At 40.1% G+C, this 563784-nt stretch overlaps 2 protein-coding genes and 2 long non-coding RNA genes across 6 annotated transcripts; 2 read left to right on the forward strand and 2 right to left on the reverse strand.

The window, feature by feature from the left end:
• Positions 1–35531: 35531 nt before the first annotated feature.
• On the reverse strand, positions 35532–347514 carry PSD3 (pleckstrin and Sec7 domain containing 3). Of its 3 annotated transcripts, XM_045535247.1 has the most exons (13): positions 241853–241950; positions 237865–238059; positions 237664–237744; positions 235051–235163; positions 232462–232520; positions 215593–215682; positions 123182–123225; positions 106972–107165; positions 87737–87807; positions 66904–67061; positions 64163–64307; positions 54387–54530; positions 35532–35877 (listed from the first exon to the last, which is right to left on the reverse strand). In XM_045535247.1, exons 1-13 carry the CDS (start codon positions 241900–241902, stop codon positions 35662–35664), a joined length of 1560 nt encoding a protein of 519 aa, XP_045391203.1. In that variant the 5' UTR covers positions 241903–241950; the 3' UTR covers positions 35532–35661. The 3 variants fall into 3 exon arrangements, with proteins under 3 accessions (XP_045391203.1, XP_045391200.1, XP_045391201.1); XM_045535244.1 differs by lacking the exons at positions 35532–35877; positions 54387–54530; positions 64163–64307; positions 66904–67061; positions 241853–241950 and adding exons at positions 290336–290731; positions 293787–294873; positions 347444–347514 and having other exon boundaries at positions 87687–87807; XM_045535245.1 differs by lacking the exons at positions 35532–35877; positions 54387–54530; positions 64163–64307; ... (1 more) ...; positions 87737–87807; positions 241853–241950 and adding exons at positions 92187–92254; positions 290336–290731; positions 293787–294873; positions 347444–347514.
• On the forward strand, positions 283826–287383 carry LOC123626345. The gene is made up of 3 exons (XR_006730816.1): positions 283826–284302; positions 285896–286050; positions 287226–287383. It is a non-coding gene; the product is annotated as an uncharacterized LOC123626345 (long non-coding RNA).
• Positions 347515–391350: 43836 nt separating the features above from the next.
• Positions 391351–404032, forward strand: LOC123626421. Its single transcript, XR_006730848.1, has 2 exons — positions 391351–391516; positions 403530–404032. It is a non-coding gene; the product is annotated as an uncharacterized LOC123626421 (long non-coding RNA).
• Positions 404033–447454: 43422 nt separating this feature from the next.
• Positions 447455–448522, reverse strand: LOC123626435. Its single transcript, XM_045535379.1, has one exon. It carries the CDS (start codon positions 448520–448522, stop codon positions 447455–447457), a length of 1068 nt encoding a protein of 355 aa, XP_045391335.1.
• Between the last annotated feature and the right edge of the window lie 115262 nt (positions 448523–563784).

Here is a 563784-nt window from a genome sequence, read left to right on the forward strand (position 1 = left end):
GAGTTCAAGATGTCACTGGAAAAGAACCCAAACTCTGTAAAATAATTTAAAGAGCTTTTTTCTGAGCCAAATATACACATATTTGGTATGCGTGCCAGAGAGCCACGCCCAAGAAGCCTTGTGTTGGGAGCGGTCTCTGATTACGGGTGAGCACATAGCCAATAGAATCATTGCTGGGAGCCTTGTCAGGGCCTTCTACCAATCACTTCCCGCCACGACTACCTGCAATGGTATATAAGCCCACGGTCCTTCCTGTTCGGGGTCTCTCGCCATGTAACTAGACTAGATGCCTCATTAAACTGCTGTTGGAAGAACTCCAGTTTGTTGCGTCGTCCTTGCAGGCGAGTGCGGCGCGACAAGTGGTGCCGAAACCCGGGAACTTCTCGCACCGGCGGAGACGACCTCTTTGGAGGTGAGTTCAGAACCACAGCAGCTGGGGCGGCTTTATTTTGGACCCCTGCCCTCTTCTGACGCCGGCACCGGGTGCTTGTGACCTACCCCATGGGGAACTCTCCTAGTTATCCCTGACTGTGTCCTGCGCCATTTTGTGCAGGATGTGGACCGGGTGGCCCCATGGTTTCTCCACTCGGGGTCTTTAACGATTCCGAGTTGGGATAAGCTAGAGCAGGACCTTCGCCGTGCCCGAGAGTCTGGTCCCCTTTGGGAGCGTGTTCTCCCTGTGTGGGCACTGGTGCGCTCCTGTTTAGAGGACGACCGTTGCAGCGGTCCGGTCCGGGAAGGTCAGCAAGTACTCAGTGATTATCAAGATAGTATGTCTGAGAGAGGCAAAGTGGGTCCGGCTCGGCCGGGGCGGCCGAGGGAAAGGCCGGAAAGGAAACGTAAGTCCGCGGGTAAACAGGAACGGCGGGGACGCCCGCCGCCTGAAAGGGACATGGAGGAGGTGGCTCTCAAAATGGCCTCCCTCCACATGTCGGCTTCTTCTTCTTCCTCTCGTCCTTCTTCTTCCTGTTCTTCTTCATCGTCTCGCTCTTCTTCCCGTTCGCGTTCTCGCGAGGCGGAGGAGGGGCTGTCTCCGCAGAAGGCGGAGCTGGAGGAGGCGGCGGCTAGATATGAGGCGGAGCGTAATCGCCCGCCCCCGTCCGCTACTGCCCCTCCTTTTCCCGTTGCGGGATCCGCCCCTCTAAATATGGAGGGCGGAACCTCGTTTGTGCCTCCCCGAGCTAGAAAGAAGATACAGAGGGAGTTTGCTTTCCCCGTCTTTGAGGACGCTAATCAACATCGCTTTCACGAACACCTAGATTACAAGCAACTAAAAGCTTTGGCTGAAGCTGTCAAGGCTTATGGGTGCAATGCCGCTTACACCCGTGGCCTACTGGAACGGCTAAGTGCGCATGCCATGACCCCCAGTGATTGGGCTGGTACCGCGCGGGCCTGTCTATCCATGGGGCAATATTTAGATTGGAAATCCATATATCAAGAAGCCTGTATTAATCAAGCTCGGCAGAATGCGCAGCAGGGCCAGCCTGCCTGGGATGCCGATATGCTCTTAGGACAGGGTCGCTGGCAGAATAATCAGCTTAATTTTCCCATTCAGGTCTATGGCCAGATTAATCAATTGGCTATAAGAGCCTGGCAACAACTGCCTAATCGCGGGGAAGTTGCAGGTAATTTAACCAAGGTCATCCAAGGCCCTGCAGAACCGTTTTCTGACTTTGTGGCTCGGATGGTGGAATGCGCTGCAAGGATTTTCGGCGATGCCGACTCGGCTATGCCATTAGTGGAACAGTTGGTTTTCGAGCAGTGCACGAGAGAGTGTCGTCATGCTATTGCCCCTTGGAAGGGAAAGGGCCTCAGTGCATGGTTAAAAGCTTGCAGAGAAATTGGAGGCCCTCCCACCAATGCGGGCTTGGCGGCTGCCATCCTCGCCGCTAAGGACACTTCCGAAGTGACTTGTTTTAAATATTGGAGGGTGACCCTGATATACTGTCCCCCCGTTCGTTCACCTTTGAGGCTCGGCAGGCTCTCGCTAAGGTCGAGGAAGCTCTTCAGCAAGCTCAGTTGGTCCGCATCCAACCGGACCGCCCCTTTTCCTTGTGCCTCTTGCCCTCTCCCGTGGCGCCCACGGCAGTACTCTGGCAGGACGGGCCTTTGCTGTGGATTCATTCACATGCTTCTCCGCGGCGTGCTATAGAACATTATCCTACGCAGGTTGCGGATTTGGCCTTATCTGGGCTTTCGTTGTCCCTTTCCCACTTCGGTATTTACCCTACAGTTATTCATTGCCCATACACCAAGTCCCAGACTCAAGTCCTTTGCTCTTCCTTAAATTCTTGGGCAGTACTCTGTTGTATCTTCCCAGGAGACATAGATAACCATTACCCTAAACATCCCCTTCTTCAGTTTGCACTTCGCAATCAGCTTATCTTTCCTCATCTGACTTCCCCTGAGCCTCTAATTGGGGCTACCATTGTTTATACTGACGGGTCATCCACAGGCACTGGTAGCTATGTAATCAATGATCAGGTGTTTACGGCCCGCTTCGCTTACTCTTCTCCCCAGCACGTTGAATGTGCTATCGTTGAATTGGTTCTCCGAACCGTGCCAGAGCCCCTTAATATAATCTCTGATTCTGCTTATGTTGTTCAGGCTGTCCGTCACTTGGAAACAGCCCATTCTCTTAACTCTCGCAGCACGGTGTTCTCCTTATTCTGTGCTATCCGTGCTGCCATCCATTCGCGCCGGTCCCCATTTTTTATAACACACATTCGGGCCCATTCCCTTTTGCCGGGCCCCATGGCGCGCGGCAATGCCCTGGCGGATCATGCCACTCACGCTTATTGGGTTGGCTCTCCGTTGGAGGCAGCTCGCCAGTTTCATTCTCTATACCATACTCCTTCACTGACGTTACGTCTCAAATTTGGCCTCTCGCGGGCAGCCACACGCGATATTGTGCTGCAGTGCGCGGCCTGTGCACCTTTTCGTCCAGCACCTCATGTAGGTGTCAATCCTCGTGGTCTTCGGCCACTCCACTTGTGGCAAATGGACGTCACTCATTACTCCTCCTTTGGCACTCTTTCTTATGTCCATGTTTCTGTTGATACCTGCTCTGGCATAATTCATGCCACTCCCTTGACAGGTGAAAAGGTAAGTCATGTCATCACCCACTGCTTAGAGGCTTGGGCTGCCTGGGGTAAACCTCAGGTTATCAAAACTGACAATGGCCCTGCCTATACCTCACAAGCTTTTCGTCAATTCTGCACACGCCTAGGCGTGGAGCACCGCACGGGCCTTCCCTACAACCCCCAGGCCCAGGGTATCATAGAGCGTGCCCATGGCACCTTAAAGGCCTATCTCAAAAAACAAAAGGGGGAGACGGGGATGAGCCCTTTGGGCTTACGTACCCCTAAGCCTGTGCTCTCTCTCACCTTGTTCACTTTAAATTTTCTTTTGCTGGATGATCAGGGGCGCTCTGCTGCGGACCGCCACGCCAACCCCGGTTCCCCTTTATCAGAGCAGGTCTTGTGGAAGGATGTCCTGCTTAACAAATGGAAAGGCCTGGATCCGGTTGTGAGCCGGTCCAGGGGAGCTGTGTTTTCCCGCAGGACACTCCTGATCCAGTGTGGGTCCCAGCACGCTTAACGCGGCGAGTGCAGCGGTTGGTGGATGTGGAGGATGCAGATGATGGGGCGTCCGCTGCCGGGGATGCTGCTGCTCCTGACCTTTCTGCTGCTGGCCGCATCGGTGACGACGGACCGGCGCTGGGCCATCCTGTCGGTGTTCCCGAGACCGATGCCGGTGACCCATGATGCCCAGATCTTCCCCTGGCTGTTCGCTACTAATGCCTCTTTGGGCCTTGCCAATCTTACATGGAACTCCTCCTCAACATTTGAGACGTCGGTCCACGCTATTCAGCAGCGTAATCTGTCTTTCCCCTCCACACCTGTTTGCCTCTGGCCCCCTTTTATCTGGATCACTGCTACTTCCTCTGGTCCTGGTGTTCTCAATTGCTCCACGGCAAACTGCTCCTATGCCCGTTGCTGGAATGCCTCCAGCCAGTCCATGGCAATTGTTGCCCGTATGCCTCGGCATATTCCTTGGCCGGTGGAGGCTCCTAGCTTCTTGACCCTTTTCCGACAGCGAAGAGATTTTGGCGTTACTGCAGCTGTAATTTCCACATTGGCAGTGACTGCCGCACTGGCAGCCGCTACGGCTGCAGCGGTAGGCTCTGTTCAGACAGCACAGACGCTGAACAGCCTATCGGCATCTGTGGCTACAGCTCTGGACACACAATCCGCCGTCAACGCGCATCTGAAGGGTGGTATCATGATACTGAACCAACGTGTGGACTTGGTCCAGGAGCAAATAGATGCCTTATGGCAGCTGGCACAGCTGGGCTGCGAATGGCGTTTCACAGGACTATGCATTACCGCGGTACCGTTTGATAATGCTTCCGCCGCGGCCAACAAGTCTCGTCAATTATCTGCTATGTTGACAGGACACTGGTCTAGTTAATTTACCGCCTTGACCCGGCAGTTGCAATTGGAGATCACCCACATTAACTCCACACGCCTGGACTTGACAGTGACCAATGGTCTCTTTCCTACATTTCAGTCAATAGTCCGAGGACTTCGGGACTGGGCTGGCCTGGGGTCCCTAGGGTTCATGGGGATCCTGGGAGCAGGTTTCGTGATCTGGGGGTTCCTGCGCGTTCGTGCACAGCGCCGCAGGGACCGAGTGGTGGTTACCCAAGCCCTAGCCGCCCTCGAGTGTGGTCAATCCCCTGGCATCTGGCTACAAATGTTACGCTCCGAAGGTCAAGACCGCTTCCCCTCTCGCACAGCGTGACATGGCCCATGCACTCTGAGGGGTTTCCCCATTGCACCAGATTGTGGCGTGTCACCCCCTTACCAGCCGTTGCACCTCCCAGAGTCTCTGCTCATTGCACGGGAGACGGTGGCCTTTGCACCTGCTTCAGGGACTCCACCCCCTGGATCCGGACCTTGAGGTTGGAGTCCCCAAAGCTTGTGTTGCAAAACAAAAGGGGAAGCTGTTGGGAGCGGTCTCTGATTACGGGTGAGCACATAGCCAATAGAATCATTGCTGGGAGCCTTGTCAGGGCCCTCTACCAATCACTTCCCGCCACGACTACCTGCAATGGTATATAAGCCCACGGTCCTTCCTGTTCGGGGTCTCTCGCCATGTAACTAGACTAGATGCCTCATTAAACTGCTGTTGGAAGAACTCCAGTTTGTTGCGTCGTCCTTGCAGGCGAGTGCGGCGCGACAGCCTTGAGCAAGTGGTCTTGCCACAGTTGGGTTACAGTTTGGTTTTATACATTTTAGGGAGACAGGAATTACATATAAAGTCATAAATCAATGCATGGAAGGTGTATATTGCTTTGGCCTGAAAAGGCAGGCCATCTGGAAGCAGAGAATTACAGGTTACAAGTGGGTTTACAGATTCTTTGATTTGTAGTTGGTTAAAGAAATGAAGCTTTGTCTAAAGGCTTGGAATGTTTTAAGTTAAGGAAGTCTGCTAATCAGAGACAAGCCACCAGACATATACTGGACATATACCCCGACTCAAGTGATCTATTAAGTAAATCGATGACCTGCAGGTGTGGTTTAAACTTTGTCTCATATGGCCTTAGGCTTGTTAATGATTTTGTATCTTATTGTTACAAAAAATTACTCCAAAAGGGACAAGGGCATGTCTGACCTCTCTTCTTATGGCTGGCAATTCAGCTTTAACGGTTTTTTATTGGGGGGGGTCCCCTTGGACAAGAGGGGGTCCATTTAGCCAGCTTAAGATTTTATTTTAGTTCACAAAGAATTCTAAAAACTTGAGAGGGATGCAGACCACTTTGAAATTCAAAGAGGAGGCGCGGAACGACACTCTTGCCTGTGCAGTCAGACACCTTCACTGTCTCTTTTCCTTCTAAGACTGGCTGACAAAGTGTCCACTCCCAGGACTCGGGCCCAGCATCAGGCCTCCAGACTGTCCCTGGGGCGCTCTCCGGAAATTCTCTGCGTCACAAGAAGTGGGGGAAAAGGGAGAGGAAGGGCCAGTTCACCCCCAGTCCCACCTCCAGCCAAGCACATTTCTACTTCCCATCAAAAGCCAAAAGAAAGCAAAATGCAGGCTCAGAGTCCACAAGTCATTACGAATTCCCAGAAGAAGACGAAAGTCTGAGTGAGCAATGCAGTTTAATTAGCCCTATTTTTTAAAATACGCTCTGATGAAGTTTACTGACGTTCTGGGAGTAGCAGTTGAAACGACTTCTAATTACAGAGCATAGACACAGTGATGATGTTGATGAGAATGTTGCCCGCACAGGCGGTTTGGAAGGGTTTCCTCCAGGGCTCAGAGACGTAGAGCACTCGCAGGACCCGTCCAGGCCCTGGGGGAAGAGCTAAGTTGTGAGGTCTGACGTCAGCAGGGCAGAACGGTGGCCCCGTCACGAGGAAGGCTGGGGCAGAGATGGGGCCACATGGCTGGAATATGACTAAGGAAATGAGGGGTGCACAGAGGACTGGGAGCTAGACCCAAGTGCTGGATTACAGGATTGGAGGGAATTCAGAGATTACAAAACCTGAAACACGGTGGGTGTGATCAAACCCATTGGATGTAAGGAGAGCGATGTAAGTGTTCAGGCCCCACATGGCTTCAGCTTACATGAGAAATGCCTTGATTAAGGGGTGACAGTCAGGATAGGAAAGAATGAATCTGAGACAGATTCTGAAAGCAGAATCATCAGGACTTGGTATGTGGTATGAGGAGTGAAAGAGAAAGAAAATGAGATGGCAGATTATTCAGTGATAAAAAGGAATGAATCCAATACAACAACCTGGATGAATCTCAAATGCTTTATGTTAACTGAACGATGCCAGACCCAAAAGGCTCTGTAGTGCATGATCCTATTTATATAACATGTTATATAATTCTATTTATGTAACAGTGTTCTGAAAAAGGCAAAACTATAGACACGGAAAACAGATCTGTGGTTTCCATGAGCGGGGGTTTGGGACACAGTCTGACTGTTAATGTAAAGGGTATGAGGGCAGTTTTAGGGGTGGTGGCGCAGTTCTATACGATGAATATGGAAGTGCTTACATGACTACAAGCTTTTATTAGAACTCATAGAGCTATATGTGAAAAAGGTGAATTTTACTATATATAAATTATAGGACCCCATCCACCGTTCTGCCCTGTGGACTTCAGCCCTCATGACTTGGCTCATTCACCAGGGCCTAGGTGGGTCCCACTGATGCCCTACCGCTCTGAGCCCTGGAGGAAACCCTTCCAAATGGCTGTGCAGCAAATCTGACCTAAATTCATTTCTGTCTTGGGCAACTGGGTAGGAAATGATGCCATCCATTGATCCAGAGGACCCTGGAGGAGGAATGGGTTTGAGCTGTGGATGGGCAGGCAGAAGAGGATTTGTTGGATATGTTGAATTTGAACACCCAAGAGATGGGTCCAATAAGCAGCTGGACACACGAGTGTGGGGCAGGAGGCAGGATGTAGAGTGGGTGGGCACCAGCTCCCGGGGAAGGTAAAGCTATAGGGTGAAGAGTTGGTCCCAGGAGAGGGGTGCTGCTTGGGTGGATTACTCGGCTAGCTGAGAGACGTGATTTTTGGTGTCTTCCCTCCCAGTTCCTTCCCTGAAATACCTCCATCCAATGCCTGTATATCCTTAAAATAATTTAATTTTAATTTGGCCACTGGCATCTTTAAATGCATATTTAAGCAAATATTCCAGAGGGGTGGGGAGTTTAATGTAATGATTGCTTAATGTAAATTATTGAGGTCAGGTCCTCTTATGAAAGCTGGGTTAGAATTTAGGGGCGTACTGGGTATCCATCCAAGGAACAGACATCAGCATGTGAAAGGAATACCTGTATTTGCGTGTTTATTGCAGCACTCTTCATGATCGCAAAGGTATGGGATCAACCTAGGTGTTCATCTGCAGATGAATGGATAAAGAAAATGTGGTGTATATACATGATGGAATACTAGTTGGCCATAGGAAGGAATGAAATCATGTCATTTGCAGCAACATGGGTGGAACTGGAGGTCATTATGTTAAGTGAGATAACCCAGGCCCTGAAAGTCAAATTCTGTGTGTTCTCGCTCTTGCGTAGGAGCTGAAACACTTGGTCGCATGGAGATAGAGAATAGAATCTTGAATATTCCACCCCTCCATTAGTAAAACTACAAAAGATCTAAAACCACTTTCTTCCAGTGCAGCTGCTGTCTTTCAAGCCTGCCTGCTGTCTTTCCCGAGAGTCTACTTTCACTTTCGATAAAAACCTCTCACTTGCTTGGCTTACGTGGTGAGTCCTGAAATTCTTTTCTCCTGATGATCACCCAGAACCTGGAAAAACTACCACTCGGAGACCAGTAACACTTCTTTGAAAACCTTCACTTCAGGGACCACAGGTACAATGCCAGACAGAGATGCTAAATCCCACTGCTACCTAAATTCTGGTCTCACATACACAAGGGGTCTTTGGGACTGAATCCAGCTAACCTCGCCCCAAACTTGGCTCTAGCCCCATTGGTATCTAAATGCCTATGAGAGGCTCAAAACTTTCCTGAGCTAGAACGAGGCTAATTCTGATTATTCAGTCAGTTAATATCATGGTGATGACAGGGCTCTTAAGGCAGCTTCCCTGTATGTGCAGACATGTTGAAGTCTGAAGGCAAAAATGGCTGGAATTCTTCATCCTTCCCTGAATCTTGCCATTTGCAACGTAACTTTGCAGCTCCTCCTATCAAGGGGTGGGGTCTATGTCCCATGTCTTGAATTTGAGCTGGCCCTGTGACTTGTGTTGGTCAGTGAAATGGGGAGAAGTCACACGGCGCCAGCCAGTTCTGAGCCCAGACCTCAAGAGCCTTTTGGCTTCCACGCTGCTTCACGAACCCCTGCAATTCCTGTATAAACAAGGCCAGGCCGGCCTGCTGGAGGAGGAGAAACCAGGTGAAGCAGAGCTGATGCACCCGAGCTGAGGCCACCCTAGATCACGCAGCTGGCAGTGGGTGTGTGAGCCAGTGCAGCTGGGATCAGCCATGCCCAGCCCAGCAAGAAACACCTGGCCAACCCATAGATTTGTGCCATAAACAAATACTGTCATAAGTCACTTGTTTGGTGGTGGTGGTTATGCTACATTACTGTAGCATTAGGTAACGGATACAGGCAAACACTCACATGAGTGGAGCCCAGAAGAATCCAGAAGAGAGAAGAAAGAGTCTTTAGCTAAGAGCTGGAATAGCCAGGTCATTCACTGGGGTTCAAGTGACCATCATGAACACCCCAGAACAGCAAATCAGTCGTGAACTAAATGTGTCCTGCAGATGGAAAACAGAAATGGAGTGGGAGGACCCTGGAGATCTGCATGGTTTTCTCCAGGAAGGAAAGAAAGTTCATTCAAGGACTTTTACACTTGCCTAGAGGTAGCCCCTGAGGCCAGGAAGAAAAGAGTGAGCAGGAGACCGCTGAGCCGTCAACAGGGTGACGTCACGTGAGCCCTTGGGACTCGTGACATTTTCTTGGAGTAAATGAATTTCATGCCTGGAAACAACGAAGCTTTTACTTCTCTTGTTTTGAGGTTTCATTCATCTAGTCCCAAGTATTTGTTGAATCTCTACGGCGTTCATCATACTCACCACCCTACTTCCCCACGTCCTGCAGAGTGATGGGGAAACAGTCCCTGCCTCTGGGGCTCACAGACTGGTGAGGGGCCACCAGGAGAGTAGATGGGGGAGCATGGCAGGGAAAGGGCCCTGCTGGGGCAACCAGCCCCGTGAACAAACACAGGATGCATGCCCAGACATGTTTTCGCTGTGGCTTTCTTATGCTAAGGCCAGTAGGGCTTGACAGCCCTGTAACTTTTAACTAACTACTTGACCTTTGGAGTTATTTCCCAGAAATGGCAGAATTTCTGCAAGATAAAGGAGTTGAGATTCCAAGGCCTCTGCTGCAGACTTTGATGTCAGAAACCATCATCCCTTATGAACTTGTAACTTCTGAATCAAACCACCTGCCTGCGTAAATTTCAGCATAACCTGCCCTGATGCCCGTAGCCACATTTCTTAACCCCTTATAAAAGCTCCTACTCTCCATTAGTCGGACAGATGGATTTGAGGCTGCTCCTCTGTCTCCCAGATGATGTCATTCGTATTAAAAATTCCTTTCTCCCTTGACAATCCTGTTGTCTCAGTAACTGGCTTTCTGTGTGATGAACCAGACCTAGGCTGGACCCCCGCTGCAGTTTCCATGACGCTGGTTGTGAGGCAGGTGGATGGCAATGCGGAGAAAAGGCAGAGCCCTCTGGTCACTGTCTCTCAGAGTCTCATGGTCTCGGGACTGTCATTAAGTTTCCTATTGAACAGAGGAAACAAAATCCCTTGTCACAGGGTTGTACAAACCAAGACATCAATACAGAGTCTTCAAACATTTGCCAACAAGGCAAAGGGTCCATGAAATGAATCAGAGGGAGGGACTGCCGGGTCCCTTGCCTCGGGACCCCTGTGGGAGAGGCGAGTACTCGGGGCTGACACCGATCCATAAACACGAGCTGGGACCGTGCCTCCCACCGGTGCTCTGAAGGTGTACAGGAGCAGAGGAGCCTGGTCAGAAAAGGCTTCCTGTGGAGCTGACATTTGAACAGACATCTGCAGGATGAGCAGCTTGGTGAAGAGAGAGGAGCCTCCGGGAAGGGCACAGAGTGAGCAAGACCCAGAGGTAGAGAGGTTGTTTGGAGAACAGAAGGATCTGGAAGTATGTGAGAACATCGTGAGCCATGACGCTTGACAGGTGGCCGGGGGAGCCTGGTGGACTGAGTCAGGAGTTCTGGTCTTTATTCCAAGTGCAGCGGGAAACCTTAGGAGAATCACCGTATACGTTTGAACCATATGAAATTGCCATTTTATTGGTCAAGGATGGCCAACGCTGGCAGCTTGACAGGTTGAGCATCCCAAATCCAAAAATCCAAAATCCGAAATGCCCCAAACTTCAAAAGATTTTTAGTGCCGACATGATACTCAAAGGGAATGTGCCCTGGAGGATTTCAGATTTTTCGGATTTGGGACACTCAACCGGTAAGTATAATGCAAATATTTCAAAATCTGAAAAAATTCCAAAACACTTCTGGTCCCAGGCATTTCAGATAAAGGACGTTCAACCTGTATTTCCAAAGGAGGCTTCAGCCTAACCCTTCCAAGTTTGACCATTTGTTATGGGTCTTTTAATTCCAAGGTGATTTTCTCACTTCCCGTCACAGGCGAACCAAGCTTGAGCACCGAGAGAGTCGGGGAGTGAGAACAGCGGAGGCCAAGGCGAGATGGGCTCAGCATGCTGCTCTCTGGAGCAATGGCGTCACTGTCATCTCGCTCACCTTTCTTCACGGCCTGCAGTGCCCCATGCAGAGGTGTGGCTCAGCAGGGAAGATGCCACTTCAGACAGCTGTCCTCTGTCTCTGGGGTCCGGAGGGGACACTCTTCCTGCCTGGAGCTGATGAGTTCACAGTGGAGGTGGCAGACTCCTAAGGTTGTCAAGGTGTGGGCTACAGGAACACAGCCCTCCCGACCCCGCCCACGCCCAGCCATCCCGGCCACTTGTCCTCAGCTTGTAGTTGTTTCTGTGTATGTGAGACCAGCATTCAGGTCACAACGCAACTGGACATCACTGCACTAAGATTTGTCATTTTCCTGTTGGCTGCCCACGCAGAACTGTTAAAAGAGAAAGTAGCAGGAAGATCGTATAAGCCAAATCCAAACATCGGGGCATAACCAGGTACTGATGCGATTCACGTCCGATGAGGAAAACTAGCGTTTCACAAGGCATCCTTTATTGGGAGCCTTTTAGAAACACCAGAGGTGACACCTCACAGCACACTCGGGCTTGAGGGAAATGGAGAATGTTCAATCCCCCCCGTGTAAGTGAGACCCCAAGGAGATGGTGGGGGTTTTTCATCTTAGACTAACTCCTACGTTCCAGAGCACTTTGTGTTCCCTGGTCCCATGTTGAAGGAGGCAGTTTTATACCAACTGGGACAGAGGGGCTTGGGGGCACTTGGTTGACCTTGACTCATGCTCTGTATCCACCTTGAAGTCACACCCAGCAAGACCTGCAAGGTTGAGGCTGGACACAGGGTAAGGCCTGATTCTAGAGTGATTGCAAAGCCAAGCACAGGGCTCTAGACTTAATCAAGAGGAGCACTATCTAGAGATTTGATCTGGGAATGTTAAGATGGAAGTGGTGAAACTAGATAAATCAGCTACACTCAGCTGAATGATCTCCTCAAGAATAGAGAAAACACCCGCAGCCCCGCCTATCAGTGTTATTAAAAAGCCACCGCACATACATTAGGATTTCTAGGTTTTCAAATAAGTTGTTCCACCATGCCCCAATTTATGACTTCAAACCATGATATGAAAGTTTCTAAAGTTGATGGAGAAATTCTCTGATTCAAAAATACTATATTATCTGAAGGAAAAATAGAGCTTTTTATAAACCATGCTATAAAATAAGTTTTTGAAATAAGCTTTTGGAAGCCTTGGCAGGATTAGGAAAGGAGGCCAGATTCCCTGCAGCTCAGGTCAATGGAAATCTATGACAAGGTTTAATGTCACAGAGGTGAACTCTATCCATGCATGCTCAGATGAAAAGCTTCAGTTGGGAGCTCTAGAAATTATTTTCATTTCACTTATATATTTATAAAAATATGTGCTCACAGAAAACACACAGACACATTCTAACAGCTAGCACCAAACTTAGAGCATCACCTGTCTTTGTTGACAATGATACTTTGATGACCGCTGAGATGTGCAAAAGGCCGCAGGCAAGAGTTTAAAAGAAGACACTTGGGTTATAGAGAGAAAGGCGGAAGCGAATTATTTATCAGCATTTACCTGGATACCAGGAATATCATTCATGCTGATCTTTGGTTTGGACTCAGATTTGAGGTCTGTCTTCTGGAAGCTTCTGTGGTTTCTTTCCAGTGTCATGTACGTGGCATCACCTTGCAGTGTGGGGAAAAGAAATGAGCCTTGGGCTGAGGGTCAGACTCTATGGGTCCTCACAGCCCGATACCTGGGACAGTCCTACTTTATATCAGTTGCCTTGATGTAGTTCTTTGTTTGTTTGTTTGTTTGTTTGTTTTGTTGTTGTTGTTGGTTTTTTTTTTTTTTTGATGTAGTTGTTAAGAACATTCCCTTCCCTCCTCAAAAGTGACCAGATTCAATAAGTAAATCATATGATGGGGAATATTACAAAAAATAGCTTACTCCTCCTTGTACTGATAACCTTGGCAATGTGACTTTTCAGCTTCTGCATCAAAAAGTGGGATCTTTTTCCCTCTCCTTGAATCTAGGCTCATCTGAAGACTGGCTTTTGGGCAGTAAAACCCAGTGGAAGTGGTGGACCAGTTCCAAACCAAGGCTTCCACATACCTTGCATGTTTTTGCTGTTTCTCTTGGAACTTTGCCCAGCTGCCATATGACCGGCCTGCTGGTGGCTGAGAGATCGTGCAGAGCAGCAGTCCCCAACCTTTTTGGCACCAGGGACCATTTTCATGGAAGACGATTTTTCTACAGATCAGGGAGGGAGAGGGGATGGTTTGGGGATGATTCAAGAACATTACATTTATTGTACACTTTATTTCTATTATTATTACATTGTAATATATAATAATTATACAACTCACCATAGGTTGGGGATTCCTGGTGTGGAGAGCAAACAAATCCTTCCAGCTGAGGCCATCCCAGACCAGCCAACCCCAGATGAGCCTAGCTTAAATTTATGATCCTTAGAATTATTAGGTAAATTTTTATTGTTTTAAACTCCTAAGATCTAGATTGTTATGCTTCAAAAACTAACATACCTGTGGTCACCCTATTTCTAATCACCACTTTGTAACTATCCCTGCAAACCTGAGCAAATCCCTTAACTCTGCTGGAGTTAAGTGAGAAGTAAATACATTTTGTAAACAGGTGACCAACGTTGCTTGTGTTCATTTGCTATTGTTGCTGTACAAATGACCACAAGTGTAGAGGCTTAAAATGCAAATTTATTCTCCTACAGTTCTGGAAGCTAGAAGCCCCAAATCGGTTCCAATGGGCTACGGAGCAGCTAAGTTTGGAAAAGCGAATCTCACAAAATACCAAATGGCGCAGCGACCACACGCAGGCATCTTGGGCTGAGCGAGGGGTGGGGCCCCCACCCGGCCCTCCTGCTGGGACCCACTCAGGCATTCCCCTCACTACCCCTCCATCTGCTCCTGTGATTAATTGCTTGTGAAGAAGCATTTATTCTCGTGGGAAAAGATCAGGATATTAAGAAAAGTTTCTAGAAAAGGTAAAAATGACTACTTGTCAAACTCGAATTGGGAAGTAAAAGAGGGCTGGCATATACGCTACTCAGAGAATCTAGAACTAAAACTCAGATTCGCCCTCCCTGGGGCCTTTTGATGCACGAAGAGCCTGTTTCAGCATCCACCGTGGGGCAGACTCACAGTGTGAATCACAATAACGATGACAACTGAAATTTGCTGAACACATAGTATGTGCTAGGAGTTCTATGCATTATCTCATTAAACACTGAAAATAACACTGGGAGGTAAGTTCTGCACATCTTTGTCTTGAGAGAAGGGATCTGAGGTACAGAAACGTCCTGGTTCTCATGGGCTAACAGCAGCAGACTGAGTTGGAATATATCTTGCATCCATACATCCTACAGCAACCATACAAAGCACAAGGAAAAATAGCCTTTAAAATGTTTATAGCATGTTTAGCACTAAAATTTCATTTGCGTGTAAGTAGGAAGAGAAATATCTGGTTGCACATTGTGAATGTACTAAATGCTGTATTCAGTTGTTCACCTTAAAATAGTTCATTTTTTCAGCTTTACTGAGGTATAATTGACAAATAAAAATTATATACATGTAGAGTTTACAAAGTGATTGGATATACATATGCATCATGAAATGATTTCCCTCAAGCTAATTAGCATATCCATCACCTCACATGGTTACCTTTTGTTGGGAGTGAGACTCCTTCAGATCTACTCTCTTAGCAAATTCTAAGTATACAATATGTTATCAGTAATTATAATCACCATACTATGTATTAGGTCTTCATAACTTATTCATCTTATAACAGCAAGATCGTATCTTTTGACCACATCTTCCCATTTTCCCCACCCCTGGTCCCTGGAGTAACCACCTCTCTACTGTCTTCTTCTATGAGTTCAACAGTACTAGATTCCATGTAAAAGTGAGATCACGTACATTTATCTTTCTGTGTCTGGCTTATTTCACTTAGAGTGATGTCCTCCAGGTTTATCCATGTTGTTGCAAATGGCAGAATTTCTCTATTGATTTTAAATATTCCTGTGTGTGTTGGGCAGGGGGAGATCATAATTTCTTTATCCATTCATCTGTTGATGGATACTTAGGTTGATTCCATGTCTTGGCTATTGTGACTAGTGCTGCGATGAACTTGAGAGTGCAGTGCAGGCATCCCTTTGAGATGCTGACTGTTTTCCCCCTTTGGATATATACCCAGAAGTGGGATTGCTGGATCAGATGGTAATTCTATTTTTAATTTATTTTAGGAACTTCCATAGTGTTTTCCATAATGGCTGTACCAATTTACATTCCCACTAATAATGTGTTAACATAAAGGTTCCCTTTTCATTCTTTTTTTTTTTTTTTTTTTTGAGACAGAATCTCACTCTGTTGCCCAGGCTACAGTGCCGTGGCATCAGCCTAGCTCACAGCAACCTCAAACTCCTGAGCTCAAGCAGTCCTACTGCCTCAGCCTCCCGAGTAGCTGGGACTACAGGCATGCGCCACCATGCCCAGCTAATTTTTTTAATATATATATATTTTTAGTTGTCCAGCTAATTTTTTTCTATTTTTAGTAGAGACAGGGGTCTCGCTCTTGCTCAGGCTGGTCTCGAACTCCTGAGCTCAAAGGATCCTCCTGCCTCGGCCTCCCAGAGAGCTAGGGTTACAGGCGTGAGCCACCACGCCCAGCCAAGGGTTCCCTTTTCTCCGCATCCTCATCGACACTTATCTTTTGACTTTTTGATAGTACCCATTCTAACAAGAGCAAGGTGATATCTTACTGTGGTTTCAATTTGTACTTTCCTGATGATTAGTAATGTTGAGCACATTTTCATGTATACATTGGGCATTTGTATGTCTTATTTGGAGAAATGTCTATTCAAATCCTTTGCCCATTTTTTAATCGGGTTGTTTGCTTGCTATTGAGTAGTATGAGTTCCTTATATAATTTGGACATTGACTCCTCATCAAGTATATGAATTGCAAATATTTTCTTCCATTCCCTGGGTTGCCTTTTCATTTTGTTGATTGTTTCCTTTGCTGTGCATAAATTTTAGTTTGACATAGTCCTGCTTGTTTAATGTTTCCTTTGTTGCTTGTGCTTTTGGTGTCATAGCCAAAAAATCATTGCCACGACCCACGTGGCAAACCCAGCTTCCCCGAAGTTTTCTTAAGGGAGTTTTACAGTTTCAGTTCTTACACTGAAATCTTCAATCCATTTTGTGTTGATTTTTGTTTGTGGTATAAGATAAGAATCCAATTTCAAATTTTTGCATGAGGATATCCAATTTTCCCAGCATCATTTATTGAAGAGATTATCCTTTTTCCATTGTGTGTTCTTGGTGACTTTGTTGAAGATTAGTTAGCCATATATGTGTGGATTTATTTCTGGCCTTTCTATTCTGTTCCAGTATATGTCTGTTTTTATGCCAGTATCCTACTGTTTTGATTACCATAGCTTTGTAATATAATTTGAAATCAGATGTGTGATGCCTCTAGATTTGTTCTTATTCAAAATTGCTTTAGCTATTTGGGGCCTTTCTGGAATTTTAACAGGGATTGCATTGAATGTGTAGATCACTTTGGGTATTATGGGCATTTTGACCATATTGATTCTTCTGATCCATGAACACAGGGTGTATTTCCATTTATTTGTCGTCTTCAGTTCCTTTCATTAATGCTTTATGGGTTTGATCATACAGAGCTTTCACTTCCTTGGTTAAATTTATTCCTAAGTATTCTTGTTATGCTATCATAAATGGGATAGTTTTCTTAATGTCTTTTTCAGATTGTTTTTAGTGTACAGAAACACAACTGATTTTTGTATGTCACTTTTGCATCCTGTAACTTAGTTTATTTAATAATTTTAAAAGTTTTGTGGTGGTCTTTAGGATTTTCTATACATAAAATTATGTCATCTGTAAACAAAGACAATTTAACTTCCTCCTTTCCTATTTGGATGTCTTTTATTTCTTTTTCTTGCCTAATTTCTCTGGCTAGAACTTCCACTGTGTTGTTAAATAGGAGTAATGAGAGTGGCTTGTCTTTTTCCTGATCTTTGAGAAATCTTTCTAGAACACCAAATGCTAACATTTGGAACAGTTTATCCTGAAGTTTGGGTGTCATAAAGTGTGCTCGTAGGGCCTCAGGAGAAAAGGTAGCAGGAATTTCACTGGGTCCAACTCAGAAAAATGAAAGAGTTTGAAAACATTGTGTGGAGACTTGTAGCTGAGAAAGAATTCAGTCCAAATAGTATAATTTATAAAGTTAGTAGAAAACTGTTTTATGAGAAGAATTAAAGTAAAATAATCATTGTGGATGTCAAAAAGTCTTAGAATAGCCATGGTTAAAGAGACAATTGTTGACAAAGGAATTTGGTTATTTTTGTGGCATATAACAATTTAACATAACCACTATTATTGATAACATATATCAAAGCATATCAGAGTTTTAGGAATCTCACATGATTTTGGAACACATATTAATAACATGTTTATATAAATATAACCCCAAAGAACACCATGTTATATTTGACAATGCTTGCTGTATGGTTTTAACCTACCAAATAAGCCTGATATGTCTCTCTTAGGCTTTCAGTGGCCCAGATATTTAAAAATCTAGTGTGAGGTTAAAAATACTGAATTCAGAATTTTGATTTTGGAAAGTCTGTCAAATATCAAAATTTTAAAACATTTATTGTCATAAAACACTTATATAAATATATTTAGCTTTCTATATTATAGGAAAATAAGGCATCCAATTATATAAACAAACTTATGTTTAATAATCAATGTTTAATTACTTTAACTTACAAATGATTCAGACATTTTATGATTATCCTTTTGAATGTAACATAACATGACTTTAAGATTTTAAATTCTGAAAAGAATTTTGAAACTACACAGGTTCCACCCATAGGCTCACAGTCAAATCCAGCCAAATATTAAAAATACTACAGAAGAAGCAGTTTTATGACCTTAGAGCATCTAGCAGAGATAGGGAGATTTTAACCCAACAAGTTCAGGTGCAAATGTCTAAATTAAATTTTGAAGATGTTTTCATTTTATTTTACCAATGATTTTTAAAGCTCTTTAGTCATTAAAAATGACTAAAGTCACATGAACTTGAAAAGCACTTGGGCTTATTTACTTAATTTGACACACACATATGGATACAAGGATCCCACAGCCTTGATCTTAAAACTCTAGTCTCCAGACTGGCAAAACTCATCCATTCAAAAGGACAGTTGGGCCATGTCATTGAGAATGGAACAAGCAAATTCTCTTGTCTCAGGTGGGGCCTAAACCCTCACTGGGTCTCAGAGGAAATGGCATTAATTAACATCTTAAAGCACAGAGAGAGAAAACCTAAGCCCTTTCAAGAAAGAGTTTGGGTGCACTAGAACAGTGGTCCCCAACCTTTTGGTACCAGGAACCAGTTCAAGGAAGACAATTTTCCATGGGATGAGGGGGGTGGGGTGGGGTGGGGGAAGCGGAGCTCAGGTGGTGATGTGGGTGATACGGAGCAGCTGTAAATACAGATGAAGCTTCACTTGCTTGCCTGTCACTCACCTCCTGCTGTGCAGGCCCCCGTTCCTAAGTTTCATGGAAGACAATGTTTCCATGGTCTGGGAGTAGGGGCAGAGTAGCTCTGTGGCCCAGGGGTTGGGGACCACAGTGCTAGAAGGAGACGAAAATGGATGCCAAGAGAACATAAAAATCACAGAAATTCACCATAGGCCTTTACAAGGCCAACTTCATTTAGATGGGTAGTATTAAATCTCAACCCCCTCTTCCCCAGAAGTGAGAGAGACGCCCATGGGCCTGAGCTATGCATCATCTTCGTAATATATTTCTAACAAAGATTTTTTTTTTAAGTGTATAAACCACACCCTTTCTTATCTAAGGCCCAAAGGAAGGAGAAGCCTTTTGTGGTGCCTCCAACACAGCCATTTCTGCCTAGTTGTGACACACACCAAGGTCAAAACTGTCTCACAAAGTAAATTTTGGTATTTCCCAAAGCCAAAGAGATCAGATAACACAATACAAAACAGAGTAGTTTTATATCTGAGAGGAATCGTCTTATGACATTTTGGACTCCATAAGGAAAACAGAAGACCCCCCCGCTCCCAAGAGGGATGAGTGATGCCTTTTTCTCCCTGAGTTCCTTAAGGAGTCTGAGCCATTAGCAGCAGCAGATCTTAGTTGGGAGAAATAGTTGACATTTTTGCTTTTGAACTTTTTAACTAAAAATACCCTTCTAAATGAAACCAATGAGCTTTAACTCAGGTTATAACTTAATCAAGGAAGGAAGGAAGAGGTGCCTCCAAAGAGGTGGAAAACAATTTTTATGAGATCCAGAAAAGCCACAAAAACAGCTCAAAGAAAGGAGAGTCTCACTTGCCATAAGCCAGGTATAACCCACATTTGTATAGCGAATTTTTTTTAGGGTCTCAATTTCTCCGCTGACCATTTACTTATAAAAGTCCAAAAGTCTTGTGTGCCTCTCACAGGCAGGAGAAAACAGGAAATGAAAGATTGTTCATGGAGTAGATGACAAAGTTATATAAAATCAAACCAGACTTATTCCCTGATGGGGAACTGAACCCAGGCTGTTAAGGGGAAAGCACAGAATTTTAAGAATTAGGATATAAGGTAAATTGGCCTCTGTTGTCATTCCCACAGGAGCAATCTACAGAAGAGTTTTATCTTTTAGGTCACATTTTGCTCTTTAATTTCGTTGAGAGAATTTTGAAGGCTAGCCATAACACAATGACAAGTCTTTCTTTTAATCCAATTCCTTGACTAATACACAAAGGCCATTGTTTAGAGGAAGAGCTCTCTAAAATCCATCTTTCAATTTAAAGGATCCATCTTTTGGCTGTTACTTTTCAATGATGTACTTATTCTAAAGCAACTTAATCTAATGGTAATCCGTCTCCCCAAGACAGGGTTTTTTTTTTTTTTTTTTGAGACAGATTCTCGCTTTGTTGCCTGGGCTAGAGTGAGTGCCGTGGCGTCAGCCTAGCTCACAGCAACCTCAGACTCCTGGGCTTCAGCGATCCTACTGCCTCAGCCTCCCAGGTAGCTGGGACTACAGGCATGTGCCACCATGCCTGGCTAATTTTTTCTATATATATTTTAGTTGGCCAGATAATTTCTTTCTATTTTTTTAGTAGAGATGGGGGGGGTCTCACTCTTGCTCAGACTGGTCTCGAACTCCTGACCTTAAGCGATCCACCCGCCTCGGCCTCCCAGAGTGCTAGGATTACAGGGGTGAGCCACTGCGCCCGACCCAAGACAGGGTTTTTAAGGATACTTTGGCAGGCATGGGATTAGGCAATTAGGTTCATTAATTGGGGCAAAATTTCAGGGGTGTAGAAATCATCTTCTTGTGTTGCTCTAGTCCCTGGGGTCATGATTCCAGTTGGGTTGGTTCCTTGGTATGGGCTGCTGGTCTGGGTGGGCCAGTCCACTGGAATGCAGGGCCTGGAAGATATCTTAAAAACTACCTTTAGGTTTTGAAAAGGTGATGTTATCTACAGGGAAAGTTAAGAATCTTTATGGACACCAGCTGTGTGACCCCAGCTGGCAATTATAGAGACATAAATGGGGACAGCGACTAAGTACCTTTATTTTTAGCTAGGTGTTTACCATAGTTCTCACCTTGTACCCTGTTACTGAAGGGCAGTTTCATTATTATTTTCTATACTTCAACAAAATAGCAACCACCTTCCTAAAGCAGAAAATACACTCATAATGGAGAGAAACACACAAATAATAGGAGATTTTAATGTGCAGTTCTCAGTCCAAGACAGATCAAGGTAGTGGAAAGTACTTAAAATTTGGATAACCAAAAAACTCTCACAATTAACAAGCTAGAATGTATGGCAATGCATCACACTTTACACCCTGATATCATAAAAGAACACACCTCCTCAGGGGCACATGGAGCGTTCATGGGCATTGTCCATACTGTGTTATAATAGGACTTCAGTCATTCTTGAAATAGATATAATACCAGCAACCTTCTCTGATCCCAATGCTGTCTAATAAGACACTAATAATGTAGGGGAGAAAAAAAAATTTTCTCTCTACCCTTAATGGTTATTGGTTGGAATGGACCCTGTAACAAAAGAAAGATTAACAAGAGAAAAACAAACGTATGTTTATAGCATGTACACACAGGAGATACCTAGGGAAATGAGTACATCTCAAAAGGGTGGCTTTGAATTCAGGCTTAAATACCAGAGTCTGCTGAATAAAGAAAGGGTATAGGGAAGGCCCCGTTATGAGGAAATGCCTGGGGAAATGATTAGTAAACAAGGTAAGGTGTGTTATGTGTTATGCAGATTAAAGTCCAAGCTTTCTCCATTGATAAGAGCCTCCAGTGATTTAGTCATCCCTCTCTTCTGTGAGGGAGACACTCTTACAAATGGAGATTTCCTTTATAGATATAAATTTCCCCTACAAAAGGGTAACTTCTCTGTTTTTGGAGCTTCTCCTGTGTTTGCAGTATCTCAAAATAATCAGCTCAAAATAATCATTATGCTAAAGAGGCATATTTTGGTCTCTTCCAGTCATATTTTGGGTGGCATATTCTGGTCTCCTACAATAACAAACATTTAACAAGGCCCTTCAACTTGGAAATTAAAAATATCTCTAACAAACAAGCTTGGGTTAAAGCAGAAATGGAAACCTTAACTGCAAAAATTTTTTTGAATTATAACGAAAACAGTATATATTACTGCATTTCATAGTTAAAATGGAATTGACTCACCTATTAAAAGTTTTCAGAGGAAAATTAATATTTATTACTTATTAAATATATACTTGAGAATAAAAGAAAAGGAATTCAATTCCCAATTCAAATAGCTAGATAAAGAAAAACCTACTAATAAAAACATAAAAGAGAAAATAATGAAGATTGAAGTGGGAATTAACAGAAAAACATATCAAAACGCAAGTTCTTTGAAAAAAGCAAAGACATATACAAACCAGTATCTAACCTAATTACAGAAAAAGTACAAAAGCACAAATGCATGAAATAAGAAGTGTAAGGGGGAACCTGCGTAAGGGCAGAAAGGTGGGATACCTTTCCTCACCCCTCAAAGGGGTAACAGCCAACACTGCTAGAACAAAAGACAGGGCAATAGGAGAAAAGAATAAGAAATTTATTTAATCAAAGTTTTACTTGACACAGGAGACTTCAGAAATAAAGACCCCAAGACCCAGGGAAAACAATCCACTTTTATGCCTAGGTATTGTTAGGTAGATGTCGGGGGATGTGGGGTCTCCTAGGGACAGAAGTGGGCACTGTTGCCTTGGTACAATCGCCCCACCCTAATCCTCTCCCCAGCGAGGGCCATGCCTGGGGAAGGAGGGAACATCCTATGAATCAGTCAGTCAACTTGGCCGCCAGCTGCAAAAGAACGCAGAGGACTCTGTAGCCCATGGGCCAACAGCATAGGTACCATAGAGTCAGGAAATGGATCTAGAACCATGCGCATGTGTAGTAATGCAACTCCCAACTGTCCAAAGTGGTTCTGTGGTGACCTTTGAACCACGAGGGAGGTCCCAATCCAGGCGCTATAAAACAAGACACAAACCGTAACCGAGTTCCTTGCGCCCTTCCTTTTACTCTCCCTTGGCAGCGACCATGGGTTCAGTCATCATCTGTGGCCAGATAGAGTGAATCACGCTCTGTAAACCTGTGTCTTGCTCTTGCTCTATAATCCTTTCTTTCTCTCCTCAGTAAATCTCATTTTTGTGCTTGCCTTACTTTGGTGTGTCTGGTCGTTCTTTGACCATGAGTGCGGCAAGAACCGACCTTTCAGACTGAAACCTGATGTTTGATGAAAAATAACTGTGTGAGATGTGATTGGACAAAGGGAGCATGATCTAGTAGTTACAGACTGCGGGGGAAGCGCAGTCAGGCTTGTCTGTTCAGATTCTTCTTGGCCTCTCTGGGTAGCATTTCTTCCTTCCTGGTGTAGAGCAGGACCCCCTTCCGGAATGAGGGTCTTAGATCTACCAGCAGGCAAGGTAGGTCAGACAATTTTCTTTACGGCCAGCTCTTACATAGAAAGGCAAGGGAAAGTCAGAGTAGTATTTCTACGGTTTTTGGCATGCTTTTGGGGAGAGGGGTTCTAATTTCTGTGATCTGCCTTGGGGAAGAAGAATTCTGGTTTCCATGACTCAGTTTTGGGGGAGACAGGAGGGTGAGAAGTCAGACCTTGGTTCTGAGGCTGCTTCTGAGGCCTTTTAATGTCTTTAGTTCAAAGTACCCAGCATGCCACAGTGCCATACTTGGGGGTATTGTTTCCTGAGCCCCAACACTTCCATAAGTGTAATTAACCCAAGGTTATTGCCAAGTATCCACTTTCTGGCTGAGAAAGAATAAAATCACAAGGAAATACTACCCTAGGCGACTTCCTAGGTAGGGCTGTTAGATAAAATACAGCATGTTCAGTTACATTTGAATTTCAGATAGACGATGACTACTTTTTTTTGGCATAAGTATGTTCCAAATATTGCATGGAACATACTTATACCAAAACGTATTTGCTGTTTATCTGAAATTCAAATGCAGTTGGGCATCCTGTGTTTTATCACAACTGTACTTTTGGGAGACGGCCAGGCAAGAGTTCCCTGGATAAACTCTTCCAGGCCATGAATCCCTCTTGCAAATTTTAGCAGTGTAGTCAGAGTTCTGTATGTGGTGTGCTTAGGAGAGAAAGAACTGTGAATAGTCGGGGAAGGCTGCCTATAAAGGAGGGACAGGTTGTCCTTAAAACGTGGGTGGGAAGGTGGATCGATATTCCATTTCTGGAGGGTAGGAAGGTGGATTGATATTCCATGCCTAGAGGGCCAGCCCCAGCCAGGTGGCTCAGGGTGGGTCTGTGGGGTGGGCTGGGAGGGAGGTCTCCTTCTAGAAGGAAAGAGAGGGCTGGGGCTTCCCCTCCACTTCTACACACAGGGAGGCCCTCAGGGCATCTTGGCAGGACTCTTTAGCTGACATTTCATTACATAGCAGTTGATGGCCTGTGTCCCTTCTTCACAAAGACATCTAAGAGATGTAAGTGACAACAGGCAGCACTGTACCCAGCACAACGATGGCAGCAAACTCCACTTAACCCTCGTGAGCAGGAAGGGCTTCTCTAGCCGGGTGAGATCTCAGACTCACTGGGTGTCACGTTACCTAGAGGGCTTGATTGAAGCGCAGCGGGCTCTGCCCCATCTGCAGACTTTGCGGTTCAGTAGATCTGGGAAGGGTGGAGCATTTGCCTTTCTAACCAGCTCTCAGGAGATGCTCTTGCTTCAGGGACCACACTTTGGGAACTGCTCGGAAGCAAACTTCCCAAACTGGACTGTGCATAGAAACAACCTGGTTAAAATGCAGAATCTGACTCACTAGCTCTGGGAAGGGGTCGAAGATTCTGCTTTGCCTGCAAGCTCCCAGGAGATGGCAACAGGAAGGCACTGGGTTGCCAAGCTCCAGGGAAGGGGTTTGCAAGTCAGACTGTACCTTAGAATCACCAGGAGCCCACGGGATTCCATTGTGGCATGTAAGGGGCTATTTATATTGCAGGTTATTCTTGGGTGACACACACACACCCCTGTTCCTGGGAGGGGAGTCATTGCTTCTCGAATCTGAGGCTGACAAGTTAGTGGTCAGAGCTCTGATTTCTTGTCATTCAAAATAGAAGCTGTTGGGGCGTTAAAAGTATCTGAAGACAAGGAGCCTGGTGCAGACTTTTCCTTATCTGTAAAATGGGGGAATAATGGTTCTGCATCATAGAATTGTGCAACAAGTGTATGTAAATAGAGAAGTCATGCTACGTGTTTAGCACGGTGCCAGGCAAGCAAGTGCGTGGTAAATATCTTTGATTAATATCCTCCGTCATCATTAACACAATCCACCTACCCACCTGATGCTTCATTCATTCCTCAGTGTTTGTGCCCCGTAGATGCCCAGGCCACGCTTGAACTCCTCCATTGGCAGAAAACTTGTATGTGGGGGACAGTCTTGGGCTGCGGTCTCATTTCTTGTAGGTTCCAGTAACCAATCCTAGTTAAATGCCTTAGCTTGCTACCGGACAGTTCTCATTTCCCTCCTACGTAAGACTTGTTTAAATATTTAAATCCAGTCTTAGTTCTGCTGTGGGTTAACCATCTCCCGTTCATACACATCCCACATTCCTCTCATTGCATTGTTCACGTTTGTGGCCCTCCTGGCTGCTGCTTTGGCATGCTTGCTGGTGCGTGTACATGCCAAGTCTCAAGCAATTTATTCAGGTTTAGTGTCATTAGCGTCAGGAGCACTGCAACTTGACCTGTACTTATATTAATGTGGCCCGAGATGGCACGTGTTTTGGTGGCTGCATCACTGTGGACTTTCATGGAACTTGCGGTGGATTAAAGTTGGGGGCTTGCTTATGTGCGTGCTATGCTATATAACATAACATCCTATCTTGACCTTGTATGACTGAGTTTTTTTTAGCTGAAGTGTAAGGTATTATCCTTTTGCATTTTACATTAATTTGCCCCATTTTTCTGCCTGAGGAGAGCTTTTTTGAATTCTGATTCTGTCATTGAGTGTAATCCTTCTGTCCCAGCTTTATGACATACCCGTTTTTCATAAACTTGCCTTCTGTAGTTTGTGAAGTTGTTAATTAAAATGTTGAACAGATGGGGCCAAAAGGCAAGCTTTGGAGAAGGGCACTAGAAATGCTCTTCTAAGCTGATCCGTGTCCTTTAATTACCGCTGTTCAAGTGGTTTCACACCCACCAACTGTACTAATGCCCAGATCCTATCTCTCCATTTTGCGCAGACATAGTTCATTAAAGACCATGTCATATTCCTGGTTGTGGCCCAGATATTTTGTCTCCTGCATTTTTTTTTTTTTTTTTTAATCTACAGGCTAGTCTTACAAAACAGGGAATGAATGGAGTCTGATACGGTTTCTTCTTGGGAACCCATGCCGGCTTCTAGTAAGTGTTGCTTCCCTTGCAATTCACTCTAAAAATACCCCCAGGGTTAACATCTAGCCCACTGGTCTACAGCACACAGAACCATGCCCGTCTCTAATATTTCCTATTGCTTACAATTTATCCGTTAAAACTGACAGTGCTTGAGCAATCTCCTTGCTGAATCTCATGGTACTGTGGGATACAATTAATCTAGAGATGAGCTATTTAGAGTTGCTTATTGCTTCCTTTTATCTTAATTTGTCCTGGGTTTTAGCTTCCTCTTATGAGTGTTCACATGATGTCTACAGTCCCTCAGGTGCTAATATTAGTTGTGCAACATAGAGAATATGACAAGAGAAACAGAACTCCCGCATCTGGAGGACAGGAAACTGGGCACAAAGGACTGATGTTTGAGTCTTGTTGTTCAGTAGGAGCTGTTGTGGGAGCCCAGGGGTGCAGAAGGATGCTGTTCCCCCACAACCCCCAGAGCTTGTATTTCTTTGAGATTTACACATCGTAGCAGGTTTGGTCTCCGTTGGGCAGTACTTTCATTTGTGCTTAAGAGGCTGTAACCAGTGACCTCATCTGAAAAAGCCCAACCCCCCCAACATAAGACATCCCCTCCAATATTCAGAAGTTAAGGGATTACCGTGGAATTTTATTTTTCATTTTCCAAGTCACAGATCTTATTGTTAACATTGTTTGGTTATGAGAACGCAAAGGATACACTCTAGGCACAATACAGCAGTGATCTGGGGATCAGCATCTGCGTTTTGGGACAATAATTAACTCCATGGTCCCTTTGCCTTGATGAGAAGTAAATGGGAATGCAAATGGTTCTTGAAATTGCTTCAAAAAGTTCATTTGTTCCTCCCCTGCTCAAATCCCCCTAATGACAACGGGCCTCTGAAGTATCTAATAGCCTCTACCAACATCTTTACGGAAACACAGATCTTCAAGGAAGTCCACAGAGGTGAGTGAGTGTTAACCAGTTGACTCTGTCACCATGTCACTCAACTGCTGTGGCCAAATCTCTCATCGTGGGGCCCGTGGTTATCTTTTCATGGACAAGAGCAGGGTGCTGTGTTATTTTTGTTTATTTTTAAAGGTATTATTCTAATTGCTTAAATAAGCAAACAACAACATTCCCCCAAATGATTGAAATTTGAATTTATTTCATTCTAAAGTACATTTACATATATCATATACATATTTTAAATCCTTCACTATTTTTGCATGATTTCTATTACATAAAAACCATTTAAATGCAATAAATTTTGTTGCTGTAAAACAACAAAATACCCCCAACCTATAAAAACATGGGAACAGTTATATTCATAAACATTTACACAATAAATGTACTATATATATCACAGCTTCTATACATATCAGGTGACTCACTTGTCTACAAGGTTTGGGTTTACTTTAACAACAGTGAGATAAGGGTGATATTTATGTACAACTATTTTAATAAAAAATAAAGCAATTGTAAAATGTAAACTTAATTTTCAAAATAGTCTTTAAACACTTTAACAATATCCACACAAATTACTGTTCCACCCAAAACACAGCCACCATAAATGCCATCATCCTCTAGGAGATGGCATTTCTTGAATGTGGTGGGTGGTAGTAAGGAACAGGTTTCCAGGACATGATATGGTACCACTCGCTGACTCAAGTCTGCCAAGGCTGACAGTTTGGCCACTGGAAAGGAGCAGGCTGCTATTTTGTCACTAATTACTTTCACGATTTGCAGGGGACATACGGCACCAGGACTGCAACGAAACTGAAATGATTGGTGGGTGGAGAAAATCTTGAAGGTAAAGAAATGTTCTACGATGCCAATTAGTTGGAGCCACAGTGACTATAACCCAGTTAATAGGTTGGGAAAACTTATTAAAAGATCCCAATGACTGCCCTCCTGCCTATCTTAGGGCAATCGAGGCTGACACAGGGATTCTCCACTCGCGTAAATTTCTCTTCTAGAAATGGGTCCCTAAAACTTGAGGTAGGAGAGACTGTGAGGAGGCATATTTGGCCTTTCCCCAACAGGTCTCGTCTGGACTGAGCAGAACTGCTAAGCGAAAGTTCAGTGTTCCTCGACCCTTGCCACAGAAATGAAATGTGATCCATTTCCAGAAAAATCTGGGTGGAAAGGCAAAGGTATCACCCATCCCTGGTTAGAGCTCGATGTGCTAGTTTGTTTCTTGCAAAGACAAAATACGTGGCCTTAGCTTCAAATATCTCTTTCATTACCTTTGTCCCGTCTGAGTGACTCAGCCACTGTGAGTGGGTGCCTTGCCTCGGCAGGGTCTGCTCACTGGCACACCTGGCTCCCGAGAGCCAGGCCAGGAGCGCAGGACACCAGGCTGTGCTTGCTGCTCAGTAGACGCCCAAGTGGAGAGCGGGGCTGGGGGACGAGCTCCTCTCCGCAGAGAGGATACGCCGCCACCTTCTGCAGAGCCCTGGCACTCAGGGTTCAGCGTGGTGAGCCTCAGACCCGCAACGTGGTCCCTAATTGAGCCTTGGGGCGGGGACTCTTAGGGGCCCCTGCAGACTTATTGATGCCGACTGATTGGGAAACACTAAGTGAAACTCCAAAATTCTCTCCATTAACCAACATTTTCAGGGATTGAAGTGAAGGTGCTTATTTTAATAACACTATTAGTGAGAACGCAGCCCTCTGCCCTGCAAAGGGAAATGCATTCTAACGAGGTTCCGTCCCATCTCCAGCCTGGCGGTTGCTGCTCATGGAAACGCGTTCAACTGTTCAGCAGGTTCGGTCAGAGGGGAACGTGGACAACCCACATCAGTGCTGCTGGGGTCGGTGCCTCGCTGCTCCCCCACTTGCACCCTCCTTTCTCAGAGGAATGATCTGCAAAGCCAGCAGCTCGGCCAGCCTCGGAACTGATGCACACCAGCTGCCGGGAGCGTCACCCAGGCGACGGAGGGACGCTGCAGAGCTCCTGCTTGTGGATCGCAAGAAAGCCCGCAGCCGGGTGGCCCATCAGAGTGAACGCGGTATGTACCCCCCACTCTTTTGTCACAAATGCAGTGTAGCTCAAGCCAGACACCAGCTCAAGTTCCACCGCGGCCCTTGGAAACCTCTGTGATACAGTTTCCACCCCCTTCGTTTATCACCTCTTTAGAATACTCTGGACTTTTGCGTCTTAAAGTCTTATGTTCATATAACTTAACACAGTCGCCATGTGGGCACATGTACACATGTCAGAGGTCCCAGATTCGTCAGCTTTTCCCCTTACGCACCTAAGGGGACAGTAAACTGGTTCTGAATCTCTCAGGAGCAGAGAAGACTGACCCCATGCGTGGCTACCCCACATGGAAGGCCACCAATTTACCGTCTCCCCAGTTCAATTTTGGTCTAATTACTCTTGCTCCTGTAGCTTAAAAAAAAAGTATCCTAACGGCATTTAAAAATTAATGTGCATACATACTCTCTATAGAGTGGATATTATTATCCATGTCTCATGGTTACTTGGCTTTATAACCTCCATGGCTTTATATGAAAGTCCAACCATTTCAAATTATTAAGGCCCAAAATGAAACTTATTTCAGCTATTCCTTTTCTCTATGGTTTCTGAATCCAATGGCTGTTTTTGTAAATTACAATAATTCTCGGAAGGAAACACTCTTGCAAAACTAAGACCCTGCTTGTCAGTCAGAGCCAGTCCACTGCACGTCAAGAACAAATTAGGAAAAATGATCTATCTGCAAAAATAGTTTGAGACTATAGAGTTAATTAAAAAAAAACAAAAAACCATAACTCAAGTATAACTACCAACACTACTGCGGCCTGGAGCTGAGGGTTAGCCTCCCACCCCACGAGTCCGACTCTCTGCATCAGATACAAAGACGCGAGGCAGCCGTTTAAACAGAAGATACTGCCCTCAACCACTCACTCAAACACACTCAGTCGTTGCTTTAAATACACCAAACATGCTGGTTAATAAAGTTTTAGTCTCTAGGTAACTATTTACACTCTATAATATAAGCAGTAAGCTCAAACAACTAAGGCCAGTGGCTCTTCTTTGGGGAGAGGCAGGAAAAAGAGACCGAAGTATAAAAATATTTAAAATAAAGTTTAAATCTGGTCCTAAAATTCTTTTACCTGTGACACTAGATGCTGATTTGTGCAACTGTGCACCTAGCATACAGTACCCAATCCTGGGATGCCCTGATATACTTTAGTGCTTGTGACAGTTCTTCAAAGTAAAGAGGTTAAGGAGGCGGCACCAGGAGAGTGCTTTGATCTCCTGTAAAATATACACAAATACATAAATGATATGGTGGGTACTTACTGAAATCTTCTCAACCTATTTTTCTGGACTAATTACAACAATAAAGAACGTGTGCTTTAAAGCATCACAGTTTGTAATAAGCCCCAAATTGTCAGTTTAAGTGCTCTTACTACTAAAGTTACTAAGACTGCACACGCGGCCTTCTTTTCTCCTTTCCTTTCTCTATTTTCCAGGTCACAAGGAGCGAGGCCCTTGGTATTGCACACGGTGCACCGCGGTGGGTTCGCAAGGTGAGTTCAAAGTCATTTTTGCCCTGGTGATTCAAAGCTCAAAGACAGAATTTTCTAAGCATACAGTCTTATTTAAAAAATTTAATCAAAATAGCATTTGAATTTAAGTTTAATAAAACAATATCACTATATATACTTTCAACAACGCCATTGTATAAGCAATCCTATGAGGTTTTGACTTGCTTTTCACATCACACTGGTTATTAAGGACAAAAACAATGTTGATGGACATGTGCTGTACACGGATACACGGTCTACACACTGATGCATATACACACAGACAGCTATAAATACCCACAAATACAATGTTGGCAGGTGACGGAAAGCATTTTCTTTGACATCTGACATACTATCTGTAAGAATATTCTCCAAAAGCCTGCACTACTACACATACACACATAAATTACAAGGGATGAGCCAAGGAGACTTAAGGAAACCTACTGTATATACAATTAACTTGCAATATTTTCTTGCTGTCGCATTCAAGTCAACAAACTGTCATGCAGATTCAAGTATTTACTGGCATTCTCTCTGTGAAGATATTCTCTCTGCATGCAACGGGCCAATTATTGTCCTAAGCAGAAGGCTGCCCACTTGGGTTTTGGATACTGTCAGAACAAAAGGAGATGACTTTGGACTTCGGTCCTCCTTTTAAGGGGTGAGAGATGGAAAAGGCATCTGAGAGGAGAAACAGGGACAAAGTACCTCTCTGTCGCTACCAACAATCCGTCACGGGGTTAATTTATGGTGATCTCTCAGGTCCCCTGGATGATGTGATGATGTCAGGTGTCAAAGGACTAGAGGAGAGAAACGTGCGGACCTGGGGCAGACCAGGAACTTGGCCTGGGAGAGAAGGTGAGCAGAAAGCTACGGAGGAAGGTAGGAGGCCCAGAGACTCGTCTGCCTGCAAAGCTGACCGATCATCTTCTGTCAGAGTAACTTAGATGTTTTGAAATAAAAGCAGATACTATTTAAACCCCAAGTTGCACTATTACTGCTAAACTCAACTCTACTTTTAGTGAGTCCTTGGATGCCACTTTGGTTCTTGCTTTTACAGTGCTAGTTTTACAACTGGAAAAGGGAAGGGATCATTCCCAGCTGGAATGAAGACAGGTGGCTACCCAACCTGCTGAAAACTTGAGTGCACACGAGCTAAGCTACACAGACTTGGACCTACAAAGCTAAGAAACTTCCTGTGAATTCAGGCTGAAATAAGCTTAACCGCTGACTACAAGGAATTCAAAATTCCAAGGGCAATTAAACCCAAGAAGGTCTAGAGTGTAAGATAGTGGAGAAACTTGTTTAAGGTCAATTTTCTTCTGACTGTCACTGATTAGGTGAAAAGACATTGAAGAGGCACAGCTCAAGACAGAGCATGCCCTGCTGTACCTAAGAACATCTTCCCTGGATCTGTACGTGACAGAGGGAACAAGAGGCCGAGGACAGCAGAAAACTCCATGTCACTTTGTGCTCAGGCAGCAAAGGCCTCTTTCCCTGCTGATTATGTAAATTATTCCTCAACCTCAGAAGTTCTATGGTTGGCCACAGGGTAAAACACAAACCTGGCTTGGCCTTGGAAAGCCAGCCGGAATGTACTTCCTCATGTCGGTTCTGCCTGGGAACTGGGCCCCCAGCTTCTGGACTGGGTAACAGTGGGAGAAACACAGAGGGGCTTGCGTTGGCACCAGACCACTGCGTAGGAAAATGCTTTCTCTCCTCTTTCCCTAGGAGCAAGAAAAAAGGTGACACATAATCCAGGAACTACATTTGCGGCAAAGGACTCTCCCACATGTTGGTTTCACTGAGATATTGCTTGGTTTAATTAGACACTGCTAAGAGTTAGCAAAATGATGTTTAAGAAAGTGCACTTCAGAAATGCCTATGGTGTGGCAACAGAAGACTCTGCACGCTAGGAATAAAGTTTTGATTGCTAACAAGGAATCTCTGACACCTTCCTGTAAAAGCCAGCATGCAAGGTGGGGACAAACCCTGAAACATTCACAGATTTTACACATGGGCCACTTCCATGGTCTAGAAGACTATCTCGAAGGTATTTTGATGACTACCAAGATTTTACATGTTAAAAATTAATATTAAGTGTATTTATGTGAAGAAGAATAATGATTTATCACAAGGAGAGAAATCCCCAGGCTCCTTCCGGGCACCAAGGTGGGGGGCTGAATAGCGGTGGATAGGGAGGGGGTGGAGTACCTGGAGAAGGGAGGGAGACGGGGGACCCCCCTGTACCGTGAATCAGGCAGCAGGCTGCCGCTAGCTCTGAAAGGAAACATCTTCAATGTCTTCTCACTAGATATCACAGGAAAGACATGATCGCACACAAAAATCATCACATGGTTGGCTATGTCTCTAGTCAAGCCAGAGACTGTTTCCTCCCATGGGGCCAACTCTTGACCCGCCCCACGCACTGACAGCAACCTTCCAGAGGCCTCCCCAGAAAGAGGTGTTCTCAGCCCGTCCCCTGAATATGGGCAGCGTCATGCCAGGGCCATCTGACATCCTGGCTCACAAAAGAACCTTTCAAGTTGTTTTGAAAGATAAACTATGCAACCATGGCATCCTGCAACTTCAAAAGAGCCCTTCTTATCTAATGATGGGTTAGCATATCCAGAAGTCCCTGGAGTTAGCATTGCTGAGTCACGTGACAGGACCAGTGCTGTAGTGGTGCTGATGCCGAGTATTTCAAGACTACTGTAAATGTCAGAAATACTGTAGCAAGGTACCCTTCAATGTATATTAAATACTATAAGTAAAATATACACAGACATTCTATATACACAGACACACACTGTGGGCAAACACATTCGAGCCAGAGAAGTTAATTTTTCTTCAGTTACTGAAACTCATGGTCTAGGTACCTCTCTCCCCTCTGCTTAGTATAAATATTTAGGCAGAAAACAAATATGCTGACAACTTAGATTATCAGGAATAAAGACAACTTGCTTGTGGAAATCTTGGATTCAGTAAGAAGCTACAGAAATGAATGAGGTACGTGGGCCATGTCGGGAACCAGCCTGTTCTGCAGTTCTAAAGCCATTGCCTTTACCTAAACAAGATCGAGAATTTGAGTTGTTCAAAGGTGTGGCAAAATACCACAAAGCAAGCAACTAACAACCTTAGAGAGGGGTAACTCTTCTCCGGACACAAGCAAACATAGACATTTATATAGGTGAAGGAAGTAAATGTTAATAAATAATTCTGTAAATAAATGCTGGTACATACAATAATATACCACTTATAAACTACCATGTTTTATAGCAGGTTTTCTCTAATTCACTGGAACCATGCTATTCACGCAGAGCAGCTGATTCTTTGGTCATAGTACCTTCAACTCATGAACCGAGTAGAACTAGAGAAAATGTCTACGGGAGGAAAAGGAATAATCAAGGGGATTCCGTTAGTTCTGAAGTTTCGCCATTTGTGGAGATGATAGTTTTAGGGATGACAGCGTTTCAAAGTTCCAAGTCACAGTGGGCTACCCTTTCACTCCCTTCTCTTCCTCTACAAAATATTATTCTGTTTATCACCTTGAGTTTCAAAGGGGCTGTCACTAGAACAAGCTCATGGCTGTAAGACGAATAGAACTATTTTGAGTAAAGTACTTTTAGGAGAAAGTTCAATAGTACCAAAGTGAAGTGGCTATCAGAGAGGCTGAGACAAGAATAAACTAGGTCACTTTGCATATGCAATCGGCGGATGCCTCGGTTTTCCAACAACAATTCATTCAATTACTGTCAGAGTTAAAGAATATCCATCGTAGACAACTGCAGCTACTTTCCTCCCTTATCTTGCCTTGATTTAAAGAAAGAACAAAAGGGGCTCTATTTTCAGTATTCTGTTAGAAAGGAAGACCGCACTACCACAACCAGGACATAGCCCGATGCCCACACACAGATACATGTAGAGTGAAACAGGATCGATTCCTGGATGGAAGGGTAGCAACAACAGAGATGATTCTGGATTCCTAGTCTAGACCCTGCAGGAGTGAGGTAACAATTCCCTGCAGACCAAACACATGCCTACTGCTGCAGCTCCCAAGAGCCAAGGATTGCCATTATCCTGTAGAAATCAAAATTAACCTGCTCTCTCTTTCCTCAGTGTTCAATGGCAAAATGACTCTACTACTACTTCCCCTTGCTCGGCTGAAATGGAATCAACACTTTAAGCAAGCTCATGTGCTTCCCCAAGTTCTGCAATCCTGTGGTCTCCACGCACCCGTCCCTGCTGCCAGCAGGGTCAGAGCTCAGCAGAAAGTGCCAAGATGCACGCGGAGCTGCATCGTATTGGAACATCTTGATTCCCAGCATTGTGATTCTTACCTTGAGCGTCTGTGAGCGCTCAATTCCACCTCTGTGACTGGGCAAGATTTCACATGTAAAGGCTTATATTAACTCTGGCTAGAATTTACTAAACTACAGTTTGTCCAGTTAAATGTTTCACAATGGATTAAGTTCTTTAACCTTAAAAAAAAAAAAGGTTGAACAGTTGATTCGAGAATACATAAAACAACTGAGCAGAGTGCAAACGAGAGAAAACCCGAGGAGCGATACATAATTCCCTCTGAAATCACGATCCCCTCCCCCTCACAAAAAAGGTGCATTAGTTCTCAAGTTGCAAAAATCATCAAAGCAAAGAAATCAAGAGCAGAGACAATCTGTACAGAAACTAACAAAAATATACAATAGAAAAAGTTACTAATGCACCATTTTGTCACAGACTTTTTTTTTTTAATATATTCACGGATTACCAGAAAGATCTTGAAAAACTTTATGTTGCTCCATGACCAGCACTTCCTGGCCACAGATAGATTCTAAGTGACTTTTTGCTTAATGCTGGGTGTTTCAGGTCGGTGATCCTTCCTCTCTGACACATTGCGCTTGACCTTGGCGGTGATGGGAGATGAATCCGGGTTCAGCGAAGGGCTCGAGTGGGACTTCTTCAGTCCCGCGGCGTCACTCTCCTCATGACTCAGGAGCTCCTTGCCTCCTCCTTTTAGGATGCCGACGTAGATTTCGTAGCGGGTTTTCTGCAGGCAAAATCAGAAGAACAGAGTCAGCAACCTGTTCACAAATGCATGTGTGTAACACACCGGGGGGCGGGTTAACTATCTGGACAGTGTGAATGGCTGTTGAAGACTTGACTTCATTCTCCAAACTGACAAATTACTTGGGTACTTACCGGGCACGGGAGAGGCAACACAACAGGAGACTGATTGACTGCTTACCTAAATGGATGAGTCAATTAGAATTTGAGTTCTCATTTGTTCTAGATGCTGAAGGAACACCAACTTGGAGTTATTGGCTACAGATACAGGGATCGTGAGTTCTGAACACTCAAGAAGGGTCTAAGTGGGATGATCTGTAACCTCTGGTTTTCGGTGACAGGACAATAGTCTCTTGAGTCTTCCCCACGTAATCTAGGCCTCACTGGAAACTGGCTTGAATATGGTTGTTTGCTCTTTCGTACTTCCTATAACTCTACAGTAAAGACTCAACTCAAGGGATCATCCCGTGGTGACTCTACTCTCCAGTCCCCTGTAAGACGACAGCACTTTCTAGAAGCTGCTCTGGGTTTCCCGCCGTTACTTTTCTGCTTAGAGTATCCAATTCTTAGGCTATTATCAATAGTAGCTAGTATGAACTGTATGAAGCTTGCAGAATTTCAAATTATTGTCTTATGCTTTTCTTATTCAACAAAATTTCTCTCATTATCAAGTATGTAGTGGGTGCCTGCTACTTTTCAAACAGCTCCTTGATTTCCCCTCTCTTGTGTCTGCAAGTCTTTTCTTTCCTCTAGCCCTAACTGGCACTTTTTAAAAGTTCCTATCTCAGTCAATATGTAGAACTATTGTGCACATATTGCAAATGACAGAAGGGTCTCAAATTCTTGAGGTGATAACTTCTGGTCAAAATAAGTCTTTCACCATCCTGCCTCAACACATGAACACTTTACAGAAGGCCTACAGTGTTTTATTTCTAAACAAAAGGACAGGTCAGTTATAAATTGTCTTAACAAAGGCAGGCAAATTCTATTTTGACTGTAAATCTCTTAGGGATTTTTGTAGTCAGATTAGGGTTTTGTATATGTCGGTTTTAAGTTAGTAATTGTGAAGTGCTACCTTTCAAGTTGTTTTGCTCCATAGTAGGAAAAAGCTGCTGGACCTTAAATTTGTTCTGGGTTTGGTCGATATCCAAGTGTGGGTGCTGAGCTTTGGTTGATGATGATGACATTTACTGGGTGCCTGCATGCTGATTTCAGGCCATTCATACAATAATCATATACAACTGGTAACATTATTATCTCCACTTTACAGTTAAGGAAACAAAGGCAGAGAGAAGTCAAAGTAAGCATGAAATGAAACTGGGATTTGGAACCAGATAATCTGACTCTAACACCCATGCCCTTAAGCTATATTTCCCCCCTTGATATGAAAATAGATATATAAATGAATGTATATCTTAGGCTGATTGCTGTGACAGACACTGTTGGTTGGCCAATCAAAAGCCATTCTCAACTCCCTCTACTCTTATGTCCCTCCCACTGCAAGGAATGATAAAACCCAAGATACTTTCTCAGCCTCTCTTGCGGCTAGGATGGGTCATGTGATGTTCTGGGCAATGAGATGTAAGGAGAAGGCTTTTGGGGGCTTCTGGGAAAGAGATTTTGATGACTGAATCAACCAACCTCCAGTAGCTACTGTCTCTCATGTGCCCAGAAAGTACCCAAGTAATCTGATAAAAGGGATGTTCCTTCCCTGACACGGACATGATTCCGAAAGCTGCCACTCTCGGACACGGGCAGTAGGTATGAAGACAAAGGATAACATGCAAGGCCTGAGGAAAAACGGAAGGGCAGAAAGAGCCTGGGCTCCTGATGACACAGTGAGCTGTATCCAACCATATGACCACTACCCTCTGGATTCCTGTTACGAAGGAATAATAAATATCCTTATAGGTTAAAGCCATTGTTTGTCAGGTATTGTTATCTGGAGCTGAAAGCATTACTAACTGATACCCATTCCAATTTTAATAAAGAAGTAAGAAAGCGAATCAAAATAACATGCTAAGCATGATCTCAGAGAGCCACAGCAGGGTTTAATAAGGGCACTTGCTAGAAAAATGTCATCAGTATTAGATCTCAGTACATGCATTGTGACATCTGGGGGTTGAACTAGAAGATATCCAAAGGACACACTGGTTCTAAACACCTACTCATTGTAGGAATTCATTAATCTGTCTCTGAACTGCCTTGGTTGGCAAGATTAAAATGCAACAAAGAACCACTCCCAATAGGTACAAAGTTTAGTAAAAATGATCTTAAAGGCAGTTTAAAAATGGATTCAGGAAATCAGTGTAAAGCGTACTATATTTCACAAAGCTGAAGCATTTATACAATGAACAGGGTATGAAGGACAATTTTTTGAGATGACTTGAAAGGGGACAAAAGGAGAGAAAGTGATAGGGACCATTTTCTACTAGGCTTTGAGGAAACTGATACCACAGGGAAAATTCACCTGAAAAATACATGAAGGACAACCATCTCATCCACTCATTCAGTGGCTGTAGTTGCGAAGCTATTGTCTCAAGTAAATGACATCAGTGTGTCAGTCACTCATGGCAGTGCATGAGTCATCAGACCAGAAGAAAAGATAAAGCAGAGAAAAGGGTGAAAGAGGGGCCAGGAAACAAGGACTGATCTGTTAGGATAAAGAAAGAAAAGGAAAGCTGTATGGGTTTATGATCTTCCAAATGGATGGGCTCCGTTTCTGACTCTCAAAAGTTTACAGGGACAGAGGCCACGAAACCCAGCAATACAGCTTTTTACCATTCTCTGAGTCTAGCTTTTACTGAAACCAAACCAAATATGCCTCTTCAAAATATTATAGGGCAACATAACTTTAATCTCGGAACTATTCCGTGGGTATTAGTTTTAGCCATGTCTTTCCAGGACTACAGACTCATCCGAACATGTAAACCCTATGCAAAGGATTTGGAGTCAAAATAAAATTGTCTCTGAGTAAAGAAAAATAACTGAATGAAGCCCTGAAGGCCAATGGGAATGAACATAACTTTAAAATTCCTCTCCTCACTGATTTCTCCTTGTATTGTCTTTTTGGGGAGTAGGAAGGTTGGACTTCTTCCTGACTATGCAACCCCACCCTTGGGAGGGTTTGTGTCCTTCCTTCCCTTCAGAGAAGACATGATTCTCATCTTTTTTCCCAAGACCAATTGTGAAATTTAAGTTAAAGCTGGTGTGTAAGGAAAAGCTGAAGCAGCAAGAGGAGTGTTAGTACATCACTTTTTCAAGGTCTGATGTACCACCTCGGACACTGACAACTTGATCAGTGCTCAAATGGTCAACCTGGACCAAAGAAGCCCGTAAATGAATGATGCTGTGGCAGACACTGTCTGCTTTCAGAACAGCCTCTTCTTCCATGCTAACGGAGCTGTGATTTTTATTAAGCATGTGGATGTGCCCAGTCTTCTCATGGTTCAAACTAGACGTGATAACCCCATCTCCATTTGCTACTTTCTCTTGCCACCATGTGTCAGATTTGGCCACTGACATGCATGTAGTAGTCTGCTAGGACACTTTTTGAAAGCAGCTTTTGCTATCCTGATAAAAGGTGGTAGGCAAAATGTCGAGCTATGGCAGCCATTGTGAGACATGAAATGATACACATGAAAACAAAAAGCCAATGTGCTGATGATGGCAGATTAGAAAGTTAGAAAGATCATACATCCTTGGTGACAACACTTAGCAGCCAGTGAGTACCCACTCGCATTTGCTTAAGTGAGATAAAGAATGTTTGTACTATTTAAATAGTCAAGTTTTTTGTTATTTGCAGCCAAAAGCATTCTTAACTAATAAAATGGTCAACATTCAGCTTGGTTTCAATCATTAAAAAAAAAAAAATTCCCAATTGAGTTACACATGCACCTCCTGTCTTAATTTTACTTAGGAAAGGATTACTTGATCAGTAACCTTTGGTGTGATAGAGCTTTGTTTGGGGTTTCTCTTTACAGTCAAAAATAATTTACAGATATTGCTCCACTATGCTCCACACTGTGGTTACGTAATGAATATTAAGTCAATGGCTATTTTATCAATTCCACTGAGAGTTTTACGCCATTTGTTTAATCTCTATGGGTGCTGGAGTACATCTCTCCCAGTCCTTCCCTGTAAGCCTACTACATGTGGGATATCCAAGAGTTCCTAAGAGATTCTAAGGGTTAACCAAAAAACCGAGAGTTCCATACAGGTATACTTTGTTTTTTGGCACTTCATAGTTATTGCATTTTTAACAAATTGAAGGTTTGTGGCCACGCTGTGTTGAGCAAGTCTACTGGCATCATTTTTTCAATGGCATGTGCTCACTTCAGGGCTCTGTGGGACATTTTGATAATTCTCATAATATTTCAAATTTTTTCATTATTATATCTGTTATGGTGATCTATGATCAGTGATCTTTGATGTCATTATTAACTGTTTTGGGCACCATAAACCATGCCCATATAAGATGATTAACTTAATTAATAAATGTCATACATGTTCTGATTGCTCTAATCACTGGCCATCCCTCTGTCTCTTTCTCTCTCCTCAAGCCGCCCTATTCCCTCAGACACAACCATATTGCCACTAGGCCAGTTAACAAGCCTACAATGGCCTCTAAGTGTTCAAGTGAAAGGAAGAGTCTCACATTTCTCACTTTAAATCAAAGGCTAAAAATGATTAAGTTTAGTCAGCAGGCACGTTGAAAGCCAAGATATGTTGAAAGCCAGGCCTCTTGCACCAGTTAGCCAAGTTATTAAATGCAAAGGAAAGGTTCTTGAAGGACATTAAAAGTGCTACTTCAGTGAACATGTGAATGATAGGAAAATGAAACAGTCTTATTGCTGATATGGAGGAAGTATGAGTGGTCTGGATAGAAGATCAAAGCAGCCACAACACTCCTTTAAACCAAAGCCTAATCCAGAGCAAGGCCCTAAATCTCTTCAATTCTCAGAAGACGGAGAGAGATGAAGTGGCAAAAGAAAAGTTTGAAGCTAGCTGAGATTGGTTCGTGAGGTTTAAGGAAAGAAGCCATCTCCATACCATAAAAGTGCAAGGTGAACCAGCATGTGCTATTGCAGCAAGAAGTTGCAAATCATCTAGAAGATCTACCCAATATAATTGAGGAAGGTGGCTATACTAAACAATACACTTTCAATGTATATGTAACAGCTTCTGTTGGACTTTTATAGCTAGATAGGAAAAGTCAATGCCTGGCCTCAAAGCTCTAAAGGACATGCTGACTCTTGTGTTAGGGGCTAATGCCACTTGTGACTCAGTTGAAGGCAATGTTTGTTTACCATTCTGAAACTCCTAGAGGCCTTAAGAATTATTCTAAATCTACTCTGCCTGTGCTCTATAAATGGAACAAAAAAGCCTGGATGACAGCACATCTGTTGACAGCATGGTTTACTGAATATTTTAAGCTCACTGTTGAGACCTACTGCTCAGAAAAAATGATTCATTTAAAAATATTACTGCTCACTGATAATGGACCTAGTCACCCAAGAGCTCTGATAGAGGTATACAAGCAGATGAATGTTGTTTACGCACCTGCTAAAACATACACTCTGCAGTCTACAGATCAAGGAGGAAATTATGGCTTTCAAGTCTTGTTATTTAAGAAATACATTTTGTAAGGTTATAACTGACATAGATATGGCCTCTTCTGATGGATCTAGGCAAAGCAAATTGAAAAACTTATGGAAAGGATTCATCATTCTAGATGCCATTAAGAATATTCATGATCAGTGGGAGGAGGTCAAAACATTGACATGAACTGGAGTTTGGAAGAAGTCCCACGTAGGGCATATTAAAAATGAAATGGGATATTTAGAAACGAGTCCGTGAAAAGCACTGTGCAGTGGAAAACCAGCCCTGCAGTCAGGCAGCCTGCTGTTGACAATGCTCCTCCCTCACAAGCGAGGCCTTAACTCAGTCTCCTCATCAGGGGTGGGGCACCTACGGCCTCAAGGCCCCATGTTGCCTTCTAGATCCTAAGGCACAGCCTTTTAGACTGAATCCAAATTTTACAGAACAATTTCTGAGTCTTCATTATGCAGCTCTTTCAGGTATGTGTCTTTCATTTAAAAGGGCAAAGAAAATTTGAGAAAAAGACGGTGTGCCTCAGGGACAGTTTAGCTACCTTTGGTTGTGTTATTAAAGATTTTATCTTAGTCTCTGCAGATTCATTCTCGGATCAGTTCTAAATCATTTCAAGCTACAAGCTCAGCTTCCTTCCTTAGGAATGCTCCAACAGTGTAAATGGAGTTCTAGCACTCTAACTGCATAATATAATTCCAGTATCGGAAAAGCAGTGTGGGGATGGGATTTTTACCAAATCCAAGTGCTGTGGCTATTCTCTGCTGACAGGCATCTGACTACTGTTTTCTCACACTTGGTCCATTCAGCAAGCTCTCTCCTTTGATTTCTTTCTTAAGATTTGCTATTTTCATGAAGCCTTCTGGGACCACCAAGAGCCAAAGACAACTCAAATGCAAAAGCATCTATTAAAGTTCTTTTTTTCAGTATGTAACCTCCTTACTACGGTTTTTTTTTCCCCACTATATTTATTAAGTTGATCATCAACTGCCTGGAAAAATACTTCTCAAATATGTAAAGAAAACATCCCTTTTCACTAGCAGCAATGCCTACCAGGGATATACGAAAATTACCATGTCCAAGGCTATGTAAGCTGCTACTTGGACTGAATGTTAATTGCTTGCTGAAAAAAGTCCGAACTACTGACATTCTTTGAAAAGAAGTTTAATCACATCCACACATATATTTACATGCATCTGATTGAACACTTTCTCTCCTGAGCCCTCCATACCATTTTATATTTCATTTAATAGAATGATCTCTCCTTTTGACCTCTGATACACAAATATGATAGTAACCACCTGAATGAAAATAAAACGGGGCTGCAGCTCTAACTCACTACTCCCATTTGCATTCAGACCTCGCTGCTCTAGCAATCAAATCCTGAATACATTTCCTCCTGACATTTCGCTTGCTCATGCAGGCAGGGTGAAAGGCCATCTCAAGACAAAATGAGCAGAAAACCAATAATGTCACGTACATAGCAAAATACTCTGCTCCTTGATCTCTACACTGGAAAACAAAAAGAAACCAAAGAACAAAACAAAATAAGGACCTTCTGAAGTGACTGCCATTCAAGTCAACACTGTTCACCTCCGTTCCCCATTCCATGGGAGGATGGCAGAATTGAGTTGTAGAGACTTTCTCCTTAACCAGTTAGTTGGTTCACCCACCACTATCTACCTACTAACGTAGGAAAGCAAATACATTCAAAACAGAGTTCTTATATGAAAGCCATGCTGGACTTACATTTTTAAAAAGAAAATGTTCAGTATCCCCCCTCCCCGTCCCCCCCATGCTACTCCCATATCAGGCAGTAGTAACTCACTGCCTAAATATAGCAGATACCACACATTTTCATTTATATAGTTTGCATTCATGGTTTTCTGGGAAAACCTAAGGAAGTGTGAATTCCATTCTTTTGATTCATTCTTCCTTTTTGCCCTATTGCTCTCTAAATGAGCTTTGTGACTTTTAATTTTTATTTAAAAAATTTAAAAATGAAAAAGCCTTACTTTTATATAATACAAACACAAGCATCCAAAAACTCCAAACTTATATAGACAAAAAGGACTGGGTCTGTAGAAAGCATTGTGAGGCTTCATTTGTCTGTATTCTGTTGCCCTGCAGCCCTATGATGCCTTATAGAATCAGGTCTTTGTCTGACTGCCGACTAGCTCCACTTCGTTCTTCACTTCCCCTAGACAGTCCTCCCCTGCAGGGCCTTCAGAGAGGAAGGAGAGCTGAATGGCCATCAGTGGACCCTCCCCCCACCTCTGGGCCTTGCTACTGCCATCCTCAGAACCCATCTGGTAGCCAGGATTAGAAGTAGAAGGCAGATGCTTTTACCTTTGCATGGCAACATCATCATCTTTGTGGAGAAGAAGAACGAGAATCAGACTTGAGTTGATATTATGAGTATTTGATTCCTGCTGAAAACTAATTTTTAAAATACTGCTCCCTCTTTCATTTGTTACACTTTGTTCCTCTAGCTTGAAAAAGTCCTTCCTTAAAATCCAGTCTGTATTAGTGTTCAGTTTTTCATCTCTTAAAAAATTAAACTCAAAATTCTTTTTTTTTCCTATTTATTATTTGTATGTACTCACGGGGTACAAGTGCAATTTTGTTACACTGATATTGCACTGTGTTGAAGTCGGGGCCTTCAGTGAAGGCATCACTGAAGCAATCCACTACTTCACTGAAGTAATCGCATTGTACCCACCAACTAACCTCCCATCACCCACCACCTCCCAACCCCCCCACCTCCCCAAGTCTCCACTGTCCATAGCTCCACACTCTGCTTCTACGTGTATACCTGTTCCATCCCATTTATAAGTGAGACCATGTGGTATTTGTATTTGTGTCTGAGTTGTTTGGCTTAAAATAATGGCCTCCAGTTCCATCCTTGTTGTTGCAAAAGACATGACTTCACTTTTTTACAGCTGAATAATGTTCCATTGTATGCATATACCACATTTTCTTTATGCAATCCTCTGTTGATGGACACTTAGGTTGAACAGTGCTGTGACAAATGTATGAGTGCAGGTATCTTTTTTATATATTGATTTCCTTTCCTTTGGGGTAAATACCCAGGAGTGCAATTGCTGGATCATATGGTAGTTCTATTTTTAGTTCTTTCAGAAATATCCATACTATTTTCCATCAAGGTTGCACTAATTTACATTCCCACCAATAGTGTGTAAGAGTTCCCATTTCTCCTCATCCTCGCCAACATCTGTTACTTTTTGTCTTTTTGGTAGTAATAGCCATTCGATTGGGGTAAGATGATATCTCATTGTGATTTTAATTTATATTTCTCTGATTAGTGATGTTGAATGTTTTTTCATATACTTGTTGGCCATTTGTTTATCTTCTTTTGAAAAATGTCTATTCATGTCCTTAGTCCACTTCAAAATTCTTAATTTAAAAGTCTACAAAACTCATTTAGAATATGTCACACGTTTTATTTTCTAGGTAGAAAATAAATCTTTCCCTGTAAAACCTACTCCATAAAACTGGAAGAGGCATTGTTCTACCAGATGCATAGATATCAATGTAGGGACAGGTTTGTTGGGGGCAGGTCCACTGGGCTGCCTTTTGGCTTGGGGGCAAGGTATGCAATGGTTCAGCTGGCTCAAGGGTGGGTCTGGCTGTTTGTTTTTTGGATGGGGTATCCAGAACATGGATGCTTGGCCAGCTTGTGTGATGGAATGGGGGCGTCCACCAGAGGCAGGCCCACCAGGTTGTTTCTCTGGCCGGGCATGCAGGCTGCAGCTGCTCCGTGGCTTGGAGACGTGAATGCCTGCTGACCTGCACCTCCTGCCAGGGGCAAGGGCACATAGTGGTTTTGTAGGCTCAAGAGCGTGTCCACCCTGGGTGGGACCACCAGGTTGTTTCTCTGACTGGGGCTGTGGGCTTCTAGCTGTTCAGCCAGACCAGGTTATTATGACCATTCCTTGGCCCAGACTCTGAGTAGCCAGGGTTGTGGCACTGTAGCCACCCATGTGGGCTTGATGGAAAGACGGTGGGGCCCCAAGGCTGGAGGAGAGCAGTGGCTCCTGGTCCCCAGGGCAGGATGCATCCCAATAGTGCATCTGGTTTCAAGATGGCACCGTACTGCAGTAGCATGTGTAATGAGGGGGAAGTGAGGGGTACACAATTTGTGCTCCTAATCTGAAGCAATGCAGCTGTGTCAATTCCAGGCAGCTCCCCAGACTGGGCTCAGGGGTTATAAAGATTGTGGTATTCTCCTGTAGTAAGAAGGGACTCCAGATATGTGCAGTAGCAATGAAGGCTGGTGGAGTCTTCTGCTTAATTTTCCCCCCTCAAGAGTAAGTCCCTCTTGACTCTGAGCTGATCCCAGAAGGGGAGATGGGTTGGCAGAGGCAGGGTGACCTATCACCCTTGCTATGTTGCCTTCCTGGGCATCCTAGCCCACAGGGCTAGGATGTTCACCATTCCAACACTTCCTGGCAACATGCAAGTTTTAGTTGTTTATTTGTTGCCGTGGTCCTTTTTTGTGAGGGAGAAGAGTGCCAGATGCTTCTAGTCAGCTATCTTGCTGACATCACTCCTCAACCCCTTTTCTCTTGCTGCTCTCAAGAGTCTCTTTGTCTGATTTTTGACAGTTTGATTATAATATGTCTTGGCGAATTCTTCTTTGGGTTGAACCTGACTGGAGGTCTTTGAGCTTCATGTACTCAAATGTTCATATATTTCTCCAGATTTGGGAAGTGTTCAGTCTTTAAATAAGTGTTCTTTAAATAAACTTTCTGCCAGTTTCTATTCTCTCTTCTCCTATGACGAGAAAATGAGCTCTCTTGATGGTGTTCCATGAATCCCGTAAGCTTTATGTTTTTTCATTCTTTCTACTTTTTTTTTTTCTTCCTACTGACTGGATCTTTTTAAATAACATGTCTTCAAGTTTGTAGATTCTTTCTTCTGCTTAATCAAATCTGCTGTTGACATTTTCTATTGCATTTTTTATTTCAATCATTGTATTCTTCAGCTCCAGAATTTCTATTTGGGTCTTTTAATGATTTCTATCTCTTAAGTGAAATGTTTTGTTCTTGTATTGTTTTTCTGATTTTATTGAGTTGTTTATCTATGTATTCTTGTGGCCTACTGAGCTTAAGACAATTATTCTGAATTATTTTTCAGGCAATTCATAGGTCCCCATTTCTTTGACATCGGTTACTAGAATATTATTGTGTTTCTTCGGTGGTATCATGCTTTCTTGATTTTTTTGTGTTCCTCAAAGTTTTGCATTGCTGTTTTTGCATTTGAAGAAGCAGTTCTCTTCTTCAGTCTTTCTCACCCTGTCCTTGGGTGAGATTACTTTCTCCAAGCAGCCCAGCTAGGGATTCTGATGCTCTTTCAGATCTTTTCTATGCACGTGCCCACTGTACATCTCTTGTTACCAATTAGGGGTAAATCTCAAGATTGTATGTCTTCTCTTGATCCTGTAAGGCCAAGTGCTGAGAGCCTCCCACTTGTTTTCCCTAGGGTGGCACCCTGTAATGCTCAAGTTTGTGTGCCTTCTCCAAATCCTGCAGAATTGAGCTGGGTCACTGTATAAGAGGCTTGTACTTGTCGTCTGTGGGAGGCGGCTTTGGGAGTTGGCCTGGGCTGGGGCTGGAGTGTGAGGTGTACACGGAGCATTTGGAGTGCCTGTGCGCCTGCTGCGGGAAAGGTTCTGCAGGCAGGCATCCCACGTGGCTTGCGGGGAGCTTCCTGATGGGAATCTGCAAGAGCAGGTAGGAGGCTCAGTGGCCTCTCTTCCCTGTTTCCAGTCTTTCGCAACTACCCAAGCTGTGCCAATCTCTTCAATATTCTGGGTAGGGTGGGAAACAGTTCGGTCTCTTAGGTCATATTCCACACATCCAGGGGAGCTCATTCATTATACTCTCACTTTCCCCCATGGAAGTAACCGCAGGTTGGTGGTGGTAGAGGGGCTCTCTTGGCAGTGAGCTGTTCCACCTTGAGGTAGAGATGGTGTAGGCAACATGAAACCATTCTTCTTACGCTCTTCAATGTGTCTATTCTTAGATTCTATGATCCAATGGTGTGCTGAAACTTCTCCACTGGCCTCCTATACCTTCACAAAGGTACCCTTGTTTGTGGATATTTGTCTAAATCAATGCTTCTGCAGGCGGATGACAGTAGAAAGCTCCTATTCTGCCATCTTGTTGACATTACACTATTCATTTGTTTAATTTTTAAATATAGCTATTAGAAAAATTTAAATTATACATGGGTGGTTTACATTATATTTCTATTGGAGGGTGCTGGCCTATATCACCTGACATTCTCAAATTGAAATATTCTTGTTTTGTGTTTAACCCTCTTAGGGATCATTGTTAGAGTGTTACAGTGAGGTAATCTAACAAGCAAATTGGTGTTAGTGTGTCATTCTCCTCAAAAATATAATTGGAGGGGACCTTATTAATTAGTTCAACCAATCCCATTTCATTTTTATAACCAGGAAACTGAGGCTCAGAAAGGAAAACTATGTGCCAAATATATCAATAAGACAAAAATGGACTCCCCACCTAGTCCTTTCCCAATTTTACTGTTTTATCTCTGAGTATATTTGTCCTTTTCCTGCAGATAATACCATAACCCTAAAGAGTCACCCTTATCAGAGCAGGCATATAGTAAATAATTGATGAAGGAGGGATTTAAGGAAAGGGAGTAATTTCAAGTCACATGATTGGCTGCTTATTCTACCTTCTCAGGTATGGCCCTAATTCTTTGCAGTGATTTACTTAAAATGTGGTTCAAAGAATCCTGTTGTTTTCTTCTCTTCAAAGGCACCCGTAAATCATTTAACAGATTAAAATTCAGAGCTGCTTAGTCTTCTTTCATCATGTAATACAAAATGCAATTCCAAGTGACAATGCAAGAATTATGTCCCCATTATTAACTGGACTGAGTGTCTAGACAACTGTTGCTCTTAGGTCATTAGCGTTTGACTCATAATACAGACGCTCCTTGACTTACGATGGGGTTACATCATTAAGTGGAAAATATTAAGTGAGAAATGCATGTACACATAACCAAACATCATAACTTAGCCTAGCCTACCTTAAATGTGCTAAAACACTTATATTCACTTACAGTCAGCAAAATTATCTAACACAAAGTCTATTTTATAATAAAGTGCTGAATATTTCATGTAATTTATTGAATACTATACTGAAAACGTATTGCTTTTGTACCATCCTGAAGTCAAAAAACTGTAAGTCAAACCATCTTAAGTCAACAATTGTACTTAGCATCCCATTAAGAAAAGAAAAAGAAAACTCTTAAATTTCCCCAAGAATTCTATTAACCTGCACTATCACAGCTCCTCAGAACCAGATACATAATCACCTTTGTGATGTCGTCTAAAAGGAGATAGCATTTGCTTCCAGCCTAGACCTAGTTACTAAGATTGAGACTCTTGCTACCAATCTACTTGAAGTAGGTTAGCGGAATTTCTCTCTCGCTTTCATTAGGGAGGAAAAGGGAAATAACTGCTATCTCTGTATTTTTATGATCAAGGCCACTTATAACTTAAGAGCTAGATAGTTTTGTTCCAGAGGAGGAGTTTGCCTTGTGACAGTTGGCTCTGTTTTGAGATTTGTCCTTGCACTCCTCCTGTGAAAGCAAAAACAGTCCACAGTATGGCCTCTAATGTGAAAATTACTTCTCCAGTGTTGACAAATAAACCATAAATAATCTGAGGAAACAAGGCTATGATCACAACCAGAGAACTTGCTCAAAAGGAGACTTATCAAATTAACTACCCTCCTACCTACTAGGCAACAAAATACCCAGGTGTAAAACTAAAGTTTTACAACTTCAAATGTATATTATATGTGCTTCTAGATATGAGCTCTTTTTGGGTTTCCCTAATGAGTCTACATGGAATGTACTTTTGCTCAAATATATCGATTTGAGAAGGAATCATGCCATTTTAAATGCCATCAAAAACTAGAAATTCAGAAAAAGATGCATCATGTCCCAGATTTCTTAGATTTTAAATATTCTGTCCCAAGAAGTTTGTATGTCTCATTATAGTGGACATTTGTTGTTTCTAAAATTGAATTGCCTAGCCATGTGGTTGCTGTGGGCCCTAACTGTCTCAAGCCATAAACATATGCTACTCCAGGTCGCGATTTAGGGGTGGGCATTGGGCTGAATTCTAGCCCATTAAGTCAAGGGACCTTTACCCTGTGGTCCCCAACCCCTGGGCTGCAGACCGGTACTGGTCCATGGCCGTTAGGAGCTGGGCCGCACAGCAGGAGGTGAGCGGCCGGGGAAAGTGAGCAAAGCTTCATCCGTATTTCCAGCCACGCCCCATCGCTTGCCATCCCCTCCCCTGCCCCCCATGAAACCTGTCCCTGGTGCCATAAAGGTTGGGGACTGCTGCTTTATTCTAAGTCTTTGGTTTCAGTAATCAGGGAAGTGGACTTTCTCTTTTTCCTGCTGAATTGGAACATGCAAATATATATACCCGGAAGCACATGTTCAAAGATCTAACTAATACTCAAAGCATATAAAACTGGCTGCAGCCTCTATAACAGTGTTTGCAAACTCAAATAGCTTCAGGGGCCAGGCGATGACACAAATGTAGAAAGCTATTAGATGTGATATAATAGGGAGTAGTGGGAACGAGACTGCTTGTCTTTCCTAAATGCATTTAGATTATGATGAAAACAAATTCAGCAACGTGCTGGCCAGAGAAAATATGCTGCCATTAGGTCTGCTGGTCACGTACAATTCATTGGCATTGTGTGGGCCACAGTTTTCCACCTGGCTCTACAATGACCCCTGGGAACTGGCTATTACCCTGATCTTCAATAATCCCTCTGAAGTAAACCTCTCACAGCCCAGCCATGTTCTCAATGTGGCTGCTGCAGCGCCTCCCTCTCCCTACTCAGGTGTGCTCAACATAACGATTAGTTACTCAACCTACTGCAAATGTCTTAAGTGTTCCATGAAAAATAAATCTCTCAGAATAAACAGCATCTTCTCTTTCTAACTGCTGTTGCTTTTAAAGCTGAAAAAACAAAGCCAAAATATCAGGGCCAACTATGTTGCTATCAAGGGAATTTCTTTAATGACGCTGTTTTTTACAGGGCTGGGGTGTTTCCCAGCACAGCTCAACCTGCTGTGCTTTGACTGGCAGGGCCTTGTCAGTTTTTACATCTGATACAAACCATCCATCTGCCCTGGATCTTGGTAAGTTTCTTAAAGTACCAGAAGCATAGGGATCCATTAAAATATTTTTAAGTAAAATGGGATTTGAATAAAGTAGACATAATTTATAAGGAAATGTGGCTATTTCTGATATTTATTTCATGAATAGGGAAACGATGAGTTTTCTCAATGTAGACTTGTGATACCTAACAACTCTTTCAAAAGAAAAGTTAGATTCCAAGTGAGCTCTTCCGAGAAAATGGCAGCCACTGCTTAGGGTACCAATTCAGTCAAAAACGAAACACGCTCTTCCTCTCTAGTTAACAACCAGTGAAGACAGCCCATTCTGAATGAAGTTTGCTGCTTTAAGTAAAAGTGAATCTTTTCCTAAAAGGCCAAGACGGAAGTCTCCTTGCTCTATGTAGATTTTTTAAAAACCCTGAACCTATATATTTACCAGAATTCTAATTATTTACTATCAGCCAGAGTTTGGAGAATTTCTAAGGCAGAGGAAAGAGTTGTGGATTTGGCTCGCCACGAAGAATTGTTTGTACTCAGATCAACTTGGGATATACACAAATGCAGTGCATAAAGTTAGGAACACTCTGGTGTTATTATTATACTAACAGCTTACTGTTCTGCCAAAATAAGTGTCTTTCCTTACCAAGACTTGTGAAACTTATAAGAATTGGTCTGAAACCAGGGGAGGCCTCCCTGGTGATGACCTACTGTGGGAATAGGTGAGAGAGCTCATTCGTGCCTGTGATTCTGTCTTGATGACAACAAGACGGATTAAAGCCCTTCTCCTTGTCTGAGGTGCCCACCGAACTGCAGACCTGGCTGCCGGTTCTCGCCTGCCTATCAGATTTGCTCTCATGGGAGCTTCTGGTCCTGTGAAAAGAATTAATACTAAGTCTTCTCTTCTCATGTTATCTTTTAGAAAACAATAATAAAATTTCATCAATTCATTCAACAAACATCTATCAATAAGTCAGTGTTCTAGAAGCTGGGGATAGAGCTGGGAACAAATGGTCAATAACTCTCATATCCCCCATTCAGGCAGTGAAGGAGCCTGCTCAGGGAATATTGCTTATGAAGTAGACGAAGCTACTCAGAGACTCTCCACAAGCACCCACATGTGGCCTAAATAATAGGAAAATGGATTCTATGTGATATACCACTTCAATTTTAAGTAAGTGAGGAACAATGATTCACTTTTTAAGAAGCATTATTTTTACAAAACTCTGTTTAGATGGCACCTGTGCAAAATGAGGTACCTTTCACCTTCCTGGTAGATACCGCTAATGACCTTGACAGACAAGTCAACATGCTGTACCTATTAGCATATGAGTCTGATTTTAATGAGTCAAGGGTCGGGGAATGCTATCTTCATGCTCCCTGAAGTGACAATTTGATGAAAGCGAGAATTAATCCCCACAAAGCTCGGTCTAACTTCATGTCAGGGAATGAAAAGGCTGGCTCTTGCTGGGTTACATTTTCAGAAAAGGTGCAGCCCAGTAGATTGAAAAGCAGGAAGTGCTCCTAGCACGACAACCTTCCCATGGTCTTGTGGCCACCCCCACCTCCTGGGGACAGGCTGCTCCTCTTCAGAGTCAAGGGCTCAAGCAAGGTGCTGGTGGAAGCAGAGACTGAGGTGTTGGGAAATTTAATTAGCAAGTGTGAAACAAAACAGGGCCTATGGCTTCAAGCCACTCCAGAAGTGTGAAGAATAATGATTGCTTTTTGAGAACTCCTATTTCCCAAGAATGAAGGAGCCTGGGGAGAGATGAGTGGCTTAGTTTTTTGTTGTTCTTTTCTTTCAATATTTTTCCAAGTATTTTGCTTGTAAGGCTCCCACAGTTTTTGTTAACAAACTTTACCAAAATAAAGATTTCTGTTGGTATTGCCATCTGCCCATCTTGCTTGACCATGAAAAAACCAATACACGGATCTGTAGTGGAAGTGCCATCTTCTGAACCCAATGCCGTATTTGATAAGAGAAACAGTTTAACTCAGAAACAGACTTTTTAAGGCTCCCATGAAATCCTGTCCAATTCAATAAGCAAGCGTAAAGTAAGGTTGGGAACGAATTTGGGGTCCCTGCCCTCCAAAAGCTCATGGTGTTGGGCAGGCGGAGGTGTTACGGAGTCACTACACACACAAAGATAGACTGAAATAACTTCAACATACACCAAATTGTGGCAAATACCAACAGATTAATCCTAGCTAGTAGGTTTAGGGTAGGCTTTTCCTAGAAGTGATACTGCTGTACTTTGAAAGATGAACAGGACTTCCAGAAGCGAAGATGGTGGGAAGAGCCTCAGAGGCAGAAGCAAACAGATGAAGGAAGGTATGAAAGCGTGTTTGGGGGAAGTGGGCAGAAATGTGACTCAAGTCCACGGAGGCTGGCGCAGGAAAGACTGATGTTATGGAGAAGCCAGAGCTCTCAGGTTAAGCACTGGGACTTTATTCAGAGAATACCTGGGGGTGAGTTTGTGGGAGAAGACCCAGAGCAGCTGTCGCACAGGGGAGGGCCAGCATCTAGGCTGAGTGTCCGAGGGAAAACTGGCTAAAGGACGTGGAATGAACTGCAAAAGGAGAGACAGTTGGGGATGGGGGGACAGCGGGGTGGAGAGAGATGAGAAAGCCGGGACTCAGCAGAGAAGAGTAAAAGCCACAAGCAAGGCCCATGGGTAGAAAGGGCCAGGATTTGCGCACTGGGATGGTTGTAAGTGTCAAGCCTCAGGAGGAAATAGGATGACAGGATGGACATGAAGGAGAGGAATGATGGGAAATAAAAGGAGACAGATCACAATCAACAAGAATAGCTATCAATGGGGCCAGCACACCCAACAGCAAAAGAAGTATGTGAAAAATTAAAAGATAATTATTTCTGTTTTGGACTACGTGCTACCTACTTCAAAAAAAAAAAAAAAAAAAAAAGAAAGAAAGAAAGAAAAGAACACCAAAACAAAAACAAAATAAAACAAAAAACACCACTTACAATGTCTGAAGGCGGTGCTAAGGGGGAGAGTCAGAAGTCAGAGGGTCCTGCACAATCCTGACACTAGTTTGGGAGAAAACTTAGCCAAAGGAAACACTGGGAAATACACTGCTTTCAAATGGCTTTTCAGTTTTCCGCCTTTCCACGCCAGGGCACAGGGATCCTCACTGTTCTTTTTAATCACCACACATGTGCCACAATTCATCAATCCCTTTCTAAAGAGCAGTGAAAGATAGGAAGAAAAATGCACTGGTGTCACCTGGCAGCAAGATGTGCAGGAAAAAGCTGATGCTTCGTGTCAACCCACAGCTCATTTCCTTCCTTGTACTTTTTTTTGACTCACACTCTGCGAGAGGAGACACAGGGACACAGAAAGCAGCTGTCCACTCTGGCATGTCCCTCTTCTGTTCTTTTTCTCCTCACAGCAGACACACACTGTTCCAGCCAGGCAGGCTGTTTGCTGTGAAGCTCAGAACTGGCGGTGACTCTTTGATGTTTATTTGGCACTTCAATGGCATCACAAACAAGAGGGGCCATGTTGGCCCAGACTGTGCCAGGAGCTCCCAAGTCAGAGCCAGGGCCAAGGCACAGTTTCCCACAGTTACAGTAACTGTAAAAAGAAATGCTGCCCTGTGGACAAATCATAAAATAGCTCAGTAGTAAGCATTTATGGACGTTGTCTCTCGACATACCTCAAACTCCAGATAGTGATCTTTCAGTTTGTATTCGTCTACGTCCTTGGCTTTAACCTTCTTGTCCGGGGGGTACGAGCGATGCTCGGCCAGCTCGGTGTTGATCTGCTTCAGCTTGCTTTCGTGAGATTTCAGCTGCTCCTCCTGCAGGAAATTGTTAAGCCATTTAGTGTCCAAAAAAACAAATCAATAAAAAAGCGTAGTGAACTTTAAAACAACACCTATGTTGAACAACTTTAATTCATTAGAAGTCCCACGTGCCTCTGCTGCTAGAGCTTCCCAGCCTTCTCTCACCACCGTTTGCCTGTTTCCCATATTCCTTCCCAGGGTGGCAGCCAAGGCAGCCTCCCTATCCAGGCCCCTTGTCATAAAACCAAATGGAGTCAGAGCTGTTTATCACGTGTAACTGCCACTGAGTTGGGACCAGGCTTCTCAAGAGATACCTTGAGAGGCAAGTCACCAGCTGGAGAATGAAGCACTTAGCCTGAGAGCCACACCCCTGGGCTTCTCTGTTTCATGCCCACCCAGCAACGCTGCCAGTTTCCCTATCACAACAAGCGAAGGAAGTGTCTATCTGCATATTTTCTTCCTTTTTTTTTTTTTTTTTTTTTTTTTGAGACAGAGTCTCACTTTGTTGCCCGGGCTAGAGTGAGTGCCGTGGCATCAGCCTAGCTCACAGCAACCTCAAACTCCTGGGCTTAAGCGATCCTACTGCCTCAGCCTCCCGAGTAGCTGGGACTACAGGCATGAGCCACCATGCCCGGCTAATTTTTTTGTATATATATTTTTAGTTGGCCAGATAATTTCTTTCTATTTTTAGTAGAGACGGGGTCTCACTCTTGCTCAGGCTGGTCTCGAACTCCTGACCTCGAGCGATCCACCCGCCTCGGCCTCCCAGAGCTAGGATTACAGGCGTGAGCCACCGCGCCCGGCCTATTTTCTTCCTTTTTGGGACAAGCAGTGCTACCAAGAAATGATTCTTCTCTGAAACCTATCAGATGATATTATAAAAAATGTAGCTATCTCTGCTTAGTTCCTTCAACCTTATTGACCCAAAGTAGTCATTACTGCCTGAATAGCATTCTTATAGGCATCATGCACCAATGCAGCACGGTTTATCCCATGTCAGAGGATATCCATTCTAGGGGCACCATTTGTATCATCTTAGCAACAAGCTACCTAAAAAGATATGCTACTGAACTTTCTGGCATTTTAAAAACATTCTTGAAACAAATACACTGGAATTCTCTGGCATTCCTGAAATTGCTTGACTGCTTACTATTCCACTTTTACATACATGTTTTTTTTAATAACATGCTTTTTTTCAAATAAAATATTTCAGATATACAAAAAGTCATATTGAATGGATATATAAAAAACACTCATGTATTTAACACCCAGTTTAAGAAAATAAAATGTTATAATTTGGGCCGGGTGCGGTGGCTCACGCCTATAATCCTAGCTAGCACTCTGGGAGGCTGAGGTGGGTGGATCGCTCAAGGTCAGGAGTTCGAGACCAGCCTGAGCAAGAGCGAGACCCTGTCTCTATTAAAAATAGAAAGAAATTATCTGGCCAACTAAAACATATATAGAAAAAATTAGCCGGGCATGGTGGTGCATGCCTGTAGTCCCAGCTACCCGGGAGGCTGAGGCAGTAGGATCACTTAAGCCCAGGAGTTTGAGGTTGCTGTGAGCTAGGCTGATGCCATGGCACTCACTCTAGCCTGGGCAACAGAGCGAGACTCTGTCTCAAAAAAAAAAAAAAAAAAAAAAGTTATGATTTGAAACTCTCTGCACATCATCTCATTCTTTTTCAGTGCTATTCCTGTACAAAGGTATATAACCATAAAAACAGAGTATGTTTCTATTTTTATACTTTATATAAAAACTACTTAAAGGTTTTCTTTTGTAACTTTTTTCTCCACTCAGTGTGTTTTTAAGATTTATTCATACGTGTGTTCTAGTTTCTGCCTTTTAACCATTACATGTAGGACAAACTACAATTTTATTGAAGAGTACTTATGTTGTTTACAGGCTTCTTATTTTTGTGTTTTTTTATATTATAAATGAAATTTTGATGATTTTTTTTTTTTCTTTAAGAGACAGAGTCTCACTCTGTCACCCAGGCTGGAGTGCAGTAGTGCGATCATAGCTCACTGTAACCTTGAACTCCTGGGCTCAAGCGATCCTTCCACATCAGCCTTCCAGATAACTGGGACTACAGGCACATGCCACCATGCCTGGCTAATTTTTAAATTTTTTGTAGAGACAAGTCTATGTTGCCCAGGCTGGTTTCAAACTCCTGGGCTCAAGCGATCCTCCTGCCTTAGCCTCTCCAAATGCTAGGATTAGAGGCATGAGCCACCACACCCAGCCCACAATGAACATTCTTATACATGTCTCCTAGTGAATATGAGCAAGAATTTTTCTATAGAATATCACCAAGAGGTGGAATTTCTGGGTTTTAGAATATGCACATCTTTAAGATGACATTACAGTTTTCCAAAGTGTTTGTACCAGCTTACATTTCCACAGCAGGTTTGAAAGTTCCCATTATTTTACATCCCTGTCAAACTTTAATGCTTATAACACTTGTAAATTTTTGCTAATTTCATGTGTATGAAATAAGCCATTGTGATAGGAATTTACATTTCCCTGAATATGACTGAGGATAGCAGTTTTTCACATGTTTACCGGGTTGCCCCCTCTGTGAACTGGCTGCTGAAATACTGGATCTGTTTTTCTATTGGGTTGTTTGCCTTTTATAAATAGACTTGTAGCAGTATAGTCATTTATAATATATGTTAAGAAACCAAATTCTCTTCTTTTTTGGTCAATAAAATGATTAGCATCCAAATACTTTTAAAAAAATAAGATTTTAAAATCCTCTGTATTTTTGGACTTTGACACTGCATAAATATTCTTTTAGGTGCTTGCTTCTTCCAAAAGCTTTAGGTTTAGGTTTCCCAATCTTATATTCAAATGTCTCTTCTTTGTTGTATAAACTAAAACTTCTACTTATTTAATGAGGAATACAGGCCAGAATGACAATATGCACAGGATCATATATTGTCACTTCCCTCCCAATGAGGGGCTTGCCAGGCACTTGCTACGCCGGTGCTGGGAGAAGGGAGGGGAACGGCCACAGTCCTGGCCACCAGACTTGTCCCCCCAGCTGTGGGGCACAGAGTCCTAGGAGTCCTCCGGTGGAAGAGAAGCTGGCCATGACCTCCCCTTCCACTCTCTTCATCTTACAGGATATAGAGATTCGGAGAGTTCAAGTCCTTGCTCCAGGTCGGAGGTAAGGACAGAGTGGTAGCAGCCCCATTCTCCCAGCTTCTGTCATAAACCCTCCTCGGCACAGCCTTCTGAATCCAAAGGCCTGCTAACGACCTAAGCTTCAGAACATTCTGCTTCTGAATGCATCAGAGCTGGACTCGGCTCTGCAGCCCTTGCTACGCTCCCTGCGTGCTGGGCTCCCCGCACAGCTCTGCAACCCGCAGGTTGTGCCCAGGGCCATTTGCCTTCCTCCAGTTGCACTGAGAGCCGGTGTCACTCGTCTCACCATCTCCTCCTCTTCTGCGGGACTGAAGCACTTAAATGCCTCCCCCACAAGCTCAGTACAAAACAGATTCTGGCCTGTGTGTGACTTTTATTTCCTCTACTGATTACAAGCTCTTTCAAGGCAAAGAAAGGTCATTTTCCCCCTTCTCTTACATCCTTCAGTGTCCAGTGCAGGGCTGAGCAGGTATGTGGCAGTTTGGGATTTATAGATGTTTCTTGCCTAACACTGACAAATACCTGAAGCTCTTAGAAGCTGAGAGCCATTATCACTGTCTTACCTCTTTTCATAATGCTCACAATAACTAATATATTACCTGATATATGAACACATGGATTTTTTTTTAAGTGAAAGTAAAGTGGGGAGGTCTCCGACTGCTTCCCTTGTGCCGTCTTAAGGGAGAAAGATGCTTTAGCAGGTAATGACATTTCTAGGAGTCTGCAATGCAACTTACAAGTCAAACTGCTAAACACTGGAGACTTACTGAGCTCCCGCGGTATGGAATTTAGAATAAAGAACATCTGCCCTTGAGTCAGTTTGAAGGGGGCTGCTGCTGAAAGCACCATCCAAAAGATTTTTTTTTTCATCACTTCATGTTTAAGATAGTTTCAGACCTTAAACACAGTGTTTAATAAGCTTAAGCACAGTGCTTCCAAATGATTTATTACTTTATAGAATACTTTATATTAAACACAGACCTCTAGGAAATGAACAAGAAATCTATTCTGGAAAAGTGTGGGCACCATTTAAGGCCATGCCAAGGAGTCTGAACTGCATCTAATTGGAAAAAATGAGCCAGTTAAGGGTAAGTGACATAATTAGAAGCATATTTTAGCCAGAACCGTGAAGGACGATTGGTCAAGACTAGAGGGAGAGAGATCTTGAGGGGTTGCAGAAATAGTCCTGGCCAGAGTTTTCCAAAGTGGGGTGTGAACCCCAGGCAAGAGGATCCACTGGGGAGAATTTTTAAAATCAGTAGTGAGGTATAATTCACATATCATATAAAAATCCTTGTATCCTCTAACTGTGCTGAACTTATTTATGAGTTCTACAAGATTTTTACTGAATTCTTAAGGCATTGGGGAAAATTAAAAAAAATTTTTTTTTTTAAATCTAAGCACTATAAAATGTTAAAGTTTCCTAATATTTACTATTGGGGTTGACAGTAGGACATGTAGTATATTTTATTAGAAAAACACATATTGGAAGATGCGAGGGAGCAGCGGGTTACTTCCCCGTGAGAAGCACGCACAGGACTTCCCTGTGCGTCTGGCAGCGTCTGTCATCACAAGGCTGGCCCCAAGCAGCATCAGTGATTACCCACTGATTCAAACTTTTACAAGAGAAAGGCTGGAATCAGCCTTTCTGGATATCAGAAAATGGTGACTTCACAGGGTACAAGTCTCCAGGGAAGTAAGGACGGCCCTAAGGGAGGTAGAGATTCTGGCAGTGAGGTGTGTCTAAGTGTCACCTGCACCACCCCCTGGCCAGGTACCTGGTGTGTATGAGAAACACACACATTCCTGGGCCCCAGCCTGGACCTGAACAACCTGGGGGGGCTGAGAAACGTGCATTTTATGCAAGTCCCCAGATAATTCCTGTGCACATTCAAGCGTGAAGGTCACTGCTTCGGTGGGTGGAGAGGGAGGTCCCGAACAGATCCTGAAGGGAGACCATAAGACTATGTTTGGAGAGCTACACCAGAAGGAGAAACAAAACTTGAATTTTCCAATGAGTCTCCACCTCCAACAGAGTAAGAAAAATGTATTCTGGCAACACTGCCACGAAAAACAAAGAAGGTGATTCCTCCTACACAGCAGAGTTGTTTATAAAGAACCATGCTGCACTGGCAATAATCAATTTTAATAATTAAGGCTAATGTGTTTTGCATAGAAGACAAGAACAAATTAAAGAAAGGGCCACAAATGACAGGGTGATGAACAATGTGTCTTACAAAGTAACAAACAATTTTTTAATTAAACGTTTAATTTTTTCCTAACACTGTTTATCATTTTCTTCCAACAGGGCATTCACATTGTTATACGTGTATTTTGTAAATTGAAATTACCCAAGACGTTGTGGCATTTAGGGGAGTTGTAGCCAGGTTGTGGGGGTACAAAGAATGGGAAGATGGCCAGTCTCGTAGATTAGGAACCCTTGGGCTAAATCAGTGTTTCTCAATAGCAATGAGGTAGATTTTGACACCACCAGACATTTGGCAATGTCTGGAGACATTTTTGGTTGTTACAAATGGGGTGATTACTGGCTTCTAGTGAGTAGAGGCTGAGGATGTTGCTAAGCATCCTACATTTCACAGGACATCACTCCACAACAAAGAATTATCCAGACCAAAATGTTGATGGTGCCAAGGTTGAGTATGCCTGGACTAAAGGATGGAAACTGGCTTGCAAGGTACTGGGGAAATCGTGGGGGCATCCAGACACATATTCCAGGGTTCGCTGGGGGTGCACGATGACTCCGGTATAGACATCCGCAAAAGCCTCTACCTGAAGTCAAGGCTACTCCAAACACCAGGCTATGAACTAACTCTTCTCTCTGCCTTTATAGCCTATTCCTTCTCACATGCTTAATTTTACATATTTGCTTCTCAAAGATAAAAACATTTTTATTTTTTAGAAACAAACATTATGATCTGGGCAAAGAAATAACACAGAGTTGGTGATAGAAAAAAACCTTACAGACATTCTAGAACTATCTTCTCATTTTCTGGATAGAAAACTGAGGCCTACCAAGACTCAGTGATTTAATTGGGGAGGAAATCATCTTATTTCCCAAAGGTGTTAAGTCCCCGAAACGGCGTGGTCATCTTGTCTTATGTGACACTGGAGGATGCTTCTTTTTGGTTATTGTTTTCTTTTTTAAGATCTTGAATCTGTCACTTTGATCATAGTATATATGTATTTTTTTGCATCTCTGTGGATATATGTCCAAAATGAGGGAAAATATCAAAAAAAAATTTTGCCTTCTAATTTTAGTTCCAGTATAAGACATTTGCTTAAAATAACAGAGTCTGCCTTGATAAAGGTCCTTGCTTGCCTGTTCTGGTGAACACACAGATGAACACACTCATTCTCATATGCATGTGACTTACTAATTTATAGCCCACACATAAATGGGAAAGCAGCACATTTTTCAAAGTAGAAAGTAAACAGAACTGTAGCTCCTACAGTGAGGGAAGAAGAAAAACTCATATGTTGCTCTGAGCTACGTATTAATAAATCTATGAATGACACACATACTAACATCCATCTTTAGTTCAACTAACCTCCCCTGGATCTTTTATAGAAGTGAACATGAGAAAGAATCAATATATTGAAAAATAACCACTGGAAAGTCCATAGTACAATTAAGGGAACTCAATTTTTATTTTTAAGAGATGGTGTCTCGCTCTGTCGCCTGGGCTGGAGTACACACCGGCATGACCACAGCTCACGGCAGCTTCGAACTCCTGGGCTCAAGTGATCCTCCCACCTCAGCCTCCCAAAGTGCTGGGATTATGAGTGCACACCACAATGCCTGACTCAAAACTCAATTTTTGAAGTTATTTTTTGCTTCCAGTTGTTTGATTTTTTTCTCCCTCCCCTTATCATGATCATGATAACTGGTTTACATTTTATGTGACATACTCTTTCCTGCTTATGTGGTATACTGTTTATGTTAAGTACCCAAACTTAAAACAGGGAAATGGTTTGCTTGAACAGTTCATATTTGAGTAGGTGGAGAAGTCAGCCGACACATTTTCTGGTCATCAATAAAAGCCTTCCCTTTCTCTTAAAAAGTCTCAGAGTATTTATTATCCTTGAAAATTAAATGCCATGCTGTCCTATAAGCTAAGCTGGCTTGGTCCCTTCTATTCTTAACAGTGTGTTATTAACTACATAGTAATAGTAATGCTTACATAGTAAGCACCCAATATATGTTAATCATGAATTAAAAAACAAAATGAAACAAAAGAATCTTTCCTGAAACCATGTCTCCTCTCTTCTTCCTGCCAGTCTTCCTGTTTTTTAAAATAACTTATGGCAAGACTTGTGCACACGTCTTTCCTGAGACCTTCCATACCCTCATCAAAGGAGACCAGCGTAGTTTCTGTTCCCATCTCTCCCTTCCTACCTGACAATCGTGCTATCAGAGATACCAGTTTCACTCCACCAAAACTACTCTTGCCAACGTTACCCAGTGACCTCCCAGCCACTTGATAGGACAGGTATTTTTTTTTTCTCCCCTCCCCCTTTTTGGGGACAGGTATTTTTTGTCTTAATTTTACTTGACCTTTCCCCCCCTTTTCTTGGCACAATGTTCTCCCCTTTTTGGTGTTTTATTTTTCATTTTTATTTTTTTAACCTAAATATCTTAAAAACATTTTTTGTTTTTCAAGTTGTCTTTGTCTGCTTGTGAGCCCTGGGCACGGCAACATTTGGAGAAAGAAAGAACAAAAGGCTCCAGGAAAGGGCTAGGAAAAGCAGCAACGGGGAAACCAGGGGACGGTGAGGTGAGGCTCCAAAATCCAGGCTGGACACCACAGTCCCCAGCTGTCCCAGCCAAGGTGGCAGCCCTTTGCCTTCCACTTCAGTGAACCACTAGAACTGTCCGTTCTACATTCTCAAGGTCTGTCAGATACTTTCACTTCTATCCATTTCTTCTGCAACTAACTTAGCTAATTCTCCTCTGGATTACTGAAAGCTCTTTTAAAACAGGCCTTTCTTTAAAATAGTAGTATCTTCTTTTACTGTTTTTCCTCACATTGTAATGAGAATAATTTTTAAAGTATAAATTTGATCACATTTCTTTTCTGCTTTAAAATGATTATCCTAAGGATGCCGGGAACCACTGAGGCATCCAAAATCCTACACCTGCCAAAGAAGGACTTTGGTAATTTGGCCTTTGCTTACCCCCACCGGGGTGCATTTCTTGCTTTTTCTCAGCATTGTGCTCAGGTCACATTTAGTGTGGTTCCTGCAGCGCAGTCCTTGCTCCTCTAGGCCTGGATCATTCTATTAGCTCATCCCACACCTCACCTAACTGCTTCTCATCCTTTAAGCTTCACACTAGATATCACATATCCACTTTCACCTCCAAGGCCAGGCAAGGTCCCTTCCTCATACCCCCACAGCACTCCAGACTCATCTTTCCTGTGCCTCTGTCCAGCTGTGTAAGAATCACTTGCTTATTTACATTTGCCACTCATGCAGGAGACTGTCTGGGTTTCATTTGCCTTCCTAGCCCCAGGGCCTAGAATAGTTTCTGATGTGCAACAAGCAAAGGATGCACATTTATTAAATAAATGTATCGTTGATCATCATGACATCAGAGATGTGTAGAGGTGCTAGTTAATACCAACGCCTGGTTGATCATAGCCAGATAAAACTACTTCTATGGTTGCAGCAATAAGGAATTCACCAAGACATCAAAGTAGCTTCCAAGAGCTTTAGCTGGTCAATGGCAATGGCGTGCCGCAGATAGGTTTAAAATCAGCAAATGTGGCTTGTAGGCAGTGTCCTTAAGACAGTTTTAAGTGGAGAGGACCATGATAAAATAAAGTTTTTAGCAAGATTAATCTGCCAACAGAAGGAAGTTTATGTAAATACATCTGAAATAGAGTTCTGCTGTACTGTATCTTGATTGGCTTGGAAAACCCAAATGTCCCATTCAGCTCTGCCCTGAGGAGTATGGAAGACCCTTTCCCACTGTGCTGTGGGCATTGGATCCCTGAAAATATTTTTATGTTCTTAGCACCAAATCCAGCCTGGGATATGGCAAATGCTCAGTAAAATAAACCAACGAAGGAATGAATGAATGAAAAGCTTGCTAGCAGGCCAGGGCATCTCCCTAACATTGGCCAGTCATTTAAAAGTTATGAGCTGTCAGTAAAAAAAAAAAAAAAAAAAGATAAAAAGAAGAAGAAGAAGAAAAGAACCAGGCAAGTATGACTAATTAAATAATAAACTAATAAATTTCAGAAACAAAATCAAAGACTGTGTCATACTAACCACGACTCGATTGTGTTAGCTTCCTATATGAAGCATAAAACCCTGCATACTGCAATCCTGCCCCATTTACACAACATGCCTTTGCAGGGCAAGGTCTCTCATCTGCCCCTCAAATATGGAATGCTAGTCAAATACAAACATCGGTAAGATTATTTTACAAAGCACTTTTCTTCCAGGGTCAAAGCACTATCAAGATGACTTACCTGAGACAATTTTGTCGTAGTGGCAGGCAGAAGCGGGCGGCTAAACTTCTTCTGAGAGCCAATGGCTGCTGGAAATGGTGGTGCAGAAAATACAGCCGCAACACAGTTGATCCTGTTTATCCACGCTTGCATTTCCTCCGCACTCCTATGAGAAACAGACGTATTTATGTTGGGATATTTCTAGATCTAAGTATATCATACTTTACCCATTTCTCATTGCTCATTTAAAATGGCACATAAAAATCATTTATTCTTCTTGGTATAATTAATCCCTGGCAAAACTTCATTGGAGATTAACATTCTGAACAATGAACAGTAGTAAAAGGCTGTGGAACCTATTATCATTGTAGTGTAAGATTATGATTATCCCTCCTGGATATAGAAGGAAAAAAAGAGAAATCACTTGACAATAAATATTTATTAACCCCCTACTTTCTGTTTGATACTAGGCTAGGCCAAAAATCAATTATAAAATTAATTCATCTCTTTTAATCATACCATTTGATTTTAAAATCCAGCTGAAGCATATATTGATAGAGGGAATGTAAAAGGATATACCCACTTTGGAAAATAGTTTGACAGTTTCTTCCAAAGTGAACTACCAAGTTATTCTACAACCCACAAATTCTACTCCTAAGTAGGTACCTAAGAGAAATAAAAACATAGAAAGACACAAAAATTTCTGTATCAGTGTTTATAGCACCATTATTCCGAAGAGTCAAAAAGGGGAAATTATCTGAATGTTCACCACCTATAAATGGATGAACAAAATGTAGTAAATCCATATAACTGAACAGTATTCAGCAATAAAGGTGAGAAGTACTGATATGTGCTACAACGTGGGTGATCCCCCAAAGCCTTAAGTAAAATAAGCCAGACAAAAAGAACCACATAATGTATGATTCTGTTTTTATGAAAAGTCCAGAAAAGGCAGTTCTAGTGAGACAGAAGATAGATCAGAGTGTGGCTGGGGCAGAGACCGGCAGCGACTGCACAGTGGCGCGGGGCTCTCTCTGCAGTGATGGAAGTATTCCCAAACCGGAGTGTGGTGACGGCTGCACCATTCTATTTACTTAAAAAAAAAATTGAAACATACTTTTCAAACCTGTGAAATTTTATGATACGTAAAATATACTAAGACTGCAAAAAAAACACCAAAAAAAAAAAAAAAAACCAAAAAACAACCACCTGACAGGAGGTGGAAATCATCTGATGTCATGATATTTTTAATTTCTGTGTCATTATATCCAGAAAGCCCCAAACTGACAGCACTTAATTTTTGTGAATTCATACATGAATGGCAGAAGTGATCCTGAACCAGCATAGATTATCTACCATGTGCATAATTAATAAACAAAAAGTGAAATAAATGTCAGCCAAATCTAAAATCATTTCTTTTGCTGATTACTCTGAGAGAAATAACAATAACCTGAAACCACACTACGAACCGACTCCTCACGGCAGCCCAAATGCCCCTCTAGGCTGATCTGTTGCTCCATTATTTCAATTGACTGTTATCTGCCATCAATTTCTTCGGATTAGATTTCCTTAGTTATTACATCTGGTATTTTTGATTTAAAAAAAATATTTGAGCATACAACAATTTGAAAGTTAATGCCTAATAACTGTAATTACACCTCTGGCTACGGGGCCCTTTGTGGTGTTAACTGTCCGATTCCAATACCCCAAAACCCTGTGTAACTGGCTTCTTTACAACTGCCTCCTCACCCAATGTCAGTAATTTTATACCTTCAAAAGTTTGACATCCACAAATTATGAGAGTACCTGCTTTGTTTGCATTTCTCTTTTCTTGATATTACATTGCTCTGATCAACAGGCATGCAGATACTTGTGTTCACTACCAAATTTTAATTCTAGTGTCTAATGGGGTCAGCTGACAGTGTTATGTTGAGGGCGATTCTGAAGTCAAGCTCAAGCAATGATTAACACTGCCTGCCACTGACACCGATGCTGTGTGTGACCCCTATTAAAATTCCTGTTCTAGAGGTTCAGTTCTCAAAATCCAGTTTTTCACTTCACAAATCCAGAATTCTCCATGTGGCATGTTCTAATTCTAATTTGACCTTTGTCACTGGACTCCTCGTTAGACTGGCAATCCATCCCATTTCCTTGCTCACAGCAGGATTTTATGTTTTTCTTTTAGTATAATCACAGATTACAGTAGCTCAGGAGGAAAGAGAAATGAGAGAATAAAATGGAAATTTTGGGGAAATATACATTTACTGAACAGTTACTACATGCCAGGCTCTGTGCGAAGTATTATATACACTCATCTCATTTAATCCTCACCAGAACCCTATGAGATAAACATTATCACCCTACACGAGTGACAAGCTGATGTTCAAAGAGGGTAAATTACTTGCTAGGAGGAAGAGCTAGGGAAACGGTGATTTGAATCCAGGTCTATTTTACTTTTGTTGTGAAAGAACTTGTCTACTAACACCCTCATTTTTTATTGATGAGGATTACTGAGATCCAAAGATGGTCTAAGTGGCTGACTAAAAGTCACAGGGCTACTCTATAGCAGATGCAAAAATCTGGACGCAAGGTTTCTATTTTGTAGTTTAGTCTCCTTGGCAGTTGTCTCTCTAACGTAACCAGTTCTTGACTTTGACTCCAACTCAAAGAATGTCCCCTGCAGGGCCTGTTTCTATTCCTTGCTATAAAGTGGTGCTAAACGAATTAAAAAACAAAATAAAAGCCAAACCAACAAAACATACTGGGTTTGAAAAAGCAAGACCCTCCAGTCAGCAGTTTTCAGTTTGAACACATTTGGCTTCTTCTCGTAGTCCGTGGCCTTGGACGCCAGCGCGTGGTGCACGCTCACAGCGTTTTTCAAGTCCTCCTCAGACAAGGCCTTTTCTGGCTTGTATTCATCCTGCAAATGAATAGGAACAAAACAAAGTCATGATCATATTTCAACTTCTCTTTTTAAAACCTAAAAATAAATTTTTTCATTTTTTTTAGAAAATCCATAAAAGTCCATGGAAAAAATGAAATGAATGGTGAGCAAAAGCAACTCTTTGCAAACTCATAGATGTCATAGAACATCACATTGTTTGAAAATTTGCTGAGAATGAGAAAATACATATACCTAAGAGGCATTTTAAAAAAGCTGATATAGAATAATTAAGGTAAAATAGCTAAGGCAGGCCAAAGACAGAAATATCTATCACATGCATTTTACAGTGATTTGAATTGAGGCTTGGTCCAATAGTTAGCATGATTTGGTTTCAGGATTAAATGGCTAAAAACAAAAGCTGGCAGATACTCATCAACAGAATTATATACTGGTGGTGAAAACAATGACATTGTCTTCTTCGCTCTAAAGACACTACATGTTCCCGCTACTTTGTTTTTAGGCAAATATTATCCAAAGAAAATGAACAGTAAAAGAAAATGATTACTCCAGCTCTTCTGTTGAAAGAAAAGAAAATTATTAAGATTACTGAATCCGAAGACAGCTTAGCTCTATTATCATAAACTTGAAAAATGGGTAAAATTACATAAAAAGGAAGGTATCATATATGTATGCAATTTTATCTTTGGACATCAACTACACAATTCATACACAGACTTCATAAAGGTTCTTCTGTAGGGCATCCCTCCAAACACAACTAAAAAAAAAAAATCACAACTGGTAGAATAATAATTAGAATTTAAAACAAATTTGATTCCATTATTTCTAGTTGTTCTTGGGTTAATTAAAATTAAAAAAGCCCTAAATCCAGTGTAAATATACTACCTATCTATTGCATAAGCTACAAACTATTACAGCAGATATTTTCTGGAGTTTAATGCCTGTCTCTCCCCTAACCATATTTTATCAAAAACAAGATTTGATGCTAAATAAACTAGCATTTCTTCTGTAAGCACACACACCACCTTCTAATTAGTAATAAAAGCCTAAAGAAAGATGTTGTCTGTTCTCTTGTCACAGACTGGTTTTACAAATTTTCAGAAAACCAATTACAATGCCCCAAACCTCCTCCCCTCTTCTACCTCTCCTACCAATCAAGCAATTCCGAGGTACTACTACCATCAATTCAAACCGAGTCAAAAATACCCTTAAAGTGACAGTTGCTGAGAGGCAAAGGTTTTCCTTCAAAAATATGAAGTAAATACTAGTAGTAATATAAAGATTACCCAAATTTATAATATTAAATGACAACATTTCTACTTCGGGATTGCAATGACATGTCTTATTTTACCAAGCCTCAGAGGTTAAGAACTGCTGTTAACAATGACAGTCTTCTCAAGGTATGATAAAGAAAGAATAAAAAAATTAAATACAATAGATTTACATGTATCTGTTCTATAATTCCCATCACTTCATAAAACTATAATCTAATTATGCTTTTAGGTCTTTCTAGTCCTTTTTAAATGAGATTTTTCTCAGTGACTTAGCATTCCAAAGATTCACAAATCTCCTCCAGAAACATTTTTATTAGAGTAAAAGTTTCAACTGGAGGTAGCCTGACTGCAAAATCCCCTCCAGCCTTACGATTATGCCATTAATGTAATATTAACAGAACCTTCCATATCTGGCCTTCCACAGAATGTAACCATCCACTTTGCAGACAGGAATGTGAGGCAGATAAATAATGGAGTGGGGAGAAAAGACCAGGGCCAAAATTTCCTTCAAGGAATTTATGTGGTACCTCCATTGCCAGACATCCGGATCCCTGACACACCTGATATTTGAGTTTGCACAAACATCAGCGTAGAAATTTGTATGTACCTTTTTGATGTTCTAGGTCCATGATTTGAGCTTTCATCTTAATTCTTCTTCTCTAGCTTCTTTTGGTTATTTTTTGTTTGAATTTCTTAACATGATTATTTAGTTCTTTTGTTTTTCATGTTTCTTTTTTAATTAAGAAAGAACTTAAGGTTATGATTTTTCTTTTGAGTATGGGTTACACTGTGTAACATTATTTGGGAATGTTTTTTCTTTGCTTTCTAGATAGTTTGTGGCTTTAATTTTTGATCTCTTCTTTGACCTTAGGAGTATTAAGGAATACGTTTCTCAAATTTAAGGTATCTAAAATTTTAGTTATTTATCATGATATATTTATAATTTTATTCACTTATAAGCAGAGAATGTGGTCTGTAAAATCGATTTTACCTCAAAATTTGTTAAGGTTTTTCTTGTGGCCAACTACATGTTTGATTTTTGTGAATGTTCCATGGACATACAAAAAGAAGTTTATTCTTTGAGCAATAAGAGTTTATTTATTTATTTATTATTATTTTTTTTTGAGACATAGTCTCACTTTGTTGCCCAGGCTAGAGTGAGTGCCGTGGCATCAGCCTAGCTCACAGCAACCTCAAACTCCTGGGCTTCAGCGATCCTCCTGCCTCAGCCTCCCGAGTAGCTGGGACTACAGGCATGCGCCACCATGCCCAGCTAATTTTTTCTATATATATATTTTAGTTGGCCAGATAATTTCTTTCTATTTTTAGTAGAGATGGGGTCTCGCTCTTGCTTAGGCTGGTCTCGAACTCCTGAGCTCAAACAATCTACCCGCCTCGGCCTCCCAGAGTGCTAGGATTACAGGCGTGAGCCACCGCGCCCGGCCAAGAGTTTATTTATATTCAAGTTTACTGATTAAATTCCTCTATGTCCTTACACTATTTTTTCCTCACCAGTTTATCCCCTTGAGATAAGTATATTGACTTTTTGCACTATATTGTATTTCAAGTTCTTCTCAAATTTCTAATAGTTTTTGTTTTATAGTTTAGTTGCTATATTGTTTGGTGCACTTAGATTTATAACTATTATCTTCCTTATAACCATGTGCCATTTATTACTTTATAATGTTCTTCTTTATCCTGTTTAGTGCTTAGTCATTTAAGATGGAAACTTAAAATAATCTTTCTCCCATGAAAATGCTCTACTTCTCTACTCTTCACCCACATCAACAAGTCTTTCAAAAATATTTTCACTTCCCTCCCTCCTCTTCCCATTAATACTAAGTTTTGCCAAAACAGTTTAGTATGTTTTGTTCTGCAGTCTTACTAAAATTATCTTGTATTATGCATTTTCTGTTCCAAGAAATCTTATTTTACACTTGGATTATATGCTCCTCTGAGCCTTCTCCTTATTCTCATAGATTGTGTCCATGTTTCATTGCTAACCTCTTCGTTTTTTCCATCTTGACTTCTCTATTCTCATCCTTTGTCATTTTCTCTTCTCTCAAGTATTTTCTTCATGTAGGTGATATAGTATTTAATTTTTATTCTCAAATATCATTCATTTTCTCTGACAGGTATAGAACTGGATATAGAACGATAGTTGCAATCCTTTTCACTAATTTCACTTATATTCTGTAGATGCTATTCTACCATCTTCCAGCTTCTGGTTTAATAGAAGTCCAATGGCCAGTCTGATTCTTTTTTCCTTTTCTTGTCTTTTCTCTTAAGAATCTCATAGGTATTTCCCTTTAATCTCAGAATTCTGAGATTTTGTTAGGTTATGCCTTAATTTTCTCATCCATCCAATCTGAAACTAAAAAAATCCCACTCTAATGCTCCCTTACGTGATCATTCACATGGGCTAGTAACTGCTGATGGAGGCAGTCAACGCAGTTGTGCACGCTGGAGCTACTGCAGACTCCAGATCTCCACCTTTCATTGTACCCAGTGCCAACCAACAATTCTTTTACACACCCACGATAACCTGGTCCATTCTGTCAAATGCACACAACACCCTAACTTACCGCAACTGTGGCTAAAAGCACAGGTGCCTGGAGTTAGAACCATCCAGGTTCAAATGACTAGTTCTGATACCTAATTTTTTTTTCTTTTTTATTTCAGCATATTATGGGGGTATAAATGTTTAGGTTACGTGTATTGCCCTTGCCCCACCCTGAGTCAGAGCTTCAAGCGTGTCCATCCCCTAGACGGTGCACATCGCAGTTATTATGTATGTATTACCCCCCCATCTACCCGACACCCAATGAATGTTACTCGTGCTTATTTTTCCATTCTTGGGATACTTCCCTTAGTAGCATGGGTTCCAGCTCTATCCAGGATAATACAGGAGGTGCTATATCATCATTGTTTCTTGTGGCTGAATAGTACTCCATGGTATACATAGACCACATTTTATTAATCCACTCATGTACTGATGGGCACTTGGGTTGTTTCCACATCTGTGCAATTGTGAACTGATACATAATGTCTTTATGCCCTTACACAGGTTAAACTCATTAGGCTTCAGTTTCCTCAACTGAGAAGTAGTGACAATATTTCTACTCAGAGTTGTAAATTAAATGTGATATTGTTTTTTAAACTCTTGGTAATATTCACAGCATACAGTAAGCATTAAATAAATGCTAGCTGGCATAATTACTAATAATGTATTTCCTAGTAGCATATAGATTAACCTTGTATTCTACAAAGTCAAACATGAAAATATGAAACTTTCTGCCTGTATGCCCTGTAAACGCCTATATTTTGTGAGCTCTTTTACCTTTTTCCTTCAACAACAGTGGAATCCTGTGCTCACAGATCAATCTCCATCAACCTTTTCTAGGGCCCTGTTTCATTGCTTATTATCTTTCTTCTGTATTTTAAATCATTCTTTATCTGCTGGCTTCTTCCCCACAGCTTATAAATATAATCAAGGCCTCTATTATCTTTGTTAAGATAACAGTCCCTCCTGAATATCATTCTCTCTGCTAACTGCCATCTCTCTCTTTTCCTTCATATCTGATGAGTTAACAATCCACATTAACTGTTTTATTCTCTTCCAGTTTAATCTTTAACCCACTGCAGCCTGGAGCTCATTTCTATACTTCAGTGAAACTGCTCTGGCAAAGGTCAGCAATGAACCTCCTAATTGTAAAATTCAATGGAGTCTTTTCATTTCTCATCTTATAGTACATGAAAAAAATCAACAATATTTTTGAAATTCTTCCTTGGCTTCTTGTTACAATACTCTCCTGCCTCCTCTCCTACCTCTCTGATCATTACTTTGCTATCTCCCCCTCAGGTTGCCCTTCAAATGTTCATCCTTCCTCCTTCCTTTCTCATTGCATAAGTACCCTTGGATTGCCCCAACTACTCTTATAGTCTCAACTCCTACATGATGTCTAACAAATTGCTATAGGTGAATAGGAAACACAAGACCAGTTGGTAGCTATTAATAATGGCTGACTTAGACCTCTGCACTTGGAGCCACTATAAATATTCTTGGAGCATATTCTCTCTGATATTTTTATTTAAAACCAAGCTTAAAGGATGGCAGTCTTAGACTGTTTTTAAAAGTGCAAAAATTTTTAAAATGTAACATTTATTACAGGTCTCAATAAAGGCTAACAGTAACTGTCACCTTGGGGAATTGTGGCATTGTCTTTAAAGGGAACTTTTTATTCCAAGGCAGCATCCTAAACTCTAAGATACCAGTTTACCTTACAATGGAAGGAAAACACTACACAGGGAAGAAAGGATCTATTTAATTAGGGCTAAACTAAAGTCAATGACTTTTAAGTTTAAGAAGCTTCCACTTTTCCAGTTGATAATAATACCAATTTTACCATTTTTTTAAAAAAGGCAAAATACAAATCTTATTTTCAGCATTCTGAATTCCTACTAGAAAATGAAGCTCCAAGTCCACAAAAAATGAGCAAAACCCTTACACAGGTTAAACTCATTAGGCTTCAGTTTCCTCAACTGAGAAGTAGTGACAATATTTCTACTCAGAGTTGTAAATTAAATGTGATATTGTTTTTTAAACTCTTGGTAATATTCACAGCATACAGTAAGCATTAAATAAATGCTAGCTGGCAGGGTAGAGTGGAAATACTAGGAATGACAATTGGATAAAAAGAAATGCCTTTATCCTACGGAGTTCATTCTGACATCTTTACTGTTCACTACTCAAAGTAGAAGATGGTGTTTAAATGACAAAATTGGGAACAAATAAGAGATAAATTATCGTAATCAAACCATTTGAAACCTAGGACTATTTGCTGTACAAACTAAATGTGAAACAGAGAGCAAGATAAATCCAATCAAGAAATTTTCTGTAAGAAAAGAAAATGCTCTGTGACATCTAATTACTACCCATTTTCTCAAACAAATGAAGGGTGAAAATGATGACTAAAAACATTTTATTCTGTTCCCTGTAATCTACATCTTTTTATGTAATATGATTCATTAGACACTATATCATCCTAATAAGCAACAAGAATGTGATTTCACAACGCTATTTATTTTAAATTCATTTAAAGCACAAAATGAAAAGCTTTCTTTTTTTCCTGAGAAGCTTGTTAATTAAACGTCTTGTGAAATCACATCATAACACAATAACACTAAAAACACCTACATATGTACAAATAATTGGTATCAACTCTGGAAAATTTGTACTTTCAGGTGAATATAAAGTAAAATTTGGAAAGTGACCAGATCTCAATTGAAATTCATCAATATCAGTTAAAAATATACTCAGATTCCACTTTTTGAAATATCATTGGCTAGGTATGGTGGGTCATGCTTGTAATCCTAGTGCTTTGGGAGGCCAAGGTAGGAGGATTGCTTGAGGCCAGGAGTTTGAGATCAGCCTGGGCAACACAGTGAGATCCTGTCTCTACAAAAAAATCTAAAAATTAGCCAGGCATGGTGGCATATGCCTGTAGTCCCAGCTACTCGAGAGGCTGGGGCAGGAGGATCGCTGGAGCCCAGGAGTTGGAGGGCACATTGAGCTATGATTGCACCACTGCATTCCAGCCTGGGTGAAAGAGTGAGACCCTGTCTCCAAAAATAAGTAAGTAAATAAATATTATTATTTACTTCATGCCTTGTTAAACAGGGTAAAATTGTTACAGTAATTAAAACAATTTAAAGCAAGGTTGAAATGGTCTTGATTTCCACTGGGAAGATAGAAAGCAGAACCAAGACCATATCCTTGCTTGAAGCTGTGAGGATACTAATACAGAAGTCAATAAAGTAAACTGGGTCCTAAATTGTCTATTAACTCCTGATTTTAAAAATGGCATTAAAAGCATTTTTCATAATTTGATGACTTTTTAAATTCTAAATATGTCTGGTTAGGTATCTTTCTAAAAATCATTTATGTTTATTCTTCCTGTTTTATCAGGCAACACAGAAAGTGCTGTTTCCATAAATCTGGAAGCTCTGAGTAACAGCAAGTCAAATGAAAACACCTTTTGGCTCATCACTCAACTAAGCATGTATTTGGGGCTGCCATCCCCGCAGTCTGGGAAGCCTTCAATTTTCAGTGGCTTCCTTGTGCCTGGCCTAGGCTCACCCTATAGCTGAAACTGCAAAAACTCTCTTTCCAACTGAACTTTTAAAAAACCATATAGGCAGCTGGAACAAATCTCTTTTCCAAGTGATCCAAAGAATGAAGAGATTTTGCATGGAGGATGGAAGAGTTACCAGTATATTGTGATAACAAACTGAATTTTTAGATCATGAACTGATTTTTCACTTTCTAAAGACATGGTAAAAGCACATAGATTCAGGTTCGAACCAGCTGTTTTCTAGACTCTAAAGAGAAAAGATATGAAGATTCTCAAGAGCCTGCTCTGCAGAACAGAATAATGAGTTGCCAAACTCTCAGTAATTCACTGCCATCCACTAACCAGCCGCCCACACCCATCACTCTTACCCGCCCAGCAGTCACTTGACTGTCTATCTTTAGGGTAGTTCAGTTTTGTGACAACCAGACCTGCAACAACAATACCACCATAAATCTTACCAAAATACTTTCAAGAAAGGGGCAAAGGCTGGCAGGAACAGACACAAAGCCCATGATATTATAGAAACCAAGAGAGAACTTTCAAAGCGAAGCGATAGCAAAGGCTTGTGTGAGCAAGCAGATGACTCACTCACTGTTAACAAAATGGATACAAAGTTAATATCCAAATGTCAACAATGATGGATCATCAAGACTAACATGAATTTGATCATTTTTATCATCAATTCATAGAAGTTTCTAAGTTTTAAAGTATATATGAACTAGGAGTATTACATTAAAATGATAATATTGGACTTGTCTGCCATGAACATTTTATATTCCAATAGCAGGAGCTTCTTGGGTTCAGGGGCGCTTGCAGGTATGAGAAAAAACAAGGATACAAGGACAGGAGTGTGTTTTTACTCAGCTGTAAGACAGAACCACCCTACCATAAATGTCTTATTGTGCCTGTTCATCACTGGTACTTGGACTTTGGAATAGTTTTGAATGTGCAAATATTTAAATGAGCCCCTATGCTGGTGTTGTATTTCACAGGCTCTACCTCAGAGAGTTCTAGAAACTGGAATCAGCTATTTGCCCAAATTCATTCCATTCGCCCATTTTTTTCCCCCCAATCCTCACCCATACACTTGGCTTGCATCATGTTAACCGGTGCTTTTTCATGAGCTGATTTTAAGAGTTCAGCAGCCATTCATTGCAGAAAATTGGTCTTCTCACCTACACTGTAAGCCCAAGCTCTTTCAGGAAGGAGACACTGTTTATTTCTTGCATAGCTCCTAATACGACATTTTGTAAATGGGTCAGGCATTACTATCATGACACTCTGTGGATTTACTCTTTGCTTGCAAGTTACAGGGAAATGTGACTAAGGAACATCAAGTGAGGAGGCCAGAAAAGGAAATGAGGTGACTGGTGATGAGGAAGACTGCGTGCAACCCAGAGAGGCAAAACAGGAGCCCTGGATAATGTCAGAAACTGTCTAGGGGAAAGGAAAAGTGACAAGGACTTGTTTTACTTTACAGAGAAATCAATAACAGGAAAGAGGAGAGATTCAACAGAAATTAGATAGACATTGGGGACTTATTATTTACAGAAGTCACGGGAAGGGGGACATCAGAAAAGGAGGAGCAGAGGGAAGATCACCATGGGAACTATGTGAAGCTTCTTGAAAGTCATTGTCTATATACTCCCTGCTTGTGTCTCTTCAACTCTCCAATCTGCCTTCTACACCCACCACTCCACCGAAACTACTTTATCAGTAATTTCCGGGTTGCTGAATTCATGTGGCACTTTCCAAATCCTATCTTACCTTTTCACAGCGTGGGACATTTCCATCAGCCCTTGGTGCCAGTGGCACCACTGTGTCTCTTGCTCACTTGTCTTCAGTGTCTATGTTCCACTGGTCTGTGCTCCATCTTGTCCTCCCTTGACAAACTCTCAGCAGCCTCATCTACTCCCATGGGTTAAATTATCAACTACTTGTTGCTGACTCTCCAGATCTGTATTTCTGGGTTCCCTCCTTGGCTCCAGATCTGAATATGCATAATTAATTGCTTGGGGATGACTGATTTATTATTCCACAGACACATGGAATTCAACAGGTCAAACAGAACTCCACAGTTAGACTATGTTTCTCCTTCCCTGTTACCCCTTACCCTAGTTCAAGCTAATCTGGTCTCTATGTCTCTGATCCAATCTGCTTTCCATTCATTCTCCATCCTGTAGGCAGATGGATCTTTCTAAAATATATGATCTTGTCATTTCCCATTTAAAACCCTTTGATAGCTTCACATTGCTCTAAAATAAAGTCTCAACTCTTTAACGTGGCTTTCTAAGCTCTTCATAATCTGCCCCGAGCACTGAACCTGCAGCTCCTCTGATGTGCAGTGGTTTTTCACATCCAGGCATCCACACAGGGTTGTGTCTGTCCGAATGCCCCATGTGACTAACGTCTGTTTTCTAAGTGTAGGCTTAGATATCACTTTGTTCATGAATCCTTCCTTTCATGATCTTCCCTTCTCTTCCTAAGGCTCAGTTAAGTACCCTTCTAAATGTGTTTCCATAGCACACTTCCCTTTGTAGTATTTACCAAATTGCACTGAATTGGCTTTTTGTATTCGTTACTCTCCTCCGACAGAACATAAGCTCCTTTAGGAACCAGATCTTGCTCACAATGATCTCTCTAATGTATAACATTCTAAAAAACGAGCAGACTTCTAATCTTATAGATGCATTCATTACTGATTTGCTCCCTAACTAGCATTACGGCCCTCTGTACCAGAATGGTAGCTCATTAGCCCAAGTTCAGCAGATATGTGAGGCACTTTTAAGTATCAATCTAAGAGTTAGGACATGGTTGGGATATTGACATTTTCACATTTCATGGTTTCTGGGAATGGGAAGAATACCTGAAAAAGGACTATGTTAGAAAATCTCAAAGTTTACTTACTCTAATTATAGCAGATGATTAGAGACAGTCTCCTATTCCCGTGCAAGAGTGGCTAGAGTCAGGGGAATGCAACGAGAGAGGCGGAACCCACCAGTCCTCACTAAAGCAGGAGGTTAAAGGAAAAGGAAGTAAGTTACTGCACATTTGCTATGTATTAGCCAAAAGTTACTTAAATCTGGGTGAAGACATAGAAGTCAGAGACAGGCCCCCCCCTCCAACAGCTTGTTTTAAACTTGCAGTAATTAGCTCACACACTAGAGCTTTAGTGTTAATCTGAGAATAGCCTAATGGAAAAACACTAGCTTGGTTACTACCACCTTTACAATCCTGAGAAGGGGAATCAAGCTTTGAGGCTCAGCTTCTCAATTAAAAAAAAAAAAGGGACAATATCCTTCTATGAAGTAGTGAAGCTCAGATGCAAAAAGTACCCTCAAAACTATATCATATTGACAAGCCAGTCTTATTTCTGGCTGAATGATCACTGAAGTCAGCCGGCTCAGGAAATCTGCCAAGCTGTTTCCTACATTTGTGATGTATGATGCTGTGACCTGGGACTGTTTATCTTTTTAGATAGTAGATATAAAGCAACACTCTGCAAAGATATATGTTTTTTTTTTTTTTAAATACAGGAATATTGCTCTGGAGTGCCCCTTCAACAAGGTGGAGGGCTCCTATTGCTTACTTGTTTCATGTTTTTTGCCCTATGAAGTGAGCGTGTAGAGTATAGGGCTTGTTTTTTCATAGAAGAGAGGACCCAAGTCAGGGAGTATCTAAACTTCCAGGACTTGGGGCAGTGGGAGGGTGACAAGAAACACGTATCTGACTTTTGGTAAATTCCCTCTAAGTGGACGCCAAGCATGCAGAACTCATGTCACATATATAACTAGTGTCTACGGGAATGAGGATCAAAGGTCGACATGGTATCTCTGACTAGTGGCACATGGCTAACTCCAGAACACGAAGCCTCTGCCTTGCCTATTACTCCTTATGTGGTCCTAGGAGGATCTATGGAGGCTTCTGACTGTCTCTGATCTGAAGTGGAAAGAAAGGCTGGAAGGAATTACTTAATCTTCAATAAAGCTAGCACAGAGGAAAAGGGCCTGTATTTGGATGGCTGAGATGGCCTAACTTGCTCTTCATCATTTCATCGCACAGACTGCTGTTGGAGGGTTGTGAAAAGACAGGGGGAAAAGTCTGAGGTAGTCACTTTACTCCTCACGAGATTTACAAGGATCAGGAAAGGACTAAAAGAAAAAAATACTCTCAACTTCTTATGAGTCATTAGGAAGGGAATCAATATTCACTATTAACCTAATGTATAATAGACACATTTTTCATATATTTAAAAAATCCTTTACATTGATCATGCAGCACCATTTCTCCCCATTTTACGAATGAATGAGTTGAGGATCAGAGAGGATAATGAACTGCTCCAAATCAGAAATTAGTTAAGTGACGGACTTGGCGTTTGACAAGATATGTCTGCTTTTTGGAGTATGACTCTCCACACTCTTCAGGGTATGACTCCTTTTCTGGAAGAGTCTCTAGTATTCTTCCAAGAGACACATTTTCCTAGGAGGATCGGAGGAAGCCAAGGAGAGAGATCCCCAGCCTAGCAGAGCTGTCATTTTAATGCCCAACAGGCTGTTCATATTGTGTGTTCAGGAGGCACGTGACCGATAGAGTGGGTTTTAAACTTGAGAGGCAATAATAACTTGAGGTTATTATTTATTAACTCTTCAATTTCCTATAGGAGGGGCCAAAAACCTTTGCAGCAAGCTTCTGTCTGGCTGGGATGGGAGCAGGGAAGGAGGCTGAGTGCACAGAGACTGCCAGGACTTGGGGTTCCTTCCAGTAGGATTTTGGCTGTGTCTGCTTCTCCTTCTGATGACTGTTGTTGTTTTTTGTTTATTTTGTTCTGGAGGAGGAAGCTTTTGCTATTACTCTCCACTCTTATTGAAGAAATGCTAATTGAATTGTTCTATTAATATCTGGGTAAAAATCATTACAGGCTATTTCATAGTTGAGAAGTCTTGATGAAAGGCTTAAAAGTAATTGATGAGAAATTAACGATGAAATGAGACCCTAAATAGATTGCTACTCCAGTGGGGAAGTTTTTGTGTATGTGTGTGTGATGTATGTGTTTACAGCCAAGGGAAGGTAGTCCTTAAAGGAGTGGGTTGCTGGTCATCATGGCCTCTTTAGGAGACGCACCTGATTCACTTAACCAAGGCAGCGGAGGCCCTGCTTCCTTCTCGGGCAAGACTACCTCCCTCATTTAGGAGACAGTGCACCGGCAGTGGCAGGGGGCTGGGGCAGTGACGGAGTGCCTGCCCACCTGGGGAAAATGGAGGGAACTCAGGAGGGAGGACTTCCTGGCATCTTTTGGACAGGAATCCTTGCTCCTGAGGAATTGATATGGAACAGAAAGGTGTGAAAAAGAAAGAACAAATGAGAGAATGAATACAGAACCCAAGTGAGCTAGCGAGGGCCTAAAGGACAGATGCCAGCTCCTGTGATCTCTGCATCCCCACACCTGGCATAGCCCCTGTCACACAGGAGGCTGAGTAAGTGAGTCTTTGCCACACTGATGTGGCCCTCCAGATCCCCAAGTGTGGCTCTTCGACCGCATCAATACTTCACAGAACAAATCCCTTTTGATGGATTTGTTCTGTAAAATTTGGATTCAGTCAAAAGGCCACACTCAAGGATCCAGAAGGCCCCATGTGATCCCAAGGCTGCAGGTTTCCCCACCCCTGGTAGGGGAAAGGTGGGACTTTTTTCATTACCCCTTTTCTCAAATAGTGGAGAACCGACTGAAGAAGGGCAGGAAGAAGGGGTGACCTTCCCAGCTTTGCTCGAATCCCAGGAGTGTTGCTATTGGCATTCCGAGAGCACAGAGGGGAGAGCAATGTGCCACTCCTAGGGCACACGCCTCACCTGGCAGGTGTGTGAGGAGGGCTGCCTAGCATGGGGGACAATGCCAGCTCAGTCCTTTGAGCACCTGGGTATAGATAGGTGGGAGCAGCAGTGACCTCAGACTCAAAGAGCTTGAAATTCCTTCAAGGAAGAAAACAGCTTCTTTTGTAAACTGGACAGTTTACGACACTGTGACACCATCTCTTTAATTTTCATGACATACTCACTGTTTGAGATGTAATTTTTCATCATCTTTCTACGGCTTGCTACTCCTCATCCATCCTATAATTCAAACGTGAAAAGCTGTTTTCCATTCTTTGAACATGTCACATTCTCGCTGATCTGTTATTTTTCTCCTTCTCTGGCTAAAATGCTCTTTCTTGCCTTGCCTGCCTGGACAACTCCTGCTCATGCTCCAGCCATCAGCTGCAGTGTCTTAACTCCTCAGGGATGCATCCTCTGACATTTGCAAGCATGCTCGGTGGCCCTCTTCAGAAAGACTTTTCCGCACCTCTATTAATTTATCCCATTGTTTGGTGAATGCTCAATTTACCTGTTTTCCCCCTATTTTGTGAGATATATGTAGGCAGGGACTGGATGTTAGTCATCTTTGGAAGCCCACAATTTTGCACAGTACCTGACATGTGATAAACTCTAAATAGCTATGGGAGGATATGAAACCCAAACCGTACAAACCCCAAATCGCCTTGCGACTATATAATTTACTTTTTGTGTAGCATCTGCCATCATGTGCTGGCACATTAGGCTTGCAGCAGGGTGACAGATTAACCAGCAATGGGACATTAGAAGCCTTCTGCAGGACACAACTATCATCAGTACTGAGCCTCCAACACACTATATAACCCCGGGGTAATTCTGAGATGAAGTCCAAGTACTTATTCCTGTTGTTTCTGGTGGGCAGCTCGATACCCCCAAAGGACACTCGGAAGCAAAGCTCTGCTCAGCAACAGGCTATTGACTTCACAGTGCTTGGCATTTTCACATGTAGATGCCCACAGGGTCTTCACATTTGTATGGTCCATTTGCCTTCTTGCTTGTTAATGTTACAAATCAGGAAGAAACTAATTTAAAGAATCAGGTAGATACATCCATACAAGACCCAGGCCTTCTAAGATCAAGCTTCCAATGATTGATGAACTAGTCTCTAGGATTTGTGTGAGGTTCCTGGGAACAGATATTAATTGATTACTGGTTGAGATTTCAAGCATTTGTGACATTTTTTTTTCTTTTTAAAAAAAGAGCATTGACAACAGTAAGAGAGTAGAGACTGGTTACAAACCATGGCTCCCTTTTACAGGCATACTGTTCTCCTAAGTAGACACTTTACAGCCATTTATTTCATTGATTGAAATGAAATAGGAACCTGATAGATAACCCAAACTCTATTTTTCACTTTCTTATAAAAATATTTAATTTCCTCAGTGTCAAATTTTTCCTCTTTATAAAAGCAGTTTCACCCAACTTTTCCTAACTGCACATCTGCCACACTCCAGAGGTAACATCAATCTGGAGAAGTAATCCTCTTGAAGCTCTAATCCAAATTGAAGCTGAAGCTTCAAAGTTTACAAAGTTGTTCCCTCGTCAATGTTTAGCTGTATCGGGATGACTCAAACTCCCACTGTACTTATATGAGGGAGACGAGAACAAGCTAGGAAAAGCCGGGGACTTGGAAACAGCATCTCTCTTTGCGTCACTTCTCTCAAATGTTGAACGCAAGAGCATTTTTCTCTTCCCAGGCGCACCCTGAGACAGAGTGGGTGGAAATCCTGTGGCTAGGTATTCAAAGAAATGGTTTTGCCAAAGACAGCTGTGCCCCTTATAGAGATTCTAGAGAAAATGGAAAAGTGAGCCAAGAGAATGGGATTTATGCTGGGGAAACAGCTGTGACCTGTGAAATTTAATTTCAAAGGGTTCCTTCCTGCAGAGACAAAGCTAGTTGAAAGGACTAGCGTGGGCCTAGCAGGCATATGCATGCTGATTTGGTGGAGGCCAGAGCAGTCGATTTACAATTAGAAGCTGTGCTGGTTCCACAGGGAAACAAAGACAATACAAGATATCTGGCCACCTAAGAGCATGGATAATCTAAGAATATAAAAAATTGTCTCCATTTCTTGGTAGACCTGGGAGGAAGGAACTCAACCTGAGGCTTCTTCCTAGGGAGGGAGGAAGAGGAGTACAGTGTGTGGCCAGCTCTTCAGAGGCTAGCCAAGGGGCTAGTTTCTGCCTCACCTCATTCAAAGTGCTAGCAGAATCAGCACAGTTTGGATGCCTGGGGGCCTCTGAGAACAGAGTAGAGAGACAGGTGGCTTGCTGTGGCTGGCAAGCTTAGCAAAATTGGGAAAATGCACACAACTAAGATTCCCCCCTTGGGAGGGAGGGAGAGAAGCAGAAATGCATCCATTGTTCTGGCTTTTTAGAGGGCTGGTATTGACTCACCTGATTTAGGGCATTGATGGGGAGCTGGCTTACACTGGGTGCCCGGTGGGTGCTTAGAATAAAGGAGAGCTGGGTAGCTTGCTGCTGTGGGACCACATAACTTGCAGGGCTGTAGCCAGAAATTGGAGGGTACAAGGAATATGAATTCCTGAAAACAAAATTGGCAAGCCTCTCTAATTGAGAAATTGCCATGCACAGGCCTAGAGAAGTCACAGCCCCTGAAAAAGGATTCAGAGGTCTAGCCAGGATGATTAATGAGGGTCTCCCCCTGTATGAAGCCAGTTTCTAAACTGGGAGAGCTGGCTGTTTCTTGAAATGTACTGATCTCTACAGAGTTACAAAAGACAGAAGAAACAGGAAAATATGGTCCAATGGAAAAAATAAATCTACAGAAATGAAGGATATGAATTACCTGACAAAAAATTCAAAATAGGCTGCGCAGTAGCTCATGCCTGTAATCTCAGCACTTTGGGAGGCTGAGGCAGGAGGATCACTTGAAACTAGAAGTTTGAGACCAGCCTGAGTAACACAACACCTACAATGCCTACACATCTCTTCATTGGTGTCGATTCAACATAGCACTTGATATGCAGAAAAGCCAAGTTTTGCTTTTTGGAACTTAGTGAAATATTTTTGGGTTGAATGTGGAATGTGGAACCCACTGATAAAGAGAGCTGACTGTATATAGAAAAATACACAATACTTTATTATATAATAATAATTGGAAATAAATCACTTAATTTTGCCTTGGAAATTAGAAAACAAAAGTGTAAAATGCTTCTAATTATAAATTATACTAAGGGAAACACAATAGAAAAGATGTAATTTGTGACATCAAATAACAAAGTGTGTCTACGTGGAGGAGAAGTGTAGTTGTGGTATGCGACTTAAGTTATCAGCTTAAAATAGATTCTTATGTTTTGTATAAGCCCCATGGTAACCACATTAAGAAAAAAAACCAATAAGATACACAAAAGGAAACGAGAAAGGAATAAACAAATGTCAATACAAAAAAAAAATACAAAGAAATACTCAAAAGAGGAAAGGAAAGTAAAAAAGTGACAAGACAGAAAACAAATAAAATGGCAACACTAAGTCCTTCCTTAAATGGATTAAACTCCTCAATCAAAAGACAGAGTGGCTGAATGGACAAAAGAAAAAGAGGGACCCAACTATACACTGCCCCCAAGAGACTCGTGTTAGATTTAGAGACACACAAGACTGAGAGTGAAATGATGAAAAAGATATTCTATGCAAATGGTAACTAAAAGAGAACAGGGGGTGGTTACACTTACATCAGATAAAATAGACTTCAAATTAAAAACTGTCAAAAGATCTCTACCCAGAGGCACTAATAAATAAATAATCCCCAAAACAAAAACAAAAATAAAATTTAAAAAAATTGTCAAAAGAGACAAAGTAGGATATTATACAATGATAAAAGAGTCAGTTTACTAGGAAGATATAATAGCTATGAATATATATGCATCCAACAGCAGAGTACCCGAATACGTGCAGCAAACATTGACAGAACTGGAGGGAGAAGCTACAAACACAGTAATAGATTTCCACATTCCACTCTCAATAATGTATAGAGCATCCAGACAGAAAGAAGATCAATAAGGAAATGGAAAACTTTAATGACACTATAGGCCAAATGTACCTAGCATACACATATAGAACATTCCACCCAATAGCAACAATATATACATTCAAGTGTACATGAAACTTTCTCCAGGACAGATCACATGTTAGGGTACAAAACAAGACTTAACAAATTTAAGAGACTGAAATCATACCAGGCATGTTTTCTAACCACAGTGGAATGAAACTAGAAGTTAATAGCAGAAGGAAAACTGGAGAGTTCACACATACTTTGAAATTAAACACCAAACTTTTGAACAACTGAGTAAAAAAAAAAAATTGGAAATTTGAAAATAACTTGAGACAAATAAAGATGGACACACAATACATTAAAACTTGTAGGATGCAACAAAAGCCGTACCAACAAGGTAGTTTATAGCAATAAACACCTACATTTAAAAATAAGATCTTAAATAAACAACGTAATTTTACACCTAAAGAAACTAGACAATAAAGAACAAACTAATCACAAAGCAGAGGAAGGAATAAATAAAGGTTAGAGCAAAAATGAATGCAATAGAAGACAAAATCAGTAGAAAAAAAATCAACAAAACTAAGAACTTTTTTTTTTATTTTTTGAGACAGGGTCTTACTCTGTTGCTGGGGCTGGAGTACAGTGGCATCATCATAGCTCACTGCAACCCTAAACTCCTGGGCTCAAACAATTCTCCTGCCTTAGCCTTCCAAGTGGCAGGGATACAAGTGCGTGCCACCATGCCCAGCTAATTTTTCTATTTTTAGTGGAGATGGTGTTTCACTCTTGCTCAGGCTAGTCCTGAACTCCTGGCCTCAAGCGATCCTCCCACCTTGGCCTCCCAAAGTGGTAAGAGTATAGGCATGAGCCACTGTGCCCAGCCTAAGAACTTGTTTTTGAAAAGATCAACAAACCTTTAGCTAGACTCAGACAAAAAAGAGAGAACACTTCAATAAATAAAATCAGAAATGAAAGAGGAGACATTGCAACTGATGCCACATAACTTAAAAGGATTATAGGAAACTACTACGAACAATTATATGCCAACAAACGGAATAACCTAGAAATGGATAAATTACTAGAAACATACAACCTAGCAAGACTGAATTATGTAGACAATCTGAACGTATCTATAATAGCATGGAAATTGAAAGAGCAATAAAACCCTCCCAGCAAAGAAAAGCCTAGGACCAGATGGCTTCACCAATGAATTCCACCAGTTAAGGAACTAATGCCAATCCTTCTCAAACTCGTCCAAAAAAACTGAACAGGAGGGAACATTTCCAAAATCATTTTATAAGGCCACCATGACCCTGATATCTAAACCAGGGGAAAAAAAACTGTAAGAAAATTGCCTGGCCAATATCCTTGATGAACATAGATGTAAAAACCCTAAACAAAATACTATCAAATTGACTTCACTAGTATATGAAAAGGATCATACACCATGACCAAGTGGAATTTATTTATAGTAGTCCCCCCCTTACCCACAGGGGACACATTCCAAGGCTCCCAGGGGATGCTTGAAACCACTGTAATATCGAACGCTATAAACAGATGACCCTTGAGCAACACGGCCTTGAACTTCCCAGGTCTACCTATACACTGATCATTTTCAACCAAATGCGGATGGAAAATAAAGCATTTGCATGACATGAAACCCAAGTATACAGAAGGCTGACTTTTGAGTGTGTGGGTTCCACAGGGTATACCGTATTTTGATATACTCGGGGGGGAGTCCTGGAACCAATCCCCAGAGTAAACAGAGGGATGACTGTATACTATGTTTTTTCCTACACATACATACCTATGATAAAGTTTAATTTCTAAATTAGGCAAAGTAAGACACTAACAACAATAACTAATCATAGGTCTGTATAATAACATGCCAGCATCACGACTCTTTGAGGCCATTATTAAGTAAAATAAGGGTTACCGGGACACAAGCACTGTGATGTCGTAACTGTTGATCTGGTGACAGAGATAGCTATTAGGTGACTGAAGGGCAGGCGGGCACAGCCTGGATATACTGGACAGAGGATGATTCACATCCCAGGAGGGACGGAGCAGGGAGTGAGATTTCATCACGCCACTCAGAACAGCATGCAATTTAAAACTTAAGAATTGTTTCTTTCTGGAATTCTTCATTTAATATTTTCAGACCACGGGTAACCAAGCTGTGGAAAGTGAAATTGCAGGTAACGGGGGACTGCTGTATATACATATAATGTAATTATTATTCAAAAGCAAAAAGGAAGGAAATTCTGACACATGCTACAACATGAATGAACCATGAACGACCTTGTGCTAAGTGCGATAAGGCAGACACACAGATGGACAAATGCTACAGGATTCCACTGACCTGAGGTATCTAAAACAGCCAGATTCATAGAAACAAAGTAGAATGGTGGTTGCCAGGGACTGAAGAGGGGGCGGAGGGGACAGGACAGGGGACTTGGCATCCAATGGGTATAGAGTTTCAGTCAGGTAAGATGAAAAAGTTCTGTAGATCTGCTGTGCTGCATTGTGCTTATGGATAACAATACTGCACTATACATATAAAAATTTAAAACAGCAGATCTCATGTGTTTTTTATCACAGTTAAAAAAAATCTTTCCCTATCAGACACCATTGAGGGCAGCGTTGTTTCTGCCTTGTTTCCTACTGGCCCTAAATTCAGTGACTGCCCCTTCACAGTGGGAGCTAGAATCCGCAAAGACCCTGTGCTCCTTCCAGTCAACGCACACCTTCGCCATCTGCACCCACACACAGCTGGGGAGGTGGAAGCTCCGGGGACTACCCTTCAAAGGGCCAGAACTTATTAACTGGATCCCAAACAGGTTTCCAGATTCTGCAACTTGGAAGAAAGGATCCTGACAGGGAATGCTCTGGTCAAACCCTTACGCAGGTAATCTGGAATACACTTGCATTGTTAAGTACACATGTTTAGGAACATGAATGAAAAATGTATATGTCTAGCTTTAGGTAGGATTGAAATTAAGACAGTTAAATAATACATAAATGGAAGCTGCAACTAATCCGTGGCATAACTATCCACTGAAACAAGTGCTGCCACAGGTCTGTACCTGCATAGACCATACGAAGTCTAACTCACCAGCTTAGGTTCCGTATTTTACTGAACATAACCAGAACACAGCCCATCCATTCCTCCGATCATGTATTGTATGTGTGTTTGAGTATCCACAGATAATTTTTTTAACAAAAACAAAAATAATCTAAGAAAAAATTTCAAGAATTAAATTAGTTAAACAGTCTTTTGAGTGTTTAATATGGCTTTGTTGTACAAAGCGATTATCTCTTTGGGTACCTTATTTATCATTTCATAAAGCTTTGAGTTTTATTTTTTATTTATTTTGCTTTTACCTTTTGCAAGTATAGAACTGTTCCCTTCAGTACAGCATAAAAGGTTTTCCATCCTCGCTTTCCTCTTGGAGCTAGAAAGGAAAAAAAAAATGTTAACTTTTATTTCATGTAAATTAGCATTTTAGAAAGAGAATCTAAATGACCAACATGGTTGTTTCAATATTCCTAGTTTATTAGCTACCAAAACTAATAAGAACTAAAATTTTGTTGAGCCTTAAGGTGTACCAGGCAGAATTCTAAAATGTTTCCCATATATATTTAATCCTTACAATAATCCTGCCTGGTGGATACTATTACTCTCCTCTTTTTTATAGAATCGAAGCCCAGAGGAGTAACCTGCTAATGGTCATACTACTGGGAAGAGGAGAAACTGGGAACCGAATCCAGGTGGCAAGGCTGTGCAGCCTGCCCTCTAGTAGAGATGACTTACAGACTTGGAAAGCAAAAAAGGCATATTATAAATACATAATAAATCAAAAGAAAACGTAAAAGGCTCATTGTACCAGATTCTTTATGGCTTCTTCAAAGTCTCTAGGAATCATAAAAGTCTCAGAATATGAAAGGACCACTCCTGGCATTTCTCCCATATTCCTCTCAATCAGATCATAACTTTACTTATTACTCCTACAGCAATCTGTGCATATCTCTGCTGCAATGTAATTTGTTCTGTCCACGTGTCTGTCACTGGCCTGTGAATGACTTCAGAGCAGGTTACCCTTCATCTTTCGAATTCACAGAACCTAGCATTGTGCAAGGCAGCATTAGGCACCGATATAAAAATTCTCTAAATTAATTCTTTCAGAAGTCCTTACTTTCCTTTTGTTTATATTTTTCTGGACTATAAAGTAATATTTCTCTGACTTATATAAAATCTTATAAATTGTCCTAAAGCAAAAGCATAGATTAGCAAAACTTTATTTTTTAATTTTAATCTTAATCAAGTTGAAATCTGTAACTGGAAAATATTATCACCTGAATGTCATTTTTCCAAACATGTCTGCCCAAATATATATATAGGGAGGGTCATTTATTTATGTTCCTTTATCAAATACTTGGCTATCTTTAGGCCTTCTTTAACTTGGATTAAATTAGGACATATACCACTTTAAGCAAATCCTTTAAATCCCTTTTGACTGAATATTCAGGAATTCTTAGGCTTGGAACTAGGTGAATACACACAATACAGGTGGCTCCTGCCAACACCATACTGAGATACTCACCTGGCAAGGATGGACTCAAAACATCCGCTCTGCAGGTTTCCAGGGGAAGTAAAAAATATAAACCCTTCTGTTTCCACCAGGGGAGGTTTAAAAGTGTGTACTCAAAAATATATGACCAAAAAAGGATAATAGCATTATCCCCTTTATACAGGAAAAAAGTGACCAGGATGAACCATAGAGCAAATACACAATAAATATTCACTGTGTGTTCAATAGTTCAGATTCTGATCCTGCCCACGTGAGAAGCGTGCACACACACACACACACACACACACACGTGACCAGGGGCCGAGGGAGCTGTGGCACAGCAGGCGCGCAGGTGGCATGGTTAGCGGAGGCGCCAGACTGGAAGGCAGACCAGCTGATTTCCAGCCCCTTCTAGATCTCACCTGACCTTAAACCCATCCTCTCCCGCACCAACCCCTGACTGCCTAACTCCTGACACGTCACTCAGCCTGTCAGCACTTCAGCTGCTTCATGTTAAAAGGTGGGTGATTCACATAACTTAGGGCCAAACACTAGTGCTGGAAGGGAACTTAGAGAAAATCCTTTTGTTTTCAATAGGAGACGATAGGTCCTGGAGTTTAAAGGCTCTCCCTCGAAGCCTTAGAGCTAGTTTACTGGCATCTTGAGATCCCTTTAAGTTCAAAGATCTATAAACCTATTTTCTACTTTGGAAGCAGAAATCTGTGAATCCATGTTCATGTTCACAAAAATTTTAACAGCTCTGTCTCATTACCACACTAAGTCTACTACCTAGAAACCGATTCCAAAGAGCTCTCCAAGTGAAATTGATCTTAAAAGTCACCCAGGAGTGACTAATGCTTGCTATGTGAGTAAGCATTATCTTCTGTTGCATTCTCTAACTTTTCCATCTCCCACAGAAGTGTAAAACTAAATCTTGTCTTTGGTCAGTTACAATTTAGTTGTCTAAGATGTGAATGAAGCAACTTATAATCCTGCCAAAAAGATAAGCTGGCAGCAAGTGCTCAACAGTGTAATATTTAGGTAGTATGCTATATGAGCACTGCCCTAAGCGCTCTGACCTGTGTTAATTCATTGAATTCACACCGCAACACTAAGAATAAGGTACTATTGCTATTAATATCTTCGTTTAACACACGAGACAGTGGATTCAGGGGAACGAGGGACTGCTGTGCACTGGAGTAGGCTGGGGAGGCTCTCTGGAGGCCCACGCCACGGCTCTGATTTTAAAACCCCTCATCCAGTGCTGCTACTGGGGCTGCACCTCGGTGAGGATCATCAGGTGAGACGATGGGCCAGACACCAATGAATGAAGAGCATCCTTCCTCATGACCACTGCGGGAGGAGTGAAAACTGATTTCACAGCACATGTGTTATTAAAGACACAGGACTGGGGAACGAGTTGTAACTGTTGTCACATAATGACCAGGATGGGAGGAATGAGGGGAGAGGTTACTGATTGGAAACCTAATGTATGGACTGAGAGGCTCTAAGTACCGGGTGGTGGGGCGTTGCTATGCAGATGTGTTCTAACAAACGTCCAGGTATCTACTGTGAGAAGCTGTTTACTGAACTTGACTAAAATGTCATTTTCTGTGCCAGACAGGATTTCACAGCAGTTTTTAATATGCATAGGTAAGGTCCAAAGATAATCAACTGCTTTTCCTCTTGAAAATACAAGAATGGAATGTTTTCATTCCAATCATCTGCCTCGAAGCTTACATGATAACAGTGTCCGTTACTTTAGCTTTAAAAAAAAAATGCTACTGAAATAGACATTGTTATTTTTCTATAAACTGCTACTGTTTAGATTTGCCCACGTGTTTATTTGTGTCTTTATTCATTACTTCCTTCTGTACCTCACTGTTCTTTGGAGGCCATTTTCAATTACTTCTTGATGGTAAATCTTTTTCTATTTAAAAAAAAGTTTTTGAAATTTATAATTATTGTGGGTACATCATAGGTGCATATCTTTATAGGGTACGTGTGTTTTGATATAGGCATACAATGTGAATGAATCAAATCAAGGTAATTGGGGTACCCATCTCAAGCATTTATCATACCTTTGTGTTAGGAACATTTCGATTCCACTCTTTTAGTTATTTTAAAGTGTACCCTAACTTATTGCTGATTGTAGTCTATTTTTCTAACTTTTGTTTACATAAAAAGTCTTTATTTCATTAAAAATTCTAGCAGTTATTTTTTTCTTATGAAGTTACCATTTCACCCTATTTTGGCTACCATCACTGTTGGGATGTCCACCCTGAGTCTCGGTGTTTTCTCTAAACATGGGTTCCTTTTACATTTACACTGCCTGGTGTTCTCTGCGACTCGTGCGTATCATTTTGAAAAACCTGTGGCCATTCTATCTTTGAATATTGTCTCTCCTCATTGTCTGCACTATTGTCATCTTCTAACACTCCACTCTGACTTCTCTCTTCATTCCACCTGTGTCTTAACCATTCTTTCATACTCCCCATTTCTCTGCTCTTCTGTGTTAAACTCTGTGTAATTTTACCTCCAGTACTGGTCGGCCACCCAGATCCAAACCTGCCCCGAAGGCTGAGCGCCCCAAGGTTAGCTCCCCTCCCTAGATCTGCACTCATGCTTTATTTCTAGCCTAACAGGATTTCCCTTCCATTGTACAGGCTCATTCATTTAAAAAAAGGTTTAAAAATATTTTATCTATCATTTTTAGATCTTTTATAATGGGAGAGTTTCAGAATCTGTAGGCCATCATATTGAGAAAAATAGACTCTTCTAGTTCTTTTATCTTTCCCTTTTTTTCTAAAAAAGGAATTTATTCACAAGCTTTGTAATCTAGGAAGAATACATTTGGAGCAGGATATGGGAGATATTGGGGGTGAGGACAGGGAGAGAGAAACCAGAACAAGGGGACCCAGTAAAGAGGCTATTTCAATAGCCCAGATGAGAGAAAGAGGCTAGAATGTACATGGAGTTGTATAATAAATCAAGATGAAGACATGAAAGGAAAGGGGAAAGGTGTTAACATTAACTGAGCATCTACACTGCGGCACTCTGGGCACTGGGCATCATCCAGGTACATTCTATGTGATCCAAACGATCCTATCAGGTAGGTATTATTACCTCTATTTCACACTCAAGTCTCCACTGTTAACTATACTTGCAGTTCTGAAAGGTAGAGTGAGCTGCCGAGGCGCTACCCATCTAAGGATTTGAAGCGAGGGTACAAGGCAATTCAGATCAGGAAACACGTTCCCAGGATACGTTAAGGAGCAACAGGCTACTATCCTTTGCAATGGTCAGGTCCGCTGCTCCTGTGTGGTGGGCGCTGAAGGCAGGAAAGCAGGTGACAGGTTACACAGGAGGGGAACACGAGCCAGGTACTTTCTCTAATCTCTCTTACCTCTAGGACCTTCAAAGGCATCCCTGATCACAGCTACAGGTCACAGAATGGAGGCACAATCCCTGTGTCTACCCTCTCAAGGTGACAGAGCCCAACATTTCTGCAGAATCATTATCCAATACCAATAATGATTATAGTATTAGTAATAGCAGCAGCTAACGTTTACTGAGTGCTGTTCCCAGACCTGACATGTACAAACGATACGGGAGCAACAATTACAGTCTCCATGTTGCAGATTTGAAATCTGAGACCCCACCTGATCGGCAGCACGTGCTTCCCCAGGGCACTGGGCACCTTTGCTCTGGTTGGTATACAGGGAAAGGCCAGTTAACCCAGACTCGGGATACAGTGTCTCAGATAACTCTGAGATACAGGAGTGATATTCAAATTACTTAAGAGCTGGTTCAGCAGGGACCCTGACCTATCAGGAAAAGCACTGTCCCAACCAGATTGGAGGGACACCCACAGTAAACTGTCTGTACCAGTGTATCAGCCCTGGCCTGGGGACAGCTTCCTGCCCACTGTGGGTTAAAATAAGAAATGAAAAAAGGCAACAAGTTTCTGTGATTGTTACTCTGCATTACATGTATGCACACACACAAATACACTTCTGTAAAAGAAAAACTGACAGTTGCCCCAAAGATGAGTGATACAGGAATTATCACTAAATTTTCAATATTAAAAACCAGTTATTATTTTCTCACCTTGATTGTGCATTTGTAGAAATCTATTCGGAAGTATAAAGTACAGTGAACAATACTTTGGCTTCAATTATTACCACTGATCTTTACAAAAGAGTGAAATGCATAAATGGGAAAGGACAGGCTATTGCCCTTCTTCCATAAAAAGGAAAGTACCCAATATCCCTTAGCAATAAAATATTCAGTGAAGAGTATTGATGCATACATGCCGGGAAATGAAAGTTATTTATTTTTTAATCCTCCATGTAAGCTTCATGCAGAAGTTTATATTTACATGCTATCCTCTCCAACTTTCTTTTCTTCTCAACTGAATTGGGAATGCATTGTGTTTAAGATCTTTTCCAATTTTTCTATTTTATTCAAAGGGCAGAGTAGTTTTTCCTGCATCAAAAATCTTGTCCTGTTTTTGACCACTCCTTACTCTGGACTCCCTGATCATCTGCTTTTTCCTTTTCTTCAAGTTTAGTATCAGAAAGACATAATATGCATAGAAAGACACAGTGTGTACATTGCCTATTTTTTTTTCATTTAATACACTAACCTTTCTTTCCTGTCTGTTGTCCTGAAAACGTTCTCCCATTGTCCCACATAAAATGACAAAAGTACAGTCCGTAGGGAAGGTCAGTAAGCAACATCCACATTAATAAGAAAGAATTCTTTCTTACAGCCTGAACTAGAAACTTAGCCTGAAGGCCCTGCCAGGCCAAGAAACAGCAGAAATGTGGGGATGAGATAGTTCTAACACATAATATCTTCAATTTGCTTATGTTAATGGAGAGAGACATGTAAAATATAATGCAATCCCAATGAGGGCATTCCAAAATAAAACCAGCACCTTGCTGAACTTGGAAACATGATGTGCTCAGCAAAAGTTCTATACTAATATAATTGGGACACATCTATATTAGATTTTAAAAGGTACAAGACATTTTAGAAGTTGTTCTATTTCCCTTGTGATGGTATCTGAAAACTGGGCAAAATTCTTAAAGTATCTCTCCTGAAGGTAAAAGCAATCTCTGAAGTTCTACACCAGTGAGGCAGTTGAGGATAAAATGCAGGCATGGGGAAGTCGGGTTTGCAAAGGATGTAGATACGTCAGTAGATGACAGACTCACAGATCATTAAGTGAAGTTAAGGGTAATCCTTGTATATTCACCCCTAACTTTCTTCCACCAAATAGCCCCGGGCCCCACAAGAAGTACTATTAAATCTTAATTAATAGAGCAGCTAGGGGCACTTTTCCATTACTGCTTGAAGCAATCAAGTCCAAGCTGAGCATAACAGAGGTTACCATTGGGAGATGAGTCACACAACATTAAGCAACTGATAGTATCAATTATCCCCAAGTCCCTAACAGTGTGGTGGAAATAAAATAGTACTATTACTATCTTATATTCCTATCACTTATCTTTGAAACATTTAAGGCATTTTACACAGTTATTTTCTTTTTAAGAATCAGTTAATGCTTATAATCTTTCTCTTTAAAATAGGGACACTTTGTCAACTCAACTTGATAAAAGGAAAAACTGGGGCAGCCTTAAAGGAACCAGAAGTACAACCCACACCTATTGTAGAATGTGAAACAAAAGAGAGAATTAGAAGAATATCCTATCCAAAATGTCTCCTGGTCGGTGATGTTCACTCTGGATATGGCTGTATTCCTTTAAGAGGTCTTCAAGACTTTTACCCTAAAATGATCTTCCTGGAATGGCAGAAAGTATCCTGAACTGGGAGCCAGGCACTTGGATTTTATTCACACCATGATGCTACTTCTTTGATTTTTGCTAAGTCACCTAACATCTCTGGTTACAAATCTACAAAATGAATATTCTATAATGTACCATTCATTACTTTATAATGTTGTTCAGTTATTCTAGGCACACAGAAAAATTCTTAGGACACATACCCTAACCCTGAAGAGTTTCCATACAGAGGGAGTAACATTGACAATGAAACTTAACACAACACGATAAGCTGATAAGCCGAATGGTAGGACAGCACTATCCTGAGACAGTCACAGTAGGATTCAAGGAGGTAAAATGAGGAGGAAGTCATTAATTCTGCTTATGAGTAGGATTTAGAAGTTAGAGAAGACAGTAAGTGGGGATTTAGTTTTAATCAGGACTCTGAAAAAGAGTGACAGGTTTCTCATTTGACCTTCACTTTCTCCACAGTGTATATACACTAACACACTGAAAGTGTGGATCCCAATTATGGAAGTTTCATAACATTGTATATCACTACCATTCTGTATTAAGATGACCTCTGGATTACAGTCAACATAATATTTTTTATTTCTTAAGAGGATACATTTAGGAACCAGAGAACCTGGTCTGAAATACTGGCTTCACTTGAGTATTGGGCAAGTCACTCAGCCAACTCCACGCTTTACTTCCTGTATAAAATGGGAGCAACATAGCAGCTACTTCACAGAGTTATTCTGAAAATTAGATGAGTTAATATATGTGAAACCCTTAGAAGTGTTTTTGCTAAGTGAAGGATACTCTCTGTTTAAGAAAACCCATCCAATTTTCATGCTAAAACCAAAGACTTTTTAAAAATTCCATCCACGTATTCAGAATATTTTTCTTTGTTAGTCAATATTTTGAGACACCATCCACCCAGCGACATTACTGATGCATTTTTAACAGAAAGGGGGTACTTAGCACATACCACCCTTAATCGTGGGGAGGGTGAAGGGCGACACATTTACTGGTGTAATTACTGTTTCCGTTTTTGTCCCGAGCCTGTCTTGACATTGGAGATATCAAACATGAATGCAAATAACAAAAGTAAATGATAGGATAAGAGACAAAAGCGGATATTTTCTACCCAAGTAATGAGCTACAAAGATATTCAAATCCGACTTATAAACAAATATTATATCGTTCCACACTTGGCTAGGAGATGGTTTCACTGGTAGCACAGGAAGGATTTGCCTGGCTTGGGCTGAGGCTGGAAAAGAGAGTAGAACGAAACAAGAACGTGCATCATTAGCTAGGAGCTACAGGAAAAGTGTGTGGGAGGCAATGAATATGACTATATTATTTTTTTCAGGAAAAAACAGAAACACTAGAGTCACAGAAATATTTTTTAGAATCTTGACAAATGAATTATTAATATATCTCACATTCTCTCCAGCTAGAATGTTCCTTTCCCACATATCATCATGACTTGCCCCCTTCACTTCAATTGGATCTCTGCTAAATGTCACTGTGAAATGTGACATACAAGATGGCATCACCCTCGTTCAGAGCTCTAAAATGTAGTCAGGAAGCCATTCTAAAAAGGACCACCTGCACGACCTGCACCCTTGCAAAAATACCCAGGAGCTTTTCTTGAATCTTTGAACTGGACCAAACCATGACAACCACAATATCCTCAAAAACAGCTAAGTGTTGCCAGCACTGCAACTCCTAAACAGCAACAACCATGGACTAGGGACTCATGTACCACGCCAGCCGCCTCCACCAATGATAATTCTTTCAAAACAACTTGTGTAATCACCCTCAGCTTCTTTTTAAAAACCCCTACTCCCCTCCCTCTCTCTTCAGAACACAACCTGGCTTCTAGCCAAATCTGTATCTCCCGAATTGAATTGTTAATTCCTAGAGCCCAGTAAATGCCTTGTCTTACTGCATTGCAGTGTGGTGTGTCAACCTTGTTGGTTGACACACCTCATCCGGGGGTTTCTTCTAATCACTCTCTGACACATAGCAACTGCACACTTCCTTCAATCTCTCTTAACCTTGGCTTTATTTATTTTGGATCTCTTAACGGTCATATTAATTGTCACATATTTATTATTGAGTTCTCCTTATATAGAATGAAACCTTGAAGCAAGTACTTTTGGTTTCTTGCTGTGTTCACAGAGCAGATTAACCTCTCTTCCCAAATAAAAAACATCAGATGTTCTAAACAGGCATGTAGACGGTGTGATTCAATAAATATTACAGGGAATATTTTTTAAAAAGTGTTTTATCATTTAAGCAAAACATGGTAGAAAATTCATGTTGCTTAAAGAGAATAGGTAAGGTGGGATAAAATTTTAGTACAGATTATTCCAACAAGAAAATGTTTTGCTTGGAAATAAAATATCAGTAAACACCCAGGCTCATAAGGAAAAAATATAGCTTGGCAAATTACTATGGTTTTTCAGGGTTAAAGGATGAACATCTATGATAAGTGACTTCAAAATTTTAGGAAACAAGTCCTTCCTCATAATTTTTATAAATTGGATCTGACCAAAGGAAGAAGCTAGAGAACTTGTTTTTTTTTTAGTAGCCACCTCAAAAAAGTTAGGCATAGCAAAATGTTCCTGAAATTCAATAACTTCATTTATGTGAAAAGTATGAACACTGAACTCCAAGAAAATCAAGCATACTAATGATTTTTTCATAATCTTGAGAAATTTATAGAGCTCTTCCTAAAACTTGTGATCTGAGAAACCAAAATAGACACCTCTTCACAACCATGATGGCCTCTAAAATTAAGGAAACAAAAGTCACCTATGGGCAGGGTGTTCAGAGCTCGGCTGGCATGGCAACTTTCTCCATTCCCATGGCTACAAGAAAAAACAATCCCTTGCTAAACTCCCTAATAGGAGCCATCAGGCAAACTGTCAAATCCTCCCTAACTCTGATTAACAACCCAGACCCTACAACTCTTGATTGCACAGAGGAACAACTAACATCCTTTCCTGATGAATAACTATAGACCTCAAGCCAGCTTCAGCCGGCTTATAGGGACTGCACACAGACTGTCTTTGCCTATAGTTCGCCTTTTGACATAAAGAGCCAAATTCCATTTCATTTTAATGCTCAAACTCCACCTCAAACTGAACATGAGATGTATATTACATATAGGTTTACCCATTGAACATGTGCTTGACTCCCCTCATAAATATGTATAGCTTCCCCCCCAAACCTGCTGAATATGTATGACTCTATTGTGTAATACAGACCCTGTGAGGCATAAAATCCAATCTGCACTTTCTCTCTTGGAAGAGAGAGTGCCTTCAGTCCACAGCACAGACGATTTCTTCCCAGTTTGCACACTGGTATTGCCAATAAAGCTCTCCTTTCTACTATTAATGTTTAACCATCCTGGTGGCCTTCTGGACTACGGACTTATAAAGAGCAAAGTACTAAAATAAAATGTAAGGTTAAATCAGTGAAGTCCATCTGCAAAGTACAGGTAACTGCTGAATCAGACAGGAGGCTTAGCAAGTGATACCAAATCAGGTTTCCTCAATTTCAGAAGCACCGTGTGACCCAGGGAGAGACAGAGCCAAAGACCCTGCTGAGCCTGCATTTCTACAAATAGCAATTCAAATAAGCTATTGTCATTGTAAAACAGCCCCAGGCCTACTGGCACCTTTAAAATGCCTCTGGGCAAAAGCAGCTGAAGGTCAAAGAAAATAATTCGGAGTGGCAAGGACAGCAGCCCCCAGACAGACCCTGCTCTCCAAGGAACACGAGAGCAGCCTGACCGCTTTCCTCAAACGTAAGAGGCTCCAGGAGAGACTTCCAGCTCCTTCTTCTGCAACGCAGTTGCCGACTCTCATTACAGGGCCACGGCTCTGCCCTGCTGCTCGTGCAGAGGTGCCAGCAAACCGTGCACCGCCACGGAAGATGCCTCTCTGTTTGCCTCTCAGCTTTCCCCAACTCAGGCCAAGCTGCTTGGATTTGCCAGACGTCCAGTGCGCTCATGTGCTTGCCACTGAAGGAAACCAAAATATTTCACCCCAAAATATACTTCTTTGTCATATTTTGAGACGGCTGTTCAGAGGCCTTGCAAAGCTGTCTGTGGGAGAGAGAGGAAGCGCAGGATGCAGGCGGGCTCTCTCCCAGGCCCTCCCCTGTCTGTATCTAGGAAAGACAAGCCGAGAGTCTGACACCTTTAAAGGTCGGGAAGAAACATCTACCATCTCTTCTCTCTGAGGGCTGCTACCTGTGAGGTCTTTTTTTTTTTTTTTTTTAAACATAAAAAGACCATGTTTGCCAAGCAGGACTCATCTTCCTCCCCTTCCATAACCTGTTTTGCCAAGATCCAAGCCCTTATGCTTTCTGTGAACTCAAGATGGTATATAAGCTTCTGCACCGCCCTGGGGGTTGGGTAATCCCTCTGCGATTCTCCCCATGTACACGTTAATAAATTTGTACGCCTTTTCTCCAATTAATCCGCCTTTAGTGAGCTGATTTTTCAGCGAACCTTCAGCGGCCGAAGGGAAAGTTTTTCCTTTGGCCCCTGGAGTACACAATCTTATAATCATTTTTGTATGTACACATATGCCATATAAATTGAGATCTACTTGTTGCTTTTAAACTTTTCTACTTATATACGTGTCATTTAAAAAATGACATTGTATTGCTGTGTATTTTACTTAAGGGACCTTTTATTGGCCATTAAGCTATTTCCAAAACGATGATATTCTGTAGCTAAAATGAGAGTTGGGTTCCTTCCACGGCCAGCCAGTGTGCTAAGCACCAGAACAGACATTAGCCACATTTGATTATTATTACACCTTACAGCTTTAGGCATTATCTGTTTTCTCCATGGAATTCTCTCATCTACAATCTTTACACCCAAAGATTTCATGGACTAGTTTTGTAATTCAGCTGTCAGCTGAATGACACATGTTCAGGTGTACCCTCTTCCTCCCCACCAAGACAGACTATTACTGGCACACAGCTGGTGCTCAAAAATATTTTTTAAAATAAATCAATGACCTCTGTAGTTTCAAAGCTGATACTCCTAAGATGCTATTATCTAGTGATAACATTTTTGTTCATAAATTTTTATTCCTGTGATTAATCCTTTTAGGAAACTGATACAGTATTTTTAGTTTGAAATTTTCATCAGACTGAAGAATTTTATATACTGCAATAAATCACCATGAGAGAGACATAAGAATTATTTTCTTCTTTCTCCTAAATGTTAACTAAAAGGTAAACACAGAACGAGTCAACAGTAAATATAGAATAATCTCTAAAAATCAGAGGCAGTGAAAACCATCCATTCCTCTTTCAGAAAGAAATATGTCAGAGTTTCTGAACACAGATCTGTTTGCTGGTGCCTACAAGATTGGCAGTTTATTTTCCACTATCCCTTGTCAAAAGTACTGCTTCTTACAAGAGGGTTGGGGGCCTTTTTTAACCGACTTTATTGCAGGAAAGGGTAGATTTTAAAGATACTAGCCATCAAAAGGGAATGTAAAAACCTAAAACAACTTCTTTTAGTCTAAATGTTGAATTGTGAAGAGGCATTCCCCATCTAGAACATTCCGCGAGAACTAGACTGCCATGTGACAAACTCTGACTTGAGAAGTCACTCAGCAGCCCCTCCTGTGCAGTTCTTGGGCCTGGCGTTAACAGCTCACCTCTCTTCATTCCGCACCCTGTTGCCACAGAACAGCAAAGTGCAAAGGGGAGGGAAAACCTAGCCTAGTTTGAAAATAACTGCTTTGCTTTGCCTCCACTTAAAGAGTCTTTCTCTAACAGGAGGAGACAACTGTCTTATGGGGAAAAAACCCATCGCGCTTTTATTATCTCTTAATTATAGTGTCGCTGTTCCCAATGTTATACAATAGCAAAGAATTCTGCCTGCATTGCCATTATAAACTCTATTTTCAGTATGTATGACTCAGAATAACATCTACTTTCTCAAATTTGACACGTGGGTCTCAATTTTCAAAACTTTTCGTGACAGCCAAGTGTGTAAATCCCTCTAAAGTGAGTGAACCTCCCTAACCTTTTCAAGGTGCTATCTAGCACTCCTTGTAGCCAAAGTACTGAACATGGAATTGAAAATGTGAACCACATATAGTTCTCAACATCCTGAAGAAGCAATTAATATTTCAGTATTTTATATTAAAAACTAATCTCAGGGGGGTAAAATGACTGGAGAATCTATACAAGAATGCAATTAAAATATTTTAAAATTATTAAAGTGATATGTCTATACAATTAGCCTCTTTTGATTCACTCTACCCCAACTCCTCTAGTCCTATTTTCCATAAGAACCTATCTTTTAACATTTAACCTATTTCTCCTGGTAGTTAAGTACCATCATGTCCCTAAACAATGAGCTTCTACACTATATGTCATAATAGGTTGTAAACATGCTCTATTGGTTTTCTGCTACAATAGGTGAAGATATTCCATCTTCCCAACATATACACGGCTTTTTATGTGTAACTGTATTGATTACCTCTAGTTTTATTTCTTTCTTCCCTAAAACATCTACCTACGTTTAAAGAGCGTAACATTATTATTTTAGTGAAGATTTTTTCCCAGCTTTATTGAGGTATTTTTGACAACTACAAATTGTACATATTTAAAGTGTACAATTTGATGTTTTGACATATGTACACATTGTGAAGTAATCACCACAATCAAGGTAATTAACATACCTTTCATCTCAAACAGTTATCATTTTCTTATTTATTGTGTATTTAACATATTGACTGGCACACTAGAAAAAAATTTTCATTGGGGTCATGGCGTTTTATTACGAAAGTAGAATGAAAACTTCGAAAACAAAATGATCCTTTCTAATTTAATAAAAAATCTGTTATTTTTTATTGTTTTCTGTGCATGATATGTATGCTCCCAAGGTGAAGAGATGTGTGAGTTCCATGGGCTTCACGAGGCCCTGGGCTCAAAACTAGCATGAATTAAACACAACTCACAGGGCAGTTAATGTGATAACAAACAGTAAGTGACATTATTTTGTTTCCTCAATGTAGGCAGCATGCTCTGACGTCCTCTCTATATAAAAGGAGCATAAAGGCTGTTTCCCTTCCGTTCTCCTCTCCACTTTTACCTCCAAACTTCTTCCATCTGTACTTTTACAGGGTCAAGTTGGACAGTATTTATATTCTGCTGTCTAACCAGGATTAAGTATTTCACATTTCAAAATGGGAGCAATAACCAAAATTCTATTACTGCGGTAAAGTTTTTAGATATTATACTGTAGCTGTAGTGATGGTGATCACAAAGACATTTTCTTTCTTGGGACTAATTTTTGTTTTTCAGGTTTTCTAACTGTTATTTTTCTTGCATGGATTCCAAGGAAAATATCCTTATATGTTTCTAAATTTTCCATGCAGATATTCTATTGAGTTTTAAAAGTTTTATTATGAAACACTTAAGACAGCACAAGGTTATCAAGAATAATAAAGAATACATGTACTATCAGCAAACTTAAAAAAATATATATACACACACTATCAACATAGTTGAACTGCCGGGTACTCCTCACTGACTGCATGTTATTCTCCCTGTCTGTGGTACCAACGATTCCATATTTAAATATGGAATTAAAAATGTTTATATGAATAATTATGAATACAGTCTGACAAACAGTCAATTAAAAAATAAAAGGTACCAAATCTTGAGTTGAATAAGTGGCCTCTTCAAGAAAAGTTAATCAGTGTTTTATAAGAAAATAATCTCTCTGCAAAGGCTTGACCCAAATCTTCACTTATTAGATAGAACTATCTGTCATGAGTACCTGGCCATGTTTACATATATGTACATATGTAATATAGTTCTAGCTATAGTGAACATGCTTAATCAAAATAAATTCTAGAAACTTAGCAGGAGAAATATGTCCAAAAGGTATCATCATGCAGATTTTTCAAAATTATCTGGAGCTCCTATTCCAGGAAAGCTCCACTGTTTTGATTTTTTCTAATGTATTGGAAATGAAAAGTGATGTATTTCATAGCACAGTAGACATGGGCACTTATTATAAAACATCTCGCAAATTTGCTTATAGTGACCATCTCGCAAAACGGAAAAGTCAGAAATATTCAGAAACAGTTGAGAATTCCACTACATTTCTAAGCAGCAGCAGCAGCAGCCTAACAGATAAATCAGTTCAACCAGATATGACTGAAAGTTTAACAAACAGGGGAAAGGGGGAGGGGGAGATTAGTTGGGAAGAAAACAAACCTTTTCTGCATCTCCAAATACATATCTCAACAGTTTGCTTGTACCTAAATACTTAGAATTCCTTACTACTTTCATAGCTCAATAAATACTAGGTCTTGAAGTCTGAGGCAACTAGAAAGACATTTCTTAACAAAAAGGAATGTTAATCAGTTTACTCAACTACATAAACTGCCTACTATAATAACTAAAAAAAAAAGGGACAACACATATATAAAATAAGTTTTTAGACATCTCACAATAGGCAGCAGTAGACTGTGATTCTGAAGTGGAAGGAACAAATGAGATAAACCCAGCTTATTGCTTGGAGAAAGTTTCTCTGCCCTAGTGAAAGAAAGTAAGAAGTAGAGCTTGGGAGTCATGCTGAGTTGAGGAGATGGAGTTGTTCAGTGAGGCTGAAAGGACTAGAATTTGTGGAGTGGAGTAAAAGAGAGGGGAGAGTTGCACAAAGACATTGAAGATCTGCAGAGGAATCCCCCGACTGTGGCTGGAACATCAATTTTAGCACAAATTAAAGGAAACAACCCAAGGCATGGGCAAGAACCAGCACAAAGTAGTGGAATGAAGAATTTCGAGAGCTCACGCAGGGCTAAGAATAGTTTGTTTTCATCAGCCGGAGTAGATAGACTTTGTAACTAACACATGGGATATTGGGTAGAGTCTGAAGAAGGGCAGAAGGCCTTATAAATGGAACTAAGTAAGTCCTAGAATAAAGGCTTCTCTGAATCCACACAATGAAGGGTAAAGGCAAGCCTCTAAAGAATTCAGCTACTTATCTGCTTATCTCCATACCAGAATAAAATCTAACGTATATTTTACAGGAACACAACAAAAACAGCACCCAAGAATGGAAAATTCACCACGTATGGCATTCAAATAAAAATCACTAGGAATGCAAAGCAAAAGAAAGTATGATATATAGCCAGGAGAAAAATCAATCAATATAACAGTTCCAGAAAAGATAGAAAGAATTCAAAGAAAAGAACCTTAAAACAGTAATTATAAATAGAATAAATATATTAATACATGGGGCAGGAAGAAAAACATCAACCTAATAAGGGGAGAAATGGCCCAACTGGCACTGTCTTAACCCATCCATATATCTTTCCCTTTGTTCTGAGGCAGGAAGCAGAAATGGAGCAGAGGCAAATTTCTTTGGAAAACAGGCAGAATTTATGTTGCTACAAAGACAAAAGCCTGGTAACACTTAAAATTTCCCTAACCAACCAGAAGTTCTCCACATAGTTAACAAAGGCATTAAAGAAGTTATATTGGCAGGAAACCTTCTAGCTTGGTACAAGGTGTCGGTGATATCTCAGCTGCTAAGCAGTCCTCAGGTTTTGTACCTATATTCATATGCACTAGGCTGGTAAAAGAGCAGAACCTCAGCAGACAAATCTTCTCCAATAATCCTCAGAGGCAGCCCAGGAAAACAATGGACAAAGACAATTTCATTAGTAGGTAGGACCTAGGTACGCTTTGGAATAAGTTAACGAATTCGGTCAATCCATTGCTAGGAAGTGAATCAATGAAAAGATGCTCATGGTTTAACTTTGTGATCCTTGTCTAGCAGGATGCAGTGCATACTCTAAATCACTGACAGCTGTTTTACTTCTTTTTTTGCCTTTTCTTGAACCGGCATTTTAAACTGCAGTTCTGTTTTTCAGTTCTAGTATTTTATATGAAATATATCAGATACAGTCGGCTCTCTGTATCTGTGGGTTCTGCATCCATGATTCGATCAACCACAGATTAAAAATATGTGAAGATAATTGTCTGTACTGAATATGTACAGACTTTTTTCTTGTCATTATCCCCTAAACAATACAACAAGTATTACATGGTATTTACGTAGTATTAGGTATATAAGTTAGTCAAGAGATGATTTCAAGTATATGGGAGGTTGTGCGTAGGCTATATGCAAATACTACATCATTTTGTATCAGGAATTTGAGCATACTTGGATTTTGGTACCTGTGGGAGGTCCTGGAACCAATCCCACACAGATACTGAGGGACAACTATGTTTCTATATTTTTCATTTAAGCTATAGATTGAAGTTACATCCATACCTGACTAAGGGGAATGAACACAACCAACAAATCATAGCCTTGGACATGAAGGCTGCAGCTGGACACAGCATGTTGCAGAGAGATAAGGATATCTGTGGTTGTAAAAGGAAAATGGTACTGTGTCTGGCAAAAGCATTGTTCAGTGTTTTGAGAAAGGTAACACTGTAAACAAAGAGATAGGTACCTATTGCTTTGCCTGACAAGAAGAGCTCCCTTTCTCTAAGACCTATATCTTACTGCCTCTTTGCTCTTGCTATTGCAAGCAAGTGGATGCTGCCGACCACAGTATTCCATCCCCTCAGTCATATCAGTCAGAATCCTGTCCTAGAATGTACTTTAGAAGTTAGGGAAGAAGGAGGATCCTCTTTGGTGTCAAAATCAGACACATGATCTACAGTGCCGTGAATAACCATGTGTGAAGAGTGCCATTTCAAAGAATAATGTTGACATGAAAAATACTGCAGAGATAGGAATTGAGAATGTGTCCTGGTGACAATCCTTCATCTCCAGGTGTGCCCTTTTTCTAAGATAGTTTGACTTGCTGCCACTTGCAACTCAAGAACCCTGATACAACGTTGTTAGAGAAAATTAAGAGTCTGGTAAGTTATTATATAAGGCTGCGGTCCCCAACCCCTGGGCCAGTACCAGTCTGTGGCCTGTTAGGAACGGGACCACACAGCAGGAGGGGAGCAGTGGGCAAGTGAGCGAAGCTTCATATGTATTGACGGCTGCTCCCCATCACTCGCATCCGCCTCCTGTCAGATCCGCAGTGGCATTAGATTCTGCATTATGGTGGGTTGTATAATTATTTCATTATACATTACAACATAATAATAGAAATAAAGCACACAATAAATGTAATGTACTTGAATCATCCCAAAACCATCCCCCCAGCTGCCAGTCTGGGGAAAAATTATCTTCCATGAAACCAGTCGCTGGTGCCAAAAAGGTTGGGGACCACTGATATAAGGTACACAGGGAATATGGTGGGGGTAACTCCTAAAGAACTTGGAAGCCTCAAGAAACTCACTCAGCATCATAAGTCAATGCCAAAGGCACTCCACTGCAGTGTTTCTTTTTGCTGCAACCTAATAGAACCTAACACTTTAAGAAAAAGTGCCCACCCACAGATGGAACAGCAGTCCTATCCATCCCTTCACTCCATGTCTGTTTTGTAGGTAGGGAGGGAGTCCCTTGGGGGTATATCCTACTAATTTTGGGCATACATGTCAGTTTATCCTACCTTGTTCAACTACATCAAATTGCTACTTCACTCTATGCATAGATTATTCTAACCACATAAACATACTCTGTTTCTCTCAAACTTCAAACACCATTATCTATCAGAAGATAATCACGTCTCACACTTCATAGAGAAATCAGAAGCCATCCGGTGGGGCTCTCTTTCAATTTCCCAATGCTAATTACACCATGCTCTCTTACATCTGACCTGTCTCACCAATGGCCAGTCACTCCACATGTGCTCTGAATCTTAATTCCCTCCTTCCTCCCCGCTTTGTGTCTAGGACATTACAAACATTGGTTTTTCTACGTATTGTCAATTTAATCTTTCCCTCGACTACCGGAAATAAAATCTCCACGAACATAGGGACCTTTGTCCATCCTTATCCACTGCTATATTTTTGGTGCCTACCATTAGAGGTAGTCAATATTATTTGCTGAGAGGCAAATGTAAGAAATTTTCTGTTTCTGAAGTTTGGAAACTCTACTTAGAGATATCAGGCGCCACATTGATTTCTGATTTAGGGTTAGAGGCCTTATCAGACTTCACCAATACTTCTCTACATATACAGTTTTTCTTCATCTTTGACTTTATTTCGGGTAAGTTAACTTTCAACTCTGAGCCTAAGGATGAAATAAATGAAACAGAAAATGACAGCAAATGATGCTTACTCTTCTTGCCATCCATGTCTGCATGGATTTTCCGAGCCAAGAATCCACTTTTGTACACAGCAGCATTTGGGTCGTGAGGAATGTCCAAAAAAGGGTTGGTTGTACTCCCAATTCGACTGACGGTCTTGGGATGTGTTCCATTAGCCTTCTCGTCAGTACCTTCTGAGGGAGATTTTTTTTTCTCTTCATCATCTCTAAAATGGAGAAAACACAAAGACTGAGCCAGGCATCTACCATAATATTCAATAAAAGGTTATTTAGTGTAAAGAACTACCTCTATTCTAATGGTCTCTCACTCTTCATAACAACCACCATGGTAATAACAGTCACCATTTAATAAATGTCTTCTAGGTGCCAGATATTAATGATCATGATAATCCTGTAAGACTGATATTAGTATCTCTATTACAGATAAGGAAACAGACTCAGTGAGTTTAAATAAATATGCAAGTCCACAGATTTAGTAATCAAAAGGAAAGACAATGATGGTATAATATAAAATCTCTACAGCCTCTGTTCCTTCCACCCATGACAATGTCTTCATGTTTGTCTTTTTTGAAAAAAGTGGGAGGTTTTTTTTTTTTTTTTTGCAGGGATCATGATTTGACTTCTGTATTTCTGCAGGGTCTAGAATAGTACTAGGCATACAGAAAACAACAAATAATGATAGATTAAGCACAATAAATAATATTTAACTCTATCTACCAAATAATCAGGCTAACCCCTAATATCAAAACCTCAGGTAAAGCTACCAGCGGATTAGGATGGTGGCGTCATACACAGTGCTTTGGCATGTCATAGCTACTACTTTCCCAACCAACGTAAAAATGTGGGTACCCTATAGGCTGCTGAGAGACAAAACCTCTAATTACCTGACACCCTTTTCTGAATCCTTGTTCCTTCAAGCATGGCAAATTTAAATCTGAGATCACAGTGTACATTAAGTATGAAGGCAAGCAGAAAATGCAGGGTCATATTCAGTTAACAAAGAGGAAGACAGATGAGAGGAACGTTAACAAGCTCTGATCTGCTGGAGAACAAGACACCACGACAACATCATCTGTCTTAGCTCAGCTGTTTTAATTTCCTCAGTCACCTGAGTTCACTGTTTATTAAACGTTGATTACTGAATTTTTATAAAAACTTCAACCAAAATAACCACCACCAAAATATACTTTAAACTAATCACAAAATTAATAATTATCAGAAGTGTTTGATGATGAAGTGATCAGAGAAAACCAGACCTTTTCACTGGCATAAGCAATAAATATATTTTAAACTAATCACAAAATTAATAATTATCAGAAGTGTTTGATGATGATGTGATCAGAGAAAAACAGACTTTTTTCCTACATCGGTATTTTATAATTGAGAGATACGTGAAAATAAAGCTGGACTCTTAGATATCAATATTTCACTTTTATGTTGAAAGAATTTTAGACTTGCAAAGATAGCAGACAAAGTTCCCATATGCCTAGCTTCCCCTAATGTTGGCATCTTATATAAACATAGAACTTCCAAAACTAAAAAATTAACATTAGTGCAATACTATGAGTTAAACTTCAGACTTTATTCAGATTTTGCCAGGTTCTTTTCCATTAATTTTTTTTTTTTCTATTCCAGGATCCTACCCATTATCCTACAGTACATTTAATTGTCATGTCTCCCGACTTCCCTTGTCTTTTGAAGAGTACTGGCACTTTGAAGAGTACTGGTCAGTTATCTTGTAGAATATTCTCATTTTAGGTTTGTCTGTTTCCTCATGATTAGGTTGAGGTTGTGCATTTTGGAGGAAGGAAACCCCACAGGTGATGCCCCTTCTCCTCCGTGCATCAGATCCAGGGGATACTAACCGAGACCACTTGGATAAGGTGGTGTCTGACACGTTTCTCTACTGTAAAGTTACTATTTATCTTTGTAAAGGCTTTGGGGGAGTTATTTTGTAACTACGCAAATTCTCCTTTACATTTTGCCCACTAACTTTAACATTCATTAGCGGATCTTGCAACAATTATTACTGTGGTGATTTAATGGGTCCCTCATTTATTCTACAGTCATTAAATGAAATTCTTCTGTAAGTATGGACACATAAATATTTATTTCATTCTTTGTATTATAATAAAATACTACTACGGTTATTTAATTTGTTGTGCAAACTTTGCTAGTTTTGGCCTTTGGGAGTTCTCATCAGATATGCTCCTATGACCCATGAACATGTCTCATCTGTTTAAGTACTTCCTTATTTTTAGGTATTACAAGATGCCTACAAGCTCATCTTGAATTTTCTTTGTCCTAGCCCTAAAATCAACCACTTCTCTAAGGAGTCTTCTTATTGGAGAATGGTATTTAGAAAGCAAATCTAAGTGCTAGGCTGCTAATCACTTTAAGGTCCTCTCAATAGACAGAGCTAGGAAAATACAGTCGTGCCACATGAGCAATGTTTTGGTCAATGACAACAGCATGTAGTATACAACAGTGGCCCTTAAGATTATAATGGAGCTGACAAATTCCTATTGTCCAGTATTTACTATATTTTTCAACATTATTTTAGAGTGTACTCCTTCTACATATAAAAAAATAGTTAACTGTAAAACAGCCTCAGGCAGGTCCTTCATGAGTCATTCCCGAGGAAGGCATTGTTATCACAGGCGATGACAGCTCCATGTGTGTTAATGCCCCTGAAGACTTTTCGGTGGGACGAAATGTGGAGGTGGAAGACAGTGATATTAATGATCCTGACCCTGTGTAGGCCTAGGCTAATGTGTGTGTTTATGTCTTTATTTTTTCACTTTTTAAACTTTTTGATTAAAAACAAATTTTAAAAATACAAAAGAGCTTAAAGAATAAGGAGATAACGAAGGAAAATATTTTTTTGTACATTTGTACATGTTTGTGTTTTAAGCTATTACTACAAAAGAGTCAAAAAGTTCTAAAAAATTTAAAAAGTTTATAAATTAAGAAAGTTATAGCAAGCTAAGGTCAATTTATAATTCAGGAAAAATTTTTAAAAATAAATTCAGTGTAGCCCAAGTGTAATGTTTATAAAATCTACAGTAATGAGTGGTAATGTCCTAGGCCTTCACATTCACTCACCACTCACTCACTGAGTCACCCAGACCAACTTCTAGTTCTGCAAACTCCATTTATGGTAAGTGTTCTAAACAAGTGGTACAATTTTTTATCATTTTTTTTTTTTGGGAGACAGAGTCTCCCTCTGTTGCCTGAGCTAGAGTGCCATAGCGTCAGCCTAGCTCACAGCAACCTCAAACTCCCAGGCTCAAGCAATCCTTCTGCCTCAGCCTCCCGAGCAGCTGGGACTACAGGCATGTGCCACCATGCTCGGCTAATTTTTTCTATATATATTTTTAGTTGTCCAGATAATTTCTTTCTATTTTTTTTTTTTTTCAGTAGCGACTGGGTCTTGCTCTTGCTCAGGCTGGTCTCAAACTCCTGACCTTGAACGATCCTCCCACCTTGGCCTCCCAGAGTGCTAGGATTACAGGCATGAGCCACCGTGCCTGGCCATTTTTTATCTTTTATACCACGTTTTTATCATACCTTTCTATGTTTAGATATGTCTTGACACACAAATACTTACCATTGTATTACAACTGCCCACAGTATTCAGTACAGTAATACACTGTACCAGTTTGTAGCCTAGGAGCAATAGGCTATACCATCTAGGTTTGTGTAAGCGCACTCCATGATGTTTACACAATGATAAAATTACCTAATAACGCATTTCTTAGGATGTATCACTGTTAAGTGACACATAGCTGCATATATATCAATGTATACATACATCTCTATGTGTTTGTGTATCCACCCATCCATCCCATGAGTTCATACTGATACCTCCAAACCCAAGCCAGCACAAGGTTCATTCCATCCTTCCCCTTTGCTTATTTGTACTTCCTCAACAGTGAGAAACCTGGCTCTCATTATCTACAATATATTCATTTACTGTTCAACCATAGTAAACATATAAACTAGCTTCAGAATCAATAGTTTATGTCTGTGAGAGGAACGAATTTCTAGTAGAGTATAGTGTTTGTGTACAGTTCTTCTTTCATACAGGATGCAGTCAAAATACCGTTTTGCAAAGTGATTGGGTCAGTTCCTATCTTCTTCACCCTCTTCACAATGGTTATGTGGAAAACATATTACTTTACTATGGTCTGAATTCCATCTTGCATTTCCCATACCCAGGATGATGTTTAAAAATACACATTTTGGCCGGGCGTGGTGGCTCACACCTGTGATCAGATGACTGTCGGAAAATAGCATGAAGAATGAGCTTATAAAAAATGTGCTGACTTATCATGGGGTTTCTATTATAACACATCATATTACGCCATGAAGCAGGCTGAGTTTAAAATGGATCTTTGTCACTTACCAAAAATAAAAAATAAAAAAGCATGTAGTTAAATTTAAAAATTCTGGTGAAAATATGAATTACACTTTATTTTATAGAAATACCTTATTTTGACACAGGCATCTTATTAAATGTAAAAAAGAGACTGTGCTTTCATTAAAAATGTTAAGCTCTGTCACTAGCTCCTTAATACCAAGAAAAATGCTGCCAGAAGTGAGGAAGATGGAGACTAGTAACTTGGCTTTCTAAATAAAGGTTCTGACTGTAGGTACACTGAATGCAGTATGCTTTCCAAACTAAGACAAACTTAGTCGTAGAAGTTTATTTGGTTAAAAAAAAAAGTTTTTGGAAATACAATGAGGTCAAGCCAGATATTAGGTGTTTCCAAAAGGTCTACTGGGAAATTTTTAATGAGCAACTAAAAATAACTTCCTTCAGGATTATGGATCTGCCTAGTTAAATTTTTCTCACCTTCTGAAAATGTATGTATGTGTGTATAATAAAATGTACAAATACACTAATAATGAAATCCAAACAACTATTGTTTAAATATTCAAGGAATTGTATTAGTCACTGCACACAGAAGTCATTTGTATTTATTGTATTTCTTCTTGTATCATTCTTTATCAAACATCAAAGGCTTAGCAACTATAATAGATGATATAAAATTCTATATGATCAGTGAATTACGAAAAGCACTTTCTTTATATCCCAGGCTTCATAATTCTTTGTACCTCAGTAATTCTAAAATTGCTTTAGGACAAGTAGGCTACTAACATTATAATCACATTCCATCTGCTCACCAACCTGTCTGCTCTGGATATTCTCAAGTTGAAGATAATGTGAAGCAAAGAACACTTTTATCATCTTTAGAAATATTAAAACTGTTTTTGCAATACAATCCTTGAAAATTCTAAGTCATGTCAATCTCTCCATTGAGAGAGATGGCATTTACACCTACAGCAAACAACTCATTGTCAATTTTTTAATTTAATTTTTTTAATTTGCCCTTTTAAAGTTAAGAACTTGGTGGCAAATCTTTCCAGGTTCCTATACACCTGAGCTCAGCATACTTGAGATCATTGAGAAAAACAAATACTTAAATGTTAAGTGTGAGCCAAGATTAAATGTGAAGTATGAGGTATGATTCTGGTTCTTAAAATTACATTTCACAGAGCTATGAGAGAGCTGTCTTAGTCTATTTTGTGTTTCTGCTTTAACAGAATTCCACAGACTGAGTAATTTATAATTAACAGACATTTATCTTTTATAGTTCTGGAGGCTAAGTTCAAAGTCGAGGGGCCAGAATCTGACAAGGGACTCTTGATGCAGCACCATCCCATGGCGGAAGGTGGGAGGGCAAGAGAGCACAGGAGAGAAAGCAGGGTGCGGACCTGCTTATAAATAAGAAAGCCTCTCCTGTGACAACATTAATAGCCCTAATAACCTAACTGCCTCTTATGAAGCCCTCCTAACACTGCTGCATTGGAAATTAAGTTTCTTACACATGAACTTTGGGGGATACATTCAAACCAGAGCATTCTGCCCCTGAACCCCAAATTCATGTCCTTTTCACATGCAAAATACATTCATTTCATCCCAATAGCACCCCTGCCTCCAAGTTTTAACTCTTAGCACCAACTTAAAAGTCCAAAGTCTCATCTAAATCAGATGTAGGTCAGAGTCAAGGCATGATTCATCCTGAGGCAAATTCCCCTCCAGCTCTGAGCCTGTGAAATCAAGTTATCTACTTCCAAAATACTACAGTGACATAGGCTTAGGACAGACATTTCTTTTCCAAAATGGAGAAACAAGCAATAGGAAAGGAGCCACAGGTCCCAAGTAGTCAAAAACCCAACAGGGAAAACAACATTAAGTCTTAAGGCTGGAGAATAATCTCCTTTGACTCTATGTCCTGCATCCTGGACATACTGGGATGGGGTTTGGGCCCCCAAAGCCTCAGGCAACTCTCACCGGTTGGAGTCTCGGGTCAGCAGCTCTCCCAAGCTGGTACTGCAAGCTGGTAGCTCTACAGTCCTGGAGTCTTGGGATTGGTCTCACTCCCGCGGCTTCAGGCTTCACCAGGCATTGCTCTAGCGGGAACTCCCTGTGGTGCTCTGACTCCACATTTCTGTTAACCCTATGTTTCCATGAGGCATTGCCCTAGTAGGGACTCTTCGTGGTGGCTCCATCCCTGCAACAAGTCTCTGCCTGGGCCGACAGGCTGCCTGTGACATCTTTTGAAATCTAGGTAAAGAAAGTCACGCTTATATAGCTCTTATAGTCTGTGTGTCTGGAGAGTTAGCACCCAATGGATGCCACCAAGGTTTATAGCCCCAGCTGTACCTGGGCCTGTTTAAGCCATGGCTGGGGTGGGGACGGGACATAGTGCCAGAATGCAGGGAGTAGAGACGTGAGGCGGTTCTGGGCAGCTAGCCCATGGAAGGAACCCAGGGCCCATCCCCTGAAACTATTCTGTCCTCCTAAAGCTTTGGGTTTATGATGGAAGGGGCAGTAGCCTAGAAGATCTTTGAAATGTGTGGGTGTCATTCTCCTATTGGTTTTGGGATCTTGATCTTGATAATCCCTCGTATCCATGCTAAACAATGACTTGGTCAAAACCTTCATTTGCTTTCCCAAACATGCTTTTTCATTTTTACATCACCAGGCTGAAAATTTTCAAAATCTTTCCAGTCTGCTCCTCCTTTAATTATAAATTCTCTCTTTAAGTCATTTCTTTCCTCTTGTATCTTACTATATGTGGTTAAAAGTAGCCACACAGCTCCTTCAATATTTTGTTTAGAAATTTCTTCCACAGATATCTTATTAAATAGTTCATTATTCATAAATTATGCCTTTCATAAAGTCCTTGGGCATGGACACAATTCAGTTAACTTCTTTACAACTTTATAATAAGGACTGCCTTTACTTCAGTTTCCAGGACCTTGTTCTTCATTTCCATCTGAGACTGCATCAATATGGCCTTTACTGTCCATATTTCTACTAACATTCTGGTCATGACCCATAAGTAATGTCTAAGAAGTTCCAGATGTTCCCTGAGTTTCTTGTCTTCTTCTGAGCCCTTGCTAAATTGCCCTCAATGCTCCACTTATTGCAACATGGCTTTTCTAGTATTTACTTAAGAACTGTTCCTGCCTCTAGGCCATACCCAATTCCAAAGTCCCTTCTACATTTTCAGGTTACTTACTGGTACCAACCTTCTGTCCTACTCAGTTATTTGTTGCTATAACAGAATTCCACAGACTGGGTAATTTATCATGAACAGATATTTATTTCTTACAGTAATGGAGGTGGGGAAGGCCAAAGTCAAGGTGTCTGCATCTGGTGTCTGGCCCTCTTCTTACTGTGTCATCACATGGTGGAAGGTGGGAGGGCAAGAAAGTGAGAGAGAGCAAGAGGGGGTTGAACTCACTTTTATAACAAAACCACTCTCATGATAACTAACCCACTCTCATGATAATGACATTAGTGCCTTCAAGAGGGCAGAGTCCTCATCACCTCTTATTAGATATATGATATCTATATATTTTTGTAGAGAGTGAGAGAGAGATAGATATTATTATTATTGCATGGGGGATTAAATTTTTAGCACATGAACTTTGTGAGGACACACTGAAACCACAGTAGGAGTCTTCCCTAATTCTATCCACTGAAATTCTTCTTCCTTTACACACCAAACTCCAGAAGATTAATCTACATTCAATATGATTTTTAGCCAACAATTTTTTTAATTAAAAATATTTCATTGCAAAAAATGCTAATAACTGAAAAATTTTTAATGGTATCAGTTCTTTAGCTATTTCCTTTAAGTTAATGGTCAATTTTTCATAACTATGGTATTTTTTCCTTATATTTAATGCACCTCACTGAAAAAAATATGTATACACACACACACATATATAAAACAATCAAATCAATAATATTCTGTTAACAGAGGAAATAAAGAGAGGTTCATAATTGGGAAAGAGCTTTATTTCTCATAAAGGCTTGCAGCCTGAGGGTGGCCATTCTGACAGGCTGGAAAGCAGGGCCCCTGGCCAGGAGCCAGGAATCCGTGCTTTGAGGCAGGGACAATGGTAACAGGAATTTATACCGAGAGGGATGGCCGAATATACATATTTAATAAGCTATAGGAGAAGTCATGAATATTTATGGAAAGAGAAACATGAACCTGTGCAATGGAACTTTCTGCCCTTTCACGGGGTCCATGTTCAGAAATGGCTGCCCCCTACGTCAAAAAGGTGAAACAAGGACATGAAAACCCCTCTCTGCACATGCCCCGTAGACTGATTAAAACCACTTCATGGTTGGTGGTCTTTTATCAGGAAAGAATGCTGGTCTGGCCCTTAGGAAAACAAGCCTGAAGGCTGTTAGCAAGAGAGGGGTAAAATGATGCCAGTCTGACCTCCCATCCCGTCATGGCTGGGAACTAAGTTTTAAGGACTTTCTTTGGAGTCCCCTTGGCTGAGGAGGAGGAGGTGTGTTCAGTCAGCAGAGGGGTTTAGGATTTTGTTGTTAGGAACCTGAGTATAGTCCAAGAGACAGCAGTTACACTGGGAACAATCCAACTTACTCTAGTGTTTCAACGAGGCACAATGCATAGCTGGAAAGTAAGTTTAACAGTATGAACATCCCAAATGGAGAACTGGGTTTTATACCTTCTTTCTAGTCAAATATCTTACATAAATAGTTTTATTAATCTCTCCCTGGTGAGTTCTCTCTGCCCATGACTCCTAATGCCTACCATCCTACCTCTCTCCCTACACACTCAAATTACTCAAATATTGTATTTAAAACATCTGCCGTATCTGCAACCATTGTCCAACTCACGGCAACTTTTCTCTGCCATATGTTTCTCATTAGTAATTGTTACCAACCTACAGATGGCTATTTTGAAGTTTAAAATGAAAATTACTTTTGTTTTAAAATATCCACATAAATGTCTTGATCCCAAATAATTTGTTTGATCAAGAAAGTTTTCCTTCATGTGCCTACATCTACTATTAAGAAACACTATTCTGATTAACAATTTCATATATCCAGATTCACTAGGGCATTAAAAAAATAAAGTGATATATAATAACTCATTGCAAAAAAAGGAATTAACATAGGTTGTCTTTTTTTAAGGAAATAAAATAATTTTATCTCAAGGTAGAAAATATTTTAATAGGGAGCACCCTTTTTTCTTTAGGATACAGGTTTAAATCTTGTATATGTGTGTGTGCGTATAAGGAATTTCACTTTTTATTCAAGGATGATTTTGATGTTGACAAATAAAAATCAGAGAGAAATTTAACAAGAAAAAAGATAAAAACTTAAAAGAAAGGCAACAAATTGCATTCAAAAGTGGAAGGTGGTACAACTAAATCATTCTAAATTAATAGAAAAATTCTGGTGAAAATATAACTACTTGTCCTTTTCACATGGCCATTTCCTACAGAGCAATAACTGAGATCACATTTTAATTAATATGCATTATTACCTAAAGTGAAATTAGAATCAATACTAAGTAAAATATGAAAAAGGAAACAACTAATAAAGCAAAAGAGCTCTAGAAGGGTTCTTTTCTTGGAAAAAGATTTGTAGAGATTACATAGCAAAGAGACTTTGGAAGTAGTTACCAATTTCAGATTCAGATCCTTGGACTGGATAAAGAATTAAAGCACCCACATAAAAGACCAAGTAATAGTTACCCCCTTGCCTCTCTCTATCCTTCCCCAATAATACACACAGACACACACTCTCACATGCACACACTCACAGGCAGTGTTCGACATAATGCCAAGGAAGTGGGAGGAAATCTTTAGAAAGTTTCCTCTACTTCCTCATTTCAGCAAATCAGCGAATAAACAGGCAGCACCGATCTGAAAAGATCAGCCATGATTAAAGTCCACAACAAAGAAGGGATAAAGAAGCCAAACAACGAACAGCTGGTATTAAAAAACCACACTTTTAAAAACTCAAGGCTATCCTAACACAGGACCTGCAGGACAGAAAGATCCCAGTGTGCCACCACCCCACCTAATTAGCCAGAACAATTTAATACGTGAGGGCAGACAGGAAACAGTTTGACTTACTAGCGAAGACAGCAAAGGTTTTCCACTGCTCTGGTTACACAGTGAGTCACAGGGCAAGATGAAACAGCAAAGACTGTTCCACATGCAAGGTTGTGAAATGCTTTTTCACAGTTAAAAAGAACAAATGTGCAAAATGATAAGCAAAGGCAATGCCGCTGTAACCCAAACACTGAGAGAATGGGAGTACGGGGGAAATCAGCAGCTCATTATTCACCCTAGTTTTATTGTGTCTTAATTAAAGTGAGGCTGGATACATAAATTTTTAATATTTTTTGAGACCAGATGTGTTGGTCTGTTTTGCGTTGCTATAAACAAAATACCCAAGGCTGGGTAATTTATAAAGAAAAGAGGTTTATTTGGCTCATGGTTCTGCAGACTTTATAAGAAAGATCACACCAGCACCTGTTTCTGGTGAGGGCTTCAGGGAGATTCCAAATCAAGGCAGAAGGCATAGCGGGAGCAGGTGTGTCACATCATGAGAGAAGGAGCAAAAACAGAGGGAGGAGGTGGTGCCCGGCTCTTTTAAACAGCCAGCTCTCAAGTGAACTAATAAAGTGAGAACTCACTCATCTTAGAGAGGGCACCAAGCCATTCATGACGCATCTACCCCCAGGACCCAAACACCAGGCCCCACATGTAACGCTGGGGACTGAATTTCAACATGATATTTGGAGGGGCCAAACATCCAAATCACATCACCAGGGCAAGGGAGATTTCTTGTAATTCCTAAAAACTGTTGTTGTACAAAAACAGCAATAAACATGGAGGTGAAAAGGTAGGAAGAGATGATCATTAATTTTCTTAATGAATAATATTGCACGTATTTTCCTATTTTGGTTAATTGTTTTATTCTCTGAAGATCTTCATGCAGCTCAATTTTAAACAACTCTAACGTAAGTTGTAAACTCCCCTATCCCCCTCAACTTACCTCATCCCAATCAGAGAGAGTAATCACTACTAATTTTATCACTTAGACTGTAAATTTTCTTAAGGCCCAAAAACATGCCTTAATGCCTTACACACTTTTGTTCTCCCCAAATTCCCAGAATACTGTATAGTATGAAGCAGCTCAACAAATAGATGCTTTGAAATAATAAACAATTGAGCCAAGGAACTTGGAAAGGCGTGTCTTACTCATATTTGTATCTAGGGCATCGCCCTGGGCCAGGCACAGAAGCTGCTGCTTAACGACTGTGGAATAGATGAATGAATGATCCTTGTTACCTAACTTGCTTGGAGGAAAAACACTAGCAAATCTATGAATATTTAATAAGACTAACAAATTGATATAAAACTCTTAATTTGCACTATATTAGAGTCTGGCACAGAAACATTCAGATACGATTCCTGCTCTCCAAACACTGTGTAAGACTGTTTGACTACAGAGAAGCCAGGCAACATAGTGCTGCCACGGGCAGCCAGAACTCCTGGGGACACAACTCCTGGCCTTGCCACCGTGCTAGCTGTGCGCCTGCTACAGAATGCTTCTTGACTTCATTTTCCTCATATATGAAATGAGAGCGCTGGACTCAACTTTCTAAAAGTACAGATACCTTAAAGAAATACTAAATGGGATTCTAAATATATATTCAAAAAACATAAAAGTGTAGCTTCTTTGGTCAGCTGAAATAGGCATGATGCTTGTGGGAGGCAGAACTGGGTCCCCATCAACTTCCCCCTTTTTCCTCACTCATCAGCGGGGAACAGAAACCACCAGGGAGGCCCCTGAGACATCCCCCTGGACTTCTAGAGCTTTATGGAACAAGTTAGAAAACCAACGAACTAAAACTTCTAAGGTCTCTCCAGTTTAACATTCCATGATTCTATCACTGGATTTCCTCTAAGGTTTTAAAATCAACATCAAGATACCTCCCATGCAACTACTGTATATACATTACCCCACAAATTTTGTAGTAGCATCACCTTTCCCGTAACTATTTTCTAAACTATACAATTGTAGGCTTATCTCTGAAGAAACGCAGTTCCCTGCATTATCATTAATATTCTCTCTACAGCCTTTTATGGAGCCTTCATTACATATAAGCACTATGATCAGCAGAGGAGGAGACGAGGGACAAATCCAGACATGTATCACTTCCTTAAAGAGCTTACAGCCTAATGGCACATTACTGCAGGTGACTGTGATGGGGAACAGAAACCGATGGTGTCGGCAGATAAAGGAAAATGGATGCTTGAGGGCTGAGATGATTTCTGGTTGGTAAGATCAGGAAAGACTTCAAGGAATGGATGTGATATGACCTGGGCTATAAAGGCCGGTAGGCTTTGAACACAGAAAGATTGCGGGGATACAGGTTCCAAGCAGAGGTCAGTTCGTGAATGTGGGCAAAAAAGCAGGAAGCCAAGGGACAAGCACAGGGAACTGCATCTAGGGGCAGCCTCGTTGAAACGGGGGCTGTGTGAAGATGACAACGGGGAATAAAACGGATTGCTGGCAGGATGTGCAAGGCCTAAGCGAAGCTTTACAGCACAGAGGAGCTTTCTACAGGTTACAGTAAAGGAGAAAAGACAGGAGGTAGAGGCTCTCGTTAGGAGGCAAAGAGTATGAATGCCTGGAAAAAATATTTAAAAAAGCAGGCGTGGCAGCAGCAGGAGCCGAGAAGAAAGGCCCTGCTTGGAGCCGCTTCTGCAGCAGTACAGCAGTGGCGGGGGAGGAGTCAACAACGATGCAGAGGCTAAAGGCCAGGTGAGTCGGAAAATGCTGGTGTCATTAACAGAAATGGAGAACACACCGCAAGGTCTGGAGACAGACAGTGGCACGAGAAGTACCCGGCAGGGCAACGCGAACAGTGAATCGAAACTTTTGTGAAAGAGGACAGAGTTGTATACATATTTAGGAAGAATTTTTACAGAGATGGAAGATGAAGTTTTAAGAATGAATGGGACTGCTGAGAAAGATTATACTGAAGATAATTCTAAGTGTTGATCGTAGGGAGGCACCAACATAAATGGATAGGAGGAAAATGGGTCAGAGAAAGAGCGGTTAGAGAGGTACAGGGAGAACATGGTCTTATATTATAAATAATTATACCCATGCACACACGTTTATCAAGGAAAAAACTTAGCTCCCGATGTAAAGGATCACATAAATTGATACATATCAGTGTTTTCTAAAGTGTGTTCTAAAGCAGCAATCCCCAACCTTTTTGGTACCAGGGACTGTTTTCATGAAAGATAATTTTTCCATGGACAGAGGTGGGTAGGAGGGTGATGGTTTTAGGATGATTCAAGTGCATTACATTTACTGTGAACTTTATTTCTATTATTAATACATTGTAATATATAATGAAATAATTATAGCACTCATCATAGGTTAGGGACCTCTGTTCTAAAAGACACTAGTTTTCGTAGATGTTAAAAGGTGCTTTACGATCAATGTAAGATTCAGTGATCTAAAAAGTTGGGGTATTGGCACTTTATTCTCTGTAGAAATTCAAAACGTACATCTGATTGTTAACAAATGAACAGGCCAGTAACAGAGAAAATTGTTTAACTTTGTTTAAACTAGAATTTATTCCAAGACTCATTTGACCCATAAACTCTTTTTGTTTTAAATTTGTTAGATACAGCAGTGCCCTTTCCACAGGAATTCAGTTTAAGAAACACTGATATATAGTAAAATTCAGAAATTTATAGACTATTAGAACTGGAAAGGGTATTTGTGGTCATTTCATCAAATTACTTTATTTTATAGATGAAGAAAGTTAATTATATGATAAATTTATATATTCTTATTCTTGATAAAGTATAAGAATGTATTAATAATATATACCTGTATAAGCATATGAGAGACAGAGATAAAAAGAAAAAAGAAATCAGGGCTTTAAAAGCTACAGCATTAGACATCAACTGAAGGATAACTTACTTTATGTTTAGTGTTTTAGAACATGTCACAGTGTTATCCTGGTGGTTATAAGAGGCTCAATAATTGCTCCACCTTACTAAAGAGGAAACTGAGGCTTAGAGGTTAACTTGACCAGTGACTTGGCTAGTACAAGAAAGAGCTAGAATTCAACCCCAAATCTATCTGACTCTGAAATCTGGGCTCCTGAACAAGATGCTTTGCTGATTTCACAAGAAGCCCACGGAAGAATCCAGTTCCTGGGTAAACTCACATCCCTCCACCCTTGGATAAGACCCAAGATATAGCTTTCTTGCATCAAAGTCCAACTAAACATAAATATATAATTAAATCTACTGTAACAAATGACAAATGCAACATAAAAAAATCTAGATTTACAAAACAGGTCCTCAAGAGTATATTTATTTGCCTTATAAAATAACTTTATAAAAGAATCCTCAAAATATTCTCTCTCCCAGTGTAAGTATAATTATTTCATTTTTATTAATTTTCTCTAGAGTACATATTCTGCATAGGTCAGGATATTCCTTTAACATTTCAGCAAGATTCTATCAGTCACAAAAATTTTCTAGGAAACCCAATTTCATTCATGATAAATAAGTCCAAAGAAAAATCATCACCTTGGATTTTAGACCATGAATTCTTAATAATCCCTTGAAATGGGATTTAAATGTTTTTAAATGAGTCTCATCATGTATATACACACAGACACATAAGACATTACATATACTTGCAAATATTAAACTCTTATAAACTTTGACTCCCTAACTTGAAACAGTACTGTATGACCTTGCAGTTAATAAAAACAATCCAAGAAGTACTGATTTTATTTATTCATTCCAGCATACTATATGTGACATGTAGTCAACTGCTAAACCATGTTCCCCCAATATGCATGTGAAAGAACAAGATTTATCTCCCAAGTTATGATTCTGTAAACCTGAGTTCACTGCAGAATGCTGCGATAGGCCATGTGCTAAAAAAATGATGAATGCTTAATATCATTAAAAATCAAAAATAAGATTCACATGTAGTTCTAATTACAAAAAAAATTTTGACTTAATTTTTGGATAATTTGATTAAAAATTTAGTAAAGATTCTTCCCTAACAATTTTTTAAAAATTAAATTTTTAACTGCTATATTGATTAATGAACGTTTAACTGTTGGTCTATATAGGGTTAGGTGTAATTTATCTGTAACAGTATTCCTCAAATTATGTACCTTGAAACACTACATTTTACTGTCAAACAGATTTAGGTAATATTGCAAACTATTCCTCTTTTAGAGATTGACAACATATGTGGGTGTTATGTAAGCTCCTGGAAGTTCTGCAGTTAAAAAAATTATTTTAGCTTTATTTAATACGTCATTTCTCAAGGTTATCTATCCACAAAACTTTGTGTGCATGTGTGCTTAGTATCTATCAATGTCCTGGTATGATTAGTATCACAGGAAACAGGACTGGAAAACCATGATCTATGATGATAAGAAAATAATTAAAATAACTGGACAGCACCAAAATCACTTGTATTAGATTTTGGAATATAGGAAATTTATCAACAGATTTTCTTTTAGAATGCTATCTTTTAAAGACACGTTAAAAAGATAATTGATTGCCTACAGGCATAGCAACCAGTTTAAAAGCAGAACAAGAGCATATTGAGTACCAAGAAAAAAAACACAGGATACTCATGCTTTACTTAGGTTTTATACAAAGTAGATAAGACACTTGGTGTAAAAGGAGAACTGGCAATGCATATTTAATCTTTCTCTAAGATCACATCCATGGCACAAAGAAAGACTGTAGGAAAAAGTGAGTAGTTCATTATTAAAAGGCTGACATCCAGCATACTTACACTGCCCACTCAAGCTTCTCGTTCTTGATTGAGTTGTACAGAGCCTGTAAAGAGAGAAAAAAAGATCGAATTATTCTTTTCATTCTAGGTTCCACATCTTGAATTCAGCAAATGATCAGGCAACTCCCATAACCTGGCCGTGAGGCGATGCGCCTGAAACCCCTTGTCAGTTATCCTGTAGGTTCTGGAAAGGGGAGGAACATACAGGTATAACAAAGGCACACAAGGCAAGCAGTGTTTTATGAAACAAAGACTTTCACAAAGTAAAAGATGTCTTTTATAAATAAGACACACAATACCATATTACATTTCACCATAGTAAAATATTAGGATATGATTAAAGTTAGACAGTGCTATTTCTTATTCAAAAATGGTCATGTAGTTTCACTAATTTGGACATTGGAGTACTCATACTTTTTTCATTAATGGAATAAATATAACTCTTTATGGCAAGTTAATGAGTAATACACATGGTAAGGAGACTAAAGGCAGATATGGAAAAGCATCTTAGAATAGTTTCAGAGTTTCTATACCAATGACTTAAGCAGTTTTTATTGTTTTAACATTGTAATTCTGCTTTACGTTTAAGTGAGAATTATACTGGTGTGTATGTGTGGTGGAGGAGCAGATAGAAAGCTTCTTTAGAGCCTTGGAAACAATAATGACACAGTTAGGTCTGAATAAGACTGCCTGACCCTTCCAGCTCTTGCATTACATACAAGGTCCATACAATCACTTGTTCCACTACAACAACTACCCAAGAAAATGCTACTGCACGTCTCTATTTTATATATATATATTTTAAGAGACAGGGTCTCACTATGTTGCCCCGGCTGGAGTGCAGTAGCTATTCATAGGCGTGATCTGGGCGTAAGCGATCCTCCTGTGTCAGCCTCCTAAGCAGTTGGGCCTACAGGCACAAACCACCGCACCTGGCTTTACTTTTAAATTTTGAGTAAGATGTTAAAGAAAACACAAATGCATTTCTAAGATATAAAATTGCAAGAGCAAATTATATTGAACAAAATAACTATATGCATAATAACGTTATGACAACGTGGGATCATTTTTCCTAAAAGAAGGACTTGGACCTATTAGAGCTTGAAGACTTGGCAAAAACTTCTTTTACTTTGAGATGGAAAAAAGGGGAACTGCCTCATATTTCTATCTTCTGCCTCTTAACTACGTCTCATCCAAGTGTTTATATGCGTGTAAACAAAGACTGCACACCAATAGTGGATTCTCCTTTCAGCAATACACTTCCAAATTCAGTACAAATGTGTTTAGGTTGCAGATTTTATGTTAAGATTCAGTATTTGTATCCTTAGCCAGTATCTTGACAGACGAGGAAGTTCTTCCAGTGTGGAGAATACTCAATTTAACTATTGAATAATTATGGTAGCTAATAAAAATCAGAACATATTTCATCTTTATCAGGACATGGTGAAGTGTGTGTCCTCAAACACAAAAATGATACAACATCAAATTAAATTACAAAATACATCAAGGCACAAAGATTATGCTATAAATTGGATATTCTTTTTGAAGAACTGAAATTTACTGGAGAAGTACAACCTATGGTATAGCTGATGTCTCATAAAACTGAACAGTTATGGAAGCGCAAAAAGAATAAGAAAGCTAACTCAAATTTCAGGGGGCTTTTGCAGAATAAATGCCTTTTAAATGGATTCTATTACTTGTATGAGCCCTTTTGAACCCACAAGTCACAGTGGGCTGAGAAACTGCAATTGAAAAGAGACATATCATTAAAGAGCTTCCTTATATACTATGGTATTCAGTATCACCCTAAGTAATTCATGATGTAGCAAAGATTTAAAAAAACATCTGTTCATAAAGGTAGACAGTTGAAAATGATATCTAAACATCTAAAATTTTTCTAATACATTCAATTCTGCCCTAGAATAATTTTTTTCAAATGTTTGACCTCAAGTATATTTTGCTTAAAGAGAAATGAAGTTCTATATTTAAAAATTCTTGCTACTCCATCAGCCAGATATCTCATGACAAAAATATATTATAAAAAATACCTTGTCAAATTTCACAGACTTGCCATATTGTAGGTCAAGTTCTCTTCCTGTGTATGTAATAAAAAAAAAGGTTTCTTCTTGTAGCATGCCAAATCTAAAAAGGTGCATGTCATTCCTATTCTTTTCAATTGCAAAATTACAAAGGAATTTTCCTGATTCTTTGCAGTGCTTTATGGTGATCCATTATTTTTCTTAATAAAAGGAAGATGCTTTGTGACTGCATCCAACACTTATATACTCTTGTCACAACTTCCTATCCTTTTATCTACTTAGCCCAGTTACGAACTGAATTCCCTTGATCCCTCTGTATCTGTAGCCCAACAGACAGCACTTCCTCTCCTGCCCAGCTGAGGCACTGTGTCTATCACTTCCACCAGTCCTGTTAATATCTTCCATATCTCTGGCCCCACTGTTGTTCTGTTGTGCCTGGAAATTGATACTGTATAACTCTCAACCAATCTTCCTTACTCTGTATTTGTTAAGATTTCTTTTAGTTTCAAGTGTCAAACACCTAAACTCTAACTACCTTAAGGGAAAAAAGGACCTAATAGTTAATGTGGTCAGATCATGAAAAGGTATAGCTGCAGCTGGTCTCAGGGATGCAGGGATTTTACTCTCTCCTTTTTCTGCCCCAAACATCCCCAAGTCCTTGCTTCTCTACTAGACAAGAAACATGTCTGCATCAAGCAACACCTATTTGCACCCTTGTGTCTCTCAATAAGAGAAAACAGTTCTTTCTTCCAGCTCCAGTAGGAAAAGGCCCAGGTAAATATTCTCACTGGTGTGGTTTGCCCCCTTCTCCTCCCGGTGGATGGATCCACATGGCTGGAGATGAGGAGCTAGGACTGGCCCGTCCCTAAGTCAGGGGGCGGGGGAGCAGTTAATGAGGAGCAGTGCTGACACAGCCACTAGCATAACGCTTTACAGCCTCCCCAATGCACATGCGACTGACTCAGCACTACTAGAGAAAATTAAACAATACCACAAATTAATGCCACTGAATATTCATCATCTCAAACTTCCGCAGGGCCTTCATTCATGAGCCTCTTCAATTTCTTGCCGTCTTCTCTAAAATCCATCTGCACTGACACCTATTCTTTCCTCCCTTCTGACGGTAAGGGAAGAAACAAAAAATGGAATCTCTGAGCTGAACAGGGACTTAAGAGATTATGGAACAAACGCTTCCTTACATAGGTAAGGAAAATGAAGCCCCATGTTAATTAACTTCTGTCAAGGTCCCGAGGTGTTTTTTTTTTTGCAAAGTTTGACTCAGAAACATTTCTCTCCACGTTTACCATCAACTAACTACATTCTCTATTTCTAAGACTAAACCTTGCAGCATCCCATATGTGCCTGGACTGAATCAGGGTCCATCTGAAAAGGTAACAAGGCTTGTGCCTATTTCAGAATATATTCAAATAATGCTCAGCACTGTAATATTCTATTCTTAAAAGATGAGCTTGAACAAGAGCCACTGTTGCTAGGACACATGCTTGAAGTGCCTTTGTCGGGGAGGATGATGGGTTTTGCTGCACGGATCCTACACTCTCAGTCCACTTGTGACCAAAGGTATTTGCTGTGAGAACGGCTAGAATTGGAGGTGTAGTCGACAGCTCAGGGAAATAATTTATCCATCTGCTGGGGAAGGCTGAATAACAGACCCCCAAAAGATGTCCAGCTCTGGAACCTCTTAATATTACCTTATATGGCAAAAACTTCAAAGATGGGAATATGTTACAGAACTTGAGATGGGAAGAGTATCTGGGTGGGCCCTAAATAAACTCATAAGTGTCTTTACAAAAGAAAGTAGAGGGAGATTTAAGAAAGACAGAAGCAGAGAAGGCAGCACGAAGAATAGGAACACAGATATTGGAGTGATAAGGACAAATGCCAAGGAAGGCTGGCAACCACCGGAGGAGGCAAGGAATGGACTGATTCTCTCCTAGGTGCACCAGAGGGAGTACAGCCCTTTTGATACCTTGATTTCAGACTTCTGGCCTCCAAAATTGTGGGAGAATAAATTTTCATTGTTTTAAGGCACTAAGTTTGTGAAAATTTGTTCTGGTAGCCCTGGAAAACTAATATACTGGGGTACAAGTGAAAGGCTGATATCCGAACGAAGAATAATCACATACCCACAGGTTGATTTTCAGAAATATTTCTAGGATCAGTGGCTGGTAAAAGTCTTTTATCATAGCGGTCGCATCTGTAGATATGATGGTACACACCGGTCAGCCAAGGAATTTTTTAAAATATTGATTATAGTACCCTATCCCAGATCTACTGAATCAGCTCCCTGGATGAGGAAATTGTGCATGAATGTTTCCAAATGCTCCACATGTGACTGATATGAAGCCTTGGTTAAAATATCACTGCTTTGTGAGTTAACCAGTCTCTCCTCTAACTGAAATTTCTGCAACTTAACTCAGGAGCTAGGTAACAATCATATACCTCCACTGACACTAAACAGGACAGAATAATTCTTTAAATTTGAAGATCACCATTTTTAAGAATGAGAAAGCAAAGTAAATTGTTTAAATTATAGAGATAAAGGTATTTTGGTCTAAATTTACTTTTAAGTCTTTGTTCCTCACTTTTGATTGCTTCTCAGAGATGATAAAGTACAATTTTATTCAAGGCTTAGCACCGTCATTGTCTGCCCACACACGGCTCTCTGAAGGTTTTCCACATTACCATGCATTGTGTAACCATGGGGCTCTCTCTCCAACACATTTTGTACAGTTGGTGGAATCTGTGTATTTTAGTTTAATCATCTCTAAACTCTAAGTTTTTTCTCTGTAGTCCCTGAATCATTATGAAAAGTATGGAGGATAACAGCTTCCACTTTCAGTGAAACTGACAGTGACCACAGAATTTGCACTCAAGGGGAAAGAATTATGACACAATCAACACCATGATTACCTTTTTCAAATGCAATCCTGGCAGATAATATTCAGATCAAGCAGACTTTTAAGTGCAGAATTAAATATGCACCACTCTGGCGTGTCATCAGAGAGAGAGTGTATTTGAAAAAGACATTGGTTAAAAATTAATGATAAACTTAGTTACCAGATGAATGTCAAAATGGTGAGAAAAACTCAAATACCCTGCAGTGGTCATCAACTTTTATTATTCTCTCTATGCTTTAAAATAATATTGAAAAACTGCATTATCCTTCACTAAAGGAAGCTTCTCCAAAACCAGTATTTGAAATTGACACTTAGTTTGCCCTCTCCGAATCCCTGGAGGTTTTTATACCTGTGCAATGTACCAAATAAGGCTATGGGCGAGTGTTACTTCATTTTTTTTTTTAAGTGGCAAAAGGCAAATTGTCCAGCAGAGGTGAAAACAGAGAAACAGCCTGAAGCCTTGAGCGTACGAGAATTCAGAGGTAGATCCATTTTAGGGAGAAGGACATACGGAAGATGAGTTTCTGGAAGTTGCTACCCTTTAAATTACCAGTGTCCCCGTGCACACTGGACAGCTTTCATGTGCCCAAGTTTAAAGGACACTATTTAAAATGCACATATATTCACAGGCAAACTTGTCCACATTCATCTCTTCAGATCTCCTTCAGGGTGACAAAGCACGCTTGAATTTGGTTTGTGTTTTTTCAGTTCTACAGTCATATGCATTTTTTTGGATCTAGCCAACATGTAAACAGAGCCAAAATCTATATCCTGGACAATTATCTTAATCTTGTGCTGTGGTGCACTTACAAACCCAGTCAGCAATGGCAAAAATATCTAACCATGAATGAATGAATGTACCAGCACGAATTCATAATGAACACTAGAAAATTAATTTAAAAACCCTTATCTTATTGAAAGGAATTCTGAAGTATAATTAATATGTATAATTCATCATGTAATCAGCATTTCTGAGCACATTCTAGAGGCTAGAGAGGCATTATGGTAGGTGCAGATGAATCCATTCTGCCTTCAAGGGGCCTCTTATATACAAAATGTGTTGCTAACCCTGACTGAGCTTTACCTAGCAGAAAATTAGCTAATGAAATCAGCTAATATTTTACTTCCTACTTATAACGGGCAAGACACTTTCACACAGAGTATTCAATGTATGGCAGTATGTTATGTGTTTACTTCAGAGAAAAATTTAATAGATGAGAAAAGAGACTTAACCTCAGGAGCTAAGCATTGGAGGCAGGTAGGTAGGTGGGGCACCTGACTGTCACCAACTTGCCCATTTAAGACAAGTCACTGAATTTCCCTGGCCAGCATGTTCTTCCCTGGCCATATGACAGGGCTGTGTAAAGTCATCATTCTTGGTCCCCTTCCAGATCTACCATTCTACGATGCTACTAGAAAAAGACCTGAGTTAACACACGGCCAAACTCCCAGACTAGCTCTTTCCCTAGTCTCCACTCCCTTTCCCTGCAGCCCCCACTAATTTTTTTTTTTTTGTCATAGTTACTGATTAGGAGCATCACTACCTGCTGCCAAATCCCAAGCATGGCTTTTACAAAGTAATGAATGTGTATTTTACAATCACGCATAAATGAGCAGGAACAGGCAGAGGGAGTAGGAGCTAGAGCCAGAGAGAAATGATTCTCTGAGAAGGTGAAGGTGGCACTTTGGACTTCTAATGCCTCTTGTCAAATGTACCTTCCTGAAAACAATACTAAATCAATGCCAAAGGCTATCATGGGCATCTCTGAAGGTGCACAAAAACAAACTTGAAAGAATAAAAATGGAACTGATGGTTATCCTTTGGACTAACACAATACTCCAAACTTTTTCTAATGTATGTATGCATTCATTCATTCTTCATTCATTTATTTTGGGGGTGGACATAATCAAGAAGATGCATTTATATAGAGCACATTCTTCCTAAAGTGCTTTTTTTCACCTTAAGATTAATTTCCATTTGACTGGCTGCTGTGTCTAAGCGAAAGTGTCTTAAATATGTGAGTACAAATAACACTATTCCAAATGTAAACAAAACTTTACATACTCAGCCACCAAGTTCCTTGTTGGGCAGAAGTTTTAAGTGCAGGCATATCTTGTTTTATTGTACACTTCACAGATATTGTGTGTGTTTTTGTCCCCCAACCACTAGATCACCAGGGAATAGATACCGTACTTTTTAAAAATTGAAGATTTGTGGCAACCCCGTGCCAAGCAAGTCTATGAGCACCATTTTTCCAACAGCCTGTGCTCACTTCATCTCTCTATGTCACATTTTGGTAATTCTCACAATATTTCAAACTTTTTCATAATTATTTTATTTGTCATGGTGATCTGTGAGCACTGATTCTTGATGTTACTGTTGTAATTGTTTTGGGGCACCACAAACCATACCCATATAAGATGGCGAATTTACTAAGTGTTGTGTGTGTTCTGACTGCTCCACTGACCAGTGGCATTCCCCTGTCTCTCTTTCTCTCCTCAGGCCTCCCTATTCCCTCAGACACAACCATATTGCCACTAGGCCAGTTAACAGCCCTACAATGGCCTCTAAGTGTTCAAGTGAAAGGAAGAGTCTCACGGCTCTGATTTAAATCAAAAGCTAGAAGTAATTAAGCTCAGTGAAGAAGGCATGTCAAAAGCCGAGACAGGCTGAAAGCTAGGCCTCTTGTGCCAAATGGTTAGCCTAGTTGTGACTGCAAAGGTAAAGTGCCTGAAGGACATTAGAAGTGCTACTCTAGCCTACACATGAATGACAAGAAAGCGAAACAGCCTTATTGCTAATACGGAACAAATTTGAGTGGTCTGGATAAAAAGATCAAACCAGCCACAGTATTCCCTTAAGAAAAAACTTAATCCAGAGAAAGGCCCTAACTCTCTCAGTTCTATGAAGGCTGAGACAGGTGAGGACGCTACAGAAGTTGGAAGCTAGCAGAGGCTGGTTCATGAGGTTCAAGGAAAGCAGCCATCTGCATAATATAAAAGTGCAAGGTGAAGCACAGCAACTGCTGATGCAGAAGCTGCAGCAAGTTATCCAGAAGATCTATAAGAGCTAATTGATTTTCAGCGTAGATGTAACAGCCTTCTACTGGGAGAAGACGCCATCTAGGACTTAGACAGCTTGACAAGAGAAGTCAATGCCTGGCTTCAAAGCTTGAAAGGATAGGCTGACTCTCTTGTTAGGAGCAGCTAATGGAGCTAGTGACTTCAAGTTGAAGGCAGTGCTCAATTAGAAAATCCTAGGGCACTTCAGAATTATGCTGAATCTACTCTGGCTGTGCTCTATAAATGGAACAACAAGCCTGGATGACAGCACATCCGTGGACAGCGTGGTTTACTCAACATTTTAAGCCCACTATTGAAACCTACTGCTTAGAGAAAAAGATTGCTTTCAAAATATTATTGCATATTGACAATGGACTTAGTTACCCAAGAGTTTTGGTGGAGATGTACAAGATGAATGTTGTTTTCATGTCTGCTAACACAGCATCCACTCTGCAGCCCATGGATCAAGGAGTAATTCTGCCTTTCAAATCTTACTATTTAAAAAATAAATTTTGTAAGGCGATAGCTACCATAGATAGTGATTCCTCTGATGGATCTGGTCAAAGTGAATTGAAAACCTTCTGGAAAGGGTTCACATTAAAGATGCCATTAACAACACTGGAGATTCACGGGAGGAGGTCAAAGTATCAACACGAACAAGATGTTTAGAAGAAGGTGATTCTAACCCTTCATGGATGAGTTTGAGGGGTTCAAGATTTCAGTGGAGGAAGTAACTGCAGATGAGGTGGAAGTAGCAACAGAACTAGAATTAGAAGTGGGGCCTGAAAATGTGACTGAAGTGCTGCAATCTCATTATAACACTTCAGTGGAGTCACTTCTTTCGGATAAGCAAAGGAAGTGGTTTCTTGACATGCAATCTACTTCTAGTGAAGACACTGTGAACATTGTTGAAATTACAACAAAGGATTTACAATATTCCACAAACTTTGCTGATAAAGCAGTAGCAGCGTTCGAGAGGACTGACTCCAATTTTCAAAGAAGCCCTACAATGGGTAAAATGCTATCGAGCAGCATTACATACTACAGAGAAATCTTTCATGAAAGGAAAAGTCAATCGATGCAGCAAACTCATTGTTGTCTTATTTGCAGAAATTGCCACAGCCACCCCAACCTTCAGCAAACGTGACCCTGATCAGTCAGCAGCCATCACCATCAAGGCAAGACCTTCCACCAGCAGAAAGACTATGACTTGCTGAAGATTCAGATGATTGTCAGCATTTGCTAGAAATAAAGGATTTTTAAATTAAACTATGTACATTTTTTAGACATAATGCTATTGTACACTATATAGACTACAGTGTAAACATAACTTTTATATGCACTATGAAACCAAAAAATCTGTGCGAGTTGCTTTATTGTGACATTTGCTTTATTGCTGTGGTCTAGAATTAAAACTGCAATCTCTGAGTTATCCCTTTATAAAAAAAATTCCCCCTGTTAAAGCTCTAAACATTTCCTAATGAATCAGTTTGAACATCAAGTTCAAATGCTGGTTCAGCACCAAAATACAGACTAAGAGTTGTAACTAAAAAATCTACAGGAGTTGGCAGGTAACATGAATAAGGAAGGCCGGGCAGAGACTTGGGATTTGGAGAAAGTTCCATGTAGAGGAAAAGCTAATACCAGGTGTAGCCTGATTTCAACCAGGTGAGAATATAGCTTCACTATCACTACTTACTATTATTTTTTGGAAGTAGTTAGAAGTCCACATTATTCAAGGCTGAGAAATTTTCAAGTATGGCAACAAAAAATAGCAATTAAAACTACTGTGGGCCAGACAAACACATCTATTGTCCAACCTGACATCAATTTTGAAAATCTGATTAGAATGATGTGATTAGAAAACTGTAGGGAGGAAACAGTAAGCATCACTGAGTAAATCTCAGTTTATGATTTAAACTTTTAAATTTTTTGTTTCACCTGATATTTCTGATTTTGTGATGATGTTCTAGCCATTTCACAATAGCTGATATTCTGTTGATAATAATATAACTATCATCAAGGATGCATTCATTATGTGACACACTGCTAAGAGCTTTACATTCACGTAATGCCAAAGAACCCTCACAGCAACTGTATGAGAGAAGTATTATTCTTCCCATTTTAGAAATGACGTAACTAATGCTTATAAAAGGGTAAATGGCCTGCCAAAGGTCATATGGCAGAGCTGGGGATCTGAAGACAGGCTTGTCCTAGGCCAAAGTCCATGCTTTAAAGTGCCCTAATCATGACACAATACTGACAGTATATTTATATGTTATTTATATACACATATGTGTATGTGTATATATATGCACATGTTAAATCAATATAGATTATCAGAGATAAATTTTGCAACTCTGATAAATGCCTTGTTGAAAAAACTTACTAAAATCAGAATTAATGAAATTAAAAACAAACAATACTATCCATATTAATTAATACATTTCTTAGCCTTTTAAACTTTGTTATATCAGTGCAGGACCTGTTATTAATTTACCTAAAAATAATGCTTTCTTAGGGAAAGATATCCATGATCCTAAATTCACAGTTCAGAAAACACTTAGGGTCACAATATACATGAATTGATGGTCAATAGTTTAAATTCTCCTTCAACACGTTGAATCTTTATTATCTGTCTGCTCCAACTGCCTACATGGCATAGCTTGCTCAATTCACCTGTATCGTATTACTCTATTGTACAATGACCACAACAAGTATTTTATCATAACATATGCTGATATACCAAGGGAAATTACTTTTATAACTACTAATGCTAATCCACTAGGGATATGTTCAAGACCCCCAGTGGAGCCTGAAACCATGGATGGTACCAACTCCTACATATTCTATGCTCTTTCCTATACATACGTACCTACAATAAAGCTTAATTTATAAATTAGGCACAGCAATATATTAACAATAACTAATAATAAAATAGAACAATTATAACACTATAATAGAATCACTACTCTTGCGCTCTGGGGCCATTATTAAGTAAAACAAGGGTGATTCGAACACCAGCACTACGATACTGCAGCAGATCTGATATCCTAGATGGGGCTACTGTGTGAGAAATGGTCAGGGAGCGTGGACAGCACAGACACTTTGGACAATCAGATGGTTCATGTCCCAGGTGGGATGGAGATTTCATCACGCTACTCAGAACAGTGGGTAATTTAAAACTTATGAGCTATTTCTAGAATTTTCTATTTAGTATTTTTGGATGCAGTTGACTGTAGGTGACTGAACTTATAACTGAAACTGTGGAAGGTGAAACCGTGGATGGGGGGGGATACTGTAAGAGTACAGTATATAGTACAGGTACCCATACAGGACAGTATTAAGTATTTTATAACTACTAGACTGCAACTCATAAAATGAACAGTGTAACAGTTGTAATACTTATAACAGTGTAAATAAATCTTCTCTTAACACCGTCCATTCAATCATATGTTCAGTCAGTTACTGCCTGCCAGATACTAATTAGGCACCAGGATCCAGGGTGCACAATGCATAGACCTTAGATTTTAGTGGGGTGGAACTAGACAACAAAGATGACGACAAACAGATGATGATAATTCTGTCATTTTCTGGTGGGCTACCAGAGAATTATCACGAGGTGATTAAAATCAGGTAACTCAAAAGAGTAGCTTTGCGCTGGATGGTCAGAGAAAGCCTCTATGAGCCGTCAGTGGCAGGGCGCAGCCACGCACGGGTGAGGGGAGAGGGGAGCAGCTCCTCGGCATGGCCAGAGCACGGTGAGCCCTGGGTGTGTGGGTGACAAGCACAAACAGGGAAGCTGGGCCCAGGGGGCTTTTTAACCAGAACCAGTTAAAGGTTATTTGGTGCAAGCTGGGCAGCCTGCTACAATTCAAGTTTTTAAAGGTGTGAAGAAAGGATTGAAAGAGAGCCAGGGAAACAGCAGTGAGACTGGTGGCACCTGGGTGACAGATGAGGCGATCTGGCTGGGCTAATGGCAGTAGCGGATTTAGGGTGTGTCATGCTATCTTCCTAAATTACAGGAGAATGGTGGCCCATTTTTGCATACCTCAAGCACAAATAAACTGTGTAGGCAAACAGGTTCAACAGTAGCACCAGAAATATAGTGTTATGCATGAATATTTACAGTCATTTAAGCCACTAAGCAGGAGGTCAATATTATATTAAGATGTATTGTTAAAGGAAAAAAATAAGGTACGAAACAGTTGTTATGGTATGCTCCCATTTTTTGGGGGAAAATACGTGTATCTGGTCACCAACAGAACGTTTCTGAAAGGATACACAAAACACCGACTGCCTCTGGGGAAAGCAACTGTGGGAAAACTGGGTGGGAGACAGAACTTTCAACGTGTAAACTTCGGTACTGCTTGAATGTTTACCAGACCATATACACATCACTTCCTTCAACTAAAAATATAGATGACACTAGATTTTATACTCCTTGCAGATGAGATCAAGTCTTCTGTCTCCCTTTAGACTCCACAGTGCCTCATAAATTATCTTGACCACAGCAAGTGTTTTTAAAAAAAGTCTGTTGAGAAGATAAGGACCTCAGTGATGATAATGATGGTGTATCACAATTAGGACAGGAGGCAGCCAATGTAGGAAAAAAGAACAATGGACTCAAAATCAGTAGACTAGGATTCAAAGCTGTCTCTACAACCTATGAAGTAAGTACGATTACTCCACTTCACTGGTCTAGAAGCTGGAGGTTAAAAGATTGTTACCTGCTTTAGGTTGTAGGTTGCAAGAGCAAATACAGGATGCCCAGTCAAATTTGAACTTCAGATAAATAGTAAATAATTTTTTTTTAGTGTAAGTATGCACCCAAATTTTGCATAAGACATACTAAAAATTATTTGTTATCTAAAATTAAAATATGTCTGAGTGTTCTGTGTTTTTATTTGCTCAATGTGGCAACTGTATGCCAGTAACATCTCAAATATATGACTGATTCCAGAACTGATATTTTATTCACTATTTTACACTTTTGTTGTGTGTTTCCCAAAATGGGCTTGCCATGACTATGTCAAAACCCTCTTGGGAAAAGGATATGTTTCCCTGGAGAAGAGGTATTTTCACTGAACTTAGTGAAATATAAACGGAAAGACAGCAACATATACTATGAAAGCACCCTCATCTTTCTTCAACCCAGTGTAGACATTAAAAACAAGTGTCCAAAAACATTATGTAGATGTGATTAAATGTAGAAATCCTTAGAGTTTATGTGATTATAGTCTTAGCAAATCATTCTTCCTTATAAAATGAGTTAAAGGTTAACTTCCAGAATATTCTACAGCATACATAACTGTTCTCTGACCTTTGTAAGTACCATGATTTCCAAATCCATTGTTCATAGTCATCTCCTCATTTTGTTTTTAACTCTTATGCTCTGATCCTCTGAAACTATAATTTATTTATTCATCAAAAACTTGTCTAGATTTGGACAGCTAAGCCATGCCACTGAAAAATATAATCGTGACGAATATTTTCAAAGAAGATTCTGAATAGTGTTTTCTATAATCTGTTATTAGATCCCTCTTGTTGGTAAACCTTAATTATTGGGAAGTAGCAGGCATGAACCATAATAAAGAATGCTTCATAATCTGAGAACATAAGGAAAACATAAATTTCAAGTGACCTTGTAAATTACATGCAGTATTTTTTAAATACCTGAGAAAAATGATCAATTATATTTAATGACTACGGACATAGGAAGTTAACATGCCCAGTTAAAAAAAAGCTGTTTGTTGGGTAACAAGCAGAGCCCTTTTTAATAAATGGCTTGTAAAAAACAATCCCTAGGGGACTTTGACATTTAGAGAATGCCAGGTCTGGCATTTGTTCCCTGTCATTTCCATGCATTAGACAAAGCAATGAAGGCAAACCAAATGGAAATAGATTTTATCCAAAACAATCAATACAGCCAGATTAAATAACCTAATCCAGTGGATACTAGGCTTTCAAATTTCATAAATAGGAAAATTGTCAAAAAAAGTGTTGGGAACTACATAGAATTGCCAGTTTTTCATTTATAAATTAAAAACACAAAACACTAACTACTATCACTCCATAAAAATAAGTAGCATGGACAATCTCAGAATAAAGAAGTGTTTCTCAAGAAAGAACCAGTCTTCCAGTAACATTTTGCTACAGACTGAAAACTTTGACAGCAGAACATGGTCTAATCTGATAACTGCTACAGTATAAAGTCTTGCAAAAGTCATTTTTTCTTTTTTTATGAGGAAGTCTCTATTAACTGGTATTTGTTAAACACAAAGTTAATTAAGATAAACATTGGAAATTATTCAGATCTCCCATATACCTATATATGCCACCTACTTTCCTTCCTATTTAAAACTTTTCTCAAGGCAATACTTGTATATCATTTACATAATTGAAATTAGTAAAAGGTACCTAATGAAAATAACAATCTCTTAACTTCATCTCTGATTCTTGTTGCCCAAAGGTAACCTCTTTTGACTCCTTTTTGGTTTTTCTATTTTTGATACGAACTATTCACTTTCAACTGTGGACCTCTGGAAAAAGAGCATTTATTTAGCTCTCTTATTGCACACACGTTGGTATGCGCCAACACGCAAACACACACACACACAGACTACCCTACTCTCTCCTTCTCCCTGCTCCCAGTCATTCTATCAAAATTATATCACAATCACAATTTGGAGGCCCATCAATTTTCAGTGCCTATACTATTATGACTATATAGATATACTTCACAACTGAGTTAGGCGGTACACTGTGCTACATTTCCTTTTTTGTAAGCTTTTGTTTTCCCTGGAGTTAATCATCACTTCATTTTGTTGTTGTTTACTTTATTTTCTATTTATCTCTAATTCAACTCCACACTCTCCAACAGGTACTCTATCAGTGACGCGTGGGAAGCCTGGCTCTGGGAATCCTCTCTGCTCCCACTCCAGTCTCACCTGGCTGGTTTCTATCTCCTGCACAGCTGCTGTCCTAGGGCTTCCCTTCCCCATCACCCTGGGGACTCCCTCTCTCTCTCTCTCTCTCTCTCTCTGCTATTCCGTTTCCTGTTACTGGATGCCATGCCTTCTCTATAACTGCAAGTAACTGAGAAAAAGTAAAGGGGTGGGGGAGGAGAGAGGGAAGAGACTCCCTGTTGTGAAGTGTTTATACTTCTCACTTAATCCTGTTATTTTCAACGTGGGGATCTCACTGCAGGGCCTCAGTTGAGCCTGATTTCCTGGGCCAAAGCCTCCGTGTTAAACTCACCAGAGAGGAGGGGGGAAAGCGGTGGTGGAGGGGCACTTGGCTGCACAAAGCGGGAGAGGGCATTTTCCAATTTAGAGGCTTGAAAGCGACCTTCCCGTTTTGACCCCGCCCTCAGAGGCAGCCAGCGCCCCGCCCCGTCCCTAGGCCTTTCCTCTGTTCTGTGGAGCAAAGCACTTCGCTTCCTTTCCTGGCTCCCAGGTCTGCAGGCACGTGGGGTGGGTCTGAGCTTCCTCGAGGGTGCTGCAACAGTTAACGAGCCTATCTGCTTCCCATCTTTCAAATTTTGTTGACATCTTGAGGGGATCCTCCTCATTCTCAGGGTCCTTAAAGATCTATGAGTTCCACTGTCATTTTAGTGAAATTTATGTGGGCATACATAAAAGCACATTGTTACCTTAAACTCTAATTTTAAGAGTTAAGTTTTTGCTATAGATAAATACCACATAATCATGGCTAAGGCAGTGGTTCCCAACCTTTTTGGCACCAGGGACTGGTTTCATGGAAGACAATTTTTCTCCGGATTTGGTACGGAGCTCAGGCAGTGACACCAGGAACCAGTACCAGGCTGTGTGTAGGCGGGGGCAGGTGGGGACCCAGGACTCAAAGGGATCATAGCAGGGGGTTGATGAGACACACAAAAATCCCCTCAAAACACTGCCCAGTCATAATAAAAGTATTCTGGAGAGCCTTTCCATTCTACCTTTTTTGTTGTTCTTTCTTCCTTTTCTCTGCTCCACTTGATCTGCAGGAAAATTTTACCTGTTTTTAAGAAAGTGTACTGAGGAAGAGAAGTGTCATTTATCAATATAAATCAGCTGGTACTTTTATCTGTCCCTCTAAGTGACAATAAAGAGCTTCTTCTCACTTTCCTATAGCTTGTATGTCTATCAGGTCTAGTTAGGCGGGACCCCAACCCTTCAGGTTTATTTATGCTGGGAGCTGTTAGAAGAAAACTGTCATGACAAGCTCAATGGGAACGAATTCTCTTGTCATGAGCTGCTGGGGCCCCCGGATCTATAGAAGGTCTTGCTGCCGCCTGCTGTGAACACCTTGGCCTGCTCCAGTGGACTTCTGAGGTACAGAGGTGCAGCTGATGCCACTACTTTGCACCTGAGTGCAAGATGGAGCTTAGACTGTCTGGGATGGCTACGTAATCTTATTTGACTTCCTGGAAACAAACACACACTTGGCTCACCCTTTGAATCTGGCAATAGTGAGTATATTGGTGTCTCCAGTAGGTTGGGTGGCGTTTCACATTGTAAAACTTAACTGCAGGCTACAGCCAACAGCATGTGGTGAGAGGAGTTAGGCTGAGAGGGCCTCAGCCAGAGATATCAGAAACACTTTGGTGTGAAGCATTCCAAAGAATCTACCTAGAAAAACAAATTTCATTGAAATCAGGTGATCTGTGTGCCCACAGGGGTACACTAAACGTTGTACCAGCAGAATACAGTAGACTGGATTTTAAAAAAGAAATGAAAAAGTGATCTGCTTGAATGATAAAGCAAAGCCCAAAATCTTAATTAAAATGGGAGACAGAAGAGTAAAATCCATCTTGAACGACTGAGGAGGAAGCCACGTTGCTCAACTCCTCACAGTTTCTGCATCATTGTGAGTAAGTAAATAAAAAATGTTTCCAAAGATCTATTTAGACTGTAAGCTGAATGCAAACCCAGAACTCTAAACCAGGCATAACCTAGCAACAGTTGCGCTAAAGGAAAGGCATCATTCTGGAAAATGCGGGACACCCAGTCACCACACATATTCCCACACGCGAGCCCTGAGGGTTAATTTCAGGTTGTCATGATGCTACTACTCACCCCCCTAATCTTCAACGATTACTATTTTTAAAATGTAAGTATTTTCTTCTCTCCCTTAACTCCTATCAATATTTCATAGATTTTTCTATTTCCCTCCTCTTGATTCTGGCAAGGGTATTACACCAGCTTGCAAGAGATGGGGCTCAGAAAATAGTACCCCAAAATGAAGGCCTGAGATGCAAAAGTTCTTCTCTGACCTTCCCTTGTCCTCCTGCCTCTCAGTCCCGTTCTTCCCTGAGGCTGGCCATAGAAACTAGAATCCCTCTACCCCAAGGCGGGTCATAAAAGCCAGAACCCCTTTGCCCAAAAGCCAGCCATAAAACCTAAAATTATTCCACATAAAAACCGGCCATAAAGAAGTTATGTGACCTACCTGAATGACTGTAGGTCATAGGACTCTCATTCCAGAGAGGGCCCTGCCCCACACCCAGAAGAAAGGGATGCTGCTCAGAGAGGCCAAGAAGAATCCAGACAGACAGGCCTTGCTGGGTTCCCCACTCAGTGAGTTAGCCTTAGATCATACCCTGTTTCTACATGGCTGTCCATACTTTGTTGAACCTAAGCATAAAAATGGACAATTTCCCCTGTGTCTTTGAGTTTTCATTATGAAGGTTCCTATATATACATATTAAAATAAATTAATCAATCTGCCTCATGTCAGTGATGTTTTCAGCAAACCTTGGGAGGGTGGCAAGAGCCTCGCTCCCCACGTAGGACCAGCATGGACCAGAATTTTCTGTATAATGTTCAAATACCACATGGAAGTTTGGAAAGACCTGCTTTAGGGCACCTTCATTGGAAGAATGTTCAAATACAATCTACTCATAAGTGGAGTGGAGCAAGAATGCAGAGTGACACTGGGAGTTATTTTAGAGACACTCAGACCAAACACAACACCACCTACACTTTGCTCAAGTGAAATAGGTAAACAGTGTGGATGGTAAAGATCTGACTTTAATTCAGCAGTCCACACGTGTCACTCTATCGGGAGCATAGTTTGTTCAACATTCACTCCAAACATTCACTCATTTGTGCATCCTTGAAAAAGGTGTTAATTTACTTGAAAGTACAGCAGGACCTGAAAAATTCACAGAAATAAGCAAGCTAGGGAAAGGGTGAAAATTAGGGGGCAACAGGGATCCCAAACAAAGGAATTCATCAACAAAAATCAATGTCACTTTGCTAGCTCCCTTAACTTAAAAATAAAACCAAAGGTAGTGAAAGTTTTTATTGTGGGGCAAGTCTGACTCAAGTCAACTTAAAGGGGATAAATACCTATTGATAATGATACTAATACTGATATTGATAATGATAATTATAAGAAGCCAGGTCTCTTAAGATCTCCTTTGGGTAAGTATACTAATACTGATATTGATAATGATAATTATAAGAAGCCACGTCTCTTAAGATCTCCTTTGGGTAAGGATCACATTGAAACATCAGAATGTGTTAGTCTGGCAGAATCATACCTGGAGGGAAAAGTGTAATTTCTTGGAACACAAGAAGTGCAGTGTAAAGATAGCAGAGCCAATAGAAAAGAAATAGAGTTCTGGAGACAAAATTGTTTTTGTCTTTGCACTACCAGGTTCACTTTGTGAAAGACATCTCCCTGATCCTCCCATATGCCAGGTTATAACTACTGCAGGGAGATGTTCTTGATATTCTGACCTAATGGTTTAAGTTGTTAAAACAAAATTCCAATTGGCAGTCCATGAAACTTGGGGTGGGTTCTGGTACTTTAAATTCCGACAGGAGCAAACCAAAGCTCAATGCAAACAGTAAATTGAAACTAGAAACGACACCAATCCCAAACTACCAACTTCTTTTTTAAAAATTATTATCTTTCTTTCTGTTTATCATTCTTTTCATCAGCTAACTTCTAACCAATCAAAAGTGTTTCTTTGTCTTGCTTTGGCAAATACTATATAAAAGTTTCCCCTCGTACCTGCCTAGCCTCTCAGTAGAGAGCCAGTCCCCTGTGCTCTGGTGAGACCCCCCCCCCATTCCGGAATCCCTGAATCCTCAAATAAAAGCTTTAAAATTTATATGTGCTTAAGTTTTTTTTTTTTTTTTAACAAAGTCTATTGTCTCTCTTGAAAGGATCTAGCTAAAGGATGAATTTATGAGTTAAAAGATGTTCTGATTCAATTTAAGAATTGAAAAAATATAAAGAGACATCTGCAGGAAAATTTTCAAATTATGACTGAGGATTTTCTCCATAGGAGATGAGATATGCATTTTTAACTAGGCAGATATGAATGTCCTATTTGACCAGAATCTCCTTTCCTGGCTCCAGCCTTAGCCTAAAGAACAAAAATCATCTAGGAAAGAATGACGGATCTGTAAACCTTCCACTAAAACTTCAGATTGCAAAGGGCTATTGTCATGATTTCATCAGGTTCCTCTGTGTTTACATTTAACTCACAGAGGGAGAATGATTAGCATTTATCTCACAATGCTGAAGAAATAGCGAACAAAACTAATTCAGAATGGAGAGAATAGGGTTGATGGTGCCTTTCAACACTGTTGCAACATATTTTAAAGAGCAATGAATTAGGCACTCCCAAAGCAGTGTTTTGGAGCGAAGCACCTTCATTTTCCTTTAACGTATTTATGGTTAACATCTTCTAGAGTGCAGGAAGAGGTTTATTCAAAATACATATAAAGCTCACCTCCCTTAAATCTAGCTCAGTCTTTAGGTTCCTTTTACAGAGGAAATAACCCCACCAACCTCCGCGAGGTTTCTAAAATTAACATGGCTCAGAACAAAAATATCATTTTATCAACTCCTGCATTTTAGGCATGAGTCTCAGGAAGGCAAAGGGATTTGTCTGGGTGCACATTGTCGATTAGTGAGCAAACCAGGGTAGATGACCAGGATGCAGCATCATGGATGAGAAAGCAAATGCCCAATATTTTCTCTATGCACCACCCAAAGTACCAGTAGTTTTACTAGAAGTTTCTGAAATTTCACTGTCACAGAAATTGATATCTTTGCCATATTGCTGAATACCTTTAAACAGTTCATTTGAATCTGCAGGATTATTAACTAGTGAATTCTTGATTTAATCTGTAGCCTCATGCTATTACTCATAAAACGCCTCAAGGATTCAAACCACGCATGTTATATTCACCCACAACATAAAGAAACCAAAGCATCGGGTTGAGATTTCCCCCTCATCTAAATGTCTAACAAAGTTTGGCAAGACGCGTGGAAGGAATAAAGTTGATATTATCAACATGAACATTTACAGATTCATGTTCTAAACCTTCCTCAAGTTAAAAACTAACCAGTACCAAAATAATTTATATGTGAGCTATAACTAGATTCAGAGGAGGAGTGTGGAAACGTTTGGCAGAATTGAGGTTTAAATCAACACATGCCTATACTGCACACCCCAAGTTCTGGAGTGCAATCGGCACTCCGTATCTGAGGGGTTTCAAAGCCCCGCAGACACAGAAGGACAACTGTATTCCACTTTTAAGAAATGGATTCCAAAATGTTACTTCTGTCAAAGGCAGAGCAACCAGCTGGGCTTGCCAGCAGGAAGGGCTGCACTGCCCTCTCCTGGCCGGGAGCCTCGCCGGTGACTCCCCCAATACCACTCATCTGACAAACAGCTGAACTCAAAGTCAGACTTAATTAATACATTTTCACAACGGATGCTTGTCTCTGCAAAAATGCATGAATATTCTTCCAAAATGTTACGATTGCATCCTATTTTGTCTGCTCCAGAATTTGATATAAACATTATTAGCTAGAAAAAGGCAAAGCCACATTCTCTCTAGAGGAAAGAATAGAATTTAAAAACACATTAAAGAAAAAAAAAAGTCCACACAGAGAATGGAGTTTTAAGGAAAATAACATACCGAAGCTGTGTTTTAGTAGGTTAAATACTATTCTTCAGACTATGTCAATATAAGCCACAAAGGATTAGAAAATTCAATTTTTTTAATTTAAAATGATTAGATCAAGGAAAGCTTTTAAGAGATTTCACTAAAATCAAAGGCAAAGAGTATCTAATCCTTTCAGAAGTCCTTTAACACTTTCTTCAAACGAAACAAAAATAAATAGGAAAAAAGTGAGGACTACAGATGAACTGATATTTAAATAAACCATTATGTGTTTAATGGCCCACAGAACAAGTTAGAAACACCAAAGATGAAAGTTTTCAAAGAATACAAAACATGTTCTAATCCCGACTCTCTGCCAAGGAGAAATGATTATTATGCCCATTCTAGAAAGAGCCAGAGTTCCAGGGAGACAAAATTAAATCCCCGGAGCATACCATGAGTTAATGGTACTTTACCTTTTTTTTTTTTTACAGGTTGGGGGGAGGAGGTGAAGGGGTGGAGAGAGGTGGGGGGTGTGAAATTTCTTGTCATCAGATTAGACATCCTGCATTCTGGATAAAGAGTCAGATAATCAAAAAATGCTGTTTACATGATTAGCAGAAAGAAACACTGATTTAGGTGCTAAAAATTACTACTAGATATAGGTAAGGTGAATGAGAATTCTGACTATTAAAACTTGGAGTAAAATGTATAAGTCTAAATAAGAGTGTATGTTGACATGTATTTATACATGTCTACAGTATAATTAAGTTCAATTTTAAAAGACTGGATAATCCTTAAAAAATCTCTTGTGAGACATTGGGAGCTTGCATACATTCTTGGATACACATTCCAGAACTTAAGAGATAAGCCTCAAAAAAAAAAAAAAAAAACAAACTAATAATTTTTTAAAAACTGGCTGTAATCTCCGAAGTACTGTGTGATGGTCTACTGACTACAATTTTACCAGGGGCCTTTTTATATTGTTAACTCCTTGAAATGTTTGCAATATTCCAAAAATAAAGTGCTTGGCCTTCTCTAGCATAGACATGTATCAAATAAAAGTATATGTACTGTGTGACAAACATAGAAGACAGCAGAGAATCTTTGCATTTGGCATCTATGCTAGATTCCAACATTACACTACACAACCATAATTCAAGGTGAACCCACTAATATTACAATATTTAAGTTATCATCAGGATAGGTGGTAGGACCACAACAGTGTTAACGATGAAGACTTCTGAATTCCCACAGGGCTCTCACTGCACACTGTGGGTATACATTAAACATACAAATTAATACATATAAGACAAAATCTAGGGATGACTCAGTGCTCTTTACAGAAGCCACTTTCATAGCCATGCTGAGAATCACATCATGCCAACACACATTTTATTAACAATGTGAGAAACCACTTAAGTCTATCTCAGCAGGAGACTGTAGTCATCGCACCACAGAAGGTCTCCTCGCAGTTTCAGTAGAAACCAATCCATCCCCATCCGGGTCACATTAAAGGACTTTGAAGACACATGTTTCTCCCTAAAGCTAAGGCTTCTTAAAAAATCTGAGGAGGAAAAAGCCACCTCTGAAGACTTACTGGAGCCAGACAATTTGCTCATGATTGATGGGGTTAGACGCCACTGTGTCATAATCTAAGGGGGTGGATAAGGAAGCCAACATATTTCTTAAAGTCACACTAAGGCATTTCGCCACCTGTCCCCTGCCATATTTTGAGGGGAACCTATTATTACACCAAAGTCTTTCAATAATGTGGTGTCACAGAAGGGAACAGGGAGGGCGCAGGAGAGGAGGGCAGTGGGGAGAGGTGGGAAGGTGGAAACCTGATGTCACTGTCACTGGGTCCGGATATAACCCTGGGAAGACTGAAATGACACTGGGACCCACCTCCCAAGCTTTTCCTGCACATAATCAAGCCTATGAATCTCCATTATAATCATCTGCATCTCCATCCAGCCCTTGAGTTCTGTGATCCTATGATTCTATTATTCCATTTTTAAACCTGTGGAGTGGGAGTGTTTCTGAGTACCCTGCTCACACAGATGGTGGTGGGCAGGATCTCAAGAATATGTTGCATGTAGTAAATGCCCACTTCACTACGTAATCACTCCCTTCCCATTTCACACGAAGATTAGATTATCTTAAAGGCAGCCACAGAAACACAAGTGGTTTAATGGCAGCACAGCATCAGCACATATATGTGGCAGGAACATGAAAGAAGAAATTTCTCCTAATTACACACACCTGGGGCTAACGACTCTACACATGACAAGAATGTAGTATAACAGGACCAGGTCACTATTGTGCATTAGCTCTACATATGGGGGGACAGAGGGAGACCGGGGGAGGGAAAGCAAAAGGAACTCACTGAAAGATAAAATCATACACGATCTCTCTATATTCCTGATGTTCTAAAAATACACGGCACTGAAAAATCATTTGTCAAGGCAACCTTTCTGAGACTAAAAACAAGATCAACGTGCCAACCACCAGTTTCCCAAAATCATTTCATTTTTGAGCATCGCTCCGATCCTTCTCTTCTACAAACTGGCTCTTTACAAAACTGACCCACGCCACAGCAATCTTTGCATCCGGAGTTCGGGCACCAGCCTGTTCACCTGCTCGCACCTGATCGGCTTAGAGCCATTTTATGCTCCTTGTTACTTTCGCAGACTGTCATTGCACATTAGACACTGGCAAAGACTGTATCCAATTCTGTTATCCTACCACACAATTGTCAAGAAGGTTTTAGCAGGGTATTTCTTTACCTTAGTCTCCTTAGCAGAAAACTCTGAGGAGTTGGAAATTTTCATAGACTTTGACCTGTGGGACTGCCGCCGGATAGAATCCTCCCGGGAGTATTTCACGGAACCTGAGGTCCTCACCCGTACCTTGCTGGCACTCTGAACACTATTCACGCCAATCATTTTGAAGGTCAACTAGGGAAGGGGTTTTGGAGAAATCAAAAGGCACTTTCCAACCGTTACAAGGCTCTAATGCTGGAGGAACTCTGTCGGGTTGTGCCTGGGCAGCTCCTGAGCGCTGTGATCCGCCTTAGCTTAAGAAGCACCGGGCTGCTTCCCCCAGCATCTTCAACTACCCTGTTTGCAGCGAGTCTGATTGTTCCAGGCACCGCTCACGTCACTGGCTGCAAAGAGGAAAAAAAAGCAATCCACCCCTGCTACTCGTCTCTCTTTTCCACACACACACACACACACACACACCCCGCACCATATTCACACACTGGAACAAATGGCAATTGGCCAGGCAAGCAATTCATTAACATTCCAAATAGCAACACTATTTCTCTTGTGATATTGTGCAGTAAGCTCATTAATATCAACAACAAAATAGAGATACCACAAATAAAAGTCTCAAGTAATCTGCAAGGCACCATGTGGGGTGGGAACGGAGCTAAATTTCCAAAAGGAGAGGAAAAAAAAATACGGATGAGCATTAAATGGCTCAATCAATTACAGGCTAGTGAAAAGGATGGTAGACACAAAGGCATCTCAATGATGAATAATTTTCCTTTCTTTTCTGTTTCAGGACACATGCTGTTTAACAGCAATTCAAATTGCATTGCCATTCCGAAGAATTAAATGTTTCTCGTGACCTTAGACTACTACAGCCATGTATTTAAACAGGAATTATGTCAGCTTGTATGGCAAATCCAGATAAAGATGTTATACTACCACTCTATCATACTGAAAAAACAATTGTGGAGTTAGCACACGTAAACTTTAAATACGGCTCAGAGTGAGACCAACGAAGCCACCTCAGATCAATAAGAAACAAGCCGCTTTTCCAAAAGCTATAAACGTTCTGTTAGTGGACACAAGAGCACGCGACCTTCTGAGTAAGAATTACGAATTGGAGATTACTAGAAAACAAGATAATTTTAGTTCCTGACACATGAAGTTAGTTTTGACCATAATACTTAAGACTGCAGTGCCTCATTTAGCTGGCATCCCAGGGCCATAGGGGTCAGTCACATTAGCATGTTTTTTCCCCAAATAAAGGAGATTTTAGTGTTAATAAGGAAATTTAAAAATAGTTTATAAAAGCAAGTCTGGTTGAGGCTATCTGCCAAGTTCAAGGAAAAAAAAAAGGCCAATCCGGGGGAGAAAGTGCTGCCTCAATTCATCCCACCCCTCAAATCTAAACTTTTCCTTTATGACTCAAGATTGCAAATTTGAGAAGTACTGATATTCTTGAGTATTATTTAAGGTAATTTTTAAAAGTTATTTTTTATTTAAGGTAATTGTTTTCCTCCACTATCAACAGGCTTCGGTAAGGGTGATGTTTGAGCTTTGGGTTTTGTTTCACTCTCATGATGGTGGCTTTCTCCTCCACCTACTTTAGACTTCTTTACTTTCCAGCCCCTACTTTTAAAGCACTTTTTTTTTTAAATGACAAAGACATGAATTCTGGTAAAGTTTTGTCTGAAATAATTATAGATAACAGGTTTTGGAAGATATTGGGGCTCTCCTGTCCTTTGAGGTACACTTTCCTCTCTTCCCCCATAATTGAAGCCACTGAATAACTATCTTTAAAAATTATAATAAAAAAATTGTATTGTGACTTCATTAAGCATGTTCCAAGGACATAAAAAGTGGTGTGTGTCACCCCAGGCATGGTGGTTCACGCCTGTAATCCTAGCATTCTGGGAGGCTAAGGTGGGAGGATTGCTTGAACTCAAGAGTTCAAGATCAGCCTGAGCAAGAGCAAGACCCTGTCTCTACAAAAAATAGAATAATTAGCTGGGTGTGGGGGTGCATGTGCCTGTAGTTCCAGCTACTTGGGAGGCTGAGGCAGGAGGACCACTTGAGACCAGGAGGTTGAGGTGGCAGTGAGCTATGGTGATACCACTGCACTCTACCGGGGGGGAGGGCAGAGTGAGACTCTGTCTCAAAAAAAAAAAAAAAAAGAAAAAAGTGGTGTGTTGTAGCAGTAAAATGAAGTTCATCATTTAGAATACACATAATTCTAACTTAAGTATATGTTGATTCTATGGGAAATTATCTCCATTTAATAAAAGCCTGAGGTAGAACCCATAAAGGAACTGACAGCAGAACCAAGATAAAAATTTAAGAAGTACTGTGTAAAAAACATGAGAGCCTGCCTCAGTGTGGTGATAAATACAGAACATCAGTTGAAAAGAAACACATTCTTTGGATATTTGCCAGTCACCATAATGAGAAGTTAGAAATGTCTCCTGAACTTAATTTTCTTTTTTTTCACCAACATGAGTTTTTTTTTTTTTTGTACATAAATGGAATCTGATATACAAAGTCATTTCTGGGAAGTTTAGCAGAAATATACTCTCTTTACCCAAAAACTGCCCAATTTGCATTATTCCTGTGCTGTCATTACTAACAACCCCTTTCATCTGTTTAACACCTAATACTTTACAGAAGTAACACGTTATCTCATTTGATTCTCAGCTTGACGATTTTGTGGGGTGGGCTGAGGTGGTATTACAATTTCCACTTCACAGATGAGGAAGGTCAGTTCAGCATTCAAAATTTCTCACGTTGAGCCATACAACAAACCACACCGTCTCCCTCACACCACGGCTGTTTGCACTGCCCTTTCCTTCTGAAACCTGTAACGAGCCTGTTTTCAAGTCTGGGAGAGAAAAGTCTTCCTGTGCTCCTGCCTTATATTATCTGTTCCAGAATACAAATGTCTACCTGGATGGAATGAAGAGAAACACTGTAATGCCTCTGGCAGTCTGAGGAGTAGCAGCAGATGATGCCCGCCATGTATCTGAGTGTGTCCTCAAGAGGTACCAGAAGAAGCTGGTAGGAGCCCTAACACTCAGGGCCCCTGGGTGCTCTGGCCTTAGCCTACTGACCTAAACTTAATCCTTACCACTGTCCACTACTACTCTTTCCTTCAAGCACGCCTGTCTCTTCATTCCAGGTTAAAGCACTGGACTTTAGCTTCCACTCAACCCATGCATGCAACACGAGCTTGCCTCCTTTCTGAAGCTTTCCCGAATGACCCCCCCATTTGCTGTCCTCCTTCCTGGAATTCTGCTGTCCCCACCTTGATCTCCCACATAGCTGGTTTCTCATCATCCAGCACTCAAGCTGAAATGTTACCTTTCCAAAGGGACCTTTCTCTGGCCATCCTTCCTGAAACAGCCCCACCCTGCACCCCACTCATTCTCTATCATAACCTCTTCTTCCCTTGTCTTCAGGGCACTCAGCACTGTCTGAAATCATGTGCATCAAAGAGCCCACAAAAAGTGCCTGGTAGAGAGAGAGCATGAGCTCAGTGAGTACTTGTCAAATAAACCTAACTACTTAAATACACAGTAAACTTCCCTTCACTATTAGCCTTCACGTCATTAAACTTCCTAAGAAAATTTAGATTTTTTTTCCTGAAAAATGAATATAGTAAATATATAATAATTTTTTCCCTAACTATACAGAAAAGCTTACAGTGAAATTTGAGTTCCTTCCCTTACCAGTTGCCTAGTCTCTCTGCCCAAACACAAGAATTATCGCCAGTTTCCCACGCATCCTTCTAGAAGCAATTCATGTATATGCACTGTGTGTGTGTGTGTGTCCCTTTTGTTCTTATGGACTATAAATGGAAGTATGATGTATATTCTTGCTGTTTCTTGCTTTTTCACCCTGTATCATCAAGATTACTCTACATCATCACATATAGAGCCACCTCACCTTTACCAATGACAGCACAGTATTCCAGTATATGGATGTACTGTATTTTGTCAGGGTCTTATTACTGGACATTTCATTTACAGAGTTTGCTACAATAAATAATGATACAGTGAATATGGCTGCAATATACCAAATCTTAACATTTAAACAATATGGTTTTCCAATTGTTTTCTGAGCAAGCCTTATTTTCCTCCTCCTACATTTATTTCATATCGCCCACAGTCATGGTGTTAGGTACATATGGGGTTCACAACTAGATTCAACATGAAATAATTGCTTCAAAGACGTATTAGATGGCCCTGTCCTGCCCCATCCGGCTCTGAGGCCCTGACTGTTTATAGACCTTAGCCAGCCTGCTTGCTAGAAAATAAAAGCAGGCTTCCTGGAGAGCGGCAGCTGTTTAAAGGTACAAAATAACTTTCCATAAAAGCTTTAGCAGAAAATGAAGGTGACTTCCATATCAAATCAAAATTGTGGGAGAAATTTAACGAAGCAAACTAATTAAGTGGAAGGCTGGGAATTGGTCCTTCACCTTCTGGTGCTTTCTGACTAAGGATGCTATTTGGTGCATAAGCCCTAAAAGGCTTTTAAAAAGTGACCTAGTTAATGGTCATTGGAAAAACTCTCTTAGCCTCTTCAACAGAGTATCAGAGAAATGAACTCAATTTCAGACGTCTTTCTTGTTGTGTACCTACTAGGTACCAGGGGCTGGGGATATACAACACTGATAGCAGCCCCCTAACTGAGCAGATCACAGTCAGTCAGGGGTGGGGAGTGGAGAGAGCAGGAAGTTCTGTTGCCAGAATTATAATAGTGAATATATCCGAAGTATCAACGAACTGAAAGGCTGTAGACCCAGATGAGACAGACCTAGGCAGATGCTTCTCTCTTTTCTAAGACAATGCCATAGAACCATTAGCAGAAAAAGCTGAAGACTGAGTTATGAGCTCTGGGGAGAAGTGAAAGCAGAAATGAATTATAAATACCAATTGTCCAGAGATACAATCAACGCAATACCTAGCGGGATTGTGAAGGGAAGACAGGACGAGGGTGTCAAGAGGAATCCAGCCTCAGTTTATTTTCAGAATAGAATGGCAATTGTAATGTTCATTTAGCTGAAAAGGCTCTCATGGATTTCCCCAGGTTCCTCAGATTACATTTGCTCACAGGGACACAGAGTAAAGGGACAGAATGCTGATCCAGGAGTGGCAAGGCAGGTGCTCACTGAGGTTTTCTGGCCATGTCTGTCATGTGGCCCAACACATTTGAGAGGCCGGTGCTGCTGTCGTGAGGTGCTAATGAATAATTCTTCCGTAGGCCATTCATTTGGACTTGATCTCATTATTAGAGCTGGAAGGACCTCAGAAATAATCACTTTCAATGTCTTTATTCTAGAGATGAAGACTCCTGACACACAGAAACATGAAGTGACTTGTCCACGATGTCATAACTATTAAGTGACAGAATTGAGACTTAGGCTCAGGTTTCCTAATTTCCAGCATAGAAGGTTTTTTCCCTCTCCTGTGCTATTTGTTTCTTGGAAGCTAAATATTCCAGGTACACAAATCTTTTCAGCCTGCATTAAGGCTTGAAATGGAAAATTCAATGTGGGGAAACCGACTCTAGAGGTGAAATGGAGGCCAATCACACAAGAATACAAAAAGGAGACTTAAAAAAAAAAAATCAACTCTACCAATAGCTTAGGAACTAGTCTTGGAGTCCAAAAAATTGTGTGACAGCTTCCTGTCCTTCCATCGTCTGGGTGCTATCCCTTCCCATACAGCAACATGATTGTAAAAACGAGTTCATTTTCTAGAGAACAATGTCGACTACAGTTGTTGAGAATACACGTAGACACAAATTTTAATGTGGAAAAACAGATTAATTCGATAAGAACTTACTTCCTGCTTTACTTTTCCTGTCTTCTCCCAGGCTTTCCCAGCTGAGAGGACCCATTTTGAACTCCAGCAGATGGTAGCAGCCTACTTCTTCTAACACTCTGTACCCCAGGACTTCTCGATCCCCAGATGGCCCAGCGACATGAGGCCTGATGCAGGCCCCCTGCCTGACATCTGAGTCTGCGATGGAACCCTATTGCCATGTGCTACTAATCTACCACTTTGATGGACACAACCCCACTTTCCTAAATAGGACTCAGACAATTTCTCCCAGAATAGACACTCAGCCCACAGTGCGTGGCTACCTTTTACTTACTCTCTGGTCCCTGATCCTTCAACCCCAGCCTACTGAGCAAGTTTCACAGGCCCTTCCCTTTGTCCACTGATGCTTTGTAAAGGCCCAACAATGCTTGCCTTTACCCATCTCAGCTGGACACAACAGCAAAAAGTTTTGTCAAGCAGTGGGGCTATGGATTTTCTTAGTTCACATAAGGTATCACTAGAACATAAACTAAAGCAACTTCAATGAACAATCACCATCTACAGGAATTGGCAGTTGGAAGTCAAAAATCCTATGACTTATTCAAACTATGAGGACATATCACCTCACTCTGGTGGCCCTCAATCTTGCCTATAGCATCACATACTTTTGGTTCCATCTGTTCCTCAAACATACAAAGCAACAGGATGGGGAAAAAAATCTTTAAATAGAACCTTCTTACATTTCAAATTAAGTAACAGTCTTAAGGGGGGAAAACACCCTGTATGCATGAAATAGTTCCAAAGTTGAAAAATCATTTTCCTCCTCATGAATGAAACCAGGCATGTAAGATGTTTTAGACTAGAGTCATACATTATATTTGCTATTAATAAGTGCAGGAAAATGCAGAAGGAAGACTACATCTGTGTGTTCATATACATAACTCTGTATAACTGACACTGTCACGGCTGAGACCTTTTCAAGCTACCACGTGGAAAAGAAACAGAAAACCTTGTCATGAAGCTACTAGGCCTTTTGGAGGGGTAGAAACCTACCCTATATACCTGAGGCACTATAAATTCTTCTTTCTGTGCTACAAGAAGGTACTCTTCATTCTAGCCCAAAATAATATGAAATGCAAATACAGAAATGTTATTTCAGGGCCCCCAAAGCTGTTCATCTAGGTGAGTGAACTAATAATTGTATATAAGAGGATAAGTGTGGAGAAATTGTTCTGTTCCCAAAGCTAATCAATAAACCCATCCATAACTATCTCTTTATAACATCGAGTGTCAATTCAGCAAATATCCCCCCTAAGTGCCTAATACATGGCATGCACAGTATCTAGGAGGAAATAAAATGATCAAAGATACCCGTCCTTCTGCTTCAACACCAAAGACAAATTATTCTCTAAGTAAGAAACAATGCCAATCAAAGGACATGGCCCCACTTACATTTTTTTCCCAAAAGATTATTTATTTGAATAGAGGACAAGGTGCTTTTTTGCTGTCTCATTTTCATTTACCAAAATGGCCTTTAAAACAACCAACATTTCAGTTCTCATTTCTTTGATTAGCTTGCTTGGCAGTTTAATAACTCACTTATTAGTTTCCATTAGTCCTCAACACTTTGAAGCCATATTTAATTTCACCAAAAAATGGTTACCTTTGGCACTATGTAAGAATAATGGTAAGCTCTATAGTGCAAAAGGCAAAACATCTGCTTAATTCTGTTTAACATTTTGATTCCCCTCATCCATTATGCCAGGCACTAGGAATCGAATATTAGGCAAAACCACAGATTCCTGCTCCCACTGAGCTTATGGTGAGATAGACATTAAACAAATAGTCAATAATTAATAAATAATCAAATAATCCCACAAACAAATGTAAAACAGTAACTGTGCCAAATACTATGGAGGACAAGCATAAGACACTGTACTCTCAAAGTCTCTAACAGGATTCTGAATGGACCTGGCCTTAAGGAAGTCTTAAGGTTTTCCTGAGGAAATCAGGAAATGATGCTTGACATGGGATCTGAGGGATGGAACAGGAAAAGAGAGGGATTTGTGCAGTTTGTGCAAAGGCCCTGTGGCTGATAGGTGGAAGGTGGGCAGGAGTGACTGGACTGAAGACCAGTGAGACCACAAGGCGATGGGAGACGTGGGTATAAGCCTTATTAAAGGATGCTGAGAGGCCATCAAAGGGACTTACAAAGGCAGTAACAGAATCTGATTGGAATTTTGAGGGATTATTAATTCCAATAACTGATGTTGATTGTGGTGCCACATTAATAGTCTTTCCTGAACGAACTATAATGTTGCTGCTTTCACATAGAGCAAAATCAAAGGCTCAAATGGTCCAACATTGGTCTACATTAATGTAGAGTTAATGTGATTGCTATGCTATGGTCATGAAAAATGTGCCTCAGTCTAGCTAGTTAGCAGCAATAGCTAAAATGGGAAGTAGTAAAATAATAGCAGTAGCAGTAATTATGTTAGTCTCAAAGGAGCTACAAAAATTGTTACTTTGGGGACATTTTCTATATCCAAACTTATCCTTGTGTTTCATTCTCAAAAAGACAGCAAACCAAACTGTCTATACTATGTAGATGTTATTTTAACTCCCCAATCAGCAAGGACTCTCCAGAATTTCAATCAAAGAAAGGATGGAATACAGAAAGTTGAGGAACAATTAAAATTCCAATTTTAATACAACCTGTGCTCTGGGGCTTCAGAAGTTCACTTCCAGGGGTAGAAAGTCCAGGTGGGAGTTTAGACTGGCACCAGCTCACCCTCAAGTGAATTCCTAAAGGGTTTAAAAAATCTTGGAGATTTAGGAGTCTAGTCCACTTTGAAATAGGTAAAGGCCAGGCTATTATGTAACACAGGGTATCAGATGCTCAACTTCTCAAACAAAGCTGGGCATTACAAAGCTCGGAGGATACAGAGCTATTTCAAACACATTTCTCCCAACCTTCTAGTTATACCGCTGCTAAGTCCTCAACATCTATAGGGTTTCTATGGAACCAGACCAGCTGAACACGTACAACCTGAAATGCAACAACCAAACAAACCCAATAGATGTATTATTTTATACTCTCTACCTCATCCACATTTCAGTGTGGCCAAGACCACAAGTGTGTAGGTTAATAGCACATAAGGTGGTGGCAAAGCGCAACGGTTATGAGCCAAACAGACCTGCGTTCACATCTTGGCTTCGTCACTGACTGGTCACTGACTTTGGGTAAGTTACTCAAATTCTCTAAATTTCACTAAAAAACAACGGGAAACATGCCACATTGGACATTTGTTGATCTTATGCTACTCACTCAAAACAACCTTCAGGGGTGGTGGGTAGATACCCCCTGTCCCTGTAAGCAAAGGTACAAGCCATGTGTCCTAAGCTTGGACATGTGATGTTCCCAAAGGAGTGACATAAAGACTCAGACAGTGGTGGCAACTGCAGTGTCCTCATCCCATACCTCTCCCATGGAAGCAATGTGGCACTGTCCTCTGTCAGCCCTCCTTGGCTCAAGTCTATTTTCCTAATAGGATTGTCAAATTAGCCTCCTCCTGCATTTTGTGAACTGCCCAATGACCTTCCAAATAGATTGCCTTTACCCTAAAGTTATCAAAGGTCAGTTTCCATTTTTTTTGTAGCCAAGAGTCCTGATTATTACAAATGACTCAGGAGATGGGAGAGAGCAAATGGAGGTGAAGCGTTGAGCACAGCATTTGGTTTGTAAGCGGCATGTTTGTGGCCGTGAATGGTAATACTGGAACCTGAATGCTCTCAAAGACTTGTGAGTCGGGCTTCTGAAAATACTCCTGTCCGTGTGTCATGACACAATAAAGTAACTACAGTTCCTCAAGCCAGAGTTTTGTTTTAGTAACAAAGATGGCACTGGTACCCATTTAAGCCTGAGCTACCAAGTAGAAAATAATCGATATAACTTTCCAGTTCCCTGTGCCTTAAATGCCTGCCCACCACTCCCACCCTACCCTGACCTGTCAGCCAACTCTCCTCATCTGCTGCCACCCACAGTGTGCCCTAAGCCTCTGGCGAAAACATTCTACAGAACTCAAGTAAGTAGCAAGTGAGGCCCATTCTCTACATGAAAGCTGCTTTCATTTCCTAAGTAGATACATAAAAATTATTCGGATAAATAAAATGGTCTTCGTGTGGCAGTGCTCATTCAAGAGATCCTTATAGCTGGTCAGTGGTGTGGCGGAAAATTATAGCATCCCTCCCTTCCCCCCAAAAAACCCTAACTCTTAGGTGTTAAAAAAAAATCAAATACACCATTTTTACATCAGAAGGAACCAATAAATGGAAAGGAAAAAATAGAGACTCTAAGACAAATAGCAATGAAAGGGACCAGAGTTAGGCTGAGCAATTCTCAAATTCTCTGGGGATAAAACTACCCCTAAGAAGAGTAAAGACCTCTAGCAGACAGAAAAAGCTCCCTTACAAAGAAGAGCAACAACAAAGGGCTGTCGAGAGCTAATATTACAGTGATACTGAGATCACAACTTGGGCTGGCTAGGTGAAGGCTGACAATCTAAATTAAATCTTAATATCTCTTAGAGGAAGCTGCTGACACAAGAGTCATTGATGCCTGATGGCCCCAAATGAGCCTTGTAGAAAGCAAAGCACAAGCATGAGGTTAAAAGATAACAGCATCTTTCATGCCTCCTGTCATATGTTATAAACGGAACTCGGTAGTATATCAAATACTCTAGAAACAAACCATTAGACTTCTTCCTGTACTTTAAAAGACTCCTGAGGGATTTCATAAAACTATGGGTAACCTTAATCTCTTTCCTCTTAGGAGGCATTTTTATTATATAAATAATAGACACATACAAAATAATACATATGTTTATGCAAGATATTAAAAATAATAGTAAGAAACACCCTCTAACATTTCCCTCCTCCCAAAACATAACCATCACCATTAAAACTACTTGGGGTCCAATCTCAACTGTTTTGCTCTTCCTCAACATACACATTCTGGAAAACAATTTGGTATTATCTTGTAAAGTTCAATTTGTCTTCCTTATTACCTCAAAGTTCTTCGCCCAGGTCCATACCCTAGAAAAACTCTTACACCTATATATGCTCTAGGAGATGAGTTAAAAAATGTCACTGTTTCTAACAAGAAAGAGTGGAAAATAACTCAAATGGTCAAATAAGTGATGGTAACTTCATACAACCAGAATGCTATACTTTCTCTCATTTGTAAAGCAAGCTCATAACAGGAGGGAGAGGGTAATGGACTCTTCCGGGTGGACACGGTGCTGAGCTGCCCAGATGTCCCTTCCTGGGTGATGGACACATGCAGACTCACCTGTGGCCCTCTGAGAAGCGCCCTCAGATGAGGAAAGCTGCCCAAGGTCACTGCCCCTTGGGCGAGATGACCTGCATCTGAGGATCAGTCAGTGCCCGTCTAGCTCTCTCATCCCACCTTGGGACAGCTGTGAAGGGCCACCTCAGTTTCAGGGCTCTGCCAGGGGCACCGAGGCCTTTGTTGAGACTGCATCACAGTCTAGTCCTCCTCTGCCCAGTCCTGCTTCCTCTTTCCCCTTCCTCCCCCACCTCCCAATGACTCAGTCTGTTTTCCAGGGAATTTCACAAATGCCAGAAACTTCACTTACATTATTTCATTTAATCCTTATGAGAAAACTTATTAGATACATATGATTAGTCCCAGTTTATAGACGGGTTTCAGAGAAAGCGGCTAACTTGCCTAAAGCCATTCAGCTAAAACAGGAACTTGGATTCAGTGTTGAATCTACCTGGATCCTAAAGACTACGCTCTTTGTATTACTGTGTGGCCTACTTAACTAAGCAGCATTTCACTCAGTTTGTGTTAATGTACATTCCCAGAAGCAAATAAAAGTGCTTCTCTTTTAAAACATTCTTTAATTCAGATATTAGTAATTGCATTTTTCCCAGAATTATTAAGATTTTCCTGTAACAATAACAGTATTCACAATCATTCATCAAGATAAGATGAACTTACTAGGTTGTGAATACAAGTAAGAAATATTTAATTTTTACTGGGCTAGTTCTAAAAAAATATGGCTCCACTACTATTGCTCGTTCTGATAGGATAAGGGAGAGGCAGTGAGCCTCCAATCAGACCATGATTAGACCTGGGGGAAGTGCAGGACGGTATTGTCCAAGAGAAGTCTATAAAAGCCACATGTCTAATTTAAAATGTCTAGTAACTTCATTAGAATGTGTAAAAAGAAAACAGGTGAAATTAACTTTAAAAATATATTTTATTTACTCCATATATCCAAAATGTTGTCATTTCAACATGTAATCAATATAGAAAACTAACTAGTGAGATATTTTATACTCTTTTTTCTATACTAAGTCTTTGAAATCTGGTGGGTATTTTATACTCAGAGTATCTCAATTTGGGCTGGCTGGGTATTAACTACTCAGTGGGCACATGGACCAGTGGCTACAGACTTGGGTAGCACAGTTGAAGGGAAAAGAGCAGAGAACACAGGGCTAAGAATGAGATCAGGAATTTCCAGTACTTCTCCCATCTACTCTCTTCTCTGGCTAGTGAACGTACTTGACATAAAACATTTTCCCTCAAATATGGAGCATGTCTCCTTGATAATCTATTTAAACTAGAGCAGCTATGTAGAGCACTCGAGAGAAGTATTTCTTTTATTTACAGTATTGAGGTTTGAAGTCCATGATTGCCTAGAACATTATTTCTTTGCTATCAGAAGTAGATCTGGGAACATTTAGTCTTCTAGAATATTAGTGTTAATTAAAAAACCACCACCAAAAAAATCCCCTTAAATGGAATTCTAGGAAAGGAACAAGGTTCCTTTTCTCTCCCCTTCTCCATCTTAAAAATCCCAAAAGCTCTGCCTGTGATTAGACAAATGACCTCTGGGCAAGGGTGTCTCAGTTTTTTAGGGGTCCCAGATTTCTCATCTATGAAATGTGAATGTTGGATGAGGTAACCTCCATAGTTCCTTCCAGCATCAGCATTTTGTGACTACATGGCAGAGTCTGATCAGCAAATTGTTTTCTGAAAAGCAACCAAAAATCCATTTCATTGTTGTTATCACTTTCCCCTGAGAAAAAGTTTGTACATCATGTGCCTACTGTGGTACATCGAGTAATGGTCCTCCCCTCAATCCATATCCCAATCCCCGGATTACAAGATTTTTATATTATTCTGTGAATATGTTACCTTACATGGCCAACAAGGACTTCGTAGACAAGTTAAGGATCTTGAGGGGGACATGATAGAATAATGGGGTTCTTGTAAGAGAGAGGTTGGAGGGTCAGAGTCAGAGCAGATGTAATGACAGAAGCGGAGGTTAGTGAGAGATTTGACAGTGGTGCACTGCTGGCTTTGAAGATGGAGAAAGGGGCCATGAGCCAAGGAATACAGATGGCTTCTAGAAGCTGGAAAAGGCAAACAGATTCTCCTTGAGATCCTGGAGAAAGAACACAGCCCTGCTAACCCATTTCAGACTTCCGATCTTTAGACCTATAAGCTAATATATTTGTGTTGTTTTCAGATGACTAGTAAGTCCACATTATCATCAATGCATCTGAGGGCATCTGAAGACCCAAAGAAGAGACTCCAGCTCAACCAGGCTCATTAGTAAATGAATGAAAAGATTACCTGGAATGGCAAAGGAACACCTTTTTGCCAGCCAAATCCCTTCTTCTCCCTCCCTTTTTGCCAGCCAAATCCCTTCTTCTCCCTCATGGACAGGGTTGTCTCCGGGAACATTCAGAGACCATTTCTCAGTGCCCCTTGCAACTAGATTCCTGCTAGAGGGATGTGTGCCACTTCCAGGCCAAGCTTTTAAGAACCAGTGTTCTCCCTCCCCTCTGTCTCTCTCCTTTTACAAGCCAGATACAGAAACATTAACAAGTCCCCAAAGATGATGAAGCCACAAAATGGAAAGAGACTATGTTTTCCATAAAAGAAAGCAACCTGTTCACCAGGAACATCTGCCTTCTATGACTACCATAAGCAAGAAATGAACCTCTACTGTGTTCGAGCCACTATACGATTTGAGATCATTTACGACAGCAATTTAGCCTACCCAAACTGATATACCTAGCTCCAACCCGGAAAAAGGACCGAGCATTTCTTTCTTGAGTTACTTCCATGATGATAATGATTCATGGTGTTTGGTGAAAACTAGATTTCTATTCAATGAGTTGACTACTTCCACCTGTGTGGCCACATACGCTAAATGAAGGAGGGTGGCCTTAGAAAAGATTTGCTGTAATGTCTGTAATTCCTGGTAAAGATTTCAGGTAGCATAAAGACTACAGGGTAATATAAGATGTTAAGAGAAAAACAAAAGAAATTCAAATGATATAAAAGGTGAATTATAAATTTTTGGATAGGCATACTGGGATATAGAATGGGTGGGCGGTAGGACTGGGAGAATAAGCAATATGTGGAGTTTTAATTATTTCCAGTATTTAAACTAAAGTTCATTAAGGTTCTTCCCAGTAATACACATTGTACAAATCATAATGAGGCCCTCTAAAAAGCAAAAAGCAAGCTTCGAATTCTGCTCTTATTTCTTCCTTTCTTTACTAAACCCACTGGCAAATGGTTAACTTTTTGAAATTATTCCCAAGCATAAAAATTTGCCCACTGGCAGATAATCAACAATAAAATTTCTGAAAAGAATTTCATAATGTGAATCTTGCTGATTTGCAAGGACATTTGATGAAATCTTACTCAAACCCTGTATCATTTTCCTTGGTACAAAATTAGAGAAATGGGACCTGAAATGAGCAACCATCTTTTGGGGCTCTCGCATTAACATTAAAGATATTAAACACGTAAGAAACCAAACCCAGAGAATAACGCAGTAACTTTCCCTGTTTCCTTTGAAAAGAGACTTCTTAATCATTTAATTAGACATAATGTAAAAGGTACATAAAGTCCAAGAATTACATAAGTTGCTAGAAATATGAGGATTTTATAGATTCTCATGAATGAGTCATCATATATATTTTTATTAGTAATAGGAAAACTGATGCACTTTCTAGAGTATGGTTGTTTTCTTCTGGGCCAAGTTCTTAAAGAGGCAAAACACCACTTAAACAGTGTGAACATTGGTTAGAGGCTATATATCCCATGCTTATCACCTTGAACTTTTCCGCTACACTTCTAATAACCTGAACACTGTACTTCTAGGCAGCTGTTTAGCGGTTCATAATTTCATCTATAATTTATCACAATTTTAACATCAGTCAACCTGTTTATAAATTGTCTAAACTCTGGAGAATAAAGATTTAAAGAAATTTCATTTTGTAAACAGGAATGTTTAAAGGCCCGTTTTCCCATCAAAACACAAACAAAAACACAGGTCAGATGTGTAAAACAATACAGAAAAGTCAGTTCCATTTTTTATTTCAGGGGAAAATAAAAAGTTAAATAATCTGCCCAAGGCCTCCAAACAGAGGCAAAACCAGCCAAGCCTCTAGACCTCTAGACTCTAAGACCAACAGGTTTCACATCACAGTAAAGACCAAGACAAAGAATACTGCACCTGCATTTTCCCTAGGCTTTTCCTTTCTTTTGGGCTTTTCTTTCTTTCCTTCTGCCCAGGTCTAAGCAAACAGTAGGACAGAAAGGAAGCTGGACTGAGAGTTAGAGCATCCCAGTGAAGACGAGGCAGTGCCACCCTCCTGCTACACGACCTCGGAAGGGTCACTCTATACCTCCAGGCTTCCGTTCACTCATCTGTACCCAAGTTATGATCTCCAAGGTCCTTGCAAATTTAAAATTCTACAATTTCATAGAACACCATTTTATCTTTTATACTCTAAAATTTTTTTTTTGGTCTCAGAAAATGATACATATCTTGTTAGTATAAATAATTTCAATGACAAGTTTCATTCAAATTTTAAACTCAAATATAGTCACCTATTTTAACAAGCTCCTTTGTGAAGCCTGCACAATTTAAAATGTATCATGTATCAAGAAACCTCTTACATAGGACAGAACAGAATCATGCTGATTATCAACAGCATATAGTTGGTCATTTATATAACAGTCCAGTGAAACCACATGTATATGTACTAATCTCATTAGATAAAAGAGGTGCTCCACTGTGGAAGGAAACAAAAAAGTGGCTTCTGGTTGAGCGCAGTGGCTCATGCCTGTAATCCCAGCACTCTCTGAGGCTAAGGCAGGAGGATCACTTGAGGCCAGGAGTTTGAGACCAGCCTAAGCAAGAGTGCGACCCCATCTCTAGAAAAAAATAGAAAACAATAGAAAACTTAGCTGGGCGTGGTGGCGTGTGCCTGTAGTCCCAGCTACTCGGGAGGCTGAGGCAGGACGATTGCTGAGCCCAGGAGTTTGCGGTTGCAGTGAGCTATGATGACTCCACGGCACTCTAGCCAGGAGACAGAGTGAGATTATCTCTCCCCTCCACCAAAAAGGCGGGGGGTGGGGGGGGCCTGCGGGGAACCCTCCTGACAGCATATAACAAGTAAGTTCCAAGTTGTTTAAAAGGATATACATGTGTACCTGTCAAGGTGAATTTTCTTCAAATGCACTGAGTTTATTTGGTAAGGTTTGGAGTTGGATTGTGAGTGGATATTTGCCTTTAATATTTACCCACTGCAAGAGCTTTACAACTGCATAACCATCAGGTTTCCCAGGGGTGTAAAAACCTATTTACAAAGTAGAGACTTATGAACAATATTTCATTTTAGCCTTTTTCAATCTAACACACACACAACCATGAAAACGCCACTGGTGTGAAATACTATGTTCACAGGACCATTATGGCTCTTGGGATTTTTGCCTATAAATTATGTGAAAGAACTGAAAACAAAAACAAAGCAAAAACAAATCCTCTTTAAGATTCCATTAGTTTCAGCATTTTGCTTTTCAAGGCAGGATGTATCCCAGGAACCCTGGGACTGACTTCAGACACTGTGACTGACAGGGCTGCCAGGTATTTCCATCCGTGGAGAAAGGCTGCAATGATCACTTGGTAACCAGCAGTTCTTTCTAGGTGTTTAAGATAATCTTGAAATAGATGGAATTGTTTCTAACTATCTCTCAGATCCACATTCTGCCTGATAGCTTCAAAGCATGACCTGATTGGTTAAAATCAATCATATTGGAGCAACATAGTACAGTTGTTAAGGAGGATGGAGTGGAGATGTGTCATTTACGATTTGGGGAACCCCCAGGCTACTTATTCATGCCAACTAAGCTTCAGTTTTCAGTTCTGTAAAACAGGGAAATTTCAGGTGTGTGGATACGTGTATATGTAACCCACCTTATTGGTTGTTCTGAGAGTTACAAGATGAAAATCATGTCAAATATTAGTTTATTTGTAAAATATCTACACCTTAAATGGTACTCCTTTCCCCCCTTTTTGGTATTTTTTACTTGATATATCACAGTTGTATATATTCTGGGGGTACGTGTGATATTTTGATACATGTAGACAACAATGTGTAACGATCAAGTCAGGGTAATTAGGACATCCATCCTCTCACACATTTACCTTGTGTCTGGATCATTACAATTCTTTTCTTCTATATTTTGAAATATGTAACAACTTATTGTTAACTCCAGGTGCTCTTTATAAGAGGCACGCTATTGTTTTGTGTACTCCTGACACAGCCATTTTCAGGTTCTCTAAAACGTCTTTCTCCATCTCTTTTCTGATGCTGTCTTGAGTTCTGTGTTTTTGTGAGGCAAGAACTGTGAGCAATCCTAACAGGAAGGACTTTTCTTCGCCAGTGTCCAGAGCTGGATGAAGTGTCCTTTAACAATTTGGTGTTTAGGACTGCACCAAAAAGAAGGCAACCCCGCCAGCAGTGCCTGCTAGAAACATTTCTATTTCAATATTATCTTAAACACCTAGAAACAACTGTTGGTTACCAAATGGCAGGGGTCTTTTCTCCCTGATGAATTCATAGCCCACAAGAATCAGGACAGAGGTTTCAAGTGCATTCTGTGGCTGTTCAAGAGAGTGCAGCTCAGGACCAAGATGCAAATGAGCCTGCAGCTACTGGATCTACTGGCCCAGCAAGGGCCTGCCAGAGATAAACTGAGTTCCCATCCCCTTCAAAGGTACTTAAAAATGCTGATTAAGTAAACACTTTTCAGGTTGAACTCATGAAAATAACTTGAACTTGAGAATGATTTTAAAATTAACTTTCCTTCCGTTCTTCATTATCACCAGACAAGTTAGACTCTGAAGGGATCAAGCATTTACTTTTCAAGCAAAAGTTTAAAACAAACTTTGAAGAACACAAACAATTAGAAGTGTACCATTTTGCTAGTGTAAATAACCACCCACAGAAAATAGATCCCATATAGACAATTCCTCTGGAAATGGAATTCTTTGTTAAATAAAGAACAGGCAATTGACAGAAGACTGGGTGATCCTGGTACAAGGGATGCTATTTCTAAGATGACAGTTGCTAACCCTTATTTTTAAAAAATAAAAGATAAAACAACATGAATATGTTTCTAATGATAATATATAACACTTAGCCTGAAAGTTATTAAGCAAAGCTGGAGTGGGAAACTATATGAATATAAATGAATGCAGTTGAATCTCAATGCTATCATTTTCAAAATTCGGCCTGAAGAATATTGACAGCGAGTTTTGCATTACTCAAAGTGCTTTTAATCCTGAAAATACTGCAACATCACTGATTTGGTCCTAAAATTATGGCACTGATTTCCAAAAGGAGCTGATTCATCAAAAAGAAAAGGAACTTCCTGGCAGATAAGATCTAAAGGAAAGATGCCAAAAAATGAAAAAACAAGAACCAAAGCAAAGCACGATGTACCAAAATGCTACTTCCCAATTGAAAATGGATACATTTCTGTCCTCTCTTTAAACACTAGTACTTTGGACCCCTTGGCAACCAGAAGGTAAGAACAATGCCATAGCTTCGTACAATCCTCACTTTATTGTTACTGAAATGCAGATCTGCTTTAATCTGGATATTTATTTTTCTTACTAGACTCTAAATGAACAATCTCCCTTTATAGTTCTAGGAAGATGAACTTTGACAGTGGGAACATTCAACAACAGAGTATAAAGGAAAATAAGAAAACCTCAATGCTTCCAGCTCCTTCTTTGAGTTCCTATCTTGGTCCCGGTGAACCACTGAGATTCCTCATCTCTGGTTCTACGGCTTCTGTTCTCTTCTTCCTACCCCATCCTACCTTCATACAATACACCGTTCACAATGTCTTTGCCCTGTTTAGGATTTAAAGAGTGCAAGTAGAAAAATAACATACATTAAAAGAAAATCCAGAAAAAATTATAATCAGCACATGTGAAAAAGGTGAAAAATTAGAAAAAGCCCTCAAAATACAAAGATTTTTCAAGATTAATTAGAAAAAAAATGAATACCTCAATAAAAAATTGGAAAAGAGTAAAACAGGCAATTCAGAAATGAAGGAATACAAATTTGCAAGAAACATGATAAAATTCAAAATTAACCAGTGCTAAAAAATGCAAATTGAGACAGTGAGATGCTATTTTCACCTGTCAAACTGCCCAAGAAATAGTACAGAATAGCCTTCCTGGAGGAAGATTTTGTAATATAAAGAAAAAGCATTAAAAATATGCATTCATCTTTTGACTCAGTAATTCTTAAGGAAATGAAAAAAATGTTTAAACAGCTGTTGAAAATAACAAAAATTGAAAACAATCAAAATGTCTACTACTGGGGCACCGGTTAAAAAACTTATAGCACATATAATGAAATACAAGCAATTAAAATGCTGTTGGAACACATACTGATATGTAAAGATGTTTTTAATGTATTAATTGGGAAAAAAGCAGACCAAAACCACTTAAATATTTGTTCATCCCTATCGTAAAAGACTTAAAGAATGCAGTATGTTATGCTTGGATGAAGGGGTGGGTTTATTTTGCCTGTGGAAGAAAATGAGTATTTATGACCAAGAAAGTAGAATATGATTGCTATATTACTGTATACAAATATACTTTGTATGTGGAGAAAGTGTGATCAAGGCTATCATAACATATATTATTTTTCACAAATATCTACCATATACCCTACTCCCAAGGTTTCCCAGGGAAAGTTTCCTACTCCACTGATGTTGGTCATAGCCATGTAACTTGCTTTGGCCAATGGATGATGGGCAAATATGACCTGTGTCACGTTCCAGCAGAAGCTTTAAATGCACTGTGTGGTTGGTTTCACCCCTCCTGTTCTTCCCTCCTACCATAAAAATGGGCCGCCTGTCCACTGAGGAACTGTTCCTTCAAGACGGCTCTCCCAATGAAAAGCCACATGCATAGAGCAGAGCTCTGTCCTAACTATCCCACAGCCTCCAAAAAGTCACTGGAAAAGTAAATAAATACCTGTCTTAAGCCATTATGATCTTGAGGTTCTGTGTTAATGAGAAATGCTATTCTGCAAAATGTCATTATGAATTTTTTTCTCTTGTTTTACTTATCTATATTTCCTAATTTTTCTATTGTAACTATGTTAGATAAACATGCATTAGTTAAAAAAAAAAACAGGATAGCTCAACAAGCTGAAAGAAACTGACTCTAACTTGACTGGGTATGTTACAATGGCTAAAGAAATACTCATTGACAGCTATTTGTCGGCTGAAGAACAGCAAAAGCCACACAAAAAGATCACGGCTGGCGTCTATCTGTGCACAGTCCGGGGAGAAAAGGCCTTAGTTAATGGGACTGGATATATTTTTGGTTCAACTGCAATCTCCTAGTGTGGACATGGATACAGAAGCCGTAACTAAGGGACTCTGCGGTCTGTGGTCCACTGGCAAAGTCATCTCCATTGGAAATGGCTACAATAAGCTGCCTTAGCTTGATGACATAAAAACAATCAGTTTCTCTAACTCCCTTTGTCCTGATGCCACACAGGCTAAGCAACCTTAGTATACTTTATTATATGGTGTCCTTGTGGTTTTATCTACTGGGAAAGAATGTGCGGGTTACATCAGCTCAGATTAAATTTAAGCTAATAATTGGTATTTAGATATCTCTTTTAGAAAGGGGAGAAAGAGTGAAGGAATCTACAAAGATTCTTGACTATTAAGTCCTACATTCTTGTTCAGGATTTTCCATATTGCACTCTATCCAATCCAGTCTCAACTAGTCCCCATTTTCTTTCTTTTTTCCTTGTTTTCCCCCCAGAGATACGGTCTTACTCTGCCCCTACACTAGAGTGTAGTGGCACCATTATAGCATCATAGTTCATCATAACCTTGAACTCCTGGGCTCAAGCAATACTCCTGCCTCAGCCTCCTGAGCAGCTAGGACTGTAGGTACCACCTCTGGTTAATTTCTCTTATTATTTTGTAGAGACAGGGTCTTGCTAGGTTGCCCAGTCTGGTCTCAAACTCCTGGCCTCAAGCAATCTTCCTGCCTTGGCCTCCCAAAGTGCTGGGATTATAGACATGAGCCACTGTGCCCATTTTCAATTCCACACTCCAATCATGCTTATTCCCTTTCAGTTGCCACTGCACACACGTATACACATTATACACACATATTACTCATGGGTAATATCCAAATCTTATCCATCCTTCAAAAATAACACCTCAAAGCTTTCCCCCTTCCCCTTTCCAGAAATCTACCCTTCGACTTCCAAGAGCAGCACTACCCATTCATACTGTTTTGCTCATGTGTCAAGTGTATGAGATTTTTCTCTTCCAGGTGGCTATGAGCTCCTTGCAATCTTCCATATCCCCCACAGCTAAGGCGAGTAACTGATGCTTAAAAAATATTTGCGGAATTGACTTCTGACCAAATTAATCTGGCAGCCGGCAGTTTCAGGGCAGGGTTTATCCTGCTTATCTTGGCAGATTGGAGGTCTGGGATTTATGGCTGGCAGCCCGCCCCACAGCAAACATGCTTACTATTACTGCCAGGCAGAGTTCTGAGCACTTTTTTCTATATGATCTCATAAAAAAAAAATACAAGACTAGGAGATAGCTATTATCATCATTTTCACATTCCAGATGAGACAGCAAAGCTCAGATGACTGATGACACTCCCGAGGTCAGGAGTGATAGGGCTCCTGTTTATTATCTCCTGCTAATTTTAGCTATTATAAAACTCACTAGAAATGCAGTAAGATAGAAACAAATTATTATACTCCTCCCTAAAAGAGTCCAGTTTAAGACTAAAAAGTTCGGGATAGGAAGTAAGAGCCCCAAAGAGACATGTTTGAATAAAAACAGACAGAGGCTCATCTGTGTTCTACAGAGGGCAGGTCACAGTGACTGCAGTATTTGTTTCACTGAGCAGGACATGAAAGTTTGGGGCCAGAGCTGTAGTGCTCAGGACAACACGTGAGAGATTAGCCATTGCTACCTACATTCACCTCCCCTGCTCTTGCCCCAGATAACCATCAACTTTGCTTCTAAATATTAAATAAATATTGGCCAATTACATAAAGAATATTTATTTACAATCTTGGCAAGAGTTTCCCAGCCTGACCCTGGAGGTAGGGGGAAGAGAGGAATGAGACAGAGGAATCGTGTCTTATTTACAGTTTTAATGGGGTTCACTTTGATCCTCAGTCTTACTCTTCCTTCCTCCTTTACACACATGGCAAAGAGAAAATAAGGGTGAAAATGATCGTAAAACTCCTTTTCTCTAGTCATGACATAGAAATGGTAATTACATCACTCATCTCCATTGTCTTGAAAGGTCTAAGTAAGAGCTTGTGCTAAAGCATCCAGTGTAAGCTCAATGCAGGGTCAGTCTGCTGCTGTCCCCGTTTTCCATCTATGTCCATACTGAACATGGCATCCCATGTGAGTTCTAGGCCCAGGGTTTTAAAAAATAACAATAATAAATCTCTTCATAGAAGAAGTTCTAACTTTCAGTCTTAGCAGTTGCCTCTAGAGCCATCATTAATGAGTTACAGACCATACAGTTTTCTCTCCGTGTTTTGTGTTTTTCCAAAAGTTTTTATTCCAACCTTCAGTAAGAAATAACATTTTCATCATGACCCAGCATATACAAGACATATGTATCTATTTTTTTTTTTTTGAGACAGAGTCTCACTTTGTTACCGGGGCTAGAGTGAGTGCCGTGGCGTCAGCCTAGCTCACAGCAACCTCAAACTCCTGGGCTCAAGCCATCCTCCTGCCTCAGCCTCCCGAGTAGCTGGGACCACAGGTGCAAGCCACCACGCCCAGCTAATTTTTTGTTTCTATTTTTAGTTGACTGGCTAAGTTTTTCTATTTTTTTTTTAGTAGAGATGGGGTCTCGCTCTTGCTCAGGCTGGTCTTGAACTCCTGAGCTCAAGCGATACTCCTACCTCCACCTCCCAGAGTGCTAGGATTACAGGTGTAAGCTACCACTCCTGGCCAAGACACACGTATATACCTTAAACGAAAGTTTCAGAGAGTAAAACTTACTTTTTCTATGTTATACACTGTTTTTATATTCTATTTTAATTAAAAAATGCTAGCCACAAAGTACTACGTTAATGTAACGATTCACAAATAGGTCACAATCTATAATCTGAAAAGCATTGGCCTAGATTAAGCAGATCTTAAAAAAAAATCTACTAATGTATTCATGTATGTATTTGTTTACTGTTCATCTACAAATTCTGATGCTTTAAAGAAAGTCAATATTTTGCTATTCTTTGAATTATGCTGATTCAGATCGTTCAAGAAAGGTAAGTGTTCTACAAACTCTAAATTACCTGGGTTTATAATCTGACAGTAATTTAAAATGTTATTTTTTCATCTAGAGACTAAGCAGCATTTAGACTTAGTCTCATGTGCTAAATATAACAGAATTTTTTAAAAAGGAAAATCTCTTGCAAGTGTTTCCCAAACACAGGCATCAATGTTCTGCCTCTGTTGCTATAACCCATGGCAGGTTTCACAACAGGGTCCTGCTGCTCTAGAGCCTGCGGCAAACACCACTTATTAGTAATACTGCTTGTTTCTCGAACCCCATCACAGTCTTTACCTTTCTTCCCATCTCAGACCTCCAGGCAGCTACCAACAAACTGGAGTTGGCGCATGAGTTTATTCAACAAATATTTACTGAGACTCCGCTATGTGCCAGGCTTTGTCCTAGGTAGGGATGGGCACAGCAGTACAAATGCAAAGGATCTACCTTCATAGAACATGGATTTTAGTGCGGGAGGCAGCCAACAAATGAATAAGCAAGTTCACTGATTGTTCCATGTTGCTAAGAGTGCTAGAAAGAACATAAACCAGGGTAATGGCAGGGCTGGGTAAGTAGCCATGACATAGGTATTGGTCAGGGTGCAAGTGCAGAGAACACAATCTACTTCAGAACATTATTTATCAGGTTGTAAATGGTTTACAGATTGCTGAGAAGGCTGAAGAGAAAGGTCAAGGCCGAACGTCCAGGAAAACACTCCCCAATCCACGGTTGCCTCCAATGGTCCACGTTTGCCTCACACGTCTCACGTGGTGCGTCTGGTGGTGGAACTGAACCACCACTGGAACCCTAGCAGCAAGGGAGGTGGGAAATGCAGTTTTCACCCTTCCAGGCTCTGCGACAGAATGGATGGAATTGATGCTTCTGTGAAATCACAGCACTTGAGCAGGCCCCTGATTAATGACGAGCCAATGAGAGGAAGTGTGTTCCAGGTGTGGGAAACAACCAAAGGGCTGAGAGAGGGAATGGGCTTGGTGTGTGCACACAGCAGCAAGGCGGCCCGTGTGGCAGAGAGTTGGGCAGCAAGAAAGAAATCGGTAAGAGCTGAGGCCAGAGGAGTTGTTGGGAGCCAGATCATGGGAGCCTTGCAGGCCTGGATAGGTGTGGAAGGAAGTTACGGGATGAAAAGTTTTAAGCAGGGGAATAATACGATCTGATTAACCTTTTAAATAAACCATTTTAGTTCTATAAACTATTCTCCATGGCTGATCTATGCCAATGGCTTACGAACATACATATAGTTTTAAAATGACCAATTTGGTCTTGTATAGAATGGTAACTTTTTAAACCCAAAGATAGGCCTACAAGGTGGTATTTCTCAATCAATCTCTTTCACAGACATAGTGTGTGTGAGCATGATCACCTCCACCTTCTCTAGGACCAAGAGTGGTGGCACAATGGCAGCTGCCCCAACCCTGGACCTACATCTCCTGCCAGACTCCAGAAAGATGTGGTTGATAAAGGATGTACCTTTTTCTTAGGGGAAAAAAAAAATCAGACCTCTGGACTCAGAAAATCTGAGACTCATCAAATGTGGAAAAAAATGTTGCTAATTAGAAACAAAAATGAAAATTAGCTGGCAGCACTGAAGTCAGCCTAATTTAAAGGAGTCCCAGGGTTAAAGAAGGTTTTTTTTGTACCTTCTCCAATACACAGTTCAAAGCCAAAACATTTCAAAACCAAAACAATACAATGAAATAAAAATAAAATCAACAAAATAAATTATGTTTATTTAAAATCTTTTTTCAGATAGTAACCATTTCACTTTAACATTCCATTCACAATAGGCCCATTTAAAAGAAAATGTCAATTTTAAAATTATTCCAGAACAGGGGGAGTGAGGAGTTTTTGCCATGAAAGTCCATGCCTTGTCTAGCAATTGTCATGCTTCTACCAGTGGCATCTATTACCGGTTTGAGGTCACCCATTGTAACTGTGGTCTGAATGTTCTAACCTGCTTTTCTTCTTACAATGATAATGTTTAAGCTTTTGAGCCCAAACACATATTGCTCCGATTTTAAAAGAAAACATGAAGCAAAACTGTACAAAGGGAATCAGTTTTAAACACATTTGCTCTATTATGTATTTTATGTATTTGTACATTTAATTTCTTTTACCTTCTCCAAAGCAGCCACAATACTGGCTTTGATGAAGGGTCACAATAAAAGCACTTTTATTTCGAGTCTACTCTGGCCATTTTGAATGAGTCAGAAAGATAAAACAAAACATTATTTCCTTTGCTTTCTCTCCATACAGCCTACCTTGGGATCCTTCTCACACATAAATTACATCTGAACCGTTCATTCTCTTTCCATTTCACAAACTTTTTGCCTGCTCCAGCTTCTCCACGTACATTAAATTACCTAGGGGTGAGACCTCGTAAATAAAAGAACACAAAAAATGTTCCCTAGGATTAGACTCCATGCCGAAGCTGGCTCAGTGGGGGTCTCGGTGGCCAGTCTCCAGGATGGCACCCAGGGAGCCCAGCCTCAGGGACACACATGCTGGTAGATGCCCTCCACGTCTGTCCTAGGATCTAACATCCTCCCTTCAGGCACATCTGGTGGCAACAGGATTTGTTTCATACCTGCTCCAGGGAGCCCTCAACATCCCTTCCATCATGAGCTGGCTTTAACCGCATCTGACCTCCTGGGGCAGCTACCATACCCCTGCTCTGATCACGTCTTCACAAGGTTACATTGTATATAATGGTCTTTCCCCTTCACATGCTTATATTTTATTCATTCCTCTGTCCACATTCATCCATCTACAATCAGAACATTATTTGCCTATTTTTCCCATGTTATCCGTTATATGCTCAAACTAACTTTATTTTTCCCCATAAGGAATTATAAAAGAAGATTTCTAGCTTTAGCACACTACTGTGTGTGTTTTGGTTTTTGTTTGTTCTTGCCAGGAAGTAGGCAGAGGCGGGGATTACAAAGAGGTTAGATCTTTCAGCTTCATAGACAGATAAAAAGGACTAGAAGGAAATATTCAAAAGCACTAATTATCTCTGAGCTGTGGGAATACCGATGCATTTTTGGTACTTTAAAGATTTATAGTCCAAAAAATATTAACAGAAAGCAAATATAATTACCACACGTATTCACGCACATATAAGCTGTGCTCTTGAACATATGTTCTTCTAAGACCCGAAATGTCATATAATCCAAAGTAAAAACCCTAAAAACCCTAAGGAGATGACATATGGTACAAGAAACACAGGAAATGATGTTAGAAGACAGTAGGAAGTCAGGGAAATTTTATAATTTAGAGATATATCGAGTTTGAAAGTAAAGGGTTTTGGTACCAAAAAAAAAAAAAAGAAAAACTAAACTAAAATGGGAAAATCAGGTTTTTAAAAAAGGAGGCAAGTAAGGAGAGCAGAGTTTAACACAAAGGCCTAGACGATGTGCAAAAAAAAAAAAAAAAAAAAAGACATCACAGAGCTTCAGCCTCCACCCGAGTGCTACAAATATCTGTGAAACTGTCAAGCAGCTGATGGAGAGATCTTGTGAGAATAAAGGATTAAAGAACAAAAGTGGTAACAGAGTTATCCTAGATCAGGAGAATGAGGCTAAAAGGAAAGAGCTAAGACGGAGACTGAAAATTAGGTGGCTGTGACTTCCCATAGACTCTGCTCTGTTCTGGCCTATAAACAAGTTTCCAAAAGGCACTTTGGAAGGAGGGTATGAGCAGACTGTACCCAGACTGTCAAAGTAAAAGGTCTAATGTATAAAATACAGAACGAAGGCCGTATTTTGACACTGACTTTTTAATGAAATTTTTTAAATCTGAAATTGAATTTCTGGATTTAACATACACCTAAATCCAGACTTTTGCTTTATTGCATGTTTTAGAGGATGCCAGAGAAAAAGAATTTTCTCAAGCTACGTAAGCAACATTGCCACAAGCAAAAGGCAAGTCAAAGGCATCTTCTTTACTATGTGCAACTAGTCATAATACTTTAAAACATTCATATTCACAAAAACTATAACAAAATTGATACCATAGAGTTTCATTTGGACCAGACTTTAAAAATCATTTAGTCCAAATTCGCTTTTAGCTGGATCCCTCGTTCAACACCCCCAGTACTTGCACAATCTATGCTTAAACACCTGCAAGTCAAGAAATCCACTATTGGCCAAGGAGTACAATCTATCTATGGATACCTCCAACTTTAAGAAAGTCTGACTTGCCTGTTCTAGGTTATCTTATCTTTAATCCTAAAACTACCTAAATCTACTCTTTTAGGGTTGGTTTCATTTTAAGCAAATAGTTCTTTAGAAATACAACATACATGTATACAGCAAAAGTCAATACTTTGTCAAAGATTTTTGAGATGATAGGTAAGAAAGGGTTTTGTATACCATGAACTATATATTAACACAAAGGATTAAATATTACAAATGACCCTTCTTCTGTTCATGGTGATACACACATTATATTTATCTCATGCAAATACAAAAAAGTAAGGATATATAAGTGTTCTTGCCTTCGGTGCCCAAAGTGTAAAATAGAAACCTACAGGCATTGTGACTTCTCTGCTCCGCCCTGTCTCATTAAGGACTACTGCCATAACCAATACATGGGGCACTCTCGTATGTACAGAAAATCCAGAGATATTCCCTGCAAGTAGAGGAGTAGGTTGAAAAACTCAAAAAAAACTCAAAGCTCCTGTTCTGAAAGCAAAAAACATAACCATATTTTATTGAATTGGGCATTAAAGTAGACGGGCACATTCCAATCATTCCTACCAACACGAATCACCAGATGTTTACTGGATTACGTATCTTGGCACAATGGCACACTGTGAGCCTCTTAAGAAGACTCTTTGGATTTATAACACATTTTAATAAAATGTCTGGGAAAGCAGTATAATTTTAATTGAGTAAAGGCTGAGTGATGTAAGAAATAAAACTCCAAAAAAAAAAAAAACAAAAAAAACAAGAAAAGAAAAGAAAAACTTCTACCATATATCCTCAAACTACCTGGAATTATATGTGTTTACAGCAATTAACAGTTGGCAAGAATTATAGGCTCTTGAGTGGGATAGAAAGATAAAATATATGCAAAATGACCAAAAATTGAAATGAAAAGGGATTCTTAAATAAGTACATACTGAATATGCCAGTAAAATTAAAAGAAGAATCCAGTCTTTAGTACAAAACCCTCCTCCCTGCCTGGCCACCCCCACAGTGCTCTGCAGATGGCATACAATACCCAGTCGCAGGAGTGCAGATGCACTCTCTCAATGCCTTTTAAATACACACATAATTACAACAACGCAAGCCTTCAAGAAAAGAAAATAAGGTTAAAAGGTCACATTAAAGAACAGTGATATATTATTTGTGGTGATGTTTAATTTTTCCTGTATCACTCTTCCCCAAGCCCCAGAATTTAGAAAAGCCAAAATAAGCCCATATTTAAACAGAAAGGATGAAGATAGAAATATTCATACTGAGGGGAAAGCATCAGTCAATGTGAACAAGGAGTTTAAATAACAAACATTCCCCTGGTTTTCTTGGGAAAAGAAGTATCTGTGGGAGAGCCCACAGCCCATATCCCAGCGTAAGCAAAAGCCCTTCTCACCCCGAGAGCCCCACTGAATCATGGTGTTGCCATCTGTCCCTGCAGGACACCCCCTCGCTTCTGGCTAGCGAAACAAGGTGTGTGCAATTTCTGGTATGGTTTTATCAAGTAATCTTAATGGTTTCTCTTGAACGATCAATTATTTCTGAACAAAATCTGCCAAAGTTCCAACAGAGGCTCCAAAAGGGGTGGAGAAAGCATTGGTGCTATTTGAGATTCATTTTGAGATATGTCTACAAATGTCTATCTGGATGAATTAACTGTGCCCTAAGTAACTGGGGCCAAGTACTTGAGCCACTTGAGACCAGGAACCACTGTATTTATTATATTTGTTTCCCCCCAAAGTTCTATAGCCTAGCTAGGACAAGAAAAGCCTTAGAAGTTAAAAAGATTGACATTTAGTGAGACAATAATGCAATGCCTCATTTTATATATGAGGAAGGTGACACTGGGCAAGATTAGGTGATATGCCCGAGGTGATGAAGCTAATGTAACGGCAAGGCCAGAGTAGGGCCTGGGTCTCCTGCTTCCCGCTCCAGGAATCACTCTGCATAAACAGATAATATATCTGGAAAATGTGTCCTTTCTTAACAGAGCAAGAGGAAAGCATTTACTAGAGTAACTGTTTACTAAATGGTTCCCTAGACAAAGACTCATCACACTTCATCCAATAAAATCCAGCCTATAAAGCATCACAGCCAGTATTTATTTAATCTGCTGATGTTCAGAATATGTTGCATTAAAAGACAGCTTTTTAAAAAGCCTACCAATCAACCAATGGGTGCACACGTATTGTTCCCACTGAAGGGACAACCATTTTAAGTAGGTCACAAATAGTAACACCAAGTAATTTAAAGTGTGATGACTAACAACACATTTTAAAACGGAAGTCAATTTATTGTTATAATTTCTAAACTAGTGCAGACATAGAGACTGTGATTGTTGAGGCTTGTTTTTACCATTATAAATTGAATTTCAACTCCCCTTTCTCCCAGCTGCAGTATTGAACTTAAATGTCTACTAGATCAGTGGGTGGAAGATCAAAGAACATTTTTAAAATTTTAACTTTACTACCCACAAGGATGTGGGAGTAATATGTCAGTGGGACTAAAATGTATGTGACAGAGTCTTAGAGATTCCGTAACTCAACAAGGAGCAGGTTGTTCCCTCTCTTAAAGAAACAGCACTCACCCTACCTTTTTTGCTCAGTCTACTTTTTAGAGCTAACAAATACAATAAAAGAGTTAAAATCAGAATCTAAAAATGTACATGTTCTTATATGTTCTGTTTCCAGTGCAGTTGAAGACACTAATCACAGCTAATAATCTGAGATTTCTCCTACTTAGATGGCCTTGTAAAACGTTTCCCTTTAATTGGGTAATATGTGATCCACACTAAGAATACATTTTTAAAAACTGGAAAAGATTAAGTCTTCCTCTCCATTTCCTCCCCCTTCATTCCCACCTCAAAGGGAGTACAGATGCGAATAAATGTATCTAAATATAATCAGTAGAGACAGATGTCAATCTCATTTCCAAAAGCCTGAGCCAAGGAGGGAGAGGAAGAAACAGCAATTGTGGACAGGGTGACTGACCTCCTCAGCCCCCTGCTGCCTCTGACCATTGTCACATCTTCTCAGGTATGGCCATACCTGTGGAATGTGAACTCAGGTCGGCCACCTTCACTGCCATTCAACACTAATACCACACTTCCAGCCTACCTCCCAAATCCTGCTTCTCTCTCATCCTAGAATGCCCCTTCTGTCTTGCCACGGGCACCCTCCTTCCACCTGTCTAAATCCCATCTATCTGTAAGGCCTATTCAAATTCTATTACCTGCACAGAGCTTTCCCAGAGTGCTATATATTCGCCAACTCTCATTTTCTGAACTATTACAGCACTTATTATGCGAACCCCATAATCAGCAACTATTATAGAATGTCTTGCATTCTTTGCTAGTTGTTCCATATGTTATCAGTCTTGTCTCCCCATTGAAACAATGACATTAAGGACTTACAACATAACTCATACTTTTAAAATGTTTTCCAAAGTACTAGCATGCAAAAGGACAAATAGGTGCTTGAGAAAAAAAAAATCAAGCTCCACTGAATTAACATAGTGAAACTCATGCCTCTTAAGAGTGACCTACAACATTTCTTCCGTGGGGTGTACATGAACCCGGAAGAAAGTGAAAGATGTATGGCTGCAAATTACACCAGTGCTCCAGCCCCTCTGAAAAGACCAGATAAAACCATCAATATTACTGTTTTTGTTATTCATCTTCACAGAAAGCTAAGTGCCATAAGTAACGCTTAGGCATAAGCTGTCGTGCAAACTCCTCAAATGCCTTTGTGCATATATGGATGTAATTTTTCTTTCACTTGTGGATTTCATCATCCAGTGCACTTTCTCATTTTACAGGAAGTCATTAAAAAGATCCTTGAGCAGCTATTTTAATGCAATCCAAGTTAGTTCCACAGGCATTTCTCTCCTCAAGATCGATTAAATGCTTAGCACAGAGCAACATCCTAAGAGAAATGCAAAAAGACGTATGACAGAGTTCCCTGTCTATTTTGAGGGAAGGAACAAAAACCTATTTCTTCTACATCTCCAATACCATCTCTCCCAGAGCTTTGCATACAGCAATAGCTCAAAGAGTGCTCAGCACCACTGCATTGTTTACAGAAGAATAAAATTTGTTGAGTATAACATAGCAAAGTACGGTAGTCCTTGATAAATAATCATAGGAAAGCCAAGTACATAAAAATAAATTAATGCATTTTAAGACCGTGTTTTTCTTCTAACTGAAATTTATATAAGTTGATTTTCCCACACACTGTGATGGAAAAACCATTTATTGATTTGAAATCTCCTTTTATGCTCCCTGAGGCAGAAATTAATTTAATGGGATTGGCAATTTCTGTATCTAAACACATCAGAATACTAAAGGAAGCTTCCTGTGACCATAGCAGTGAAATACTCTCATAGCCATATGAATGTAAGTAAAGACTTGTAAAGCTACACTGAAAGTTATTCCTTTTAGAGTGAACGATAATAGAGATAAAAAGAATAGAAATAATAAAAAAGAAAAGTGAGCCTAGGGTTTGGGTTCCATGTAAGCAGGTAAGGGTAGAAGAACCACATGGAGTGGAGATTCTGGTGTCAGGACCAGCAGAGGGACATGCCTGTTACCAGGCCTATTACAGGGCATTATTAACAGAAGAAGAAAAATGAGGCAAAAACCTATCGGGTAGCCAAAACAAATAGCAGTAATATTAAAGTTAGAAATCTCTTTGTGATTCTTACGATTGGTGGGGATGGGGGGTGGGTAGAGAGTTAATGTGGGAATGGAATGGTTCGTGTGAGAAAAGCAATTATGGCTCAACAAATGATTTGAGAACAAACGACCTTATGAATAAAAGGAGGAATGAACACATGAATGCATAAATAAAATAAAAGCAAGCAAAGAGATGACATAACTAACAGCGTAAGTCCCTGGATGCAAGGAGGAACATATAGACAAAGACCAATCCTAACAACTAGACAGGAATACTTGCAGATCTGGAACGGGCAGGTGAGCTTAGGCAAAGTTACTGGCTCAGAAAAAAGAAAGAAAACTCATGTAAAAAGATTGTATGGAGACAAATCAAGTGAACTGAATTCTCCCATGTTGGATATTGTTGAACAAATCTAATTTCCTAGTTCTTTTCTGCCAAGTAACCTTCCATTAAGCTTTCAGTGCAGCAAACGTTGGCAGTCAGTCATGATACTTCCTCCTTTGCAACCCATGCCTGGAATAAGCCTCCACTCCAACCCACCCTTCTTCTATCTACCCTTTAGGTCTAACTCAGAACTCTTTTTTCTTTAGGAAACTTAAAAAGAGTAACCTTTTTCTTCTTTTGCAGTCAGCTTTGGTAAGGGGGGATACAAACAGACAAAGCACAGAAACACATAAAGAAGGAGGTGTAAGTAGGATCAGAACTTGGGAGAAATTAATATTATAGATTTCTTTGGCTGGTGTCAGAAGAAAGATGAAAAACCAGGTATTCCAATCATATTTTGGCCTAAGAGGGTAAAACATCCTTTATACTTTCTTCAAGGAGGCTAACTTTTGATTTCTGGAATCACCGCAGGCAGTGGGGTTGGCATTCCTTTCTAACTCTCTACCTTATGATCCATTTCCCTCCTTTCAGGGATTGGGGCATCTAGTGTGTAGTCATTTAGTTTATGTCCCAAGATCCACAGAGAGACTTTTTTTCTTTTCTGTTTTTTTTTTAAAAAACAAATTCCTTTAGTATTAACCTTGTAAGATGGGATAGATAACATCTCCTTGGTTATTGCTTGAGAACACTGTTCCAACTCCAAAGAAAATATAATGCTGAGACACTGGGCCACTCCCAAGGAAACAAGTTATAAAAGGGTAGAGGGGGGGAAGCAAAATTAGTGGCACCAATAGCAATGACGCAAAGAAAAAGAAAAAAAGAAAGAAATGCCAAGCTGTAGCCAGGCAATGCAATGTAAAACCATTGCTTCATGTCCCGCCCACTTCCACACCCACTGAGAGTGCTGTTCTTGGGGACGAAAAAACAGCTTGAGGTAACAACAGAAGAATCAATGCCAAGCCATGCTTATCTCTGAGCCAAGACACTAACCTCCGGGTTCATGGCTGTTACTGAAAGACAGGAGATAAAGATCACAGGAGAAACTGTGATTGTGGTTTTCTCCTTCCTTGTCCACCACTCCCCTAGACCCAGAAAGGCACTTGTGTGCCAAATCTGCTTAAAAATCATATGAATCACTGGGCTCTATTTCTTTCGTGTATTTGTTGGCAACCAGCCTACACTGACATCGAAGAGCTGGGGAGATACTGCCAAGTAATAAGCAGTCGGAGATATGAAGTTACTGAACTTTAATGAAATGACAGCTTAGAATTTAATGACAACGAAATGTCTTTCTTTTCCTTCCACACACAGAAAAGGAATACAGCTGGTTAAAAGATCCCCTGTAATTCCCTGATTTTCTCTTATATCTTTATTTTAATACCAATTGCTATATAGCTGATTACAAACCCTAGATATAAAGATTTAAATAAACTACAGGATCATCTGCTACCTAGGACTAGGCTCGAACCTTCATCCAGTCCTATGACTGCAATCCATGGTTGTCACAAAAGATTTCTCAACACTGATCCCAATTCTATCCTCTCATCTCAGTGTCCACTGGAACATAGACTCTGTGTCTATCGTGTTGTGCCTTCATAATCCCTGGAGTATACTTCATAAGCATCGACGGCACAAAGATTCAACTTATGCAAAATATCTTTATTCCAACCAAATCACAATTACTGCCCTTTCTCCACGCTCCCACTGCTCTTCTGGGTTCTAAATTTATAGGATTAATTCATTCCTCTCCTTCATTTCCTCTACACAGACAGTGTATCATGTAGGAAACTTTCTTTTTTTTTTTTTTTTTTGAGACAGAGTCTCACTTTGTTGCCCGGGCTAGAGTGAGTGCCGTGGCGTCAGCCTAGCTCATAGCAACCTCAAACTCCTGGGCTTAAGCGATCCTCCTGCCTCAGCCTCCCGAGCAGCTGGGACTACAGGCATGCGCCACCATGCCTGGCTAATTTTTTCTATATATATTTTTAGTTGGCCAGATAATTTTTATTTCTATTTTTAGTAGAGACAGGGTCTCGCTCAGGCTGGTCTCGAACTCCTGACCTCAAGCGATCCACCTGCCTCGGCCTCCCAGAGTGCTAGGATTACAGGCGTGAGCCACCGCGCCCAGCCAGGAAACTTTATCAAATAGATTACTGAATTGAAAAGAATAAAAAAGAAAGAAATTCAAACACCACCCCCCACCCCAAGAACACACAAAGTCCCTCTTCTATTCATCTGTACTTCTCTGCCACCACCCTATTCCAAGCTGGCTAGCATTACCCCTATTTTGGTAATCTTGTCTAAATAGGCCTTTTTACTTTCAGTTTCTGCATACCAATTGCAGACTAAAAGTCTCCTTCGCTTTTATATATATATAAATAAAATATAATAAACATATATACAAATATAAATATAAACATAGATGTATATATTTAAAAGTTTCCTTGGCTTTTAAGCTGTATATACTTCCCCAATACCCACCCACTCTTCAAAGCAAGATTACGGTCTCAAGGGAAACTATTCAAAGTCCAGCTTTGTAACATATCCCACTCAACAAGCTAGGTTCCTCATTGCCCTACCAGCCTACTAAGCTAATTTTTCTACACTTATATTTAACCCATTTTTATCTATTCAGTCCATTAGAATGCAAACTCCGTGAGGGCTGGGATTTTTCACTGTTGTATCTTCAGCACCTAGAATAATGCCTGAAATACATTGGCCCCTCAAATAATATTTGCTGGATGAATGAACAAATGATTTTAAGAAGAAGAGAAAAACAGAGAAAGGGAAGTAGGAGAGAAAGAGTGTTAAACTCCCTCCATGAAGGAGCTTATCATTAAAGGTTCAGGTCAAGTCACCACTTTCACTAATCACTTCTACTTTCACTGGTTTCTGTCTTCTCTGATTCTCTAAGGTACTTCTGCACCATACAATTCAGCACTTAAATATTCATTCCAAGGATTTCAATGAACAGTTGAGGGCCTACCTACATGCCAAACTGTGTGTGACACACCAGTGAGGCACTGGTGATGCACTCATGTGTATGAGACGTGGTCTTTGGCTTGTCCAAACCTACAATCTTGTACAAACATTGAATAATTAAAAACCAGATGCTACAGGTGCACATAGAAAGGGCACTTAACTTGGACTTCAACAGAGAAGGCTTCCCAGAGGAAGTGACATCTGAGGGAAGACTCGAAGGATTAGTATGAGTTAGCGAAATATGAAGTAGAGAGAAGTGTTTGAGGCAGAGAGAACAGCGTGGATAAAGACATGGAGAAAAAACAGAGTGGAAAAGTGTTTATGACTTGAAGGGAGTTCAGTGGCTCTGGAGCACAAAGTGGACAGGAAAGAGCAGAAGCTACAAGGGTTGGCAAGATCCAGAGCTTGCAGGGCCATGAAATCACCTTAAGCTAAGCAGCATGAGCTAAAAATGTGAAGAATATGAAGTAATGCATGTGATAATCAGCTTGATTCAGCCATTCCACAATGTATACATATTTTGAAACATGTTGTCCATCAATAGTCCCCAACCTTTTTGGCTCCAGGGACTGATTTCACGGGAGACAATTTTTCCACAGATGGAGGGTGGTAAGGGATGGTTTTGTGATGATTCAAGTGCATTACATTTATTGTGCACTTTATTTCTATTATCATTACACTGTAGGATACAATGAAATAATTACACAACTAACCATAATGTAGAATCTAAGGTTGCCGCTGCTGATCTGCCAGGAGGCGGAGCTCAGGTGGTGATGCGAGTGATGGGGAGCAGCTGTAAATACAGGTGAAGCTTCGCTTGCTCACCCTCCACTCCTGCTGTGCAGCCTGGTTCTTAACAGGCCACAGACTGGTATCAGTCTGCAGTTCTGGGGTTGGGGACCACAGTTGTACATGATAAAATATGCAATTTTTCTATGTCAATTAAAAGTAAACACTTTAAAAAAAAGCTATAAAATGAATATGAAAGGGAAGCTGGGAAGGGGACAAAGGTCAGTTCTGTCTCTCAGCCTAAAGGATAAATTCCTTGTGGGAAAAGCAGAGACTTGGTCTTACGCTTTCCGTATATCCCAAAATGCCTTTTCAAAAATTGCGGTGTTAAAAAAAAAAAAATTATCGACTGAAAACTTTAATTCATCCTGCCCCTTTCCCATGCAAAGAAAAACAAGAATAACTTTAAAATGTAAAAACTGAACACAGAGACTAATAAACCATTTTAAATGCAGGAGATTTCATCAAGTATGTGAACGCTGAGTCCCTTTAGATTGTTTCCCCTTCTGAGACTCTGAACTTCCTCTGCTAGTCAGCAGAGACTTCTGAATTTGACTGCCCCCAGAATCTACGTTCCTATAAATTCTCAGAATTATGCATGCTGTAAAAGCTTAAGCAATGAGCTAAGGAAACAGCTCTAACTGGTTCTGATTTCCCTTTTTCTTTTGCATCAGATTAACTTGCTCCTTTAATCCACAGCAGTATTTAACATTAGTCCATACTCAATATCAAGTTCTAGCCAAATGTGGAACCACGTATAAGGCTGTCTCACCCAAGATTATTTCAAGATGAAAAGGACATATCTAGACTCATGCAGTACTCCTAAGAACATGCCAGAACATGCCACCACATTAAAGAAAACAAATGTGCAACAATATCAGAAATAAACAAAGATCAAAGCTCCTAAGACAAAAAGTATGCAGGTTTCTATGCAAGGTATAGATTTTAACTGAACAATTTTTAGTAATTGTGTATTAAGAAAAGCTACCCAGCATCTGTGCCATATATCACCTTCAAACAGTGTTCTTTCTCTAAATAGCCTGCACTCATTCTGGGCCATGAATGAAATGAGGCCACTATAAGAAATTATAAATGCCATTCTGGGGGGAAATCCTTCATATCCCTGTCTCTAGCCTACTACGCAGGAGAGGAAATAAATTCTCACGCTAAACCTTCCTACTGAGGAAGTTACTAATTCAATTTTCTTAGTAATGTTGCTACAATGTACTAAACAATGTTTCCACACAGGAAAAACTCTTACTTATCATATTCATTTATTTCCTCTTTCATTAAAATAGCAAAGCTTAAATTCCAATAAAGACTAGAAAGAAAAGCATCAAAAAACAATAAAGCTTCCCCATTTCTGCAACAGGGGCATCATATGGCATTCTAGCTTTTGACTTTCAAAAATAAGCAATACACTAAAGCATTGCCTTTTTCTAATTAGAAGCAATACGTGTGTTTTTCCCAATGTACCACCACTTCTTTTGAGATGTTCTTAATGTGAAATGTTTTAATACTTTGGAACAGCTCTAAACATCTGGAATCATTCCACAACCACACAACAACGTGAGGATCTGACATTCTAGGGCTCAAGGTACCTTGGCATGATCACCAACCTTGCCATCAATTCTCATCTATTAATATGTAAAATGTCTCTCTGCAGCTGACAGATGGCAAGTATTCTCCGGTGGAAACACACACACACACACACACACACACACACACACACACACACACACACACATCTCACAGTACAACTAACAATTTGTCTAGCTTTGATCTGTCATTCTGGAAGAAATGTAGAAAGTCTTTATATATGAACCTTAACAAGACAACCATGCATTATATATGAACTAGCAATTTGGTCTTCAACAAAGCCAACCTTCAGTACTTTTGAGGAAAGAGAATGAAAAAACACACTACATCTGTTGTTACACTCACTGACCTTTCATCTATCCACTCAAAAAGCACTTACTGATCACCTTGTGTGCCGGATACCGTGCACTGCAGTGTTTCCCAGCATTTTTAGCTTCCACCCATGAAAAACACCAGTAGCAGCTACCTGCTCCAGCTGTAACAACCAAACGTGCTTCCAAATGTCAAATGTCCCTCAGAAACCACTGCTCTATTAGAGGTTTAGAGTACATAGCCACCATTTTTCAGAAATTTGGACAGGTGTGGTGCCTGTAATCCTAGCACTTTGGGAGGTCAAGGTGAGACGGTTGCTTGAGGAGTTTGAGACCATCCTGAGCAAGAGTGAGACCCTGTCTCTACCAAAAATAGAAAAATTAGCTAGGCATTATGGCGTGTGCCTGTAGTCACAGCTACTCAGGAGGCTGAGCCCAGGAGTTTGAGGTTGCAGTGAGCTAGGACGATGCCACTGCACTCTGCCTGGGGCGACAGAGTGAGACTCTGTCTCAAAAAACAAAAAAAAAGGAAAGAAAGAAAGAAAAAGAATGTAGCCACCATTGTTCAGAAATTTAAAATACAACCGAAAGACAAGATATGCACACTTAAAATGTATGAAAACATTGAACAAATACATAAATAGCCTGCAGTAACATTTTAGGGTTGGCAAGAAGGCTACCAAAAAAAAAAATTTCACATGTACCTAGGTAAGGCTAAAAATATTTATTTTTAAATGAAACTAAGGAAGGAGAATTTCTTCCTAAAAATTATTCCTCTCTAGAAATTTTGCCCCCTCTCCACCTCCCGCAAATACCCTCTTCATCACATAGCAAAACGTTTATTTTAACTACTGACTTTTGAACTCAGTCAACGTCAGTAAATAATTACTGGAGGGATGGAAACAGCAAGCACATCACTGAGGTGAGCTTGCTAAGGTTCTCTCTGTCAATTAAGAAATCAACTTAGATCCTCTAAACCCTTCCTCATTTATCCTTTGATGCTTAAAGTCTACTGCCTTGGATTAAACATGATCTCAGTAATTCTTTTTTAATCAACTGTTTAGGACAGTTTGAGGAAAGGAATTGCTAGGCAGAAAGACAACAGGAAAAACAATAAATCTTTAAGTACAAAAAACTGACAACAAAATGAGAAAAATACTACCTTGAGCGTTCAAAGGAAATTGCTTATAGAAGCTGATACAAGGATTCAGAACAAGCATTCATTCTACTCAGGAAATTAAAAGTTGTACTTTTAAAAATGGCTTTGGGTCCCTCTAGCAAATTTAAAGTAACTCTAAATGACTACCTTCTAAGCTTTCCTGGGAACACTTAAAATTTGAACAGAAAATTTACATTGCAAACTCTCCTTGGATTGTCTTGGCTTTCACTTAAAAAATCTTTTTTTTAACCCAGATCCTTCTGTTTTGTTCTTTGTCCATCAATGAGTAGGACATACAGTTTTTCAAGGTATGGTCTTTAGAGAAAATGTCATTTTTTTCCCACTATTTTTCTTTTGAGAGAGAGGAGTAACTTTTTGCCTCTCATGCACAACTATAAGAAATCAATGTCACTGTGCCCTCCAGAGAAACATTCTCTCAGGGGCATTTCAGGGGACATGTCTGCTCCAAGTAAGGACAAATGTAAATGCCACTAACTACAAAGTGAGAAGTAGCTACTACAGATTGCTTAATGCATTTATACTATAATAAACAAAATACTGACCATAGACAAATACATGGTCATGGAACTACTTGGACAAACAGTGAACATATGAGAAAAGAAGGAAGATTTGAAAGATATAAATCCTGCCTCTGTAATCGATTATTCTGCAATAAGCTACTCTGTAAGTCAGTGGCTTTAAATAATCACCATTTCATTTGCTAGAGATTCTGTGCATGGGCAGTTTGGGCAGAACTCAGCAAGGACAGGTTGTCTTGGCCCCACGGGGTATATTGTCTGGGACTGGAGGATCCATGATGCCCCAGTCCCAAGTCTGGGCATGTTGATGGCTGCAAGCTGGAAGGTCTTGGTGCTCCTACACGTGGGTTCTCTCTCCAGCAGCATAGCTTGTACTTCCTTCCTTACATGGTGGCTCAGAAACTACTAGGCCTATCACTTCTGCCATGTTCTATCACACAAGCCGGCCCAGACTTTGTAAGGAGGGTAAAGAGACCCCACCTTCTTGATGAATGGAACAGCATGTGCACACAGTGTTGGGAGAACTAGGTGGCCATTTTTACAATCTACCACAAATCCCATCGCTGGAAGCCACAATAATATAAAAGAAAGAAGGAAAAAGAAAAGATGATTAAGTGCCTTTTCTTGCCAACACAACTCATCTCTTGCCCTTGACTCTTCAGCCAATGAAGAATAAAAAAGAAAGAACAGAACGGAAGATGCAGTACAAGCTAGAGCTTTAGAGAAAGCAACCTGGGTTACAACATCTAATTAGGATTCTTCAAAACTATAGAAAAAGAATAAACACGGACTATAGAACCACCATTGAGGCTCTTACTACTTTTGGCTAAACATACATTTTACACAAAAAGATATATTACAAGGTTTTGGCACCAAGTAAAGAATATGCAAATTGTTAGGGAACATGTGAAAAGTTCTTTTCTAAAAGTGAGAAGTTCTCCTTTTAAGGGTCATAATTTTAAAAGGTCAATGTTTCTAACATATCTTTCTAGAAGAAACATTGGAATAGGTTCAGCTGAAAAATAAAACTAATAAATGGAAGTAGTAGATCCTGTGGACAGGCAGCTTCCTCTTTCCTGTACCAGAGGGCAGCGCTGCAGAATGCTATCCCTCTCTTGAAATCCTCACTCTTTGGGGAAGAAAATGGTGGTATTACTCATACATGACCTTTGCCAAAAAGTGGCTGGCAGATGGGTATACATAGCCAAGTGGAGATGTGATGAGATTATTGTGAATCTCTAAGAAACTAACCCAGTTATGCCTGGACAAAAATTTCACTGGGTAAGAGGGTTAGCATTTTCACAGCATGTGGACAAATGCGCCATGTTATAGGAGCTTCCACTCACGGCCTAGTTTGTCATCATTCTTCTCTATTCTGTCATCATTCTTCTCTATTCTCCTTAATAGAAACAGTATCAAAAAAAGGCAATTATCTTTCTCCCAGCTATAGCCGTTAATCCTCAACTACGTTTTAATACCATTTCATCCCAGTGGTATCTGCAATCCATAAGAAAGCTTTGAGGCCTGAAAGTCATTTAAGACCAAAATGAAGAAATCCAAGTCCAATTATAGGAAAATGAGAAAAAGAAAGAGTAGAAAAGCCCTTCAAATCAGACCACACAGGAGGCCAAAAGCATAGATGAAAGGAAATGGAAAGCCATGCTTTTTTGCTGCCTTTTAAATACAGACCCCCTAGGCTAAGCCAGCACTTGCTTAACGTGTCTACAGGTGTTAAGGTCTGTAACATATAAGATGCTGGGGAAAAAATTCAGTTTCCTACTTATGGGTTTGAATTATTCTTCATCTTGACAAACACGGGTACCCATGTAAAAGGCAAAAGTAGAAATATCACTAAACTTGGAGGCAGAAACCAGATTTGAATCCTGGCTCTATGTATAGTCTTTGGAAAATTATTTTTCTTCCAAAGCCCAAGTTTCTTTATCTATAAAAATACGGATAAAAATATCTTCATTCAAAGAGCTGTAGTATAAGGGTTCAATGAAATAAGCAGTTTACATGCCTAAAAACAGTACCTAATAAACATAAACTGTATATAAATCTGATCTTCAATAAAGATTAAGGCCCTCAAGTCTATTTTTTTTTTTTTATTGCAGAAAAGGCACAAAATTTGTAGCCACAAGATGATATTTCTAGGTCAGGTTTTGCTATTTACTGAGAAGACAATCTTGGGTAAGTCTTTTCACTTCCCAGGTCCCAGGTTCCTCATTTCATTTATTTGCTTCCAAACCTAACTGAGCACCTGCTGGAACACTGGCAGGAAACATGGCAAATCAAGTCCCTGCCCTTAGGGAACTCAGTATTGTCATGGGGAGACCTAAAAAAAAAACAAATGCATAGTGCTGGTAGTGTTGTCCATAAAATAAGGTGATTGGGTTAGACTGTCTTCAAGGCCCTCTGCAGATTTAAGTCTATGAATCCATGACTACAATATGGAAGTCAACAAATAGAAAGGAAGATCACAATTTCCCACTCTGATATTTTGTGAGGTGTTAAATCATTCTTTCTAAAGCTGAAATCAAAAGCTTTCTGAAGAACAGCAGTGTCCTTACAAAGGCTTTGTGTACCATAAATGAACAGTCATCGTCTAAGATGAAAACCTAAAATTCGGCTGTTAAAGGGAAACCTGTACTGTTAAAGGGAGAATCAGATCTTCACATCAAAGGTTGTGCTATTCTTTATACTCCTGAAACCAGTAATTTAGAGGGTAATATTGGCACAGATGCACACGACCACCCAAGCTTTGGCACACACAACCAGAGATGATGGCTTAGATACTCACAATACTAGGTCAGAATAATACGTAGAGCTGCAAATGGACTGCAAATGTACACAAGTAGACATACTGCTCCCTAGGATAAGATGCACAGTGAACAGAAATGCTTCATTCACAGCCTTTACACTTTATCAGTCCTACTAATGTATCTGAAGCTAAAGCAATCAGGTGGTAGGCAGGTTTTACAAGCACCATTTTTCTCTGAAACAATTCTATTCCCATATAGCATGGTTTTTACTGCCAACCGTGAATATAAAAGCCTTAAATAAAAAGCTTGAGCTTTCCGAATGAACCAGACAAGGACTAAGAAATAACATTCATACAGCGAATCAATACAAATTTCTCAGGCTGGTAAAACTGTAAGGAAACAAAGGAGTATCGTATATCAGCAAGGGTTCTTTCAAATGGTTTTTTAGTGATACGCAGTCAAAAAACTTTCTGTTTGAGTCAACTGAAAAAACACCCCTCTGAATAATAAAATTATGTTTTGGGAAATTTATTTTGCAAATTGAACAAAGATTGACTAGCAGAATTTATTAAAAATCCACTCTCAATAATAAATAAAAATAATTTATAATTAGCATATAAATTGTTTTTATGGAAAGTAGCTTCTGAAGTAAAGTTTCTTGAACCAGCATGCAATTGCAAGAAATTTGAGTGTATCTCCTATGATCTAGTTTACCTATTTAAGTGTAAACCTTACACTTTCCATTATCATTGCTGTAACAACCAACTTCCACATTTACAAACTAAGAGTAATGAATTTTATTAGTCATAGGGTTGCTTGAAACTCTCCAGAATTCTAGAATTCTGTAAAATACATCAAAGGTTTAGCCCATATTCTCTCTCCAGACTTTCAGATGATGAATGAAAAGAACGTTAAATTCCTTTATTATTTTTACTCTAAAATAGAAAGATTAGCTTCAAGTACAAATTCAGGCAATGATATTTGTGATTTAGAATAAAATAAGTGAAAAACTCTTGTCTTTGTTATTACTTTAAAAATAGGTCTCAGGGGCTGAAGATTTTTTTTTTACTTAAATATGCTATGTTTAATTTATTGGTATAAATACACTACTATTAACTTATAGAGAATCATAATAATTTGGAACTGTCAAGGTACTTAGCAATCGATATTCTGACTGTACAGGTGAGAAAGTCTCTACTGAAAGATGAAAAGGGCAGCAGGTTCCGGAGTAACATGCCCCGTATCATTCAACAAACATTCTAGCTCTGCCACTTAACTTTGAAATTGGACGCAAGATACTAGCTCTGCTCCTTGGTTTGTTTCTTCTTTTTATCTAAAAACATGAAGATAATGATGGTACCTACCTCACAGAGTTATTGCAAGAATCAAATGTGTTAATATATTTAAATGTTGGAACAATGCCTGGTACACAAGAATTTTAAAATGCTGAGAATTTTATCATCTACTGTGTTTATTAGTATATGTGTCTGTAGACCAGTGAGTGTCAGTAAACACTATTTACTAAAACTGTTTACTAAGACCAGGACTTTTCATTAACCCTACGCTCAATAAGAAAGCGAGAGAAAAGGCCAGGTGCAGTGGCTCATGCTTGTAATCCTAGCAATTTGGGAGGTCGAAACGGGAGGATCACTCAAGCCCAGGAGTTTGAGGTTGCAGTGAGCTATGATGACACCACTGCATTCCAGTCTGGGTGACAGGGTGAGATCCTGCCTCAAAAAAGTTTGAGAGGAGAATCACCACCCAAAATCCTTACGTTTCCTCCCTCTGACCATAGAGGGGACTGTGTTCAACTCTAGAAACATACTTCACAATGAGGGGAGATCACCCCCAGAGCAGACTGAATAGGATGCTGAGATATGGAAATAATGCCACACAAGCAAGAGCTCAAAAAATTGGGACTATTTTGCCTTAAGAAGGGATAACTTTGCTGAATCATAAAAGTAATCTTCAAATACCAGCAAGTCAAATAAATAAGGAATTAGACTTATTATACATTTCTCCAAAGGTTAATTTGGCTATTATCAGGAAAAACTCTTTAAGAATCTAAGCTTTCTGATAGCAACGAGCATTATTTCAACATCAATGTTAACATAAACACAAATGCTGCTTTTCAAATATGGAGAGATGATTATGCTGTGTGCGAGGCTGGAATGGATGACATTAAAAAATTCTCAAAATTGCAGAATATTAGAACTTGAAAAGGACTTCAAAGTCATCTGCTCTCGTGGTTTAGTTGTCCATTAGAATCACCTTGAGAACTTTTAAAAAAATACTAATCCCATCCAGATGGATTAAAATCAGAACTTTCTGGGCAAGGAGGCTGGGCACTATTTTGTTCATTTGCTTTGTCTTTTTAATTCTCTCAGGTGGTTCTAACATATAGCCACAATTGAGAAATACTACATTAATTCACAAATGAGAAAATTAGGGCCCACTGATAGAAAATGACAGAACTGTAATTTGAACCCAGATACTATACTGTTTTCAAAAGACTAAATTACTCGTAAAATCTCTGGAGTTACAACATGCATAAGGCTATAAATCAGTCTTGCAGATATAGGTTGGCAGGGGGGAGTATGTACTATAAATTTTTTCCCAGAGTACAGATTGTTCTCTTGTCTATTATTCCCTGTCTAATTTTATAGCCAGGGTATCATTGAAGTTTAGTAGAAAAGACACACAAAACGAATCTTGTACCATGGGGTTTACTTTTAACTTTGATTTTGACCTACTTGAACTTGACTTCCTACTGTCTGAGCAAGTGTGCCCTGCACAGATCCTTATCACACGGGTTACAGGCTCAGGTCCCTTCTACCCTATTTGTGACCAAGGGAAACTGCTTGTCAATTCTGTTCTACTTACAGATGAGACTGACTAAAAGCTATCTTTGCTTGATTTTAGAAGTCTTAATCTGTGCGGGATTGGGACAAAAGCAATGGAAAGGGAATCAGGAAATCCGAATGCCTGAAACGGGGTCACAGGGAAAGAACAGCAAACCCAGAACTAAATGTTAGCTCCACAGCTCAGCATCTCCATCACTAATTAGCATCAGGACTTGCTGGTAACCAGTCCTGCACATCATTTCAGATGAGAGGCATCCTGGCAGGTGGGAAAACCATGGCGGTGGGAAGAAATAGCTTTACTCCTTTCTGTTGTTTTTCCCTGTCCACACTAATAAGGCCTTAAACAAGTCACTACTTCTCTCTAAAACCCCTTTTTTCACTTATAAAATGAGAGGGGACATCAAGATCATCTCAGGGGTGACTTTCAATTCTAATGTTCCATGGTTAGATAACATCCATGCTGTCAAGATGGACAGGGCTAGTCTATGATGGTTTTACCGTATATAGTTGTTCTTTTTGGAGACACAACCCACCAGATAGTACATTCGAATCAACATAGTAAACATATTATAGAGGGGATCTACCATATATACTGCACATTAAATTCTGAATGTGATAATCATTATCAGAAACATTAATTCTACCATAGGTTAAACTTTAACATGAGTAGGTTTGAATGCCAAACTGACTTCTTCTCACACTACAATCTAGAACGATGACTGCATCAGAGGGATATGAACATTATGCAGGGTAAAGGGCTGATTACACCTTTAACAGACTCATCATTTTCCAGACATGCTATTTTTGGTCTTCTTGGATTGTTAAAAAACAGACAAAAGTAAACTATACTTAAAACAGGAAATCCCCGACCCTCCCCCCCACAAAAAAAAATTCTATGAAAAATGCTAGTCATTTTTGTTTTAAAATTGCACACTTTAATATATTTTTAAGACAAAAAACTAAGGATGATTTCTGTTCCTTTGAAAGCAAACCTTAGGTAGTTAGGTATCACAGATTGTTCAGAACAACTTGAACTAAAGGCTGCCTTCTCCTAGGGTTTTTATTAATAAACATGTTTGGGGTTCCAAAAACATTTTGGTAGGCACATATGGAAAACCAAAAAAAAATTCAGAAGGATGAAAATTTAGTAATAAATATCTTTAAGAAAGTAAGAATATTAAGCAATCGAAAAATTAATTTACAATGAAAGAAACTCTTCCCAGTTATAATCAGTCACAAGGAAACATATGATTCCCCCAGCAGAAATAAAGATTTTAGGCAGCAAACTAATCTTTGTGGGAGAAAAAAGAGTAGGCTATGTAAGGGGAAAAAAATGGGTGTTCCTATGCTTAATTATTAGTTATAAACTCACTGTTAAAATGCCAAGAGTATTTAAGGACACAAAGGGCGGGGCAAACCTGGAAAACATCAAATGTAAATATAGTGCATTTGCTTGAACTCTACAGTGAACCAGAAAGTGTCCCAAAACATCTGTGTTTTATTATAGGGTTGAAAATGAAGGAGAGGATAATTTGCACTTTCAAATCTATTTTTTAACTTCCATTTTTCATGTGTCTAATACTCCAAGGTTCATTTTATAAATACAGTATCCTTCACTATTAATAAACATGTTCACGGGACTCTATCCTTTTTTAGTAGCAAAAAAAAAAAAATAAAAAAAAAACCATTTTTTTATCTTATTGCAAATCGACAGCTTATAGTTGTATATATTTATGGGGTTACAAAGTGATGTTATGATTAATTCAATGTGAAATAATTAAATCAAACCAAGTAACATATCCATTACTTCAAATACTGTTTTGTGCTGGGAACATTTGAAATTTACTTGGCCTTTTGGGTAATCTCAAGTGTAGAATCTGTTCTTATCAGTTGAAATCAAATATTTTTAAAGAATAGAAGAAACTAGATGAAAACATTGCTAGCTATCATTAGAACATTAAGTTCTTTCCAGAAGAAATTTCAAGAGATCACAAATAACATAACATCAAGTCTAGGATAACAGACTGCTTAGTAACTTCCTTGTTCATGGAAAAGCTCACAGAAACAAAGCTGCAACGTGTTAGACAGCAGCCAAAGGCTTGGGAGAGGTGGAGGCAGGCCCACCTCAACACGGATGTCTGCCATTTTGTCTGGACTGGCTCCATGTCCACACAGCTTGGCTTTGCGTCCTCCTCTGCTCCCAGCTTTGATCTCCAACTGGCCCGCAGAACCGGACACTGAACTGACTCCACACTGACAGCTCCTGCTGTGTTAACTCAGCCTGGATCGCCCCCACATTGTTTAACTAGCACTAAGTTTTGGCAGCCTACTCACTCTCTCCTCAGAATCTGACCTCAACTCTATCCTTGTTTTTTTTTTTTTTTTTTTTCCCACTTTACTTCTTCTCGATTCTGACAGCTTGCAGGGACCTTCTCTAGCTACAAAGTCAAAAATGCCTTGTGTTTCACTTGCAAAATTCTCAAGCAGAGTACCTCATACCTTCAGTCCTGGTCTCCAAGGGCTTTTTTAGCAGTCAAATTATTGCCCTCCTGTGACAGCAGGAGAGTCTATCTGAGAGACTTTGAATAAGTTTCAGCTCCTCTTTTAGTCCACCCTTGATTGTTTCTTCATCTAAAAATTTAGGGATATCCAGAAAAACTTTTTAAGATTATCTCCATTTCTCATAAAACTGCTCTTATATTCCTAATCTCAGGGAAATGGCCCCACCAGGCACGAGCAGTCATCAGGAAATCCTCACATCTGAATGAACGCAATGTCCACCCTTCCCACCCTCTGGCTCCTCCTTCTCCCAACTTCACTTGGATCTTCCCTGTCAAGCCAAGTTTAACACTCCCACACTTCCAGCTGCCTCAGGGCTCCACACTTGCACTTCTGGGGCCCTCCCTGAGTCTCCCGGCCTACTCTGAGGGTGAGTCAACTTGGGTGCCTCCCTGAAAGCAGGGGACTCACCTTTTCTTCCAGAAAGATGCCCTGGCACCAAGTCAACAATGAATGAAGGAATGAAAGGAAGAAAGAAAATTTGTGAAGATTTTCCAACCCAAATAGAAAAATGGACTAAAATAATGCTTTCTGTTGCCTGGTTTTCAAATCTTAGAAAACAAAACACTGAATGGGAGGTACATTAAAACAAGTAGGGTGGGGAGAGGGGGAGGAAGGACACTTATAGGTATGAATCATGAGCCAGACGATGTGCCGTACATTTGAAAGATATGATCCCCTTTAATCCTTATAATTACTTTCCACAGGAAGTGACGTTATCGTCATCTTACAGTTGGAGAAAGGAGCTTCAGAAAGCTTCATTAATTTGATCAGTGTCACATAGCCTGTAAGTGGCAGCAGGGTCAGAAGGTTAGCCAGGATGAGGTGACTCCAAGAGTCCATTGCTCTTGCTCTAGAGCTTGTTAGGATTTCAGCTTCACAGAAGGGACTCAAGTAAGCAGCACCCACTAGAGCTAGACAATTTTATCTCCTATTAAAATCCTAGAATTTAAGAAACCAAAGGATTTGGGATATAAGTGGAAAAACTCCACAAACATTACAGCTGTGCTATTCATTTATAGACTCTTATACTGGCACGAGCTATATATGTATCAGTACCTTTAAAATGTAATATTCTAAAACCCAATTCTGTGCTAAGACTGTACACCCATATTAGTGGCATGTTGTTTTCTGGAATGACCTCTCACCTACTTTAAGCTCTCCACAGATTACAATACAACAATATGGGCTTCAATACACTGCATGTAATTTTATTGTAAAAGAAAAATGCTCTGCCATATGGTTACCAACAAATGAAACAGTGACTGTTGCAAACAGAATTAAAAAACAGGTGGAGCCCTGAAGAAAAAAAGTAGAACTTACATGAAATCTAAACGATTTTAAAACAGCAGGTCAGGCAGTATTATATATTTAAACAAAAGTGTTTAAAGAAACCAGAATGCAAAATGTATAAAAATGTTACCAAAAATCAAATGAGGAAAATACTGCTTTCAACATTTTCACTTTTTTCCTTGGAAAGCTTTGGTGATTTAAATCTGAAAGGACTATGATAGGGAAGATATAAAACGGAATTACATGTCCAAAAGAAGAGACGTGCATTTGACCTTTTATTCTAATTTCTTGGAATGGTCTTCCTATTTCCTTGCAATACATTTCTTTTTGACATTTCATCCTAGTTCTACCCTGTGGTCCTTTTAGAAATGCAGTATAGCCAAAAACCACAAAGTAAGATGGGCCTTAAATTTGCTACATAGACCTATGTACAATTAAATCAGACTGGTCAGACTTAGTGCCCCAACACTAATACAGAACTTCAGAACGATACAGGCATTAATGCCAGCAAAAAAACTGAATGAAAACACCAAAGTCTTCATAATCATAGAAAAACTGATATCATATCCAAAATCTAAGCATATTCTTTAAAAACATATACTTTTATTTGCATACATATTTCCATATATGTTCAGCTACACTGTATATAAATACAGATGACTATTGCCAAGATGTTAGTAATTCTGGCCCCCACAGTAACTCAGGTGAGCCACCAACACCTACTGATTAAGAGGCGATTGATATCAATCCTATTTTTAACCTCAGGCTTGGCGATTACATCACCATTTTGGTGTTCTACTCCAGGGTTTAATCATTCTAATGAAAATTACCACAATTACTTATTTCTGGCTAAATGCTACATTTTAGACCTTTTGGTTTATATCCCATGAAGACAAAGAGCTGGTCACATCCATCCTCACAATAACCTTTCACAGCCTAGAATTATGCACCAGAGTCATTAATCTTCCAAGTTAAGACCCATGTTCCAGAGAATTGTAGACATTAACACAGTTTTAAGTGGCTGAGAGCACAGTCAGGCCTCTTGTATTAATATTTTCCACTGTAACAGACAAGTCATATGACCTTGGAGACTACCCAATGCCTTTAGCCTTAGAAATAAAGTTTTCATTGCTTAAAGGGCAGATTAACAGGAGAAAAGGCATACAAATTTATTAATGTGCACAGAGCAGAATCACAGAGTGATTACCCAAATATCCCAATGGGGCCAAGATACTCATGTATCTTTTTTCATAGAGGAAGGATGGGGAATACAGGTAATTCTGTTGAGGGGCAATAGACGATTCCCAGGGAGAGTGAATGGATGGGGGAACAGAGATTAATTTGTAAATGGTCCCCTTCAGAAATTTTTTAAGTTTGGCTACATTCTTCAGTCTTCTCTTCTGCAACAGATAATGGGATAACAAGGAAGGCAAAGAAGAACCAGAACTCACAATACATTCAGTGGTTATGTCTTCTTGGGCTCCTGCAATCAGTGATAGTTCCTCCTGACTGTTCTCCTGTCTTTTACGACCTTGACACTCTGAAGAGGATGGCCAGTCATTCTGCAGACTGTCCCATAATCTGGGTTTGGCTGTCATTGTCTCATGTTTACAATGAAGTTAGGCATGTTAGGGAAGGAGACCAGTGAAGCGATGCTGTGTTCTTAGCACGTCAGAGGCTTCCTGATGTCGAGATGTCTTGTGACTGGTGATGTTAACCTGGATCACGTGTCTAAGGTGGGATCTGCTGTTTGTACACGTTTAAATTACTATTTTCCCCCTTATAATTAATAAATACCTTAGAAGAGATACTTTGAGACTATATAACTATCCTGTTTCTCCACAAACTTTTACCCACTAATTTTAGCACCCATCGATGGGTCTTGTGTGCAACAATTACTGTAGTATTCACCTTATGGTAGTTTTCTATTTCCCTCTTTCCTTTTACATTTATTAAAATTATTCTGTAATAAAAAGCTGTCCCTTCTCCACAATTTATTTTTTCAATGGATATTCATTTTCTTCTCTGTTTATAATCTAACACTATCACTTTCTTGCTCAAACTGTTCCAGCTTTGGGCATTAGGAGCTCCTCCAGGTTGGCCTTTTGGCATGCTTCCCTCCTCTTTTGAGCACTTCCTTATTTTCTGGAACCACAAGATGTTCTAGGCTCATCTTGTATTTTCCCTGCCCCAGGACTACAACCAACCACTTCTCCAAGGAGCCCTGGTTTCTTTTATTGGTGACCCAGCATTTAGAAACCAAGTCTGGATGCTACGTTATTCATTGCTATTGAGGTGTCATTGCTTCTAGATCCTCTCAGCAGGCAGAGCTACGAAATATATGTATGTATACTGGCCCATGCACACACACCCATCTACATTTCTGTACCAATCTATACATTAAAAATTATGAGCTCATATTCACAATTCCAATTGTAATCCAACACCACAAGGTTCCTTATTCATAGTTTCTTTCTCCCATAGAAAGAAACCTGGTGCTTATCATCTGCAGTATATTTGCTTATTTACTCAATCCTAGTATATACACAAAGTAATAGTTGCTAGCTCATATGCCTGTGCAAAACAAATTTACTAACTAGGGTACAGTGTTTCTGCATTGTTCTTTTTGTCTTCAGCTGTACAGCATCCAGCTAAAATGCTGTTTCTCAAAATTACTTATTTTAGTTCTTTCCTTTCCCATCCTCTTCATTGGAATAACAAAGTACTATATTTGTATTATAATACTGCTAGGTTCATTTGTTATTGTTTATGTTTTCATTTTGAATCCCCTCTCCCTAAGACAGGTTGATTTTAATTGTTAGCCTGTATCTTAATATGGCACGTCAACAGAGCTGTCATTTCATCTAGCAAATGGGTCACAAGAACACAATCAGTGAGGAACTCATCGGAACACCCCTATCTGAGCATGGATGCTTCTCTCAGCATGTGCGTGTGTACACACATGCATGTGTGTGTGTGCATACATGCGTGTGTATGCTCCCCCTCCCCCCTCCCATGCTGTATCTGTGTCTGCTTAGCTTCAGTTTTTAAATGGAGGTACCCCCTTTGCTCATAGGAAATAATGTGAAGCTTGGAAACCTATAGATTTTAAGATTGAAAAGGGCTTCTCAAATTCAAATATTACCCCCAAATCTCTACTTCTTTATAACAATTTAAAAACATACCGTAAGTTGGAGCTTGGCCTTTTCATAAAAATGTATGTGGGTACCTGCAGGAGTATGAACAGTATTTACTGGACATTCACAATGTTAGAAGGATCCTTACAATAACCTTTTTCTTTTTTGAGACAGAGTCTCACTAAGTCTTCCTGGGTAGAGTGCAGTGGCAGCATCGCAGCTCACTGCAACCTCAAACTCCTGGGCTCAAGCGATCCTCTTGCTTCAGCCTCCCAACCTTATGATAAGCCTTTAATTAAGCATTATAAACACGGAAAACACAAGAACTTGAAGACATTACCCAAGAGACTTTCTAAAGGTTTGGTTTCATTTTTTAAAAAATCAATTTTCTCTAGAGAAAAGAAACCAGAAACAGATGTAACTGACATGGTGGAGGGGCAAAGAAATATAGTTTCAAAGTCAGAAGCATTGTGGAAACATAAAGAGGAAAATGTAAGTGAAAGCAACAGCAGTATTTCGGAGTTATCAGAAAATATACCTTTGCATATTAAAGTGGGAAAATGAATGGAAAAAGATGAAATCAGAAACAGTTCTCGGTGTCTTTGAATATGAAAGCACAAAGATTTAATCAAAACACCAGCAGAGATCATTGCAGGATGGCAGAGAGGAGGAGACTGCCGGATGGTAGGGAAAGCAGTGCTTCCGCTGCAGGTGCTAAATAGTGCAAATTAACCACTGTACGAATTCCACCTATATTAATGTTTTGCTCAGAATGCAGAAAGCGACTTCCAGAAAAAGCTATTTCTCTTTTCAAAGCTAGTAAAAAGTGACACGGAAGAAAAATGGCTTTCCTTTAGCAGGCCTCTAATTTAATCAAAGCCAACACTTAAGCCTTGGGTGGAAGGTGGGAAGAGATGGAAGGAAAACAAACACTGGCAAGAGAGGGGAAGAAAGGTTTGCAGAGACCATGGAAGGCTTAGTATGCACCAGAAGTTTTAAGGGCAAAATGTGAGTTATGAAAGAAAAGTGGAATTTGTTGATCCCCAGTAAAAGACCCCTTGGCTTTCTGCCTCCGTAACTTCCTTTTGGGGGGGGAACCCAAAAAACAGCTAGCTGTGCTTGTTTCATTATTTTAGTCCTTATGTATACACACTTTAGAAGGTTGAATAAAAACAAATATAGGCAGCGATAGCCTTTGTATTTTTAAAAGGTTGGCAGGAAGTATTCTATGACTTTTTGTATACATGCATACCTTGCAAAATAAAAAGGCATATACAATCCTGTTTAAAGGCTTATAAATAAATTAGGTTGAAAGGAAGATGAGTGGGAGAGAGAGAGAGTAATGCTAATAAAAAAGGATTTTTCCTTTATGTGGAATTGCTATAAAAAATCAGTTACGATTCTGTGACATTAGAGCAGAAAAAAAATCAGTTTTGATATGGCTTATATGGCTACAATTTTTAGACAGACACCAGGGAGACGCCAATATGACCACAGAACCTCTCCACACAAGCTGTGATTGTACTGACGCTATCATCTAACAAGAGCAGGGTACAAAGTCCACTAAAAATGGTCAGAGAGATAAGTCCTATGGGGCCATATAAAGGGAGAGTGGTATGCTTTTATGGAAGGCCACATTCCCTGGTTTATATGAGTAAAGTTGGAGTTTTAAAAAGTTTAGAAAAATGAAAATAACTCTTTCGACTTCTACATGTAATTCTACTCGGTTCTGACAGCTAAAGAGAAGGTGGGACACAAATCACACCACAAAACTGCCCTAGTCCTTTTTAAAAATAATAATTCTGCATGCTAAGTGTTCATAAACTTTTTGACATCCCTGCTATTTTTCTACTTTGATCTAGAAAAATTTCACTTTATACCGTGGTGGCCTGAACAGCTCAGTGTAGACAACACACACATGGATTGCATTCACGGGATAAGGCTGCACCCTTCCCCTCTCCACTTGGGCATTTAAGCTGTTACTCACACCTGGAGTCCCTTCTACTGTGTCTCTACAGCACCCATCAGAGCTGCCTGTCAAAAGACAACAAATGCCACCATGTCAAGTGTGGTTTCCTAGATACTCCCCAGCTGGAAGCCATTTCTCATTATTCTGAAATCCCACAGCATTTTACATGTAATTCTATATTTAAGCAGAATTCTAAAGACGCTGGACCCCCTAAGATTCTTGTCTCATGATTGTTTAATCAAATGTTCATCTCGTAGTTGCTGCTGGGAAGTGACTTTGCAGATGGAATTAAGGTCACTGGTGAACTGACTTTAATACAGGGAGATTATTCTAGATTATCTGTGTGTGCCCAGTGTAATCATAAAAGCCCCTCAAAGCATACGAAAAAGGCAGAACAGTCAGTTACTCAGCAGAGGCATCAGAAGAGGAAGGGAGGTGGCGCACGGGAGGTCAGAGGGCTCTAACAGTGAGGAGAAGGACTCGAACCACTCTTGCTGGCTTTCAAAATGGAGGAAGAGAACCATAAACCAGGAATAGGAGTGACGTATAGAAGCTGAGAATGACTCCTGGCCAAGAACCATGAAGAAAATGGGGACCTCGGTCCTATTACGACATGGAACAAACTTCTGCCAACAGCCTGAATGAACACTAAGTGGATTCAACCTCCCAGCCTCCAGAAGGAAACACACCCCTGCCTGAACTTTGAACTTGTACTGTGAAACCCGGAGCAGAACCCGTGAAACCAATCCAAATCTCTAACCTGCAGAGCAATGAGATAATAAATGGGTGTTGTTTCAAGCCACTAAATTTGTGGTAATTTGCTACAATAGCAATAGAAAGCTAATATACTCTTTTGTATTTTATCCTGTTTAGTAGCTCAAATATCAGTGGGCATCAAAATCACCTGAGGAGCTTTTTAGAAACACAATGGGCCCCTATTCCAATAGATTTGAAACTGATGAGGGAGGAGGAGGAGCAGGGAGAAGGTATGAAGTTTCTGTTTATATCTCCCCAAGTAATATTCTCCCCAACATGTATTAATATCAGCATTACCCCCAGAAAGTTCCTGCATGCCCATTCCCAGGAAATTCCCATCCTCACATCCACGAAGGAAACAATTGTTGTAATTTTATTTCCATCATACATTAGTTTTGACTATCCTAGAACTTCATATAACAAAACCATACAGTGCATACTCTTGTGTGAAGCTTCTTTCATTCATAATATTTTGTGTCTCAGTAGTCCTTTCTTTTCCGTTGTTTAGTATTCTATTATACTGTATGGGTACACTACAGCTTTTTCACCCATTCACCTGTTGATGGACATTTGGGTTGTTTCCAGTTTGGGGTTATTACAAATGAAGCTACTATGATTATTCTTGTAACATAAGCTATTCCATCTCTTGAACTGCTGGATCACAGGTAAGTATGTTCAATTTTACCAGACCTATCTCCAAAATGTTTGTATCACTTTAGTAGTTTTCGATCTCAGTGAGAATAGTTCAGCCTCTGACTTTTTCTCCCCGTGCTCCTAATGATTTTAATGTGTAGCCAGAGTTGAAAACTACTAGATTAAAAACTCCTTAAAGGCAGGATTCATGTCTTACTCATCTCTGCTTCTGCCAATATATTAAATATTTGTTTAGCACATCCTTTACCAAAGCAAGGACTCACAACTCATGAACCCTATTAAATTTTATCTTGAGACAGCTTCTGACTTTTGCCAAACATGGCAAATCTATTAAGTATGCCTTCTATAATTAATCACATTTAGTGTGTAATTTTGAGTAAAGTATTTCATAATTTGCATAATTGCTCAATACCTGTTCTTTACCAAATTCTGAGCTCCATGAGGGCATGGCCTATTGTTTGTCTTTTTAGGGGCTGTACCCCTGAACCCAGCCGCAGAGCTTGGCAGACAGCAGGGCCTCAATGAATAAACAATGTGCTCTGAGGAAAGAAAACCCTTCCTCCCAAGTTTTTTATTTTAATTAAAACTATAACGTACAGGTTGCATTCTGGGAGAGTCCTAGTCTATGGCTCTTAATATATTGGTGAACAAAGATCCCTCTGAGAATCTGATTAATGGTATAGGACCCCCCCCACACAAAATAAAATGATAAAATTATGTATATATTCACACAAACAATTCTGCATACAATATCAAGTTGTTCACAAAGAGTCACTGCCACTGTGTTTTATATAAAACTTCGATCGTTTCTTCAAGTATCTGATTTGTCCTAGGAATCACACTAGGCATGAGGGATACTGAGATCAAGAAACAATCTCTATCTTTAGGAATAAGGGCGGGGAGGAGGTCAAGCACAAGTGTATGCAAATCATCATCTAATCAAAATTAATATGTTCCCAAAATCTCTAACTCTTTCAAAGATTTCTTCTTTGCCTAGGTCTATATGACTAACAACCTGAAATGCAAATGATGCTCATGATAATATTTTTGGCACATATATTTACCTTCCATTTATGTTTCTGGGAGTAAAAGAAAGAAAATGAGGGAAACGAGTAGTACACTTCACCTATCTTGCATTTTCAAGTAATAACTGCTTCTGATTGCTTCTAAAATTAAGCAACCCCATTGAAATGACTTGTCCCAGGAGCATGTACTGACTTTCCTTTGTGGTCTTTTGCAAATGGCAGTGGTACCCAAATGAATAGGGTAGTTCATGTTTCCTGGGGAAAAGTGTGAAGACATCAGAATTCTTCCCAACAGATGGTCTGGGGAGATGACAGGGGGAGAACTACAAGAATGCATGCCTCTATTCGACCAGACACACTTCAGAGAGGAAGGTTCATGTACCTGCAGCATCCATGAAATACTTCCTTGCAAGATCTGGATAAATGTGGCTTCTGGTGTTTCTGAGAAAATAACATTTCAGCATAAAAACTATGCTGCTATGTGTGGAAAGTTTAAGAGAAGGGTATATTTTAAAACAACTAAAACAAATAAAACCTTTAACAATAAAAAATCCAACACTGACAGGGAACAGAGTTTAAGAATGGTTTTGGATAGACAAATGAATTATCCTGTATTAGCGAATTTTCTGACTGAAGCTGATTTCTTTAAATGCCAAAATCTTTAGAAAATAGTTTTGTTGGCAGTCTTTCCAAATCTATTTCACACTCCTGTCTCCTTAATCAAACTAAGTAAACATAATGTAACATTTTTGATGACTCATTAAGTACGTCCATTACTTTGCTGTGACACAGCCATTCTCTAAGAAGCCACTGACTCCACAGATTTGCGCCTGCCTCTCCTCAGAACTCTGGCTGTTCCGTCTGGAGACCTTGTGCCCCTTAAGGTTTCATTTTCTCTTCATCTTTTATCAAGTCACTTCTTGCTACCGACCACGTATCTGCCTAACAGCGCTCCTTCAAACTTCATCCTTACAATTCATGGCCAAACTGGGAAAATAATTCTTTCTTTATAATAATTTCAACTTAAAAATTTAAGTAATAACCTAAATGCCTGGGTTCTAACTAAATCTGTTCTAGAAAAATTAACTGGATGTGGCTATCATCTTGTCAATGAAGAGCAGGCTCAGAGATGGTTGGTGGCAGGTGCCCAGGCCAGGAGATGATGGTTTTAAGCAGTTGTGTATTTATAGTCACCTGTGTGCACATGGCCAGTTGCTTAGCATATACCAGGGAAAGGAATTAGGCCAAAAATTTTGAAGTAAAAACTAATCGCGGTTATTACTAAAAATAGGATCTAAATGAGGGTCTGAGTAAAATTTGTGAAGTTACACAGACTCTGTAACATCTATTTATTCTGGCTGTTCAAAGATATTTTTACTTTAATTTTTTGCTTGTTTTCAACTTTGAGTCTTTTTCAAACTGAACTTGACCTAAATCAACCATTACTACAAGCACAAAACAAATTGTTTTCCTTTATGGCTGTGGTCCCCGCCCCCGAGGCCTTTTAGGAACCGGGCTGCGCAGCAGGAGGTGAGTGGTGGGAAAGGCAAGGAAGCCTCATCTGTGTTTACGGCTCATCCCCATGGCTCACGTCACTGCCTTTCCCATCCGTGAAAAAACTGTCTTCCATGAAACCGGTCCCTGGTGCCAAAAAGGTTGGAGACTGCTGCTGTATATGGGATGTTTTTGCTGTATATGTACGAATGCCTCTAAACTAAAATTTGTTTCTCTGTATCCTTAATGGATAGTTAAACATCATATTCAGGATAGAATATTTGCTATCAGAGTTCATATACCCTTGGATTGGAGGTCTGTTGAAAGAAGCACATCACTCACGAGGAACCCCCTTGTCCCCTTCTGGAATATCGTAAGCAAAGAGGATGGTTTAAATTGACAATGTGATCACTTAAATTTATATCAATAGTACATGTTCATGGTTGAGTGACAGGAGCACAGATCTGGAAGGACTGTGTTTATGTTGTTTTAAAAATACTCCAAACATACAAACATTCAAAATTCTATGGATGCATCTGAATATGAAATCCCGTAGCACTTCATGATCAAATTGAAAATAAAATCTGGGACTCATTAATATTCTATTACAGTCCCCTTAACGACTACTACCACCCCCACTCAAACTTTTTTTCCTTTCTTTTTTTTGGTTAAAAATCTGTTTGTACTCTTTAAGTAGCATCTGTTCTGTTAAAACATTGTCACAGACTTCTTTTTGGTAGATTTTTTTTTTTTAAGCATGAACACAATTTGCGGATCTTCAGCTACTGCAAAGTATTACTCTCATTATCGTCACCATTTCTCATTCAAGGTCTAAACCACCCCAAAAGCAGCATCATTCCTGTGCTCATGCTGGGCACGTGGCTGAAAGGCGAGCATGATTTCAGCCTCCCCTGAAGAAGGGAAAAACAGAAACACACCATGAACCTTTTGCCAGAGAACTCAGCTTGATGTACTTTACTGGGGGGAAAAAAAGCTGCAATATTCCATATTTTATGCCAGAGCCGTTAAAGCTTTTCTCTTAAAAAGCTTGCAAACACAGCTTTTCTCTTAAAAGGCTCTCCTAGTTACACCAGGATAAGCACCCAAGCCCCTTTCCTCCATAGATACTGTTGCTACCAGGTTTCCATGACCTTCTCTTGGAGAAATTCACCTACTCTAGGCAACAGTTGATGCTCTTTTTTTAGCCACACTTAAATACCACCCCTAAGTTCCTATTTTCAACACCATACTCCGAATATAACTCGGATCAAGTATTTTTGAGAATTCACTTCAGGTTTTTCATTTATAAAAAGTTCAGACCTTTTTCAGACTGAGTCCTGCTCCTTTCTCTCATGTAGTCCTTTGGAATGATCTTTTGATAATGCTTCTACAACAAAAGTAATTTTCTTGAATTTCAACCTGCACATTTACTAGTTGCATGATTAAGTATATACTTCTTTATCTAAGCCAGTAAATACAATGTGGAAGTTAAACCGTCAGAGATGTGATTTGGGTTTACAAAGGACAAAAATGATGTTAAGGACATTCCCAGCACCTAGACTAAAATGATCCTTAAGGATTACTTGTAGAGTTTTTCTGGCTTCTTTTTTGCCACGCAACGTTTTGCTCAAGAGAGCTCACATGAGGAAGCTTGGGAACGACAGGAAAACACAGCGAGCAGCTCTGGTCCAGGAGGGGCAGTGATGGGGAATGGGTTGAGCACTGGACACAGGGCTCTGGGAGCCTGAACGGAAAATTGGCAAACTGTGGGCACAGGCCAAATACCTTATATCACAAATGAGAAAACTAAGGCAAAAGAAGTGAAATGTTCACCCTGAGGCTTGACCACTAGTCACGAGCAGCACTAAGACAGGGTAGAGTCCAGTGACTTCCACAACTAGAGCATTCCACATGGGCACGATGCTACAGCCCCTCAACACACCTCATCACATTTAATCCTAACCACTCTGGGAGGAAGCTATTATCATCCCATGTTATATGTGAGAAAACTGAGAAGAGTTGAAGTTGCCTGGCCAGAGGAAAATATTGGGCTTGCTTTCCAGATCTTTCCAGATCTGACACTGGTCATTTCACACTACCACAAAGCCTTCCACTGTATTCACCCTAACAGATCAAATATTCCCGGGGAAGAAAGAAGTCAGGTCTTTCTACTTTTTTGTTTCTCTTCCACTCCATGCAGGGTAGATCACAAGTGAAACCGGAAAGGACAGAGGGACAATCAGGAAAAACAATCTGTCAACAGGAACTCTAACAAAAAGCTCAAAATAATTCAATACTTAATATATTCCCCTCAGTACTGTCACCACTTCCATCTACAACTGCAACATTACCATCTCTTCCACTTCTACTCCCACCTCCTCTAAAGAATTCTCTAGAACATCTGCATAAAAATTATAATAGGTTTGTGTTACTTTCTAGCTTTCAATACTTCAAAATAATTCCGATTATCTTTTTCTTAATACACCATTGTTTTTAATACTGCTACATAGCTGTATCTGAGCTATTGGCCATTATATTCACTACTTTGAAAAATGACCAAGAGTAGTAAAATTTCACTAAGCCAATTTGTATATGATGCCTAAACCTCTGGTTGAATAAAGAGCAATTGCCTGATTTGTTTTTTGTTTGCTTTAGTGGACTCGTTCATCATTTTTGTCATTGAAAGTTTTATTGAGATAATTATAGATTCACATATAGTTGTAAGCAAGAATAGAGTCCTTGCACTGTTTACCCGTTTACCTCCAATGACAACATCTGCAAAACTGTAGTATAATATCACCAACCAGAATATTGACATTAACAAAACCTGATTTTATTTTGATTTCCCTAGTTATGCTTGTGCTCAATGATAATCATGGAAGCAGAGATGAAAGAGGAGAGAGCAAAAATGGGAGCAGGGGGGATGAAACAGGGAAGAGAAGACTTCATGTTGCTTAAGGTCAGCCTTTTCGTAGAAAATATAGAAAAGTAGGGCAATTGTCAGTGTTAAATTTCCAATCTTATCCCTGGCTGAAAGGGTCAAATTAGAGGGGCAGACAGAACTCAGTAAGTGAGCTGGGCTGGCTTTGCTCTCTTTTTAAAAATTGTTTTAGAGTCAGGGTCTCACTCTGTCACCCTGGCTGGAGTGCAGTGGCATGATCACAGCTCACTGTAACCTCAAACTCCTGATCTCAAGTCATCTTCCCACCTTAGCCTCCCAAGTAGGGGGGCAGGCATATGCCACCATGTCTAACTTTTTTTATTTTTTTGTAGGAACAGCGTCTTGCTATGTTGCCCAGGCTTGTTTTGAACTCCTGGGCTCAAATGATCCTCTGGCCTCAACCTCTCAAAGTGCTGGGATTACAGGTATGAGCACAGCACTCACCCTCCTCTCCTCTTTTTAAGAAAAATCCTTACAGCTCTTGTTTACACTTGGTGTAAATACATCCTTTGTGGAGTTTGAACTTATAAAAAATTGCTTATCTGTAAATCTGTAATAGCTGATTGATTTGGTGGTGTTGTTTGTCCTTCTATATAGCTGTAACTGATTAAAAAGCCTAATGGTTGTGAACCTGCATAGCATAATTTCATATTTCTTAATTATGTTTCTTCCTTGTCTAAGAAAATGCATTAATCTTTATTTAAAACATGTTTTTCTCTGTTGACCTTTTGAGTCTGTTTAAATGCTATCTTCCTGGATAATTTCTCCATCATTTTAACAAATCATTTTTCCCTAAGAATACTAAATGAGAAAATTAGATTTAAAACAAAATATATATGCTTTCATCCAATTAGATATGTTAAGGAATGGATGGAGGTAGTCTATACATTTTTGGAAACTTCTTTTTAGAGAATCTTGCCTAAATTCTGTCCTTTGAGAAAGTAAGGGAAAAACAAATGCATCTGAATAAGAACTTTTAGTGGGATTCTAACCAACAGAATGTGTAACAATTGATTTCACTGTTATTTCTCTTTCCATTAATGGAATGAAACGTGAATCCTGCCAGGCCAGGCATACTGATTTACATCTTAACCACCCCTGTTCCTCCTTAACCACACCCTAACACCCACATGTGTATACACACACACACACACACTCTCTCTCTCTCTCTCTCTCTCTCTCTTCACCATTAACAAATATAACCCAGTGAAAAACTTTTGGTCTTCCCTTAAAAGAGCATAGGTTAACTTCAAAGTTAATAAATTCCCAAGTAAAGGAGATAGAATAAGCAATTTCTACCAAAAAATTAATTTTTTAAGGACTATTCTAAAGTCAAATGTCTAACGGTAAGCAACAACCTGAAAAGGTGTCATTATTGGCCCAAGTAAGGTCTATTTTACCAAGCTTTTTAATGATTTCCAGTAACATTGTCTTGTAACTGGATTGATTCCTCTACTTTTTGTGTATTTATGCATAATTGGGAAGAGGTATATTTTCAAACACTCTGTAAATTGTGTTCAGTTTTGTTTTTCAGTGATACCACAAACATTCCGAAAGGCTTGGATTTTTTGGTTTGTTTTGTTGTTTCTGTTCTCATCAATAAGATGATATAAAATTTTTTAAGTTAAAGAGATCATTTCACCTAATTCTTTTTCTGTACTCACTTGGTACGTACTGAATTCAATTGCTGCTGGGGAAAAAAAATAAAGATCTAACTAGGAATGGAATAAAAAGATTAAGAAGTGCATTATCTGAGCATCCAGTGGTAGGTGCCAACAGAAAAGCTGGGAAAGGAAACAATTAGGGGTTCACGTTTCACTGCCAAAATCTTCAGTCTGGATGTCTCCTCAAAATGAAATTATTATGCAGCCCATAACTGACCTTCCACCCTACATGTTCCTATGTCATTTTTCAGTATCTCCTTTTATTTCCCATTGTTTCTTCCCTTTCATGTGAATACATTTTTTAAAGGGACACTTCATCTCTAAATATATACATAACTGGTGGCCATCACCCAAAGTCCCTGTGTCCTTCCCTGTATGTATGAGCAATGGACAGTTATTAACTACGAGAGTCAGAAATGGAAACCAGACTGGACTGAAGATAAAATTGCAGCTTTTCTGTTAAAACCAAGAATAGAGATTTCTGATGAAACTCAGAAGAAATAAAAATTAGGGAACTGAAAAGCAAAGGAGCAAAGTGCTGTATTTTGAGCATGAGACAGAATAACAGCCGAGAAAATTATATTTTATTTTTTAATTGACAAAAATTGCCAATTTTTATGGTATGCAATGTAACTGTTTGATTATATGTATACACTGTGGAATGATTAAAGCTAATTAACATATCCATCACCTCGCATACTTATTGTTTTGTCATGAGAACGTTTAAAATCTAACCTCCTAGCAATTTTCAAGAATACAATACATTATTAACTATAGTCACCATGATGTCCAATACATCTCCAGAATTTATTCATACTATCTAACTAAAACTTTGTCCTCTTTGATCAACATGCCCCCCTTCCTCCACCCCTGACCCCTGGTATCCACCACTCTAATAGATTCTCTGATTCTATGAGTTCTACTTTTTCAAATTCCACACATAAGTGAGATCACACAGGTATCTGTCTTTCTGTGCCTAGCTTATTTCATTTAGTATAATGTCCTCCAGGTTCATAAATGTTGCAAATGACAGAATTTCCTTCTTTTTTAAGACTGAATAATATTCCATTGTGCATACATATACCCACACTTTATCCATTTGTCAGCTGATGGACACTTAAGTCAATTTCATATCTGGGCTACTGTGAATTGTCAAAGATTATTCTATAAACAGCTTCAGAAACATGCACATGATAACAAGTGGGTATTAGTCCCTCATGAGACCAACTGGAGAACGTCCTCAGGCCAGCAGAGACAAGAATCTACAAAAACTGCCCTGAGACAAAGCTGAAATATCAATATCCCTGGTCCTCATACTTCAGACCTAGGCCTCTCTACCTGGAAAGCAAGTATCTAGCAACCTTTCTTTTTCCCAGGGATATTTAGTCATTTCAAATAATTCACATCTCCATTAATATCCCAGGATTATCTTGGGATCTCAAGAGGTTAAGAACTAGTTTGCTTCCTCAAAGGTTCTTTAAGATTCCAGGACCACTCCAAGACCTAAGCCACCTGAGTACCTCGTACCTCCACTCTTGCTGTATTCAAAGAGAAAGTTGCTCAAGACTCAAATGAAACATAAAAGGTAAAAATCTGGGAAGAGGGATAGGCCCAGGAGAAACAGGCTATTGACAAGAGAAAAAGGAAAATATAGGGTTAACCAAGGTTCATTTTTAGGTCAAAGTCACAGATGGTTCCTTTCAAAGAGCAGAGGATATGTGTCCTTAGCAAGCAGCAGGCTAAAAAGAGACAAGAGTGAGAGGTCTTAACTACTGGAACTAATCCCACTTGGTCCTAAAACACTTTAAGCCCAAACACTTTTAAGGAAGGGATGGGGTCCCATTCCAGCCCACTTTGGACTAGGTGAAGAACTGCTAAGACTTACATAGCATTCACTACATGCTAAGACTCTAAAGTCTTTATATATATACACACAAAAGCTCATTCAATTATTAAAACAACTAGGTGAGATGAGTACTAATGAAATCTCTCATTTTACAGATGAAGAAATTGAGAGATAACATTTAAATGAACTTGCCCACAGTCCCCTGGCTATCTGGCTATGAAGACAGAGGAGCTTATGTTATAACCCAGCTAGCATAGCTTGCAAGTCCGTAATCTCAATCATTGTACTAGATTGTCCTAAAAAGTTCAGCATGCAACTGAGAGGTAGCCCAAATTCTATATTTTCATCTCTCTATTCATGTCCTTGATAATTTTAATATTTATCAGAGAATCTTAGGAATGTTTTACCGAATCTATCAGAACACGGAACAGAACCTCTCCTTTCCCCTTTTCCACACCATTCCCCAACGATGCTTGAAGGCAAACAACATCCAACAGTAGGGAGGAGTGGACCCTATAGAGACATGTGAACAGGGTTACTAAGAAACCTTTAAGATGGTAACAAACTTTGTTTTTATCTGTATGTACGTGAAACATACCAGATGGTTTGGCATATTTTGTTAAATGAATTACTGTCTTGATTTGGTGATGTAGTAAGGAGGGTTATGTATGAGAATGTTTATGGGCAGAAGAGGGGATACTTCAAAGGCCCATCTCAAATATTAACCTCCTCCCAGCCTTCTGCAATTTCTATCACTGGTTGTCTTTTGGTATCAAACTTACTTCACTCTGTATTATAGATATCTGTAACTTATACTCTAAGCAACTTGTGGGGACACAAATTCTTATTTGCCAAAATACTAAAATATCTGTTCAGGTTATTTGAGTAAGCAATGGAAACTGTGGTGGAATTGCAAGCTGTAAGAAAGGGCTCAGTGTACCCTCTCTGTCCCTTCAGTGCAGCCTAAGGCAAATTGGAGGCAAAATATTAATTAAATTCTTTGAAATAAAGGCTTGAGACCAGTTTCTCATACATTTAAAATATGCTAAGGTCTATTTTTGCTTAACCAATTCTGTTGAGAAAAAGCAGAATTCACTTTATACTTTTATTTTAATATGGAATAACTTTCCATTTTAAGGGAGAAAGAACCCTCCATGTTTCTCGGTAGCTTGTGACCTCCGAGGATAGGTGCCCATTTGGTACCAGCATCTTCTCCAAGTCCCACAACACCTGGTGAACACACATGTTCCCAAGTACACAACCACACTGAACAAGACACTTAAGTCCAAATATTACTTCTGGGCCAAAGAACTCTGAACACACATAAATCTGAATGTTACTTTTCATCCAAAGTAAACTAAAAGTAAGAAGGTCAATATGCAACAATAAAAGCCTCAGTTCAATTCATGTAACTTTAAACATTTTTTGATATTGAATCTTAGCAGTTTCTTCATATTTTTATGAAAAAATCTAAGAAAGGTCATAATCTTCCCTCCTATCTCATAAAATAAACTGAATGTCATGAATGCCTGTCATTTTGTAGATGGACAGAAAGAGGATGGGGTTTCTCAGAAACCTGGAAGATGACACCAAACTTTTGTGTTTGTATGTCTGTCCGTGGGGCATACATATATTTTCCCCAATATTCAGACAGAGATTCTACCCAATCATTTATCTCAGCAGGGAATCCACAGAGAGCTTCCATAAGAGAAACAGAAACACAAAGCAGAAAGAACAAAAAGAAATAAAGAGAAACAGGAAGAAAGGGAGGGAAGGAGGAGGAGGGAGGAAAGGGAAGGGAAAAGGAATAGCACATAGACTAGTGAAAATGCAACAAAAATGGCTTAAAGAAACCTTTTTTTGTTGAAATTTACAATAAAAACCATTCCTACTGAAATGGCAAACTCTCATCTTGGGTGGGTGAGTGGCTGGGGTTTGTTAGGAAAGAGAATCAATATTTTACTTGACAATTTCCATGCTAAATGTCACTGTTATTCTCAGCGTCATTTCACCGTTATCTTCCCACAGTAAATAAAGACTAATACATATTTTCACCCCAGGATTATAAACATGATCTCAATTGTACCATAGCAACAGATCATCTGGCAAACTCTCAGCAGAGTAAGTCAAAGAACGTATGTTTACCCAAGGTGAACAGTAGCCGCTGGACTGTACATTAACTACACTTGGGTTCAGACAGCTCTATCAAACATGCCTGAAATCTACCCAATAATTTACTCACGGCCATGCGGGTTACCATAAGCCTACCACCAGAATCTAAAAGCTTCACTATGAAAATTTTCCTGTCAATTTTCTTTTCTGACTTAAGTGATAAAAGCCCCGCAAATCCTTTCTTGGAGCGATACCATAACTTTCCGCGCAAATACCACTAAACTGAAAAAAAACTTGTTAACATTATGTAGCTTCAACGGAATATACATAACATGTTTATCATGCCACAATCCTGCACCTTTTTTCTCCCTTTCCCATTTGGAATTATAGCTTCAGAAATGGCAGCATTTGCTCTACAATGAAACAATCTAAAAACATACCTCCTTTACATAGTAAATTGAAACTTACTTTCTGCTGTCATAATTTTTTTTTAATGAGCTGCAAATAAAGTCAGTAAGACTAAGAATGTGATAATAACATATCTTAATGCCTTCTTTCATTTCCCATAATACACACGTCTTTCCAAATCTGGCAGAACTCCATACAGTTTAAAAGTTACATGAAACATAATAAAGGACTTATCTTTCAATTGGTACATTTCCACATTACACCATGGTTCAAATGTGTCACATTTCTAAGCAAATTCACTCAAAAACCTGATTCCAAAAGAAACCTATATGTGTACCAAGTTTTAAAAAGAAGGCTAGAATCAAATCGAAATCTGTAAAAATCACATTCTCAACGTATACACCCTACCCTACTTCTATAGTATTCATAGTCTCTATCATTATTTTGTATCTGATCAAATGCACATCTCATTTTTAATGCTATAAAATATATCAATTTCAAAGTTAATTTTGTTGACTCCTTCAAAACAATATGATGGGAAAAACATGCTGATTGCTATCAATAATAAAGCCAAGTGGAAATAATTCAGGCACTCTACAATTACTCAGAATTTAACTGAATCTATTTCCAGAGACAACCTGAGTGGCTCTGTGACTAGGGACTGAATACAGTCAGAATTGCTTCCATTGCAGCCTGCAAATGCTTTTTTGTTTCCATAGTGAATATCCCTTTGTGACCTTTCTCAAGTTCTGATGGTCTACTTAACAAATAAATCAAACAAAAACTGCCCACTGATTATTTGTACCACTAACCATTCCAAATATTTATTATCTCAGTATTATCAACTACAATGCAGACTCTTAGAAATTATTAATTTAAGGGTACTTTGCAGTATGAGGCATCAAGGACAAGGCCCAATAGAAACATCACCAATAAGACCAAAAGCAAAAAGCAAAACACTTCAGCCTATTTTGGATTAAAATGTGAGGAGTAAATATAAACATCAGCCTACATTAAAAACCAGTAATTCAAGGCTTACTTTCAGCAGATCCTTGGAGAATGTAACACCCCCATTTACCCCTTGGAGATTTGCAATGAACTCTTGGCAGGTCATCTTCTTTCCAATATTCTGGAACAGAACAGGAACAAAGCGTGTGTCATAATGACATCTATGGAATTAAGATTAATTCTTAAATATGCAATTAAGCTGAGCAAAAATGTTTTTGCAAGTATGACCATACGTACATATATAAACACAATATACATATAATACAATTTTAATGCATAAAAACAGATGGCTTATTATGCTTTTAAAATTCTCATTAAATATAAATAGCAAAATTATATCAAGCACTTATTTTAACACAGGAAAAAATATGAAAAACCTATGCTACATTTATATAAATGATACATAATATAGTTTTTAACAAAAAACATAGGTAAAACTGACATTTCCGAGCTGAACTCGGATAGTTGTTTGTGTGTTTTTTTGTATTTCCTACATACTGTCAAGATATGTGACAGATCTGAGATTTACCCTACTTTCAAGCTAACAAGTTAGCCTGTCACAATCTGACAGAAGATGCTGGCAGAGGAAATAAGATGCCTGGGTGAGAGGCACAGGTATTTATTACTCACAATAACAGCAGTAGCCAGAGTATCAACGTTATCTTGCTTCAGTTCCCTGAGCCTCACTTCTCCCACAGCAACTTGAATAGGGCCAGATGCCACTTGCATTTGCATGGGTTGCATTATGGAAGAGAAACCCTGCACTTCAGGAGCCGAAATCTCTGATAATGGGCAGTAAGTATGCCTACATCCCTTGCTGGAGAGCGAGACACTAGCTCTGTCTCCCGAGGTGATAAACAAACCTGACCATCACTCTGAAGTCTCTATATCTTCCAAAGCTGCTCACTATATATAGAAAGAACCTTGAACAGACAAGAACACAGGCAACCAAAGCCTCTGTCCAAAATATGTACAGTAAAGTGAGAGACCCACAGAGAATTATCTCCCAGCATATTCTTCCAAACTAATTTAAGGATAATAAAGTTTAGCCAAAGGAAACCACATTAATGAACAAAATGTAATTGGAAAATCTAAACTACAAAAAAAGATATGCTAGGAAAACTAATAAAATTACTATCACAGAGAATCATCTCCTATTCCAGCTGAATCAACTAGTAAAAGCTGCTAGTTGTAAAGGATTCTGAGGTTCAAGATGGACACCAAGATAAATCTGTCACAAGTGTAGGGGGGGTAGAACACAGCAAGTGGCAGAGGTATGGCATCTTTGGCAAAATGTGGTCCAAGTGAAAACAAAGCATACCAGCATATTAACATACCTGTACACGATATTCTTACAAATAAACGAATGCTTTTCAAGGCCATCTTATTCATTCTTCAAAGACTAAGAGTAGGTAGAATAGTATTGAAATGAGAAAGCATACTCCTGGAGATAAAGACTTAAAGGATGCAGTTATGGATGGATTAAAGGGAATACGTGTACAGAATCTGAACTTCAAAAGCACAGATCTGCCTGAGAACGTAGCTTTGCATGTTTCAGGATTAATCACCTTTCACCTCCCTTTATAGCTGCCCTTCTCCTGTTTTACAAAATGAAGTAATTTATCCTACCCACGCTATGCAAATATTTACAGTGAAAGTAAAAAAAAATTTTTCTTAAAAAACTTGCCTTTTCCATCAGCAAAGAGGGCACAGCAGATTTCATATGAAAGACTGAAGAAATGGTTTGACAGTGAGAACTGGCCTTGCCAACTAACTCATCTGATGTTTCCCATAAATTAAATCACTTATATCTGAAGTTCCAAAGTTTTGATAAAAATTATTTAAAGCACAGAAACTTTAATGAAAGATACCGTTTTGCAGAAGTATATTGAACAAGACAATTCTATTTTCCCAATCCTTTTCAAGTGTATCAGGTCAAACAAGGCACTTCAAGGTAAAAAGTAACAAGTATAATCAATAGTCATTACGAAATGACTTAGAAAGGCTTTTCTGGATATGATCCAAGGATTTCAGAAGATGAATGAAAAATCACTAAGTAATAAATTCTTTTCCAAGTCAGGTAGTTTCCAATTCTTTGCTTTTAACAATATTAAAGGAAGACCTAATTTAATTATTAGATAATCACCAAAAATATTTTTGTTATGTGATCTGGAAAATTCAAATACTTATAACATTATCTGTTTTTTAATTATTTGTTATTAATCAACATCTATGTAAAAGCAGACTAAAATATAAGTAGGAAAAGAAATGAAATAAAATCTCTTAAAAATTAGTGTTTGTTATATAATGATGCAAAAGTGCCAACTCATTATAATGTTTTCAAAATATCAACTTTATTGAAATATGATTTCATATAACATTCACCCTTTGGAATTAGATACTTCAGTAATTTATAGTACACTGACAAAATTGTGCAGCCATCACTACTACCTAAACTCAGAATATTCTTATCACCCCCAAAAGAAATCCCAAACCCACCAGCAGTCACTTTCCTAAATCTCGCCTGCCATCCTCAATACGGATCACCTGGCAACCACTGTTCTATATTTATATGGATTTGCCTACTAAGGATGGTTCATATATAAATGGAATCATATAAAATGTGACCTTTTATGGATGGCTTCTTTTATTTAACAATGTGTTCAAGATTCATCCGCATTGTTGCATGAATCAATATTTAATGTCTTTCTATTGCTAAATAACATTCCATTGTATGGATATACCAAATTTTGTTTATCCATTCATAAACTGATGAATGCAGACTTTTCCCACTTTCTGGGTATTATGAATAATGCTGCTATAAATATATACGTGTAAGTTTTGGTGTGGACTTGTTTTCATTTCTTCTGGGTATATATTAATACTTAGGAGTGCGATTACTGGGTCCTATGGTAACTGGGTCTATTCACTTGAGGAACTGCCAGACTAATGCTCTGAACTGTCTGTATCATTTTACATTCCAACTAGCAGTGTATGAGGGTTCCAATTTCTCTACAATCTCACAGACACCAAGTATCTGTCCTTTTTTATTTTAGCCATTGTTATAGATATGAACTTGTAACCTGTGGTTTCGATTTCCATATATCTAATGATTAATGATGCTCAGCATCCTTTCACGTGTTTATTAGCCATTTATGTATCTTCTTCAGAGGAATGCCTATTTAAAACCTATTCCCCTTTCTTATTGGGATATTTGTATTTTTACTGTTGAGTAGTAAGACTTTATTCTAGATATAAGTTACTTATCAGATGTGCATTTTATAAACATTTTCTTCCTATCTGTGGGTGTCTTTTCACTTTTCTTTCACTTTTTTGATGGTGTCCTTTGAAACACAAAATATTTTAATTAGATGAAATCCAACTTATCTATTTTCTCGTTACTTGTGCATTTTGTGTCATATCTAATAAATCATTGCTTAACTCAGTATCACAAAGATTTACTCCTATGTTTTCTAAGCATTTTGCAGTGTTAGTTCTTACATTTAGATATTTCATACATAACAGATTCATTTTTGTATATGGTAGGAAGCAGAAATTCATCTTTATCCTTTTATATGTAGATAATCAGTTATTACAGCACCATTTATTCCCCCCACCAAATTGTCCTGGAACCCTTTCTGAAAATCAACTGACCATAAATGTAAGGGTTTATTTTTAGATACTTGATTCCATTGCATTGATCCAGATGTCGAGCTTTCTACCAGTGTAACACACTCTTGATCATTGCAGCTTCGTTGTGAGTTTACCATCTTAACAATTTTAAGCATACAGTTCAGTAGTGTTTCACATGAGTATATTAACATTGTTCTGAAACAGACCTCTGAAACTGTTTTATCTTGGAAAACTCAAACACTATGCGCATTAAACAACAACTCCTTCTGCCCCCACTGTCTCAGACCCTTGTAATCACCATTCTATTTTCTGTTTATGTGAATTTAACATTACTTAGCCTCAAAAATGGAATCACGTAGTGTTTTTGTTTTTGTGACTAGATTATTTAACTTAGCATAATGTCCTAAAGGTTCTTCCTTGTAGCATGTCACAGGATTTCCTTCTTTTTTAAAGCTGAATGGTATTCTATTGTATGTATAGACCACATTTTGTTTATCCATAAATCTGTAGATAAACATTTGGTCTGCTTCCACATTTTGGCTATTGTGAAAAGTGCTACACTATGAACATATTCTCGAATATCAATTGAGAATCCTGCTTTCAATTTTTTGCTATATACCTAGAAAGAGGATTGGTGGATCATATGGCAGTTCTATTTTTAATTTTTTTTTTGACGCTCCATACTATTTTATATAGTGGTTACACCACTTTAAAATCTGTCCAATTTGTCCAAATCCTCGCCAATGCTATTTTCTATTTTCTCGATAGGAGCCATCTTAATGGGTGTGAGGTTGTATCTGATTGCAGTTTTTATTTGCATTTCTGATTAGAATGTTGAACATGCTTTTATATGGTCATAACCATTTGTATGCCATCTTTAGATAAATATCTACTCAAGTACTTTGCCCCTTTTTTAATTGAGGTATTTAATGTTTAGATGTGGAGATGCAGAAGTTCTTTATGCAGACTGGATATGAACCTCTTATGGATACACGATTTGGAAATATCTTCTCCCATTCTATAGGTTGCCTGTTCACTCTTGTGTGTCTTGAGGCACAAAGTTTTTAAGTTTGACATAGTCCCATTTTTGCTTTTGGGATCATATCCAAGAGCACTGCCAAAGTACAGTGTCATGAAGCTTTTGGCCTCTGTTTTTTTCCTAAGAATTGTATAGTTTTAGGTATTTAATCCATTCTGAGATAATTTTTATAAACTGTATAAGGGTCCAACTTCTCTCTTTTGCATAAATATATTCAGTTTTCCCAGTACCATTTGTTAAAGAGTCTGTCTTCTCCCCATTGAATGGTCTTAGTGCCCTTCTTGAGATCATTTGATCATTCTGAGCATTATTCAAAGTGTGATATTGCTGTCGTCAAACTATTACTGTTGAATTGTCTATTTCTACTTTCAGTTCTCTCAGTTGTTCATTCATGTATTTCATGGCTGTCTCGTTATGTGCTCTGAGGGGGAAAAAAAACAAATAGCTTTTCCCTACTCTCCCATACCACTCAAGCTCAATACTTCACCTCTAGTCACCGAAATATGTGAAGATTTCTCCCCACAACCAATTCTCCAGCAGACATCAGTTGGGTGTCTTGTATGTCAGTTCAATTGTGACTCTACGTACCTGCTGATACTGTGAGATCCATCACATAAAGGGCTCAGTCCCACAAGACTGACCCCCACTTCAAACGTCAATCACAAGTAGTAGTAGATTGTCCTCTATACTTTTGACGGATGGTTATAAATGGGGGTTCCTACCATCTCCTATCAGAGTTTGATTAACCTGCTAGGATGGCTCATGGAACTCAGGGAAACACGTTTATCTATTATAAGGGATATTACAAAGAATACAGATAAACAACCAGATGAAGAGATACATAGGGTGAGATATGGTAGGATCCTGAGCACAGGCTCTTCGGGTCCCTGTGAAGCTGAGATGCTCACTCGTCCCGGCACGTGGATGTATTCGCCAACCTGGAAGCTCTTCAAACCCTGTTCTTTTGGGTTCTTATAAAGGCTTCATTGCATAGGCATGATTGATTAAATCATTAGTCTTTGGTAGCAACTCTTAAGCCCATCTCCCCTCTCTGGAGGTGGGAAGTAGGGAGAAGCTGAGAATTCCAACCCTCTAATCACACGGTTGGTTCCCCTGACAACCAGCCTCCATTCTGAGGTCATCTAGGAGGTCACAAAGAGTTACCTTATTAGAATAAAAGATCCCATTACCCCAGAATTTCCAAAAGATTTAGGAGCTTCTGACACCGAGCTCCTATCACTCAAGAAATTTAAAAAGGTCTTAGCTCTATGTCAGAAACTAGGGTCAAAGACCAAATATTAGAACTCAAGATCCTTCTAGTGTCCTTATCTACAGGAGTTTTAGAAGGTCTATGTCAGGAACCAGGGGCAGAGAGCAAATAGTTATTTTATCACAATATAACAATTCTTCTCAATATAGGCACCTGTAACATCTTCTTGGTAGATTTATGCTTTTATCATCAAAAAATGTTCTTTGTCTCTAGAATGAAAGTCTTAGGTAGATCTTCTGGATAACTTGTCTCAGATTCTGTATCAGCACTTGCTGCTTTACTTTGTATTTTTATGTAATGAAGATAATCTTTCCTTAAACCTCAAGAACCAACTTCTGCTAGCTTCAAATTTTTCTTCTGCAGCTTCCTCACCTCTCTCAGCCATCATAGAATTGAAGCGGCTTAGGGCCGGTCCTCCTTTGGATTAGGCTTTAAGAGAATGTGATGGCTCGTTTGATCTTCTATCCAGACCACTAAAACTTGCTCCATGATCAGCAATAAGGCTGTTTCTCTTTTTCATCATTCATGTGTTCACTGCAGTAGCACTTTTAATTTCCTTAAAAACTTTACCTTTGTACTCACAAGTAGGCTGTTTGGGACAACAGGCCTAGCTTTTGGCCTATGTTGGCTTTTGACAAGCCTTCCCCACTAAGCTTGTCATTTCTAGCTTTTGATTTAAAGTCAGATGCGTGACTCTTCCTTTCACTTGAAAACTTAGAGACCATTGTAGGGTTGTTAAATGGCCTAATTTCAATATTGTTTTGTCTCAGGGAATGAGAAGGAGGAGACAGAGACGGGAATGGCTGGTCAGTGTAGTAGTCAGAACACACACATTTATCGATTAAGTTTGTTGTCTTTTATGGGTGCAGTTTGTGGTGCCCCAAAATAATTATAACAGTAACATCAAAGATCACTGATCACAGATCACCGTAACAGATGTAACAATGAAAAACTTTGAACTATTGCAAGAATTACCAAAATGTCACCATGTCCTGTTGGAAAAATGGCACCAATAAACTTTCTCAATAGAGTTGCCACAAACTTTCAATTTGCTTTAAAAAAAAAATTCCAAAAAACCAAAAAAAAAGAAAAAAAATCACTATCTGCAAAGTGTAACGAAGCAAAGCACAATAAAATGAGGCATGCCTATACTTAAACTTATGATAAAAAATTTAGATGATAATTTTAAACTGGAAGAGAAGACATTAATTTTTAAAAATTCTCTTGGGAGATTCATGAACAAGATGTTTAAAGACTACTTAGTCAAAAATGCTTTTTCAGGATACCATGAATTTCTCCTGTAAGGTGTAAATAAAACTATCATCATTTAACAAAAATTGTCATATTTTATAACATTAAAACAATGATAAAAATCTGTGGACTTATTTTGGCTTATGAAATCATACTTCATCCTTGATTCAGATTTAATTGCTTATTTTGGCCTTCTGTATACTTTCAACAGTGACCATACTATTACCTATACTGATACAAAAATACCAATTTGACTCATATAGGCTTTGAAACAACAATTGGGAAAATAGCAATTAGGTGGGGAAAATGGATATGTAAATTCAGACCAACAAAAGCCAATTCAAATACTTTTAGTCCTACATAGTATTAGTATAATTAGCCAATATACTGTGCCCTAGTTTGCCTTACCAGTGCAGGGAACAATCATAACCAAGATACAGCTTTCTACGTGTCAAAGATGGCCAATAACTTCTTGAATACCTGATTAGCTGAAGTTGTTTTTAATCTGTCATTTAGTGTTCTCCCGACTCATTGGTAGTTCTTCTAGCTAAAATTCAAGAGCAAAAGATGAAGGGTGAGGTCAGTCCCTTTCGCTTCCTACTGGCATATGTATTTAAAGACCTCCCTTCAGTCACAGGCTTTTTACAGCATTTTAACAGGAAGTAAAAGTAAAATGAAATGAAGTCTTTATTATCAAGAAACATCTGTTATGATGCCTTGATTTTCTTTCTCTGTGTCACACACCAAGCTGTATCAATTACTTTGAAATACTATTCAAGCAAACACTGTCCACTGAATAAAGCTAACTCCAATCACTGATTTTATATCTTAAGGATTCATAGGTATTACAGAGAAACTTATACATTGTCATGGTTCTATTCATTTTCTTCCCAAATTGAATCACAACTTTGAATAAAAGTAGGCCTGCTCTGAAACAAATGTTAGCCAGTTGCATGCCAAGAAAGTGCTTTCATAGTACTTTCTCATATTCTAAATACTTCCCATTAAGTCAATAAAGCACAGAGATTTGAAAAGGCCTCCCGATGCATTGAGAGGCACAGAAATAGTCCCTTGAAATCAATGCAACATTTCCAACCAAAACTCAGATGCTACTGAATATGAATCTCTGGATCATTATTTTTAAATGCAGGAGGCATTTTAATCAAACTTAAAAAGATAACAAAATGGAAAATCCACAAAAAATAAGAATTCCATTTGAAACTCCAAAATACCAGACAGGCCCAATCCTTAAATATTTAGCTAATTAACGTGTCACCCTTAATGTAAGAAAATATCAAAAATTCAAATCATCCTATTTTAAGGGTTCATATCCCCCCCAAATTTAAGGCTATTCTCTGCATTGACAATATTGCCATTTTCAACTATATTGTCTTACAATAAAAAGAACTGTTTTCTCCAATTGTTTTCTTTTAAACATACATTTAATGCCATTTAGAGGGAAATTCTTTGATGGATCCATCATTTCTAAAAAACTTGACCTGGATATGTTTTTAACACATTCCCATGTAGAATTTTAAGATATTATCTCAACCTTACCCTACACATCTATGTTTGGGCGAGGGAGTGTCCAAATTAGAGAAGATTTCAAGCACTAAGGGCGAGAGTCTAAAATAGAAAAAAATCTGTAAATTTCTGTAAAAAGCCATATATGAATATTTTTGGCTTTGTGGTCCATATATTCTGTTACAACTATTTAATGCGGTCATTGTAGCCTGAATATGTAAACAACTGGGTACAGCTATGTTTCAATAAATCTTTATTTACAAAAACAGGTCCTAGCTGAATTTTGCCTATGGGCCATAATTTATCTACCCCGGTCTAAAAGAAAAGTGGAAGAAAGTTGGTATTGAGGGACATCAAGAGTGGGCAAGCCAATAGACTAGACATCCTGATGTATTTTATTCCTTAATTTCAAGTTTTTCTTTTGTTAAAGTTAAGCCATTTTTCCCCTACCCTAATACAGAACAAACTCTCAACTTTTCTGGAAATAATGAGACCAAAGGGGGAAGAGTTAAGACATAGAATTCCATTCTTAGTGGGGGCAGCTAGAAATCATACAAGTCTCAGTTCAAAACTAGTATATGTGTGATCAGATCTTTGTTCTGAGCATGCCTTCTGTGACAATAGAGAGAATGTAACCTTCTAAAAAGATCCAACCAACACCTACCTTAAACTCAGTCTTGCGGGGGGGAGGACTGTTAATAGGGCGAGCTGTCTCAATTAGGTACTTGCTAGGAAAGCAGACCACAGCATACACTCTGACCTAGAGGTTGAAAAATTAGGCATAATGACCCTAAAATTCTTCATTTTTGGTAGTGTAGGGTCTGGAAGCTTTGTGGAAAACATGCTTTTGGAGAAACAAAGCTCTCCCCATCCACTGGCAAAATCTGGCTTCATAAATCCTGGGATATTAAAACACAGCAGGCACACCCCTCCCACATGACAATTCCACCTCCTCCGGCATGTTACAATAAATGGTGAAAAAGCATACTACTGATGTGGTAATTACTTAGGTGATGGAGCTCTGCTAAAGCTCATGTTTCGCCTTTATTTTGTATGCTTCTCTACCAAGTAAGTTTGATGATATGCTGCCCTCAGGTGTCTATTTCTCTTTATCTGTAAAGAGTGGACACAGCAAGATCCTCTGTAAATTTTCAAACCAGGAAACTATAGCTGTGATATTAAATGTTCTCTTTCACAAACCCCAATCCTATAGCTCATTTAAATGTCAAGAGTTCAACCTTCATAGATACCTAAAGTGTTACTGGGATTTGTCCCACCTCTCAAGTAATACATTGCCATTGAAAAATGAACCGGAAGTGATAAAAAAAAATATGAAACTGAAAATAGCATCTTAGCACAGTGCTTCTCAAAGTGTGGTTCAGAGATCTTGTTCCAGATGTCCATGAGGTCAAATCTATTTTTATAATACTAAAAAAATTAACTTTTCACTCTCATTCTCTCACAAACATACAGCAGAATTTTCTAGATGTTACATAACTTGTGATATATTGCAACTAACACAGTAACTGCCATGTGAGTTGCATTTAACACACTAGTTTTGACCCCAGGGCCTTGTGAAGCATATGTAACTCACACGTCTCTTTACCTTGGGAGCTGCATGGTACACAGGCAACTCATGCTGCCATGCCATGGCATACACGTTACCTGATGGGCGGCCCCCAGGCAAAACCCTGCAGTTGGTTTGTGAAAATCTTACTTGTTGATGCTCTTATTGTTACAATTGCATATAACTCAGGCACAGAAAATAAAAAATAACAAAACTTTTATTAAGTTAGAAAGGATCATTTTGTTTTCGAAGTTTTTATTCTATTTTCATAATAAAACACTGTGGCCCCAAGGAAAAAAAAATTTCTAGTGTGGCAGTCCATGTGCTAAATGCAAAAGCAGATATCAGAGTCTAGCCATCTTCTACCAAGCCAAATATTAAAGAGACTTGCAAAAATTTTAATTGCTATTCTTTTCACTACATTTTTCACTTAGGAAAGCATAATTATTGTTCATAAAAGTATGTTATTCACTTATTGGGTTTTAACTGACCTAATAAATATTAAAAGTTTATATTTTAGTTTCCAATGTAATATTAATATACATAAACAAAAGAGTTTTGGGTCCACCAAAATTTTAAGAGTATAAAGACATCTTTAGACCAAAAAGTTTGAGAAGCAGTAAAATATAGATTCTACCAGTATTTCATAGAAAATATTTCCTCTAAAATTTAAGAAGACAAACACATTGAACTTATCATCAAATTACTAACACTAACTTTTAACTTATTTGTCATAGGACACATATTAAATTAAGTCATGGGATTAGAAGAGTCAGAGGCTCCAATCACTGTCATCCTCACTCTTTTTCCCTTCACAAGCCATTTGCAGGAAGTAAGGAAGAACAAAACTGATTTACAGTTTAACCTCCTTTCTCTTAACACCTTTTCCTAACGAACTGTGCAGATGTGAAAAGCTCACAATGGTAAGAAAAAGGAAAAAGTATATAGTGACTGAATAACGTATGAATTAGATAATCTGAGGTCCCTAAATAATGAGTGCCATTGACACACTGATAAAAGCCACTCTGAGGTATTTTCCATATATGAACCTGTTCTAAAGAAAGCAGAACTACTCCAAAAAATGGGGGGGAGGAGCAGGGAATGGAAGAATAGAAAAAGGAAAGAAGGCTTCCATTTTGAGAGGTCATAGAATCCAACAAAATCGATCAAAGCATGATTAAACTTTGACATACTTAAAGATTCCTATTAAAATCTAGATGGTCACCAATATGATAGTGAATTACATCCTAAAGATATTTTAAAATTAAAAACTTTCAGATCATGACATTTTCCTATGAAAACACTGCCACAGCTGACGATTAGGTTCTCAGGCCACCCCCCACACGCTCCTTTCTGGTGACAGAAATATTGAGGGAGAAAATGAATTACACGCCCCACCAGAACCCTCAGCAACTCTGAGCTCTAGGCCTGATGCTTCTGTGAACTTTCAGGACCACCGAGAAGCTCTAAGGGCCAAGAGCCTGGTGGAGGATCACTGTGGGCAGGGAGCTCCAGGTCAGGTGAAAAGAAAGACATGGCACCAAGCGGGTGGAGATGAGGACTCCCAGGGAGGAGGCACTGCTGCTTTGATAGAAATTAAGACCATCACTGGACTGTACAACAGGATAAAGCTGAGGGAGAAAAAGGAAGGCATAGGATGGGTTTCATGGCAGAGGGCATTGAGTATACAGGGCAGCAGACAGGAAGGAGGTATGTATGCAAGTGGAAGACAGCAATACAGGAGGATGGGAGGGCAGCATACAAAATGCACTTAAGGCAGCTGCCAATTACAAATACGGTAACTACAGATACAGAGACTTCTTGAGGATATTAACTACATATGGTTCATCAATCTCTTGGAGCTTTGTGGCATATAAAATAGCACAATATGAAGAATTAAAAGCATTTCCTTTCTTTGGTAACAATTTTTGTAATAATCAGTTTCCACTAGTGACAATAAACCAAGTATTCACCCACCATTTAAAACTGTAGGTTTCTATGGAGCAAATCCAAGAATTCAGTTTACAGATTAGAAAAGAAATAATTCCTATGACCTAACTCAAACTCAGCTCCATGTAGCTCTTAAACATTATTCTGCTACAAAACCTATATATTCTTTCTTCTCCCTACCAGTTTGGTGTACTAGCCATGGTTTTACCCCTTATCGAAAGAACCCAAGACTAAAAACATGAGAGGTAAGAGCCTGCCCCATACATTAAACTCAGACCACACAGGATGATGCGAAACCCTCAGTATATCCCAAAGACAAAATACTGTGCAAGAGGCCCAGCCTGAGGCAGAAAGAGCCACCTCTCCAGAAAAGCCACACCCCAGCCTCTTATACCCACTGCACGTGGTGGGCCGACTCCTACCAATACTGGAGATCACAGGGGGACACTGGATAAAACTGCTACTAAAAATCTCAAGCTACAATGTTAAATGGTAGATTTTGTCAACAAATCTTGATTAAAAATAAAGCCCTGGCTATTGTCTCTGACCATGGCCTGACCTTAGCCAGCCACTCACTGGCTTGTGTCTCTCTTGTAAATTTCCAGTTGTGAGAAACTGGCCACCTATGCTCCCACCTATCTCATTCCTCAAAGCAATCCAATGCTACGTCTAAACTTCTGCCACCTCTGAATGCCAGCCCTGGTGACAAGTGTCACCCTTGCTTCCTGTCTTCAGCCTGGGCGATAATCCTGCCAGGATGTCTGGATCCTAACTATGATCCAAGTCCAAGAGAGCTCACTAGTTGTAGAACATATTTGAAGATTAGTCCAGAAAGGGAGTAAGTATGAATTATTCTAGCCTGTCAAACCCATTTATTCATACCACTTCCAATAAAATGCAAGGTTTACACAAAGAAAGATTTAATTCTATCCTTATTGATTTTTCAAGCAATATTCAATACCAGATAAACTCTGGGGTTTCATAAAATTTATCTGGATATACAAAAGTTTAATTTGCATATATTTTGTAGATGAAGAAGCATTTTATTTTATTTTATTTTTTATTTTTTATTTTTTTTGAGACAGAGTGTCACTTTGTTGCCCGGGCTAGAGTGAGTGCCGTGGCATCAGCCTAGCTCACAGCAACCTCAGACTCCTGGGCTTAAGCGATCCTACTGCCTCAGCCTCCCTAGTAGCTGGGACTACAGGCATGAGCCACCATGCCCGGCTAATTTTTTTGTATATATATTTTTAGTTGGCCAGATAATTTCTTTCTATTTTTAGTAGAGACGGGGTCTCACTCTTGCTCAGGCTGGTCTCGAACTCCTGACCTCGAGCGATCCACCCGCCTCGGCCTCCCAGAGCTAGGATTACAGGCGTGAGCCACCGCGCCCGGCCTAAGAAGCATGTTAAAAATAAAAGATTACTTAGCAATTTAGCCACATGACCAAAATTATAAAATATTTATTTCATCTAAAATAAATAACTTATGGACAAGTAAAAGCAAGTCAATGCTACTGCTAAGATAATGATACATCATTCACGTTTTTTTAAAAGCAGGTACTGCTTGGGGATTAATGAATTTCTCTTTCCAAATATTGTGTACCCTTCAGATTTTTTTCCCAGCCTAATTCATGAGATGTAACTATAATCCAAAGTGAAATTAAAGCACCTCCGAGTGTTCTCCACCACAGCACCTCAGCTACCTGCTCCCACATCTCCAGCTGAATCTGACCAAAGAGGTCAACTCAGCCAACACTACCAAGAGGAGATTTGGCTCCATGAACATGTCTCATTCACTTCTGATCCTTACCCAAATGGCACATAACTTGGAACAGAGCAGACATGCTATATATAAGTGTTTGCTGTATGAGAAAAGACATTAGAAAAACAAAGATAGATAGGCATTCCAACATGTCACACTGAGCTTTGTTAGAAGTATTTATTAGTATACATTCCATCACTTTATTAGTAAGGAAATTAGCAGGCCAAACCGAGGCCCATACCAACGCATTTTCAGTGCATCATTCCTCAGAGTAAAGGAAAGATTCTCCAAGAACAGCCAAAAAAAGTTAATCTCCCAAGTTAGCCCTCCCCTACTGAAAGCATGAGGGCAAGCTGGTCTCAACACTTCTTAGAAGGAGCATGCTGTTATTCTCCTATCATGACACAATGGTAAGGAAGAAAAGGAAAATAGTTTATTAGTTTACTCTCCAAGAGGATTATTCAGGCATCGGACCAAGTAACAGGTGTTGATAGCCTAGGTATTAAGGAGAAGGTGAAAAGGGGCAGACAGTAGAAATAATTCACTTTACTTTCTGAATGATTCAACCTCATGCTAATAAGTCAAACAGACACTAAAACAACAACAAAAAAAACCAATCAGGCAGTCATGATGCAAGAGAAGCTACATCCAGAATTATGGATCAAAACTTACCACCTAGAAGGAAAATTTATTTTGAAAATGAATCCAGAGGAGGAAGATAAGAGAAACATATTTTTATATGGTTAGTTCTTATGATAGCTACTATACATTCAATAGACATGTAAGAGCATGTATTGTAAATAAGGATAAAGAACTAATGTAGAAAACCTAAATAACAGACAATCCTAAGTATATAGCACACATTTTTTTACACAAATCTGAAAACAGGAGCAAAACCATGATCCTAAAGGTGACATAGAGATTTCTCCTATTGTTTACATTTTTCTCCCTATTACATCAGTAATTTTGCTATTATAACCAATTGTTAATTATCTATGATTGGCACAACTCAAGATAATATTAAAATGTTCATTTATATAAACTGGTGTTTCCATCCCAGTTGCCACAAAGCAGCACGGCGCTTCATCTAATCTCTTTACAGTCCCTCAAAAGTTGTCTAAAGACAGGGCGACAGCAAATGGTCTGTCTAGATCTGTGGTTCTGAACCTATGGGCTACACACACACTAGGGTGGCCACAGCTTGCCTGGACATCAAGCATGTGGAGATATCTGAATAAGAAAATAATCCTCACACCTTTATTTGCTGCTATATTTCAAATTATTGTGATTAACAAAATACATGTTTATTTGAGAGTATTTTAAAGCTATATTATCTTTTTAAAAAGCAATTGAGGATTTAATAGAGATAAACTCCCCAAAATCTGACAACCTCTACAGCAGTTCTGTGAGATGCTCAACCTTTAAATAGGAATCCTCCTCGATTCTTCCCCCCCACCCCATTACACATTTTCCACATTCAACAGATGCTAAATGCACACAGCTCATGTGTTCACGGGACCCTCAAGATATCTGACGTGAAGATATCTTCACGCTGGGAATCGCTGGTTTGGATCAACGTTATATGTGCACAAGCACAATCACAATTACCTCCTTTGGCCAGAAAGTTAAGAAATTGGGGATTGGGAGGTAAAGGAGGAGGCAGAGTACACAAAACAGGGAGAAAAAAAAGCAGTGAAAACTTGCTTGACCGGTAACCGCAAAAGAGAGGTCCGGACAACTCATAGATTGGTTATTCCCTTAAACTGGATGAACGTTAGATTCTGACACTCATTTCAAGCCTCACACTGTAGGAATCACAGTACATTTCCACATGATATAACACAGCCCAAGAATGCTCCCTGAAGTATCTATATCCTGAGTCTGTATAATCTGTGAACACATGCTGTATATGGCTACCAGCCACTAAGTTATTCTGAATCCACCTCTTATAAATTGCTAAAGGAACTTCCTAGTTTAGTATTTTGAGATACATAAAGACAATGTTAAGGTTACGGGTCTATCACTGTTATCTCCCCCTTCACTTTGCTGATGATGGGAGACTTTGTCCCCCAGTCCTCTTACTATCACCACTCTAATTTAATGGTCCCACATGGCTCCATCTTGCCTTCTGTAAAGGGAAACACTATAGTTTCAAAAAGAGAATTATGTGACTAGTAGAACAGCTACCTAAGTATTAGTTCTTTTAATGTAATTTTTAAAATTGTGAGATGAATTTTATTGTAGCAAATCAAGGATGATATACTTTGAGATAATTTTTGTTCTAAGTACAGATTGATCCATATTTAACTAAAATATTCTCGTTTTCTCTAATATGAAGAGTTCAAGTAAATGCCAAAATTCCACATCTGTGAAAGGTGAAAGTTCCTTGATAATTATAAGAAGTTCATTTTCTATTTTAAATAGAAGATAAGTAGGTTATTCTGATATTGCAACTAGTAAAAGAAGGGGAACTGAGAAGTGTAGAAAAGGCTGAGTTCTTAGGCTTACTACTGTACTTAGTGATAACAAAATTGACATTTTCAGAACTTATACTCTCTTTTCATCATTATATTGCCAACTATAATACCTATCAAAAACCAAAATGAAAACAAGTAAAAGCTCTGTATGCCATCTAGTGGAGAGAGAAGGTACAGAACCCACCTATTACTGCAAAAACAACTCCAGGTACCTAAATGACATTTAAAATTATGCTCTGTGTTAACATGTAAAATAAAAAAGTTATTTTTTTCAAGGATTTATGTTTATCTGCCTGCCATGGGAACCAGGCAGAGAATGAGGAAAAGGGAGGCAGAGAATAAACATATATGGACACAAAAGCAAAGATTAATCAGCCCACGATGCTGTAGATTTCTGTAAGACAGCTTCACAAGCCGACACTTACATGGCCGTGTAGATCGGTGTTAAGGAGCATTATTGCACAGGTAAGGCAATGGACTTCATCTAAAGAGAGAGATAAGAACAGAAAAGCATTGATTACTATTTACTGTTGGATTGCCCCTTAGTATCATTAAAACAGCACACATTAAGGACCTATGAAAACACAGATACTGACTTAGGCACAACCAATCATATTTGTTTAGGGGACAGAAAATGGCCAAGAATAAATTATAGAAAGAACCTCAGTGCACAGAGTTGGACCCTACTGTTAATAAAGTAAATTGTTCCTACTTCTCTGGAAGACAATTTGACAGTACATATGTACGGTGCCCTGTGACACAACAGATCTACTTCTCGGGCTTATACTAACTAAGGCAACAAGTAAGGGTCTATACAAAGCACAAGTATATTACACAGAAATATTGTTTACAATGGGAGATAAGTAAACATGACCCTCCAGAAACAATTCTGTTATGTCAAAGTCATTAAAAATGTTGTCCACATATTCATGTTGAAATGGAAAGATATCTCACAATAAATTATATGAAACATATACAGTATAATTCTATTTAAATGTAAATACATCTAGAAGAATAAGCACCATATTAAAAGAGATTATAGGTAGTGAGATTATAATTTTTATCTTTTTATTTATATTTTCTCAATTTTCTATAACGGAATATGAAAATGGAAACAAATTAACATGGTAACTTTTTTACTTTCTGGAAGGAAAGTGAATTGAGAAAGAAGTGAAAGTTAAAGAAAACCAAGATTTAAGTTTACCACTGTTTATTGTTTGGGTATAGGCAGTAATCCTTCTCTTTCTTGCCACTGTTTTTTTTTATTTTCTTTTAGAGATGGGGTCTCACTATGTTGCCCAGGCTGTAGTGCGGTGGCTGGCCATTCACAGGTATGATCACAGCAAATTACAGCCTTGCAGTGTTAGGCTCAACTGATCCTCCTGCCTCAGCCTCCCAAATAGCTGTGACTACAGGCGTGTACCAGTGTGCCTGGTTTTCTTGCCATTCTTTAAAGGCAAGATTTAGGTTGAATGGTTTTGTTTAAGAACTATGGACTAGACCACAGTAAAATACTGAAATATTCTGTGAAGATTAAAAAATTAAATAATTGGGGAAAAAAAAAAGTTGCCCAAGCCAGAAGGATCGTTTCACACTTAAATGGCAACATCACTCTTCCTTCCTTTATACAGGAAAAGAAAAAGCATGAAGAGTTGTTTCTTATTTCCAAGCATTACAGTTAGTTGTTCTCCTTATCCTTTCCCTACTAGTTCTCAATACAAGTACAATAGACTTAGATGCAGTAAAAATTTTATCAAGTTTATGCTAAATGCATAGAAATGCTTAATTACTAAATTCATAAATTAAAGACAGCCTATTTTTAAAAGTATAAGTTTTTTAGTATGGTAGGTGATTTCTGTTATCAGTCTCTAAGTAAATGCTACTAAATGCCTAAAAATATATTCTAGTTCCATTTTATTATCACATTATCTACATACATTTAAGACACATTCCTGATAAGTATTTGTAAAACTCAGCAGCCAACTCTCAAATATGCTTATCAACAGCCAATTCATTATTTTTCCCAGAAATGTCAACATATTTTTAGATCTGAAGGAGGTTCTGATAAAAACAACCCTCTTCTGTCTTTTTCGTTCTCCAGTCAATACTAAAGGTGATAGAGATAGTGAATAACTGGTCCAAATAGCACCAGTTTACAGATAGGAATGTGACCTTAATAATCAGATGATGAACTGACTGCAGCTACAGCCTGGGGGACAGAGGGAGGGCAGGTGCAAACACCTTAGTCAATGCCAAGTACACTTGCCCCAGTTAATTGGCAATAACGAAGCTAAGAGATAAATACTATTTCTTATACACCTGGTCACAGTGATTTATTTGAGTTTGAAAGTTTATGCAAGATTTTCTAACTGCAACTGAGTGTGCTTGACTTCAAACTCTGAAAACTTGGTTTTATTGCAGGACTTGGAATGGAGAAAAGACCTCTTCTTCACAAGGCAGGCCAACGATTAAGTAGTTTACGATTAAATCGTTTACTACGTAAAAATGGTACAATAAACACAGACTCATAGTTCATTAAAATCATAGATGAAAGTCAGTGGTCAGTGTTATTACCAAACAAAAGCACCAGAGACATTTCCAAAACTAATCACAAAAATAAACAAGTGGCAAAGCACAAACGATTTAAAGAAAGTATGGTCACACTATTGAATTGGAAAACAGCGTAAAAATAATTGAGAGTAAAGAATATCGTGCTGTTAATTAAATATTATGCTTTTAAAGAGTAGTTAATGGCATGAGAAAATGCCCACAGTGAAATAAAAAGGATAGTAGGAAATAAAACTCTTTAATGATTCCAATGTGACATTAAATATTATATAAATAGACTAGAAGGAAGTCAAAGTGTTCACAGTTATATTTAGGTAATTAGAGATACTTAAATGATTTTTTTTCTATGCAACTTTCTGTATTTTCCACAATAAAATGCAACTTTCATAATAAGGAAAATAACCATTGTTATAAAAAAGAAATTCAAGAATTTACATTCAGATTACCTTGTGAAGCAATGGTATCTGGGTTGCAATGAAAATATCTATTGGAGAAGTGTATTAAAACTCTCTCTCGTTCTTGAGTTTCTCCCACAAGAGAAAATGCTTTAAAGAAATACCTAAAAAAGAATTAAGGAGAAAAAAGTGAAATTTTAGAAAATTTTAACCACACTGTTTATGTTTGACAGTTAAAGTTGATTTATATAGACATGAGATTAATTATACAAAGATATTATACAGTTCTCTCTTTAAAACAAAATCACTTCCTAGATGGTCATTCGATATAAATATATATTTGTATTTAAATTGTACAAAATGTCAATAGAGAAGACGACAGGTTGGTAACAGGGGTGTGAATACATCAAGAAAGCCTAGGAAAGGTAGGTAATTACCCATTAAGTGTCAAGTAGCCAACTTTAAAAGGTCAATTAAAAAAACAAAGAACACTTAAGACTCAATGCATAATCATACAGGCCATGTTAATTTTAAAACTCTACACACATCAGCATTCTTTTGTTGTTTTGTTACATGTTTGTAACCTCCAGTAACCCACTGTCAAAATTACAATTACAATGTCATGTGCACAGCACATTTCTGGTAATTTTGTCTTATCACAGTTTATTATTAATTTGTTATATGAAGAGGAAACTGGGAGATAAAACTCTAGCTTATTCCTTAAATTATGGAATAATTTATGTATAAAACTTTTTAAAATAGGAAATATGCCTAGAACCACTAATGAAACCAGCCAATAAGAGTACATTTTACTATAGATTAATCCAGATGACCCTCACTTGACAACATAGATGCGTTTTCCTAAATATGAGAGGGGAAGCAAAAACATGATTTAAAATATACTAAGAAATCTTACCATACATACAATAAACCTTATTTCTATGAAAATTTTGGCTTCATCCTTATTATAGATATATAGTTTGTTAACCTAAATTATACTGATTAAACTTTAATCTTCCATAACTTTAAGAAACCACATCAGAATGCAAAGCAAAAATGTAGATCTTTGCTCCACTCTTACCTGTTTTCATTAGAAAACTTATGAGTACCCTTGATGCATGGAAAGAGCCACAGAATAAATCACTGTAGTACACTCTAATTCAGACATTGCCAGTGTACCTCCCCAGCCTGAGTTTCCTAATTTGTAAAATTAAAGGGTCATGCTAGATGATCTCAGAATTCTTCCAAGTGTCGGCATTTTATAAATAGTTTGTAAGATTAAATGCTGACTGGGTTTTATCTTCAGCTGCTCTTAGAAATTTGCAATACAATATTAAAAGGATCAATGTGTTTTAAACACATCTTCATTTGAAAAGGTCAGCAAAAAGTAGATATTGCTGGGAAACAATTTTACAGATATTTTCCACTGATTATGTTATATTCATTTTCATTCCACTCAAGAGTTAATTCCAAAGTATCATCTTAAAAGGCAATTTGGCTATAAGCAAATGCTTAGGAAAAAAATTCTGTAATTCAACACCTGTAAACGTTTTTTTTTTTTTTTTTTTAAACTGACCATTCAAAAACCAAACTCCCTACGCCAAAGAGATGAAAGCAGGGTCTCAAAAAGATATTTGTACACCCACGTTCATAGCAGCATTATTCACAATAACTAAAACATGGAAGCAACCCAAGTGTCCATAGATGGATGAATGGATAAGCAAATGGTGGCATACCACTAATGGAGTATTATTCAGCATTAAAAATGAAGATAGTTCTGCAATATGCTACAACATGGATGAACCTTGAGGGCATTATGCCAAGTGAAATAAGCCAGTCACAAAAAGACGAATACTATGAGATTCCATTTATATGTGGTACTTGGAGCAGTAATCATTCAAATGAAAAGCAGGATGGTGGTTGCCAGGTTGGGGTAAAGGGGGAAAGTGGGGAAGCTAGAATTACCGTTTTACAAGATGAAAACAGTTATGGAGATGGATGGTGGTGATGGTTGCACAACATTATGAATGTATTTAATACCACTGTACACTTAAAAATGGCTAAGATGGTAAATTATGTTATTCGTATTTTACCACAATAAAAAAAATTGAAAAACAGAAAAACTCCCACAGATTCCATTTTGTTCTCCAGATTTGCTTTGCCACCATTCTTCACTATGCCATCTGGACTTGGGCTCACCATTAGATGCAGAATATCAGTTCCTGTGCGATTTCATAAAAACAGTATGTTTTTCTTACTCTCTGCTATGTTTAATATCTATAATACAATCTGAGCTAAGTTCATCAAGTACACGTTGGGCATCCCAAATCCAAAAATCTGAATTTCAAAATGCTCCAAAATCTGAAAGTTTTTGAGTGCCAATATGACGCTCAAAGGAAATGCTTATTGGAGCATTTCAGATTTCACATTTTTACATTGGGGATGCTGTCTGGTCAACTGGATGAGTATAATGCAAATATTCCAAAATTTGAAAAAAATCCCAAACCCAAAACAGTTCTAGTCCCAAGCATTTCAGGTAAGGAATACTCAACTTATAACTCAGGGTTTAAAAAAATGAAATCATATTCTAGCTATAGCACCTTACATTCTCTGCTAAGAATCATTTGGAGGTAACGAAAAATAGAAGTAATGTTTAAATCATACCTGAGAGACTGATCCAATGTCATTCCTGTAAAATCAAAAAACTTCAGATATTCTTCTGCAACTAGTTTGCTAAATTCATTGCTATAAACAAGAAGAAAGAATAGACTTGGTTATTGGAATGGAAGCTATTAATATAAACACAAACACACCCACACAAAATAGGATAAAACTCAAACAACACAGCTTTGGGTCAGAACGTACTTCTTGCCTAGGTGTTTTGCAACATCCGATCTTTTGAATCTGTCCAGTTGATAAAGGCGTTTGGCCAACCTTTTGGCTGCTTCCACGTTGCTGCTGGTACCATTACTGAGATTTTCTGAGGTCTCCTTTTCCACAATTTCAGTGCTCCCCATTTCAGAATGAGCCTCCAGCCGAGCTGTTTTCACCCCAGCATTGCTGTGAGAGTCGATAAAGGAGGAAAACAAAACAATAGAAAAGATTTTTCTTGGATGGCACAAAAGGAAATATTAAATCTGATGAAATTATCATGACGTTGTATAACCAACTAAATGAAAACTATTTTAAACGAGATCATTTTATACTTAAATATTTATAAAAGTATTTTCAGCTAGTAAATTTCAAAGGACTCAAGAAATAATTGCCTAAACCCTATACAACTGGTTCGCAAACATTTTGGTCTCAGACCTTTATAGTCTTAAAATTATTGAGGACTTCAAAGAGCCTTTGTTTATGTAGGCTATATCTCTTGATGTTTATTCATATTAGATATTAAAACAAAAAATTTAAATATTTATAAATTCATTTAATAAATCCATATCATAATATAAATACTACATTTTTATTAAGTATAACTATATTTTCCCAAACAAAATTTAGCAAAACAAGTGACAGTGTTTTCCATTTTTTTTACAAATTTCTTTAATGGCTGACTTAATAGAAGACAGCTGGATTCTCAGCCACTCCTATATTCAATATTGTTGTGGTTGGAGTATATTAAGAATATCTGGCCTCACACAGATATTTAACTAAAAAAATGAGGAATATTTTAATATCCTTTCCAGATAATTATACATATTCTTTTTTAATATGACACCAAAATAAGACAAGTGGTAGTCTTTTTCCAAAATAAGACAAGTGGTGGTCTTTAAAAATTAGTTGCAACATAGAATCTAAACTCACGTCAATGAACTTTTTGTATTCTTACATTAAAATCTGTCTTATACTTTGAACGGATCTTTTACTCATGCATGATTTTGTAACATTACACATTGGTCATCTGCAAAATATTTGTTGACACATTTCATTATACAATAAAAGAAAACACATTCATTAATGTTACTAACCAGTATCTTCAGAAAAGTCTAAGTACCGGGAAGCTGTCAAACATTTGGTGGCAGATGTAAGTTTTTCAAAATTCTAATTTTTGATCATAAACCTGAACTTTAATCATTGGCTATAAATATTGTTGGTTTTTCCCTAAAGCAATAGGCTTACAATATTCATTCTTGAAAAAGCGTATGCCGAGAACCATAGTTTGTCAGTTATTCTTGCAAGGAAAAATGACTTTCCACGGAAAAAGTGACTAGCTTATCGCCCCAACTCAAATGACATGTACGTGCTTTTCCTGGAATTAGCCATCAGGTGCTTTATTCCCATTTCATCACATATGAAATTAAAGACATGAACTGAAGTGTAGACAGGTAATAAAATTAATCTGCACTGGCTTCACCAAGGACACTTTTAGGTGAAACTGGCCTTGTTTTTACTTTGAGTGCATGGCAGTTGAGAATGCAATGACGGCGAGATCAGCTTGGTGCCACTGCCTGGATTTCTGCTAAGATCCCTTCTATTGCTTTGGTATTATACAGAATTGACATGGAGAAAAAGGAAAATAATGTTGTAGTAATTAGTATAAAGTAACTTCGACCTCAGCACACCTACTGAAGGAAGGAAGTCTCACAGGCATCAAACTATAGCCTGTGGCCAGCTCTAGAGCATCACCTCACGCATTTATCCCACTAAAACCAATGAGGAGACATTCATTTCCAAATCTTCATTTTAACTTGGCAACAAAATACTGTCCTTAAATGCCTTTCCAATACACTCTTCCATCCATAGACTCTGAACTAGGGGTATTCAAAATTTTTCCAACATGAACCAAATAGTAAATATTTTAGGCTTTCAGGCCACACAAGGTCTGTGTCACACATGCTGCTTTGTTGTTGTTTTGTTACAACCTTGGAAATCATAAAAGCCATTCCAGGCCAGGCTGAACTAGGCCTATGTACGGAGTTCACATCCCTTGCTCTATTGCAAAATTCTTTAACATGGCCTGCATTGTAAGTAACCATTTATTATTTAAACTAGGACTCTCTGAAGAGCGACAGTGATGACAAAATCATTAAAGATGTAATAGTTACAAAATAAAAAAAACTATTAACAATAAAAAATAATGATGCTAATGGGTACATAATTTCTTTTCGGGGTGATGAAAACATCCTTAAGATAGTGGTGAGGGCTAAGCAACTCTGAATATGCTAAAACCACTTTTATACTTTAAAAAGGTAAATGTTACAACTCAATTGGTAAGATAGTGGTGAGGGCTAAGCAACTCTGAATATGCTAAAATCACTTAATTTTATACTTTAAAAAGGTAAATGTTATAACTCAAATTGTTGTATTTTAAAAAATCTGAACCTAAAAAGTGTTATAAACTTACACCATGCAATACATGATAAAAACCACTGTAGCAAGAATGAATACATTTTTAAGCAGAACTGTTCAGCCTCTATCTTGTCATTTATTCTACCTCAAAATTTTCCATTTCCCACTGACCTACCAAGGAAGTGGTGGCCTGGCAGCTTCACTGTCACTCAGCATGCAGCTGGGGCCACTGTACAACCAACTGGTAAAACAAGTAGCTGCAGAGCCTCATCCTTCCCTGACTGGCCCCAGACTTGAAGGAATTAACTGTCCCTAGCAACTCCTCTCTAAGCCAAGCACACTTTACCAGCAAGTACCCCCAAACTGCCCTAGAAAGGGAGCTAAAAGAGTAGGGAAAAGAGAAACAGGTTATCCTAGATTATCTCTTAGATTCAACTATGTCAAAACGTCAACTCACACATTCCCAGATGAGACCATGGGAGAAACCTGTAGTCCAAAATGGAGGTCTTCTAAACCCATGCTGGCTTATTTTACTGCAACTGTTAATGAAAATGCTTCATTTTTGAAAAGTCTCAATAAAACACTAAACCACAGTTGACACCAATGCCAGAACAACAGGCATAAACTAGAACTGACCCAGGAAGACCAGGGTAGATGGGAACTCTCCCCTTAAACAAGAAGCCACTTTTGAACAATTTTCCAACAGAAAATATCCACCAATTAAAATAAATTGCTTCATTATGATAAAATAAAACCTAAACCTTCCCTTCATAGAGTTAACATTACCAGTTAGTTTTGTAAAATTTATCCTATCAGAAAATGCATTGTTAATTATTATCTATAACATACCCATAACAAGTAAACTCATAGTAGAAATTCCTTTTAGGCAATTCATGATTACTTTGTTTTCCCATATCAGTGATGGAAATGTAAAACATTTACTCCAAGAACTATAATAGTTACAATCAAGTAATTTTTATAATTAGAAAAAATAAAATCCCTGGAGTTGTGTTTCCATGTATTCTTTTCCTCTCTCTATATAATAGCTATCGTGTAGTAAAAACAAATGTCAAAGAAAAGATTTTTCTTCTCAATTAAACTACTACTTATTGCTTACTTCTCAGGGCAAATTCATGACATTTATTTAATCATTCTGTGCAAATAGTGTAATTATACCACATAGGTAGTACTGGCCCAATTTTGCTCCAATATAAGAGGCTTATCCTAAGGAGTACACATTTAAAACTATTTCTTGTGTTTCTCATTCTACATATTTGCCTCTTCTATTCTTGCCCAGTGCAGTTGATTTCACCTAATTTTCCAAACATTCACAAGGTATAATTTTAAAATCTGTGCACATCAGGCTTCTCTGGATCTTCCTTAACAAACAAACAAACAAACAAACAACCTTCAGTAAAAGGAGAAAATAAGGAATAAAGTGAGAACAAATAGCTCCGTTATTGATGGTTTCATCCTGTCGAACTTATGAGATTACTTGAACGAGAACAAAAATTGCTGGTTTTAAATCAGAAAGCTTGGCAATATGATGGCAATTCAAACTCACCAGCAACAATAAAGACACCAAGAAGAGTCCATCACAACCCCTGGGGGCATGCCTGGGCCATATTTTCTCTCCCGAGCCTATCCCCAAAACTCTTCATCCTGGATGTCCAGCGTCTGCTGATCCAAGTGGCCTTCTAAGGACCTGGCTCCCTGTGAGGTCACATTACTATGACCTCACATTCTCAGAATGTTTATTGTTGGGGTGTCTGTAATCTTTTTACAGCCCCAATAAAAGCAGGAGCCAGAACACAAAGGCCACTGTATATTAGGGACATAAAAAACAATGTAGCCCAGCCTTGCTCACACTTGAGAAAGCAGACGAAAGGATCCCTCTCAGAGGGGATGATACCCAGTTTTGTTTCGCTGAATACACAAGACATTGTCCCTCTAGTCTGCTGAGTATTACATGCTTTTGGTAGTTCGGATTTTCCCTTCTTTTCTATAGTTCAACTTTATTTCCCCTAATTTTCTCTTTTAATTTTTGTTCTTTATTTTTTTTTTTTTTCCAACAACAGGGTCTCACCTCTGTCACCCAAGCTGAATTCCAAGTGGTGTGATCAAAACTCACTGTAACCTTGCACTTCTGGGCACAAGGGATTCCCCCCCCCCCCCCCCCCAGGTCAGCCTCCTGAGCAGCTGGGGACTACAGGTATACACCATCATGTTTGGCTAATTTTTATTTTTTGTAGAGACGAGGTCTTGCTCTTGCTCAGACTGGTCTCAAACTCCTGGCCTCAAGTGATCCTCCTGCCTCAGCCTTCCAGAGTGCTGGGATTTATAGGTGTGAGCCACCATGCCCGGCCTGCCCTATTTTTCTTGATCAAATAACCTTACAGGCTGGGCATGATGGCTCAAATGAAGGATCAGATCACTGAGTCTGACTATCTTTTTATAACCATTAGGCCTTCTTATAAGCATTTCCCGGCACAAGGGAAATGATAGAGGTGGGGGTCACACAGAAATGTAGGCTGTGCTCACACACCCCTTACACCTGTTGTTCCCTTTGCTTTTGTCATCACCCCCTCACCCACCATGCCAAATTCTGCAAACTCTTACTGACCCTACAGAGCCCAGGTGAAATCACAGCTTTTCTAAGAATCATACTCTGCTGTATTCTCAGAGCACTTAATATAGACTTTTGTTATAGCACTGCCTTTTAAAAATCCCATCTGTCACATACTACTGTCTCGAGTTCCACTTTGTATCAGAATAGGCTGAAGTTACTCAATAGATCTGTTGTTAAAAAGCGCAAGGACTGAGCCATCCACCGGGTCCACTTCCTCCACTGTCTTCCATGCTATGCTATTAACACACAGCACTGACTTTCTAATTCATTATGGCTAACCCTGGAAAGTTCTGGATAAACTGACAACAGCAAAGGTAGCAGATATATTTTTATTTCATATTTACTTTGAATTTTTAAAATTCTTTAAAATTTTATGTAATTGTAATAAAACTAGGACACAAAAATAAATTAGGCTAAGGTGTCCAAAGTCCCCCCACCCTGCATTTGTAAAGTGTACCCTGAGAGTTACGTGTAGAAAACAAGTTACCTAGTTAAATTTTGTTTATAAACTAGGGAAATGCAAAAGTCATAAGAATCCTAAAGAATAGGAAGAAATGACTTTAGCTGCAAGTGGAATAAAAGGACTAGAGCGAGCAATATGACCCCTGTGTCATTCTTCAGGCTGAAGACACTGAAACAGGCCTGGAACCAAGAGATGAGGGAGCCAGTACCAACGCACAGCTGTCACAGCTAGAATCAAAGATGGTCAAGAAGAGTTAAGTACAATGTAAGCAAAATACACAAAAAACCCCAAAGAAAAAACGCCCTCTGAGAAAGGAAAGGAAGTCTCGTTGGCCATCCTTATCTATGGCATTTATTTCCCAGGCATCGCAGAGACAGTACATAATCTAATCCTGAAGGAAAGACTTCCACCTCGAGTGGGGGGAGCTAAAAATAAACAATAAACATAATAAATGAGTAAATTATCTGATAGGAGGAGATATTTGCTATGAAAAAAAAAATAGAGCAAAGATAGACCAGGAATACCAGTTTGGGGTGAGGGTGGATATATTTTTACATATTGTGGTCATGGGAGGGCTCGTTGAGAAGGCAACATTTGAGCAAGACTTGAAGAGGGTGAGCCATGCAAATATTTAAAAAAAAACAACAGCATTTCAGGCAGAGGGAAGGCCCAGAGGCTGGAGCATGTGGGTCCAGATGAGTGAGAAGCAGCAAAGAGGCCAGTGTGGCTGGGGCGGAGGGCATGGAAGGAGAACGTGCAGAGAACAATGGGGCTTGGGGCAAGAGCACAGTGTAGGGCTGAGGTCCCCACGTTTTCTCGGTTCACAGAGCCCTTAATGTGTAAGGTTTTCATGACACTCCTAGACTAAAAGGAAATACCCAAAAGTTCCTCTTATTAACAGAAAAACAGTATATGAATACTTAAGTTGTTTGCATCTAACAATTTATGTCCATTTGAAAAAAACTAGAGAAAAGAAAACCTACTTTTTTCATTATTAAATAACCATCCTTACTAATGGAAGTCCCCTATTGGGGACCACACAACTTCTCAAATCCTGGAGCAGACTGAACACTACCGCTCATTGTCTCACAGCACTTAATTTTTCATGACAACAACTGGCAAAAATCTAGCTTCATCAACTTGTATCATCAAGAAGAAGGCACAATCTAACGTTGACCCTGCGAACTCCCTGGAACTGGCAGCTCACACAGCGACTGGCGCTGGTTTCCCTTGAAGATTCAGACACCCCGAGGGACCCTGCGAGTTCACTGCAATGCTCCAGGGCACCTCTGCAGATGCCGGGAACCACTTTGTGGTGTGGTTCAAGGCCTTGTGGCCACGGATATAATGGTTAACAGTGAAGGGTTCTGAACAGAGACATAAGATTTAATTTATATTTTTAAAGGGTCACTCTATCGTTTTGAGAACAGACTGGAGCAGAGCAGGGAGACCAGTGGACAGGTACCTCACACACCGAGGGGAGATGGCTGAGGTGCGGGCAGGGGGTAAAGGTTCAGAGAAAAACAGTTCAGTTGTAGACCTGAGCTACTTGAAGGGTGGAGTTGCCACCAACGAAGACAGGGAAGACCAAAGCTGGCAGAGATTTTGAGAAAATAGTTCAATTTTAGACGTGTTGACTTTGAGATGGCCATTAGATATACAAGTATGCAGGTAGATATAAGGACACACGGAGCTCTCAGAAAAGACACATGCCAGTTTCTAAGCTTTGTATGTTCCTAGGCATTATTTTTAAACCACTTCCTTCCTATCTTCATTTATTATGTTTTAAAAGAGTTACAAAATTTTAGGAAGCGTATTTCATCTTAGTTTGCCCTTTGATTTCATACTGTCACCTCCCAAAATCAAACTACCTGCAATGGGAGGAGAGTGAGCCTTGTGTTCTTTAATGTAAATTAGCTATTATCTGCTATCTGTTTTAAAGTATTTTCGTATTTTAAAATTGAAATCATGGCATTTTGAAGGTAATCACAGTTTAGTGACATGAGCTGGAACAGACTCAGTTATTGAACACAAGACAGGACAATCTGCCCTGCAAACAAGCTGAGAATTAAAGGGATCCAGTAAACAACAAATTTAGTGAATGTCCTCCACCCAAAGAGGGAAGGGAGGAGGGAGGAAGGTATTTAAAATCAGATGGGAAGAAGAAACATTGCATTTTCTGGCTTTTTAAAATGTGCCGAGCCCTTTACATTAAACATCTCATTTTAATGACAATCAGAACCTCCTAGTATAGTTTCTTCCAGTGAGTTTTAAAAGGCATCCTTCTGGACAGATGGATTACAAAAAGGCATCTGCTGCCAGGGCTAATAGTTGAACAAGCAGAATTCAGGGCACATGTCTACTTGTTACAGAGTAATACCCTCACAGTCAGCCACCCTTGAGGTGGTCCAGAGAAGTTATGGAGTGAGCAGGACAATCACCTACCTCTAGGCAGCACGGCTAAGAAAGCAAACTGCAGAACTTCCAGGTAATAGCTCACAATTCAGAGTTCACACGAAAACAATTGATGCCCAGAGACAGGACTCTGGACTCCAAATCCAACACTTTTTGTCCACAGCACCATTGTCTGAGCAGAGATGGCTGTCAATGACTGGGAAGCCGGCCTTCCCAGAGGGTGGGCTCAGTCTCTACAAATACTCTGGGCAAATATTTTTCAAGCAAACTAAAAAAAAAACAACACTGAGTCTAGTTGGTGGAAAGGGGACCCCTTCCGGAGGCCCAGAAAACTAATGAAGGGGAGAGGATGAAGTGAGAGTCAGGGCAAACCAGCTGGAAGTTCCAAAGGGGATCCTTCAGTGTCAGAACATGACCCACCTACAAAGGGAGGGGATGAGACCAGAAAGAGCCAGAGATGCTGCTGAATAGAAACAAAAAAGTCCTCCCTCTACTTTTTGCCCCACTGAATATCTCTAGAGAGATGAGGCAAAATGGTTACAGCTTTTGGCCAAACTATATAAATACAAATCCGTATCATATTTCATTAATTCCTAGACACATTTTACATTTCACAAGTCTTTGAAATTAGGATGGTTTCTTTTGCAGCAATCAGTACAAGCTTTGTCTGCTAGGTGGCTGTCAGGTGTTAATTGACTGTGTGTCAAGGAAAATTATATTGTTGGTTTACTCTTGATTTAATTGATGTTTACAGTATCTTCAAAAAAAGTCATGCTATGAGTTGGTATTGAGAAAAGTATTATGTCAGCAGAAAAGCATCAAGAATAAGCATCCCAAATAATTCTTACATAAAAGCTTTTATGTTTAAGAATTATTATTAGAAATTCCAAGTGTTAAAAAGGTTTGTGTCATAGTTAATTGATAGCATATTCTTTTCTGGTGGTACTTAAAAGTAATGATTTCTCTCCCAATAAATAGCATCGTCAATTCAAAAAATTCTGTGCTTGTTTTTTTTTTATTAGTATGGTCATCTCTTGGTATCTTTGGGGGACTGGTGCCAGGACACCCCCCTCACCCTGCGCATACCAAAATCCAGATACTCAAGTCCCTGATATAACATGGTGTAGTAATTGCACATAACCTATACACATCCTCCCATATACTTTAAATCATCTCTAGATTACTTAATACCTAATACAATGTAAATACTATGTAAATAGTTATACTTTATTGTTTAGAGAATAATGACAAGAAAAGTCTTTACATGTTCAGAAAAGTTGCGACCATTTTTTCCCCCCTCTGAATGTTTTCAATCTGCAGTTGGTTGAATCACATGGATATGAATATTCAACTGCATCCAGCTGTGTTAAAATTCAGTAACATTTAGTTTTTATGGCCAACTCCTCAAATATCACAACTCAAAAGTCACAGAAATTCTCTCTAATTAATGTCATTTAAAATATTTTTCAGTGTAGCTAAATGCAAATGGTATTTTTAAAGCAGTTCTATTGTCCTCAGTACACTAAGAACACACTTTCAAAAAAACAAAACAAAACAAAACAATCATACCAAGTTCCAAAAAGCTACACCTTAAATATTAAGGTTATGGGCAACTATTCCTCATGAAAAATTATGAGTAAATGGAATTTGAGTGAATTAGTTGAGACCATTATTTACAATCAATGCTTAACAAAATAAAATAAAAACTCTTGGGTTTTTCCTAACAAACTGGAATAACATTAATTGTTTTTCTCATTTATTGGTCAGTTTCTTTCACCAGCTAATTCAAACATTTCTGCAGGTAACATTAACTAACCATGTCACTCTAATTCCAAAATTTTGGCACCCCTCTCTCTCACACACTTACTTCTATACCTGTGGCTTCAAATAATTGTTTTTATTTTGAATCATAACCTAGCCCATCACTTCAAACTTTACCTTCCAGTAAGAGGGTAGACCAAAAAAAAAAACAAAAAAAACAAAAAACCAAACAAAAGTCTCCTAGGGGACAAGTAACCTCCATACTATAAAACAAGTAATCTGAGTTTTCTTTAACTTCTAATCCCCCACTGCAGAGTCACAATGCACGTCAGTACTCTTAGTAAAGACATTAAAGACTTAAAAGTCCTTCAAAGAAGGGAGTTTTACTTCACGTAACCTTAATGAAATCTTCTCTTTTGTTTACTATCCATTTACTTCCTATCTATTCTCCACCTTTGTGAAACATGTATTCAAACTTCCTAAACTATCAGATTTATACAGTAACATACTTTTAGTACCACAGAAACTTTGGTTTAGAAGGGGCCATGGGAAAGTCTTAGGTGATCTGTGTCCAATAAATGAGTGACCATTAGACTTCAGAAAAGAATGGCCAAGGGACAAGATCTGCCTTCCTAAAAAGGAAGTATCACACAGAACCCTAGACACAATCTGTTCTCTATTCTCTCCATTCCCCAAAGGACGTCACTCAAGCGTTGAACAAATCTTTGTCATCTCTTTAATAGTATAGTCCACCTCAGCGTGTGTTCTTAACACCCCCCTTCTCCCCACTCTAGCTGGACAAATATACTCTTAAGAGCAACACTCCACTTTGGTACAAGAGTGAAGTAGAAATATCGCCAAACCCAAAATGGCGAGAGTCTGTGTGTGACCTGGCTGTGATGTCCTGGATAAAATTGTGTATCCCGATGCCAATGTCTCCCTAGTGACAGTCTCTGCTTCTTGACCTAAATGCCATACGGTGTCGACTTGAACCACTTAGCAATTCCCAACTATCTGCCACAAGAAGCTGTGTATCACAGACGAACCCAGAAAACAGCTTGTGCTCACATTTTATGACTTTCAGACAACATTCTGACATTTCAGAATGAAATTCATCATAGAAACATAATATGCTGACCTCACTGTAAGATTAACCCCAGGTATATCTTGTCTTTCTTCTAAAATAAAAACTACACATCAGATGACTAAGTTCAGATATTTTAAAGTTTACAGCACAAGAATATTTACTTAACCATCCTTCTCCTAGGTCCTGACACTACTTAAAATTCCTACCCTAGCATATATATATGCTCACTCAAAAGTGAGCAATCAAGTCCAGTCAATCAGCTCTGTAAAGTTTTAGTTAAGCTCTATTCTTCAATTTTATCTATGAGGTATATGATAAGTAATATCATTCTGGTTTTATAAATAAGTTAGAAAGGAAGGGAGGGACAAGAGAAAAAAAAAAAAAAGAAGAAAAAAAACCCTGTTCATGCCAATAGCTAGAAAAACACCCAAGAAGCCAAAATAAACCTACCAGTCTGGGACTTCCACTCGGAGGATATACTCCTTTCTTCGGAGTCTGTAGAAAATAGAATTCACTCTGGCACCATTCTTAAAATTCATTTTTAAACTCCACCTTCAACTACAGTCAAATCATCTAGACAATCTCAGTTTCACATTCTGAACTGCTATCATTTTGGAACTGGGACTGATAAAATAAAACCTAAACATCCTGTAAATCAATTGTCACCAGTCCTACCAAAAGATCTTTACCCCAGTAACTCAAAATAAAAAGAACTAGGAGCCAAGAGGCAATACAATTATAGCAAAGGTGTGAATTCGCCCCTCCCCTTTATCCACCAGAGGTGTTAAAAAGTCCTGTCCTACTGGGGATCAGACTGGCTTTTTGGATCTGCCACAGGACATCCTAAATTCTGCAACTTGCTGCAATGTCACCAGCTCCAAGTCACCCAAGAGATGACGTTTCTGCACCTTGTCACAGTGTTGTCACATGCTAGTCACTTCAAAGCAAGCAAAATACTTGCAGAAAAAAACTCTCATCAATACCATTTCAAACTTACCCAAGTTTGAGAGAAAAGCTCATTATTACAAATACCACTACCTGTTCTCTCTCCTTATAATTACAGATTGTGCTTTATACTACAAACACACACACTCACACCCCATGTTCACAAATGTTTCCTAACACACAGGGAAGAAGGCCTGGAAAGCACTATAAACTTAATGGAAGAAAAAAAGTGAGACCCAGAAAGGTTAAGTAACTTTCCTAAAGACACAAGGCTACTTAAACGCAAGGCTGGAAGTGAACCACATCTATCTGTCTTCAATCCTAGAGCACATTCCACAGTAAATGATCCACTGCCCTAACATAGACCTTAAATAAAACTGAAAGAAATGCAAAATGGCTAAGAGAAAAAAATTATGTGTTTGGAGGGCCAAACAGACCAAAGTTGAGATCTTAGGTCCACCAAACTATGTCACCTTCCTGAGCCTCAGTTTCCTCATTTGTAAAAAATAAAGACCATAATACTTACCTTATAGGGTTACTTTGAGAGGAGGATTAGATAAAATTAGTAACTCAAAAAACATTTTACGAGTAATAACTATTAAGATTTTAATGGTCTCTGCTTCCTAGAATTCTTGATTTTACCAAATAGAAACAGAAAAAAAAAGTTCCCCACAACTCCCCTGAATAGATTCAGGGACCATCTATCAATGCCTAAGGCACATACTTTATTGTGTACGGTAAATGCTACCAAGAAATTTATACTGTTTCCAGAAAGCAGTTAATAAAAACAGAGACCAAGATGGCTTTGTTTGATACCCGACTGCAAGACAGATCTCTAAAAGAGCCACACTCAACCTAGTCAGAGCATCAATAATGCACAGTACTTAAACCAGTGTGCCAGGGCATACACAAATCCAACATGACCCTTTTGGTCAAGTCTTTGAACAAACAAGGGGACAAGAGTCACCTTCATTCCATATGTCCCCTAAAACAGTATTCCATAGAATTCTAGAGCTCTAGGCTCTGAAAATTAGAGATATTTAAAACACACACACCCCACTTTTTAACTTCCCAGAATTTCTCAAACTTATTTGACCATAAATCCTTTTGTGTCTAGAGAAATATTAATGTTAATGGAATTTGGGAAACCCTATTTTGCTGCAATGCTGTTGTATATTAGTGCTGTTTCTCAAACCGACATGTGCATTAAAATCACCTGGGAAACTGTTATAAAGGCAACTTTTCCAGCCTCAACTCAAACCTAAAGTTTGAGAACCAATGGGTTAGTTATATTTCAAAAGGCATCCCAGGTTACAACAAATTTAGAAAGCTGCTGCACCAGTAGGTTTAGAGTTGTCTACTGTCTCACTGCGAAGACCACCACCAGTTGTCGAACATCAGTGTCTGGGAAGCTTGTTTAAAAAATGCACATTACTGGGCACCAGCCCTGAGGAGTCAGATTCACAGGTTCTGGGGTGCAACCCAGATTGAGACTTCACAAATGTAGAAGGTGTATCTGAAAAATTAATGTCCACTGGCTGGCTATTAGCATCCTCATCCTAGCCATCTTATATTTCACTAGAGGGTAAGTAACAATTAGAGATGAGTATTAAGAATTAATACTCATTGGTAAAAACGAACTCAGAGGGTTTCAATATTATTTTGAATGAAGATGATTTAAGAAAACGAATTATGATTCATACTTTGAACATTACTGCTTTAAACTGATCAATATTTTTGATGGACTGAGAGTGACTGATGAAAATCTGATCTTTTCCCTAGCCTCCCTGTGCAGCTCATTGGTGGCTTTAAAGGTATTAGCAACATCAGAACATCTGGCAGGATCTGGGCAGTGGATTCACAGTCACCTCATTTGGTCAGATGCCTGTACTTTCCCCCTTACAGCAAAAGGTACTGTGATGGTTAATTTTATACGTCAACTTGACCGGGTCACAGGATACCCAGATATCTGGTTGAATGTTATTTCTGGGTGTGTCAATGAGGTGTTTCTGGAAGAGATTAGCATTTGGATTGGTGAAGTGAGTGAAGCAGAGGGCCCTCCTGAGTGTGGAGTGTGGGCAGGCACCATCCATCCACTGTGGGCCTTAACAGATCAACAAGGTTGGATTCAATCTCTTCCCGCCTGCTGAACAGGGACACTGATCTGCCCTCAGAGCTCCTGGTTCTCAGGCCTTTGGACTCAGACTAGAAGCTGCACCATCAGCTTTCCAGCTCTCAGGCCTGCAAACCACACCAGTGGATGTCCTGGGTCTTCAGCTTGCAGATCGTGGGACTTCCTGGTTCAACTATGTGAACCAATTTCTTAATATATCTCATGATGTAAAGACAGGCAGATAATCTCATATTGGTTCCATTTCTCTAGAGAACCATATTACAAGTATGCTATACCCTTCTCATGAATTGGTGCAATTCTTGGATCCAAACAGAGTTGTATCAGCAGCAGTTTGCCTTCTATCTTCCAAAGCCCAACTTCCTATAACGCTCACCAAGTGGTATCGTGTCTTAGTACCTTATTATTACCTTATATTCCCTGTGATGTAAATAAGATCCTTCCTAAAGATCTTTTGCAACTTTCTCTCAGGAAAATAAATATAAATGTTACCCTTAAGGAGGGATGGAGTAATATTATGTACAACTGGTTCCAATAACATCTACTATGTTATCTTTGAAGTTTGAAGAATGCATGTCAGCCTTCATAACCTTGGCAAAGGGCCTTTGGAAAATTTTTGAAGGTTCTGTTTTTGATTTTTAAAAATTGAATTATGGCTATACACACCCAGATCAACTTCCATTTTGAACTCACAACACTGAGATGAATATTTCTATAGCCAGAGGCAAGGTGCTTTCTCTCTTTCAAATGCACTGTAAGTTCTGGGCCTTAAGTGCTGTAATATAATTAACATTGGCTCATACCAAAGTGATATGAACCCTATGATGGTCTCACATTGTTTTGTAACAATGTCAATGTCATGGTTAAGAGCAGAGGGTTAAGAGTGGCCTAACCATCTACGATGTTTCCTCACTGACATTGGTTACTGAGCATGCATCCACACCTTGTGCTAAGCACAGTATGAATAGAGAGCAAGATACACTTCCTAACAGCAAGGATTTCATAGTCTAGTGAGTGAAGACAAACTCTGTACAAACAACTACAAGCAAAACAGAAATAATGGAGCAACTGGTGCTTCAACTGGAAGAGGTTACATCCTGCACAATCGTGAACCAAAAGGTAGCATTTGCCAGGTGGACAGAGACAAAAGAAAGGTTTCCCCAGAACAGAGAATGGTACACGCAAGTAACAGAGGTGTAAAACCACATGGGTTATTCAAAGCACTGCAAGAGGCAAGTGTAGCCAGACTACAGGTGCAGAGAAGGGGCAGTAAGAGATGGGTGTGGAATACTCAGGCAGGGGAGTAGTTTTTTTTTTTTTTTTTCTTTCCACAAAGCCAGCCTTTAACCAAAAAACAGAAGACTGAGCAGGTAAGAAAAATGATCAGATTTGAGGGAGAGAAAATAGGTACCACTGTAGAAGATGACTGGATTAAATAGATGGATTAAATGAGTTGGAATTTGTAAAGTGCTTAACACAGTGTTTGGCAAATAAGTGCTATGAAAGTGTTAAGAGGGTGAGACTGAAGACAGGGGTCCACTTAGATCACTACAAGAGTCAAGGTGGTGGATGAAAAGGAATCCCTATAAGGTAGAGGATACAAAGCTGATGGAGCAGCATTGTGAGTAAAATAATAAAACTGGTAGAATTTTGTTGCCAATTATATATAAGAGATGAAGGAAAAGGAGGAATTGAGAGACTTCAGTGCTTCTGACTTGGACACCTGGGTGAATCGCAGGGCCTTTAGCCAGCCTTTAACCAAGGTAAGTATGTTGGACTGTCTTGGGAAGGAGGCAGATAATGTGTTTGATTTTTTTAAATAAGAAATTAAGTATGTTTCTCATACATAAATCACTTGGATCTCATAAACTGCTTGTAAGGTAGACAGTTTAAACTTATTTTATATAAAAAAAAAAGTTTCAGGGAGGTTAACAAGATATTCCCTGAATTGCATAATTAAAAGCTGCAGGCAAATGAACTACAAGCCAAGTCTCTTGCTCCTTGGTTCATGGTTATTTGCACTTCGCAGATTTGCCGAAGGAAACATCATCCTCATACTCTAGCTTTCTACTTTTTCCTAAATCAACTGTAGAAAGCAGCCCAAAAAAATCCATCAAAAATATTGACTCTAGTCTTAAACAGTTGCTGGTTTTCCCATTGAAGACACTGTGGTATCTACTTATTGGTAATGAGAAATGTCTACTTATTAAAGATGCAAGTTTATTTCCAAGTTATAGCGACAACCAAGTGACCACATTCAAGCTTTGATAACAGAAGCCATCTTCTTCACAGTTTTTAAAAATAGGTTCTGTTGACAAACACCTACGAGAGCCGTTCAGTGGGGAAGGAGCTGAAACAATTCTAGATTATCTTTGTCTTTATAATGAAAAGGCAAAGTACCCAACGTTTAAAGTTAAGAAGCAGATTCTCTATACTATAGAAAAACTAAACATTCATTCAAAAACAGAGAAACAATAAAGTTTTAAGATTATACAGCAACCCAGAAATCTCTAGATATATACCAATGGGCCTTTACTCTCTTTTCAAATCCAACCTCCACTCTTCCAGAGTCCCCTACAACTAGAATGGACGTCATTCCCTTCCTCAAGAACATCCCAGTGCCTATGAAGTCCAAACTCCCAGCATGGTGTTCTCAGATTTGCTCCATCTGGCCGATCAAGGCTGGAACCTCTCCCACTACATGTCTCCCCTGTACGCTGTGGCCCCTTTGCTCGGGCTCTCCTTAGCTTCAAGTGTCCTTCCCTCTTTCTAGCATAGAGCAATTGACTCATGCTGCAAAGCTCAAATCCATGCCTCTGTGAAGTCCACCCAAACCCTTGACTGACATGACCTTATAATCACACAGCACTTCTGTTATGCCTCTAATAGGGCACTTCCTTAATTCTCTTGAAATAAAATAGTGTATGTGACATGAATTAAATGGTGCTCTGAAGTCTGAGAAAAATTTTTATCACAATTTTGTAAACAAACATATTTTAAAAGGCCTGACAGGAAGAAAAAGTCACAGCCATTTTTCCACCAGAAATCTCTGAAGACACAAATCTTAGTAATTTTCTATTGAATGAATAAGCCTCTGGATCTCATGGACTCCTCAGGCTCCATGAAACTTGCTATGTTACAGCCTTTGGATTCTACAAGTGCTATTGTTGAAATGTATTCAAGTCCCATTTGGTTTTCCCAACTATCAACTCCAATGGACCATATCTGAAACAGATCCATTTTGGGTGAATCTTGCTTTACACCAAGTTTTATACACTTAAAGCTCCTGGGCATCTCTTTTAGCTATTTCCCAAGAGGACAGCAGAACAGATGCATAATGCAACTGTTTAGGAGAATAACAGAAGTTATGTTCTGCCATCCAAAGCAGAGAAACAGATATTTAATAGGTATCAAAGTATACTTTGGCTTTTAATACCATCAACCAATTTCATTTGTTGGCTTTTGGGCCAACTTTTTAAAAAATGAGCTAAGTGAAGAACTCCATGGTTGAGAAAGCAGATAAAAAGAGGCAGCATAACACAAACGACACCACTTCAGGAGGTGTAGTTGTCCCTTGGGTGCACTGCTCCCACTGCCTGTAAGCATGTAGGTATCTGTTTCCTATTTCAGGGTTCCTTAACCACAGACTAGATTCCTTCAACCTGAACCATCTCTGAAAACAGAGCATAATATCTTGGGGAAAAGCTAATACCATTTTCAGGTATGGAAAACACCTACAAGAGCCATTTACTGAGGAAGGAGCTGAAACAATTCTAGGTGGCAACATGGCAAAGGGCAGAGAATACTGGATTGCCGGTCAGCAAAGCCGGGCAGAGGCAAAACAACATAATGGTTAAAAGTGAGGACTTGGGACCCAGATCATTTTAGTTCAAGTCCTGGCCCTGATGCTTGCTAGCTGTGTGAAGCCAGGCAAGTTACTTAACATTTCCATGCCTCAGTTTGCTAATCTGTACAATGGGACGCTAATGTACCTGACTCCAATGCATACAAAAGTGCAGCTAGTATTATCAGTCTGGCTCTGAAGCTACAAAGCTCCACAATCTCGAGCAAATCATTCAACATCTCAGCCTCCGCATTTGTAAAATGAAAGAATTAAATTCCAGCCCTTTTACAGCTCTAGCATTGCTCTAAACTTAAATATAGTACCTCATAACCCAATCTACCAAAATTAGCAGTCTCAACTTGCTTAATTTTATTGGTCATATAGTAATTTCACATAAAATCAGCTTAATCACCATGTATTTGTTTTTAATTCTCCCAGTTCAACCCTCAGTTCAACATTATGTCTAACAGCAGCTTTCCTCATAAAGACATAGTACACAAATAAGTGAGATATAGCAAATAGTCAAAAATGTCTTTGGTCTTGATTTTTATATTTAGTTACAAGTTCAATTTATAATTTATAACAGAATATGATAATATAAAAAATAGAAGTATGGGAAGGAAGGTAAATTTACTGTAACTTGAGAGAAGTGGAAACCATGTGATAATTTGTTATTCACTTCCTAAAATATTTTCATAAACTGGTACCATCCAGGCTTACAAAAGCAAACCTGCTTTTCTTTTGCCAATGAAGCAGCACCAAATACTAACTTTTTGTGCACATTCCTCCTGTTTTTCCTCCTACTGCCTTCTGTCACTCTGGCTTTTTAAATACAGTCTTTATTATAGGTGGAGTTCCTGCATTTTACAAGCCAGCCAGCCATTTTAGATGCTGTAAAAGCCCAGTGGATGCATTACTGCAACCCTGAAGAGCAGAGAAATTAAAGGATAAAAGCATGAAGTATAGGGTTATATTTTCCTTCGTGTCCAAGGTTGTACAGAGTTCATCTATATATGCAACTGCCTTTCAAATCCCTCAAAACTCTGTGCTCAACTCCAGTAAAGAGAAGGCAGGCCTTTCCTTTAGTTCTACATAGGTTCAGACCCAGGTAAAACTAAAACGCTTACACTGTCCCTAGTCCCTTCAACTCCAACTTCCCTCAGGATACTACTATTGCTAGGAATCAAAGCAGCTCCCTGCAGTCTCTTGAGTTCACCAATAACATGTCAAGCATTATCCTCCACCCCTCTCTTCACCATTAATTTAGAAAACACTTACTGAGTGACCACTCATATGTCAGACATAATGGATAACAAGGCAGATACACTCCCTGGCATTGCAGTTGGACGTTACAGTTGAGTAGCCATGATAGACGATTTTAAAAAAGTAATTATAATAATATTATTTTGCAGAAAATACAGGGTGCATTAGGAGCATGCACTAGGACACAAAACCTAGTCTGGGGGGAATCCACCATCCTGGAGAAAGTAACAGTGAGGTTAACACTGAGGATGAGGATGTTAAGAGTGGGTAAGCAGGAAAGCCCCACCCAAGAGAATATTTGAAAAAGCAAAAGCGGTTCACCACGGTTGAAGCTTATGGGACGGAGTTGCGGTGCACAGCACACAGGGAAGGCAGGAGGCGAAGCCAGAGGTAAGCAGCTGCTCATTGTGACAGCACCATCAAAACATATTCCATTTAAGATCCATTCCTCAATTTCCCATAACAAACCAGTACCATTTATTAGAAAATGATTAGATAGTTAAATCCATGACACACCATCTTAGCAGGTATGTTATTAGTGAGGATCACATGTGCATTCTAACAGGAACTGTCTACAGGCAACACTTTGACCAGAAATAATGACTAAGAAATGAAATTTTCAGACTCCAAGACAAGCCAGTAGAACAAGTATTTTGGGTGGAGATGGGTTTTCCGCTAGTTTCACTTAACCTATACTTGCTGTATAAGTGGCCAAAGCATTCTGATTATCTAGTCAGAATGATTATCACTAACAAAATAGAACAGCATAAGACATGTAATACATTCCATTACAATTATTCTGATTCTCACTCTAAAAGATCCAGCACAATAAATCTGAAAAAGAAATGAAGGGAAGAGATTGGGACTAGGAGAAATAAAATAATAATTACTTGCAGATGTTATAACTGTTTACATGTAAAGCCCAAAAGTATTAAGTAAAAAAGTTAGACGTAGTAAGGCAGTCAGTTATAAAAATATAAAAACAATAGCTTTAATAAACCATGAAGGACCAGTTAGAAAACATAATTGAAAAAAAATTCACCAAGTTTATAAAGCAGCTAGGAATAAATTCAAGAAAAGTTCAGAACTATAATAAGGCTACAAAATTTTCCAAGAGAAATAAATTAGAACTAAGCACTATGCTCCTGGAAAGAGTATTCTAAAGATATTATTTCTCTCCCAAATCCCTCTAAAATGTAATCCAATTCAAGAGAACATAAAAAATAAAACTATAAAGAACTAGAAGGAAATACAGTTGAACATATAATTTCCTCATAGAGACTTTAGACTAGCAGAAATTATGATTTAATCGACAGATTTAATTACATGGCAACGCCACCAAGCAAAATTAAAATGATGAATGGGGAGAGAAATACGAGTCCTTTTCATATGTAAAGGACTTTGGGGTACCTATAAGAGAAAGATGAATGTAACAAATCAAAAAATGGGCAAAACGCACTGTACTGAACATTCTAATCGCTGTGTCCTGGTTACAGCAGCTGCTTCATCCATAGCACCTGGAAGGAACAGGCCCCAAGGGCCTCAACCCTCTATGCTGAGCTCAGCGGACTGGACCAGGAGTTGCCCCCCTGATGAAACTGATCAATAGACAGCTCCCTCCTAGAAATGTGGGACACAGATATCCACGGTCCTTAGATTACGATGGGATCTGGATAGAAAGGTCATGTGTAGTAGGGGGCTGAACTAAGTGACATGGCAAACCAAAGCCAGGTGGAAGGAAGAGTTAGGGGACAGCAAAGACTCCATGAGAAAAGGCAGCATCCTGTATGCTTAAGAAAAGCAGGAGAGTGGAGCTGGCAGAGAGAAACAGACTCTCGGGTTTCTTGTGTCTGGGAGGTCTGACAGTCCCTGGCATTTTGTTCCTGGATATAAACCAGGTACCTGTGACATCCCTCTGATAAAACCAGTTCAAGTAGGTTTTCAGCCCACAGCAATCAGAGCCCAGACCAAAACAAAGGTGAGCAAGCAATTCACAAAAAAGGATGAACAGATAAAAACTAGATTCGTAGAAAAAATCTTCATCCATATCAAGGTAGTACAAATTGAGGCATTTCAATGGCTCTTTCAGCAACTCAACTGGCAAAGATAAAAACGGACTTAGATAATGTACAGTGAAGTTCGGAAGAAATACAGGTGCTCATATAATGGAGGCAGAAGTGCAAACTGATACGTCCAGTTTAGCTTAGTAACTCTTAAAAATGTGCATATCTTAAGAACCAGCAATCATACTTCTAAGCATTTACTTTAAGCAAATAATAAGAACACAAAAGAAATGAAACAAACTTAAAGATTACCTATCAGTGCTTCTCAAACATCATGGATCACTTTCATGACTCTTGCATATCCCTATATCACATGCACTGATTTACTTAGTACTCTCCTTTATGTCAGCTCATGATTTTTATTTAACTTACTCTTCCAACGAGTGTTTACTGAGTGCCTACTATATACCAGGAACTGTTCTAGGAGCTGGAGATTCAGCAGTGATCAAAAGAGACAAAAACCCCGGCCTTCGTGGAGCTCACATTCTAGAGGACACACAGATGATAAGTAAAATACATAGCACGTTGGTGGTACGGCTGAGAAGGAAAAACAGAACAGGCAAGGGGAATATTGAGGGCTTGGGGACTGGGGAAGTTGTAATTTTAGAGAAGGTAGCCAGGTAAGTATGCACCAGAAGAGAACCTTTCAAAACAGAAAGTGGGGGAGGGCCACGGGACTCTTGGGGGGATGAGCACCCCAGGAAGAAAGAAAAGCAAGGGCAGAGGACCCGAGGTGGAAGCATGCCCCATGTGTTCAAAAACGGGCAAAGAGAGAGGCCCACACAACCGAAGCAGAGTGAGCAAGAAGAGTGGGAGGAGATGAGGTCACAGTAGTATGCACGGGGCGCAGACGGGGGCCAGACTGTGCAGGGACTGGTAGGTCATGGTAAGGAGTCTGGCTTTGACTCTGGGTGAGGTGAGAAGCCAATGAATTGAGAAAACACTAAAGTGGGACACAAGTTAAAAGGACAATGCAATAAACCACAGTGACTTGGATCAGTTGTAGTGGTAAAAAAAGTTGAACTATGAATACATTGTGAAGGCAGAGCTGAGCAGACTGCTGATATGCTGGATACTGGAGGCCTAGTGAAATCGCCTAATGAGTGAGATGCTGAACAGGTGCTGGGGGACTCCCAACGTCTAAAGGTCTTCCAAAGCAATTGTAACCATGAAATCATGTTTGATGTGCTAGTTAGAATTTTGTAGTACACATTAGAATGCATATATAACTATTAAAACAAAAATGCTCATTCATATATTCCCTACATTATCTCATATCACCAATGGTGTCCATAATGTACTTTGGGAAGTATTCATTTTACGTAAACTTGATATATGTATACTGTACAATACCAGGAGGACATTAATTCACTTACATAGATTTTATCTATCTGTGCACATGCACCCTCACATACACATACAAAGGCTAGAAATGCATATACCAAAATGGTAAGAATACTAATTTCTTAGTCAAACTAATAGACATGCTTTCTTCTTCGTGCTTTTCAAATTGTCTACAGTGAATATACACAAATCATTCCTTGGTATCCAGGGGGCATTGGTTCCAAGACCTTCCTCGGATACTAAAATTATAGATGCTGAAAGTTCCTTCTATAAAAGGATATTTTTGCACATCCTATGGAAAACCTACATGCCTAACCTATGCACATCTTCCCATATATTTTAAATTATCTCTAGATTACTTAGAATACCTAATAAATGTAAATGCTATGAAAATAGGTATTATACTGTATCATTTAGGGAATAATGACAAGGAAAAAGTGTGTACATTCTCAGTACACATGTAACCACTCTTTTTTCCCCCTAATATTTTCAATCTGCAGTTAATTGAATCCACTGATGCAAACACAGATACAGAGGGCCAACTTTACTTCCATAAATCATAGAGACCTATATATGGGGCAAAAGTGAAGAGGTATGCTCAGAAACCAGAAACTGAGTTCCAGATAGTAGTGACAGAGACAGACAATCTTAAAAACCCAGTGGATGCCATACAACATGCAAAAATCAAGATCCAGAAAGTAAAAGATAGACAGCAAACGTGAGATGCTCTTGAACCAGCCATGATCAAGCTCGCAGTCACTCACTGGACCAGGGGCCAGCTCTCCACTGAAACTTCACTGCTTTGTGGTAAACAAGTCTTCTTGACACATGCCAATACAATGACACTGTATTTTTATAAACTACCCAAATGCTTCTGTGTAAATGTCCTCTAAAACATTACCCAGGTAAAGTAAACATTGGCATGCATAAACAGAGCACAAGAAGAGTAAGAGCAAGTTCGGTAACAAGCAGAGTGGGCTCTAAAAGAGACTGATTATGTTTCTCCTCTCTTCTAATAGTGTAACTCTCATAGGTAACTAGGATTAAGTGGAGGTTTTTAGGTCAAACCATTTAGCTCTTGATGTTTGAATACCAACTAGCAAAAGAGCATAAATGTAGACAGTAAACGAAATGAGACCAAACTCTAAAAGCACTCTGGTCAGCTCCGAGGTGTTCAAGTAATTCTCTACCTTGCTTAAGAGCAATGATGACTTTTTACTAACCTCAATCAGATCAGCAACTTGTTTCATGTTCAAGACATCGCGTTGTACATCAGGCAGACAGCTACCAGGTAAGGGGAGAGTCACTCCAGGATGAAATGACAGAGGACTGCCCTAAGTACCTGTCGTGTATAGACACAGCTCTCTAATCTCTGTAATAAAGAGCTTAATTACAGATGGTTTTAAGTTATCTCACTGATCAAATGAATCATATGGCTTAACCAGTTAATAATATAGTGAAATCATGTAATGCTGGCTGACACAGCTCACACCTGGATTCACCTTACAGCCCTCAGCAGGGCTTTTAATTTCCAGAACAATCTTCTGCTAATGACAGTAGAGCTTTAGTTTTGTTTTCATGTATAGCTATAGCTTCATGATGTGATCAAGGAACATTAAGAATGAAAAATGACCTGAAGGTCAGCATTGCCTCACCACTCTTGGCAAGTGAAAGAACATGGGTTTCCTTGAAAGGAAATCTGACCTTCCCTTCCTTGTCTCTTCTGCTCTCCAAAAGCATTTTTGTCATTAGCAAATCTAAATATCATTATTCAATAAATGTATCCTGTCCTCTTAAAAAAAAAAAACTAAGTCGAGCTGAGAAATTTTTTTAAGTACATACAAACCAAAGTTCAATTTTTTTAAAAAACAATGTTCAATAAAAGTAAGCTAATCTATTTCAGTTAACCGCATTTCAAAAAGGTTTTGCAAACTAGGCCTTGTTTTTTTTCTCAGTGATCTCAATCAGTCTCTGAATTTTCTACAAATGAAAAGCCTGAGGAAATGGGTTATCATACTCATGGAATGGCAGACAACTCAAAACTAACTTTAAAACAAACAGAAGGGAGAGGCCTGTAAAAAGGGAACTAAAGCTCAAAACAAAACTTCCTGCACTCAGCTCCCTCCCAAACAGCCGGGCTGCTGCTCCTCATCTTAACCAAAAGAACTGCAAAGGCTTCTCAGGATCCTAACCTGAGTTCACACACCATTTACAAGTGCTCTGATGGGTTAGTTCATCAGTTTCTGGTGCTACTAATTTATCAGAGCATGGACAAAAGAAAGAAACATTCCTGGTCCAAATACACTTTCTCCGTTGAACTTTTAGACACAAATCTAACTGAATGTTTCTATATTTTTACAGGACAATATTTTCTTAAGCCTGAAAGAGAAAAAATGCCAAAAACAGTCAGGCAAAGTTTTCCTTCAAAAGATCCATTGTTAAAAGGTAAACGTCCCTGGCTTCTCTTGCAACACCGGAGTACCTCCCATCTGCTCTTCAGGTGGAGTCTGTTCCCCACAGAAAGGGAAGGGGAGTGATGGCTCTAGCCAGCCGCAGGGGAGGCCTACTTTGAGGAGGAACATTTCTGCCACGTAAGCAGGAACCAGGTTTACTCACCCAGAGAAAGACAACAGTTTCCTTAGGAGGTTTTGCAGCTCCAGTGGTTCTAGAACACACCACTCACCGTCAGCATCACCACTGCAAATAAACTCAACACTGCGCTCAAGGACGAGCAGGGTTATCTCCTCCACGTGTCTTACTCATCACACAAGGCAAGGCCTGAGCTTGGCTGCCGCTCTCCCATGACACAGTGATGACACAAACGAGCTCCGCACCGTGTCTTCCCTGCCTCCCACATAGCCGGTGGCAGTGGACTGACAGATGTGGTAGTTCCTCAGCAGCACTTTGTGGTTATCTCACCCACACCATTCACAGAGACAGACAATGCAGTGCTATCGTTCCGTGAAAACTTCTCTCCCCTCCCACACAGTTAAATTCCACATAATAATTTATGTTATTACACGGAGGAACAAAATACTGGTGTGTGCTTAGTAGAAAGGAGTCATTCCACAGGCCTGTAATGATCCTACTGTGGGTCCCTTTGTCCTGTAGGTCTTAAAGAAAATTACTCTGTAGTATTTCAAAGCAATGTGATTGCCAAGTGAATGAGCCAGAAAAGCTTAGTGAGAACTGCCACCCACTTGAGAATGTCCCACCACATCATTTGAAGAGGCTACGCTTCAAGTCCTCAGTCACTCTGAGTAATAGACTGTGGGTGGGGGTGGGGTAGCGGCTGAGCCAAAACGTCTCTGAACACTTGTGATGAACATGCTGGCCTCCCAGAGACGATCTGGGGAGCGGTATACATTCTGCTAACCTTAAGTGAACCCTAGTTGGTCTCCCAGGCTGAAATAAACATTTTAGATGATCCATAATGGACTCTACTTAATTTCTCTCCAATGTCATTCGAAGCATACAGACAAAAATGACATTTAATGTGTATTAAGGCACTTTTGATGTCCTAGGTACTGTTCTGAGACATTTATGGGCACGAACACACTTAATCTTCACAACAGCTCTATGAAGTAGGTATTATTAGTCTGTCCATTTGACAGATGGGGAGAGGTTTCCCACACACACATCAGGGCAGCATGACAGAGCTGGGACACGTGTCCAGACAGTGTGACTTCAGAGACCACACTCTGCACTGCTGCTCACAGTGCCTCTCTGGGAGAGGTCTGCAGTGCCACCGTGGAATAGCAGATTCACAAACAACAGTCAGGTGGGGAAGGCACATGCTGATAATACTGTGGAACAGTAGGGTATATAAAGAAGGGTATATAATTCTAGTTCCAATTCATCATTGACTATGTGACTTCGGGCAAGTCGCCTTACTTCCTTGTACATTCATCTGCACAACTCTGTGTGTTTATCTGTGCATAGGGGGACTAGATAAGTGTCCCTTCTACCTCTAAAATTCGACTACAGTCTACTATACCCAAGGAGGTTATTACAATATTATGTCCTATTTAAGAAGCACTAAAACAAGAACCTAAGTAGGGGATGGAAAGCAAAAGAAAGTCCTGTGACTTCTGTTGGCTAAAAATCTAGTTTACAACCAAAACCGCCTGATGAAACCATGGCCAGCAGTGACAACTCCTGCCTGAGGCAGTTAGGTAGTATCCACACTAACTGAGTGGCTTAGTAGACTGTCCTGTTTGTTCCGGTTTGCTAGTGTGTAAACCCAGGTTCATGCATGCTCACATACAACATGGAAAAGGAGGGAGAAATACATTATTCTTACTGGGGACAACTCAGTAAGAGGCAGCACCTTGGGAGTGCTGGGGAGGCCCCGAGAGTGGAGCTCAGCAGCTCCCCACTCCATCTTCTAACAGAGCAGCTCTACTTCCAAACAGCTGATGAAACTGGGAGTTCTTCATAATGCTTTCTTATTTAAAAAGTGTCTGCTATTTAAACACACACACACACACACAGTTTCAAAACCCACTAGCATGGAGGAATGACCATGACCTGCCATGAGGAGAAAGGGCTGTCTGGATCCCATGGGTACATGTACATGGAGAGAGGAAGTGTAGTCATTGTTTAACCTGGGTAAGAGGAGAGGCCCTGGTGAGCGGGTGGGCTTTTCTGGGTTGCAGCCAGTTAGCATCAACTGGTCATGCCTAGGTTACTCAACTATGATGAAATGGCCGAAATTCTTTTGAGTTTTTAAAAGGATCCTCATGTGCTGAACTATCCTCAGGAAGCTTCAGAAAGAGAAGCACAGATAGAGTCTTCTACGCTGACTCATACCGACTTGGGAGAGAAACCCTGTCTGAGCATATGAAGACAACAAAATGGATTTAAATGTATAAACCAACATAGGGTCCCCGGTCCTCTACTTTAATTAAAACCTACCTTATTTCTAAGCAGAATACTCAAGGCCAGTGAAGAGGTAGGAAAAGTAGGGAAGAAAGGTGACAGAGAAACCCTACCTGCTAGTAACAGGAGCAGAAAGGCAGTGGAGGACCCTCTTCTGCTGTTTCCACGGCCAACAACCTAGTAAGACCTTCACCATCCTCCCAAGTTGACCAGTTTTGCAATGTCTCAGAAGACCAAGAAGGAAGTAGTAGTACCTGGAGCCCACTGCTGGATACATAATGAGACTGGAGGATCACTCCAACTAGCATTTGGCCACCACACAACCAGAGCTGCTTAGACCAAAACCACAGCCACTCTCTGCAGCATCACATGTGAATTCCCATAAACAAAAAGTAGCCAGAGACCGCAGAGTTCCAAAGTTTGCTTGCCTTTTCATAATCCCTGTGTTGTAGAAACTACTTACAGGTAGTCTGACATATAAATGCGCTCGTCAGGAGCTTAAGTGGAGAAGACTTTTGTGCTTCTCTGAGAGCAATCTGCATGTTTTAAGATGAATAGCTCTCACAAAGTAGTATGGTTTTACTAATATACAGACTTTGTTAATGCTCATTCAGGGAGAGACCTTCAGCAAAGGTTTTAGATATAAATACGTACCAAGGAGTAAGTATACTAAGCCGTACACAATGTGAAGTATAGAAGGACATTCCTCAGATGTTCCCTTTTGCCAGAATGTGTGTAACCAGGCATGCGTTTTTCTTGAGCACAAACCCACAAATTTTCCTACTATTTTAATTTTTACAAAGAGATATTCAGTTTCTATGTTGTTTTTTCCACTATGTACCACTCAAGACTGTGTTTCTGCTATAGCCGTTAATAAAAAATAAAATCAAAAGGGTTATAGGGACCCATTATAGCAAGACATTGCCTAGATAGATGCGTTCCAGAATGAGGAATTAGAATTGCCACATCCACAAATCTGAGCAAGAGAATCAAACATCATTTGAACTTGCCCATTTTCTCCTCACCCCCCTTCATATAATGAAATAATACAGTTGACTCTTGAACAACATGGGTTTGAACTGCACAGACCCACTTGTAGGTGGCTTTTCCCCCAATGGATCAAAAATACAGCACTTGCTGTGTATGAAAGCTGTGTATACGGAGGGGCTGGCTGACTTTTCACATGAGGTCTGTTCAGAAAGTATCCAGCCATGTAGTAGTAGTAGTAGTAGGAAAAATAGAGACATTTATTGAAGAAGATATAAGATATAAGAAACACTGTACATAGGACCATGACACCTCAGTCCCTTTCAAAGTAGGCACCTTGGGACCTTTGTTGATTGCAGCCCGTACACATTCAACATTCTCAGGTGTTCTGCTTATTGCAGACCTTCCAGAATGTGGATCACCTTTAACAGATTCTCGACCATCTCTGAAGCATTTGTGCCACATTTTTATTTGTGCTGCACTCATTACATTGTCCCTGAAAGCCTTCTGAATCATCCACATAGTTTCTCTGGAGGAATGTTCAAGCTTAATGCAAAATTTGATGCAGATTCATTGCTCTGTTCGCGCAATCATTTAGAATGTGACAGCCACGCAGTACACATGCTCACTCAGTGGTGCCTAGCACCCCACTGACTAGTACAGTGACATCGTCATTGTTCACACACATGCATCCCAGTCCACTCTGCTTGGCTTCCAGGTTACAGTGGTGTTACACTAACTGTTCTTATTATATTAACAATGGCTGGATACTTTCCGACAGCCCTCGTGTGTGGGTTCTGCAGGCTGACTGAGGGACTTGTGTGTGCGCAGATTTGGTTATCCTGGGGTGGTTCTGGAGCCAATCCCTGCATATATCCAGGGACAACCGTGTAAGAAGTGTTCAGAAAATCCCTCCTTCCTGGAAAGACACTACGGAGAACTCTGTCTTCCGGGTTTGTAGTGTGTTCTCCTAATAACAGCTTTGAGATATAATGTCAATCCTTACCTAACTCCCCTGACCCAAGGGCACCAAGAAAGGTACTAAGTACAGAGGAGACGTAGGAAAGGAATGAGTATGCGGTATTGTCCTTTGTTGCTAATCTGAGCTTTGTGACTAAGGGAAATAATATAAAAAGCATAATGAAAAAGACGTACATTCAAGCATTGATGATGATGGTGGTAAGAATGGTGATGACAGCTGACACTGACTGTGTACTTACTAGCTCAGGAACTGTGTTAAGCACTTAAGTGTTCTCAGTTGATCCTGACAGAAGTAGGTATTACTGTGACCACTCTACAAAGGACAGACTGGAGGTTTTCTGCAGAACCAAAGCAATACTGTCAGGAAATAGCCAAGTTGGGATATGAAGACAAATACCCTGATTTTAAAAAAGCAGGTTCTTAACCCTACACAAGATTCTGCCCATTGCATAGAGTTCAGGCCCTGTACGACAGACAGCTTGATGGGAGCCAAACTGTAACATAATTATGGATGAGAAGACTTCCATTAATACCCTTTAACTAATACAAATTATCCATAATTATCTAAGAGCTGTGTCTTCCCTGGGATATGAAGATATCATAGAAAGAAAGAAAATAAAGGAATTCCTCTTCCTCCCTTGGGTCCCCTAAGAATTCAAAAGAGGATGAAATTTTCTATAAGTCGATCTCCTCTTTATTTCACTCATATATAAATAATTTGAGGTAGACACTTTTGTATCTTCCATCAGAAACTTGAAAAAACTATTAATGACTCCTATGAGATCTAACACCTTTCCTCTCTCTAGCTCAAGACCTTATAATGTTAACAACTTAAAGTATACTTTATCTTGGCTAAATATGACCCTCCTTCCATTGAACATATTTATAGTTTTTATTATTCTGTACCCTTTAACCCCAAACCACATTGAGACTGAATCACTTCCACTGAAAACACACTTTGAAGCTAGAAAAATCAAAACAGAACACCCACTGGATTTGTTTGCAATTTCAACCACAACCCCTACTCCACCTTAAATAGGATGGATTGCTTTCTCCTGGAAAAATAAAAGTTATTCCTAGGAAAGTTAGAAGCACAAATACAACATCTAAGGGAAACTGTTCACTTAGCAGGATTCCTTTGCTATGGAAGATTTTAATCAGGAGAAAAATAGTACAAATTCCACAATAAGCTAGTCTGCATAGCATTTACTTTGGGTATAAAGAAAATGACATCATTACAGAACTGAGATGTGAAACAACTGTTCCATACAAAGCTGGTTACAATGACCAGTTTATTCCAAATGGTGGGAAAGGCTTTGCACTCAAATCTATAGTCAGCGATGGCTAAAAGGAGTTCACAAATTGATCTAGATTTTCTAAAATCTTGTTATTTAAACAGAATAAAATTTTAACTTGAGGGTAATTGTATTCCAAAGGAAGAAAAATCATGAGATAAAAATAGGATATCTTGTACACTAGAATACAAAGCATATTTCATTATTACCATTTTATCTCTCTCTTTTTTAAAAAATAGAGACAGGGTCTCACCTGTCACCTAAGCTAGAGTACAGTGGCGTGATCACAGCTCACTATAATCTCTAACTCCTGGGCTCAAGCAATCCTCTTGCCTCATCCTCCCAAGTAGCTAGAACTATAGATGTGCACCACCATGCCCAGCTTATTTTTTAAATTTTTTTTTATAGAGACAGGGTCTTGCTATGTTGTCCAGGCTGGTCCTGAACTCTTGGCCTCAAGCAATCCTCCCACTTGGGCCTCCCAAAATCCTGGGATTACTGGCGTGAGGCACCATACCTAGCCCATTATTACCATACTGATTTGAAATTTTATTACTCCAAGAAGCTTGCAAAATCTACACAGATATCTTGAAGAGGACAGGGCAAGGAGGGGCTGTCACATCAGTAGTGAGCCAGGGAAACCCTGCGATCTCTTGGAGTGGACAGGTTCCCTTTGGCACCTGCACTATCCCACTGACATGGTTTTGTTTGCATTTCCACATTTGGTGACATAGGTAGGGTGGCAACTTCCTCCTCAGTCATCACTTTCAGGGCTACAGCGGGGGACTCAGAAGACAGGTGCTTACACACAGGGTGCTGTAGAACCACATCAACACCCCCTGAGCTACACCAGTCACACAGGTAGGGGGGGCCACTTGAGCCCCTTGATACTCTCTTCTCCCTCCCTGCTGCCCACAGGTGAGGTCTCGGAGGTCTCACTACTACAGCAATTCGAAATGGCAGAAGGAAGCCCAAAAGAAATCAAACTAATCACCTAGTCTAAAAATTTGACAGGAGAGAATACTGAAAACCTATTGTTTTTATTATTAAAGAAAATAAGCACATATAAATGAAAGCCTTTGTATCTCTGTTGACTGAGAGCATGGATAACTAAATGCATTTGTAATATCTCTACTCGCATTGATACTGTTCGTTGAAGTCACTGGTATGAGACTAAACGAAAGCATTCTCTGGGCCTGCGTACGGTGTATCCTTCATGGAGACAGGATGTATTTGAAACTCATATCAATTTGCCAACTCCAAAGTGGCCCTATGGAACCAAGAGGAGGATAGGAAAAGGAAATTTCCAGATTACCTCATGAGCAGAAAATATTCTTAACAGGCCATTCAACACATGTATAAGACCTTATCCGTAGGAATGCAAATGCTTTGATTGGTACCATCATTATCAAGAAAACAAAGGCAAATAAACCCCTAGAGAAACACTGATGCTCCCTGCTACGTCTCACTCCAAGGTTCAAGAGCACAAGCAAGCCCTTCAACCTGAATGCCAGCAGACATTTAACACAGACTGTGTAGCAATGACTGTCCTTGAGCCTTTTGTGGAAGAAAAAGCAAAGAAACAGAACGGGAAGATCGATAGGGAAGTTTCTACAATGCCCTGGAGGGAGACGCTTTCCTCGCGCAGGTACAGAGAGTTCATAAGTCCTACTGTCACCACCGGGGAAACTCCCCTTGGGAAGCCACTAATGCCTCCGAGTTGGGCTCCTTGCAGAGAGTGCCACAGACTGCTGACACCTGGATAAACAAGTGCCAAAATCAGTACACCGACAAAAAGGAACAATCAATTTTAAAACATTTTGTGGAAACCTGGACTTAGTGCTGCACAACAATCAAAAGACAACCTCTGCCTTCGGAGAGGTTACGGGCTATACACAAGGCACCAGCAAAGCCCCATCGGGCTCGACTTCTTTTTCCGTCATTGCCACTCCTCTCTAGGGGCCTTGCTAATGAAGAGGGAAATCACAGGCACGTGGCATTTTGGCTCTGGAAAAAACCCTAAATATTGTATAGCCCAACCACCTCATTTTAAAGATGAAGCCAATTCAGAAATGGGTAAGTGACACACTCAAAGTCACAGAGCTAATGTGAAGTACAAGAAAAACCCCAGACTCCAGACTGCCAACCCCAGGATGTCATCTTCGATTCTAAAGGGAGAAAAATTTTTCCCTAAATGTAGGGCGTACAATATCCATAGCCTGGATAACTAAGAATCAAGAGAGTATTACAAGGCCTTTTGGCTCCTACACCCTGGTTTCATTTCAGTTGCTGTAACTTACACTTCTGCTTTCACGTGAGAAAGCAGGACCTTCTGAAAAGGGATGGAGATGATGAAGACATACAGTCATGTCGCTTTAGCCAGGGGAAGGAGACTAGAATAAAATTTCCTACTCTCCTGGTGGTTCCCTTCCTGGAAAAGGTGCATCTGGGTTTCAAAATAAGTATTCTAAATCAATCGACTCGGGAAGAGTAACTGGTGGATGTTGTTTCCAGGGAAGAACAATGCAAAAAAATCAAGCTGTGTGGGCAGCCTGAACGAGACTGCAAATGCATGGACTACACTTGTTTGCCACCTCCAGGCCTGCCCTTGCCCTTCACCTTTGTCACCGGGCAAGCCACGAGCACTGTCGTTAACTTTCTGGTATAGTCTACCTGCTCCAATTCATCTCCTCACTGTTTTCAGTTTATTTTGAACTAAAAATCCTAATTGGTCACAAAAAGCTAATCTAGGGAGCCAGAACTATAATGATTTCACAGAGTCAAGTAATGGATTTTTGGAGCAGGAATACACCATTTGAAATATTTAATCAGATCTCACTTTTTGAATGAGTAAATGAAAGCTTCAGAGAGATTTGGAACTTAGATACAGACAGACTAGGGCCAGAGCCAAAGTCTCCCAATTCCCAGCACAATGATCTTCCTGTGACCACTTGTGTCATCAGTAGACACTGGACTACTGCAGATGCCAACCCCGGGGACTGTCAGTGTCATGCTAGACTTAGATGTGCAATGGCCACAGCAATGTAGCAACTTACAGTCCTAGCCCATCAGTGGCTAAAAAGGCTCAGCAACACAGAATGTGGGCTAGAGAGAAGACAGGGGAGACAGAAGCATGGTTAAATATTTAGGGAAAGGAAAAGATCCAGGACAACCCAAACAACTACGAAGACAGCACAGACGCCAAATGCAGGAGCGGGGAAGCAGGGGGAGAACACACACCATCCAGCAAGCCTGTGAAGAGAATGGCATCAGAGTACAGAAAGGATGGCCAGTGGTCACTTCACACGCAAGATTTTGAGAATTAAAAAAACCCTAAATCCTGTTGCTTCCTTTACAAGGATGCTTTCTCTGAAAGTTAAAAAGACATACCCAATTCGATTTTTAACCAAGCTGGTGCACAGTTACATCAGACAGTCTTCAGCTATGTTTTCATAAAACTGAGTGCAACACAAGATAAATATCACTTCCCCACTGGCCAAGGAAGGGTGGATTTTGATATTTAACACACACTGGGTAGGGCAACCCCGCCCTTGGCCCACAATCTAGCTTCTGCAGATGGATCTCTTAGCCTCTTGCCAGAGGAGCTCGTCCCATGGCTGTGTGGCCCTGAGACCACCCAAGACGACCTGGGTGCCACAGGAAGAGACACTGCTGACTCAGGAGACGGCCCCTCCCACTGTGAGGCAGCCAAGCCGAGCCAGGCACAGAACTGAGAGGCAGCATGTGGCCACGCTGATGTTTTAGACACTTAATAAGACTGTGGCTCAAATGTAAGTGCTGCATGTTCTCTCTCATGTTAGGAAGTTTCTGGAAATAATCTTGCGTATGCGTGGTGGTGGTTGCCTATTTTTGCTCAACCTAGATTTCCCAATAAAATATTTTGTTGCTAAAAATGTTTTTCTCCTTTGAAGAAAGAAACTACTTTCAAAGGACTGGGTTGTAAAATCCATATTGCTTATCAACCCAGGAGCCCCAGAACGACCAGTAAACTCACCCTGGGTCGGGACAGAACACTGCAGAGGAGGTGCAGACTAAGGCCTCAGTAGTTCATTACTATACAAAATGCTGCCATTCCTTGACTGTGTTTCAGGTGGATACTTTTTGGTTCCCTCATTTTTAAGCTTTAGAAAATGCTCAGCTATACATTTCCCATGAAGTCAATCAATCAATGGTGAGTTTAAATCATAATGGAGGATGGGACACACTAGCTTTCCCAAGGTCAAGATGCCAGAAAAATGCAAGGCCAAAATCACCTTGCATCAACCTACTCCTCAAGTTTATTCTTCATTAGCTTCTGAATCTGTTAGCTATCTCCCCACCTCTGATCCTGAAGTAGCACTTACACATCTGGCAATTAAATAGGTACTGGACTACTTATTAACACTGTATGCAAGGTAAGTGTCTTTGGGTTTAGTAAAAAGTGTCAAATCCTGATCAACAGAATCTCCACTTTACATTGTGACTGAAAGTCTACAACAGAGATAGCTCCTGTATAGATCATCTACCTGGCCTTCAGTCACCCTCACCAAATACTGCCTTTTGTAGCTGTGACTCCTGTTATTTTTACGGTAAATTGTTTCAACCAGAAGGACATCTTCCATGGGTCTCTAACATTTGGCTCAGCTGATCAGGCCCCCAAGGCACTGGCTGGATACACGAGTTCCCGCTACTAGGGCCATTCGTGAGCCCTCTGGTTAGCAAGCTGCAGAAATAGTTTTTAACTGTCTTTTTGTTTGTCTTTTAGCAGCAAAATACTGAAGAAATACAAAGGTTTCCCTATTTTTCTGTCACATAGAAATGCAGTCTTGTCCTGGGAAAGCCAGCTAAAATGTCCACACATGATAGATGTGCTTCTCTACTCAACAAGATTTAGATAAAGAGCTTGAGAAAAAAAAAAAAAAAAAAAACAGGATGGATGAATCCTAGAAAGAACGAGAACCACTGCAATGCAAACATCTCCCACACAGCCTGGCAAAGGCTCCTCCCCAAAGGGATTACTGCCTCAAGCTAAAAGAACATTCATTCTCCATTTCTTCTCAAGGTGGCATCTCCATTTCAGCCACCTGTTGCCACGAGACCCTTTCTCTCTCTCCCCCAGTTCAGGTGCTCACAGGTCCCATAACAACGGATCTGAGACCCAGAAGTCCTGATCAAACATGATCAGCTCTGGACGACTGCAAAACAAAGTGATGCCAAGGTCAGTGGATGATAGGCAAGACAATTTGATATTCACCCTTTACACTCTGTCACCCTGAAACGGTTTTCACCACATTTAGGTCTTAGAAGTCAACCTGGAATCTCAGCTTGAGTACAGCCTCATTATTCACTTGTTGTATCTTTTCTAAGGTGACTGTCTTAAGTTATTTAAAAGGGAAGCAGAAATTGCCCAATAAGATGACGGATATAGCAAGGTAGAGGAAAAGTAGAAAAGGGAAGATAGTCACTATCTCCTTCCCATTTGAAAAGGGCTGTTAGTCCAGCCCTTCTGCAGTTGAGGAAACTGAAGGATGGAGAGAGGAAGTGACTCTTCCCAGGTCTCACAATCAACAGCAGAACTGGGCCAACAGAGAAGCTCAGGGCTTCAGTTCTTAGGGTTTCCTTTGCTGAAAAGCAGGGCCTCAGGAAAGGACCAGCTGAATCCACAAAAGGGAGTGGCTTATTTCAGAACATTCTGCACAGAAACTACATTGCCCACCCCCTTTTGAATACAGGTTCTTAGGCATACCAGGAATACTCAAGAACAGATGGGACAAAAGACCTCACAGAGAGACCAAAATGGAAGGACGAGACAGGTGCCTCTGTTCCTCCTTTGCCGAAGCATAAACAGTTCAGGCTACCTAAACCAGATAAGCATAAGCCATTGTCCTTTGAATAATCCAGTAAGATAAACAACCAAAAACCACAGAGCACTCTGCGGGCTATCTATTAATAGTACCTTCACAAGCATTATTTTATTTCACCCTCGCAGTAGTCCCATTTTACAGGTAAAGAAACTGAGTACCAAAGAACTCTTGTGGGGTAAATAGCATGGCTCGAAGTTGAGCCTATCCTCCAACTCCATATTCAATGTACCTTCTTCTAGACTACCTCCACCCAATGTTACTGTGACAAAAAGCCAAACATAACAGGAGACCACAGAGCTGACTGAACCACACCCTCAGGCCAGCTAAACAAGGACTAGAATCCTTGCTGGAACCCAACACAGGCTCTGCCTTCCCAGAACTTCAGGATTGGGGATTTCAGAGCAGGTTCAGACCCAGCCCTCTGCTGAGAACCAAGCCCTTCACTCCCCCGCAGGGACTCTGGGTTAACCACATGACCCACAACAGTGTGGCTGGAGCTGGACTTGTCAGGCACATTTGGCTCTTGGTGACACAACCCAGCTGTGCAGGCGGTTCCTGTCCAGGGAGCTCCTGAACATTCCAAACGCTGTGCTTCGGAGCTGCAGGGAGGGACTGAGCTGGCAAACCTGATGGAACTTTCCATACCATGTTTGTACTTTTGCACCAATAAGGACCTTTCAAATCTGGTCCCAAATTGCTGCACAGACTATGCCTTGCAAGAACAGATTAGAAATGGCCAATGGAGGTTCCTTCCTGGGAGTGGAATCAAAGGAACTGCAAGTTGAATTTTTACCACCGGCTCCATATTCCTTCCATAATATTTTTGAAAACTAGATCAAAATTAAATTTAGAAGCTATAAGGAATATAGCCTACACTGAAAATCATGGAAGCAAAAAGAAACTGACAATAGATGATGTAAACTAATCACACAAGAAAATTTTTTTAAATTAAACAAAAGCTTCAGAAACACTGATCTAGACATGAGACCTTCATAAAGTATAACAAGGTAAAGAGGCTTAATTACAAACTGTGTGACATTTCCCCGATCATAACAGAAGAAATAGCAATTTTTAAGGAGCAAAAAGCATGTTTAGTACTTACTGTGTTAGGCATTTTCACCTATTTTTTTCTCTCATTTAACCATGGAAAAAAGACATTACCCACAAGTGATAGACCAGGAAATAGATACTCGGAGCAGCTTTCACACAGCTGCCCAGCTACTCCTGGAGCATAAAGACACTCCTGGGCGAAGCTAGACATACAGATAAGCCCTATAAAAGCAGCCATTACCGCCTAGCAAAGGTGACCTGCACCTAGGAAAAGGACCCAGTCACAATGACAATCCCATTTTACTTCCATGGGACATGTGCACACAATGCTGCTCTCCATGCTCAAAGATGATGAAACTGACACACCATCAACAGGACGTGAGCACAGAGATGTTTTCACAAAGTGTTGATGGATTTGCTCTAATCTACCATTTTTCTCTCCCAGCCCTACTTACCACTGAGGGCTACATCTGATAGAGGACCAAATGGGAGGTGTGGAACAGAGCTGCTCCCTGGAACCTTGCCGCAGAGAAGCCCCAGCACATTTACAGTGGGAGCACACACGCAACTCCAAATTCATTATCACCTTCTCTAACATCTAAGTCCTCTCACAAGCCTGACATAAAAAAGCACAATTTAAACATAATTGCAGCCAGTGATCATTAATGTTTATTAAGCTTTTATTAGAGCAGAAGAAACTATGGTAGTACTTCCCACGCACTGCACCCTGGTCAATTCCTACACCCACCAGCCCCACGTCAGAGACTGTCATCTCTGTTTCACACGTGAAGAAGCTGAGCTTCAGGAGTGGTTAAGAAACTTACCAGAGGTCAAACTGTAAGAAGAGAGGTAAAACTTAAGTCTATAGGCCTATGACTCCTAAGTCCGCACTCATAACCACTCTGCTTATGCATCTCACGTAAGTGCTTCACCTCCTTCCCCCCCAAGTATTCTTTGTACTTTATTATTAAAGCTATGAAACTAAATGTCCAAATAGGAGTCACAATTGTTATACTGATGGGCTACCAAGACAAATGGCATTGTAAAATACTGGAAACATGAACTTAAAATCTGTGATCAAGGCCAGAAATGCCAACCTAACCAATATATGCACACAAGCACACATGTTAACACCAGCTGACTACCCTGGAAGTTCCCACTGAGGTTCCCACTGGGTCATGGGTGGTCATGAATAATTTAATCCCAGTCATCAAGGGAATGGACATAGTATCAATGGACTAGGCTTGCTCCCCCTTCTGTAACATCACTGACCCCCCTTATACCCTGTACTTGTCTGTGCCTTGAACATGAAGAGAGACTTTCCCAGAGATAGAAACCATGGGGCTGAAATTCCCTCAGCTCAAGAAAAAAACTCTCCATGCCTTTTTTTCATTAGATAACTAGGCTTGCCTTTAAAGTTTAAAATCTGATGCTGAATTCTAAGACAAATCATCTTTCCCATACTAACAGCGTAGCCAACTTTCAGAGCAGTCATAGATACCTTGAAATAAGAATGACAGCTTTATGCAGGAGTCAGAATGGACCCTGCTAAATGACCAAGCTCAAATTGGTGACATTCCAATGCCTGGATGAAGTTTCACAAAGGCTGGCTGAGAGTACATACACCGTCTAGGAGCACCAAGCTATGTCTAATCACCTCAAAGAGCAGCACAACTCCATAAAGGGAAAAATCTCATTTTGCCCGAACATTACAGACCTTGTAATAAATGTATTCTTTTCATTTTTGTTATCCTTATTTAGAAAATAATATACACAAATCATATTCCTAAGTTTCTCCCTAAGATCTCCTTACAATGTTTTTATTTGAAATAGAATATTTTCAAATCCAAGGAACTTTCTGTAACTACGGTTATACACAATCTCCAGCACTGCCTAAGACCAGACAAAGACAATAAAACAAATTCCAGTTACCTCCGTCAGCAAACAGTCTGCCCATAATTTTGCCACGAACGCGAAGAGCACTCTCCCGTTCCATCTGCTCAGCAAACTTTCATCTCCTGCAAGGGCTCTATTAATGTACTTCTAAAGCTGCCTCTGTGGCGAGTACAAACTGCTACACAGCGACTTCGCAGTGACATTCTCCCAGAATGCCACTGGATCCCTCAGGGGCTCAGGGATGAGAACTTGAAAGAAGTTGAAGGAGGACGTCCCCCTCTTCCCAGCCTCCCCTCTCAACAGAGCTTCCCTCCAAGAGACCTGCTTCAAAAGTCCAGACCCTATGAAGTCACACATGACTTCACAAACCTCCTGCTTAACTCTTTCAACACCAGCCGGCAGGCTGGCAGCAGGGAGAAAAGGCAACTGTCTAAGGATATTTGGAGTGGTCGCTGTTTAAGGGGAAAAAAAGACATTTGTCCAACACCACTCAGAAAAAAATAAGTAAAGAAAGAAAGTAACTTCAGCACTGGTTTTCTTAATGGCACTAAGGTTTTTGAAAAACTATTTGAAAGACCATAATTTCCTACAGCAAACTTATTCTGGCTTTAAAGGAGTGACCAAAATAGCCAACAAAATATATCTAATTTGGTCATATTATGTAAAATTCAGCTCTGTTAAATTCACACAATCTTATGGGATCTGCGTTTTTCCTGTTTTCATTTCTAGTTTTGTTTCTGCTTTTCTGCTATCGTGGATGTGAAAATATTTATTGTCCTATTGTTCAAAGCCTGCTTCCGACAGCCAGCAGTGGCCAGGCAACATTCACAGCTGTCAGACAGGGGCAACGACTGCCACAGAGCATCTGAAAACCTGGGGACAGCAGGAGCAGGACAGCCAGACCTAACCAATGGATGGCAGAGTCCACATCAGCCCCTCCAGGGAAGAACAAACAGGGGCTCTGCTTCCCGTTTGCTTTTCCATGCTTTGCCTCTGGGCTCTTGCCATTGTTGTTGGGACTCGGGGATTATGAGGATCAAGAAGTAAAAGAACTACAATTTACTTTCTAAACAGATAAAATTATATACACTCAAAGAAAATGTAATATGTCCTTTCAAGAATGCCCTGGTTCACCAGAAAGTGATTACACTTACCATACAGCAATTTTATTGCTAAATATATACTCTCTAGAGAGAGAAACTCTCTAGAGAAACTCTCTGGAGTGCTTTTATGTGCATAAGAAGCCACGTATGAGAATATGTGCACATTGCCATGCTGTTTGAGACAAAAAATATAAGACGCACCCAAAACTCTCAAGAAATAGAAAAATGGAATGAAAATAAGTTATAGTGAACTCATATAATGAATACTGTACAACAAACTGATATACTAGGGCTTTAGGTTCACAAAAATGACTTTCAAATATTGAGAAAAAAGCTTTACAAAAGGAAACAAGAAAATGGCATTTATATGAAGCTCAAAAACACATGAAACAACACTATATAAGGTTTATGGATGCACACCTCCATAGGAATGATAAATGTCAGTAGGTCTCGGTTACCTAGAGCTAGGGAAGGGAAGAGAGGAATGGGACCAGGGAGATAGAAACAGGAGTTTGCGATTCATCTGAAGTGTTTTACTTCTTAATGAGATGGTGAGATCACAGGAGTTTATTATTTTCTGCACTTTTTGGTATGCCTAAAGTGTCACTGAGGTTTTAAAACATCAATCGCATGCTGGCTACTACCTCTTCAAGTGCAACACCTGTTCAGTCTGTAAGATTAACAGAACAGGAGGCAAAGAGGTTAATAATTCCCTTAACTCCCAAGTCTCAATTCCTCAAAGCCAAGCAGCTGCTCCTAATTCTGCCACAATTTGGCTCCTTCAATCTAGAGAGTCACCCTGCCCCATGGCCCCCACGACCCTTCCCACATACCCACCTCATCCTTCACAGCCCACCTCAAAACACAACAATCCCTCCAGGACACCCCAAGCTGGAAATGGCCCAGCCTTGGAACCGTACGGCCTGGTTCTCCAGGCGCCGTACTAGAGTTATTTCTGAAGTTATCTGATCTTCCTCCTCTTTGGGAGACACCTTCATTTCTAGTACAGAGCAGCTGCTCATAAAGTCCTTTATTCAACAAAAATTGTGTGTTCAATATGTGCTGGCCACTGTGCCAGAGGTTCTCTGAGTCCCAACACTGAAGACCTGAGAAATCCACAGCCTAAAGGAGGGACAGGCCTGTAGCTAAGCACAGTATTATGTGATAAATCAGAAAATAGTTGCTAAGTGAATGCCAAGTATGAACAATAAACTTTTACAGTTTTGTTGCACAATAATAATCATTCAGTACCTCTTATTTTTCTCTATACTAAAGATATTATAATATTACTCTTGGCAAGACAATGTCATCTTGTTTGTGTTGGGGTGAGGCTTCTAAATAGAGTAATTATAAAGACAAAACAAACTATCATTAAAACTCCTTACCTTCAAGTAATCGAAGCCTCTTAGAATTATTATGATAGATACACAACATCTTAAGTCCATTCATACCACGTGACTTTGAAGAAGTTTTAATGAAAATAGTTCAGGCACTGTTATTACTGATAATCATAGCCAACATTTATTGAGTATTCATTAGGTGCTGGTAAATTATTATCCCTTTTCCCAGATAAGGAATTTGAGGTTGAAAGAGAGACTTCACTAAAATTTCAAGGAAAGCAGTGTGACCTAGGAACCCACATTCTTCATCACTAAATCACACTGTTTCCTAGCAGGAAAATCAACCAACCTCTATATTTCTAGAGGAGGGAGCACCCCGTCACTATTACACCAATGCTGACAAAAAAAATAATTTCCAGATTCACATTTCCATATCAACAGGTCGTGGTTACCCTGACTTAGGGAAGGAAAGAAAGGAACAGGACCAGGAAGGCATCAACAGGAGTTCAATTCAAGAGGGGAACACTCACTTTCACAAACCTCTGTTAGAAGAATTCTCCCCACGACGAGCAGAGTGACCTCTAACAAGCCTGCGCCCACTGAGAAGCGAGACTGTGTCTTCCTCGGCTTTGTATTCTGCCTCTAATCAGTCTCCAGCGTGTGCTTTTCAAACTTAACAGTGCTTACGAATCACCTGGGAATTTGTTAAAAAAAATGCAGATTTTGATTGAGTAGGTCCAAGGTGAGGTCTCAGATGTTTCTAACAAGGTCCAAGATGACATGTATGCTGCTAGTCTGAGGACCACACCTGGGAGTAGTAAGGGGTTGACAACCTAGGCCACACATCAGAATCACCTGAGAAGCCTTTAAAGCTATCACTGTGCCCGTGCCACCCTAGACCAATAATAGAATCAGAATCTCCAAGTGAATGCTGCTGAATGGCACGATGGTAAGTTAAAAAAAAAAAAAATCAGGAAATCTCAGTAGTTCAGTGTGTGTGATTGATAAGGCTTTCCTTTCATAATTTTAGATTCAAAGACCAGAGACCTGCAAATGAAGGTTTAGGTACTGGCGTATGAAATAGCATATAAGGTATGGTAATTATAAAGTCAAAGTACTTATCTAGCATTGGTTTAAAGTTTAATATTCATCCTCAGTAGCATTCATAAGAAAGATTATATTTCAGCTTCCTGTACCTGTCTCCAGTACTGAATATGAAGGCTCTGGTAGGAGCTGAGCTGCTTCAATATACAGGCATACCTCGGAGATATTGCAGGTTGGGTTCGAGACCACTGCAATAAAGTGAATATTCAATAGACAAAGTCATGATTTTTTGGTATCCCAGTGCACATAAGTTATGCTTATACTATTCTGTATGTAGTCTATTAAATGTGAAATAGCATTATATCTTAAAAAACAATGTAGATACCCTGATTTTTAAAAATTGTGTTGCTAAAAAATGCTAACATCATCTGAGCCTTCAGGGAGTCATGTTTTGCTGGTGCAAGGTCTTGGCTCAGTGTTAACAGCTGCTGACTGATCAAAGCTGTGGTTGCTGAAGGCTGAGGTGGTTGTGGCAATTGCTGAAAATAAGATAATGAAGTTCGCCACATCGACTGACTCTTCCTTTCACCAAAGATTTCTTTGTAGCATGCGATGCTGTTTGATAGTATTTTACCCAAAGTAGAATTTCTTTCAAAGTTGGAGTCAATCCTCTCAAACCTGCTGCTGCTGCTTTATCAACTAAGTTTATGGAATAGTCTCAATCCTTTGTTGTCATCAACAATATTCACAGCATCTTTACAAGGAGTAGATCCCATCTCAAGAAACCACTTTCTTTGCTCATCATTCATAAGAAGCAACTCCTCATCTGTTCAAGTTTTATCGTGAGATTGCAGTAATTCAGTCACACCTTCAGGTGCCGCTTCTAGTTCTCTTACTGTTTCTACTACATCTGCTGTTACCTCCTGCACCGAAGTCCTGAACCCCTTTAAAGTCATCCATGAGGGTTAGAATCACCTTCTTCCAAACTCCTGTTCATGTTGAAATATTGACCTCTTCCAATGAATAACAAATGTTCTTAATGGTACTGAGAATGGAGAATTCTTTCCTGAAGATTTTCAGTTTATTTTGCCCAGATTCACCAGAAAAATCACTATTTATGGCACTCATATAGCCTTATAAAATGTATTTCTTAAATAATAAGACTTGAAAGTCAAAGTGACTCCTTGATTCATGGGCCACAGAATGGATGCTAAATTAGCAGGGATGAAAACAACATTCATCTCCTTGTACATCTCCATCGGAGCTCTTGGTGACTAGGTACATGTCAATGAGCAGTATATTTCAAAGATATCTTTTTTTCTGAGCAGTAGGTCTCAATAGTGGGCTTAAAATATTCAGTAAACCATGCTGTCAACAGATGTGCTGTCATCCAGGCTTTGTTGTTCCATTTATAGAGCACAGGCAGAGTAGATTTGGCATAATTGTAAAGGACGCTAGGATTTTCAGAATGGTAAACAAGCATTGGTTTCAACTTTAAAGTCACCAGCTGCATTAGCCCCTAATAAGAGAGTCACCCTGACCTTTGAAGCCAGGTATTCAGTTCTGTCTAGCTACAAAAGTCCTAGATGGCATCTTCTCCCAATAGAAGGCCACCTCCATCAATTATCTTAACTAGATCTTCTGGATAATTTACTACAGCATCTCCATCAGCTCTTGCTGCTTCACCTTGCACTTTTATGTTATAGAGATGGGCCTCTTAAACTTCATGAACAAAACTGTGCTAACTTCAAACTTTTCTTCTGTAGCTTCCTCACCTCTTGCAACCTTCACAGAATTGGAGAGATTTGGGGCCTTGATCTGGATTAGCTTTCGTCTTAAGAGAATGTTGTGGCTAGTTTGATCTTGTATCCAAACCATTAAAACTTACTCTATATCAGCAATAAGGCTGTTTCTCTTTCTTATCATTCTTGTGTTTACTGGAGTAGCACTTTTAATTTCCTTCAAGAACTTTACCTTTGCATTCACAGCTTGGCTAATTGGCACAAGAGGCCTAGCTTTCAGCCTATCTCAGCTTGTAATAGGCCTTCCTCACTAAGCTTAATCATTTCTAGCTTTTGATTTAAACTGAGAGACATGCAACTCTCCCTTTCTTTTGAACACTTAAAAGCCATGGTAGGGTTATTAATTGGTCTAAGTTCAATATTGTTGTGTCTCAGGGAATAGGGAGGCCAGAGGGTAGAGAGAGAGAAAGAGAGAAGACGGGAGCTCTCACTTGGTGGAGCAGTAAGAATACACACCATATTTATCAATTAAGTTCACTATTTTATATGGGCACATGATGCTCCAAAACAATTACAATAATAACATCAAAGATCACTGATCACAGATAACCATAACAGATATAGTAATAATGAGAATGTTTGAAATACTGTGAGAATTACCAAAATGTGACACAGAGACACTAAATGAGCACATGCTATTGAAAAAATGGTGCCAACAGACATGCTCAATGCAGGCTTGCCAAAAACCTTCAGATTTTTTTTTTTTAAATGCAGTATCTACAAAGAGCAATAAAGCAAAGTATGCCTTGTAGACTGTATTTTCATTTACAGAGAGCTTATGAAATCAAAAATCAAAAAGAACAAGATCAAAGCACAAGAAATGTTCCTATGTTGGATTCAAGTACATTTACACTCCTACATAAAATACCTTCAGAGAACTATTTGGGAAAGGTCTATGTCTTTTTCCCTGCCCAAATCAAGACTCAATGGATAACACCCAGTGTTGCAAATATGATGTTAAGTGACCTCTGCCGAGATGAATGTTTTTGTTTCGTTTAAAAGTTTGCACCGAAATATGAATAAAAAGATTACTGCATCAATTAAAATTAAATTGAAGTATTAAATTAAAATATGAACCGTCATTCCAGTTTTATTTACAGCTGTGATTCTCCTTATATTCATTTATGCCTCCAATATCCTTTATCACTTGAAGTCATCTGTGATCAAAGATCATCCAAGAAGCTGGCACCCCAATGTGTGCTTCACACCCATATCCACCAATACGTAGGCGATTAATGTTTGTTTGTTTGAAGGTTTAAACCACAGAATTAGTATGTCTGGGAACAGCTATTTCAAATCCAGGGCCATTTCCTGAAGCCATCACCACTTTTTATAAGAGGCACCGAAGAGACAGGGAGTGCAAGAGCAGCAGAGCCAGGGCCATCTGAAGGGCACTGAAAGAACGACCAGCCCCCAGAGCACGTGGCTTCTACGCTGGGCTCCCTGACCACCAACCCACTGCTGGAGAGGGGAGGCAAGCACAGAAGAGCTGCCAGGAAGCTGACCTTACAGGGCACGTTTTTCACAAAGATGGAACTAGAAGGACACACAGAAGCGCCCAAGTGCTCCTGTGCGCACGAGCACCTCGCAAGCCCATCTTGAGCCGGCTCCTTGTCCCCGAGAGCTTTCTCACTCCCACAGCTGCAAGGCTCACCCCTGACAGAGCGACTCCAAAGTTTCTCCAGCAACCTTCAATGGCACATTCCCACCAGCCCTGCATGAATGATCCTCGCTGTCCCCAAATCCATCTTTAAAACTGACCCCACAGCTGCTCTTCTACCAACCCTGCTTCTCTCTCCAACTCAGGTGGCTGGTTTCCTGTCGCGGTAAGTTATCCCCACTTCAGATCTCACAGTCACTTTGACTTGGCCCCACATGTCCTGCAATCAAACATTCCCCAAATCCTTGCATCTTTCTTTTTTTTTTTAACCAGGCTTTTTCTTATCTATTTTCTTAACTATTCCTTAGACAACTGCTCAGACTATTTGCAAAACCCATGATAGGTTAAAAATAAATATTCACAAACTAGAACTTAGCAACTTCTTACAACAAAGGGGCAAACTGGTTGGTAAGGTTATTTCCATTTTACCAATAAGGAATGACGAGAGTTCCACAAATGAAACCACCTCCCTGAGATCAAGCTGCCAGGAAAGAGGATGACTTCACCTGTTGTCTTTTGTCTCAAATCTCCATATTAATTCCACCCTACCACAGTGCATTGCACCTTATAAAAAGAAAGTGATGTCTAAGGAAGTCTTGTAATGAGTGTCTCAGGAGGCTTAGGGCTGGAAAGACCGGGTGCTGGCAGCTCAGAGGCTGCTACAGGGCTTCAGCACACGGCCAAGTGGCTTGACAACCTTTCTTCAGGTTCCTACTGTTGTCGGGATTGACTTTCATTTCATGATCTCCTACTATGTACAGACATTGTCAGGACACTTGATTTTTGTTTCATTTGATTGATCTCATTTGCTCCTCTGCTTCCCTTACAAGATAGGTATTTATTAATTCCATGTTACACTTGGAAAGGGTCCCAGATTTTATGTATTTACTCAGGATTACACACCTAGAAGCCAAAACCACGTATGACTGGCTCTGAAACCAAGCAGAGCCCCATCCCTCATCCCTGGGCAGATGCTCCTTTGTGGTAAAAAACCCAAATTCACCATCACAACTATTTCAAAGAGAAAAACTGAGAACCTCTTTCTCTATAGGACAAATTTTAAGACGCAAAAGGATTAAAGAGATCACTAAAGCAACAGCAACCCACTAATGAACCTGAGGCAGCAGGGCTTCCTGCTGCTAATGACAAGAAAAGCTGGGGGCTTCAAGGGCCTCTGAAGACAATTTCACAAGATCAAAAATATTTTTCTCTGTCTCCATCCATCACATTATTTTAATTTCTTCTTTTAACATTTATACACTGTATTAAAACGACTTCAGGTTTAAATTGTGATGTCAGAAAAATTGTTGAAACAGCACTTCAACAAATTTCTGTATTCCTCTTATTTCTTGGGACTTCCTCCTAAAGCAGAAAGACACTAAGGAAAGAGAAAAACTGAGGAAGACAAAGGATAGTCTCAAAACACCAGCGTTCCATTTCAGAAGGGGAGGAAAAAAAAAAAAAACAAGAGGAAGGCAGACAACCACAAATATCAAATTCAGAGTGGGCTGAAGACAGACTGTAGCACTCTCCTCAGGCACATCAGCTGCACACAGATGGAATTCACCCCTCCTGCCGTACTCCTCAGTATCCCAAGCAATATCTGAAAGAATAACTAGGAAGCAGAGATATAAAATAGATCTATTACACCAAAAAGCTTATTTTCAAAAGCAGTTTCATATATTTCAGAGAATCAAAAGAGAAGTTCCTGCAATATCACTGTATTTGCTCTCTCTCTTCTCCTCCTGTCCAAACCAAGCTCAATGGAAATGGACAATATGCCGCTCTGTTAACGGTCACAGTGACAGCATTTGCGCCTTAAGAACTTACTGATTGGAGTTGTGGTCATCGGCTGGTAGACCAGCGAGGGAGAAGCACCCAGACACAAAGGAACCCATTGGAACATGTATAACTGTAAGTCTCTAATTATCCTTTCTAATTTTGGAACCATGTGACTGGACTTCACATAGCACCGCTGACCCCCTGTCAGCCCGAGTGCTGTGTAGCTGGACCACATAGGGAGGGGATCCTACTCCTTGCCCCTTCATTAAAATATTGTGTTACGTTTGCAGGCTGAGCTATTTCCTGGCTGACTTGTGGCTCCCTAGTCAGAGTACCTGGGAGAACTTAACTATTCCTGTCTAGAATTATTCCAGGATTTTACGTGTCTTTTTTACCTTATAAAGAGTGATTCACTTGATATCACAAAGGTATATAATACTTTTAAAGACAAATAGACAAGTACTCAAAAAATGTCTTTCCCAGGCTGATACTAGAATATTACAGATTTGCAAAATTTTCTTCTCTGACTCGAAAGGAGATAGTAACAGGGAAAAACACTGTCCCTCTGGCCACCAAAGCATGGCAAAGTCCAAGACAGAAAGGTGCTCCTTAGAGAGGGACTGAGATTTGCTAGAATGCCACAACTTCCTAATCACCTTTCCCGACCACGTCCACGTTTCTTTAAAGAAGCAATGTAACAGAGACTGTCATCCTATGTTCAAAAGAAATCACTGTCAAATACCGCCACTGAAATAATCTTTAAGGGCAAAACAAAGATATATAACGAAATAGAATAGGATTTAAAAACATACCTAGGCAATACCAAAACTGATACATTTTTGTTTTAAGATATTTGGTCCTATCATGAAATCATTATCACTCATACAGATAATTTCAGGGTCCAACTCAGCATAGCTCAGTCAGAGCCTGACTGCCTGGGTTCAAGTGCTCGGTGTGCCACTTAACCACCTGTGTGACCTTAAGCAAGTTATTAACCTCTCTGTGCCTCAGTTTCCTTACCTGGAAAATTAGAACATTAATAGTTCCTTTCTTTCTCCTAGCTTATTATGAGAATTAAGTGCCATGTGTATACTAAATAAATACAACTAGGGACTACATATGATATAAAATTATGTTTAGAGACTCACTAAAGTGATCTCATAATATTTTCTGCAAGCTGACAACTAAGATTTTATACATGAAAATCAATACTTAATTTCCTTGGCTCCTGTCTACTAAATATCAAAGAAGCATTATCAAGGGAGAACTCACTAGTCCTGACCCCTTTCCTTTTGTGCCTTCCTCAGAGTTCACTTTACCCAATATGGTGAGACCCCCAGCCCACTACCAAGCAAACAGGAGAGGCCAGTGAACACAGATGGAATGCTAAGAATATGTGCTTGTTTTATTTATCACTTTCCTTTTGTAAATATCATACTTCTTAATAATAAAATTAGAAAATGTTTTTTTCCTTGAACTCTAATACTTCGGCCCTAGGCGCTTGGCTGAGGGACAGGCTCAATACCTCTGAGTCTGCTTCCTTATCTCTGCAGAGGGATCTTTTAATGCAGAAGAAATTTTAAAAGGCTGCTCATTGATTGCTTTAAAAATTTATAGGAAACTTGTTTATTATTGACTTGGCAAATTTTCCCTCAAATTGAACACATATACCACCACCATCAATAACAACGACCAGCTTTACATTTAGAACTTGGTTTCTTGGAAGCAAACCAACTCAGACTCCTGGCTCTATAGATACATGGCATAAGAGAAATCAGATCAAAAGAAAGAATAATAGTATAAGAGGCCAGGCAGCCCAGAATAGTGAATGAATCTGGCCTAGGAGGCAGACAACTTGAATCCTAGTGCGGGATCTGTCACTAGAAAGTCACGTGGCTTTGGGTGATTCACCCGACCAAACTGGAATACAGATTCTTTATTATAAAATAAAGTTATCTGAGGTCCCCTTCAAGCAGTAAAATGTCATCATTCTCCCACAATACTATTAATAATCCAATGCTAGCACAATTCCTCTATGGTTGCAACTTCTCCAAAGCACCAAAGAAGGCAGAAGAAGGCAAAGAAAAACATGAAAGTCTTCCAGTTCCTTTAAAATTTCTTAGGATCATTAAAACTGCCCTATTTTTTAAATCCTGAATAGACACATATTTCACAAAATAAAACTTCCTCCACCTATAACCACCTGTTATCTTATGCCAACTCAAAAAACACACAATAGGGGGTCCCATCAAACTGCTCTGTCCAAGTCACTGGCAGTGCTCAGGGAAGGTGGGATGAACATCAGGCAGGCATCGTGCAGGGGGAGCACCAGAGCTGGGGTGGGGCAGGCTGGCTCATCTCCAAGACGCTCTCATTCAGTACCAGAATTTGGCCTTTTACCACTAGGCAAGATCTCGTGGTTTGACAATGCAGGTGACGCAGGTGAAACTTTATCTCGAGATGGCCTGAAGGATACCACTGTCTAAATCTGACATGCTAAAATATTATAACCTACTCCAATACTCTCTCTTAACTATTTATCTCTGTCCAGATTCATGACTGGCATCCAAGCAGGCCCAGATGATGGCTACTTCCTGTCCTAAGGGCACAAGTAATAAAGCTTTCAGCTGATTTCACCACTGATGTTCTTGTCTTGACATTTACATATCCACTCTGTGGCTTCTGCCGTAAAGCCTCAGGCCAAAACACTCAGTTCCCTGACCTATGTTTGGTCTGTAATATAAACAACTTCCACTCACCCCAGCAAGTTGGGTTGGAGTTTCAATGAAATTATCTGCATATCTGTCCTACAGCATTTTATCATGATTTACAGTCTTCAGAGATGACGGTGAAGCAGGAGGACTGAAGTGGTGCCCTCCACTGAGGGATACTCCCTCCCAGGGACACTCTCCTCTCAGAGACACCCCGCCCCCAGGGGCTCCCCCACTCAGAGAAACCCCTATCTCAGAGATACAGGAAGTCTAAACGTGGACTTATCAGCCAACCAATTCAGATTCACACATTTACTTAAGCTCATACTTTGTACCAGACACTGTGCTAGGTGTTTTAATCTATAGCAACCCTTCAGATTTCACGGCCACACCACACAGTGGATTATCATTAACCCCATTTCACAAATAAAGCAGGTTTCAGAGGAGAAGTGGCTTGAATAAGTAATTCAGACCAACAGTCTTGTGCTTTTGACACCTTGTTTTTTTCATTATCTCACTGTGACCCAATAAGACAACCAATATCCACAATCCATTTCACATGGAAATGCACAGCTACAATGTTACAATGTGCCCGTCTTGAATTTGCTCATCTGATGAGCTATAAACCTATAAACTCATTACAGAAAATGCTTCACACAGGGCAGACTGCTCAAAAACAGAGGTTCATTGCAAACCTGTAATACAAATACTGACTTTTAACAAAAGCACTGACGTTATTTCATACGGCTTTAAAATGGTTTATCACCATGTAACCTTCCCCCCATCCCTACCTCCACATTCACACAGAAAAATACAGGGTGTCCCGAAAGTTGCCATACATAGGGAAAAATGGGACATTATAGCTAATTGTACCTTTATTTAAAACAAAGCGACTTTTGGGACACCCTGTACATCAAAACTAAATCTGCAAAATCGTTACAAAGTTTGGCATTCTTTGCCAACCGATGGAGATGCTAAAAGACAGGTAGATGCCCTGAGGATGACAAGAAAGAAGAAATGAAATGCTGGATAATTCATAAATAGACAGGAAATCCCCAAATGACAGGTGTGGTGCATGAATTTGTCATTTTATCTCCCAGATAGACTAAAATCATAACATTGAGAGAGAAAATGAATACTTATGGCCTTGACCAAGGTATCAGCTCTCTCAAGCATCTGTATAACCGGATGCTTCTCCCACCACTCAGGAACAGGAGGATGGCCAGAGAGAACAGGACCTCTCAGAGCAAAGGGCTGGAAAAGACTCTGCTGACCTTCTAATCCAACACCCTTGATTTACAATTAAGGAACCTCTGGACTAATCAAACAACTTGCTCCAAGTCATCAACCAGCATCAGTGCCAGACTAAAGCCATAATCTCTGTGTTCTTTCCAGAGCACCACGTCACTGCCATCAAAGCTGAATCATCAGCGCTAATACCTAACGTTGGCCACAAATATTTTCTCAGGCTGTGATTTACATATGGTAATCCAGGAAATCCCACAGAATAAAATGGCCACGGCTTGCCAACTGGTAAACTAAGGTGTATCCTGTCTGCCCCTAAAACCCAAATTACTTTTTACTCACATCATTTGCTATATCTACAGAAATTGGCCAAATCCTTTTAAAATATACTCCACACAGAGATTTCCCAGAGAATGCCACAAAAACTACCACCATGAAAGTAATGACTATGGGACTAGTACCTTCCCCAGAAGGCAATCTCCGGGGTGCCTCTCGTGTAGATGGAGTCGCTGGGATGGTTCAGCCCGTTGGTGGCCCCGCTGGAATATCCCATCACTATTCCGCCATCTGCTGAGACACTCAGGACGTCCTGATGTCCTCCCCCCGGTGGCCTCTCCAAGAACTGACCGCCTTCTTTAATGCGCTGTTGAATCATTGGAGTGAGGGGCATTTCGAAGCTAAAGTAGCTGTCAGGCTCCGAGTACAATGTCTCCAACGACTCTGCACTGTAGTACAAAGAAGTGTTGTCCAGAATGGTTTCAAACTGGGAGCTGTACACATCAGTGGAGTCCTCCGTGTACCCGGGCCCGAGGGTATCTTCATCTTCTCCCCTAAGGTGCTCCTCTTGCTCAACGATCCTGGAAAGTAACAGTGCAGAATTTCAATATTAGGTTAATTTCTTCTTTTTATATCTTTATATTTTCTCCTTCAACCACACAAAAAGGACAACATTCTGTAGACCTAACTTTTATATTCACTGAGCTTATATCTTGGTATATTTGGGAAGGAAGAGATGAAACAAACTTGGGTTGAAAAACTTCTTAGCATATGTGTGGCTACTACACTGTAAATAATTTAATAGTTTCCAACTAGTTTCCTAGTGTGTGAATATATCTAATCCAATGCATATTTGAATAAAATATTAAATTTTCATTTTAGTTGACTATATTGTGCAAATTCAGATTACAACAGAAGCAGATAAATATATCATGTAAACCTGATTCAGTAAATTTTGCAGGAAAAATACACTAAACTTTCACCAGTCTATTAATACTTTCTGATTTAAATTAAATAAGACCAAATGCCCTCAAGAGAATGACTACATCAGAATCCAGGGGCTGCCCTCTGCTGACAAGCAGGCAGCACTGCAGAGAGATTTCAAGTCTAAGATTACACAGCCAATGAATGACCTAAAAAAAAGCCACCAGATACCTTTATTGCAACTCTAACTAACCCCATAAGAAACTAGAAACAACTTATGAGTTAATATATAGAGGTGGAGCATGAATTTTGGCACACAAATGTAAAAAATTAATATGCAGCATGTTCTTCAAATATTAAAAATGAACATTAGGGTTGGGGATGGTGGCTCACAACTGTAATCCCAGCATTTTGGGAGGCCAAGAAAGGAGAGTTGCTTGAGCCCAGGAGTTTGAGACCAGCCTGGGCAACATAGAAAGACCCCAACTCTACAAAAAATTTAAAAAATTAGCCTGGTGTGGTGGTACACGCCTGTAGTCCTAGCTACTCAGCAGGCTGAGGTGGGAGGATTGCTTAAGGCCAGGAGTTCAAGGCTGCAGTGAGCTATGACCATGCCACTTTTCTCCAGCGTGGGCAACAGAATGAGACCCAGTCTCTAAATTCTCTTAAAAAAAATTAGGACAGTTAAGTAACATTTAATAATTAGGAGATAGATCAGTGGTAGGAGCAAGAAGTCAAGAGTTAGAAAAAAACTGGAGCTGAATTTTGCCTGTGCCAATTACTAGCCATGTCACTGGAGGCAACTTTACTTAACCTCTCTGAGCCTCTGATTCTTATAAACACAAATAAAATAGCAACAGGAATTACCTATTAAGTATGTCCTAAGTATTCCACGTTCTTGGGTATTACCAGAATTCACATTCAACAATGCAGTTGTCTTTGTTGTTTTTAAATTACTGAAAGTCCGCCATGTACCAAATACTATGTTCCTAATGGCTTCCCACTGCACTTGGAATAGAAGAGGCGCTCCTAGGATGATGCTACTCCCTGCCTCTCCCACCTCTCCACACTCATCCACCCCACTCTCCCCAGCTCTCTACGCACCAGCCACAACGGTGAGGCTTCAACTCTTCATACCTGATACAAGGCCTTTGCCTCACACAACTCTAGGAAGCTACACAAAGCACCCAGCAGCCTCCTGTGAACACATCGTTCCCTCTGCCTGGAACATTCTCCCTCCCATTCTCTGCCTGGCTAACTCCTATTCCTCAAGTCCCAGCTCAATTTCTATTTTCACAGAAAGACCTTTACCAAACCATCAAACACATTAATTAGCCTCTCCCCTCGATTCGATTATTCTTTCTAGTCGCTCTCAGGTTCTTTTCCTTTGTGGAACCTTAGCATGGTTTGTGATCCCATACTTACCAATGTGCTTATGTGATTAATGTTTCTCTTCAGCAGTAACTTCCATGAGGACAGTGACACGGACCTTATCTATTTTGAACATCCCTTTATTCCCAACATCTCACAGTGTCAAGGACAGCAAACAATCAAAAAATACTTGTGGAAAGAAAGGAAGGGAAGGAAGGAAGGAAGGAGGAATGAATGAACGATTTGAACAATAGTAAAACTGCATATTCCAGGGGAAACATAAATACTGAGACATACGCCACATATCAAGGCTGCTTTTGAGGGACGTCTGCAGATGTGACGTGTCAGGGGAGGGGACTGGGGAGCGTCCTGATAGTCGTCCCAAAGGAGCAGCACTCTCAGTGGATTTGCTAATTGTAAAGGAAAAGGCATTTCCTTATAGCAAACAAAAACCAAAAAACAAAGCCCTTAGCCTCAACACAGATGTTTTCTCATAAAAACTATAAAATGTGGCATCGTGAGAACTGACAGAAGAAAAGATGGCACAAATTCAAAGCACAGTACACAACAAATGACCAAAGGAGCTCTGCGTGGTCAGGCTGCGATCACAGGGAATGAAGAGAGATGGGTCATGTCTTTATCCAGGCTCTAAGCTGGTATGAACGTCAGAAATGCAGGGAAAGACCAGGAAATACCATGTGATGCCAAGTTTACTCATTAGGGCCATAAATCAAAACATATGCTACTTGTAAGAAGAAGAAATTCCCATGTGAGGACCATGGAACAAATGACCTACTTCTGACCTCCTGAGATGTCCTTTCTAAACATGGAAAACTGAAGGGGCCCGAACCCAGAACCTGTGTTCACACATGTATGGAGGCTGCATTCTAGGCTAGACTGCAGGCATTGGTGTTGCACCCAGAAGACATGCCTAAGCTAGGATGTAATGACCACATAAGGGTATGTCAAAAAAGTCCAACCCTTTTCGTATTGTTAAAGATAATTGTGGGGTGTTCTAGTTACCACGATGTTGAAAAACTTGAAACCTGTTAAATATAACAAAATGTCACAAATGGATTTGCATAGTTCAGTGGTCACAGACTCTTCTTCCCTGCTCCATGCCTAATGGACAACTTCATAACAGGATCACTCTAATATCTTAGTAACATAGGAGGAATCTTAGCTTAGAGGGACCTAGATTCCAGTAACTTCTCTTCCATTCTACGATAACGAGGACCCAGTGTGTTGTGAGTTGAGTTCTCCTATTGAGCACAGGATAATGGTTTTCTATTAAAACATGTACCAGGCATCACAGACAGCAGGGCTATGCTCAGAGCTCACCTTTCCTTGTTTCTCGCTGGTTCCAGTTTCTTCTCAAGATGTCTGTTTTCCTTCAGGAAGACCTCATCCTCTCCAGTCTCATCAAGATGCACAGGGGAAAATGTCCCTGAGCTAGTGCCGGGCCTCTCTGAAGGAGCTCTCCAGGTTTCATCCCTAACACGCTCGGTTAAACTAGTTGAATTACACAAACCAGCAGATGAGATGAGATGGCTTGGCACTTTGGGAAACTCTTTGCTTTCAGGACAGGCTGTCCTTTCCACGTGTCCTGTCTCAAACTGTACAGGATGCTGGGTCTCTCTCTTATCTCCTCCTGTCCACAGTATCTCCACCCCTTGAAATTCCACATGTTTGATCCGGCCTGGGCGTCCCAGGGAGCCGCCTCGATCACATCTCTCTGGGTGCACTCTGCCGAGAGCAGATCTCTGCTCCTTCAAGAAACCAACACTGCCCGCGGAGTTGTGGGTCGTTGCTGGGCCCCCCAGCTCCTGCACACAGACAGCCCCTTCTCTCCCATCCTTAGTTATCTGGGAAAGCTCGGCCTGAGTGTCTCCAGTTAACAGTGCAGTCAGATCCTTCTGGATGCTCAAATAGAAATCTTCCTCAGTCGTTACTTCAGCTGAAAGAGGTATATCTGGTGACTTTTCTTGGCCAGCAGGGAGTCGTTTGTTGGCTCTCTGTGTTTTGTAACTGGCAGCGTCCAGCTCTTTTCCCACCTGCTGAACTGAAAGGCTAGAAACACCATCTTTGTCCAGTACCTTTGTAGCCTGTAACGTTCCTGAAGCTATTCTGGCCTCTGTGGCTTTCAGAGCTGAAATCAAAGAGTCAATGGGTTGTAAACTTTGTTCCTTGAGGTGACTTTGAGAGGGGGCCTCTCTAACATCTTTTGGTCCTTCAGTAACACTGTCGAGCCCAGGGTGGCAGCCACCAGGAAGCTGGACGCCGTGCTGCCCTTGTGGGCGGCATGGCAGGGGCTCTGCATCAAACTCCAGAGAAGTTCTTAGGCCTTCTCCGCCTTCCTCCATGGTCCCATATTCTGGAAATTCATTTGTGACATTTGGTGGGAGTAAAGTGCTTCCTCCATGATCACCTATGAAGAGAACAGAATGGACACGTGATTTGTATGGAACAACAGGGTCCAGGATGTGTTAATAAATATTCACACATATTAGGCACTCAATAATAATTATTAATTGGATTCTTTCACTGTCTCCTCCCTCCTACCACCATGTAACTCATACTTCTCATAACTTTGCAGCTCTTTAACCTAAATGAGTATAACCACAAAACCACATTAGGCAACAATCTAATAACACACACCGTATTTAACCCTACTTCTGATAAAGTTCCACACGTAAAAATTAAGTAACTCAGTGCTTCATATGCAAAAAGAGATTTAAATAAGGATATCTTCCAAATACCACCCATAAAATAGCAACTAAAATATTTACATTAGGCATAACACCAAATAGCCTTATGATCTAACCAGTGCTATTTATGCTGTGCAATTTCTGAGACAGAGCCTCAGAAAAAAGTCATGATCTATTTAAAGTCAGTAAATATTTTTTTGGCTAGAAGACTCCCCTTCACTGTTGAATTTCTGTGGGGGAAAAATGCTTTCAAAACATCCCCAAAAAATGAGAATGAAGTCAAAATGGAATACAAAACTTAGTATGTTGAGAAAGATTTACAGGATCCCAACTGCATAAATTTTTTTTCTTATTTCATTTATTTTTCAATTGACAAATAAAGGTTTTTTATATATATATATATATACACATATATGTAGTGTACAACATGATGATTTAATATATGTATACACTGTAGAATGGCTAAATCAAGCTAATTAATATATCCATTACCTCATATATTTTTTGTGGTAAAAACACTTAAAATCTACTTTTAGCAATTTTCAAGTATACAATTTATTGTTACTAACTATAGTTACCATAGTGTACAATAGATCTCCTGAATTTACTTCTCCTAGTTGAAATTTTGTATCTTTTGACCAATATTTCTCCAATCCTCACCCACCTCCCCAGACCCGGGTAACCCCCATTCTACTCTGCTTCTATGAGTTCAACTTTTTTAGATTTGACATATTGGTGAGATCACCAACTGCATAAAATTCCAGTGGTATCTTATGGAGAACCTCAATATATGAAGCAAAGTAAACAATATTTAGATCATATATATTTACTATAATCAATCAAATTCACAACATTTCCTATTAAAAATGACAGTCAGTGAGAACTAAAAATGGGGACATTCTGATAAGTGAAAAATTTAAATTGGCGGTTTATGGATAACAGCTACTGTATTATCAGCCCCCGTATCTGATCTCCTCCTGAACTTGGTTTTGGTTACTTTGTATCAAGAAAACACTCATGTACACTAGAATTTGTTGTACTCCATTTTTACTTATGAAAGAGGACATTTGTTATTAGTATTTATAAATCACCACCAAGCTACAACCTTCCTATTTAGTAAAATATTTGATATATGTCTGAATAGTTATGGTGAAATGGCATGCAAGACTTAATCAAGTCCAATGCACGCTCGAAATGAGGTAACTTGGAAACATCAGTTAATACATGGTATCCCTCAGTGTGTTAAAATGTGATAAATAGTAATATATCTAAGAGTGTATCTTGTTTCATATTCCATTTTTTAAAATAATTTGAAATATATTTTTAAAATTAAATTTGAATCAAGTGTTGATGGAATCTAAGAAGCACTCTCTGTGACACCAGAGTTTACAATACCTTCACAAGACAGAACTGAAAGGATGTAGCTTGCTAACATCTGAAGAGGAAGCAACTTTTCAAACCCTGATTTTGAAAAAGACAACAGCAAAACAAACAAACAAACAAACAAAATAAATATCCCTTTACCTAGGGTGGCATATTGACATTTTTATTTTTTTCAGTAAAGAATACAGTAGGACTTTTAATCTACCTTTTAAGATTCAATGGCTTTTAGTATATTCACAAAATTATGCAACTATCACAACTATCAATTAATTCCACAACATTTCATCACCCCCAGAAGGAAACTCTGTAACCATTAACAGCCACTACTCGTTTTTCTTCTGGTAATTACCAATCTACTTTCTGTCTCTATGGAATTGTATATTCTGGATATTTCATACAAATGCATATAATATGTGACATTAAGGGTTCGATTTCTTTCACTTAGCACAATGTTTTCGGGGCTTATTCATGCTGTAGCACATATCAGAACTGCAGCCCTTTTACTGCCAAACAATATTTCATTGTATGGAAATAACCACATTTTCTTTATCCATTCACCAGTTGATGGGATATTTAGGTTGTTTCTACTTTTTGGCTACTATGAATAATGAATTTGTATGTAAGTTTCAGCATCTATATATATATTCAATTCTCTTGACCACTGGCATTTCTGGGTCATATGGTAAATCTATGTTTAGTGTTTTAAAGAACTGCTAAACAGTTTTCCGAAGCAACTGCACCATTTTACATTCCTACCAGCAATGTCTGAGGGTTCTATTATCATTCATGTTTTTTTATTACAGACATCCTAGAAGTGGTATCTCACCGTGGTTTTGATTTGCATTTCCCTAACGACAAATGATGTTGAGCATCCTGTCGTGTTTATTGGCTATTTGTGTTTTTTCTGTAGGGACAAGTCTATTCAGATCCTTTGCCCATTACATAACTGGGTTGTCTTTTTTTATTGAGTTATAAGTGTTCTTTGTATATTCTGGACAGAAGTTCTTTATCAGATATAAACTTTGCAAATATTTCCTCCCATTCCGTGGGTTGTCTTTTTACTTAATTGATGTGCCTTTTGAAGTTACAAAACTTTTTAATTTTGATAAAATCCAACTTATTATTTTTTCTTTGGTTTTTGTGCTTTTGGTATCATATGTAACAAATCATTGTCTAAGTCAAGGTCACAAAGATTACATCTATGCTTTCTTTTAAGAGTTTTACAGTATTAGTTATTATGTTCAGATCTTTGACCCACTTTGAGTTAATTTTTGTGTATGATGTGAAGTAGAGATCTGACTTTATTCTTTTGCATGTAGATAGCCAGTTGTCCCAGCACTATTTATTGAAAAGACTATTATTTCCCCATTGAAAAGCCTTGATACTCAGGTAGAAAATTAACTATGTATGTAAAGGTTCATTTCTAGACTCTCAGTTCCATTTCATTGAGCTAGATGCCTATCACCAGTATACCAGGGTCTTGACTGTAGCTCTGTAGTAAATAAAATCTGAAAGTGTGAGTCCTCCAACTTTGCTCTTCCTTTTCCAGGTTGATCTGGCCACTCTAGGCCCCTCGCATTTCCCATATGAATTTTAGGATCAACTTGTCAGATAGTTGAGATTTTGATAGTGACTGAAATGAATCTATAGAGTACTGTTTTCTTAACTGTATTACTATTACATCTTTTGATCTATGACCATGGTTTGTCTTTTCATTTATTTAATCTTCTTTAGTTTCTTCTAACAATGTTTTATAGTTTTAAATGTATAAGTTTTCCATTACTTTTGTTAAATTTTTTCCCCTAAGTATTCCATTCCTTTTGATGTTGTATTTGTAATTTCATTTTTAGAGCATTTGTTCTTAGCAAATAGAAATACAATTTGTAGTTGTATGGTGATCTTATATCCTACAACCTTGCCAAACTTGAGTTTTAGTTCTAACAGCATTTTCGTAGATCCCTCAGGATTTTCTACATAAAAGATCATGTCATCTGTGAAGAGAGAGAGCTTTACTTATTCCTCTCCAATCCCAATCTATCTTTCCCAATCTACTCTCTCTCAACTCCCCTTTCAAATATGTTATACACCATTGCTTCTAAACTGAAGGAGCATGCAGCAAATGAACACCTTGAAAAGGTTCTTTCTAATTCTAATATATCCTGGAAATAAAGTTAACCCTACGTACACTCTGAACTTCATACTCCTTTGCCTTTGCACAACCTCTTTTCTCCATCTGACACACATTTTCTTCCCCTCAATATGATCAGATTATTTTCACCTTTCAAGACCTAACTCAAATGCCTTCTCCTTAATTAAGCCTTCCCTTAATCACCAACCCTTGAAAAAAGTCATCTCTCCTCCTTATAAATAAATGTCAAAAGAACTGCAGCTGTATGTTACACATAGTGCAAATGCATGAACATAATATTAGCTCACATATTAAAGCTTTTTCCAAAGGCTACAGTTTTAACCCATCACAAAGTGGTTTAAGAAAATTGACCAAAGTGACCGTTGAAGCCATTTTTATATATAACACCCTTTGTTGGATGGATTTCACTATCCAACCAAGGTTAGTAAAGTTAAACTTTACCATTTGGAAGACCGTTTTGTTCTAACAATTTAACTCAACATCTGTAAAACAACCACAAAAACAAACACTGCCCCAAAGTGGGCACAAAGAAATCAAGAAAAGGGGCCTCAAAGAAATTCAGTAATTCCTTGGCCCCATTTTTAATATTGTTCATTGAAATGTCCCTCAGAAAGGGACAGCAAATGCAACAATTGTGGGCAAAGGCTTGTGATGTTTGATATAACAGCTTGGCAAATCATCAAAGAAAGTGAGATCAGATAAAAGGGAGAAGGGCAAAAGCAAAGCCCTGCATGACAAAAGCTTGCTTTACTATTGGAATAAATTCTCCAGGTCTAAGATTACTGTTCTCAGTAAGGACTAGTGTAGATCAAGGCAAACAAATGTTCTGAGAGGCTTTATGACCTGACCAAGGTCAATAAAATGACGTTCAATAAAATATTATACCATAACTAAAAGTCAGGACTAGATCTTCTGGTCTTCTGTCTCTCGGGAGTAAATGTCTAGGAAAAACTCAGAGACCACTGAGTTGTCAGACCATCATTTTTAATAGCAGTGATATTAACAAATATATTGAAGAATGAAGAAACTCTTCTAGTTGTAGCTAACGGGTAGAAACAGCCACATCCCTAAGGATTCAGCATGACAGCAAATCTTTCCTTTGGAACAAGGCACCCCTTTGTTAGACTGCAAGAGCAGTTTGCTTTTGCTGTTTGCATTTCTTGTCACAACTTGAACTGTCTTTAACAATAAACAAAAGTTTGCAAAGTATTCATCCTGACCTTTTACTTAGAATTTCTGATTTATTCCTTATGTTTAAAAATTGGGACTATATGGTAGGATGAATGTACATTAAAAAAAAAAACCCAATTCTTCTTTAAGATGCTTTGTCTCTGCTCCCCTGAAAAATAGGGCCATAGATAGTTCCTATTAAATGCCCATTGTTTCCAAAATTCATTTACTCACTCAGCAGGTATTTATTGATTACCTGCTATGTACTGAACATAGGGAATTCAAAACTGAATATTGCAATGAGAAGTCTGTTTGGCATGTTAGAAAGGTCACCTTGGTAGCATGTGAAGAATGGATAGCGGAGAGCCTACGAGCATAGACTCAGGAATAACAACACAGGCTCTGCCAACAGCATAGGTGTGAGATGGTAAGTGCTCCAGCCAGAACAAAGGCAGAACGGAATGGAACAAAGATGCAAGGGTTGCTGCATCTCCCAGGACACTCCACTTCGGCCAGCATCCATGGCCATCGTCATCTCACCCACTCTGTCCCAGGCCCTCTCATTTCAACATGCCTCTGCCAAAACCATTGCTCAGCCTCATCCAACTGCTGTGGGCTCTTACACTTAACTTGTTAAAAGTTTTCCCTTTGCCTTTCTTTCAGTCTACATCTATTACTAATGTAAGAATCCAACTCAAAACATTTCTCTTCCAGAAAGCCTTCCTGAATTAGTCCTGCCTGAATTTAGTCTCATAGCTGTGACAAAGGGATTTGCTAAGTATAAAAAAAGAACTTTAGCACTTACCTAAATATAAACCACACACTAGAAGAATCTGAATTAATAAAGAGTTCATAGTTTTACTGTACTTGTTTTTCCCCTTAAAGGAATGAAAATGTAGTGGAAAGTGTGTAGGAGGGAAGGGAGGGGAGCGGAGAGAGAAAAAAAGTTTCACACTCATGGGAAATATATGTACTTTTGGGGGGTGTCTATTTATATTCCATTAGAGGTCACCCTTTTCTATCGGGAATCTTATCTGCTGCCTTGCGTATTTGGTCAGATTCCTAACAAATTGTGTTTCCTGTTGTTTAATAAAGATGTTTTTCCTGTGCTGATACACAAACCCACTGATTTTTTTTTTTTAAGATTTTTTTCTTTTGATTTAATATACCGAGAAAGAAAGGGATACTTCTGAATGTTAACAAGATCAATTTTAGGAGTTCTTTGCGTTGTATATTAAATAGCCATCTGTTTCTAGAACACAGGGATAGGACTGTAATAAAATAAAATGGAATTTAAAAAATTTCCTCAAATCATGAGGGAATGAGCCTGTTCCATAAGACTGGCTGTAGAAACACCACGGCCTTTCTAAGAACAATCTTGTTTTAAGACCAATAAATGAAATAGATTTTCTTCCACTCTGGCTAGTAAACTCCTTAAAAGAAAATGGTTCAAGAAAAACAAAATAACAAGAACTTTTTGGCACATCTACTGCAGACTCAGTCACTGGAAGCTGAAATTTGAAGCAAATAAAACAGTTTTTGAAAAGGGATTCCGAGCAATAGGATGTAGGTTTCCCCAGACAACATGACTGTCACATCTACCCCCACATTCTTCAGGAGAACCACAATTATGGATTCTATATACATACATTTCCTAGAACCGAAGCCCAGTTGTTTTTAGAAAAAGGTGTTTTGTTTTTTCTTGCATTGTTTTGTTGCCACTAGAATATAAACTTCAGAAGCCTATAGCAATAGTACCTAGCAAAATGGAATTTTGTTGAATCAATGAATTAAGAATGTCCTATAACCAACGTGATATCATTTAATAGAACTTCAAGACAGAAACAAAAAGAAGCCTCCTTAAACGCAAGCAAAATACTACATATTAGTGTCATTCGAGTTCCACTCCCTACTCCCAAATACAGGCTTGAATAGAATGCTAGAAATACAAGAGTACTTCTCAACTTTAGAGCTAGCTCATTCGTTCATTTTCTCAGCCAACATTTATTGTGCGCCAAGTATGTCGCACTGTGTGTCAAGCACAGGAGAACAGAGCAACAAATGAGGCTAACATGGCTCTTGCCATCAACGAGCTTACAATCCAGCAACTCCATCTGTATACATTACCTGCCTATAGATAAAGGAAGTCCAGGCAGTTGTAAAGTTCAATGGAGACAATCTTGGCCAGTTCTAGAATTTAGCATCATCCTACATGAGCTATTACAACTAAGCATAAATTTCTCAGTTGATTTATCTCTAAACACTGTACTGTCCAATATGGTAGCCACACATACATATGGCTATTTAAATTTATATGAGTTAAAATTTAATAAAATTGAATATTCAGTTCCTCAGTGTTCCATACCATATGTAGCTGGTGGCTTCTATACTGAACTATACAGAGAACATTTCCATCAGCACAGAAAGTTCTATTTGAAAACGCTGTCCAAGAGCCTACCTACTCAGAATAGCCTTGAGACAGCAGCAGAGCTATCACCCAGGAGGCTTGCTAGAAATGCAGACTCTCAGACACCAGCCCAGACCTTCCCAGTCAGAATCTTGTTGGTTTCTAGCAAGAAGTCCAGATGACTCACACACACATTAAAATATGAGAAACACTGTTCCAGAAAAATAAAATATCTAGAAGTTGTTCTGACTATATTTAAATGGCTATTTTTTATTTTAAAAGATATCACAAGTTCCTCCCTCCTAACCAAAAGATCCAACTATTCGATCAAATAAACAATTAAAAAAAGTTCCAAGAAAACATAAGCTCTCATTCCTATGAAGGGAGAGGCTTGATCATTCTAGCCTGGGTTTGCACTCTAATTAGCAAGTACCCTGGGAACCTTTTCAAGAGAGGAAGAGAATTGCCTCTACTGTAATATGACCTCTTCTTGATTTTATTGCATAGTAAATTTGTCTCACAATGAATGGTCAGTGACTCTACACTTGTGCAAAAAGATCATAAAATAATAAAATAACTGCAAATGTAAACTTGACCATTAGTGAAAGCCTATACATTACTATCTGTACATAGCCTTAAAGAAATTATTAATGCATTGGAGCTTAAAAGAAAAGAGCTAAGGGAAAGGCAACGCCTTTCAATTTTTAAAAACCAGAATATTTTCCTAGGGCTTTAATGTTCATGTCTTTGGACGTATTGTAAAACAAAAAGGCATGTGAAAATTCAGTCTGATGAGGTACTATTGAGAGTGCACTAAGGGTCTACAATCTATTTTCTATGAATATAGTTCATCATATTTTCAATTCTTTATAAATCATGGCTAACCTAGCCACTAAAAATTTGTTTTCCCTCCTTTCCACATGAGTTGTTCATAAATGCAATGATGTCCTTGGTGTTCTCTGTTGCCTAATGAATATCAGTTGGCAAATACCTTAAAATTCTTAAATTATTTTAACACTATAAAATTTACAGAAGCAAGTTCAAAAATACATTCTCCCTGACTTGTCAGAAAGGAATTCAGTCCCAAAGACAATGAGATAAACAGTGACTACTTTGATACTGCCCAAAGTGATTTACAGATTCAATGTAATCCCCATTCAAAATACCAATGTCAAATTTCACAGATCTATAACAAATAATCCTAAGCTTCATTTGGAACCAAAAAAGAGCCTGAACAGTCAAAGCAGTCTTAAGCAAAAAGAACAAATCTGAAGGCATTACGATACCTGACTTCAAATTATACTCCAAGGCTACAGTAACCCTAACAGCATGATACTGGTATAAAAGTAGAGATACACCAATGGAACAGAATAGAGAACCCAGATATAACACCATCTGCCTATAACCAACTGATCTTCAATAAAATAGACAACAATATACACTGGGGAAAGGAAGCCATATTCAATAAACAGTACTGGGAAAACTGAATAGCCACATGCAGAAGAATGAAACAGGATCCCTATTTCTCACCATATACAAAAATTAATTCAAGATGGATAAAAGACTCAAATGTAAGGCATGAAACCATAAAAATTCTAGAATGAAACATAGGAAAAACTCTTCTAGACATTAATCTAGGCAAAGAATTTACGGCTAAGAACCCAAAGGCAAATTCAGCAACTATAAAAATAAATAAATGGTGCTTAATTTAAAAGCTCTGCACAGCAAAGGAAATCATCAACAGAGTGAATAGACAACCTACAGAATGGGAGAAAATATTCACAAACTATACATTGGACAAAGGACTAATATCCAGAATCTACAAAGAACTCAAACAAATCAGCAATAAAAAACAACCCATCACAAAATGGGAAAAGACATGAACAGAAGTTTTTTGAAACAAGACAGACAAATGGCCAACAAGCATATGAAAAAATACTCAACATCACTATCATTAGGGAAATGCAAATTAAAACTATGAAGAGATAATACCCCATGAGAATCGCCATTATTAAAAGCAATCAACAGATGCTAGGTTGGCTGCAAAGAGAAAGGAACACTTAATAAACTGTTGGTGGGACTGCAAATTAGTACAACCTCTATGGAAAACAGTATGGAGATTCCTCAAAGAACTAAATGTAGATCTACCATTCAATCCAGCAATCATACTACTGGGTATCTAGCCAAAGGAAAAGAGGTCATTTTATAAAAAAGACACCTGCACTCGAATGTTTATTGCAGCACAATTCACAATTGCAAAGATGTGGAATTAGCCTATGTGCCCATCAATTCATCAGTGAATAAAGAAAATGTGGTGTATATATACTAGGCCATAAAAAAAGAATGAAATCATGTCTTTTACAGCCATTTGGATGGAACTAGAAATGATTATCCTAAGTGAAGTTTCTCAGGAATGGAAAGCCAAACACCAAATGTTCCCATTAATAAGTGGGAGCTAAACAACAGGCAAACACAGGCACAAAGAGACATAAAGGACACTGGAAACCAAGAAAGGGGGGATGGTGGGAGGTGGGGTGAGGATTTAGAAAAATTTACCTATCAGGTACAATGCACACTATTCTAGTGACAGGCACACAAAAAACCCTGTCTTAAGCATTATGAAAGGTATCCATGTAATAAAAATATTGGTACCCCCTTAATATTTTGAAATTATTTTAAAAAAGGGGGTGAGGAGAGTCACTTTTGATCCCTTAGTCTGAAATTTCACCAATCAGTAACATTGGAAGACAATGCCTAATTTACAAAGCAAATATAAAAGGCAAGCCTTGCAGAGTTAAAAAAAAAAAAATCTCAAATATATTTCACCTGTAAGTAACTATAATCCTTAACTGTGAATGATAATAACCAATGTTTTTATGTTTATTAATCAATAAACCTGTCTAGCAACACAGTGATACATGGCTGAAATTTGCAATGCAATAGAAAAAATCATATGAAAACAAAAACAGGAGGATAATCTAATCAATTTATCTAGCAAAGTAAAATATATTTGTTAGGATAAAGTTAAAAGAAAATGAGTCTAAGTTATGGGAATTCACCAAATGAGTAATCTAAGTGTACTATATTTGGGGACATGCTCTTCACCCTAATAAAAGTCACATTTTGCAGAAGGCTATAGCATGTAGTGTAGGATGCTGTCTATTGTCTGGACACTGACAACTCTCCAAAGGCACAGATATTTAAGGTATTTACATGCTGCAGTAGCCAGGAAAAGGCCTGCCAACCACTACACAAGCTTTTAACATGTGCACACGAACCGAGAATGTTCCATTAATTGGACACTGTTTCCCCAAGTGATTAATAGGTACAGCTGTGCTTACCGCAAACTAAATTTCACATACTAATGATTCAGAACCAATTTTTCTCATTCAGTTCTAATCCCTAGAGAAATGATCCTAGCTTATCATTTCAGTCAGTTTCAGAGGGAGCTCTGGAAGCTAAAGAGTGGCATCACACACAGCACACAGAAGGGAAGACGAGTGAGACAAGGAACAGCCCACCAGTTTCAAACCAAAGTCTCTGCAACTGTGCAGAGCACTGTGACTCCTCTGAGGAAGAAATGCTAAGCTCTAAGAGCTGACTGTGAGCTCATCCTTAAAGTCCTTGTTTTCAAAGCTGGTTTCATTTTTTTTTTTTTTCAGCCGGTAGGATTCTCTATTTTTGTCTCTTATCCACCTCTCATAATTTCTGGTTTTTATATCCACATCTGTGCTTCTCCTTTCTGCCTTATCTCCTCTGATCAGATGTGTGCCTCTGATTGCATCCATTCTGTCCATATTCTATGAAATACTACTTCTTCCTGTTTGGGAAGCCATACTTTTAAAACTCTAGTTTTAAAATTTCTCTTTCTTCACTGACTCTTAAGTTTTTATTTTATCTTTAAAAAGCAAAAAAAAAAAAAAAAAAAAAAGTTTTATAGTAAACTTTCAAGGAACTTCTCAGTCTCATTCCCAGCAAGGTTTCTTCTGTTAAAGTTAATTAACCTGGACGTGGTAATATTCATTTAAAAGTTTTCTCATATAAAATATTTTATGAAATTTTAATATTTAAGAAATTGAAATTGATAGTTCAAAATACTATACAATTCTTTTAAAAAATAGTTATGAATGCCATGCAGCTAGAGTGCTTAGCAGCGATGATCAGCCACAGCTGCGGACTTTGCTAAACTGCTGTCTGTGAAGACAGATGTTAGGTGCAGCAGTAAACAAGCAACCTCGCTGAGCCGCCAGCCTCAGATGATCCACATTAGCATTTAGGAGTTTTCATGCTCAATAGCAGACCCACAGTGTTACTAAGGATTCATACTATAAACTGACATGAACAATAATTCCAAGGATATCTAAATGTACAAATTTTACAGAAAGTTGAAAATCAGTTTCCCTGGTGAGAGAGGAATAAATCTTGAACTACTATAAAAGTGACACTTTGAACAGACATGGAACCTTGGATACCTGGTACAAACTTGCAGTAGAGATTCTACCTCAGCCTCAACTACAGTGTTTACGGAAGATTTTTGGTGCTACCTCTGAGCTAACCTTATTCTCTTCTAGGCTATTCCGATAGATACTGAGCCATGTTTTGGGCGTGCAGATGGAAAGGAGTTAGAGCTCTTTAAGAGAAACTCCTCCCCTATTCCCATCCAGCACCACAATATTATGTCTTTCTTAAACTACAGGGGTAGCCTGTTTTCTCTCTTTCTGCCTATATAATACATCACAAACAGGGAACAGAAATAGGGTGATAGAATTCTGTGTTCCCAGGAAAGCTGGTTGGGGGAAAAAATGCAAAGAAGTAAGATTACAGGTAAGAGTAATATTCTGCTTTCTATATGAAAATAAAAATTTTGGAAAATTCAGTGTCAGAGGCTAAAACAAACATTCCAGGTTAAAGCCAGGTGAGGTACAGGGCAAGGCATTCGGAGGGCAGGTGGCATCTTTCTGATGAGTGGGGAATTAGAGAACAGTTGGCGTGGGCATCCCTGAATAAATGCAGTATGCTCGTCCCTGTGTCAGGATTCTGCAAACCTGGTCGAACCCCAGGAGTCTCTTACTGGGATGCTCAAAAGACAAGACTAGTAAGCAAAAGCAGTCAATAATACAGACGGATCATTTCACAGCAGCATTTACAAGAGATAGATATATAAAAATATATTTGCCTGCATAGACCTACAAATAGAGGTTACTCACAGAGATTACTGTAGCTCCAGCAGTTACCCATTGATCATAGAAAATGCCCAGTTCATCAGTTTAACGCTTGAGAAAAGTTAGCTAGAAAAAGAAGCAAGCCAATTCAAAATATGCTGTTCTAGTCAACTGGAAGCAAATTAGTTTCAAATTTCCTGGCAGCCCCTTTTGCCCTGCACTGCACGCCGTGATGTAAATGGAAGCACTTTGAGCACTTGGAACCCGAGCCGAGAGGAGCTGTTGCCTCCGTCCCTCTCACAAAGGCGGAAGCAGCCTGTTCTCTCGCGGGCTCTCCCTCTCTCTGCCTCGGTTGCTCTCTAGCCTGGTAGCTTACCGAAAACAGCCACCGTAGGGCTTTTCTATATTTGTGAAAACTACTTCCAAGGAGATAATTGAGATGCCGGGGAGTTAGCTTTAATGTAACCATTTCCCCAGTGCAGCCGCAGGAAGCCCAGCAGAGGTTTGGAGAGGATTGTACCATCCTCAGTGACATCAGAGGTGGGGCTGTCATCTTAGTATTATGCAGCATTTTCTCTGATGCAAGAATGACACATGTGAAAGGGGATGGGGGGGGTTCCCTTTAAAAGGGTTTAATTCTTGTGTTATTCAGATAAAAAAGGCAAATGCAAATACGCTGTTCAAAAGCTGCTGCAGAATGACAAATCCTGCTTTGCCAGTCCTTATCTCAGTGCTAAATGACGCTGCCATCTAAAGTCATTTTCTGATGATTACATGACTGTTCCCGAGATTGAATTAATATTTAATGGGCGATTGCTGTTACTTGGAAATGTGACACGAAAAGATTCAAAGGCATTAACATCTATTTTAAAATACAATGGCATAAACTTTTCTATGACTAATAGTACCTCGGACGTACATGATACCTTTCAACACAATCTCTGTTAAAACACTAAATGTAAAAACTAATAGTTTTGTAGATAAGAAAAGTGAGGTGAGGTGAAAAGTAGCACAACATGAGTAACACAATGTAATGTTATTGGTCTTTCATCGTGATAATGGCTATTAATACAAATATTAAAAATAATTCATCTTTACAACCCTAATATTTCAACTAGTATGAGAAGCATGGGCCAACTATACAAACCAACTCACAGTTATTTTCATTCATTCCATATACATTTACTGAGTGCCAATCAGGTGCTAGAAAAATGTATTAGGTTAAATTTGGAGTGGACATTTCTGATAAGTAGTAATATAATCAGAACAGAAAATGTTTACTTATGTGCTGGGCATTGCACTAAGCAGTTTTACTGTATTTGCTCTTCTATTCCTACCAACAGCCCTATGGAATAGCTACTATTATTAACCCATTAATAGATGAGACTGTCAAAACACAAGAGAGGTATGTGTCTTGTTTGAGACACATCGATAAAACTGGCACAACCAGGATTCAAACACAGGCAATAGCTGTGTTTCAATGGCTCCGAAGTCCACCCTCTCTACCACCAAGCTATACTGCCTCCTGAGGGATCGGTGCCAAGTAGAAGAATTCTAAAGGAATAATATAATTTTCATGATTTAGAACCATAAAAATATCCACCTTTCAAGAAGACTAGCCCAAATAAAAAGAGGCAAAGGCTTAGAGAGTGCACCTAGAAAAAGCATACATACTGGGACAGTGGAAATAACTCCCAGAAGCAGAAGTTTAGTGCTGATTGTTTGACCTTGGGCCAATGGGCTTAAATCTTTTCCGTTTTAGTTTCTTATCTCTGAGATATAACTGTTTCAATTAGAGATCAGTATAACTACATGGTTAGAGCATACGATTAAGACTTGTAATCTGGATTCCATCACTTTCCAATTATGTCACCTTGAACAAGTTATTTAACCTCTGTGGGCCTCAATTTCCTAATCTGAAAAAATGGGAATAATTATGGGGTTGTTCTGAGGATTAAATGAACTATGCATATAAATATATAAAGCATTCAGTAGTAACTAGCATATAAGCTCAAGGTTAATTATTATGATTTTTTTTTTCTATAATCGGCATTACTTTTAGTATTACTACCTTTTTTTAACTAAAACTGCTCACTTCCTCACTTTTCAAAATCCTCCCAAAGAAGAGCTTTTTTCATTGTTGATTGGGGAAGCAGAAAGGACAATCTTTGTTGACTTCATACAAACATTAACCAGTCCATGAATCACCAATGTCCTATAAGATATAAGCTGAAGTTGTTGGGTATACCTTCCAAGAAAGTGCCTTCCAAGGGGAAGAGAGAAGTGTGTGCACTTTTTTTTTTTTAGAGGTAGTGTTTCACTCTGTCACCCAAGCTGGAGTGCAGTGGTACGATCATAGCTCACTGCAGCCTCAAACTCCTGGACTCAAGCGATCCTCCCACCTTAGTTGTGCCACCACATCCAGCCTTTTTTTTGTAGAGACAGGGGTCTCACTATATTGCCCAGAATGGTCCCAAACTCCTGAGCTCAAACCATCCTCCCACTTTGGCCTTCCAAAGCACTGGGATTACAGGTGTGAGCCACTGTGCCCAGCCAGTATGCACCCTTTTGCTCCCCCTCTTCCTTATGCCTGGAATTCAGCAGGGGGAGCCCAGGTGGAAGCATCCATCCTAACTTTAAGCATCCCCCCAGCTAGGGAGGCACAGCAGGAGGAAACAGCCCCACACCCACCACAAACTTCCCATCTGCTGTCTTCTTTTACATGCAAGAGAAATAAATTAGGTGAAGTTATTTAATTCAAGTTTTCCAAATGTCTAGCATTTAGCATCAGGTTTTAGTTAACACTTTCTTTGACTGACCCCCTAAAACTCACTATTTCAAAAAGCTCAAAAATAAACTTGTTACATATTCCCTAGTCCTTCATGGGCACCATCTCTAAAAATACGTGCACAGAAACAGCACTTGGTCAACAGTGTCATCTTGAAGTCCTCAATTGTTTTGTTTTGTATTGACTGTAGTCTCTTCTTCTTTGTATTCTTGATGCTCTGGCATTTGAGGCTTTGATTCTGGAGAGACTGCCTCTCCCAGGGCTGGCTAATTCCTAGAGATAGAAAAGATCCCCCTGTGCATGTGCCTTTGACAGACAAACCAATCAATCCACAGCCACACCCCCAATTGTCTCCTTTATGGAGCTCTCACAAACCACAACAGTATTGACAGTATTTCCCCTGTCCTACATCACCCCAGGGCCAGGTACTGGGCAACTGGGGACCATCCCTACAGTCCAGAGCATGCCCAAATTATTCAAACTAGTCAATCCTAAACTTACTCAGCTTGCCTACCTGCCTGGCCCATTCCTTCCTGCAAAAACCCCAATAAAGGCTCTGGGCCATACTCTCCCCATTCTCCCCTCTCTGGCTCCTGACCAACCTTGGCTTCCCTGTACCACTCCCACGTGGCCCTGCGTGGTGTGCTGTGCGCCTCTGGTTTCTAGGGACCTATGAGTATAAAATTCCTTCGTGGCAGTCATTTCCGTGTCTGTAACTCTTACCATCCTTGATTAAAATAAATCCCAAGTATAAAAACAAATAATTACTCATTCATTAGGAACAAAATTTCAAATCAGTAACATATTTCCAGATTTTAATGTCACCAGCATTTTGCCTTTTAGTTTGGAAATGACAAACTACAGGTTAACAAATTTTTGATACAATGTGTTATATCTCAAAAATTTTCAAATAAAGTAATACAAACAAGAAAGCAAGCTAATTATTATTATCCAAGTTAGTATGAGATTTTAGAATTACAACTTTTTCACAAATCAAGACTGACTATATAATACAAATTTTTATCACCATGATATCCTGTATTTTAACTGCACCCTTTAAAACATCCTTTTATTAATCAACTCAATGTAGAAGACAATAAGATTATCAAAGGAACTGGTAACAATAATTCCTTATTTGAAATAACTTTCATTTAGCAAGTTCCAGTAAATAAGAAACCAGTTTTCCTAGCTGAAATTTATTTATTTTCTCAGTCTGGTTCTTAGATCCTAAAAAATATTCAATGACAACTTAAGAATTATAAATTTTAGTTTGTATATGTTAGTCTGTTATGTCCATTATGTTACATCTAAATGTTTAAGCTTAATGTAGAGAGATAATCAGAATTCCAGGAAGATATAACATGAAATAAAAACAAGTGAGCAGAGAGGAAAGATGTTGAGATGCCAAAACCTGGCAATAATGATAGTCACACCAGAGCTCTATACCCTGAAACACTACTTTTTTTTAAAAAAAGGAAATCTCTACAGTGAAATTTAACTTATAAGGAGTATACATACAATCCTCCTAGCAAGCTTTTTGGGAAGTCTACATTATAAAAAGTTTGTATGATTCAACCATCATATCCAATAAAGATGTAATTAAAAGTCACCTGCAAAACTATACCATTTTCCCAGGACTACCTGACAAATGCCACAGTCAGATGACCTAATGGCCTTGAGTTGCTGAGCTTGATCCCTCTCTGAGCACAGAACAGATGTGTTCTCTGCACCATAAACTGCCTTGCGGGTGGGAGGGGAAGGGAGGACAAAAGGAGAGAAGAGGAGGAGGGGGAGGGGAGTCACAGCTAACGCTTAGGGATTTCTATGTTCCAGGGACTGAGCAAGATGCTTTTCACTTCTCAGGCCTCCCCATCACCTTCTGTGAAACTCCCAACTACATGTTTCAGCCCCCAACCCAGCCTGTGATGGGAAGGAAAGCTCCAAGCGAGCAGGAAGCAGATCTCATAGCAGGTCTCTCTGTTAGTTCCATTAACCCAGAGCTTACCACATATAAAGCTTGCTACATAGTAGATGGCCAATTAATGATTTCATTTAATCCTCAAAACCTCCCTAAGAAGTAGATACCAGGTATACGTAAACACAAAGCAACCTTAAGTAACTATTAGGTCATCCATACATTTCAATGGAACAAAAAGTTATTTAACCTGTTTTAGTGATCTCCATAAGCATTCCAAACCGGCATTATCTGCAGTTATTTGAAACTACTGTGTTTTCTCCAAAGAGTTGTTATATTCAAAATAATCAAAAGAGCATCCCTAATAGAGAAAACTTTAAGAACTTGAATATAAGGCCACGCCTTTTCTGATTTTTTTTTTTTTTTTTTTTTGCAAAAAAACATACCCTAATTTTGGGGTATGGAGGATATTAATTCTTTTTTACAGGTGAAGAATACAGAGAGAGTCTAAGCAACCTGGCCAACATATAATCAGAAGATAAAGACAGCAAGCAGCATCCCTCAAACCAAAGTTTTAAAAAAAGGTTGGGGAGGAATTTAGTTGGCAGCTCATGTGTGAATACACAGACAAGCAGAAGGGAACACACATAGCTACTATTTTACATCAGGCTGCATTTCTTTCCTGTATTTTATTCTAGCACAGTTTTTGAAGTTTAACTTTATTTCCCTGTTGATTGTTTATATAAACTTATTTATAATCATAGTAATGTTATTTTCTATTAATCTAAATCACATAAACATCTCTCATGAACACACAATATGCCATTAGTAACATAATTTAGTTATTGTTGAGTAGTCTGGTTATTTCCAATATTATCCTGAGTTAATTCTTATATGGATAACTGGCTAATTAATATGATTCAGAATGTAATCAAAACATAAGCCCCGCTGATCCAAATGACAAGTCGAGGAAGTCAGTGATTTGTATCCCCATGTCATTGAGACCCTCAAAATGCACAAACATCAAACTGCAACGCAGGTCAAGATGGCATAAAACTCAGGTTACACGTAATGGACAAAGAGAATTTTTATGCCAGTTCGGAAACTCCTTTCCTTATGTGCTGGGCCTAGGATAGAATCAGAACCCAAGAATGCTGGGAAAACGCTGGATCAGAAAGCAAGCAGAGGCTTGGGCTTAAGCCTTAAGTGGTTGACCCTATGCGGGGTCTACATATCCCCAAAGACAAAATGAGAGCATTTTCTGGGAGGGCTTGAATTTCCCTAAAAGTAAAAAGGTCAGCAAGCATCCAAATGGCATTTAACTTGGCAACAGGAACCAGCCAGAAGGGCAATGCAAGCTGTATTTATCAATAGCTGGCTAGCCGTTGGTTAAATTAGGATCATAATTCTCCATTCTATAAACTCCTTTATTTTTATTTTTTTTTTTGCTGTTTCTTTTTATTTTCTTTCTTTATCCCCTTCTACCAGTAAAAGCTCTGTTCAAAAACTCTCATCTCAATTATGTTAGAGCAAAATACAGTGCTCCACCTCTCTGTGCAGACAAATAAGGGCACAGGTGCGGTAAGGCGGCAGGGAAGCAGGACCAGAACAACTGGAGACCCAGGCCTAGGAGCAGAGCACAGTCCGGTCAGCCAAGGGATGGGCAGAGTGAAGAATTTCTTTTCGAATCTCTCTATCCCACCGGCTCGCATGGCAACATGCTATCCCAGCTGTGGCTCCGCCACTGCCGCCATTCTGCCCCGTGTCCTGGGCCTGCTGCACTGCTTCTCTGCCCTTCAATTATAGGTGCACTGCCAGGGACCAGCTCTCAGCCTGCTGCCCTTCTCACTTCGTATTCTTCGCCTTTTAAAATGCATGAGCTTAGAAGAAATATCTATCATCCAATCGACAAACTGGTGTGGGAGAGAAAGTATTCTAAGTGAGTTAAGACACAGAAAGTGCTTAAAATAGTGCCCAGCACATAGAAAATATTCAGTCAAGAACCAGCTGATACGGCTACCACTGGGAACCAGCCTTTGTTGCGTTACTGTGTGATTTGGGCAAGTAATTTTGCCTTTCTTTCCCAGCCTTTTGTACTCACTACAAAGCACTTTTGTACTTCCAGCCTTTTGTACAATTAATTTTGAACATAATTCAAACAATAGCTGTAGGCAAACAAGATGCTTGCTGTACAAGGTTGTTGTAAGATTACAATGACAGAGGTCACATGAAACAGTACATGAAAACCTCAAAATGACATTTAAATGTAAGGCTCTACACTGATAATTACTGACATCTCCCCTAAGCTTCAGTCTACCCCACACTTCTGTTGAGTGGGAAGAACTCACTAAACAGAGACCATTATGTAGAAAAAGTGACAGATGTCAATAATTTAGTCAATTCAGAAGCAACCGTGTAAATCAGCCAGAACAGACATCTGAGGCAGGGGTCTAAACTTGAACTGGGATAACAGAACAAGGGGAGAAGAAAACAAGATAAACTTTAGATCAGTTTGTATTCTTTTAACCACAAGAGTGAAGAAAGCCAAATACAAAAGAAATCTTACGAAGTGGAGTTAAAGGTCTCAAAGCAACATTCCATCTGTCTTGGCAACAGAACCACCATCTTATGATAATGACAACATAATGAGAAAAAATACATAAAGTAAACCATAGCTAGAAGCAGCTCACACACAGTCTAGTTAGCTCACCTTGTGGGGAGGTCTAAGGAGTAGTATAGAAGGGACAGGTGTCTCATGAATGAAAAGGAAGAATCTGAGTTTTGTAAGAAGGGTTAACTTGAGCCTGTGCTCAAAGAGAGCTTTTGGGAACTCTGCCCCGTGCATCTCCCACAGAGAGCAGTCAAATCATTGCCAGTAATAAACCATGCTGCTACATACCCACGTGATCTCACAAGGCCAACCCACTGCAATCACTTTTTGAAAGGTACCACTGGACAGGAGGAAACCTGCACAGAGGAGAAGGAGATTCTCCTTTCCCTGGGGTCCTGTATGGGGTCTGAGCAATCAAGGCAGCCTACTCTCTCAACTGTGCCCTGCGCCCATCATGCCCTGGGAAGCTGGGTATGTCCAGAGAGCCAGAGTAAAGCAAAGAGTCAACAATTCCTAACTGCTGGCAGATGCTCCATGTCACACACTCAACATGTCAAAACCACAGTGACTGCCTTTCCTGAAAAACTAGCTCCTCATGGAGAATTCCTATTTCAGCTGCATCATTAACATCTCCTGTCACTTTACTGCCAAACTTCAGAGTCGTCATGTCTCCCCATATCTACAGTCAACGAGACTATCATTACTTTCTGAAAGTGTCATGCATTTATGCATTTCTGTTCCTATTACCATCTCTTCTCTAGAGCACATACTATTGCTTTCAGAATTAACTACTGGTCCTAACGAGCCTACCCTCCTCAACACTAATTTATATCTTCCAATCCACTATAAGCAAGTTTGCTAAATTAATCTTCCTAAAACACTTTTATTTCTGACAAAAGTATAAAACAAATTGTGTGGTTTTGGCTTTTATTATTTTTTTAATTTACACATAATAATTATACATATTTATGGGATAGTGTGATATTTTGATACATGTATATGATGCATAATGATCAAATCAAAGTAACTAGCATATCCATCACCTCACATTTCTTTGTGCTGAAAACATTCAAAATCTACTCTTCTGGCTATTTAAAAATATGTAACACGTTGTTATTAATTATACTCACTCTATACTGCTATCGAATATTAGAACTTATTCCTCCTCTCTAGCTGTACTTGTGTATCTCTTAAGTAGCCTTTGGCTATTCTCTGTCCCCCTAACACTTCCCTACCTCCAGTAACTACTATTCTACTCTCTACTGCTATGAAATCAACTTTTTTAGCTTCCACATATGGGTGAGAACATGCGGTATTTATCTTTTTATGCCTGGCTTATTTCACTTAACATAATGTCCTCCAGCTAGCTCATCCATGTTGCCACAAGTAACAGAATTTCATTCTTTGTTATTGCTAAAGAGTATTCTATTGTGTATATATGCCACATTTTCATTATCTTTTCATCTGTTGATGGACACTTAGGTGGATTCTATATCTTGGTTATTGTGAATAGTGCTGCCATAAACATGAGAGTGCAGATATCTCCTCAATATACTGATTTCCTTTCCTTTGGATATATATCAAGTAGCAGGATTGCTGGATCATACGACAGTTCTATTTTTAGTTTCTGAGAAACCTCCACACTGTTTTCCTTTAATGGCTATAGTAATTTACATCCCCACCAACAATGTGTAAGAGTTCCCTTCTCCAACTCCTTACCAGCATTTATTATGCTTTGGTTGTTGGACAACAGCCATTCCAACCAGGGTAAGATGACATCACACTGTGGTTTTGATTTGTATTTGCCTAATGAATACTGATGTTCAGCATTTTTTGATACACCTGTTGACCACCTGTATGTCTTCTATTGAGAGATGTCTATTTAACTCAATTCCCCATTTTTTAATCATTGTTTTTTTCCTGTTGAACCATTTGAGTTCCTTGTATGTTCTGGATATTAATCCCTTGTCAAATGAATGGTTTGCAAATATTTTTTCCCATTCTGCAGGTTGTCTCTTCACTGTTTCCTCTCCTTATAGAAGCTTTTTAGTTTGATATAATCCCATTTATCTCTTTTTGCTTTTGTTGCCTGTGTTTTTAAGGTCTTCTCTATAAAACCTTTGCCCAGACCAATCTCCTGAAGCATTTTCCATGTTTCTTCTAGTATAATAGTTTCAGAGTTTCAGGTCTTACATTTAAGTCTTTAATCCATTTTCAGTTGGTTTTTATTAATATATATGGTGAGAGATAGGGGGTCTAGTTTCATTCTTCTGCACATGGATATCCAGTTTTCCCAGCACCATTTATTGAAGGGACTGTTCCTTCCCCAATGAATGTTCTTGGAGGCTTTCTCAAAAATGAATTGGATATAAATATGTGGATTTATTTCTGGGTTGTCTATTCTGTGTATATATATGTGTGTATGTGTATATATTTTTATGCCAGTACAAGGCTGTTTTGGTTCCTGTAGTTTTGCAGTATGTTTCAGAGTCAGGTAGTGTGATGCCTCCAGCTTTGTTCTTTTTGCTCAGGATTGCTTTGGCTATTCAGGGTCTTGTGCGGTTCCATGCAAACTTTAGGATTGTTTTTTTCTATTTCTGTGATGAATGAGATTGGTATTGGTATTTTTATAGGAGTTGCACTGAATGTCTAGATTGCTTTTGACAGTACAGTCATTTTCATGATATCAATCATTCCAACCCATGAAAATTGGATTTTTTTTGTAACTTCTTCAATTTCTTTCATCAGTGTTTTATAGCTTTCTTTGTAGAGATCTTTAACTTCCTTGGTTAAATTAATTCCTAGGTATTTTTTTATGTAGCTATTATAACTGGGATTGGTTTCTTGATTTCTTTTTCTACTAGTTGAATGTTGGTGTTTATAAACACTACTGACTTCAGTTGATTTCGTATCCTGAAATTTGACTGAATTCAAGTATCATGTCAAAGAGGATGTTTGTTTTTCAGAGCTTTTAGGGTTTTGTATATATAAAACCACGTCATCTGCAAAAAGCCACAATTTGACTTCTTCCTTTTGAACTTGGATGCCCTTATTTCTTTCTCTTGCCCAATTTATCTGCCTAGAGAACTTCCAGGACTATTGAAAAAAGTGGAGAGAATGGTCACCCTTGTCTTGTTCCAGATCTGGAGGAAAAGCTTTCAACTTTTCCCAGGTCAGTATAATGTTGGCTGTGGGGTTGTCATATAGGGCCTTTATTCTGTTGAGCTTTGTTCCTTCTGTACCTACCTTGTTGAGAGTTTTTATCAGGAAGGGATACTGAATTTTATTCAAATGCCTTCTATTGAGATAATCATATGGTTCTGGTCCTTCATGTTTCACACTTATTGATTTGTGTATGATGAAACATCCTCATGTCTCTGGGATAAATCCCCATTGATCATTGTGAATGATCTTTTTAATGTGCTGCTGAATTTGGCTTGCTAGGATTTTCTTGAGGGTTTCTGTATCTACTTCCTCAGGGATATTGGCCCATGGTTTTTTCTGTTGTTTGTTTCTTAATGTGCTCTTATCTGGTTTTTTATCAGGGTAATGTTGGCCTGACAGAATGAGTTTGGACAAACTTCCCCAACTTCTGAAAGTTTGAATAGAACTAGTATTAGTTTCTTCTTTATGTGTTTGGTAGAATTCCACACTAAAGCCATCAAGTCCTGATAACCCAAACAGTTGAATTAACACATATTTTGTATGTTATGTGCATTATATACTTTATTTTTTACAATACAATAAGCTAGGGAAAAGAAAATGTTATTAAGAAAATCATAGGAAAAAACATATTTACTATTAAGTGGAAGTGGATCATCATAAAGATCTTCATCTTCGGCTTCAGACTGAGTAGGCTGAAGAGGAGGAGAAAGAGAAGAGGGTGGTCTTGCTGTGGGTGGCAGAGGTGAAAGAGGTAGAGGGCGTGGAATGGGAGGCAAGAGAGGCAGGTACATTTGGTGTAACTTCACAGAAATACATCATAATTTCTGACGTTTTTGTTTTTTCATTTCTCCAAAAACGTTTCCATATAGTACTAATCCTTCTTCCACCATTTGTTTTAATTTCAGTGCCTGTATGATAGAAGGGTCCATGTCATAAAGACATCAAGAATAGTCTTGAGTCATTGGAACTCTTCTGCCAGATTGTCTAATGTCAATTTGTTTTTTAGCGCTGCTTCTTTTACATCTTGTTTCTCATCAACTGGAGCTAATTTGGAAGCACTCACCTCCATCAACTTGTCTTCTGTTAGTTCCTCTGGTATGGTGTCTATTAGCTCTTGAATTTCTCTAAGATCCATATCTTGAAACCCTTCCCCCGACACCAGCCCTGTACCTTTTTTTTTTTTTTTTACCATATCTATAATTTCTTTTATAATTTCCTTGATTGGCTCTGTGATAAATCCTGTGAAGTCTATACATCTGGGGTAAGTTTTCTTTTTTCCAGCAGGAATTTATTTTCTGGGGCTTCATGGCTTTCACAGCTTTTTCTAGAACAACAATTGAATCTTCTATGACAACACTGAAATCTTCAATGGTATGATCCTTGCAGACTTTCATTATGTCCTCTCTCTCACAGCTCTGTTCCAGAGTATTGACAATCCTTTCTTCCATAAAGTACTGTGTATAATGAGCCATAAAGGTCCTTATGACCCCTGATCTAGAGCATGAATAAGAGACCGTGTGTTTGGAGACAAATAAACCACTTCAATGCCTTCAGTGTGGAACTCATGGGGTTCTAGGTAGGGGACATTGTCCAATATCAAAAGAACTTTGAAAGACAGTCCCTTACTGGCAAAGTACTTCCAGGCTTCAGGGGACAAAGCTTCAATTGAACCAATCCAGAAAAGGGGTTTTGCTGTCCAGGACTTGTTGTAGAACTAAAAGATTGGCATCTGGTATTTATCTTTTCCATTCAAAGTTCAGGGGTTAGCGGATTTACAGACAAGGGCAGTCCTGATCATAAATCCAATTGCATTTGCACAAATAGTAGAGTTGGCCTATCCATTCCTGCCTTAAAATCTGGTGCTCACTTCTCTTCCTTACTAATCAACATCCTTTGTGGAATTGTTCTCCAGAATAGGGTATGTTCATCTGCAATAAAAACCTGCCCAGATATCGTTTTTCCTTAATAATTTTCTTAACAGTGTCTGGGAACTCGTCTGCTGCCTTGGTCAGCAGAAGCTGCTTTTTAAGCCAAACCTCTTTCTAAAATTATCAAACCATCCTTTGCTAGCATTACATTCTCCAGGTTTAGATCTATCACCTTCCTTTTGCTTTAAGTTGTCATATACTAACTTCCCCCTTTCTCGAATCATCATAGTTTACAGGTATGCCTTTCTTATAGCTATCCTGCATCCACATAAAAGCTACATTTTCAATTTGAGATAAAAAGGTATTTCTCAAAAAGTTCCAGGTTTTTGTGTCTGCTGGCAGAGCTGCAGCAATGACTCCATGAATTTCCTTTTCATTTTTACAATGGTACTTATGCTGCTAGATTCTTTTATCTTGAAATGGCAGGCAACTGCAGCTGCAGAACTCAATCTATGGTACATACCAAGCAATTCAACTTCTTGTAATGTCATGACTTTTCTCTGCTTCTTGGGAGCATTTCCAGTATCACCAGTGGCACTTTTTATGGATCCCATCATGTTATTCAAGGTTTATGGTACTGCACTAACCACGATGAAAAATACGGGAGAATTGTAAGGGATCACTTTTTAATATGATACGTAATTTACTGAACAAACTGCTCATGCAGAGCTGATTAGCATCACATGGAGTTTTAAGCAGACATGTGCAACACTTGAGCTCACTGAAATAGCAACAGCAGGTGGCTACGAAATTATTATAGTAGTATAAATGTACTACAGTTAATTTTATACAGTTATGATTGAATACTGTGTCTTTATGCTTGTTTATATTTCTGACTGTGAATGGCACCATGTGCAATCTGTGTTTGTGTGTATAAGTTTTAATATATTTTAACCTTTTGTAATAGACTTGTGTATATTTATGGTAGTAAATGATAAAACAGACCAGGATCTATATATATTTTATATATTCACGTCTTAACTCACTTTTTATTTTATGAATTTTTTCAATATATCTAGGCTACACAGTTTGTCTGTGAGCTTTGTCAAATTGTCACACATCTACAAAAATATTAAATATATTTATTGAAAAAAATCTACATATAAGTGGACCTGCATAGGTCGAAACCTATGTTATTCAAGAGTCAGCAGGTAAAGTGAGTTTCCTGCAGGCAGCATACAGTTGGGTCATGTTTTTATCCATTAGCCAGTCTGTATCTTTTAAGTGGGGAATTTAATCCATTTACATTCAACGTCATTACTGATAGCTGAGAACTTATTCCTTTCATTTTGTTAACTGTTTTAGGTTGCTTACATATCCTTCATTCCTTTCTTCCTCTCTTATTATCACTGCATTTTAGTGGTTTTCTATAGTGATAAGTTTTGATTCTTTTCTCTTTCTCCTTTGTGTATATGCTCTATCAGTGAGTTTAAGAAGTTTGCATGTTTTCATGATAGTGATTATCATCTTTTTGTTTCCAGATGTGGGACTTCCTTGAGCATTTCTTGTAAGGCAGGTCTAGTGATGAATTCTCTCAGTTTTTGCTTGTCTGGGAAAGACTTTATGTCTCCCTCAGTTCTGAAGGGTAGCTTTGCTGGGTGTAGTATTCCTGGCTGGTGATATTTTTCTTTCAGCACTTTGAATATATATCAGCCCATTCTCTCCTGGCCTGTAAGGTTTCTGTTAGTCTAACTGGGATGTCCTTATAAGTGACTTGACTCCCTTTTCTAATTGTCTTTAGAATTTTCTCTTTGTCTTTGGCTTTTGTCAATTTGACTAAAATGTGTCTCAGAGAAAATCTTTTTGAGTGGAATCTATCTGGGGACTTTGGAGCTTCCTGGACCTCAATGTCCACATCTCTTCCCAGACTTGGGAAGTTTGCAGCTATTATTTCATTAAACAGGTTTCTTTCTCTTCTCCTTTCCTTGTGCAAATCCTATGATATAAATATTTGTTCACATTTATTAATTTGTGTACTATGAAACATCTTTGTGTCTCTGGAATAAATCCCCATTGATCATTGTGAATGATCTTTTTAATGTGCTGCTGAATTTGGTTTGCTAGGATTTTCTTGAGGGTTTCTGTATCTATTTCCTCAGGGATATTGGCCCATAGTTTTTTGTTGTTGTCATTTGTTTATTTTTTAATGTGCTCTTATCTGGTTTTTTATCAGGGTAATGTTGGCCTGACAGAATGAGTTTGGACAAACTCCCCCAACCTCTGAAAAGTTTGAATAGAACGGACTGGGATAGCTCAGCAGCAGCTTAGCCTCTGGGATGAGGAGGAACCATGGCTACTTGCCTGCCCCTGGAGCAAGACACAATCCAGCCGTAGTTCTAATTCCAAGGTGGCACAGAGCAGTAGCTATGTGGGCCACAGACGGCCAGGCACAGTGTCAGCTCCTTCTCTGGGGGAGAGCACAGCTCTCCAGGTGACCCCTGCAGCTGGGGCTAGTCCCTCTGAGGACTGCAGGGGACAGCAGTAGTGAGGTCTGTAGGTGTCCAAGGTATTGACTGGGGTTGCTAAGATCCTCTTGCTTACGGAAGGGCGACACTCCTCCTGGTTCCCAGATGATCCCAGTTGACAGATGGGGTGGTGGAGGTCTGGCCTTTTCCTCTTTTCTCTCTGTGGCCATCCTGAGTGTCTGTTACTCCTCAGATGTACTCCAGTGCTCTCTCTGTTGTTTCCTTTAAAATGTAGCTGTTTACTCCCTGTTCTGGTTTCTTGCCAAGGGGAATATGCACTAAGAGCCTCTAGTTGGCCATCGTGTAGACATCACTCCACGAAAGGCCCTGAAACAGTTTCTGATGGCACTGTCCTCACCACAGTCCCATCATGCATCTCCCTTTCCCCAAAAAAACAAATTTTAAAAGTTCTCCAATGTAATCATGTCAGAGTTGTAATTATTTAACTCGGAGGTCAGCAAACTTCTTCTGTAAAGGCCCAATATTAAATAGTTTAAGCTTTCTGGGACATAAGGTCTCTACACAAACATACAATTCTGCTTTCGAAACAAAAACAGCCACAGACAACAACAGTAAATTAACATACGGCTGCCTTCCAACAAAACATTATCTACAAAGATGAGAGAGTAGGATTTAGCCTGAGGGACGTAATTTGTCAACACCTGCTTTACCTTGTCACTCAAGAACTTTTACAATCTGGCCACTACATACCACCTTATTCCCCTAGTGCTATGTTGGTGGCACTGTGCATTAGGTTTTTATTTTTAAACATAACAAACATATACCAGGTAAAATTAAGAACACTACAAGAAAGGTACTACTATTACAAATAAAAAAGCCAAGGCACATGGCGGTTAAGTGGCTTATAGCCAGGACTGGAAGCCAGGATGAAGAATCCATGCTGTTAACCACTACCAAAAGCTGCCTCTCCACCGGTCAACTCAGTTCCCCTCAGTGCTACACGATCACCTCTGGACCTTTGCTCATCACCTTATTCCCTCCTCTCCAGCTATGTCCTACTTATCTCATGTCCCAGCTCAAGTCCCACTTCTCACTGAAGCCCTCCATGCAGCACCAACTCACAGTGCCATCTCCCTCCCTTTTACTCTTAAGACACATATGACCTATAGTTTTCTATGGGCCTTTATATTTTCATGATTTCATGCTATCTTCCTTATTTACTTTTTAGCTCATGTTTTCTATTCTGGATAATTATCAAAGTGTTCTGAAGTTAAAAGGTATTCCTTATTTTTCACTAGGATGATGATGTTAACATATAAAAAAGTCCATGGATATATGGGCCTAAAACAATTTTCACCATTCCCCATATTTAGATTACAGCAAGTGGTCTCTTTATAGTGACTATATCATTTTTCAAAATGAAAGAACAAAATTACATTGATCCCTTTGATCTTTCCAGTATGAGGTGCATTTTGCAAAAACAATTACAACAATATATATTCAGTAACCGAACTACTTAGAAGAAGTTATTTTATATTAAACACCATGTTAGAGTGATTTATTTAGGGTAACAGCTGTATTTGTAAGACTAGGAAAATTTACACTGAAATTGATTTTTCTGTTACCCTGGTCTCAGAGAAGTGGTTCTCTTTGAGAAAGCTATGGACCCTCTCCCCCCCAAAAAAGTATAGACAGATATTTATACAAATTTTCCATAAACTATCTCGGGGCTCAAAGACTCTCTGAATTTAAGAAACCCTGCCTTAGAAGGTCTGATATTAGCTACTCACAGCTCTGACCCACCTAATAAATTTTCCTTTTAATTCAAGGCATTCAAAGAAATTTCAATGCACTAAAAAGGATGTGGCAGTATTTTAATTCACACCCAAATTAGAAGGTGTCAAAAATCATGAACAATAGAAAAGGGGAAATTTATGGTTAAGAACAAATGAATGAGAAGAGAGAGCAGGAATATTACCAGATGTAAAGAGTTCAGTGTCATCACACTGCCTGCTAGGAAAGCTCTGATGGGGGCCAGTGGCCTGGAGACACCGCCATGTACAGGAGCAGCACAGGCACAGGTTTTCTACGGACAACGTATGCTGTGTCTTGTTGGGAAACCTCAAACATCAGAAGTGGTAAGCTACACAAAAACGACAACTAGAACTAAGAAAAATCAGCAGAAGCAACTAATTGTAAAATGTGGTTAAAACTCAAATTCAGAGATAACAACTAAAAACAAAGAGTTCCTAAAATAAAGTCATGTGCCACATAAGGACGTTTCAGTCAATGACGAAATGCATACATGAAGGTTTATATACATGATTATATATGTACACATTAAATTATAACAGAACTACAAAATTCTTATTGCCTAGTGACATCCCGATGATCCTGACCTTGTGTAAATCTAGCCTAATGTGTGCTTTTGTGTTTTAGTTTTTTAACAAAAGTTTAAAAAGTTAAAATAAAAAAATTAAAATAAAAAAAGCTTATAGAATAAGGATATAAAGAAAAAATATTTTTGTGTAATTGTACAATGTATCTGGTTTTGTGGGGGGTTTTTTTGTTTGTTTGTTTGAGACAGAATTTCGCTCCATCACCTGGGCTAGAGTGCCGTGGCGTCAGCCTAGCTCACAGCAACCTCAAACTCCTGGGCTCAAGCAATCCTCCTGCCTCAGCCTCCTGAGTAGCTGGGACTATGGGTGCGCACCACCACATCTGGCTAATTTTTTCTATTTTTAGTAGAGACGGGATCTCGCTCTTGCTCAGGCTGGTCTCGAACTCCTGAACTAAAGCCATCCTCCTGCCTCGGCCTCCCAGGGTGCCAGGATCACAAGCGTGAGCCACCGCACCTGGCCTGTATCTATATTTTAAGTGTTATTACAAGAGAGTCAAAAAGTTAAAAAAAAAAATGAAAAGTCTATAAAGTAAAAAAGTTACAATAAGCTAAAGTTAATTTGTTATTGAAAGAAAAATATTTTGTATACATTTGATGTAGCCTAAGTGCACTGTTTATAAAGTGAACATTAGTGTACAGTAATGTCCTAGACCTTCACATTCACGCACCACTGAATCACCAGAGCAACTTCCAGTCCTGCAAGCACCATTCATAGTAAATACCCTATACAGGTGTGTGACTTAAGTTTTATACCACATTTTTATTGCACCTTTCCTATGTTTAGAAATGTTTTGACACACAAATATTTACCATTGTGTTACAACTGCCTAGAGTATTCAGTACAGTAACATGCTATACAGGTTTTAGCCTAGGAACAATAGGCTACACCATACAGTCTAGGTGGGTAGCAGCTATACCACCCTAGGTTTGCGTAAGTGCACTCTGTGATGTTCCCACAATGATTAAATTGCCTAATGACGCATTTCTCAGAACATATCCTCATTGTTAAGGGATGCATGACTGTACCAACAGAGTAACACACCCTTGAATACAAGAACGAATGACAATCATGTTAATGATACACACACTTGCTGAATTTTAATTTCCTTTCAATCAACCTTTTTTTATAAGTTGAATTTATTAAACGTATTGCTAAACAGGATTTAATTTTTATAATCTTTTGCACTCAGCACATAAAAATGAGAGAAAGATATCACAAAAACCTAAATTTTAAATATTCAACATGAAATAGTTAAAATCAAACTATCTGTAGAATATAATACGTATACTGATGAATGTAGGTAAACTGATGAATGCAGAATTGATAACAGGTAAATTGCTGAATGTAGAATGTCAAAAATTGCCAAACACCAATCAAGATAAGCAGATGTAGTCTTAGTTTCAGTGAAGGAAAAACCTATAAATAAATTAGTGCCTTTCCAAATGACTGGTCTAACAACAGAGGCAAACTCTAAGGTACAGTGGAGGCCCCCCAAAAAGAGGGTAGTCAACCAAATTGAGAGAGAATAAAGCTACTTGAGGACATACACTTTAAATCACCTTTTTTTGAACTAATATTTAAGGTCTTCCATGATCATATCTTAAGTCACTTCTCCACCTGCTGTCCTCCAGAACATCCTATACTCAGCCTCATCTATTCCTAGGACACAACGGTCTCCCCATTCTTTCCATCTATTCAAATAATACTTATCCTTCAAGACAAAGAACAAATCAGCATCCCCGTAAGGAGCCTCTGACTGGTGCCTGGCAGCCTGCTCTGCTTCTCTTCTCTTTATATAATAAGATGACCACATATCCCTGATTTCCCATACTGATCCTGTTCTCAAATAGTCTCCTTATAAAAGCATACATCTGTCTCCATGCAGGACTTTTAGCATGAAATGAGTCATCTGTTCATGAAATTTGTACCAATCATTTGGTACTTAATTACATATCATCTTCTATTTAATAGATCCTGGTATGAATGTTGTTTTGCAAGTTCATTAGCTGCTTACAAGCAATGATTAGCAGTCTCGGGTACACAGCAAATATTCAGTGAATATTTGTAGAAATTAGTTAAACTTAATTATTTCTTGTACTCCCCCTTTTTAAGACTATCTAAATATAAGAACCAAAACTGAACAAATCTCAATTCCTAACTAATTCTAGGAAATCTACCACCACAAAAAAGAGTCTCTAAGTCATTTTTGTTTTAGATAGAAAATTAAAACAGGGTCTCAATCTTCTTTATTTGATTTTATTCATTTTAACCAACACTAACTCAAAGTTCACCAGGACAGTTGTTCCAAGGATAAATAAAGGGGCCACATTTCAGATATTTAACAATTCTTTATCAAAAGGGCAAACACTCTAAGGTGCTTTATCTAAGTATAGGTGGATATTGCATTGAGCCTTCTCCACTCATGTGCCAGGGCTTCCTTTCAACCAACAGAGACACAAGGGTGTTTGTAAAGTATCCAGCCATTGTTAATATAATGAGAACATATTACATGACTGGATAATTTCCAGACACCCCTTGTATTTCTGTAAAACAGTGTGCAGAGTTCTTGATGTACTGAAATTAAAGTTATCTCTTAAGATTTGACCCTGGCCCCATTAACATCACTGTCTTATCAAATGAACTAACTCTGCTTGGATATGTCATTCAATACATGAACAGTACGTACAGGCACAACAACAACAAAATATTATTAAGGGAAAGCACAGATAACTTGCCTATGGATATATGGGTACTTGGACTTGCTACATTGTTATTTTGTATTTTGCCAAGAAATCTTCTCCAATTCTACAATGTTGAAAGAAAATAGAAATTGTAATTTATGTTGCAGTGTTTTATGTATCCCGTCATATTCCTGGCATTATAATTTCCCTCCACTAAGAGACAGGGGCTTTAATTTGGGTTGCTGGAAGTTACAATGCAAGGACAAAGTGGCAGGCTGGTACTTTCTTTATAATAGATAAAGAATTAGGAAGTTTCAGCATCCTAAGACACAGAGGACTGCCCCATGAATAGTTTGTTTTCCTCCTTTCATGGCCCTGTCATCAGTACCTGGATGCTACCAATGGAAAAGAACCGCACTAAATGACTGGATCCTCAAGCCATACCTTCGTTCCCTTCCAAAGGAAAAATACAAGGAGCTATTGTTCTGTATCAATATCCATAAAGAAATCACCTGCTAGATGGGACCTAACAAATCATATAGTCCAGTAGTTTGCATTATTTTTCTTAGCAGAGAAATTGTAAATGGTATCTGATATAGAGGTTCAAAAAGAAAAACAGATAAGATTGAGTGGTTTTGGCTGATTGGCAGCAGGAGCACGGACTCATCTCCCACTACCATCTCCTCATTTCCCAAACATCAGGGAGACACAAACACTTTGGTTTAAACATTAAAAAGTTAAAAGCAGAGCCAGAAAGGTTAAACAATTTATTCAATATCATACTACCAATTAATAACAATGTCAGAAGTATAGCCCAGCTTCAAGTGAAGTTAGCAGACAGGCAATTGGGTTATAGCAGGGGCACCTCACTCCGATTCCTTGTAAAGTTATAGGACATGGTGGGAAGATGGCCTCTGAAGTCATGTTTGATTGGCATGCCAGTTCCATGTAACCTGAGGTTAAGTTACTTAGCCCCAGTGAGGCTCAGTGACCTCATCTATGAAATGGGGGAAGGAGAGAATTGTATCAGAAATCCATCTGAGGTTTAAAAAATAACACACAAAGTTCCTAACAGAGTATCTGTTATGTTACAATTGTATAAAAATGTTCATGTCTGCTTACTTTTCTGATAAAACAGAAAATGGAATCTTCATCTTTACTTTGCAAACAGCATTTTAATTGTTTTATAATCCGTATCTTAGGGATATATAGAGACACAGATATAGATACACACAGATATACACACACACACACACACGTGTGCGCACATCTCACTAGTCAACATTAACACAATGAGGCAGAGAACTCAGGATTGAACATCAAAATTAAGAAAAATATCTTTACTTATTGTGTCAGCCTATATCATAACTTAATACACAGCAAAACAAATGCAACGAGTGAAAAACTATCAGTTAACAAACAGCCAATTTAGGAACTTCCACATTAGTCTTTCAATTATTATATCTCTAATAACAATGATTTCTTTAAAAGTTTTTGAAAATTTTAGACATAAAAAAGTAACACTCAGGACCAAGTTTCATATATTATTTTACTGCATATTATATGCAAGCATTGCTATTTTTCAGGGGCCTGCCAAAATGTCTATTTGAAAAGTTTTTGCTATGAAAATTCCAAATCTTTATTTCATAACACTATAATGAGCTTAAGATATAACAGGGCATATTTGCACACCACTGGCATTTTGATAAATCTTCAGATTAAATTAAGCAGAAAGAACATAAGCATATTAACTGACCTCCAAAACAAATCTGAAAGAAATCTGCTAGCAGGAAAATCAAATAGCACTTGACAATTTAAAATGCTACTAAAAAGTGTTACAGACTCAGTCCACCAGGGGGAAGTGTTGTCTAACTATTACTTACTAACAGACCTGAACTCAACAGGAATAAAACTGTACATTCTAAAATTTTCTAAGCTTTTGGCGGGGGAAAAAAAAATTCTTTGAAGCAAAACCTAGAAATCTGTCATTATACAACTGTAATTAGGTTAAAATGATATCATAAAAGATGGACTACTTCTCAAAATCATGTTGTGTCTGTGAATTGACCAGGCTGCTTCAGTCTGGACCAGAACCCTCACCCTCACTGCTAGCCTGATGCTAGGGTTCAAAGAAGGTGGTGACCAGTGACAGCTGGGACCCTAATGCTTCATCACAAATTCCAAACCATTTCATGACGGCCATCGTATTAAATATCTACCCACTATCCCCACATAAACAACTTCATGTAGGAGTAAGTACATCCAGAATTTTAACTTGAAAGCTACAGGTGCTGTGCTGTCTCAGGTGACAAAAGCCCAAAGTGGGCTGTTGAGGGGCAAGGTTGTAGAGCGCCCTCCTAGAGACACTTCAGGGAAACAGCAAGCATCTACCCTGAGTAATTTTAGCAGTCATGTGATAATTAAAGAAAAAAATTGGGGCTTAATCTAAACAACTTTATATAGACACACACACACACACACACACTTCTATTTTATTGGATTCAATTACCTCCTATTTGCTAAGTGCCTCAGTCTTTATCTTACTGGACACATCTGTGGCAGGTCTCTGCAATTACTGTCTCCTTATTAAAATCCTCTCTCTCTTGTTTCCCAAATATCTTTCCGTTAATAATTACCCTATCTTCTCTCTCTCTCTCTCTCTCTCTGGCTGATCCTTCTAAATTTCTTTCAAACACTTCAGGCTTCAGACAAGCCCCCACAGACCCAGGCTCCAGGCCTGTCCCCACAGACTCAGCAGAAACCTTACAGGCCAGTAGACAGTGGCATAATATATTTAAAGTGCTGAAACAAAAATTAAAATTAAAATTTAAAAAAATACCAAACACGAATACTATACGCACCAAGGCCATCCTTCAGAAATGAAAAACATAATATCTTTCCCATACAAACAGAAGCTGAAGCAGTTCATCACAACTAGACCTGTCTTACAAAAAATACTAAAGGGAGTTCTTCAGGTTGAAATGAAAGGATGTTAACTAACAACATGAAAACATATAAAGGTATAAAACTCACTGTACAGGTAAAAAAATACACAAATCCAGAAAATTCTAATATTGTAATGGTGGTGCATAAATCACTTTTAACTTTAGAATGAAAGTTAAAAGACAAAAGCATTAAATATAACCATAGCTACAATAACTTATCAATGGATACATGATCATATAAAAAATATAAACTATGACATCAATAACATGTGGAAGGAGAAGTTGTTATCACCTTAAAATAGCCTGTTACAACTAAGAGATGTTTTATGTAAGCCTCATAGTAACCACAAATAAAAAAACCTGCAGTAGATATTCAAAAGGTAAAGAGAAAAGATTCAAAACACACCACTACAAAAAATGAGCAAATCACAAAGGATGACAATAGGAGATGAAGAATGTAACAAAGAAACTTTAAAAAGTCAGAAACAATAAAAAACATTGACAGTAGGAAGTCCTTAACTATCAATAATTACTTTAAATTGAAATGGATTATATTCTCTAATAAAAAGACAGAATGCATAAATGGACTAAGACATCAACATCCAAGGATACGCTGCCTACAAGAGAATCACTTTAGCTTTAAGGACACACATACACAGAAAGTGAAGTGACAAAAAAGATATTCCATGCAAATGGAACCAAAAGAGAGTGGGGTAACTATTTATATCAGACAAAATACACTTTAAGTCAAATACTGTAAAAAGAAACAAAGAAGGTCATTACATAATGAGAAAAAGGTCAATTCATCAAGAGCATGTAATAGTTATAAGTATATATGCACCCAATACTGAAGTACCTGATTATATAAAGCAAATATTAGCAGAGCAAACAGTAGACTTGAACTACACTACAGACCAAATGGATCTAACAACACCTGCATCCAACAACTGCAGAATATACATTCTTTTCAAGTACATATGGAACATTCTCCAAGACAGATCACAGGTTATGCCACAAAACAAGTGTTAACAAATTTAAGAAAATTAAAACCATATCAAATATCTTTTCTGACCACAATGGTATAAAACTAGAAATCAAAAATAGTAGGAATTTCAGAAAAATCACAAATACATGGAAATTAAAAAACAGGCTCCTGAACAGCCAATGGATAAAAGAAGAAATTAAAAGGGAAATTTAAAATATTCTTGAGACAAACAAAAATGGGCACACAACACAACAAAACTTATGGGATGCAGCAAAAACAAGCTCTAAGAGGAAAATCTGTAGCAATAAATGCCTATATCAAAAAAGAAGGCAGGCCTCAAATAAACAACTTGAAGTTACACCTCAAGGTACTTACAAAAGAACAAACTAAGCCCAAAGTCAACAGAAGGAAGGAAATAAAGAGAGACCAGAGACAAAATATATGAAATAGAGACTACAAAAACAATAAAGCTAAGAGATGGTTTTTTATAAAGATAAATGATATTGACAAACTTTTAGCTAGACTAAGAAAAAAGGAGAACAGCCTCAAATGAATGAAAGAGAAGACATTGAGACAGATACTGCAGAAATACAAAGGAATATAAGACACTACTATGAATAATGATATGCCAACAAACTGGCATACAGCAAGTCCTCACTTAACACTGTAGATAAGTTCTTGGAAACCGTGACTTTAAGCAAATGTACAGCAGGTCATTTTGTTCAATGGCATTTTATTACAAGGTTAATGAGGATGTCATTGAATGTTATATATGTCCTTTCACTTAAACTCACAGTTTCCAAGAACCTATGGAGGATGTTAAGTGAGGACTTACTGTATCCATAAATCACAGCATGCCCCTGTGCCCTTCTGTCTCCCCTCTTCCTCCTTCCTGCTCTCAGGAACGTGGCTAGAGCTCAAGCCACCACATGAGAAGATGAGAAAATCTTGAAGGATGGCAGACCAAGTAGCCAGGACAATCCAACACTGTGGAATCAACATATGAGCTCTGAATCATCTATCTGGACTTCTTTCATTGAAGAGAAAACTTTTCTTTTATTTAAGCCACTGTTGTGTGTGTGTACCTTCCTGACAAGGTACCCTGCCTCCAACCTCACTTCTTTATAACTGCCATCCATCTCTGCACTGCTTCTGGACTGACTTCCTAAATCTCAAATGTGATGAATCAATCCACTATTTTTTTTTAAGAAATTTTAAAAAATATATACACAGCATGCCTTAGCAATGGCATGTGAGACCATTCACAATCTGACCCCTGCCTGCCCCTAGTCCTCACTCATGGCTCCCCTGTTGACACCAGCTGCTTTAAATAAGCCATGGTCTGAACAGCACCACAGCTTTATACATGCTTCTGCCACTGTCAAAGTATCTTTCTTCCCAGCACGCATTCCAATGTATCTTCAAAAATTCTGCTCAGATAGTCACCTCTGCCAGGAAGTCTCCCCTCCAGTCTAACTGACCTGCACCTTCAAGAGACTCCCAAAGCCCCCATTCTTACTTCTGCTGTAGCAGGCATCACACTGTGTTAGAATCATCACATTACTTGTCTGTTTCCCCAGCCAGACTGCACAGACTGTATGCTTCACCTCGGCATCTCTAGCCTAGCAACTATAGGTATTCATTGCATGTTGAAAAAGTAAATACTTTCAGGAATGCCTTCCTTGTCTTGAAGGAAATTTTTGGCATCTGATATCTGACATAAATGAAAACCCAGGCCTCTTGATTCTCTGCCCAAGCCTGTTTCCAGTACATCAGCATTTCCCCAACTGTGTTCCAGTAACACCTGCTTAGGGAATGTTAATAATGTGAATAACGTGTGGGTTTCCAGCCATGCCACAGAGCTTTCAGTTCCACTAAGCTGTCAGACGCCCTCACCCTCCAAAGTCTCCCAGCCCACCCCCTTGGGCTCCTTCTACCTGGAAGGCATTCCACCTCAGCCTGCCCACTTCCCTAGTTCCCACCATTCATCCTTCAGACCCCAGTGCCAGCTCACACCTGGGAAGACCCCCCACTCTCCCAATCCTTTCAACAATCCTCTAACATTTGGCTGAAGATTAACCTGAAACTCACTAGTCTCTACAATTTCCTTAATTTTCCTTTCTAAAGATAGACGCTCTGTCTCTCACATTTTTTAACACTTGCCCCTTTCTTCATGATTTTCAAAGAATACCTAGAGTGGATCTCTAATGTATCTGCAAATATGCTCAGCGCTTTAGGACATGATCTCTCAAGAGTTTAAATTCATGTAAAAGGAGCCAAGTGATCTCTTCTTGGGCTTCAGCTCCTTCTAGCAGTGTTTGTTCTACCCTTTCAATTGTGCTCCTTGATAGAGAAAACCCAACCAAGCAGGAGTTTCAGATCTCTGCTTTATCTCAGAAATCTCTTAGCATTACCTCACACGCCCTTAAAAAGGAGTCTAATCTTTCCTTGTTCTCTTTCTTTTTTCAGACACCACAGAGTTATTATACCTAACCTCACCGCTCGAAGTGCCATCCAAGAAGTACCTGGATTTGAATCACCTGGGGAGCTCATTAAAGAGTACTGGATTTGAGTCAAATAGAATCAGAATTACTGCAGTGAGCTTCAAGAACCTGAATTTTTAACAAGCATTGAAAGCATCCAAGGTGTCAATAGTCTCTGCTTCAAGGTAGGGCAGGGCAGGACTGGGGCAGCCAGAATCCCCAGAAACTGCCACCTGCAGCCTGAAGCAGCTGCCTTCATTCAGCTCAGTGCACAATACAAAGAGCATTATTTTCTATGTGTGCTATGAAGTGAAAAAGGTTCACAGAGTTCCTAGAATTTCCTAGAGAACTTCTAAATTAGTATTTCCAGGAAAGGTTCACAATGATCATTTTCAAAACTTCCACAAGCCAATCTGGTGTGCACTGCTGGTTAAGAACCATCGCTCTAAAATAGCAAGTCTCAACTCTTTAAGAGCAAAAATATCTTTTTATAACAAATATTCTGCAATGCCTCTTTTATTATCCTGAAGTGAAATTCATAAACAATATAACTGCCTAAATATAAAATTCAAAACAATCAACATAATGTTCTAAATGTAATACAAAGGAGAAATAAAATTAAAATGATTTTCATCATATAAACACTCAGATTAGTCAGATACTTGCTTGTACCTAAAAGTGGAATCACTCTAGCACTCTCAAAGCACGCCTCGAGTGTAGACTGATAAGGGTGTGTTGAACTGGGGACTCAACAGCAAGATCAGTGCCTCCTGGGATGTGATGCTTTGAAATGGTGAATACTTTTTAGTAAATTTCCAAAGAAAACAAAGTATAATCTTTTCTTGATTTACATGGTAGTTACAGTCCTAGAAAACTCACTGATATTTAAAACCATATAAAAATATTCTGTTCATATGTCCTAAGTCCAGATAATTAGAAATATTTTTCCCTGACCTAAATGTCCAACAGGACATCCAAAGTCATGAAGCATGTGGAACAATTCTTCCCTGTGCAGTACGATCCATGCCCTACAAGATGTCTAGCACGCCTGGCCCCTACCCATGAAAGGCCAGTAGCCACCCATCCTCCCATACCCAATCATTGTGACAATTAAAAACATCCCCACAAATTTTCAAAACCACTGCTTTAAAACAACTGTTCAACCTCCGCAAACAATAAGAATAGAGGCACTGCATCAGGGTGCAATATTATTTTCCCTCATGCCACTACCTTGAAGAATCTCTCCATGGTTCCACCTAAACATCTAATAATATCTAATACATTGCTTTCAAAAGCAAATATCTACATAAATTCTACCATGACAGAAATGGACAACTATCACAGATATGAGAAACTTTCTTCATAAATTCTTGAAACACTAATGCAAACTACCTTTTTTTACAATCAAATTGTGTGTCCCTCTTGACATTATATTTTAATTTTAGAGATATCCTCTCCCCATTGATATTCAACTGGCAGAGGCTCCTAAACAGTTCAGCTTTGAGTGTCAGTAAAATATATCAAACTATAGTTTAAATGTATTAAATGATTCCACAATGGATCCTCTGATTGGTAAAATAGTTTATAAATGACTCAAGTAAATTATCTTTTAAAATACAGTGATTCCCAAGCCTGTGTGTACATCACAATGATCACCTAGGGAGCCACTTAAAATTTAGAGATACCCAAGTCAGTCCCTTGCCCACAGATTCTATAATAATTGCATAGGCCTGGAGTGGGTAGGCCACAAGAACTTTTATTCTTTTTAAAAAGGTCTATAGGTGGTTCTCATGTTAGTAGGGGTAAATTTAGTTTTGTGGGTCCTGAAATCTACACAATTTGGAAGGGGCTCTCCTTAAGAGAAAGAAGGAAAAATTGTTGGGTCCCTCATAGCCTTTGAAAAGTCTCATGCGTTGTCTTCATGGTAAATCCCTCTCTGGATGCTACTTGCAGTTGCAAAGTGTGACAGAATGAGAATCACAACTAGAAAACATGAGCAAAAATGTAAAGTCATACACTATGTGTGACTTCAAAGCAGAGACCTTAAACCCAATGACTACAGACTTCAGGAGGTAACATAAATGAGTAAGGCAGGCAAGGTATGAGACAACAGAGGAGCGGGAGGTGACCACGCACCTGTGTGATTAGATAGTTTTAAGAACCAATGAAGGGAGAGTACTAAAAACATACTTTGTGAAGCAGTTGATACACCTGACAATAAAAAAAAAAAGTTTGTTCAGGGATTCTGCAACACCTCAAGGACCTAAGTTTACTCTAAAACATCCTTACTGGCACCCAAAGAGTTCTAAACGTCAATAAAAGACTAGCTCTCCAATATAAAACTTATTAACAGGAAAATCTTTTAAAATGAATCATCAGTGGCAAATGAGCAAAAGGTTTGACCTCAGTTATACCTGGTGCAGCTAGTGTGTGCAGATGAAAGCTCACAATTGTAATCAAGGTATTCTGAAAACACATGAAGAAGCCAAACCAAAGTGCTTTTCCTAGTCTCTCAATCTACACAGAAGACTTCTGTGACTAAACGTGTAGGGGGTTTTCCCCACACACTGAACAAGCCATCAAGCAGCAGACACCAATTAGGTGCCCTCTATTTCAATTCCAACACTGTCCACCTGGAGACAGCATCAGAGTCTACAGAGTCCCTAACACTGTCCCCACTTTAGATACCAATCTAAAGCCTCAGTTGTTTTACCTGTGATTCTGACCAACAGGCTATAAACCAGGGTTCCCACAACCAACTCCTTGGGTTTGGTTAATTTGCTATATTGTCTTATAGAACACAGGGAAACATGTTTACTGGTTTATTATACACGACATTACAAAAGACACCGATGAAGAGAGGCATAGGGCAAGGAATGTGGGAAAGGGTTTGGAGCTCCCAGACCCTTTGGGTGTGCCCACACGGAACCTCCACGTGTTCATCTATCAGGAAGCTCTCTGAATTCTGTTCTTTTGAGGTTTTATGGAGATTTCATTACTAGACATGATTAATTAAATAAATCATTGGCCACACGTGATCAACTTAAACTTTAGCCCTTCTCTCCTCATGGGAGGAGGGGGAGGTTGTTGCTTAAAGTACCAACCCTCTAATCCTGCCTTGGTCTTTCAGGTGACCAGCCCACATCCCGAAGCCACCTAGGGGCTGCCGGCCAGCAATCAACTCATTAGCATACAAAAAGACATTTAGGGCTTTGAAGATTCCAAAGATTTTAGGAGTTGAGAGAAGACCAAATACAATCATGAGCAGCATAACAACATTTCAGTCAACAAAGACCACATATAGGACAATAGTCCCATAAGATTATAACATAGTATTTTTACTGTACCTTTTCTATGTTTAGATACACAAATACTTACATTGTGTTACAATTGCCTACAGAGTTCAGTACAGTTACATGCTGTACAGGTTTGTTGCCTGGGAGCAATAGGTTATACCATATAGCCTAGGTGTACAAATAGGCTATACCATCTGGGTTTGTGTAAGTGCACTCCATGATGTTTGCACAATGACGAAATCGTCTAACACATCTCTCAGAACACGTCCCTGTCATTAAGCAGCACAGTATATATTTCACAATATCACAGATATGACATTCCATTGCTGTTATAAAGATAATCTGATCCCACTCTCAAAAAAGTCAAATCCTGCCCCTCAGCTTTTCAATCGCTGCTTTAAAAAAATACAATAATGAAAACCAGTCTGAAAAAAATGGATCTCCTAAGCAAAATAAAAATGTTGTACTGAGTAGGCAGCAGGAATAAGCTTTTCAACATGCCCTCCAGGTTGATTTTTGCAATACTCCTCAGCTACCTCAGTATGTAAAACACCAAGTAGTGCCAATGAGGTAGTTAAAGCTACCAGTATACAGCTCATTCTGCAGCTATACGGGCTAATGTGGAAAAGATGGATGTTCTGACTTACTATAGGAAAACCCTAGCCAAAGAAAGAATTCACAGTCGTTTCCTGGCCCACTTTGCCAAGCCCAAACAGACCACTAAAAACTACTGCCTATTAAGCAGAGGCTGTGATATGGCTAAAATAATGGAGAACATGTGGTCAATTTAATAAGGGCCAAGGAATGGTGAGCAAGTCTAACATATGCTTGTATATTATACCATAAAGTCATTTTTCTACTTTTCATAATTGATGGGGAAGAGGCTGGGGAGTGGACAGGAAGAAGCAAACTAAATAAAATGTGCCAATGATAGATGATTTCCTAACGGACTAGCCATAAAATTATAAACCAACTTGAATCTGTGGTGGAGACAAGAAAATAACTCAATAGAAAATCTTAGACTTAGTGGATTTGTCACTTGTTCCTTTGCATATCTGTGGTTTTCTATGCCAGCCCACATTTTTGCTACAGCAGCGACTCCTGCATTTCCTGGGTCCTGCAGCCAGATGCAAAGATTAGAACAGGGGCAAGAACAAGGTTAGGCTACAATGCTACTACCATTTTTGTATCTTGCTCTCAAGGAATTCTGTGTGTACGGAGAGGTGTCCAAGCAAATCAGTAAGATGCTCTACATTCACCCAACACATTCTATCAATCACCAAGAATTATTCCGCTTCTGCATATCGTAAAGAAAAAATAACTCAAAATGGATCACAGACCTAAATGTAAGAATTAGAACAATAAAACTTACAAGAAAATATGGAGTAAATCTTCTAAGACCTTTGAAAATGGCAACAACAAATATCAAAAGAAAATAAATTCATAATGATGCTGAGAAAAAGAGAAGTACAGCCACAGACAAAATAAAGCAGAAGTCACAACCCAAAACAAACCCAGAAGGCCACAGTTATCCTAACAGTATAGCCACAAGAAGCTAAAACCCCAGAGTTGGCAGATATCCATACCTGGAATGGGAAGCAGAACAGATGTCACCATGATTAACTGCAAATTATCTACAGAACAGCTTCTGTGTTGGCTCTCTCCCACCCTGCTCTCCTACCCAGGGGCTTCCTGCATCAAGGCACTTAGGGTGGGTATAATCCCACCTGCCCCTGTGCCAGTCCACACACCCCGCCCCACAGAAATGCATCCCAGTCCTCCTCTGTATAAAGGGAAGACGCCGGGCAGGGACACATATTCCATACATCCAGAGAAACTCTAGCGATCTATGTTTGGGAACTTGGTCTTTCACTCATGCATATGAATGGAAAAACAAACTCCAAAAAACAGTGGCTTCTAAGAGAAGTCCCAAGATTTAATAAAACAGAACTGACTCTGGATGAAGCAGAAAGTCAGGAAACAGAAGGTAATCTTAGAAAAAAAAATCTAATTGATTCTCTGGGAAGATTCAAATTCATATATCCATAAAAGACCTGACAGCAGTGAAAACTGAGTGATTAGAGAATGGGAAAGAGCTCTTGAAATTATAAATGTAACTATCAAAATAAAAATTTTATTAGAAAGAATGGAATATGATATTTTAAAATAGGAAAGAAAAATTAAGAGACATAGAAGATTAATCCAACTGAAGAGAACCAACATCCATCTCACAGGAATTCAGAAGACCATTAAAAAAGTAGAGGAGAATAATACAAAAATAATAAATGCTTGCAGAACTAAGGGAAGATATGACTGAAACAACTCCACAAGCGCCATGCAGGGAGAACAAGACTCACACCACTTGAAATGTGAGCAGGCAGGGGAAGGAGAGCCTGGAGAGGTGTCCAGAGAGAAAGAGCTTATCATTCCCAAAGGAGCAAACATCAGGGTCACATAGCACCAACGGATGCTAAAAGAAAGTGAGGCAATGGCTTCAAAGTTCTGAGAGGAAATGATCTGAATCTAGATCTCAATTCAATGAAGCATAAAAACAAAATTTTCACACACAAAGCTTTAGGAATTTTACCAATCCCAGAACTTTCCAAAAGTACTACTAAAGGAGATACTTCAGCAAGGGGAAAAAAAAAAAAAAAAGGGAGGGGGTAATCAAAATTGAGAAATTGAGGCATGGAATCTAAGAGGCAATATATCTAATCAAGAACATAATGAAAATTGTTGCTCAAGTCTAAGGAGAACAGCTGTATAAAAGCCTAGAAAACTTTTGGCACAAATTGGAACAAATTGTCAGGAGATTCTGAGATGAATGTCTTCAAGATGAAAATGAATTCCCCATTAAATAATAGTTCATCCTAGTGATAAAGTGAAGCCATAGCAACCCATCAGTAAATCATAGCAACATGCTGTTCCCCACCCAGCTCTCCTCTTGGTTCTGATTAGCTGTCTCATCCCTTGAGCAGCAGACATTAGGGACATGGCTCTGTTTCTCTCCACTTTGGGTCCAACCGACTATGTGGATTTTGCATTTTGTAAATGTTGGTGCTGCGTTTTAAATTTTTAGAGTCAACCTGCAGTGAAAGCACAGAAGACAAAGAGAACAAAGAGAGCAGAATGCCAATGCCATGAGCCTTGTCAAAGTGAAGGTAAGGCAGACAGAGCATCAGCACGGAAAGCAAGGCAGGAGGGACGTGGAGGGCTCTGAGGCCTCATTTTCCCGTGAGAGTGTCATGGGATGACTGCTTAGAATTGGCTTAAGAAATATTGTTTTAAATATTAATATTTAAAACCATAAATATAACCAAGTTAAAAAAAAACACTACAAATAAAAATGTAACTGTTGGGGTGGGGATGTAGATAGAATACGTGGGCCAAATTCCTCATTTTTTACATTAGGGAATTGAGAGATAAAGTATATTACCTATGAGGCAACTACCAGAAAAGCTTAAAAAGCAAAAAACAAAAAGTAGAAGGAAAAAGAAAGAGTGAAAGAAAAAAGCATTAGTCAAAAGTTATTGCCACAGGCAAGCAGAACTGGGGGTAGAAAGTGGCCTGAGGTCTTCACTTAGGAGGGAAGAGTCAGGGCTCCTGGGCAGGTGCGAAGAAATAGGTGCACAGAGGCCAGGGTACCAACAGCAGACGCCTAAGAGGGGAATGGAGAGTGTGGCAAAAAGGGGATTCTTGCTCCCACTCTGCCGTGTAGACTTCGTTGAAAGCTGTATGTTTTAGATTATACACACATAATATTTTGGTAATAAAAACTTTAAAATTCATATTATTATTTTAAAATAAAATAACATGAATTTACTTAAAAATAACAAAACAACAAATTAATGCCTACATCTGGAGGAGTAAAAGCTAATCAGCCCATTTCCCCTACCCAATCTGGCACAGTGTTTAAGATAATGCTTACTCGCTGCTGCAGAGGGCATGGGGGATTAGCATCCACGTGTGGAAAAGGATCTGAATTAGAAGCACCTTTCTGTCAAGCAATTTGCTAAACAGGAATTTTTGTTTTGTTCAAATCTAAAAACTACCCCGAGACCTAGAATGATGCCTGGGACAGAGTAAGCACTCATGTGTTTACCGAATAATGAAAAAATGTGTTTGTGCTTTGGGGATGGAGCATACAAACAGAAAAAGATGAGAAGTGAATTCCACCAAAATGAGAACATAATTGCTTGGAACTATGGATGCTCTTCCCACCCCAACCTTTTCACTTTTCTACAGATAACATTTGATAAGCAGGAAAAAAAAAAGAGGGATCAAAAAAATTTCATCAGTCTCTACTTTAAATGTCAAATATAAATCCAACAATGTACACTTAACTCATCCATTAGCTTTTTAAAATTTCATTAACTATATTTTATAAAATATATATTTATATATTTTTAATAAAATATTACCTTTTAAATTATGTAAATGACTTCAAAGGACTTATAAAACATTAGCCTTGGACTGGTAACAGTCTTAACAATGTAGAACTGTACCCTTGTATTCCCCCTTTCCTTTTTATTCTTTGGTTCTACAATTTGGATTTAAATTTTCATTCATGTTCTTCATATGACATTAACATTATAATCTTCACCCAAACAACCTTTTAACAATGACAATCTGAAAAAGCAATAACGAAATCAAAACATGATTCTGGGCCAAGAACTTGTGGTGTATGTTCTTTAGTTTTGTTTCTTTCCTCTCAGACACTTCATTGTTTTGTTGTTCCCAAGATCAAATCTTGAAGGTCTTCTCATTTAAAAGTGCCTCCAGTGTACATTGCATACTACATCAAGGCCAATTAGGGTTAAAGAAGGAATTATGAATTTTGAAATGCACCACTTAAAGTCTACCACTTGAATTATTCATTTCCTCATTTCAGTTGCCTACTTTTTCAAAAAAGCATAAACTCAGACTCCTAATTTGACATTTTGTGTTGGGTGTCCAACAAGGGACTTATATCTAGTTTCTCAACTCTTATCTAGTTAATTTTGCTGAAAAGAAACACATCACACTGCAAGGAGCCACGTATCTATACATGATTCCCTCTACCTTTAAAAACAAAAAAGGTAATTTTTTAAAAAAACTGACCTGAAATGCTTTTTCAAAATCATATTCTTCAGAATCTATTTATACGTAAGTCCAGCAGGCACCTTACCTATTCATACTTGTGACCATAAATTATCACAAAGGCAAACTTTGCTTATATGGTACAATGTAGAATGAGTTCTAACTAAAGAGAACTAACATTTTTATAAAATTTTAGTACTTCTGCTATCTGGAAAACTAGCCAGAGGCTTCCAAGCGGCTAAGTTCTTGCTACACAAGCACTATAGAACCTTAAAATTATAACACATTTCCCGTGGCTTCTCCTTTGGCCCCCACCCAACTCTTGCCTTTTAATGATGGGCCCTGAACAGTTCAGGTGAAAGCAGGAGGGAGGCAATGTGAAAACAGTTCTCTTCCTTCTTCCTGCAGTAATCAGGATCTTACTCCACAGAAGAGTCCCTGAAGGCCTCCCTCAGAGCCTACTTATTCTGATCTTAGATGCTAGTCTGACAACACGGCCATTTATAGCAAGTATCTCAAGGGGGTGAGATCAGATGACTTTTAAGTCTTCCTAATCCAAGAGTCTGTTTTTCTATGGGAGAAGGCAGGATAAAATATCAAACACATGATTCAGAACCAAGAAACCTAGATGATGGTCTCAAACCTGCCAAAGAGTTTGGGCAAGTTATTAAGTCTTTAGTTTCCTCATGCATAAAATGCAAAGTATTTCTAATATTTCTTCCAACATAAATATTCTGCTAGTTTGATTATATAAGCTGGTTTCCTAACAGCTAAACACTGATGGGGTACCAAGTGCCAAGCACTGAGTTGTGTACTTACAATCTCATTTGATGTCCACTACAACTCTATGAAAAGGATACTACCATTATTCCTATTTTACAGATGAAGAAACTGAGGGAATTGAGTAACTTGTCCCCAGGCACCCATTGTACATGGGTCCCGGGCATGCTCTGCTGCCACCACTAGCACTTTGCATTCAGTAAACTGGGAAGAACAGGAGGCTGCGTCATCCAGACTGCAGACAGCAGAGAGGAGTAATTACTGATAGTCTACAAGTTTCAAAAACACACGCAAACTCCAAAAGGCAAGTTTAGGACCATTTATGAAGTTCTACAATTCCCCAAACAACTCAGTAACCCCTGAGGGCATCTCTCTACCTCATTACATCAAATAACCCCCAATTACTGGCAAGCTGTGCCCAGTAAGAGGACTTCTCTCTTAAAAACCAGATAGACTGGATTTTTAACCACATTCTAAAGCATCTAAACTATGTGCCCTTGGGCAAGTTCTTTAATATCTCAGAAGCTCATTTTCCTCACCTACTTATCTCAAAAAGTTTATAAATCAATAGAGAATGTAGGAGTGAGATTTTGTAAACTGCCAAGAGTTAATACAAGAAGTTGACTCCCCATCTCAGCCTCCTGTAGGCCCTTTCACTTTCCCACACACTTCCATAGGTCACTTGTTCTCCCTAGAAGTTGAGGAACAAAGTCACCTTCTTCAAAGACTTCCTCAACATTTCTTCCTTCTGGATTTTGACCAAAAAAGAGAAGGAGATTGACCGGCTGGCCCTGGCCATTTAGTGCTGCTAGGAATTCTTCAAAGAATGTCACTCCTGCCACACTGTACTCCACAGACTAGTTTGGAAAAGCCACACCGATCATCTAAGCACAGCAACACAAAGAGGTGTGGTGAGTGGGACATCTGGGGGACACTGCCACCCCGCCCCTAATGACTGTAGGCCTGGTTACCCCCAGATTAATCACCCACCTTTGGGGACATGCTGCCTCCTCACTCAAGTCACAGCACAACTGATGCCACTCACACCCCTTTAGCCCAGAGCCTCTTAACAATAGCAACTTCTGCTCTTGCCCTTGAAAAGCTCCTGAAAGCTGGGACAGCTCCCAGAAAGGAGGAAGGAACAGAGAAACCAGACAAGCATGGTTACCTCTTTCCTTTCGCCATACTGATGAACAGATCATGAGAATTCCAGATCTTAATTCCCAACCTAAGGGTTCTTCCCTCTGACCACATGTTCTCCCACACCCTGCCAATACCCTGAGCTCTTGTCACTGATTTGAAAGCCCTGTCCTACGCAACTGAGATTGGAAATAATCTTGAATTGTCTTCCCTAGACGCTCCCACTGACAACCCATGTTAAATCCCCACTAAGAGGCAAAGTCTAAGCCATCTCTCCCTATAGCAGTGATGCTTTCCTTGGCTCTAACTGGGGATCATAAATCAAGTGACCTTGCCTGACCTGGCCATATCATTACTAGGCTACCACACCTGAAGTGCTACCACCTGTGCATTTCTGGGGATGCATTCAAAAGTCACTTTCAGCATTTCCATTCCTCCAATGGACTATTTCTGGAACAATTATTTCAAGTCACTATATCAAGAAAGAGTATGGTAGTTGCAGAACAGACTAACACCTACAGAGAAACAGTAAACAATCTGGTGACAGCTTCTGCTACTTATTTAACCCACTGTTTAAAAATCTATATTGGAAGAGGTATGTCTATCAATCAAATTCAAATAGAAACACTGTCCTACTCTCTCCACTATCTTTCCCTACGGTGTTCTGAGTTTGGGCAGTGTGTTTGATGACAGATGAATGTTCTATGTAAAGGGAACTTCAAGAACACTTTTGAAATGGTAAAAATGTACATCATTTCCTCATGAAGATACAAAGGATACCTTCCAAAAGTCAGTATAAACATGCATTTTAACACCCCTCTTGCAGGAAGCAACAGGTTCCACTGCTCCTGCAACTTCCACATCAATCCCTCTTGATTTGCCTATTTAAAATAGCACTTCAGCCACTTCCTCTCTACCTTCATCTGGATAACATGGAAACTCTTAACCCTGTCTTAGAAGGCCTTACACGATATGGCCTCTTTCTAAATAGTAATCTCTCTGAACTTAGCTCTCGCTGATAATGTCTGCAAACCAACCAAGCTGCCACTACACCCTTGCTCATACCATTCCCTCAGTTTGAAATGCTCTCCCCCAAAACTCTACTAACCAGAGTTCTAGCCATCCTTTAAGACCAAGTTCAACTTCCACCTCTTCCACAAAGTCATTTACCAGCCCAGTTAAAAGCTATCATTCCTTCCATACACGCTAGTCATTTGGAGACACGCTGTTTCTCCTCGACCAAAGAATAAGCAACAGGCAAGAACCATGTCTTCTACTTCTTTGTGCCATCACAGTGCCCAACACAAGTGACCACACATAAGAAATGCTCATTAAATATATTTGTTCAATAAATGCATGCACACTTTAACACCTGCAAAATAACATCATACCAGGAACAAATACCACCAACCATTTCACCAAGGCAAATAAGAAATAGAAGGTTTAAAAAGTCATTTTGGTTTGTTCAAGTATGCTATTAATATATTTGAGCTGATAATACAGCGAAAAGTATTCAACACCCATGACATGAGTAAAGAAGAACCAAATTCACCTACCAATAAGGCAGTAGACTATGTAGCCATTTGATACTATCTCTACACAGCGAAGTAAAAATTAGTTTTACTGAAATTAAAAAAAGCCTTATCAGCACAAAATCACAATGTAGCATTCAAAGTTAAGGCTATGCTAAAGAGTTGTAAGCAGTCTTAGGGTGACTATAATCAGTAACCCCTGTCTGGGAAGTAGTGAATCTATGATTAGGAACCTCAAGCCTTAAACCTAGAATGTTTAGGTATTTATGATACATGATAAGTGGTGTAAATGACTACACTACATAGTAAGTATAAGAGATATATTATGGAACATATTCCCCTCTAAATTGGAGCACTGTGGTAAGAGTCAAATGACTTTTTAAAATAATTTGGCTGTTTTATAATGCATCTAAGACTCTCCAACTATTGATCTATCCAATGAACATTCATTTTTAAGCTAAAAGAAATTATTACATGGCAGTGTATACATTGCCTTCTTGGTATCCCCAAATATTGTGGAGTTATTACATAATCCCACCTAACACACAAGTCAAAAACATATAGTTAGTACTTGACTTCAACTGAGCAACAGCTGTATTAGTTCAGAGTCCTTGTCCTCCCAAAACAGATCAGTATCACATAACCATAGAATTGAGGAAGGTCAGCTTCAAAGGTCAGGAATATGGTGATGATGACACCAGTCACCATCGTTGCCACAAATAATAGCAGCAAACACTTTTACAGCACTATTATGTACCAAGCATGACTAAGATCTTTACATATGTCAACTTATTAATCCTCAAAAGAATTCTGAGACATAAGGCACTATGATCCCATTTTACAGATGAGAAAACAGGCACAAATAGGTTAGATAACTTACACAAGGTCACACAGCTCATAAGTTCCAAGGCCAGGATTCAAATTCAGGAAGCCACACGCAATAGCCCTTTCCTATCTAATTCTTAAGGTATCCTAATATCCCCTTTATCATTGGTCTTCCACAGATACAGTTAAATGTTTTGAGACTCTATAAAGCTATTCGTATTTGATCTTGTGTCTCCCTATAGGAAAATGCCTGCAAAAATGTATTATCCAATAGGCTGAGAGCATGAGCTTTGCTATTAAGGCAGACTTGGGTTAAAGTCCTGGCTCTGCTGTGAGATGAGATTACTTCAGATTCCTCATCTGGAAAATGGGGATAATAGTACCAATTTATAGGGTTATTGTGAGGATTAAATGAAATACTGCCTGCAAAGCACTTAGCATAGTGCCTGGCACAGTAAGTAATCTAGTAAGGTAGTTAGTGTTACTACTGTTATTAGTACTAGTGATCATTCTATCTGTTCTAAATTTACCTGTTTCAAATTGAAGGGTGTTGATTCTAATTCCAGAACACTAGAATTTGACAACTAGATTAGACCAACATTAAAAAGCGTTAGAAATAAACCAGAGCTATAATAATCCCCAAGGTTAAGAACAGTGTCTGATTATCATCGTGGAAATGTTTCCTAATAATATATGTTGGTAGCTAAAAGCGAGCACCAAAAATAAATTAGTTAATATATGCAGTAATGGTAAATGTAGAAAACTCCTATGAGAATTAGTTAATTCTTGCAATTTCAAATATCAGAACCTGAGAATACCTTAAACCAAGAACATAACTTGAAATTGCCAAGAACAGGCAGCAAGGACCACATCCAATATTTCTGAATTCTACATCTTGGAAAGATTGTTTTGATGAATAACTAGAGCAAACAGCTTTCACAAAGGTAAGAAGGAAGTGATGCAGGTGGAGAAAAAGTGCTCAGAAATGACAGCACTTCACGTCTTTTACCTGAAGGAGGGGAGTCGGGAAACACTTACTAGTAGTATCTGGAGTTTTCTCTTCAGGTCTGCCAAATAAAAATTCGTATTTGGCCTTGGCAACACTCTGGGAATGTGCAGATGCATTGTTAACCCAAACAAATGTCTCTGCCTGCAAAATTAGAACAAAACAAAGACGTCATTAAAATACATCATAAAAATACATCATAAAACAAATTATCCAACAGGGGAATGGTTAAGCAATTATGACATAAGTCCTTGATGGGATGCTATATAACCACATTCAAAAACATGAAAAGTAATAACATGGAAAAAATCAGAATATAAAATTATCACTGCATGATTACAACTATAGAAAAATATATACATGTGTATAAACATTTATAGGAAAATAAGAAAAAAAAGCTTAGTTTGATTTGGAGGCAGAATTATGGTGGATTTTTTAAAAATTAAGTTTATGTTACTTTTCTGTAATTAGAAAACTATTTAATATTTTTAAATGCATCATTTTCCAAGTGATTATCATTACGTGCAGTCCATAACAAGATTAATTCTTTGTGTAGGTTCTGTTAGAGGATGCCAATAAAAAAAGTAATCTGTCCCCAAAAGAGATCACATTGTTATATAATCAGGAACACCATTCAGCCAAACAGGGCATGGAACAGAACTGCCAGGCATCCCATTTATACTGATTATCCTAAATTTAAGCATCTGTCCCAATGTCCTTTGTGATTCTGAAAAGTTCCTTATTTGAAGGAAAAACTACAAAAGGTAATGGTGAAAGTGGTACACATGATGATTCCGAATTTCTAAGACCTCGTTCCTGGCTTCTATAGGCAATTGTCAAAAATCAGCAGTGCCTCTCTTCTCTGGCCTAGGGCTAATTAAAAATAAGTAACAGGAAAGAAATTTGAAAACACAAAGAAATGTGACTTAGACCAGTCAGGGAGTCCTTCTTCTGCCTCTTTATGGTGAACTCAAACATTAACCAGAATCCAGTCATTACCCACACTGGTCTGTACCCACTGATTATGAGACATCTTCTTTTCTCATGTCTGAACAGCGACTGACCATTAACTTTGGGGGAGAGAAGCATGAAAGGTTTTATCAGCAACCAAGTAACTAGTTCAAAGAGGAAAATTTTATGACTTGTATTATATCCTTTGGAGCAGAAATGATTGACAGTAATGAGAAGACCCAATCACAACTCCACCACCCCACCATAGATAGGTTCAGTGGGCGGGCCCTGCTTTGTTCTTCAATGCCAACATCAAAGAGCTAGCTTGCACAATTTTTAGATAGCAATTTCTTAAAATAGTTCTACAATCAATGTTCACAAGGTGTAAAATTTATCTTTCTGAAAAGGTGTATAATAATCCTCTTGGTGTTATATGCTTGATAATCACAGGTTGTTAATTATCCTTTTTCCCAATAGAGAGGAAATGCTCATTTTTTGTTATATTTGTGAAGCTTCAGGCTGGTAAAGAGGAACTCAGCCCAGGGGCTCCCACAGTAGGGTGGGCAGGTGGGGTAGGGAACTCTCTGAGGACCCTGCAGGGATGAGAGGCTGGGGAAGGACAGTGATATCCAACCAAGCAGAGGGAGGACCATACGCACAGCCTTCAGGCATGGAAGGACCAGCCTGCTCAGACAGGCCAAGGCAGCCACAGAAGAGGGGGTGAACAGGCAAGTCAGAGACTCGCAGGGAGGAGGGAGGGCCAAATACAAAAGATGTGTAGCTCAAGGAAAGGACACCACATTTTGATCAGTTTGATGGGAAGCCGCGGAAGGGTTTTATGTGATAAAGCGATTCGTTTACACTTTTAAAATATCATATGGTTGTTATATGGAAAATGGACTGACTGGAGTGAGACACAGGGGAGCAGAAACATCAGTGAGGAGTCCAAACAAGAGTGTGACAGCTTAGAGGAGGGTGATGGCAATGGAAATAAGTGAAAGTAGCAGAATTAAAAATGTATTTTGTAGGGAGACTCTACATAATTTTCTGATAAACTGGATTTAAAGAATGAGGGAAAGAGAGCAATCAAGGACAATTATAACGGATAACATTAACCACCTACTCTGTCCAGGCACTGTTATAATGTAATACACAGTCATTTCACAGGTGGAAGAAAGGAGGCAAGCAGAACAAAACAAAACTGGTTCCTTTCAATGAAGGATACTATTTAGATCCAACACCTGAATGCTAGATTCGCTCATTGCTATTGGGGTATAGCTACTTGCAGGCCAGCTCAGGGGACAGACCCAGGGATTTTAAATCAGACAGACAGACACATACACACACAGTCACTGTGGTAGACTGAATAAAGCCCCACCACAAGATGTCAACATTCTAATTTCTGAAACCTGTGAACATCACCTGATATGGCATAGCCTTTTAAGATGTGATTAAGTTAAATTTTTTTTGACATGGGAGGACTATCCTGGATTATCTAAGTGGATTGTAAATGCGATCACATGCATGCTCATAAAAAGGAAGAAAGGGGAGATTTGAGGCAGAAGCACAGAAAAGATGCTATGGCCCTTGGCTTTGAAGACGGAGGAAGCAGCTGTGAGCCAAGGAATGCAGCTGTAGAGGCTGGAAATGGCAAGGAAACACAATATCCTCTAGAGTTTCCAGAAGAACCACTGTCCTGCCAGCACCTTCATCTTAGCCTTTAAGATTCCTTTCAGACTTCTGGCCTCCAGAACTGTAAGAGAATAAATTTCTGTTGTTTTAAGCCACCACGTTTGGGGTACTTTGTTACAGCAGCCATAAGAAACTAATACAGACACACAGAGAAATCACACTCATATTTTTCCCATAAATGTACTTCTGCTGCTTTCAAGTATACATGAGCCATTAACGAGATAATCACAGGAATAATGTAATTTGTTATCCCACCTATACTGATCCTTGTTAGTGTAGTTCATCCAAATACACTTTGCTCTTCCACTATAATTAAGAAAGCTTTATTGCTGAGAAACAAAGAACACTATGCTTTTCTTCAGTTTACCTGGCAATCAAGAGGAAGACTCAAATCCTAGCATGTGCAGCATTATTTCCTTTAAAAATATATTTGACATATGCCTGCACATAAACAAGTGGGAAAAACACTGGCACTTGGGCAGAAGGGGATGCCCATGTATTCCCTACAACCAGCCCCTATTCCCTTGACAGACTGACTGGACAGACGTTATAAAAATCAATAACAACATCAAGCAATATTGGGACAGAAAGCCACTTAAGAGCAGAGAGGCCAAAAACAGCCAGGAGACAAATGGGGTAACTGAAAAGTCAAATTTTTGATTTCTGAAGGTTGGAAACAGCATTGAAACCTAAGGGCAAAGCAGGAAATGGGCCACAGACTAAGGAGAAGACTTCAGTAAAAAGCAAGTGCGGCCCGTTACCTACTCATTATCCAGCCCTGCTGCCAGCCTGTTTTTAATCGTGTGAGCACAGGAGACAGAGCTGAATCCAGGGCCTTTTTAAAAGCCTCTGGAGGTCCATTCTCATTTTCCCACCAGCTGCTGCCTGTTCACTCTGCCCATTTCCTGAACCCACACTCCCTGGGGACTAGGGCAAGTGGGGTTCTGCTGCTCCTGCAGGCATGGAGTCAGGGCAGGCAGCCTAAGCAGGGGTGACAGGGTGGCCCAGAGTAGAGCTACAGAGTCCCCAGCTGGCTTCCACCTGCACTCATGTCAAGTCAGAGGAAAAGGACATGAAAGCATGCCTTTCACAGACTTGAACGAGTCTTCCTTTGATAACCTTTACCTTGGACCCATTTTAGTCGTCTCCTAACCAAATGGGAAGATATATCCCCTTCCAGGAAGTGTGCCTGCCCTGGGCAAGGCTCTGAATTCATAACACAGTACGGCTTCTTACCCAGGGTGATAGCTGCTTGACTTTTTTGAAGCGTTATGTAGAAAGCTGGGAGCCAGGAAGCTAAGATAATAAACATTTGTTTGTAATAAAGCCTCCCGTGAAACCAAAGTAAGACGAAGGGATCAAGTTTTCCTCACCTTCCCTCACTAAGACACTAAATAACTCTCTAGTTGGAGAGCTTCAAGGAAAGAATTTAAAAGAAAATGAGCCACCAACTATCATTAGTAACGACGGATGCACAGGCCTTTGACAGCCAATGTATAGACGAATGCTCAAGTCTTCAGTTCACCTTTCTTTTTCCCTACCTGTTACTTCCCTTCATGCCTACCTCAGGCTCTGGATCTGTGTGCTTCTGATAATGTTTAAAATTCACTAAATAAATCAGAGAGTATAAATATTCACATTTTAAAAATAAAAACAAACATTGTTAAGCCTCTGAACGCATCTCCTTACTTGCTACAGATCCATCTTTTTTTTTTTTTTTTTTGGTCTCTTCCACAACATCCAGACAGACTCCAGATTCTTAATCAGGAAGCTGGGAGCTCTCCCTATGAGGAGTGTACTTCAAGATTTAAATTGGGTCACATGAGGAAAGGCTAAAAACCACAGAGAGCTTTAAAAGTCAGCCCAGACATAAAACCATCCACATACAGCCAACTGATCTTTGACAAAGCAGACAACAATATACACTGGGGAAAAGAAGCCCTATTCGATAAATGGCGCTGGGACAATTGGACAGCCACATGCAGAAGAATGAAACAGGATCAATTATCTCTCACCACTCACAAAAATTAATTCAAAATGGATAAAAGACTTAAATGTTAGGCATGAAACCACAAGAACTCTAGAAGAAAATGTTGGAAAAACTCTTCTAGACATTGGCCTAGGCAAAGAATTTATGAAGAAGACCCCAATGGCAATCACAGCAACAACAAAAATAAATAAACGAGACTTGATTAAACTAAAAAGTTTCTGCACAGCCAAGGAAATAATCAACAAAACAAATAGACAACCTACAGAATGGGAGAAAATATTTGCAAGCTACATGTCTGAAAAAGGGCTAATAACCAGAATCTATTAATACAAAGAACTCAAACAAATCAGCAAGAAGAAAATCAAACAACTCCATTAAGAAATGGGCAAAAGACATGAACAGAAGTTTTTCAAAAGACAGACAGACAAATGGACAATAAACATATGAAAAAATGTTCAATGTCACTAATTATCAGGGAAATGCAAATTAAAACCACAATGAGATATCACCTTTTCCCAGTTAGAATGGCTTTTATTAGAAAGTCCAAAAACAATAGATGCTAGCTTGGATGCAGAGAGAAAGGAACACTTACGCACTATTGGTGGGACTTCAAATTTGTACAACCTCTGTGGAAAACAGTGTGGAGATTTCTCTAAGAACTAAAAATAGACCTACCATTAAATCCAGCAATCTCAATATTGGGTATCTACTCAATGGAAAAGAAGTCATTTCATCAAAAAGACACGTGCACGTGTTTATTGCAGCACAATTCACAACTGCAAAGATAAAGAATCAACCCAAATGAGTGGATTAACAAAATGTGGTATATGTATACCATGGAGTACTACTCAGCGAGAGGAAGGATGACTTAATGCCTTTTGCAACAATACGAACAGAACTGGAGACCATTATCCTAAAGTGAAGTATCTAAAGAATGGAAACACAATCACCACATATACTCACTATTAAATTGGAACTAACCAATGAGCACACGTGTGCATAGAGGGAAGTAAAGCTCAATGGAAATCAGTCAGTGGGGAGAGGGGAAGGGATGGGCAAAAACCTACCTAATGGGCACAATAAACACTATCTGAGTGATGGGCGCACTTACAACCTCAACTAAAGCATTACAAAAGCGATCCTTGTAACCAAAAACATTTGTATCCTCACAGTATTTTGAAATTTAAAAAAATTCAGCCTAATATCCTAAAATTAGCATAATCAGGATGGCTATGAGGAAATCAAGCAGACTTTGAATAAATAACATTCATAAATGCTCCTCTACGTCTTCTTTTAAAAAAGGAGGGCTGGGTACTGAGAACACTCAAATATCATGGAAAGCAGAGAATACAGGCTCACAGTGAGTGCTGAATAAATATTGTTGCTGAATTCTTATAAACCCAGCAACCTCAAAAAAGCCTCGATACCTTGGCGGAAATCCCACAAAAAATTTATATAAATGAAAACTATGCATCAGCCTTATTCACCTAAATCTGCTTTTCAAAATATCATGGTATCTTTAGTTATTTCCAAAGTTCCACTAACTTCTGCAACAAAATTAAATCCACTCTTTTTTTAAAAAACCGTATCATTTGGCACTTTGAAAAAGAGAAAAACAGGTGCTAAATGTAAATTCAAGGTGAGAATCATGATACTGTGTCTTCTCACCTTAGTTTGCTACATCTATGTTTCCTTTAACCTCCACTGGGTGGTGACCATGTATTTTAGTGAAATGTGTAATACCTAGGACTGGACCTTACAAATTAGACATGCTAGATTGTTTTTGATTAAGGTAAGAACACAGCTATAATTTTCTTCTCTTCCAAGGAGTCATGGGAGTAAAACATCTTGCATATCATTTCAGGGTAGTTCATGTACATCTCCCTTTCAAACTTCCAAAGCCAGAAGTTCCACAAATTCCACACTCTTTAGCTTTGCACAAGATGACTCCAATCTCCTGTTCCAACGTCATCTCTCACTGTTCCACCACATCAACCAACGGTGTTCATTTACGCAGCGCTTCCTGCCTTCTGAATCCACCAAGCTTGTCTGCCCACCCTCCCCACCCAAGCTCACATCCAACTGAGAGAAACAGGAATAAAGATATCACCTTTTTTACTGATAAAAGCTGATTAGAGACAATGGCTAAAGATCTGTGATAAAAATTAGCCAGACCTCCCCGACCAGCCAGTTACACAGCTAGACAACCACAGGCCACCTCAGCAGGGCCAGCTCTGTTCACACAGGGCAGAAAAAGCCACATGTAAGCCAAGTCTGAACAGAAAGGCCCCACAGGTGCAGAGCTTAGGATCTCAGTTCCTTCTCCAAACTCACCGATGAGATAAGTCTTTCCACTTCGGTCCCTCAGTCTGGAAACGTAGGCTCCCTCACGAATACCCAAGTCTTCTTTTCAAGGCACAGTACAAGTCCCACTGCAACCCAATGCCCTTCCATCATGTTATCCATTCCTTGGAATTCCTATGAAAACTAATGTCCACGCCGCTCTTTTGATTCAACATTTACTCTATGTCTCTTGTGCTGATAAGGAGTCTCTCTCCAAGATAAAACAGACAGTAAGCCCCCTGATCCTGAGACTCTATCTCCATCTGAACTATTATCACTTAGATGCATGCCCTGAACAAAGATGACGCTCAACTATCCATTGATTTTGAAAAATTATGAATGTCAGAATGTAGACTGTGGTCTTAGATAGGTAAGAAGGAATCTTAATTAAGATAAAACATGATCAAAAAGATGTTTTCTAAAGATTAACAATCAATGGCATGTCTGATTAAAATACAAGACACAAATAAGCAGAGATGAAAAGCAATAGAGAAAAATAGTTAGATGTGATTTACAAAAGGGTTCTTTGGATGTCAGAGTGATAAATTAAAGCAGAAATCACAAAATAATGGAAAGCTGTCCAACAAAGAACTGAATAAAAACAAATCAAGAAAACAGAATAGGAAATGCATAAATATACTAAGGGTTGCTGTAGGTCACCAGTAGATATTAAACTGCTGCTTAGTGACATTACTCACATAACAGGGCTGTTAAAACTGGGAGGTAGTTAAGTCATTTTCATACTTTCTATGTATAACCAACAGATCCCAATTAGATTCTTATTAGAGTTCCAAGCCTAATTGAAAAGAACAATGAAGATGATTTAAGGAGCTAAAGGCGAGACTTCTGGAGGGAGGAAAAAAACTTAGGGCAAATATTAAAACAAAAAAATATCTGAAGAGGTATCATACTCTTAAAGACTAAAGGTTAAAGAGAAAATTGCAACTAGATATTTTACAACTCCACTGAAAAACAGACATTCGGCAACAGAGAAATTTTAGTGAAATCTGAAGGAGACACTCCCTAAACATAAACATTGTTAATGAAACAATGGTAAAAATAATACTATCTTTTTTAATTAGTCAACTCAATACTTCGGAATCTACAGTTATTAACACAATGAGACAGCAAGCAATACAGAACATAGAGAAGGTTACAATTTAAGCTATCTAAAGACAAAGACAAAAATAACAACAAAAGAAGAGCCATAAAAAATAAATATACACAGAAGGTATTTGTAAATATAAATATTAATCTAGAGAGGTCTTCAAAATTACCATAAAGGTATTTTATTTGTCCTGAGTCAAACACCATGATAAATCATATACACCATCCAACAAAAATACTCCTAAGTCCTGGTCAACAGTGTACGTGTTTCCGCCACAACATAGCACTCACTCCTCCCAACCCATAAGGGACATCACTAATCAATGGCTTGCTTTCCTGATAAAACCATGTAAAATCCATGACACTGACTTTCATTTTGCAAAAATTTAAAATTTAAAATGAAGATGGGGCAACTGTGATTCTTAAAACCTTGTTGTAAATAACAGAATTCCCTTTAAAAAATTCTCCAGCATTAAAAATCTTAGAAATCTTTGATGAAAATACAAACACACACATAGCAAAAGGTATTTTTGGTGTACAGAGGGGACAGGAAGGTAATGCTGTTTCTAAAAAATGACAAACCATATTGCTAATGTATTTCCGGTGAGATGTCCTTCTTACAGGGTAAAAAGATCAGTCTTAGGTTGAGAAGGGATGTAGAGTTACTCTAGATGCGTATATCAAGCTAATGCTTGAATCCCCTCCCAGCATCTTGGCTCAGAAGTTTAAATACCTCTTCCAACTGCTGAAGAATTAACTCTGCCTAGAGAGCTCTTGTTGGTTTAAAAAAAATTTTTTTTTGCTTTAAAAAAAAAAAGTTATGCACGATTATATGTACTATGAGCCAGGCACTGTGGTAAGAACTTTATCTTATCACATTAATCTTTACAAGGCCTCAAGACCTAGGTTCTGTTGTAACTCTGTATCTCGCAGATAGGGAAACACAGAAAGGTTAAAGGTCACCTCAGGCAATTGGTGGAACCAAGATATGCCATGATCCTTGGAAGAGTTCTACTTAGAAACCATATATATTTGCACTTACTATAAACGGCAGAATTTGATCCCCTTAATTTCTGTTTATAAACTAAAAATTTTCTTCAAAACTTTCCCCATGCACATACCAGGGCCCCTAAACTTTCTGTGTACTATGGATTCTAATTTACGAACCTTAGTATTTTTTATTTCTTTCCTACTTTATAACTGACTAGCAGTAAATAAGACGCAAAGCATTAATAAGACCAATAACCCTCCTCAAAATGACTCAGGGGGGTAAGTAGAGACCATCGAAATGTTTAAAAATTAGAACCACTGATTAGTTCCTCACATTTGTCTTGTGCAGGATTTTCTTCTATACAACACTAGTTGGGAGAAAATTAGAAATGGGGGAAGGGGAAATGAACGGTCAATAGCAATGTTTCAGGTGTAGTTTATTAATAGTGCTCCAAATTTAATGAAAGAGCAATATTTTAAGACTTTGCTTGTAGTTAAAATATAGAAGCTACATCGTCACAACACAAAGCAAATGTGTCACCGGAAAGAGTAACAGATACCTAACAGCCCCACCAGACAGGGTGTTCCTCCTGGGTATTCCATATGTATAGTAGTTACTTGCCACATCTCTGTGAATGATGGTGCCTGCTTCAGATAATTTAGCCCCAAAACACAGGCTTTCTTCATGAAAAGGGGAAAGAAATAATACCTTAGTAAGACAACAGCACATATATGCATAGCTTCTATCTTTCTTTGCCTATATTTACAGGCAAAATAGCTCGATTAAAGTAAGACTTACAAGAAATGTTATTCTCTAATTCTAATTAATAACTCTTATTCCACTGCACAAAACTAATGCTTTACTCCTTCAAACCCGGAGCACTTATTTTTTTTACTTCAAAGATTGTGTTGCCTAAGAACCAATTCATAGGACAGGCGATGACAACCTCCTTAAAGTGGGACCTCATGGGCAACCAACTACTCTTGACTTCTCCATGGCAAGGCCTCCCTTGATCTCCAAAGCTGCAGGAGTGTCCCGCGTGGCCATGAACTGGCTGTTCTTTCCCAGAGAGGCACAAAAGACTCCTGTGTTTACAACTACTTTCAACTCACTGAGAGCCAGTGGTTTCCATTTTACATCTAAGCCACCCCTTTTACATATTCTCAAACCCAAAGAAGCATAATGTTATAAACAACGTAACAGAGCTTTCTTCACAAGGCTATAGATTAGGAACTAATAATTACTTGTGTTGCTTTTAGGTCAGACTTTTTGCTTTTATAGCCCGAAAATGTCTTTTAAAATCCCAGCCCTAAAATGTTTAACACAGACCACTAAACCAATTTGCATGACCAACTTATTCTTCACTGAAGCTCAGCTCATAAAAAGGTTCATTCATGTTAAAAAGCTATTTTTAAATGTGCCTAACTCACTGCTTAGAATATGGTAACAATTAAGCATTATACTTCAGTGGAATTTTAAAAGCTTAAAATTATATTTCTCCCATCTCATTTCCACCTCCCTCAATTCAGCCATCCTGAATATCAACATTATTTTAAACTTTGCTGTTTTCTATTACAGTAGTCTCATTCACTGGTCTTTCAGAAATAATGTGTTTCTGAATACACTGGCATCTGACTTTTAAACTCAGTTGCACAGTCAGGTTTTGGCTAACTAAAGATGCATGAGCACATCATGCCAGAGCCCAAGGGAAGTTTCTCCAGGACATCAGGGGGAGAGCTACCTACCTAGAGCAGACAGTGCTCTCCATCAGCAACCAGCATCCCCACTGGCCCATTCACAAAAGGACCACAGGCGCTGCTGGCAAGGCCTGGTTCTCTCTCATCCCACCAACCCACCCAGTGGAGGAGACAGCACACATCATACATGCTGGTGAGGATGCACGCACACACACATGCACGCCAGGCTGCAAAGATGACAATTTACTACTCAAGTAAGGCACAATAATGCTCTAAAAAATTACAGCCTTGAATTATTGAAGAAGCTGAGTCCCCACAAATAGACTGGAAGCTGCAAAATGCAATAAGTTGTCTCCAGAAAAAGTGTCTGTTCCAACATGCAGTAGCCAAGCTTGCAGGATTCTGGAGATGGATGGGAAGTTAAAACATGTGAAGCCAACAAGCCCACTCTTCATTTTGACACGTGGATATTATCACACTCATTAGACAGGCCTCAAGCTTAATACAGCACTTTACTTTATCGTTTCAAGCAACATGTGAACAAAATAAATGGAAGCCTAATAGCAGAGTAAAAGCCGTGCCTGAGTTAAACTCCTGGTAATATAACACTTGGGCTTTTCCACGACCATTTCTCCCTGTGAGTTTCAGGCACATTACTAGCATGATCTCATTAATCCTTACAACATCTGATGAGGGGTGTAGGAAGCAAGTATTTTAATCTCCCTTTATAAGATGGAAAAAAAAAAGTGCTGTATAACTTTTCCCAGGATTACAGCTGGAACTCGGTCCTTGAGTCAGGGAAACAGGTGACTTGAATCACCGTAAAAGAGTTGAATATATTAGGCTCTTTGAAAAAAATGCTTCTCACTGAGAGAGAAGATGGGTTTCTTAATTAGGCAGCTGTATACGAAATACCTTCCAAATGGGTTGTCATTCCACTGCTCACAGTTTTTACACTCTATTCTAGGCTGTCAAATAGAGTCGTTTTAAAAAATATATTCTTCCCTAGACCTGGCTGCCACTTATGCCCTAAAACAGCGTTTCTCAAATAAGGGTCTCCTCAGATCCTCGGGGTTACCCAGCAGTGGGCCAAGGGGCACACAAAGTCTCTGAAGCAATGGGCATTTCCTATGGACCAAACTTTGTGCTAAAGCATTACTTTCTCACTGAAACTTTACATCCACTCTGAGGTACATACTATTAATACTTTATAGCCATTCGTTGCTGTTGAGGCTTGCTCTTGCCCAGTGTCACATTGCTGGTAAGTGGCAGAAGAAGAATAGGATCCCAGGCAGTCAAACTTCAAAGCTTCCCAACCTAGCTTTTTAACCATTACACTGAACAGCCTACAACACAACTGAGGAAATAATTCCATTTACCAACAGAAAATCACATAGAAGAAAACTAAAATACTAACAACATGTTACCACCATCATTTACTTTTCTATATACTAGCTGTTTCCATACATTGTCCATTAATCTTCACAGCAAGCCAAGGAGGTAGATATTATTATGTACATGACACACAAGAGGAAACCAGCTCAAAAAGCCTTCCTCAAATTCATACAGTGACTAAAAGCAACACGTGGGGGCCGAGATTCAAAATGCAAAAGAACTGTATTTTTCAAATGCAATCTTTTATGTCAACTACAATCCACTCCTACTGGGCTCTCACTTGGCTCAGGCCCTGGGACTTGATGAACTTCCAAATCCCCTTGAGCTGACCAAATTTCCCAGGGAGAACTGAATATAATCCAAACCTTGCCTCCAGGAGAGGAGAGCCACAAGAAGAGCAAATCCTATGAAACAAAATTGCCCCTGCTGTGTGCTCGTCCCAAGTAACAGGTAGAGGGAACAATGAGCAAAAGGAAATCCCACTTACCTATACCTGACATTCTAGCAGGGGAGACTGAATGAACAAATTTTTAATATATGTCAAGTAAAAATAAAAAAAAAAAAAGGAAAAAATCTCAGAGAGTGAAGGGGCAGAGGAGCAGGGGTGGAGGGCATAATCAGTGTGATTTTAGAACCAATGGTCAGGGCGGGCTTGGGTTTAAACTGCATGACGTCTTGCAGGTCCTGTCGTCTTGACTACAGTCTGGTACTTCCTCACTTTCACTGGAGGAAAGGGTGGACCACAGTGCTAATTGCAAGCAGGTCAAAGGGAAAGAAAAATACGAAGTCTTTTTCCTTGACCGCAAGAAAAGTAGTTACCATGCACTGTTGCCATGGCATTGGGGAAAAAGAGAAAGCAGCATTCCAAGTACCAGAGTATGAAGAGAACAGTGAGAACCAGTGAGGCGGGGACGACAGGCAGGCTGAGGTTTCAGTCCCTGGGAGAGCTGAGGGTCGCTGGGTGGCAGGCAGGAAGCAAAGCTCTCAGAAGAGGCAAAAGCTGGAGTGTGGGGAAGAAGAGGACAGAGCTACGATAAAAAAGCTCTTTGCCTAATCCCTACCCATTTTCTACATCCCTAAGAGTACTGAATGGAATAGTAAGTAGAAAAATAAAAACAAAAGAACACCAAGTTTCTAAAGTGCTCTATATTACAGAATATTTCTAAGTGGATATTTTCTGAAATTTTCATCTTTTTTGCCAAAATGTACCTTACATTTCAACCGGCTAATTTACCACCTAATGTGAATATGTCTTCTCAGACAAGGTGTGGCCCAGGAGTGGAAGGCTACGTGGTAGGATGGAAGGAATGTGTGGGCCAAGGTCAGGCAGAAGAGGGGGTATAGCCTATTTCTGACACTTACAGCTGTGGAACACTGGATAAGATGCTTGGCCTACCCGAGCCCCCTGTTGTTTAGCTGTTATAATAGATTAAAACAGAAAGATTCAAAGAGGTAACAAGACTGATTTGTCATAGCAAAGTAATAAACATTCATTCCTTTCCTTAAACAGTTCCAGTATCTGAACTTCTGCTCTAATATCATCAGCAATGGGAAGGTGAGGCAGTTCATTCCACTGTTAGATAACTAGAATGATAAAATTTTTAAAATTGTACATAAAATCAAGATCCTCCTTAAGGCATGAACAGGCAATTCACAAATGGAGAAATACTAACTACAAATAAACATATGGAAAATATCTCAATCTTACTCAGAATCAAAGATAAACACACTGGCCAAGATTGTTTTAAACAACATCAAATAATGTCATTGGTTATTGGGAAATAGGCACCCAATCAGACCCTGACGGTCAATGTGCTTATTATATTTCTAGAGAGAAATATGATCTGAATCAAAGCCTTAAAACCTGTATTCCCTTCCACTCACCACTTACACTTCTAAGAAATTTCCTAAGAAAATATAATAAGTGGATGTTCTTGACAGCACTGTAATCAAAAACTGGAAAGAACAAAAGTCCCACTATTCAAATAAATTATAATAGCTACATAAAATGGAAAACATGCAATTAAAAATGTTTTATGTTAGAAAAATATTTGCAATGCATATGAGAATTCAAAGAGTAATTTCCTTATTTTACAAAGAGCTCATAAAAATCACTTTAAAAAATAGAAAAATGAACAAAGACAATTTAGAAAAAAACAAATTCAAGTGACCAATAAACTTACATTGTTTGACCCTACTCATTATTAAATACAAATCAAATTGAGAAAAATGGTATCCATTTTTCACCTATTAAAAATTCTAACATCTGTGACACCCAGGACTAGAAAGGAATTTTGAAATGGGCACTCTCATACTCTCATGGTGAGAGTGTATGTAGACGTTAATAGTTAATAATGTTTACCAGTATCAGGGCCTCCTCCATCTCTGGTACCGGGAAGACATCAACTCCCTGTCCCACTGAAGTTGGGCATATGTATTTAGATGGGATTAGTCAAGACCATGTGCCCCAGAATCAGATCGGAGGACTCAAATCCTAGATTTCACTACCATGTACCATAAGAACTGTTTAACCTCTCTAGACCTTAGTGTCTTCAAATGTAAAAACAGGGATAAAAACAGTATCTACCTCACAGGGATATTTTGAGAATTAAATTCTGGCACAGTGCATAGCACTGTGTTAGTAATATTAGTATTAGTAATAACAGTAAAAATTACTGATTTTACTATGTAGCAGGCACTGTTCTATGCATTTACCTATAGTAATTGATTTTATCACTCAATAAGCATTAGCTTAGTAATATTCATACTAGATTATTGCTGCATTACTTATAATTGCAAATATCTGGAAACAACCAAATTGTCCATCAGTAGGGAACTGGATAACTAAGCCAAAGTACACAAGGATGTCTGTGTGGCTGTTAGAGAATGACGTAGCTCTGAATATGTTGACAGAAAAAGATCTCCAAGTTTGTTATTAAAATTCTAAAAAAGTTAAGATATAGAAAAATGTATATGATCTCTTTTGTGTAAGCAGAGATGGATGGTTGGATGAATGGATGCTAAAACTGCCATAGAGCAGTTTGTTTCTTTGTTTTTAAAGTCTAACAGTATGGTGTGTGCTTAAGAAATGAGCTCTGGCCCCAGAGTGCCTGGGTCCTAATCTGGTCTCATGATGTAACCAGAGATGGACTTTAGAGTAACACAAGTGGACAATACATGCTTTCCTGAGAACCTGAAATTTCAAGTTCAACAGCATGACACTAATAAGAAAAATAGCACTTCATTATCAGTAGCTAAGACTGCCATCCTGTATGGGACCAGGCTCCCACCTGACTTCTGGAAGGTGTGCTGGGATTTAAGAACCGTAATTCTAGCCCCAGGTCACACGGGGCCAAAGCAGGTAACACGGCTTAGAGCTGGGCCTGCTGAAAGTCCAGAGGGCACCGCTGCAAGGTTACAAGCAGCACCGCATGCCCACTCGCTGTGTTTCAACACGTGTTCCACAGCAGCAAACCCAAAACAGACCCTGGGTGCACTGGGAAAGAACAACTCAAACATTCAAAACACCTTCTGAAAATTAATTTGTATTATGACTTCTCCTAAAATGTCCAGCCCTGAGTGTTCAGATTATACCCAGGAAATCCTTTTGCTAAAATTTGAAAAATCTGAACACTCACAAATGATGAACCACGCAAATTTCAGTTTGCCTCTTCTCTCCTTAATATCTCTACATGACCCGAGACAGCTAAGTCAACTGGTTGCACTGGATCAGAGCCAAGGAGCCTGTGGATGCAGCGACCTCAGAAGGTTTATACTGCAGGAAGAGGGAGCAGTGAGCCACAGGTACCGGGTGTTCCCACAAGTCCACCACTGCCAGCCTCCTCACCTCATTCATGGCCCAGGCGCTGCTTCAGATCACTGCTTTACTGCTGTGACTTCTCAGAAGGCACATTTTTGTCTTTATCGTCCTCTCTGTCTCTCCCTCTCTCAATATCTCAGTCCCTCAATCCCTCTCAATGACACTGACTCACTCTCTCTCAACCTCCCTCCCTCCCTCCCTTTCCGCTCCCCTCCCCACCCCATCACCCCTCTCATCACTGCACTAAGGCCAGCAAGAGGCCACAGCCACAGAAGAGCTTCCAGCCAACAGCAAAGCAGCTGAGCCTCAACGCAAGCCAGATAGGGAAGCTGAATGTCTTATCTAGTTCCTTCACCATTGAGGGCCTATTTTGTCATGTGGGGGACAAATGAATAAGAAGAGATTTCTGAGATCCTTTTCCTGCTTTAAAATTCTGCAATTCTACCACAGCTAAATAAGATCACTGAACAGGCAGGGAGTCAGCCCATAGCCATTGTATTTTATTTCTCACTAAATGCTTCCCAAATGTCTATCGCCAAGAAGTATATCCAAATAGACCATGGGTCTATGTTTTAATTTTTATACACTGTAATTAAAAACAGAATGCCTCACTTTTACTTTGGATTCTGTAATTCCTTCTATTCATAATAAGCAGGTCTTTTATGAAATCAACTGAGTTTTATCTTAAGCAGTACAAGCCTTACTCAACAAGAGAACTTTTAGTATTTGGATTAACAGAATCAGTAGTATCTTTCACTCCACAAAAAGATATTGCTGTTTTGCTATGGTCTGCCCAATAGTTGTTTTAAGAAAAATAGTTTTATTATTTTACTACTAATATTTTATTACAGCTTATATATGAGTGAAGTGTTTATTTTACTATTAAATAAATCATGCTCTTTAAAGTACAAAAGAATATACTCTCCTACCTGTAAAATACACTTATGCAAAAGTAGGTTTTTAGGTCCTTCTTGCATTAAGCAGTGGTTTTTGTTTCTTCTCTGCTGTGGAAACAAACCTCCAAAGCACTGAGAGGTAGAATAGTATCCTTATGCAGACATCAGATTTAATCTTGACAGAATTAAATAAGTAATACTCATTATATACTTTCCTACGGTTTAGCTGATACTACAGAAAAGTCAAAAGCATAACAGGTTCCCTGCCTGCCAAGAGTTTACAATCTCACGTGGAAATCAAATGTACGTACATGATAAACACTAGTTAAGGGCCTCCCCGCACGCCAAACCTTATGGAAGGCACGAGGGCTGTGAGTAAGACGCCATCTCCACCAGGCTGCGGGGGAAGCCAGCCCTGAGGAACCCAGACACAGCTAACCTCCCAGGACTAGGACAGCCTCCACCGCACGCACACTGCAAATCCAGTGCCCTTCCCAGCATGTGGTGGCTTTCCGGGTACCATCCCGGGAGATGAGAGGAGATCCGGGCAGGGACACAGGGATATTATCTCATGGTCACTACGAGTCATTTGTCTCCTGGAGGTATTCTCTCTCCGTCAGGTGAAAGTAGAGCCTGATTTGGTTGGTTAGTTCATTAGTTGGTTAGTTTTTATCAGTCTGACAATCTTCATCTTTTAATTGCTACATTTAGCCCATATACATTTGATTTAACTAGAAACATACCTCGGTTTACATCTACCATCTTATTTTGTGCTGTCTTATCTATTTTATCTTTCCTTTCTTGCCTCCTTTTTTATTATTATTTAATAGTATTGTTATTCCATCCCCTCCCACACAAGTATAGAAGCTTTATATTCTGCTTCCAGGCTTTTATTATCCTAGAAATTATAATAAATATATTCAACTTACCAAAGTGTAAAGTTAGTCAATTATTTCACTCTATTGCCTGGTCTCAGAGAACACTTCAGCACCATTCACACCCTCTACCAACCCATTCCCAACTCAAAACACGGAGCTTCAGCCATGGTGAACTTATTTGCAGTTCCCTGAACTCCTTACACAGCCTCTTATCTGTGGTCTCCGCACTGGGCTGCTCCCCCTAACTGGAATGCACCCTCTCCTCACGCCCCCTCCCAACCTGGCTGAGTCTTGCACACCTCTCAGGTCCTGGTTTCTCAGGGAGCTCTTTGTGACTCCCACGGTGAGGTCCTTCTGCTATATCTGTCTTCACTAAGGTTCGACGTATAAGAGCCTACGTGGTGCTAAGCCCTTAGCACCACGTAATGGATGCTCAATAAATATTTGCTGAATGAACAAATGAATGAACGAAATATAGTAGTTTCAAGACATATAAAAAACAAGGAAAAAAGCAAAAAAGGGTCACAGATCACCCAAAATGAATAACAAAGTCCACTAATTATAGAAGCAGAAAGACTACCATGGTGACTTAGGAGCACAGGCCCCGGCGCCAGACTGAATGGATTCAAATCCAGATTCCACCACTAACTACGAGGTGACCTTGGGCAGTGTACTAACTTACCTGTGACTCTGGAAAATGAGGACAACCATAAAGCAAACTCATCAGGTTGCTGTAAGGAATAAATAAGCTAGCAACTGAAAAGTACTTAGAATACTTCCTGTTGAGATCCTATATATAGAGACATACCTCAGAGATATTGTGGGTTCACTTCCAGACCACAATAAAGGGCACATAAAAGGTGAATCACATGAATGCTTTAGTTTCTCAGTACATATAAAAGTTATGTTTACGCTATACTGTGATCTATTACTGTGCAACAGCATTATCTCTTTTAAAAAAGTATATACCTTAATTTAAAAAATATGTTATTGCTAAAATATGTCAACAATCATCCAGCCTTTGGTGAGTCAATCTTTTTGCTGTCAGAGGTTCTTGCTTCAATGTTGATGGCTGCTAGCTGATCAGTGTGGTGGTTGCTGAATGCTGTGGCAATTTCTGAAAATAAAACGAGGTTAGCCATATCCACTGACTCTTCCTTTCACGAAAGGTTTCTCTGTAGAATGCAATGCTGTTTAATAGCATCTTACCCACAGCAGAACTTCTTTCAAAACTAGAGTCAATCCTCTCATACCTTTGCAGCTACTTTATCAACGAAGTTTATGGAATAGTCTAAATCCTTTGTTGTCATCTCAACAATGTTCAAAGCATCTTCACCAGGAGTGGATTCCACCTCAAGAACACTTTGCTCATCCATGAGAAGCAACTCCTCATCCGTTCAGTTTTATTGTGAGATTGCCGCAATTCAGTCACATCTTCAGATACCACTTCTAATTCTAGTTCTCTTACTATTTCTACCAGCTCTACAGTTACTTCCTCTAGTCTTCAATCCCACAGTCATCCATGAGGGTTGAAATCGTTGAAATCAACTTCTTCTGAACTCCTGTTCATGTTGGTATTTTGACCTCCTCACATGAATCATGAATATTCTTAATGGCATCAAGAATGGTGAATGCTTTCTGAAAGGTTTTCACTTGACTTTGCCCAGATCCATCAGAGGAATCATTATCTATGACAGCTATAGCCTTATAAAATATAGTTCTTTAATAATAAGACTTGAATGTCAAAATTACTCCTTGATTCACAGTAGGATGCAGAATGGATGCTGTGTTAGTGGGCATGAAAAACAACATTCATCTCCTTATACAACTGCATCAGAACTCTTGGGTGACCACATGCATTGTCAATGAGTAGTAATATTTTGAAAGGAATCTTTTTTTTCTGAACAGTAGGTCTAAATAGTGGGCTTAAAAGATTCAGTAAACCATGCTGTCGGGACATGTGCTGTCATCCAGGCTTTGCTGTTCCATTTATAGAGCACAGAGTAAACGTAGCATAATTTTAAAGGGCCCTAGGATATTCAGATGGGTAAATGAGCACTGGCTTCAACTTAAAGTCACCAGCTGCACTGGCCCTTAACAAGAGAGTCAGCCTGTCCTTTGAAGTTTGAAGACAGGCATTTACTTCCCTCCAGCTATGAAAGTCCTAGATGGGATCTTCTTCCAATAGAAGGCTGTTTCCTCTATATTAAAATCTGTGGTTGAGTGTAGCCACCTTCATCAATCATCTTAGCTAAATCTTCTACATCAGTACTTGCTGCTTCTTGCACTTTTATATTATGAAAATGGCTTCTTTCCTTAAACCACATGAAGCAACCTCTGCTAGCTTCAAATGTTTCTTCTGTAGCTTCCTCACCTCTCAGAATAATGTACACTGTACCCATTAAATGTAGGGTAGCAAAGCAATAGGACCTTAAAATACACATTAGATAAAGATATGTTTAATAATAAAACCTCATTAGTTTTAATGAATTGTAGAAGGTCACAATGAATTTAGGAGTTTTATTTTAAGAAGAAAATAATTTTAATGGCTTTCACAAACTAAGAATAACTGAAATGGGGTTAATAGTGGAGGTCCTTGAAGAAACTGCACTAATGAATAGACATAAATTATTGTAATTAGAATTTCAGTGATAAAGTGTTCAAAGGTATCTGAAATATGTTTTCACCCCTTTGGTGTGTAGTTTCTTAATTGTTTTTGTTGGTTTGTTTTATTTTGTTTTTTCTATCAAATACTGAGTACCTCATATGAATAGAACTGTGCTTCTCATTCAATCCCCAGACCACTTCTGCAAGGTCGGTATTATTACCCCATTTTATATCAGGAAATATACTCAGGGATCAGAGGATTCAACAAGGTCCACCTGGCTCTTTCTACCACACCACACATTCTCATCAAGCCCATCAGCTCTTGCTGGAGATAAGGATGGTCATTCAGCACAAAATGTTCAATGTTTGGGGAAAAAAACTCATAAGCATTTTTTAATGGTGCTATATTTCATTTAGCTGGATAGCAGATATATTACTAATGCTGTTTTTGAAGAATTAGACACTTTACCTATCACTGATGCCCCTAAAGGATTCTCTAAACCCAGTGGGTTAATTTGGCCATTTGCAAACGGGGTACAAAAGAAAGCATTCCTTCAAGGGAACTTGTCCTGTCTGTTACAGATTAGCTATGGAGACTTAAAATCAGCTAACTTTTGTGCACCTCACACAATGAGCCCCCTTTAATGCTGTCACAAGGATAGTAACGTTTGCCATGCCTATGTCACAGAGTTTACAACAGCCTTACACGACCTAATGTGTATAGAAGTACTTCATAAATTACACTCCGTAATTTGGCAAAACACTTTCACTCTACATTTTTATTTTTAAAAAATCTATAACACTCCTGACATTATTATTATGTTTTAGATGCAAATTCTTTTAAGAGATTTGGCTTAAATTTTAAAACTATCAGGAAATGAATGAAATTAGATTTCCAGAAATTTGTTTTCTAAAAAAAAAAAAAAAAACTGTTTTGCAAAGTAAGCTGCAATTGCATGAGCTAAATCTGAGTGTACACACAAAATACAAAACAAGGGCCTATCCTTTAACTTGCTCATTCATTCATCAAATATTTACACAGTACCTACCAAACGCCAAGCACCACCCTAGCAGCTGGGGCAATAACACTGAACGAAACAAAGTCCTTAACTGCTAGATATTTTTGAACTCCTTGCACCTAATGGCACACAGTAAGCACCGATGAATGTTAGAGGGAAAAAAGTATACGTGAAGAAGTTAGGTGAATAAAAATAACCAGAAAGAGGCCTGTCACTAGAAAAGTTGCTTGTATACTGACTAAATAAAACATCCTTCTTCTATGCAAAGACTTGACGAAAAGTGCCCGGTTAAATCTGCTCCACTAGACTGTGTAGAGAAGAGAATGGAACCAAAAGCAGGAAAGCCCTATCCCCAAACTGCAAAATAAGATCCATCTGCCTCTCTGTTATCAGAGAAATAAAACTGAAACAGATGAAAACCAGATAAATAAATCTCTAATTTAAAAAATAAATAACCCCCCAAGTGTAAAACCTGCTTTTCATCAATCAAATTAATCAGGAAAGGCAGCATTTCTAGGCCATTACCCTTGGGTCTACCATGGCACTTACAAAATGGCTTTCCTAATTAGTCTAATCATCGCTTCTGTTCCACGCCTTCTAGCTGCCTAATTACCCAACTCAAAAATGTTCACCCAACCCCCATGCCAAGCCCCTCCACAGCTCTATTTTCAATCACACTACTTAAACCATTTTCCCAGGAGAACCTCAATGACACTACCACATGTAAAAACAAGTATTGATTTGGGGGTGTGGAAGAGACCCCAAAGTTTTGAAACATTTTTTTCCTTAGAGAGTTTTAAGGAGCACAAGTATGCAAAAAGAGTATGGGAAATAATTGTGGTTTCTGAAATTCTCTTATCATTTTAAAAATCTATATCAAGAAAAAATGACACAGAACAAAAAGCATGTTTTTGCCCTGGAACAGGAAGTAGGTGTTGCTGGGTCACTGGATTGATTTCTTCTGATTCCTGTCCCTTTTCAGGGGTGCTTCAGAATGAGTTTTGGAAAAGAGAAAAAAGAGAACAGAAGGTACCAAGAGGATTGAAGCATCAAACGCATGTAGAGATCATCCAAAAAAGATGTAGGTAGTTATTTGGTGTTTTATTTTATTTTTAATATGTAGAAGAATATCAAAGAAAAAAGAAACACAAATAAAAATTTTAGGCAGAAAAAAAAATTATCCAAAAGAACAAGCACAGGTTAGATGATATAATGAGAATACTGGGGATTATAGAATGTCCCAGCTCTATTAATAAATTAGGGCAAATTCATCCAGCTCTGAGGTCTGATTGCATTTTCTGTGCTCATGGTAGCTTCTTCTTACATAACTTACATCATTTTAAACAAATTTAAAAACCAACAACAACAAATATCCTAACAAAGAGGTTTTTGTTCCTTTAAGCCTTCTCTCAAGACCCACCCTGGGAGTGAGATTTAGGATCAACCTGATACATGTGGAAGCAAGTGCTATCACATGCCTGAGCACTGTGCTAGCATCGGTGGTGAAGAAAGATGAAATGCTACCTCATCTGTGTTTTAAGAAGCTTACAGTCTAGGTGGAAGGAGCCAAGTAACACAAAGGAATATCCAACCAGAGGTGCTAAAATGAACAGCAACTCCATGAATTCTATTAATCAAGCCAGAAATCTTTGTCATTCTCCCTCTCCTCACATCTCATCAATCAACAGATTTCGTTGATCTACACCAAATGTGGCTCATCTACCTTTCCACTTGTCAGATCACCACAGCCGCCATCCCTGTCCTAGAAACCTTCATCTCTCACTTATAAAAGTTCCCTAATTCATCTCCCTGCTTCCTTCCTTGCCCTCTCCAACAGACTCTTCACACTGCATCCAGAGAGATCATTTTGAAAGGCTAAATTGCTTAAATCCCTTCAATGACTTTCCATTTCCATAGGATAAAATCTAAGCACCTAACTTTAACTACAAGGTCCTGCACGATCAGGCCTCAGTTTACCTTTGCAATCCCATTCCCTCCATCCCTCTGCCCCCACTGGCCTTTGCTCATGGGGCTCGACCCCCTGGCCTTCTTTCATTCTTCGTATGCTCATCTCTTTCCTGCCCGTGGCCTTTGTGCTAGCTATTCCTGTAGAGCTGCAGTCCCCAACCTCTGGGCCACAGACCGATACTGCTCCATGGCCTGTTAGGAACCAGGCCACACAGCAGGAGGGGAGCGGCGGGTGAGCGAGCGAAGGGCTGCTACTCTCTAGGACATATGCTTCCTCTGGCCAGCCCCAATTCATCTGCCACAGACATCTGTTGTTTGTGCCTGCCCAGCACTCTTTCTTTTGGCAACGGAACACCTCTTTTCTTCTTTAAATCATCTCTCCCTCATTCTAACTCCATGTGTTTTGGCTTAAAATGGCGATGTCCCCTCATCCCCACCCAGGGCCATGCATGTGGGCATGTGACTCAGGCCTAGCCAAGGTGTTCCGTGCCCTTGGCCACAGGGATAGACAAAACTCAGACAGGTCCTGTCAGAATTAATCCCAGGGATTTTGCTGGAAATACTGGGTAGAGGCATGCTGTGGGGCCAGATGATGGGCAACGGCTCCGTACAACAAGCAAAGGCTGTGCCACAGCAAAAAGAAAAGAAAAAGGTTTGGCCACAGGCTCTAGTCCCTTCTAATTCAGTCCTGGGGGACTACTGTTCCTGGTGCATCAAGAACAGGATGAAGAAGAAAAAATAAAGGACAAGGAGTCAAGTCTTTAATCCTGGCTCAGCTAATTATGAACTTATAAGTTAATTAAGTCGATTAATTAACCCATTATAGTTCTCAGTTTCCTCATCTGTAAAATGTTAAAGGAGGACTAAATATTTTCTAAGGACCATTTCAGCTCTGATTCCACAACTTCCTTATATTATAAAAGTGTAGCCTTATAATGGTCACAACAAAGCCAGCCCTAACCAGCATCATTTAAAAACTGTAAAAGCTTCTTTCCATCTGACTCTACATTGTGGTGGGAGTGTAAAATGGTGCCACTTTCCAGAAAGGAATATGGATCACAGGCCTTAAAAAGCTCTTATCTTTGATTCTAACTCCACTTTCAGGAAAATAGCCTATGAAAATAGAGATACAGACAAAAGTTAATATATAAAGTATATATATATACATATATATAAAGGTCATCACAGTAGTTTACAAACAGTGAAAAACTGGAAACATCCTAAGCGTCCAAAAATAGGGAACTGGTTAAATGAATTATGTAAGATTAAATACTAATAGTATATGGTCATTGAAAAAACATATTTGCAAATAGTTTTAATGTCATGGGAAAATGTTCATAAAATAATGTTAAGCAAAGTAAAACATCATGTAAAAATGTGTATGAACACACACATGTGCTCAAAAAAAGAGAAAAAATGGAAATGCCTCAAAAAGATTAATAGAGTTTATCTCTTAGTGGAGGAACTACAGTTGATTTTTGTTTTCTTCTGTAAATATTAATATTTCTGTATATCCCAAACTATCTATAATTACTAGGGCTTTTTTTTTAATAAGGAAAAGGCTTAAAATTTAAATTTTTTTATTTTAAAATAGAATTTTTAAAATTAATTATACAATCCAGAAAAAAGTTGCACATGCCCATGAATGCCTTCACCAGGAGTCTGCCATGCACCTGCCTTTTCCATGATCTATACATGATTGATTACATTTGCTAATGGATCAACTAAAAAGAATGCTGAAATATTCCATTAGCACAGTAACACAGTGATCTCAGTTTTGCTAAAATATCTTCAAAAATAATTTCGGGAAGGGAGAAGCAAAATATTTCCTCCAAAGACAGCTAAAATGTCCACATGGGCCTCTGACTCTCCCCCATTAACCCAGATAAACTTATCAACTCAGGTAGCTGACACCTAAGCCCCATGAAAATGAGATGCAAAACTGGGGTAGTAAAAGCTGACTGCCATGGCCCAAGGAAAATGGGGCACCACAAAGACAGGTTTTACATAGGTCCAATTCAGTCTCACGTAGGTCTCTCCCTAGTCTCACCTGGAGATTTACAAGTCAAAACTGTAATGCTTTTGACCAGACACTGCTATAGATAAATATTGAAGGAAAAGTCAGACCGAATTTTCCAGGAGTAAAAATATGCAAACAAAAAAACATTATAGATGTGAACTTGGCTATAAAGTCATAAGGTGATGTGATTTCTCTCTGGAGGACAAAGACCCTGGGTAACAGAATACACACACTCACTCCTAAGACCCAGGGAGGCTTCACAGTTCAACAGTTCCCTGGGCGTCCTCTGGCCAGAGGTCAACTGGGACCTACAGGCAGGACCTTCTCTGACTGCTTTAACTGATAATCAAACCTCCAGAACTGGCCAAAACTGATAATGCCTGTGGAATGGGGGACCTGGGGGAGAAGCTCTAGAATTTGCCAAGTTGTGACACCACAAAAGCAGCTATTGACACTTAAAAAGATTTAATTCATACACAAGCAAAATAAACAGTATTAATTAAGATAGAGGTGTTATTTTAAGCATTGTTTCAATGTCAGGACTTTTAGACAAAGGCATTTAAGACATTTTGTCTGAGCTCAAAACTAAAAAATAAATTAAGACTCCGAATTAGCACTCTCAATCTATCTTCAAAATAAGTTTTACCCATTCTTAAAATTCCTTTGACTAAATTATCATAATAATGGCTCTGATTTTATTGAATGTTTACAATCTGCCAGAGATGGGCCTGAGCATTTCACAAGTGTGGTTTCCTATTAATCATTTAATCCTCAAAAACACCCCCATGTAGCAAGTTTTACCCTCATTTTACCAATGAGGAAACTGAGGCTCAGATAAATTAATACATTTGCCCACGATCAAACCACCAGTGAAACGTAGGATTCAAACCCAGGTCTATCAAATTCCATCAGAAAGTCATAATGTTTTTCAAACCCAGTATATGGCAGAATATTTTTAAGGGGTCCATAACTCTGTTTTTATAAAAAAGTTTCATGCTTAACTGAGAACTTAGTTATCTAACTAATAAGGATCAAACTGCAGTTAATTCCAATTGTGTGCTGAGATCAAAAAGTGTGTGTCACTAAATCAAGGCAAGTAGGACTATAGCTTGCTTAAACTCCCAGGGAATCCTTTTGCATTGTTAGTGACACTTAAAAGAAACAACCAGATCTCCATTCCTATGTTCAAAACTATCTGATGGCTTTCTGTCTCAGAAGAGAAGCCAATAACCCTATAATGGTGTTTCAAAGTGTCTGGCACACACGAGGTCCTCAATAAATACTTGCTGAATAAAAGGGAAAATTTGGAGAGCCACGTATCCTTTCTTCTGCTTTCAATAAAAAGATGCATATGTTTCCAAGGAAATAAAACCCTAGGGCATTAAATAAAGTTGAGGAACCAGAAAACTGTTCTTTAGGAAAATCACTGAACTCTGAGTCCAGATTAAAATAATCAAAGAGGACTCAAGTGTGCCCCATTAGAACAAAATGAACTTCAGGCTGCTTCATTCTGGTAGCTCTGAAGAAGATTCAAAACGACCTTTAAAAAATGTCCTAGAAATGATTTAGTCTATTTCATTTATACATTAGAAACTGTAATTTTTAAAAAGCAGCGGACTTGAAGTCAACACCTCAGTACTTATCCAATTGTGTCCTTAATTCATTTTCTCTTTCTCAAAGTGTCCTCATTTCCAAAATGAGGTTTGACTATAAGATTTCTAAGGTCTGTTTTAGCTCTGACATTCTATTACTAAATCACAATCTCCAACCTAATTTACAAAACAACTCAGTAATTATTTACATCACAAAAAGAATCTGATTTCAGAATACAATTTACTAAAAATCACAAATGCCCAAGACTAGAAAGAACTTAAAAGTTTCTTTCATTTGAACCAGTGGACAACTCACCCTATAATCAATTCCTATGTCCTTGTATAATCCAAATCTTCCAAATGCCAAGCATTTAATCTAGAATATTCAGGTAGTGACCTAGTCTCTGTCCAAATGCATAGAGACAGAAAGATGGTTTAGTTTTTCAAACTGTTAGAAAATTCTTTCTTATTTTGAATTAAAATCTGCTATTCTCTAAATTTCTCTTCTGTATTCTTTAGAGAATGAGTGAGTGTATTCTCTTGCCATTGTCAGTTTTCTCTTTAGATTATATTCTTTATTCTAAATACCTAATGACAGCTATTACATCCACCAGGTCTTCTCTTCCTTAGGTTAAAGATTAGTTTCTACAACCGCTCCTGATATTATATGATGTTCTGACCACTCACCTACCCTTTCATTGTTAATGTCTCTCAAAAATGTGACAGTCAGAATCCAATAAAATAATCCTCAGAGTCTAATTATTTCAGACTACAGTGGCATTGCTTTTGGCACTTATTTATTAAGATAAAACCAACCTTACAGCATTGTTTTAATGATTAAATAAGATAATGAGTTTAAAGTCTTGGCACAAGATTTGTCATACACTATTCACTCAATAAGCAGTTTCTGCTGCTGTGATTGGCATTAATAATAAATTATCATTATTTCATCAATATTAGAGCTTTATCTCCCCCAATTAAGCTGTAAGCTCTAGCTCTCTACAGCACTGAAGGTTTGCCTTACATATTATTAGCTGTTTTTCACCCCCATCAGGGTTTGGCAAAGAAAGAAAGTACTTAGGCTCAATTTAATTGACTATCCATCAGAAACCAAGGTAAAACAACCCTGAAATTAAGACTTCAATTAACGGCAAACAGGATGTGATTTATTGAGTTAATTTAAATTCAAGTTTACTGAACAAATTGATTATATCAATCAAGCAATCCCACTTTTTACAATTAAAAGGTACTCCTCAACCACACAATTTAAAGATGAAGTAAATGTATCACTGAGATATACTGAGGAAGCAGTTTGGCGCAGAGTTTAAGGGAGTAAGCTCTGGAATCAGACTGCCTAGAGTTCAAATCCTACATCTACCATTTACCCACTGTGTGACCTGGGGCACATTACTTAACCTCTCTGGTCTCAGGCTCCCCATCTATAAAATGTGAGTCATAATAGTACCTACTCACCTTACAGGAATCAAATGATGATGGATGTGAAGTGTGTTTGGCACAGTGCCTCTCACCTTTCAAAAACCCTCAGTGATGCTACCGTTGTAACCACTACTCAGAAGTTATCTCAAGAAGTAAATTATCCCAAATAATGTTGCTAAAATTTATTATCTGAAAGTCTCAGCCATTTTTAATTTATACAGGCTCTCATCTCTGTTAACCATAGCTGAAGTCAATGAACACCTTAGTATTCTTTCCATATTTACAATTATCTATTTTTCATACACCTATTCATTTTTAGGGTAGATTTTAAGATTAATGTAAAAAACTCCATCCTAATTTTAATATTTAACTAACCACATATGCCATCACTATACCAACTCATATGTTAATAGTAACAGAGAATAAAGGAACAAACAAAACTGTTCTCGTCATACCTGCAACTGCTCTCCATATAGACCTGCACTGTCCAGTATGACAGCAACATGGGGCCATTTAGCACCTGAAATATGGCAGATGTGCTGAGGGTGTAAAATATATGCCAGATTTCTAAGATTTTGTACAAAAAAAATTATTCAATTAATAATTTTATACCAATTATATATTGAAATGACAATATTTTGTATACATTAGGTCAAATATATTATTTAAATTAATTTCACTCATTTCGTTTTACTTTTTTAATGTTGCTACTAGAAAATTTAAACTTACATAGCAAATTCTCAACATATTTCCCTTGGACAGAACTAATATAGAAGATCCTAAAAAGTATGCCACATGAAAATTAAATTCAGAACAAGATACATGATCTAAATTATAGCAGAGGCTGGGCATGGTGGCTCAAGCCTATAATCCCAGCACTTTGGGAGGTTGAGGCAGGAGGATCACTAGAGCTATGATCACTCCACTGCACTCCAGCCTGGAAGACAGAGAGAGACCCCATTTTTTAAAAAAATGAAAATTAAAAAAAGTTTAAATAAAAAAAATGCAAAGAGTGGAGAGCCAAAATACTGAAATGCTGTACTGTTGTTCTGAGTCAGAAAGTTCCTGCTACAGAAGACCCAGTATGGAAAAAATAAGGAAAGTAGAAGAGCAGAAGGAAAATCTGAGGGATAAAATAAGCCTGGAAGTAGTACCCTAAGATCTCTTTCTACCAAAATGAGGTGTGCCAGCATCTTTGGCATCACCTAGGAGCTTGTTAGGAATGTAGATTTCAGGCCCCACTCCAGACCTAAGGAATCAGAATTTTCATTTTAGGTGATCTGCACAGTAACATCTGGGAAGCAGCTGCTCATCCACACAAGATCAGGAGATACCTGTATCTTTAAATACTTACTCTTATTACCCATCTGTTGTTCTGTGGTTGCTAATCATAAACACAGGACCTTATATGCATAATGCACACAATGAATATTTTGTTGACTGAATAAATTCTTAGAAAATGGGATCCCAAACATGCTTAAAGGATGGTGGGGAATCTGTGCCTCAGGTGAAAACTAAAGAAGTCATCAGTGACTGAAAGTGTGTGGACAGGGCATGCCCGAGACCCATGCCTACTGCAGAACTAGGACTGCCCTAGGTTAAACAAGATGAGCAGACACTATTCATACCAAAAAATCATTTATTGAAAGGCTCAGACAAAAGAAAAAGTTTGATTTTTGACAGAGATGGAAGGAACTTTGTATGGTGAAAAAACTGCATTAACAAGAATTAGTGTTTACAACAGTAAGCTAGATGATTTTAGCTGTTTTAAACTAAAGTTCCTTTGAATGGGAATTGTGCTACTACATTAAGGATCATCTTTTATCCTCTTCACAGTCTTTCCTGTTAAGTATTCAAACATGCTGTAATTTTCCCCATTTTAAAACATCTCTTGATCCCACTTCTCCCTTCAACTACATTTCTCACCTCTTTACAGCAAAAATATTTGAAATATTTGTCTACATTTGAAGTTTCCATTTCTCTATGTACGCACTATCTTGAATTCTCACTTATCAATTTTGGGGACCCCCTACTCCACCACCCTTCTGTTATCAAGCTCACCAATGACTCCTCCATTGCTAACTCCCTGGGTCAATTGTCATTTGACCTTCATTTTACTTGACCTCTCAGGAACATCTGACTCATCCTCTTTAAAGCAGTTTTTTTTTTTAACTTTTCACTTGGCTCCCTAGACACCAAACTCTCTTGATTTTCCTCATTAGCTGCTCTTCCTCATTCTCCTTTATTGGTCCCTTCTCATCTCTCAACCTCAGCGTGGAAGCAGCCCACGTTCTCGGTCCTGAACCTCTTTTCCTTTCCACTGACACTCACTCCCTTGTAGATTTCATCTAGTTATATACTCTGATAACTTCCAAATGTTTACCTCTATTTAGACCTCTCTTTTGAAAGCCAGACAAATATTAAATATATCCGACTGCCTACCAGACATCTCCAAAACTGCACTCCTGATCTTTCCTCCAAAATCAGCCTCTCCCTATCTCAGTTAATGCAACTCCATCCCTCCAGCTGCACAGGCCAATACCCTGCAAGTCACTCTTGACTTCTCACACTCACACCTCACTTTCTGTCAATCAGAAAACCCTTCCCACTCAACCTTCAAAACATACCACTCTGGTCCAAGCCACCACCTCTCTCACCTAGGTTACTATACCAGCCTCCTAACTGGCCTGCCCCTTTCTGCCCTTCCCCACCTCAGTCTATTCTCATGACACACAGCAGCAGTGTGTCCTCCAAGAGCATAAGCCAGATCACGTCACATCTTTGTTTGAAACTTTCTAACTGGCTTCTCTGCTCACTCTAAGTACAAACCAAAGCCCTTGCAATAGCCTAGAAGGCCCCATGGGAGCTGGTGATGGTGTCTGCTCCTCTGTGCCCACTCTACTCCAGCCACACTGCTCTTCGCTTCCTGGAAGGCAGGGACCATGGCACTGCCTCAGGGCTTTGCACTTACTGCCTCCTCTCCCTGGAGCACTCTTCCCTCCTCTTCACGTCTTTCATCACCTGTCACCTCAGTGAGGCCATCCTTATAACCGCAACTCCACCCACTCCCAGCCTCCCTCCTGACTTCACACCATCAACATACTACACACACACACACACACACACACACACACACACACACACACACACACACAGTCTTTCTCACCTGGCAAGAGCAAGGATTTTTTTGTCCATTTTGTTACCCACTGTATCCCTGGCCCCTAAAATAATGCCTGGTATACAGGAGACACTCAATAAACATTTACTAAATGACTGTATGAAGGAAAGATGACAGTGACACACAGCTGCACATGATCTACTCTCACATAACTTGTAGCCTTTTAAAAGAGTTGGATTTCAAATAAGTCACTTTGTATGCATACACATATTCAGATACTATGGAAGAAGCAAAGCTGCTCTGATTTGATTATTAGATTAACTTCATACAACATCTGACCCATTGTAAAGAAATCGCTCTCTAAACTGAGCTAAAATTCTCCAAGAATGCTCGGCTTTCTCAAACCCTTGCTTCACCAGAGTTCATTTAAAAGATGGGTCCCGAAAAGGTACACCCTTCCTGCAAGCAGGTGGAAATAGCCAGGCCAATAGAATGGACTTTGATTTCTTTAGATGAATGAGAAATTATGATGAAAAGTACAAAGCACTTTATGGTTTAATGGTATATAAAATCCGGGTGTAACCCACTTTCAGTGAACTTCTGGACTCAAGTACAAGACAGAAAAAAATGTTCTTGTTGTTTTATACTTTAGTAATATACTTACTCAGTAGATGGACATAGTGGGTCTTATTTTTATAAACCACATTTTAAAAGAACTTAAAATTATCTTCCAGGTAAAAGCCAAGCAAAATAATTTTGGCAAAATGTTTAGACATAAAAATAAATTATTCAGGAGTGAAGTAGCTTTGTACACAACAGAAGTAATGTGAGACAGATAAAAACCAAAAGTGATTTTAAAACAAAATGGACAGAGTCTTAATTTTGCTACCTTATTAGTTTTCATATACTGTGTCAGGTTTGCTTTTGTTTCTGGTTACATACACGCTGTTAACAGCCATCCAGTTAACCGACTCCAACATGAACAGTCTAACGCCCATTATCACTGAGTGCTCACAGCTAGGAATCACGGCTCTGGCAAGCTCATGAAATTCTGCTCCCACCGCTGAGTTGATGGTTACCAAGAATCAGTTGTGTTTGCCCCCAAATGGATTTGTGCTGGTTGTACTTGCTACTGAAATTATGTAATTTCAATATTATGTAAAACAAATATAGGCATAATAAGAAAGAGTTGTTTCACCCTGAAAGCTAAATGGACTGCTGTAGAAAGAAGCCATTAATGGCCATAAGAGAATTCTACTGGCAAATGTTTTACATTTTAATTGTTTTTACTAAACAGAAGCAAAATGAAACTTATAAAACATTTGTAAACTATAAAGATTCATAATGCAAATACCCCTGTATATGCCACCAGGTTAAGAAAATGGAATTACCATTCTCCTAACTCCCCTGTGAACCCTACTGATATATAATAATTTTGTAAATTAAACCATTTTCTCACTGACTAAATAATCATAGATTATATATTAGTAATGCTTCTAAAATTTTGGCTTTAATTTCTCTAACCTATCAATTTCTTTTAAATCTATAAACTACTTATCTTTACTTAAGCTCCAGTTTTAGAATATTATGCTATGTCTCATTAGATTTTTTTTTCCCCAAACAGGACCTAGCAATATGAGAGGCCATCAACTGATACACAAGCCACACTAGGAAGGTAGAAAGAAAAGCATCAAAAATGGAAAAATACGATAAAATCAAAAGAATGATGAAACAGAATTGCTGAGACCGTTACATCACACCAGGCAAACTCAGCCAGCGCCTTTATCTACTTCTATCAGAAGTCTCCACCAGAAAGGAAAGAGCAGGGTGAGGAAATTCATAGTAGCATGTCACTCTTATCTTGTGCGCCCTAGGCTGTCATTTGCAAGAGAGCTATGATAAAAGTCACACACCTGGAGCTCTAAAAGCAGCCTATGGATGCTTTTAAAGTGGGGGAAATCCCACTTCTCCAAAGCAGGAGATGTAATGAGACCTCACAGCAAAGCCAACAGCAAAAAATTATTAGGCCAGAAATCCCGTTGCCTCTGGAAATTCTAGTTCACCATTAGACAAGGCTAAATGTCAAAGCAGCTACTCAGTCCATATATTTTTGGGAGGGTTCCTGTGCTTAGCTATTTAAGAGCCTATAGCGCTTAATTCATTCAATGAACAAACATTTATTGAATGACTATGTGTCAAAGCACCACACAAAGTATAGTCTTCCCTTGGTATCCTCAGGGGACAGGTTCCAGGATCTCCCTCAGAGCAGATGCTCAAGTCCCTTATATATAAAATGGTGTAGTATTTGCATATACCCTACACACATCCTCTGTTATACTTTAAATCATCTCTACATTATTTATAATACCTAACACAATGTAAATGCTATGTAAATAGCTGTTACACCGTATTGTTTGGGGAATAATGACAAAGAAAAAATGTCTGTATATTTTCAGTACAGACTTATTTTTTTTTTATATTTTTGATCCAAGGTTGGTTGAATCCACAGATACAAAGGGCTAGCTACACTAGAATTCCTCTTGGCTTCCATAAAGTACACCTATAGGCAATCACAGTATAGGGTACAAGAAGGGACAGTTTTAACATTTGATAGATGTGTGACTGTAAGACGGGTGATAATGCCACCTCCCACCCAGGTAAATGTAACCTACCACCCAGGTCACATTTACTGCTTCCTTACTGTTTTTCAGAAACTGCTCTAAGCCCTTCCCAACCACTAAATGTCAGTGAGGTATTCCATGAGCTCAATGAGGCAGCAAGGCACAGAAATGTTAAAATAACTGGCCCAAGGTGACACCGCTAGAAGGTGACAGAGCCAGGAAGCAAATCAGACTATCTAACTCAAGGTCACACTCTATGCTGCACTGCCTCTTGGTGACACAGAAAATCCTTTAAGAGACAGAGCCAGATGTGGTAGCACACACCTTTGATCCCACCTGCTAGGGAGGCTGAGGCAGGAGGATCACTTGAAGCCAGGAGTTGAAGGCTGCAATGCCCAATGATCACACCTGTGAATAGACACTGTGCTCCAGCCTGGGCAACATAGCAAGATCCTATCTCTAAAAAAGGAATTTTTTAAAAAAAGAGGACAGGCAAATGAATCTTCCCCTCTCAACTTTCCATTTATCAAATTTTCCGGAGAGCCTAATCAGCCACCTAAAACAAGCAAAGGGTAGAGATTATATAAAATGTGGTCTACCTTTCTTTCCATGTCCTTTTCTCCCCTTGGGTTTGTTTCATGGAGATCTGTATGGCTATGGGAGGCCTCCAGGGATTCAGCAATGATAAGAAAATACGAACTCATCTTAAAAAGGAGGGAAGGAGGAGGGAGGATTACTCTCAAGAGAGTGGTGGCAACCTTATAACTTGAAAATGTTGTGAGGCTTGTTTAAATTTTTATGAACCATTTCTAGCATGTGGGGGTCCAGGGGGACAATACGAGTTGCCCCAAGATTCAGTGGTGAGGTCAGCAAAGCGGCCAGACTGGCTGATCAGCTCCTTGGACTCTCCCTCAGTGAGAGATGGTTGCCACCTGGAGACCACACCCACTAAAGAGAACTAATTAAGCTGCGGAGGAGACCACTAAAAGGTCATTACTTCACCTGTTAGATCAGAGTTTCCCAAACATGCTGATCTTAAGAATGACATGGAGTGATTATGAAAAGTGGCCCTTCAGAACCACTAAACCAGAATCTTCAGGCAGCCCTAGAAATCTAAAGCCAGGTAATTCTTGTGATAGACAAGTTTGGGAAACACTATTTAAATTATGAAATTTTAGGCCCTAAAAAGATCAAGAGGGCTCTTCTGGGTAGGGTATCCTCCTTTCAAGCAGTTCTCTGTCTAATCCAGGAGAACACTAGTCTCTATACATAAAAGGCTCCAGAGAATCCACTTCCAAAATTTCCTTTCAGTACACACACGAGTCTCAAGTCCTCAGAGCTTTATGGTCCTCCCACAAAGCTATGGCAAAGGTTAAATCCATCCTTTTTTAAATCATTTTACCTGAAGCTGTGTATACTCACTTCAGGAAACTTTGTGAGGGCAGGGATCTTCACTGAGACCTCTCACGCTTTGCTGAAAATAAAGAACCTCACGTGTGTCAAAGGACAGAACACGAAAGTGAAAAGACAGCCCACAAAACTGGAGAAGATATTTGCAAAGCATATATCTGATAAGAGACCTATATCCAGAATATATAAACAACTCTTACAATACAAAAAACCCAGGCAGGGGTGGGGAATCTGCGGCCTCAAGGCCATATGTGGCCCTCCTGATCCCCAAGTGTGGCTCCTTGACCAAATCCAAACTTCACAGAACAAATCCCTCTAACAAAAGGATTTGTGCTGTAAAATCTGGATTCAGTCAAAAGGCCACACGTGGTGGCCCCAACACTGCAGGTTCTCAGCATCATTAGTCATTAGGGAAATGAAAAGAAAAACCGCAATGAGATATGACTTCACTCCCGGTAGGATGGCTAGAATAAAAAAGACAGAAAATAAGAAGTGCTGATGAGGATGTGGAGAAATGGGAACTGTCATACATTGCTGATGGGAATGTAAAATGGTGCAGCCTGTGAAAAACTGTCAATTACTCCAAGTATTAAACAGAGTACCAATATGACCCAGCAATTCCACTCCCATACCCAAAAGAAATGAAACCATGTATCCACACAGAAGCTTGTATGCTAATATTCATAGTGGCATTATTTCTAATAATCGGCATTATTCCTAACTGCCAAAAAGTAGGAACAATCCATCTACTGATGAATAGGTGAATAAAATGTGACCTATCTATTCAATGATATATTATTCAGCCATAAAAAGGAATGAAGTACTAATACATGCTACAATGTGGATAAGTACTGCAAACATTATGCTGTGTGAAAAAAGCCAGTCACAAAAGGCCACATACTATATGATTCCACTTACATGACAAGTGCAAAACAGGAAAACCCAAAGAGTCATAAAATACATTAGTGGTTGCCTGTGGCAAGGAATGGGGCAATGGCAGGACTAAGGGGTGTGGTGACAGCTTAGGGTCTGGGGTTTATTTTTAAGGTAATGAATATGTTCTAAAGTTGACTAGGGTGATGGATGCACAACTTTGTGACCATACTAAAAATCACTGAATGTACACTTTTAACGAGTGAGTTTTGTGGTGAGTTTTACCTCAATAGTTGTTGAAAAAAAGAATCTCATTTAACATGAGTCTCAGTCTCATCCTCTGAAAATAAAGATACCATACCACCTATCTTTCAGTAAATACATATATACACACAAAATGCACGTGTGTACATGCATACACACACACACACACACACACTCTACAGTACCTGGCCCATAATAAATACTGAATAGACGTCATTCTTTCTTCTCTTTCTAAACCCATATTTTTATATTGTTATGCCTTTATATCATTGTATTTTTACTACAAATTACAAAACTCAAAACTGGAACACATTCCAACAGAGGACTAACTGTGAGAATTCTCTCATGGTTTCACACATGCTACACTCGAGGCTGCTCCTAATTCTGGAGAAACCCTAGTGCCTGTAAATGTGGCTGTCTAGCTCCAGACTCGACACTAAAAAGCATTTGGGGATACAGAGTAAGACCTTTTCCTCAGTTCCACGTCCTTATCAGAGTGTTCTCTATCTCTAATCAAGGGACACAGGTGCCTTCACTTTTCTATAGTTTAAAAGCTCAGCACTCCTTGCCAATACGCACGCACACTAGTCAGGCATTTTTCCTGTCAGTTTCATCTACACTGAAAAATCTACTGGGCCTCTTAGACAGCTCTGCAGGTGTCTTCAAAAGACCTTACGTGCTCTGATATCCAGCACTGCCCCCTGAATATTTATTGTGATGCTATGCAGATTCACAGAGAGCTTGAAGCTACAGAACCATCCACAGCTTGCAACTACAAAAAAAGGTCAACTGCAGCGTTTTCACCACCTCCTTTAGCTCTCATAAAACTCCCAGCCATTTCTTCAATTCCAATAGTCGACCGGCTCAAACGTTTTCCCATATTATCAAAAGCTTTTCCTCCATCTTGCTGAGTATTACCAATTGTTACAAAATGTGTTCACTTTTTTTCAGAACAGTTCCTACTATTGAGATCAGACGAGATCGGGCGCATTCAGGGTGGTATGGCCATAAACAGTTCCTACCACTGAATATACTTTTCTTATCTCTATTCATCACCATTCATCGCCATTAAACCATGTCCTCCATACATTGTTCCTGCTTTTACACTTATCAGACATGACAGGGTAAACAGGTACAATACTCAAATTTTATCAAAGCCCAGTTGGTAAAGACACCATGAGCAACCAGGTGGTTAAGAAAGAAATGACAGCCCGGGACAGACAATGCCATCTACTAAAACACTTTTGTTCTAAAGCTGTGCTGTCCAATATACCAGCCACCTGAGGATATTTTTTCATTGAAATTAAATAAAGTTAAAAATTCAGTTCTTAAACTTCACTAGCCACATTTCAAGTGCTCAGTTATACACATGCACCTACTGACTACCTTTTGGACAAGGCAGATTAAGGACATTTTCATCACAGCAGAAAGTTCTACCTGAACAATGCTGATTCGGGCACTGTCTTCATCGATTCTATGAAAGTTCACAAGCTCTGAATTCTTAGATACAGTAGTTTCAGTATTTACTGATTGTGAAGTCTGACTCTCAGAAGTATGACCCAAGTGCCTCTGAATGTTCTTGGCAGGTTCTCCCAGGTCAGTGGACAAGGTTTTTTGGAGCCTATTACAGACCTTGGCACATAGTAAGTACTTAATATTTGCTGAATGAATAAATGAATAGCAGATTGATGTTTGTACTTCATTTTGTGCCCTGATTTACTTACAGATATTAGCTCATGGAAAGCAATGCGATTTTTCTTTTGTTCATAGGAGATTTTTATAGGGAGACGCATCAGCAGGTAGGGAAGGCAGCTCATGGACCTTTTGGAGCCACTAAAAATGAATCCGCAAAACATAAAAAAAACTGCCCAAAAGGAACTTTCATATTCAAACAGTAAGTTCAGACTCAAGTAAACATCTTGCTTCTTCGAACACCCACTACTTGTAGATTTTAGGGACATGAAGAGAAGGTCAGGGCAGATGCTCTGGAAGATCATACAGCCTGCTGCCAATTTCTCAGCATTTTTCCAACATAACATTGTTAGAATAAGATAATCAAAAAGGCAGTAACCCTCTCCTGATATGGCCTGTGCCATTCACTCTTATGCCTAGATTTCCCCTTCCCTCAGTGCACTATGACTCAGTCTATACTGCACCTATCAGATAACTTCTTGGAAAGTAAGAGTTTTTGAAAATTTAAATTAAAAAAAAAATGTAAGTTTTCATATACAGAGAAAAGCAGTTCCATTGGCCCTTAACCAGTAATCTCCTGAAGGCCAAACAAAAGCAGCTATAGTTGCTTCTATTTTACATTTTCTACTTTCCTTGCCCAAAGACCAACTAGCCATAGGAAGAACCAAGCTGCTCCATTCTATAATTCACTTATTCTTAGCAAAGATCTGAGAACAGAAGGCCAGAGAAACAGGGAGCAGCTGCCGCCTGATCTTCTTATTAGTGCCCTGGGCTCATTCCCCATCCTCCTCCTAATTGTTTCAGACTCCTTTTCGCAACAACCTCTAAGCCCCAGCTCATGGGAAGAAATAACAAGGAAAAGCTGCCTTCTCTGTGTCAACACCCACTGTGGTAGAACCATCTACATCACATCTGAGATGATGTAATTAGAAATTAAAATAGGCGAGCCTTACATTCCATTTTCAATTGTTAATCTGCTTTACTTTGGATTCCAATTAATGAAACTCCTTACATGTGGCCCTACAGTGATCCCTGAAGGCACTACAGGGTTTTGGGGGGGTTTTTTGTTTGTTTTTAATTACAAAATTTCCATCTCTTGAGCCAAACAACAATCTTGGTCTCACTACTTAAGCCAACAGATATATAAAATAATGATTGTTGATGAATTAGTCATCCAATATTCAGATTCCAAGACCCAAAGAATCTAAATTATTAGAGCCAAAAAGCTCAGTTTCTGCAACACTCAATGCTAACTTTTAAGGACATAAAAGCAGAATGGCGGTTAAGAAAATTGGACTCAGCTGAAATCTCAGCTCTGCCACTTATTAGCTGTGGGCTCTTGAGTAAGTTTCTTAACCCCTGCAGACTTTCAGAGATAATGACAGTACTGACCTCATAGGTTGTCATCAGGACTAGGGGAGACAGTCCACATAAGAACTCAATAAATATCTGCTGTGACTGTGACAATGCTTCATGCCTGAAAAACATCACTTAAAATAAGTGTTCTCCAAAAGTTAGGATTTAAGATGAAACTTAAAGGAAAATTCTGCTTCTCTTAACACCCACATGAAAATACGATGTAAGTAAAGAGGCCCAGCCAGGTCAAAATGTTAATTTTTCTACTTACTCTAAATCCCTAACTCCAAGAATAGTCTTTTAAAAATATCCATCAACTTGTACGAATTATTCTGATTCACCTCACTAATTTACGTTCAGAGAAAAGGGAGTTTCAAACCAGATGGCTGTTTGCTGTAAAGCAAGCCCCAAGGAGTGAGTGGTCAGCCCTGGCCACAGCCTGGCTGTCTCATGGAGGGAAGGAGAAAGGAGCTGGCGGATCCATCACACCACAGGTGTCACAAGAGAGAAAACGCTGGGCCACCTCTGTGCCCTGGAGTGTCAACAAAGTTCCTGCCCATTCAGTACCAGCTGGGCCCCAGTTTGTTGACCTTCTGGGCACAGTGAAAAATCATTCATTAAGTAGGGCAAAAAGTACTGCAGGGACATGTGCTATTTTTATGTAAATAACACAAGCAAAGAATATTAATGTTAAAAGTTGCATATTATTTTCAAATGAGACATGGAAATTTGGTAATTTGGATTTAAGAATAACTTGTTAACTACATGTTGCAAATTATCCTTTTTCTCCATTGTAAACTGCAACAGCCACTACAACTAACACTACTTAATTTGGAACTTGTGAAAAATGTCTTTGGAAGATGGTCATGTAACTCGGAAAGGCTCTTTCAGAAAAATAATGCCACCACTTAAATTCTTTCCAGCAAATCTCTCAGTCTGTATACAATATCGCAATCAACACAAGCTGTCAAGACATGGACACTCTGAACAAATGCTCTGGAGGATTTCATCTGGATCCTGTACTTCCCTAAAATAAAGCCAGGCTGTTTTAACTGTAGAAAAACTAGGAAGAACTGAGAGGCAGAATTCAAGGTGAAACATCTCCAAAGGAAGCCGAGGACCAACTGTCCAGGAAAAACCCCTAAACGTTGAGAATCATGACAGCAGCAGTGATTCAAGGTTAGACTAGACCCCCAGCCTTCTGTAAGCTGATCCACAAAGTACAGTACACGGACTTTGATCATCAGATTTTTCACAGTCTGCCTAAACCTCAATCATGTCTGAATTCATTTCTAAAAATTGAGAAAGATCATTATCCATAACTCACCTCCTACTCCAACCCAAACCCAAAGATATGCTCTTTTTGTAATTGCCAAATGACAACATTACCCCACATAAACCTCAAACAAACCAGTCTTGAAGCCAAAGCACGTACACACTTTAATGTTCACATGGTTTTTGCCTCAGCAGCTCTTAACCAAGGCTGAGATTAACCCATTACCACACTGGTGTCTTAGTTTATAAATAATGCATAACAAATCACTCCAGAATTTCTATAAAGGAAAAAAAAATCACCTCTAAAAAGAGTCATGCCTTAGACATGTTTTCTTCAATTAATGCCAGGCTAAATTCCACTCAAATATTTTCCATCTCGGTTGGCAAACAAATACATAAATATCAAGGTTTTCGAAAGAGAACAGAGACATTGATGGACAGTGTCTCTGAATTCTTTTTTCAATGATCTGCTTTTCAATTTTATTTTATTTTTTTATTTCCAAATTCCCAAGATTTACTAGCCTATAAGATTTCCAAGGTTCCCCATTTTTTTCATTGCTAGCATTTACTTTAATTAAAAGCAAACTTGAACCGCTTAAGTAAAAAGTACCTAATAAGGTATGTATTATTCCTTGGTCACAAATGAAGGGAACAATGTCCACAAAACTTTTTTAAAGCAAACACACATTCAGGTTTGCAAATCAAGCTTCTTATTCTCGCATTCTTAAAAATAACATTCAACCATGGAATTTCACCTTAAAAAGGTTATTTTAGCTTTGCAGCTTTAATCACTCTCACAAATTCAATAGCCAGGATAAGAGTGCTGATCCATTCATAGAACACAGAGATATTCAGAATGTGAAATTAGGAGTACATCCATGAATAAGTAATGCATACACAAGTCTAGGCATGGAAACATAAAATGTTAGAGCTACAAGGCTCTGAGAGAGCATGTATCAACCCAATCCCCTCACCCTACAGAGGAGAAACTTGAGCTACTTAATACAACACAGGTTAAATGATTTGCCCATGACAGTGACAAAAACTCACCCAATCAGTGGCAAAACCTACATGCCAGGTGTCCTACCTACTAGTCCAAGTGTTTTCCTTGGTACCAACTGCTCTGCTCCTTTTGGCACAAAGAGCTTTTATTAATGTAATATTTGACAAACAAGACTAAATCATTTGTGGATGAATATAAGAAAGCTGTAGAAGGACATGCACCCAGCCACTAAAAATTGGTTGAGGAGATGCTAGCTTCTTTTGCATTTGTTTTACTGGTTCTGTTGAACATGCTGCATTTTTAACTGCTGAAGAGGAATGTAATAACGTACTAAAAGAAAATCTCTTGATTTGTAAACACTCCCGGAAAAGAAAGGATGGCAAAGTATTTCTTGGAAGTGGCTAGAAATTGTATTTCCCTTCCTTCAGCAGGGAACATCCTTTCCCCCACATCTCACAAAAACCCAACCAATCCCTCCCTTCCAAGGTCCAGCTCAACTGCCAGCTCCTCTCTGAGAACTTCCAAGCCCTTGAGCCAGAGCCTCTCCTTCCTCTGGGATCCTCCATCATTAAACCTATGCATAAGTCTCTTTCTCCTACTAGAAAGCAATCTCCTTGAGAGCAGAAATCCTGTCTTACTCACCTGGCTATTGGGCTTTGCAAAATCCTCTGCACGTACTCAATTATAACTAATGAATGGAAGCATCTGCTGCCAGAATCCCACTTACAGTAATTTTCCAGATCTCCCGCTTGCCTACCCCAACACCTGGAGCCACTCAAGAGTGACTGTGGAGGCGAAATCTTGGATCCCACTGTCAGGAGACCAGTCTCCGGAGAATGAAATCGTAGTGTCCATTACCTCCTCTGCCTACTGAGTGTTTAATATCTTTTATCACCCGGAATGCCGAAATTAATCATTTATTATTTAGGTCACCGACAACATTCCAACCCCACGTTGTCTAATCTGTGTTAACCTGTTTTTTTTTTTTTAATCTCAGAACATCATTTCCCAGAACATTCAGCTGAAAACAATGGATAAAGTTAAATGCATGTAAAATTGAATGATGCAAACGTCTTTAAAAGCCACTGGGAATATTACACCGAATAACCTCCCCTTGTCTGTTTGCTCGCTCAATGCAAGTTTGTCGAGGTTTTTTTTTTTTTTTCTTTCTGACAGAAACGTGATAGTCCCTAAATACAAGGACTGACTTGGCAGAGTCAAATCGGCACATCAGGTCCTCTAGTGCTTTCCTCCTCCTGATCTTTAAGCAAGAACCAGTACTCAAGCTTTTCTCTCAGGTCTTAGGTTTTCAAAGCAGAGGGATGAACTAAAACCCCTAAACCTTAACACCACAAAGTTGATCCTTCTGGGCTCCCGACAAACACAAAGAAAGCAAGCGCAAAAAGGAAAATAGTTGCCAGAACGCGTCGCCAAGACACAAACACACACAAGTGGCCCCGGGGACCCTGAGGGACCGAGGAGCGACAAAGCAAGCCAGACCCCCCGTCGGACGGCGGACACGCGCGCGCCCCGCGCCCCGGCCCGGCCGTTCCGGAGCCTCACCGCGGCGTCGCTCCCGTCCATCTTCCATCGCCCGCGCCGGCCGCCGCGCCGAAACCGCCGCGGGGCGCTCGGGGGCCGGGAGCCTCAGGGCGCGAGTGCGGGCGGCCGGCGCCGCGTGCTCTTTGTTGGGCTCCCGGGACGGCCGAGCGGCGGCGGCCGGCGCGCTCCCTGGCGGAGGCTGCCCAGGCTGCGGAGCCCGCCGCGGCCGCCCTCCCGGCCCCCGGCAACGTCAAAGCGAAGGCGGCGGCGGCGGCTGGGGGTGGGGTGAAGAGGGGGAGGGGGAGGGCTGGGGGCGGGGCCGGCGCGCCGGGAAAAGCGAGGGAGGGGCGGGGCCGCAGGCGCGGGGGCGGGGCCCCGGGGGCGCGGCGGGACCCGACCTCGGCCTGAGCGCTCGGCCCTGGGGCAGCCCGGGCCCCCCGCCGCCTCCCGGGGCCCCGCGCTCTCCTTGGGCCCGGCCTCCAGCCCGGGAGCGGAAACCTGCCTGTTGCTTTGTCTTCTTCCCTGACAGTTTTCCCAGCCCGAGAAAAGTGAGTGGCGCTTTCCCTGCTGTTTCCTCTCAGGAAGGGCCGTGCGAGGGGAGCCGCGAGCCGGGCGCCGTCTCGCCGGGTCCCGGGCGGCGACGCCGAGAGCCGGGCGGGCGCGGGCCCCCGCGTCCCCCTGGGGTCCCGGGGCAGCCGAGCAGGGGGTCCGCCGGCGTCGGGCTTGGGGCTTGTCGGCGTCTCTGACCGGGCTCCCCGGGCAACGAGCCCTCGCCGGTGCCTTTGGTCCCGGGGACCCGTGACCCAGTGAAGGTCCATTCCCCTTTGAGGCGGATCCGCCCGAGGACGGCGCTCACTCCCATCCATCCCGCAGCCTTGCCCGGGACTGTCCCTCACCGAGAGCGCGTGCCGGGGGACAGGGCACTTAAAAGTGCATTTGCTATCAGAAGTGCCACCGACCGGCACCTTTCTTCTCTGCCCCTTGATCTGTGCCGCAGAGGAAAGGGCTGGAACGGCGCCCTCCTCTGGTAGAGGGAGGGGGGACCTAAAAGCCACCCCCTTTCACTCTGCAAAGTCCAAACACCTGGAGGTAGACGCCCTGGCCGATGCACAGTAGTCCCATGTTTGTCTTACAGCTTTATTGTTCCAAACATTAGTCTTTTTCAAGTCAGTAAAAGATGCCCAAATGAAGAGAAGTGACTAAGTTGGCCGTGCTTAGAGTTGGGGGTGGGATCAGGTCCCCTGGTGGCCGCGGGCTGCCCGGTGAGTTCACTTGCTCTGAGTCCACTGAGCGCAGTAAGATGCAGCAAGGCCACATGAGTCGCCTACTTTTGCTTTGACTGCCCCATCCACATCTGTCAAAGTCAGTCGGTGGTACCCACCAGAGGAACCAGACTGAGGGGGAATGGGTGCATTTACACAAATCCATTCCAACTTCTGACAAACGACCGCGGCTCGTGCTCCCCCTGCTAGAGCAGCAGTAAGAGCAGATGAGTAGGTTTTGAAGCACCCCAGTCACTTGGGCATATTTCCCGTTTATGCATGTTCCTTTACCCTTACACAAATGCCCTACAGAGACAGTCCCTGTGTGCCTATTCCTGATAAATTCCTGCCTTACTTGCACCTTGGCGTGGGTCTGATGATTTTGGTGGCAAAGAATCAGAAGTAAGACCAGGTACAAAATGTGATTACTACCCTGGACCTCGAGGACTGGCCTGGTGGGCTTTACCTGGAAAATTAACCAACAACTCATAAACCCAGACATAACGAATCATATAGGAGGCAGGGCGGACCTAGATTTACATGAACTTACTAGTTAAGGGATTTGGAAATAGACACCTATAATCTGAGCCTTTGTGTCCTCCATTATAAAATTGGGTTAATAATGCCTTGCAGAACTGTTATTAGCATGATAAATTATATAAAGTTCCTGGCCCGTAGTGAATGTTCGATAAAGAAGCATTTTGAAAGTTAGGCAATGTGTTTCCCATTTTCATCACAAAGGGAGTTGTTTTTTCCTCCCTGAAGCCAAAACGTTTTAAGATTTTACTTGCAAAGCTGATCACATATATTAAATAAATCATTTGTTTTTCCAAGTTTAAATCATTGAAGATTAAATTGTTAGAGGTTCTGATTAGCATAAATTAACCTGTGTTACCAGTACTAAGTTGACAAAGTCTGAAGCAAATCAAGTAAATGTTGACATCTCACTTTGCCAGCATGTATCCTGTGTGTAAATATTTTGTTAGGCTTTGTGAAATATTGAAAATGGAGTAAGAACCCCCATTTCTAGATGTTAAGTTTTCATTTCTCTTTTTAATTCTATCTAGAGTAGAATTCATGGGTCATATTGTAACTCTATGTTTAACTTTCAAATTTTTTTCTGCAGTAGCTACACCATTTTACATTCCCACCAGCAAAGTATGAGGGTTCTAGTTTCTCCATATCCTCACCAACACTGGTTGTTGTCTGTGTGTTTGCTTATAGCCATCTTAGTGGGTGTGAAATGTGGAATGATTTTGTAACATCATTCTCTATGGTATAGAATTAAAGATAGCCAGTCTTTTCTCTAGCATGGTTGATTACAATTTATTTTTTTATTATTGACATTTTAGAAAAGTTCCAGCCTCACATTCATTATTGATAATAGCATTTACGCTTTTTGTGTGTTGTCAAATTTTGAAAGACCTCTCAAGTTTCTTTCATATATAACTGTAAGATTTTAGGGCATTTGAAGTTTTTTTATGCAGTGGTTGGTTAATATTGAATGCTCTTTTTTAAAAAATGAGGCATAAGGAAACTTTCTAAGATGATACAGATGTTCTATTTGGGTGATGTTACATTTGTTAAAACCTATTGAAATTACACTGAAGAGCTGTGCATTGCTCTGTATATAAAAGAAAAATATAAGATTTTGAATCAAGTAAAAATTTCAAATAGCCCATTCATTGACTTAGACTGAAAGCCTGAGAGAGGTCTGTGAATTGTCCTTTGCACTGTTGTGAGATGCAGACGTGTGTGTCTGTGTGTATGCATGCACATGTATCATGTGGGTACTAATAAACATGACACTAAGAAGATCATGCAAATGGTAGAGAAAGAGAGCCATTTGGAATATGTTTGGTGATTAAAGTTAAAGGTATTGATACAAAACCAAACAAAAATAGCCTTTCTTGAACCAGGTGAGTCTGAAGACCTAAAACTTGGATGCCCAAGTCTATACTTACAAGAGTCAGAAGACAAGTTCCTTATTTTAGGTGAAAGCCAAGGTAATTTACTTAGGTCTGGAAAGGAATGCACAGCCAAAACCAGGGGTGGAAGGAAGAGTGAAAACAGTTGAGTTCCCCAGGCTTCAGGTAAATGCTCTTAAATTAACTTATTTTTGTTAATCTCCATTATGAATTTTGCCATTTCATAGATATGACTTATTTCATGTCAAAAAAGCAAGAAATTTAAGTATTTTTCCATTGCGATCTATGGTTCACTCCTCTTTATTACCTGGATTCTCAAACAATCCAAGAGTTTTAGAGTATGCATTTAAAGAAAACGGATTTTATTTTAAATACGCAAGCAACACTAAGCTCTACAGTATTTGCAATTAGAAGGCCTCCTCGGGATGCTTTGGTGCACAGATAGGATGCTTTATAAATCATACACCCACTGCACACAAACCATTGATATATTAAAGAACATAAGTGTCAGTCTTATTTACTGTTGTATTCCTAGTTTCCGGCGCTGAGCCTGGTCCATAGTAGGGCACAATAAATAATTGTTGAATTGAAATTTGCCATGACCCAGGCAGAAATATTACCTAACATTATGTTATGCTGCAATTTCAATAGCCCAACATGGAGCCGAGAGGATATGCCTAAGACAAAACTCACCATGGCATTTTCCTAGTGGGGCTTTGCCAAATCCTGAGTGGGTGCTGGGTAGATAAAAGGAATAAGAGAAAAGAAGCCAAGAGCAGAAATGTGGCCAATGTGCTTTGGCAACTGAAGAGAGCAAAGAAGTTGAAGAAGTCAGGGAAAGATCGAGGAGGGAGCAGGTACTGCTTGCCTTGAGGTTAAGTGCACAAGGAATATTAGATCAGAGGATGGTTTGAGGCATAGGATGCACTCAGCTGCCCTTGTCCCCATAGCCCAAGTAAGTTAGGCTAAGTCTGGTGAAATAACACTAAAATATACATATACAAAGGTTTCAGCTTATTTTTATTACCTTTATGAATAGCTATTCTTTCATTCATTCATGTGACAAATATTTGTTGAGCACCTACTATGTGCTAGGTGTAGTTTACTGACTATAGCCATACACAAAACACCCCTTACTTTATGGCACTTACAGTCTAGTAAGCTTGAGAAGACAGAAAATAAGCAAGATAAGTAAATACATGGGATGTTGTATGTATGTTATGTGATAAGTGCTTTGGAGAAAAATAAAACAAGGAAGGGGTATAATGTGTAAGGAGTGTAGGGTCAGGTGGAATGAGGGTTGCAAAGGGTTTTCAGAGAAGGTTTCACTGAGAAGGTGAAATTTGAATAAAAACCTGATGGAGTTGGAAAGCCATGCAGATATGTGAGTAACTATAGGTGCAAAGGCCCTGAGATCTTGGCTGATGTGTTCTGAGCACAGCCAGAGGGTCAGTGTGCCTAGGGCTGAGTGAGCAGGGGAAAGGTGGTCTGAGATATGATGGATGGGGTCTTACAGGTTGTTGTAAGGATCTGGGATTTTAACTGCCACTGGAAGATTTTGAGCAAAGGAGTCATATGATCTGACATGTTTTACCAGGCTCAACCCGTATGATGTGTTGGAAGCAGGGAGGTGAATTAGGAGGCTACTGCAACGACCCAAGCAGGAGATGATGGTAGCTTGTGCCAGGGTGGTAGCAAAGGTGGTGGTAAGAAGTGTTCAGATTCTGGTTGTATTTTGAAGGTTGAACTAGAGGGATTTGCTGAAAGATGGATGTAAGGTGTAAGAGAAAGAGAGTCAAAGTGACTCGAGGGCTTGGGGCTGAACTACTAGAAAGGTGGAGTTGCATGAATTGAACTAGAGAAGACTGTGGAAGGAACAAGATTCAGGATGGGAGAGCAGGTCCTCAGTTTTAGACATGTTAAGTTAGAGATTCCTTTTAGACATCCCGCAGAAGCACTGAGTCAGCTGCTGAATGTCTGAAACCAGAATTCAAGGGAGAGGTAGGAGCTGGCGCTGAGTATTTGAAAGTTAAAACAGAGATGGCATTTACACCCATGAAACTGAGTGAGATTAGCAAAGGAGTGGATGGTAAAGAGAAAAGAGGAGGGCCCGATGCACTCTAACGCTGAACAGGGAGATGAGTAAGAACAGTTGATGAGTCTTTTCAGGAGCAGAAGGTGAAGGAGGAGGAAAACAAAGAAATGTTCCTTAAAGGAATATTTTCAGATTATTTTTATATGAAATATTTTTCTCTCTAAAGTTTTCAATCAGCAGTTTTTGTATTCTGCTCACTCCCTACATCCTGCAATCATCACTTCTCTTTTTATCAACACTATTCTATTATTTTCAAGGAGAATGAAAGTGAGAGTGTTATATGCCTATAATTCTAGCAATCTTTCACTTTGTCTCAAGCTATTTTTTGTGCCTGACCTAGTGTTACTAATATTCGGTCATGAATTTTTTTTTCCTAAATAATTACTTCTGGAATTATCTAAAAAGACAGATTTAGTTAATATATAGGTTTCTGGGCTGACAGAAATTAATCCATATTTTGTTTATTTTTGTTACGAAAGAACTAACATCCACAGCTTCTTGGAATTGCTAATGAGAAAATCTAATGAAATCCGTATACGTATCATAATCAGGATGTTGAGTAAGCTCCATTCCTGGTTGATCAAAACTATCTTCAATGATCCCTTTATTCAGTGGGAGAAACTTTCCCCTGGCTTTAGAAGAAAACTTGGCAAGCTCAGAAGTTGTTTAGCTCACTTGTAGGTCCTCTAAATACAGTATCAATTCAATAATTAAACTATCCAGGCCTTAGTCCAAACTTGACTTAGCATTAAATCTTCTCCCCTGCTTCATCTGGAAGTGCACAGTGGGAAAGGGAGGGTGGACGAGGCCCTCTTTCCAGTTCCTCAGCCCTAGGTACCTAGTGGGACACCTCCTCTTCCTACTGAGACTCTCCCTCTCCTGCCCACCCTACTGGGTAGACGCCCAAGAAGACAGAGCTCATGCCAACTCCCTTGCACATGGCCCACACCACATCTGGTCCACAAGAAACACACACATGCCCCTTGACTAAGCAACTCTGGGAGTGTGGGCTGATCCCAGCCACACAGCAAGGGCTTTCTTTGTCTCTCCCCAAAAGCAGTTGGTCAACCCTTCCTCACTCTAGATTTCCTGGGAAGAAGCAATCTCCATGAGTTTTCTAGGGCATGAATGAAGCCACCATCATCAGTGTTTTCCAGCTACAAGGATCAATTTCAGATGTGTCCAAGAGGTCTCTTTCAAGTCCCTTTGCTAGGCTTGGGGTTAGAGAGACACACCTCCCACCTCTCCCCCTAATGGGAAGTAGAGGCAGGCAATAGCTTTCATCTGTGTTTCCTCCCATTCTCTTCTTACTCTCACTTCTTTTTATAGCTTTGATCTGACTGGGAGGATCCAAGATTGTGGAACAGGGTCTCAGAACCATTTCTTCAAAACTCTGCACCTAGGATGGAGGTTGTCTCACATTCAACTGTGATATCCGTTGCCATGTATTACATTGGCACCTCAGTAGAACCCGAGATAAAAAGGGCCCCATTCTGCCATCCTGCACATAGGATATGGACTTCATTGCCTCCATTGTAGATTCTTACGTTTGACAGTGATGATTCTGAAAGGCTGGTACCCTTGTGAGCAGACACCTCTGAAAAAAACACCTGCAGCCCAATCCTCTACAACCACATTGTGAATATTAAGACACTTCATATTTCCTATTCCTCACCCCTGCACTGTCCAATTCCGTAGCTACTAGCCACATGTGGCCATTTAAATTTAAATAAATTAAAAGGAAATTAAATTTAAAAATTCAGTTTCTTGGTCTCACTATTCATATTTCGTGTTCAACAGCCACAAGTGGTTAATAGCTGCTATATTTAGACAGTGCAGCTCTAGACGTTTCCATGAATGCAGAGAATTCTATTGGATGGCACTGTCTCACGCACGCAGTGTTGGGGACACAGGATGCATTAAATAAATGACAAATGAAAGTTTGGTACAAAGGCACCATATAATTGCTATGGTTTATTTTTCTGAGAAGCAAATCTTTACCTGTATACATAGTTGCAGCTGCCTTTCTGTTTCATGCTTGGAAACCTATCTGCATCCCTCTGCTCCACCAAGAAAATGCTTTACTGCCAAAATAATGCCTGCAAACATGTGAGGAAAAAGTCCCTATGTCCCTAAAAGAACACATCACATTTTCTAAAACTGTTGAAAGAAGGAAAAGGAATGGCTTCAAAATCAGTATTTGTATCAAAGGGGGATTCCATAGAAAACATGTCTTTGCTGAAATAAGCATTTCACTTATAATAGTTTTTTTCCAGGATAGAAATGACCTATGGAAATTACCTGTCTGCGTGTTTTCAAATTGTTAAAGTACCCTGGAATGTGTCCAAGAGGACAGCAGAGCTTAGAAAGCCGCTGCTCTGCAGGGATTGATGAGGGAGGCGATGAAGACAAGCCCAGGGACCTCTGGGATGTTGAACTGGAGTCAGGAGACAGAAAAGGCCCCAGCTCACTCACTGTCTAACCATGTGTGGGATAAGAAGAAACATTTTTGGTCTTTGTCTTGGTTCCTAGAACCCTTGGAATTTCCTGAGTCTTCTGTTATTCCTGAAGGAGCTCCTTTTGATCACACGTGAGTTTACACTAAGGAGGTGACTTAGGGTGGATCCCCTAGACAGCCCCAGGATAGGCCTAGTTATCAGTGAAACCACGTGATTAGAAGGTTGGAACTTTCAGCTCCAACACTGACCTCTGGGAAGGGGAGAGCAGATTTGGAGGTTAAGCTCTATAACAGGTCTTGAACAAGGAGATTCGATGTGCTCAAAGGTTCGGTGAACACATTGAGGTGTTGGAAGGGTGATGTGCCCAGAGAAGGCATGGAAACCCCACAAACCCCCCAGACTTTGCCCTATTTAGCTGTTCCTGAGTTGTAGCCTTTATAGTAAACCAGTAAACATAAGCAAACGGTCTTCCTGAGTTCTGTGAGCCATTCTAGCAAATTATCCAACCTGAGAAAGGAGTTGTGGGAACCCCCAGTCTATAGCCAGTTGGTCAGAAATATAGGTGGCAACCCCAGACTTGCTGTGGACACCTGAAGTGGGGACAGTCTTGTGGGATTGAGACCTTTAACTTGTGGGACGCTAACTCCAGGTAGACAGTGTAAGAATTGAACTGGATTATAGGACACCCCGTTGGTGTCTACAAAGAATTGGAAAATTGCCTGGTGTGGACAAAACCCACACATTTGGTGTCAGAAGTGTTGTGTGAATAGAGAAACAGTTTTCTTTTACCATGGGACCTTCCAGTTCTGAAGCTTCCATTTCCTTTTCTATGAATGGCAAGGATGGCCTTCTTGCTTGCCAAATTCCTGCATTCTAGGATATAAAGAGCTTTTAATTAAAAGCAGTCTTTATTTCATGATTCTCACAGTTTTTTTGGCAAGACTTTAATGACAATGGCAAATGCCAGAAGTTGACTCTCAACATTCTGAATCGTGACCCCAAGGAACTCAAGCTAGACAGCTCCCCAGAGGGCAGAGGCCACGCCTTTTTTTTATATATTTAGTTTTTATTTCTAGCACTGGGCACATTGCCTAGCATGTAGGAGTGCTCAACAAATGTTCACTGAATGAGTGAATGAATGAATGAATGAATTCCCTCTCCTTATTTTGGGCGAGAATGGCATGTTGTTTAAGAATCCCTTTGATTTCAGTGGCTCTAAAGAGATAAATGTTGGTAAACACTGTCAACAAAGTCAGAAGGAGGACTTTAAATAGAATTCTTGTCACACAGTACATGCCTTATTACTCTCACATTTGGAAATCCCTATAATTTTAGGTGTTTCTAAAAGGAAAAAATATCTATCAGATCTCTCCCAATTTCCCCATCAAAGACTCTCACTCTGGACATAACTACTGAGTTCCCTGCAAGAGTTGATGAATTTTTGAGGCTGAATTCTGACGGAGTAGTGTTTTTGAGTCACTTCACTTGTAAATTCTGTGACAGCAGCTATTTGATTTTTTGATTTGTATTAATCCATAGTCAGAAACCCCAGAGAAAAGTTGGATTTTTTTCCTTCAACATCAGCTTTTTTGAAGTATAATTTACATACTGTAAAACTCACCAATTATGTGTACAATTCCATGAGCATTGGCAATGTATAGAGTTGTGTAAGCATCACCACAATCGAGATAGTTCACCCCCTACTCACACCCTCCAAGGTCGCATGTCCCTTTGCTGTCAATCCCATCTCTCCAGACGCTGAATCCTAGCAACTGTAGACAGATTTGCTCTCATTGTAGTTTTGCCTTTTTTATAATTCCATATGAATGGATTTACATAGTATGAGACCTTTTGTTTCTGCCTTCTTGCACATAGCATAATGCTTTTGAGATTCATCCATGTTTTTATATGGATCTGTAATTCATTCTTTATTGTTGAGTAGTGTTCAGTTGTATGGACATATAGTTTGTTTCTGTTCACCAGTTGATGGACATTTGGGTGGTGTCCATCTTTTGGCTATTACAAATAAAATAATATGAACATCCACGTTTAATTTTTTGTGTATACATGTTTTTTCTTAGATATATACCCTGGGGTGATCTTGCTGGGTCATATGGTTAATGTATATTTAATTTTACTTTTTAAAAAATCTGCCAGTTTTCTGAAGTGGCTATGCTATTAATACTACTTTGCATTCCCATCTGCAATGTATGACAGCTCCAGTGTTGTACATTGTGGCCAACATTTGGTACTGTCAGAATTTTTTTTAAAACTTTAGCCTTTTGAGTGTGTAGTAGTATCTCATTGTAGTTTCTCTGGCATTTCTTCGTGATGATATTGAGCGTCCTTCATGCCCTTATTTTCAATTTGTGAGTCTTCTTTTGTGAAGTGTCTGTTTCAATCTTTTGCCAATTTTTTAAGATGCATTTTTTTTGTCTTATTACTGAGTTGTAAGAGTTCTTTATATATCCTGGATACATGTTCTGTATCAAATTTGTATTTTGTAAATGTTTTCTCTCTGTCTTTGGCTTGCCTTTTCAGTTTCTTGAGTATCTTTGAAGAGCAAAATTTTTAATTTAAATGAAGTCCAATCTACCATTTTTTTATGCTTTGTATTGTTTTTTTGTGCTATCTAAGGAATCTTTGCTTAATGCAATGTCATAAAGATATTCCTCCTATGTTTGCTTCTAGAAGTTTTATAGTTTTAGCTCTTATGTTTACATTTATGAACCATTACAAATTAACTTTTATATATGGTATGAGTTAAGGGTGGAGGTTCTTTTTTTCCTATATAGATGCCCAGTTGCTCCAAGTCCATTCTTGAAAAGATTATCCTTTCCCCATTGAATTACCTTATTGAAAATCAATTGACCATGTATGTGTGGATCTATTTTTTGAATTCTCTCTTCTTTTCCATTGATCTATGTGTCTATCCTTACACTAATACAAAACCTTGATTATTAGCTTTGTAGTAAATCTTGCGATCGAGTAGTATAAATATTTTAACTTTATTCTTCCTTTTCAACATTGTTTTGACTACTCTAGGTTCTTTGTATTTCCGTATAAATTTGAGAATCAATACATTAATTTCTTTAAAAATGCCTTGATTAGGATTTCAATCAAGATTTCATTGAATCTATAGGTCAATTTGGAGGAAATTGACAATCTCAACAATTAGTATTCTGCAACGTGAACATAATATATCCATTTATTTAGGTCTCCTTTGATTTCTTTCAGCAATGTTATACAGTTTTTATTATGCAGTACTTGCCCGTATTTTATTAAGTTTATGCCTAAGTATTTCGTGCTTTTTTATGCTATTGTAAATGGCATTATTTTCTTAATTGTAATTTCAAATTTTTCACTATTAATATAAAGAAATGAATTTTATTTTGGCATGTTGATCTTGTATCCTGTGACCTTGCTGAACTCACTTATTATTTCTACTACTTTTTAAATAAAATCCTTATAATTTTCTACATAGCTAATTTTATTGTCTTTTTTTTTTTTGAGACAGAGTCTCACTCTGTTACTCTGGGTAGAGTGCAGTGGCATCATCATAGTTCATAGCAACCTCAAATTCCTGGGCTCAAGCGATCCTCCTGCCTGCCTCAGCCTCCCAAGTAGCTGGCATTACAGGCGTGCACCACAACGCCTGGCTAATTTTTCTATTTTTAATAGAGATGGGGTCTCGCTCTTGCTCAGGCTGGTCTCGAACTCCTGAGCTCAAGTGATCCTCCCATCTAAGCCTCCCAAAGTGCTAGGATTACAGGCATGAGCCACTGAACCCAGCCCCGTTTTACCGTCTTTAAAGAGCCTTTTTGCAGTGGTCATGAACCCTAGTATGATATTGAATAGAAGTGATAAGAACAGACATCATTGCCTAGTTTCTAACTTAGGGGGAAAGCGTTTAGTCTTTCCCTATTAAGGACAATGTTAGCTTTTGGTACATGCCTTTTATCAGATTGAGAAAGTGCCCAGTTTGCTGAAAGTTGTTTATCATGAGTGGGTATTGAATTTTGTCCATTACATCTACATTGTCAAAATTAATGGCATAAAGTTTTTCATAGTATTTCCATATTTTTTAATGTCTTTGTGATGCTGATATTGGTCATTTGTGTTTTCTGTGTATTTTTTCCTGATCAGTTTAGCAAGAGGCTTATCAATTTTATTGATCTTAAAGAACCAACTTTTTGTTTCATTGATTTTCTATATTATTTTTATGTTTCCTATTCCATTGTTTCTGTTCTTATTGTTATTGTTTCCTTCCTTCTGCTTACTTGGGATTTAAATTGCTTTTCTTTTTCTAGCTTCTTAAGGCTGCAGCTTAGAAAGAGCTTAAGCTTAAGTTCAATAGCAAAGGAAATAGTGTAGATTAGAAACAAGTTTATACCATAGAAGAGTGGAAGGTAAGACATCCAGGCAAAAATATGGAGCCAATGTCTGACAGAGAATATCTCCAGATTCTGTAAATAACCCCCCAACACACACATACGTGCACGCACACATATACACTGCAGAAAAATGCACTTTCTCCCTATGTAGCATTTATCTTCTCTATCCCCGTATCAATTTAGTTTCTAACCATCTACCACTCCTTCATTTCTAAGTCATCCAAATAGAAGGAATTCAACATGGTCATTGTCACAGCATTTGAGTGACACCCTAATTTTGGTCATGGAAAATAGACAAGGATAAGCTACTTTCTCTTTCATATCCTTCTTCTTCAATGCTTTGCTGAATATAACTCACTGCTACAGAAGATCACAGCAGAAACAATGCCTTGTGTTTACCAGACCATTTCAATTTCCTCCTAGGCACAAAGGAAGACTACATTTCTTGGTCCAATTACGTTACTAGTTCCGGTTCATGGACTATGTCCTGGAAGTAATATCTACCACTTCAAGGCCTGACATCTGCAACCTGCCAGAGATCCTCCATGTTCTCTTCCCTGTGCGCTAGAGGGTTGTCAGTGCTCCCAGGGACCAGAGCATTCACCAACACACATTCTGTGAAGTAAGCAAGAAATAAATTTCCAATTTGTTAAGCTCCAAAAACGTAAGGGTTTCCATTATAGCAGGAACTTTACTTACATGGACTAATACCTAGCTCAAACTACACTCAATCAAGCACCAATAATAAGCATATCATTATGTGTTTTGAAAGCTGTAATAGAATTCTGTTGTTCAAAGAAATGTGGATTGAGTATCCTGAAAACAATTATGAGTTTGATAATATCTGCCACACTTAAAAGTGATGTGGAGAAAAACTACATTGGAGAACAGAGTAGTACTATAATAAATGTAAAGTCTTTGTGTTATCTGCTCTGCTGAGCTGACCTTTGTTTTTTGACACAATGAAGTCAAGAACAATCTGAAAAAATATTAAACACATACGTAGGTGAGGGTGTTTCCTTCGTTCCCAATAAATGGACTAAAAAGCTCTCTAATAAGGAAAATCAGGATGAAAGTCCATTAACGACAAATACATTAGACTCATCACGATGCAATTGGGTGCTACTTGTGAGGCAAGTGGGTGACATTCTGTTGATAAATTGGTTTCTGTATGCCAACTAGGTAGGGGTGGGGAAATAAAACCACAAGCAAAAGACTCAGATTCATAGACCTGAAGGAAAACAGAACTAAAAGGGACACTAGACATTATCTAACTGAATCTCTATTTTGCAGATGAGACAAACTCTTTTAAAGACTTGTGGCACAGGTGGCGAAACAATTGTTTGGGTAGAAACATCATAATATTTTACTTTAAAAATGTCTTAATTGCACATGTCCCACGATCTGTTCTATTTTGAAGAAATGATCGCCTCCTTAGGGGAGTCCCTTCTGCCCACTCAGCATGACTCAGGAACGGGGTGCTCAGACCCCTGAACACCTGGAGGGAGGGGACCAAGGAAGGAGGTTAATGTGAAGCCTCGGAGTCCTATCTGGTCATTTTACTCCCACCACTGTCTTCATTAGTCAAATGAATTCTAAATAATTTGCTTTTACTTTATATTTAAAAGATATACTTAGAATTTATTGAGCAACTTTTATTTTTTAAAAGTTCAACATTTCTTCCCTTGTACTACTCCCAATCACACACACACACACACACACACACACACACACACACACCACACACACACACACACAAATATACACAGTGAGATATGTTTTATCTGTCTATCCCTTATGTGCATATGTTAAATATGATATTTAGACACAAATTAAAATTGAAAGCCAAGTTGATTTATTTTGTAACTTAAGCTTTATTGATCTGCTATTAAATTTTTTCAGGTAAGAAAACATTTCCGAAAAAAGTATTAGTACCTTGTACCGATGGATATTCAACATTAACGTTAGAGTGTAGAACTTGCATCTCATTTTGTTGTGAATATAAGTTGAATATGCCATTATTATTGTTAAAGAACTTAACAATAATGTTAACTGTTAACTTGAAGAAAGAGGGCTAGTTTAATGTTCTGAAATTTGTCATTTGGTGAAAATGCCACATAAATATCACCAGTTAAAAACAAACCAGAGACCTATCTTGAAATCCATTTTGTTTGGAAAAAGACATTCTGTGATTTTAAAAAGTTATTTCATATGTAGAAAAAGACACATAATCAACATATTTTTTGATATGAGATTGTTTTCTCCTTTCATTTTTTTTTTCACAGTTCATGGTTTACTGTGGAAAGTGCCCATACCGGACATACTACTTTAAGCTGCCTATGCTGTTATAGTTAGTAAATGATTGATGCTAGAATTGATTCTGAGATAAACCCTATTTGGTCATGATGTATTATTATATTAGTCTGCTATCTGTAAATGGATTGTTTTTCTTTCTCTTTTACTATCTTTTTATTTTTCAAAGCTGAATTTTTATTTTCTCCAAAGCATAGTGTTTCCCAGGTTGGGCGCAGTGGCTCATGCCTATAATCCTAGTACTTTGGGAGGCTGAGGCAGGAGAATGGCTTGGGGCCAGGAGTTTGAGACTAGCCTGAGCAAGAGTGAGACTGCGTCTCTACAAAAAATAGAAAAATTAGCCAGGCATGGTGTGGTGGTGTGCGCCTGTAGTCCCAGCTACTCGGGAGGTTGAGGCTGGAGGATCATTTGAGCCTAGGAGTTTGCGGTTGCAGTGAGCTGTGATGACACCACTGCCCTCTAGCTTGGGTGACAGAATGAGACCCCGTCACAAAACAAACAAACAAACAAACATAAGAAATAATAACCAACCAAACAAAAAAAGAACAGTGTTTCTCTTGCATTTGAGAGAACTATAGATGTCATGCTTAAGGCTAAAAATCAGGGCCATTTAAGCCTCTCTTCTTTCCTTGTCTACTTTGAGCTCTTGTTTTTCTAAATGTTTTCTTTCTCCCCTCCTGCTATTTATACCCAACCCTCTCACCTTTGCCTAGTATTCATTTTCTCATTTCCTTTTCCCTTAGCTCCCTCTTGGCTTTGCTTCAAGGTTTTCAGGGGGTGCCCTGCTATTTATTTTTAACTTCAAAGTATTACGGGGGTAAAAATGTTTTTGGTACAAAGATTGCTTTTGTTATGCTTGAGTGAGGGTTATAAGTGTGTCCGTCACCCAGATAGTGTTCATTGTACCCATTAGGTACATTTTCGCTCATCCCTTCCTCCCACTTCCCTCTGATTGATTTCCATTGAGATTTACTTCCCTCTGTGCACACGTGTGCTCATCGGTTAGTTCCAATTTAATAGTGAGTACATGTGGTGTATGTTTTTCCATTCTTTAGATACTTCACTTAGGATAATGGTCTCCAGTTCCATCCAGATTGTTGCAAAAGGCATTAAGGCATCCTTGGTTCCCTGCTATTCTGAGCCAATTATCACAGTGAGAGCAGCACTCCCAGGAGTAGACAGCTCATAAGTGGTTGGGATGGACCTGACCCCACAGTCCTCCAGACAAGCCTGTAACTATGGATTTCAGCAGTTTCTGTGCTAACGTCCAGCAACTGGGCAGACGCTGGTCCTCATACAGTGTTAGAGTACAATAAATACAAGGAAGAAAATGATGCCATGTTGTTTAAAACCTAGACTGGTTCATTGTCTACTCACTGATAGAACAGTTAAATGACAAGGTAAAGATAAATAAATACCTAGGGAAATGTGACTATAAGCAGAGAACATTCTGGATATGAAGGGAAATAATTTGTCGGTTTAGAACACAATGAGCCACAGACTTAGGAAAGTGAGTTTGCTGGGTGTGTTACTTTGGCAGTTCCCACACAACTCCATGCAGCAGGCTTGCAGCTTAGAACAGGTAGGTAGCCAGACTTACAGAAGGAAGGGACAGAGTGTAGATTTAGGCCTCGTCTTTTTGACTCCAGAGCATTCACTATAACAACTATTCTAGAATTTACTCTGAAGGTTCATATCTTCACATCACACTAAATCACACTGGCCTCCCTGTAGCTTCTTCATGTTCACTCTGGTCTGGACCCCAGAGTACACACCACAATTCCCACCTCTCTTCCATTCCAGCAGCCCCCCAGACATTTGAAAATAGCGACTGTATCATCTCCCTTGCTGTCCCTGTGACTCCTCTTCTCACTGGCTAAACACTAATAGATCCCTCTGTGAATTCAGCGGCAAAATTTTTTGAGATCTCTTTCATTCTGAAGACCTTCTTCTTGGCATGGGTGTGCAGGAGCAAACACGATAGAGAAGATAAACCCAGAGCAATAATTACTGATGAGATTTCCATTTTTGGCTGTCAGATTCAGTAAAGAAAAATCTTTCATGGGTAACAAACATAAAAATTAAACGTTATAAATATTTGATATCACATGTGTCTACGTATACTTGCAAATCTTTTCGTTATGAACAAAGTAATTTTCATTCTAAATACATTATAGCACTACATAATAATGATTTATTGCCCAAACTGAATTATGTTTCAGGAGCTAAGAACAAATTTGATGGATGCAGGCATTTCTGCGTATCTGTTGACTACCATGGCAACGAATTAAAATAGATTTGTTTAATTAATTAGTTGTTGGTAAAGCACTATGAAAATGAAAACTGCTATTAATAGATGCACAGTGTTTAGTATTAATGCTAGTGTTATTGTCATAAATGGTAAAGTGTTTATGGCCAGACTAGACCAATTCATTTTCCAGTAATAGTACTAATCTCATCTTTGAATTAGAAAGAGGATTTTTCAAAACCTTTTTCACTGTTTTTAAACAAATTATCTAGTCTTTTATGTTTCTTTTGGCTAAATCTTAACAAACACTACACACTCAGGAAGCAGAGAAAATTAATGAATATGGTAACAACCAAAGTTTCACAAATAAAAAGAAGAGTATATTCTGATGGTCCTTGCAGTGTTCTGTGGTAACATAACTGCTCAGGCTTCGTTTCTTCATGCTGAAAGAAGGATTTGGAGATTTCCAGTGGTGCAGAGCTGGAGGAATAATTCCACCAGGAACTGTTTCCAGAAATGGAACAAGGGGTTGCTTTAGATCTCCCCCAAATCTCATCAACCTCTCCCAACTGCCCCCAATACTCATGCAGGGTTGGAAGGCATCCGAAAGGCCTTCTGGCCCACTGTCACCTGAATTCCCCAGACAGCATCTCCAACAGGCAGTTTCATACAAGCTGTATTAGAACAGTGTCCCACTTAGTGGCACCTGGTATCTCGCAAGCCAGACCTTTCTTTCTCAGGTCAGATTCTTCAGCCCAGAAAGTTCTACCACTGATCTGTCATAGCCCTTGAAATTGCTACTGTCAATTATTCTGTAGGCTTAAAGGATTGAAAGGTCCTTTTAAACCACAAATACATAACCTGGGAATGGACACAATGGTAAGGACCGTCAGAGTCCTTTAATAGTCACATACTCTGAGTTCAGCTATCTGTTCTGCACTTGGTGTTTCCTCATCCGTAAAGTATCTTGTCTGTTAGAATGCCGGGAGCTGGATTAGAAGATCTCTGATGGGTTTTTCTATTTCTAAATTGCATGATATCAGTTCAGCTGCAAGATCTCCCTGGAGACTTGAGAGGTCATGGCAGGTGGCAGGTGGAAAAGGAGCAGTGACAGCTCCTTAATTTCAACCTAGAGCAAGTCTTGGAGCAATCTATTTGGAAGGGAAGGCTGGGACTTGTCATGGAGCTGCATCTTCCGGGTAAGCAGCTGTTTTTATGTAGGTTGCATGAGCATTTTTGTTTGTTTGTTTGTTTTTTGTTAATACATCTAACAGCACGTGATATCTGAATCTGAATGTCCCAGTGACACCTCAAACTCAGCATGTCCAAAGCAGAATGTAGCCTCTTCCCTTTCCCATTTTATCTGTAACCCAGCCTCATCTCCTCCTCCTGCCTTGTAAAGAGGTGGTGTGATGTCCTGGAAGGAACACAAGCCAGGGAAATCAGAAGACATAGATTCCAGCCCCTGATGTAGTGGCCATATAATCATGAAGTCCTCATCCAACTCTCTCTCTAGAGTAAGGGGGTGGGCTGGATGATATTAGATGCCTCTCAACCCTTTGGTCCTATGACTCCTGATGTCTGTCCCACCATTCTCTCATTCTTTCCATCATTCCATCATTCTTTCCGTTACTCAGGTATGGAATCTTAGCATCATCTTTCATACCACATAAACTCAGTCTTGAATTGGAAAGGAAATTTTTCTAACAATCAATTTATTCCTTCAATTGACATATATCTGTAGAATACCTTCTATGTGGCAACACTGAGAAACAGTGGAGCACGGAAAAGACAAAGTCCCTCCAACATGGGACTTCCTGTCTAGTGACAGGGGACTGACAATAGACATCTGCACAAATAAACATATTATATCATATCAGGGAGCAATAAGAGCTGTGATGAAAAGTAAGTCGGGTCAAGGGTTTGTGAGTGATTCAGTGGGAGGGCTCTATTTTAGTTAGGGTGGTCTGAGAAGATGATGTCTGAGCGCTGGCCTGCATGAATGAGAGAATATGCCACCCAGAGATGAATGGAAAAGTCTTTCAGGCAGTGGGAACAGAGTGCAAAGGCTGTGAAATGGGAAGAAGATCCGTGCGCTGGAAGGACAGCAGAAGACCTGTGTGGTCAGCACTGAGCACTTAAGAAGGAGACAGGCAGGAGCCAGGTCACACTGGGCCTTAGAGGCCGTGGTTAGGTATTTCGAGTTAGCTTTTAAGTATGGTGGGCATACCTTAGAGGACTTCAAGCCTGAGAATAACTGGGCCTGATTACATTTTTAAACGATCGCTTGCTGATGTGTGGAGAATAGACCATGAGTATTAGATCAGGATAAGAGTGATAGCAGGAAGACTTGTTAAGATTCAGAATCTATCGCAATCAGCGAGATGAGAGATGGTAGTGGCTTGAACCAGAATAGCATCAACGCCAGTGGTAAGCTTACTGAATAAGGTGAGATATCCCTTGTTATTGGAGGTATTCTAGAAAAGGGAAGAAAATCAAGGATGTTGTCTATGAGTTGTGCTCAGACCACATGGTATCTAAGGTCTCTTACTGGGAGATTCTACACACTCTGAGACTTGATCCCATTTTATGTAGAACCTACCTTACTTACTTTTATAAGGCCTACTACCTCCTGTAAGCCAGAAGCAAAATTGGAAAGACATTAACTCAGAAAAGGACAAAACTAATTTGAGTTGGTCTTGCTAATTATCCTGCCTATAGGAGTTCATGCGATCCTAATGTGGTAGGGTGTGCTGCCATCGGGAAGGTGCCTCATTGCATGACAGTCATTTTAATTGTCCATGTGGGATCAGAATTCCTTGACCCTTAGACTCATGGCTAAGGGGAATCACATTTGTGAAGATTAAATTAGAGAACGTGTGTGAAAACCCATAAAGCTAGAAAGGTCTATAGAAGTCTAAGTATGGTTTATTTAGATGAAATTCAGTGCAAAAGGTACAATAAAATATTTTCTAATATGCTACATCACTTTGTGAAACTGTAACTGCTGGAAATGCTCTAGCTCTTTAACACACATGGGTCACGCACAAAGACAGCTAAAAGCTAAAAGTCAGTATAGCTTTGGACTCATAGTCAACATATTGGACTATGCCCAAGGCAATAATAGTTGAGACAAGAGTAAGGCCATGTTCCAACACGTTCTGAACAACCAGTATTCCTCTCTGTTCTGATATTGTCAGCAAAAGTTTTCTAATGCATTACTTATCCTTGTTAAAAAGAAATCAAAAACCTTGATTGCTAATATTATTTCAAAATTGGGCTTTTCCTATGTGGTTTTTATAAAGGATTAAAAGAATGAAGGAACACATTTGAAAAAGAGAGACAAGACAAAAGAAACAATCAGAACTGCATTTTGTTCTAAATTCTGTTTTGGATTCTTTAACTTGTACATTTCCATAATTCAGAGCTTTATGTGAATTCCATCATCAAAGAAACTTTAAGGGAAAAAAGAATTTCTCTTTATTAGAATTGTTTTATTTTTATGTGTATGTGTTTATATGGGAACAAAACAAAACTGATGAGAAACAGCTGAGTGAACATGTGGTTTTAAAAACATTACATAATACAAGAGAAGGAAAAAATTCAGATTCCCACATTGCACATACATTTTGTCCCTGAAGCCTCCATTTCTTTTTTGAAAATATCAAATTCCAAAGTGATTTCACAGGTGAACTAGCCTCTAGAATTACCTCCTGCAAAATTATTTATCTTTCGTATCCTTGGTGAAATGTGGGGTGATGGCTTCCATATGAGAATAAGTCCCCAACATGTTCTCCAAGCAAACCCAGGCACACATTTAAAACCAAAGTGTCAGGTAGGATAAATCTAAATCTGTTATATGTAAAGGTAAGAAAATCATATGTAACAGCAGAACATCAGTGATTGAAATATCAAAAACCTTAAATTCTGTGCCAGCAAAGTAGGTTTTTTACAAAGTTGACCATGTCTGGACATCAGTGAAATTTCTGCAGTTTTCTTAAAAAAAAAAAAAAAAAAAAAAAGTCTGGAATATAAACAAAAAGCACCTCACAAAAGTGCTTTTTTCCTGGGTCACGGAAACTCAAAATAACTGAATTCATGAAAAGCGCAGAGGAGTATCATAAATCTACACCATGCTCTTGACCACAGACTTGGGCATTTTAACTTCATTCATAATGCTTGAGTTTGCTGCCAAAAGTTCAATTCTCTTTGTTTTAATTGAATTAAGTACCTACAATAAAAAGTATACTTCCTAAAAAGAAAGCACAACTTTACAAGAGAAGATTAATTGCTCTTATCTCCAGTTAAATACAACTTCCATTTTGATAAGATCAAAAGAAAGGGAATATTATATCAGTGAGTTGGCCAATAATGGAGTTGGCCAATACATAAGGATGGAAGTGCTGGCAAAAAGGAATGATTCTTCCTTTGATCTGCCTCTTCTCCCCAATAATCTGGTTCTTATCTATAAGTTACTTTGACCTTATAGAAACAAGAAGTCTATAAAAAACAAACAGAACAGAAAAGAGTAGAATTCATGTAGAGCCCCAAGACTTGAAGCATATTAACTAGGAGATAATTCTATATTCAGCGTCAGACCACATATTTTGCCAAATATTACAGACTGGCAAAAAGCATATTTGACCAAAATGGCTATGGTAAAAATTTGTATGCGTGGAATCAAGCTATATAAACAGATTTCAAAATGGCTTTAGTGGTAGTTCAGGGTTGGAAACATTTCCATATACTGTGATATTCAGCCAAACAGAGCTCACAGACAAGCTTCTCATCTCTTAGTGTTTTTGTGGGGCCAAAGTGCTGCGCTTTCTGTGCAGCTGCCGATATCCCCTATAGACTTGATGAATTCTGGCTGGGAAAGAAACCAACAGGTTGGAATCTAACCTATTACTTTTGCAGGTCACCTTTATATTCATAGTTGGAGGGTGGAGGGGTCGGGGTGGGGATATACCATGATTACATGTTGTATCAAATCTCAAATAGGCCTTGCTATGGTTTGAATGTTTACCCCTTCAAAGCTCAGGCTGAAATTTAATTGCCAACGTAATAGTATTGGGAGATGGGGCTTTTAAGAGGTGATTAAGCCATGAGGGCTCCACATTCATGGGTAGGTTTAATGCATTAATAAAAGAGCTTTCAGGAGTGGACTCCCTCTCTCACCCTTTCATCTTCCTCCATGGGATGATGCAGCAAAAAGATCCTCACCAGATACCGCACCTCAACCTTGGACTTCCCAGGCTCCATAACTATAAGCCAATACATCTCTGTATATTGTAAATTACCCAGGCCGTGGTCATTTGTTAGAGCAGCACAAAACAGACTAAGACAAGCATTACCTGCATTATGATTGTTCTGCAGGATCTGAGTCTTTTTGTTTCCTGGGCAATAATGCCAGCTCCAGGGCACAGAGCAGCTGCCTCTGGGGGTCTGGCCTCAGGACAATGCCCTGCCCCTACTGCACAAGACGCAGAGCACCCACCTGACCCTGGTTCAAGCACAGCTGGAAGCAAGCATGACGCTGTGCTACATTGATGATCTCTACAAATTGGCTTTGCATTTGCATGGTCTTTCCATTCGCCTCCACCTTATAAATATCTATCACTTTCGTTGATTATTTTCTATTTATTACTCTTATTCAGACCCTCCTAACCTCACAATTAGATTAATGTCCCTTAGCTGCTTTTCCTCCCTTCTCAAATCCATACTGCTTAAGAATGCCACCTGTATCTTTGATTATATCTTTTCTCTTTCCTGAGCCAGCCTGGTGTAGGCAAAAGCCTGAGCTTGTAGAGTGTCGGACAGGATTCAAATCTGGGCTCTTCCTTAATTAGCCTGAACAAGTCACTTTATCCTTAAGCCCATTTGCTAATCTGTAAATGTGTTAATCCCCACAGAATAGATTAAATAAGATTATGTCAATTATATCCTAGAGAGCATCTAGTACAATACCTAACATGTAGCAGATGCTAAATGAATATAAATCATCTTCTGTTCTTTTTCACTATTTACTGTTCTTTACCAACTCATTCCATAGTCCTTAATCTGGTCACCAAGACCTTCAATGCCCAGGTCTTGGTCTCTAGGAGTTTGCAGTCTCATACAGACAAAGACAAAGACATAAAAATATAAAAATTTTAAAAAATATAAAAAGTACTGTGAGATTGAAAGAACTATGAAAGCAGCAATGGACCCTTGCTCTGTGGTACCATGAAGATTTACAGAAGAGATTCTTCAAGGATGAATAGCAGTTTAGTGGAGAAATGGGGAAAGTTATATCGAAAAGGGTGAAGGCTTAGGTATGTTCCAGGGAGAGAAGGAGATGAGACTCTTAAGGAAAATAAGGTCTGAATTGTGAAAAGCGTTGAATGCCATTGTAAGGAGTTTGGACTTTATTTCTTATAGGCAATAAACAGAAAATTTTAAAGACAAGATGATATGAAACGAAGAGACTCACAGTATAATAGGAAAAGTTGGCCAAAGGACCTGCTTATTCCTCTAATATACCTCTTACTTTGAATTTATCAGAAATGTTAAGAGCTGAGACTGACAGTAGCCAACCTCCCTTAAACACAGGCAGCCAAGTCTCCTTCCTGGCCAAACAATAAGCATTTCTAAGCAACGGCACAGAGCTCTTGAAAACAGCTCTTCTCAGTAGCAGGTTTCTAGGACTAATTCTATAGAAGTTCAACCAAGTGATTAGGAAACTCTTTGCCCTGGTGAAGATGAGATCTCTTTATAGAATGAAAGAAAAGTAATCCTTACTTCGGTAACTTCTTTCCAATTAAAAGGAAAAGGAAATCCTAGAAATGGAAGGAAGTGAAAGAATTTGATTTGGCCAAAAATCAGCTAGTGTTGGGAGGGTGGAGAGGAGGCTGTTAATATTTGCTGGGCACTCCTAGGTGCTAATACCACACTGGATGCTTTATACACATTATCTCATTTAATCCTCACAATAACCCATCAAGTAGGTGTTTTTATTCCCAGTTGAATTCAGTCTAATCATTACTAGACTCTCAAATAATTTCCTTTAAATCTTCATTCTGTGCATAACCATCAACCCTTATCCTCTGTCCTTAATAGTTGGTTACCAAGGACAGTTGAAATTAATTTCAAGTTTAGTTTGGGTAAGCAAACTCTTACAAGGATTAGCCAACAGGAAACAAGAGAATTTTGTATAGAACAAGGATGAAGTAACTAGATTTTATACTCCTGACTTATTCATCATTCAGCATTGACCAATTTCCTTTCCTGGGCCATTCATTCAACACGTAAGTTCCCAGCGCCATGCATCTGGCTGAGCTCCGGCTCAACAAAGGGCCATGCCTACTCCTTACGCAGTCCTGGCACTGTACGCCTTATCATTTCTTTCTGCCTTTTGAAAGGCACACGTACAACCTTGCTTTGAATTTTTAAGGCAAGCTCAAACTCTTTTGCCTTCTAAGTTCGATGCATCGTGGGATTACCAAATAAAGCACCAGATGCTAATCCTTTCAGTAAAATCTGATGAGGTTTTGTTAAAGCTGACAAGAGAAGTTTCAAAGAAATACTGTCAACAGTGTTAAACAGTATTTAATGCTGAAGCTTACTATCATGCAAGTCTTGGCAAGTGCAATGGTTGGTTGGTCCCGCAATAGAAGAAAAGGCATTAAATTGGGTGGTGACGGTGACAAAGTTCCCAAGATCAAGAGTGGTCTGTACCCATATACTACCTGGAGAGTTAGGGGTTAAAACTTAGGGCTGGCAGCTCTGGGACCAACAGCTGCCAGCAATTACATTTGGCAATGTATCCTCTGCAAACCCCACTGCCCCTCTGGGGCTCGCTGCCAGCAGGCCTCTTATTCCTCTGTTTGTGGGGACATAAATCTCTTTGCAGGAAGCAGGAACTAAGCTAGGTGCTTGAGTAGACAAGGTACTTAAGAGCCTCAGAGAAATGTAGTGGCACTCAGCTGCTGATTTGCTAGTGACAAAATGCACTGCCCATTCGCAAGCCTGGAGGTCCCTCTCTAACTCTGCAGTTCCCTGTGCTGTGGGGCAGCTCTTAAGTGGTCTCCACGTGGTCTCCAGGTTACAGCATTGTGCAGATTTTATCACAAGCAAGGGATTCAGGATCCCTGCATTGAAGGGGCCATCAGACGCTCATTCACCATAAAATATCTCCTAGGCAGATGATACAATTCCGCTATTAGGGATTCATGACCTGGGATAAGCATCACTCTCTTCCTGTAGTCTTCTTTCTGGGATGCAAACTTCTGGGAGGTAGGAGTATGCAGGGGACAAATGATGGAGGAAAGAACAGAGAAGAGAGAGCTATAGGGTTTGAGTGGGAGAAGGAAATACAACCACTACATTGTTGAACCCAAAGGGCAGGGATAAAATCTGTCTATTCATCACTGTTATCGCCGACCTTGTGTCACACCTGGTGCTAGATGGGCAGTCAGTAGGGATGTGTTGAGTGATGTTATGGGGGTGAGGGGAAACTTTCCCTTTCCCCAAAAAGTTCACTGAAAGATCAACTCACAATTAAGGCAGATTAATAAGAGAAAGAAGTGTATTTACCATGTGCATGGGGAAAATCACAGAGTGATTATGCAATATCCCAGTGGGGTCCAGAAATTTTTACACCCTCCTTTTAGAGGGAGGGAGAGATGAGGAATATAGGCAATTCTGTTTAGGGGCAATAAATTGTTGCTAGGGAGGATGAATGCATGGGGGGAACAGATTGACTTGTAAATAATTGTCTTTGCAAATTAAGTTAACCTGAGAGACAGGTATGATGTTTAAAATGATTTGGGCCAGGTCTGGTTGCATCCTCGATCTCCTTTCCTGCAATATATCGAGATAACAGGGAGGGGAGGGGAAGTCAATTTTTCTTTTAATGGGTCCATCTGGTTATGCAGATAGAGAGAAAGCCCCTTCCAAAGCCTGTTGATCTTGAGGGCCTTTAATTCAAAATACCTTTATACTAAGGAGTCATGTTTGGGGGTAAAATTTCCTGAGCTCCTTCAATATGAATTCACAAAGCAGAGGCCTAGCTCTCTCCTCCCTAAGAACGAGAGCACATTAGAGCAAGGACCACAAGGGGTCTGGGCTCCAGACAGCAGCTAGCATTGCACACTGTCTGATGCAGTGGCCAGGTGGGCTTCCTGGGAAGATGCTCCTGCTGTCAGGTGATGATGCATAGTGACAGCTAGGTTTGGCTATTGAGTGTTTTCTGCTTATATTTTTTAAAAAACCGAAGTGGCATGCAAATTCGCCTTCTATCCTTGCTTGCATAGCAGCTCCACTGACCGACCTGTCAGCATCCCTGGCCTGCCAAACCTAGAAACAAGCAGTATGCGCACATCCAAAGACTTCAAAGAACCATGGACAGACAGCTTCTAATTCGTTGTCCTGAAACCTCTGCCAAAATCGGCAGCCAGGATGAGGCCAAACTTCATGGCTGCCCTCTGGGGCTGACATAAACCCGAATGCCAGGGAGCCTGGTAGGGGGATGGAGCCACCCTCTCCTACAGGCCACAGAGTCCTGGCAGACCTATCACCTGGGAGGTAGGATCAGCTGGAGTTGTTTTTATGGAATCCTTTTATGAGGGCAGGGTGTACTTTGTCTCTCCATTTAAAGCCCACACCTTTGAAAGTCGGATTCCTGGAGAAATGGTTTATAGCCTTGAGCATGGTAAAAACCATTAACTTGCAAAAATATATGGACAGAAAAATAAAAGGTGCTCAGCTGCTGAATTAATACTTTATGAACTCCAAGCAATTTAACTGCCAAAGTGTTGGCTTGTATATCTGTGGAAGAGAAATGAGAGAGAAGAAAGGGAGAAGGAGACCCCAACTCATCAGCATGGCCACCAGATGTGAGGACTGTGAAACGGTGAGTTGAGAAATGAAGAGCTGCAGTTTGCTTCCGGATTAGTGAGCAGCCTCATTCCCAAAATAGGGGAAACTCACTGTTAGCGTCAGATGTACTCTCTATGAGCAGGGAAGCAAGGAAACGTCATCGGCCCTTCTCATTTTATGTGGATTTGGTGGAGCTCTGTAGGGTCTGTGTTAGCTGCTAGGGCTGCCATAACAAAATACCGCAGACTGAGTGGCTTGAGCAACAGAAACTTATTTTCTTATAGTTCTGGAGAATAGAAGGCCAAGATCAAGGCATGGGCAGGTTTGATTTCTTCCTAAGCCTCTCTCTTTGGCCTGCAGGTGGCTGCCTTCTGGCTGTGACCTTATGGGGTCACACTCAGTCTGTGTCCTCTTCTCCTTATGAGGACACCAGTCATACTGGATTAGGGCCCTCGCTAATGACCTCATTTTACCTTAATTACCTCTTTAAAGGCCCCATCTCCAAATACAGTGCTGCTCTGAGGTACTGGTGGTTAGGGCTTCAGCACATGAATTTTGGAGAGGACACAATTCAGCTCATAATAGGCCCCCAAAGGAGGTGATGTTCTCCCAGAGGAGGAGAGAGGAGACTATCTCCCATCAGTGTGGTCCTATACTCCAAGCAGGAGGTCAGGAATCCCATAAACCTAAACCATACGTTTGGATGACTTTCCTCTGCTTCTAAGACCTTCATGAGCCTCTAAAATCGATGAGGGAGGATGATGGTGAAATTGTCTTTAGTTTTTCATCTAACGAAAAGGTGACAACCTAGGTTTTTTCTCTCCTTGGCCTCCTGATCTTGCATTGACTAGAGAGAGAAAGCAGAGCAGCATCTCAAAATCCAGAGTCTGAAGCCAGATTCCCTGATCTGAATCTCGTCCCTGCCACTTATTAGCGTCACCTGTTAATTGACTAACCCATTAATAAAAAACAATCATGGCAAGGGAAGGCATGGAGCAATTAACATTCCGAGCTGCAGCCAGTACTTAACAGAAAGCTGAAAGTCTTGAATCAGGCAGGACTTTGAAAACATAACACTTTGGTTCAAACAAGCCAATCAACTCACAATGGCGACTCCATTACATCTCGGATCGGGAGCGCGTTACTTATAATGTAGGTCAAGGAGGCCGTGTCAGCTCTGCTAAGTGAGTCTTTCAGGACTGCAATTTGCAAATTAGAAAAAAGAAAGTGTTCTAATTAAAGTGACTCTGACGTTCCTGGCCTTGGAAGTGTGCCAGAATGTCCTCTTCGAGCAGAAAAAGAAACCACAAAAATGCAGTGGGCTCCACAGTCTACGCCCACACCCAAATGCTCACCTGTCAGAAAAATAATGGCTAAGAGGCTTAGAAAATATGAAAAAGATATGGGATTAAACAAACGGCCTGAAGAGCCCTCCATGGGCTGGGAGCTAGTCATATGTATTCTTTCCTAACTGTCTTGATGTCCTGAGAAGAAAACAGAGCTTCAGGAGGAAAAAGGAGTTTTCCCAAGATCTTTGGGCTCGTAAGATTCGAAGTTAGAACCTATGACTGCAGATTCCAAGTGCAGTGCTCTTTGAATTTCCCCAGAGTTGACCTAAACCCCTCTACACTGTTCTTCACTGCAGCTGGGGTGCTCATCTACGGGCACAACTGATCGTCTCCTGTCTCTGCTTAAAGACCTTCAACGGCTCCATGGTGCTCAGAATAAACACACAGCTTCTTCAGCTGGTCCCTCAGACCCTCCGTGTGGTCCTCTCCAGGGACGCTTGTCCCTTCCCATCTTTGCCTTGGTAACCAGCACTCATCCCTCAGTTCTGGGTTCCATTGTCCCAGGTCCTGGGAAGACCTCTCTGCTTTCTGGGATCAGCCACATCCTCTACATCAGCGGTCCCCAACCTTTTTGGCACCAGGAACTGGTCTCATGGAAGACAATTTTTCCATGGATGGGGGTGGGGGGTGGGGGAGGGATGGTTTTGGGATGAGTCAAGCTCATTACATTTATTACATTTGCAGCCACTGCATCACTGCCTCAGCTCCACCTCAGATCATCAGGCACTAGATTCTCATAAGGAGCGTGCAACCTACATCCCTCCATGCACAGTTTCCAATAGGGTTTACAGTCCTATGAGAATCTGATGCCTCTGCTGATCTGACAGGAGGCGGAGCTCAGGCGGTGATGCTGCGAGTGTGGGGGAGTGGCTGGAAATACAGATGAAGCTTCCCTCGCCCACGGCTCACCTCCTGCTGTGTGGCCCATTTCCTAGGAGGCCATGGACTGGTACTGGTCTGTGGGCCCTGGGGGTTGGGAACTGCAGCTCTATGTCATATGACAGAGCATTGCCCCTTTTTAGCCCTTACCATGACTCATTTGTGTGATGAAAGCTTGTCATCTTCAGTAATCTATAAACTCCATGGGTGCAGGGACCTTATATGATTTTGTTCATGAGAGTACCTCCCGCAGCCCACATAGTGCCAGCACATAGTAGGAACCCAATAAGTAGTTTCTGCATGGGTGAATGGATCCATGAATATGTTTGCATCCATTTTCTCTTTTTCTGTTTATTCTGCGGCTGGAATAGGGAAATTGGCTCCCAGGCAGTAGAGCAAATAAAACCCCCCAATCAGAATAATTGTTCTTTCCTGTAAATGCCTGCAGAACTATTGTCACTCTGCCATGCTGACTTATAATAAAGTCAGGGAAATAGCATGTTACCATCTTCCCCTACTAGACTGCAGGCAGAGGCCATATTTCATTATATCCACTGTACCTAGTGCAGGGCAGGAACTCACATGTTTTTTTTTTTTTTTTTGAAGGGGGAAAACTACAAACAGCTGACTGAAAATGACAGGCTATGGGAGTAAGATCTCTCAGCTCAGACGTAGGTAATTTAAAGCACAGGTAGATGATTAATTCCAGGAAGGAAGAGGAAAATTTCTTCCTCTGAAAATACGGCAAAGACATAGAGAACAGATGTCGAAATAAAAATAGATGAAGGTGACAGGGGAAGAAGGAGGCATCTGTGACAGGTGCCTGTAATTTGCCCAGTTTCAGCCTTTCCCTGGCAAGGTCTTCAGGTAGGGGTGAGGGTGGGTGGAAGAAAAGACGGAGGCTGAAAGAGAGCACGGACGGCCTGCAAAAGCCACTGTGGTGAGTAAGCCGGAAAGGTCATTAAAGAAATACAGAAAGTTATAAAAGTAAGTGTCAAGAGCTGAGCATTGATTGGATATAAAAATGTACCTTGGAATTTCTCCAGCTGTGCCTAAGTTCAGAGCTTGAGGAATGGGGCAGAGGAGGGTTGGTGTTAATGTGGCTAATTGAGGAGTCCTAGTTGGGGAAGGAGCCCAGTGACACCAGAAGGGGACAGGTTGTCCATGCACAGTGAGAGGAGTCAAGTTGCTGGGAATCTTGGTGATGGCTGATGGCCCGGACTTGAGCCCTCGAGGATGTGGGTGGGTCCACCAGGTGCCTCAGGACTTGGAAATCAGAGCGGCTGGGGAGCGGCAGGTGCTTGGGTGCAGACTTGAGTGTAAGTCGCAAGAGGGAGCCCGGGCTTATCGCGGAGGGCCTGCTCATGCCAGTTCCTGCAGTCACCACCTCTAGTCTTTACTATGAGCGAAGGTCAGCCCGGCAATGACCATCTGGGAGCCAGGGAATTCAGGGACTGTCCCGAGGAGGGTGAGTGGTTAGGAGGGTCACAGTCTTGCATGCTCTCACCATGCGGGCTAGTTACTAGAATTCAAGCAGAAAGCATTTGTGAGCCAAGTGTTAAAGGCATCTTAGGGAGGTGGAAGTGGGCCCAGGGAGTGTGGGAGATGATTGCAGTAGCATGTTAAAGGCAGGTGGTAAGAACAGGTGAGGGTGCGTGCTGGTTCCGGAACTGGCAGTAAGAAGGCCAGAATCAGCCTGCCTCCTGCCCTAACACACACATACACACACAATTCTCTTAAAAGAGAATAGAAAAACAGGAGGGGATAGGATACTGGGACAGAGTGATTTAGAGAAAGCCAAGTTTCTTATCAAATGAGGAGATCAAGTAAGGAATAAAGAGGTTTATAAAGAACTGGAAAGCACCCAAGCACAATCGAGAACATAACCTATGATGAGGCTGTGCTACTGAGAAGGACCTTGGACCAAACATCACCTTGGCCTGTCCTCGTCCAAGTCTACATGCCTGGAGCTGGACCTGGTGCAGTGATGTTTGGCCACACGTTTGCCCCAGGTCACCCAGTTTGTGCTTGTGTTGTCCTCGGCTCAAGGAGAAGGCTTGGCTCTAGCATGAGTACGGTTATGTGAAAGAGATCGGGGGCCAAACTCGTGCAGTTAAAAATGCTTTGCTATTATTAATGCAAGAATTAGCTTGCTTGCTCAAGGTGACTCGAAGAGTCTCTCTGGCATCTCCCCAAAGAAAAGATGGATATTCCAAGGAGAACAGCCTGGTTTTATGAAGTCCTAGCACAGGCATCACCATGCTTAAAGCCACAAAAGTTTGACTTTGTTGAACTCTCTTGAAAATGATAAAATGCATGGGGTCCCCCCACACTGAAAGAGCTCTTGAAGAGTCCTGGGAGTTGGATTCTGGATGAAAAATGCACCAAAGACCTGCTTGGTAGCCGTCATTGTGGACATAGACAGGTGAGGTCGGCTGCCCTGAGCCTGTCCCTACCTACCACTCCCTCCCCACTCAGGAGCCTAATGCCTGCACTCTGCCCCTCTTTGTTCCATTCCAGCCTTTCTACACCACCAAGATGTATCACCTAAGGGACAAAAAGGGGACAATGTCTCCCCTTGTCAGGACCAGAAGTAGAGGTATTAGGGATACACGGGATGTTTGTGTTGGGGGGTTGAGGGGGGAAGTATGGAAAGACGATGGGAGGAGATGAGTCCAGTTGAATGTACCAGAAACATTTCAAATGTAATAACAAAAATAGAGTATGATACGTTGAACACCCATCCACTTTGTCCAGGTTTATCCAATCAAATCTTATTCACTTCGAAAGTTTCTAAGAGAAATTACACTTCATAGATCCACCTAAGGTCCCCTGTGTATCCCTTCCCGATCCACTTCCCTGTATTTCTTCCTCCTTGGAGGTTAATAACCCTTAATAACATCTAATAGCACAAGCAATAGTTAATCCTGATATACCTGCAATTCTAGGCTTGGGAAACTTTTAAACTAAGTCAGTTAGAAAATAAGAATATCATATTATACGTTATGGATATATCATATATGTTGCCAGGAGAAAGAAAATTTGTGGTGGAAACTTCTAATGCTCACTCTATCCTGTTTGCTTCTTCCTGGGCACATGGAAGAATATATGTTCAGCCCCTTTACAGACAGTGCACTGTGACTGTCCCAGTCAATGTGAGATGCATATGTCACCTCTGGGCAGAGGCAGTACAAAGTTTCTGCAACACCTTCTTGATCTCTTTACCTGATTAACATGAGAAAGAAGTCAACTTTTGTTGTGTTAATCTACTGAGGTTCAAGGGTTGCTAGGTTTCAGGGAATAGTTTAGTCTCATTGAAGAGGTTATTGCAGAGGCAGTACATACATAACTAATGACACAGTTACTTCCTAGATGACTTGTAGATCCATATCACTAGTCCTGGGTGAAAGGACTAAGCTATGGTTTTCAATCTCAACATACCAAGAAGAGGCAAAAGGTTTAAAAAGGGTAAGTGCAGTTGTTGCTTATGATAAAGGGTGTTGACAAAGCAAAGTTACACAACTGGGAGCAGTGTGTTGAAATTCCCAACCCAGCTGAATCCACACCTCATTCTGTGACTTGTGGCCACAGAGATTTAATCTTTGCAATGATTCCTTTTCCTGTATTCAGATTACTTTGAACGTGACTGGAAAACCATTCCACCAAACAAAGATAGACGCAGAATTCAATGCAATGTAACATTCAGCCATGCTGATGTATATGTCAAGGGAACACACTGCCTCCCCAAATTATCTGGTCTTGTACTAAACATGCTGCTACGTGCCTTATTAAAGATAACATTCTGCTGGAATGTAATTTTATTTCTATTTCAAGATAGAAAAATCTATGTATGTAGGTCTGATTTTTTTTTCTTCCTTGATGTTAAATGCTGTACCCCATGTTGCTGTTCTTTGAGTTTTAATCTCATTTAAATGCAACCATTTACAGCACCTTCCTCATGGGATAACTTCCTTCCCTTTCATCCTTTTCAAATGCAAGCAGACAAAAGATATTATTTCAATGTAAACCCTAAAACTCAAAAACCACAAAGGAAACTTGTCATGGCCTCTGAGCACTTTGTTATGATGCAGCTTTGTGAATAAAGTGTACCCTTCTATAATGTCATTGATCAAGCCAGGCAGAATCTGGGTCTGAATATGTGGATTTCATCTCAAATATGTCTTGGAACTGTTCCTCTCGGTAGGAGAGAAATCAGAGTTTTAACACGTTGTACAATTACAAGGAAAAGAGAAGGATCTTGATGGAAAGAATGGACAAATTCCATGTACGCAATCTAATTAACACAAAAAAAATGCATAGGCAAACTAAGATATGTCTAAATAGAAGCCATATTAGCAAAGCAGTTGCTATCATTTTCAAATTTCAACAGGCAGCAAACATTCCATTAAGGCTCCAAAATACATATCGTGTCTGTGCACTTTTTCCTTATCTGTCTGGCTCCCTCATCAGCTATTCCAAACCCCATCCCTGGCTTGTTAGTTTCCATATTCTGAAGCTAAGTGAACACTGATATCTGTCTGGCGCAAATATACCCGAATATTCCTTGTTAACCCCTTAGTTGCAAAGATTCAAGTAAATGAACAAAGACAAAAATAAAAAGAAACAGAAAGGTAAGAAACGATATATAATAAAGAGATTCACTGTGTACAAATTCACAAAAACAGGTTAGGTAGAATCTTGTTCTGCTCCAAAAATTCTCTTGGGTTCTTCTGCTGAGCTGTGGGTGATGGCCTTGGCTTGCACTTCATTGAGAAATTAGAAGCTCTCAGACAAGGCTGTGATCTTTCATCTTGCTGTCACCCAGCCTGTAAGCCAGCCTGCCTTTAGTGGGCTTCTGATGAGCTCTCCATGCTGCTTTCTCTCTCTCCTTCTCCCTGCATTGTTCTACCTGGCTCGTGGGACATGCCTTCCTATCTCTTTACACCATCCTCCATCTAGCACCTCATTGTCTACCCTTGTTCGCAGCCAGATCTCTCAAAGAGTAGTGCATGCACACTGCTCTTCAACCTACTATTATAGAATTTGGTTTCACCTCCATCTTTCCATGGAAATCCTCTTGACCTCTTATCAACATCTCCATGTGGCCTCCTCTCAGCAACATTAGACACAACTAACCTTTCAGGCCTCCATGACACCAGAACCTCTGCCTACTGCTCTGGCCACACCTTCGGCGTTCCTTTGCAGGATCCAGGGATGATCTTCAGCTGATTTCTACACGTTTGGTTATACTAGGTGTTAAAACATTGAAATACCTCATAGCAGATGGGAGTAGCCACCTCTGCCCCGGCTTTTCCTGCTGTCTTGGCCTCTCTTTCAGATCTTGCTAAACATTTGCTAAAAAAATTAACTAAAAAATGGATCATAGACTTAAACGTAAAGCCCACAACTGCAAAACTTCTAGAAGAAAACAGGTGAAAATCTTATGATCAAGGGTTAGGCAAGGAGTTCGTATACATGATATTCCATAAACATGATCTATAAAAGAAAAATAGTGATAAGTTGGATTTCATAAAAAATGAAACCTTTTGTTCTGTGAAAGACACTGTAAAGATAATGAAAAGACGAGCTACAGACTGGGATAAACTATTCGCAAGTCACATATCAGGCAAAGGACTTGTATACTGAATACATAAAGAACACTCAAAACTCAACAAAAAGAAAAAAACAATACACGAGCAAAGAAAAAGGTGGACAAAGGATTGGAACAATTACTTTACCAAAGAGGTTATAAGGATAGCCATTAGTGAAGTGTATACTAAAACCATGATGAACTACCACTACACATTTATTAGAATGGAAAAAATAGTGAACATACACAATACGGACAAGGATGTAGAGAAACTAGATCTCTCATACGTCACTGCCAGGAGTGCAAAATAAAAGAGACACTCTAGGAAACAATTTGACAGTTTCTTGTTAAAGTTAAATATACACTTAACATATGACCCAGTAATCCTTCTCCTTTCCCTAGAGAACTGAAAACTTTTGTTCACACAAAAACCTGTACATGAATGCCCACAGCAAGCAGCTCTACTTATAATCACCAAAACTTGGAAACAACGTAAATGTCTTTCAAAGGGTAAATGGAGAAACAAACCATGGTACATCCATGAATGTACCATTCATTTAGCAATAAAAAGGAACAAACTATATTGCTACACGAAATAACTTAGTTCAGATATGACAAAACTATAGTGTTGAAGAACAGGTTAGTGGTTTCTAGGGATTATGAGTGGGGAGACAGTATAACTATAAATGGTTAGCATCAGTAAATTTTTTTTATGATGTAACTGTTCTATTTCCTGACTATGGTCATGGTTGTACACATTTATATATATATTTATAATATAATGCATATATAAAATTATATGACATATTATAATGTAGAATATAAATTTGTAATATAATACATATAATATATGTTTTATAATTATATATAAATTATATCACATTATATATAAACATAAATTATATATAAATATATAAATTTTATCATATAATTTATATATATTTATATGTGTGTTAAAATTCATAGAATTGCACATACACACAAAAGTCAATTTTGCTGTCTGATAATTTTTTTAAAAAAAGAGTTGCTTACTCTATCAGCTAGGCCCAATGAGAATTTTACCCATATCCTTTCCTTTTCCCTGAATTGTGGTGATTAAGTACATTGTACAAAAATCCCCTGAAGTTTGGGGATGTTTCTGGAAGTTAGAGAATGGTGCCAGCTCCCTATCTAGATATTTTTGATGGTGAGTGGCTCATCAGTACCTGGGCCAGTAGGGTGAGCGGGGGCCGTATGTAGACCACCTTGGAAAGAGAAAGTGAGGACATTGCCATTCCAGCTCTCCCTGGCTTTGGGAATCAAGGCAAAAATTCAGCTGGTTTCTGTGACCCAAGTGAGGTTAATCAAGGGTTGGGTGCCACTGGCCCACCCTTGTGGTCACTCTGCAAATGGATACATATGGCTGGCAAGAGCCACAGGGAAGTTTGACTATTCCCTAGCGATCCTTTGGGCTGTTAGCTGTGTTGAAGCTGAATGCTGCCCATGGAAATACACTGAAATTTCCATGTTGACAGAGACATGAAAAACAGAATCACCAAAGTCTAAGTCACAGGCATGCCTCTCTGGCCAAATAGCACCCAGATGTGGCAGAGTCTGCATCACAGTGCCAGAACCAGACCAGAACATGGCCCGCAGCAGGGGCCAGCAGAGGAAGAACCATACGTAGGTGTCTCAGCTCCCTCAATAGCCTTTACCTGTGGAGCAAGATGGTTCCCCTGGCCTCCAGCTTTGCTGCTGCTTCTGTAGCTGGTGCAACCCAAAGGGAAAAATGAGAGATCATGACAGAAGGACAAGGTAGCTGGGCACGCCACGCTCCTCAGCATGCTATTTCCAGCTGCAGCTGGTCCAGAACGAAAAATTAGCCTGAGCAATCTAAACTTTTAGAAAAGTCTAAGATTTAAACCAATATCAAATGGGACTAAGATACTTAATTGGGTAAGATCGGATCCCTCTTCCTCCCACCCCGGTGCCTCAGCAGGGAGGTTAGGAGAGCAAAGTTTGTTATCGGTTATTCAAAAAATTACCAAAAATGTCTATGTTTGGAGAGTGCTGAGTTGAGATCATTAATCACTCCCACAGCAGAAAGGAGAAAGGTTAGGAAATGAATTATGGCGATAACAAACAGAGGGAGATAGGACGCAAACGACAATTCACAGCAAGTTCAAGGTCTATCTCTTGGATTGTTTTCTTTTTTTTCCCAACCTGCCAGAGTCCCCTTCAGCTCTCACTGTCCAGGGCACCTGGCAGACTCCTGTCTCTTGTAACCATGAAAACTCCTGGCTTTGCTCTGTGCCCAGAGCTGCAACCCGAGCAATGGGGCAGAAGCTGAGAGCCAGTGGATTAGCAGGGCTGCCGTCAGCTCTGAGCTTGAGATGAGTGAGTGCCTTTGACCAAAGCCCGGCCCTAAATGTGGCTGACCTTTCAAATGCCAGCCTTTGTAGTGTATCATGACGTCGGAGGGCTCCAGCTCTCTGAAAACCCAGGCTGTTGTTGAGATGGCGTTTGTCTCCTTTCTTGTGTCAGCTGAAGGAAGTGAATTCATTTTGAAGTTTTGGAATTTAAGGAGGATGTGGTTTCAGGTGACTAGAAGAAATCTGAGAAAGAGAAAACCCTTCACAACTTGAAATGAGTTTCTAAGAAATAGCCCTAGGAATATCTATAAAGAGAATTTTGCTATCAATACCTCCTACCTACCAATAGATAGACATCTACAGCTTCACTTGTAGGATTACTGATTTCCTTACATCTGTAAGTAACCACAGAGACCTATAGGTCTTAATATAGCTCCACACTCACATATGAATAAGTGTCAACAGATCTTGGTCATGTGAAATAGGCTTCCATGATGAAGTCCAATCCATAATTCTTTCTTTGTTATACCTATTTTCTATTACCAGGGTGGAATTCTTCTTTATAATTTCCTTAATGATAAAGTTAGCTGCAGGAGGAAAGAAGGAAATGAAAGATGATCTATGGAAGCAGCCAGTCATTCAAGGGCACGAGCTTTAAAAATGGCAAGTGGCTTAGAAGGTGCCCATCGTTGGTTATCTAGAAATCTTCTCTGACAAAGTAACAACAGCCCCCTTGTTGAAGGCTCCCGGCTTCTACCTACTCCGACCGGCCCTTTCTTTGGCTCCTTTCAACCAGCCACAAAACACAGTGGGGCACATTCATCAACAGGGTCCCCTCTGTAGCCTTGGCATGCTCTACAGGCATCAGGCCGGTGCCAGCCTCCACCAGTGGTATCCTCTCCCCTTCCCAATTTCCTGTAACTACATAGAATTTTTTAAAAGAAATATGCACAGTCATAGTTGGCAACTCCTTAAAAATAAGCACACACAAACACAACCACACCATACTTACAAACAAGCAAAAGAGAGAAAGTAATCTAGTTGGTCAGATCCTTATAGTTAGTGAATGTTTGGGGACATAAGAAAGGGACACGGTTAAAATTTTAATCACTGGTGACAAGACAAAATAAAACAAACTATTATGAACAAAATGACTCAGCCCACAGGAATGTTTGGTTGCAAATACTGTGCTTGAATCAGGAGCAGACAGGTACTACTGTTTTGATTGTTTACTGGTGAACTTGTTAAATCATGCATTTAAAAAAATCACTTCCCAGACTTTACACATAGGAAGAACTCCTTCTTCTTCTTAGCCCTTATTTTAGCTCCTCTGTTCTCAATATCATGTCCCAACTCCTACACAAGCTTCCTGAAAACTTTCTCCTCCCCATGCCGGGTAAAACTAACCACACCCAACTGTATTGATTACCCAACTGCCTACCTTGCCCTCTCAGTGCCTTCCCAAGGGAACTGCAAACTCCTTGAGGCCACTCCCCACTTCCTAGACTTCTCTTTCTTCCTTCTTTGCACCTAGTTCATTCAGGTCACAAATACAGTCAATCAAGTGTTTAAATATTCACCAGGTGCAGTGGCTCATGCCTGTGATGCTAGCATGGGAGGCCAAGGCTGGAGGATCGCTTGAGGTTAGGAGTTTGAGACCAGTCTGAGCAAGAGTGAGACCCCCATCTCAACAAAAAATAGAAAAATTAATCAGGCATAGTACCATGCACCTGTAGTCCCAGCTACTCGGGAAGCTGAGGCAGGAGAATCACTTGAGCCCAGGAGTTGGAGGTTGCAGTGAGCTATGACAATGCCACTGCATCCTAGGTCAGACAACAGAGTGACACCACTTTTTCTCAAAAAAAAAAAAAAAAAAAAAAAAATCAAGGTTGTATCTATATAACATATTCCCACCAGTAAGCAATTGAAAAAAATTTCAAATTAATAATATAGACCTAGAGGGATCTCGAGTGGTGGAGTGGAGGGGTCTCAGTGAATTTGTTAAGTCCCTACAGCCACATATTGAGCCCCACCGGTGTTCCTCTCACTGTGTTTGCAGAAGTCGTATCTATCTGCTTTGATCTGTTTTGCCCCAAATGCAAAAGAAAAGAAAATTCAGAACCATTCAAAACTATTCAAGAAAAAGAAAAGCCTACTCCAATGAAGGTGTTAATAGGTATTCAGTAATAAACAAAACTAAGAAATTAATTAGAAGGCATGTGTGAGACAATTGGACTTGAAGAATACAGATTTAATTAGTTTAAAAAGGCAGAGAAAAACAGCATGAGTTCCTACTTGGCAGCTGATTTAAACTTTGCTAAAATCAGAGTTGACAATTTTATTGAGTGTGAAAGATGTACCTATTTCTCTGTAGATAAAGCACTGTAGTTTCTGAATGCAGGAAAATCAAGTTTTTATTAACCTGAATCTTTTCTAAATTGGGCACTCGAGTTAGCTGATTTTTATTGTAGGTTACCAAGAGTTAGCCAGAAAATATTTCAATCTTAACTGTCATTGTTACAAGTAACTTTTGAAAATATGAAGGCTACATTTGCTGTCAGAGTTAGTACACAATACCAAAGGTAATGTCACATTTCTTTGGTTATTTGTGATATTGTGGTGGTTCAGGCTAACTCTTGATCTTAAATCATTTCAATTTCCTGAGCACCTATCATGAACTGGCTCTCTGCTCTCCTTATACGATCCATTTGATTCTCACCACATTACAGTGAGACAGGTATTCCTATTGCCATGGTGCAGATGAATGAATTTATTTATCAAGAAATTAAATAACTTTCCCAGAGATCAATAGTGAGTATAGTAAAGACTTTTATCCACGTCCATCTGATTGCCAAGTTCATGCTTTTCATCCCTAGGAGCATAGTAGTGTAGCAGAATTGGTGGCCACAGAATCCTGGCCCAAAGGTGCATAGTCAGAATGGCATTTCTTAGTTTTAAAATATGAGTTGAGGTTTTTTGTTTTAAAGTCTTTTAACATTTTAAAATCTGTCAATTTCCCTCAAGGCTTAGATACGATACAAAAAGAAATTGAAGTTAATTGAGAACTCCAGGTAGCTGGTTTCTACTTAATTAAGCTTTAGTAGCATGTACTTCCTAATAATTAAAGATGCCTCTAGTGTGTACCTAAATAGAGTGACATTGGACCTGGGCATGCTTAAATGGCTTCTTTTGAGGATAATGTAGAAACGTTCTAATAATACTGGGAGGATCTAAATAAATTCTGCTCAGCAAATTCATCTCCAGAATGTTACGAAGTCCTCCCTAGTAAGAAATGTTCAAGATAAGCCTTTCAGAGTTATGCTGAAAAATGTCAGGAATAAAAATCCTTCCCTTCCAACATTCTAATATTTCCTCAGTATTTGCCCTAAACATGTATTTCTAAGAATTGAAAAAAAAAATCAATAGGAGACCATTGTTTTGGACTAAGCTCCTGTAATAGGCCACAACAGACCAGACCAAATCAGAATGGAGTCACTCATGCTAGGTGTCACGTAATCAAACTGAACTTTAAAATGGGCCAGTGTTTCCAAAAAACAGGAGATTCCTTCTACTTTAACCCTATAAGGAAAGTAACTTTGCAATGAACAATCTGCTTTTTGCTCCTTGTATCTGCTTTCTTTCATCTTTTTGTGCCTACGAAATCCACCTCCTCTGTTGAGCTCAGTGGAGTGCCTTTCTACATCTTTAGATGGGATGTTGCCCAATTCATTGCTAATAAAACCAATTAGATCTTTAAACTGTATTTGTTGAAAATTTTTTTTATCAGTTCCCACTGGATAGTTACTAGGTAGAATTTCATTAAAATCGTTATAGAGTTTTATTATTCGAGGCTTATTGGAGAATTAGATTATATAATACATCTCAGTTCCGAAAAAATTTTCCTTTAAGGAAATTTTAATTCTAACAAACCCTTATACCTCCGGATGTATATAAAAAGTTTCATCTCCTTCTTTCTTGAAATAGGTAGTAGCTTGATTATTTTCTTTCATCAACACGTCACTATCTTAAAAAGCAGAGGGACAGTGAAGAAACTCCCTCCCAAACTCACACAATCGGTTGATACTTTCTTCCAGGGTAATTTTCCCATTGCATCAGCTCCTACAGAGTCTAATTCAGGCTTTGTCTCTGGACTCATCCAGCTTCCCTTTTACCCCAGAGTCAACAGAAACCTGGTGTGGAATGACTTGCACTCATATTCAGCTGCTATCTCCAACTAGCTGTGAGTGTTGGGCATGTTAATCCACCTGTTATGCCTTGATTTCTTTTGTCTATAAAGTAGAAACAATACAGGAAATTTACCTGATGGAGTTCTTGTGAAGATTAAATGGAATCATGCCTATAACATGTCCACCCATAATAAGTGCTCACTAAATGTTAGCCTTAATTATTAACCTGGATAGTTACTCCTGGAAGGAAGCTTTTCCTAACCATTCAAACCAGACTGGGGGCCTCCAGTATTCATTTCCGTAGTGTTTTGACCTTCTTTGTAATACTCATTCATCTTTCTTTTAATACTTACTCAGTGTCTTCTAGCTAGATTATGGACACCTCAGGGAAAGATCTGTCTTTTTAAAATCATTATTGATAATCCCAATGTCTAGCACAGAGCCTGAAAATGAGTATTTGTTAGGTGATTGAAAGTTAATTGCTAAGGCTATAAGACCGGTGCATTCTTTGGGCAGACGTTCAATGGTCATTTTAAAAAATTGACCAGTTTGCAGGAACTATGAATTGAGAGACATCAGTATTTTGCTGTGCCTTAGTTTGTGAGATAATTCAAAGGAAAACATAATAATAGTCATAATAATAATTACAGTAGTAGTACTTGAGGTTTCCACACCCTCTAGTGCTTTACAAATATGTTCATAGTTATTATTCCAGATCAGGCTCCCAGAATCCAAGAGTTGGAAGAAACTCCAGAATCATCTCATCCAAAACTTCACTTGAGAGATAAGGAAAGTGAAAGACGTCATTGCATTCTCCAAAATGCCTTCCCCCAGAAAAGGCACCGTTTGCACTCTGACCATGGACCTCTGACCATGTGTTCCTTGAACTTGAAAGCCTGACTCATAACTCTTCTGAGCATGACTTAGCTTGTGAAAGACAGGAAATCCCATGTGAATGGGCAGACGGAACTAGAAGGTGGAACCAAAATTTGATGCTCCAGACACAGGGTATCCCCCAGCGTCACCAGCCAGCAGCAAGGGTGTCATTCAAGCCCCAGGTTGGTAGCTGTTGTCTTATGAAGTGAAGCGAACCACAACAGGAGTAGATGAAGCAGGCAGGACCTGTCCTCCAGAGACGCACAGCAGCTGCCGCTGTGTGACTCATTTCCTCCCATTTGAGCCAACTGGGTGACTGCTGGGCTTATCAAACCCAGCCCTCTGGACCTTTCCCTGGCCGCCTTGGAGGAATGTCCCTGGCGTCTGCCTACGCGCTCTATCTCTTCCGCCGACTGCAGATAGCTCCCTTTAGCTTCCCAACGCGGAACACCTGGGGGTCTAAAGGAAAACCCCTCCATCAGTTATTAAGAGGTGTATGGGAAATGCTTCCTGACGACGTGGAGGACAATGATTTTCCACCTGCCCAAAAGTTCAGTCCAGTTCATCAGTGCACAGCTCAGGCTCACGTGCTGGGAATACAGGGCTGATTGCCCAGTTCTTTGGTTTTGATTCCTCTGCAGCCTGCACGTGGGGATTACCTGCCAGAGAGCCCAGATCACCTGACAAGGGTGAGATACTTAGAGATAGTGGAGTTGAAATGGGGGCCGCTTAGGTCAGGGAATGTAAAAATAAAATAAAGCCAGACTCAGATGGCTTTTAATTCTCACTTTGCTCTTCCCTTTTGAAGTGGGGTGGGGCAAAGAGCTCATACGGTTGACCAGGAAAGCACTTGGTGTAGGGATGAACAGGCCATCGGGGGTTGGGCTTGCTGTGATTGTGGCAACAATGGCATTGCTCTCAGTTGGGCATTTTTGCTTCCTCTCAAGGGGTGTCCTGGAAAGGTGAGCCACCCAGGAAGTCCCTCCCACCATCCCGTGTCGCTCCCCAAATCCTTGTTGTGCTTCATAATTTTGCAGAAATACCCAAGCTTCTATCACACCCAGCTAGCAGTTCTGATGGAGACCGATCACACACCCTGAATTAACGTCAAGCTAGCACAGGGCAAGTTGTTTTAAACTGTCTAGGGACTCAGCAGAACAATAGCCACCCAGTGTCATAATTATTTACTTTCAGCAGCTTGCATGCAAATGTCATTAAATCTTTACTATGGTTTTCTAGTGAATGCCATTCATTTTCATCTATAGTTTCAAAGAATTACACAGGGGAGCTTTTCAATTTAATATGAACAATAAATCTCATGCATGTTGTAGGATCTACTGGTCTACAAAAGCTGAATAAAGCAGTTTCCACAAGGGCTTAGCTTGCTTGAAATAACTGAAGAACAAAACATCATTCTTCCAATGGGGAAGGGAAGGGAAAGGGAATAGGAGAATTGGAAGAGAGAACCGGCCAAGTAGCCAGCCTGCTAGACTCACCGAAAGTGCTTGGGCAGAAGCTGAGTTCATGCAAAATTGAGCAGATGATGCATCTACTACATGCATATCTGTGCACATATAGATCCCACCTTTTAGTAAAAGCGATAAGATTTGTACAAAAATACTAGAAACGGTGTTGAAAGTAATAGGCTCGTCATCATGATAATTCCCATGACTTAGTGAAGACTTTACCATGTACAGGAACTGTGCTAAGTGCATAACATCTGTGATCAAAAGGCACTTACACAACTAAGCAGTACAAAGAAAGTGAGGCTCAGAGAAGTTAAGTCATTTGCCCAGGATCAATCAGCTAGCGGGACCTTCAACACCAGAACTGACTCCGAACTTAGGTTGTCATATAGAATATAGGATCCCAGTTGCATGTGAATTTCAGGTAAACAACAAATAACTTTTTAGTATCAATACATTCCAGATATTGCCATTTTTATTTGCTAAATCTGGCAATCTTACTCCAGATCTCATGCTAAAAAGCTATTCTTAAGTAGTGTGAGAATTCAGGACTAGAAAAGGTTCCTGCTGGTTAGGAGTATTGCAGAATAAACTGTGGCCCACAGTTCTGGGTACTCTGGCTCTACTTCAGATGGATTATTTTGGCTACAAGAGGCATAAGATTTAGACAAAATTGTCATGTAGATAGTATTTTTTTTTAGTGTGATAAGTCTAGCAATGTTTAAACTTTTTTCCCCACACCCCATCAGCAAAACACATTAGAGCATTCACTCCCAAAATATACATAATTATTCATGACTGATATATTAACACTATCATTTAATACGTCGTGTACATTTTACAACACAAAAATAAAATTAGAGAGATAAGATATAAAAATATAAGCAGAAGTATTATTACTTTCTTTCTGTGCCCCGTGGATCATTTTGTGCACTCTGCTTTCGACATCGTTGACCTGTAGCCCTCTGATTGATTCTTTAGGTCCCTGGAACCTACCATGAACCAAGAAAGTTAAACCCAGGACATTGAATCCAGAGATTCAATCTACTTTTATCAATTAACTTTTGTAACATCCAAATTTTCTTTAACTCTTTCTTTTACTTAGGCTAGGCAGACCTAGCTTAGTGTTTTATTTTTCTTTTTAAACTCTCTTCAGGCTGGGCTCATGCCTGTAATCCTAACACTCTGGGAGGCCGAGTCAGGAGGATCGCTTGAGGTCAGGAGTTTGAAACCAGTCTGAGCAAGAGTGCAACCCTGTCTCTACTGAAAATAGAAATAAATTAGCCGGACAACTAAAAATAGAAAAAATTAGCCGGGCGTGGTGGCATATGCCTGTAGTCCCAGCTACTCGGGAGGCTGAGGCAGAAGGATTGCTTGAGCCCAGGAGTTTGAGGTTGCTGTGAGCTATGATGATGCCACTGCACTCTAGCCCAGGGGACAGAGAGAGACTCTGTCTCAAATAAATAAAATAAACTCTCTTCAAACTGTTCTTGAGTTTCGAGATAATTTATTATCATGAACTTGTGGATTTTCTCCTGGTTTTTTTTAGCTCCCCTCTCTTTAAGCCAAGCCCCTCACTGCCCCCTGCCTCAGGGAGGTTTATGGGTGAAGATACTTCTTCCCTTGTGTAGAAGACATTGAAGTGGCAATGACAAATGCTCTGGACAGAAGGGGAGAAAAGGACACCTATTAAGAAGTCCGAGGGGAGGGAGGGCCTTGGCTTGAGCCTGGAAAGGTAGAAAGAGAATCCTGATGAACCCCAGTGGTGCTGGGTGGGGGGCCTGTTCGGAGGCAGTGCCCTGGGGAAAGTTTTAAGCAGGGAGTGGCAGAAATGAAGGGAAGGGTGGGTGTGTTTATGAAATGACTTTCATACAGTTAGTCACAATTTTGCAGGCTTTAATATTCCTGCCTCCCACTTCTTAACCTTGTCATAGGCCCCTGACGCGCATGACTTCACTCTTTCAGCGGTAGAGAGCTCTTTTGTTTTGCTGAACATTTCCCGGCCTCAATAATATTCTTGTTTTCAAGGTCCCATTGGTTCTGAACTATAGCGAATGATGAATTCATAGAGAATTAAGATCTTAGGTATATAGAACATAGAATTTATGATAAAACAAAGAAAACATTAACCTTTATCTTTATATTGAAAGATGGAGGGTAGGTAAGAAAAAATAATTTCTATTCCAGACATACAGTGAAGAGAGAGAACCCAGGCCCTGGGCTCCCGGCTGCTCAAACCCCACCAGGACCCAGAAGCAGTGGAGCTGTTGGACCCAGAAGCACACAGCCTAGGCTAGGCGGCAGCTGAGCAAAAATTAGGGTGTATGGAGGACTGGAGATCAAAGTAGGGAGGTTCCCCAAGGGTATGCACGTGCCGTGCCAGACACGGTTCCAAGTACCATACGTATTATAACTCAATCCTTATTTTCTATCAGGTAGGTACTCATGTCGCCTCTATTTTTACAGATGGGGAAACTGAGGCACGGGGAGATTAGGTAGTTTCCCCAAGGCTACACAGCTGGAAGGAGCAGAGGCAGGGCTTACCCTCAGGAGTTGGGCTCCAGAGTCTATGCTTTTCCACACTGGGCTATGCTGACCTTGTGTTGAAGGGACCAAGCAAATGCAAAAACTCATGGATGCTTTTGTACCCTAGAAATTTCCTGACCTTCAGCCCAACTTTAGTGGACGGGGAACCCTGAGACTGCGTTTCTTGCTAGTCCTGTAGGATGGGGATTTGGAGCTAGATTTGCATGTGATTTGATTAAGAATAATGAAATGGCTCTTTCTATGAGCGTGTTGATGGACAGGTTGAATTTTCATGCCTGCTATACTTATAGTTCATGAGTTATTTTGTTCTTTTTTCTGTTCTCAACACAGTAAGAACTCATTTCTTCATAAGGCAAAGACTGTTTGTTCCACCTGCAGCAAAGGCAAGCCCGCAAAGGGAGAGAAATGAAGGCTATACACTCTTCAGCCCGTCTTCATGATTAAGCTACGCCTAAGAGCTCTTAATAATCATCTTGTCTGGGAGGGAAAGAGGCAGAAAAGCCAATCTGTACATTACTCTTGTGAATGGACATCTGGTTAGAGGTGTCACAAATTTCTAAACCTTATTTGTGTTCAGGGGTCACAGTCTGTGATCCCAACCGGAGCGCTTGCTTTGATTTGCTGTCCAAACATCAAAATTGTTTATGTGCTATGTCAAGATTGCAGTCCTCGCACAAGGAGCCTCATTCAAAGAAGCATTCTAAGCCCAACCCCATCTCCCCAACTCCCCGCATGCTCTGACCGGGAAACAGCTTCAGATTCACTGACTTGGATCAAATTTACACATCCCATTCCTGTGTTTCTGCCGTCTCTTAGCAACGTCTTTCAGGGTGGCCTTACTGTGTTGCCATCACTGCCTGGCACCTGGGAAAGGAAACCTTCCAGGGTGACGGGAAATATTGCAGATCCAGTGGCTGCTTCCACTCTCTAATATAGCGACATGGTGATCGAGGTCCAGGTTTGCTGGCCCTGATTTCAAATCCTCCAACGTTGTACTAAATGATGCATATTTTTAATGCTGAAATATGTTCTTTGTTTCATAGGCTTTTTTTTTTTGTTTTCCATAAATGCAGTTTACTATTTTTAATTTATTTTTATACCCTTGAAGAAAACGTGTAACTTTACAAACCAGAAATCTTCATTTTCAGGTTGGAAAACAGATGTCACTCTGTGTACACATGACCACTTCGCTCTTATGTTCCTTCATAATGAATTATGAAAATCACATATAAACTCAGAAGTCAAAACTCAAATTCTTTTGACAGTCTTTCAATTCACTAAGGTTTTCTTCCTTTACTCTAATGACCCCTGAAGTCTGTCTCCATTGAGAATCTTCCTGACTAAATGGAAAAAGAGATGGTGACTTTTCTCCTCAAATTATGATGTCCACATAGTAACTTGTGCAACTTTCCTTGTTCATCCATCACCCCCCTGTAGGCCTACACAGATTATTACTGATTCTGCTGATGTTTCCTTTTGTACATGTCTTAAAATGCCTCTTTGTATATATATATATTTATCTTCCTTAAACTTCAAGCTTGCAGAGAGCAGAAAAAGAATCTTCCCTGTTTTATGCTTTATAAAGGATCTACAGAAACATTTAATAAGTTAATTTAATGATGCATAAAGTGACTTACAGGTAGTCCACAATGTAATTCCTGCTTTTACTTTTAATACATAGCTCCTAATTAGATTTACAAAATGCTTTTTCCCCTAAGAGCTTCAGAAGCTACAAATGAGACAACATAATAATGAACAAAAGGCAGGTGCCAGCCATATGTGGTTCACAAAACAGTATAAAAAGATGGTACAAGGGTAGTTTGCAAAGGACTATGAGAAAAAGTTCACTTACCAAAAAAAGAGTATGAGAAAAGTAAGAATTATGCCATTAACTTTCTAAAATGGCAAGAAAAGTAGGAATGATTTATTTCGGTTGAAAATATTTCTTTCTAGATTATTTAAGGCAGAGGGAAGAGCTAGTTCTCTAGGGGAATAGTTATTGCAGTTGAGGGGACATTATTCACAAAGATTATTCACAAAGTAGGTCTAGAAAAACTCAGTCAACAAACTCACCAAAGAGAAATATTACTGTAATTCCTTGGCCACGGGCCCACCCAAGAACTTTTTAAACATTAGTCTACATCATAAGAAAAACACAGTTTTATATAAACACCGCAAGGCTAAATTTATGACTCCAGAGATAATTTGGAATTTCATTCCACTTTGGACTGATGGTCCAACAATGTTAACCACCCTTTGCTTGACGAGTCACCAGCTTGGACAACCTCACAGTTCAGCGCCTTAGCAATATGAAGTACAGGGACCAATCTTCCCAGGGCTGGCACTTCCCTGTCATTCATGTCTCCACTCAAATGTCACCTGCTCCATGTGGCCTTCTCTCATCACACAAACTAAAGCATCCTTTCTGGTGCCTCTCCCTCCAACACTTCTGTTTAATTTTCTCCCAAGCACTTGCCACTGAGGCTCTGATGTTGTTCTGTTCCTGTCTTGTTGACCAATCCCTGCTCCTACGAGAATATATGAGCAAGAATCTTGTTTGTCCTTCTCACTGCTAGAACAGTGCCTACCATGTAGTCAGTGATCAATAAATATCTACTGAATGAATGAATCCAGAAGTTGTTTGTTCAGTAACCAGATTCATCCAGAATGTAACCTTAGTCCTAGAACACAAGAGTGTCATCACTGAACAGACAAAATCAGAAGAAAAAAAATCCCTATAAGAACACATGAGAATTTCTCCTGGGTTGAGCACTCAGCCCCCTCACACGGAGCCTTTTGACTTGTACTTTATATAATTAACATAATTGCCTTACAATTGAAACAAATTTATCCTCCAGTTTCCTGGCCTGTGGTGAATTAAAGAAAGGATGTTAGAGGTAGGCACAGTGACAATAGTGAGAGGAGATTGAGAGGAGATAGATAGGCCAGTATGGGGGAAACTGAAAAATTACTGAAAATCAAAAAAAAAAAAAAACAAAAAAAAACCTTAGTAGAGTATTGGAAGGTGAGGGACACATTAATACATTAAGTATAAAGGCAAATGGCCTTACGGGTCTAAAGGTACAAGCAAGCATTGCCTGCTTTTATAGTGATTACTGATGTTATCAAATTAAATTATGTTGTGTATATAATACGCAAGGAAACATGAAGGCAGTAAATATTAAATGCTTGTTAAAACATTTTTAATCCAATATGTTATTTTTTTCATTGTTGCTTTAAAGGGCAAGCAAAATTCAGTTTTCTAAGAGAATTAATTTCTGTGAAACATGTTAAGAAATTCCCCCCCCTTTATTTTTTGGTGGGGGGGGTCTACTCTTTTTTTTTTTTTTTTTGAGACAGGGTCTCACTATGTTGCCCTGGGTAGAGTGCAGTGGCGTCATCATAGGTCACTGCAACCTCACACTCCTGGGCTCAAACAATCCACCCATCTTACCTTCCCGAGTAGCTGGGACACAGACAAGTGCCACCACATCTTCCCCCACTTCTCTCAATTAGAACTATGTAGATAAACATGTGTCTCTTTTAGCTTGGGCGGCTGGAAACCACAGAGCCAAAGTTGACTTTTAAACATACCAGCTCTGTAAGTCTTGATGGCAGGTCCTTTTGGGTTCTCTTTCTGATCTTTCCTTGATCTTGACTCTTACTTATATATTTTCCTAGACTTAACTGTTTACCACAATTTACTTCTCACCATTATTTTTATTTATTATTTGTGTTATTGTTATAAGGCATGGGAAATCCTTTATGGGAGAAGATTGAGTGTATATAAATATACTGAGGTCCTGAGACCTCTGCTTACGACATGAGATAAATGAACTGATACTGTAATTATCACTGCATCATACAATCAGGTTGAGGATTCAATGGAGGGCAACCAAGCTCCTTGCAGATAAAATGAGATTTTCAAATAATAAAATGTTGCAAGTGCTTGAATACTGTCCTGAGACTTTCAACCTCATCACCGCTGGACCTCGTCATTGAAAGGTTAAGGAAAATCACATATCCTGAAGATTGAAAGTGAAATTCCAAAAAGTTAAAATTGACTAAATATAATCACAGGAAATATGCACCACACAAAGGGCGGCCAAAAAAGAGTCACAGCTGTTGATAACTTTAGAATGAAGGAAAGTGAACTTCCTAAAAACATAGCCCTGAAATTGCCCAACAATGCCAACTATATGTAGCCACCATTCTTTCATTTGCCCACCTTTTGTTTTTCATCGATATGGTTCAGTTCAAGGACTCATGTAACCCGATTCAAGGAATGTGGCTTATTGTCATTTTTGTGTTGTTGTTCTGGCTTCTGGGATACTGAATCAGGAATCCCAGTGAGCTGAAGTCAAGTTGAAGAGATCACACACAGAATCCATGATAGTAATCTGCTTATTATACAACTTGCTTTCACCTATGGACTTATGTGTATAAATCTTGTAGCATCCTATAGTCTCTAAAAATCTATAAGTCTTTAAAGAGTCTTTAAAAGAGGATATTTTACTATATCATAACCAGTAGCAGATTGTGGAAGCAAATCTATTTATAAATTCCATCAGGCAATGGTTTGATTCTATAATAATATATTACTCAGTTCAGGGATGATCTTTTTAAAAATCTCCCCAAAGGCTATAAAATCTGGCTTCCCTTAAATCTGAGCGGGCTAAGAGAGGACATTTATACAAAGAAATCTCTTTGTAATTTTAGCTGACAACTCTTTGGAAGTGTTTGGGGTCATTTATTGGGTTGGCTGTCCATATTTGCTCCTCTGCTCCCCACCCCCATCAATTTCTAGGAATTGTCCCTTTCCCAGACCTACATGGTACAGCCACCTCAGGCTCTCAGCACACCTGAGAGTACAATGTGAGCTGCACCCACCCCCACACCTGCCATAGTAGATTATGTGGGCACCAACCCACCCTGGACCAAGGAGCCTCTTCCCAGGGGAGTGTGAATCAGGCCCAAGGGATTCCAATCTTGGCCTGGATTGTCTTCTAAAGAGAAGAGAGTTAAGCATGGGAATTGTGGGGGCCACATTCCTCCTTGTGGAGTAGGGAGTAGGGTACACAGATGTGCAGAAAGGGTGACTCAGAAAAGATTGAAGAAAGGGGCAGAGGACAGCAGAAGAGAGATGGAAAAAGAGACCTGATGCATTTGGACTCCCTGGTTCCAATGGGTCCTCTCTGTCTGCGGGTTCCACAAGACCCTACATATGTGAACACATATGTGTTGTTATAATGAACCCCCCTCATCTGAGATTAAGAAGATTCGAGTGTTTCCATTTTATATATCTAAGAGTCCTAACTAAATCTCCACATGATGGAAGATGTTTGTTTCAGAGCACAGAGCTTGCAAGTTAAACTGAGACGATTCATTGGAACCGATTCCAGCTAAGTGAGAGCGAGTTTCTCCATCATTCTAAGTCCTAACTCCAGACTGGAACTGATTTCCAAGATCCTCTTTGCTGAATATTTGATTCAAGAGACTGAAAACAAATACCAACCCCTTTCAGCAAGTTTGTTTATTTCCTTTTAGCATGGCAGGAAAAAAACCCTGCAGCTCCTATTGATATAGCTATAAAAAAAACCCTCAGCTTTAGTCTTTGTGTCAAAATCTCTCCAGTCAAACCTAATTTAACGCTAGAGATTAGGAAATTGTGTGTATATTGGCATAAATTTTTAAAATTCATTTATTTATTTATTTTGGTTTCTGTTTATCCTCCAGATACTGGAGAGACATTTAATTTTACCAATAAAAGTGTTTCCCAAACACAGAGAGATTTCCCAATATGATGGACTTTTGAAAATTTGCCATTAGCAGCCATAGCTTTGGTTGTATTTTCACAAACACAGGCACAAATGGATTGGCAAGAACTGACTTAGAATCACAGAGCTGGAGGGGAAGAAAGCAAACAGTTTTTTCACATGATGGATAAGAGTAAAGAGACTTGGCTTTCCTCAGCTACCTTGAACTTCTATGTCCGAGCTCCCGACGCAATGGCTTTTCTACATGTCACAGAAATATCAACTGTACAGTCAGTCCATCACGTGCCTTCTGCCTTCCTCTTCCTGTAGATAGACCGAGATGCTGAAGTGTGTGAAATTTCGTGAGGACAGCACCTATACAACGACCCACAGGACTTGTGTCGACCCACACGACTTGTATGAATGTCTAAGGAAGGAGTAAGAAGAGAAAAGGAACTCGAGAACGTTGTCATGGGAACGAACACCAAGGCAAATCACAAGATGAAAAAGATTTGAAACCCATTCTGCTATCTCAGGCTTTATTTATTCAAGTAATAAATCAAGACATCTGTGTCAAAACCAGTGTAGCGTAAAATGAACTAAGGATAAGCTTTTCAATCCAATCAATACTGTCTTCTAAATGCCAGAATCTTTTTAAAATGGATGCTTCACTGCATATTTGATCTATATTACTGGTAAAACTACTAGATGAGCATTTGTGCATGGTCTCTCTTTGTAATAGTTTCTTTGAAAAATTCTACATTACTCACCAAGAAGGATTACTATAAAGACAGAATTATCGAGAATACTATTTCATGAGCAGAACAGTTTCTAAATGTATGATAGGTCAAACAAGTCAACCAGGCTTGGGTAATGAAGTGCTTACCCCAGATGAGGTCAATGAATGCCACGTAAGGGTTACATATTTCAGGGGGTCAGTTTTCAACTCACAGAAGGAAATTTCATTTAACTAGAATCTGCTCAGAGATGAAAATATCAATCCCTGGAGGGCAGACACTTTACAATACTGGTCTTAAAATTCTGTGGTGGGAATTTGTGTTACTACGGAAGGCACTAACTCTTTCATGTCTTCCATTCCTAGCTCCCCACTGAAATTCTAGTTCTTCCTAAGAAAAGTAAGTCCACTCTATGTGTAAATTTCCTATAGTGAAGTCATTTGACAAAATAATTGGTCTTGAGAGACAAGCTGAGGTCAAAGAAATTAAATCGCTTTAATACTTTTATTTCATTAAACAATTCATTCCCTGTCTGGATTCATAGATTCATCGTTAGGATATAATGTTAGACCCAGAAAGACCTCCGAGAGCAAATAAGACAAGCTGGCTTTGTTCAATGAGCTGTCAGAGGCCACCCAGTTGGCAGAACCGGAGCTTCCTTTTTCATCTCTAGAATGAAATAAAGACGTTCTACAAAAAATTGAATGTAGTTTACAGACTTACATCTTAGACACTAGTTTTATGGTAAGGAATAACAACCCAAGACATAGAGAGTTAAAACTATTTTTTCTAGTCTGCTAGACAGGGCCTGCCTATAAGAAAATAGACCTACACTGCATTTCCATTTGTTAGATTAATGGCTAAGGTACCAACCCCGGCCTCCCTCTTGCATAAACCTCCTGCTCAGTCCTTATCTGCCTCGTTCATCCTCATCTGTCTTCTCAACCCTGGACACCCTTAGCACCTGGGGATGAAAGCTCAAAAAGTTGATTGGTTTTGAGGACCCATGGTGAGGGAGGAAGGGAAAAAGGAAGACCGAAATAGGTAAATTTGGGGAGGAAATTTAAAGCCATAGGTAAACATTTTGTGGGGTTTGTAAAAATGGAATTTTGGGGGACATTTTAAAAATATATTTACTACTAACTTTCTAAGGCTGTTTATAACACCAAAAGTCACTACTATTTTAAGACGTATTATGTAAGATATGAAGACCTAGTGAAAAACTGTTTTTTACAATATGTGGAATTTTCCCCAAATGACTATAAAGCTTTTTTCCCCTCTCTCTTGAGTTGGGTCTGTCTTCCTCGTCGTATCTTTAGCACCAAACTGGAATCGAACACTGACTGTTCCTTGGGTTTCCACAGAGGGGCAATGGGACACGGGGCCAACAGATGGTTAGGGCAGGCTCTGGCCCCAGCTCATGGAACATTCTCTGAGTCACACTGACAGACCAACCACGGGAAAGTTAGAGCCTCCGCGGACATCGCCCTGCCCTGCAACTCCACTTCTTCCACACCCAGGTCTCCACTGCTTCTAGAAAGCTGGCTGTTCTTGTCCCAAGCAGCCCAGGCCACTAGACCTGATATTTCTGAGGATCTTTCTCCTGCCCTCTCCATGAGAGAAACTGGGGCTGAAGTATAGACCACCAGGCCCCAGCAAATGTTGGGTTACCTTCCAAGCAAACGTCGCGGGCTAGAAAGACAGCACGAGAAGGCAAAAAAGCCGCAGGGTGGACAACTTGAGTGCAGGGCCTGAGCTGTCGTGTCTTGGGGCCCAGCAAATTGCTGCCCATCCTCAAGCGTGATAATAACGTGTATCCTCATAGAATTTTAATCAGAGGAAATAGTGTAATGGAAGCCGTGTAGGTCATAGAAGGCTACAGTTATTTTTACTAAAGCCCAATCATAGAATAAAGTAAGAACCAAGAGATTTGGTGAGCTGTACTCACTCCTTACGAAATTTGGAAAGACGTAAGTCAACAATTTTGACTCTGGAGACCATGACGTTTCAACACGGAGAATAAATTTAGCATTTGGAGTACTGGGAAGAAGAAAGTTTACTCTTACAATCTGGATTTTTCTCCTTGGAAAGTTGATGCAAGGACCTGACCCTACAATATGCACGTATGGATAGAGTTTCCTTCCATGTAACCAACATTTCATGTTAATAAATATAACGGATCACATTTTTCATGAGTACATCCCCCAAAAGTTCCCACTGTGGGCAATCGAGGGCCTCGCCATCCACCGTGGACAAGAAGATATTTTAATCAGCCTCTTGACACTTTGCTGCAACTCATACAGCTAAATTCCAAAACAGGAAAGGATTGGGTCCTTCTTATATACTAATCTTTCAAGTCTAGACGGCACCTTACGTGCCCAGGGCTGGAGAGGTAAAAAACAAACAAACAAACAAACACACAAACAAACAAAAAAACTATTTCTGTTGATTTCACTCCTTTCTCTAACACCCGGCTCTGGGCAGGGGTCACCTGCTTAGTAACAGCCATAAAGCATCTAAGGACTCATGGATCTGAGGGTGCTCAATTCCCAACTCCTCTCTCTCCTCTCAGCAGAAGGAATCACAGTGTCTGACCAGCAAGGTCAAGGACAGGCAGCCCTGCTCCCTCATCAGACTCTGGGTTCCCAGGCTACACTGGCACCTCTGACTCTGTGGCTTCCCTGGTCCTACCTGGTGTCCCCTTGGTTTTGCTTCTCCTCTCTTTCCCTAAGACAGGGCTACTGAGGGGCCTTTCACTTCAGCCCACAAATCTCCATAGCAACTGGACAGGTGATGTCATCAGTATTCTCAAGATGGGAACACTCAGCCTCAGAGAGCCCTGCTGGCTTGCTTTAGGTAGGGACTTGGACTTGGGGCTTCTAACGTTTTAGCCAGGGATCCTGCAGTCCTCGGTTTAGATGGAGCAGATGTCTGGGGGCCCATTCACAGAGGGGGCTAAATAAGGTCAACCAGACCGAGATCCACACGCTTGGACCGACTCCCAAAGTGCCTCTCCCCAGAGAAATGGCAATGGCTCTGAAAGGCGGGAGGGGAGAGTGGGAAAAGATGGGCTTCTCAAGTCATCAGACCGGCACTAAAGTACACAGACGACGACTGTGTGACCCCACGTTACAGAGACTGGGCTCTGACACAGGGCTGTGTCATTCCTCCTAAATCCCTGTAGGAAATGAGAGATGCAGGAATTAGGATGGAATGTAAACTATTTCTTAAGGAGGCCAGCGAGCACATCTCTTCTTCCAAGAGTTCCCTTCCGGAGAGAACTCCAGCTCATCCTTTCTCCCTGATTCTTAACTGTGGCTCTATGTAGGGCCCCTGTTAACAGGAGACAAGGGAAGGAGGGGTGGTGTGTGGGGGGAGGCAGGGGAGAGGCACAAAGTCTGAGAAAGCAGGTTCCCCTCTAGCCCCACGGTAGGCTCCTTTGCCGATGTGAATTTCATTCCTTTCTCTTGTGACATCTCTGAGCGTCCCCTCCGAGCCAACCTAGCACATAAGCCCCCTCCTGCTATCTCAGCCCCCACTCTTCCTCACTCCCACCCTCGCTGCCCACACACATGCAAAGCACGTCACGATGCCCCTTCTTCTGGGACAGGAAAAAGGAACGTATACTTTTCAGTTTTGCCCACCCATGGTGAGAACTGTGCACCTGGGCTTGGGGGGGGGGGTCGGGCACCAGCCTGGTGGGGAGGTTGGGCCAGATGCGTGGGGAGTGAGATGCTGACAACAGAGCAGGCAGAGCCACCATCAGAGGCAGAGCCTGTAGAGCTGGAAAAGACCCCGGAGGCCACACAGGGTGACCTCTCTCCTTCCTGGTGGGAAACGGGGGATCATGTCGGGGGATGCACATCCCCTCGGGGGTGGGGGGTGAGGGTGGGGGGATGGGAGGATGAGACTGGGGTCCGATCTGGAAGCTTCCACAACTCGATGAAGCCCCTCCCAGTGTTCCCAGTGCCCGTTCTGGGACACCAGGCTCTGCTTTTGCCCTTGTCTTTTTGGCAAGAGGGGGAGGATCCTTGCCCAGCCACTTCTCGATTCCCCCAAGTGAAACTGAAGTTACGAACTTGCATTTCTCAGAGCAGTTTTGAGCACAAGTGGGGTGTGGGAAGCCGCCCAGCACATCACAGGGCCCAGTCATGTCTGGGGACCTCCTTTGTCCTCCTCGCTAGTCTTCCCCTATAAAGTTTGCCCTTCCTTATCCGACTTTTCCAATCCTGTCTTTGGCAGAAATCTTGGGAAACAGTTATTCACTGTCTCTTTCCAAGCAAAATGCTGCCGGAGGCCGGGAAGGTGGCAGAGCCTGGAGGACAGAGGCCAACCCTGGGCTGGTGGGCACCTCCGCCGACAAGGTGTGGCCCAGCCAAGCGGAGGGGAGACCCAGGGATCGTGGTGGCACGTCTGTGTCTTGGCTCCCTTTCCCCGAGTGGGACAGCTGGGGACAGCTGGGGTCGGGGGATTCAGGCTAGCTCTTACCTTGAGAGGCAGAGCCGCAGGTGGGGCAGGGCAGCCCGTGCTGATCTGGACGGCCGGGCAGTACCTGTAGAGCCGCGCCCGTGTCGCCCGCACTGCGGTACCTGCGCCTTCCTCCCAGCGCCCGGGGGGCACCTGGCAGGTCGCAGCCCCTCTGGTCAGCACGGCCCACTCCCTGTCGTCAGCAGCGCGGTCCAGGGCGGCCCGTGGGATGGAGCATCCCCAGGCATCCCTGCACAGGGGGTCCATGCCCCACGGGCCCTGGGGTGCAGAAGGGACTGGCTGGTGCTTCCAGCCCGTGGAAGAATCGCTGCTTCCATTGCTCATGCCGGGAGCTGGGCTAGGGCACCCGCATGGCAGCGGCTGTGGCCGGCCAAGTTTCCTAGAGGCCGGGCCCCGGGGACGTCTGCGATGTGGGGATCCGCAGTCACCACCCCTGCTTACGTGCAGGTCCTGGGGTTTTTCCTCCCCCGCCTTCTTTGGCTTCAGAGCAGAGCAACCAAAAGCAGCTGGTCGCTCTGTCCCAGGGCCTGCCTCCTGCGGCGGGCTTGAGGGAGACGCAGCCAAGCCCCGAGTGCGCCTGAGGTCCCAGCCTGCCAAGAAGCCAGTTCTAGGACTTGGGAGAATGCGTCCCTCCTCCAGGCCCCCTGGGGCTGCTGCTGTGCAGGCTGCAGTGGCTGGAGACTGGGCGGGGAGAGCCGGGGCAGGGGGAGCCCGCAGCTGGATGAAGAGGAAGGAAGTTTTCATCTGCTGTTGCTGAAGCTGCCCAGCCATTTCCTCCAAGAGGGTAGGGCTGGTCCTTGCCAGGGTCGAGTTTCAGACCTCGGTGCCCAGGGATGCAAACAGCTGCAGCTGTGGGCAGACGTGACTCAGCCCCATGGTTGCCCCGACGGCCTGAGGACGCAAACAACACACCTTCAGCACCCTGGGGGCAATTCGGGGAAGGGGGGCTCAGGGCATGATCTTGACTGTGGAACTGGACTCTGCACTCACTCCACAGAATCACAAAAACAGACAGATCCGTGGAGAATAATCTACCACTAAGGGTGGGAGTGGGGACAGTCAGGACTTGTCCCCTCTCACCTTTGTGTGTCTAAATGGCATTACTTTTCCTTAACTGCCTCCTTCGTCATACTCGAAATGAAAACTATTCATTTCCTGGTTTAATCCTAAATTCTGTATTAGCTATTCCCATTATTTGGAGTCTGACCTGTGAGATACCAAGGTTTATAAATGAAGCCTCCAGTAAACTTCGAAGCATCCCTTTAATCTACTTTGCTTGCATTACTTTTACGAAATACTTTTAAGACCTCTAAAATAAAAGGTAGAACAAATAGTCAGAAACAGCTTTACTGTTTTAATGAATTTCCACTTTAAATCCTGTGGTTATTTAAGGATTCTCCAGGAGGAGCCTCATAGTCCCACATCAAAATACTCGGTGCTGTGGTTTGAATGGATCCCCTCCAACGTTCAGGTGTTGCCAATGTGATAGTAAGACGAGGTGGGGCCTTCCGGAGGCGATTAGGTCATAAGGGCACCTTCCTTCACCAGTAGGATTAAGGCCCTTATAAAAGAAGTTTCACACAGTGATCAGTCAGTAGAGTGTCCTTTTATCTTCCACCCTGCGAGGACACAGTTCCTCCCTTCAGTAGGATACAGCCCTCACCAGACAACTCGCCCTGCTGCCGCCTTGATCTTGGACTTCTGGCCTCCAGAACTGTGAGAAACTAAATTTCTGCTCTTTATAAATTACCCAGTGTCTTGTTATACCAGCACAAAACAGACAAAGACATTTGGCATCACAGCCACCCCAGAAAAGAAAGAACAAGAAAGAGAAAGATGGAAATGAGAAAAGAAAAAAGAAGAAATAAGAAAAAAAAAAAAAAAAAAGAAATCCAGTTAACAAATCAGGCTGGAGGGTGTTTTTTTTTTTAACTGTTTTTTTTTATTTATTTATACATTTTTTTTCTTTTTTTTAAATTTCAGAATATTATGGGGGTGCAAACATTTTGGTTACATATATTGCCTTTGCATCACCCAAGCCAGAGCTACAAGCATGATCATTTAGCCGTCTTAAATTGTGAGAACATAGCAGTGCTTTTTTAAAAATGGAGATCACGTGTTTCTAGCAAATTATAACAGGTGATTGAAAAGTATAGTAAAAGCGAAGCAGGACAAAAGGAAGAGGAAAAGAAATCACCTGAAAATTCAGTCGAGGAATTTGCATTCCGTGGGTTTCTACAGGCCCCACAGTTCTCATAATGGAAGGGAAGCTCTCTGAGCCACGCTGACCTTGCACCTGAGGAGAAAAGCAGGCAGAGGTGAGAAAGCTCCAGTCTCCATCAGTCTGAAATAACTTGACTGAACGGGAACCAGGAAATCATCCACTGAGACAAAGTGAGCCCGTGGCCCAGAAAGTCCCTGCTCTGCACGGAGCATCGTGTCAAGCCCAGGTGAGTTCTCCTTCCCTGACAAGCGTCACCATCCCTCACGTTGGCAGCAGCCCTGGGGCCATAAAAGGCCATGGGCCCTGGGTGGCCACCGTTGGCCAGGCGGAGTCTGTGGAAACACTCAGGATGTTGGTTTTCCTTTACAAACATCTTCACATAGTTTTTTCACCCAAAATTATGGGGGCCTTGCCCACGTTTCCAGAAAGCTGACAAATGGCGTGGTCTATGTCTCCTTTAGAAATGTGTTCACAGGTGTTTAGACCATGCATGGGCCGCCATAATCCTTTAATAACAAATACCAATACAGAGAAAATTTTGGCAGAACAATATTATGTCCAAATATAATTATATGGTGATCATGCTAATTTTCACGAAAAATCCTGTGCAAGTGATAGCTAGTCCTCTTCGTGTAATTTTCACACTCTCCTCCAAACAACTTGCTTGAACATTGCAATCACTCAACAAATATGAGTTCACTGACTAATTAACTGCCAATAACGAGAGAAGCTATGTCTTCAAATAGAATGGGGATTTGGGTTAAAATAAACTGTCATTTTGTTTTAGCTTCTAAAGCTGCCAAACATTACATCAGGTGCTTTGCATACTGTATTTCACTCAAGGCACAGCACCGTCCCGTGAAGTAGGTGGCATCATTTTCATTTTGCAGTCAAGGAATGTGAGACTGAGAGAAGTCGAGTCATCAATCGCCCGATGCCCTTTAACCACAGCTGCCCCAAGGAGGCAGGGGCTTTAAAGAGCTGTCAGATGAGAAGTCTCCCTTCAACTGCCTCACCTCTTTCTGTTTCAAACATCCAACTTCCAAATGAAGTGAAGTACCAAAGACACCATGGTGGTGCTGGTGGTGTGTCCAGGGCACCTCTTTCTTCTTTCTTTTTTTATTTGCAAGCTCACTACAGAGGTGATTCCTGCCCAATATTTCATTTCTAGGTTGTGTGGGTTGGAGGAGAAGTGTAAAGAAATGGCGGGTGACACTTGAGAGCTGACCGTGGGCTGACTTGGAGCACACACATAAGACATCTCCTTAGGACACCCTTAAGTATTAGAAGGAACATTTAAGGGCCTGGGGTTCTGTATGAGAAGTGGGGCCAGTGCCAGAGTGCCAGAGAAACATGGGTTACTGCTGTGATGTAAATGCCATCGTGATTGAGAGCACAAGCTTTGGGGCCAGACAGACATTTCTCTGAGCCCTGCTTCCACTGTGTGGCTGTGTGACCTTGGGTGAGTTACTTAACCTTTCTGATGATGGATGATCAGTTTCCTCTTGACTAAGAAGTAACAAGACCTATTTCATAGGGGTGTGAGGATTAAGCACAGGTGTACATAAGGGGCTTACTTAGCATAGTGTGTGGCATATAATAGGTTTTCAATAAATGTTAACTACTCTAAGAATCTATATCCACACATTATTGAGGTCTGGAGAAAATTGGATCACCCAATCATGAACAATTTGAGTTGTTTCATGCCGTAAATAATTTTTTAAAGCTGCAACGGGTAGACACACGCGTGTTTTTACACTTCCTGTCTGATGGGTAAGCATCTAAGAGCTGAGGAATTAATAGAGATGTGGAAGAGTAAGCAGTGGATTTGGGGTCAGGAGATACAGGTTTGAGTTCCGCAGTAACCATGTATTAGGTGTGACTCATAGCAAGTCTCTGAACCTCAGTGGAAATACCTGTAACACAGTGGAGTGAATTTCTGCCCTTCCTACCTTTACAGAATTATTCTGCAGGTCAGATGGGATGGTCTGTGTAGGAGTACTTTGTAAACACAAAAGTGATGCACAAAAGTGATACAGGGTCATGGACCCCATAATGATGTTTTGGCCAACACCAGACTGCATATAGGATAATGGTCCCATTAAGATTATAATGGAGTTGAAAAATCGCCTGGTAACGTTGTAGCCATTGTAAAGTCGTAGCACAATACAACACAGTTTTGTGAGGATGCTGGTATAAACAGACCTACTGCACGGCCAGTCACATAAAAGTCTAGCACATACAATACATCAGTACATCATACTTGATAATGACAATAAACAACTATGTTACTGGTTTATGTACTTACTATACGTTTATCCATATTTTAGAGTATCCTCCTTTTATAAGTATCCTTCTACTTATAAAAACAAAAGTTTACTGTGAAACAGCTGCAGGCAGGTCGCATCCTCTCCAAATACCAGGGTGTGGTGTCCCCTCCATTCCTTAACCTTATGCCTTTTTCCTAAACCAACTCCCTTGGGATCCTTTTTCGCCTGTCCCCAACAGGCACGCCCTGCTCATTTCTTCGGGAGATGACACCATGTCAGATATTCCCCCTTGTGGTTATTATTTATGGAAGAACCAGATGGGAAAGCTTGGGGAAACAGTCTAATTAGAAAGACTCTTTCATTTCCATCCTGTTTCTATTTCCTTAACAGCCCCCGCCCCCACCCCGTGCGCACGTGGGCATGTTCTGGGCGCCTCTTTCTGTCCTCAGTCCGTCCGTGCCTACCCTGGCGACCGATCACATGGCAGGCTGCTTTTGAAGTAAATGGAAAAAGTGCCCGAACGGTCCAAGTCCTGGCCGCGGGGAGTTGAAATGCTCTGTTCTGTGTCACGCCTGGACGGCCAGTCCCCTCCTGCGTGGTTTCTGAAGCCCGTCACACTAAGGACGTGCTAAGCGGTGACAGACAGGGTCCTTCAGCCAGACGGGGGCAGGACGCGCTCTACAGAGGGGGCGGGAAGCTGGGCTTGAGTGTGAGCAGTGTGAGGAGGTGTTTGTGCAGGAGCCGGGGCCACACCTCCCCCCCCAGCCCCCACCACCTCTGATGGCTCCAGGCTGCCCCTAGGTGACACCGTCCTCACACCACGTGGGCTTGCTGGCATCTGCCTTCGCAAAACCAGATTACAGAAATAGGAACTACTGCTGAGAGCACGTCTCATAAGTAGTCAGGTCTGTTGACTCAGTGATGGCTGCAATTTTATCTCGTGTCCCCTTGACACAAGCACTTCCCATTCGCTATTCGGTGTGATCCCCACGAGGCCACAGGGAGGGAGAAACTGAGGCCCAAGAGGTGCAGCCACTCGCTCAAAGTCACTAATAACAGGCAAAACCCCACACTTGAGCCCTTTTTGTCCTAACTGTGACTCGGGGCTCTGAAGTGTGGCTGCTCCGTCCAAGGGCCCCTCGGAGCCGTCCCTGTCCAGCGTGGAGCACTCAGGCTGGGTGAGGACATGGCCATGCCAAGCGGGCGGATGCAGACAGTCTTGAGCAGGTGAGCTCCTTCACCTTTGCCTGGAGGACCAGGCAGCAGGGACAACCTCAACGGGGCAGTGGCAGGAGAGGAGCAGACGTGCTTATCACACACGCTCTGCGCCTTTCAGAAAAAAAATCTCACGACAGTGGAAGACAGGCCTTATTTATCTTCAATGGCCATTTCAAGTAAAAGAAGAGTGACAGTCAGTGGGTGGAAAGTGACACTTAAAAGTACCACCGTTGGACAGCAGAATGCTTTTCTTTAGGTTTTCATGATGGAATCAATGACCTTTGATTCCATTTAGCACACCTGTACAGTAAGGCCTCTTTCCCAACTTACCTTCCCCTGCAGGGGACAGGCCTTCTGAGTGGGAGAGGAAATGGTCTTTCCATATGGTGCCCGTGTGCCCATCAAAATGCCATAGAAACGAAAGTTCTACCCGTACAGATTAATTTCTCTGGCTTGAATATTGTCTTGAGGGCAGGGGTGGATTCTCCTTTGAAATACTAGTATAATTACTCTGGAAGGAGAAAGCCCCTAATACCCCTAACATCTTGGAGCAAGTGGTTTTTCTCACTCTGCTTCCTTGTAGACTGTCCCGGTTCAGCAGCCCCTGGAGCTGGGCGTGGCAGTGCTAGGAGGAGAAAATGGGCCACCGGCAGGCCAGGGACAAGCCTTGGCAGCACCCGACATCCTCAGTGAACTCACCAAAAGTCAAGAATGTGGGCAGCTACTAGAGCCCTGGCCCCGTGCAGGTTCAATGGGCTCAGTGTTTACGATGACATTTGGAGAATTTTCCTTTAGTCATTTTCTACTTTTGAAATGCGGTGAATGATGTAAAAAATATTTTTAAAAACAAGTTTCATCCTTTCCAGCTCCTTGTTCTTACACATATTCGCACCTAAAGGAAATATACTCGTGTGTGTACACACACGTGACTTTGTTTTGCATTCGGCGATAGGAAAAAAACCAGTTAACATTCTTGAAAAAAATCCACCCAAGCAGAAAATTGGGAAGAGCAGCTGCTGTGAGAAGAAACCGTGTGTACGGGGTACAGATGAGTTCTCATCCCACCCCAGACGCTCTGTCCTTCCTGGTCACCAGAGACCCATCTGAGAGGCAGATGCCAGGGTGGGGACAGAGACGATGACAGAGGAAGAGGCAGGAAGGAGCAGCAGTTAGTTTATTTGTTTTAAAAGAAGTTGCTCAAGGGTTTTGAGTCTGTCTATTCCTAATGAGTCACGTACCCACAGCAGGGGCAGGACTTGGCTTTGAACTAAGAACTCCCTGCCTCTGCCGTTGCCTGGCAGGGGTGAGCTTAGCAAGACGCTTGGGCTCTCTGATCCTCATTTTCTCACCTTCAAAATAGTGATAACAGTAATGTCTGCTTTGCAGAATTGAAGCAAAGACTAAAGGAGAGACTAGGTAAGAGAGCAATTTATAGACTGGATCTCGCCATGAACAAGTGACTTATTTTTCCCAATAGGTGGCTTCACTCAAGGTTACAAAATATCCCTGACGACGTGTCTCCCTGGGTGATTCTGACTAACATGAATCTTAAAGGATAAACAGGAATTTGGCAGTTAAAGAGGAGGAGAGAGAGCATTTGTGTTTTGCAGGAGCAAAACACACGCACAAAGAAACCACGAGGCATGCAGTTTGCAGGGCAGGCTGGGACATGCAGACTGCGTGTGCGGGGGGGGCAGGGGTGGGCAGAGAGAGTCCCAGGTGGTTTGGCTCAGTTGTACTAAACATCAGATTTGAAGCAGGCAATGGCAGGAGCTTCACCCTGGAGGGCATTATGTGTTTTCTCAGGGAGCTTGGATTTTTATGCCCAAGAACTGTGGTCCCCAACCCTGGGATGTAAACTGATACTGGTCCTTGGCCTGTTAGGGACCAGGATGCAGAGCTCTGTCCCTCCCCCATCCCATCCATGGAAAAATTGTCTTCCATGAAACTTAGGAAGGATGTGGCGTGCAGCAAGAAATGAGCTGTGGACGAACAAGGGAAGCTTCATCTGTATTTACAGATGCTCCTCATGGCTCACATCATCGCCTGAGCTCCCCCTACCTGATGTCTTCCACGAAACTGGTCCCTGGTGCCAAAAAGGTTGGGGACCGCTGCCCTAGAACACTGTTTTGTCTGTTGGGTTCAGTGAAATTCTAACAGACATAAATTTTTTTAAATTTCTTTAGTCAAGTAAGTTCTGGAAATGGTGAAGTACATAGTTAATCCTGTTTCTTTGCTGCAGGACTTGTCAGAGGCTTCAACATGCTAACGTGAACCACAGATGATCTTTCTTGCCCTCCCACCACTCAATGATTTCCATGTTCTCGTGTCACACATTGGGAAATGCTGGGACCATCAGCGGCCATTGCTTAGGCTCATACAGCAGATCTGTGCTTATCAACGTCACTGTGGCTTTACCAGCTTTTCCTGATCTCCCGTACACTTGCCAAAGATGCCCCTGCAAAGCTCCTCTTCACACGGTCCACTGCCTCTTCCCCTCCGTGGAGGAACTCGCCTCCTGCCCTACAGAAAGGATGATGCCCAAGCCTTTTACTCCACTCTAGCACACCTGTGTCTACTGACTGTGTCCTTGCTAGTCCCAGAGATGTCGTTCCTCCTTCCTAAAGTGAATGCCACCCTTTGAATCTATGATGAGGAAGGAATAGTCAGTGAAATGAGGCCACTTGTGCAAGGTCAGAGAGTTAGTAAAAGGCAGAGCTCCAGCTAACACCCTCGTCTCCTGACACCCGGGCGAGGGCCCTATCCCCAGGCCACACCGCTGTCCTGTACCTCCTCTCATTCTGCCGTCTTAGTCCCAGAGGTTCCAGTACTTGACAGATGCATGTCATTCATAATTTTTTTTTTTATACTGGCACAAAATCATTTAACCACATTGCAAATGCTTATTGGCATTAATCTGTCACAATTCTTTTACTAGAATTATTTTGTTTTCTTCCCTTTCATTGCACGGTTGCTTCCACACAAACCACTCTAGTCTTAAAACTACCCAGGGATTCGTAGAATGCCTTTTGTCCTGACAATTCCAACTAAGGCTCATTTATTCAGCTGCCTTTTCCGGTGTTACTAATTTTTTCCCTGCATTTTCTCTGGGTTTCCACCATGCCAGCGGGGCCTCAGTGGGGGAAAATCAAAGAGGTCCCACAGCTGTAGAGCTCACTAAGCAGGTGGCTGAGCTGTGCCAACGTTTCAGCAGGTTAGCAGATAGATCTGCTTTCATTCCTGTGTCCTGTCGTGCATTACAACCATGGAACCAAATACATCCACTGTGTTCACTGCACTGAAAGTTTTTGCATTTACAAACAACATCTGAAAAAAAATATCCATTTACAGCCCTCCTAGAGGATGGTCCCTTGGCGTCAACTCAAGTCAACACCTTTCTTTGTCCATTGCTCATTTCTCCTGGGATTTGGAGTAAAGCCGTTCTTAGCCCCTTTCTTTTTTCCAGGTATTGTGGGTAGAATTAATTTTAGTTTGGTTGGTTTTAAACCCATGTTTAAAATCTGTACAACTATTTTTAAAGTTTCTGAAACTCATCGCTCCTTTAATCACTTTTTCCAGGCACTATTTCAATCCAGATAATTTGAAGGAGCTGGGCCTTAGAACTTCAAAGCTGGCACACACGTGGTCTGAGAAGAAGGTTTGCTCACCAAGTTTGCAGCAATCTGATTTGGAAGGAATGAGAGGTTGTTTGTGTTTAAAAATGTCCTGCTGAATATGGGAGGCCTTTTCCAATTACTGTGGAAAGATACTTTCAGGCCTGATTAGCCCCCAACCCACAAATTATAAATGTTTTATAGCTGTGGGCATTGATATATTCTATAACTTGGGTCATTCATTCAAAAACTGTAATAATTTAGACATGACAAACCCAAGGCTGAACTATTTGATCAAGTTAAATATTGTTAATTCTTAATAAAAAATTACTGTATATAACAGTGCAATTATACATTTATAAAGCCCTTTTTCCTCCTCAAAAAAAAAATACATATATCTGCTGAATCACTTTGTCCTTCCAGCAGCTTTGCTTCTGATTTCTTTCCATCCCTTATATTGGTGCTAGGGATATTTGCCCAATACACGGATCCCAGCAATTTTGAGTTTTTTTGCTCAAATTATTTCATGTTTCCCCATTGCCCATAAAGTCTGATCTCCTCACTGTGACATTCAGTCCTCCCCACAATCTGGTCTCTGACTTTCAAGCTTTATGTGCCTCTAATAACACTTTACTGCTTCCACCCTGCTACCTGCCTGCCTCTCAACAACAAACACTCAGCAACTATTTATTGAGCAACTATTATATGCCTCAAACTTTGCTAAGTGCTGGGTGAATGTGGTGCATAAAAGAGTATATCCACAGGTCTTGTGTAGCTTTCAATTCAGTGAGTAAGGGAGACAATAACATAATTAAAAAGCAAAGCAATTCATACATTTAAGTTGTGATAAGTGTCATAAAACAACAAGTAGAGTGACAGGGAGTCACAGGGGGAAGGCATTTCCCTGGGGATTAAAGAGAACTTCCCTTAGGTGGTTGCACGGTGGAGAATGAACAGAAGTCCCTAAATAGGACCTGTTTGCAAAGCAGGCCATGGATGGGAACGTATTCACAGGTTAGGAGAGTATGATGTACACATCTTTGGAGGGGGACGTTATTCAGTCTATCACAGTCACTAACTAGAAAACCGACCATTGGATTTGACAGTGGAATTGAAATGAGAAAATATACTTTTGCGAGAAGATGGTTTGGAATTGGTTGAGGAGTGAATGAGAAACAAAGAAATATAGAGATGATCCTTTAGAGCAGTTCTGCTTTGACAGGTGGTAGCTTGAGGATTTGGGGATGGAGGTAGCAGAGCACGTGCACACGCCAAGACTGATCTAGGAGTGAGGGAGAAATTGATTCTGCAGGGCAATTGGAAGTTGAGCTTACCTGAGAAGTGGAAGAGCATTGACAAGCAGCTGAGAGCTCATCTGAAGTCTGAAATCATGACTTTGGAATGAAAGAAGTATTAATAATAAAACTTTCTGCAGTTGTGCTGAGGCATGGAGAATGCTGAAGGCTGAATTTATCTGTGAAGCTATGGCAAATAAAGGAATTCATGGCCCTTGTAAAAAGTGATTAGAATGGTGGAGTATGGAATTGAACCTGGGCAAGAAGGGAGGTATTTATGAGGCTACTGATGGATAGTGAGAAAGCAGGAGGATCAATGAAGTGGAGACCATGATGAGCTTGAAGGATTTGTCTAGTAGGGACACTTGAACGAACCTACTAGAAGGAAATGGGATGACCCGAGAGCTTGATGTTGGCCTTCAAGATTTTAGAGGTGGTGTAATGGTCCATGTTGCAACTACTACAGTGGGTGATTGATGTTGAGAGAAAGAAAAGAGAATTTGAGATAAGGAGGAGAAGAACTTGAGATGCCAGAGAATCGAAATGGCCTTTCCTGGGAACGCTGAAGTTACAAAGAGTGATGACAGAATCTGGGGCATAGAGTAAGACAGGGGACCAGGAACTGAAGTCTTCAGTGAATGAACAGGAGTGTCAGGGAGATGACAGGAACAATGGAGATGATGTACCCCAGTCACATAAACCTCAAAGGGCAAAGTTTCTGCAGGAAAAGGGGAACACTGGTCTGGAGGTGACAGAAGGACACAAGGACACTCACTTTACATGGTTACATGGAGTGTGGGAAAACAAACAGCCTTTGATGGGCATGGGAGAAGTGTCTTCAGGAAACCACCACACTTCAGAGTGGAGGCAAAGAATGTTACAAGGGGAGGTTGTGAAATGGGAAAGTTTTAGGAGAAGTAGAAGGAGGCCAAAATAGCCTCATAGTCCTCCAGCATTCTAGATTTTTCCACTTCTGAACTTTAGCTCCAGCGCTCTCCACGTGAGGTGCCCTTACCTGCTCGTGCCACCTATTTTAGTCCCATCCGTCTTTAATGCCCGACACGAGTGCTACCCTTTCTGCAACATCCTGCAAGAGCCTCCCAATCAGAAACAACTTCTCCTGCTTCTGAATTTATGTAAGCAGAACGGGCTATGGAATTTGAGATGGAATGTTTTCAAACAATGTTTTCCCGCCTCGGCAGAAAACTTTGTTCCTGGGCATTCTTGGGGGAGGGAGATGTAGCAAGGAGGGAGGCCCCTGTGGTTCTAAGGAAACAAGGGGGACACCTTAGCTCAGAGTGTTCAGATGCCTGGGGTCATCTGGCCAGGCCCACAGGAGCCTGTTCTTAGAAAGTTCTAGAATGAGGGGAACAGGAGTGAAGACTGTACAGAACCACAACCCAGATTCAAAGCCTGACTTTAGTCCACTCCTGGGTGGGAACATCACCCACCTGTCCCAGAGCACCTCTCCTGCCCAGTGGCTGGTGACACAGTGTCTTGCCACAGCTGCAGCTGCCAGCTCTGTTGATTTCCATGATCCCCAGCAAGGAACATTGTGCCTATGGGGCTGATGCTTGATATAAGTTTGTTAAGTTAATAAAACATCTTCTGAGTATGTAGGATAGACATTAACGCCTGTACTTAGTCCTGGAGATTCTGAAGTGGAACAAGGTCAAGGTGATTTCCTTACGCCTAAACAGTAACTGACAGGGGAAGCAAGAATCCAGGCTCCTCGTGCACTGGCATCTTTGCTATTTGTTTTAGCTTAGCTCCACGACTCCCCTGAAGAACAGAATGAGAGTCTGTCACCAAGGAGACACCTTGCAGAAAAGAAAGCGGAGATTTTGTGACTCCGTACGAACATTTTCCCTTTGCAGAGAGCTTGCATAAACAAAAGGCCACTTAAAAATACTCTCCTGATGTAAACATTACAATAACAGCAGAGTAAAAACTGCAGCGAGTGTGTGCACAACCTGGAGATAATATGCACAAATCAAAGTAGCTGTAGAGTGAGGTTGGGATTATGAGTAATTCCCCCCTGACTTTCTGCAAAACTTAATTCACTATTTTTATATTATATTTTCAATAGAAATGCTTAAGAAAATTCTCAACTTTATAATAAGGCACCTTGTTATATAAAAGTATTATAATAATGCTATAATAATAACATTCATTTAATTGATGTTAAAAAGAATCACAGATAAAAAGTATTTTCTCATTTCTGCCCTTGGAATACAGGAGGGATGTTCATCAGGACAAGGCAGCAGCAGAGGCCCTTGCAAAGCTGGGGACATTCCAGTTGGGATGCAAAAGGACCTTGGTATTAGTTGGGGACTCTAGGGTTGAAAGGCCACAGCGGCAGGTGCCTTTTGTCGTAATGCAATGAGTAGGAAGCTGAAGAGATGACTAAGGAGCAAGCTGGGGAGAATGGGAGGGAGGTCAAGTTGCCTGTGACATTAGCTTCACATCACCGTCTTCCAATGCGACCCAGTCTCTTCTTGCCCAGCTCTCATCAGCTGTCACCCTGACACCTCTGGCTGATGGTTCCTGAGTGAGGCCTGATTACAATGGATGAAATCTCAGGATGCTCCAATCCATCAGCTGTATGGACTCAAGTTAGACTGGCTGCCATAGGCCGGAAGGTTTGGGGGCCCAAGGTAGCCTCACGTGTCCTAAGTCAGACCCTGACCCCGAGTCCTGCATGTAGGAGAAGCTTAGTAAAAGTCAAGCCCGACCCAATTAATTTCTGCTCTTAGAAGTCAGGTTAGTGGTTTCCTTTTGGGTGGATGGGTAGTAAGTAGAAGGAAGAAAAAATGAATTTCTGGAGAGGTAGTAACGTTCTCTTTCTTGACCTGGGTGTGTTCAGTTTGTGAAGATTCATTAAATTATTATACACTTATGATATGGGAATTTTTTGCATGTATATTATAATTCAACAAAAAGTTGAAGGAAGAAAAGAAGGAAAGGAGGGAGGAAAGAAGGAAGGAAGAAATGGAAATCTGGTGATAAAACTAGATTGAGGAGCTTCAGTCTGATTCAGTAGGCAATTGCGTGCCACTCTAGGTTGCTTAGTCGGGTATGACATGAAATTAGCACTATCATAGGAAGATGAATTTCACCAAGGAGAACAGTTTAAACGGGATGAGACTGAAGCCAGGAAAGTGAGGGAAGAGTTACAGTGACCTAAATCTGAATGATGAGGGCTCACACTATATTGGGAGGACAGGGGTGATATTTAAAAGGGTAGTGGGGCCACTCTCTGCACGAGAAGGCAGTTTTAAGGCAAACTATTACATAAATGAAGCAATATTCAGCACATGCTGTAGGCTGTTTTACAAAAGCTGGTATTTAATATCACATTGCACACTCGCTTTGCTTTAATTGTAATAATGATTCTTGCCACTATGAGTTGGACAGAACATACGACAGCCCACTGAGATGTGCTCAGTTCCAAATCTGAGCATCACAGCTCTGGGCCTAACCAGCCTCTGTTCTCCTACATATCCCATTTTTCAGGAGTCACAGAGAGAGGGCATCTGGGTGACTCTAACACAGACCCTCGAGCCTCGCTTTTTTGCTTTGTTTTGTTTTGATTTGGTTTCTGATTTGTCATGATAATGTTGGCATCAAATGGTCAGCCTGCCAGATAAAACTAAACTTTTTAGGACCCGTTCAAAAGATTAATTGAACGGCTGAATGGTTGCCATTGAAGAGGTTATTGCTTTCTGTGGCACAGAATGGAGATTTTAAAGACTGGATCGGACAGATTGATGTGAATCCTTCTGAAAAACAATATGGAAAATGTACTGGCACAGGGTCCTTAGTAGAATTTGGATTTATGCAAAATTTTCACTTTCCACAAGGCAAAATTAACAAACTCAGAATGACACAAATTTGTTGAAATGTAATGCAAACTAAACATTTTAGTGCATCTTCCCACGTTTCGACAGAATGTTGATATTTAAATTCATATTAGACACCTCATTTAATTTCTGCATGATAATCCAATGGGCAGGAAAAGATGAATCTCTGACACACTGACTTTTTTTCAACTCCCGGGAGGAAAACAAAAGTTCACAGTCAGAGATGAGGGAGGAGTTCATCCAGTTCATTACTTTACATAAATCTGTAATTATGCACATAAGTGATTTGTATGTACAGTGCTAACTGTATTAGTATTATTAAGCTTTGCTCTGGTGCCAGTCATTGAAACATAATCTAATTTTATCAAGTTCCTCAGAGCCTCGGAGCATGTTAGTTACTAGCCTGTCCTCTGCTCATTAGCATTGACCTTTACAGTTCGTTTATTTGGAAATTTTTGTTTTTTTGGCCTCCTGCCCCCAAGTTAACACGCCTTTGTTTCATAATCTATACTGTCATTGTGCCCTCTTGACCCAGAAGAGAGGCAGATGAATGGAAGTATTGATGCCAGCCTTACAGCTTCTGCACACACGCAGTGGGCCTGAATTCCTACTACTTGGCTCTGATTTCTTTGGAAATAAGGGAGACAGAAGAAAGAGAAGAATTGAATAGGTATACAGGGCTTTCATGGACCCATGATTAAGCACTGTTATGTGCAATGTAAGTAAACAGTCAGGGCACATAGTAAATCCAATGTTAATGTCATTTATTACTATCATTGTTCTTGTCTGTTGGTATTTCTTGGCACTTCTACTTCAGTCTTGTGCTCCGTCTTGAGGCTTTGTCCAAAGTGCTATATCCCTAACTCTAACTTCATCCAACTGAGCAGCCAGATTCCTTCTACTCTCTTCCAGAATAATAAGAAGAGTCAGACAAAATGATCAGCAAGATGGGTGGAGCTAGGTGAAGACATACCAAAGAGGAAAACACTTCAGCCTGCAAGAAGACCAAGCTGCAACACGTTCCAAATCTATAAAACCTGAATGGCATATAAGATGAACATGGGTAGTCTCTAAATCTAGAAGTATTCAGATGAGAAATGGACTCTGAAGTTTAATGCTTAAGAGTTTAAGACAAATAAAATGAGTTTTTGACTTCACATAGTAGGTCATAAACTTACAAAATTCATTCCCGATGGTCATGCAGGAAATATAATTAAATTATAAAAAGGTCAAAGGTATTTAACAATCACCCTCACAACAGCTGCTATGAAATTATATTATGCAAACTACCTGACAACTTGGGAAATGATTATATTATATTAATAATTTTAAAAGAAAACAAGCAGAATTAAAATTAAATGTATATCCCAATTATAGTAATGCATAAATATGGAAGCTTGGGACAAAATATAAAGGAACTTATGTAAATAAATTATGGTAGGATTTGGGGTAGTTTTTGTTTTCTTTATTCAAAGAGTTATTTAATATCATTGTGCTTTAAATTAGTGTTTTTCTGTTTTATCTTTTTCTATTCTTTTACTTCAACATTTTTTTATTTTTTAGGTGTGTCTCATAAATAGTATATAGCTGGAACTTTTTTTCTCCAATGTGACCACCTCTCTCTTTGGTTTGCTTTTAACTTGTAAGATGATAGCATTTATATTCACTGTGCTTATTGATATGTTTAGACTTGTTTATACCATCTTGATTTATTGTTGCTTACCCTACTTCTTCTATACCTCTTTTACCCCTTTCCCTGCCTTTAAAAAAATTAATAAGATTTTTATTCATCTGTTTTGCTTATCCTTTGTTATTTTTTTTCCTTCTGGTTTGGAAGGTTAATATTATATTACTATTTTTCTATGATTTTCCTTGAAATTTGAATAAACACAGCCTAAGTGTAATCAATATCTTAATTTTCTTTCAAAAGTACAAGAACCTTGGCATGTGTTATTCCACAATGAGACATCATAATTTTTATTATAAACTACATGTTTTCTAATGTATTTCTTTACCATTCCTTCTTGTATCTCAGCTTATCCTTCCAGAATAATTTTCCTTTATCCTGAAGTGCATCCTTTAGAAATTTCTTTAGCAAAAGTCTAATGATAGCAACTTCCCCAGCCTTTGATTGTCTAAAATGGTTCATTCTTGAGACAGTTCTTCTGGGTTTTCATTCAGCTGTTGATGATATTATTTCACAGTATCTGGCTTTCTTTTTTTGTGCTGAGAAGTTTTCTGTGTTCGATTGCCATACCTCTGTGGGTGGTCTACCTTTTCTCTTTGGCTGCTTTTAAGATTTTCCCTTTGCTTATGATATTTTGCAGTTTCACTGTGGTGTATCTAGGTGTACTTTTATTTTTATTTTTCCTGTTTGGTAAGTTTTCTCTACATATAGGTCTTTCATTAGAAACCTATTTTTTTCTTCAATTATCTCCTCTCCTCCATCGTTTCTATTCTACACCTCTGAGACTCTGATTACACATACGGTGAGACTTACCATTCTATCCTCCACATTCCTTCATCTTTTCTCCCTATTTTCTATGGCTAGGCTTTATTAACATGCTTATGAGTTTTGAGTCATTTCTTCCTAGCTGTGTGATTTGGGGTAAGTTACTCTACTTTTTTTGGTCTCAGTTTATTAAAATGGGAATAAAATACAGTATCTTATTCATATGGTTATTGTGAGGATTAAGTAAATCAATACATGTAATACATGGAGAACGATGCTCATCATAAATGCCAGCTATTATTATTATTATTATTTTCTAGTTGAGTAAACCTAGATGAAACATAGATGCAGCTGATTACTAGGTAACAAAATTATAAAATCTAAGTTCCTTGGTTCCAGCAGAGTAGAAGCCTAACTGCCTAAACAGGCTTGAATCCTATTTTTGAAAATTTCAACATTCACTTGCTAGCATCTCTGTTCGTGTACTGTGCTTTCCTTAGAACAGTTTAAGTTGATATTAACAGAATTTCAGGGTTAAAGTTAATAGAATATATGGGGTTCTGCAAATATCTTTTCAAAAAGATAGATGGGCAAAACCTTTCTGATTGCACTGTTTCCTCCAATTTCGGATTCAAATTGTGACTCCTACTTAGCAAGGAATGATATACATTCTCACCATGAATCCAGTATATTTCATTAGTTTACCAGAAGTACTAAAAATAAAATTATTTTCACCAGTTGATGGTCTTTATTTCTGTTTATAACACACAGTGAATAAATGTGAAAGAAATGTCAAAGTGGAAGCCATTCTTTTTCCAAAAGAATCACAAATCGCTGAGGGTTTAGGTGCTGGCTCTTTCTAACTTTCATGTTTGCTGCACTGTCCAATATGGTAGCCAACGGCTATATGTGGCCATGGAGCACTTGAAATAAGCTTACTGCAAATTGAGATATTCTATAAGTGTAAATACCTGCTGGATTCCAATTCTTTATATGAAAGAAAGAATAGTGTAGAATGTCTTTATTAATTTTTGTATTGATTAGATATTTGGATATTAATGATATGGATATATTAGTTTGAGTAAAATATATTATTAAAATTAATTTTACCTGTTTCTTTTTACTTTTTAAAATGTGGCTATTAGAAATAATGTATTTTAAATGACAAATGTGGCTCACATTGTATTTCTATTGGACAGCACTGGTCCACACAGCCTCAGGAAATCCTTTCTGACACAGCCCTTTCGACTCCCAAATATAAGAGAGTCATCAATCTCCTTCATTGAGTGGGTATAGGGACCAAGAAAATGGCATTTTCATTTTCTAAAATGAACAGCTCTGCAGTTCCAACTTAAAAATTGGTGCAGAGCCAAACTGATGATCTTACTTCTGACTGCATTTGCTATGTGTGTGGACAAGGTGTTATAGTCATCTCAACACCCAAATAAGGTTTTTCAGAATTTGCTCATACTTTTAATCTCACTTAACTTGTATTGGAAGCAGAGGACTCAGTAGGCAGAGAGAGGAGAACAGAGAGGGTGAAAAGACAGGGATGCCTCGCTCATTTAAATTCACTGGAAAATTAAAATTGTTTTAATCATCAGATTATATAGGAGTACTTAAACAGACGGTAACATATAATTTAGGTAAAGGTCAATGATAGAGGGAAAGATTCCCTGGGATAATTATTTGGATACTCACGTACTCAGCATGATCCACCAAATCCCCCAGTAATTACAGAATCCTTCTCTTGGGAGTGTTTCTAACAGGGATCTATGCATTTGACTACACGTCCAATCCACCTCTCCCAAGGGGACACTGTCAGTCAGAAGGGTCCCACAGAGTAGTGTCCTCCTGTTGGGCACTGGTGTCTCTTGCTCAAGCTCTGCTGTGAAGTCCTGGCTCACAGCCCTTTAGCCACAATTCCAAAAAAGCTCTGAAAAACAAAAGGTTTTTCAGAATTCATTCGGAGGCATGAACTGGCGTGAGGCTGTTGTCAGTCTTTCTTTATCCTACTTAACTTGATATTCAAGCACTAAGCCACAGACATATGGGTGTGTTTGGTTATGAACGTCTGTCCCAGTCACCCTGGGGGTGTCACATCATATACAACATATTCAAAGTAGGTTACCTTCACTACGTAAAATTATAGTAATAGTAATTAGATTCACCTTCTCTAAACTTACTAAAACAGAAAAGGATATGCGAATCTTTCTAGTATAACTATAAAAAGAACCCCACGAGTTATGAGAAGAGAATAATATGTGTGAAAATGTATTATTCTTATTAAGATTATAAATTGTTTTGAGAAACTATGCAACATTCTAGTTAATTAATTAATTAATTTTTATTTTTTCGAGACAGGCGCTTGCTCTGTCACCAGGCTGGAGTGCAGTGGCACGATCATAACTCATTGCAGCCTTGAATTCCTGGGCTCAAGTGACACTTTTGCCTCCGTCTCCCGAGTTGCTGGGAGTACAGTCGTGAGCCACCATCTCTGGCTCTAATTTACCGAGAGAGCTTGATTGTCCTCAAATTTCCTATTAATAACTATGGTTTCAATTCATTTTCATGAAAGATTTCAAAAATTTGGGAAGGAATTGACAACTAAAAATGTAACGAAGTCTGATTTACCTTACCCAGGAAGTTTAAAAAAAAAAATCCTACACTGTTTTTTTTAACACTTCTAATTATCTGGCTTTGGGGAAAGCAGTTATGGTTTCTTTCTTGGAAACCTTTCCTTAGTAACTATTCATATACCCGTCCATATGGATGCTGCATATTTGTTCCTGCTCACTGCCCTTTGGACCTAAATTTCATTTTGCACAAAGACAGAACATGAGAAAACTAATCAAAATGTTGTACACTTTTCTTGTCTCTTAAAAAAAAAAATCTTTCCATTTCTTTCTTTCTGGAAGTGGGTTGAATGTGTAACTCTCTATATAGTTAACAATATGCAGTAATTATATTCAAATATCTGTCAAGTTACTACCGGTTTGCTTCTGAGCACTACTGCTCTAGCATAAATTCAGAACCCTGGTACAGTCAGCCTACAGAACACAAGCCATAACGTACCTTTCAGATCTCGTGCGCCACACAGAATTTCTGAATGACAGTCTATTTGGGACCTTCTCATCCCTTCTCCCTGCATAGGATCATCTGAGTCATGACTTGAGAATTCAGATTAGGTGGTCTAATGCTCAGGGCCCCTTTAAGATCCCAGGTCCCCCAAAGAAGTTGACAACCGGAACTACTTCTCCACTTACAGAAGGCCGCATTTCATTGCTGTGTTGAGAGCCACCGTTGTGTTCCTTTGCTGAAAGTTCCTCTATATTATGACAGCTTTGTCTCATTTTTCCCCTTTGACCTTCCACCAGGAGCCTGAATCATTCATCGCTTCCCTTCTCAATGGTTCTTACTCCAGCAGTAGGTTGGAGAGTGACTTCAAGATTAGGCTTACGAGGCAGTCCCTCCCAAGATGTATGCCAGCTACACCATCAGATGTGTTTCTTGGTAATGAACTTTTAACTGGCTGATATTTTTCAAAAATTCTGTCTTTTTGCCATTAAACTCGATTCTCCTATCATTGTGTTCTTCTTTCGGAAATGAATTCAGACGAGGTCTGGTTTAATTGGGTCACTAACCTAAACCTTCCCAGACGACCACAGAAAAGGCACTCCATGCATAAATAGATTGTCTGCTCGTCATGAGCAAATGTGAGACCGACATGGTTTTTGTTATTGCATCTTTTTGGCTTTGGTTTTGTTTCCTTCTTTTTGTTAGCTAATTTCATTTCTGCCTGAGTTTTACAAGGACACACGACAAAAGTACTGCCCTGACTCCGGCACTCTTCACACTGACCTATCTATACCTTCTTTGCGGCTTTCATAAGCCCTAACAGCATTGTGTTCACTCAGCTTGAACAATTGCATTTTCAAAACTTGAGCGTGCCAGCCATTGGACAAGGCTGTGACCCAAGAACTCAGCCCAACTCTGATTGTCTGCGAGGTTCACTCAGTCTGGCTGCAAGAATTCTCCAACCTTTCCTTCTCAACCAAAATCTACGGTACTGTCTCCGTTATCCATTTGTTTATCTTCTGGATCACCAAGTTGCCTCTAAAGCTTCAGATAATAATTTCTGGAGGACATATTTTCATTTTGCAATGTTTAATTGGGATATAATTCGTAAAGTTCACCGTTTTCATGTGTTTTTAGCATATTCGGTAGTTTCTAGAACATTCACACTGTTGTGCAATCATCACCACTATGCAATTCCAGAACATTTCTATCATTCCAGAAAGAACCTCCATACCTATTAGCAGTCACTTGCCATTATCCCTTTTCCCCATCCCCTGGAAACCACTAGTCTACTTTCTGTCTATGTGGACTGGTCTATTCTGGACATTTCATACAAACAGAATCATACAATATGTGGTCTTTTATATCTTGCTTTTTTTCCCACTTAGAATAATGTTTTCATGGTTCACCTGTGCTATAGCATGCATTGGTACTTCATTCCTTAACACGGCTGAATAATAATATTCCACTTATGGATGTTTCGCATTTTGTTTATCCATTCATCAGTTGAGTTATTTCCACTTTTTGGCTATTTGAATTAATGCTGCTAGGAACATTTGTGTGCAGGTTTTTGTGTGAACCTACATCTTCAATTCTCTTGGGGTATATACCCGGAAGTGGAATTGCTGAATCAGGTGGCAACTCTCTGTTTAATTTTTGAGCAAATGCCAAATTGTTTTCCATAGTATTACCATCTTACAATCTCAGCAGAAGTGTACAAGGGCTTCAACTCCTTTACAGCCTCACTTGTTATTTCTCTCTCTTTTCAATCATAGCTGTCCTAGTGGGTGTCAAGTGATTGACATCTCACTGCGGTTTTGATTTGCATTTCCCTAATGACTAATGGTGCTGAGAATCTTTTTATGTGCTTATTGGCCATGTGTATATCTTTTTTGGAGAAATGTCTATTCAAATCCTTCATCCATTTCTAAATCGGGTTTATCTTTTTATGATTGAGTTAAAGAGTTCTTTATATATTCTGGACACTAGACCGTTATCATATGTGTAATTTGCAAATATTTTCTTCCAGTCTGTGCATTGTCATTTCACATCTTGATTGTGGTTTTTGATCCACAAAAGTTTTAAGTTTTGATGAAACTTAATTCATCTATTTTTTTTCCTTTGGCTTCTTGTGCTTGGAGGTCCCCTTTAAAAAATTCAATCCACATGGGACCCCAGTATATAAAAATGGACAAAAAGTGAGGTGCTCTAGTAAAAAAAGGGGCAATTTCATATCTCTGATCACAACAGGAACCTCCCAGCACATCCGCCCTCCGCGGCACCTTGCGATGTTAGGAAGCTCTTAGGGCTCATCTCTAAATGTCAGCCTTTTACTCAACACCTTTCTTGGTGCTCTGCATGAAACATGATTTGCTCTGGTCTCTCGCAGGATCACAAAAGAAAATAAAGTGGGCCGGGCGCGGTGGCTCACGCCTGTAATCCTAGCTCTGGGAGGCCGAGGCGAGTGGATCGCTCGAGGTCAGGAGTTCGAGACCAGCCTGAGCAAGAGTGAGACCTCGTCTCTACTAAAAATAGAAAGAAATTATCTGGCCAACTAAAAATATATATACAAAAAAATTAGCCGGGCATGGTGGCTCATGCCTGTGGTCCCAGCTACTCGGGAGGCTGAGGCAGTAGGATCGCTTAAGCCCAGGAGTTTGAGGTTGCTGTGAGCTGGGCTGATGCCACGGCACTCACTCTAGCCCGGGTAACAAAGTGAGACTCTGTCTCAAAAAAAAAAAAAAAAAAAAAAAAAGAAAATAAAGTGAATGAACGTGGAAAAGTATTTTGTAAGCTTAAAGGGTCAGACAATGGAAGTCAGAGATCACAGAGAATCAGAGTAAAAAGAGAATATTAAAGATTATCTAGTCCAATGACATAATATATAAACGTAGCAACTGAGGTCTAGTAGGGCAATTTTCAAGGTGCTGTGTCTTGGAGACCCCAAGCTATCTTGCAAAGTGGCTGTACCATTTTGTGTTCCCATCAGCAACAAATCAGAGTTCCTGTGGCTTCACATCCTCACCAGCATTTGGTGTTGTCCGTATTTCAGATTTTAACCATTCTAATAGGTGTACAGTTTGTTTTAATTAGCAATTCCCTGATGACATATGACATTGAGCATCTTTTCATACACTTTTTGCCATCTGTGTCTCTTTTTTAATGAGTGGCTATTTAGATCTTTTATCCAGTTTTTATGTGGGTTGTTTGGTTTCTTATTGTTGACTTTTGAGAGTTCTTTGCACATTTGGAACACAAGTCCTTTATCATATATATATATTTTACAGACATTTTCTCCCTGTTTGTGGCTTGTCTTTTCATTCTCTTGTCAGTATCTTTCACAGAGCAGAAGCTTTTAATTTTAATCACCAAATGCAAGGACGCTTAGATTTTCTCATGTTATCATCTAGAAGTTGATAAGATATAAGTTTTGAAGTTTATATTAGGTTTATATTTAGGTCTACGATCCATTTTTGAGTTAATGTCTGTGAAGGGTGTAAGGTCTATGTCTAAATTCATTTTTTTTGCATTTCTATGTCTAATCGTTTCAGCACCATTTGTTGAAAAGACTGTACTCTCTTCATAGAATTGCCTTTGTTCCTTTGTCAAAGATCAGTTAACTATATTTATGTTGGTCTATTTCTCGGCTCTCCATTCTGTTCTATTGATTTATTTATCTACTCATTTGCCGAAACTGCAGTGTCTTGATTAATGTGGCTTTCTAGTCTGAAAATTGGGTGGCATCAATCCATCAGCTTTATGCTTCTTCTTCAATACTGTATTGGCTATCCTGGTTCTTTTGCCTCTCCGCATAAACTTTACAATTACTTTATCAATACCCTAAAAATAACTTCCTGGGATTGTAATTGGGATTGCATTGAATCTATAGAATATGCTGAAAAGAAAGGACATCTTAACAATATTGTATCTTACTATCCAGGAACATGGAATATCTTTCAATTTATCTAGATCTTTAATTTGCTTTCTCAGATCTTGTATTCCTCATATAGATTTTGCACATATTTTGTTAGATTTGTATGCATCTAAGTATTTCCTTTTTTTGGTGCTAATGTAAATGGTGGTGTGTTTTTAATTTCAAGTTCCAGTTGTTCATTGCTAGTATATAGGAAAGCAACTGACTTTTGTATATTAACCTTGTATTTTGCAATCTTGATATAATTGCTTATTAATTCTAAGAGTTTTTGTTAGTTCTTTGGGATTTTGTCCATATGCCCAGTAAAATTTGAATTTCAGATAAACAACAAAGCTTTCTTTTCTCTTAGTACAATATGTCCCCAATATTGCATGAGACATACTAAATACAAAAACCCCGCAATTGTCATTTATTTGAAGTTCAAATTTAACTGGGTGCTTTACATTTTTTATTTACTTAATCTGGCAACTCTAGTTATTTCTCATCCCACTAGGCTCATTTCTGCCTCAGAGAGTTTCATCAATTAGTTCCTCCTCTTCCTGTAATGCTCTTTCTCCCATTTTGCATGGCTGGCTGCTTCTTGTTCTTCAAAATTCAATTTACAGACAGGCTTCCCTAACCCAGTCCAAAGCAGCCTTCAGCCCTTCTCTACCACATCTGCCTATGTTAGTGCTCTGCGTAGCAGTTGTCACTTCACAGTTTACTGACTGATCGGTCACTTGTTTGACGGTGTGCCCCTCCCCTCACCAGTCCATCTCCCTAAAATGCAATTTCTTGATGGGCACATGGTAGGTGCTCAGTAAGTATTTGCTCAATCAACGATGGAATGAAAGTATTTAAGCCACAAAGCTGAGTCATCCTTTAACCCCTCCTCTTTTCCCTTTGTGTTTATATCTAATCAATCACCAAATGGTGCCCCCAAATCCCACCAAAGAAATCTTAAACCCATCCTCTTCTGCTCAGGTTTGTAGCGTCAGTCCTTGGATTTAGTCCTCGATCGGGGAGGAACTTCTCCCACACTTTAGCATCCTGAACTGAGTGGTGACATTCACACTCCCACACACGAGATCCTAAATATGTCTGTCATTTCAGTTAGACCAAGCTCCACAAAGTAGGGACTGTATCTAAGTGCTACTGTAGCCCTTGAGTCCAGCACAGAGACTGACACGTAATAAATATCCACTAAGTGTTGGTTACTATTATTTTTGAACAGTGACAATAAACCTACTTTATTTCAGTGAAAGATGTGTACTAATAAGAATTAGAAAGAAATGGAATCTTAACACGGACAAAAGCACTATACATGTATTTTGAGATCCTGCATTTCCTAGCAAACTCAGTTATCTTAAATGAGCAGTTTTCAAAACTTTTGGTTTCAGGACCCCTTAACACTCTTGAAAATTATTGAGGACTCCAAAGAGCTTTTGTTTATGTAGATTATAACTACTAATATTTACTACATTAAAAATTAAAACTGAGAAATTTTTAAAATGTTAGTTAATTTAAAAGTTACAATAATAAACCCGTTACATGCTAACATAGATAACATATTTTATAAAGAGTAACTGCATTTTACAAAAAAAGGAATGAGAAGACTGGCATTGTTTTACACATTTGCAAATTTCTTTAGTGTTTGGCTTAACAGAAGATAGTTGAATTCTAATATCAGCTTCTGCGTTCAGTTTGTTATGTACAACACATTGTTTTGGTTAAGGTCTATTTTTAAAAATCGAGCCTCACACACATACGAATAGCCTTTTTAGATAATTGTTGATATTCTTTGATTCTGCACTGAAGCTGAACAAGTGGTACTTTCTTAGAGGTTAGCCGCAATGTGAAATCTGAAATCCTATCAGTAAACTTTTCCTCCTCTTTCACAACAAACTCTGTTAGTCCATCTTGCACTTTGAATGGGTCTTTTATCCATGCATGATTTTGTATCATTATTTGTCATTTACAAAATATTTATTTGCTGCATTATGAAAATCTTCCAAATGTTGACCCATTTCATTAAATAACATTTAAAAATCTCATTAGTTAACATCCCCACTGATCTCATCAGGAAAGTTTATATATATATATTTTTTTTTTTTTTTGAGACAGAGTCTCACTTTGTTGCCCCAGCTAGAGTGCCATGGCGTCAGCCTAGCTCACAGCAACCTCAAACTCCTGGGCTTAAGCAATCCTTCTGCCTCAGCCTCCCAAGTAGCTGGGACTACAGGCACGTGCCACCATGCCTGGCTAATTTTTTCTCTATATATTTTTAGTTGTCCAGCTAATTTCTTTCTATTTTTAGTAGAGATGGGGTCTCGCTCTTGCTCAGGCTGGTCTTGAACTCCTGACCTTGAGCGATCCTCCCGCCTTGGCTTTCCAGAGTGCTAGGATTACAGGCGTGAGCCACCACGCCTGGCCAAGTTTTTTTTATATTTATAACTATCAAACTCATGGTGGTGGATACTAGTTTTCTAAAATGCTAATTTTCACTTAAAACCTCAAATATCATTATTGGCAACGAATAATGTCCGTTGTTGCTCTCCATGCACTTAATGAAATCTGTTTCTCTTCGACTTCAATTACAGAAAAGCCTCAGCAACATTGTCTTTCCCTCCTATCCTTCCTGTATTTCCCACTCAATGTGATTTTTAGAGTATTGAGGTGATTGCTGAATGATAATTGTTTGGGTTTATAATACTTCTGAGGGCAAAAGTGCATCCAACGTGCGTACTAGAATAGAGGTAGTGTGTAGACTTTGCAACCAGATAGATCTGAATTCAAAGTCTAGATCCAGATGTGGATTAAGAGGCTTAGATTTAAGAAGTCTTGGGGCTCATGGAATTGGGGTCAGCCTTTCCCCTCTGAGATCACTGCCATACCAGAAAGGGGGAAATAAAAACGATATTTATCTCACGAAAGTCATTATGAAGACAAGCAAGAGAATGGACTTGAGAGTTTTTCCAGTCTAAAGCAGTTACACTCAAGCCAGCAGATGTGTTTAGATTTTGTGTCTACTGTTGTCCCGTGCAATGCGTTAACATTTTTTACTTGCTCATTAACCTTTTCAAAAGGGAGATTTCATTTAAACACGTGGATTTCTAGCTTTTCTTGGCGGGCCTGGACGTCGCTGGACCTGCTCCCTGTTTTCATTACTCTGGAATTTTCCTTGTGATAGCGTGAAGAGGAAAGTGAAGCGTCTCTTAGATTCATGTCTCCATCAAAAGTTAGAAAACGAAAACTAAACTGAGAGGATCACGTGGCTCAGGATAAACCGGAGGAAGCGTATTTCTTCACAGAAGCTAAGAATATTCTTACATGTTTAGTATTCAAATAAAGTCTATCTATGTTCGAAGCATATGTCCTAAAATGCCTTTATAGAACTAAGTCATCCTGAATCACTGTGAACCTTGCTCTCACACGTTATACGATGCGAGCTACTATTATGTCAGCATCCACTTAGCTATTATTTATTTCTCTTCCTCTCTTCTGTTTAGCGGTATGTGAATTGCTTTTATGTTCATCAAATTCCTCTATGATCTTGAAGCATTCAATCATCTAATTTTGTAGTATTATCTAATAAGTTCTAAGTGTCTCCACTCGAAGTATGAATTGCTTATTTTTATCTGCCCGAGTTTCCAGCCTTACATTTCAATCCGCATTAACATGCTTAACACTTGGAGTGATTTTTTTTTAAGCGTTATAAGTGGAACCTCATCAATGAACCCAAGGCAACGTTTCCAAAATGTCGGCAAGCAAAAGATGTAGTCAGTTTCAAGATGCATGGTGTCACGGAAACACATGAAAGGGGGACTGAAGGCTTCATTTTCATCCAGATGTTTTGGCATCATGCAGACAGAGCCTTGAAGGAACCGAATGATGGGCCACAGCTAGCATGTCCACCATCTGCTGTAGGACACCAGTCATGCAAGATTTAAAAATGGACTCGCAGCATAAGATCAATTATAGAGTCTGGAAGCCAGCCAGTTTGAGTTTCCTCCCAAAAGACACCACTATCGGTTTTTATAGCTTCCTTCAAGGTCATACATTCTAACTCTATTTAATGGCATTGATGCATGCCCCAGTGCTCAGGCTACAAACTCAGACTTACCTTCGAGTTACCTTTCTGCTTCACCTTCCTCATTAATTTAGCTACTATGTTCCATAAATTCTACTCTACAATATCTTTGGAATCTGTGTCATTTTCTCTAGCCTCTTAGTTGAATACTGCAGTAATTCTCTAACTTTTCTTTTTCCTGCCCTCATCCACCCCCAATGCATTCTTTATGTTGTATATATATTTGTATATTTTGTATGTGTATTATATATACATTTTTTTCTCATGGTTTTCTATTGTCTGATGAGGTCCAAAGTTCTCACCATGACACCTTCAGGAGGTGGACCCTTGTCTATTCCTTCAACCCCAACTTCCATCATTTCAGACCACACCCAGGCCCCTCTCATTCATTCATGAATTTCACAAATATTTCTTGGACACCTATGATATGCTGAGTGTTATTCTAGGTTCTGGGGATGCAGCAGTGAACAAGAATCCCTACCCTTTCTGGAGCTTCTATCCTGAGGATGGGTTGTCAGTTGCAGATAATAATAAAACATAGACTATAGAATGTGTTTCATAATGATATGTGCTATGAGCAAAATAAAAGAGAAGAGGACAGGGTATAAGAGGGGAGATGGCCATTTTGTGGAAGAGGGACAGGGAGCCTTCCTGAGAAGCATCACTGTACAAAGATTGGAGGGGACGGAGCCGGCGTGTCTAGGGGAGGCCTGAGTTCTCCTGGCCGGCGTGGGTGCAGAGGGGTGGGCAAGAGCGGGGAGTGGAGGGACGGTAGGTGGGATGAGGGAGGGGAAGCGCCAGGTCATGCAGGGCCTTGTCGGTCACGGTGAGGACTGTGGCTTTTACTCAGTGTAGAATGGGGGTCTCTGGGGGGTTCTGAGCTGGAGAATTATGTGATCTGTCTTACAGCATAAACAGGTCACTCTGCCTGCTATGTGAAAGATGGATTGAAGTGGGGCAACCCTACTAGAGATGATGGGGACTTGGACCACGGTGGAAGCAGCAGAGCTGGTGAGATGTGTTGGGTTCCGGATCCATTCGGTGGAGCCAAAGGGATTTTCTGACACTTTGGATATGGGGTAGAGAAAGGAGTCAATACTGACTCGTAGGCATTTGGCCTGAACAACTGGAAGACTGCAGTTGCCACGAGAGGAGCTGCTGGGGGCAGGGCATGGGGGAGTAAGAAGCTCAATTTGGTGTGCAGTGAGTTTGCAATGCTTCTTAGATCTCCAACTGGAGCTGTTGAATAGACAGTTTAAGACATGCGTCCTCCACATCCAGGAACTGCAGCATTCTTGCCTTTCCCGGGGTATCTCATTCTTTCATGTCTATATGCCATTTGCACGTGATCTTTTTATAGCCTCTTTCTCTTCCTTACTTGCTTAAATGTATTTTCCCATTGGCCTGTACTTTCCCACTTGGCGCAGTGTGGTGTCATTATTGATTTAACTGATTTGTTTCTTTACCATACAATCCTGCTACTAATTTTCAACATAACGCCTGACATAAAATAAATCACCAAGAAGAGTTTATTGAATAACTGGAACCTATGAGAGCCATAATCTCCTCTGCTCAGTGTTTAGATCTCTTGATATACGTTGCTATTTCTCCTTGCCCATAAAAAGAACTCTTTGGCACGTATTGTTTTAATCAATGTGAATTAAATCCTATTTTTGTTGCTGTGCTTTTTTTCGTATTCCCTTGGGCATGCAATTTATCAAGCATGAGTAATACCTGGCCCGCAGTCTCTAATGGCTTCCTTTTATTATTAGATCATGATTGTCTGAATTATTGAGAAAGGAAATACCTAGGAAGACAATGCCCCCAAATTCCTTGAAAATGGTGTTAAAGAGAAAACACGGAAGCATAAAAACATTAATAATGAAATTGCCTTGAGCACTTGAATCCTTATTTACAGAAATTTGGAACCATTTTAAAAGTATATTTTCAGCAGCCAGTTGCTTAGAAATGATGGTTTGGCCTCTGAATAATGAATGCATTTATTGTGTCTTGCTTTAATATTTGACATATTTGAAAAGATACATTAAGGAAAAAACTAATTTTAACAAACTAATTCTCTGTTATACATCTCCTGGGCCTAATTCAGTTAATAGCTATTTTGCCCATTTTTCTAGAGACTGAATAAGCTTTAATATAAATCTATTTTATAGATTTATATAAATCTATATTAATTTAAATAAATCTGTATTAAGGCTTTATATTTCATATGATGTCTTTCTGTCTACTAAATGAGCCCCTGCTACATAGTGTTTTCTTCTACACAATTTTATTTCACTTAACGTATCTTAAGCATGCTTAAAAATAACAGCATGTAGTAATAGCATGCGTACTAACAGATATCAATACACTTTTTATTAACAACAGCTCCATAATATCCTATTGTATAGATATACCACAATCTAATTAAACAATATCCTACTGTTGGGTATTTATTGTTGAACATTTACGGTTGGAACAAACATGTTTCAGGAAACAATTTTGTGCATTTATACCCTATGTATACATACACATATACAGATATATTAGCATTGAATACCTATATGCCTAAGTACCTATTAGGTACTTAATGGTACTATAGCCATATGATACTTTTTAAAAGGTCATTATAACATAATTTTTGACATATATTTGACAACTCTGAGAAGCCCAGTAAGATGCACCAGTGTCCACAAACACATGCTGCACAAAATTCAATCAGGACCTGGATTTCTATTATCAAAGCCTCATTAACAAAGCCATCTACACTCATTTTCGAGATTGCTGTCTGGCCAAAAAGCAAGTAGCCGATGCTGACCTTGCAAAGGCTAGCTTAACAGAGTTGAATTTGATTTAGAGTCAATCGCGGCTTCCACAGCCATTCTGTGGGCCCAGCCATGACTGATGTCACGGTGTCACATTGCATGGGCTGATGCTCTGGCATGACTCACACCTATGCTCTGAAAGACTCCATTGTCACTTCACTCCTGGGTGGAGTGGGATTTGACTCACTCACTGACTCAGAAGCCAGCACACCCTCAATCTGCTGCTGGAACTTCCATGTGGGGACATTAACTCCCTCGTGCCGCTCCTGTCTAGCAAGTAGGTAAGAGTATAGAGATCCCCCATCCATAATGGTCTTGTGCTGTGAGAGCCCCACTGCAGAATCCAATCTTGGGGTTCCTCATCATCTCTCCCTCCACCCACAATCCCATCAAAATTTATTCATGTTTGTTACTCATCTCCCTAATGGCACTTTAAATGCGAAGGGGTCATTTAAGAATAATTCATCAAGCGTGGAGTGACTAAGCCGTTCAGTTAAATTTATGCCCTTAATTATGGATATATAATTTGTTTGCAAATAAATGATGCCAGGGTGAGCACAGTTCAAGTCCAAATCCCTCCTTGCTAGGGAGATGGCAGTTTCATGGCGTGCCAGAGCAGGCTGCATACTTTGGTTGGGTTCTTTATCCTCTGTTAATGCTTCATGTTTTCCTATTTGCTTCCAGAATTATTTCTTTACAGGGTTTGGTTGACATGGTCATGCCTGTTATAAGAAAAATTCCTTGCTTCAATTCTTGGTCTTTTAGTTTATTCCTTTGCTTCCTCCTTTCAAGAGATGTTACTGCTTCTCTCCAAACATTTCGGTTTTTTCCTTATTTCCCATGTGGTGCCAGCATCGGCATTGAATCAACGTCCGTTTCATGTTTTCCAGTCTTTCCATCTCATCAGAGATTTTTCTGGCTCTTTTTGTGGTGGGAGAAGCTATTTCTCTGTCATTCACTAGTAGGTCAGGGAAGACCAGCCCCTTCCCTCTGCAATCCTGTGCTGCACACTCGAGTTGTCCCTGAGCTGAGCTTTGGGATGTCAGCAGCTGGAAGGGATGCAATAGACATGCTCCAGTTCAATAGGAGAAGCAGGAGGGAGGCATGTTCACTGCGTCGTCTGGATAGAATGTTGTAACTGGTGGGACTGGGATGAGAAGGCTGTGATCTTGTTCCTTGGGATGGTGCTTATTCTGAGCTATGGTTTTTTGGGTTTAACTGCCTTTCCCAAATTCTTCCCAAATTCACCAATGAGAAGCATAATATACCATTGGCAGGAACCATTTTTTATTCCACCTTTATTCCTTTATTTTATGCTTTGAAAGTAAAACTGGCCAAGGAGAACCAAGGGCAAAGATGTGCTATGTCCCAACACACCTTGACTCTTGCTGTCTCGTGAAGCTCAGTTTAGGGGAAGGAGATTTAACAGGAGACAGAAGACCTGGACTCCGGCTTCGATGGTGCCATTTGCTAGCTGTGTGGCCTTGGGCAGGTGACTTAAACCCTCTTGCCCTCCTCTCTATTAATAGACGGTCCGAATTGCCTGGAGGGCAGAATACCTCTCACGGTCCCTTCTCTTTCCACTATCTATGAACCAAACAGTCAGTTTAATTTATTATTGCCTTCATTCTAGCAAGAAAAAAAAAAAGGAAGTTCAAATAAGTGATCATCCAAGCCCCTTGAAGTACAGAAGATACATTTATGGAAAAGCCACTAGAAGTCAAATGATATAAGTCAGACCAGATGGCCCTCCAAACATATAGCAGCTTATATGTTATTTTTTCAGAAAGACCTTCTTGGATGACCCCAGTCAGTTTCACATTACTCTTTTTTAAACCATTGCATAGTGCTATGGTTTGATGCATTCCCCAAAGTTCATGTGTTATCAACTTAATCTCCAATGCAACAGTGTTGGGAGGTGGGGCCTAATAGATGATTAGGTCAGTCCATGCTCTGCCTTTGTGCATGGATTAATGTCGTTATGGCAGGAGTGGGTTGGTTATCTCAACGGTAGGTTTGTTGTAAAAGTGAGTCTGGCCCCCTCTTGCTCCCTCGCATTTTCTGGCCCTTCCACCTTCCACCGTGAGATGACACGGCAAGAAGGCCCTTGACAGATGTCAACACCTTGATATTGGACTTCCCAGGTTCCAGAACTGTGAGAAATAAATTTCTTTGTTTTTTTAATAAATTATCCAGTCTGTGATATTTTGTTATGGCAACTAAAACGGACTTGGACACGTAGCATTTACCACGAATTGCCACGGTCCTATTTATTAATATTTATTTGTTTTAATTATCACATGTCTTTTTATCTATCTCTGGCCATTGGCCTCCTCTGTGCCCTTCCACCCCAGTTTGAGTTCCATGAGAGCAGGACCTCGCCTGTTCCAGCTTCGGCTATATCCCAGCACTTAAGGTATCTCTTGGCACACAGGAGTTGCTTAATAAATGCTTATGAAATGGATGAATGCTAACTCCATCCTGGGTAGGAGGGAGGACAGAGCCTTGCCTTGCTAATTCCCCCACCTCAGCTCACTTCCTCTTGCCCAGGGGGCATTCCTATTAACATCTGCAGGTTTGGGCCATACGGCATGAAATGATTGTCCCCCATTTTGTCACAAGAACACTGCTGTTCTCATTTTTAAAACCAAATTTAAGTATATTAATAAAATAATGAGACTTTTTTTCCTTATATTCCCTTTAAAGAATTTCCTTCTTCAACAAATTGTTCAGATTTTCCTTTCTAACTTTTTAATTGGTTTATCACTAATAAAGTAAACATCACACACTAGGTAATTCTTATTTTTCTCTCTCTCTCTCCCCTTACCCTTGGCCAAGCCTGAGGGTCCCCATGAGGGCCAGTGCTGGAGCAGAGATGCTGGGAAAAGCCATTTAGAGTCCCCCACCCAACTGCAACAGGCTTTTTTTGTTTGTTTGTTGAATGAATGATAATCATCATCATGAAAGTGAACTCCTGAGAATAACTATTGGTTTCTAAAAAAAAGTTGATGCTTGAATTCATAGTTTATTAATGTATTATAATTTTGAAAGCCATCTCTTTCACTGGCTGTCATCGGCCCTTTACTATGGGAAAAAAAAACAATACTTTTAACCAGGGAAAATCTTACCTAGCTATGAAGGAATGAAGGAAGGAAGTAAGATGGTAGATGGCAGAGGAAGGAATTCAAAGGCTTAGGGAGGCAGACACACTAGTGTGGGTATACCCCACCCTATTATGGCAGCACAGTCTACAGTATGAGGCCAAGGTGAAGTGTGATGGAAAATGGTGTGTGGTCCAGGTGTCCCCTTCTGGACCAAGGCACCCATTCCTCCAGCTGCCAGAAGTGTCAGCTGGCAGCTCACAATTGAGTCTCTCTCCAGGAATTGGTTAGAAGCTGCCTAGCCCAAGGTCAAGTTCCCACCCCAGGGACAGCCCACATCCAGTGACTGGCTGATGCTGGGTACAAAGACTCAGTCCTCTTGCCTCATTCAGGACAACCGAAGGGGTTTTCAGCTCCATGCTCCCTGTAGGGTTAGCTGAGAACTCTGCACGACCACATCACAGTTCAACTCCCCCCATGCCTAGGCCTGCAGTCTGCACTCCCTTCCCAGGTGTGGTTCCTGAAAGCACTATGGATAAACAGGTCCCAGGACCTGTTCTGGAAACCCACCTAAGACAATAAGTATTGTCATCATCCCATGGGACCTGGCTATGTGCGTAGAGTTGCAAGAGTGGTGAAAACAATATTTATAAGTCTGTCCACTACAGACCTGACAGCTCTGAGAGCACCATAAACCATTCCTAATTTCTGTGTGCTTTGAATCAGTTTTCACAATGAATTTAAGAACATCTGACCTTTAATAGCCCCATGCATGCTTACATTTGCTAATTGGAAGACCGCCTGAAACTAAAAAGAGGCTTTGCACACCAAAGCCCTCTTGCACATCGGAAACAGAGGGATCTCAAGAGATTTCAGGTTTACAAAGGCACATTCATGCTTGGAAATTCATGGGTTTAGCATTTTCAATTAGGTCATTTCGTATCTTTAGGTTTTAGATTGGAGGACTGAGAACGTGCAGGGATGGTCATGGAACATTAATTGGAAATAATGGAGCTTTCTCGGGTACCTCTGAAAGCACTCCAAGAGAGACGGTTGATTTAAAATCCATGCAATGCGCATTGTGCCTGGCAACCCTCTGTAATTAGATTATATGGGACTAAACGTGAAGAGTTAAGTAATTTCTTAGCACAGTGCAAAACAAATTCTCATGATGATGTATCCGAGAGGAGAATTAGCGGTCGTGCTTTAATCTGAAAGGCTTTGGCAACCCTGACTCCAGCTGGGGTAGAAAGGGCTCCATCGAAGTGGAGCAGATATTGCTCCAAGGCCTGCCAGCCAGGCCACAGCTGAGTTGGCGCATTGTTTGATGACTTGTCCAGTACCATAGCTGGTGCACAAACAGAGAAAGTGTGATTGTTGTTGCTTTTGATGGAGGTACAGTCACAGTCAGGGCTAATTTAATTTCCTTCATGCTGACAAACTGAACAGAGAAGTCAAGACTTGGGGACAAAGGCACGTGAGGTCATAGCTTCCAGTGGCCCCAGACCTAGCATCTGAGTACAGCTGGAGCTGTCCAGAGGTGGTGCCATGAAAGAAGTAAAGCTGAAGAGCTAAGGCAACAGAACTTCCTTCCATGGGACCATCTATAAAGCGAAAAAGCAACTCACAGAACTGGGGATAAGATTTGCAAATCACTTTTCTGTTGAGGGACTGGTATCCAGAATATATAAGGAACTCTTACAACTCAATAATAAAGGAACAAATAACCTAATTAAAAATGAGCAATGTCTCTGAATAGAAATTTCTCTAAAGAAAATATACCAAATAGCCAATATGCACATGAAAAGATGCTCAACAACGCTAACCATTATGGAAATGCAAATCAAAACCACAAGGAGATACCAATAGGATGGCTAGAATCAAGAAGACATATGATAACAAATGTTGGTGAGGATGTGGAGACATTGGGAACCCTGTACGTTGCTGATGAGAATATAAAATGGTGCATCTGCTTTGGAAAACAGTTTGGCAGTTCTTCAAAAGGTTAAACATAGAGTTAGCATAGGACCCAGAAATTCCATTCCTAGGTATATACCCAAGAGAAATGAAAACATATGCTCACACAAAATCTCGTACATAAACGGTCATAGCGGCATGATTCATAATAGCCCAAAAGTGAAAACAATCCAAATGTCCATCAGCTGATGAACGGATAAATGAAATATGATATATCCAAACCATGGGATATTATTCAGCCATAAAAGTATGTAAAGTACTGACACATACTATGACATGGAGGGGTCTTAAAAAACATACGCTAAATGAAAGCAAGAAGTTGCAAAAGACCACATATTGTATGATTTCATTTCTATGCAATGTCCAGAATAGACAAATGTATAGAAATAGAAAGTAGATTAGTGGTCGCCTAGGGTTAGAGGGTAGTTAACAGGGAGAGGCTGCTAATGGGGTTTCTCTGTGAGGTGACAAAGATGTTCTAAATTCAGATTGTGGCGATAGCTGCATAACTCTGAATATATTAAAGCCACTGATGTGTGCATTTTAAATGAGTGAATTTTCTGATATGTGAACTATATCCCAGCAGAGACGTTTAAAAAATTTTTAGAAAAAAACTTCATTGCGTTAAGATTGCTCCCTCCTTTCCTTCTCCAAGCCTGGCCCAGACATGGAAAGGTGCTGCTCATTCCCAGGGCCCTGGGGGAAGCCGCATGGTATCCTACAGCTGATCTGGGTTTCACTGCACCTGTGTGTATTTTTCATGCAGGTGAGAGCTCCATGTCTGATAGCTCCTCAACTGGAGCATTTATAAGGATGGACAATCAGTGTGAAAGCTTTTTGACGGCTTTGGTGGTACCTTGGCTACAACACTGACTCTACCCTGTGGATCTGCTTCTTCTCCATCCCATATTCTTTATTGGGGGGTGGACTGCATTATTTTTCAGCAAATATTTCCTCTGTCCTCTGAGCCTGTCCTGCCCGCACCTACAGGAGGAATATATTTCCAAGTGAAGTTGGGTTTGGCTGGGTGACTTGCTTTGACTAATGGAAGGAAGGAAATAGTGACTCCTACTCTTAATAGTAGCAGTGTATCCATCCACCATGGGAAGTGCGCACTCCAGACAGAGGTGTCTCCTTCAGCCTGAGTCCCAGACTGAAAACATGGGGACACACCCACAGCTAACCCCAGCCTGGAGCAGTGCTACCCCAGAGTGCCCATGACCTTCAAGGGAGAAATAAATGATTGTTACTTTAATGCACTGATTTTTTTTTAAACACAGCATGATCGTAGTGAAAGTTGACTAATACGATCATTTTATTCATTCAGAAAATATATTTGGAGCATTAACATGCTCAGATTCTGTGGCTGTTCTTTAGTAAATAAGACTGAATGGCAGGAACTTTACAGTCTAGAAGGTAAGACAGGAAAAAACACAAATAACCAACATACAAAATATGTGGCTAGTGATATGAGAAATACAAAGTATAATAAGAGTAGAAAGATTATTTCTGGCTCAGAGCTTCCTGGAAGAGGTGACATTTGAGGTGGGGTCTTAAAGATATATATATACACAGACGTACACACACATACTGTATGTATATTATTCTTGAACTGTTTATTCCATAATCAGTTATTTTAGAGGAGGAAAACTCAATTTCTATAGATAGAAAGTAAAAAAAATATACAATTTAACACAATATATCTAGTTATTAACATAGGTACTCAGGTACAATACAATATAGAATAAGATGAAGGTAGCTTAATATGCTGATTTAATTCCACAGGTTGAACCCGAATATAAAGTTGTTTGATACCACAGATTTCTTGTTGTTTATAAGCATTTTCTTCTTGTTGTTTATTTGTGGATAAACTGCTTTGTCTGTTTGCTTATTTGTTTAGGGCAAGCTCCCACCTGCAGTGCTTGCCAAGGGTCAGGGAATTACTTTATCCTGAGCACAGACCAGCTTTGTGGCAGGCAGATAAATCAAGGCAGAAGATAATCCTATCTGAGGAAAGAGTTGGGAGAGGAGGTTGGCCCATCAGAAAGCTGTCTCACGATTTTATTATTAAAAGAGACCTTCAAATATCCTAATCTCTCCCCATCACTGCACTGGTAAGGCATGGAGGCTCAGAGAAGCTGAGGGACACCCTCAAAGTCACACAGCCTGTTGGTGGCAGCTCTAGGGCTTGGGACAGGTCTCCTGATTCTCCGCCCTGTTCTTATTATATTTTTTATTTCTAACAATTATAACTCTAGTCATAGTTTTTCCTACCTTGCCTTGTGGCGAGTTCCATTTAAAAACTGAATGTAAAAGCGAGTAGTTTAGGGCCGAAGTCCCAAGTGTCTACAGGGTCTTCTAGACAGTTCCATTAGCCCAGACCAAAGAGCACAGGTACAAGTCTACTTGGGCAGAATTGTGGCCAAGTGGGCACAAGGCCCATTGTGGCCAGAACTTATGATTTTTTTTCAAGTTGAGTAATGTTTCGAGACAAGATTATTGAAGTGGGGAAGACCTTTACAAACAGAGGGGACTGTGGATAAAGACTGAGAAATGGGAACTTAGAGAAAAGCCAATAGTCTGATTTAGGGACATATGAAGGCTCGCTTGGGCAAGATAAAGGGGTGTGTCCTACAGCCCATGGGACAGTAGGGATGAATTTGCCCCAGTCGGTGCCAGAGAGGCCCACACCCAAGTACCAGGTGGGATTGTTCTCTCTGGATCACACCGTAGGCCAGAGAACTAGAGAACGTGTGCTTTCCCCAGACACTACTGTGCTAGACAAGTCTCTGGAACTGACATCATCCTTTGGGGAGAGGAAGAAGGGGGCAGGGAAAATCCTAAAATAACTGGAAAATCCTTGCAGTGATAGGTGTACTCGAAATTGACTAGACTTTCTAACTTCAGGGAGAATGGAGGTTTAAGATAGATTTCAGGTTTAAATATAGAAAAATATAGGCAGATTTCTCTATACTTGAGCCTGTGCGTATGAAAGTCACACTCCCTGCACACACAGGAAGGGAGAGGCTATTCCAAATGAGGCTATATGTCTTAGAAAGCCAGGTGCTTGGGTTCTTGCCCAGATGTCTTGTTTCTTTAGATAGCTGTTCTATTTCATTCCATTCACTAAAATAACGTCCTATGAGTTTTCCATACGTTGCGCTGTGACTAAGACCTCAGCAGAAACACCCACCCCCAAAGAAAAATCAACATACTTGTTTTTTTCTCTATTGAAGGTATGCTTTGGAAATGTGGAATTTCCTCCCAAATGTTTCTGTTAAAACATCCCTACCCACAGACTCCACCTTGTTTTAAAAAAATACATTTATAATAAGGGAAACCTGAATATACCTTCATCACCATATACTGAAAAAAGCCCAAAAATACATTGAAAAGACTCAAAACCGTGGTGACATTACTTAGGTAGTTTTGACAGTTTGTATTTAATTTTTACTTAAGTAAGTCTTTATGAAATCCAAACAATAGGAAAATATATCCTCCATTTCTTGCAGTTCAATTTTAGGATAACCAGTAGGTCTCTAGAAGGTTACAGTACATTCTGTTGCAGCAACGGGTTTAAGGAGACCAACTTTGGCGACTCCGACAAACTCCACTGGGAGCCTGTGTGTCACTGAGCCTTGGATAAGTCCCCTGTGGCTACTGGACCTCATTTCATCCTCCTTAAAATGAGGGGAGCTCTAGCTTTCACACTCTTTGTTTGATTCCTCTTTTTTTCGTGACACTTCTAGATTCACTGCTTAACAATTAAATCCTTTAGAATTTAATTTTTTTCCTCCTAACAACATGTGTTTTGACCAAAGTCCATTAAAGCTTATTTTATTTATCTTCCTAAAGGTTGATTCAGAATTTACCTTTATACTTAAACGTACACAAAGGTGTTGTTAATGCTGGAGGAACTGTATTAGTCTATGCAGGCGTTTGCTCAGATCAAGTAATCTACCCTGTTGATTGCAAAGGACTATGAATCATTCCAGAAGGCAAAGTATTACTCGTTGGAAGGAGAAAGCATGATTTTCCATTTGGAAGAGAACAGGCATATTCCAGCAGAGAATGCCCAGTACAGACCATTGCCTAATTTCTCTATTTCCATACCAATAGTTTTATTGGCAGATTTATGAAGGGAGTGTTGTGTTTGGGGGCAGTTGGCAGTTTTGGTGGTTTGCTTTCAAGCATGATTTTGCTAAATATAGAGCTCAGAAAAGAATTGCAATCAGTGAAATTCTGGAAAAAACACAACATGCCAAGAAGGAGTGTCACAACATTACAAAGAAAGTGGAAACCAGAAAGAAAAATTAGATGATTTTAAAAGATCCCAGAAAAGATATTTAATAGCATCTGATGTTTGAATGGAGAAAGGTATTTTATTAGCAGTAGAATAGGATATAAAAACAACAAGCACATAAAAAATAAGAAGAAAGGGATGTATTTGGAGAAGTGGAAGTGAACAGTAGAAAATGAGAAATCACTAGTCTGAAGAATCAGTATTCAAGAAAAGTAATTGGAAAAAAAATTCATTTTTCTTCCATGGTGAAACACACACACAAAAAAGAAAAAAATTCATAAAAGCAAATATCCTTTTCATCAGCATAGTTGACTTAAACCTATGTTACTATATTTATTCTTATCTTGGTAGTTTATTTAATCCAGGACTAGGTGGCTATAGTATTTAAATAACTTTTTAATATACTCAAGTGACAGACAGTTAAATAAATAAGTGAATCGTCATTAGACAACATATACATGTATAAATTAATTAACAGAAGGTTAAGATAAAATAAGATGGAACTAAAGACAATTCTTGAACTTTTCTCCAAAACATTATTTTTCTTAGTCCACTCAAATAGAGCATCTAAATGTAACATAAACAAACTCTTATGAATATAACATTAAAAGTTAGTTGTCACCATATATAGCTAGCAGATTAAAAAACAACAGTCAAACAATTATGCCAAGATTCTTAAAGCATTAAAATCCAGGCCACATTGAATATTTTGGAGAAAATTTGAGAAGTACTAGAAACATCTTCATTATGATGAGTAAACAGAATAACCAAAATGAATTTAATGATTAAATATTTTTTAGGAATTTCTTTCTCAAAGAGTGCTTAAACTTTCGCTACTATTGATTTATTAATAAAGAATTTCACATTTAAATTCGTTAGTGCCTTTAAACAAATAAAATAACTTGAGGTAAGGAATTCAAAGTGTATGCATTTAGACCACTTGAATTTTTCTTGTTGTATAAGAGGTCTATTCAAAGCAGGACTCGTCCAGGTGCGGTGGCTCATACCTGTAATCCTAGCACTCTGGAAGGCGGAGGTGGGAGGATCACTTGAGCTCAGGAGTTCGAGACCAGCCTGAGCAAGAGTGAGACCCTGTCTCTACTAAAAATAGAAAAAATTAGCTGGGGTGGTGGTGTGCACCTGTAGTCCCAGCTACTTGGGAGGCTGAGGCAAGAAGATCACTTGAGCCCAGGACAGGAATTTGAGGTTGCAGTGAGCTACGATGACACCACTGCACTCTAGCCTGGGTAACAGAGTGAGACTATGTCTCCAAAAAAAAAAAAAAAACGGGACTCAATAATCCAAAGGAGTTTTAGATGGATGTTACCACACAAGTCTAGGTCATAATGCTATGTGCTCTTTCTTCAGAGAAATAAGAAACATAATTATTTACTGGAAGGAACTTGGACATCTCATGTTGCCATGGGAAGAAGACTGGAAAAGTGACATGGCTTGGCCAGAGTCACCTGGCTTTCATGAACAGGAGTGCGAATCGGGTGTGTATCTTTTGATTCTCAGAGCGATACCTTTTTCACCTCCCTAGGCTACTAATATTGTAATTCACTTTGTCTTAGCCCAACAGTTTAAAAAGTAGCCCTGGGAAGAGGTGTTAAACATCTTAAATGCATGGCATTAGGTAAAATAAAGCTTAATCTTTGCTTCCACATGCATAAGGGTTAGACCTAGGATTGCGATAGGTAGACAATGCTGCTTTTACTTTATAAGTGGTCTCTTTTTTTAGGAAACAATGCAATTAAACTCATAGTTCTGTGCTGATCACCAGAACTACTGATCGCATACCCTCACTCTGTGATCTTTCAACACGTACTGAGTAGATTATTTTGGGCAAGTGCTGAGCTCGCAGTAATATTGGTTCTTGTTTGTTGAGCACTTATTATATGCCAGGCACTGTTCTGAAAACTTTCCATGCATTAAGTCATTTAACCCTCAAAACAATCTCGCAAGGGAATATTCTTTTCTGCATTTTACACATGATAAAATCAGGCACAGACAGGCTAAATGACTTGTCTGAGGTCACTGGGTAGGTGGTAGCGCCAGGGTTCAAATTTAGGCAGAGGTCCAGCTCAGAGAACAGCACAAAGTTCCTCCCCCGTGAAGTTCAAGGGCTAAGGAGGAGACGAACTCAAATAATAGGGCTTATACTTTGTGTTTTGTGTGGGAGTATATGTGGGAGTTTGCTGTATTTAACTTTCTTTGTGTGCCTGGAGATTTAAATTGTTGCCAAAGAAACAAATGCCAAAGGACAAGAAAACATTAGCATTCACACTCTCACGTTCAAAATAGGATTTTTTAATTACAAAATAATCTTGCGAGCCAGGTACCACTGAGACATGATGTGAGGGAAAGAAAGCTATGGTAATTGCCAGGCGTGGCTGTCCAGACCCCAGAGTCTCATCCAAGGAAGGGGACACAGCCAGTCAGGAGAAAGAGGAGGAAAGCCCCCCTCTTCTACTCCAGGCGATTGTGGGAGTAAGATGGCTGACAGAGGTAGTTGTATGTTGGATGCATGTTGGAAATATTGCGGGCCAGAGAATTTAGGAGTCTGACAGGGAGTCCTGTGACAACCTGGATGTCCCAGGACAAAGCAAAGGGCAGAGAAACAGGTTCAGGCAGACAGGTTTGCCCTGTCTGAAGCGTCCCACACATCTCATGCGGCAGAGATGCTAAGTTGAGGTCCAGCATCACCGCAGGGGAGCTGGGGACAGACCACCTGGCATGGGGGAGGGGGTGGAAAACATATGGTGACTTGGAAGAATCCTGACGTTGGGGGACCTAAATCAGGAAGAGGCCAACGCAACTTCCGGAGTTGAGAAGGAGCTAAATGTGAGTTCAGGGGTAGCAGGCCCCAGTGGAGTGCAGGGACAGCCCCTCCCGGCTGGGGACACGAGGATCAGAGGGCCTGGCATAGGTCCAAGGACCCTGCACAGAGCCAGGCCATCCTCCCCCCCCGCCTGCAACCCCCCTGAAGGTGGAGTTGGGGACAGGCACATAAGCAGATATCCCAAGGACTGGGCATTATCAATGAGAACGTTTAAATTATTGGATCAAACTCAGTTTACAAAGCTAAAGTAAATCTGGTTACTTTATTCCCCAGAGCAAGAAGGGTGGAGGTGGCAGTTGTCAGTTCATGAGAAAGTTCAGAACAGCTGTACACAAGTTAAGATTAAGTTTTTCCTGCACAACTGAGTTACAACAGTACTTTAAAGAAAAAAAAATCCTGCTCTGCATATAAACCATTAACTACAGTGAAGTATGGGAAGTTTTGTAGTAGGATAATAACACACTGCTTGCCATGCGTCACTCGCTGACCTCAGCGCTTTACAGCAATTAACACATTTAAGGCTTACAACATCCCTACAAGGTGGTGCTATTATTATTGCCATTTTGCAGATGAGGAAACTATGAGACACAGAGAGGTTAAGTAACTGGTTCAAGATCACACAGCTGAGAAGTGGCAGATCTGGGATCAAACCCAGGCAGTCTGGCTCTCGCGTTTATGCTCTTAATGTCCATGTTGCACTTTGTGTGTACAAAGTGTGATGGCAAAATGGTTCAAAGATGATGTGACCCACTCGGCCCATTTGCAGAGCAGGTTGCTCAGGGGACGTGCTGTTGGGGAGTTGGCCTTGGAGGGGGAGAAGAGAAGCCAGAGGGGTAAAAACCAGAAGCAAATGCACCAAAGCCTCAAGGAACATGCATGCAGAGAAGGGCAATGCAGCAGACCCCTTAACATGCAAAGGGATGAGTCTGCAGGCCTGCTAGAATATGCTATTTGTCAATATTACTACAGCTGTTGCAGAATAGCACACTTTATGCCCAAGATTTCTTTCTCCTGACCAAGAACCCAAGTTTTCTAGCGCTTGGCCACTTTTGACTTCACTTTCACTTCATGGCCACTTTGCATAAGGAAACAGCTTGGACGAATTAGTGAGAATGCCTTAACAATGAAAAACAATAAAGTGCAGTCAATTGGAAATGCGTGGCAGTCAGCTAGGCTCACTGACTAGCTAAATGAGTCGCATCACCACCCTCACGTGAGTGTGATGCGAATTCAAGCTGCCGCAGAGCAGCTCACAGATAGTCAACACCAGGAAAGTGAAACTCGAGGACAGGACGCTGCTGTCCCTTGGGCTAGATGACATGCTGCGGAGCAGAGGGATGGGAGAGGAGGCAGCACTCCCAGCCCAGGTTGAGCTGGGGGTCTGTCGAAAACCAGGATCAAGAAAGAACTCTTAGAACATTCTGTCAATCTCATGATTCTGGATAATGTCTCTTTCATAGAATATTTTCCTGCACATTTATTGACCATTTGTATTTCTTATTTTGTGAATTTTTCAATCTATGGATTTTATTTATTTTTCATTGAATGTGTATTTTTTTTGAACATTTTAAAAGAGGTTTTAGCTAATATGGAGAACAGTACAGAGGATCCTCAAAAAACTAAAAATAGAACTACCATATGATCCAGCAATCTCACTGCTGGGTGTATGTATCCATAAGAAAGGAAATCAATGTTTTGAAGAGACATCTGCACTCCCATGTTTATTACAGCACTATTCACAAGAGCCAAGATACAGAATCAACCTAAGTGTCCATCGATGGATGAATGGATAAAGAAAATGTGGTATAGATACACAATGGAATATTATGCAGCTGTATAAAAGAATGAATCCTGTCATTTGCAACAACAGGGATGGAACTGGAAGACATTATGGTAAGTGAAATAAGCCAGGCACAGAAGGAAAACTTTCATATGTTCTCACTCATGTGTGGGAGCTAAAAATTAAACACATTGGACTTACGGAGACAGAGAGTGGAATGGTGGTTACCAGAGAGGCTGGGAAGGGTAGAGGGGAGGAGGGAATAAAGTGGGGATGGTTAATGGGTGCAAAAATACAGTTAGATAGAACAAATAAGATCTAGTATTTGGTAGCACAATAGAGTGACTACAGTTAATAATTTATTGTATATTTTAAAATAACTAAAAGAGTAGAATTGGAACATTCCTAACACATGGAAATGATAAATGCTTAAGGTGATGGATCCTCCAATTACCCTGACTTCATCATTACACATTGTATGCCTGTATCAAAACATCACATGTGCTCCATAAATACACATAAACTTTATGAACCCATAATAATTAATTAAAATTTTTTTAATGTTAGAATATTAACTGATAGATTGTGAAAGTTGTCAGAATCAAAATAGAGTCACTAATGTTCGGAAAACCCTGACAAATAGAGCCGGGAAGGGCCATGAAGAGATTGTCCTCATGCTTGTGTGCCTGCTAACAAAAAAGACTACAAAAACCACAATCTTGCACAAAGGCCATGGCAACCTTACACACACACACATAAAATACTTCTGCAAGGACATCTGCCCGGCAACTGCCTGTCCAACGCTGGACTGGCGTCACCTGTGTTATTAACCTTTGTAGCCAAGGACAATTATTTCAACAAGATAACGTAATCCTCATTTTTTTCTTTAAAACCTTCATCTGCCTTTACCTCCCTGAACACGCACGTAGTTTACTGTGGCATGCATCTTCCCGTTGCAATGTTCCATTCCCAAACAAACAGCTTTTTTTTTAGGCAGGGTATCTCCGTTTGTTATTTCAGTTGATGAGGTGTCATGAATGTTTTGCTCAGGGTGTAATTTACTCCTGAAATTTATTGAAACTGCTTTTTATATGAAAATTTTAAAAACTTTATGTGGTCAGATCTATACATGTTCCTTCAGGCTTTCCTTACGGTGTCTTCATTTGCTGATATTATAATATTATTATAAAAAGTTCTTCCTTATGCCAACCCAGAAAAGTAGCCCTATATTTTCTTATCTCTGCCTCCTGGTTCCATTACAGCTTAGAGGTTAAGAGCTGAAGCTTTGAGTCCGATGAAGGTGACATTGAATCCTGCTTCTGGTCTTCACTGACTGTGGGCACTTCCCCTCCTTTTGTTTCCCCCCTTGTTACAAGCCAGACAATCTAATGAGGAAAGTACGTGCCCATTATGCAGATGGGAAAACTGGTATTTAGAGAGGTGAAATTAGTTGTGCAGAGATGTCTAGTAAGCAGGAGCTAGAATTGGACACAATTTGTCTGTTTCAGAGCCTGTGCTCTTATCAATTACACTTACATTTCACTCACCCACACAGAAAGTCATTGTTATACACCTTTACTATATTGTAGAGCAAGTTTTGCTAGTGTTTTACTTGCGATGTTTGTTTCTATAGTCAAAAGCAAGAATGGAGTGCAGCGTGCCTTACAGAAATGTTTTATGACCTTGCTGTTTGAACTGCCTCTCTGCTCTGGCTGGAATTTGGAACCTCTGATGTCATCTGAAGCCTGAGTTAACGTATTCAGCCCCTTGCAAACACAAGACTAGACTAAATGCCCAGGCTTGGCACACAATCCCGCTAGCTAGTGAGACCTACAACAGACAGGGGGCTGGAGCGAGAATGGGGCAGATCGGCTTCATGAACAGCACTTAGCCGTTTCCCTCTCTGTCAGGATGAAAGTGTGCACTGTAAACAGGTGACAAGAAGACTCCACTCCCTCAGGCTGCTTCAAGCAAGAACAACGACTGTAGGGAGATGGTGCGGGTTCAGTTCAGAACATGTTTATAAGTTTTCATTTAACTTGATTAGAAACAGCTGGAAAATCAGGACGCTTGAGTAACCACTCCAATGATGCAGAGGGAAAGAATGTTCATGGTCCCATAACCACAAGTTACCATCCTGGCTTGTTTTAGACAGGGAAATAATTTGCATTAATTGAATTATAAACCCCAAACTTCTGAGCCTTTCAGTGTTCATCTTTATGTCTGTTCAGATAGTATTGTCTCCCCTCCTTTCGCCCCCAACTACCGTCACCATGTTAATACGACATTATTGACATCCAGTTTGTCTTTACAAAGGGTTTTTTTTAAAAAAAGTTTTCATATCAATATAAGATTCTTAACAATTAAAAGTAATTTCTTTCATTATTAAGTCATGGGCAGATGGGAGAGAACTTTTTCTAGAGAGTTGGAACAGTCAGATGTTGACCTATCCCTGAAGACATAGGAAGAAATGTGTGTCTGGAAGAGCAGAACCTGGTCCTGGCTCTGTGGCATCCTGATTCAGTCTCCATCCAGGCAGCAGTGAGCGTGGGACTGAGACCACCACCAAGGTCAAGCTCCAACCCCTAAGGCCAAGCCACACCCCCAAGACCAAGGTCCACACCCCCAAGACCAAGGTCCACCCCCTAAGGCAGGCTCCACCCTAAGGCCAGGCTCCACCCCCCCAGGCAGGCCCCACTCCAAGGCCAAGCTCCACCCCAAGGCCAAGCTCCACCCCCATAGGCAGGCTCCACCCCCATTCCCTGGAGCCCCTTCCCAGGCTTGCTGGGGCAATTGGCCAAACTCTGGCCTCAGATCTTTGATTGAATCTATAGTATTCGTTTCACAGAGAAGTTGAGAGAATGTTTTGCAGATCTTTTTTGTTCTGCAATTGCATAGTGTAAAAAATTAATTAAAACTCTAGGTGTCAACCTTACAGAGCCATTGTCAGAATCAACAGAAAAACTTCTGATTGGTGTTTCAAATAAAACAAGTTGCCTTTAATGGTAAAAACTATTACTGCTTAATTTTAAAATGGGAAAATACATAAGAGAAGGAAAAAGGCAAAAGAGAGGGAAAAGGTAACCCATAATCCCCCAACGTCCAAATACGCACTATGAACATATTGTCCTGTTTCATCCCCGTATGAAGTAGTTTCTTCCATCCCTCTCCCCTCTCTCATCATCCATTCTTTCTCCCTTCTTCAAACAGAGATCACCTAGTTAATTTTCATTTACAGAGAGGACAGAGAGGTGAAAAAGGAAGAGGATCCAGAGGGATCCTCAATCCTGAAAAGTTGTTGAGGCTGGCACCTCTCCATGGCCTTGGATTGCCATGCACCAGGCTCCCCCAGACCCCACCAGACCCAGAATCCACTTGCTTCTTAATCATCTGCAACTTTCTAAGTAGAGGTTTGCTGACAATCACCTGGGAACAACTATGGGCTAAAGAGAAGCAGCCTGTGGATGGGGGAGGGGCAGAAGGACACATTTTAGGGGCATCACCACTTTCCCACGGCTACTTGGCCCTGGCTGAGCTCCGCAAATTCTAGGTGCTGCACCTAGAACCCCAACCCCGCCCCGCCCATGTCTCTTACACTGCCCTGTGTAGACAGTTTAAAAGTTCTTGTTCTACTGCTGTGGCAGAGACAGTTCGGGCTCGGCAAACATTCCATCTGCTTGTCAACAATGCCAGCTCTTCTGCAGTTAGGCAAGGCTGTGTGACTAATGCTCTTTTCCCTTGGCGACCCGAGGCCTGTGCTGCGTGCAGATGGTGCAGCTACGAGGCGGGATGTCCAGGGACTACATGGAGGAAAAGCCCTGCTGACCCACATGGGACATGGAGCGTGGGAGAGAGAAGGAAACCTCTTTTAAGCTTTTGAGGTTTTGGATTTATTACTGCAGCATAATCTAGCACATTTTGACTAATACAATTGGAGAGATTCTCAGCGCCAGCGCTATGCTCTGAGCTTTTTTCTTTCTAAAATAAGGATTTGATCATATTATTTCCTTGTTTAGAAACCATCAAAGGCTAGCGGTTATCTACATGATGAGATCCAAATGCCTGGCCCTTGCGGACAATCTGGCCCAGCTGCTAATCTCCTGGTGTTCTGCCCCCAAGCTATACTCTACATTGCAGATTGTCCACAAGGGTCAGGCGTTTGGATCTCATCCTTTAGGCTTTGTGTCTCTGTCCCTGGACAATGCAGGTAAAGACGTGTCAGTCGCACTAGCTTAACGGCCACACTAAAGCTTTCCGACTTTAAGTCCCATGCACAAAGAAAATAGCGGTGAAATTGTTTCTGTGCCATTTGAGACTAAAACAATGTGTAAACCTGTGTAGCCTACGTAGGAAAATAACCCGTGTTATAATAATAAAGGCTGTGGGGCAAATGGATGAAGTATGTTTCATAATAAGTTGGCATCATATTTAAAGAAAAATCAACATCGAAGTGAGAAGGAAAATGTTTAAAATTTCAGAGACCGAAGCGCTCAGGAGGAATCAATTAGCTTTTAATTACTCGGAGGCTGTTGGTTCGGATTGAGATCCGTTTCCCGTGCTTCGGAAACAGCAGCTTCCTCCTTACAAAGAACATCTCCCAGCGAGAGAGAAAAAAGGTAAGATGGAGGAATAAACTCCATACATTTTTTTTTTTTTTTTAGAGTAGCTCTTGGAAACAAAAAGTCAGAGGGAAATGAGAGTTAGTAGTTCGAACGGAATTTAGAAATACTGAACAAGGTGGTGGTCCCTGCTTGTGTGACATCCTGGGTTTCTAGAAACCAGAGTGTAAGAGGAATCTTTATAAAGCCCTCTAAGCAGCTGCTGTTGCAGTCGTTTGCACAGGGCCAGTGGGCAAATCCTTCCTTCCCCGGGCCATTCTTAGGGGAGGTTTTGAAGCAACACAGCCCTGCGCTCAAATTCTGATTCCACTCCTCACCATATGATGTCTGACAAATTGCTCAGCTACCTGGGCTTTACTGGCATTATTTATAAATTCAGGGTAACGATACCTAACTTGTAGCTTGTTCTGAGGTTCCGTGAGTTGTCATCATCTATTTGAGCATCAAGCGGGCCCTGGCGCATCCTCACTGGCATTCAGTAAAGTTAATTATTTTGCTAGCGTTTCTCCTTTCCCCAGGGGCTTCAAGTGTTCCCTTTTCTCAGGGTGCCCCTTGGAAACCCTGTGGCTCAGCTGCTTGGTCACCTGCTGTCGTTGCTGCTCCACTGTCGCTGTTCTTGCCTGGCCACCCCTCCAAGGGTGCCAATGACCTGCACTTTCTTACTCTCATCACTTGCAGCTCCTTAAGGAACCATGGAATTCACACACAGCATTTTCTGTTATAAAGGCAGTGCATAATCGTCACCAACTGAGCAGTCTTTGTCATACCCAATGTAGAATTTATAATAATGAAGTAGTAGCTGGTTTCCTGTCCCTGTTATTTCAGTTACTATTTTAAAAACTGTTCAAAAAATTAAGTCACTTTGTTGTAAAATTTCTAGTTGCTCATTCAGGAATGAAATCACATTCAGTAATGAGCTCAATAAGTCCCATAAAATTTCCAGGATTTGAAAAAAGCCACTTTTCATTGTGACATAGGTAGGACAAACCTTCTGCTAAAAAAAGATGAAAAAACACAACTCTTTAGCAATCAAGATAACACTATATTTCTGTGTTTGGTCTTCAGGACATTGGCCTAGGACATTTTTATTTGATCAATATGTGATCCAAGTAAACATGGCCTTCTTGAACTTTATGACTTTTTTTGGAGGTTTTCAACATATTCACCCAATCTGAAAACTGATCTAAGGAATGTCTGTCTCACTGAAAACAGGCTACAAACAAAAACAGTATGTGCCGTCTTGGAATAGGGGAGTGAGCATCTCATGATGGTTTGGTTGAAGTTTATACTCATTTTTAGAACATCTGTGTTTTATGTGTTTATGTGTTCTGTTTGATTTTCTATAAATATTACTGGGATGGTAATTTCGGGGAAAAATCGTTATATTTTCATCAGATGGTATAACAAGCTGCAGAGAGAGACCATGGTATTCATCAAAGTCAGAGAATTCATCAAAATGAAGCTTCTATTGGCCTTCGTATATTTTTCGTACAAATTATTTTACTTCAGTCTTATTTTAATATTCCTTCTTTTTATTCCTTCCCCATTTAAAAGTGTCCTGATTTTCATCTTTTTTTTTTTTAATTTTTCTTTGTCATTTTTATGACCTATGTCTTCGTGGCATTCTTAACTCTTTTCTGTATCTTCATGAGTTTTAACCATCAGATTTTTTTTCATACAGTTTCTACAGTGGTCTATAGGAGAGTTTTTGACATTATCAGTTCTCTGAGTCTTCTTTCTTGTAGTTGAGAGTTTGGTTTTCCACTAGGCTACTTCCTTCATGTTGTATTTGAATTTTAGTATGAACAAGAAATCTGAAGACATATCCCAGATTAATTTGTAATTGAGGCACACACAACGGCAATTCGAATGCATTCTTTAAATGTTTATGATGCTGCTTTGTTGTGTTAAGATGGGTTACTGTTTAATCAAATCACTCTGCTACTACGTTGACTAATTATTCATGATCAAGTTTAAGAGTTTTATCACTGGATCACTTGCATCAGTGACCAGTTTTCATGTTGTTTCCTCTGGAACCACTGGACTTTTTTAGAGCAGGATCTATAGAGATACTCTGAGACACAGTGCAATGTATTAAGATGCATAACGCATATAACTTTGCACACAGACCTATACGGGTATAGGTCTGTGCCCTACACACATGAGAAGTCTGATCAATTCACTCCACTGATTTTCATCAACAAAGAAAGAATATTATATGGGCTTTTATTATTTTACACACTGGATTGTTGAGTCTATTCCTAATAGAAGAGCATGTCCATTTTGACCGGGTCTTATTGAAAATAGAATCGTCTGCCTACTGTTTTACATATCTGATAATAGGAAGAATTCTCCGCAGAGCAATTTCTGTCTCCACATGTAAATCCTAGTTCCTCCTTCACTACCCGGCTACACCAGCTCTGGTCTGCAGGACACGTCCTCATCACAATATGACCTCTGACCTGGCACCATCACGTCACAGCAGGGCAAGTCGGTGTGGGGGACACAGGAGTATTCTTGCAGTCTACCCCTATACTGGGACAGCCAGCAATAACTTAACTCCACACCAAAGTCACTGTGAACCTCATAGATATGTCCCCCTAAACCCAACCAAATGTATCCCCAATTCAACTTCCCCTTAGATGGAAGCTAAAAACTACCATGATCTCTGAACACACTCAACATGAGAGAAAGGGAGATAGAGGAAAAGTGAGGTGGACAGAGACAGAGGTCTTGACCAATCATGCTTAAAATATCTTTAAAAAATTTTTTTTTGCTTATTTTACAAGAGCATCCGACCATATGAATACATTGCTAAGCCCCCTCCCAGGGTGTTGGAAGGGGCCCACCCAAGTGAAATATCCCGAAGTATAAGCTTTATTGGCTTTACAGTGAATCAGACACTGGGTCAACCCTGAGCCAGAGCTCCAGGACATGGCCCAGGTAGCTCAAGTCTCTCCTGCATCAAGGTGCATTTCATGCCCAGCGACTGGGCTTCTTTTCTAGATGGGGACACCTGTGGCTTTCCCTTCACTCAGGAGGGTTCACTGGAACTGAGGAGCCTCCCTATCCAGTCCTCCAGGGTTGGCGATGTCTCCTAGGTGGTCGCTGCATCTTAGTAAAGACCTGTCTCCTCCTGGCTTGTTCTGGTAACCTGGGCTTCCTCGCCTGCACCCCTCCTTCTGATCTCTGATCCTTGCTATGAGTTCTGGAATAAACTATCTTTGAGTGAGTAAAGAATATGAGAAGTTAAACACAGTGTTATCAGGCAAAATTTAAGATGCCAGAAAATGAGAATCAAGAATCTACACAAACTTTGTATATTGACATTGACAGAAAAAAAGTCTACCCTTATAGGATGCTATTCTAGCGATCAGAGCCTAGATAACTCGGAAATGATTCTGGGAGGAGTATCAAAAGGTCAGAGTGGATGATCTCATACAAACTCGGAATTTTTAAACCAGTTGTGACATACAAACCCAGAAGAATTTTTAACCCAGAATTTGGGAGGGGATGTGATAGCTGCCTTTCAATAATTACTATGTATGTTTACAAGGAAAGGGGTGAATAACTTAGCTTGGTGCAAAGCAATCTAAATCAAGCCAAGTGAATTAAATTAAGTAAAATATAATTAGGGCCAAATGTTGTGAAACTCCATTAGGCTATGGAAATCTCCCAAAGGAGATGCGAGTAACATCATTACTGAGAACTGGGAAAATAATATTATCACTGAATGTGTTATGAGTAACTGCACTGTGTTCCATCCTGGGAACTAAGTGGATGCCCAGACACACATATACTGTTTCTCTTCTCCAAATGCCATAATTCTGTGATTACTGCATCTTTGTTTACCCAATGGTAAATTATGAGAACAAATTTCTTCATTAATATAATACTTAAATACAAAGACTGTTGCCTAAAGAGTTCAATTACTCAAAGCCCTAATTAAAATGTGGTCATCTCATCTCATAGCTGAATTTTCCATGAAAGCCAATTAATTTTGGTGCTACACAGTGAAGTGTGCCAAACTGGAAAGAAAGAGATGAGAGCATGGAGGACAATTGTCACCTAGCCAGCCTACTCGAATTAATTAGTAGTGTTTGCTTGGAGCTCTGGTTTTGAGGAAGGTAATATCCTGATTCACTAGTGATGTCTGCCATGGTATGGGATATGCCAGCCATAGCTTGTCTGCATTTGCAAAATTCTCTTAGATAAGAGGTAGAGGTCAACTGAACCCATCAGAATCCAAGATACCCAGGCAGTATGGACACCTCTCTGATGTTCTAGAGCTGAGGCTCTCAGCTTCTCCTTTAAAGAATGCCAGCAGCACCAAAGAGACTAGAAACCCATGCTTTAGTACCACTATCTTAGGCTCTGGGACTCATGAGTATACTACTGAGTTGTACACTCTGGCTTCCGGGAATGTTCTTAGAGGCCATTTTGCACAATTGTGTTATTTTTTTTCCCCACTTTCTAAATAGTCAATGCATTTTTATTAGAAATTTTCCTTCACATACACTTAGATTGTACATATTATTGACATGTCATATCAATATATTTTTAAGTGCCTAAAATAAGAGGGATATTATTAGTTCAGTATTAAATTTGATAGTGATAGACTAGAAATTTATCCTGTTTTGGGGAGAAAAGTCTAATGCAGATAAAAGAATTAGAAAATGGTAGAGAACAATAATAATGTCCTGTACCTTAGAAGGATGTTGTGGGAAGCAGTAGAGTTTAGTAGTCTGAGCTAAAATCCCACCTTTACCAATCATTCATTGTTTGACCATGGGATAGTTAGCCTATAACCCTCAATTTTTCTTATCTATAAAATGGTTTTATTGATGGTATTTTCCTCATAGGTTTGTCGTGAGACTTACATTAAGTAGACCACATTTAGTAAAGCATCTAGCTTAAATGTTCAAAAAAAATTGGTGATAATAATCCAAACAATGATTATAATGTTATACCTAAACAGAGTCTTCTTGTCATTTTATTATAATTATGAGGAAACTGAGGCCAGAGAAGCTCTTTCACCCACCTGTGTCCGTAAGACAACTTAGAGGCAGAGTTGGGACTAGAACTGGTTACCAGAACTGTGACCTGAAATTCTGTGGGAACTGAAGGCCCCTCCCCTGCCCCCATTTTGTGGCACTGGTCCCAAGTCCCAGCAGTCATATGAGATTAGTCTTAAGGCTGTGTAGGGACTTGTCAATCTCTGACCTGTTAGCCATCCTAACACGTTCTATTCCTGTTTCCTTTCGGTGTCATGGAGTCGGCCTTCTCTTGTTCTTCAGAACCAGTGGCTCATTTGGCACTTGACCTCAGGAGACAGCAACACTGGTGGCTCCTAACGTGCCCCATCAGTGTCGTTTGTAATTAACGTAAGCCACGAAACTGGATGTTCTTGACCTGCGTCTAGAGAACCTGAATGAGCCCCAACATTCCTCTCTGGTCTGTTAGTAGCAAGAGCCAGCCAAGGGCAGGTCTGAGTCAGACTCTGGTGTCGGGCTACACCCCAGGCTGACCTTGAACATGCTCTGCCTGGTAGAGGCCCAGGGACGGTGAGGAGATGCTCTCCCTGCCTTGCCATGGGATTATCACTTTGCAGAGGACAATCTAATCCATTTCAACTCGGCTGTTTTCACTTATGCTTTTTTTCTCTTCCTAGCAGGGACCTAAGGACATCTGACAACATGATGACAACCACCTTCACCCTTCCAAAGGCTCATCAAGACACGACAAAGCAGGTAGAAATAGAATTTCACATCAGCAGAAAGCCAAGCGCCTCCTATCTCCTTTGCGAGACTGGCATGTTTAGTCACGTGTCCTTCTGATCTTTCTTTTTTGCTTTACTTACTTGCTAGACTTGGCCAGAGACCAAGGTCAGGGGATTTAATCAGCAGGCTGCCTGCAAGGGAGGACATTGATACAGCCAGGCTTTCCTCTTCCTTCAAGGACATAAACCACTCCTGGTACAAAATTCTGGGCATTTGTTTTCTTTGCATGCTATATGGCTTTGACTTGACCACAAGGCCAGTGTAGCTCTGGCAATAACTGGGATTGTATTGAATGAACACAAAGCATGGTCTCCTCATTCCTTAGAGCCTTTTATTATTTTGAGAGCAGACGGTGATTCTTCCTCCATGCATTTGTTTGCTTGCACATAAACACCTAGGCCTATGTGAAGGGATGCATGTTACTGTATTATCATCTAATATTTGCAAAGGAAATATCCAATTTCTCGTGTAAAGCATTTATCATGGTACCTGGCACATGGTAAGTGCTTAGTGCAGTTAACCATTAGTATAATTATTGTAATTTTTATTGTGTAAGTAGCATATTCTTTTAGTGTGCAGTACTATATATCTTAACAAGAACTGGCATATTATAGAATTTCACAACTATTACATGATTTTCAACCATAATCTCATTTAGTCTTTAGAAGATTAGCTTAAACTCCACCTTTGCATAAAATTGTCTCCATTGGTTCCAATCTCTCCCTTCTCTGAACTACCATACCACTTAATCTGCTTCTATTTGTTTCCTCCCTCCACATTCACACACACAACCCTGGGAACTATACACTGTCCTTGTCTGCTCTGTGCTGAGTCCCATGAAGTGACATCACTCAGGATCCCCTGCTGGCTGGATTCACCTGGGAGGTGCCAACAGAAGATCTGATCAGAGGTGTAGAAGTCAGTGTTCTCCAGAGAAACAGAACTGATATAAAGAGATTTATTATAGGGAATTGGTTCACACGATTATGGAGGCTGACAAGTGCTAAGATCTGCAGGGTGAGTTAGCAAGCTGGAGACCCAGGAGAACTGATGGTGTAGTTCTAGACTTGAGACCCAGGAAGAGCCGATATTTCAGTTTAAGTCCAAGGGCAGGAAAAAAACTGATGTTTTCGTTTGAAGGCTGTCAAGCTGGAAGAATATTCTCTTACATGGGGAGAGTCAACCTCTTTATTCTTTTTAGGCCTTCAACTGATTGAATGAGGCCCACCTACATAAGAGAGGGCAACTTACTTCACTCAACTACTGATATAAATGTTAACACCCTCACAGAAACAACCAGAATATTATTTTGCCAGATATCTGGGCACCGTATAGCCCAGTCAAGTTGACACATGAAGTTAACCATCACAGAGGGCAAAGGAGAGAAAGGTCAGAGTACTTCTACTGCCTCCCTGCTTTGGCACAGTGTCTCTGAAAGTGGCCGTGTGTCTCTGGGAATATAGATTCAGTGGAACAGCTGCCACTCCAGGCTGCAACTCTATTTATTTTCTACAATGGTCATAGCTCCCTTTGTATTATTCTTTGGGGGAATGAACAACCTTTGTTGATTCCTTTAACCCAGCACACACCTGGATGATCCCATCATTTGAGTCTCTTCATTTGAGCCTTTGGGGTGAATATTGTTTCCTACTGGGACTCTGAAGCATATGGCAATATTTTTCTTTCTTTCCATTTTGTAATTATAATAGAGATAGATGTGTATTATGAAAACTTTAGAAAATAAAAAACACACAAAAAGAAGAAAATGAAAACCAACCAGAATCCTACCAAAAGAAGATAACCATTATTGACTTACTGTATATGTCCTATTGGAGTATGTGAGAACAGGAGCATCATATAAATCGTTTGCTGTTGTTATGTGTGTCCCATTTCTTTGAACATTCTTCAAGAATGTATTTTCAATGGCTGCCTATTATTCTGTAGTATTTATAACTCTCTTGTGGCACTTGGATTGTAAATTATTTTCTGCTCCCAGAAGATAGCCATGAAGGTCAATTTACTGTGTCATCCAGCTAGCTTAGTACCTTGCACATTGATGTTACTCATTCATAGAGACATCATTCACCCTACCCTGTCAAAGATGTTAAGTAGTTTACAGAGATAAATAAAATGTAGTAAAAGAACATATATTTAAAATATATGAGAGTAAAAGAGAATATAAGAATAAGCATAGTAAAATAAGACAGAGTGAAGAGTGAGGTTAGAATCCAATAATGCATGCCAAGAATCATATAACCTTATTAGCAGTTGGCCACAAATTTGGCTGTATGCTTTCTAACAGTCCATTCAAAGAGGAGAGCATTAATAGTTACTCAACCAGAGTTTCCATAAAATAAACAATCCAATTACTCAGGAGTAGTCTTGGCAGAAAGGGATAATGTAGTCTTCAACAATGTCCTTACTGTCAAGACAGAGAAGGGGTTTTCAGGGTTGTTGCTTATAAAATCTGCCTAAATAAACTGAGGATATCATGCCCAACTATTAACACAGTTCAGGGAAACCAATTCTACCAAGGCCCTGCTGAGATGCATTTCTGGTAAACAGCTCTTGATCCAGCTTAACCCAGGAGTGGAAATCAGAGACTCTAGAGAAAAGAATAATTTGTCCATTATTTAGGAAAACCTCCATGCTGGGTCTCTTTACAATATATATCTGTATCCACCTCTATGAGGTGGCAGAGCTCTGGCTCCAGCAATGTGGTTATTTGAACTAAAATAGACTCCATCCCTTCTACAAACATAAAATATTAATAAAACAGAATTATGAACACATAGTCAAATTGAAAGAACAAATAGACCGTGTCCAGATATCAGCACCAGCAAGAAAGTTCTCAGGTACAGTGGTAGGCTCAACAGCTGCCTCTGGTGGCCCATGAGGACATCAAACCTAAGTATAGGTCCAAAACTATAAGAACTTCATATGCTTCCAGAAGGACATTGTGTTGTGGTCTTAGGCCTCTGCAAAGTAGGGAACTGAACTTGGGAAATACCATACAAATAAGTCCCTGGAAAGGACTAGAAAAATTCTACTATTAGCTTGTCTCTAGTTAGGGCTCTGATTTAAAAGTAAAAAATTAAATAACAAAAAAAAGTTCTCTTATAGAAATGAAACCCCAATCCTGAGCCACTTGTAAGTGTAGAGTCCTAGTTTACAGAATCACAGCTGCAGAATTAACAGAAAAATGGTTCCCAGACCAGCAAAACCCATGGGACACTTGGCAAAAGAAAATGCAAAAAATATCCGTAGGGACATTTGCAGGCTTAGGAGACACCTGCAGAAACAAATAACTTTAGTTGAAGATGAACTCACGGTGACTATTTACAAACCACCACAACAAAAACATTGCATAAGGGAAAGTCAACAGATATTATATAAATACACAGGCAAATATGTGCTCCCCACCAAACTGAAATTTTAGAAGACAGTCTGTATAATAACTATGTTTAAATAATTAAAAAGTTAAAAGAGAAAATAGAAACCATATGAAAAATGAGGATATGAAAGAAAGGAAACTCTAAACAGAATTTAAAATGAAATATATAGTTATTGAAGTTAAAAACTCAAAAGATGGGTTAGATAACAGATCCAGATACAGTTAAAGAGAAGAAAGACCCAAGGAAATTTGCAAACACTATTTCGTTTTGAGCCTCTCAGCAATCCTGCAAGAGGAAGGGTAAGAATTATCCTGTCCTTTAGGTGAATGAGGTGGTTTAGACTGAGAAGGTTCAAGTCCGTACAGTTCATGAGAACATCAGGACTTGAACTCTGGCTTTCTGACTTGGGTTCGTGGCTCATTTCTCCACATAATATTATTCCAACGTAGTAATAGTGGGAACCCTTGCATGATGGGCTCTGCAAGAGTTTCGTCTTCCTTCCTGAGCTTGTGCTGTCGTCTTTACTCTAGCAGCCCAAGATCTCTGAGTTCTTGAAGTTTATAAAGATGCAAGGAAATCTCACCACCTCTGACATCCCCAGCACCTCAAATGCCACCTTCTGGGTGGAGACTCCTTCACTCTGTCTCCTGTCTCTTGTCACCTCTGCCTTTCCAAGGATGTCTTCATCATTCTTTCCTCTGTGCTCCATCGTGTCTCTGCACAGGCCTTTGCTGTAAAGTTTTCACTTCATATTACAGCTGGCTCTTTGTAAGTCTCTCTCCCTCTTTCCAACTAGAAAGTGAGTTCCTGAAAGCCAAGCCTGTATCATCTTCCTCTATTAGCATCCTGGTACCTTCAAATTCGTCATGTGGAGATTAACAAAGGGACCATTTACAAAGATGTAAGCAGGGTTTAGGAACATTAAAGCACCCATGTGGTGTCCTGCCTTCCCCTCTCTCTCTCCCCACTGACCCTCACGTATCTACCACCCCTCAGTCTGAGCAGTTACTGGGACCCTTCTGGAATCACAACAAGCATGATGGATAGGGCCATGCTGGCAGGAGAGGAGCCCTGCCTAGAGGGTGCAGCCAGGCCACAAGATCCCCAGTGGGGAGATCCTGTCTGCTGTCTGATCCTGACCGGAAGCCAGAAGGCCAGGGAGCCCTTGGTGGAGGTTAGCATCCCAGGGTGCAGGAGGTAGAGGCAGAAAATGGGGCAGATGGAGAATGTGCCCACGTCTTTGCATTCCCAGCAGGTAGCAGAGCACCCAGCATACAGTTAGTGTACAGAATATTTTTAATTGAATTGCTGAATCTTAGATACAGCTTATTGATATAGAAATGTAGAAAATTTTTTTGCATTGCTACAGCATGTTTAGCACAGTGTCAAGTGTTATGCTGTCATGATGAACTTAGATTTCTAAACCAAAACATAAAGCTAATTGCTCTATTTAGGAATATTGTGGCCAAGGTATACAATGCCATGTGATTATGAAGTTATAATTCTTTCCTACTAAATGGATTCAGCTCAAGATTTTGTATACTCCCCAATATTAGGAAAATATATTTTTGTCCCACCTTTTTTTTTTTGGAGACAGAGTCTTACTCTGTCATGCAGGCTGGAGTGCAGTGGTGTGATCAGAGCTCACAGCAACCTCAAACTCTGGGGCTCAAGTGATCCTTCTGCCTCAGCCTCCTGAGTAGCTGGGACTGGAGGTAGATGACATCATGCCTGGCTAATTTTAAAAAAGTCTTTTTGTGGAGATGGGGTCTCACTATGTTGCCCAGGCTGATATCCAACTCCTGGCCTCAAGCAATTCTCCTATCTGGGCCTTCCAAAGTGCTGAGATGACAGGTGTGAACCACCATGCCTGGGCTGTTCTACTTTTCTTATTCAAATGCAAAAGCTCTTTGGCCTGTTTAATAATTAAAACACCACGAGACTTGGACTAAAATGCAAATATTGCAGCTAACAATAAACATGCACAAATATATTAGTTACGCCTCCTCCAATGAAACTGCAGAGCTGGCCCCTAACTCCCCACAGTGATGGCCGAAGTTCCAAAACAGGCACTGCTGGGCCTCCAGCTTCCCAAAGCTCTTTCCCCAGCAGTCAGAGTCTCTGCTTTTATCAATATATCTGCATGGTGATGTTTGTAACACAAAATCCTTGTTTCAAAGGCCACTCAGTATTAGATTTTCTAATTGATCCTTTTTAACAAAAACACCCTGAAATGTCTGCATCATGCACTCACACTCCTTAAACATCTCTAGTTAATAAACTGAGATTGTGGTTCTAATACAAACTCCCAGTGATGACCAATTTTCTGAAAATTAATGGCTTACGCAATGAATCACACAGGGCAGTCGGCCCAGGAGGGTCCTGGTTTGTGCCTGTGGTCTGGGTGTGACCAGTGGCAGTACCTGCTGCTTTTCTCAGGAGTGTTCTGATGTGGTCAGTAAATTACATAGTCGTCTGCTTACAGCCCAGCCCCAGTGTCATCTTCAGGAGTTTTTATGTATATAGATGACAACACTTCTGAGTAGCACCTTCACTAACATTAGAATTGCAATATCTATGCTATCATTTGTCAATTCATTGTCATAATATTAGTTTCCTGTGGCTGCTATTACAAATTACCATAAGCTTCATGGCTTAACACAGCAGAAATTTATGTGCTTGTAGTTCTGGAAGTCAGAAGTCTGAAATCAAGGTATGGGCCTCCCTCTAAGGATCTAGGGGAGAATTTGTTCTCCGCCTCCTCCAGCTCTGGTGGCTACTGGCAGTCCTTGGCTTGTGGCAGCTTCATTCCCATCTCTGCCTCCCTGGTCATGTTACCTCTTCCTCTTCTGCATAACTTCTCCTCTTCTGTCTAATCTCCCTCTGCCGCAGCCTTCTAAGGATACATTGTATTTAGGTCCCATCCAAACAATGCAGGGTGATCTCCTCATCTCAAGATCCTTAACTCACCTGCATCAGCAAAGACATTTTTCTCCAAATAAAGCCACGTTCGTAGGTTCCAGGGATTTGGGGGACCACCATTCAAATCAGTGCCTATATTAAAGTCAAGCTTACATTTGTTAACCATATTTTTGAACATATGGGGTTTCTATTTACATTTTCAAAGATCCCCAGAATCACTTAAGCTTGACATAATCACACCTCAGATGTCCCCAGTACAAATTAAAAACCAATCCAGGACAGGCTCCCTGGCCTCTAGCTCTAAGAATTCTGCTTTCTATGACCCTCTTCATAGCACGTCCTTTCTCTTCTTCTCATTGGTCCGATTCATGTAGAGACTCCATCCATGGGACCAAAGTGAGGCCAGCGAGGCACTTGCCTCAGACACAAAATTCAAGGGAGTGCCAAAAACTTCAACCATCAAGAGCAATAATAATGATGGATTTTTTGGTGTCCCCTTGAAGTTTGCACCAAAGATGAATACCTCACTCAGCTCACCCTGGTGTCTATGTTTTCTGCTACTTCCCTGTGTGATAACATCCCATCATAGCCTCTGTGTTTCTGGCATTCTGTAATAGCGAGTATAGAAAATCTCCTCTTTCCTTCTGACCTTCAGTATTTCCCACTATCATAATCTGCATTGTCAGGAAACAGAATGGAAATGTTTAGAAGGATTTAGACTTCCTCAGTTCCCCGGTTCCTTCCTGTTTCTTACCACCAGCCTTCCCCTAAGGCTCTTCCAATCCCGAAGTCCTGAGAAAAAACAAGTTTTCTAATTTTCCCTTTTTGAAGTAGCCATCAAACCAGGGAACACCAGATTTTTTTTCTGGATTAAAATGATACATTAAATCAATCAATATGTAGTTATTGAGTGACTCAAGTCTCCCTCCCCACCCCAGTATCTCATGGTCCTCTCATTTTTATTCCTATTGAAAAACTCATGTGTCATTTATTACCACTATTCTGTCTTGTTCCGACAAGTAATATTCAAAGTTAGGAAGATCACAAGCCACTGTCCCAAAAGGCTGGCGTGACAAGCAGTATCTTCCAGGTCAAGCCAGTAGAAGCTCAGAAGGCCATGCCTGCAAGATCTCGTACCTGAGTGCTTACTTGAATCCCATTTCTCTAAAATATCTCTTCTGTAAAATTCCAGCCCATTCTCACATTGTCTTTCTTCTCCTTTGAGAGTGCTCAGGATTTATGGGATCCTTCCCAAAAGTCTTGGTCTGAAATCCTGCCTAAATTAGAGCCCCCTTTCCACAAAAATGTGAGGGATGTCCTTACCATGTGGGAGTGTGTTACATGAACCTGAACAGCCGTCATGGAGGGCACTGCATGGCACCGCACTGCAGTGAGTCTCAGGGAACGTTCCACTCCACGGTGTCTGTTCAAGTTCATTTCCAGAACAGGATAGAACTTCGTGGCTGGTCTCCTTCCTGAGTAACTACTTCTTCAAAGTCACGGTGTAGTTAGGTATGATGTCGAGCCAGAACAGGGCTGTAGGTTGTGCGGAGACAAGCTGAATTTGTTATGGGATGTTTATGCAGTTCCAAACATAAATGCTTACAAAAGAAAGAGAATTCCTTGCCTTGCCTTTTCTACCTCAACCCTATATACATGAGCTGGTAGCTGTTGATTATTCATGAATAGCTTGTTAATAGGTTTAATCCATGTTATTTCTGTTTTCAACTTCATTTTATTCCTGGTCTTTAGTTTGAGCACTCCCAAAGGATGCTGTTTTTAAATAACTGTAAAACTGTAGCCTGAGGAGCTTGTAAGGAAAAATCATTTCTCCTTTTGTTAAGCTCAAGAAATTCTGTTACAATGTAGTTTACTAAATAAATCACTGGCTTGAGAAAAAGTGTGAAAATACATTCACAATCTGTCAGTTTTTGTATCACTAAACTGGAAGGAAAGAAGGAAAATCAATTAATAAATTAGTGCCTCCTAACAAAATGAGGCAACCTATTGTATTATTATCTATTGTTATGGAGAACAGTCACTCATAATCCAAAATCACAGATAATATTAAAAATCGTGCATACTTATTGACTTTTGGATTGTAATATTGGCAGATAATTTACCTTTTAAGTTCTACTTTTAAGAGGCTAGTAGAAAGAGTTATGTTATTTAAGCACATGCAGTTGGAAAATAAAGTAACCTGGGAGTTTGTTGGAAAACTGAAGACTTCAATTTGAGGCAGAAGAAAATGAGAAAAGGAAAAAAGAATGAGTCCAAATGACCTGGAAAATATAATTTAGAAAGCACCTACTCTAGTCATGGCTATAAACTAAAAGGCTTATTTTTTTATACAGGATTTGAATAGTATATGACTTTCTACTCTTTTTATATATTAGAAGAGAAAGAGGATGGTGAAAGGGAGAATTAGAAGGTAGAACAAAAGAGACAAAAAAAAATGAAGAAAAGAAAAGAGGCAAATGTTCAAAGGACTTCCTTGGCATCCTTTGTTCTTTCTGATGACAAGCATTACTCCAGTCACACTTGAAAAATTAAGAGCAACAACCCAGGTGAGGCAGGTTGAAGAAGGAAATGCTTGACAATCCTAACCAAAGGAGATATGGTTGCATTGGTTCCCCAAGGTTGCCCTCAGGTTACTTGGCTAACGCAGACCCAGGTCTAAACGACAGGGATTACACAACTATCTGAGACTCACCCTGCGGGTTGCATGACACCAAATGTTTGGAATGAAAAATATTTAGGCACTCCTGCTGCTGTGTGCATTTAATGTTCAAACCAATCCCATTGTTCTTCATGTGCCCCGTATAGCAAGTGCCAGAGATAGTACTGTGGTTCCTTAAGTTCCTTTATCAACATGCCTCGTGTGGCTCATCTTCCTGCAGTTGCACACTTCTACAAGGCATCCACACCCACGCCCTTTGGTTCAATTACAGCAGTGGTCCTCAACCTTTTTTGGCACCAGGGACCGGTTTCATGGAAGATAATTTTTCCATGGACTGGAGTGTGGGGGAGGATGGTTCCGGGATTCAACCACATTACATTTATTGTACACTTTATTTCTATTAATTATTACATTGTCATTTGCTACTCACTGATAGAGTTTTGATATGAGTCTGCAAGCAATTGATTTCTTATCATCTCTGTACAGTCAAACCTCTCTGCTAATGATAATCTGTATTTGCAGCCGCTCCCCAGCGCTGGCATCACTGCCTCAGCTCCACCTTAGATCATCAGGCATTAGATTCTCATAAGGAGTGGGCAACCTAGATCCCTCACACATGCAGTTTACAGTAGGGTTCATGGTCCTGTGAGAATCTAATGCCCTCACTGATCTGACAGGAGGCGGAGCTAAGGCGGTGATGGGAGCGATGGGGGAGCGGCTGTAAATACAGGTGAAGCTTCGCTCACTCACCTGCCGCTCACCTCCTGCTGTGCAGCCTGATTCCTAACAGGCCACAGACAGGCACCGATCTGTGGCCCAGGGGTTGGGGACCACAGATTTACGGTGAAGTTGTCTTTGCTTCCCCTTTTACAGTGTTTGAGCTGGTGCTAGGGAAAACTCCTTGATCTCTAGTCTCTTTTGAGAAAAAGCTAAAACACTGTATGGAGGTTATTAAAAGAAAAGACTGTTACCCTGAGGGTACTTGAAAACCATAAATACCTAAAACTTTTTTTAGAGACTGAAGCCAACCAAAAGAAAACACATTCTGGGTTATGCTCGCCCCATTTCTTTGAATGGCGACTCTGGGAATTCTAGCTATGTTTGAATTCAAAGGTAAAAATTTCAGAAAAAGGCACTTGTGTCCTGTGCCTTGATGTAGGAGAAGGTACTGATGCCATCTTTCCATCTGGGTAGATGATAGTTAATGAAATATTGTGGTGTTAAATAGACCAACCAGATGGAAGATGGATCCAGCCTCAGCAGTGGCCTCCTGACACCAAATCTTATGGTCCATTTGCAAAGGTGAAACTAGAGACATATTTTTTCCATAGCAGCAAATCAGTGAGCAAAAATCAATCTGGCTTTTTACGCTCAGTTATATTGTATGTGCTGAAGTCATAGGAGTCTCTGGGTGTTTGTGGTTTTTTTTTTTTTAAGTTTTTAAATATATAATTTTTCTCAGTATGTGTTCATCAAAATTGTAGTTTTCCACATTAATCTTTCAGTTTCTCTTAGATAAGCAGAGAGTGAAAACAGAAACTGATTTAAATCACCTAGAGTAATTATCACACTGTAACACTGTAATTAGAATAGTGGTTCTCAAAGTGCAATCTCTATACCAGCAGCTTCGGCACCACCTGGGAACTTGCTAGAAATGCACATGATTGGGCTTCCCTAGAACCACTAAATTGGAAACTGTGGAGGTGAGGCCCAGCAATCTGTATTTTTACCAAGCCCTCCAGCTGATTCTGATACAAGGCAAAGTTTGAGAAAAACACTGTTATTATTTATTACTGATTATAGTAATCTCATTATGAATTAAGCAAAAGGAAACCACCAAATATCACATAATTTGTTCTCAGGTCTGCTATTCAGCAAAATAGATAATTTTGGAATTACTGTGTCCACAGACATCTAAAACATAAACCCTGGAGTCTCTCCACTGAAAACAGAACTCTGAAAGGATGGATTCTTTGCTGTTTGCAATTTAACTTCTGAAGAAACACGAGACTCCAACAAAAAGATGTTGCATCTATGTGGTTGATATTGTAAAGGGTGGATGCTATGTGACGTCAGACTCTTGATGACATTTGATTAAAATGGGCGAGTAAAACTCCTACAGTAATTAGTGAGTGCTTCAACTCAAAAAAGAGATGTAAAGCAAAACTAAACTCAAAGAAATAAACAACCACTTTTTGTTGGAATATAAATGGGTGGAAATATTTGGGAAACTGAAGGAAAGAATAAACAATATACAGTATCATTAACATGATCAACTGTTTCCCACCCAAGGCACTTTCATTTTAAATCAGAGCTATGTTTTATTCCAGTGTAAAGCCTGAAACAACCTAGCACTTACAAAGGAGAAAATAAGGTGGTAAGGGAATAGTCTTTGGATAAATCTTTTACAAGCTGAAAGCGTGACTGTAAATAAATGCTCCTTGGGAAACTATCAAGAGTGTTCATGTTCCTCTAAAAATCAAGTCTACAAAAAGGAAAACCAAGGGACCATTTGAGCCTTACGTAATCTGTGACTTTACTTCTGCTAAAGAAAAGAAAAACAGCACATTGGACTATTGGGCTTTTAATGAGTGCTGGGAATAAACTTTACTAAGACATGTGATCAAGGCAACATTAAATGGATTTTAAAACTCTAAACTCTCAGCTGCCTACCTGGGGTTATTAGGTTTCTTTCTTTACAGACATCATGAAGGCAGGGAAAACCTTTGGAGTTACTAGAATTTCCAGTGGATTTTCTATTTTCCTTCTTCCTCTGGGTCTTGAGATGGACCCAAGTTTTACATTTTTTTTCAGGCTTCTTTGCTGCTTTTGAGAAGTTTTCCCCTTTCAGTTTAGTATTTGCACAATTGTCTTTTGTTCTTTGCAAGAAAATTGAAGTGTGATTTTTTTTTTAGCAGTTATTAATGGTTTCCGGTAAAATAGTCCCATGAGCAAGAAGGAATGAAAGGAAAGAGAAGGAGAAGGAGGAGGAGGAGAAGGAGAAGAGGAAGAAGAGGAGGTGGAGGAAGAGGAGGAGGAAGAAAGAAAACAAGAAGAAGAAGACTTCGCTGAAATGAGAAGTAGGCAAGGAACTACAGTGTCCACACATAAGTCTGTAGCATAAATGAGTCATCTGACTTTGGAGGAGCCTTGTACTTGGAGACTGCAGGAAGACTTTTCTGAGTGATTTCCTGAACATTTCTCAATGACATAAGGAGGTATAATGTAGCTTGTAATAAGTAGCACAATTTTCTAAATAAAAAATACAGCACCTGTGCCTCAAATATATTTTATAGAATGATTCACTGGAGTGGAATATACTGCCTTGTCCTCTGATGAAAGACTGGATGCAGGGAGGCACATGGACTCTGTAGCACGATGTAGCTCAAAATTTCCAGTTAATCTAAAGGGCCCCAAAGCAAGAACTGCTCCAAATGTTTACCTGTCCTCATAAACCCCCCCTTGTGTTCTGACCCATCCCAATAGCCAACATGTGACAAAAAGAATGGCCAAACCTTTGTCACCAAAAGTAACTTCCTTCCTTTATTAGGGAAGGCAAGAAAGGAAACAAAAATGGGGATTTCTGGGTTTGAGTGTCATGTATTTTGGAGCATTCTGATTTCTCTCATATCCTAGGGAAGAGGGGAAAATTGAAACCAAGGGATGACCCATGCCTGGAAGTATCCCTGGGAAGAATGTGGCAGGAGCCATTGCGAAGTCCATCTTCTCAAACCCAATTAACATCAACCCCAGAAGAGGACCAGGGGTGACATTTGGGTGAGACTAAAGAGAGAGGAAGGAAGAGAAAGAGAAGAGAGCTGCTTCACAAACACATGGGGAGATGTTCCAGAAACATCACCTGTGGTGAGGCCAGTGAGTGGCCACTCAGAAGTACATTGGATTTGGCAGTTATGCGGCCGCAGGTGACCTTTGCTGTCCCAATTTCGGCCCAGTGGAGAGGGCCCAAACCAGGTTCCATGGGATTAAGAGGCAAGTGAGAGGTGAGAAAGCTCTTCTAAGAAGTTTAGCAGTGAAACAAAGGAGAGGAAGAGGGAAGTGACTTGGTGAAGAGGGTGACATTAGAGAAGGTTTCTCTATAGCAGTAACATGTGCACATGACGATAGGCAGGGAGAAAGGAATAAACAGAAGAGAGAAATAGAGTAGAAAAACTATGAAATAAATCCCCAGAGAAAGTGAGAAAAGTGAAAGACCATTAGCAAAGGTGAAAAAAAAATTGGTTTTGGAAAGAAACTAAGGATTCCTTTTCCCCACGTAGGACAGGGGAAAGGATGAATGAGTATTCGAGGGCTGTCCAGAAAGTATCCAGCCGTTGTTACATAAAGATAACAGCTTGAGCGACAGCGATGTAACCTAGCAGCCAAGGAGTGTGGACTGGGATGTGTGTGTGTGAACAATGATGCTGTCACTGTACTAGTCTGTGGGGCGCTTCATGCCATTGAGTGAGCAGGCGCACCGTGTGGCTGTCGCATTCAAAGTGACTGAGCGACTAGAGCAACGAATCTGCATCAAATTTTCAGTCCTCCACGGAAACTATTGGGGTGATTCAGAAGGCTTCCGGGGACGATGCCATGAGTGCAGCTCAAATAAAAGTGTGACAGAAATGCTTCAAAGATGGTCGATTGTCTGTGGAAAGTGATCCACGTTCTGGAAGGCCTGCAACAAGCAGAACACCTGAGAATGCTGAATGTGGATGGGTTATGGTAAGAGACGCTGGGAGAACTGGGGGAGGTCCCGAAGTGCCTACTTTGAAGGGGACTGAGGTGTCATTGTCCTATGTACGCTGTTTCTTGTATCTTGTACCTTCCTCAATAAATGTCTACTTTTCGTGTTATATGGCTGGATACTTGCTGGACAGACAGAGCTTGTCATATATGGCAACTTTGGAAGTGGACAAGAGGGAAACTGAGGCATAAAGATGCCTCATAGTTTCTTTTCTGAGTAACCTAGGCAGCCTGGCTCTCTGCCAAGAGCAGACATGACGAATGGAGATCAGAATAGGAGTCAAATGAGCTTACGTAGGAGATCAAGGGATGTTATGAAAACTGGTCTCTAGGGAGCAAAGCTTAGAAAGGAAAATAAAAACCTATTTATTTAAAGTGTCTTCCTCTCACCACTGCTCTCCCTGGTAAAATGACACTATAAAATAAAGAGAGAAGAAGTCATGCTAAGGCAGAAGTGACACTCATTGGCACCACTGTTGTCTGAAAGAGAAACCACCGCTGATTGGGACCTGAGATCTGAACTTGGGACATGATTATCTCAATGGCTATCATGGGGACAAAAGCAGCATTGGCCCAAGGCAAGGGAATTATTGCCTGCATTCTTGGATTCTTGTGAGCAGAACTGTTGAGAGACCTTGTCATAACCTCACCCGAGTTGTCCCTGTCCTGCTTGTTTGACTCAAAAGAGGGAAGCAGAGTGCCACCCCAAGTGCTGTGTTGGTATCCCTTTCTCGGCTCTAACTGTCGGCGTCTGCCCAGGCAAGAGGAAAATAATGCCCAAGGAAACTGGGAGCTGAAGGAATGAAACAAGTCTCAGCAGAGCACCAGGTGACATCTGCTTTCCGGTTGCTTCCTACAAAGCTCAGAAAACAGTAAACTCTAGAAAACCAGAGTTTTATTAGAAATGGGAAAATATTCAGCTTACCATATTAACATTGACCCAACATGTGCAACAATCCTTTATAAAATTATAAGCCTAAAGTGTGTGCTACCACAAAAAGTTTGAATATACAAATAATCAGCCTAAAACACTGATTATGTTTCCAACAGAGAAGCTTCCAGCAGGTAAGGAATGAGGCTTTGAAGTTTGGATGCACAAGTGACCGTGTATACTCTGCAGCTAAGAGGTGATATATAATACCTAATCACAATTCAGCCAATCATTCTTTGCTAAAAATACATTAAGAAAGGGAAAATATTTACTAACTCTTTCATAACCCATATAAGCTGACACAGAGCAAGTTTTGAAGAAACTCAAACACCCAGGTATCTTTTAGTAGTGAAGGAACTAGAACTCATGTTTAATATTTCTGACTTTAAGAAAAGACTTACTGAGCCTTTTCTTAAGATCGGATATTACCTCAGACACAGAGACTGAATATACAGCACCATCTGGCTTGACGGGAAAGCTTATAGCCTTAGCTGTCAGGCCTTTAATTACCTCCTTTAATTACTAGGACTTTGTCTGTATCTCTCTCCTAATTATCCCAAGAATCTAAATTCCCTGAATCTTCTTTTCAAGGATAAAACTTACTTTTCTTCCTCTCTGCTCCAAGACTCTGAGTGCTTTCTGCCATATGGCTAACAGAAAAATATAAAAAGAAGAAAAACCCCAGCATACACTATTTTTCCTGTGTCTTCCTTTTGGAAGAGTTGCCCCAGCAATTATTATATATTACTAACTTCCTTTGAATGCCTTCCCTCTTTAGTTTCAATTTGTTTGTTGCATTGAACAATTTGTTGGCTTATCTTGGTAACTTTTAGTCCTAAGAAACTTCTTAAATGGGTGAAACCATTTTTCCCCTGAACATTTTAAGATCAAATCATGGTCAAAAAGTGTTTTTAGCCAAGCAGTGCAGCAGTTTCTCAAAATATCCATTCAGAAAAAATAATTTAAATGCATTTAGTTATGCCTGTCATTGTTTTCCCACCATCAAATTGATTGAATGGGTCCATTTTACACATGAGGATATTAAGGCAAATTTATTTCTCTCCAAATGTGTTTATTTATTGAGGCAAATATATTTTTATCTCCGATCACTATGTAAAGTCTGTTTCAAAAGCTCATTGTGAAAATTACATAATTAATGTAAGTTACTTACAAGCAATGTAAAACACTTAGCAATGTGTCCAAGAAAGCAAGTACTTGTAGAAATGTTAGGGGCTGTTATTATCATTCTAGGGGTGATTAAAAAGATATTATCTGCTCTGACAGTTGGCCAGTATTTTCTGCTTAAGAAATCTGTGGGGTGTTTTTCTTTTCAGAGCAGTCATTTATTAACAAAAGTCAAAATTTTAAAGATAGTAAACTGCCTGTTTAAAAGCAAGTAGGGATTGTAGTTAACCAAAAGCTTCCCATTAAAACTTCTTCAGACATGTGTACATATATGGAATGGAACAAACTGCAAAGCTGCTCATTTGATATAAACTCTAGAGGGATTTTATGTTTGCTGTCATTCCCTAAACAGATCTCTCAAACTCTAAATCATCAGCTTCTGTTGAGACTTCATCTGTCAAAATGTTAGTCAATTCATACTACTCGTGAACTCCCCTGAACTATGGCTCCGGTAAAACTATGAGTCACAGTCCACTGTTTTAATTGTCACAAAATATAAAATTCTGTAAAAACCGTAAAGTATTGCAGCATTTTTCCATACAGTCTTCAGAATGTGGAGGGTGAAGAATGAAATTGTTTTGTAAATGGGGGTTGCATAGTTTAGTGTAAAAGTTTATGTTTCAGGCAAATTCCAGGCTATCTCCTTGAGTATGACTAGGAAGCAACTAAAAACCTCACAGAAGCCCAAATATGTGATCTGTCATGTTAATGGTGGGGATATTTTTTTCCTGTGCAGATCTACTGACCATACCAGGTGTTTAAAAAGATCATCTAAGGGCTTTAGGCAAACTCAAAGCAATTCAATTTTGGGAGAAGAAAGATAAAATATCCCAGTCACTTTGCAAATTAAGAACAGTTGATGCAAAACCTGACATACAAAGAAATATAACCTAGAACATATTTGGAAAGGCAGAGAGGATGGAGGGAAAGACAAAAGAGACACAAAGGACGTGAATCAAGAAAAGAGAAGCAAAAAGAGAAGGGAAGAAGATTTTTAGGAACAGAAATACTGCACACAAAAAGGAACAGAATAACTTAAGGAAGTTATAACAGAGGCAAAGTGGCACGAGGAAACAATGAAAAGAAGCTCCTTCTACATTAAGGAAGAGGAAAGGGGCGGGGGAAGGGAAACTTTTCTAGATCCATTTTCAAATTGTAACATATTTTTAAGTGTGGATTCATTTTCTGATCACATTCTATAGTTTTATCACTGCATTGGGTTACAATTGAATGCATAATTCTACAAGGGGGGAGGTTACAGATATAGTATTTAAGGTGAATTTTTTAATTTCATTTTTAGTGGCTTTCACTGTGGTGGAAACATTAATATAAATATGGTTCTATGACAATAAAGAAAAATTAGTGTGTTCTAATCAAGGAGATCAAGAGATTATAAGAGGTTCCACTTGAGTTGAACATCAACTTTCTGAATTGAAACAAAACAAATAGTATTAAGGACATTTTCAAATATAAACAAAGGTGGAGAAAATAGTCAAATAATTTCATGCATAGTCATCTCTCCGTATGGGGCGGTGGTTGGTTCCAGTAAAAACCTCAATATGCATCTATAACTGACATTACTACATCTAACAAAAATTAAGAGTGCTTCCTTAATAACATCCAACCTAGGGTGGCCTAGGTCAATTCAGTTTATACCTGTTGTCCTGCAGTAATTATTAACATGACTCCTTTTCACTCTCAAAAGGGCCCCAATTAGGATGACAAATTCTATGGTCACTGTACTCACCCTCAGTCTAAAGTTTATGAACTTGAGATAGTTTGGAACATTGGTTTGGTTTGTATTAAATTTTAAAAGGTGCTTTATAATTTTTAAAAATTACGTAAGACATTTTCATGCTTCTGAAGTAAAAATTATAAAACAAGATTCATCCTTGTCCTTTCACCCTGTTCCCTCCCTCCCTATAGGTAACCAAATGCAATTAGTTTTGCTTACTCTTCATTTGTTTCTTTTTGCAACTATGGGTAAACTCATATTGTTTCACTTGCTCTCTCTTTTAACATTGTTTCATAGCTCACATTTTTAAACTTTACAATATATAGGGGAGATAACTCAATGGCAGTGTGTAGAGATCATTCTCGTTCCTTTTGCAGCTACATAGTAATGCTTTTGGTGAAAGTAAATAGCAATCAGACTCCTAGTGATAGACATCTGGGTTGTTTACAGTCCCTTGCTATTCCAAATGTCGCCACAGTGAGTAGCCTTGGGCATATTGTCCATGCACAGATAGATACATGGACAGATTTCTACAAGTTGGGGACTGCTGGGTCAAAGGATGGATGCATATATAATTTTGCTAAATATTGCAAAATGCCCCTGTATGGGAGTTGCACCAGTTTGCAAATTCACCAGCAATGGATGAGAGTGTCTGCTTCCCTACCCCTTCCACTGGCTTTGGGCTGTTTGCCTGTCTGATAGGGGAGACATTGTATCTCAGTGTAGTTTGCTTTTTAACTTCTTATTGACATATACTATACATACAGAAAAGTGTACACATATGTACACATAGTGACTTTGCACAAACCAAACACACATGCATGAAGAAACAGAAAATTATTAATACCAACAGTCTAGAAGCCCTCTTCGTGCTCTCTTGGTGAATTTTAATGTGTATTTCTCTCCCTTTGAGTGAAGATAAGCTTATTTTCATATGGATTAAGGACCATTTGCAATCTTTCTGTGAAAATTTCTGTTTAAGTATTTTGCCATTTTCATACTGAATAACCCAGTATGGTTCATAAGAAACTCATAGAGTTTTTAAGAGAATTATACGAGCAGCAACAGCATCCATTGGGACAGAAAAGGATAGAAACATTACAAAATCAGATGAGACCTTTGGACTCACAAACTTCTAAAGACAGGGAGCAGGATGGGAAAGCTACTCAGCTACAAACATGTGTGACATTTTATTCAAAAGAGGAATTAAGAGCCTAAAGGGCAGAGCCAAGAGCTGCAGAGATCACTCCTTGGGAAATGAGTCTGAGTCCTAATCAAGAAACTGACAACATGTGCCTGAATGTTTTCAGAATCGCATGATCCAGTGATTGCTGAGCGCTTCCTGTTTCCCCCTTTGTGAATGGGAGCATCTTTAGTGATTATCTTACTCTGTCCCACCTACTGTAGAGGGTGGATAAGTTGTCTCTTTAGTTTGCAAGTCTTTAGATTGAGAGGAGCTAGCATCTGGGGCTCTGAACCACTGTGTAAGAAGCCTGAGGCTGCCATGCTGTGAGCAAGCAGAAACTAACCATGCAGAGAGACCACGTGGAGAGACGGATGGCTGGCTCACCAATGTCCCGATGTCCCAGAGCACTGTTGATCCATGGCAGCCTCCATCAGACCACATAAGTGACTGCGAGGCAGAAGTAATCCACTGAGCCATTTGCAAATTCCTGACCCACAAAACCACGAGGAATACTAAATGCTAGTCATTGCTTTGAGACACTAAGCCTTAGGTTATATATTATGCAGCAAATAGACAACTGGAACAGATTTTGATCCTTGCTCACAATAAAAAAAATCCAATTTTTACTGAATTTAAACTTAAAAAGAAACTCAGGAATGGTAGCTGAAAAACAGCTCAAGTTTTAGAAATTAATTCCGGAACTCAAGAGATGGTGGTTGATTTTATACAGATCATGTATAATTTAAAGTTATCCAACTGCCTTACACCCAATTTACAAAAATGAGATGTAGTACCTGAATTTTCTAGCCAAAATTTATTTAATTGATATGAGATTTTAGTTGTTCCTATAAAATTAAGTTTTTAAAAAATCTAGTCAGTAGAAATGAAGATGATAATAAAAACAATACCACCAAAAGCAAACACACTCTTTAGAATAAAACTGGAACTACTATTCTCAGATCTCTATCAGTTGTTGTCAGCTTTGGCTCTGAATGGAAATGTCAGAGAAGCCACTGGATAGAAATTATTCTGTGAGTCAAAATAGTGTCCCTTTTAAGAAAAACTTGCCAATTGAATTTATCTAAAGAAAGTTGGGACTTGAAAGAGGTTCTGAAACTGCTAATTTCTACCATTTGATATTGTCAAGACCCAAAGCATGGCCATTGGATATAATTTCCAATAATTTTATTCTATCATATTAAAAATGGCATCAAACTCTGTCCTTGATTGAAATAGTGACACATAATAAAAATATTGGGTTATATACTTTTGCTACAGAAGAAATATCTGCGCTAACTTGTGAGCATAGATATGGCATTAAATTACTGAGCCAAAAAGATGTAACTGCTGCTATAATTTGATTATTTAAAAAAAAAAATTAGCAGTTGACTCACCTTTTAGATGGTTGATGTGATTTTCCTTTGAAAGCTTTTGAATTCTCAACACATTTCATCACATTTAGTGGCTGTTTCCCCTTTCTCTTTAGTGGTTTTTATTTTTAATTTTAATAGGATATCAGGATGTGACTTGTTTTGTCTCAGTTTTGCATCAAAGACTAAGAAATAATGGATTCTGAGTACGGTCAAATTTCGAAGACAACCTAGGCATGGTAAGAGCTAGAATGGTCTTCACAAAGCTCTTAGCTCATCTGAACATGAAGAGGAAGAGAGAGGGGGGATTTCTTTGGGTTGAGTTGCGGAGTGCTATGCTTCCCCTCTGCCACCCTCACCCTGCCGTCGGGAAGGAGGAGGGGATGCTTCACCCCCACCCTGGTGGGAGAGAGCTTTGGTAGGACCACATGGAAAGCTTGGTGCCGGCAGACAGGTTGGTGTTGCAGGATCAGCCTGACGTGGTATATTGGGGGTACACCAGCTTCCACCAATGCCCGACCACCGGCGCACGTTGCTTCCCTCGGGTCGGTGGGGCAGCTCACAGATGGCGGCTGCACGTGGTCATGTACAAAAGGGGATGTTTCTCAAAGGTCTTATTCTAGGGGCACTCCCGGCTCACTCACCCCAGCAGAAAGAACCTGGGGGTAGACCTTAGTCGCAGGGGCTGAGGGTTGGAAAAGGTTGAAAATGACCAGCCAGGAAAGTCCAGATCTGCCTCACTGGAATTCAGCGGAAGGTCCCCAGAGGGGATTCTTCAAACACTCAGAATAAATCCCCTCACCGCCCAGAACAGGAATTGGCTGTGGGAATGCCCCGCACTCAGAGATCACTCCCAGCAGATCAGCTCAGGGGTCACCAGGAGCTTTGCCGCCTCCCCCCACCCCAACCTCCCTGGGCTGAGTCAGCCCCCAGCCTCGCTGTCTGTGGGGGGTGGGTAGTCGGGGGTCAGGCAGGAGAGCAGGATGGGAAGAGAGAGCAGAAGTGTCTTCATCTTGCCTTTTTACTGTCTATAGTTCTGATGCTTTGACCTCTGGGGTCTTGCAGAAGACACTGGAGATCTGCCCCCCTTTCAGGGCCAGCCAGTTCCTAAGGACAGTGAATGACTTCCCTGGGAGCATAGGCAACCCAAGCAATCCATAGCCCTGACCCCCGCTACCTCCCCACCACCCTCTGGGCCACCCTCCCCTTGCCCTGACCATGCCAGGGTTGGATACCAGAAAACTGGAGACAATCCCCAACCCCCTGAGCTTGCTGAAATTATTCAAACTGGCCACCCTAAGCCTGCTCACGCTGCCCTGCCCAGTCCCATAGAAGCCACAGTGAAGGGTGTGGCCCATATTTCCCCTTCGTGCTCTCTGCCCGGTGACCTGCCCTGTGTTTCCCTGTGTGGCTCTGTGTGGCATGCCGTGCCTCCTGCTTCTAGGGGAATGTGAGTGGACACTTCTTGATAGTTTTCCATGACAGGCATGTCTGTGTCTGCCTGTCTCATCACACCTGAGTGAAACAAAATCCTGGTGCCCTCCAAAGAGCAAGCCACCCCATGACAGCCTTCAGCAGGGCCAGGGAAGGGGGACGCTTCCCCTTTGAGTGAGGCTTGAGATTTTACTATGTCACTCGCTTGGGTATTTAGTTTCTAAAATGAGGCTCTTCCTGAAACTAATAGGTATAGAAGACTTTTTGTTCCCTAAGAATAAGAGAGCCTAGAAAAGCTATAGGATCCACCTGAGACTCTGCAAGTTTGCAGGAAGATACAGTGAACTGAAGATACAGTGGGTGGAAAGAATGAAGTTATTTTCAGCTGGAATCATTTTGAGTTGAGCTTATTTAATGCTCTGGTTACATAACAGAAATGCACAAATACATCACCATCAAGTTACTTGAGGAAGGAAGTTCTTCTTACTGACAATGCAATGTTTTAAGAGAAAATATTTCAGAACATTGCCGACAAAAGCATTTTGAGAAACAGTTATGTGTAGTGACTTTTTAAAAGACAATTGCACACTAATAGTCAATTTAGTAGCCTTTGTTGTATGAAGAAATGTCTCCTCTAGTTTTGTGTATCACTTGAATTGAAAATTTCTCTTGAAAACTGCTGGAAGTAGAGAGGCCTGACAATGTATCAGAAGTCTTAAAATATCCTTTGGCCTTTGATTCTTCTTTTGGCAATAATTCTTAATGAAATAACTTTAAAAATGCACAAAATATTAAGTGTAAGGATGTTTACTGCAGCATTGTTTATAGGGCTAAAAGTTGGAAACATCCTCAGTTTTCAATAAGAGAATGTCAGTTAAATAAATTATTGTATGTTCATACAAAGAAATACTATCCTGTTATATAAAATGATGCCGTAGATCAGTGTTTGTCAAATTTTTTTCATTATTGCCCCTCTAAAGTATCTTTTTAGACTTTTTTTCTAATTGTCTCCTACCCATTGGCTCTTCCCTATGAATTTTTTTTTTTTTTTTTTGAGACAGAGTCTTGCTCTGTTGCCCAAGCTGGAATGCAGTGGCATGATCATAGCTCACTGTAAACTTGAATTCCTGGGCTCAAGTGATCCTCCTGTCTCAGCCTCCTGAGTACCTGGAACAACAGGTGCATGCCATCATGCCTGGCTAATTTTTAAAATTTTTTTAGAGACAAGGTCTCGTTATGTTGCCCAGGCTGGTCTCAAACTCCTAGCCTCAAGCCATCCTCCTCCCTTGGTCTCCTAAAGTGCTGGGATTACAGGCATAAGCCACAGAATTTTAAGATCACAGATATATTACATATCTGTTACATACTGTGTTCCTTTGTGGGGCCACAAATCATCGTAATATCTAAGTTTTTTTGCCCCAAAGAATCAATTTTTGCCAACTTAGGATGATATCAAAGCCATTGAGAATACATGTTGTTGATGAATACCGACATGGAAAAACAGTAATGATATTTTGGAAGGTAAAAAAAAATATATAGAATGTATAATATAATCTATTTTCACTTGTTTGTAAATAGGCATAAAATAACTTATAGAAGTTTCTATCTAAAGATATTAATACTGGTTATCTCTGGGTGGAAAACAGACCTAATATTTATTAATCATCTATTATGGGGGGTACTTTTCATGTCATTTAACCCTTATAATAATGCTGTGAGGTGCTGGGGGCCTACGGGGAGAGGCCAGTGAGCATAGTCAGCATGGTGTTTTGCACAAGTTCACATTTGGTAAATGGTAGCTTATTTTTATTATTATCTTATTTTAGAGGCTGTCTTTGAGAGACAGAATAGTTTTTTAATCCACCATAGATGAAATGTTATAATGACGCATGGAGCCAGATTGCCCAGGTTTGAGCCTTTACCCTGTCAGCTATGTGGTCTTGGACAGTCACTTTATCTGTGGCGTTCATCTGCTTCACTCATTAGGTGATCGTGGTGGCAGCAATTGTACCTACTCATAGGGTTGTTATGAGGATTAAATAAATTACTCTGTGTAACTTGCTGGGAGCATCATCTGGTATGTAGCAGGCACTCAGTGAGTGTGAGCTTTTAGTCTTACTTAATCTTCACAATGGATCTGTGATGGGAATATGATTATTTTTGCTTCCCAGATGTGAAGACTGAAGTTCAGAGAAGTTGAATAATGGAACGATGCTTGCTGAGGGTAAGGACATCTGCAAAGGCGAGACACTGGGTAAGTGCCCGGGAGTCAGGTTAAGGGCCCAGCAGTTGGGTTATAAAAAAGTTAAAAGGCACCAGAGATGAGTGTGTACATTTCCTAACTGTGTGTATCATGAATATTGCCTACATGTATGCATAATGTATGTCTCACATACATGTATACTCATCTGCCATGTGCTCCCGTGGTCCTTTCTGGAAACCGCAGTAGGGTTGGGGAAAGTGCATTACCTTGGGGTTGAATCCTGGCTGCAACAGTGATTCAGGAGCTGAAAGTGACCCAGAAGTGAGGGGCTTCACCATTCTGATAATCAACTACTCACCCCATTGGGGAAGGAGGTGGCTGAACACAAGACACTCGACATTGGACAGATGGGGTTGGTGACAGTTTATGAGTCATGTGTACTCACAGCCTGGGGGAGGAGGACACTCCGTGCCTTACAGAACAGGGCCGCACAGGGGCTTCCCTCAGAAATAGAGTGGACCAGCAGGGGCTGTGGGAGGCAGGCTTTGCAAGAGGGAGAGGTGCCCGTGGTTCCCACAGGAGTGCCTGACTGGTTTATTTGAATAATTTCACAGGCTAACAGGGAAATGAAATTCATAAGGTTGAGGACCAGGTGGAGTGTGGCTGGTCTGGCTGATAAGGGAACTAGCTGGATGGGAACACTGTCCCTCTGGGTTGGGAGCAAAAAGATGTCACGGCAGCACTTGACATGTTAAGCCTTATGATGCACTTGATCCAAGTTGATGACTTTGACAATGAGAGGTAGTTTGGGGCCTCTTGTGGTGACAGACGTAAACAAGGATAAAGCGTCCAAGGAGATTGGGCATGAGGGTCTCAAGGCAGATAGTGGCAGCAAAGCTGACCAGTCCATGGACTGGGGAAGAGCAGACAGGGTCTGGTCTGGCTCTGCCACTTATTAATTATTAAATCTTGAATTAATATCTGGGCTTCACTTTCCATGTCTACGAAATGAGGGAGTTCGAATAGAAGATTTCTTAGCTAGCTTTTAATCCAGAATATAAGATGTTAGGCAGAGCTTGCATGGCCACAATATCAGGGAAATAAATGACTTGCCCAAACCAGTGCAGCACCTTTAGGCCACCATGGCAATGCACACTCTCTGTTGGAAGAACCAAGTCAGAATTATCCATCATGATTCCTTCCCTCCAACCGGCGCCATTTTGCTTCTGACTCTCTCAGCACCAACTTTACTTCTAGCTTCTAACTTCCCTTTTTGCCTTGATCCTCAAGTTCTCTGCACATATCTCTGTTCCTTGCTAGGATTTTAATGCTCTAGGACTCTGATTCTCAACTTGAGTCTTCATCTCAACCCTGCTGGATCCAACTCCCTCCTCCAGCAAGGCTCACCTTCTCCCATGGCCAAGACCCTGTTTATCACAGCTTGGGTGAGAATAACCCAATTACAGCATTCTTAGAGCTCCCTGGCTGGCCTGTACTGGTTTACAAAGGGCAGGAAGTCTTTTCTCCTATCTCTCTCAAAACACAGACTCCCTTTACAAAGCACAAGCAGAGAGGTTCTTTTCATGAATATTCTGAGATATGGGGTGTAAGTACTGAAGCAGCAGAGCCCTGGCTTCCAAGGTGGCCTTAGTTCAAAGACTAGTTTCTCTTCCACTTGCACCAGTGCTTCTCCTCCAAACATTCCACTCATGCCACGGAGGGGTTCTTCAACCAGCAAGTCTGCATAATGCTGTAGGAAGTTCACAGGCTTTCTTAGACCCACCCAAGGATGGATGCTCTAGAATCCCATAGACCTCTTAGGGTGTCTCTCATTTGGCCAGAGTCCCTCCCTAGGAATCTCATTTCCTCATTTCAGGGAGAAATAAGAGGCTGGAAGGGTTCCATTCCTTCCCTTGTCTCGGGGAAATGAAATTCCCAGGATGAAACTGTAGACATCCCATTTTGAGTGTTGGCAAAATTGAAATTATTCGGCTTTGCATATAAGTAAGGAAGAAAATAAAACCCTCTTTTCCCCTGTGTGCCCCCAAATTCACATGTCATGATTGAAAAAGTTCTCCCTGAGAAGCTTGTCTTTCCAGTTCACATCCACAAAGGTACATCAAATGCTCCCCAGACAGTCCTAGCACTCCTCACGTCCACCCCTGCCAGCCCATATTTGTCCTTTAAATGTGACTCCCATCTTACATCCTGCCCAGTCACCAAATTGTGATTATGGCACTTGGCAGAAATTGCATCTCCATGCTACACAGCTTCTAACACACTGATACTTAGTCATTGTTACCAATGGCACTAATCATATTGTTTATTCTCCTTAGGAACACAGGGCATAACACAACCGTTGCCTACTTTCTAATCTTTTTGTTTCTAATTATTTATAAACTTACACATTTTGTGTGGTCATCAGTTGTCTTCAAAGGCAACACTGACATTTCCTGTTGTTAGCAACTGCTCTGCATGGGAATTGGTTATCCGATATGCCTGATTAACGAGTTTCCCTTTGACATTTAATAAACTGCAATGATTTCACATTCAGGTATTTCTCCACTCACTCCATTAGTACAAAGGGTCATATAAAAGCCAACTTAGTGGGGTTGATTACAAAAATAAAGGAAATTTTTATGAATAAGTAGAAATTAATAGATATTTTTTCTAACTCTGTGTTTTGAAGTTTAAATGTCCAGCTTTGGACATTTGGAAATATATGGCGTCTTATTTTAACACTTTTACTGTTTACAGTTTCCCTTAAAATGTATTTGTCATCAGCTCAATGCTTTTGCTGTGATTTCATCCCTTTAACAATAAGATATTATTAAATAAAGGGCAAAGAAGCAAAGTTTCTATTCCATTTTTTAGAATGGAACTAGAGCTCCCAAATTAAGACAGAATTAAGTTTTCTATTTTCAGAAAAATCACCCCTCAGTGTATGTTCATGAAAACTCTATATATCCAACCAGTCAATATTTCAGAATATATTGAAAGAAAAGCATAATTCACAAGTCATTAACCTACATAAATGCTCAAATACCATGCCACTGGTAATTTTATTTTATGCTAGAGTAGACTTAGATGGTAGAACTGAGAATATTTTTTTGATTGTCCTTCCTTCAAAGGAAAACATATTCCAAAGCAACCTAGGAAAATGCCCCAAATCACTTCTTCCAGTATGTGATAATTCTTATCTTTACATAGTTATGGATATAGAAAGGATAGAATTTTTAAGGACCCAAACATTTGTTCCTCAAATATATTCTTGCTAGTGTTTTGCTGCAGATGAAAGTTTAAATCCTAGGCAAAAACTTACCAGGCTTGCATCTGTCAGCTCCTTGGAGAGGTTCCTCTTTAGTTTTGATGTTGTGTCTGAAACTTAAAATGTAAAATGCATACAGTTAAGCTTCCTGGTGGTGTTGACTTTGTTTATTCCAATGAACTCCATGTTAGAGTGAAAATCCCAATCCCTTCTCTCTGTAAAATCTTCAAATTATTTTCTTCCTGCTCTTCCTGCTCTCCTAGACTCCAAGCCATGGATGAAAAACACACAAGTTCTAAATCACTTGTCAAGGAAAAGGTGTAACACGGACATAGCATCAAACAAATGAGGAATTATCAGTTGCAAAGTGATTTGAAAGTTTCTTCAAATAGATATAGCTAATCCTATTGGCTCTCTGCTTGTACATATTTGGCGAGAGAGTAGGTTTTTTTCAGTGCAGGAATGGTATAAGTGCAGGAAGGGACTCTTCTGCTAGCCAGAGAGGGAGAGAAAGGGAGAGTATTCTAAAAGGAGCCTGGAGGGTAATCAGACCCTTCGGCTCTGACAGTTAGACCAAAGCACGCTCCAGGAAGTACACTGGGTAGCTAAAGTTAGAGAAACAGTGGCCTCTTATGGTGCCCCAGATGTCACACCGATTACATACGGTGTGGTGACTTGCAGTTTATTTTCACAGTCATTCAAATTAAAATACGGGATGAGAGGACAACGCAACAGAAAAGTCATCTTAGACCTCATTATTTTCATTTCTATAAATAAGGTCAAAAAAGGTCTCATTCTGTTATTATCCTCTGTCCTTCCGTCCCAGCAATGTTTTCCTTCCTCCTCCTATTGTAAAGATGCAAACATATTCTAATGAGGTTCATCTTTTAAACAAAACTAGTATCAATGTGGGAATTTTTGTTTTCTGGCTTCCCCTACAGTGCTATAAGCAAACAAACTTAGAGTGTTTATTTTGACAACCTATATTGAAAAAATATTAATATCTTACAATTGGGGAAAATCCACCGTCTCTGTAGAGACCAGTTTTGTCCACTTGGCACATAAAATATAGACAAGAATCACAGCACTGGGTAGTGAGAAATTCAGCTTCTTCCACTAGTCACTGTGTTCTTTTATGCCATTTTTACAAATGTGAGCACAGCCAAGAAAATTAGCACATGTGGCTATACCCAGAGACTAATAACAAGCTGATTCTAAAGAAAACCAGAGAAGCTGCACCATGACTCTTTCCAGATTTGGTATTTATTGGTATTTCAGGGATTTTTTGGTGTGTTTTATCTAGGACACAGTGCAGTGACATTCAGAATAGACAGTGATGGTGAACCTGGGAAAAGCCAATATAAACTGTAGGAAGGAGAAAAAAATATTTGGAGGAGTTTCCTGAACTTTGAGTAGCATGTATTTGGTGGAAAAACAACAACATCACACACAGGCAAAAGTAATATAAAATCAAAGATAAATCAAAAGGAAAGCTCCCTTAGTCAGAATTTTTTTTGTTAACGATAATACAAGGTTATTTGAAATAACAGATTTAGCAGAAAACTTTGAGCCAAAGACAGTTTTACCACTCCATATTCTTCCCTGTTGTTTCATATTATCTGTTCACTAAGCACAAAAGCAAATTACTATGGATCAATATCAAGATTCTAAGACAATTATCCTATTGGTTTTCTGTTATCCTATTGGTTTCCTTAGTTCCTCCAAGGGCACATCTGCGGTCTTATTTCCTAGAAATATTTTATTTTGTCATATATAGATTCATGAAAAATTCTCAACACAGAGATGTTTCATAATGTCACCGGATGGTGGATTTTTATTTATGCCTAAATGCCCATTCATCGAAAACATTTTGCAGTCCTAATGGAAAACCAAGAGGAATCCCGGCAAAGGTTCCCTTGAAGTTAGCAAACCTAATGAAAGACTTTGTAGAATGAAACATTGCAGTTGTAATATGAATGCATGCTTATCTGCTTCAGTTGATTTTGTATTTATCTGAGCTGTAAACAGCTCCCAAAGGTCAGACTAACTCATCGAAAAGGACTCTGATTTCTGTTCCATTAAGGCATCTATCTCTGCTTTGCTATTGTAGTGTTTTATCTTCCTCTCTCTTCTCTGTTCTCTTCTTTGAAGGTCGCCTGTCCCACTTTGCCATGTCTCAGAATCTAGTCCATTCCACTGATAATTTCTAAGTCAGAGAACGATGTTACCTCTAACCATTATGTGCTATTTTATTCTACCCAGTTATAAGGGACAGAAAACATCGAAAGATTTTAAATGTAATAGTTGATCTCATTTCTTTTTCTTTTTTCCTAGATATTTTTTCTCATTATAAAAGTAACGAAGGCTCATAGTACAAAATTTCCAAATTCCAGAAATGTACAAAGTATAAAAATAATAATACAAATCAATCACATTATCATCAGCCAGAAATAGTCAGTTTTAAACAGTCCTTTTTTATTTATATATTTATTTTGAATAATATTTAGATAGTATTTTGTCCTGTTTTTTCCACCTACCCTTATATCATGAGTATTTATGTCCCCATGTTCTTCAAATGTGGTTTTAACGTCTACACAATACTCATAATTTAATTCTTCCCGCATTGTAGAGCAGGGATATTTCCCAGTTTTTCATTATTTAAAATAATCTTATTGAGAACATCTTTCTTGCCATTTTAAAATTGCCCTTCTTCATGAAGTGCAACAATTTCATGTGATAGTTCTACCCATGTGACAAGTTTCAGTCACCTGTGGGGTGAGGGCTGCCAGCACATTTCTTTTTCAGATGAGGGTCTCAGAGAGACCGTGTGCCTTGCCTGAGGCCATAATAGTTATTTGAAATTTGTAATTCATTGATATTTTCTCTTTCTTCAGCTCTCATACTCTATCAAATAACTGGTCTTTTTAATTGCCCTTTTTTTTTTTTTTTTGAGATAGAATCTCATTCTGTCCCCTGGCTAGAGTGCAATGGCATCATCATAGCTCGCAGCAACCTCAAACTCCTGGGCTCAAGCGATCCTCCTGCCTCAGCCTCCTGAGTAGCTGGGACTATAGGCATGGGACACCATGTCCAGATAATTTTTCTATTTTTAGTAGAGATGGGATCTTGCTCTTGCTCAGGCTGGTCTCGAACTCCTGACCTCAAGCGATCCTCCCACCTCGGCCTCTCAAAGTGCTAGGATTACAGCCATGAGCCACAGCGCCCAGCCCTTAGTTCCATTTCATAAGAATTCCTGCCACCCCATTCCAGTCCCTTTCTTGCAGCCATGCCCAAAAGCCACCTGGAGGGCCTCTAGGACACCTTGTTCACATTCTCCCTACACACCACTATCAGATGTCACTTAAGTGACTTCTTATGTCACTATCCAGTTCAAAAATTTCATTGACTTCTTTGTGAAACCCTCCATGAAATGTAAACCCCTCTGCCGGGCTCCCAACGCCTCACTTTGCCCCTAGTCTTTCCTCATCCACCCGCACCTGTCTGTCCGCTCACTGTCCCATTCCCAACTCTCTGACGTCTCCTTATATCCTTTACCCCGTTCACAGTACTCTTTTGTGCCCCTCGTCTCTTCAACTTTCACTCAATCCTCTAAAGCCCAAATTCCAATCTCCTTTATTCCAGGAAATAGCATGAACTTCCCATCATATGTGAAATTGTTCAACTTCAGTCCAAGTCTGTACTTTGTCACTTTTGCTGGGGAATTTGGGGGCAAATAATTAACTTTGCTGAGCCTATTTCTGCATAGGCAAATAAGAATAATTATACAATACCTGCCCTATCAACCTCCCAGCATCCTAGGAAGGATTGAATATGTATTGCAAAGTTTGGGTAAGCTGCTCAGTCTACCCAAATGAGAGAAAAATATTGTTTACTTTGTCCACTAATATCTGTCATCTTGGACCTTTTCAATATCCAGGTCTGGATCACATAATGTAGTGTTGAATTATGTTCTGTTTCATCATATTGTCTCATTGTATTATGTATATTAGTCATCTATCCTCGGCTTGGCTGTGAAACCTCTGAATGTAACACAGTATCTGATATCACACCTCTAACACCCATAGACTGCCACTGCGCATTGCCGTAATGATTGCTGGTCTCATTGAGAGGAGTCCTAGCTAGTAAGGTCTTTATGGGGTCACATTGGGATTTAGCTATAAGTGGAGGAGCCAGTGAGGCTCCAGTCTTCTGGAACTCTTCTGGAGTAGAAAAGTCTTATGCTTTTTGGGTGTTCTAGAAAACTGGGATTAAGGTTAGTACATATCTTATGGAGTCTATGAAAATGTATTCTCAATTTAGATCTTGTCTCTCAGAGAAATTCACTGACTTTTTATAGCACGCCTTATTTGGCACACTTTGACCTCAGTCAAAGTGCAGAAGCAAGAATGTCTTGCAGACATCTAACCTGGGCCTCTGGTTATCTCTCTCAGAAAGGTCAGGCTACCAAATCATGATATGTTGTTACAGATAGTCTGCTAATGATCTGCTTATAGATTCCTCATTTAATCTGAAATTCATTTCTCAGTTTTGATTACCTACTTACTAGAGTCCTTAAAAACATTTTCCCCAATAGGTCTATGCCTAAACAAGTCAATTCTAGGGTTAAGGTTAGGGTTAGTGACAAGAGGTAAGGTTAAGCCTAAAGTTAGGGTTAGTGCAACATAGAGAGTTAGAGTTAAGGTTATGTTTAGGTTTGTGGTTAGTGTTACAGTTAGGGTTCAGCTTAGGATGAGGTTGAGATTTAGGGTTAGGCTTAGGGTTAGCATTTATGCTAGAGTTAGCATTAGTGTTAACTTTATACTCAAGGCTACAGTTCAGAGTTAGAGTTAAGGTTAGGGTTAGGTTAGGTTCCTAGACACAAGACACAGTTTTACAAAAAGATATTTTTGAAAATTTCACTTTACATAGTAAAAGAAGACATGTCTTTCACATTTTTACCCACTTCCTCAGAACTAGGAAAAACACTGTTGGAGTAGAATCCTCATTTTATAGTATTCCAAAATTAAATGCAACTATACAGTTTTCCATAGTTTATCAGAGCATTTTTTTTTAATCTCTAGTACTGAAATGGTAACACCTTTAATGTCAATGTTAATGCCCTAAAGGTCAATTTGTAGATCATAATCCCCTCTTCACCTGACATCCCAGCCCCCCCCACAGAAAAACTGACACCATTAAAGCAAATTGCCATGATCCAGAATGCACTTACATTTTGCCTGAAAAATATTTTTAAAAATATAAACCATATATACTTTTGAAGCACTAGTCATTTTTCAAGCACCATAAACAGAAAATTCTCTCTCTCTTTAATAATACTTCCAAATTGTTAGATGTCAGCTAAATATGTATTTCCAGCCCAGATCTCTTTCTCCAACTAGAAACTTGGATGTCCAGTGACTGAATGATGTCCCCATGTAGCACTTGAACTTCAGCAGGTCCAAACGTGAACCCAAGGTCTCCACAGCCCTCACCCAACATACCAGTTTCACCCTTTTTTTCTTCCATTCTATTTAATGGTGGCACCATTTCCCAAATGCACCAAACCAGAAACCTTCACTCCACTCCTCCTTCTTCACCTCACCCTGTGTCATCCTGTTGGAAAAATTATCTCAAATCTCCTCTCCATCCCTTCTCTTCTGCCTTCAAGTTGGCCTTTATCAACTCTTGCCTAAACCATTTGTAGCAGCCTCTTGAATAATCTTCAGATAACTTTACTACCTTCCAGCTCTTGCCTTCCCCATGCTGTCACCAGAATGTGACATCTTTGTTATTTTATCTACCAGTTGAAAAGCTTGCCTAGGTTCCATTCCACAGTCTCTTTTATGAAACCTTTCTCACTTGTCTGTTCCCTTAAAATTTTCCAGTTCTTTCTTTGCACCCCATAATATCTGGAAATTTCTGGTTGCACTTACCACACTTTATTACACCTGTTTCTCTGGAGTAGATGGTACACCTCCGAGAGTTGGGATTATCTCATTCATTCCTGCACCACCAGTTCACAAAACAGTGCCTGGCACCTAACTGAGTGTTCACAAAATTTTGCCGGAAGAAAACAGCTTAGAGAACTAAGTAACCCTCACAGATCCTCTTTATATATTGGCGTGTCCGGTACTAAAATAAAACTTATGCTGTGTAAGGTTTCTTTAAAAAGCACACCCTGCATCTGAACAGGAAGTTACAGATTAATAAACAGCTGACGGAACAAACTAAATAGCAACCAAAGGATCCCCAAGGGACCATCCCATTGCTGCTAAACTAGACCAAGGAGAGAGAGAAGATGGGGACCAAACATCACTCCTCATTGATGGAAGAGTTTGCAAAGTTGCTCGAAAGCTCTGGGTACCAGGGCATTGCCTGTTTCCCTACACTGCGGTGAAAATTCAGGAACAGAAAAAGGCCACAACAGCAGTGAATCTGGGAGGCTATGTGAATACAGACACTGGATTATTACTAAACTTTTGGACACAGAACGTCCACCACACCCCACGTCATTCCCTTGGGTGACACAGAGCCTTGCATGTGGTGTGTATTCAGTTTTAAAGTTACTGCTCATGAGGATACATGGCGAATGCACAGACAATGTACAGTTTTCTGTAATCCCTGCCTGTCTGCGCTACAGTGGAACTAAGGAGAGGCTGTGGAAGCTGGTTTCACAATTTTAAAATCAAAGAACTGAGCAACCAGTCTTTATTACAGAACTGAAGGCCTAAAAGGCAAAGCCTTGAGCTCAGGCTGGGCATAGTAGATGCCTGCCACTAGAAGCATTTCTTTCAGAAATGATGCTAAAATCCAGCGCCTTGGAAAGTTAGATGCTATTAAGAAGAACTCTCATTGGCGGTTTTCTCCCGGAAAAGTGTCTGTGGGCAAAGGGAACAGGAGGCGATGACGGATGAGACACAACATGCAAACGGATCGTGGCCAGACCATGTATAACAACAAAACCCCTGGCAGCGACCCCTGCAGCACCCTGACCAGAAGGGTCACGATTTGATCAACACCTGCCAGCTTCCCTAAGGTTGGCTCGCGGCCTCCATGCTTCCAACTCAGGACCAACCAGAGAAAGGCAAACATGTTCCCCAGACCAATCACATGGGACGCCTTCCTCCGGGGCCAGTGTCCCCAGCCAACAGCCTCCAATCGGGGCACCTGCAGCTTCCCTTTTTCTGCTATAAAGCTTTCCCGCTGTCCTGCCCGTCTCTGCCTCTGTCTCTCTGCCAGGCAAAGGGATGGTGGCTGACTCCCCGGCCGTAGCCGGCTGCGAGTGAATAATAGCTTCTGCTTGTTCTCGTTTGGGTAGTCTTCGAGGACTTCCCCCCTGGGTGCCTTTGAAGCATCCCCGAGCCTGCCTGTGTGTGATGAGAAGAGGCGTTGGGCTTGGGCGTGGGGAGGCGGTGGCAACTGGAATTGGATTTCAGTGGGAGTGTTTGGGGTGCAGGTAGAGGGCACGGGGTGACTGCTCAGGATGGAGCCTGGAGGCCTTTGGGGAAAGGGGGAAGGAGGCAAAGAAATGCGCCCCGCGGTGGGCCCCTGGCGCCGGGCGGGGGATGCGTGGCTGGGGCGGTGACCGTGACCACCGGACCTCGCCGCCCAAGCCCAAGACGTTCCCGGGGCCGGGGTAGGGGCGCTGCAGAACCCGACGCTCGTATTGTGGAGGTGGCCGCCGTCACCTCGCGGGTCCTGTCCTTCTGCGTGCCTGAGAACCGCCGGGGGCCCGGCCGGCCAGCTGGCCCAGAGCGCATGTCCAGGAGGAGCCTCTGCCCCAGTCGGGCACCGTGGCGCGTTGGTGTGGCGACAGCATCTAGCACTGGGGCAAGGAGGAGCAGCCCTACAGCCGGGAGAAGAGCATCCTCTAGGACCAGCGACGTGCCCTGAACGGAGCGCCAGCCAGGTGGAGGAGGTCCCGCTGGTGAAGCTCGTACTGGTGCAGTGGCACATGGCGCAGCTCCCTCAGGGACAGTGGGCGACGGGGACGAAGGCGCTGGCCCGAATCCCCTCCTGCGTCCGGGTCCTAAGCGAGGGAGGGCGCCCCCAAGATGCTGGCGACGTCTGCTGGCTTGAACTGACAAGCAGGCCTCATGCATTGTGTCTCTGCAGAGCAAAGAGGGCTTAAAGAAAACAGATTCTCACAGGACCAGTGGGGACAAAACAGCCCAAGACAGTGAAGGCAAAATGCCAGGATTCAAACATTGCTGACTCCAAAGAAAAGTTGATTCTACCAGATGAACTTACAAAGTTATCCATAACAATTGGCAAGAGTGCTAGGCTCATGGCTACTATCCTCATTTTGTCTCCCTAAGGACTTCGTAACAAGGACTTCTGGCATTGGGGACCACGAATGAACTTTAGATTGCACTGCAGTTTATGCAGAATGTATCGTTCAGTTTTTTATTATGGGAGTTACAGTCTTGGTGGTGGCTGTCCCAGAAAGCATTCCATTTGCATTTCCTCTTTCCTTGGCTTATTCTGTAAAGAAAATGATGAAAGATAATAATTCAGTGAGACATTTGGATGCTTATGAAACTATGGGAAATGCAACAGTCTTTTGCTCAGATAAAACAAGAACATTAGTCCAGGCTTACATGGTGAGACTCATTATAAAACAATTACTTCCATTTAGTCTGTTCTGGATCCATTTTGGAATACCTTTTTGACAGGTATTGTTGTTCATTGCTCTTATAATGTTTTTAGATGTTGAAGGGCTACTGGAACAAATTGGCAATAAAACAGAATGTGCCTTGCTGGGATTTTTTTCTGCATTTAAGAATAGATTATGAAAAAGAAGGCAGGAAGAAGAAAGGGAGGAAGGAAGGAAAGAAAGCAGGAAGAGACGAAGAGAGGGAGGAAGGGAGGGAGAAAGGAAGGGAGGAAAGAATGAAGAAAGATAAGAAAGAAAGAACAAAAGAAAGAATAGAGAAAACTGGATTACACCTTCAACTTGCAGGTGGCAGATGGCAGATTGTGGGAATTTAGCAGCCTCCATCATCATCATCATCATCATGTGAACTGATTCCTCTAACAAATCTCCATAGACATGTCGAACCTATTGCTTCTGTTTCTCTTGGGAGAACCCTGACTGACACACTAGCCCTGTTAGTAAATACAACCTTGTAAGAGATACAGTGAAGAATTATGTTTCAGGACAGAGACATATTGTAGCAGTCACTGGTGATGGTACCAGTGATGGCCCAGTGTTAATGAGAGCAGCTGCTGGGTTTGCGATGGGATAACAGGAAGAGATACAGCTAAAGAAGCTTCCGATGTCATTCTTACCAATGACAACCTTGCCAATATTGTTAAAGCTGCCATGTGGGATAGAAATGTTTATGACAGCACCTTCAAATTCCTTCCATTTCAGCTGACTGTCAATGTTGTAGTCACAATGGTGGCCTTCAAAGGAGCATGTGTTGACCGGGATTCTCAACTGAAAAAAAAGCCCATGGAGTAGCTTTTGCTTTGCAAACCTTATGGTAAGGAAAAGTCTTGTCTATTTCATTTATAAAATGGGTAAGTTTACAGTCTACAGTGACTTTTAGTCTTATGTTTGTTGATGAAATCCTTTTTAATTTTGAAAGTGGGAGAAACACTGTCCTCCCTCTACCCATATTATGATGATATTTAATACTTTTGTTAGATGCAGAAGTTTAATGAAATTAATGCCAGGAAACTTAGTTGCAAGATAAATGTATTTGAGGGACTCTTCAGGAATAGTATCTTTTGTCTAATCATCAGGGGCACATGCGTTGTACAGTTTGATATTGTGCAATACGGGAAATGAGCATTGCAAATCTTAGTCCAAACATGTGGCTATGGTGCATCTCCCTAGGAGTAGGGGTGTTACGGGGTTCAGTTCCTAACTACAATTCCAGATGGCTGTGTGGAGCCCGTTATAAGAGTTTCTGTTTGGCTGTTCTGCATACCAAATTGAAAATGACCTCAAAAGATAGAGCATACTATGCATACACACTGAGTCAGGGAATTTGGCCTAGTAATACATTTACCTCCTGTGTAGAGTCTTTCAATAAATCAAACATTTGCTGAAATCCCCAGGGTGGACGACACTGTTCTAAGTATTTTCGAGTGTTAAGGAGAACAGAGACTCGTTCTGTGCCTTCAAGCAACTTTTTATACATTAAACTTTGCAGAGCATGAATATAACGTTTATTGAATAAAAGTTCATTTTACATATTAAAGAACCCACTAACTTCTGAACCCGTGATGACTTTGCATGCACCAGAGAACCCCATGAGAATTCAGGTTACCCAAAGCATAAAAAGCTGCTTATTTCACTTCTGATTTTTTTTATTTGCAAGTTATAACAAAACTCAGGATTTTACTAACAGATATTGCTATTTTCTAAACAGGAGAGAATATCTTCTCAGATAATGGTTGCAATTTGAATTTATGGGGACATCATGACAAGAGCCATCTAAGCAAATTTAGTAACCTGACGACCCCAAACCCAAAGATCCTTAAGAAAATGTTTTGTTTTATTCTAACTTATAGAAGAATGGAAATACTTCTTTTCTGGATTATTTTAATATCTCCAGAAAGAATCAACAGATTTTTTAAAAATTCATTTGCTGCTTTCCATGATTAATACATTTTTAAAAATCAGTGATAAAAAAAAAACCAATGCTGTAATAGAGCTTATATTTGCAGGTTTTGGAGAATTGTTAACTCTCAAACGTCATGCAATAATATATGCCTTAGTGTATGGAGAAGTTAAATCTACAAGTTATCATTATTTCTTTTTGGTTTCTGTAAAACAGTGTTTGCTACTATTTTTTTTTTACTTATGATGAAATAATTGACTTATGCAATAAATTTTTTAGCAACTTTTGTATAATATCAAGGTTGTTAAAATTCTGGGGAAAAAGTGATATTCACAGTACCCATGCTACTTAATTTCCTCCTTGTGTTTGAAGAAGTTGCTAACAGGACACCCTTCCAAGTAGGGAGGAAGGGCTTCTCATTCTGACACTACGCCTGTCAGTTCTTTGCTTCTATCTCAAAACAGTCCAGAGTCCACGGTGGGAGGGGAGAATTCCTCTCTGTCAACAGCACTATGGAGTGTAGATGTTAGCCTGCTAAATCCATAGCCCTTTGGCTCCTCTGTCCATACCCTTCTTCCCCTTCCAGGTGCAGAAATCCAATCTCCAGTGGCCTGGCAAAAACTTCTTAATACTCCACAATACTCAAAGGAACTAGTTCCAGGGCACAGGAATCCCAGCTGGTACTGAAAGGAGTCCTGAAACTCACATCTACATGACAGCAATTCTCATGATCACAAAATCAGTGAGACCACCCTCTTCTCTTCCACTGTCTCCCAGGAATTCTTCACTCTTTCAGAATTGCCCTAGGTGGTGATTTAAATCTGAGTTATTTCATAGCATGAGATTGTCTTGGGGAGAGGACTCAGGTCACTGGGCTTTGTGCTGCACCTGTCAACTCTTCCTTGTCCCTGACATCCCCTCCAATCTTCCGGGGAAGCTCTGCTGCTTTGCCATCGGCAAGAGAATTTGCTTGCATGACTTCTAGGACACTGTAGCCGAGTCTTTGCCAATAAGGTTAGGACAACAGAAAAGTGAACCCCAGAAACACCATGGATGGTGCTGGTGGGGCCTTTGACAAATGGGACATAACTAGCTTAGTGACCCCATCCCACCTCATTTATAATCAGATGTGCACCCCATTACTAGAGTAATCTTCCTCAATAAGTTGCTTTTCTCTACCTGTTTTTCAAAAGCCATCAGTGGATCTTGTTTGCTATAACATTAAATGTAAATGGGATTTGGCTTTTAAAGCCTCCCCAAATCCAGCTCTACCATGCCTTTCTGAATTCTGTTCCTAATGCTCCACAATCCTGAATTAGATTCTCATTTCAATCTGAATCATTGCCGTAGATATTCATTGAGCACCTAACTGATCCCAGACACTGTACTATACTAGGAATAAATAAGACAAAGTCTCTGCCCTAAAGATGTTCAGGACATATCAGGGGAGTCAAACACACATACTCATCAGTGATCTACAACTTAGACAATCGGGGAAGAGAAGGGCCTCAAATTAACAGAGAGTAAGATTCTGCCCCCTGGGAGAATTGGGGTTGGTATGGAAATTAAGTTGACTTATTTTTAAAATAGTTATATTTGTTACATGCCTGAGTTGTGGGCTCTGATTTATATCTACGGCTTTATTTAAAAAAACAAAGATTAGAAAAATTGTTGGCAACTATTACATACGACTCTCTGGAAATACAAATAGAAACATATTGGAAATGGAAGATTTTCTAGGGACAAATAAATTAATAAACTCAAGAAGACATAGAAAATTTGAATAAATAATGAAAAAATTGGAGTTAGCTGATTCCATTGGTTTTGTAACACTGATTTCAACATTGTTTGAACTCTTTTAATTTGTTAAAAAGAAGAAAGCTGCTAATTCATTTTAAAAGGCAGCAATTAATCCTAATATCAAAGCCTGATCAAAAGAGCAAAACTAAGAAAGCTATAACCTAAATTTACTTAAGGATGTATATGCAAAGATTATAAATAAAATATTAGACAAACAAATCCATTAGTATATGAAGATAAAAAAAATCATGTCAAGGAAAGGTTTATTCCAAGATGTTAATGTTAGGAAACTATCAACTAAAATGTAAAAATGTATTAATAAATTATAGATAAAAACAATGCTGACATATTCTAAGAAGGCATTTGACAAAATTGAGTGGCTATTTCAAATAAAAACTCTAAGTAAAATAGGAACAGAGGAAAAATACATCAAAGTGATATAGATTACAAAAAAACAAGAGCAAGCATCCTATTAAAGGGTGAAATTTTAAAGCCATTATAATTAAAATTAAGAAATATTTCCTTCACTTGGCTTCCAGGAAATGGTGCCCTCCTTCCTTTCCTCTGAACTCACTGGCCTTTCCTTCTCAGTTGTCTTTGCCGGCTCTTTAATTTCTACCTGTTGTTCTTGACATTGGAGGTCATTTGGGCTCAGCCCTTGACCTTGGTTTTTCTCTCTGTGCATGTACTTTATACTCACAGTAGTCTCGTAGTTTTAGACACCACCATCTCCAGCCTAGACCTCACCCCTGAACCACAAATTCAAACTACTGTTCCCATGGTTCAAGTTCAAGCCACCACCAGCAAAGCAGGTCTAAATAATTGCAACGACCTCCTAACTGGTCTCCTTGCTGCCATTCTTGCCTACTTACAGCCTAGTTCTCAACAGAGCGGCCAGAGTGATCCATGCAAGATATGAGTGAAAACATTTCAATGGCTACACATTTCGCTCAGAGTAAAAGCCATATTCCTACAATGGCCCAGTGCTTCTGCGAGATCTGGTCCTCCTGTGTGTAGAGCATTCTCACCTCCCTGATCTTATCTCCTACTTCTTTCTTCAGTATATTCTCTGCTCCGGCCACACTGGCCTCAGGGCCTTTGCATGACTTTTTTTTTTTGGTCTGGATTGTTCTATTGCTCTTTTTCCAAGCTCTTGAGTTGAGCAGTTAGCCTGTGATTTTTTTTTAACATTATAAAACATATTTAAAATTAAAATTTTACCTAAAATTAGTTCTTTAGCTGCTCCACACATTTTGACATGCAGTGTTTTCATTATGCTTTAATTATAAGCATTTATTAATTTACTGTAGCTCCTCTTAAACCGAAGTGTACTTAGTAAGATGTTAATTTACAAACACAGGATATTTTTGAAAAGTTCTGCTGTTGTGACTCATTTTTAATTTTACTGAGTAAACTACAATTTCTACTTGAGTAAATTACAAATTGCAAGTCCTCAGGGAGACTTTTATTCCTATCCAGAGCCTCGGCAGAAACAAAGTGTTTCCTTGTTCTCTTCCTAGGTAGGGTTGGCGCTTCCCAGGCCTGGCCTGTGTGAGGGAGATCACTCGTTCCCCCTCACCCATGGGCCCGTGGGCCCGAAGCTTCATGTCCTATCTCAGGCCAACCCCCCAAAAGGCAGCCAAGGCATCAGGCAAAACCACTTTGGTTTTCTGCACCCTTTGCATTCTTAGTGCCTGATTATTTCTCTTTTTTTCCTCCAAGCTCAGCTCTGCATTGAAAGGGCTGTTTGTGATCTGCCACACAGCACTGCAAACGGGTTGCAGTAGGAGGATTTTTGGGTAATCCTGTCTTCTGTGTTGCATACAGCAGAGCAAATTCCAGCTGTGCAGATGGACGTAAGAGGAAAGTCCGCCCCTCCCCATGGTGGTCAACTGGCTGGTGCCTGAGAGTGTCTACCTTGAATGTTCAGAGGCTTGATGCCTTTTCAGGGAGTTCTTCTTCTAGTCTCTTCTCTTGATAAAAGTAAACAAAATCACTAATGTCCGTACATTACTTTCCTCCTACTGTGAATAGATTTAATTATTCCTTTGGGCGTCTCTGATTCCCAAATCATTAAGTAATTAGTGACCCGACGGAGCAATGTTCTAAGACTCATTTGCTACTTCTCGGACTATAACACGAAAGAGGCTCAATTTTCTAACACTTACAAACCTCATGGAAAGGACCATGTTAATCCTGTTAAGGACATCCCTCTATTATAATTGATCACCCAGGAAGGCAGGGATCTTAATGACAGTGATGTAACTCCACTCTGCGTAATCATGCTGCTGTTTGCGGGAGGGGATGCCTGGGCATCTGATCCCAAAGTCTGAGGAACTATTTCATCTCTGCAACTCGGCCCATTTTACAGATGAGTGAACTGATTCGGAAACGCAAAAGCTCACATAAATGTGACCTATTCCTCCCATTATATCACACAAACTGGAGGGTGACAAGTGGGACAAAGGGTCTTTGTGTGCTGTACTCAATGCCAGGAGTGTGCATCAGAATCCATTACTGAACCTGAAAAATTACAGACTCCCAAGTCCCACCCAGACTTATTCAATCAGAATATTCAGGAACGGGATCAGGAATGTTTTCTTGTTTTAAGCTCTTAAGGGTTTTTCTGATGAATAAGAACTACCGTATTATCATGTGTTCTATTTATACGTAAATTGTTTGGTTTACTTGGTTCATTGGTTTGTTCACTCCCTTTAGTCAGCCCAGTTTCTGTTACCGCAGCATATCTGAACCCACCAACCTTCAGTGCTTTGCCAAGATTATTCTCAGCGCCTACTTTTGGCTGCGTCGTTCCTCTTTCTTTGGGATTGCAGCACTTAGGAAAGTTGCGTTCGCCAATTTCCTGCATGGCCTTGATGGATAGTCCTGTCTGTAAAAGTATCATATAACGATGCGGTTTCATTCCAGGTTGCAATCCTGGGCACGTGACTGTCCTAGAGGCTCCTTTCTGACTGCTGCCTCGGGGCAGTTGCCTGTAGTCCTGGAGCCAGCGGCTTTCGAAGCCTCCAGAAGCCTCCAGCGCCGCCTGCTGGCAGAACATTTTATTTCGTGCAACTTCAGTACGTTGAACGTGGTGAACCCGGAAAACTTGGAAACTCACACAAAAATGCAAAAGCCATCATTCACCCAGTCCATGCCCACATATCGTGGGCAAATAGAGGTCAGTCTATAAAGGAGGAATCTGCTAAAAGGAGAGAGATATGAGAGATACGGAGAGAGGGAGGTAGGAAGGGGGGAAAAATCGATTGTTGTTCAGCTCCAAACAGTCACCATGTTTGGTGTCCTGCACGTGCTATCTCTAAGCCAATGCACAGCTGGGCAGCTTAATGGGCTGCCTAGAAATAACAGTACCGATATTATATAGAAAACATATGCCTATTAAAAAAAAACAGCAAAAACAAGATATTAGAACCTATGAACCTGGTCCCCAATGGACAAATAATACATTTTATGCCAACCACAGGCTCTAAGCCAATCAAAACAACTCTCAACTGAATAAGTCTTTCTTAAAGTAACTGCAAGGAAGTTATACAGCCCTAGGAACCACTCCAGCTAGAAGCAAAAATGACAGGCTCTGGCAACTTTCGAAGAGGGAGAAAGAAAGACACTGTTTCAGTGGGGTGGCCGGTACTCAATAACACAGCTATTTTACACCTAGGAAAATTTTAATCTTGGGATAAGTCAGAAACCTTAAAAAAAAACAAGTCATGATCCTGGGCATTTTAATCTGCAATTTTCCGTTCTGTAAGCAGAAATAGATGTTGATACAGACCGCGGTGTGGGACCTAGGCCAGGGGACACCAGATCACCACCATTGTCACCCACAGCAATGACCCCTTGACAATGATGATGCTGTTTATAGGTGTAGGTATAAGAATGTCAAAGCTGGCTTTAAAAAGCAAAATGGTTTTATTTAGTCCCTCATTCTACGTTTAGAAAAGTCATTCATTCTGTTTATGCCTCTCAATAGCAGAGATTTCCTAAGTACAACAACACTAACAAAATTGCTAAAGATAAGGCTGATCATGATACTGTTGAGAACAGAGTGGGTTAGGGAGGGAAAAATGTAGAATTTTTCAAAATGAGGGATCTTTGGCTCTTAGCTGCACGCCAGAAAAGTCTAAAGTCCTTCCACGGTTATGTAAAGGTTCCTCAGAGAAAGTGTTATTTAAAGAGTCAGAGGCTGAGATGCCTCTAAGGTTCCGATGGTCTCTGTAGCATCTCCTGCCTCACAGACTGGGCCACCTCATTTGTTCAGAAGGATCTGGAACCTTCCTTGGGTTCTTCAGTATGATGCAACAGCTTAGACATTCAGTCCTATTGCTGTAGCAATTCTAGCCTTGAAAGAAAAGGTCAGTGCAGACTCCTGAAACAACTTTAAAGCAAGAATCACATATAATTTAGTTTCTCCGTCTGCCACTGTCAGCATAGATGGTTCTAAAAGTCGGGTTGGGGTACTATAAAGGACATGAGCTTTGAAGTCAGGGAAACTTGGGTTCGAATCCCAGATCTGTCATATATCAGCTGGGCAGCACTGGCAAATTGACTTAACCTTTCTGAACGTTGTATGTCTCAGGTGTAAAATGGGACTACCATGTAAGTTCTTCCCAACAAGTTGTGGAAAGCAAATGAGAAAGTATGTGGTACCCTTATCCTAGTGCCAGGCTCAGGAAGGAGCCCAGAGAATAAGGACGACAGTGGTACTGAGGATAAGGTGTTGATGTGGGAGGACAGAGGAAATTGGCCAAGCTGCCGATTGTCACATGGTGTCCTCTCGGTGTGTCTGTCTTCACTTGGCATCGTCCCACCTTTGTGTTGTGGGGGGAGGGGAAACTTCCCTTTTCCCCTCAAAGTTCGCTGAAAGATCAACTCTCAATTAAGGCAGGTTAATAAGAGGAAGAGGTTTATTTACCGTGTGCAGGGGGAGAATCATAGAGTGATTATTCAATGTCCCAATGAGGTCCAGGAATTTATATACCGTTAAGAGGGCCAGGGGAGATGAGGAATATAGATAAGTCTGTTTAGGGGCAATAAATGGTTGCTAGGGAGGATGAACTGATACTTGGGAGAACGAATGGATGGGGAAACAGATTGACTTATAATTAACCTGGGAGACAGCTATTATGTTTAGAATGATTTGGGCCAGGTCTGGTTGCATTCTTGATTTTCTTTCCTGCAATATATTGAAATAACAGGGAGGGGAAGGGAAGTCAACTGTTCTTTTTTATGGGTCTATCTGGTTTATGCAGATAGAGGGAAAGCCCCTTCTGAGGCCTATTGATCTCTAAGGCCCTTTAATTCAAAATACTCTTTATACCAAGGAGTCATATTTGGGGGTAAAATTTCCTAAGCTCCTTCAGTATCTCTCTCTATTCTTCCTTTAAGGCCTAGTCATATTGGATGAAGGACCCACCCTACTGCAGTATAACCTCTCTTAATATAACTAATTACCTTTGCAATGACCCTATTTCCAAATAAAGTCACATTGGAAGGTACTGGGGACTTTTACATATCTTTTTGGGGAAACCACAGTTGAACCCATAACATTCAGCCAAATGTTTCATGTATCATAAGAACTAAAATTTGCACTTGGCCCAACACAAATAGTATACCTTGCAGTTCACACTCTTCAATTTTCAGAAACATAAAGACTCCAAGTGGCCATTTGGGGAATGGCAGAATTGAAGGCCTCACATTGGGTTTCTTTGTCTTTAGAATTCCCGTGCTATCTTTAGTTCACATCTACTGTTCAAATTCATATGTGTAATACTACCAGGGTTGGAGACATAAACTGTGTCTCAAGTAAGTTCATATCATTCTAAACTTGAACTTATTTCCCTAATGAATGTATATAGCTGCATCTTCATGTATAATTGGCCGGTTGTCAGATAAGACACAGGACACCTATTATATTTGAATTTCGGGTAAACAACAATTTTTTTTAAGTATGCCCCAAATAAGCACGAGACATATTTATAATAAAAAAGTATTCATTGTTTACCTGGAATTCAAATTTAACTGGGCGTCTTGTATTTTTACTTGATAAATCTGGCCACCCTACCTGGGCGATCTCTGAATTAACTTTCATGGAGAATACAAAGCTTAGGGAAAGTTAAGAAACAAAAAGGTGCTAAGTTGAAGCTTTCACACATATTATTAAAATTAGTAACCACAATTGTTTGGAATGTAGTCCTAGGAAAGAATTTTTCAGGGAAGAGTATTTCGTCGCTGACCTTATTTAAAACTGCCAAGCAGTGATAACAAAAAGCAACCTAACTTCTAGTAGGTTCTATAATTGTTTTTAGGTTCTCTCCAGATCACACACCCCTCATCATCTGCGCAGGAGGCTGGTTGAACCCGCTGCCAGTTCCTTGCTGCATTACTGACCGTGCATATTCCAATGTAAAAATCTTCCATTAACAGAACACTTTGCAGTGTCTAAAGCCCTCATTCATGTTCTCATCCATTATTTAATTTGATCCTTGCAACAGATAGGCAGATGTGGTTAAAACAATTATGTAAATGAGCAAACTTCAGTGGCTGACTTATCTGAAGCCCTGTCTTTTAACTGTTTAGTTTACCCCAAGTCTTTTCACCCTGGACATCTTGGTTCTAGTGCTGGTTTTGCCACAGACTAACCTGAGTCAAGTTACTTTACTTTTCTTGGCCTCAGTTTTCTCATCTATGCAAAAGGAAAGGGTTGGACCAGGTGACTTTTGAGATGCCTGTTCAGCTCTGAGATTCTACATTTCGGGCCTTGGGACCAGGTCAGGTACAGGCATTCGATTTGCAATGGCTGGGACCAGGAGAGGAGAGTTTGTGCAACAAAGGGGGGGACAGCAGGTGTGGAAGCTTCATAAACTTGACCTTTTTCATCGTCTGTCCCTAAGATTAGAGGATCGTGCTGAGGAACTGTGCTGGGAACCCACCTCTTGTCAGTTCACACTCATGCACACATACAGGCATGCACACACACACACACACACACACACACACACACACACACACGAGCCAGAGGACCGAGACTCTTTTCAGGTACTATCTGACACCCTCATAAGGATGCTCCACAGTTCTCACACCAGCCAGTGGCCTGGGAATCTGCAGCCCCACTGTTCTAATTCCAAGGCAGTGTGACCTAATCAACGCACGTGTGATTCCAGTTACTGGGAGTACGTCTGTAGCCCAGAGCTTTACTCACGCCTGGATGCACTGTGATCTCTGCCACTCAGTTATTGTGGTTTATTATTACCTTTGTGAAGTGCTAAGATGCTCTGTGTGTGTGCGTGAGACAAGGCAAAGAGGGTGTTCTGGGCTGGGAGAAGACAGGAAGCACATAGAAAAAGCAAAGAGAAAAGAAAAGGTGCCCAAAGCATCCTCTTATGGCTTGCATCTTATATATATATATATATATGTATATGTAATACATAGAATTCATATGTGTATATAGCAAAATAACAACTGCAGCAAAAACAAATGGAGCAATAGATCTATTTCTTAATTGCACGACTGAATGGAGTCATGCATATTTTTTCTCCCCAAGTTAATTTACAGATTTAACACAATTTCAGAGCTGGCAGGGGCTCTATGAAGCAGAGTATTTCCTAAATCAGCGGTGGCTTTGTAAATCAGTACGACTATTTGGAAAGCAAGTTGGTAATATGTGTAAAGAACAATAAAAATATCAAAGCCCTTTGGCCATAACGCTACCTCTGGGAATCTATCTTAAAGAAATAATCCAAAGTATAAGAAAAACCATATGCTCATAGATGCTTACTGCGGTACTTATAATGGTGAAAAATTGGAAGGAATTTAAATGCTAATGAATGGAGAATGGCTATGGAAAATCATAAAAGGAATATTATGCAGATATTAAAATTCCTGTACAGGAAATAATGTTAAGGACACAACCCAGTGCAAAACTCTATTGTTGCAACTCGTAAAAAATGTGAGAAGCAAATGTTTTTAAAAACTGCCTTTATGAGTTGGGGTGCTAGGTAACTTTTTCTACTTTCTAAATGTTCTGCAGTTTTCCTGTTATAATAAAAGTAAAAAGTACACCATAATTGAGTTAGAAAAATGCACTTCATTCTTTGTGACACAACTAACCCCATCACAATGAAATGCAAGAAGTTTTGGCCTGCTAGACATCGCTGTTCACCTGGTAGTTTTTTTTTTCTTCTTCTTAATTGCAGACACAATGCCTAAGAAGAAAAATATTAGTCTTGGAAACCAAACCGATTACATGATAGCACATAATATCTCAAAGCAAGCACTGCACAGAGCAGGCTGGGCCACACACAGCCTCCCTATGTTAAGTCAAGCTACGGGCCTGTGCCGGCTCCCAGCTGGGATGGATTTGGTGGAGAGAGGTGTTTATGAACAGACCTGGCTCGTGGAATCGAGGCTTTGCTGCATCACAAGAGCACACGGTGTGGGAAGGACCTAAGGAAGAAGCATAAATGAGAGAAAGACCGGTGTTTTCAACCCCTGTCCCCTCACTGGGACCTTGGTTCAATATCATACTGAACTATGCGTGTTTCCACAGCCATCTCACATGCCTGTTGGAAGAAGGTGATTATCTACATAAACAAAACAGCCAGATGAAAACAACTGTTGGGTCACAGTCTGAAACGTCAGTTCTTGGTGCGCTCTTGGCCAAACAATGACCAGACACAGTGAAAGCAAGATAAGCATGAAAATGAGGTTTATTGAGGAAAGAAAGATAAGATTATAGAGCAAGATATAGCTTTGCAGAGTGAGAGCAAGATACACTGGCCACAGGTGAAGAATGGACAGAACCCTTGTTGCAACAAAAAGACCTCGGTTCTGGTCTGGGTCTTGTTTTATAGTGTCTGGATTGGACCCTCCTCGTGGCTCAGATGTCACCATGGAACCACTTTGATTGCACAGTTGGGAGTTATATGACCTGAGTCTCACGACGGTGCACACGCGGACCTCCCATGAGCCTCTCTGAAAGCTGGTTGTTACAGGTCATTTTCTGGACTCTATCGTGCCTGTGCTGCTTGGCCCATGGGCTGGAGAGTCCTCTGCAGTGTTTTGCAGTTGGCGCAGTAAGTTCTGACAGGCAGATTCACAGGGTGTCCCCTCCTCCCCCAGGTATGGCACTTGCCCGCCTTGTCCCCAGGAGGGGCTGGAGGTCCCTAGCTGTCTACACAACACAACAATGTGAATCTACTCTGTGTTCAGTGTTATCAAAAGCAGAATAGGACAGGGGTGGGTAGTTAGAACTCTTGAACGTGGTGCCCTCCTGTACGGGGGCCAAGCATCTGGTGGGGTAGATTTGGGGGGAAAAGGGCGTATGAGAGTGGGGGTATGAAAGTTAATCAAGACATGAAGAAATGAAGTCCGGAATTCTACTAGATGAAGAGAAAAAAAAATGGTAAGAAAACAGACGGGACAGGGAATTGTAGGGCTGGGAGAGACACCAAAATAAAAAAGACATCCTGAGGGAGGCAGGCTGCCTTGTGGACCAGAGAACACGCAAGACATAATAGCACCGCTATAAAATAAATTGAGTTTTGGTTCGGCTACATATTCCTCCTCTCTACTTGAGCTACTGGGAAACCTCATTTCGATTCAAGTGCAAACACATCTTGTTCATTGTGATTTATCCGAGAAATTTCAATCAAGCCTCTCAGCACGGCACAGGACTGAGGCTGTCATTTCTTGGAAAGAGACAGGTGATGTATGAGCGCAGCTGACTCGGGGTCTTTTGCTCGCTGAGGTTTGCAGCTGCCCTGCCAGCTTCTAAGCTCATCAATCTCGGCCCCGGGCTGGCACGCTCAGCCTCCATTGTTAAGGTGCCGAATATTGCCGGGGTGCTGGTCAAATGATTCTTTGAAAGCTTAAACAGACGCTGAAATTATTCTGTTTTTTCATTGTTTGAATGATGAACTAAGATATTATTCCTGAAGGGCATGGCCTGAGTTATTATTACTATGTAGATAAGCTAAGGTGATTTCACTCTGCTGTCAAATGAAAAAGCGATGGTCTCTTTTCTAACAGTTCACATGATGCTAGGAACGGACGTCGCTGATTTATTTTTTTTTTGTAGCAAATTGGAGCCCAAATGGGAATTTCTGCATCCATCAGTCAGCATCTATTGGGAATCAATTTAATGAGAGACACCGTGCTAGATAAGGCAAGTTGAAAAGACAGACATGGCACAAGCCCTGTTTTCAGAATGAGCATTTTAGAGAGATCAAACGGAACATTTTACATAAGAACAAAAGAGTTCAATCATGGTGTGAGAAGACAGTGTGAGCAATGTAAGGCTACAGAGTAGGAGTGTCATTAAAATATATATCGTTGCAAGCCCCCTCTGATCTGCCACCCAGCCCCTACCTGCAGCTCTCTGCCCCCCTCTCTTCCGGTTCTCCCTCTCCCTTTCTCTGTTCCAAGCACTCTGGCCGCCTAAGGGCCCCTGTCTAGGCTGTCCCCTCTGTCCTCAAGCTCTTCCCCAGATATCTGTTCTGCAGTCCCCAACCCCTGGGCTGTGTAAAAAATTTCTGCCATGAAACTGGTCCTGGTGCCAAAAAGGTTGGGGACCGGTGGACTCTATATGGCTTGTTCCCTCACTTCTTTAGGGTTTTACGCACATTCCACACAGGGAAGCCTTCCCTGGCCACCATATCTGTATTTGCAATCCCGGCCAGGTCCCACTCCCTGCCTTATTTTTGTCCTCAACACTTACTACTTTCAAAGGTGTTACATGGTTTACTTACCCATGTTGTTTAATGTCCTGTTCCCTCAGTATAATATAAGCTCCAAGAGGGCAGGAAATTTTGTCTTTTTTGTTACTGCTACATCTGCAGCGGCTAGACACAGCGGCCACCATGCAGTGAGCATTTCTAAATATTTGTCAGACAAATGAACAACTTGCCTCCTTCCGGTACATTCTTGCTCTTGTAGTAGTCAGTTGGGGTTAATGTCTATGAGTTACTGTCAGACTAAGCCATAATCCAATCTGCTCATTTTAAAGCTAAGAAAACTGGGGCCTGGAGATGACTTACTTGCCCCGAGGAGCTCTCTTTGGGTTTCCTTGGGCACGTCTTTCTTTTCTCTCCCACCAGTTTGTCAAGCTTCTCTTTTCTGCCTCTCTCCTGACCTGTATTTCTCCCTGCTTGCTTGCACTCTGGGGAGAATGTGCCCCTCACCACCCCGCCTGCATCCCCTGCCAGCGCAGTACGACACACCATCACCATCTCACGCCTTTCCTCACCTGCTTTGAGCCAGGAGTTTTATAAACCACGTGTTGCCTTTAGAGCCCTTTTGCCCTTGTCTCCCCACAGCCATCCATCACCCGGCATCCTTCAAGGTCACGTGCTCACTGGCTTCCTAGTTGAGGTCCAGCTCTTTAAGAACAAGACATCGTTGATAATGGGCATGAACTTGCCAGATACCCCACCAAAGTTCCAAGAATTAAAACCCGTGATCTGAATTCTTTAACAATAGAAGATGATCGCTGATGCTTCCAGCTCAAAGACGTACGTTTTATTTCCAGCTCCGCCTCTTTATAGGACAGTGGAAAGAAACTAGATTGTGTCTACACAGCCTTCCTGTAAATGGTGCTATTAGAGCTTCCGGCTCCACCAAGGTCGGGAAGCGAAGGTGCAGCAGGAATAGTAATAGAAATTGCCTTCTTGGTAAAAATAATAAAATAAATTAAAATATGAGGCCTGAGTATTTTATTTTAAATTCCACTGTAAGAAAAACTAGTACATTTGTTTATGGGATTTTATGACATCTTTCACGCACTTCTGTTATTCTTTAACTTTTTCTTAAAGATGCCTTTTAAAAATAAGTGCTCCATTATAGTCAAAAAGATGGGCCATTGGATTTCAACATGAAAAGAGAAATAAAAATGGAGACTGTTCTTCTGGGGGGAGGAAAGGAGAATATCATTTTTTTTTTCCAAAATGAATCCTGAAGTTTTGTTCGTCATATTTTATGTACCTAACGATAATTTAGTATCTATATATTTTCGATTCAGTTTAGCAACAATATTTTTATCGGGTTTTGCACTTACTATGCGCTGATCTTACTTGACACATCTTTAAGGAATTTAAAACCTAGATGTGGAGAAAAGATTTACACATGACAAACAATCAAAGAGCAACCTAAGACAGAATAGATTTACATCCCACGGAGGGCAAGAAGCACGAGATGCTCATATAAACATGTTTAGGATTTTCAGAGAATGGTTTCCCTCTCAAAAGCATCACACTGATGGACCATTCAACAGTCCAAATTACCAGGTACAATCAATGGAGGCAAAACATTATGCAATGACTCTAACAATTGATATGCTTCATTTATTAGTCTCTAAGGATTTAAATCAAAGAAGAATAATTTTCAAGTCATGTTTCATAACCACTGAAATTACCGCATTATTCAAGGAAGTTAGAAAAGTACACAGACACCTTAAAAAATCATTTCCCTGTGTGATGTCAGTTGAAAAGCCAGTTGGACAGCTTCCCTTCCAGGCAGGCATGCTGGCTTGGAAAGCAGTTCCAGCCCGATGCTCACACCACGAGTGACTCAGGGGTATCTGCTTGTGGCTTCCTGGCCGGGAGGCTGGCGTTGCAGATAGATTACATTCTGTGGACGCCAAGCACACTTTAGGATTGCAGCTTAGTTGACACAAATTCAAGCGGAAGGTGAAATATGACAACGAAGACTCCCAATCCATTTTTCACTCCAGGAAGGCAGAATGTGTCACGACTAAGGACACTGACTTGTGAGTCTAGCAACCTGGACTGGTAGCCAAGACTCTGCCACTTTTCAGCTGTGTAATCTCAGGCAAGTGACTTCTCTGCCTCGGTTTCCCCATCTGTAACACAGAGGTAACAAAAGGTTTAGTGTGATGGCTAAATGAATGAAAACATGTAAGACACGTGGTGTCTGGCACGTAGTAAATGCTCAACCAATGTAAGTTATTGTTTCACTGAAGGCCATTTGAATTGTTTCTTAAAGGACACACCAGTCCATGCAAGAGCAGTGGCCTCCGACCCTTTTCCCAAGGAAAACATCAAGTTGTATAAACCAGCAAGAGAAGAGGAAGGATGAGGAATGACAAAGCTCACGTGACTATGTGCTGCATGCACTTTACATATTATTTCTGCCCACGTGTAAGTCTACATTCTGCTGTCTATCCATGCCATGTGATCTAGAACCACGCAAGTCTCAAGGCAAACAACCTTCAGGAGGGAGGTAATAAACTGTGGTCATTTAGTCCATGTTTTCAATCTCAAAGCATACAGTACGCAGAGGTCAAAATGAGAGGCAGTCAGAGGAAAGAGGGGCGCGGCCTCCCAGGGAGATGAGCAAAGAAGTGACCTTGTTTGTGTTTTGAGTACTTAACTCAATCCTGCGACCTATGGCCCTTCCGTGGCCTGTTGGCCTTCCAGGTAACCACTTTTGGGAGAGTAGGTGGTGAGCAAGACATTTAAAGTCTGAGTGATTTTTTGCCCAAATAACCTTGGTCTTTTGCTACAGCAGTCTGGTAGAAACCTGCTTAAATCTTTGCTCAGTTAATCTGAAGAACACTTCCCTTTCCCCCTGGACTAGAACCTAAGGGCAGGAGCTTGTCTGTCTTGTTTTTTCACATTTTCCCCATACCAACCGCTGTGCTCAGAGCACACTAGCACTCGGCACATATTTTTGTTTTTACTGCTGAATTGGATCTTGGAAACTTGTCATTGAGAATAATCTGAACAGTTCAGCTCCACATGGGAGCCCATGCGTTGGTAACACGTATTTTGGAAGTGCCAGAAGGCAAGCTGGGAACATACAAAGGATTTGGAAAGGACGTCCAGATGTTGGAATCCCATCGAGGGTTCTAATCTCCAAAGCCTTATATATCACCGGCCTCTCTCTAATCACCACTGTACGATGGGAACTGAGTCTGACCGCATATGACCTTTGGCAGATGACAAAGCAGTTTTGAAATCCATCTAAGTGTGTCATCATGAGAAACACCCGAAGGACATTTATGTCCTCCCAGACGCTTGTTCTTAGTGACACTCCAGCAAACTGCCATCACTGTGACACACCAATGCCAATAGAACTGGCCTGACTTCGGATTTCAGATCGATCTTTAAGAATGAAAAAAGAAAAAGTGAAGTGATTATAGGAACACACCTTGAGTCCTGACCCAACCAGAATTTCTAGTTTTGCATCACTCCACGCTCAAACCTCAAACCATTCCTTGCCTGAGTTGTGGGAGGAAAAAGACATAGATTGACAACTGGATACATCTTGTCATGGGCTGGAAAAACCAGACTATTGACATTTAAAAAATCTTTTCCATTTATTCTTTATTATAAATAGGTACAGACTATTTGTTGGAACTTAGAAATTTATTGTATATGCTTTTAATCACATTGAACTCAGACTCTTGGGCTAATTAGTTGTCTACTCTCCAAGATTCATGGAACTGTAGAATTTTGGACTTTTAGATTTCTTGCAATTCTTTCATCATGTAGATAAGGACACTGGGGCTGGAGGGAGAGGTGACTATAAGAGAATAGTGTTCAGCTTGGGGGGACTCATATTCACAAACACTGGATATGAGTTCTAGTTAATGATTAAATCTCTACTTCCCAAAGCGGAGCTGTAAAAAGGTTCTTTTGTCCTCTAATGAAGTTAGTTCCCTGCCAAAGAACACAGCCGGCCCCCATGCCCCCATCCCTAGATGTGGAAAGACAGAAGCCAGTCCCAACACTGCCTACTGCAAAACTGAGACCCACGCGGGTCTCTAGCTGGGAAGAGTACAGCATTACTGCTCCTACCACGCTGGGCAGAGGGTGGCACAAGCGGACAGTGCAAGCCAAAGAGGACAATAGCTTCAGGCCAAGAGCTGGCATGACCCAGGAAGGGGAGGACAGCAGTTCTATCAGGAGTCCAACATGTTTAACAGAACAGCAATAAGCAGAGTGTACATACACCATAGAGTGTACATACCCTAAAGAAAGAGAACCAGAGGGCTCCGTCCATAATGGGGCTGATGGATGTAGCCATGGCTTTTATTTATTGAGAGTGACTAGTTTATCATGAGCTATACTATTCAAAGATAAAAATAGCCCACCAACCCTTTCTGTCTTAATAAAAACCAGTTACACGCTTGCAACTCAAACCTAACATTTGTACCTACAAAACTTTATATTACTGCCTGGTAACACACTTTTGTCATCTTTATAGCACTGTAATATCTACAGCCTGTAGCCTGGAGAAGGGGGCAGTTTATTAAATAAAGAGAAAAAGTCTTTTCCACCTGGTGACATTTGCTCTAAAAGCCCGGATTCCACCAATGGGGACCCACAAGAATATAGACAATTAAGGAAAATGAAGAACTCAACATTTTCCTTCATCAAAATAAATAAACAAATAACTTTCGAAATGTCTGGCTATGGGGCCATGTCAGGGGTCCGGCAGTATTTTGTGTAGCAACAGGGGTCTTCACTGTTTCATTTTTACAGGGAAAGGATGGAGCACTTGGGTCCCTGTGAATCCTAGCTGGGATATTGGCATTCTGATGACTGTACGGTGGTCTTTAGCTCTGCTTGGTGATTGTCTTCAAGTGGATTTCAAAATAACCCCCCAGCTAAGGGTTAGACCATGTAAGGACTAAGCATGTCAATTCAAGGAGCCTACAAACCTTTAAAAGTTGTGCCATTTTCTTTGCATGACATAAGAACTCCTTTCCTTTTTGAGTGACTAAAGGAAATATATTTACCACACCATGCTATTTATTCCATTCTCTCTCCTAATGATTCATCTATCTTGTCGTTTAACAGCTGATCTTTTAAACTCTCACCAGCTCTGGTTTTGCCCAAAGATTGCAACATGTTGGCTATTTGACTTTCTCTTGGCATCGTCTTCCTTCTCATTTTTGCCTTCCAACCTTGGACGTGCTGTGATTATCCAGCAAAGCCCACCGGTTAGTGTTAGAGTCCCTTCTTAATTTCAGACAAAGCGCAGTTTTTACCCTGTCGTGCTTCTGATACTGATGGCGTGACTGCGTAGACAGCTTTTAAAGTGCTATTGGAAATGTGTTTTGGTGGCCTTGTGAGTCTTAGCCATACATAAGATGATGAGATGACAGAGCCTGATTGCTGTCAGGGTGGTGATGAGGGACAATGAGAGAGTTAGCATGTTGGCACCAAAACCTGAGTGCAGGGTTTATAAAAATAATCTGTTGTTTGATTCATTTGCCAGACATTAATCAAGTGTCCACCGGATGCCAAGTACTCTACCACGTTCTGGGGTTACAACCAGGAAGGAGACACATTTTGCCCATAAGAAATTTGCAGTCTAATAGAGTGTAAAAAACTATTATAACTTGATGTCATAAAATAATGAGTAGGTACTTCAAAGAGTTCATAACAGGCATTATGGGAACCCTCAAAAGGGGTATATAACTCTACAGGGCAGGAGAAAAGAGGTCAGGAAAGGCTTTGTGGAGGGGCTGAGCTCAGTATTGAAGGGTAAGAAAGAGCCAGATAGTGTTCTTGCTTCTGTTTTGGGGGCTGGGGTGGCAATGCAGAGGAGAAAAAGGGAAGAACGTTCAAGGCAAAAGAGAGGGCAGGTACAAAGACAGAGAAGCCAAAAATACCACGGAGGTGCAAGAAACTGGATAAATTATTTAGTGTTTTGAAGCCAAAAGTGCGAGACAGTTTAAAGGATGAAACTGGAGACAGAGACAGGAGCTTGCCTTGGGGCTACAGAGCTTTGACTTTCTCAGCGATGGGTTTTGAGATGCAGTAACACAGCTGGCTTGACATTTTTTAATATCTCCTTTTTGTGGCTATGTAAAAGACAAGGATTTGAAGAGGGTAAGACGAGAAGAAGGGAGATCCGTTGAGAGAGTATAGCTGTTAGAAATTCAGAAAGACATGATGAGGCCCTGGACCAATGCCAGTAAAGCTGGAGAGGCTGGACAGAATTCGAGAAATATTTAGGCATTAGAATCGACACAGCCTGGTCAGAACTGACATGAAACGATAGGGAGTAAAGGAGAGGGAGAAGCCAAAAATAACTGGAGGGGCTGGTTGGCATCACCGACTAAAAGAGATCAGAGTACAAGAGAAAATGAATTTAGAAAATGAATTTAGGTGAAAAGATTTAGAAAGGAGATGATGATGAAAGCCCATGCAGCAGAAATGAGGAAATGGGCCAGGAGAGGGTGAAGGTGGCAGTGAGGTTCTCGTCCTTCGTTTAGTAAGTGACGATTGCCACAGGGAGAGAAGAAAGCCTTGGTGAGCAACAACTGGTCTCAAGTCTCCAATGTCCTAATTTTGTGCAGGGTATTTCCAGAGCTGAAACTAACTAAGCCAGACACACGTGAGACTTCTTCAGATACTTGAAGATGTGTTTACATAATACCAAGCCTTCTTTTGTTCAGGCTAAACATCCTCTGTTTCTTTAACTAACCCTCACTTCACTTTTTCATTCCTTTCTAAAAAAAACCAAAAAAACACTGCACTTGGTTGTGATTGATGACATCTTAAAATGTGGCATTCAAAATCACACAATTCTTTCAAGGCCATTAGACCTAAGGAGAATGTGGTGGAATATCTAACCTTTCTTTTCTGTACCTTGATATTGCCTTGGCTGAGCCAAGAAAAGACCCTGGCAGCACTGTCTGTGTGTAGCCCACCTTCTGCTCTCTGTTTCCTTCAAATGTGCTTGTGTCTGAATGAAAACCAGATTATTGATGACAAGGAGAACAATATGGGTAACGATGATGGCGATGATGAAACTGAAAACAAATCAATACTTGGTGGACAGGTATCTTATGGAACTAGCATTAGCGCTCAGGAGGTAGGTAACAAGTAGGGGTTTTGTTTTGTCTTGGTTTTGGTTTTGGTTTTAATCTGAGCCATATATATATATATATGAATATTTGACTTGCTCAGAGACCTGCTATTCTAATGCCCAAGTTACTTCCTGGTGTAGACCAGGTAGCACAAGCCAACAGTGTTAATGTGACTTCCAGAGATGCCTGACTTATTCCTACGTACTGGCTTACATAACTGGGAAATTCTGACTCATAGAAAAGACACAGGCGAAAGAAACACACGACATCCTGCTTCTATTTGACATTCTGTTGCTTGTTAAATTATACCCTTAGGCTTAATGAAAAATAAAATCAATAAAAAATGTACTTTGAATTCACTTATAGTTACAAGTTGAAGTTTGTTCGAGGCAAATTGATCACCTCTTTTCTGAAAAACAACCCAAATTATCATGTATCAGAACATAGTCTTGTAGTCAGAATACCAGCTAAAGCGAGGTAAATACAAGTTAATAATCAACAGGAGGGTACACAGTTTTGGGAACGAGACTGGTTCAGTGTTACAAGATCTGGTTGGGAGCCATTTCTCTTTACTGTCTCCACTAGTTAATGTGAAACTCGACAAAAATGAAATTATTTAGAAATGATGAACTAATGAGAGATCATTTTTAGTATTGAAAAGTAGAGGAAATGCCAAATGAAATAATTCAAAACATAGAAAACCACATAGAACATTAGACGAGAAGTTTTCAAATGCATAGTTTCAATTAAGCCAAGATAACAAGATCACAGATCCACAGGGCATGAAGAGGGAGATCATTTATGCAAAGTTCACTAGAGTGATACCTGGGAGATGTGTGTGTCAGTCCTTAATGTCCCCTAAGTTAGCATGGGCAAGCATTGCCCTTCTAGGTCTTCAGTTTCTACATTTGTCAAAGAACTAACTAACTACCCTTCATCATGCTAGAATCATAATTCTCTCTATAAGGCCATCTTTCTTACCTCTTAGAATATCTTTGCCTGGAATGTCCTGGCTTCTGATTCCTGCTTTTTTCTGTCTAAGTCAGGTTCCCTCCTCCTTAAGGTCCATCTGAAATTCCATGTCCTCCTTAAGAGCTCTGCTGACCCCTCCAAGTTGACTTAATCTATCTTCATCTGAATGTCCGCAGCTTTGCTTCTGTGGCCTTTGTGGTATCTCTACCTTCTACCCCTTTATTAAAATCATTATAATTCATTTTCTTCATGACATTTCTCCCTTTCAGATATTAAGCTCATTGCCATCAGAGACTATTTTCTTTCATTTCCCCCAAGCAATAACAGGCATTTACTACATGTTTGATGAACATCCAACATTCATTTCCCTTTCACTTTATTAAGGGCAATGACACACTTGTAGGTTTTAAGCATGTTTGAGTAGGAAGATAAGGAAAAGATGGAAGAGAAGCAAAACAGGAAGGGAAGGAAGGGGAAGGCCCACGTGTGGCTTCTCAACTCAAATATCCTAGAAGGAGCACCCTCAATTCTGTCTATATATTTGGCCCTCCCAACAAAAATTTCCATTGTAAAAAAATATAACTCTTAGGAAAGACTATGAGGAGTTTAATAGAATAGAATTCCATTCCAACTACAGCCTCTGTTAAGTTGGATCAAGATAAATTAAAAAGAAAATTCTCTCGCAAGCATTTTCAAGCTACACTGAGAGCTGCATCCAGGGAATGTTACATTGTTTGCCATTATTTGTAAACTCAGAAATTTATCTTTGCGCAGTCAGTCCTTCATTACGCAGGAGGGGCATATAAAGTCAATAGAATATACATGTCTTAATCTAAAGTAATTTACAATCTGCTTGGGGAACCAAGAACAATGGAACTGTGGAATAATAATTCAAGATGGTATATTACTAAAATTGCAAGACCAATCATAGAAATAAACAATCGTTCTGGGTCAGAGTTTCAGAAAGGCTATATTTCAAAATGATAGTTACTCAAATGTATATCACTCACACCTTAGGGATAAAAGATTTATATCATTGCATGTAATGAATGATAATTCGAAAAATAATAAAACTTCAAGAGAAAATAAAAACAGAAGCGTATGATTCGGTGACAGGATAATAACATAATCCCCATGAGACCATTCCGAGATGATATGCACACATCATAGCATCTCATCTCAGAACATGTAAGTTACCCGAGCCATTCCTGGGGTGAAGGTAATTCCACTCAAAATGTATTGATAATTTCTTAAGCTACAAAGCCACTTAGGCTTAACTTCTAAAGATGAGCTCACCAGACTATTCAAAGAGACACTGGTTCTCTCTGGGCTAGCCCAAATTTAGATTCATTCATTTGTTCAACAAATATGTATTAAATACCTACTATTAGTATATACCATGCACTGGGCTACACCCAGGGGACATAAATACATTGAAGCAAAGTTCCAGCCTTCTCGGTGCACCCATTCTCACGGGGAAATGAGGAAGTACGGGGACAGTACGGTGTGGCAGAAAGAGCCCTGGACTGGACGTTAGAAGTCCTGAGTCCCAGCCCTGGTCCCACCGCTGCCTGAGTTACTGTGTAAACAAACATAGGCAAATCATTGAATTGCCCTGTACCTGTGTCCTCACGTGTCAGTTAAGATCACAAAGGCCAACCTCACTGATATGGTTTGGATGTTTGTCCCCTCCAAATCTCATGTTGAAATTTGATCCCCAGTGTTGGAGGTAGAGCCTGGTGGAAGGACTTTGGGTCATGGGATGGATCCTTCATGAATGGCTTGGTGCCCTCCCCATGGTAATGAGTGCATTCTCTTTCAGTTCACGTGAGAACTGGTTGTTTAAAAAAGCCTGGCACCCCTTCCTCTCTGTCTTGCTCCTTCTCTCACCATGTGACACACCTGCTCCCTCTTCACCTCCTGCCTTGATTGGAAGCTCCCTGAAGCCCTCCCCAAAAGCAGATACTGGCTCCATGCTTCTCCTACAGCCTGCAGAACTGTGAGCCAAATAAAGCTCTTTTCTTTATAAATTACCCAGCTTCAGGTATTGCCAACCCACTAGTATTGTGAGGACCGAATGAAGCACTGGCCTGAAAGTGCTTTGCAAAGTTAACCTGTACAGATTCGTGGTGTCATTGTCATTCACAGCACACTCAGAGGGCTAGGAACTATCTGACCTTTGCATGTTATCTAAACTTTAGTGACATTTGTTACTTCCTTGGGATCTAACAAGGAAATAGCACTTTTTTAAAAAAACAGTAAGATTTGAGTCTTTTGTTCCTGGGATGTAGACTTTTTATTCCTACAATTAATGAAGGATGTAGACTTTTTATTCCTACAATTAACGAAGGCTGCTCACCATGTATAAAAACTAATAATAAAATTCTTGCTTTTCAGCCCAGTATTGGACAGAAGTTTCTCTTCTTGTATTAAAGACTCTCAAAATAATTTCTGGTCACCAGATACATTCTTCCTTCCTCTCTTATGTGAACCATTCCCCTGCAAAAGAAAGAAATATGGATTTGAGGTTTCAC

Source organism: Lemur catta, chromosome 22 (genome assembly GCF_020740605.2).
Source record: "Lemur catta isolate mLemCat1 chromosome 22, mLemCat1.pri, whole genome shotgun sequence".
Taxonomy (NCBI): domain Eukaryota; kingdom Metazoa; phylum Chordata; class Mammalia; order Primates; family Lemuridae; genus Lemur; species Lemur catta.

What these genes read in the sequence shown, in the direction of transcription:
- PSD3 (XM_045535244.1), bottom strand. Translation starts at nt 294,808, where the DNA reads ATGGAGGAAGGCGGAGAAGGCCTAAGAACTTCTCTGGAGTTTGATGCA. An exon ending in CCAGCGAGAAACAAGGAAAG is followed by an intron (nt 290,732 to 293,786) that starts GTGAGCTCTGAG and finishes GTTACTTTCCAG; the next exon opens with GATCGTTGAGCAAGAGGAGC. An exon ending in ACATTGGATCAGTCTCTCAG is followed by an intron (nt 235,164 to 237,663) that starts GTATGATTTAAA and finishes ATTCTTTTTTAG; the next exon opens with GTATTTCTTTAAAGCATTTT.
- LOC123626435 (XM_045535379.1), bottom strand. Translation starts at nt 448,522, where the DNA reads ATGGCTGGGCAGCTTCAGCAACAGCAGATGAAAACTTCCTTCCTCTTC.